The sequence below is a fragment of the Chelonia mydas genome, chromosome 25 (assembly GCF_015237465.2).
Source record: "Chelonia mydas isolate rCheMyd1 chromosome 25, rCheMyd1.pri.v2, whole genome shotgun sequence".
In the NCBI taxonomy this organism is placed as follows: domain Eukaryota; kingdom Metazoa; phylum Chordata; order Testudines; family Cheloniidae; genus Chelonia; species Chelonia mydas.
This window is the reverse complement of record NC_057858.1, coordinates 15,466,676-15,963,468: the sequence shown is the minus strand read 5'-3', so window position 1 is coordinate 15,963,468 and position 496,793 is coordinate 15,466,676. Positions and strand designations below refer to the sequence as shown.

General features: G+C 44.3%; 10 protein-coding genes and 3 long non-coding RNA genes across 34 annotated transcripts; 9 read left to right on the top strand and 4 right to left on the bottom strand.

Annotated features, from left to right (window-relative positions):
- Positions 1-4,497: 4,497 nt before the first annotated feature.
- Positions 4,498-9,359, bottom strand: SMIM7 (small integral membrane protein 7). Its single transcript, XM_037886087.2, has 5 exons — positions 9,224-9,359; positions 9,085-9,126; positions 8,434-8,486; positions 6,796-6,886; positions 4,498-6,153 (listed from the first exon to the last, which is right to left on the bottom strand). The coding sequence occupies exons 1-5, from the start codon at positions 9,247-9,249 to the stop codon at positions 6,138-6,140; spliced, it is 228 nt and encodes a 75-aa protein (XP_037742015.1). The 5' UTR covers positions 9,250-9,359; the 3' UTR covers positions 4,498-6,137.
- Positions 9,360-20,495: 11,136 nt separating this feature from the next.
- On the top strand, positions 20,496-39,757 carry TMEM38A (transmembrane protein 38A). Its single transcript, XM_007072029.4, has 6 exons — positions 20,496-20,816; positions 34,658-34,814; positions 35,364-35,548; positions 36,236-36,323; positions 36,439-36,556; positions 37,435-39,757. The coding sequence occupies exons 1-6, from the start codon at positions 20,693-20,695 to the stop codon at positions 37,639-37,641; spliced, it is 879 nt and encodes a 292-aa protein (XP_007072091.1). The 5' UTR covers positions 20,496-20,692; the 3' UTR covers positions 37,642-39,757.
- A 5,604-nt stretch (positions 39,758-45,361) lies between these two features.
- On the bottom strand, positions 45,362-49,873 carry LOC122463815. Its single transcript, XR_006287436.1, has 3 exons — positions 49,796-49,873; positions 49,066-49,177; positions 45,362-46,121 (listed from the first exon to the last, which is right to left on the bottom strand). It is a non-coding gene; the product is annotated as an uncharacterized LOC122463815 (long non-coding RNA).
- LOC114022431 (tetraspanin-33) lies at positions 46,688-56,918 on the top strand. The gene is made up of 8 exons (XM_027834271.3): positions 46,688-47,644; positions 47,992-48,049; positions 49,823-49,947; positions 53,383-53,457; positions 53,993-54,088; positions 54,699-54,839; positions 55,502-55,663; positions 56,366-56,918. The coding sequence occupies exons 1-8, from the start codon at positions 47,588-47,590 to the stop codon at positions 56,459-56,461; spliced, it is 810 nt and encodes a 269-aa protein (XP_027690072.1). The 5' UTR covers positions 46,688-47,587; the 3' UTR covers positions 56,462-56,918.
- A 3,478-nt stretch (positions 56,919-60,396) lies between these two features.
- Positions 60,397-85,394, top strand: NWD1 (NACHT and WD repeat domain containing 1). Its single transcript, XM_027834152.3, is given in 21 exon segments — positions 60,397-60,460; positions 61,144-61,238; positions 64,165-64,210; positions 64,213-64,250; positions 64,935-65,051; positions 66,790-67,150; positions 67,408-68,686; positions 69,205-69,408; positions 69,597-69,756; positions 70,154-70,271; positions 70,774-70,938; positions 71,498-71,695; positions 74,247-74,369; positions 75,784-75,983; positions 77,311-77,583; positions 78,419-78,509; positions 79,023-79,177; positions 80,014-80,290; positions 80,620-81,176; positions 81,990-82,095; positions 84,195-85,394. Coding segments are annotated over 21 exon segments (4,914 nt in total). The 3' UTR covers positions 84,482-85,394.
- Positions 85,395-94,044: 8,650 nt separating this feature from the next.
- SIN3B (SIN3 transcription regulator family member B) lies at positions 94,045-123,597 on the top strand. Of its 3 annotated transcripts, XR_005223390.2 has the most exons (20): positions 94,045-94,162; positions 96,974-97,080; positions 98,227-98,380; positions 101,923-102,186; positions 102,856-102,999; positions 104,213-104,335; positions 108,250-108,339; positions 108,767-108,885; positions 109,497-109,704; positions 111,499-111,615; positions 112,972-113,210; positions 115,057-115,240; positions 115,615-116,209; positions 116,828-116,997; positions 117,803-117,976; positions 119,197-119,289; positions 119,610-119,704; positions 120,238-120,442; positions 120,817-121,132; positions 121,967-123,597. XR_005223390.2 is itself a non-coding variant. In XM_037886058.2 (19 exons), the coding sequence occupies exons 1-19, from the start codon at positions 94,064-94,066 to the stop codon at positions 121,045-121,047; spliced, it is 3,411 nt and encodes a 1,136-aa protein (XP_037741986.1). In that variant the 5' UTR covers positions 94,045-94,063; the 3' UTR covers positions 121,048-123,597. The 3 variants fall into 3 exon arrangements, 2 of the variants coding, with proteins under 2 accessions (XP_037741986.1, XP_037741988.1); XM_037886058.2 differs by having other exon boundaries at positions 120,817-123,597; XM_037886060.2 differs by lacking the exons at positions 94,045-94,162; positions 96,974-97,080; positions 98,227-98,380; ... (1 more) ...; positions 102,856-102,999; positions 104,213-104,335 and adding an exon at positions 105,731-105,784 and having other exon boundaries at positions 120,817-123,597.
- A 12,459-nt stretch (positions 123,598-136,056) lies between these two features.
- F2RL3 (F2R like thrombin or trypsin receptor 3) lies at positions 136,057-140,480 on the top strand. The gene is made up of 2 exons (XM_007072121.4): positions 136,057-137,042; positions 138,419-140,480. Exons 1-2 carry the CDS (start codon positions 136,952-136,954, stop codon positions 139,495-139,497), a joined length of 1,170 nt encoding a protein of 389 aa, XP_007072183.3. The 5' UTR covers positions 136,057-136,951; the 3' UTR covers positions 139,498-140,480.
- On the bottom strand, positions 138,117-276,122 carry CPAMD8 (C3 and PZP like alpha-2-macroglobulin domain containing 8). Of its 3 annotated transcripts, XM_043536043.1 has the most exons (53): positions 274,252-276,122; positions 274,071-274,141; positions 273,580-273,635; positions 272,973-273,078; positions 271,257-271,370; positions 269,916-269,998; positions 268,520-268,594; positions 267,028-267,186; positions 265,880-266,021; positions 265,024-265,165; positions 262,455-262,562; positions 228,367-228,518; positions 226,483-226,505; positions 219,645-219,810; positions 219,435-219,487; positions 218,808-218,825; positions 218,093-218,147; positions 217,826-217,939; positions 216,789-216,873; positions 213,764-213,872; positions 213,064-213,291; positions 212,712-212,882; positions 212,057-212,185; positions 209,234-209,423; positions 207,397-207,569; positions 207,142-207,291; positions 206,850-207,011; positions 204,737-204,879; positions 202,899-202,961; positions 198,487-198,718; positions 197,610-197,763; positions 196,114-196,256; positions 192,621-192,672; positions 191,535-191,833; positions 190,788-191,013; positions 189,979-190,155; positions 184,962-185,043; positions 183,227-183,383; positions 182,698-182,772; positions 179,387-179,552; positions 178,568-178,654; positions 177,327-177,463; positions 176,783-176,938; positions 176,336-176,398; positions 174,304-174,542; positions 167,594-167,681; positions 160,892-160,966; positions 159,941-160,046; positions 159,742-159,852; positions 158,630-158,842; positions 156,795-156,869; positions 145,933-146,095; positions 138,117-138,159 (listed from the first exon to the last, which is right to left on the bottom strand). In XM_043536043.1, the coding sequence occupies exons 1-53, from the start codon at positions 274,275-274,277 to the stop codon at positions 138,132-138,134; spliced, it is 6,570 nt and encodes a 2,189-aa protein (XP_043391978.1). In that variant the 5' UTR covers positions 274,278-276,122; the 3' UTR covers positions 138,117-138,131. The 3 variants fall into 3 exon arrangements, with proteins under 3 accessions (XP_043391978.1, XP_007072184.3, XP_037741983.1); XM_007072122.4 differs by lacking the exons at positions 138,117-138,159; positions 262,455-262,562; positions 265,024-265,165; ... (7 more) ...; positions 274,071-274,141; positions 274,252-276,122 and adding exons at positions 143,053-145,605; positions 231,818-232,053; XM_037886055.2 differs by lacking the exons at positions 138,117-138,159; positions 262,455-262,562; positions 265,024-265,165; ... (7 more) ...; positions 274,071-274,141; positions 274,252-276,122 and adding an exon at positions 231,818-232,053 and having other exon boundaries at positions 143,053-146,095.
- Positions 155,210-157,535, top strand: LOC122463831. 2 transcript variants are annotated; one of them, XR_006287464.1, is made up of 3 exons: positions 155,210-155,317; positions 155,554-155,730; positions 157,080-157,535. It is a non-coding gene; the product is annotated as an uncharacterized LOC122463831 (long non-coding RNA). The 2 variants fall into 2 exon arrangements; XR_006287465.1 differs by lacking the exon at positions 157,080-157,535 and adding an exon at positions 155,922-156,248.
- A 91-nt stretch (positions 276,123-276,213) lies between the features above and the next one.
- MYO9B (myosin IXB) lies at positions 276,214-352,410 on the top strand. 14 transcript variants are annotated; one of them, XM_037886051.2, is made up of 41 exons: positions 276,214-276,540; positions 291,466-292,359; positions 309,356-309,450; positions 313,064-313,126; positions 314,320-314,419; positions 315,148-315,248; positions 315,605-315,734; positions 316,252-316,341; positions 316,807-316,923; positions 317,289-317,423; positions 320,087-320,208; positions 320,823-320,964; positions 321,236-321,431; positions 322,050-322,125; positions 324,678-324,767; positions 327,341-327,380; positions 328,042-328,164; positions 329,242-329,322; positions 331,232-331,342; positions 332,166-332,288; positions 333,040-333,189; positions 333,279-333,445; positions 333,921-334,883; positions 335,609-335,675; positions 336,101-336,231; positions 336,837-336,994; positions 338,370-338,560; positions 339,510-339,608; positions 340,080-340,256; positions 340,802-340,843; positions 342,696-342,807; positions 343,382-343,455; positions 343,731-343,923; positions 344,251-344,379; positions 344,978-345,083; positions 345,914-346,045; positions 347,274-347,397; positions 350,128-350,175; positions 350,740-350,879; positions 351,195-351,322; positions 351,476-352,410. In XM_037886051.2, exons 2-41 carry the CDS (start codon positions 291,523-291,525, stop codon positions 351,910-351,912), a joined length of 6,540 nt encoding a protein of 2,179 aa, XP_037741979.1. In that variant the 5' UTR covers positions 276,214-276,540; positions 291,466-291,522; the 3' UTR covers positions 351,913-352,410. The 14 variants fall into 14 exon arrangements, with proteins under 14 accessions (XP_037741979.1, XP_043391972.1, XP_037741981.1 ...); XM_043536037.1 differs by lacking the exon at positions 324,678-324,767 and adding an exon at positions 325,999-326,112 and having other exon boundaries at positions 276,303-276,540; positions 333,921-334,739; positions 336,146-336,231; XM_037886053.2 differs by lacking the exon at positions 324,678-324,767 and adding an exon at positions 325,999-326,112 and having other exon boundaries at positions 276,303-276,540; positions 333,921-334,739.
- Positions 352,411-353,519: 1,109 nt separating this feature from the next.
- On the bottom strand, positions 353,520-354,977 carry LOC119564487. The gene is made up of 2 exons (XR_005223399.2): positions 354,536-354,977; positions 353,520-354,373 (listed from the first exon to the last, which is right to left on the bottom strand). It is a non-coding gene; the product is annotated as an uncharacterized LOC119564487 (long non-coding RNA).
- Positions 354,972-364,211, top strand: USE1 (unconventional SNARE in the ER 1). 2 transcript variants are annotated; one of them, XM_037886082.2, is made up of 8 exons: positions 354,972-355,138; positions 358,185-358,234; positions 359,065-359,143; positions 359,639-359,791; positions 360,375-360,393; positions 361,120-361,150; positions 361,446-361,608; positions 362,157-364,211. In XM_037886082.2, the coding sequence occupies exons 1-8, from the start codon at positions 355,037-355,039 to the stop codon at positions 362,337-362,339; spliced, it is 780 nt and encodes a 259-aa protein (XP_037742010.1). In that variant the 5' UTR covers positions 354,972-355,036; the 3' UTR covers positions 362,340-364,211. The 2 variants fall into 2 exon arrangements, with proteins under 2 accessions (XP_037742010.1, XP_037742011.1); XM_037886083.2 differs by having other exon boundaries at positions 355,019-355,138; positions 358,192-358,234.
- A 22,180-nt stretch (positions 364,212-386,391) lies between these two features.
- INSR (insulin receptor) lies at positions 386,392-491,395 on the top strand. 3 transcript variants are annotated; one of them, XM_037886057.2, is made up of 22 exons: positions 386,392-386,792; positions 400,987-401,538; positions 451,197-451,512; positions 455,966-456,111; positions 456,693-456,837; positions 457,076-457,290; positions 459,451-459,577; positions 464,052-464,302; positions 465,413-465,580; positions 466,800-467,001; positions 470,310-470,345; positions 471,665-471,939; positions 472,208-472,350; positions 475,327-475,486; positions 476,560-476,659; positions 477,595-477,662; positions 478,866-479,095; positions 480,538-480,648; positions 480,747-480,906; positions 481,903-482,032; positions 482,281-482,415; positions 484,211-491,395. In XM_037886057.2, exons 1-22 carry the CDS (start codon positions 386,714-386,716, stop codon positions 484,563-484,565), a joined length of 4,104 nt encoding a protein of 1,367 aa, XP_037741985.1. In that variant the 5' UTR covers positions 386,392-386,713; the 3' UTR covers positions 484,566-491,395. The 3 variants fall into 3 exon arrangements, with proteins under 3 accessions (XP_037741985.1, XP_043391967.1, XP_037741984.1); XM_043536032.1 differs by lacking the exon at positions 482,281-482,415 and having other exon boundaries at positions 386,400-386,792; positions 486,118-491,395; XM_037886056.2 differs by lacking the exon at positions 470,310-470,345 and having other exon boundaries at positions 386,405-386,792.
- The last annotated feature ends 5,398 nt before the right edge of the window (positions 491,396-496,793 follow it).

The following is a 496,793-nucleotide window of genomic DNA, read 5'->3' as shown; positions in this document are numbered from 1 at the left end:
GCAGCTCAAGGGATAATGGCAAAGATGTGTGGCTACAGTAAAGCCACGCTGAAGCCAGCAAGGGTGATGGGACAGGTCAAGATTAAACAAAGTATTCACAGAAAGCCAATGGTTTGATCTCCAGCTCTCGCTTACAGATGTGCACTTGTCCTGGCAGTAACGGGGGGGATAGCCTCTGCAAAACCAGACAGCTAAGATTTTTCTTTAATGCAAGATACCCTCAGTAAAGAGAGTGACAACAGTGAATCTTTCTAGCTGAAAAGCAGATGATATAATTAACACTATTTGAAGAAAATGGCCATTACTAAAAACACACATTTCCATAATCTTCCTGCTGGCAGTAGCCTCAAGAAAGTAATGGTGTTAGTCATAACACACACCATTGTGTCTCCCTTGCATGCCAATGCAATCTGAAGCAGTGCAAAAACTCTTAAACAGATTGGACCTCATTACTCTTAGTAAGATAAAACATACACCCAGAATAATTTGAATCAGGTTACTTTCAAGGGCTTTAATGCCCACAGATACATTCCTAAAGGTCCCTATTCTATTTGCGTCAATTTTATATGAGCCATTGTCTACATTAAATCACGGCACATAACATTTTTAAACATCTCACCAAACTAAGATGCAATCTATTGGTAGGGCTAAGTATATAAAACTAAAAGCTAGGCACCCCAACAAGTCAAGCTATAGTTATGCTGCCAAAGAACCAAAGTTCTGGATATGGGAGGAGAAAACCTATTTTCTTCTCCCAGCAGCAGCTGCACTTGTTTAAAACCTCAGAAGAGTCCGTTTATGTTCTGGTGGCCTCTACTGGAAAAAGGAAATCAACAGATGCTAAATAATTCTAGAATGTTCACGAAAGAATTATATTTGGCATATAATCACTACCACACCTTGCCCCTATTAATTTGCTTTTTGCCTGCCTTTTGTGTAGTCACATTTGACCTCTCACATCTGAGAGATAGGCATATACCACTGGGCAAATGATTATTTTTATACCCCTTGCATAATCAGGATTTCCACTAATTTTCACTGTAGTGGTTAAAATGATCAATGAAGCAACTGCTAGAGCCTGCATAGTTTAAGCCTTGTGGAAAGGACTGAGTTTACAAAATACAAAGAAAGACACATAAGGCCTTATATCAGAGGCCTGAGCTAAAGTAGTAAAGTTTTCCTAATATAAAGCAAAGTCAGGCTGTGAACTAGGCCCTACTCACAGAATCTGGCAAAAGGGCTGATATTGCAGAAACACAATTCCTAAGTAGTGTTAGGTACGAGAATATACACGCAAACACATTCCAGAAGGGTGGTACTAGAACACCCCAATACCAACCTATCCTCCAAAGATAACAGGAACATGCTGACGCATCTTAAAGATTAGGTCAGGATGATAGCATGAGGGATAGAGATGTTTTGATCAAACCAACAGGTACAAGGCAATGGCTGGCAGCCAGATAAATCAGAGAGTGGTGCCCAGATACATCAGGGCAATACGTAACTTGTTTGTAACGATGTATAAAAAGGTATCTCAGAGGGAGTGTCTTTGGCCAGTGTAAGGGGGAATGGAAAGTCCCGCCATTTATTGAGCTGCATCCATTATCACAGGCATACATCTTAGTAGCCTCATAGAGTCTGCCAGGTGCTATTACCGTGCTTCGTTGACAATAAACTTGGCTGGACGCCTTTGTACCTTAATGGATCCTGTGGTCATCGGACAGTTTGACTGAAGTCTGCTGTGCCAACTATCTGGCTGGGACAGCACACAGAGAACACACACATGGAGCCAGATATCTAACAACAGTCATACTTGCACTATGTGCTCAGCTCTGTATAAGGTACAAATAAGAAAACAGGCCCTGCCCTGAGAAATTCACAAAGTAAAGCTGCGCCATAAATCCCACACTGAAAATCAGTGGTCACTAAGTGGTCTGCCACACTAATCAAGGATCTAAACTCTTGGGTGCATCGTAAGAATAAGTAGTTCAAAGCAAACAATTTTAATCAGTTTCAGTGCAACAGTATATAACTGCAATGGTAATATGTATAAACATTTAACTATTACACTTATAACATCTGCTAAAGTGACTACTATCAATGCTTCATTGCATTATATCATCCATTTAGTCAGAATAGGTTTATTATACATATATTATAGTTACTATACAAGCGCTCTGTGTAACTTGGAAGCTTGTACCTTCCACCAACAGAAGTTGGTCTAATGAAAAACATTACCTCACCTACCTTGTTGCTATAATATAGTTTGCCATATTTGTAGTGTTAGTATAGCTTGAACATTTTCTACCTCCTAAATTAAAACACATTAAAAAGTGTTACTTAGAGAAGAGAATGCTACTTGTTCTACATAGATTGACCAGAACTTTACACCTACAAAACATTGCTCTGAATAACTGATACAAATCAAAAGAATGGTGGACACAAAATAGAGCTGAGTGCTACTCTGACGATTAAGGGGACCTCTAGTGGCTTATTTATAAACTGTAGGACCATCCTCTTCAATACACTGGCTAAGTATTCACTGAGGAAGTTAGATAAAAATTAGGGTGGAAATACTTTGAGAGTCATGGATTCTAAAAACAGTAGATTTTAATGGGATGCCATCCCCTGCATACCATGGAAAGGACAGCATCTCTCCCCTTTTCAACAGATGTGCATGGGACAACTGAACTTTCAAATATAACCCCATCCTAAAGATTATTCTTTGCAAACTGAAATATCTCAAGATCCTTGCCAATCATGGCTAGGGATGAGCAGGAGGGAGATTTTAATGTGTCTCTTAGTAAAGGGAAAGGTCAGCTGCCCTTAGACAGGCATTAGAGAGACCCATTCTCAAGAATGCAACATTCATTACTGCCAACTTTCTAACCTATGATGTTATAATATTTAACTGTCCACAGGTGTCCACTCCTCTGTAGTGGCATGTTTTTATTACTTGGTTTTGTAGGAGAAAGCAGTGCTGGAAGTAGCCACATCTTCATCCCATGGTTTGGTTTCAGACAGGACTATGACAGACACAGAATTACTCCCAAAATACCTGAATTACTCAACCAGATGACGAAGTGTGATCTTGTCTTCTCTCACCACCCCTTAAACCCTTCCTGTAGTTGTCATCTGCTCTTGTCCTTATATTAATTTAGGCCCCAATTTGCTTAAAAACGTTGTACACATAAGAAGTCCCACTGAACTCAATGGGACTAATATGCATGGAGTTAAACCCATGCATAAATGTTTGCAGGTTCAGAGCCTGAAACTGAAAATTCTTCAGGGATTCTATTTTTATGTGCAGTGCTTTATCAAACATTTACAGTGCTGTATAAAAACTTTACTTTTCCCATATTTTCTGGGAAAAGATTAAATACAAACATAACAAGTTTTTTTTAAAAAAGGCAGTCAGGCATGGGGTTATATACAACAATTGGAAAAGAGTTGCAAATTAAAATAGGATCTAGTTCATTTAGAGTTAGCCTGGGGCTGCAAGCTTTCCTTTGTGGTACAGACCTCTCAGCAGAAATCCTTCCCAGTTTATCAATCTTGCTGCAATTCATTCTGGTTGGGGCTACCCCCTAAAAAGGTACAAAAACTTCAGGTAGAGCGGAATAAAGCTGCTCCTCTTCACTGAGCACCTTCTGGAGCACATAATACAGTACCTATGTACTACCTATTGTACAGTGCAAGGTATTAGTTACAGTCTATAGCCTAGGACCCACTTATCAGAGTCTTCTCTCTCCTTCTCTGAAGTTACAACCCCCTGCATTCCTCTCCATTCTAGGAGTTAATTTTCATGGCTGGTATCAGGCTCTTCAAAGTGGAGAGCCTATGCCTGTGGGACCTGATCATTCCAGAGATGAAGTTTAGGAAGCTTCTGGGCACAGTGTAAAATTTGCTCTCTTAGGCAAGCTTCCTGATTTGATTGGTCAATAGGAACTATGACTAGGAAGGTTCTACTGCTGGGCTTTTTATAATAAACAGCTATTTATTTATCCCTTAATTATTTTAGTTGTAGAGGACACCAAAGCTACTTACCAAGGGAGGCCAATTTCAATTAATAAATAAAAATAAAAAATGCTGGAGAAAAAAAAAAAAGAAGTCACAATTACAGGACAAACCAATTAACTCTTAGACCTTCTCAGCAGTTCTACAATGAAACTGACTCTTGCTAAAAGAAAAGGAGGACTTGTGGCACCTTAGAGACTAACCAATTTATTTGAGCATAAACTTTCGTAAGCTTCCAATGAAGTGAGCTGTAGCTCACAAAAGCTTATGCTTAAATAAATTGGTTAGTCTCTAAGGTGCCACAAGTCCTCCTTTTCTTTTTGCGGATACAGACTAACACGGCCGCTACTCTGAAACCTGGCTCTTGCTAGTTGACTCTACTAGGAACTAACAGAGTACCAAGCAGCTTTAACCCCCTAAAAATAAAACTACTCTCTTCAAATCCATTTACATATTATCCACCAGAGCTCAATAGGGATGTATAATCTGAGCCATTTTTATTGAAACCTCCAGTACTGGTTTGGAAGATAAACAATTTACACATACACAATCACCAACACTGATTTAAGAAGTCTGATTACACTAAATTTGGTAACTATCTTAGACGTGTGCTATGAATCTAGAACATGCATATGGCATAGTACATATCAACTGATAAAAACAGATCATTTAATTGATATTTAAATTACAGAAGCTATAAAAACCTTAATTACATTTCGCACTTTTGCATGAAAGAAACGTGACTATTGTGACTGCTATTAAGAAGATAGTGCACTAACAGCAAGTACAAAAATATGCTGACGTACAATCACTCCCTTAGGCCTAAATTAAATGTTTACTTAAACACTGTTTTACCGCATAACTTGGAAAGCCTGAAGAGAAAGAAAAAAAGACTGAAGAATTAATTATTCTTAAAATTTTCTTTTCAGCCTGTTCTGATGTGTATATTCTCATAATACTTGGAAGTTAGTTTAAGATCTCAAGACCTGTTACTTCTTTTGATGATGAATGTGTATTTTTTTAACCTACAAGTTCTTTGGAGCTTGTTCCTGAGATTCTGGACCCTCTTTACTGGAATTTAATTGTATAAGTAGCAGTGTCTGTATGCTCATTCTCAGTTATTTCAACTTCAAGGACATTTATAACCAACTTGAGAAAGGCTTAATTCTGGTGGCCTCTACTCTGCTAACTCCATATCCACAAAATCTACCTGTCTCAGGAGGTAGATTCTCTAGGGCAGTTTGCAGGCAAATACAATCTTTGATATAGTGAACAACATTCTTCTCCTCCTCCCATAAGTTATTTCTTTATTGCGCAGCCCATGACATCCAGATATTTCGAGTGCTACGCAGCTCTCTATAGTCAGATACAAAACTGACAATCATTAAAATTACAGGAATATAACATTGTTTTGCTTAACTTTATAAAAATGCCTTACAAATGGCAAAATTGGTCTCAGACAATAGAGCAGTGGCTCCTCAAATAGCCTATACTATGCCATAACAGACTAAGAGCAAGGAGTGACTGAAAGCAGAGATTCTTGTGACCATCAGATGTTGTTGTAATTCTACAGTTCACCAAGCATCATGTTGCTGGGCCAGCATCATCATTTAGAAGTTATTTATATATGCTAGAAAAGTTGAACAATTTTGCTTTGAGCATCAAGGTTGGTAGGCCTAAAAGCTGACACTCCCAGAGAGGCAAGCTAGAGGAGGGTATACACATGGGTCAACGTGTTTGCTGTTAGTCCAATATTTATTGGGGTCTGTTGAAAAAAAGATATGAAAAAAGTCCCAAGAGTCAGGCCACACTTTTGGTAAATATGGTCCAGGAGGGTCAGTTTGTGTGTCTACCAACCATGAAAGTGCTCCCCACCATTTAACAAGAAGCTACTTTCATTTACATAATAATCACACCATCTTACAATCTGCCCAAGAATATGAATGTGTCCTATCTCTTTAACATTTAGACCCTTGTATAAAAGAACAGACCAAAATTCTTTGTTCATATTTTGAAAACACTGCAGTCTTTTACTTTATGGAAAGGTCATGTTTCCAGCCAAAAGCCTCCTCCAAGTTACCAGATAAAGACTGCTCTCCGAACAGGTTTCTGGATGACTTTCAAGATCCAAATAACCTAGCAGATATAACAGAAAACACAAAAGTAGTTGAGAATTGGGTATAATTGTATACTAGTCATCCAATTAAATGTCACTACTGCCAGAAGAGACATTAATACATATCTGCATCAATTCTGCTTTCCCACTCATTGGACCATATAGCTACACAGGTGAAAAGCTAGCAGATATTTTGCCAGCCTGTCCATTGAGACTGAGCATGAGGCTCAAATCCAGGGTTTTGAGAGGCAGCATGAAGGCATCTGCAAGGCCGTGAAGCTGGCCTAGCCCAAGAGATTGGTTTTTCTGTGTGAGAGTTTGGTTTTTTTACATCCAAGACACCACTAACGTCATTTGCCCTGGTCTTCCAACATAACTGACGTGTTTAAGCAACACATGGTAAGAAGCACTAGATTCAAGGTTGAATCTCTTATTGATGAACAGAGAAACTAAATTCATCATGCATTACGAGTTTCATTATCATTAAGTGACAAGGTCAGTGAACATCTCCTTGCAGATCAAAATTGAAACAAATGAGGCTCAACAGCAGCACAAAACAAAGGAAGACAGCGGGATCAGAAGAAGAGGAGTTAGAAACAAAACCAAGATGTCTAACTTAAGAAAAAAATTATAGCAATTAAATCCTATCTGGTTCTACTTACACAATCATGCAAAACATCATGAAGATGTTCCACAAGGCAATGAAGATTCGAAAGTACCTGAGACTCAACAAGAACTCCCTGATATTGTCACCTAGAAAATCAAAGGTGTCAAATTGTCAAATCAAAATCAAATAAAATCACCCTTTATCATATACAGCAAATTCAGACACACACATTTACACTTCACATTTTCAATATTAACTGAAACATGTCATCAACTGTTAATTCAAAATAAAAACTGAATGTTACAAAGGACAAAACAAACGAGAAATGGAGATTTGGGAGGGGATGGCCACCACCTAGTTCAGTCTGCCACGAACACCCACAAAGGTCTAGAAAACAAGGAAAAGAAAGCAGAAGATAGGTCATGTCCCATTCCAAAAAAGGAAAAGGACAGCTGTCATGGCCACATGTTATAGTGTGTGGTCCTCCCACCTCAATCATTCATCATAATGAGGATAAATACATAGGGGCAACTTAAAGGCACAAACATTAATGAGGAAATCAACACATAAAGGCACTGAGTTCTTCTGCAGCATAGACACCAGTATCCAAAAATGCAGGAGGGAAAGTACACTGTAAATCTTAGGACTCCTTCTCCAAGTCACAGTTCTGAGAGGAAGAGCAGTGCCTGCAAAGCCCCTATGGAAATGTTGTTCAGTCAAGTTGTAAGCAGAGATTGGTGAGCCAGTCACTAGCTATAGATGGATCAGTGAACTCATATTTGGGTGTCTCAGAAATGGGTTCATGTTAAGCACTTTTGTCTTAGAGGTTTCCCATGTAGATTTGATTAATCAGAGGGAAGCCACCTGTATGAACAAAGTGCTGCATTCACAGCCATCTTTGTAGTGCCCACACTGAGGGAAACTACACACACGAAGGGCTTGGCTACACTTGCGAGGTACAGTGCAATAAAGGAGCCCCAGGCGCACTAGCTCATTACCCGTCCACACTGGCAAGGCACGTAGAGCGCTCTGACTCGGTGGCTACAGTGAGTACTTCACCTCGCGAGTGGAATAATGTTTGCTGCACCCCCGCAGCGCCAGTGTAGATGAGGTGTTGCATTACTGTGCTCTGATCAGCCTCCGGAAACGCCCCATAATCCCCTTAATTCAAGTGGCCACTCTTGTCATTGTTTTTGAATCGCTGTAGGAATGCGGACATGCCCTTTGAAAGCTCGGTTTCTGACAGCCAGCTGCTTATCTGCTCCGAGACAAAGCAACCATTAGTGTGGAATGCTGTGTGTGAGAGAGAGAGCGGAGGGCGGGGATGGAGGTCTGCTGCTGTCTGAACTTACAAGACAGAATGCTGACATGCTCTCAGCCCCCCAAGAACCCACTCTCTCTCCACCCACATACACACAACACACTTCCTGTCACACTCCACTCCCCATTTGAAAAGCACGTTGCAGTCACTTGCATGCTGGGACAGCTGCCCATAATGCACCGCTTCCAATGCTGCTGCATGTGCCACAAATGTGGCCACGCCAGCGCGCTTGAAGCGGTCAGTGTGGACAGACTGCAGCGCTTTCCCTACTGCACTCTCCGAAGGCTGGTTTAACTCAAAGTGCTCTACATCTGCAAGTGTAGCCATGCCCTAAGAGTCCCAGATGACGCGTTCACTCATTGAGCCTATTACCCGTAGTTGGCTCCCTAGACTCTTCACCGAAGCCCTGAGCGTCTTTCTTCTTCCTGCAGGGACACAGGAGTTATTTCCACATTGCTCGGAGCAGACATGCATTACCAGTACCAGCCCTAGGCGGGAGTCCATAGGATTTGGGACCAGACAATTAACCTAACAAGAGTTTGAACGTGGTGCGAACCACCAGAGCCCTGGGGGACAGCAGCCTGCTAGGAGTGACTGGGAGGGTGGAGACCCTGGCTGGTGCTGAAGGTGCCACAAGGCAGGGGGAACACGACTTCCCCTCTGCAGTCGGGGCAGCGGCGGGCACCCGGGGCGGAGGAGGGCTGCACCGGCCCGGCGAGCGGGGCAGCGGCGGGCACCCGGGGCGGAGGAGGGCAGCACCGGCCCGGCGAGCGGGGCAGCGGCGGGCACCCGGGGCGGAGGAGGGCAGCACCGGCCCGGCGAGCGGGGCAGCGGCGGGCACCCGGGGCGGAGGAGGGCAGCACCGGCCCGGCGAGCGGGGCAGCGGCGGGCACCCGGGGCGGAGGAGGGCAGCACCGGCCCGGCGAGCGGGACAGCGGCCGAGAGGACCCAGCGGCGGCCCGTTCAGCGGCTGGTTACGGGAGGGCCCGATCGGAGGCCGAGGCCCGCCCCCGCCCCACTCACAGCCTGAAGTTTAACACGGCGCCGGCGTTCATCAGCAGCGTCCTAAGGGGAGAGACAGAGAGCGGGTTAGAGCGGGTGCGAGCGGCCGGGGAGCCGGGCGTTCTCCGGGGACTCCCGCCCGCTCCCCCCGGCCCGGTACCCGCAGAGCAGCAGGTCCCCGATCATCGCGGCGGCTTCCGAACCGGGCCCGGAACCGGAAAGGGCCGGCTCCAGCTCAGTCCTTGCGCCGAGACCTCCTGGCTTGGCCGCTAGGTGGCGGTACAGGGGGCGGGGCCTGTCTGCTCGGGGCGGGGACTCTCGGTAGGGTACCCCTGGGAGAGAGTCGGGGTAGAACCCAGGAGTCCTGGTCCCCTCGGCCTTCCCCCGGGCTGGGCATGGAGCCCAGAGTCCTCCTTCCCCCCTCCCATCCCTGGGGATAGAACCCAGGAGTCCTGGTCCCCTCGGCCTTCCCCCGGGCTGGGCATGGAGCCCAGAGTCCTCCTTCCCCCCTCCCATCCCTGGGGATAGAACCCAGGAGTCCTGGTCCCCTCGGCCTTTCCCCGGGCTGGACATAGCATCCTACACCCTTCCCCCTCCCATCCCAGAGGGTAGAACCCAGGAGTCCTGGTCTCCTGCCCAACCCAGGCCCAGTTCCAGAAGGACAGAAGAACCGGGGAAGAATTAGAGGAAGGAAGATGCACATGTTGAATGTGAGGAATTAAATCTTTAGCCCATATTGGATAACTTGGGTTAATTACAGTGGGAAACATGGACTAATGGTTAAAGCTCAGGAGTGGGAATTAGGACTTATGTTCTATTCCCAGCTCTGCTACCAACATGCCTTGACAGGTTTCAGAGTAGCAGCCGTGTTAGTCTGTATCCACAAAAGGAAAAGGAGGACTTGTGGCACCTTAAAGACTAACAAATTTATTTGAGCATAAGCTTTCGTAAGCTACAGCTCACTTCATCGCTTATGCTCAAATAAATTTGTTAGTCTCTAAGGTGCCACAAGTCCTCCTTAACATGCCTTGAGTATCTCACTTCCCCTTCCTGTATTTCAGTTTCCCCTAATTGATTATCAAGGGTTAATATGAGGGCTGTCAAGCTCTTAAAAAAATTAATCACACTGTTAAACAATAACAAAATACCATTTATATAAATTTTTGGATGTTTTCCACATTTTCAAATATATTGATTTCAATTACAACACAGAATATAAAGTGAGCAGTGTTCACTTTATATTTATTTTTTATTATAAACATTTGTACTGTAAAGCCAAAAGAAACAGTATTTTTCAATTCACTTAATACAAATACTGTAGTGCAATCTTTTTATCATGGAAGTTGAACTTACAAGTGTAGAATTTGCACAAAAAATTACTGCATTCAAAAATAAAACAATGTAAAACTTTAGAGCCTACAACAATGTAAAACTCAATCCTACTTCTTCTTCAGCCAATCGCTCAAACAAACAAGTCAGTTTACATTTGCAGGAGATAATGCTGTCTGCTTCTTGTCCACAATGTCACCTGAAAATGAGAAGAGGTGTTCGCACTACTGCAGCCGGCGTCGCAAGATATTTACATGCCAGATGCGCTAAAGATTCGTATGTCCCTTCATGCTTCATCCACCATTCCAGAGGCCATGCGTCCATGCTGATGACAGGTTCTGCTCGATAACAGTCCAAAGCAGTGCGGACTGATGCATGTTTATTTTCATCATCTGAGCAGGGCTGGATTAACTTTTTGTGGGCCCCCATGGGGGCAATGGAGCATGGTGCGGGGCGGTCGGGCCGGCTAGGGTCATGGCATGGCAGGGGTGGCCCCGCTCTGCCCAGCCCAATGTGAGGGCACTATTTACAAACTGGCAGTTACCAGATGCACAATGGCCCACCCAGTCTTGTGCTGCCAGCGTGCTCCTTCTCCTCAGGGCTGGGTCCATGCTGTACCACACATTCCCCCTACCCAACACCAGAACACCCCCCGGATTCCCTATAGTCAGAGCCCTCCCGGATTTGCTATGCCCAGTGTCCCCCAGACCCTGCCACAAATGCATAGCACCCTGCACACCACCACCCCTGCCCAGCACCCCCCTGCCCACAGCCCCACCACAACTCCCTAGCATCCCACACAGAACCCCCATTCCCTAGTGCCCCAACGCACAGAGATCTTCACAGCCCAGCACTCCCACCCAGGCCCTCCACAGACCCACGCCCAGCTGCACTCACTGGTCCTGCTGGGAGGCGACTGTGTTTTCCGGGCTGCGCCACCAGTGCAGTCGGGGTGGTCCAGGGACGGGGAATCCCTCTGGCCCCTTGGAAGTGGCATGACCAGCCAGGCTAGGGCCTGCCCCAGGCGGGCTCCCTCAGGATCCACTTGCCTGGAGGGGCCCAGCCAAGCCCCCAACACTGTCTCTGCCACTGACTGAGACTGGCCAGGCTTCTGCACCAGTCCCAGGCGGCTCAGCTCCAGAGAGACAGGTGGGGCCCCACAGGTGGTGGGAAGCAAAGACTGCCTGAAGCCGGAGGTGCCCTGGGATCCCACCAGGAGGCAGAGAGAAGCTGGTGGGTGGGGCCAGGAGGTGGAGAGGAGCCCTCTGCCAGCCGGCAGGCAGGCAGAGAGGAGCAAGTGGTGGGCGGGGGAGCCAGTGGGCTGGCGGGGTCTCAGGTCACAGTGCAAGCAGAGCAGGACGGGGCCCGTTCTGAGCATGGGCCCGGCTCCATGGCCCACTGGCAGTCAGATGCCACCAGCAGAAGGCTGATTTTCTTTTTCAGTGGTTCTGTATTATCTGCATTGGAGTGTTGTTCTTTTAAGACTGCTGAAAGCATGCTCCACACCTCATATCTCTCAGATTTTGGAAGGCACTTCAGATTCTTAAACCTTGGGTCGAGGGCTGTACTATATTTAAAAATCTCACATTGGTACCTTTTTTGCGTTTTGTCACATCTGCAGCAACAGCGTTCTTAAAATGAACAAAATGTGCTGGGTCATCATCTGAGACTACTATAACATGAAATAAATTGCAGAATGCAGGTGAAACAGAGCAGGAGACACACAATTCTCCCCCAAGGAGTTCAGTCAAATTTAATTTAAGCATTTTTTTTTTAACAAGCGTCATCAGCGTGGAAGCATGTCCTCTGGAATGGTGGCCGAAGCATGAAGGGACATATGAATGTTTAACATATCTGGCATGGCAAGGCTGGCTAGAAAGTCCTATGGGAATGCCTCTTCTCACTTTCTGGTGACGTTGCAAATAAAAATTGGGCAGCATTATCTCCCATAAATGTAAACAAACTTGTTTGTCTTAGCGATTGGCTGAACAAGAAGTAGGACTGAGTGGACTTGTAGGCTCTAAAGTTTTACATTGTTTTATTTTTGAATGCAGTTATTTTTTGTACATAATTCTACATTTGTAAGTTCAACTTTCATGATAAAGAGATTGCACTACAGTACTTGTATGAGGTGAACTGAAAAATACTATTTCTTTTGTTTATCATTTTTACAGTGCAAATATTTGTAATAACAACATAAAGTGAGGACTGTACACTTTGTATTCTGTGTTATAATTGAAATCAATATATTTGAAAATGTAGAAAAACATCCAAAAATATTTAATAAATTTCAATTGGTATTCTATTGTTTAACAGCGGCAAAGAGTCCTGTGGCACTTTATAGACTAACAGACGTATTGGAGCATAAGCTTTTGTGGGTGAATACCCATGAATATTGTTTAACGTGCAATTAAAATTGCGATTAATTGCAATTAATTTTTTAATCACAATTAATTTTTTTGAGTTAACTGTGGTTAATGGACAGCCCTAGCTAATATTTATTTGCCAGGGGTGTTGAGAGTCTTAATTCACTGTAATCTGCTCAAGTGGAAAGTGCTACAGACACATACAATATAGTTAATAGTATCACAGAACCCCTCAGCAATAGAGCAGATAACATTTTAATCCTCTTAGAAACTGGAGGATTTAGAAACAAACTTTTTCACCAAGTCACTTATACTATACAAAACCGACTCTGGACTCTTATATGAAAGCTCATCTTCTTCCTTATGTCTATGTGTCCTTTGATGATTCTTGATGTTACAGTACAGTGCTGATGTTCTCAAAGAGAAAGATTCTTTTTCTTTTACATTGAATAAGTACATGAAAATATTTCTGTATTGTAACCTTAGCTAAATGTCATAGGCCCTATCCAGCAAAGACTTACCCACCTGCTTAAATGTATAGTCGTATTAAGTTTAATGGGACTACTCAAAATTACATTAATAGGACTATTTAAAATTAAGCTTGTGCTTAAGCACCTTCGCAGGAACAGAGCTATATAAGTAGGTTTAAAATATGCAGGGCTATATATATACACCTAGGGTTTTAGATATACATGTTAAATATACAGTGCCCTGTGCATATAGGATGCTATATTCAAATGTTAAATATGAATGTTGACGGTAGATTCACCCTCCTTAGGATGCCTCCATTTGACCTTGTGTGTCAGTAAGTGTGAGGAAGGCTTTCTGTCAGGAGAAAGTGCAGAGCCCTACTGAATTATGTAACTAGGAGCTTTAATGAGAGAACAGCTTGTTGATCAGGAACGTGGGTTCTGTGCAAGGCACTAGTATCTTCCCGCACTGAGTACATGTATAATACACAATAGGTTAGGCTGGGAAACCTAGCTTCAGTAGTTTACTGATTTTAGCCATTCATTTTTAATTGTTTATTTGGGATGAGGTGGATGGTCTTCTAAAGTCCCCCTTATTTTTAATCCTCTTCCCACTGCTCTTGGGGAAGTAGCTGGATGCAGGGCCCAACACAGTTATTACAGGTGGGGCTAGACCTCCCTATTTCTGGCTCTTTCTGAATCTGCTGTCCCTAAGAAACCTTTTCCCAATAGCCCAATACAGACTTCACTTTGCCGTTGCAGCCACAAGCAGAGCACTTCCCCTTTTAGACACACATTGAAGCTTTTGATACACATTCAAAGGCAAATCGTGCAGTGAAGGAGCTATACCCACGGTTAAGGAGTCTGGTGGCACCTTAAAGACTAACAGATTTATCTGGGTATAAACTTTCGTGGGTAAAACACCATTTCTTCAGATGCATGGAGTGAAAATTACAGATGCAGGCATTATATAATGACACATGAACAGAAGGGAGTTACCTCACAAGTGGAGAACCAGTGTTGACAGGGCCAATTCGATCACAGTGGATGTAGTCCACTCCCAATAATAGATGAGGAGGTGTCAATTCCAGGAGAGGCAAAGCTGCTTTTGTAATGAGCCAGCCAGTCCCAGTCCCTATTCAAGCCCAAATTAATTGTGTTAAATTTGCAAATGAATTTTAGTTCTTCTGTTCTCCAGCACATTACCAACGATCTACAACCTATCCTGGAAAATGATCCCTCACTCTCACAGAGCTTGGGAGGCAGGCCAGTCCTTGCTTACAGACAGCCCCCCAACCTGAAGCAAATACTCACCAGCAACTACACACCACACCACAGAAACACTAACCCAGGAACCAATCCCTGTAGCAAACCTCATTGCCTACTCTGTCCCCTTACATACTCTAGCGACACCATCAGAGGACCCAATCACATCAGCCACACCATCAGAGGCTCATTCACCTGCATGTCTACTAATGTTATATATGTCATCATGTGCCAGTAATGCCCCTCTGCCATGTACATTGGCCAAACCAGGCAGTCCATACGTAAAAGAATAAATGGACACAAATTGGACATCAGGAATGGTAACATATAAAAGCCAGTAGGAGAACACTTCAATCTTCCTGGACATTCTATAACAGATTTAAAAGTAGCTATACTTGAACAAAAAAACTTCAGAAACAGACTTCAAAGAGAAACAGCAGAACTAAAATTAATTTGCAGATTTAACACCATTAGTCTTTAAGGTGCCAACAGACTCCTTGTTGTTTTTGTGGATACAGACTAACACGGCTATCCCCCTGATATTTGATGCCCATGGTTGCCACTTTGCATAACTCAGCAGCAGCAGAAACGTCATTTGCATGAGTCACACTTGGGGCAGCATCAGAGATGGGCTGCATGGGGAGTAGCAGCACTGGAATAGGATGGGGAAGAGCCTGGTAAAATGAGATGGGAGTGTCTGATCGGATAGGAGCAGCAGACCTAGGATACAATGGACAGGGCCCAGTGGGAAGGGGAACAATAGCCTTGGGATGAGATCAGGAGTGTCCAATGGGATGGAGTATTTCTTCACACAATGCACAGTCAACCTGTGAAACTCTTTGCCAGAAGATGTTGTGAAGGCCAAGACTATAACAGGGTTCAAAAAAGAACTAGATACATTCATAAAGGATAGGTTGGTCCATCAATGGCTATTAGCCAGGATGGGCAGGGATGGTGTTCCTAGCCTCTGTTTGCCAGAAGCTAGGAATGAGCGACAGGGGATGGATCACTTGATGATTACCTGTTCTGTTCATTCCCTCTGGGGCACCTGGCATTGGCCACTGTCGGAAGACAGGCTACTGGGCTAGATGGACCTTTGGTCTTACCCAGTGTGGCTGTTTTTATATTCTTATGTAATGGGTAGTGCTCAATGAGGTGGGAGATGTTTCCCAGCAGCTAAATGAGCTCCATCTATCTCCACCCACAGAAACAGGAATTCATCTGTATGGGTCCCTGACACACAGTTGGGAGGGCAGAAGGGTGGGGCTGCCCGGGCAGGTGAACGGAAGGCAGGACGGAGGGTTCTGTGCCCCAGGGGCAGGGAAGTCAGCTGGGGGCTGGGGGCGGGGTGGGGGTAGTCTGATCACTGGAGGTGGAGAATTTGTTCAGGAGAGGGATCAATGCTGGGGGGATGAGGCACTAGCCGGGGGACGGGGGGAGGGTCTGTGCCCAGGGATGGAGGTGTCTGTGCCTGGGGGACATGAAGCTGGTCCAGAGATGGGGGAGGCGGTTGAGGTGTGTGTGTACCCTGGGGAGAGTCTGTGCCCAGGGTAGGAAAGAAGCTGGGTGGCAGATTCTGTGCCCAAGAACAGGGCAGAGGTCTATGCCCAGGGGGGCTCTGTGCCCCTAGGGATGGGGTCTATGCCAGGGATACGAGAGGATCTGGCCAGGGTGGGTGTCTGTGCCCAGGCGAGGAGAGGCGCGGACGGCAGGTTCTGTGCCCAGGGACAGGGCAGGGCTCTGTGCCCAAGGATGGGTGTCCATGCCAGGGATATGAGAGGAGCTGACTGGGGGGTTGTCTGTGCCTGGGAATGGGGGTCTGCGCCCGTAGATGGGAAGGCAGTCGGGGGGTGGACGATCGGGACTGTGCCAGAGGTACAAGAGGAGCTGGCTGGGGGGTCTGTGGCCGGAGATGGGGGAGCGTACCCTGGGAAGGGTCTGTGCCCGGGGGTACGAGAGGCGGTGGCTGGGGGGGTCTGTGCCCAGGGTCTGTGCCCGGCGGGAGGAGAGGAGCTGGCTGGGGGTGGTGGTGTCTGTGGCTGGAGATGGGGGTCTGTGGCTGGAGATGGGGGAGTGTTCCCTGGGAAGGGTCTGTGCCCAGGGGTATGAGAGGAGCTGGCTGGGGAGGTCTGTGCCCAGGTCTGTGCCAAGGGACAGGAGGCGCTGGCTGGGGGGGGTCTGTGCCCAGGTCTGTGCCTGGGGACGGGAGGCGCTGGCTGGGGGTCTGTGCCCAGGTCTGTGCCCGGGGGCAGGAGGCGCTGGCTGGGGGGTCTGTGCCCGGGGACGGGAGGCGCTGGCCGGGGGGCTCTGTGCCCAGGTCTCTGGCCAGGGGAATCTGTGCCCGGGGACGGGAGGCACTGGCCGGGGGGGTCTGTGCCCAGGTCTGTGCCCGGGGGCGGGAGGCGCTGGCCGGGGGGGTCTGTACCCAGGTCTGTGCCCGGAGGCGGGAGGCGCTGGCCGGGGGGGTCTGTGGCCAGGTCTGTGCCCGGGGGCGGGAGGAGCTGGCCGGGGGGGTCTGTGCCCAGGTCTCTGGCCGGGAGGGGTCTGTGCCCGGGGGCAGGAGGCGCTGGCCGGGGGGGTCTGTGCCCAGGTCTCTGGCCGGGGGGGTCTGTGCCCGGGGGCGGGAGGAGCTGGCCGGGCGGGGTCTGTGGCCAGGTCTGTGCCCGGGGGCGGGAGGCGCTGGCCGGGGGGGGTCTGTGGCCAGGTCTGTGCCCGGGGGCGGGAGGTGCTGGCCGGGGGGGTCTGTGCCCGGGGGCGGGAGGCGCTGGCCGGGGGGGGTCTGTGCCCGGGGGCGGGAGGCGCTGGCTGGGGTGGGTCTGTGCCCAGGTCTGTGCCCGGGGGCGGGAGGCGCTGGCCGGGGGGGTCTGTGCCCAGGGGCGGGAGGCGCTGGCTGGGGTGGGTCTGTGCCCAGGTCTCTGGCCGGGGGGGTCTGTGCCCGGGGGCAGGAGGCGCTGGCCGGGGGGGTCTGTGTCCGGGGGCGGGAGGCGCTGGCCAGGGGGGTCTGTGCCCGGGGGCGGGAGGCGCTGGCCGGGGGGGTCTGTGCCCGGGGGTGGGAGGAGCTGGCTGGGCGGGGTCTGTGGCCAGGTCTGTGCCCGGGGGCGGGAGGCGCTGGCCGGGGGGGGTCTGTGCCCGGGGGCGGGAGGCGCTGGCTGGGGTGGGTCTGTGCCCAGGTCTGTGCCCGGGGGCGGGAGGCGCTGGCCGGGGGGGTCTGTGCCCAGGGGCGGGAGGCGCTGGCTGGGGTGGGTCTGTGCCCAGGTCTCTGGCCGGGGGGGTCTGTGCCCGGGGGCGGGAGGCGCTGGCCGGGGGGGTCTGTGTCCGGGGGCGGGAGGCGCTGGCCAGGGGGGTCTGTGCCCGGGGGCGGGAGGCGCTGGCCGGGTGGGTCTGTGCCCAGGTCTCTGGCCGGGGGGGTCTGTGCCCGGGGGCGGGAGGCGCTGGCCGGGGGGGTCTGTGCCCAGGTCTCTGGCCGGGGGGGTCTGTGCCCGGGAGCGGGAGGCGCTGGCCGGGGGGGTCTGTGCCCAGGTCTCTGGCCGGGGGGGTCTGTGCCCGGGGGAGGGAGGAGCTGGCCGCGGGGGGTCTGTGCCCAGGTCTGTGCCCGTGAGCGGGAGGCGATGGCCGGGGGGGGTCTGTGGCCAGGTCTGTGCCCGGGGGCGGGAGGCGCTGGCCGGGGGGGTCTGTGCCCAGGTCTCTGGCCGGGGGGGTCTGTGCCCGGGGGCGGGAGGAGCTGGCCGCGGGGGGTCTGTGGCCGGGTCTGTGGCCAGGTCTGTGCCCGGGGGCGGGAGGAGCTGGCCGCGGGGGGTCTGTGCCCAGGTCTCTGGCCGGGGGGGTCTGTGCCCGGGGGCGGGAGGCGCTGGCCGGGGGGGTCTGTGCCCAGGTCTCTGGCCGGGGGGGTCTGTGCCCGGGGGCGGGAGGCGCTGGCCGGGGGGGGTCTGTGGCCAGGTCTGTGCCCGGGGGCGGGAGGCGCGGGCCGGGGGGGTCTGTGCCCGGGGGCAGGAGGCGCTGGCCGGGGGGGTCTGTGCCCAGGTCTCTGGCCGGGGGGGTCTGTGCCCGGGGGCGGGAGGAGCTGGCCGCGGGGGGTCTGTGCCCAGGTCTGTGCCCGGGAGCGGGAGGCGCTGGCCGGGGGGGTCTGTGCCCGGGGGCGGGAGGCGCTGGCCGGGGGGGTCTGTGCCCGGGGGCGGGAGGCGCTGGCCGTGGGGGGGTCTGTGCCCGGGGGCGGGAGGCGCTGGCCGGGGGGGTCTGTGCCCAGGTCTCTGGCCGGGGGAGTCTGTGCCCGGGGGCGGGAGGAGCTGGCCGCGGGGGGTCTGTGCCCAGGTCTGTGCCCGGGGGCGGGAGGCGCTGGCCGGGGGGGGTCTGTGCCCAGGTCTGTGCCCGGGGGCGGGAGGCGCTGGCCGGGGGGGTCTGTGCCCAGGTCTCTGACCGGGGGGGTCTGTGCCCGGGGGCGGGAGGAGCTGGCCGCGGGAGGTCTGTGCCCAGGTCTCTGGCCGGGGGGGTTTGTGCCCGGGGGGGGAGGAGCTGGCCGCGGGGGGTCTGTGGCCAGGTCTGTGCCCGGGAGCGGGAGGCGCTGGCCGGGGGGGGTCTGTGGCCAGGTCTGTGCCCGGGGGCGGGAGGAGCTGGCCGCGGGGGGTCTGTGCCCAGGTCTGTGCCCGGGGGCGGGAGGCGCTGGCCGGGGGGGGGTCTGTGCCCGGGGGCGGGAGGCGCTGGCCGGGGGGGTCTGTACCCAGGTCTCTGGCCGGGGGGGTCTGTGCCCGGGGGCGGGAGGAGCTGGCCGCGGGGGGTCTGTGCCCAGGTCTGTGCCCGGGGGCGGGAGGAGCTGGCCGGGGGGGTCTGTGGCCAGGTCTGTGCCCGGGGGCGGGAGGCGCTGGCCGGGGGGGGGTCTGTGCCCGGGGGCGGGAGGCGCTGGCCGGGGGGGTCTGTGCCCAGGTCTCTGGCCGGGGGGGTCTGTGCCCGGGGGCGGGAGGAGCTGGCCGGGGGGGTCTGTGCCCAGGTCTGTGCCCGGGGGCGGGAGGTGCTGGCTGGGGGGGGTCTGTGCCCAGGTCTGTGCCCGGGGGCGGGAGGAGCTGGCCGCGGGGGGACTGTGCCCAGGTCTCTGGCCGGGGGGGTCTGTGCCCGGGGGCGGGAGGAGCTGGCCGGGGGGGTCTGTGCCCAGGTCTCTGGCCGGGGGGGTCTGTGCCCGGGGGCGGGGGAGCTGGCCGGGGGGGTCTGTGCCCAGGTCTGTGCCCGGGGGCGGGAGGTGCTGGCTGGGGGGGGTCTGTGCCCAGGTCTGTGCCCGGGGGCGGGAGGAGCTGGCCGCGGGGGGTCTGTGCCCAGGTCTCTGGCCGGGGGGGTCTGTGCCCGGGGGCGGGAGGAGCTGGCCGGGGGGGTCTGTGCCCAGGTCTGTGCCCGGGAGCGGGAGGCGCTGGCCGGGGGGGGTCTGTGCCCAGGTCTGTGCCCGGGGGCGGGAGGCGCTGGCCGGGGGGGTCTGTGCCCAGGGGCGGGAGGCACTGGCCGGGGGGGGGTCTGTGCCCGGGGGCAGGAGGCGCTGGCCGGGGGGGTCTGTGCCCAGGTCTCTGGCCGGGGGGGTCTGTGCCCGGGGGCGGGAGGAGCTGGCCGGGGGGGTCTGTGCCCAGGTCTGTGCCCGGGGGCGGGAGGTGCTGGCTGGGGGGGGTCTGTGTCCAGGTCTGTGCCCGGGAGCGGGAGGCGCTGGCCGGGGGGGTCTGTGCCCAGGTCTCTGACCGGGGGGGTCTGTGCCCGGGGGCGGGAGGAGCTGGCCGCGGGAGGTCTGTGCCCAGGTCTCTGGCCGGGGGGGTCTGTGCCCGGGGGCGGGAGGCGCTGGCTGGGGGGGTCTGTGCCCGGGGGCGGGAGGAGCTGGCCGCGGGAGGTCTGTGCCCAGGTCTCTGGCCGGGGGGGTCTGTGCCCGGGGGCGGGAGGAGCTGGCCGCGGGGGGTCTGTGCCCAGGTCTGTGCCCGGGAGCGGGAGGCGCTGGCCGGGCGGGGTCTGTGGCCAGGTCTGTGCCCGCGGGCGGGAGCCGCTGGCCCTGCAGCCGAGAGCGCGGCGGCTGGACAGGGCAGCGGAGGAGGCGGGCCCGGGGGCGGCCCGACTGGGGTGGGCGGCTCCGACCCGAGGCAGAGCCCGGCGGTGGGTCGGCGCTCCAGGGCCGTGGGCTCCGAGCGCTGCCCGGCTCCTCAGCCCCGCTCTGTGCCCGGGTGGGCGGAGGCTGCGGCCATGGAGCTAGCGGGGGCCCTGCAGCTCGGGGAGCTGGCGGCCGCCTTCGCCCGGGTGCCGGTCTTCCCGCTCTTCGACCTGGGCTACTTCATCGTCTCCATCCTCTGCCTCACGTCCGAGCCAGGTGAGTGCGGGGACGGTGTCTCGGGGGGCACGGGCTGCCTGGGCCCCTGCGCCTGACACCCCGCCTTCGCCAGGGGCCCGCCGGGGCAGGGCAGCTGCTTGGGGCCGCTTTCCAGGGAGCGCAGAAAGGGGGGGAAGGGAGGGTTCCTCCTCCCTCTCCCTCAGCCTGCCTCGGGGCTTATGGGGGTCACCCATCCCCAGATCCCCCTCAGGCTGCCCCAGACCCTCCAGCTGGCCCCTGGGGTCCCCTGTTCCCCTCCATCAGCCCCGCCACAGCCCTCTACCCACGACTGCCCCATCGTCTCTTCCTCCCCGCCCCGTGCCCCTTGGGATCCCCTCCCCCGCGGGGGTGCAGCACAGGCCGTGTCTATGTACGGTCGGGGACAAGCAGGTCGGGTAAGTGATCGCCGACTTCAGAAAATAGCCCCTGCCACTCAGCGGGCCGGGGGAGGGGTGGCGAGGGACAACACACTGCCCTCGGGCCGGGAGAGAGATCGAAAATCCCAAGCGGAGGAACTGCTCTGTAGAGCCCCGCACAGAAGCGTCTCCCTTGCACATACCTCACTCCCAGTGAAATACACAAACTAGGCAGACGCCCACTAAGCTTAGAAACAAGGAACTCGAATATAGAGTTAACAGCACTGGGAGAAAGGAAAGAGATGGCATCACGCTATGTAGTATCCCATCCCTGAAGCAGGTCTGGACGATAATGCCAGATAGGGCTAAAGGACTGTGAATCTCTCTCCTAGAGCGATACTGGTTAGACTGCGATGAGTGGGACACTCAGGGTTCCTATGGTTTAACTTGGGCAAGACCTGTGTAACTTGTCATGCTCAGAAAGATCTTGAACACAGGAGTTGAGGGGCTCCAGCCTGTGGGATGGGTAAGGGTCATAGATGGCAAATGTGCCTGGCCAAAGGAAAGAAATGACAGACTGTATTCTGCTCTGTAGTAATCTGTCACTTAGTCAGACGTAGTCAATATTAAACGAACATAGATACAGCTACATAACCCTATGCTGAGTAGGCAGTCGACGTACTGCTAGAGACACTTGGCATTACTGTACTCTAACCTATGGCAATGACTGCATAGTTTGTCATACCAATTACGATTTTTTTAATTGCACTGAATTGGCTGGGATATAGAGAGGTAGAAAAAGGTGTGCACATGAAAACATAAGTAAATAACACTGAGCACTTGCAGTGCTTTATGGTTCAAAGCACTGTACAGACATTAAGAGTAAACATTTAATTCAAGAACAGAGGCTGCCAAATAATACCTGCCTGGGTTGTCTCTATTAGCTGTTGGTATAAGACCTTATTGCACAGAAATTTTAGATAAAAATGAAACGGTCTCAAGTGTCCCTGGCTTCCTGTCACATAGGACTCCATCTTGGTTTATTTGCTGTATTTGAGTCTTTCCCTTGTCTTCCATTTCCAGTTACTTTGCCTACTTCTCCGTGCCTAATTCCTTTCTGAAATTAGAATCAGAAGGATGGCAGCTTCTGAGTGGAATCTACAAGGTGGCATCTCCTTACAGACCATTTTGCATATAAGTTTTTGATTAGGGCTGTCAAGACATTAAAAATATTAACCATGATTAAGCATACTGTTAAACAATAATAAAATACCATTTATATAAATTTATTGGATATTTTCCCCATTTTCAAATATATTTGATTTCAATTACAACACAGACTATAAAGTGAGCACTGTTCACTTTATATTTATTTTTATTACAAATATTTGCACTGTAAAATAGTATTTTTCAATTCACTTAGTACAAGTACTGGAGTGCAATCTTTTTATCATGAAAGTTGAACTTACAAATGTAGAATTATGTACAAAAAATAACTGCATTCAAAAATAAAACAACGTAAAACTTTAGAGCCTACAAGTCCACTCACTCCTACTTCTTGTTCAGCCAATCACTAAGACAAACAAGTTTGTTTACATTTATGGGAGATATTGTAAATAAAAAGTGGGCAGCATTGTCACCAGAAAGTGAGAACAGGCACTCCCATAGGACTTTTGTAGCCAGCCTTGCCATGCCAGATATGCTAAACGTTCGTATGTCCCTTCATGCTTCGGCCACCATTCCAGACGACATGCTTCCGTGCTGATGATGCTTGTTAAAAAAATAATGATTTAATTAAATTTATGACTGAACTCCTTGGGGGAGAATTCAAAAATAAAACAAAGTCCACTCAGTCCTACTGCTTCTTCAGCCAATCGCGCAAACAAACAAGTTTGTTTACATTAATGGGAGATAATGCTGCCAGCTTCTTGTTAACAATGTCACCTGAAAGTGAGAACAGTCATTCTCATGGCACTTTTGCAGCTGGCATTGCAAGGTATTTACGTGCCAGATGTGCTAAAAGATTCATATATCCCTTCGTGCTTCAACCACCACTCCAGAGAACATGGGTCCATGCTGATAATGGATTCTGCCTGATAATAATCCAAAGCAGTGCGGACTGATGCATGTTCATTTTCATCGTCTGAGTCAGATGCCACCAGCAGAAGGTTGATGTTCTTTTTTGGGTGGTTCGGGTTCTGTAGTTTCCGCATCAGGGTGTTGCTCTTTTAAGACTTCTGAAAGCATGCTCCACACCCCATCCCTCTCAGATTTTGGAAGGCATTTCAGATTCGTAAATCTTGGGTCAAGGGCTGTAACTATCTTTAGAAATCTCACATTGGTACCTTCTTTGCGTTTTGTCAAATCTGCAGTGAAAGCATTTTTTAAAAATGAACATGCTGGGTCATCACCCGAGACTGCTATAAAATTAAATATATGGCAGAATGCAGGTAAAACAGAGCAGGAGACATACAGATCTCCCCCAAGGAGTTCAGTCACAAATTTAATTAACACATTTTCTTTTTTAAAACGAGCATCAGCAGCATGGAAGCATGTTCTCTGGAATGGTGGACCAAGCCTGAAGGGGCATACGAATGTTTAGCATATCTGGCACGTAAATACCTCGCAATGCCAGCTACAGAAGTGCCATGTGAATGTCTGTTTTCACTTTCAGGTGACATTGTAAATAGGAAGCGGGTAACATTATCTCCCATAAATGTAAACAAACTTGTTCAGCCAATTGATAAGACAAACAAGAAGTATGACTGAGTGGATTTGTAGGCTCTAAAGTTTTGCATTGTTTTGTTTGAGTGTAGTTATGTAACCAAAAAAAAAATCTACATTTGTAAGTTGCGCTTTCACAATAAAGAGATTGCACTAAAGTACTTGTATGGGGTGAATTGAAAAAAAATTATATTTTTATTACGAATATTTGCACTGTAAAAATAGTAAGTGAGCACTGTACACTTTGTATTCTGTGTTGTAACTGAAATCAATATATTTGAAAATGTAGAAAAACATCCAAAATATTTCATAAATGTCAATTGTTTAACAGTGTGATTAATCAACAGCCCTATTTTTGAGTAAAAGTAAATCTGAATGAAGAGTTTCATAAAAATTGTACAAACAGAGCCAGAAGGTACCTAAGTAAGTCATCAAGTGCAGCCCTCATTCTGACTCAGAACTTAGACCATCCCTATTGAGAGCAGCAGTTTTTCCAAACAGATGCAGGTATCCTCTGCTGAGCTACTTGATGGATTCCATGTACATATTGGTCCTGCTTTGAGCAGGGGGTTGGACTAGATGACCTCCTGAGGTCTCTTCCAACCCTGATCTTCTATGAACACTGCAGCGGGTGCCACTGTGCTTCTCCACACATCTCATCTGCCAATTTTTTTTTCCTTTGACCTACTTTACTGTGATGGTGAGCCTGAAACAGATACTTTTTTGGGTGCAGCTTCAGCCTTGCCAGCGTGACACTGACTGTTCTCCAAAAAATAAAGCAATCAATCACACTTTGTGCAACAGGTAGTTTTTAAGGACTTAATAAAAATCTCTCTAAAACCCTTAACAGAAGAAGAGTCTGTTAAGTACTAGGTCTTTGGGGAAGCTCAAGGATTGCTTATTAAAGTGGTTGATGCATGGAAGATTCCCATTAATAGCATCATTTTTTTCCATCAGCTCATTAAAAAAATGGTTCCTGATTTGACTGGTTTTGAGCTCAGCGTGACAACTAGCAGAGATATCTGCTCTTGGAAACGAATTTTAGTTGGTTATAAAACGATAAAAACAGGAATTCTCAGTCACTTCCTGGTAAGATGAGTCTAATCAGAAGGAAGAGTACATGAATCCTTTGAACCACTTAGCAGCAGGTCTACTTAACTGGACTGGGCTAGTGCTGGGAGGAGGGGAGGAGATGGGAGGGGAGTGAATTAGTATGCTTTCCTTTTACTATAAGAGACCTGGGTTCATACTGCAGCTGAAGCCGCATCCTGATGTCCACCAGTGCTGCCACAAAATTTTGCAGCTTCTGCTCAGTAAGAGACCAGAACTGGGATGGCAGATCAGGAATGAGATGCATTAGCAGAGATGTGTGAGGTTTACACTAGGATTGGAGATCAGAATTAATGTGCAATGGCAGATCTGTGTGTGCGCAGCTCTCATGGCCCCTGCCTGCATTATGCCTGCATGGACTAGCCATGGCTGACATCATTGCTCAAAGAAACCATAAATGAGAGGTCTGTCTCTGCCAGTTGACTATGCCCATCTAAAGGCATTTTGATATTTGTCAGTGTGAAAATCTTCACACTACAGCCACCTAGCAAGTCATTCCTCTAACGAGCATTTAGACCACCACCAACAAAAAAAAGCATTGAAATTAAATCTGTCATTTTTAGACTTCATGTTCTGAATTCTGCTGTTGCTTACCCCTGTGCTACTCACTGAAGTCATGGGAGTACCAAGCTGATGTAGTAGAATGCAGCCCTTCTGGTTTTTGCAGGCATTCCATGTACATGCCTTGTCACCATCCTTATTTGTGCCAAAGAGAGAGGTCAGAGTGCCTGTAAATGGATTGGAATTAAATTAGCTTGTACAGGAATTCCACCACCAAAGGTTTGATTGTAAATGACTTCTGTTATTAGAGCATGCTTTTCAGACAAGAGAGATCTGTATCATCTTTAATGTAATTTGGTTAGTATCCAGTTCTAGAGGGCAGCAAACCTGGGCAGTATGACTTGGAAATTTACCAGAACCAAGAAGGTCCATGGAACACCCTAAAAATCCTAAACTGAAGGGAGATGTAAACTTCATAAATTTTCTTAAAGTTCTCCATGCAGTGCCTTTGAGGCAGCATACTGGAGGTCAGGAATTGTTCAGTTTGAATGGATATTTCATCCCCATCCAGAATCAGTCAGCTTTTAGTCTCTGTAAATAGAGCTTTGTGGTTTTCCTTGTTTGATCACTTACAGGCCACTCCCAACAGGAAGCCGAAGACGAATACTTAAGAAGTGACTAAAAAAAGTTAAAAAATAATTTAAGTATGCAAGCCAGGTAAAAACCTGCTTAGGTTGCAGAGCAGCGTGTGTAGCCTCTTGCTATGTTCCTAGTATCATTCAGTCCACAGCTTCTACAGTTGAGATCAGGGCATGGATAGTAATATACTATTTGATTTTTGGGTGAGATTACATGGTGTTACATGGCAGATGAGATCAGCGATGCTGTATGTAAACTTCAAGGTTCACATTAACTCATGAAGAAACTGCCTAAAAAGCTACCATAGTTATTTTATTTTCACTTGATTTTTCAGCTGTCTCAAACATATTTGAGAGAGTTCTCTTTATAGCTGAGTAGTGTGGGCTAGGCATAATTTGACTAAGGCAGGCTCCAGTCATTATTATTGAAGTGGGGCTTTGTTGGTAATGGTGCATTATTTTAACTTAGCAGAACAGAATTTTCCCATCCTTTCATTCTATGGCCTGCCAGTGGACTTACTGAATTGAGTTCTGTCCCCTGCAGACAGGGGCCCCATTGGGTAATTATTTGCCAGATTTAATAACTGCTTTCACCTCAAAGGATCCCAACTTGGACAGAGCAGGGAGGGGGCAGCTTTGATGAAGGATGTGTTCTGACAGAATATTTTAAAATAATTTCTCATTACATTCAAAATCTTTACTACCCAGAATGTTTTTTCCTGCCTTTTGGCATGCATTTGTGCCTATCATTTTTGAGGCTCAGCAAAAGGTAAAATAAATCATCCAAAACCTGATTTTTTAAGCAAAGAACGTTAATTGTAGTTAGGCCCTGACAGTCTGCTTCTTACTGAGTACTTGGCAATTTGTAGCTGACAACTAGTAAATACTAGTTGAAACACCATACATAGGATGCTGGTATGAGTTCAAGGTGATACAGCATCTTGCAGGATTTGTTTTTAAAAGGTTTCCCTGCAGAAACAGGTCTGTGAGGGTAGACTTTGGGGGAAGAGGGAAGTTTTCTGATACACAAGCAGCAGCAGATTGTTCTTAGGAGTAAGGAGTTGATTAGCAGCAAAATCGCAGCTATGCTTAATAGACTGGCCCCATTTTCCACTCTATAGGGCAGTTGAAAGCTAGCACAGGAGAAGCAAAGAATCATATAGCCCCTTTCTCTTATCTTAAAGCTTCAGGGTCGCTGTGTGTTAATTGGTTATTTTGGGATGAATGAGCTGAACAGGTGGCGCAGGGGTTCTAGCAGGCCCCTAGGTTGAGGCCAATGCATATTTTTAGACAGTGGCAGAGCTATCAGTTTCAGAAACAAAATATCAGACCATCATTCCCTTCTGGTGTCTACAGAGAGTAACAGCTGCACCAGGGGTTAACTCTTGGCCAGTTCATAGACTTCAATTAAAATAGATCAGGTCAATGTCTGCTGAGGCCCACAAGTTGTGATCATATTTATAGTCATTTCATGCAATTGGTAAGAGTTTCAATTAAATCAGTGACAAAGAGAATTGAAGGGACTGAAATAGGAAAAAAAGCTTAGCTATGCCCTTTGGTTCCCTCTCTTTTTGTAATTTACCTTAAGAGACTACCCATACCCTGAAGGAAAAATCCAATCTTTGCATCTACATGGGGCACCGTGCAACACATTAAGATGATTACAACATCGTTTTACTAATTCTCTTCTCACACAACTATGGGATAATCCCTGCCTCAGGATCAAGTCCAGTTCCACATGTAAGAAAATTTGCACAGAAAAAGGATAAACAAAAATTAAATATATAATTCAGGATGATACACATGTAATTGAAGGAGGCCAGTGTAACAAATAACTACTGCTGTCTCACAGTTGCTTCTTTCAGCAGCTATGCTCAAGGATTCATGCAAGGATAGGGGACAATTGATCTGTTTCATCTCTCTCATCTCTAGAAGAGCATGTTAATATGGAAACAAAAGTCACTTTGTAGGAATTACTTATAGGTGGCTTAATGCTTTGCATTACCCTTTCAATTTCAAAGAATACTGGGGGTAGGGGGTGGTAAGGAGGGGGAAAAAAACCCAAACACCAATTTAGCCTTACTCTCACAACAGAAACCTGGGAGAATATCCTGGCTTAATGTGAAAGATATTTTGAGTTCTTTATCCTTGAGATTCTTCCAGAACAAGATATTAAGCAGGTACTACTGGCCTCCAGAACATTTGTTTAAGGTTAGATTGTTGCAATCAACTGTTGTCAAGAAGATGCAAACAGCTATAAACCAACCTTTTACACATCTCTATACCTGTTAAAAAATGCACATGTTCTGGAACACCATATTCAGTGCTCTCTCAAAAACCAAGTGTTGCTATCTTTCCTTCCCAAGCTTGTGTATTTTAGGAGTGCTAGATGAGTTGGTATAACCAGTTATCATTAAGAAATGGACTATTTTAGTAGCCAAAAGAATTATTTGGAGAAAATAGAAATCTGCAGTTCTGCCTTCAGACACAGACTGGCTTAGTGAGCTTTCTACTTCTTCATTAAATTGGGTGGAGGGTGGAAGAGGGAGGAGAGAGAGAGACTGTCTTATAGAAATGCTTAGAAAAAAATACAAGGATGTCTGGTTACACATGAAAAGTATCCCCTTATACTTTTGCAGTTTAATATATGTTTGTCCCCAATATTCATAGGTTATTTATCTATTTAGTCACTTCAATAATTGATGCGCTGCATAAACTCTGCAGGTTCAGGGTTTATTTGTAAGATGTGGACAAAAAAACAATGAATATTGAATTGTTATTAAGGCTGTTGATTAATTGCAGTTAACTCATACGATTAACTCAAAATTAATCGCGATTAATCGCAGTTTAAATTGCACTGTTAAACAACAGAACAATTGAAATTTATTAACTATTTTTTGATGTCTTTCTACATTTTCAAATATATTGATATAAATTACAATACAAAGCGTACAGTGCTCCCTTTATATTTTTATTCAAAATATTTGCACTGTAAAAATGATAAAGTGTGTTTTTCAATTCACCTCATACAAGTACCATAATGCAATCGCTTTACTGTGAAAGTGCAACTTACAAATGTAGATTTTTTTCCCCTTACATAACTGCACTCAAAAACAAAACAATGTAAAACTTTAGAGCCTGTAAGTCCACTCAGTCCTATTTCTTATTCAGCCAATTGCTAAGACAAACAATTACATTTACTGGAGATAAAGCTGCTAGCTTCTTATTTACGTCACCTGAAAGTGAGAACAGGCGTTCACATGGCACTTTTGTAGTCGGCATTGCAAGGTCTTTACATGCCAGGTATGCTAAACATTCGTATGCCCCTTCATGCTTTGGCTACCATTCCAGAGGACATGCTTCCATGCTGATGAAGCTCATTAAAAAATAATGCATTAATTACATTTTGACTGAACTCCTTGGGGGACAATAGTATGTCTCCTGCTCTGTTTTACCCTCATTCTGCCATGTATTTCATATTATAGCAGTCTTGGATGATGACCTAGCACATGTGGTTCATTTTAAGAACACTTTCTCTGCAGATCTGACAAAATGCAAAGAAGGTACAGATGTGAGATTTCTAAAGACAGCTACAGCACTCAACTCAAGGTTTAAGAATCCGAAGTGCCCTCCAAAATCTGAGGGTGTGGAGCATGCTTTCATAAGTCTTAAAAGAGCAACACTCTGATGCGGAAACTACAGAAGCTGAACCATCAAAAAAGAAAATCAACCATCTGCTCGTGGCATCTGACTCAGATGATGAAAGTGCACATGCATCAGTTTACACTGATTTGGATCATAATTGAGCAGAACCTGTCATCAGTATGGATGCATGTCCTCTGGAATGGTGGTTGAAGATGAAGGGACATATGAATCTTTAGCGAATCTGGCATGTAAATATCTTGCAATGCCAGCTACAACAGTGCCATGAGAACGCTGGTTCTCACTTTCAGGTGACATTGTAAACAAGAAGCGGGCAGCATTATCTCCTGCAAATGTAAACAGACTTGTTTGTCTGAGTGACTGGATGAACAGGTAGTAGGACTGAGTGGACTTGTAGGCTCTAAAGCTTTACATTGTTTTATTTTTGAGTGCAGTTATTTTTTGTACATAATTCTACATATGTAAGTTCAACTTTCATGATAAAGAGATTGCATTACAGTACTTGTATGAGGTAAATTGAAAAACTGTTCTTTTGTTTTTTACAGCACAAATATTTGTAATCAAAAATATAAAGTGAGCACTATACACTTTGTATTCGGAGTTGTAATTGAAATCCATATATTTGAAAATGTAGAAAACATCCAAAAAATTTAAATAAATGGTATTCTGTTATTGTTTAACAGTGCGATTAATCACACTATTACTTTTTAATCACTTGACAGCCCTAATTGTTATTTATATGGTATTTCCATCTTGTGCATATATTTATAGAGCTTTGTTTTTATACATTCACATAGTGAAACAAAAAAAGTTTAAAAAAATTGAAGGGAATTCCACTGTCCCTATCACATTGAAAATGTTACAAAGTTTCAAGATATATAGGGTAGAACTATCAAAACAGAACCAACTTCTGGCCCTACATGGCTGTATAATTATGAAATAAATATGGGCAAAGAAGAAATGGGACATTTCCCTTATTGAGAGTTTAGTGTTAGTGTCCTGAGTAATAGGACATTGATTAATTCAGGGAGAACAAGAACTCTCTGTGGGCTCATCTACACAATCCTGACCCCTCAGATCTCACACAGGTTGCAGAAACCCATAGACTTGTTTGCGTTTCTTATTCCAGTCCCTTCACTTTCACAGGAATTTTGTCTAGTTGAATTGTAACACCTTGTGAAAGGGACCTGCAAATCAAAGTCTCAAAAGCACAGAGAGCACATTAATAAATATGCTTCTCTGTAATTAATACCTACAACACATCTGGAAGAAAATTTTATAATAAATATAAATCTTAACAAGGCTGCTATCTCTTCTCCTAACCTGGAGCAAGGAAAATAGATACCAGAGGTCTTGTCCTGCTTAAAATCAGGTCTGTCCAAATTTAAGACCACCTCCTTGAAAATCATGTGTTGTGTCTCATTGTCATGGCCAAGGGCTAGCAAGTGATTGGACTTTTGCAGTGATGAGTCCTAGGACATGAACGTTACTATTCTTTGCAATCCCCTAAGCAACACCTTCATCATTTTTATTTTAATAGATGATTTAATCTGAGCTTGTTGACCCTGTGTCCCCCCCTTTTCCTGAACTAGATGGCCTCTCTTGTTTTGTCCTGTATAAATTCTCAGAGAGCTCTTTGATCAGAATGTTTTTAGTGTGTGTTGTTGCCCAGCAACCCAACCACCTTAGCTGGAGGCTGCTTTAGAAATAAGCTAATAAAGTTCTAGATGGGTTTTTGTTAGTATCCTTGATACTTATACTTAGTACTTAAGTATTAACACTAAATAGACTACAGATAGAACATGTAGGGCAGAATGGCTCAGTGGGGGAATCTGTAGCAGGACACAGAGCTCTTCACCTGTTTGTTTTCAGTTCATCACACCCTAGAGTGGACTGGAAGTGGGAATTTTCTATATTTTTTTATGAATCCTAGGCATGCCTCAGTTTCCCCTGTATGTTGCATTGCTGGAGTTAACGTTCTCCTGCACTGTTCCAGGAGCAAGGAGGTGTGTGTGTGTCACCTCCCTGTCTGGGTGGAATAAATGGAATCATTGAAGAACTGGTTTAACCTCACTCAAATCAACAGAGAATCCAGCAAGACAAAAAGATGCCCCAATGAAACAGCAGGAAACCCCAGAAGCTGGAGGTGGGACTTGTGAACTGAGCTGGAGAACAAGGTGTCAGAAGACTGGAAGAAGGGCTGCTTTTTGGATGGCCTGAGGAGTCCAGAGCTGGGGAGAGCCAAAGCTGGAATCCATTAGAGCTTAGCTGGCTCATCATGGCACTGGTTTGGCCAGGATGGACTACAGTGTAACTTCTGCGTCTCTGTACTAACATAAGCACCATAAGATTGTGTAGCCAGGTGATAAATAAATGGTTGCCTTGTTTTTTAAAGGCTGCCTGTGTTGCTGTAAATACTCCCTGAGATAAATGCACCCTGAAGGGGCACAGTATAAGCCTCTCACAGGACTCTGGCTTGGCTGGATTTACTGCAGGGAGTCATGGAGAACGACAGCAATTGCTGATGCTGAAGGCCCAGTCTTGGAGGCCCTGGGCCTGCCCCTGTGGAATTACAGGGGCCTGGGACACTAAAGGGTCACTCTCAGGAGACTGGTTACCAACTAGGGCCTAGAGCAGACCCTGTGACTCCATCAGAGTTGGTTGTGAGCAAAAATTGTTTACTGTCTCTTGGCTGTTCAGTGGTCCCTGAATTAAATGAGTTGGTGGGTCAGGTGTCCAAAGCATAGAAACCATGTTCATAACAGGCACCTTTCTTCCAAAGTCTACTGGGCAATGCTCAACATTCATAGAGGCTGAACTATTCCCCTTTTTAGCAGTCTCAGAGGGGCTCTGGTTTGCGGGGGCTCTGGGGTGCGGACAGGGATGAGAGGTTTGGGGTGCAGGAGGGGGCCTCAGGACTGGGGCATGGGCTTACCTCTGGCGGCTCCCAGTCAGTGGTGCAGCAGGGCGCGCTTAGGCAGGCTTCCTGCCTTTCCTGGCACCACAGACCGCACTCTACCCCAGAAGTGGCCAGCAGCAGGTCCAGCTCCTAGGCGGAGGTGTGGCAGCTCTGCGCGTTGCTCTTGCCCGCAGGCACCAGCCCCGCAGCTCCCATTGGCTGCAGTTCCTGGCCAATGGGAGTGTGGAGCTGGTGCTTGGGGCAGGGGCAACACGCGGAGCCCCCTGGCCTCCCCCTCCTATGAGCCGGATGTGTTGTCCGCTTCCAGGGTGCAGTGTGGAGCCAGGACAGATAGAGACTAGCCTGCCTTAGCTCCGCAGCACCACCAACTGGACTTTTAACGGCCCAGTCAGCAATACTGACTGGAACAACCACGGTTCCTTTTCAAGCAGGTGTTCCAGGCGAAAACTGAATAACTGGTCACCCTAGTCTCATGTCAAACTACAAACAAGGTTTTTCTTCTATTAGCTAGATAAAGTGAATCTCTAAGTAGGCCTCAGAACCAAGTTAGTGACTTATCTTTCAGGGTAAACCAAGCCTCTGGTTCCATGATGATGGCAAATATGGGGGCAACAGACGTCCAAGCAGGCTGGCTTGGGAGCTTGCACTGCACCCTCCACACTCTACTTGCAGCATCTTAAACAGGACACAATTCTGTAAAATTCCATAGAATCCTAGAGGAAGCCCCTCTGCAGTTGGATTTAGTGTGAAAGGATGACTGCTTGTAGCAGGAAAGTCCAGTGACAACAACTAGCTTAATGATCAGTTCATAGACTTACGGTTTCTGCCAGCCTAGTTGTCCCAGCAGGGGCCCCAGCTGCAGCCTCAATCATGCCTACATGATCCAATTGCTCCCCCAGAGGTTCTGGCACCATAGAGGAGCAAGGGGATGGACAAGGTAGAGACTCAAGCCCATCCATTCCACCAGGTCCCAACCCAGGACCCTACGGGTTTCATCAAAGCATCCAGCCTAGTTATTGAGCTAACCCCAAATTGTTTTCCTCCAGTTACTGCCTACCAGTCTGGAACTCCCTCAGTCTGGGGCATGATCATTGGCTTAGCAGACTCTCCTCGGTGTTTTAGTGGCCTGTTCAATCAATCTGATTTAGGGTCTTCCACTCCCCCAGGGGAGTGGAGGGCAGCAGCAAGAATTCGAGCCCCTGCTGGTAGCGCAGCCTTCACAAAAGTTGTTGCTACTCCTGACATACAACATCAGCCCTGTGTCCTCATGCAACTCCTTCCCCACACCCTTTTCCTGAGGGACCAGTGGCCTTTTAAACTGTTCCTCCAGTGGGAACATGCTCTTCCTCTTGAGAGGCAGGGGTTCCCTATCCCACTACTGCTCTACTCCCAGCCTATAGGCCTCATCATACTGCTCAGAATAGTTTCCATCCTCCACAAATTGTAAATAAAACTTGGCTCACTTCCTGTGGCACATGCTTATATCACAGCCTGTTGTGTGGTGATTTACTTTTATTGTCAATGGAACACTAGCATTTTTGTGCAACCCAAATTCTTAGAAAACTACCTAGATCTATGCACTGAAATGTGTTGGGTTACAACTGGAATCTCAGCTGCTGCTATTGAGGATTATCAGAAGTTAGAGGGAAGAGCAGTTAGCCCTTCCACTTTGTAGTTTTATTTCACATACGCTTGTTTAGTTATTCTCTGCCTAGCTGATCAGTTATGTTTGGGGATAGTCCAATTGCTTCATGATTGTATGCCTAATGGGGGAATCTGTCAATAAAATTAGTTTTTCTTTACATGAATACTGTTCTTTGCCCTTTTTCTGAAGGAGAGCATGCAGGTCAAGTCTCCCGGCAAGACAAAGCCTTAGGGTTGTGATGTGTGTGTAGATTATATTTTCCTTGATTTCAATCTGTTTCACAGGAGCCATTGAGATGTCCCATCGGAGCCCTGTTGCCTCATGGCTTTGTGCTATGCTTCATTGCTTTGGAAGTTATATTCTTGCTGATCTATTACTTGGGGAAGCTCCTATTGATTATTTCAGCAATAACTCTAGTGTGCTCCTGGCCACGGCAGTATGGTGAGTCTTTCACACTTTGGTACAGCCCTAGGAGGGGTACTCACATTGTCCAATTTGCGTGAATTAGGAAAAGGAGGGGATTAGGTAGGGAGAAGTATGGAATAGTCTTTTGAATTTCTGGACTTAGTTTCCAATTAATCTGATGACCTAACATTTTGATGAGATGAGCTAAAGTTAACAGAAATAACCCAAATGTAGGTTCACAGATGCCTCAGTTAAACTGTAGCACAGCCTACAAAACCAGCAGACACTGCACTGGCCCTGAAAAGACGCGGTGTTTGGGGTGACCGCAAGCACTTCAGTGGAATTGTGTACCTTTTTTTGTCAATCATGATGGTAAAGTGTCTGCAGAATTCAACAGACACTAAAAAGTTGAGTTTCCTAATACCAAAGGAGATTTTGTACTCCGTGCAGGCTGCACCCAGCACTGCCTTCTCCTTGACTCAGTAACTCAGAATGACAGCAGAGACACTATTCGCTCTCCATCTCCTACACAGTCCAATCGGGGCAGATGGGTCATTGCTTGAACTCTTTGTGGTTTTGTTCCAGGTATTTGATTTTCTTCTGCCCCATGAACCTCTTCTACAAGTGTGTCAGCTTCCTGCCTGTGAAGCTCATCTTTGTGGCAATGAAGGAGGTGGTTAGAGTTCGTAAAATTGCTGTTGGGGTCCACCATGCACACCACCATTACCACCATGGGTGGTTCATTATGGTGGTTATTGGATGGGTCAAAGGTAAATCCTGAGCTACCGTAACTCATGAGTGGTACATTCAGCCCCTGAAGAGAGGGAGAGGAAAGTCTTGAAATGCAGCAGAGGCACTTGCACCAGGTTTCTCAATAGTGACTTGGTTAGCTAGGGTTGAAACTAATGGGTTCTTAATAATGATGCTTAGCACAAAGATTCTTTAATCCTTGTAGCACAGTTTTGAATTGGGTCATCATTCCCATTTTATTGATGGGGAAACAGAGACAGAGAGTTGCCTGAGGCCACACTGGGAGTCAGTAGCAGATCTGGAGATAAGATTCAAGATCTCTTAGTTCCCTGTCCCATGCATGTAACCACTAGATATGGCTCTCACCTATATATTTTTCAGGGAGTTTCTGTCTATGCCAAAAGGTTTAAATCCTTTTTCCTTAGCGTTTTTGCTAACAGAGGGTGTGTAGTCTGTTTCAGCCCTGCTGATTGAGATGGGGACCAGATACCCTTCCCCTACATGACAACACTTTACAGAGCTGTACAAAAGAGTTTAGCTTTGGCTCCAGTGTTGGTTCTAGAATTTTATGTTAATCAGGAATGGGTCTTATGACCCTTTTATTCCTCTTAGGACTAGCCTGGTTCCCATCTGGTTGGGAAAAGTTGTGCTTTTGCAGGGCTCTTCTGGTTTGGTGATTTCACCACTTCACTTGAACTGTTTCCCAGGTTCTGGCATTGCCTTGGTGTCTAATTTTGAGCAGCTGCTGCGCGGAGTCTGGAAGCCAGAAACAAATGAAATTCTTCATATGACCTTGTAAGTATCTAGACTAAATTCTCTCAGACCAAGAGCATATCCAAGAACAGTGCCTCCTATTCTGTGCAATTCTACTTGACGTGCTGTATGAAATGAGACCTCATTTCTTTCCTAGCCCAACAAAAGCCAGTCTGTATGGAGCAATCCTCTTCACCCTGCAGCAGTCTCACTGGCTCCCCATCTCTAAAGCCAACCTCATCTTCTTCTTCACCATGTTTATGATGGTTTGCAAGGTGAGTTTACAACAGGTTTGCTGCTAAAGAGTCTACACAACCAAAGGAAAGAAGCAGTGTGTATTGCCTCAGGAGTACATAACTAAGTTGGGGGGGCCATATCACCACTAGAGTATAGAGTCAGGCTGGGGGAGGTGTATCAGCGCAGGAATACAAAGACAGGTTGGGGGTGGTGGTATCACCATAGGGGTATGGACTCAGGTTGGCAGGGGCAGGATTGCTACAGAATTATGGAGACAGCAGCTTGGGGGAGGAGTATCCCCACACTGGTGTGGAGCTGGGATGTGTGTGTGTGCGCATATTGCCACAGGGTAAAAAGTCAGATTGGAGGAGTTAATCAGTTTAATGTAAAACCCTCCCTTTTGGGATGCTGCTTTACGTTTTTGTTTAGTTCAGTCAGATTCTATCCAATGTCCCCTCATCTAACACACAAATATTTCCATGTAGGGTGCCGCAGTTCTACCCAGTGGGTGTTGGCAGTAAGAGTTTCTCTTCTATTAAGTTTAAAAAGGAGTTGGCCTCAGATGTTGAAAATGGCATTTTTGGCAAGGACAATTAGCAATGAGTAAGGCAGAGGATAGCCTATGGACTCCATTGACTTGTGTTCAAGAGAAGCCCTAGGACAAGTTCTTGCCCAAGCTCTGCATCACCCTCCTAGGATAGGCTGTTATTGATATCTTCTGGAAAAATTCAACCCCCAGTTTCTTCACAGGCTATGGGAGATTAGGGTCCCAGCACTGAAGACCCAAATCACTTAGCTATATTCACTCTCTCTACAAAGGTTCAGGGAGCTGGGGGCAGGAATATTCCTTGCCAGTTAGTATTTAACAGGTGAGGTATGTGATCTGTAACTGCCCATCTCTGATGTTGCATGACAGGTGTTTATGACTGCAACTCACTCACATACCTCGCCGTTTGCTCCAATAGAAGGCTTCATCTGCCCAGTACTCTTTGGCTCTGTTTCTAATGGGTACAACAATCACCATGACCACCATGAGGATTCCCATGATACTTCCTCTCCTGCGAAATCTAAGGAGGAGCTGAACGAAGGCACACGGAAACGGAAAGCAAAAAAGGCTGAATAAGCAAGATCAGATACATATGGTGAACAAGCCAAGGACGAATCCCTCAGAGCTGCATCAAAATCATCTTCAAGCCATCTGTGACCTCACATACCCTCCAATCCTTCTCCCTGAGACCTCAAAAGAGAGATGGAAACCAGGACACTGTCAGATGGATCCCTGAATTTCATCCATGTGCTTCGCCCTGCTGTTAGCTTCATGATCTTTGGGTCTACATTTAATCCCCTATTTTCAGGGGGGTTTTAAATCTGTGCCAGGCTGAGGTTTGGGTACAAGTTCCCAGCCCACCAGCAATCATGACAGCATTTTGTTACTATACAGTTCCTACCGCCCTCCTGTCCCCGCCTGCCCCCCTCCCCCAACACATCATTGAAGGGGCTGTTTTGTGTTCCTACAACTCAAATTCCTTTTGATACCCTTGAAAAGAAAATGAAATACTTAGAAACAACTGAATATGGAAATTGGATTTTTCAGCACAAGAGTAAATTATCTCCTGTGAAACTGAGCTAATGCATTTCAGCTCCCATACTTGCAAAGTACCCCATGATATAGGGCTTCAAATTATCATGGCATATTTTTTTGCCTGATGGGCCTGGCCAAGTACCACTTCGGTAATTACATTTTTCTCATCTAAATTCCCCCTGCAATTCTTAATTGATACAACTTCTTCACTTCCTTAACTTAATGTTTACACATGCTTTGACGATGTAAAGTGCTATAAGTATTCTATATTCATACAGTTACGATCTTATATTGTTGGGTAGTGTTGTTTGCTGTTTACTCTAACTGCCAACAACTCTCTGCCCCACTCCAGAGCTGACTGCATTTCACTGGGGAGGTGAAATGATCCCTAGAGTTTGGATACTGGTTTGTCTGTAAACTACTTTGGAATCCTAATGGATACAGGCACAATCTAAATGATTATTTATTACTATTTATTATTGCTAAGGCATCAAATTATTGGGCCCGAAATTGGCTTTTAAAAGAACTTGGAATCTGTATTTACACAGTAGGGCACATTTGAGAAAGGTCTTAGGCCCACAAGTACATTTCAGCCCATAGTGGTTCCAGAGCAGGGTGGGCTCGATTTTCTCACAGATGGGAGGGGCATTTCCTTAAATTAAAGATTTTATAAACCCAGGAAATGGTTTTCAGATAAATCTGATTAAAACACCACTAAACATCTGCAGAGGAAATACGAGCCTCTTTTCTACAGCCCCATTGAGCCAAACTCTTATTAGCTACAGCTGTAGAGCAGTCTCTTTCTCTCTCTCAAATGGGACAGAACACCACACCCAGGAGGTGTGTGGGTTACAATAGCACAAGTATGGGCTTGAGAGAAGGGCCTTTGCCTAGAGGGTGAAGAAGGAAATGGTCAGTCTCCTGAATGCAGAAAGCCATGGCTTATGGGGAATTCAGCCAATTCTTTCACATCCCGCTCTGTGAATATTTGGGGATAAACTTTAGATAGGAAGGGTTTGAAATCTAGGCACTGAATGTGTTTTTAAAAGTGTGACCTTGAATGTTGTTGCCACATGAAGTGTGTTTGGGTTCTGAATTTCGTGTGTCAGCAGCAGCTGGGAATACTGCTGCAGGGGCAGCCCAACTGGTGCTTGGAGCATATGGGTGAGCTTTCAGTGGCATTGCATCCTACCATCCTCAGCTGATGAATAGCTGCTCTGACTCAGCCTGGATGGGTTAGTGTGTTTTGAAGTGGGGGAATAAGTGAAAAGAATTTAGAGAATCTCTCCCCATCCCTACTCAAAAAACTTTAATTTTTAAAAATTGAAATAAATGGAAATTAGTTGCCTAGTGGGGCTGGTGCATATAACCCTAAACCAAATCCTACGTACGAAAGGACTAAAGCCAGTACCGGAGATCAAATTAACTGTGGTTCTTAGTTTTGAAAGTGCCTTATCCTTGTGACCTTCCCTCACTCTCATTATAAAACACAAGAATAGGCCTGATAGCAGTCTATTTTAATAGATTTTGTTTTATTGACGCCTGATGTTACTCTGATGTGTGCCAGAATGTATTTAATGTTCAGTGAGATGCTTGATTCAAGGGGAATTATTGTTTTATAAACAGCCATCAACACCATAAAGAGATTGTGAAGTGACTCAGCGTCCAGTGGTGCTCAGAAGGGACATGTATTTTCCTCTGATTTGCTTTAGCCCCAGAAACACTCCAGTTACAATAGATTCCTGGGATGTGGTTACCACCTGCTTGGCCCCCAACCCAGTTATGACAAGGTTCTAAGGTGTAGTGTAGGTTAGACATCACTGTGTTCTGTAACCAGACTAAAGCCTTGAACATGACCAAAGGCATACTTACGATTTGGTCCATGCTCTAAATGAAATGTGTGCACCTACAGGGTCTACTGCCATTGTTGTTCATAGTTCAGGCTGATCACATGGGCTCAGGAAAGTGGGGGGGGGGGGGACTTTTTGAAAACTTGTTAGTTTCCCTGTTAGAGTTAGTGGAAACTTACTCTCTTCATATAGGCAGGGAGATGGAAATGTGGACAAATGTGCATGCACATACACATCTCTGTGTAATCTGTTTGGATTGATTGAGTCGTTGCATTTAAAGCTGATAAATCCATGTGACTCTTACAAGAAGAAGAGTCCTGCATGTTTGCTCTACGCGAGCCCTTTTGCTGTTATCTAGGGCTGAGTGCCAAGACTCTTTCCAAGGTGGACAGTTGAGTCAGGCTCATGCTCTTTGATAAGACCTAGACTACATGTTCCGTACTCTATAAGAAAGTAGAGTCTTCAGGCCTTCAAGGGACCCTTCTCAGGCCCTGACCAGGATGGTGAACGCAGCTGCCAGAAGGCGGCGGCTCAATTTCATTTAGTCAGGCCTTTCATGGTGAGAGCCATATGGGCCTTTATTGAATGAGCAGGTTTCAGCTCTGGCAGCCTCTGGTATAATTCCAGCACTGGCCTCCCTGACCCCAGATGGTAGATATGATTCTACAGAAGGCAGTGCACCTAGACCCTACCACAAAGGAACAAGTGGCCCTTCAGGGTTGTCCCCACCTTTTGGTAGCCCACTAGGGCATCCTGTATAAACCATGGCTACTTTAGGACTATAAGAGGAGATGTGTCTGGTTTTGACTCTTGTAACAGTAACAGCCCATGAAGTCCTACGGAGAGATTGTTTGATTTACTCACAGTCATGGCACAAGAATGTGAGTGATGAGGACAAGTCAGTACAATCCACCTGCCTGCAATGCTTTTAAACAAATGAAGACCTGCATAGGGCCAATCACTTCCAGCCTTGTGAATCCATCTCTCTCTTCCTAAGAGAAGTCCTTAAAAGATTTAATATTTTTGACCTCTGGGTAATATCTTTTGCTCAGGGCATCAGTCCTTTGGTCAAGATAAGCTGCAATGATCGGTTAGATCCGAGGTGTTCCTAGGACCTGAGCCAGGAGAGGAAAGGTTAGTGTGAGGAGGGAAGAATGAGGCTTGCTACGTGTGTTGAAACCCACCGTTTAAAAAAAAAAACAAAAAAAAAAACAAAAAAAAAAAACACAGAACAAACAAACAAGGTTTTAACAATTGTCCTCTCCCATCACATCCACAGAAAATGCTGAACTTATCAGTAAAATGTGCTCAGAGTGTGGTGCTGGCTGGGACTCGCAGGCAGATGAAGGTGGAAGTTTGTTACTTTGTAAAATTCTGAAGCGTTTCAGTGTCCATTGCTGTCCTAGCAGTGCTGAACATTCCCAACTCCAAGCCATGCAGCAGCGCTGGGGCAGGAGTGGACCTGCCAGGGCAAACAGTTTCACAGCACAGATGTCACTGCCTCAAAAGATGTTCTGATCTGATAACTTTGTTGATGCTAACTCTAGTGAGAAGTATCTACATGTAATAGATTTAATCTGCAAAGAGGCCCTGGTATTGTGTAATCATCCTGCCTGCTGGAGATGGCAGAGACTTTCTGGCAATTCATAATCACCCCTCTGAATATTTCCTATTGATAGACAAGTTTCCATTTTCTCTTTAATCAAAAGAGCAGAATAAGGGGTCTTTGGTTTTTGCCCTTAGATTGTTTCTATAGAGGAGATGTAAAAGCTGTAAAAAGCCCTTATTTTGTGTGAAAGAAAATCCTAGGATTATTTCTATAAGAAGTGGACATGGCTCTTTACAATACAAAAAGGGGAAGTCAAACAAAATACAGAATTCCTGCCCCAAAGACCTTGCAGGGGAAAAGGCAAAAGCCAATACATTGGAGAACAACGCCCGATTGGCAAATGCTCCTGCCCTCTTGATTTCTTTTACTACTGCTGACTGCACGTATGTATATTCTTTCAAACTCTGTCCAGATAGTAACCCCAATGTGAACTCAACATGAATGAAACATCCCAGAAGGTAGAGTTGGAGGTTAGATTATCCAGTCCATTTCCCTGGCAATAATGGATATTTCCCTCTTGTACACTTCCCAGTGTTTTGTTCACTGTAGGCTGAAGTCCCAAACAAAAAGGATCCTGCCACTTCCTTCTGCTGACTATTTAATGGTTGCATAGTGCTTTGAAGATGCAAACCACTAGACAGGTACTGAGCGTCATTTCAGAGTGTGGCAAGAACTCAGCTCAGAACTAGAGCTACCTATGCCTACTGTACCACCCTCTGATACACCTGGTTCTGGCAACTGTCAGAGTCAGGATACTAGACTAGACCACAGACTAGCCTGACCCAATATAGTATTTCCTATATTCCTTGCTGCACTAAGGATTTTCCCTCCCTCAGCAGCCTGTTTTGGCCTTATACCAAAGCAGTAAGAAATTAGGAAATCCTGAAAGAAAAAAGGTTTTTCCAAGATTCCCACAAAGTGTGTTTGTTTTAATACGAACTTATCTCATCTTTATGGGAAATACAGAGCAATAACCAAGCAACTAAGGCAATTTGTCCTTAGCAGGCAAAGCAGAGACTGCTGATCTTCACACAGAGTTCAAACTTGCCTCTCTGAGGAGCTACTGACTTGCTCACAATAAGACTGATTTTGTCTCATGTGTCTGTGGATATATCAGGCTGTAAAGCAGTAGGAATGTACCACCGACCACCTGACTAGGATGGTGATAGTGATTGTGAAATGCACAGGGAGATTAGAGAGGCTACAAAAACAGAAAACCCATTAATAATGGGCAATTTCAACTATCCCCATATTGACTGGTAACTGTCACCCCAGGGTGGCATGCAGAGACAACATTTCTAGATACCATTAATGACTGCTTCTTGAAGCAGCTAGTCCTAGAACCCACAAAGAGAAAGGAAATTCTTGATTTAGTCCAAAGTGGAGCAAAGGATCTGATCCCAAAGGTGAATGTAGATGAACCACACAGCAATAGTGACCAGAAATTAATTAAATTTAACATTTGGGGCAGAGGGGAGAAGAGAAATACCAGAGAAACCCACCACAATAGCATTTAATTTCAAAAATTAGAACTACACAAAAGTGAGACAGCTAGTTAAAGGGAAATTAACAGGAACAGTTAGAGTGATATGCCTGCAAGCTCCCTGGAAACTATTTTAAAACACTGTAACAGAGGCCCAAACTATATGTATACCTGTAATGTGTTCACTCACCACTTGCAGTGCCTTTAGCTCTGCCAGGCATACACTCCTCCAGTGGCATCTTCCCTCATATTGTCTCTCTCCACAGCCCTGCTCACTCCCAGACCTGCCATCTCCTCTTCAGGGCATGACCCTCCAGGCCGGTCACTAAGGTCCTGCCTTTCCAGGGAATTTTTCCAGACCTGCTGGCTAGCATCTCCAATACCCTTGCCACTCCCCAGTGGCTGGTAGGAGAACCCAGACCTGTCTTTGACACTGGGTTCTAGCCCAGGGACCATATAACAAGCAACTACAGCCCCTGTACAGTCCTATGCCTTGCTGCTGTTATTCCTGGGCTTCTTCCTACTTATTTAGCTTCTTCCTGCCCCAGGTTTGCCAGCCTCCAACTCCCTCCACCCAGAGAGTAGCTATTTTCCTGCAGTCTTTCCTAATTGCAGCCCTACCTCTCTGCAGCCAGCTACCTGGCTTTATACAGGGCCTGCCTGCTCCTGCACAGGTAAGCCTGATCCTCTAACCAGGGCATTCAATGTACTAGGTTAATTGGGCCATTCGGCCTCCATTAACCCCTTACACGCCTGTGTGGGGCGTAAACCCCATCACAATACCTCACATTTAAAAAACAAAAAGGACCAAAAAACCACCTTGGCTAAACAGAGGCGGTTAGAGACAAAAAGACATCCTTTAAAAATAGGAAGTCAAATCCTACAGAGGAAAACAGAAAGAAGCATAAATTCTGGCAACTCAAATGTAAAAGTGTGATCAGGCAGGCCAAAAAAGAATATGAACAGCAAGTAGCAAAATACACAAAAACTAACAGCAAAAACATTTTTTAAGTACATCAGAAGCAGGAAGCCTGCCAAATGGACGATCAAGGTGCTAAAGGAGCACTCAAGGAAGAAAAGGCTGTTATGGAGAAGCTAAATGAATTCTCTGTATCAGTCTTCACTGCAGAGGATGTGAAGGAGATTCCCAGACCTCAGCCATTTTTTTTAGGTGACAAATCTGAAGAACTGTCCCAGATTGAGGTGTCAGTAGAGGATGTTGTGGAACAAATTGGCAAATTAAACAGTAGTAAGTCACCAGGACTAGATGGTATTCACCCAAGAGTTCCGAAGGAACTCAAATATGAAATTGCAGAATTACTAACTGTGGTATTTAACCTACTGCTTAAATCAGCCTCTGGACCAGATGACTGGAGGGAAGCTAATGTACTGCCTATTTTTTAAAAAGGCTATAGAGGCAATCCTGGCAATTACAGGCTGGTTAGCCTACCTTCAATACCGGGCAAATTGGTTGAAACTATAGTAAAGAACAGAATTATCAGGCACATAGATGAACACAATAAGTTGGGGGAAGAGTCAACATGAATTTTGTAAAGGGAAATTATGCTTCACCAATCTATTCAAATTTTTTGACAGTGTCACCAAGCATGTGGACATAGACATATCCATGTAAATTGCTGGGGTGGAGGTTGTGTTACTGGGTGAGGTGAGCAAGGCCAAGAAATTGTGCCCCGGTTTTCATAATCTTTCTATGGGACTTATCCTATCTCTATGGCTGTACCAAATTCATGTCCATGAAAAATGTGTCACGGACCATGAAATCTGGTCTCCCCCATGAAATCTGGTCTTTTGTGTACTTTTACCCTATACTATAGAGATTTCATGGGGAAAATCAGTGTTTCTCAAACAAAAGGTCCTGACCCAAAAAGGCGGTGCGGGGGGTTGCAAGATTATTGGGGGGGGGGGCATGGTATTGCCACCTTTATTTCTGTGCTGTCTTCAGAGCTATGTGGCTGGAGAGCAGTGGCTGCTGGCCAAGTGCCCAGCTCTGAAGGTAGCACCCTGCCAAGATGCCAGGAGCAGCGCAGAAGTAAGGATGGCAATACCATACCAATACCAATACTGGGCAGCTAGAGAGTGGCGGCTGCTGGCAGATGGCCCTGCTCTGAAGGCAGCAGCACAGAAGTAAGGGTAGCAATACCATACCATGCCACCCTTACTTCTGCACTGCTGTTGGCAGTGGTGTTCAGAGCTGGGCTCCTGGTTAGCAGCTGCTGCTCTGTGGCTGCTCAGCTCTGAAGGCAGCGCGGCCACCAGCAGCAGCACAGAAGTAAGGGTGGCAATACCGAGACCCGCCCCTACAAAAATCTAACAACCCTCCCCACAACACCCTTTTGGGTCAGGACCCCTAAAATTGCAACATCATGACATTTCAGATTTAAATATATGAAATTTATGATTTTTAAAAGTCCATTTTCAAAATGGACCATGAATTTGGTATGCCCTACCTATCTCCTTGTGAAACCGCTGAGCAGACTCTGCTCGTTCCACCTCACAGCCTCTCTCTCACATACACTCTCCCTGGTTCAGACTTCTACAAAACAGCCCAATTTGGGGTTCTTAAGGAGGACAATTAAGATCAAACAAACTTCACAGCCTTGGAGCGGAGAGACATCTGCTCTGTCAGCCTCTTCTAGAGCTCATCTCCCTGGAACCTTTGAGCCAGTCTTGGGATGCCCAGTACATCTGCAAATGGCTTCTCAGCAGTACTAAGATTGCCCCCCAGCCCGAGCCTGCTCCAGCACCAGGGACGGCTTCAGGCACCAGCGAAGGAAGCAGGTGCCTGGGGCAGTCAACAGAAAGGGGCGGCACTCCGTCAGGGCGGCATGTCTGGGTCTTCGGCGGCAATTCGGCAGCGGGCCCTGCAGTCCCTCCCTTCCTCTTCGGTGGCACTCTGGCGGCAGCTCAACCAGGCTTGGTTTGGTTTTTTTTCCGTTGCCACTTGGGGCGGCAAAAAAGCTGGAGCCGGCCCTGTCCAGCACCTAGCTACTCACTTCCCTCCATGAGCCAAGAACTCAGGAGCCCCTGGATGACCCAATTCAGCAGCAGAATGATGAGCCTAAGGAATGGAGACCAGGAATAAGTGAAGGTTCCACGGGTGAAAGTAACTTAAAGGATTTACTGGTACGCCAGTGTCCTGAGCAGGGGCAGGGCCTCAACCAGAAGGGGCGGGTCCTCAACTGGAAGAGGCAGGGCCTTTAGTGGCCCAGGCCCTTTAAACCAAGATTTAAAGAGCCAGGGGCTCCGCCGCAGTAGCGGCGGCTGGGAGCCCCAGCCCTTTAAATCACTGCCAGGGCCCCGCCACCGCTACCCCAGGGCTCCGGCAGCAGGGCTCGGGCAGGGATTTAAAGGGCTCAGGGCTCCTGCTGCTGCTACTGCCCCAAGCCCTTTAAATCGCCGCTGGAGCCCCGCTGCTGGAGCCGGCAGAGATTTAAAGGGCCCGGGGCAGCAGCGGCGGCTGGAGCCCTGGGCGCTTTAAATCGCCGCCCGAGCCCTGCTGTTGGAGCCCCGGGGTAGCAGCTGCGGCTGAGGACTCCGGCAGTGATTTAAAGAGCTAGGGGCTCCCGGCCGCCGCTACCGCAGCGGAGCCCCGGGCCCTTTAAATTGCCAACAGAGCCCCGGGGCTCCCGGCCACCTCCGCTATCTGGGGGCTCTGGTAGCAATTTAAAGGGCCCGGGGCTCCAGCTGCTGCTGGGAGCCCCAGGACCTTTAAATCGCTGCCTGGGGAAGCCGGTCTGGTATGGCACACTAGCTCTTGCCAGTATGCCGGACCGAACTGGCTTACTTTCACCTCTGGAAGGTTCCCAGCAATGGAGAGGTATGTTTGGTGAGGCGTACAGGCTGGCTCAGTGAGAGGAAGCCCACTCTGGCACCTTTCACTGTGTTTACTTTAAAGGCTGTTTTTAAAAAAAAATTAATTGTAGGAGTCTCTCTCTTTATTCATATGGGGGTGAAGGGTGAGTTCTCGTAGGGTTCCCATTCCAGGTGCCTCTCTCCTCATTCCAGTTGCCAAGCACTCTTCCTTCTCAGTGAGCCCTACCCAAGGAATGAGGGGCTGGGACTCCAGCTCCTAGGAACCTGCCTCTCTGATGCATAGAATCTAGTCTACGCCTGTTTCTTCCTGTCTCCTCTGACATTTCACAGGCAGCTTGGGCAGAATCTCTCTTCAAATGGCTTCTCTTCCTCCTATTCTCAATAACCTGAATGGAAGAATGCTGCCCCACCTCACTGCTGGGCTTCTCCTTGCCTTGGCCTCCTCTTCTTCCAGTGTTTTCTGAGGTCTTCATTTCAGGAGTTTATTTTGCCTAGTCAGCCTGTCCTACTGCAGCTGCAAGAGAGCTGAAAACAGGCAAGTGACTTACACTAGGAAACACGTGGCAAACCTGACTGTACATGTCAGTCTTTTCCCTTTGTGCCTGTAACGCTCCCTAAAGCACACGACCCAGGCACCAAGAATCAGCAGAGAAACAGACTCCACATCTGGGAGAGTGGTGTGCTGGCATCAGAGACTCCAGGACGCGAACCATGAGAACAAAACAGCTCATCAAATACACTTTGTTTGTCTCCTGTTACCTTTTCTGGGTGAGTCTGAGCGGGGAAGGGGCTGCCAGGCCCAGGGTGTGGCTGACACTGGACGGGCAGCAAGATCACTGCATGCAGGGAAACCCACTTTCAGAGTCGTCCCAGTGAAGAGTCACTCTGGCCAGTTGTGATATTAGGGCCCTGTGGTGAGGATGTCAGGGTGCAGGTCCCTTGTAAATTGCTAATCTGCCCTTTGGTATCCCTTCATCTGGGCTCCCCTGGGACAGGCTGAGAGACCTGCTTCTCTTCTCCGGATGGGCAAATGTCTCCTGCTCCCAGGATTAGATGCTGTTGGGGATTTTTCCTCTTGCAAAATGATGAGTTTGTCTCTGATTCTTCCTCCCTAGGTAGCCAGTGGGCTCATGGTGGCAGTTGGTATTTATGCCAAACTCTCTAAAGAAGCAAGTAAGTACCATTTCCTGTCCCTCTCTGAGTTACTGTAGCGGGGTGGCTACCCTGCTCCTAAAATAGAACGGGTTAAAAGCAGTTCTGGAGAGGACTGTGGCTGGGGATGGCTGATTGGGGAAGCAGCCACAGCTGGGCCACGCCCCAATCAGGCCCCCAGCTGGCCTGTATAAAAAGGCTGTGAGCCAGATGCCCAAGGAGTCTCTCTCAAGGCTGGGAGAGAGTAGGGCTAGCCAGGATACTGAGGGGGGTGCAATGCTGGGGAAGGAGCAGGCTAAGCGGGGTGCTCTAGGCTGGCAACTCCCCAGGCTGTAGGGCCTGGCTCAAGGCCCATAGAGGTACTGGAAGGCAACAGGTCTGAACCCTCTTGCCTATGATGAGTGGCCTTTACACTGCAGTCTGCCCCAGGGAGTGGGGGCTTGGTGATGACTGGCAGTAGCCCAGACTGAGGCAAGGTGGGGATAGTGGGTTGGGGGTTCCACAGGAAGGGGAGACCCAGAGGTAGAGTTTGGGGGTGCTGCCAGGGGGCAGAACCCAGAGAAAGGGGCACTGGGGTCTGTGAGGGACATGGGGGCCAGAGCTGTGTGGATCACTAGCCTGCAGAGGGTGCTCTGTGCTGGATAGAGCTAATTCCCCAATGACCCACAGGAGGCGCTGCAGGAGTGAGTCCACTCCTTTACAGGTTTCAGAGTAGCAGCCGTGTTAGTCTGTATTTGCAAAAAGAAAAGGAGTACTTGTGGCACCTTAGAGACTAACAAATTTATTTGAGCATAAGCTTTCGTGAGCTACAGCTCACTTCCACAGATGCATTCAGTGGAAAATACGCTATTTTCCACTGAATGCATCTGTGGAAGTGAGCTGTAGCTCACGAAAGCTTATGCTCAAATAAATCTGTTAGTCTCTAAGGTGCCACAAGTACTCCTTTTTGCTCCTTTACAGTTACCAAACTGGAGTTTAGATAAAGCTAACAAAGTGACTGCAAGGTAATTGTGCAGTCATTGCTCGCTTCCCAGTACCGTGTGGAGATGAGCTTTGTGGCCCATCTCTGACTGGCAGTTTTCAAATCACCCTCCACCATGGTTCCTGTATGTCACTCCCGCAGGGTGTTGCCCAATCCTTTTGATGGATCTACAAGGGTGAGAAGGATTATTAATAACCATGTACATTTGTCATGCCCAAAGACTGCTGAGTGTTCAGCAATAATCAATAAACAAATTAAAAATGGATCAAATAAGGCGGTACAGCCTAATGAATGCCTGAGAACTCTGGAAAGTAAACTCAGGAGGGAGCTCAGCTCCTTCCACCAATGCCATGAACCTAAGGCTTTGTTGCCTTGCCCAGTTTCAAGGCTGGGGAATAAACCTCCAAGCACAAATTCCCTCTTCCTTCAATGTGCCATTTGTATTTGCTGAGCACTAGCTATGTGCTTGGTCCTGTACAGACCATAGAGACAAACATGGCCTCTGCCTGGAAGGGTTTACCGTCCAAGGTGACAAATGTGTTCATCAATTAAACATGCGGACCCAGGCCACCTTGTAGTGCAGAACTTTGTTTGGTGAGTGTTTTGTAATCCCAACTGATGAGTGCAGGAAGGAAATGTGTTTCAAGGGGAGGGTTGGGGATTGCCCAGGAAGGCTAGTATGTGGAACTTGTCCAGCTTAATGTTTTTCTGTGAGCTCTGCATCCATTCTTGATACTCCGAAGGGAAGAGAAAGGAGCATGATTTGGCTTGCACTAAGTTCTTACTTTGCCTTGTTTTTCAATCTCTGCCAGGTGCTGTGGATTCGCTCCTCACTGATCCCTCGCTGATCTTGCTCACAGTGGGGATCCTGATGTTTGGCATCACCTTTGTGGGGTGTACAGGAGCCTTGCGTGACCTGCCTGTGCTGCTGAAAATTGTAAGGAGAGGCTAGTGGGATGATTTCTTCTACCTGAAAGGGATCCCTATGCCTTGGGCTGCCCTTACTAGGCAACTTCCTGCCTAAAGAGACTGCCTCAAAGAATGGAGTGTGAACCTGCTCCACCTGCATTAGGAGATAAATTTTTGTCAGTCACTTAAGTGGATGCTGAAGGGGAGCACTGGAAGTACTAGCATGTTACTGAGCTAGTGGGAAAATAGCTCCCCAACTGCCTGAACAGCAAGGAGAGAGAAAAAAATCAGTGAATTCCTGACCACACTAAAGCCATCTTTCAGAGTAGCAGCCGTGTTAGTCTGTATTCACAAAAAGAAAAGGAGTACTACTGGCACCTTAGAGACTAACCAATTTATCTGAGCATAAGCTTTCGTGAGCTACAGCTCACTTCATCGGATGCAGTGAGCTGTAGCTCACGAAAGCTTATGCTCAAATAAATTGGTTAGTCTCTAAGGTGCCATTAGTACTCCTTTTCTTTTTACTAAAGCCATCGTGACTCATAACTTCTGCTCCTCACCTGTCCCTTTGGTTGCACATCCAAGCAAAAAGATGTGGTGGCTTGTGCCAGTTGTGTCACCTTTTTAATGTGGCCTGTTTTTCATATTTGCACCAACATTTTGCCATTTACACTATTTGTCCCAAGTCGAAGGGTTGTTTATAATATTTGCCCATCAGAATCCACAGTTGTTGCCTTTATGGGAATTTTGTAGAGACTTTGCAAATGTAACATTCCTCCAGGTGTTATGAGGTTATCTTGGGGATAATTTCATTGTGGAGTATCTTGAGGCACAGACATGCTACAGCAGTGCAATGCAAGAAAGTGTGTATGATATGTTTGGAGACTGCATGTTTCTTGTAGCTAATGGAATCCAATGTGGCTGGAAGAGGTTTAGGGTGTGTTCTTTTCATTTGCAAATAACAGAAATTCCCTCTTGACAGGATTTAACATGTCCCAGTAATACAAAAGGAAAGGTTCCTTCTCAGGTGTCAACTAATGTTTATCACTATAGCTGGGTAAATACTGGCGCCCTCCAAACAATGTCTTGGAATATGGGCTTCAATTTTAAAATACACTTGCTTTGATGTCCTTGTGCGTTTCTGAGCTGATCTTCTGAGCCCTCAAGTTGCGCTCAGCAACATTTGGGTGAACAAATTTCAGAATGGCCTGTGTAAAAATCTGTGTAGGAAGAGCGCTCCATAAGAGTTATATTTATGCAATTGGAGAACAGAAACAATCCCATCTGCCTTATGTGACCACACTCAACTGAATTTTGAGTGCTGGGAATCAAATGCGCGGACTCAACATGATAAATCTACGGAGTAAAAAAAAATTTTCACAACTTGTCAAATAAACATGAGGAAATTGCTGACTGCAGCAAAGCAGCAAAAACTCACCAAAGAAATTGTTTGCTAACTCAAAGAATTCATTTCCCTGTGCTGGTTCCTGTGCCGGAGACTTAACCATGCTAATGAAAAGATGGCATTTAAACTAGACTGGACAAAACACTAGAGACTAGACTGTAGGGAACAACAACCAGCCCCAGCGATGGGCTAACAACACTTGGCAAATACCTAGCACTTTGCAACTTCAAAGCACAGCCAGGAGGTGAGTGTTATTAGCTGACCTCATAGGTCTTTTCCATCCCTAATTGTTGAGATTCCATGAGGGACACTCAGACAAGGCTCCTTCCAAGCAGCTAACATGGATTTATGGCTCATGACAACAATCTAACCTAAAAAAACTAACCTTTTGTCCTATGATAGCAAAGGTGTTAACTGCCCACTTCACCTTGAATGACCTCTTTCATGCATCCGATGAAGTGAGCTGTAGCTCACGAAAGCTTACGCTCAAATAAATTGGTTAGTCTCCAAGGTGCCACAAGTACTCCTTTTCTTTTTGCGAATGCAGACTAACATGGCTGCTACTCTGAAACCTCTTACAACATGTAATTCCTTATGCTAAACAACCTGTTCCACCTTGTATTTAGCTGTGACACTCTGAGTACATTTCCCAGTCATGAAGAAGAGCTCTGTGTAAGCTCAAACTCGTCTCTTTCACCAGTAGAAGTTGGTCCAATAAAAGATATTACCTCACCCACCTTGTTGGGACCAACACAGCTACAACATTACAAAAAGCAGCAAATAGGGCAGTCACAATGGCAGCAAGGTCAGGGTATGTCTCCCAGCCTAGGTTGACAGATCTGGGTGAAAAAAGAAAAGGAGGACTTCTGGCACCTTAGAGACTAACCAATTTATTTGAGCATAAGCTTTCGTGAGTTACAGCTGACAAAAGCTTATGCTCATATAAATTGGTTAGTCTCTAAGGTGCCACAAGTCCTCCTTTTCTTTTTGCGGATACAGACTAACACAGCTGCTACTCTGAGATCCGGGTGAGCAGAGCTTGCACTGGAGGCCGAGCAACTTCAAAGTGCTGTCTCTAACACTATCTTTAAAACACGAGTGCAAGCCCCATTAGCCCTAATCTGGGCTGGGAGGCTTGCTCCAAATGCTGACCTGCCTGTGCAGTCAGTGCCTGTCCCAGTGGCACAGGCAATCTCAGCTCCATCACCAGGGCTATAGCAGAGGCAGTGGGCCATTCTTGTCTGAAACATTCTAATCATTTCCTTCTAGCCTCACATGCAAATGAAGCATGGAGGCTTGTGGGAAATTCTGTTCTCGGCCATGCTATATTCCTCAACTGGGACTTGTAGGCAGGGGACTTGACTCTCCAGTACATTCAGGTAGTGATATTTACCAGCAGTACTACTGTTAAGCCATGATGGGGAACCCTGCCTTGTAATAACACTGGTACCCAGGTGGTTGCCTGGAAGTTCTCGCATTCAGCCCTCCTGCTGCAAGGAGGGCTGGGACCTGGAACAATAGCAGTGTAGTGCAGGCAGGAGACACCCTTCTATGCATAAATAATCAGGCCTGGTCTCTCCAAGGGGCTGGTCACTTAAACTATTCCCCTGCTCAGCCAGGTCTTGGGCTTGTCCCCTGTACTCTCTGCAGTGTTTCAGCTGCTGTGTCCTCTTGTAGAATCTGGAACTAGATTTTCCAAGCCTTCGTGTACAGGGTGCATCTCTGGAGTTTCCAGGGATTGTCTTGTGTGTAACAGGTCCTAAGCAGGCCCCAGTGCCTTGGGGGCCCCCAAGATAAGGTATTACTGAATGGGAAATGCTGATTTATTGCACTGACAGCTGACTTCCTCTGGACTGTTGGAGGTGGAGGATGGTATCATTGGTGCTCTGGGCATCAGTATTAACACACATACACAGCAGGGTGAATGTACATGACACGTCATAGACACGGCCCCAGCCCCACAGAGCTCTTGCTCTAAGGGCTCTTGCATCGATGCTGGCAGGGGGGAACTGGTTGCTCTACACGTTGTTCTGATGATCTCACCCCTTCATTTTTCAGTTTGCTTGGATTTTACTGATCAGTCTCATTCTCCAGATCGTGGCTGCTGTCCTGGGATTTCTCTTCTCTGGCATGGTAACTGCACAGTTAACTCCAGAGCTGGCTGACACTTTGCTGAATTAGACAGTTGCATTTGGCAGCATAGTTGCATGAGCACAGATCTAGAGGTCAGCAGCACCCTATGTAGCCTTGGTCAAGTCTCTTCCCCTCCCTGCCTCAGTTTCCCCTCTGGAAGATGGGAACATTAATACTTCCTCTACCTACCTGACTGTGAGGTTGTCAAGATTAATCAGTTAACATCTGAATGCATACTGTAGTGTGCTATATAAATGCGGAATATTTATACTCTGGCTGCCAACAGAAATGCAGGTCAACCTTCTTCATCTGCATTTTTTGGGAGGTGAACAGGGAAAATGGCAGCCACTTGGGTTTAACTTGCATTTGTCCGTGTGACATGCTCAGGTTAGGGGTACCTCGGAGTCAGAGGCCAGATGCCACAGAGACAAGACTTGGGCCCAAAGTGCAGGAAATGGAAAACAAGGGGAGCTTCTGCAAGTCAATGAATCTGCCTGGTAGATGCTGACAACTGCACTGTCTGTGTGTGTTGCAGGTGTTGGAGAAAGCAGCATTTCTGATGGGAAAAGCTATCTCTGGTTATAGGAATGACCTAGATTTACAGAACCTTATTGATTATATACAGAAAAAGGTAATTTAATAACACCTCTCAGATTTGTATCATGCTTTGCTGTTTAACTATTTCAGTGAAGGCAAATGGCCAAACAGACCCTGTCTCAGATCCTCAGTCAGTGCTGGGATCTCAGTGCCAGCCTTAGACCCTCACATACACATGGAGCCTAAAGCCAGGTCCCTGATAGCCAGCTTCTCATTGTCTTGCCAGGCCCTGTGCTCAAGTCAGTGTTTCCTCCACTCCTCACACCACAGAAAGGAGAATGGTCTCCACTTATTTTGTGTGTCCATGGCAGCAGCTGTGACTTTCACCAGGGCAGATGGGAACAGGGTGAAATTTCACTATGGGCCAATTTAGGGAAACTCCCCATTTTTGCTCCCTGTTTGCACCACAAAACACAGTTGCTTCTCCCCTCCCCAAATGGATTGCTAAAGTCCCCTGAAAGTCTCAGGATCTACCTGTGAATACCCATTAGAGAGATAAGAGAGAGATGGTTGTCACCCGTGTCTCAGAGTCACTTATCTCAGAGCTATTCTCAGAACTTCTGTCTGTACAGCCCCATGCACACTTGGGCCCTGTGTAAACAAGCAGCTACCCCAGGGTCCTCCTTTCTGTTTCACTCTCTCAGTTCGAGTGCTGTGGGGTGCATTCCTACAAGGACTGGTCTCAGAATATTTACTTTGAGTGCCAAGACTCTAACCCCAGTCTGGAACGCTGTGCTGTGCCTTTCTCCTGCTGCATCCAGAAGGATAAAAAGGCAGCCATTACTGTAAGTCAAATCTGGCCACATTTTTATGGTTAAAATTTTTTTCTTGAAGTTTCTATTTTAAAAAATCTCCACTGCAGCACGTGGTTGGGAACTAAGGGCACACATTAAAATAAAGCCAAAGAGATCAAGTAGGAAAGTATCAGAGGTACTTTGCATTTATATAACGTTTCATGTCAGGATCTCAATGCAGTTTGCAAGGTCAAGTCAGTATCATTATCCGCCCTGGGTTAAGGAAACTGAGACACAGAAAGGCAATGTGAATTTACTTAGAATATACAGTGAGTCTATGGAAGAGACGCAAACAGAACCCACATCTCCCAATTCCAAATCCCTTATTCTAACCACTTAACATGGTGCCTGTTTGTAACATAGCTGGCTAGATCACTAAGAACAAAGCAGCGTTCTGTTCTGGTTCTTTGATTGGGCCCATCACTATGTATCAGAATCATAGGACTGGAAGGGACCTCGAGAGGCCATCTAGTCCAGTCCCCTGCACTCATGGCAGGACTAAGTATTAGCTAGACCATCCCTGATAAGTGTTTGTATCAGGACACCTGTCCCCTCCCTCTCCTCTCAGGGTCAGGCATGCAGTGACTACTTCAGGGGGGAAAGAACAGATCCTGTTCCTCACTAAACTCTTGCTGACTCTTCTCTCCCTGCAGAGTGTTCTCAACAGCATGTGTGGCTATGGGACCCAGAACCTGAGATCATGGAAAGCAGAAAGTCTGATATACACTGAGGGCTGCTTGGAAAAGATTGTTGGCTGGGGGCAGAGAAACCTGCTGCTTGTTGCAGGGCTAGCAATAGGACTGTTTTTCTTGGAGGTAACTGAGGCTGTAACAGCGTTAAGACTATGTCTGTACTAGAAAAGTGCATCAGTTTAATTAAATCCATTAAAAACTAATTGAGTAAACCAGTGCAAACCCTCAAGAGTAATGCACTTAAACTGATTTAAGCTAAATTAACATAAGCAAAGGTTAAGCTGGTAACTTACAAATGCAAGCTAAACTAATATCTCGCATGTTGATGCAACCTACCTGCATGTATAGAAGTGCATCTATATTAAGAGTTTGCATTGATTTAAATTGATTTTGAAATAAATGTGGTTAAACCATTGCATTTTTCTAGCATAAACAAAGCCAAGAATCTGCTTGGCTAGCTCTGCTTGGCTAGCCCTGTGAATGATAACCACACCCTTCCGGCCAAAGTTTTCAATCTTGGGTGGCTAATGTTAACACCTAAATCCATAGTCAGATATACAGTACTAATAATATAGTGACATATGAACAATAATGCTTAGGCACCTAAACAAGTAGCCTGATTTTCACAGGTGCTTAACTCCTGCAGCAACCATGAAAGTCAGTGGGGGATACAGTTCTTGGCACCAGAACCTTGGTTTTTGTCTAGAGGGTAAATTACAGGATTTTGTGGTCCCTTCCCTGGCATTTCCCCTGCTCTAAGACCTCAGGGATGTTGCTTTCAGGTGTTAATGAATCCAGCCCTAGTGACTTCCTTTTCCCTTCCAGATTCTCGTGTTTTCCATGGCCGTGATGCTCATTTACCAGATCGACCTGATCATACAGAAACGGAAAAGCACAAGGAGGAGAGGCCCCGAGAAATAAGTCTGTTACTCCCATCAAGAGCCCAGCATGGTCTCTGTTGCCACTGGTGTGGGCTGCGGAGAAGGAACAAACTGAGATCTCAGACAAAACACTTTGAATACCCCAGAGGGTGCCAGGGCCCATGCCCCAGGTGAATAAACAGACAGTGGAAAGCATTTTCTGTGCATATGCTGCTTGGAAAGGGCCCTTGCTGCCTGGTGGGTCTCTCTCTCCCTCCTCCCCCCCTGTTTTATTACCATGGACATATTCACAAAACCAGATCTTTCTTTTCTGAGATTCCTGATGCTTATTCTCCATCTGTGGTCACAGTCCTCTGGTTGCTTTAGCGCTCACTTTGGAGGACAGGGTTACAATTGAAAAGAAACTGGACAAATTGGAGAATTGGTCGGAAATCAACAAGGTGAAAGTCAGTAAAGACAAGTGCAAAGTACTACACTTGGGAAGAAAAATGTCAAATGCATAACTACAAAATGGGGAATAACTGGTTAGGTGTTGGTGCTGCTGAAAAGGATCTGGGGGTTATAGCAAATCACAAATTGAACATGAGCCAACAATGTGATGCAGTTGCAAAAAATGCTAATATCATTTTGGGGTATTGTAATAGAGTCCCCAGAGGGCCAGGTGGGTAGCCCACCGAGTTTCCAGCCTTGCCTCCCTTCAGGAGGGCCTTTCAGTCCAGTTCCTAATGCTTGTATGGATGGGGCTTAGCTTTATCTCAGGCTCTTTAATGTTCTTGCCCTCTCCTTACTAGAGGGGGAGTGGGGTGGAAATGAGCCGTACACCCCTCCTGCAGCAAGGGCAGTTGGAAGGGGAGCCAGGTCCCTCCCACTCCACCAGGCTCTTACCCAGGGTCCTATGAGTGCCAACAGGGTCAAGCACCCTGGAATGCCCTCCAATTTGCTCCTGGGTCACTTCCTACCATCCATCTCCCCACATGCCTCCAAGTCCTATATAAGATAACAAAAGAAAATGAAAAGACAACTAAACCTTCAGCCCAAACTTGGCTCAGCAGGTAGTCTTATTCCTCACAGGGAGGCTGCTTTGGCACCCTTGTTCAGGAGCCCACAGGGTAGGTCTGTCTTCCTCCCCAGCCTCCCTCTTCTGAACTAAGTTGCTCTCAAGTTTTAAGGTGCCTCTCCAGTTAGAGCATGCTCTGCAGGTCTGGAGTGGTGGTGCTTCCTTTAACCCCTTCAGGCCCAGTGTGGGCTTTGTACACTGCATCACAGGTACATTAACAGGAGTGTTGTTTGTAAGACACAGGAGGTAATTGTCCCATTCTATTCAGCACTGGTGAGGCCTCAGCTGGAGTACTGTGTCCAATTCTGGGTGCCACACTGTAGGAAAGATGTGGATAAATTGGAGAAAGTCCACAGAAGAGCAACAAAAATGATAAAAGGTTTAATATATCTGACTTATGAGGAAAAGTTTTAAAAAACTGGGTATGTTTAGTCTTGAGAAAGATGGCAGAGGGGGATCTGATGACAGTCTTCTAATGTGTTAAGGGCTGTTATAAAGAGAATGGTGATCAACTGTTCTCCATGTCCACTGAAGGTAGGACAAGAAGAAATGGGCTTAATCTGCAGCCAGGGAGATATTAGGGAAAACTTTCTAACTATAGGTTTCAGAGTAACAGCCGTATTAGTCTGTATTCGCAAAAAGAAAAGGAGTACTTGTGGCACCTTAGAGACTAACCAATTTATTTGAGCATGAGCTTTCGTGAGCTACAGCTCACTTCATCGGATGCATCCGATGAAGTGAGCTGTAGCTCACGAAAGCTCATGCTCAGATAAATTGGTTAGTCTCTAAGGTGCCACAAGTACTCCTTTTCTTTTTTCTACCTATAAAGATAGTTAAGCTCTGGAGCAGGCTTCCAAGGGAAGTAGTGGAATCCCCGTCATTGCAGGTTTTTAAGAACAAGTTGGACAAACGCCCATCAGGGATGGGCTAGCTTTACCTCGTCCCCCCTCAGTTCAAGGGGCTGGACTAGAAGACCTCTCAAGGTCCTTTTCAGGTCTACATTTCTATGATTGTGATAGCACACACAGGGGGCTTTGATCACAGTGAAGCGATTAGCAATTGCTGCGGAGAAATTGTGAAGCTGTTTACAAGTACCAGTCTCTTGTAATAACTAATGGGGAATGTGCCAAAGGGATGGAATTGTTTCATAATAAAGATTTCCCCCATTTTCCATGAGGTGCCAGTTCTTTGGAGTTTTAAAGCCACAAAGTCCCTGTCATGGAGGCCACTGGCTAGTACAGTCCCTGGGGGATTTGTATCACAGGCTCTGTGTTCGGCTATATTTGCATGTACTGTAACTATTCAAGTTATTGCCAGGAATGCTTTCTTGAAGAGCTGAACCTTTAGGATTGTTGTTTTTTTTTTTTTTTGTCATGGTGCTAAAGGGTCCAATCATGTTAAGAGCTGAGCATCCAGCTCCCATTCACTGAGCACTCCTGAGCTTATATGATCACAAACCCAAACTTTTTTGGGGGGGAGTGCGATGGAACCAAACACACATTTGCACCTGAAAACTATCAGTTTCCTTCAGCAGCAATGGCAACTTTCCAGGCTCAAGAAAATTTGGGAGCCTCTACTGGGTGATGCTGCCACAGACTGAGAACTTCTAGCTGGCAATTGTTGGAAATATGACACATTTGCTTGGAGTGAAGGAGTCTGTTTGCTGCTAACTCCAGCTGGTGAGAATTTATTGGCAGGGCATTTTCCTCCTCACTGTACCTCATGTACTGTAGAAATGTGCAATTCGGAGTGATCCTGTGCAAGGCCAGTTCTCTCACAGTCTGACAAGTATGTGAACAAGTCAATTGCATTCTGTACAGTGTAATCCAAACGGTAAGAATCATCTTGTGCCACTGGAGTCCAGCTGTCATATCACTTTCCACAATAAAATCATTATTTTTTTCCTGGTCATTGTTGACACTGCGTGGTCAGTTAGTTCTTGCACAATATTACATTTTTCTTGTAAGCTTCCCCTGTGTGCTGCGTCTGTCCTCCCTGTAGTTTACTTGGAGCCACATCACAGACTTCAGAGGTCACTGTAGTAAATATTGTGTAAATATTGTAAACAGTGTAAATATTGACTGGGAATATTTTTAATTGAGGTGTTTTAGTAGGTCACCCTTTTACACTTTGACAAAAGACTAGTGGAGACAGGGCTTGAGTGTATTCCCCCATGTCGTCAAAACCTGCTCTGAGCAGGTGGAAAGAAGGCCTGTGCCGTGTCCGGATTCATGCTAATACTGTTGCTAGCGATGGTACAGCTGCCCACTGCTGGAATATGGCTACAAGAATTTCTAGCATAAACAAGGCCACTGAGCGAAAGGGTCTCAAGTGTACATCCCTGACTAAGAGCACACTGGAGTCTGGCACTTTTAGAGCACCCCGGGGATTCGCCCAAGTGACAAACACTGGTTGCTACAGAGATGGATGCCCTCCTGGGATGCAGCCAAGCCCCTGTGTTGCAAGGAGACAGAGTTTCACAGCTATCAGTGCAGACTCAGAGCTCTAGGTTTTCCTAATTTTTCTATTTGAACAGCTGAGGATTTTACTGGGTCCTGTTTAAATGTGAAGGAACAAAGCCCCACAATGGTCTGTTCTCTGGGGTGATATAGGAAGTCTTGAGGGGGCAGTTTCCAAGTGTGCTTAATTGCTCACTAGTGCCACATGCTGGGTCTCATTCCTGACACTTGTTTGAATAAAGAAAAGGAGTACTTGTGGCACCTCAGAGACTAACGAATTTATTTGAGCGTAAGCTTTCATGAGCTACAGCTCACTTCATCAGATGCATTCAGCCTTGTTTGAATAGATTCTTCTGTAAAGCACAGTGTCCTCCACGGGAGAAGTCAGCAAGTGAAGACACCAGCATGAGTCTCAGCTGCCTCAGCCCAGACACATGCCAGGAACTTCTCCAGGGTAAGATGGTCCCTTTGCCCTTCCAGCCATCCAGTGTCGTCCGAATCTTCATCAGCTCAGCTTCCTCAGGTAAATAAGCTGCGAAGTGCTGAAGATGCCAAATGCTTTTGGCAGTCTGAATGCAGATCTTGTGCCTTACACCAGAAGGGATGAGGGTAGTGGGTTGCACTGTGCTGCAATATGGCCAGGCTGCTTGACTCAGCAGAGAATCATGTCCTCCGTGGGAGTTGCAGCTCCATATCAAAGGGTGAAGGTGGCTGCAGTCTGCTGCATTTTATTCAAAGTAAGGTGCGTGCTGTACTTGCCACCACCATCCCCTCTGCATATAGATATGTCCAAGAGAGCAGGATTCTGGCACTAATGGCATTGCCAGTGCAGACAGGGTCAGCCTGCAGCACACTGTACTGTGCAAGGGGCCAAGGAGAAGAGATGCTGGCTGGTGCACAAGGCTGACTTTCAGGTGGCTTTAGGGAGGCTGGGTGCAATGGGTCCCCTGCATTTGGTTCTTCCATTGTAGTGTGGAGAAAAATACATGGAACAGCATGTGTGTGTATGTGCTTGTGTGTGAGAGCATGGATGGGAGTGTGCATGCTTGAGCATGTGAAGAGTGGGGTATGCATGAATGTACATGTCTGTGTGTGTGAGAGGGAGGGCTGTGCATGTGCAGGGCATTGTGTGGGGTAAGGGGTATATATGTGGCTGTGAGTGTTCTTATCTTTCTCCTATTTGCTCTTTGGTTTTCTTTGTCACAGCCCTGGTAGAGCTCTCTCAGTTAGACCTCATCAGGCTGCTGTGTTTGGATCCCAAGATGCTACACCTGTGCGCTCTTAACCTTCCCTTGGTCAAAGTAGGCTGCAGCACTGTCTCTTTATTTGGTTGCTATGGTACATGTCCTGGGCACAGGCTTTTGTCTGTTACCCCTTCACAAAAATGGGACTTGATGGCCCAGCTGTCCTAGGCCCACAGGACCAGAGCTCACTTCCCAAATTCTCCAGTACCTTCAGCACAACCTTTTCCAGGTTCCAACTTGTAGGCACTCTCCTTTACAGTTCACCTGTCCAGGGACACATGATAGTGGAAACAGAAAGACACCCAGGCTTTGCAAAGGCTTCAAAAACCAATCACTTCTTTTTTAGCTAGCTCAAGAAATACACAGATCTAGACAAAACAATCACACCTGGACACATTTCCTTACCTCATTTCCTCACCACTCTTGAGCGTTCTTTGTGCTTAGGTCTGAGGTCTTTAAGGGGTCCAGAGTCTCCTCTCCTGTGCACAGTTTCTCCTCTGACACATGGAATCTCTCTTTCCTCTGCATCCAGTTTCCCTCCTCCTTAGTTGGTCCTGCAGTTAAAAACAACACCTCAGCTATGAAAGCATGCCCCCATGTGCCTCTCTCCTGCCCAAGCTTCCCTTGTTCTGTGAGTCCCCACTCTCAAGATCCCTGGTTTTTAAGACACAGCACTAGTAACTGGCCTTTTTGTTCTCCTGGTTTGGGATTTTCCACTCTCCAGAACCCCTGCAGAGAAGTTGGAGAAAATTGGTTTAACATAGGCCATGGCATTGTCCTAGTGCTCCCCTCTGAATGGGAGCCATCAAGGTTTAACGACCCTACATTGTCCCTGGTTTTGGAGATACGCAGCACAGCCCCTGACAGCAGATGGCTGACTCCACATACATCTATTGTTTGGTCTCTACCAAATTCACAGTCATGATAAATACGTCACGGACTGTGAAATCTGGTCTTCCACCGTGAAATCTGGTCTTTTGTATGCTTTTACCCTATACTATATAGATTTCATGAGCGAGACCAGCATTTCTTAAGTTGGGGGGTTCTGACCCAAAAGGGAATTGCAGGGGGGGTCGCAAGGCTATTTTAGGAGGGGGTGCGGTATTGCCACGCTTACTTCTGTGCTGCCATCAGCGCTGGGTGGCTGGAGAGCAGTGGCTGGTTGCTGGAGCGTGGCAGCGGGTAGGATGAGTGCCCAGCTCTGAAGGCGGTGCCTCTCCAGCAGCAGCGCAGAAGTAAGGGTGGCAATGCCATACCATGCCATCATTTCTGCGCTGCTGCTGGTGGCAGGTCTGCCTCCAGAGCTGGGCTCCCAGCCAGCAGCCGCTGCTCTCCAGCTGCCCAGCTCAGAAGGCAGCGCGGCCACCAGCAGCAGCACAGAAGTAAGGGTAGCAGTACCACAACCCCCCTACAATAACCTTGCAACACCCCCCTACACACTCCTTTTTGGGTCAGGATCCCTACAATTACAACACCCTGAAATTTCAGATTTAAATAGCTGAAATCATGAAATTTACAATTTTTAAAATCCTATGACTGTGAAATTGACCAAAATGGACAATGAATTTGGTAGGGTCCTACCTATTGTATGCATTATCATCGCAGCCATATCAGCCCAATAAAAGATGTAACCTCACCTACTTTGTCCACATAAACTGAGTAATTCAATGACACAGCAATTTAATTAAATCAACCAGTATTCATAAGTTGCCTGTAAATAGATTCCCCAAATCATCACATTTATTTTATTTTAACTTTCTCTGTTAACTGTTTGGGTTCATTCAGTGGATATGACACCGTTACAAGGTGCTGCACTGACAGTCCTGGAGAGCCCTCTTTTCACAGCAGGCACAGTAGGGGCAGCAGCCACAGAAGCTTCACAAATGCGGCTCTGTCCTATGTGGAGGGACCCCCTCTAGGAGTTAAAGTGTGCCCTTTGCTGTGGCTTTTCTACTGAGACGGCCAACAGAGGGGCTGATTACTCCCATATATGAGGGGGTTTGACCACCATGACATGCATCCAGGGGTTAGAAATACATTGTCCTGGATCAAGAAAAGGAGTACTTGTGGCACCTTAGAGACTAACAAATTTATCTGAGCATAAGCTTTCGTGAGCTACAGCTCAGCTCACGAAAGCTTATGCTCAAATAAATTTGTTAGTCTCTAAGGTGCCACAAGTACTCCTTTTCTTTTTGCGAATACAGACTAACACGGCTGCTACTCTGAAACCTGTCCTGGATCAGTAATAGATCAAAGCTGCTGTGTGGTACTCAACAGCTCTAAGCTATCTCAAAATCCACTGTTGCTCAGCTTGCATTTAAAAAACCATAAAACAAACAAAAACCACATTATGTTTCTACAAAAAGAAAAGGAGGACTTGTGGCACCTTAGAGACTAACAAATTTATTTGAGCATAAGCTTTCGTGAGCTACAGCTCACTTCATCTCAATGCATCCAATGAAGTAAGCTGTAGCTCACAAAAGCTTATGCTCAAATAAATTTGTTAGTCTCTAAGGTGCCACAAGTCCTCCTTTTCTTTTTGCGGATACAGAATAACACGACTGCTACTCTGAAACTTGTCATTATGTTTCTAGGCTTTATAAAGAAAATGTTTAAAATACGACTTCACAGAAACAATGCAGTAATGTGTGTCTGAATCCGCACGCAGCAGGAAACAACAGTGCTAACTGTCAGACAGTACTGTGATGAGGAGAGTATGAAACTTAGCTAGATTAGATAAGTATTCATCTGAACAGGGTTTTTAAATCTGAAACCTAAAGGTGATGAGTAGGTTGATGAACAACTAGATAGAAGATTCCTAATGTTTATTTGTGGTGCTGCACAAATCTTTCACCTGATGATTACCTGTTCTGTTCATTCTCTTTTAAGCACCTGGCATGGGCCACTGTCAGAAGACAGGATACTGGGCTAGATGGACCTTTGGTCTTACCCAGCATGACCATTCTTACGTTCTTCCTTGCAGACATGGCTACAGAGAGAGAGACCCTGCTTAAGGCAGCATACCCTGAGGTCCAAGCCTTCTGTCAGAAGCACAGTTTAATGTTTGAAGTAAGTCATTTGCTGTAGTACAGATTATTGCTGATGCTTTCTGACCTGGCTGCAGACAATCAAAGTGCGTGAGATGCAGGAAAAAAAGTGATCCATGCCCCACAAATGCTCCCTGATTTCTCAGCCTCCCTAAAGGCTCAGGAGTTTTCAGGAAGAGCTATGTTGGCCTCCTAGTTCTCACATTACCTCCTGGCTCCCAGGCTCAATTGGAGAAGTTATTCTATACTTTCTCTACACTGATAAACAACTGTTCTGTGTTCCACCCCAGAGGTAGATGCACCTCAGCAGTATCTGAAATTATCCCAGTCTGTACCATCTGTGCAGAACTTTTGGCATAAAAGAGGTCGTTGTAAGGCTGGGGATCATTATTATTATACCCTATAATGCAGTAGCATACAAATATTGTAACAAACATCCCTCAGATTAACAAGTTTCCTTGACTTGAACAAAACTGTATGAGTCACATGCCAGGCTGCCTATGGTTCAAATTCTCAAATTTGTGCCTCCTTACAGATATCCCTGGTAAGAAACTACATGCCTTTCTGCCTCTCCCAAGTTTCTAGTCACTAAGTCACACGGGCCTTGTTGATTTCAGCTTTATCTTTGAAATTAAAGTGATGGGGCAGCTTTGTACCTCCATATCACTGTCATTTCAAGATGCTGTGCTTTTTTGCTGTTCTGCAGGTAATTGACCTGAGATGGGGTGTTTGCGACATTATAGACACTGATCACATGAGCACACAACTCTGTCTGGAGGAGATTGAATCCTGTCAAAAACTGTCAGTGGGTCCCACTTTTATCGTAAGTACAAAGGGTGCATGCTCAGACCCCACTACCAAGGAAGACATGTGGGGCTGGCCTCACACATCCATAACTTCCTGAGCTCATGTGGCGATTCAGGAGTATTTTAGCAACACACAGAGATGATCAGGGTGCTTGTCATTACTTGGAGGAAGAAGGCTTTAGAAGTATTTCATCAGGTAGCAGAAGAGGGAAGTTGCAGCAATTAGGTGGAGTTGGGTCCCCAAAAGTACACACACGGCACATGTCCAGGCCAGCTCTGAACACATGGGCTGTTAAGGGAACTAGAGCACTGGAGACAATGGGCTGTGGGAAAGAGGACTGTGCATACTGGAGAAGCAGCCAGAGTTAGGAGTCAGACAGACAGAATAAGAGGTGAATGGGCAGTGCCATCTATCACTCCAAGAGCTCTACCCCCTGCCCAGCACCCCAGGGCCTAGGTGACTTTCACTGGCAAACTAAACAGCCCAGAAAAAACCTTCTCAGGAAAGAATGTGGCAAAGAACCAGAAATATACTACCATGGCAAGGAGTGAGTGTGTCTGTTCCACTGCTTTTCCCCACACATGGGGAGGAACTGGGGCCCCTCTAACTCCTCCTTCCAGGAGTTGAAGGCTGCATGTTATGGCAACCTCTTTCCTGACCTGCTTGCTGCCCTTCCATCAGGTGACCTAGCACTGTGGTGACAGGCACGGTATTAAAGATCTGATCAGAACACAATACTCAGAGCTGTCAGGTCCTGTTTTCTTCAAAGGAGGTGAGCTGGGGCTACAGTATCAGCCACCTGTTCTGGTGCCATACCCACCTTGTTGTTTGGGGTTGGTTAGATTTTAGAAAGAGAGAAGATGCTGCTGATAGGACAGAACAAACAGGGAGAGGGCCCTGCCCTAGCAAGAGCCCCATCCTGGTAAGGGCCTGGCCCCAGAGAGGGCCAGGCCCCAGAGAGGGCCCTGCTGTGGCCAGAGCTGTGTGCGAGTAAATAAGTCATTAGGTAGTTGTGTGAAATACATCCGATTTCCCCAAGAGTCTTCTCCATTCAAAGCCAGCCAGGTCTCAGAGAAACAGAGTCAATTAGAACCTTAGCACTGGGCTACTGTGTGTGCCCCAGAGGAACATGCTCTGCTCTGACTATTCAGATGCTCCCATTAGCTGCTCCACGTTGTATTCCGCAAATGCCTCTAGTGTCAGTCAGGTAATTTCATAACCAACCAGCCATGCCCAGACTGCCTCCCACTAGGGGTCTGGCTCCCCAGACCTCAGCCCAAGGCCCAATCTATTTGTCAAGGCCTCAGACACAGCCAAGCTCCCAGGACCTCAGGCCCAGTCCAGCTCTCAGAGCCACAATCACAACCCAATTTCCCCTCTGAGGCCTTGTCCAGCTTGCAGGCACAAGCCCAGTGCAGCTCTCGGGTCCCCAGACCTTCATTTCTACTTATCCAGGAGAAATGAGTTTCCCCCATTTGCCTAAAAGAAAAGGAGTACTTGTGGCACCTTAGAGACTAACCAATTTATCTGAGCATCAGAGGGTAATGGCTTGTAGAAAGTGGTGTTGGAGAGCTGCCGAGCAGCCTCTTGTTCATATTCCGACCTATTCATGATGACAACAGCACCTCCTTTGTCAGCCTTTTTGATTATGATGTCAGAGTTGTTTCTGAGGCTGTGGATGGCATTATGTTCATTTGCCTACAGATGATGATGCTGGTGAGTATTACAGGCTTTTTCTGGTCCTTCTGCTGCAGGGGCTGCTTGGGGATCGCTATGGACACCGGCCCCTCCCCCGACTTATTGAAGAGAAGGAGTTTGAGGCCCTGATTGCACAGCTGACAGGAGACCCCACCGCCACACATCTCCTGACATTTTGGTACTGGAAGGATGAGAACGCCATTCCTTCTGTGTATGTCCTGCAGCCAATTACTGACCACCTGCCCCACTGCCACCCCACTGCCAACCAGGCTCAGCACCAGGAAAATATGGAGGTCTGGAGGAGCGTGGAGAGAAACTTGGCCTCAGCACTGCGCCTGGCAGCCCGGGAAGCAGAGAAGCACGGACTCTTCAGCCAAGAACAGAGGCATCGCTATGACAAATCAGGTGTGCCCCAACGTGAGACAATGGCCATAGCCAAGCAGGGCTCTCCCCCTGCACCCTGGTTTTGTCTTCTTTGTGGCAATCAGGAGAAGATGGGCCTTTAACTCCATTTTGAGTCACCCCCAGGGCAGGTGGCAGTGTGCTGGCTCACTAGCTGGCCTTGAGGTGCAGAGTGGGTGGGTGGGAGTGTGCTGGGCTGATTTAGGCTGTGGCTTCTCCTCTGCTCTTTGTTGGACCTAAATGTTCTTCACATCTCCCCCCTACTTTTGTAGAGACAGAGTGGGAGATTGAACACGGCCTCTTCAGGACCCAAGAGATCGACTTGGCTGTTTCCATATTCCTCAGAGAGGTTGAGGGCCTTGACAAACACCTGCTGGGAGGGACAAGCATGCAACTGCTGGATACAGAGGAAAATGGCAGCCTGGACAATGAAGCCCAACAGCTGCTCCACAGTCTCAAGGCAAAAATTGCAAACCATTACCCCCAGCATCTCAAAGTGCACACAGTCCCATGGAATGCACACTCTGGGAACCCGCAATACAAGGGGCAAACCAAGTACCTGAAGGAGCTGTGTGAACAGTTCATCACTGCTACCAATCACCAGGTCCTGAGAAGCCTCCGATATCGAGGGAAGAACAGCGAGGAGCCAGAGGGGCTTTTGCAGGAGCTGAGCCACCACATGATGCGGTGCCTGGAGAGTTGCAGAGTGTTCTGTGGGAGGCAAGACTTACTGGATAACATTCTACAAAGCATCAGACAGAATGATGACCACGTCCACACACCCCTCATTCTCTATGGGCCTCCAGGCTGTGGAAAGACAGCCCTGATGTGCAAACTGTCTGAGCAGGTGCGAACTCTCCTGGGGCAGGAGACTGTGGTGGTAATTCGCCAGCTGGGGACATCCCAGCTCAGCTCTGCAATCCACAGCCTGCTGAGGGATATTTGTTTCCAGGTGTGTTTAGCATTTGGTTTGCCACCTCTTCCTGTACAGGTAACACAGGCTTGCAGTGATTTAATCCTGTTCTTCCACAACCTCCTCCTCACTGTCTCTCACTTTGGTGTACAGTCACTGGTGCTGTTCTTTGACTCTGTGGACCAGCTAATCCCTGCTGATGGTGCCCACAGACTATACTGGCTGCCTAAAGACTGCCCCTCAAAGGTTCACATTGTTGTCTCCACTTCCACAGCAGAGCAAGGGATTCTGGAAACTCTCCAAGAGGCCATGCCTGAGCCCGAGGCCTACTTTGAAGTGGGTCCATTATCCAGAGAGGAAGGTGGGAAGATGTTGGAGGTGCTATTGGCATCAGTGAGACGGAAGCTGAGCCCAGCTCAGCAGACTGTTCTCCAGCACAGCTTCCTTGAGGGTGGGCACCCCCTGCTATTCAAGCTGGCCTTCAATGAGGCCAGGAGATGGGCATCCTACACTCTGCCTTCAGCACTGATGATTGCTACCACAGCCCAAGAGGCCATGCACCATCTATGCGGGAGACTGGAAAAGCTGCATGGCACAGTCCTGGTGGCACACGTGCTGGGGTATATTGCCTCCTCACGGTAAGTGCTGCCATATCCCGTTTCGGAGCACCCTGCACCATCTGACTGCTCCTTTTGTCTGGGTGAATTTCAATGGCTAAACACAGCTCCAGGCAACAGCAGCTCTTGGCTTCTGCAGCCTGTGAATGTCTTTACATGAGCATTTGGAAGGCATAAGCTCCTTTCTCTTACCTGCCATACTGCCTAGTCTGATCTATGGGTAATTGATCTCCTGTGCTCCTCCAGGCTTTGAGCTCTTAGCTAAGACTGCCTAGTGGAGATTGGGGTGGGTGAACATGTTGTGCATCTCTTTCTTGCCCAGAGCTGGAGTCCCTGTGAACAGCAGCTAGGTGGGTTTCCTGGTGGATGGTGGTTTGGGGCCAGCTGGAGAGTGAAGATGAGAGAAAGAGAGAGAGAGAGTGTGTGTGTGTGTGTGTGTGTAAGGAGTAAAGATACTACTCACCCTCCCACTTTGGAGGCCAATGCACACTGTTGGGGGGGAGAAGACTAATCTCCCCCACTCTGTCATTTCCAATCAGGAATGGGCTATCAGATGCAGAGATGAAGGACATCTTGTCCCTTGATGATGAGGTTCTCTCTGAGATTTACCAGCATGGCTCTCCTCCATGTAAAACCATCCTGCGCTTTCCTCCTCTGCTGTGGGCACGACTGCGCCGTGACATTGGAGAGTGCTTGGCAGAGAGGCAGGCAGACGGCTTTGCGCTTCTTGGCCTTGCTCACAGGTACAGCAGGGACACAGGATGAGGAGGCATAAACTCCTGTGTGGGGGATGTCCCGGTACTGGCTGTGTGAGGATCCTGCTTAGGCTCAGCCCTGCTGTCCATTCCCATCAGTGTCAACTGAGGCTCATGGGAACCTCCTTTCTCTGGATCCCCATCTCAGTGTCTCTGCTATTTCTTTCCTCTCCCAGACAATTTACTGAAGTGGTGCAGAATCGTTATCTACCAGCCCAAGACAAAACCAAGCGCCACTTGCTCCTGGCAGATTTCTTCAGGGGGACTTGGAGTTGGGGCATGAAGAAGTCCCTGAAACTGCCACTTCTTGGCAAATCGCTGAATGCTGACAGGAAGGTGAGGCACCTCAGCAAGCATTCTTGGTATTTGCAGGCTCTGGACCAAGAGGCCTGGGCCCTCACACTGCATGGCAGGGAGTGGGATCAGAGGGCATTGGGAATTAGGGCAGATTGTTTCTGCGTGGCTTTTGTTTTATCTACACCACTTTGTCCATCGCTGGTAACCCCACTTGACAGGGAATTGGCCTGTATCAGCTTGCCTGCTGGCTCTGCTGTGACCAGTTGCAATATTGCTGCAGGTAGCATATCCCTCAGGCAGTGGCCTGGAAGGGCTAGATGTCACACCAGGAGTTGAAATCCAAATACTACAGCACTGGAGGCATTAGTGAAATTAATCCATTACCTGTATCTCACCTGGGTTCTCCTTGGTCACCTCCTGTTTCTCCCTTTACCAGGTAGCACCTCAGCCACTCTGGTTCTCTGATACCGTTGCAAATCGGAGGAAGCTAAGCGAACTGCCTTTTCACTTACTCAACGCTGGGAGAATTGAGGAGCTAAAGCAAGATGTGCTGGGTAAGGGCCGGGGACAACATTCAACAGGGAACGTGCTTCATTCCTGCAGCTGCATGCAAGGGAGGTGCAGAATCACAATTCATGTAACATTTCTGTATTGAAAGCACTGGGAGCTGCCAAACTGAGCATCAACAGCCAAACTGAGAGGGAAACCTGTGAAAGAGAAAAATACATTGTCCTCACAAACTGTTACCCCAGACACTTCAGAGTCCTCATCATCCACACTCCAGTCACTGAGAGAAATAAAAATCCATGCTCCCACTCTTCTCAAGGCTCAGGAGGAGACATTTTAAAACAGTACATTAAAAAACTATTCACCCACTCAAAAAAAGGCTAAAAAAGGAACCACAACAATGACAGCTCCCAGTCTCCCCAGAGAGTGGCCTCAGACCCGCCCCAAGAGTAGCCTCCTCACCATCACCAAAAGCATGACCCCCAGTCCTCTGGGCTGTATGGTTCCTCCTTGTGCCCAATGTTCTCTGCTCTGTACTCTTTTCTGCAGGGAATATGAACTGGATCACCTGTAAAATCGTTGCCACTGGAATTCAGGGCATTGCCAATGACTTTGCCATGTGCAATGAGCATATTAACTGCCCAGAGCTACGTCTTATGCAAGAAACCCTTCTCCTTTTGAAACCAGCACTTGACTATATAGATGGTGGTGTAGGTAAGAGCCACTTCTGGTCCATGTTTGAACTGCAGCTGGGCATGGGAAGATCTGTTACGGGAAAGTTGAAATATTTGCTCCTTAGAAGAAGTTTCTTCCTGGGCAATTACAACTCAAAATGAAATTCTTCCGTAGGTATTTCCGGACCTCTGGGGAGGAACCCGCAATTTTCTTTTTGGAACGTTGTTAGCTTTCATCAACAGACATCTTGTTTATTAGATCAGAGCAGTTCACCCAACCCAGAGGGTCCTTCCCTTCACACTCCCTTCACTATCAGCATCTACTAGCCACCTGAAACACCTGGCAGCATTACCATTAATTAAAGGGATAAATTCAAAATTCCAACCCCCCCTCCCAATGAAAATTCTCCAATACCCAGTTAAATCTACCAAGTTTTTATACTGCACCCATCCCTGCAGTATCTGAGTACCTAGCCAGGGAAGGGCAAACACTCACCTGTTCATTCTAAACTGGTAGTCTATGCACTGTATTGCATATTGAATGATTGCAATGGCCTCTCACAGTCCTTTTAAAATTATTTTTGTGTTTTCCTTCTTAGGAGTGAGTATTATATACACTGAGGTGCTGGCCAGGCTGCATTTTTTCATGCTTTCCTATCCTGATCTAATTGGAAAGCTGTGCCAGCAGTGTCTGAGCTGGCTCAATGTCTGTCCCCATCCTGTTCTTGTCCCACTATGTGGATTCCTCCAGCCACCTGGTGGGCCTCTTAAGATGACAATCACTGGATTTCTAAAAGGTAAGGCCTTTTCTCAGGGCATCAAGATTCCTCAAGGGAGCTGATGGAAACGCGTCACCTTAATGAGACCAGACGCATAGGAGCTATGTGTGAGGAGATAGCACTATCTCTCAGCTCTCTCCCTGCTCTCTTTTGTCCCACAGCGTCTCTGACATTTGCTATTTTGCTATTTTGGGCTTGGGAAATGTGGAGGGATTTCCATGGGCCTCCTAGGGAATTTCAGGTAGTTGGGTTACTTTACCGACTGGTGATTCTCTGTGACCCAGCTGGTAGGATGGTGCATATTACTAACACCAGGGCACATGAAGGGAGCCTGGAAGGTGCTACAAGCAACTCTGACTGGCATTAAAGTTCAGACTAGCCTGTAACGTGAACAACTGATGTTGGGTGTCTGGTCACTGACCTGTTTCAGCAGGGGCCTCATTCCCCAGGTAGGGGACTAATATTGTTGTAAATATTGGATATTGTGCCTCCCTCTGTAGGCAGAGGTGAGTATTGCACGACATAGGGCACTCATCCAAGGTCTCCTTTGCAGGACATTCCAGTATGCTTATGATACTGTGAGGCTTACTCATATTTGGTTTAATTGTTTCTATTTATTAATCTCACTTAGTGATTTCTGAATAATTTGCACAGTGCAGTAATGCACCAGCTCGCTACAGTCATGGAGGTGTATTAGCCTAGGCACAAAATCTACTCACTCATCCCTTACCAAGATGAAGATGATAAAGCTCATTATAGTATGTTTGCCCGATTACTCTTGGGGGGAATTCTGAGGGAATTCAAAAAAAGAACTAGATAAGCTCACGGAGGATAGGTCCATCAATGGCTCTTAGCCAGGATAGGCGGGGATGGTGTCCCTAGCCTCTGTTTGCCAGAAGCTGGATATGGGCAACAGGGGACGGATCACTTGATGATTACCAGGTCTGTTCATTCCCTCTGGGACACCTGACATTGGCCACTGTCAGAAGACAGGATACTGGGCTAGATGGACCTTTGCTCTGACCCAATATGGCCGTTCTTATGCAGAACTTTGCAGAAATTAATGTTGTGCGCGCAGAATTTCCTTTCCCCCTACATAAATGGGCTGCAGTGCTGCTGGCCGCCACTAGGGGCCACTGGACCCAGCAGAGCCCAGCTCACACATAGAGGACATTGGGGCGGGGCAGGGTGGGGCGGAGGTGGGGGCAGGGAGGGAACTAAAGGGTTCCTGACAGCTGCAGTTCCCAGCATGCCTTGAGGGAAGGAGAGGGCTGCATGCAGGAAACTTCATGCAAGCCTGGGACAGAGCATCAGGCTCTTTCTCCCTCTGGATCCCTGGGCTCCGAGGGAGGCAGGTGTCTTGGCTGGGGGGGCAACGGCTGGGCTCTGGGGGGAAAGGAGGCAGGTATCTGGGCAAGAGGGGGGCCCTGCGGCTGGGCTCTGGGGTGAGGAGGTGCAGGTATCTGGGCTAGGGGGAACCTGTGGCTGGGCTGGGAGTGGATTTGGTTGTATTGGCTGGGGGGGGGCCACGCAGCTGGGCTCTGGGGGGGAGGGGTTGTGGGAATCTCTCCCCCTCCCCACCGCTGGTCTCTGGGGGGGGGTGAAGGAAGGGGGCAGAGAAACAGGAACTGGGTTGTCATAGTGGTTTGAGCAGGGGGTTGGACTAGATGACCTCCTGAGGTCTCTTCCAACTCTAATCTTCTATGATCCTATGATTAACTCACTACTCCTGGCGGAATTTGTGTGTGTCTGTATTGTTACAGACATAGTTGCTGACAGGTATTTTGAAATACATTACAAAAATAATTGAAACTGGCGTGATTATGTAGTGTTATTTTGACAAACAACATTTGCAGAATTTTGAAATATTATGTGCAGAATTTTTATTTTTTTGGTGCAGAATGCTCCCCCGAGTACCCAATAAAGAAAATGAATGTCCCTGTAGAAGTAGAATTTTGCTAGGCTGCATTAATGTATACATTATGGGATGGGACAGTTTCTGTATTTCCTCTGCCTGTAACACAAAGGAATTGTAAGGGTCCATCTGCTGATTTCACCTTTCATGCTGAATTTAGCACCGGTTCCGTTTTTGACTGCTTTTACTGCACCAAGGGAGAGATGCCACTCAACGGTATTCACAATATAAACAAACACAGATCCACAAATGTCTGAGGGAATCTAATCTAGCTTGGTTGGTCTCTTGTCACATAACACACACAAGGTCAGTAAGAGATTTGCTGCCATCACAGGTGGGAAAGGATACATAAGAACATAAGAACAGTCATGATGGGTCAGACCAAAGGTCCATCTAGCCCAGTATCCTGTCTTCCAACAATGGCCAATGCCAGGTGCACCAGAGGGAATGAACAGAACAGGTAGTCATCAAGTGATCCATCCCCTATCTCCCATTCCCAGCTTCTGGCAAACAGAGACTAGGGACACCATCCCTGTCCATCCTGGCTAATAGCTATTGATGGACCTATCCTCCATGAACTTATCTAGTTCTCTAGTTGTATCCTCTCTGCCTACTGTGTCTGCAGTCTCCCCTTCCATGTATGTCTAATTACAGGTGTGACAGTGCTGGAGCTCAGTTCTGATCACAGAGTGCTGGTGGCAGGATCTCAGGATGGCACGATGGTTGTGTGGATCATGGAGGATATTGAGGTGATGCACACCTTGACTGGGCACTCTGGTGAGCCTTTTAAAGGGGTCATGGTTGTACTATACCAGGGGTCCTCAAACTTCATTGCACTGCGACCTCCTTCTGACAACAAAAATTATGACATGACCCCAGGAGGCGGGACTGAAGCCTGAGCCCACCCAAGCTCTGCCACTCCGGGTGGGGTAGGGGGTCAAAGCCAAAGCCTGAGCCCCACTGGCCTGGGCACGGGGGGGCCAAATCCAAAGGTCTTCAGTCCCAGGCAGGGTGCCTGTAACTTCAGCCCCAAACCCCAGGATGGAAGCCCTCGGGCTTTGGCCCGGGACGGTGGAGCTCAGGCTTTGGCCCTGGGCCCCAGCAAGTCTAAACCACTTTGGGGTCCCAACCTAAGTTCCCTCTAAGCTGTGCAGCTGCGCACCTGCTTATTAAGCCCCACACAGGGGCTCAGGACTGCAGTGGAGAGAGCCACCCCTTCCCGCCAGTCCCAGCATGCACCTGCCCTGGACTTGCCGCGGCCGGGGGAGAGGAGCCCCTCCCTTGGCCCAGGCCAATCTCACCGGAGCTGCCGCAGCTAGGGAGAGATGCCTCTCCCCCAGCGCCGAGCTGCTGCTGCTGCGAGAGAGCGCTGGGGGGAGTCCTCTCCCCCCACCGCAGCCCCGTGGCAGCCTGCACCCCAACCCCTCATCCCTGGCCCCACCCCAGAGCCCACATCCCCCAACACCCCAACCCTCTGTCCCAGCCCTGAGCCCCCTCCTGCACCCCAAACCCCTCATCCCCAGCCCCACCCCAGAGCCTGCACCCCCAGCCAGAGCCCTCATTCCCCCCCCCATCCCAACCCTCTGCCCCAGCCCTGAAACCCCACCACACTTGGAACCCCTCGGCCCCATCCCTGCCACATGAATTTTGTTATGTGCACCAATATGAAGGTGATGTGTCACACATCAACTTCATATTGGTGCACATAACAAAATTCATTCCACACATGGACATAAAAAATTAGAGGGAACACTGGTCCCGACCCAGAGTTTGAGAACTGCTGTACTATACAGACAGCTTCTGTGTGGTAGCAACACCCAGACCTCGAAGCTGTCAGCTGCACCATCCGTATTTTATGGCCAAACTGTCCTGTTCCATGCAGCATCCCTTAAACAGATCAAGGGATTGCCCATAATTAAAGTGATTTTAGAATGTGATAACTGAGAGCCATTTAATGGATTAAAACTGCCCCCTCTAATGTTGCTGTAGAATGCAATTAACTCGCCAGTTGACCCTCACTGGAGAATTTTTCTCACGGCCTTACAAGGGCATTGACTGTTTGCATCCAGTTGTTCCTGAGCTATAAACACAGCAGGTGTTTCACAGCTGATGGTAATCTGGGCACTCTTCCAATTGCTGGAAGTGTGCAAGGTCCCCCGTTTTGCTAATGCTTCTCCCTGCTGTTTTGTAGCTGAGGTGAGATGTGTGAAAGTGTTTGGAAAAGGTACTTCCGCTGTCTCAGCTGCCATGGATTACACTCTACGCATCTGGAATTTAGTCTCTGGCAGACAGAAGTTTTCCATTCAGGACACTCACTCTGGAGACCAGCACCTATATCAGCTTCATGTGGATGAAAGGAACAGGATTGTGTATTCAGCATCAGGTACAAAGGTATGGAACTGGAAGCCATCCCATAATGTGAAGTGCACAGAGAAGACAAGAGTCTGAGCAGAAGCCACAAGAAGTTACAATCAGGGAATCATGGAGCATAGAGATGGAAACAGGGGTGCTAGAACTAGGGGTGCCGGAGGTGTGGCAGCACCCCTGGCTTTAAGTGGTTTCCATCATATACAGGGTTTACAGCTTTGTTCAATGGTTTTCAGCACCCCCACTATAAAAATTGTTCCAACACCACTGGATGGAAAAGCCTACTGGGTCCTATCCACTCCAAAATCCTGGGGCCAATGCAGAATATCCCAGGTGGACATTTTCTCGTGCTTTGTCCAGTCTACTTTTCAAAGTCCTAAATGATGGGCCTCCCATGCCTTCCCTTCCACTGGCTAGCACAGTGATTCCCGTCTTCAGCAACCACTCAAGGAACTGAAGAAAAAAAATTGGTTGTTTGGAGCTTGGATAAAATTCAAGGCCTGATCTACATTTTAGAATGAGCTCAACCTAGCTATGTCACACAGGGATGTGAAAAATGTCATGCCCTGAGTGTCATGGTTAGGTCGACCTAACCCCCAGTGTAACTGCAGCTAGGTCGACAAAAGGATTCTGATACTGATTCAAACTGGGTTTTGTAGAAACAACAGACAAAGAAAGGGCTTTTGATATAAAAAGGCTGAGTTTAAACTAACTCTGGGCCTTCTATCTAATCCAGCAAGTGGACAAGACCTTCTGTCCAAAGGGCGGGGGGGGGGCAACCCTTGCACAAGGATTAGAAGGACTTTTACCTACTAGGGCCCCATAAAACTGATGGGTGACTGCTGGTAAGCTTTTAGCATGCATATAAGAACTTTTATTGTTTTTGTTTTCTCTATAATGCTTTCACCTTAAGAATAAATGCTTAGAAAGAGCCGTGTGGTAACTTGTAACTGCTGGCAATGCACTGTTCATAGCCCTTAGAGAGAATGCAGAGCACAGGGACTGGCCTTTAGGTAGACTGGCTTACTAGGCATATCAAAGTGTAAGGCAGGGAGCTATACACCCTTAAAAAACGCCAGTCCGAAGGCTACACAGAGACAAGTGATACCAGGAGACCTGGCTGTGACCACAGAGGGGGGACACAGGTGCAGTTACTCCAAGATTGTGATAGGAAGAACCATGTGAAAGTTCTGCCAAGGAATCTTGTTGGTTTTGTAAAATATTTTGAGATCCTTGGAGTGTGAAATTTGGGAAGTTAAGTCAGCATCTAAACTCCAGAATCAGTATATGTGCAAATGTTGCACAAAAAGATCTCCGGCAAAGGTCACCTGCCAATCCTTCTTTTTACTAGGTTAATGCCTGGCACCTGGAAACAGCGGAACATATTTTCCAGATTTCTGGTGAGGCCCCAGATGCGTGGCTGTGCACTGAAGTGTTTGAACCAAGGCAGGTGGTTTTGACTGTGTCTGAAGGAGGAATGCTGAGTCTGTGGGACAGCAGCACGGGAGAGCTCCAGTCTAAGCACCAGCTATCAGGGCTACAGGAAGAAGCTCCAACTTGCAGCATTCTGATCCAGAAGCAAGGAAAGATGATAGTAGGATTTAGCAGGGGTTCCCTCTCCATGGTGCGTCTCTCTGATTAGCTAGCTATAACATTTCAGGGATTTAAATCTATGAAATGCTGGCTTTGTGGGGATTCTGGATTCTCTCGTCTCAGTTTCACTTCGCTCTGTGCTGGTGCCTGCATCTTTGATAGGCTTTTGTCATCATAGAGATTCTCTGATAGGTTTTCACACTTCCATGGTTTCTAGGAGTTTCTAAGACAGCCAATTTGACATGCTCTAGCATGATGTTCTTTCTTCACTTGCTCATCCATCAGCAGCAATGTGATTGCAAGATCCAAGTGCTGTAAAGCTAGGTTTTGTTCCTGACTCTGGCACAAACGTGCTATGTGACTGAGCAAATAATTTCCCCTTTCTGTGCTTCAATTTGGCCATGTGTAATATGAAGATAATACACCTCACTGGGGTGTTTTCTGTTCATAAAGCGCATTGAGCTCCTTGGATAGAAGGTGCTAGACATGGGTAGAATATTATTAGCAATAAAAGTGTGCAGGGGAGGAGAAAGACTTTGCACCAAGGTCTCCCGTGTAAACTGCCACTAAGGTCCAGTGAAATGAGCCAAAGTACAGTTCCAAGCACCACTCAGCCTTGTGCTGAGCTAGGTACTACGGCAGGTCTCGAAAGGACTTTCTTCTCCTCATGATGAAGAAAACATGCTCCCTATACCTGCAGACCTCGTGCTGTGTATACCAGTACACATGGGAGCTGTACAGCACTGAGAGGCCAAACTAAATTCTATTCACCTTAGTTTCTATCCTCCTATTATCTTCCCTCTAACCTGAGAGAGGCAGCTTAACCACCACAGTGCTGTGTCTGACTGTACCTTCTCTTTCTGCAGATCTTCTCTGATGGAAACAGCTTAATGAAGAAACTTCCAGGAAGGGTTCGCTTTCTAGTAGTGTCAGAAGATGAGTCCCTTCTTGCTGCAGGTTTAACTCCAGCCCGATTAACTGGGAAAGATTTCAGCAGATTTATAAAAGATGATGGCAGTAGTCTCTCTAAGTATCATACACCAAGTGTCCCTTAAACAGGGACCAAGCTGGGGGTCTTTCCCCATTATTAACATGTTCTTATCAATCTAATATGCTCAAAAGGCTGGAAAGCAATGGGGTGAAATTCATCCTGTGCAGAGAGCCATCACATGGTCTATGCACCACATACGTCCTATAATGAGAAAGTAAGTGGGACTTATGTGATGCACAGGACTTGTGTCAGGCCTCTGGCTGGGGAGAATTTCAGTCTTTTAGTTTCTGAGCAGTTCTCAATGTGCAACTTTAATGGCATGCTGGGACCAACAGATTATGAACATGTATATGTAACATTTTAGAGCCCCTGAATGCTCGTTGGGTGCATCTGGCCTTGTCTGCACTATATCATCCTGAGTGCTTTCAAGAGCTCCTCCCCAGATCAATAAATCAGAAACTAACATTCCATTGTTTTAGGCTTTGGGGTGTATGTGCGAGTGTTCCTGGACAACTCAAAGGGATTCCACAGGTTCATGGCAGAAGACCTGGAACATGAGTGTGTGGTGCACTCAGCTGTTTTCTCTCCTGACAACAGCATCATTGTCACAGGCTCTCAGGGTGAATCTATCCAGGTAAGAGGGGAAGCTTTCCCATCAGAAATTCCTCCTGCAGACCCAGCTCACAACTGTATGCTGGATCTAGTAAGGTGCTGAACAGGGTCCCTAACCACCTGCCTTGTGGATGCATTTGTGGTGTTTCTGTTGTTGTCCCATCTGAATGTCTTTCTCTTCTCTCTTTTCTAGTTCTAGTAGTGTGTAGCTCTCACTCTGCTCTCCTGTTAATTCTTTTTCTGACACTGAAAAGTGAGTGACAGTGCTATATAAATTCAGAGAGAAAAAGGCCAGGGAGAGCTTATAACCAGAGTATTAAGGGATATTATTTTTAAAATCATTAAAATTCCAAGACCCCAGAAACTGCCTTCTCCTCCAACAGTGAGAGTGAAGCAGCCCAAAGGGAATATTCTGTACCTGAGACAACATTTCTTTCCAAGAGGCTAAGACCTGGTGCCACCCAATTGAGGTCAGCAGGATCTCATAAAGTATCATTCAGAGCAGAGAGCTCATATGGGCAGAACACCTCAAGGTGCTTTATAAAAGTTTATTTAAGAGAAGGTTTGTGTGTTTATTAACTGAACAGAAATGCTTCTAAGATATTGTCACTTTTGGAACATTTCCCATCTCTCTCCACTCTGTGTATGACGTACTTGATTTCTCTTCTTTGTTTCTTGTTTTATGAGACTGTTTCTTGTATCGTTACTTTGACTTTGTTTTCATAAATTTTTACTTTGATGTTCTACTCCCCCCCTTAGTAGGGTATGGGAAAGAGGAAAAGGTAGATTATTTAGTGATTTTATGTTTTCTTACTATTTTGACTGAATGCCACTATGTTTTTTTCAAATTATTCCCAGGTGTGGAGTTTATCAGAGCAGGGTTTGCTGATAGACACTTTGGATGGCATGGGAACACCAGTGACTCTCTTAGCCCTATGTGGCCACACATTGGTATCTGCCTCCCATATTGCACCATATCTCAAAGTTTGGGACCTCACTTATGATCGTAAGCACAAAACCTTAGCACCAGTCCCAGATCGCACAGGGTGCACTGCAATGTCCCATGATGGGAACTATGTCTACTTCCCTCAAGCCGGAGAGAGACATCAAGTCATCATCTGGGACTCCACTAAAGGTGAACGACAATCTATAAAACACTGTAAAGAATTAAAACTTGGCATAGCATGGGAATCAAAATGATTCCAAAAAAATGAATAATTGATCTGACAGAGCCAGGTCTTGTTGGTCTTCCAGGCATGCTGCAAGGACTCTCCGTTCCTTCACACTGCATCAGAAGGAATGGGTTGAGCAGAGAGGGACTGTAAATTTAGGAATTATTTTAATCTCTTTTCTTTGAGAAATTTTCTTTTCTTTGGTCTAGATAATTATCATGACATATGGGAAAACCCAAAAGACTAGAGCTGGAGCAGGGAGAACCTCATGGAAACCTCTTCTCTGTTGCAGGTGCAGAGTGTGACACACTGGACACCTCTGCCCAAGTGAGATGTCTAGAGGTGGCTGAGCAGAGGAAGCTCCTTTTCGCTGGGCTGATGTCTGGAACGGTCCTTGTTTTTCCACTTAATTCCAGGCAGGATGTGGTGTGCATCCCACCCCCGAAGTCACAGAAACCAATCAACCACATGGCACTCAACAGGCAGGAAGAGCAGCTAGCTATAGCATGTGACGACTTAGTTCTTGTGCTGGACGTTAGCCCTGGAGAGCCATGCCCTGTGATTGACAAGCCCATTTATACCTTTTATACTCAGATCCCTGCTGCTGTGATTTCCAGTGTGGCTGTCCTTGCAAACTACCGGGTCCTCTATGGCATGTCAAGTGGGGACATGTTCCTTTACGACTGCCCTCATTCCAAAGTGTTTCCTTTGGAAATGCACAGATGCAAAGTCACCTGTTTAGAAACCAGCCATGGAGAGCAATGGGCACTAAGTGGCTCTGAAGATTCTCTGCAGTGTCTCTGGGACTTGGAGCTCTGCCAGTGGGAACATGAAATGTGCTATTATAAGGTACTGCCCTGGTGGGTAGAGATAGGGACATAGCATTGTGAGTCACTTATTTCAATGAGCTAATAATGCATCTGAAAAGCCAATACAGTAGAAAAACTAGTCCACAGGAAGCCAAATTTTCATACAGGAGGACATCTAAATCCTGTGTCTGGCAGCTCAGTTGGCAGCTTGGTACCCATTTTATGCCCTGAAATGCCGATTTGTACATATCCAGGATTTTGATGCCGTATTCAGAGACACCGTCAGTGCACAATCATGAGCTAATGTGCTTAACATCTCTCTGGTCCAGAGCCTGCTCACCACACTTACTTTCTTGGCATCAGCTGGAGGACTTGCATGTAAAGAGAGCAGGATTTTACTCAATGAATAAGCAAAAGCAACACAGAGTAAACAGGCCAGGAGTAGTGAAGGCAAGTAAAGAAAAAAAAAATGAGGGAAGAGCTTGAGTTGATATTTTTAGCTTTTCGCTTGCGCCTGATAGACCTCAGACTTCACCTGATGATGTACTATGGAGTCAGACTGCATCCAATCCCTGTCACTTGTAGATTAATTAGGTTCCTGAGAGATCACAGTGGGCCTCCTCCTTTCTGCATAGCTGTAGATTGTTTTACAAGCAAAGGAGTTTGTATTGTGGCATTTTGTGCCCCTATCAGGACCACCCTGCCTTATGACGGAAATCCTGGTTTAATTAGATTTTTATCCCAATTCTCACAACTGCTGAGTAGCCACTAAATTGCATATGGCTTCCTAGTCTCAACCTGCATTTAACAAGATACTTATGGTCTAATTCAAACCTTTATCCATTTTTAGCAGACTTCCTTCTTGAAAGGTATTCAGTGCGCTTGCTTCTCGAAAGATGATAAGTACTTGTACACTGGGTCATTCGATCACTCCATTACAGTTTGGGATGTTTTAAGTGGTGAGTAATTCTGGATTTATAGCAAATATAAGGCAGGCTGTACACTTTATTGCCTTTATTAAACAGAGATCCAATGGCCTGGATGTGGTGCAAAGGGAAACAGTTTTCACTTAGCAGTTTGGATGAGAGACTTCCTTGACTGCATGTTTGAACAGAAAACTTGGGATCCATCTCCTGGCTAAAGACTGTTAATTGACAGGCACAGATGGATACAAGGGGTTACAATTATGTGTGGAGGAACACTGACACCTTCCCCCTCACCCCCAAATATCTGTGTTCCACAACGGCCTGACCTGATACCTCTATCTTTTGCGACATCACAATAGGACGTACCATCCCAGAGGCCAAACAGTGGTTCTTTTGGGAGTGACATTATTACATTGACCAGCCACCATTATCTGTGGCTATAGTTTCCTTCTCAGATGTACAGAGGTGATTAGGGCACTATCTCTTAGAAAGAAGAGAAAGACCTTTGACCTCCTCATATAAGGCAGCCACATGAGTCCATTTTTAGAAGTATCCCGAAAGCCTAAGGCCCAGGAGTACAAAAGCACCAGATTCAGCATAAGAAAGAAAGGGGGGGGGCGTCTTTTTCCTTGCCACATCTCTGTATCAGATGCTATTTGGTGTGATCACACTCAGTTCAGCGCATTTTGCATAATCATTGTGACCGTCCTGTCCTACACGGTTGTATGACTTGTCAGTCTTTCCCAAAGGATGGTGCTAATCTGAGCAGAGGGATTCCAACAAAAGGGCTGCACAACTGTGTGTTTTGCACCTCTGGTAGCAGATTTACTGCTTTTTGGTATCTAAATTGATTGTAAACTTACACCATGGTGATAAGAAAATGCTTTCTGGGCAGGAGCCCAGTGGGCCTGTCATAAATATAAAGGGAAGGGTAAACACCTTTAAAATCCCTCCTGGCCAGAGGAAAAGCCCTTTCACCTGTAAAGGGTTAAGAAGCTAGGATAACCTCGCTGGCACCTGACCAAAATAACCAATGAGGAGACAAGATACTTTCAAAGCTGGAGGGGGAGAAACAAAGGGTCTGGGTCTGTCTGTGTGATGCTTTTGCCGGGGACAGAACAGGAATGGAGTCTTAGAATTTAGTAAGTAATCTAGCTAGATATGTGTTAGATTATGATTTCTTTACATGGCTGAGAAAATAAGCTATGCTGAATGGAATGGATATTCCTGTCTTTGTGTCTTTTTGTAACTTAAGGTTTTGCCTCGAGGGATTCTCTATGTTTTGAATCTAATTACCCTGTAAGGTATTTACCATCCTGATTTTACAGAGGTGATTCTTTTTACTTTTTCTGCTATTACAATTCTTCTTGTAAGAAACTGAATGTTTTTTTCATTGTTCTTAAGATCCAAGGGTTTGGGTCTGTGGTCACCTATGCAAATTGGTGAGGATTTTTATCAAACCTTCCCCAGGAAGGGGGGTGCAAGGTTTTGGTGAGGATTTTGGGGGGAAAGACATTTCCAAATGACTCTTTCCCAATAGTAAACCCGGTTAGACGTTTGGTGGTGGCAGCAGAAGTCCAAGGGCAAAAGGTAAAATAGTTTGTACCTTGGGGAAGTTTTAACCTAAGCTGGTAAAAGTAAGCTTAGGAGGTTTTCATGCAGGTCCCCACATCTGTACCCTAGAGTTCAGAGTGGGGTAATAAGAAAATGCTTTCTGGGCAGGAGCCCAGTGGGCCTTTGAGAGATTTTCTATCTCCTTACACACTTGAAGTGTACTCTACCTATTCCTCTTGCATACAGTGAAGACAAAGCATTTGGTCCTGATCAGTTGCAAGTTTTATGGCAGTGTGATAAGGCCTTTACAGGCTTCCCTCACCAAAACCATCAATACAGTTCCAACAGGAAGCTAATGACATTACTGATACAAAATTATTATTATTATTATTACTATTAACATTAACATCATTATTAACATTATTTTTCTTGAGTCCAAATTGTCCTTCTAAATGGTTCCCATTTATGGAAAATGACAAGTCCTTTTCCCATGCTTCAGGGGAATATACTAAGCTGCAAGTCCTTTTGTCCATTCTGACCTTTGTTTCTCCCTTTTGCCTTCTGGGGATCTTCTGCAGGTGCCCTATTGGCTGTTCAATTTGTGTATGCAACTGCTAGCAGAATCATGCCAACTGCAGATGGGTTCGTTGCAACAACAAGACTCGGCTACATAATTCGTGAGAGGTTCCACTGCCCACAATCCATAAGCTCACAGTATAATCCACTCCAGAACATCAAGGCAACATGTGTAGTAAAATCCAGAAAGAAAGAGGAGGCAAACCCAAGAGAGAAACATGACAGAGGAAAAATCTCCAGAAACCAGAGTCAAACCAATAAACTCTCTCAAAACTGTATGATCATGTAAAACTGGTGAAGTGGTCGAGCAGTTCCAGAAAGATTCTCAGACTATTTACCTGCTGAATATTTTTCATTTGGTTTGCAGCAACCTGGCTCTGGACTAAGAGTGAGATCTTGCCACTTATCCCAGATCAGCTTGTGTTGTTCTCTGAGGTCTTGATCCCATTCCTATTGATTTTCCATGATGCAAAATCAAGATTTGATGTTTTTCTAAAAGATATGTTCTAGGAATTATTTTAGGTAAGGTTTATTTTCTGTGTTATGCAGGTCAGACCAGATGATTAACATGGTTCCTTCTGGCTTTGGAATCTAAGGGCCCTAATACTTGTTCATCCTCCTGGTGGTGCCTACCAACTCTTCTGCATAAAAGAACATTTGAGATAACTACTGAGTATGGGTAAGGCCAGGAAAAACTGTCTGGCATGTCTTGACTTGAGAAGCTTTAGATCTGTGTATAACAGACTTCCAGAAAAGAGGCATTATCTCTAAAATACCTATGGTATTAGACAAGAACAGAATAAATGATGAAAAGTAAATTTGAATTTTACAACTGTCACTGTTAATTTACAGTTTTATTAGTAACAATGGGAAGGAATATTTTAAGATGCAACTTTACTTCTTAATGTGCGCAGCCTACCCATTCCATGTAGATCTGGAAGGGACCTGAAGGGATCATCTAAATCCAGCCCCCCTAAACTGAGGTAGGACTAAGCAAACCAAATTCATCCCTGACAGGTGTTTGGAGGATTTTAAGAACAGGTTAGGCAATGACAGGGATTCCACAACCTCCCTTGAAGACTATTCCAGTGCTTTGCTACCGTTACAGTTAGAAAGTTTTCCCTAATATCTAGCATAAATTTTCATTGGTGAAGATTAAGCCCATTATTTCTTATCTTACATTCAGTGAATATGGAGAACAATTGATCGCAGTCCTCTTTATAACAGCCCTTAACATATTTAAAGACTTATCCAGCCCCTTTTAGCCTTCTTTTCTCAAGACTAAACATGTCTAGTTTTTTTTTTTAACCTTCCATCAAAGGTCAGGTTTGCTAAACCTTTTATCATTTTTGTTGCTCTCCTTTGGACTCTCTACAACTTGTCCATATTTTTCTTGAAGTATGGCACCCAGAACTGGACACAGTACCGCAACTGAAGCCTCACCAGTGTCAAGTACAGTGGGACAATTATTTCCTGTGTCTTAGATATGATACTCCTGTAAATATACCCTGAAATTATATTAGCCATTGCATCACATTACTGACCCATTCTACTTGTGGTTCACTATATCCCCCCAGATCCTTTTCAGCAGTGCTACTGTCTAGTCTGGGGGTGGGTAAACTACAGCCCAGGGGCCACATCTGGCCCTCCAGACATTTTAATCCGGCCCTCGAGCTTCCGCTGAGGAGCAGGGTCCAGGGCTGACCCCGCTTCAGTCGGGGAGCGGGGTCAGGGGCTTGCCTTGCTCCGCCCAGCTCCCAGAAGCAACAGCATGTCATCATCCCCGCCTTCTATGCATAGGGGCAGCCAGGGGGCTCTGCACGCTGCCCCAAGAGCCACCGCCGCAACTCCCATTGGCCATGATTCTCGGCCAATGGGAGCTGCAGCGGTGGCGACTGCGGACGGGGCAGTGCACAGAATTGCCTGGCTGCGCCTCTGCATAAGAGCCGGAGTGGGGACATGCTGCTGCTTCTGGGAGTTGCTTGAGGTAAGCGCACCCTAGAGCCTGCACCCCTGAACCCCTCCCGTGCCCCAACCCCATGCTCCATCCCTGATTCCCCTCCTGCCCTCCGAACCCCTCGGACCCAGCCCAGAGCACCCTCCTGCTCTCCCAACCCCACATCCTCAGCCCGACCCCAGAGCCCTCACCCCAACCCCAGCCTGGAGACCCCTCCCGCATCCCAAACTCCTCATTTCTGGCCACACCCCAGAGCCCACACCCCCAGCCGGAGCCTGCACCCCAACCCCTCATGGCCCGCCATACAATTTCCATACCCAGATATGGCCCTCAGGCCAAAACGTTTGCCCACCCCTGGTCTAGTCAGTTATTCCCTATTTTGTAGTTGTGCATTTGATTTCTGATTCCTAAGTGTAGTACTTTCCATTTGTCTTTATTGATTTTCACCTTGTTGATTTCAGGCCAATTCTCCAATTTGTCAGGCTCCTTTTGAATTCTAATCCCATCCTCCAGAGTGCTAGCAACCCCTCCGAGCTTTGTATCACCTGCAAATTTTATCAGCATACTCTCCACTCCATTATCATGTCATTAATGAAAATATTTAATAGTACCAGATCCAGGACAGACCCCTGTGAGACTCTACTAGATACATCCCCATTTTGACAACAAACCATTGATAACTACTCTTTGAGTACAACCCACCTTATAGTAATTTCATTTAGAGCACATTTCCCTAGTTGCTTATGAGAATCTTATGTGAGACAGTGTCAAAAACCTTACTAAAATCAAGATATATCATGTTTACAGTTTCCCCACACCCCCATTAGGGCAAAAAGAAAAGGAGTACTTGTGGCACCTAGGTCACGAAAGCTTATGCTCAAATAAATTTGTTAGTCTCTAAGGTGCCACAAGTACTCCTTTTCTTTTTGCGGATACAGACTAACACGGCTACTACTCTGAAACCTGCCATTAGGGCAGTATTCCTCTTCAATAAAGTTAGTTTGGCATGATTTGCTCTTGACAAATCTACGTTGGCTATTATTTATTACCCTATTATCCTCTAGGTGCTTAAAAACTGATTGCTTAATAATTTGTTCCAGTATCTTGCCAGGGATCAAAGTTAGGCTGACTGGTTTATAATTTCCTGGGTCCTCTTCTCCCCCACTTTTTAAAGATAGGTACTATGTTTGCCCTTCTCCAAACCTCTGGGACCTCATCCGTCCTCCATGAGCTCTGAAAGATAATCACTAATGGTTCCAAGACTGCTTCAACCAGTTGCTTAAGTACCATAGGGTACATTTTATCAGGTCCTGGAAACTTGAGTACATCTGACTTATCTAAATATTCTTTAACCTGTTGTTTCCCTATTCTGGTTTGCGTTCCTTTCCCATTTTTGTTAGTATAAATTGTGTTAAGTTTCTGGTCAGTTTATCTTTTTAGTGAAAACTGAAGCAAAACAGGCAACATGTTACCTTTCTAGATATCAACTGCTATTTAGCTCTTCCTTCCTAAGTAGAGGACCTACATTTTCCTTCAAAAGAACGGCCATACTGGGTCAGAACAATGGTACATGTAGCCCAGTAGCCTGTCTTCTAACAGTAGCCAGCGCTGGGTACTTCTGAGAGAATGAACAGAACAGGGCAATTTTGAGTAATTCATCCCCCATTGTCTAGTCCCAGTTTTTGGCAGTTGGAGGCGTACGGATACCTGGAGCATGGGGTTGCATCTCTGCCCATCTTGGCTAATGGACCTATCCCCCATGAACTGATCTAATTCTTCTTTGAACCCAGTTATACTTTTAACCTTCACAACATCCGCTGGCAACGAGTTCCACAGGTTGACTGTGGGTTGTGTGAAGAAGTACTTCCTTGTGTTTGTTTTAAACCTGCTGCCTATTAATTTAATTGGTGTCCTATAGTTCTTTTGTTATATGAAGGGGTAAAATAACACTTCCTTATTCACTTTCTCCATATAATTCATGATTTCATAAACTTCTATCATCTCCCCCCTTAGTCATCTCTTTTCTAAGCTGAACGGTCCCAGTCTTTTTAATCTCTCCTCATACAGAAACTGTTCCATACCCCTAATCATTTTCACTGCCCTTCTCTGCACCTTTTCCAATGTATGTATGTATATTTGTTTAAGATGAGGGAACTAGAACGTCACAGAATATTCAAGGTATAATCATGCTGTGATGTTACACCCCATATTCTTCACAGAAATATTGTTATGATATGAATATAGCATAACCAAAATATATTTTATGAAAGATGGGTCATGTGAAGTATCATTAAAAAGATTCTGATCTACTGAATGTGTTTACTCAATTTATATGCATGTATCATTTCTGTATCTGACGTTAGGAATATTGACTATGTAACAATTACAACTGTGTGTGTACTTGGGGGAATGCTCACCAGAGAGTAGGCAATCAGCCTGAATGAGCCATTTGGAACTTTGGAGATAGTAATCTCCCACTTCCTGAGCAGCTTCCTGGGATGTTGCTTTGACACTGCAGGGTTACCTGACAATGTCACCTGGTATAGAGTACCACCTTGGACACTGTTGGTATTTTTCCACTGGAAACAACAGATTCCCACCTTATGTAAATTCTATTTAAGGCTGGGGCATAAATCAATCAGCACTCGTCTCCATTGCCTCCTGGTCCAAGAAGGAAGATTGCTAAAAACACCTGAAGGGAAAGGTAGGGGCTGAGTCCAGGCTGAGACAGGGATACAGTCTGTAAAGAGAAATAACTGGAACTCTAAGCTATAGAAACTCTGCAGCTGGCCTAAAACAACATTTAGGGTGAGAAATTACATTTTGTAACCTGTTTCTTGAGTGTATTAAGCTTAGTTTGCATGTTTTGTTTTACTTGCTCAGTAATCTGCTTTGTTCTGTTTGCTATCCCTTATAATCACTTACAATTTACTTTGGTAATTAATAAACTTATTTCTTGTTTATTTCAAAACCCAGTTTGTACGATTCATATCTGGGGGGAAGGGCGGGGAAAGCTGTGCATATCTCTCTCCACATTGAGGGAGAGGATGATGCCAAGATCTCTTTCTTGAGTGGTAACAGCTAATTTAGAGTCCATCACTTTGTACACATTTGAAATTATTTTTTTCCAATGTGCATTACTTTGCACTAGGGCTGTCGATTAATCACAGTTAACTCACATGATTAACTCAAAATAATTAATCGTGACTAATCGCCGTTTTAATCGCACTGTTATACAATAGATACCAACTGAAATTTATTAAATATTTTGGATGTTTTTCTACCTTTTCAAATATCTTGACTTCAGTTACAACATAGAATACAAAGTGTACAGAACTCATTTTATTACAAATATTTTCATTGTAAAAATGATAAAAAAATAGTATTTTTCAATGCACTACAGTACTTGTATGAGGTGAAATCTCTTTATCGTGAAAGTGCAACTTACAAATGTAGATTTTTTTGTTACATAATAGAACTCAAAAACAAAACAATGTAAAACTTTAGAGCCTACAGGTCCACTCAGTCCTACTTCTTGTTCAGCCAATCGCTAAGACATGTTTATTTACATTTACAGGAGATAATGCTGCCATTCTTATTTTCAAGGTCACCTGAAAGTGAGAAGAGGCATTCACATGGCACTTTTGTAGCCAGCATTGCAAGATATTTATATGCCAGATATGCTAAACATTCGTGTGCCCCTTAATGGCCACTATTCTGGAAGACATGCTTCCATTCTGATGACGTTAAAAAAATGATGCGTTAATTAAATTTGTGACTGAACTCCCTGGGGGAGAATAGTATGTCTCCTGCTCTGCGTTTTACCTGCATTCTACCATATATTTCATGTTATAGCAGTCTTGGATGATGACCCAGCACATGTTCGTTTTAACAACATTTTCACTGCAGATTTGACAAAATGCAAAGAAGGTACCAATGAGAAATTTTTAAAGGTAGCTACAGCACTCAACCCAAGGTTTAAGAATCTGAAGTGCCTTCTAAAATCTGAGAGGGATGTGGTGCAGAGCATGCTTTCAGAAGCCTTAAAAGAGCAACACTCCGATGCAGAAACTACAGAACCCGAACCACCAAAAAAGAAAATCAGCCTTCTGCTGGTGGCATCTGACTCAAAGATGATGAAAATGAACATGCGTCAGTCTGCACTGCTTTAGATCGTTACTGAGCAGACCCCGTCATCAGCATGAACGCATGTCCTCTGGAATGGTGGCTGAAGCACGAAGGGACACATGAATCTTTAGCATATCTCGCACGTAAATATCTTGCAACGCCAGCTACAACAGTGCCATGCGAACGCCTGTTCTCACTTTCAGGTGACATTGTAAATAAGAAGCAGGCAGCATTATCTCCTGCAAATGTAAACAAACTTATTTGTTTGAGCGATTGGCTGAAGAAGAAGTAGGACTGAGTGGACTTGTAGGCTGTAAAATGTGACATTGTTTTATTTTTGGATGCAGTTATTTTTAATACATAATTCTACATTTGTAAGTTCGACTTTCATGAAAAAGAGATTGCACTACACTACTTGTATTAACTGAATTGAAAAATACTATTTGTTTTATTTTTACAGTGCAAATATTTATAATAAAATATAAAGTGAGCACTCTACACTTTGTATTCTCTGTTGAAATTGAAATCAATATATTTGAAAATACTTAAAACATCCATAAGTATTTAAATGGTATTCTATTATTGTTTAACAGCACTGTTAATCACACAATTAATTTTTTAAGCAGGCAATTGATATTTTTAATCACACAATTAATAGCAATTATTTTTTTGATTGCTTGAAGCCCTTTTTTGCACTTATCGACACTGAATTTCATTGGCTATTTTGACAGGTTTCAGAGTAGCAGCCGTGTTACTCTGTATTCGCAAAAAGAAAAGGAGTACTAGTGGCACCTTAGAGACTAACCAATTTATTTGAGCATAAGCTTTCGTGAGCTACAGCTTATGCTCAAATAAATTGGTTAGTCTCTAAGGTGCCACTAGTACTCCTTTTCTTACTGGCTATTTTGTCATCCTGTCATGCAGTTTTGTGAGATCTCTTTGTAACTCTTCACACTCAGCTTTGAACCTAACTATCTTGAGTAGTTTTGTGTTGTCTGCAAATTTGCCACCTCACTGTTCACCCTTTTTTCAAGACCATTGATAAATATATTGAAAAGCACTGGTCCCAATACGGATCCTTGTGGGATCCTACTATTTACTTCTCTCTGTTGTGAAAACTGACCATTTATTCCTACCCCGTTTCCTAGTTTTTAAACCAATTAGTGAGCCATGAGAGGATCTTCCTTATTATCCCATGACTGCTTATTTTGCTTATGAGCCTTTGGTGAAGGAAACTGTTAAAAGCTTTTTGAAAGTCCATGTACACTATATTGACTGGATCACCACATGCTTGGTGACACCCTTAAAGAATTCTAACAGATGGGTGAGGCATGATTTCCCTTTAGGAACACCATGTTGACTCTTCCTCAACATATATTTATATGTGTGATATAATTCTGTTCTTTACTGTCATTTCAACTAATCTCCCTGGTAACTGAAGTTGGGCTTACAAGCCTGTAATTGCCAGGATCACCTCTGGAGCCTTTTTAAAAATCAGCATTACAGGAGCTACACTCCAGTCATCTTGTACAGAGGCTGATTTAAGCAATTGATTACACACCACAGGTAGTAGTTCTGCAATTTCATATTTGACTTATGTCATGCAAAAAGAAAGGCTTAGGTGTAGGAATCCCCCTCACATCTTCTGCAGTGAACACCGATGGAAATTATTAATTTAGCTTCTCCACAATGGCCTTGTCTTCCTTGAGTGCTTTGTTAGTACCTTAATTGTCCAGTAACTCTACTGATTGTTTGGCAGCCTTTCTGCTTCTGATGTAGTTAAAATTTGACTTCCAATTTTTAAAGAATTCCTTTTTTGCCTCTGACTACCTCTTTTATTCTGCTGTTTAGCCATGGCAGCATCCTCTTACTGTTTTTTGATTTTGGGTATACATTTCATTGGAGACTCTATTTTGCTGTTTTTAAACAGTTTCCATGCACTTTGCAGGTATGTCACACTTGTGACTGTTCCTTTTAATTTGCATTTACTAAGCTCCTCATTTTTGTGTAGTTCTATTTGAAGTTAAATGCTCCTGTGGTGGGTTTTTTTCCTTCCACAAGGATGTTACATCATGGCGCAATTACTGAGAGGTCCAGCTATATTCACCTCTTGGACCAGATCCTGCATTCTATGTAGGACTAAATCAAGAACTACCTCTCCCAGTGTGGGTTCCAGGACAAGCTGCTCCAAAAAGCAGTCATTTAACATGTCTAGAAATTTTATCTCTGCATCCCTTCCCAGTGTGACATATACAATATGAGGACAGCTGAAATCCCCCATTATTATTGTGGTTTCTGCCTTTGTAGCCTCTCTAATCTGCCTGAGCAGTTCACAATTGCTGTCAACATCCTGGTTTAGAGATTGGTACTATACACTTATAGTTCAAGCATGGAATTTCTATCTATTCAGATGCTAAGGTACTATTTGATTCATTTAAGATTTTTACTTTATTTGACTCTATGCTTTCTTTCACATATAGTACCACCAGGACAACCTACTCTCTCATTCCAATATATTTTTCCCCATGGCATTAGCACGTTCCATTGATTATCCTAATTCCAGCAAGTTTCCATGATGCCTACTATATCAATATCCTCATTTAATGCCAGGCACTCTAGTTCACCCATCTTAATATTTAGACGTCTAGCATTTGAACATAAGGACTTGTACATTTTGTCAATATTCAGATGCTTGCCTTCATCTGTTATATTTCAATAGAACTCTGACTGTTTTTCACTAGCTCCTACCTGTACTTTACCAATTTCTTTCCTATTTTCTTTACTAGGATCTATAGTTCCCCATTTAATAAATTCATCCCTAAGGGATATCTCCACCCAGTGTACACCCCCCATACCTGTCAGCTTCCCCCCTGCCCTTAGTTTAAAAAACATATTTCACAATCTTTTATATTTTATGTGAAACGGCTTCATCTTTCTCCTACGGTATTCAAATAACCTCTTACTGTTGCCTTTTATGTCCCTTGCAAGGTGTAACTCATTTTGGTGCAAGGTGTAACTTACCCTTTATCCCTACACGCTTTTGCTGTTCCTTTAGCAATGATGCCTTGAACGCAGCCCATCCCTGACCTGTCCTTTCCGTAATCATTGCACTTTGCAAACTCACGTCCACTTTCACTCCCTTCAACCACTTCTGCTGTACGTCTCTCTCCCGCTCACTCAGCAGCTATATTCCTGCCCCCCGGGCCGTAGCAGCTGCAGCTGTCCAGGCAGGGCAAGGCTCATGGTCTTCCCTCTCATGCTTCCAGTCTCTGCTGGACACTTGGGAAAACTTCTGTCTGCACTGGCGCTGCCATGGCTCCCACCTCAGTGGGCTGCACAGCCAGCGTTGCCATAGTGACCACTGACATGGCCGCTCCTGTGCCCCGGCCCCACCGGCGTCTGTACTGAGCACCGCCTCCCCATGCCACGTCAGGCCTCCACATATCCGCCTCCCGCCCCAGGTGCGGGGCCTCGCTGTACCCCAGCTCAGCCCAGCTCTCTCGCCGAGGCTACCGCTGACCTGAGCGCGGGCGCGGACTAGCGAACGTAACAGGGCTGAATGCCAGCACCGGAAGCTACCTCAGGGGGCCGGAAGTTGGTCCAGCTGAACAAGTCGTCCCGACCCACCCGTGCTCCGTCCCCGATAGCCCTGGCCCCTCCCCTAGGTTCCGCCCCCTTTCGACCGGCCCCGGCGGCCCCGTGCAGCGCGTGGTGACGCAAGGCGCTCGGAACGCGCTGACGACGTGGTTGTGGGCGGGTGCTTCTGCCCGGTGCCCGACTCCCATCATGGCGGCGGGGGGAGGTGGCGGCCGGGGGGCCAGTGGCCCCAGATGGGGCGGGGGCCGGGCCGGCGGGGGCGCGGCGCAGGAGAAACTGCCGGTGCATGTAAGTGCGGGGCCCTCCCCGGCTTCCTTCAGTGACCCCCGTGCCCGCTCGGGCCCCCCATCGTCCCGCGGGCCCCGGGCACTTCACCCGGGATAACCCCCCCGGCCCCTCCCACCCGGGATAATTCCCCCCTGCCCGCTCCGGCCCCCCATCGCCCCGCGGGCCCCGGGCACTTCACCCGGGATAACCCCCCCGGCCCCTCCCACCCGGGATAATTCCCCCCTGCCCGCTCCGGCCCCCCATCGCCCCGCGGGCCCCGGGCACTTCACCCGGGATAACCCCCCCGGCCCCTCCCACCCGGGATAATTCCCCCCCGCCCGCTCCAGCCCCCCATCGCCCCGCGGGCCCCGGGCACTTCACCCGGGATAACCCCCCCGGCCCCTCCCACCCGGGATAATTCCCCCCTGCCCGCTCGGGCCCCCATCGCCCCGCGGGCCCCTGCACTTCACCCGGGATAACCCCCCCGGCCCCTCCCACCCGGGATAATTCCCCCCCGCCCGCTCCAGCCCCCCATCGCCCCGCGGGCCCCTGCACTTCACCCGGGATAACCCCCCCGGCCCCTCCCACCCGGGATAATTCCCCCCTGCCCGCTCCGGCCCCCCATCGCCCCGCGGCCCCCTGCACTTCACCCGGGATAACCCCCCCGGCCCCTCCCACCCGGGATAATTCCCCCCTGCCCGCTCCGGCCCCCCATCGCCCCCCGGGCACTTCACCCGGGATAACCCCCCCGGCCCCTCCCACCCGGGATAATTCCCCCCTGCCCGCTCGGGCCCCCCATCGCCCCGCGGGCCCCGGGCACTTCACCCGGGATAACCCCCCCGGCCCCTCCCACCCGGGATAATTCCCCCCTGCCCGCTCGGGCCCCCCATCGCCCCGCGGGCCCCGGGCACTTCACCCGGGATAACCCCCCCCCGGCCCCTCCCACCCGGGATAATTCCCCCCTGCCCGCTCCGGCCCCCCATCGCCCCGCGGGCCCCGGGCACTTCACCCGGGATAACCCCCCCGGCCCCTCCCACCCGGGAGAATTCCCCCCTGCCCGCTCGGGCCCCCCATCGCCCCGCGGGCCCCGGGCACTTCACCCGGGATAACCCCCCCGGCCCCTCCCACCCGGGAGAATTCCCCCCCGCCCGCTCGGGCCCCCCATCGCCCCGCGGGCCCCGGGCACTTCACCCGGGATAACCCCCCGGCCCCTCCCACCCGGGATAATTCCCCCCCGCCCGCTCGGGCCCCCCATCGCCCCGCAGGCCCCTGCACTTCACCCGGGATAACCCCCCCGGCCCCTCCCACCCGGGATAATTCCCCCCTGCCCGCTCGGGCCCCCCATCGCCCCGCGGGCCCCTGCACTTCACCCGGGATAACCCCCCCAGCCCCTCCCACCCGGGATAATTCCCCCCTGCCCGCTCCGGGCTCCCCATCGCCCCTCCCTTGGGCACACTGCACTTCACCCGGGTTAACCCGCCCCGGTCCCTCCCACCCGGGAGAATTCCCCCATGCCCGCTCCGGCCCCCCATCGCCCCGCGGGCCCCGTGCACTTCACCTGGGATAACTCCCCCGGCCCCTCCCACCGGGGATAATCCCCCCCCACCCGCTCCAGCCCCCCATCGCCCCGCGGGCCCCTGCACTTCACCCGGGATAACCCCCCCGGCCCCTCCCACCCGGGATAATTCCCCCCTGCCTGCTCGGGCCCCCCATCGCCCCGCGGCCCCCTGCACTTCACCTGGGATAACCCCCCTGGCCCCTCCCACCGGAGATAATTCCCCCCCGCCCGCTCCAGCCCCCCATCGCCCCGCGGGCCCCAGGCACTTCACCCGGGATAACCCCCCGGCCCCTCCCACCCAGGATAATTCCCCCCTGCCTGCTCGGGCCCCCCATCGCCCCGCGGCCCCCTGCACTTCACCTGGGATAACCCCCCCGGCCCCTCCCACCGGGGATAATTCCCCCCTGCCCGCTCGGGGCCCCCATCGCCCCGCGGCCCCCTGCACTTCACCCGGGATAACCCCCCCAGCCCCTCCCACCCGGGATAATTCCCCCCTGCCCGCTCCAGCCCCCCATCGCCCCGCGGGCCCCGGGCACTTCACACGGGATAACCCCCCCGGCCCCTCCCACCCGGGATAATTCCCCCCTGCCTGCTCGGGCCCCCCATCGCCCCGCGGCCCCCTGCACTTCACCCGGGATAATTCCCCCCGGCCCCTCCCACCCGGGATAATTCCCCCCTGCCCGCTCGGGCCCCCCATCGCCCCGTGGACCCCTGCACTTCACCCGGGATAACCCCCCCGGCCCCTCCCACCCGGGATAATTCCCCCCTGCCCGCTCGGGCCCCCCATCGCCCCGCGGACCCCCTGCACTTCACCCAGGATAACCCACCCGGGATAATTCCCCCCTGCCCGCTCGGGGCCCCCATTGCCCCACGGGCCCCGGGCACTTCACCCGGGATAACCCCCCCGGCCCCTCTCACCCGGGATAATTCCCCCCTGCCCGCTCCGGCCCCCCATCGCCCCACGGGCCCCCTGCACTTCACCCGGGATAACCCCCCCCGGCCCCTCCCACCCGGGATAATTCCCCCCTGCCCGCTCCGGGCTCCCCATCGCCCCTCCCTTGGGCACACTGCACTTCACCCGGGTTAACCCGCCCCGGTCCCTCCCACCTGGGATGATCCCCAGTGCCTGCTCCAGGGCCTCTCCCGGAGTGAACCCCAACCCCTCCCTGCAAGCCCCTTAGTCACTTCCCCCCGCAGACAGGTCCTCAGACCCTAGATGGCCTTGTGCTCTGCCCTCCACCCCAGCTCCCTGACTAACTCTCACTCCACTGCAGGTGGAGGATGCACTCTCCTACCTGGACCAGGTGAAGATTCGCTTTGGCAGTGATCCCGCCACCTATAACGGCTTCCTGGAGATCATGAAGGAATTCAAGAGCCAGAGGTAAGGTGTCGACCCCCCGCCCCCCCAGCCTGTCCAATACCCACTTCTACAGTGCCCTTCCTCCTCAGGTATCCCATTTTGCCCTAGAATAGTCCCCTGCTCCTAGCACACCTCTTAGAGGACCACAGACCTTAGTGCCAGCACCCACCTTTAAGAACCTCCTCCCCACATAAAATATCCCCCAATATTCCCCTGCCTCTGTTCCCATTTTCAGCACACCTTCAGCAAAATCTGATCCTCACACCTCACAAGCTCATGCAGGAAATATGCTTCCTGGGTTCCATAAGATTATGCAAGAGTTAAATTCCAGATATAAGGGGTCCATTATCCCCTCCCCCAGAGGGTCCCAAATCCCCTTCTAGAGCACCCATCTCAAAACCACTCATCCTGATAGAGTCAATATCCCACAATCTCCCAGGGCCCTAATTCCAGGGAGACAATAAATCTTGTAACTCAGCTCACCCAGGGAACCCAAATCCTAAAAAGAGGTGAGGAAGCCAGAACTTGTAGCACCCAAAACACCAGGAGTGAAGGGAAGGCACATCCCCTTCAGCTAATTCACATCCTTGAATCTCTATCTGGCCCCATAAGCAGAACCATCACTTTGGGAGGAGCTTATTGATGACTGGGAATCTTTCACTTCATTTGGGCCTACTAGGTCTCTTAGTCTTTTAAAGTGACATGGACCTTCCAGAATAGTGGCTTGGTCAGACACTGGTGTTCTATAGTATTGGGGCTAATGGATCTAATGTGTGCCTCGTTTGAAGAGTTCAATCTTTAGACTTGGGGGGATGGGACAAGGAGTTTCTTCTGACATCTGTACATCTGGCCTTAACCTTGCAAAATATATAAATTGTATGATCAGTGTTTAGATTCAGGGAGGGGAAGTATCCTTCCTGTGGTACATGGATGCCCAGAGAGTTGAAATAATTCAACCTGCTGCAGTATAATTGCTGTGACTAAGTCTTCTCTAGGAAGCCATAAGAACTCTGTCTTCAGGGGAGTCAGTGTTATCTTGATGCTTAAGTCTATCCAATTCCCTGATTGCTAATAAATGTTATTGCAGTTCTTACTTTTTCTGTATCTTACCTTTTATTTTGTGACTTAAGGCCTTGCATGGAGTTAATAACCTGTTCTTGGTTCTAGCATTGATACTCCTGGTGTAATCAGGCGGGTTTCTCAGCTGTTTCACGAACATCCCGACCTCATTGTAGGATTCAATGCTTTCCTCCCTTTGGGCTACAGAATAGAGATTCCAAAGAATGGGAAGTTAAGTATACAGTCGCCACTGGCTAGTCAGGTATGTTAAAATGCTTGGATTAATTTAAATGAATCATAATGTATTTGCATGTAGCTACAAGTGACATACAGGGTCTGCATAACAGATGAGTTGATTTGCCTTTACTGCCATTTGAAAATGTTTTACAGGAAGTTCAGATACCATGGCAATGGGTATGAGAATGTAAATAGAATAGAATTTCGTTAAGAAACACTTAATAGTTTTAGTCTGCACTAAAATGAAGCTCCCACACAAGTTGCCACTGCAGGCTAAATACTTCAATCAAATTTGAAAGTTAAAGATCATGGCTGGCTGGCTGTGTATACACACAGTATCCAGTGATTCTTTATAATCAGACTTGAATTTAAACTTGAAAAACATGTTTGAAAATATCATATTTCCACATTCCCATTAAGGTACCTGCACAGAACACAAATTTGTACATGTTATTCATTTGTATCATAAGAATGGCCATACTGGGTCAGACCAAAGGTCCATCAGCTCAGTATCCTGTCGTCCGACAGCGGCCAGTGTCAGGTGTCCCAGAGAGAATGAACAGAACAGGTAATCATCCAGTGATCCATCCCCTGTCACCCATTCCCAGATTCTGGCAAACAGAGGCTGAAAGCCATTGGTGGACCTACCTATCCTCTATGAATGTATCTAGTTCTTTTTTTGAACCCTGTTATTGTGTTGGCCTTCACAACGTCCTCTGGCAAAGAGTTCCACAGGTTGACTGTGCATTGTGTGAAGAAATACTTCCTTTTGTTTAGGAGTACTTGTGGCACCTTAGAGACTAACCAATTTATTTGAGCAAATTGGTTAGTCTCTAAGGTGCCACAAGTACTCCTTTTCTTTTTGCGAATACAGACTAACACGGCTGTTACTCTGAAACCTTCCTTTTGTTTGTTTTAAACCTGCTGCCTTTTAATTTCATTTAGTGATCCCTAGTTCTTGTGCTATGAGAAGGAGTAAATAACACTTATTTACTTTCTCCACACCAGTCATGATTTTATAGACCTCAATCATATACCCCCCCCTTAGTCGTCTCTTTTCCAAGCTGAAAAGTCCCAATCTCATTATCCAAGTGTTCAGATACAGCTGTGATTGATGTAGCATTAGAACGTAGATAGAATCACACCAGACTTTGCATCCATTTTCACAGTTGCAGAATTTGAAACTTAAGAATCTTAGCTGAATTTTGTTCAGAAGCCTTTGGTTTTAACTCTAATCTCTGCTACCTGCTAGTCTTTCAGCTCTCATGTTCTTTGATCTCTCTATCACTCAGAAACTTGGCATTTCTGAGAGCTCTACTGTTGAACACGTTTCTTGAAATCTACAATTCCTGTGGAATAAAGAAGTGTTAGTACACAGTGTTTTGTATGTTCTTGGCATCACTACTTTCTAAAGTGCAGAGGGTAATGGAGCGACAGCCACAAGCATTAATGAGTCAGTTACTGTAGAGGGAAGAATGAAAACAGAAGAGCAGAAGCAGTGGTGGCTTGTCCGTTTTTTCATGGACATTTCGTCATTGAATTTTGAGTACCTTGTGACTCTTTGTCAAGATCATTGCCATTGGGTCCAGGTACAGCATTTGAAAATCCCTTGATTATGAGAGGTTTCAGAGTAGCAGCCGTGTTAGTCTGTATCTGCAAAAAGAAAAGGAGTACTTGTGGAACCTTAGAGACTAACAAATTTATTTGAGCATAAGCTTTCATGAGCTACAGCTCACTGCATCCGATGAAGTGAGCTGTAGCTCACGAAAGCTTATGCTCAGATAAATTTGTTAGTCTCTAAGGTGCCACAAGTACTCCTTTTCTTTTTGATTATGAGACTAGCTCTGGTGGAAGAATTGTTCATGAAAACTGGACCTGAGAAGGCACTCACCCTTTGATAAAAGAACACAAAGAACAGTGTGTGAGAATCTAATGATGAAGTTTGGCTTTATTGTGCTGAAAATGCCTTCAGATGTTCAGAGACTTACAGGAAACTTGTCTTGCTCCCTGGATCCTGAAACAAAATTACCATGTTGTGTGGAAATACAAGGGTTTGCTGACAACTGAGACTTGCAACTGGAAAAAATACTTTCAGAGGTTATCTACAGGGCCCTTTTTGTGAATCCCCTTATCAGAGATGGTTCCTGTATTTAACATATTCTGAGTTTCTCTTGGAATCAGCTACAAAAGGACACTTCTTCCATAGTTAGTTAATGTGGTTTTGGTTAGCTTGGGACCAAGGAATCATGTGCTCCTAGAAGCTATTAAATCAAAGGCAGAATTGGACTGAAACAAGTTGCTTGTAATGCTCAATTGCTTAATGATTAGAAAAGTGGCTTTGAGGCAGTATCGTAAGCAAGAGGTGGCACAGAGTCTGCATGGCACTACAGTTGACCAGATTCTGTGAATACAGATTCCAATGAGCTTGGCTGCTTGGAGCTGTTAAATTTCTGTCCACTGATTGACATCTGTAAACTGCAAGCAAGAAGTTCAACTGTCATTGGTTGGTCATTGGCCTCTTTTAAAACAGCCATTTTCCTGAAAATTTGGACACACAGTAACGTACATCAGACTGTCTGCTGTGCAAAGTCATGGTATAGCTGCACTACTAGGAGCTGTCAGAACTTACCTTTATCCATTAGTGAAAGGAGGGATTCAGAAAGCCTTTGACTGGTGTGACAGGACAGCTCTTGGGTGTGAAGGAGATGTTCTCGGTATTGAGGCTCATTTTGAGTTATTTTATAGGGGCTGTTACAATAAGGAAATGTAGCTATGTTTCTTGCTACATACCATATTTAAACACTTCTTTTTTATTTTGTCACTGTAATTATTTTTCTGTAAAGAATGTGTGTTCAACATACCGGTACTTCATACACCAAATAAGTCAATAGCCAAAATGTAGTTCAGTTTTGGTATAACAGCGTATGAGTCTTTGTAAACACGGTCAAGTATATACAACAATTTTTTTTTTACTCTGTAAGTGTCCAAAAGTGTGGAGCTATAATCTGGAGAATTAAGTAAGTGTTGAGAATATCTACTAGTCACTCTGATAAAGGCTAGCAAACTGCAGAGTGCAATCCAAACCTGTTTTCCCTTCAAACATAAGTGTCTGTAAATAAAACAAGAATCATGAAGTTTAGCTGGTTAATGTTGGCCTTTGTTATAAATGATCAAAGCTGAAGCTTCAAAAATGAAGTCTCAGTAATGTTCATACAATGGGGTGTATCAGATGTGAAAATCCTTTGAATAATTACGTTCCAAACTTTCAAGTACTGTAAACCTCTGTCTGAAGCTCTGTTCTCAAATAGGTATGATGGGAAGAGTTCTTTACAAGCAATGTTGGACTTAAATGGAAAGAGGAGTGAGAGTTTAGCACTGTGGCTAATGTTTTTTTAATTGATGGCCTTAGCAACAGAGGTCAAGAAATCCATGGGTCACTTAAATCTTTTACTGTGCAATTAATCTTTCCCTAACTGAACAGTTTGTAAATATGCATGATAATTTTAATGAACATGTTGTATATCTATTTTTATTTGATTCACCAGCTTGCATTACTTCTATCACTAGGTGTCATCAGAGCCCGTTCCAAGTGCTCACCCGGGTGGTGGGTTATTGTTACATTATTGTCAGGAGAATTCTCACAACCACAGCGACTGCTCTGAGGAGTTCCGGCAGCAACTTCCATACAAAGAAGATAAATCTCAAATCTCCTTGGAATCTGATTCTGTAGAGTTCAATAATGCAATAAGTTACGTGAATAAGATCAAAACCCGTTTTCTTGACCATCCTGAAATCTACAGATCATTCTTAGAAATTCTTCACACTTACCAGGTAGAGTTCTGGCAAATAAGATATTATGGGTCAGTATTGTGGCTGTTTGAACCTGCAATGTTAAATGAAATTTGTTTGTACAGTACTGTTTTATTGTGATTTATAAAGCTTCCCCAACTTCAGCTTCTCTCAGACAAATGTGGCACTGAGAAACTCATAAGCATAGGCTTTGTCCCCAACATAGCTAGACCTGTGTTCTTGCGGGAATGCTTAGGGTCTGTCAAATGCTTGTCATCTCAGTAATGTGGTGGTGCTACCGGCTTTGGTTTGAAAAACGGCAGTGTTGAGAGATGACTGACTGACTGATTGAAGCTGTACGGAAATCATTTTTTGTTTTAAGTTAGGTGATTTTCTTTTACCATTACTAATGTTCTATTTTTAAATGCTTTATATCTGCTAACTGGGTGCAGTGATTAGATCTGCATGCCCATGGAAGGACAGCAGTTTGATAATTGACTGCTGAGCCCTGTGGTCTAGGATGCCAAACTTGGATACCCTACAAGTGGTAGCACATTGTGCTGCTACAAGAACGCGAGGCCAGATGATAATTATCTAAAGCTTTTTCCTGTATTTGACTCTTGAATACAGTGGGTTGTCTGTTCCAATTTCCTTGCTAACTGAAGTACATTACTGTAACAGTTTGTTTAATGTTTCTCTGTAAATTGGCAGAAAGAACAGCTGAACACTAAAGGCCGACCCTTTCGAGGCATGTCAGAGGAAGAAGTGTTTACTGAAGTAGCAAATCTCTTCAGGGGACAGGAGGATCTACTCTCTGAGTTTGGACAGTTTCTCCCTGAGGCTAAAAGATCTTTGGTATGTGTTTTGGTAGTATAAGGCAAAATAGATAGAACACTGTGACAGTCTGCTCTGTGTTTATGTTCTGCTTGGATAGTCTGCATAATGTCTGAATAAATACCCTAAAGAATAAAGTTATTTGCCCCTGCAGGACTGAGAGCTGGGCTGGGAGAGAATGCATCAGGGTGAAAAGACTGAGAGAAGGGTCGTTTGGGTGGAGCGACTGTGTACCTTTCTCTCAGAGCAGTTGAACAAAGCACAGTAGAGATAACCAGTCTCCTGAGATGGAAGAGATAGTAAGCAGCAATGTGTAAATTCTTAGAAGTTGCTGCTCTGTGGCACTATTGGCAACAGCTAAAAGATCTCTTCCCCCCCCACCCCCCCCAAAAAAAAAAAAAAAGTATGCTCTGAGCCTTCTGCCTTGGGGAGAGTAGAGCCCCTCTGAGGGGTACCTTGTGATAGAGTACTGGGTGAAAACAAGCTACCTTTGGATGCCAAATAGGCCATGTCTAAATTGGAGGGGATTATTTTGGTGGTCCACAGAGATCCACGTGGTTAAAACCATTATTTGGTAGGCTGCAGCTTTTCCCTGTGACTTTCTCTGTCATCACTACGTCATCTGACTGCTCTTGCAGCATCTCCCCTATGGCTGGGAAAGTCAAATGAATGTTGTCCTCGTTTCCTGCTCTTGGAATTTCTACTCTACTAAATCCTTAATACTGAATGAAAAAACTTGAGGGATAAAAAAAACCTTTGAAATTCCAGAGATGTGGAGAAAGATTTGGCCCTCGGAACAGCTCTAGCACAAATCTTATTGATCCTTCTGATGACTGTTTCATTGTAGGGTGCTGTTAAGATGCTACCACTGGGTCCTTCTCAAGATTTTCAAACTAGCCTTGTAGCTGTATGTATAGCTGAGACAATTGAATATAGTTTAATGTCTTACTAAAGAACTAACATTTAGTATTAAATTTTTTTTAAAAAGGGTTAATTCTTGCTATTCCAATGGGGTGCACTTGTATGTGATATGTGTAGTGGTGCTACATCACTGAAAAATATTGTTATAGAGAAACTGACTATCGGTGTTTGAATTATGCTCTCACTATTTCTTTTTTATAGTTAGTTAACTAACTTAGTGAAATCTCATGTCCTCTATTCTGTTCAGATAAATGGGGTTCTCTCTTTCTGTGGAACTAATAAGGGCAAACTGAAAGCATTGTCTTTAATTTAGTTCACAGGAAATGGGCCATGTGAAATAAACAGGGTCCAGAAAACTGATCATGAAAAAAATCTGGAACATAGTAAAAAGCGATCCAGACCACTACTGCTGCGTCCTGTTCCCAGCCCAGCAAAGGTATCTTGCTGCAAATAGAAATGTGTACTATTTTCATACTTAGGCATTGCTGTAACCTGTGCTGTATGAGATAATTGCTCTCAACTTTTAAATTCTACTAAGTGCATGTCATAGGGCAGCCTCACCTGGGTGCTCTCCAGTGCCAGGCCATGGTATGATATGCATGGATGCCTCAGTTTTCCTGTCAGAGTCCCCAGAAATAGTCCTTAAGTATATTTAGCCCTTTCAGGGTTAATTACAAAAGTCCTGTATACATAAATCATAACAAAAGTCCCACAGCCATAGTCCGGACAGTGCATTAAGTAGACCAAAAGAATCTCTCTGGATAGAAATTTCATGCTTGCATTATAAGAGTAGGAATATATTACCAGTCACCTGACCAGGATGGTGATGGTGACTATGAAGTGCCCAGAGGGATTAGAGAGGCTTACAAAGGCAGAAGATACAATAATAATGGGCTATTTCAACTGTCCTCGTATTGACTGGGTATCTGTCACCTTGGAAGGGGATACAGAAATAAAATTTCGAGACACATTAAATGACTGCTTCCTGGAACAGCCAGTCCTGGAACCCGCAAGAGGTGAGGCAATTTTTGAGTTAATCCTATATGGAATGCAGGATCTGGTTCAAGAGGTGAATATATCTGAGCCACTCAGTAATAGTGACCACAATGTAATGAAATTTAACATCCTTGTAGGGGGATAAAATGCCAAAGAAACTCACCATGGCAGCATTTAACTTCAAATAAGGGAACTACATAAACATGAGGAAGCTAGTTAAATGGAAATTAAAAGAAACCGCCAGAAGAGTGAAATGCCTGCAAACTGCATGGAAGTTATTTTAAACCAGCATAATAAAGACTCAAACCTAATGCATAGCCCATTTGAAAAAAAAAAAAAGGACCAAAAACTGCCACCATGGTGGTAAACAACTGAGTAAAAGAAGCGGATAGAGGCAAAAAGGCATTCTTTAAAAACTGGAAGTCAAAACCTAGTGAGGAAAATGGAAAGGTGTTAAATTCTGGAAAGTCAAGGGTAAAAGTATAATTAGGCAGACCAAAAAAGAATTTGAAGAGCAACTAGCAAAAGATACAAAAACTGACAGCAATTTTTTTTTAAAGTAAATCAGAAACAGGAAGCCTGCCCATCAGTGGAGCCACTGGACAATTAAGGTGCTAAAGGACACTCAAGGAAGACAAGGCCATTGCGGAGACACTAAATGAATTATTTGTACCAGTGTTCACTGCAGAGGATGTGAGGGAGATTCCCACACTTAAGCCTTTCTTTTTAGGTGACAAAGCTTGAGGAACTGTCCCAGACTGAGGTGTCAGTAGAGGAGGTTGTGGAACAAATTGCTAGATTAAACAGTAATAAGTCACCAGGACCAGATGGTATTCACCGAGGAGTTCTGAAGGAACTCAAATATGAAATTGCAGAACTACTAACTGTGGTATGTACTCTATTGCTTAAATCAGCCTCTGGACCAGATGACTGGAGGCTAGCTCATGTAACACTGATTTTTAAAAAAAACTCCAGATACAATCCAGGGAATTAAAGCCTCGTAAGCCTAACTTCAGTTACCAGGCAGATTGGGTGAAATGATAGTAAAGAACAGAATTCTCACACACAGGTAAAGACAATGTGGTGAGGAAGAGTCAACATTGGTGAGGCATGATTTCCCTTTACAAAACCCATCTATTAGAATTCTTTGAGGGGGTCAACAAGCATGTGGACAAGGGTAATTCAGTTGATATAATGTACTTAGACTTTCAGAAAGCCTTTGACCAGGTCCCTCGCCAAAGGCTTTAAAGCAGAGTAAATTGTCATGGGATAAGAGGGAAGGTCCTCTCATGGATCAGTAATTGGTTAAAAGATAAGAAACAAAGGATCAGAATAAATGGTGAGTTTTCATAATGGAGGGCATTAGATAGCGGGGTTCCCAAAGGATCTTTACTGTGACTAGTGCTGTTCAACACATTACTAAATGATCTGGAAAAAGAGGTGAACAGTGAGTTGACAAAGTTTGCAGATGGTACAAAATTACTCAAGATAGTTAAGTCCAAAGCTGACGGCAGAGAGTTAGAGGGGGATTTTATAAAACTGGGTAACTGGACAACAAAATGGCTGATGAAATTTAGTGCTGATAAGCACAAAGTAGCACACCTAGGGAAAAATAATCTTAACTATACATACAAAATGATGGGTTCTAGATTACCTTTACCACTCAAGAATGAGATCTTGGGAGTCATTTGTGGATAGTTCTCTGAAAACATCACTCAGTGTACAGTGGTGGTTAAAAAGTTAATATAATGCTAGGAACCATTAGGAAGGGGATAGATAGTAAGATAGGAAATGCCATAATGCCACTATATAAATCTATGGTACGCCCACATTTTGAATACTATATGCAGTTCTGGTTGCCCCATCTCAAAAAAGATGTACTGAAATTGGAAAAGGTACAGAGAGGGGCAGCAAAAATGGTATGGGGTGTGGAACAACTTCCATACAAGGCTAGATTAAAAAGTCTGTGACTGTTCAATTTAGAAGAGAGACAACTAAGTGGGGGATGGGATAGAGGTCTATAAAATCATGACTGGTGTGGAGAAAGTGAATAGGGAAGTGTTATTTACCCCTTCATGCAATACAAAAACTAGGGGTCACACAATGAAATTAATAGGTAGCAGGTTTAAAAGAAAAGGAAGTACTTCACACAACGCACATTCAAGCTCATTGCCCTGTGGAACTCATTGCCAGGGGATGTGAAAGCCAGAAGTATAACTTGATTCAAAAAAGAATTAGATCAGTTCATGGAGGATAGGTCCATCAATGGCTATTAGCCAAGATGATTAGGGACGCAACCCCATGCTTTGGGTGCCCCCAAACCTCTGACTGCCAGATGCTGCGACTGAACATAAGGGGATGGATCACTCAATAATTGCCCTGTTCGCTCCCTCTGAAGCATCTAGCATTGGCCACTGTTGGAAGACAGGATACTGGGCTAGATGGACCATTGGTCTGACCCAGTATGGCCGTTCTTATCCTTAGAATCTCTCACCACACTCACTCACCATTACAGTTCCAGCATATCATCATGCCTCAGCCTTCTCTGGCTTCAACTCCCAACCCCAGAGAGCCGGCAGGCATCTCCCTCCGCTGCACTCAGCCTTCAGCCCTCTCCACCCTTCTGTGCCCATCACTCTCTGGTGCAGGAACATCATCAGGCTCGTTTCTCCACTAGTTTCCTGACAGTTTCACCCTCTTGCTATGGAGAGTCTGTAGAGAACTGCTTTCTTTATGCAACTTTGCCCAGACACCACCTTCAGTCTCCTGACTCCCAGGCAGCTCTCAACTGCCTTCTCTCTGTCCTCAGGCATTCCCCCCCACTGATACGGCGCATGTGCTCTCTCATAAAATCCCATTAGGAGTCAGTTGACAAGTCACAGGTGCACTTTCCTCTTAAAGGACTAGTGCCAAACACGAAGGGAAAATAAAATAACTCTTATTTTTTAAATAGAAAATGGGGAGGGGGGGAGGAAGGGAAATGGTGTTGAAGACACTTAACAAAGGGAAGTTGAAAACTGTTTGGACAAGTGCATTGTCCCTTGATACAACATAAAGTTATATATAAGTGCTAAGTATCAGGAAAATGAGGACTTGATAGAAGGGCTGAATTGGGCCTCTCCCCTTGAATAAATTGCTTTTTCCTGCAAGATTATACCCTATCATTTACCTGTCGTGCGAACCTGTTTTGTTTTTGCTGGGGGTCATTGATACAGACCTCCATGGAAGGTGTGATGTGGCAAAGCTAGTTTGTCATTTTGGGGAATAAAGGCTCAGAGCAAGGGGTAGTAAAATGTAAATTGCTGGTATTTGAATCAAAACCATTGAAGTAAAAGTATCGAACCTTTTCAACAGAAGAAAATGAAACTGCGAGGTACCAAAGATCTGTCAGTTGCGACAGTGGGAAAATATGGAACGTTGCAGGAGTTTTCTTTCTTCGATAAGGTCAGTGATCTGGCCCCATCCTGTTGCATGGTCTTGCTTTCAATAGACTAGGTAGCAATTGACTGGTATTCTATGACTCCCTCTAGGGTATAGTGGAGTCCGTTAATTAACAGTTTCCTAACAGATAGAGGAGTTTTGGAGGACCCTGAGGGAAACGCATACTAGTATCTTCTTGTGTGTGTTTTTCTTTCAAGCATTTGATTTCTCTGCTTCTCAGCAATTGTGAACCTCATAGTAGCGTAAATCCTGTTACTAAATTACTGTTTGTAACGGGGCATTTCTGTAAGCATGCTGTTTCTGAGGCTCTGATGAGTGTATGCATTTATTGGCTCTGTGCAAAAAGGCTTACACCCTTTAAGATATCAACATAAAAATAAAGCTAGTATACAAATGATATGACAGTTTTTATTTGCCCTCCCTCTGCCAGGTGCGCAGGGTACTGAAGAGTCAGGAAGTGTATGAGAACTTCCTCCGCTGTATCGCACTCTTCAATCAGGAGCTAGTGTCAGGCTCAGAGCTTCTCCAGCTAGTCACCCCATTTTTAGGGTAAGTGAACTTGTCTTTCCAGTGACATGTAGGGTGTAGTTTTTAAACATTTGCTATATCACTTTTTCTCTCATGCTTCAACATTAAAACCTTATGAAGTCAAAGGTTTCTTCTGGGTTAGCAATGCCAAAAATTTAGGAATCATTCAGATAGAGGAGAAATAAAATCTGACACAACTTTTAGTCCGTAAAGTCTTAGAACAATTCTATAAAACAGCCAAATAGCAGTAGTAGTATCTGATGGAGGCCAATTGAGCTGTTACACTCTCACTTCTCTTGGAGGGCTCTTATGGCAACGAACAAAGACTCCTTCAGCAGGTTAAGGAGTGGTATTGATGGGACTCTGAAGGGAGTTCTCTCTAGCCCTCCACCAAGAGGATGGTTGAAAAGAGCCTTAAGCAGAATGACTGATTGAAGCATATAACATTATGGTGGAGGGAGTTCTTAGGGCTAAGTCAGGAAAGTCCTAGTTTTCAGTTTAGTTTTGACCATGATCTGCATGAAATATAAGAGATGGTGAAGAACCAAAGTAATTAATACTTAATGGACAAAACAGACAGAATGTGATGATGTGAAATATAATTACTTACGTATGTTTGTTCATTTTTTAAGGAAATTCCCAGAACTCTTTGCACAGTTCAAATCCTTCCTTGGAGTGAAAGAGCTTTCATTTGCTTCTCCGCTGAGTGACCGATCTGGGGATGGAATGAGTCGGGAAATTGATTATGCTTCCTGCAAACGCATAGGGTCGAGTTACCGGGCTCTTCCAAAAACCTATCAGCAGCCAAAATGCAGCGGAAGAACAGCCATTTGCAAGGAGGTACTCCAAGCTTAATACCATTGAATCCCCAGTCTGCAATGATAGCCTTTCCCAAAGCAGGCTAGTCAGGGCCCTCCACATACTGATTTTTTATGATGATTTAGGGTTTCTCTGAAACATGAACACTGCACCAATTTAACTTAAATCACTTTGTTTAAACTGGTGCAGCTTTTGTATGTAGGCTCTTATACAGTTAAAGACTGCTTCTGTCCGTTTAGGTTGCACCTGTAAATTTGCTAATCTGAACTAAACTGACATAAATCAGGTTTATATGGAGATAAGAGTGCCACACATAAAGTTGCTCTTGTTTAACTGAATCAGTATAAAATCACACCTTTCATTAAACTGGTACAACTTTGTGTGTGGACCCACACCTTGTCCTTGGTGATAGGTAGAAGGGGCAGCGGGAATGGGGGAGAGAAGTTTTATTTCACAGTATAAAATGAGTTTTTCAGCATCGGGCATGTACACAGACTTTGTAGCATAGTAGGCCAGTGAGTCATCAAAAAGCAAATTTTGAGTTAAACCCTAAAAAAAAAAATCCTTTATAAGCAGGGTGCAGTTCTAGTATGGGGTCATTCAAAGTTGGCTGTGTTCAGTGATCGGTGGGACCCTACCAAATTCAAGGCCATTAAAAACGCGTCACAGACCGTGAAATCTGGTATTGTGTGCTTTTACCTTATACTATACGGATTTCATGGGGTAGACCAGTGTTTCTTAAATTGGGGGTCCTGACCCAAAAGGGGGTTGCATGGGGGTCACAAGGTTATTTCAGGTGGGGGTCATGGTATTGCCATCCTTACTTCCGTGCTGTCTTCAGAGCTAGGTGGCCAGAGAGCGGCGGCTGTTAGCCAGGTGCCCAGTTTTGAAGGCAGCGCCCCACCAGCAGCAGCGCAGAAGTAAGGCGGCAATACCCTACCATGCCACCGTCACGTCTGCACTGCTGCCGTCAGAGCTGGGCAGCTGCTGACGGTGGGCCCAACTTTGCAGGCAGCAGCGCAGAAGCAAGGATGGCAACACCATACCATGCCACCCTTACTTCTGCGCTGCTGCTGGCGGTGGCTCTTCCTTCTGAGCTGGAATCCCAGCCAGCAGCTGCCACTCTCCAGCTGCCCAGCTCTGAAGGCAGCGCCGCCGCCAGAGCAGTGCAGAAGTAAGGGTAGTAGTACCACAACCCTCCCTACCCCCCCAACTCCTTTTTGGGTCAGGACCCCTACAATTACAATACTGTGAAATTTCAGATTTAAATCGCTGAAATCATGAAATTTACAACTTTTAAAATCCTGTGACCATGAAATTGACCAAAATGGACCATGAATTTGGTAGGGCCCTAGTGATAGGGGAAGTGAAACCTGTAGGTTTGTGAAGCACTTGCTGCCCTTTGTTATAAAGGAGTATTCTGAGTCAGAGCATCCTGGCAGAAAGTGGGAGTTGGGTTTAATAGAGCAACCCTCCTTGGCACTGGCGTTTTTGTCTCCATTATCACCAGTAGCTGACTATTATAGACAAACATCTCTTCCTCCTTATGAAACAGCAGCAAAGGACACCTTAGAAACCTTTTGAACAATGTCTGGGTGCAACTACTCACATGCACAATGTCTGAGAAATGGTCAACGCTGACGTTTTAAAATTCTGGCACAGATCATTGGCAAAAATACCTAGCTGGCTGCCTGCTGATAGAAACAATGTTAATATACTACTTTATATTTTCCCCTGTAGAGGTCCTATCAGGTCCTCAGGAACAGGTCCTTTTTCATAGGACACTGTAGACTGCTGTGTTTGACTCTGTTGTAGGTATTAAATGACACTTGGGTCTCATTTCCATCCTGGTCTGAAGACTCTACATTTGTCAGCTCAAAGAAGACGCCCTATGAGGAACAGCTGCATCGCTGTGAGGACGAACGGTTTGAGGTAGTTCTGCTGTTCAACTTAGAACTTTGCAACTTGGTCTCCTGTTCATGTGATCAAGAGCCTTGAAATTATTTAGAGTTAAGGCTACGATTATGTCATGGAAGTCACAGAAACCGTGACTTCCAGAGACCTCTGTGACATTTTCTTCCCTGGGGCTGGAGCTGTCAGTAGGCAGCCCCACAGTTCTCAGTCACTGCTAGCAACGGGCCCCCAGCAGCTCCTAGCTGGTGGGCAGCAGGGCCCCCAGATCTCCCAGCTCCCCAGGCGGCGAGAGGACCCCCTGTAGTGGCCTACCTTTGGCAGGCGGCGAAGGGGCCTCCCCGCTGCAGCCCAGCCATGAAGGGCAGTGGGGGTATCCCAGAGCCCCCAGCCACTGTGGGTGCTGGACCCCCTCCCTTCCCATTTTCACAGATATTTTTAGTAAAATCACGGACAAGTCATGGGCTTCCGTGAACTTTTGTTTATTGCTCGTGATCTGTCCATGATTTTTACTAAAAATATCTGTGACAAAATCTGAGCCTTATTTATAGTCAATAGCCAAATGCTGAACGCTTTATTAGTAAAGCCCTGAAAATCCATGGATATCCGTGGACTATTTTTGTGGCTCATGGATAGATACAGATCCAAATTTTATATCTAAAGCCTTGTAAATCTGTTGATATCCACTTGATATCTGCGGAAGCGGATATCCACAGATCATTTTTGTAGATCACGGATCAGATGCAGATATAAATTTTTTGTATCCCGAGCAGGGCTCAGTTTATTAGAGTTAACTCTTCTTGCTGTGTCAGTCCCTCCCCTTCTTTCTCCTTTAGCTTTAGTGTGGGTTTGCTTTCCCAAGGCTGCTTTTCTCCAAAGTTAACCCTTTCACCACTTCTCCCCAGTAGTGGTGATTGCTTTGTACTTCTCCAGACTGGGGGGAGGAGGCACGAACACCATAATGCCACTGTGTGTATCAGGGGAGGAAAAGGTTTCAAGAGCTTTACATACCCTCTTTTTCATGCCGGGCTTGGAGGTGCCCCTGCTGGTACCCTTGCATGTGCTGTATCTTTAAATGTTGCTTTTGGTGTAGAGGATTTTATTTCTAAGCACAGTCTCTCTCTAAACCAGATATGATGTCAACTGCATCATAGCATCCTGCTTTGCCAAGGGCAAATGCAGCACAAAATAGCCTGTAGGGAAATCTGGGGGTCAATTCTACAATTGAGAGTACTGTTGGAGAATCCTCACTGAAGCCCCTGATCCCCAGCCAGTGGACACTGAAATAGAAGTACAGATCTGAGCAAAGGAGAAGAGAGCAGAGACCAGCTGCTGAATCCTTTCTTACGCTGTTGTATCGTTTGTGAACTTTAACAGTTGGATGTTGTCTTGGAAACCAATCTGGCCACAATACGCGTGTTGGAGAGTGTTCAGAAAAAGCTGTCTCGGATGTCTCAAGAGGATCAGGAGAAATTCCGATTGGATGATTGCTTGGGAGGAACGTCGGAAGTGATCCAGCGCAGAGCCATCTACCGTATCTATGGTGATAAAGCGCCAGAAATCATTGAGAGTCTTAAGAAAAATCCGGTTACTGCGGTCCCTGTAGTTTTAAAAAGGTAACTCTTGGGTTCACCTATCATTTCTATCTAATTAGCCAATGTAGTCTTTGAAAGCTTGTTGTTTCAGAAGTTAATTACCTATGTTCATCTCTTTGGACTCTAGCCCAGGCCAGAGGTGAGCAATTAATGGAATATCTTTAAAAAATCACTTCAGTATAATAGGTCACAAAGATATTAGCTGACTCTTAGCTCCATCTGAGAACTGCTTTAACAATACAAATTATGACAATGCACTGTTGCTCTTGCAGTAACAGTGTGTATGTTTCAGTAGAAAATAGCCCACCACAAACTTTGTGATGATTGTGTAATATGGGGATAACTGTAACAAGATAGCTGCTTCTCCTGCCATGAAAATTGTTAAATTGGTTTTTCATTCATTTTATAAGTAAACCAAGCTATTCCTTTAGTTCTGTGGGGCTTTGCCATTGTTTGGTTTCAGCTAGGCTTTCTCCTCAGATGGCTTTTTGTATTAATGTGGACATTGAAAAATACATTTTAAAATTAAACTTTTTTCAGATTCTCTCTTTGTAGGAGGCATGATATAAAAAATGCATATAGTTTAATTGAAAAGCTAAGTAATTGGGTAAAAGGTTTCAGATACCTTTGGTATTAACATGTAAGGTTTGTTTTAATTCAGTCTATAATACAGGTTCTGTAATACATCATTTCTAGTGCATGGCAATCAACTGTGCCACCCCCACCCCCACCCTGGTGAATTCTTCACACTTGCACACTGTATTGCTCTGTAATGGAGCCATGAGAGTGGCTCCATTGTTATGGTTATGCTCATCCCTGGCTTGCTAAGAAAAGTTCCTTTCTGCATTAAAACGTCTTAGTCCAACTTAGAGGAAGGGAGGATTTTATTTTTTGAAAATATGAGGTTAATTGGACGTCATTTTGAATGAGACTTTAGAATAGTGGGGGCAGGCCTTTTTTTGAAAGTTCTAATTGTTTTTGTCCAGTCATAACAGAAAAACCTCTTTATGGATTAATCTTCACTGAGAACCAATGCATGAATTAATCATGTTGGATTCCAAGGGTTTGGTGTTGTTAGAGGTGATCTCTGCATGTGGGGCAGCACTGTTATAGGTCCATTGACTGTTACATAACTAGTGCCATATAATCTCAACTTGTATTTTTAACAGGAGGTTTTTCTCGCCATTTTTCTCCAAAGAGCCTCTGCTTGCTAGGCGTGTGCATCTCATGTTGTTTTTTCCCTTTAAAATTACAATTAAAATTAATCTATTCAACATGTATTTTAAAAAGAGAGAAAATCAGTCCCACCCTCCAATTGTTCTCTCCCTGGTGTGTGAGCTCTTAACTTCCTTATCCCCAACTGCCAAATCTCCTATTCTGAATCCTGGCTTCTGGCAGCCAGCAACTTGGGACAACAGCCATCTATGGCATCTTCACACAACACCCACTGTTCCTGGACCCTGCTCTGTGACAGCTTCTTTAGTGCCTGAGGAAAATTTAGCTCTGCCCCTCATTTCTGAGCCATTTCCACTTCCCAGCATTTCTGCTGGTCACATGGAATCCTTGTATGTAAGACAGAGACGGTTAGGTGGAGATCTCCTAGGACCCGAGAAAATTGTTCCAGAAAAAGGAGGGCAGAGTTAAGGTGTTGGCATCTCTATTGTGGATTGCCTGAGTTTCTGTCACTTAAGAGGTTTTTTAAATATTGTATATTCACAGCCACGACTATTTACCAAAGTCTTGTCTTTTTTTTTCTTTTCCCCTGGGAATACTGAAAGTCTTGCTGTGCCTCAGCAGGCTGCTTTTAAAACGTTGTGTGTGAATTTCTGTGGTATGGTTTTCAAATGGTCTGTTCTGCATTATGCAGGTTAAAAGCAAAAGAGGAGGAATGGCGGGAAGCCCAGCAGGGCTTCAACAAGATCTGGCGGGAGCAGTATGAGAAGGCGTACTTAAAGTCCCTTGACCACCAGGCCGTCAACTTCAAACAAAATGACACCAAAGCCCTGCGCTCCAAGAGTTTGCTGAATGAGATTGAGAGCGTCTACGATGAGGTGTATATGTTAGCAAACAATCGATCATGTCTGTTTATATTGTTCTGTATTACGGTAATGCCCAGAAGTTCAGATCAGAATTGGGTCCCTGTTGTGGGAAGCGCTGTACAAACATCGAGGAAGATACCATCCCTACCCTGAAAAGCTTATAATTTAAGATGACAAGAGTGGGTGAGAAGAATGCTCGAAAATATATATAACTTGTAGATAAAAATGTAAGAGAAATAGCATATGTAATCCCTTAAATATCCCCTTTCCTCACTTGACCCCCAGCCTAGCCATCAACACTTGGCTGATTTTGTGTGTGTGTTGTGGCGGGAATGGCTTGCAGGAATGGATTAGAAGGATCTTACTTGTTTGTCCCTCGATTACAGCATCAGGAGCAGCATTCAGAGGGAAGAAGTGCCACCACGAACGAGCCTCACCTCATCTTCATCTATGAGGATAAACAGATTCTGGAAGATGCAGCTTCACTCATTAGCTACTATGTGAAACGACAGCCCACTATCCAGAAGGAAGATCAAGCCACCATTCGGCAAATAGTCCATCACTTTGTACCGGAGCTGTTTTTCTCTCCGCTCCCTGACCACAATGTTTCTGAAGAGTCAACTGATGAGGACAGAGAAAACCATCAGGGACAGACCCTGGATGCTCCTGAGCTACGAAAGAAACAGGTGCCAGGGCCGCCGAGCAGCCCTCTGGAGGAGAAAGCCGGGTTCTGTGATGCCGCTGTGGCTGAGTCTCACAAACCCCTGGACGATGTGTATAGTCTGTTCTTTGCCAATAATAATTGGTATTTCTTCCTCCGCCTTCACCAGACTCTCTGCTCAAGGCTCTTAAAGATTTATCGTCAGGCTCAGAAGCAGCTTCTAGAGTATCGGACTGAAAAGGAGAGGGAGAAACTCCTCTGTGAGGGAAGGAAAGAAAAGTCCAATGATCCAGCCATGGAACTGAGATTGAAACAACCAAGTAAGAGCATTCTGCTGTCTGGGAATTATTTTGCTGTTTGCGTTCTGAGTGCCTTATGCAGAGGCCACTTGTAGTGACTGGGACCAGCTGGCATGAATATGAGGAATAGAGATAACTGAGACCTCTCCAGTGTCTGAGAATTATGGATTCATAAGTAATGTTACCTGCATGTATTAACCAGGATGGTTAGGGGATAACTTACGAGCCAAGGGACACATCTTTGTTCATTTACACCTCTACAAGCCCATTGGCTGTTGTACGATATATACCTTATGTCTTCTATATGGGTATTTCTAGAACATGGGGAAAATACTGTTACAAAGTGTCCTGGAGTTTGTTGCTCACATTTAAAATACAGACACATGCATGAGAGTTGAATCAGGCACTGCCCCAATGACAATTTCAGATAGTCACACTGTTCTCATGGGGTCTTCCGTGTGCTGTCAGTGGCATCTGGAAGGATGCGGTTGGTGCTACACTTGAAGTGTATTGCTTATGTCTAAAAATATTCTTGGTGCCAAATGTCCTAGATCTAGAGCACAGTTATCTCTTCTGTCCCCTGCCTCGGGGCCACCCTCTGCCTCTTGTCTGCAGTGACTGCTTTCTTCTCCTGCCCAGGTGAGGTGGAGTTGGAGGAATACTACCCAGCATTCTTGGATATGGTGAGAAGTTTGCTGGATGGGAATATTGACCCCACACAGTATGAGGACACTCTGAGGGAGATGTTCACTATCCACGCCTACATTGGCTTCACCATGGACAAGCTGGTGCAGAATATTGTCCGCCAGGTAATCGTCTCTCAGATCATCTCTTAGTGCTTCCATGGTGCAGTTGGTGGACAGCCCTTCCTTGTCCTATTGATAAACAGGTCTCTCAGTGTATGAGAGATTTAGCAAAGGTCAGAGTAAAGGTGAAGAGGAACTTCACCTTAGAGTGACACTTGGAATGTATATCCTGGTGAGACAGGCATTCAGCTCTTTGTTTCCCTCCCCGTCTCTCCATAGCTTAAAAACCCTGGGTATCGCAGTTTAAAGGAATTGGCATTTGAAAATCTAGGCCTGTGGACTTGCAGCTTCTGTAAGTTTCAGTATTCCCTCTTTGGTTACAAAGGTTACATTAGGGTTACAAGGTATCCTGCAAACATAAGAAGCCAAGATTTCTCCTGAGGTGTTTACACAACCGTTAGTAGGTGATGGGAAAAAGGCAGAGGAAATAGTGAAAGGAAACGACTGTTGGTAAAATCAGGAGAAAATTCAGTTTGTGAACGGAAATTCCTGTGGCCAGTTAACTTACGACTACACCTCTCATTGTTTCTCTGCTGATGACACTTGACTGTCCCCACCAAAGCCATTTGGAAGCTTTGATTAGGAGTTGAGTTAGACGATTCACACTAACTATATTATCAAGCTTTCCGTTACCAGTTTAGCAATTAGATGTTTAAACAAGTGCTTTAAGACTTGACTGCCTCTTGCTCCCTCTGTTACATTCATTGCAAAATGGGAGGGGGGCAGATGTAAGGGAGTAGTGTGGGTTGCACCAGCGTATGTAACATTCTTGGTAGAAACCTGCTGCCCCCTTTTCTCTTGATAATAGCTTCACCATCTTGTGAGTGATGATATCTGCCTGAAGGTTGTAGAGCTCTACTTAAGTGAGAGAAAGCGAGGTGCTGCTGGAGGCAACCTATCCTCCAGGTGTGTCCGGGCAGCCAAGGAGACCAGCTATCAGTGGAAGGCTGAGCGCTGCATGGCAGATGAGAACTGCTTCAAGGTGAGAGCTTGCTTCAGGGGAATTACCCAAAGCAGAGGGGAACCAGACTGGGGTGGTGCAGACAGCAGCAGTCTGATGCTCTCCTGATAGCCTAGCTCCCAAGAGATTAGATGAATCCTGTTACTTAGGGCCAAGGGAGTTTAATTTATCTCTTGGATCAGGCAGCTGGGGAGTTATCCTATCTTTGTAGCTCCTAGCCAAGGAGGCTGTGATCAAGCGCCCATCAGAGTTTGCTCCTATTCAGACATGCAGGAAGCCTTTGAGTGAATATATTACTTTTCAGATAGTTCCATAGGGGCATGTGGCACTTTGAAGGCAAATAAAGAGACAAAGCTCTTTCCTGACAGGGCAGTGGGCAAAGAGAGCTGAAAGGAGAGGGCTTCTGCCCTTTAGGCACAGCATGAATGCTGGCTGCACTCAGACCTAGGCAAGTCCAAAAGTGTGTGGTGAGTTTCAGTGCTAAGGTTAGAGTTCGGAGGCTTTATGGACAGTGAGTTTCAAGGAAGGATTTGAATGTGGAAGGATGGAGTCTTAGGGCATCTTTGCAGAAGGCCCAGGAGGTTGGTTCCAGGGGGACTGGTGGGGAGGCAGAGGGAGGAGATGGTGGTTATAGTAGCCAGTGCAGGTGATAACCAAAGCTTTGGAGAGTGGTCCTAGCAATAAGGATCGAATTAAGAGAAAAGTCTTGTAGAGGAAGGACAGGCAGCATTTGGCAACAGTTTGGACAGGCATGAGCAAATGCGAGAGAAGCCCAATATAACATCAGGGTGGTGAGGAGGGGAGTGGTGCAACTAGCAGTCTTGGAGGACGAAGGGTCAGGAGGACGACTGGAAGGAAGGATGGAGCTTTGTTTTGATGTATTGAGTTTGAGGAGTTACTGTGCCAAGGGTGATGGGGCAGGCAGAGGAGCAGGTTTCACAGAAGGAGGGAACACCCAGGGTGAGTGGGGCAGGGCAGAGCTTGAGAGTTGGAAAGAACATCTCCATAAAGGTGGCATTGAAATCCACAAGGTCACAGTGTAGAGGAACGGAGAAAGTGGTAGCAAGAACTGAGCCTAGGTTTCTGTGTGGTCAAGCATCAGGGTGCCATGTTGTATATTCACCTCTTCTCCAATCTGTTGTGTTCAGTGGAATTTCCATGAAAATTCAGCACACTGATCTGGGCTCCTGCCAAGCTCTGGAGGCTCCAGGTGACATCCCCTGTATCTCACTTCATTACAGGTAATGTTTCTTCAGAGGAAAGGGCAGGTGATAATGACCATCGAGCTACTAGATACAGAAGAGACCCAAACAGAAGACCCTATGGAGGTTCAGGTAATTAAGCTGCAAGGACTATGGAGTCACCTCTGTGACACTGACAAAGGAGGCTGCCAGGAATGTTCCCTTCTATTTCACTCCAAATTGTGGGACAGGCTTTCCCAGGACAATGAGTGTACTTGGGGTAGAGTATGTGGAGGACTGTGTGTCCTTGATATAGAGGCTGCTGATACAGAAGTGGATTTAAACGCAGATTGGCTCAGGGTGGTTGGGTTAGGTACAGGCAGCTTTAAAAGCAGCCTGGAAATACACTGTTAAGGCAACTGAGTTTATTCTGGCTGGGGAGATATGACTTGGAAACGGTCTTTCTTGTATAGCACTTGGCTAACTACATGGAACAGTACGTTGGGGTGGAGGGCGTCCCAAACAACCAGAACGATGGCTTCTTACTGAAACCGGTCTTTCTGCAAAGGTGAGCTCTCCCCTTTCCCTGGTGTCTTGCCCACGACAGCTGGTTCTGCTGCTGCCCTGTGTGTTGAGATTATTTTGGCTCTAGTCCTGTGTGAAAGAGTCCCTTAAAATTTTATTTTTTTTGCACTTTCCATCCCTAGCACCTCAAAACCAATATACTGTACACACTGTTCCAGGGAAATACAGACACACTGGGGTGCAGGTTTACAACCAGTATGTGGCGCTCTGCACAAGGGCATTTAGGGCAGCAGTCAGGTTTTCACACAATATTAAGTGTACAATAAGAAGGAGAGAGTAGGACTGTCTTCTAAGCAGTCCCTCTTTTGGGGGGGAATTTAAGGCCTAGTCCCTTCTGCACTTCATCACAAAAGTGTGCCAACCTTGGGGGTAAGGGGGATGGTCTGGAAGCAAAGTTCCTGGGAAGAGCCAGGCATAGGAATGTGAATTTCATGCTCTGATCTTTGGTGACTAGGAGGGTGGAAGCTGAATAGCCAGGGATTTTAAATTACTTCATAATACGTGGTTTTGTCCTAGGAACCTTAAAAAATTCCGCAAGTGGCAATGCAAGCAAGTGAGAGCTCTGCGGAGTGAAGTGAAGAGTTCCTGGAAGAGGCTGATCGGGGTGGAGAGTGCATGCAACATGGACTGCAGGTTTAGGCTCAACACCCACAAAATGATGTTCATCATGAACTCTGAGGATTACATGTACAGGCGGGGGACTCTCTCCCGAGCTAAGCAGGTGCATGTCCTGTTATTCTCTCAACAACTCAGGCACTGGCAGAGATGGGGAACTTCAGCTGCGACACCTGCAGTGACAGGAGTCTCATGGCTGAATTCCTACAGACTGCTCCCTGGAGTTACATCTCCACGCTGGCTGAAATAGCAGAGGAACTGGTAAATGCTGTATACCTTAGTTTACTAGCCATAGCTTTACCATGCAAGTTGCACAGGAGGATAGTTCCATGTAAGAAGCAGAGGCCTCTAGAGGCAGGTACAAGGGATATGTGCTCCTCTGGTTGTTTTAAAGCATGAATGTCTCAAGTGTCCAGAGAGCTGAAGATTTAACCTTCTCCCCTACGAGCCTTTCAGTGACCTTTACTGTCCTTATCTCAGGTGCAGCCCATGGTTCTGCTCAAGCACCACCAACAGTTTGAGGAGTGGCACAGCAGGTGGCTAGAAGAGAATGTTACTGTGGAGGCAGCAGAACTGGTTCAAGACTGGCTAATGGGCGATGAGGACGAGGACATGGTCCCATGCAAAACAACTTGTGAGACGGTGAATGTCCATGGGGTCCCCGTGAATAGATACAGAGTCCAGTATAGTCGCCGTCCAGCCTCACCATGAGCAGAGACTCATCCACGTGACCATGCCAAGCAGGAGCTTTGCCGGCAAAACACTTTTACTCTGAGAATAGTGGTGGGAATGCAATGTATGTATTAATGATATTTATCCAAACAGCATTTTACTTTGGGTTATGATGTATTTTCCATATGGCATAGAATTGTCTCCTTGCAGTGTAATCCTCCAGGCCATGTCATTGTGAAGAGCGCTAAAGCCATTCCTGGAAGAGGGCTCTTAGCATTGCCACTCTGTATAGTAGCTTTCTAGCTTCAGGCCTACCACAAGTCAGCCGGAGTGGGAAAGGCTGAGCAAGGTGGGCTGTCTGCTTGGGCAGTGCCAAGTGCTCAGCTCCAGAAGAGCTGCCAAAGGCTGCTGCGTTGGAGGAACAGGGCAAGCTGGCCTGGCTGCTTGCAAGGGTGGCTGAGGGGGCTGCATGCTCTAGTCAGTGTAGAGCATGATGGGTGCTAGAGCTGATCCTGGCAGCTGCCTCATCTTTTTGAAGTGTTTAATGTTTCATGTCCCTCTGCATTTCATGCCATGCCTCAGTCTGCAGAACTTCTTAATAGAACCCCTCAGGGCCAGTGGGCCCAGAGCACTGGCTTTGCCATGGGTGCAGGTACTCAATTGCGTTATCTGTTCATACTAATGAAGCTATGAATGCCACGTGCGTTACTGCTGCTGTGGTGGAGAAATGCCAAATCTTGAGACCTCAAGGGAGGGAAATGAGACCCTCGAATTTTAAAACAGCTAGATTGGCTAAGAGTTTCAGAGCAGGCGCTAATCAGAAATGGCTCCATGGGCTGCATTGCTGAGCAAGTGAGCCCAGGCACATTCTCTGCCTCCGCAGAGAATTCTGTATTGGATCCCTTGTTGATCTTTATAAAACTGTGTCACACTGCAATATCCTGCCTTCTCATTTCAGGAACTGCTTGAAGCTGGAATAAAATCCATGAGGAGGTCTGGGTTTTTGTTTGTGTTTTGCATGCTGATGGACAGCCTCTGGAGACTCTGTGTTGCAGACACATATCTTAGTACTGCTGGGATAGTAACACTTACAAAGTGGATCAGTAGATGGAGCTCTTAAAGCATGTTTGCATTGGCTTGGAGGGTTTCCTAGATACTGCTCTTTTGCTGATGTCTGTACAGATGCTCTCTTTTGCAGTGACACACAGAAATGTGTATTCATGGGAGGATTCTGTCCAGGCATAAACAGTGTAGACAAGCTATTCCATTGACACGTTCTGTACCTCTTCCTGAACTCTGCCAAAAAAAACAAACCACCCACCCACCCACCGGGCTCTGAACCACACAAAACTTTACATTCATCTTCTGACTTAAACCTAGCAAAAGAACCAGAAAGTTCAGAGTCAAGGCAGCCCTGCAACCCCATCCTGACTTCACTTGTGTATTGCAGGAGCCTGGGAATATCACATAATCCTGTGTAAAATACATTGTGTCATGAGGCAAATCTAGCTTCTTTTCAGCCCTGACTCCAAGGACTCCTGGACATTTGTGGGGGTGGAGGGGGAATTGGACCCCCAAATGTGTTTGTTTCTGTGGTTTGGTTTTTATGGTTATAATTTCTGCTGGACCCAAGTAGCAGCCTATGGGAGTCGTGCTATGTTTACCCCACTGTACTGCATTTGGTTTCACAGTTGTCTCACTTGACAGCAGAAGAAATGGGCCATTTGTGCGCATTTGACCTAAAACTGTACCAGTTGTTTCTTTTTTGCAAGATAATCTGTGAGTGGGAGGCAGCAAGGCTGACCATTTGGCATTTGTGGCCACATGCACATCCATTGCCAGCGCTTTGTACCATGAACCCAAATTCTTATTGTCCAGGGCTCAACTGATGCCAGTGGCAGAAATTATATGAAGTTTTTTCAAAGCCCTTGGCTTGTTTTAGGTAAGGGATGGAGCTCTGTAAGAGGTTAGGATAGATCTGACTAGTGCAACATCTCTTTTGCCTCTACACAGCTCTACAAACACACCTCAGTCCTGTTCAACACTCTGCTGTCCCAAGCAGAGATGACCAACTGTGCCAAATTTTGTTATGGTTTTGTGATACAGACAAATGTTTACTAGAAAGTAGCTTGCAACTTGTGGCTTAAAATGCAATTGATTCCAAGTCTCCCAGGGTGCGTAAGGCTAATACACGCATGGACCCTGGTCAGTCTCCCCAACATTTTTAAGTGTACTTCAGGTATTTTTACGCATCCTTATTTTGTAAACCTTAATTTATAATCTGAATGGATTAAGTGAGAATTTCATCATTTACAGCACTATTGTCTCAAATGTGATAGTAGCAAATGATGTGAATGAAACAAGTGGGTGGTGCCAATGTGTTTGAGAGCGGCCTGCTAACGTTTGAGATTTCAGCATTTGAACGCTGTCTATCTTCTAGCATGAAATTGATTAAAGAAAGTTTGTTCTTCCATTTTTTTGAAGGATCTTTGCTTTGGGGCTTGTAATTGCTTTGCCAGCTCTTTGAATGTAGTTTTTTTATATTTATTTGCACATTCAAGTAAAATAAAATATTGATTTTAAAAGTCAGCAGCTCTCCCTGAGTTCTTTGTTTTAGTGAATTTAGAGCTGGTGTCTACAGCCCTGGAGACTGAAGACTCATTTCTAACTATAGAACAGCCTGATAATAGGCTGTGTAGGTGTCTGTAAAGGCAGGTGTAGGACAGCCAGTGCCAGCTTGTGATCTGGACATCTGTTTGCTATCGCCTGCACTGAGACTTCCAATTCACTTCATATGGGCCAACAGGCAGTCCTCAAAAAGGAAACAACTTGTGGCCATTAGCATCTTGGGCTGTTTTTGAGTGATAGTCTAGAGCAATGGTCTCCAAACTTTTTGGATCACGCACCCCCAGTGCCAGCTCTAGGGAAATTTAAAAAAAAAAACACCTGCCGCCGGCGTGCCACCGAAGAATCAAAGGTCCAGGAGCACTGCTGCCGCCGTGTCGGCAGCACTCCTTCGGCGGTGCTCCTCCTACCGCGCACCCCCAGGGATGGTGTTGCGCACCCCTGGGGTGTGCACACCTCACTTTGGAGACCACTGGACTAGAGGCTCTTGCTGCTACTGCATTACTAGTGCCAACTGTTCTACTTATCCGATAAAAACACTGCTTTTCTGGATCTGACTAGCTGTTGTATGTAGGGACTGGTGCCTTGAGTATTTGACTTTCCTTGGTCTACCCCAAAGATTTAGATGGTGCCATGGTTTCTGGGTTTCATTTTCAAGTGCCAGTGAAAAGCGGAGACATTTATTTGGCTTTCAATGCTCTGGCCAAAATGTGCCCTTCACAGAGAGCTGGGGCCATTCAACCCATCTAAAAATCAGGCCACTTCTTTAAGTGTAAGAGATTATTTAGGTGCCTAACTGTAAATCACCTAAGCTTGAAAATCTTATCCACTGTCTGTATGAATGAAACATCACTGTGAAAAAGGCTAATGCAACCCTAGGATACAGCAGGCAAGGTATTTCCAGTAGAGACAAAGAAGTGTTACTACCATTGTATAAGATGGTACAAAGAGACCCCTTATCTAGAATACTGTGCAATTCTGATCCCCCATATTTAAGAAAAGGAGTACTTATGGCACCTTAGAGACTAACCAATTTATTTGAGCATAAGCTTTTGTGAGCTACAGCTCACTTCATCGGATGCATTCAGTGGAAAATACAGTGGGGAGATGTATATACACAGAGAACATGAAACAATGGGTGTTACCATACACACTGTAAGGAGAGTGATCACTTAAGATGAGCTATTACCAGCAGGAGAGCGGGGAGTGGGAGGAAGAAAACCTTTTGTAGTGATAATCAAGGTGGGCCATTTCCAGCAGTTGACAAGAATGTCTGAGGAACAGTGGGGGGAGGGGGGAATAAACATGGGGAAATAGTTTTACTTTGTGTAATGACCCATCCACTCCCAGTCTCTATTCAAGCCTAAATTAATTGTATCCAGTTTGCAAATTAATTCCAATTCAGCAGTCTCTCGTTGGAGTCTGTTTATGAAGTCTTTTTGTTGTAATATTGCGACTTTTAGGTCTGTAATCGAGTGACCAGAGAGACTGAAGTGTTCTCCGACTGGTTTATGAATGTTATAATTCTTTTACATAGAGACTGTCCAGTTTGACCAATGTACATGGCAGAGGGGCATTGCTGGCACATGATGGCATATATCACATTGGTAGATGTGCAGGTGAACGAGCCTCTGATAGTGTGGCTGATGTGATTAGGCCCTATGATGGTGTCCCCTGAATAGATATGTGGACACAGTTGGCAACGGGCTTTGTTGCAAGGATAGGTTCCTGGGTTAGTGGTTCTGTTGTGTGGTGTGTGGTTGCTGGTGAGTATTTGCTTCAGGTTGGGGGGCTGTCTGTAAGCAAGGACTGGCCTGTCTCCCAAGATCTGTGAGAGTGATGGGTCGTCCTTCAGGATAGGTTGTAGATCCTTGATGATGCGTTGGAGAGGTTTTAGTTGGGGGCTGAAGGTGATGGCTAGTGGCGTTCTGTTATTTTCTTTGTTGGGCCTGTCCTGGAGTAGGTGACTTCTGGGTACTCTTCTGGCTCTGTCAATCTGTTTCTTCACTTCAGCAGGTGGATACTGTAGTTGTAAGAATGCTTGATAGAGATCTTGTAGGTGTTTGTCTCTGTCTGAGGGGTTGGAGCAAATGCGGTTGTATTGTAGAGCTTGGCTGTAGACAATGGATCGTGTGGTGTGATCTGGGTGAAAGCTGGAGGCATGTAGGTAGGAATAGCGGTCAGTAGGTTTCCGGTATAGGGTGGTGTTTATGTGACCATCGCTTATTAGCACCGTAGTGTCCAGGAAGTGGATTTCTTGTGTGGATTGGTCCAGGCTGAGATTGATGGTGGGATGGAAATTGTTGAAATCATGGTGGAATTCCTCAAGGGCTTCTTTTCCATGGGTCCAGGTGATGAAGATGTCATCAATATAGCGCAAGTAGAGTAGGGGCATTAGGGGACGAGAGCTGAGGAAGCGTTGTTCTAAGTCAGCCATAAAAATGTTGGCATACTGTGGGGCCATGCAGGTACCCATAGCAGTGCCGCTGGTTTGAAGGTATACATTGTCCCCAAATGTGAAATAGTTATGGGTGAGGACAAAGTCACAAAGTTCAGCCACCAGGTTAGCCATGACATTATCGGGGATAGTGTTCCTGATGGCGTGTAGTCCATCTTTGTGTGGAATGTTGGTGTAGAGGGCTTCTACATCCATAGTGGCCAGGATGGTGTTTTCAGGAAGATCACCGATGGATTGTAGTTTCCTCAGGAAGTCAGTGGTGTCTCGAAGATAGCTGGGAGTGCTGGTAGCGTAGGGCCTGAGGAGGGAGTCTACATAGCCAGACAATCTTGCTGTCAGGGTGCCAATGCCTGAGATGATGGGGCATCCAGGATTTCCAAGTTTATGGATCTTGGGTAGCAGATAGAATACCCCAGGTCGGGGTTCCAGGGGTGTGTCTGTGCGGATTTGTTCTTGTGCTTTTTCAGGGAGTTTCTTGAGCAAATGCTGTAGTTTCTTTTGGTAACCCTCAGTGGGATCAGAGGGTAATGGCTTGTAGAAAGTGGTGTTGGAGAGCTGCCTAGCAGCCTCTTGTTCATATTCCGACCTATTCATGATGACGACAGCACCTCCTTTGTCAGCCTTTTTGATTATGATGTCAGAGTTGTTTCTGAGGCTGTGGATGGCATTGTGTTCTGCACGGCTGAGGTTATGGGGCAAGTGATGCTGCTTTTCCACAATTTCAGCCCCCCCCTCCCCCCCCCCCGCTCTTCTGCTGGTATTAGCTCATCTTAAGTGATCATTCTCCTTACAGTGTGTATGATAACACCCATTGTTTCATGTTCTCTGTGTATATAAATCTCCCCACTGTATTTTCCACTGAATGCATCCGATGAAGTGAGCTGTAGCTCACGAAAGCTTATGCTCAAATAAATTGGTTAGTCTCTAAGGTGCCACAAGTACTCCTTTTCTTTTTGCGAATACAGACTAACACAGCTACTACTCTGAAACCTCCCATATTTAAGAAAGATCAATTCAAACTGGAGCCAGGTGCAGAGAAGGGCTACTAGGATGATCAGAGGAATGAAGACCCTGCCTTATGAGAGGAGACTTAAGTAGCTACTTGTTTAGCCTAAAAAACAGAGGCTGAGGGGAGATATGATTGCTCTCTATAAATTCATTAGCGGGATAAACACCAGGAGTGGTGGAGAGGAGTTATTTCAGTTAAGGGCCAACATTGCGACAAGAACAAATGGATATAAATGACCAAGAAATTTAGGCTTTACATTAAACAAAAGTTTCTAAGGAGTCAAGTTCTGGAATAGCCTTCTAAGGGGAGTGGTGGGGGCAAAAAACCTAACTTGTTTCAAGACTGAGCTTGATACATTTATGGAGAAGGTGGTATTATAAGGTTGCGTACAATGGCAGTGGCCCATCTGTGACTGCAATTAGCAAATATCCCCAATGGCAGGAGATGGGACACTGGAGGAGGTGGGGGGAGGGCTCTGAGTTACTACAGAAAATTCTTTCCCAGGTGTCTGCAGTTGGGTCTCAGGATCTAACTGATCACCATGTCTGGGGTGGGGAAGGAATTTTTCCCCAGATTAGAGTGGCAGAGACCCTGAGTGGGAAGTTACCTTCCTCTACTGGGTGGGGCACAGGTCATTTAGGGGTCTGAACTAGAGTAAATGGTGGCTTCTCTGTAACTTGAATTCTTTAAATTAAGATTTGAGGACTTCAGTAACTCAGCCAGAGGTTACTGTTACAGGAGTAGGTTGGTGAGGTTCTGTGGCAGCAGGTCTTGACTAGATCATGATGGTCCCTTCTGGCCTTAAAGGCTGAGTCTATGAATCCAAAACAAGTGTCCTTTGGCCTGTCTGGCTACCTGTAATACCTTGTGCCTTACATTCATAATGGTTTTTATCCTCAGAACACCATCACAAGGTAGAGAAGTACTATTCGCTTCCTTTTACAGACAAGAACTGAAGCACAGAGATTAGTAACTTGACCAGGGCCACCCAGGGAGTCTGTGGCAGAGCAGAGAATTGAACCCAGGTCTACTGAATCCTTGGGTGGTACCCTATGACTGGATCATTCTTCCTGGTCAGATGTGGCCATTACCACAGATCTGATATTGAAGGAACAGACGAGAACTATTGTCCCCTCTTTTGCTATAATAGTTATATTATAATATAATATAAAAGCTATTATAATAGTTATATTTTCTATTATTTCTTCCTCTGAGCACTTGCCTATTAGACTAAAATGCTGCAAGTATAAATGTCACTTGGTTGCAGCGATGCTTTAAGCTGGATCCTCTAGTATCTCTCAGACCCTAAAAGAGAAACAAAACACAGTATATTATGTAAGTGCTAAATGTAATTAAAGTATTTCCAGTCTAGGTCCAGTCTGCTTGGAGCCCATCTCTCTAGTCCAGTATCTGGGAGCTTTAATCATACTCTTCTGCAGCTCCTGCTCTGTAAAATGAGACGTGGTTAGCATTCCTGAAACCTGCCTGCTAGCCATTTTGTTTTCTAGTGTAGGCTGCCAAGGCTCTGTTAGAGCTAAGCAAAGATGGCCTGAGATGAAGAAAGCAAAGAGCCCATGAGGTGGCACAATTGCTCTATGAAAAGGCAGCTTTTTAAAGGAAAGTGGTTTAAAAAAAAAAAGTTCAGATGAACTCACTGCACAAACTACTGTTTGTTTCCAGCAGCACCCACATGGTGCTAGGTGCTGCACAAACATGATATGATCCTGGCTCCCTAAGAGCTTACATGCTAAATTAACCTCTGGAGCTAAATAAAAGAGGCATTCAATAAAGTTACTTCAGTTCACAAGTCTTTGGAACATGTGCTCAAATTTATTGCAACTGCAATCATGAAAATAGCCTGTCACCTCTGGCCTTCCCAAATTCCTGCATAATAACAGAGGTAACTATCTTTCCAGTGAGCTCTAGCTAACAAAGGAATTAATGTATATTTTTGCAAAGGAAGCTGCAGTGATGTGACCCAGATCTGATAGGAGTTTCCTTTACATCCTTCTCAATACTTCAGTTGCCATAATAAAATGGAACTGTCCTTTTTTTTGTTCGGTGTATGATTTGCTCACAAGGAAACAAGCTGTTTTTCTGTTTCTCCTATAGATAATCCTCTGATGCATACACTGCATGGGATAATTTGACCAAAAAAAAAAAAAAAAAAAATACAGGGTTGGTGCCTGTGAGGACACAATACACTTTATACAAAGGCCTCCTCTCAGAAATCTTGGCCATCTTACAAAGAAAACGTCCCCCAGGCTACAAGGGATGGAATAGGCGCTCTGAAGGGACAGCCAGATCCTGACATCATCCAGTGCAGTCTGAGCTCAGACAGAAATCTCATCGAGTGAGCAACTTTAATGGCAAAGAACAAAATTTGTTTAAAAATATTTTTCTGGATAGTTGATTGAAATAAGCATGAATTGTATTCTAATTCAAACAAATGGGAAACACTAAAGGGAGTAGCTGGACTCTGTTTAATAATTTGCTTTTTATTTTACATGTTCCTGTACTATATGCTGCCAACTCCTAGCAGAGAGCATAAGCCTGTGAGCAAGTAGGAATGACCTAGGAACTCCTTCCTCCCACTCCCGGACTATAAAATGCGGTTATTCCTTCACACACAGTAGTCAACTCCAGTGCAATGCTAGGTGACTTTGTCTTAATCAAATCAGGCAGCCATTCCACCTTGCACTTATGTAAGTTACAGCTTGGTCTGGCAATCACAACCTATACAAATTCTAATGTTTGACTGAACCCCATATGGCAGCTCCTTTGCATTGTCAATGCTGCCAAGAAACCCACGTCATCTGTCAGTGTCTGTGTCAGGGAGGGCATGCCCCATCCCAAAGGCCTTGTGTCTACAGATGGGAAATTGACCTGCATGACTATTCTGGAATAACTCACTTCCTTTAGCTGGACACTGTGCTGGAATAATTACTCTGCTTTGCAACCAGAGTAATTATTCTACCAAAAATCGCTTTTATTTTAGAATAGAGTCCAACCAGGAAATATTCCAAAATTATTCCCCCACATATACAAGCCCAAAGTTTGTTGTGAGCTCCCATCCAAGGTAAAGGACAGTAGCAATGAACAAGGGCTTTACTCTTTTTAAACCTTTGTATTAGGGAAGTGGGTAGAGGTCAAGGTCCTGAATGCTGAATAAATGTGGTAAATGGCAGTCTCTGGGCCAAAGAGCTACCACTAAAAGCCAGAGCCTATTGGGTGATATACTTATTGTGCCTTGGCTTCTTGAGTGTTAGCTCTTCAGGTAACATAATAGGATGTGCCCAATCAAGGAGCAGTGATTATTGAGGTTGTTGCAGTTTTCATTAGGTGAGTGTCACACAAATTACTGGGGGGTCTATGGCCTCTATATTTATCATGCTCCTCTTTCCACCTCCTTTAAATACATCCATATGAACACCCTACCTGCCTGGCACCTGGATGGGGTCCTCAGTTCAAATTGAGTGACATCATGAAAGGTCAGTTTACATGTCAAATCCTGTTGCCATATCAATATCTACAAGAAGCAAATTCTATAAAGGAAATGTCAACTGAACAGAAACAACCCAGCAGCGTCCTGCAGCCTGGGGCTGCTTCCTGGGGAGTGTTATGTTGGGAGTGTCATTCTATGGTAGGGGTGGGCAAACTTTTTGGCCCGAGGGCCACATCAGGGTGCAAAAATGTATGGAGGGTCGGGTAGGGAAGGCTGTGCCTCCCCAAACAGCCTGGCCCCCGCCCCCTATCTGCTCCCTCCTACTTTCCACCCCCTGACTGCCCCCCTCAGAACCTCCCACCCATCCAACCCCCCCGCTCCTTGTCCCCTGACTGCCCCCCCGGGACCCCACCCCCTATCCAAACTCCCCTATTCCCCATCCCCTGCCCCCCTGAACCTCTGCCCTATCCAACCACCCCCTGTTCCCTGTCCCCTGACCGACCCCTCCAACTGACCCCTGTCCCCTGACTGCCCCCCAGAACCCCCTGCCCCATATCCAACCCCCTGGCCCCAGCCCCCTTTACCATGCAGCTCAGAGCAGCATGTCTGGAGCCGCGCCACCCGACTGGAGCCAGACACGCTGCTCTGCATGAGCACGCAGCCCCGCCGCCCAGAGCGCTGCCCATGCGGCGGCATACCTGGGGGGGAGGGGGAACAGTGCGGGAAGGGCTAGGGGTCTCGCCTTCCCTGTGGGAAGCTCAGGGGCCGGGCAGGACGGTCCTGCGGGCTGGATGTGGCCCACGGGCCGTAGTTTGCCCACCTCTGTTCTATGGTCTCTCTTTCTTAAACAAGCCATACTTACAAGATCCTGGACTCTACCTGGGAAGCAGAGACTTTGAAAAAGATTTGGTGGTCATGGTAGATAATCAGCTAAACGTAAGTTTACAGCAACACTATAAAGGGCTAGTGCAACCCTTGGATACATAGACAGGGGAGTCTCAAGTAGGAGTAGAGAGGTTATTTTGCTTCTGTATTTGGTGCTGCAACTGCTTGTTACATTGTTAAAAAATTAAGATTGGATGTTTTTCTGAACAATCGGCTCTAGGAATTATTTTGGGGATCTGCTGCCTGTGTTATACAGGCACTCAGACTAGATCACAATGGTCCCTTCTGACCTTGGAAGCTATTGAATACTGGGGAAAAATCCAGCAAACCACAGCTATTTAAAAGTGAAGACAAATGGCTGGCTGGCTGGCGGGTTTGGGTCAGAACAGGGACCATGGCCCTAGGGTGATGCATGCTTTAGAATAAGGTATTAATTACTCTGCACTAGTACTGTGCAGGGCACTTTACCCTGCAGAGAATGACTGAATCCTAGTCTCAAGGCGCTTACAGTCAATAGGCAGCTGCATGCAGGAGGAGCCAACATCACAGGTTAGGGATTGGGTGTGCATAGGCGCCGACTCTGGGGGTGCTCCGGGGCTGGCGCGACCATGGGGAAAAATTAGCAGGTGCTCCGCACTCACCAGCAGCCAAGCTCCCCCCAAGCGCGCCATGTCCCCACTCCTCCTCCTCCATCCCAGTGCTTCCCCCCCGCCACCTAACAACTCTTTGGCAGTGCTTAGGACTTTCCGGGAGGGAGGGGGAGGAGTGGGGATGCGGCGCACCCAGGGGAGGAAGTGGAGAAGAGGTGGGGAAGGGGGTGGAATGGCGGTGGGAAGGGGGCAGGGCTGGGGTGGGGACTTTGGGGAAGGGGTGGAATGGGGGTGGGCAAGAGTTGGGTAGGGGCGGGGCCAGAGGCAGGGCAGGGGTCGAGCACTCACCGGGCAGAGGGGAAGTTGACGCCTATGTGGGTGTGGGATGGGGGAGGGTGTCTGGTGAAAGACCACAGAGTCACAACCTAAGCCAGGGGGTTGCAATCTTTTTTCATTTGCAGATCCCCTAACTACTTCAAATGAAGGTGCAGACCCCTTTGGAAATCTCAGACATAGTCTGTGGACTGCTAGGGTTCCGCAGATCACAGGTTGTAAATCACTGGTCTAAGCAGTCAGGGAGGCTGATACAAAGTAGTACACAGGGAACATTTTACATGTCCAAGACCACCTTCTCCTTAAGGCTCCTTGCAAAAGTAAAATTGGAGCAGGGACAGAAGAGATGTGCCATGGGGGTAGAAAAGGGGTAGAGTTTCAGTCTTGCAGGTTGTGAGGGGAGGAAAGACCATGAAAGGCCTGGGGGCTTATAAGGAAAGGGTATGGAGTGAGATCCCAGTGAGTAGCTGGGGTAACAGAAGGAGATGAGAGGAGGCAGGAAGGTCATGGAGGGCCCTGAAGGTGAGGAAGAAAAGCTGGAATCTGATGTGTGAAGTGACCGGGAGCTGTGGGAGGGAAGTTAAAGGGGTGGTGACGGTGAAGTGGCTGTAGTTGGTGACCAATGCCACAGCAGAGGTTGGTCAGATGGTCGGAGGGGAGTGTCAGGAAGAGGCTGCAATTCATCTCTTTAGCTGGGTTGAGGCACCATGGGAGGCTCATGGTTAAAAGATCCATAATTTCTATTTATAACGGTCAGCAGTAGCTTCCTGTGTCTTGTGGTTCCAAGTTGGATGTGACTGACGTTCAGTGGCTGGGGAAGGCAGGGCCAGAGCCGCATTCATGGAAAATGTGAGGTTATGCTGATGCTAGTGGAAATAATCCACACGTTTGTCTGCAAAGCCATGGAGCTGCTCCTGGTATCTAGACTACAACCACCATCTTAGGTTAGGGCAGGTGCCCAGCTGAACTGAGGTTTCTACCTTGATACCCAATGGTTTCAAACTGACATTCCCTAGAGACATGAAATGGGGGTCTTGGGATGAGAAATAACCTTTTGGCTTCTCTTTCCTGCACTAGATCTGCCAAGCCCTTGAAAATCTGAGTCTGGGGTAGCTCTTTCATAATTTTCTTCAATAGCTCTACAATCCCTGGCCTGCTCTACCCGTGTACCCCCACAGGCTGAGAGCTCTGGGGCAAGAGTATTCTTTGTACCTGGAGATAATCAATTGCACAATGAATTGCCTTAAAATCCACAGGCAGGGATCACACGACTGTCACTGCTCATTAGCATCTCTTTGAAACCTCTGTCACTAACATGCTCAAACAATCTGTTCTGCACCGAAAGCAATCAATAACAATCCCACAGCATCTGCAAAGGAAAGGATACAGCAATAAGTAACCTCTCCCTGCTCCACCCCAGATACCTGGCCATAGAAAGCAGGGCTGTGATTTGCACACGATCTGAACGGATGATGTCTAATTTTTTGCATACAGAGCGTGAAAAGGATCCTGGTTGAGGCATGGAAAATATGTGGTCACATGAGTCACTCTGTAATGTTTCATAAATCCTGGGAGAATCGCAAAAGCAAAACATCCAACATTGCATCTTCCCTGCCCAGTGGAACGCCACCTCTGGACACGCTCGGCCCAAGGATGTGGGAATATGGCAAAAGCAAAGGAAATAGGATAATATGCTCCTTGAAATAGAGGAATCTCATCAAACAGCAGCCAGGCTCGGATTTGCAACCTTCACAGAAGAGGCCATTCATAAGCGAACCAGAAAGAAATGAGCCATCAGTCATATTGCCAAACCAAATTCACAGTTCCTATTGCCAGGACTGCAGCTCCAGTTCTTAGGTCCTCACTGAGACAGGCAGGCAAGAGCATTGTGGTGGGGCAAGAACCTCCAACCATCAACTGCTGCCCCTAAGACAGTGTTACCTAACGTTGGGCTGTCCTCCTGCTTCACTGTCGTCCATGTCTCACTGCAGAGTAAAGCAGGCTGGGTGGGGCTTTTGCCATTTTTTTGCAGCAATCAGGACATGGTCTGCATTTATCTGAGAGATGTGGGATAGTTTGGGGACTCCCCCATAGATTGGGATAAGGACTTGGCAGAGCACAGAGGGGGCTTAAAGTATTGAACAGTGAAAGTGCTCAAGGCCTAAGTAGCAGAGGAGGGTCAGGGCTTGGGGAATATCTGGTGGGAAATGACAGGGTCACATGCTCAGGCAGGTCCCCAGAGGGCCCTTATACAGCTGTAAATGGTTGTAAAATGGGTCACCCTCCTAGTATTGTCACCATATATAGACAGTAATAGCCTTTTGTTCCTCCAGATCATTCATTAGCAGGGAAGAGCTGGCAGGCCTTCCTGCAGGTTTATTGAGTAATGGGGCTCTGGAAGCACAGTTCCTTCCTAGGGGAGGGTCACTGACATTCAGCTTTATCTCCCCAGCTACAGAGCCATCCTGTGAATCCTTGTCAGACAGACACCATTTCCTCTTTGGTGGGGCTGTGCTCAGCATTCCTGACAATTATCAGCGGAAGCATGAAGCCTCCATCAAACTCCGAGATCATGCTGCGGCTGTTTATATTTTGCAGCACTTTGGGCTGGAGCTGACGTACTCAGATAAAAATAGCTCATTGGGTTCACACACAATTTTTCAATAAATTACTTCAGTGAACTCAGGAAAGGGGCCAGGGAGACCAACATCCCTTCTTTAACCCAGAGCAGGTACAGACCTGACAGCAGCAGGGCCAGCGAACCAGAATGACTCCGGCCTGGGAGCTGGTCTCACATGGAACATGCTGAAAACTATCAACTGCCCTGAAATGAGGCTGCAGCCTCGATAAAACTCCAGCTGGCCACTCCGCCTGGGCTGATTTGTGAGCTGAGTGAGGCCCTGCCTCTTGGGACAACTGCTGATCTGCAGCCCTCATGCATTTCAAAACATTGCCTGCAGCTGAAGCAGGGCCCTATGTGTGCTGGATGCCACTGAGCCACCAGGAAATGTCATGAATCCAGAGGAGACGAGGCCTCTTTGCTAGTGTGCCATGAATGTAAATTTCTTTCTTCAGGCCTGGGAGGAAAGATGGAGGTGCAGGCGGCTGCCAGGGGCTGTTGAGATATCTGATCCTGTTTGTATGGGTTTATATTCTGAACTGACTCTGAGGTGGCCATACTTGTCACGTCCAGGAATATTCTGGAGCAGGCCCAAATTAGAGTAATTTGACCCAGAATTTAGCCTTGACAATGAGAGAGGACTCTGCAGTACCAAGAGCTGGAAATCTCCAGCCATGAGTCTGTCTGTATCCTTTTGCTGACATCAGAAATGACTCTATGCTCAGACTGCACAGCACAATGAGACAAACCACTGGACACAGACATGGTCTGTGACCCAAGAACCCCTTAATGCCATCTGGCAAGGCAGTTACAGGAATCTCGTGAGGCTGGTGTGTACATTCTAGTTTACTGAATAATGTCATGTGAGGTCTTAAATGAAAGGGGGAGGATCACACTGGTTATTAATTTCACTGTAAAATGTATGTACAGACACTACGTAAGAAGTTATGTAATATATACTGAAAATATGCATCAAGGTATTAGTCACCAGCAGAAGTATAAAACGTTTCTGTCACACAAGAGATGTTTATGCACCTCTCTCTTTGTCAGGATGTAAGTTAAGCATTGTAAATTAACACAATGAATGCCTATTTATGTATCAAGTCAACAAAGAGATGTGAAGTCAACCGGGAAGCAGCACACAGGAAAAAACAAGCAAAGTGTAGTTATCCTGTCTGTGTGCAAAAACAATGAACTTTGGGGGGATATGTAGAAGGCAAAGAAGAGACCCTCCTCTTATCCTGCAGGTAGAAGGTAAACAGACGGCACGTTTACGTTAATGGCAATGGGATCTCAGCCAACCTAGAAGAAAACTTTGGGTGAGATAAAACTTCTTTAGACAAGAGGTTAACGCGTTTAGTCTCTAGAAAGTGTTATGATTTTATTTTAAATGTAACCATTTTTTCCCAATAGCCTTAGTTCTATAGCCTGAATCTCTAGACTATGATAATAAACATTCTTGTTTTCACAGTAAATATAGCTCCATGCTGCAGTGTTAAGCAAAGTGCTGGTACAGAGCTGAGTTTTACAAGTTGGTATGTACTGTTCCTTTAGAAACAGCAGAACTGGTATCTTCGTAGTGTTCAGCGGATAAGGGGCTGGACAAAGGGTAGACCTATTGTTAACCTGCAAGGCAAAGTAAGGGCTGGCATAGCCCAGGAGAGTGTGCTTGTGTGGCTAACAGGCAGGTGGTGTTAAGGAGCTGATACCCAGCTAAGTACAAGCTGGTGGTGGGTATAACAAGGTGACTCTCAGTCCTGGGAACCCAAGAACCGTCACATGGCCTGACCCAGATGGAGTGTTTTGGCAGCTCTCAATATCCTTTGTTCTTTTTTCTGCAAGAAAAGTCAGTGGAGCCCCAGCCTAGTGTTTCCGTGAGTTAAGGGCTGGGAACAGGAAATTAATAGTCAGGGCTATTAATACTGCCTTCCCCAGGCAGCTCTGAACAGAGCAGCACATCACAGGCTCCCTTCACAGCATGGAGATCTCCTGGTGTACATTCCTATCATACAGGCACGTACTGTGGTGTAGCCTCTGGGGACTCTGCTGGGCAAGTCCGGACTATGATGGTGAGTGAGTGGGCATCTCGGGGTGAAAATCTTACTGCTCCCTTTGCTCCCTGGCATCTTTCTGTGGCTCCCAAGCAAGCACTTGCTGTGAGGGCAAAGGACACAAGCAGCAGTGATGGGCAAATGTGCTAATCTAATGAAGGAGAAGACACTGAAGGTGTTTGTTGAGGGAAATGTGGGGAGGAATTATAGTCAAAGGGGGAACAAAAGAGAAACTGGAGAAACCCAAACGGCAGTTGTGGAGCTTGAGCCTTGCCTGAGGAGCAGCTCCTGCCCCTTGTTCTTGTTCTGAGCCCCGTTTAATGTGGAGCAGTACTGCTCGTGCTATAGGTTCAGGAATAGCTCTGTGGAGGCCACGCACTGACTGTCCTGTATGGACATCAGCCCTGGTGCAAGGAGCTCACAACCTGGTATGGACCCCAGCCAGAGCTGTTCAGTGGCACAAAGTACCATCAGCTGCCACTAGGAGCTGATTTGATTTCACAGAGGTGAGGTCAGGATTCTGAGCACATATCAAAGATCAACAACTGGGAGAGACACATCTCTGCCTTTGCCAAAGCGCCCAATATGGACTGCCGGAATTTGCCACCCATGGAGTTACTTCTGGCTGACTCAATTTGTGTCACCTGTACCCCCTGAGTGGCAGATCCCAGTGCTCTGTGGTGCTCAGTCCCCAGGTAACCAATAGCTACACACCAGCAGCAGTGCAAAGGTATCAGGAGCTGTGAGAAACAGCATGACTCCAAGGAATTGCGTGGGTCCTTGGACTTGTGACAACGACTGATCAAAGTAACTGGGCCCTAGAGAGAAGGCACAGAAGCTGCTGGAGGGAACTAGAACTTTCTCAGAATGAGATAATTTGATCTGCTTTTTGAGGTTGTTCTTTGCACGTTTGCTTCTGCTGTTTAGTTAATTTGCGCACCAGTTACATTTTCTGCTTATGGTAGGTCACATGACAGCCAGAGACCTTAAATTCTTCTGATTGGAACTCATTATGCTAAACTCCCTCCCCGCAACCCCAGAGCTCACCTTAATATTAGCATGGTTGCCCTGCTGTGAAGTAGCTGGGCAAACTTCACCAGAACCTCCTCACAGCCTTAGATCTTCATGTTCAACCCTGAAGTAGGGAGACTTGCCAGTTGGGGTTTGTTTTGTTTTACTAAGGGGTTCTAGCTAATTACAGAACCAGTCAATGGAGGCTATGAATAATATCTATACAGCTTCCCAGCCCCCGCACCCTGTGGTGGGCACGCTGTCTCGTTAGAATGCAAACCCCTGGGGGCATTGGGGCAGGAAACTTGTCACGAGCCCTGCCTGCAAAGTGCAAGCACACTGGGCCCTGCACGAACAGTAACAGACTATGTTTGCACCACTAGATTACTCTCAGAACAGCACCAACGAGCAGGTGGTTACATCGGCAAACACACTGTGTCCTCGGGCCATCCCAGGAGAGAAGGTGACTCGTGGCAACATCACCTACCTGTCCATCCATGAGGACTCCCGCTCCCAGCTGAGCAGTGCAGTCACAGTGTGGCTCATCCCCTGCCTCTATACTGCTGTCTTCCTGGTGGGGCTGCCAGCCAATGGGCTGGCCCTTTGGGTCCTAGCAACTAGGATTGAGAAGCTGACCTCCACCATCTTCCTGATGAACCTAGCTGCAGCTGACCTGCTCCTGGTGCTTGTGCTACCTTTTAAGATCTCCTATTACTTCCTGGGGAACCACTGGCCCTTTGGGGAGGGCCTATGCCGGCTCACCACTGCCTTCTTCTATGGGAACATGTACTGTTCTGTGCTACTGCTCATGTGCATCAGTGTTGACCGGTACCTGGCTGCAGTGCACCCTTTCTTCTCCCGCTCCTTCCGCAGCCCAGGCTTTGCTGCCTGCACCTGCATCAGTGTCTGGCTCATCACTGCCACCTTCACCTTGCCCTTGACCCTCTTGCAGCAGTCCTACCCCCTGGATAAGGTGAATATCACTCTGTGCCATGACGCCCTCCCCAGGCATGAGGATGCTGAGTACTACTACTATTACTTTGTGTGCTTGGTCGTCTGCGGCTTCCTTGTCCCCTTAGCGGTGATGCTGTTTAGCCACTGCTCGGTGCTGTGGGTCCTGCTGGGCAATGGAGAGAGGTATGCATACGCCATGAAGCTCACTGTCCTCGTGCTGCTCACAGTCGTGGTGTTCTACACACCCAGCAACGTCCTTCTCCTTGTCCACTATTCCAACAACTGCTCCAAGCTCTATGAGGACTTGTACGTCAGCTACATGGTGAGCCTGGCCCTCAGCAGCTTCAACAGCTGTGTTGACCCCTTTGTCTACTACTATGTCTCTGAGGACTTCAGAGACAAGGTGAGGCGGAGAATTTTCAGCCGCAGCAAGCGAACCATCACATCTCTGAAAACCTCTAAAGAGACTCTGCCTCAGAAGAGCTCCCATTCACAGTCCCTGGTGTGAGGTGCTGGCACCCCTCACTCCCATGGCATCTGCTCGCTCCAGGGCTGAGGTTTGGACACAGAGTAGAGTTCTGAGGTGCAGTCTAGGTAGAAAGTTAATCCAGGCAAGGAAGTGAAGGAGATAGATTCTTAAGACTGAATTCATCAGGCCCTTACAAACTCCTAAGAGGCTTGGAGCCCAAATTTAGATGGTGACTGCTATACGCATACTAACCTATAACAGGGACAGCACATATGACTTCCCATATGGCTGCTCTGCCCCCTTACTACGCTCACTGGGTGCTATAGGCAGGCTGTATAGTCGACTCTACATATAATAGCAGAGGTTGCTGGGGGAAGGAACCTAGAGTGTTTGAGGGAAAAGTGGAAGCTTGGGAATGTATTTGCCCAGTATTAAAACTTGCCCGAGCAAACTGACTGAGGGGGGCTGGGGGCAACTTACAGCCACCCACACACTAGTCTCAGCCTCTGAGCCCACACATCTTGTGCATGGAACCATTTGGCTGGCGTATCAGGTAGTTGCTCTGCACACAGCATGTGTCCATACGCAGGTAAAGTTAGAATCTTCTTACCTGACTTGGTAAACCCTCATTCATGGAAATACCAGAGTCTCCTTTTCCTAGCAAGGTCAGTTTTATCCCTATTTCAGCAAAAATAAGTACATTTAGGGGAAGTAGAGAAAGAGTTTTGCCAGAATTAAGAGTTTATAGAGTAAGAGAGAAAGTGGGAGTCAGAACTCCTGGATTCTATTCCAACCTCTCTCTCTTCCACTGATATGCTCTGTGCCCTCAGATAAGTAATTTACTCTCCTTGCACCTCAGTATCCCTACCTGTAAAATGGAGAGGATACTTATAAGGCTAAATTCATGAATGTGTGTAAAACGCGGTGAAATTCTCACGAGATGCATTGTTTCATACTAATTATTCTGTGTGAATGAGGTGAAGAAAGCTTATGCTCAAATAAATTTGTTAGTCTCTAAGGTGCCACAAGTCCTCCTTTTCTTTTTGCGAATACAGACTAACACGGCTGCTACTCTGAAACCTGCCTAATAAGCTGCTTCTCACTTCGCAAATCCTCAGCCCATTGCTGGTAAGAAATGTACAAACAATATCCACCCATTCCCTTTACACAAAATGCTCTGCTGTTCAGCACTTGTTATTTCTTTGAAGCAAACTGCCTGTCTTTAGTATGTTATGAAGGGAGACCAGCCTGTGCCCAGGAAAAAGGATTTTCATGTCTCTTCAAGACAGTATATTAATGAAGCATTGAAAACTCCCACACTGGAATCCCACACTTCTTTTGTGTAACCTCTGCTGAGACCCAACCACCCCACCACCCCAACCAAAAGAGCTGACCATGCTTGCAGCTGGATTCAGGAATGTGTTACAAATGTGACAAGTTACAGCCACTGTATCCCTCAAAACAAAATTGAAGGCACCTCCTGGCAAACAATGAAGCAGAAATGGATGGGACACCAGCAACTCCTTAGAACTGTTGAATACTTTGACTCTGCTGATATGTGTATTAATGTTGTCCTCTCAGTGCTCAGAGCCACAGCCCTGCACTAGGCCCCCCATGCAGTATTACGAGGCAGATGTTAGTAGAGAGGAGAGGAAGACAGAATTGTTTTAGAAATCAGTTTTTAATAAAATATTCATCAGTGTCTAAAACAACCCCTTTTCTGGACTCATACTAACATTTGTGCGAAGAAAACAAAAATGATCACAAAGCTGGTTTTTGGGTTTTTTTTAAATATTATTGGTGAAAAACTAGAGCCTATTTCCTACAGGTGCAATACTCAGAATGCTGAGAAAATACCAGCTGCTGAACGCAGGAGAGATATGATGGAGTTAGGCCAAGAACCAGGGCTATCGTCACTCCACCAGAAATAACACACATGAGAAAACAAAAACTGAGCAGAAGGGGTTTTTTTAACATTAAATTGACAGAAATGTATTTCTAAATTGACAATCTACTCACAATAATGAAATCCAGATTATTGCGCATTAAAGAATCAATGTCAGCAAAGCAAGTGCTGCTGTTTTCAACTCAATCTTTAAGTTGGTTGAATCTTTTTCTATTTGTTGTCTATTAAGGCTGATCAAGAAGGGGGAAAGGAGGAATGTGTGGACAAGAAAGAACAAAAGAACTTTTGATTTAAAATAAATACCATGGTAATGATTGCTCCTGATAATATTCATGTACAGTTACAGATATAAATACTAATTTCATTGGAGGGATTACAAGCAAAATCACTGATAACTAGAGAAAGCTATCAAATCTAATTAGCAAAGTACCTTGGTATAAACAGGCGCTTCTGTATCTCACAGACTCACTGGAGTTTCTCTCCCCTTCATGTTGAATCATTGTCAGAGGAAAGGAGAAGACTGTCTCTAAGCATGCGAGAGAAATGGTTCCAAATTGGCAAAAATCCCAAAGCAAACCCCACTGCTTGTCTGCCCTCTTTCATTCTCAGCCACTACACCCTGTTTTTTTGCTGGGCTAAAAATCTCTCTCTTCTCCCGCAAATAGCATTGAGGAGCTGATCCTGACAATGCAGATCGTCTGGGCCCTCAGTGCTCTGTCCTCTTAGCTCTCTCAGAGACAGGTGTGTGACTGAGTAGCCACGGAGCAAACACTGAGTATAAGCCTGTGAATGATCTAGAGTGTGAAGCCCCCACCCTGGGCCCAGTGGTTTACAGGGGACATATTCCCAGATGGAACATGTACTGGAACCAGCTCTTTGATGAGGGAGGGAAGGACAAGAATTTAATTTGCCTTGATAAGAGAATTATGATAATAGAAAATGGGGACAGTGAGTCTGGGAAAGGGAGAATGCAAGTGTGCATAATAGCTGGGCCTTCAACTGGGGCAAACATGGACTCCAACGCATAAAGTTACTCCAAGCAGCACCTACCTGTGGGTATAAGGCCTTCCTGCCTCATCATTGCTGTGAGGGGGGGAAAGTACCAGCTGCTCTTCTGTATTTGTATGTTTCTTTCCTTGGTTCCTTAAATAAACAGCCTGTTTAACTGCAGCAAGAAGTTGGCTGTGGGGGAGACAGACTACAGCGTTGCCAGCATGTCCTTAGGAACAAAGGAAGTTCTACCCTTGGGGTGGAAAAGGAAATTGATGGCACTGACTACCCTGCAGGTGCCAAGGTCACAAAAAGTGTTCTGGCCAGGAGACGATGCACAGGATCTCTACTAACCTAGAAGAGCTCTCTAGCCTTATGGGTACCAGGGAATGGTGAACCCTAGCACAGTAATTGGAATATGGAAAGCAGCATTGGCTGGTAGTTAGAGCAGGGAACCTGCAAGCAAGAGACCTGAATTTTAATCCCAGCTCTGCCACAGACTTTCAGGGAGTCCCAACCTCTTTGTGCTTGTTCCTCCAGTGATAAACCTGAGATGACGTTCACTTTCCTGCCTATTGGCCACACCCAGAGCCCCTCTAGTGATGGGCAGAGTAGTAATGGGCAGTGGGTAAGGGCAGTGCCAGCAGACCCCATCCTCCTGCTGTGGGTAATAGCGGAGAGCCTTTTTTGAATACTAAACTGGTGTTTTACAGTTAACAGAGAGCCAGAGAAGTGATGGGAGCTGGCTCTGTACTTGGTCAAAGCTTGGGGGAATTCATCCATCTCTACCCTCTTGTGTGCTGGGGTCACACCAGCTCCGCCTGCCCAAGGAAGGTGCCCAGCAGGGGCAGCACATCATGTGGGTGGGATTAATCAGCATATAATTATAATTAATCAACTAAAACAGAAAACCCCATAAAACACCGTTAATCTAATGAGACAATGACACCAACAAGTCAGGAAGCAAAGGGAGAGAGAGGCAGGTTGGGGACCTTGGAGCCAGGCATGAGGATTAGAGCTCCCAGCTACAGGAGGCCAAGGAGCCTGGCCCCAAATCACATGGAGCCTTGCCCAAGCACAAGGAGTGGAGGGCCAAGAAGCCAGATCACAGCCATGTTACTAAGGCGACAGTTCGTGTCTCACTCTTCCAGCCTTCTGGCCTTATTGAGTGCTGAGGCCGGTGCGAGCAAACAGCAGGGTTGCATTGTGAAGTCCCGATGTTTTTAAAAGAAGAAAATGCCTCTCACTGTAGCTTGCACTAGGCCTGTTATTTACCCAGAGGATAAATATTGACTTATGCTGCCATGTGTACACAATAGCCAGTGCTTGCCAGGCCAATTGCTTGCTGGAAGCAGTGCCAGCAGAGATGGAATGTAGTCTGAAGGCATTTGTTTACCTGCTAGGCAGGAATAGAACAGCTGGCGCTTGGGCTGTGCTGTGGGGCACTGTTAGGATGTGGTCCATTCACACACATTAAAAAGACACAGCAAAATCTCTACTGAGAAGCAGGACAGGCAGGCCACATTAGGATCCTGAGAGAAGAGTTCAGATCAGCAGGGGAAGGAGTGATTTGAAAACTAGCCAGCAGAGATAATCTGGAATTTATGGGCATTTCAGGAACTGAGCTGTGAGCTCAGGTCTTCCACCATGTCACATATGTTTGGGAAGTTTGAAGGCTGAAGCAACTACTCACCCCCAGCCTGAGAGACTGACACTGGAAACTTAAGAGCCACCACAGCTAAGGAATCTTTCTCTTGCTCAGCACTCTGGCTGGAACCAATACTTGAAAAATGGAACTTAGGGCTTGACTACATGGGGAAATTGGCCAGAATAGCTTTTATGGAATAGCTCCCTGAGTGGACACTATTCCAGAATAAAATCCCCTTATTCTGGAATAATCAGTGCACTCACAAAGTGCCCAAATTATTCTGGAACAGAGTGTCCACAAAGGGAGCTATTTCCCAATAGCCATTCTGGCCAATTTCCCTCTGTAGACAAGCTCTAAAAGTGAATTGGGCCTTTTCTTGTTTCCTTTCATGAACAAACACTCTCCATGTGGATTGACACCCCACTTTGTGCCGCGGGGAGGATGGAAGCGGGGAGAGGAAACACTAAGACTATTCTGCAACAGACAGATGCACGAAACTCCTCAAAGCAGGAAGAAAGACCCAAAATGTCTCTTCTCCTGCACTTCAAAAACAGACAGCTTTTGCTCTTCATTTCACTGCAAAATGCATTGCTTAGACCCCAGCTGTCACTGCTTAGGGCAGTTTAGAAGACAGGAGCCAAAACTCTGTGACAAAGAGGAGGGGTTTGTACCTGCCCAGCAGTCCTAGGGCCATACAGACTGTGCACAGAAATCTACATCAAGAACACCCATTGCACTGGGAGCCTGGTGGGAGAAGAGTAGAAATGGCTGGTGAAATCAGCCAAGGACTGAGAACACCATGGCCACAGGTCTCTTTTATTCTCATGCTGAAGTTACAAGGAGAGAGTAACCAGAGGGCAAAGGCTAGGAAGCTGCAGGCTGCATTTGGCAGTACTTATTCCAGCATGAATGGAGTTCAGCCACTTGACCCTAATCACCCCTATTGTGGGCATTCTTCCCAGGCAGAGTCTGCAGCCATGTCGTGGACTGTTAGGCTTTTAACTCCTGTGGAGTTCACAGATGATTTCACTTCTTTTGGAGAATGCTCCCCCTGTCAAGTCTGATGAACAATGAACTCTCCTTTCTGCAGAGGGCTGCTGGTGCAGTGGGCGGTAGGGGGGTGGTGGGCTGGGGTTGTTAACCCTTTGCTGTGGCATACTGAGCTAAAATACACTGCTTTTATTATTTTTAAAGAAAACTCCTCAGCCATCTCTCCCCAAACAGCAACTCAGCTGAGCACAGAGGTCTGGACTCAGTGTAGCTAGGAAATGGTGTTGCAGGATCCTTGTAACATACTTTGAAGTGGTCTAAGGGTTTGAATTCCAGCCCCTGTTCTCCTTGCCTACAGTGGGGCAGCACATTGGTCTCCCATCCTTGAAATAGCTCCTAAGAGGATGCACAAAAGGCAGGAAAATTGATAGAAAAATAATGCTGAGCACCCTGTTGGAGCTCCTGCCCCCCATCAGGAGGCAAAGCCTACAATTCTGAGGGTATCAGGAAGTAGTCGTCATTTGGTTTCTGTTCTGCAGCAGGTCATCTGTAGGAACAAACTCGTACAGGAGTTGATTCTGAGCCTCTTCTTTTTATTTTAAATTATTTATTTCTGTTGAAGAGAGAATATAATGAAGAGAAGTCATTTCCACCTCATGTCTCTTCTGCAGCAGTGGTGGGGCCAGGCAGGGACAAGCTTAAAATGTCCTTTTGAATTTACAATTTATGTTAGGAACTGACACTTCCAGGCATGCAGGTCCCAGCTGACATCCCAATGCGAGCCTGACCTGCAGCTGGTCCTCGGCCAAGGCAATTAGCGGAGTGATTATCAGTATGCCCTTTCTGCATTATTTACACTCACTCTAGACCCAGTGTCATGTTATACGATATCAGAACTTGATTAAAAAAACAGAACCTCCCCCTCACATGTCTCTCTCACCATTCTACTGTAGTCACCACTTCTTGAATCTTGTCCACTTCTCTCAATGTGCTGCTTGCTGTTGTCGGCTCTGCTGCAACCTCAAAGACGTCAGCTTCAGAAGCATAAGGGTCATACTCGTAAGAGTAGTAGGACAGGTCTGACTGGAGTGCAGGGCCTTCCTCTGGTTGAAAGGAAATAAAAAGAGGACATGCCTTAGCCAAAGGGTGCCTGCCACAGACAGCTCTTCCGCTTCTCAGCAGGATATGATAGGTATTGGGGGGAGTGGGGTAAGACACGAGAGGAGGCATGTTGGTCAGTCAGGGGAGCCGAACATCGCAAACCTCTCAACAGCAGAGGGGTAAGTGTTTGCTGACAGCCCTGCATACATCTGGGACTGTGTTACGGCACACAGGCCATTAAATGGTTCAATCCCAGACTACATACAGCAGAGCTGCACTGCATCAGGATTTTCTATATTTCCTCCTTTGAGATTTGGGTATTGGGGAAAATAAGAAAGAAAGCTTGGAAAAAGAGCTTTTTAATTTAAAAAACCACTAAGGCTATTTGTGTTTATTGTTGGCTGTGTGTAGGCTGGGGTGGGGTGAGGATGAGATGGCATACACACATTGTGTGTGGGGTGCTCATTCTGTGAGGGCATGCAGATCCTGTAGAAAGAAGCAGATGTTTGTTTAAAGAAGTTCATTTCAAATTACTTAACTACCAATTTTTTTAAAAGTTGAAAGTTCCTGTTTCAGGTACATCTCTGCTCCCTGCAGTTCCCAGCCCTCCAGGCTGAGGATACTGCTCCATCATAGGAAAAAGGGGAGGAGAAAGACGCAATCCCCACACAATTCAATAATGGAATTGGACACAGCACCTTCCCACATGTATGGGGCGCCATCAGAAGCTTCAATGGCTGAATCAGGGAGTTTTAGCTTCTGAAAACTATTATACATTAAGTAGAGATACAGCCTGGTCTGTTGGTTAGAACCAAGGAATGGGACTCAGGACCCCATGGCTCTGTAGGACCCTCAGCTCTCCTACTGACTATCCGTGCGATTCTGAGCAAGTCACTTCCCCTCTCTGCGCCTCAGTTTCTGCACTGGTAAAATGTGGAGAAGAATACTGACCCAGCTGAGTAAGGTCCTTTGAGATCATCAGATGGAAGTTACAGTTTTAAGTATCATTACTAATAAAAACAAGTACTAAGTCAGCTTATAGTCAATGTTAGAGCATTGTACTTTGTTCAAGTTCCAAGGGAGATTGGTTCATGTATCTGGATTGCTTGTCAGCCAATCTGATCACAGATTTTGGCTTGAACGTAGCAGGTGGTGCTGCTGGAGCCCCTCCCTCCCTCAGGACCGTCCCACTGACCTAGCAACTAGCTGGAGTGGGGCATGCGTAGCTGGGGCAAGACTCTCCATTTCAGCTGACTGACAAGCTACAGAAGAGCTACCAAAGGATAAGAAAGGGACAGAGCCTTCAGGAGTGGGACTGGAATGTTCCCTCTACCCTATCGTAGATATCAGACTCTTGTCTGGGAAAGGCCACTCACTCGGCATGTTTCCCATACAGAGCAGGCTATCATTATCTAATTTGGGTGACCTGCAAGGTGTCCCGAGGATAAGAGCACTGCTGAGGAAGACAGCTGAAAACATCCCAGGATATAACATGTCCTTATTTTCAGAGCTGCTCCTTTCTGCTGCAGTCTGGGCCGAGTTGCTTAGCCTCCCTGTTGGCTTCACTCATGTGACTACTCCAATCCAAGCCCAAGCAAACTGCTCACTTTATTCCACTTGCTGGAGGGAGGGAAAGTCCCAACATAATATTTTGTTTTATTTAACAGGAACCCTCTCCAAGGCCTCTGAAAAATGTTTGTACTCCAGAAATAACAATCCTGAAGGCCTTTTCCTACCACCTTCCACACCCTCCCAGCAGCTTGCTCAGCCCTAAGGCAAGGGACCACTTTCCTGAAAGGAAAGTCAGTCTCCATGCTCACTCTTTCTTGGCCTCCTCCATAGGAGAACCTGCCAGATCATGAGATCGTTCTATGAATAGATGAGTGCTGTCCACCAGGGATGGAATTAAGATCACAGTACTCACTCCTCCTAGGAATGCAACATTCAATTCAAAGCAAAGATGAAAGGCCAATGTTTCCTGTTACAAACAAACTGCTCCCCCATCTCCAAATGTTTGTGCCTCAGCCAATGTTTGCTGCACACTGATGGGATGAAACTAAAAAATGGCCCCTGGCCAACCCAATCAATCCTAAGCAGTTAATGCTCCTGCAAAGAATGTTCCAGCCAGCTGGTGTCATGGTGTAGCTCCGTGGGGAGTAAAGTTTATTCCTGAACTCTGGGGCTGGCTGGGAGGCAGTGTCTTCAGCACATGGGGCTGGGTGGTTTTACAGTGGCACCAGTGGCCTTTGGAAGAAGCCCCTGACAGCCCAGCTCCAGCAGAAGGAGGGTCAGAGCTGCAGAGGCAGGGGATCCCTGGGACTCACTGGACTCCCCTTGTTACTTACTTTACATCAATGTGACAAGCAACGTAGAAAAGCCAGTCAGCCAGAAATGTATGCTAGGTACTTACAGCCAGGTTTGCAACAAGGACCCTGTCCCAAAGAGATTACATTTTAAATAAAAGAGCATATGGCAGGGAGCTGACGGACAGGAAACACTAACGGAGCATGGAAGGTTAGGGGGGGGTCTTGTTGGATCCATGCTGTTCATTTAGATTTTCTTCCTACTGTCCAATTTGTCAGCAGTTCCCTGACGGAAGTAAGGTGATTTAAGTGTGAATGCCGCTCCCTAATGCCTACCCAGACAATTCCTGCAATTCTCTCCAACACAAGAGAAAATATCTGCGAGGCAGGGATGATCCATCTATTCATATTTGCCAGTCTGCAAACACATTTCTTGCAGAATAACAACGCCTGGTCCTATTGCGTCACTAGCGTCAGCTCCAGGACTTGGGACAGTTACTACAGAAGACAGGATCTGGTGATGCACAGGAACTCATTCTCTGGCTTCTCAAGACCACATATTTGCTGGGGTAGTGCAGCTGATGGGTTTATTGAGGGGATGATCCTCAATAAGTAGCTGTTACCCACATTAGGAATTCCACTGATGTGAATGGGACTATACTCCTGTGAGTAACTTTCCAGAGTGAGCCCAAGTACATTTCCAAGTTCCCCAGCAAATGAGCTGTCAGGGAACTGGGTCACATTGTTCCCATTGCTGGGGTAACACAGCCAAATGCTAACAGTGAAATTATCACTGAGGGCCAAATGGAGCCTGCACAAGTGATACGGCAAATGCACAAGGACTGCAGACAATATAAACACCACGAACCTCTGCAATAAAATGGCACTTCCTGGTGATTAAGTCTGTACTGAGTCCATTCTTCCCCACCCACCTGAAACTTGATTTGGCTCCTGGAGTTTTACATCCCTTTAGGAAATCACAGATTTAGACACGGATCATCTGAACTTGCACTAGAGCCCCACAGCACCTGAGCCGACTTAAACCAATCACATGCTTCATCACTAACAAACCAATGAGCCCAAATGGGACGTGGGGGTAAGGAGGGATTCATTCACTTGTTGAACTTTGATTCATTTAATGCGTGGTTGGTTGGTTGACCTAAGATGAGCCCAGAGGATTATTTAGAGTCACATGCTGTTCGCTCTTCCTGAAGCAGGATTTAGCTTGTTTTATTTTAAAACTTTCACTCTGCCATGACAGCTCAGTGCAGAGAAGCATCCCTGCTTTCCAGGAGCTTCCTGCTTCCTACTGAAATGACCAAGGCACTCGGAGATCCTGTGACCCAGTCAGGCACAATTGTTTGTGTTTAAATGTACCTGTGCCTATGGTGAGCAAAAGGGTGCACATTTTAGACATTCAAATAAAGAAGACACCTGGCATAACAGAGACCAGGTCATCTGTGAATTCCACCTCTTTTGCCCTAGTCTATAGACAGTGTGGCCAGCAGTACCTCTGTCTATAGTGTAGTGACGTAGCCATGCCACTATAGTTAAGGTTGGGTTTAAAGGTCAACCTTTCTAAGTCCTCTCAAATCAACATGCTTAGACAGATCCTTTTACAATTCGTTTGCCTCAGGAGCGTGCAGAGTATGACTAGTGACCCAAACTAGGAGTCATTAGATCTAGGAGTTGCGGAGATAAAAGTCCCCAAAATATAGCCATTTTTCAAAAAAGTTTCTAGGTGGGCTTTTTTGTGGAGAGTTAGAACAGAGTTGGCACTAGGCATAAGCAAACTAAGCAATGTCTTAGGGCCCCAAGCCACTCAAGGGGGCCTCCTATTCGCTTTTTATTATGTGTTGTGGTGAGGGGTCCCCAAAATATTCCTGCTTAGGGCCCCAATGAGCTAGCACTGCCTCTGAGTTAGAGGCCAAGCTATTGCTGTGATGTGGATCAAAATCCACCAAGTTTTATCCGAGGTAAAGCATGGCACTCACTAAAACTCTGGGGGACCCAAACTGAGAATGGTATTTAAGAAAATATACATTTTTTACAGTCTGCATACACCAAAGCAGAAAAACAGCTAGAGGGTTTCCATTCCCGCCATCTGATGTTTTAAATCTCGACTCTTGTAAGTGCTCTAAAATCCAAATGATTACTCGGACTGCTGTCTCACTGTGGCATGGGGTAACATTAGTGATCCAAATTTGGGGTCATTTGACCAAGGGGCTCCTGAGTTACAGGCGCCCCCCAAAATGGTTTCCTTCTGCTGCCTTGCACTGTTAAACCAAGAGGTACTATTGACTTGTTGAGTCACAGACCTCGTTGAGACTGATGGGTCTGCACTAACCCTTCCGGTAACACAACTTAGGATACGTGAATCACACGCGCCCCATCCTCTCCCCAAGAGAAAAGGAATTCTGGATTGAATGGCCAGAAGTCGCTGCAATGTGAGAGTCCTGGGTGGCACTTTTATTTTGGGATGAATGTAATTGAAGTATTCGGGAGGAAAAAATCAGACATGTGACTGCTTCCTGGGAGGGGAGGAGTATTAGGGGACAGAGGAGTAGGGGAATAGGGGATAAGGGTTTGGGGTTGCAGTGAGGGGAGGGGGAATAAATGCAGATGGGTGGCAGGGCAGAGGAGAGAGGTTGGTGGCTCAGGTGAGTGAGGCATGAGGATGGGGGGGTCTGAAGGGAGATGTGGGGGTGAGTGGCAGGGAAACTGGGGGAACTATAGGGACAGGGGCACCTGTCAACCCCACATTCTTGCCCCACTAGGGATCTGAGGCCCCCTCCCCGCCAGATGATATGAGGAGTCTTGCTCCTGTGGGCGGGGCAGCAGAACCAGGGGAGGAGGGACTCATGCACCTTCAGTGGAAATATTGTGGGGCTCCACACCCATGTAAACTTGCACATTCAGCTGGGAACATCCCATTGAGATGAATGAGCCACTTCACACCTTTCAGAGCCTCCTATGCTGCAGACTGGTGCACAGAGTAGCCTTTTCCCTCCATCCTCCCTCTATCCTTCCCATTTAAAGGATGATGCTTCTAAGTGCTCTAAAATCGGCATGCTTGCATGGATTTTCTTAAAGACTAACAGACGTATTGGAGCATAAGCTTTCGTGGGTGATGCATCCAATGAAGTGGGTATTCATCCACGAAAACTTATGCTCCAATACTTCTGTTAGTCTATAAGGTGCCACAGGACTCTTTGCCACTTTTACAGATCCAGACTAACACGGCTACCCCTCTGATATATGGATTTTCTTGAAATTCACTATGCCTAGTGGGAGTACAGAGTAGGGTTACTGACCCAAATTTGGGGTCATTTGAACCAGGTGTTCCAGAGATATAAGCCACACAAAAAATGACCATTTTTCTAAAAGTTTCTAGGTGTTGGGGTTTTTTTTTGTTTTTTGTTTTTGCACAGAACTAGAGATCAAACTATTGCTGTGATGTGGGACAAAATGGTCTTGGTCAGTCTTTACCCACGCTAATGCCTGGCACCCTGGAGGCCCAAACTGTGGAAAGTATTTCAGAACACATTCACTTTTTCGCCTGCGTAGATGTCCAGTCTGGAAGGATTACAGCGCGCATGCACCAATAAAGAAAAAAGACTCTCAGAGCGTTTCTACGCAGCTACTTTATGTTTGCCTGGGGTAGTTAGAGGGAATGTGCTGAGGCCACTACCCCTGCTGACCCCGCCACTGATGTTTCTAATCCAGACCTTTGTACACCTATTCAATAAAGATTTAATAATTTATGCTGCTTGCTACAAGTTGTTTGTGTTGTAACAGGTTTTTATTTTATGGGAGGTTTACTGTGAACACAGCAACATAGTCAGCAGCCAGTCTAACCAAAATTTTTGTTATATCTGGTGGGCATGAGCCAGAGGACTTGGGGGGCAGGGTGGGAGAGGAGGCCGGGGACAGAGAAAGGGGTTGTGGCTGCGGAGGGAGTGGGAAATGAGGATGGATAATAGGCAAGCCTTAGAGTGGCTGTTTGAAAAACGGATATTTTAATAGCCCCACAGGGGGAAGGCAAGTGGCTACTTCCTGATCTCAGGGCAGATTAATGTGATGTTTCCAAAGACAAACAGCACAGAGGATTGGAACTGACAGTGCAGGTACCTTGATCAAAAAAAAAGTGTGCAGGGCTAGCGTTGCCAATATGTGGATTCTGGGCAATTCCTAGATCACAAGGTTACAGAAGTTTTCGGGAGAGCAAGGAGTACACCATGACATGGGGACTACAGGCTGATTTGAGTGGATGCCTGCACAGGCATCATATTTTCCCCACTCTGCAGCAGTGACTTAAAAGGTGGTGATTTACCTGATGTTGTGATGACTCACTCAGGCAGAAATGATCTGGGCCTTATTTTTGATGTACACTTGATGTACAGTTATGAGAGCAGATTTGGATCGCATCACAGATGTGTGTCCAGGAGCTCTGACAGTTTTCTCTGATTTGGTTAAGTGTCTGAATGATTGTTACGGTGACGATATGAAAGCTATTATTAGGTGCTGGAAGAACATTAATCAGGAAATTGGAAGGTTCATGGCTAACTGGAAAACGTGTACTGTCTGGCATATAAACATTACAAGCGCTGACACCTCACTGTTCTTGGAGAGAGGGTACATCTATTGGATAGAGCTCAGAGGATCTTTTCTCAAACATAAAAATGTCAGTATTCTGGAACATATATCCTGTCTGTGATTTGTCTCGCTGGCCTTGTCACAAACTCCACCCCACCATCCATTTTGACACATGACCAGGAACATGATTCTACAGTAGCTGTAATTGTCCTTCACTCCAGGCAATGCATGCAAATTGGGTTATTGGAGGGGAGAAATAACAGCAACAAAAATGTTTGCATACCAGGGAGTGAGGACTTCAAGAAGGTGTGTTCCCTGCTTACACTGGGCGGCCTGGGTACCATGGTGGGGAGGAGGCCAGGTTGGAGGGGAATGGGTTAGTGGCAGGGCAGTGATGTGTATGTGTGTGGGGTGACTGGCCTGGTATGATGGTACAACTACCTAAATGATTACTAACTCCTATCAATGACATATAATTTCTTGTTAAAAAATACTACAACATTCAACAGCAAACAACTAAATTAATGTAGAGTTAAGATTGCTTGGTGACATGTTGTTGCCTTGTAGAATGCTGAATTGAGCAAAACTCAAACTTCTGAAAACCAGGGAATGCACAGTTAAGGTTGCCCATGCAACCTTAACTCTGCCCTTTTTCAGCACTGCATCAATTTGCTCCATAGACACATATACATTTGCTCTACTAACCCAACAGTTGCCGAAATGTGCACGCTCTTCATCTCCTTTTACAACCTATTCATTCTCATGCACAAGATTCCACCTAACACTACTAAAGGATAAAAAGGAAAACAAAACAAAAAAGGTTGCCCATGCCACCTTCCTGGTGCACTCTTCAAGCAAAGTCTCAGTATGTACATAGCACACAGTCACATTAACCTTTCATACTATAAGATTCAGGGGGTCCACACCCTGGTTTACACTCACACACGGCCAATTCACCAGAAAGAATGACACACAGGTACAATTTATGAACCACTTCACAGCCTTTTACAACCCCGTTACACTTACTCACAGGATACCATATCAACCTACACTTTCACTTACCCATCATTAAAGCATAAGAATCCTTTTATATTCCACCTCACTGCTGACAATATCCTTTGTAGTAAAAGCCTTGTGCCCTGCTACTGACACTCTACACAATTCTGCACAGAAATGATGCATGCTGCATCCTGAAGGTGCACATGTATCTCTTCCCTCTCTTCACAAGAGAATGCAAAACATAGATTTCTTCACATCACAATCATAGCCCTGTCACACACCTCAAAGTAGTCCACAGATCTCACAAACACACCTTTACCAAGCAGAGTTAACTACCGCTTGCACTATTTAGTACAGCTTCACCTGACACTCTACACTCAACTGACCAACTACACTCATATTACTTGGAGTGCATGCAGATTACAAATGCTTAGAATGCTCTCATACCCCACTCACTACTGACAATACTCTTTGTAATAAAACCCCTTCCCCTGCTAATTATATAACATACACAATTCTGCAATGAAATGAAGAATACTGGATCCTGAAGATACACATGCAGCTGTTCCCTTTGCTCACATGCATCAGAGTCCAAAACATATATCCTGTCATATCATAATCACAGTTCTGTTACATGCCTCAAAGCGATCCACACATGGCCTCATATCACAGACACACCTTTACCAACGAGATGGGGGACAGTGGATTGGCATTCATGACGCATCCCCCATAAGTAACCACTTGCAGCTTGTCTGTGGTTTGGAGAAACGGATGATCCAATGAGCAGACAGAATTTGAGGATTATCACAACTCTCAGTCAACCAATCAAATGAGTTCCAGACAATGATTCTGAACCGGTTTTGTACCAGAAATAGAATTTGTGCTGCAGCAGAATTTTGCAGGTGTTTTCGAGACAATCCACTGTGTCAATGTGGGCAGCCACAAACCATGACACATATTGTTGAGGACAGCAAAATGACTCAACTTCCTAGAGGTCTTCGTGCCTTTAACATGGCTGATAAGAACACTGTGGCTTGGCTTGATCAACTTGCATACGCCAAATAAATAAACCAAGGAGACCCAACCACTGCCTCCACCATTTAGTGTAGGTATGACTAACACACTGACTGCACCTGGAGTGCAAATAATTTCCATTGGCTACTGCCAGCTCCAGGGGACCAGAAAAAAGGGAGGTAGCATGGGCTATGTTCCCCCCTGCCTTTTTTGTCCTTTAATAGATGGTGTTCTCTGGGTGAGAGTAAATGGGCTGTGAAAGGAGATGAAGAACTTGTACCTTTCAGCAACTGTGGGGTTATCAGAGTAAAGGTATGTGTGTTAATGGGGCATATTGGAGCATTGCTGAAAGAGGGCAGAGTTAAGGTTGCATGGTCAATCTTAACTTTGCATTTCTTGGTTTTCAGAAGTCTGAATTTTGCTCAACTCAGTATTCTGCAAGGCGATAACATACCACCAAGCAACCTTAACTCTGCATTAACATAGGGGTTTTTTGCCATTAAATAGAATGTGTCTCAGTGGTTTTTCCTTGTGTGAATGTTTTAAAGGATTCAGATGCAATTGGAAGAAAGAGATACAGAGCAGACCAGATTTCTACAGCTTAGAAAAAAACAAGCATCCATATCACTTAGTCTTATGGAAAATCAATTGATTTATGCACTATCAAAATCCAGAGTGAGTGTGACCATGACACACACTGACTAGATCAGTTTGCAACTCCTCAGGTAAGGTCATCTGTGGGAATGCTCAAAACATGTTTATATATCTTGAAAAGCTGCCCAGTTGCTTTTGCTGAGCAGGGGAAGGGCAGGGAACATGAGGGGGCTGGATATATGCTGGTCTGAGCATCAGTGCCAGGAGAACATGGAAGAGGGAGGGGAACACAGCTTCTGTCCATTTACTTCTCACTCTGCAGAAACTATTTGTTTTGCTGATTTGTTGGAAGAGTTTGAGCCCAGGGAAGAATTGTTGAGTGGAAAGCAGCCAGGAAAAATCCAGTCCAGTTCATTTACTAGAAACAGTGTGAAACAACTACTCTATTGACCCACCTCCAATGCTTCCTCGCAAGATTTATTGTAACTCATGAGCATTTTTGACATATGAATCTTGGGGGAAAAAACTTCCCATAAATAAAAGCACCAACTGAAATGAGCAGCCAGCTTCCTCAATTCATTCAAACCCAGTAAAGTGGCAGCTCCTTCCCACTCCCCTTCACCTTGCACTTATTAAGGGCATTTACCCCAGACAGAGGCTTTAATAACAAGATCAGAGCAGCCATCTCAAAAGTTTAACAGAAAAGTTAAGGGTAAATTTGATTCAGCTGCAATCTCTAGGGTTCCTGCAAATGGTCCAGCTGGCACCAAGTCCCCCTGACTCATTTGCTAGGACGAACTACACCAGTCTGATCTCAAATGGGAAGTTTTCAGTTTACCACTGCTAATGAGATGGTATGACAGCTGCTGAGTACAAGCTCCCCATATCCCAGCATTTGGCGTTCATTCACCTGCACCTCTCCATACATAACTAGCTGCCACGAAATCTCAGGCTCTCACGGGCACTGAAGGCAGTACACAGCGTATGTTAATTTTTTCAAAACAGGGGACAAGAAGAGCCAGGGTCGCATTTGTGCATTCATTTGGCCTAAATTCTCCTGCCTTCTCGCTTTTTCTAACTTTGAGATTTTCTACCTAGTTTTTGCAAAAAAATTACTAGTCACTTATTGCTCGTGATCAGCTCTAACCTTATCAAAGAAAAAGGGTCTTAGATCAATCTAAAGACAAGACAATACCTGCAGGAGTTTGTTGAACGCTAGGCTGCTCAATTCCGTGGAAATGTGTTTCTCTTTCTTCTGGCAAATTCTTGGCTGTAGAAGAAAATTATACAATTGCCACAATGTTGGTTACAGAACCACTAGAAAATGTTTCAGTTCCCCATGATTAAGGGTGGAGAAAGTTCTGGATTTTTTTTTTTTTTTAGTTGATGGCAGTGTCGTGGGTAAATGTTCAAATTTCACAGAATATGCATGGCTGCCAAGTCCCCACCCCCACCCTGAACTGTTGCGATTTTCCAACAGAGGGGAGTTGGCACAGCAGTGGGAATTTCCATTTCTGCTTCCTCACTGAGGCTGTGACTGCTTGTTGGCGGTTAGCGGGCCAGCCCTAACCCATGGAGCGTAGAGGGGACAACAGGATGTCTCACCAACAACCAAGGTGAGGAACACCACCTGGGTGTGGAGTGAGAGCCAGCTCAGCACCTGCAGATGAACCACATGGGGCCAGCCCCAGCCCAGCCTGGGGCAGGGATTGGGGCCTGTCTCCTTCTGTCCTCAGCTCTGGCCCAGGTCGCCCCGAGTGCTTCCTCTTTGCCCTGCCCACTGAGGCCCTCACAGCCCTGGGGGAGGCACCTCAGTGCCATCTGGAAAGGAGCTGAGACTGGAATCAATCCCCGCACTGTAACCAGCACAGTATTAGAACACAAGCAGGTGGGGGAAGGCGGGGGAGAGGTGTCATGGTGTGAGGGGGCCCTGCCCCACCAGGGAGATAGGGGTGGTGGGATGGATCCGCCTCAGCTCCTAGCCAGCTGGCACTGTGGTGTCTCCCTAGGGTTGCCAACTCTGATTGGATATATTCCAGGAGGTTTCATCACAATACATAATCTTTAATTAAAGATTAATCTTTAATTCCTGGAGACTCCAGGACAATCCTGAAGGGTTAGTAACCCTATGTCTCTCCACCAGGCCTGCAGGGGCCATGGTGAAGTGGGCCAGGCCAGGGCTCCTAATTGCCATGTTGTCAGTGCTGACCCCCTCTCCCCGCTGGTCATACAGGAAGCGGCGGTTGGCAGCTGGAGCTGAGTGTGAAGCGAGCCAAGCCCTGATCCCTTGCCCAGGCAGGACTGGGCCGGACCAGCTGGCACCATGTGGTTGAATTTACACACAGTTGGCTTTCTCTGCTCATCCAGGTGGCGTTCATCACCCTGTCCATTGTTGAGAACACCCACCTGCCCACCACACCCACCACTTCCCTGCCCGCCTTTGGCATGGGACTGGCCCGCTAATGCCCCATGAGCAGCTGTAGCCTCAGTGGGGAGGCAGAAGCAGGGGTACCCATCTCTGCTTCCTCACTGTTGGAGAACAAATCACAGTATTGGGCTAATTTTGGGATTTCTGTGCAGTCCATGAAACCACGATTTTCACAGTGCCCTATCCACCACGATCCAGCATAGTTCATCAAATTGCCACACTGCACCTGATGAAAGCACATGGGAAATCTCTCAGAGATCTCTCACAGGGCTCATTTATATCTGGAGACATCACTCTGGATGAATATCAATGGAGCCACTGAAATTCCTCGAGGGTCATTTTGACTAGTCCTTTCATCCTTGAGATATGCAAACCCAACTGTGACCATTTCAGCACAGCAGGAAACTGCCAACTCTACTAAATGCAAGGCCCAGCTCATGTGTAGCAGGACAGAGAGCTACCTTTTCACTTTTGGAGATGGAGTTCAAATCCTCCACTTGTCCACATCAGACACAATTTAATCAGCAGACCTTGTTCAGGTGAGGTTGTGGACTGCCTTGGCTAACCCGTAACAACAGAACAGGAAACTGAATGGAACTTACAGGCAGAACATTGAGACATAGGTATCTGCTCTATCCTTGTATTATTCCTGCAGGATGCTACCTCCATCTGGCAATGGTTCTGATAAATCATCCCATCTGATCCACACACTGGCTCCCCATCATAGCCACAGTCCCGGGAGCACATGCACTGCTCAAAATATTCATCTTCTAAACAGCCAAAAACATTGTTGCACGGCCCAGAGTGAAAGAAACCTGAAATGGAAGCAGGAACATCAGAAGCAGAGGAGAGAGGATATTTTAATTGTTTTTTTCTTGTGTTTCCTAGACATGTTTTTTTTAATAAGAATTCCCTGCAGCTTCTCAACAGGAGTTTATGAATTTACTGAAGCAGGAAGCGGTGGGAATAGACCAACCGCTCTGGAAGAGCAGCTCTGGCTGTAATACTTCATCTCTGTATACAGTACAGTTCCCCCACGCACATACACACACACGCGCACCAATTTGTGCATCATGTGGGACAGAAGGAAGTAGGTAGTCATAGAATCATAGACTCTCAGGGTTGGAAGGGACCTCAGGAGGTCATCTAGTCCAACCCCCTGCTCAAAGCAGGAAGAAATTATTGTCATGGCAGACACATGAAACTACTCCGTCTTGCTACATAATTAACTTGTGGAACTCTCTGCCAAAAGTTGTTATTGAGGTCAAGAACTTAAACAGGATAAAAAATTGCAACATTTATATGAATGAATAATAGCAGCAGCCACAATTAAGTTAGATAAAAGATTAAGAAAATTATAAGGGACATAAGGCTTCATATTCAGTGCATAATCCAACCAATAACAGACAGAGATCGGGAGGAAACTTCCCTCATTAGGAGATTATTCCATAATTGTACATTACTCGTCCTTCTGAAGCAACATGTACTAGCTACTGATGGTGACAGAAGACCAAATTAAATGCATCATTGGTCTGATTTGCTGTAGTCATTTCTATGCTCACCACAGGCATTTAAAAACTACCCACTACCGTAGCCTCGAGACACTGAAATAAACATCTTTTTAAAGCCCTCACTCTCAGTTCTGAATTCCCAAGCTATACATCTTTTGGATTCCGCTTTCAGAGATTGCCAGTTCATCTTTGCTGCAACTTACCAACCCAGTGATTGGCTGAGCTTTCCACCTCATTGCACGTTGGCCCATCACAGAGCTCCCGTGCCAGGGGGCTGTTTTCACTCACATTGTAGAAACGAGTCGCTTCAAAAGCTGCAGAGCAGCAAGAATGACAAATTATAAACAAGCCATGCGGCTAGGTCTTTAGCGTTAGCAAGATCCAAAGACAAAGAGCACATACCTGGCTCATAGTAATCATACACTTTGATGGGGACCGGGGCAGTTTTCCCAACTATATACTCTCTGAAGGCTTGAAATTTTACACAGGTCATGCACTGGCTAGGAATCTGCACAAAGGGCATAAGAGTTTTAGTTTAACATAGTCTACAGTTCTATAAGTCAGTGGAGTAAGGCAGCTGCTTACTGCTATACAGTGTGCACCATTTAACTCAACTCTCACTGTGCTAGATACCTGCACTAACCAAGGCACCTTCCAACACCAAGCTGTTTACTATGCTGAGACAAGTGTGGCATAAAAGCATAGATAGATCAATAAGATACAGGTCGAGCGGAGTCCTGCGTAAGGCACATCCTGCACTGGGGGCAGTGTGTCAGCGCCACAAACTCAGCCTGGCATCTGAAACCCAAGCTGTGTTCTCTGCCTTGTTCATCAGCATCATCAGTCATAAGCTGTTCTGCAAATGGAATTTAGTTAAAGATTCTGTTGCTGATGAACAAGGCAGAAAAGACACCAGCTCCCCCTCCCAGGTGTGCACTGATTTGCAGATCCGACTCCGAATACTCATTGCAAATGGACCCGTGAGTAAAAGGCCATTGTTACATAGCCCCTTTGGTGACCTCAATGGTGCTTTAATATCACATTATCTTGTGGTTAAAGCACAGGACTGGAAACTAGGGGAACTGGGATCTATTTTGACCTCCTGTATGGTCTGGGGCAAGTCACCTCCATCTTTTGTGCCTCAGTCTACTGCCAAAAATGTGGATGATGGCTGCCTGCCTCAGAAGGGGTTCATGAGGCTTGCCAATTAAAGTTTGTACTGAGATCCTCATCTGCAAAGAGCTATCAAAGGCAAAGTATTCGTTATTATTTTATTTAAGCCTGATCCACTGATCATTTCTCTCGCCTTATCCTAACATAGAAAAATAACAAAATCATACACAAAGTCATTACCTCATCAAAATAAAAAAGGATTTTTCTTCCATCAACTTCATATCTTTTTAATCCAATTTGCTTGTTCATTAATAACTGGAAGGAAATGAAGAGGTTTATCATAACCTCATTTTATGGAAAATATTTTGCAGTCAACAAAAAAACAAAGCTTTCAAAGTGCTTAGGAAACACCTGATCAGAGCCTAGAGAAAACACAACTTCTCTCTGTTGGAAAATTACCTCAGAGGATGAGCAATAAGGGTCACAGGTGCCTCCAGATAAACCAGGAGGAAACTAAGTTTGTGTTTTTCTGATGCGATCTGTCTATGGTGTGATATGTCCTGTGAGGTGCAACGTGTTATGGTGCAGCACTTGCTAGCTACTGGGGACCATGCTTATCCCCACTGGAACTCATCTAATATTTCATCCATACTCTGAGTAGCTCCTGGATTATTTTCAGTACCAAGGCTCAAGCAGGACCCCAGACACCCCAAAACACTTGCTAGAGTGCAGTCTCTTGTTTACGCTCCCTCAGTCAGCCAGGGAATTATGCTGATGGACCGCACTGGGTATTAAAGGCCCCCTCCCACCATTGCTGCTGGCTCAAACAACTCAAAACATTCTTCTGCCAGGAAAATTAGTCCTTACATTTGAAAAGAGCAGCCATCTGAAAGAGTCCTCGGCACCCTCCCTCGGAGATAAGGGGGTCAGGCCAAGCCCCTACTATTCACCTTCTCTACCTTTGGAGTCACAGGGAATCGCAGTACACATTGTGCTAGCCAGGCACCTATGCTTATTCTGTACATGCTCATCAGTTACTGTACTGTGATGATCTGCACACACTGGGGATTTCAGAGCAAGACCCACACCTACAGTGCTGGCTCCCTGAAATCCACTTCATCTGGTGTTGTTCATCAGTGTCTGCAGAGCTGTTCTCCCTGTGCTGTGTGTGCAGCAGGATTACTACCCTTATGGAAAAGTTCAAGAGAATTTATAAGAGAATAACATGACTATTGAATGAATGAACCGTTCCACATAGACAGATAATTATATCCCTACTACATAATGCTATAGGATGCCTCAAAGGTCCATAGAAGAGAACCAAGGATTAATGCCCAATGGAAAGGAGGGCAAGGCATTATTATTATTTGTTAAAAGATACAATGTGGGGCTAAAAGCACATGCACTGTAATTCACCCAACCTGCTACTAATATTTTTAGCTGTGAATTTCTTTAGTGTGCTGCTCAGAGCTGTAAAACCCTGTGCACAGCTTCCTGCTATTACTGTAACAAGAAAAGGAACATGTGTTTAAGTCCCACACAATATGGAAAGAGCCAATTTAATTTGTCCGTATAATTTTAGGGGCCTGGTGGTGGCTGTTATTACTCAGCCATGGACGGCTGCAGACAGCCCTTTTATGAGGGCTCGGTGAGACTGGCGCCACCGGGAAATGCTCTGCTCAGCGAAAGTTGCATTTTTTTGGTGAAGTTTGATATGCCAGCCTTTGGTGACCTCTGACCTTGTCGACACCCAGCACTATTAGGAGGATTTGTGGCTACACAGTAAGGGGGCCTGCCTCTTCATTAACCATCACCATCCTCAGAGCTGCATGGGAATCCCCTCTGTGTACACTATTCCCTTGTGAGTGCAAACACCTAACAAGGAAACCTGATTTATAAAAACCCCTAGGACACGATGGTAAGTGCATGGAGTGGAGGAGAGAGTGGGAGCAGCAAGAAAACACAGAGATGGGAATATCTTGTGTCTCTAATGACAAACAAAGTAGTCCAAACAAGAGGCACATTTGGGGCTATGTGTTAAAAAGAGCTGCCTCCTTTTGTAGGCACAATTTGTAGGCACATTTTATGTCACAACTGAACTGCAAGTGCATATCTGTGCAATGCCTCCAAGTGCTCCAGGTGTGAGAATTGAGACCTCCACCTACAGCACCTGCAGAAAGGGAGACTGGGCCACAGACCTTTGCAAATTGCCCCCTGAAGGAGTTAGATCTTCTAGCTGCATGACTCCTTTTATCTCCAGTGGGAATCACTCAGCTGCAGCCCCAGAGAGGGCTGTGGAAATGGACTGCTCAGCACCTTCTCCCATGCAAACAACTTTTCCCCCAGACAGGGGTGCTGTCTGCGGAGTGTTTAGCTCACAGAACTCGCAGACTGGTTGAATTTGAATCAGCACCTGGGCAGTAAGAGCTATGCAAATCGCAGTGCTGCTTCCAAAGGCAAGAAGATGGAGCTGCAGGGACTCAAATCTCTCTCAGCACAGATGATTCATGCTCTGGGGTGCTTCATCGGTTCAACCTTAACATTTTAAGGTCAGGCTTGACAAAGCCTTGGCTACAATGATTTAGTTGGGGATTGGTCCTGCTTTGAGCAGGGAGGTGGACTAGAGGACCTCCTGAGGTCCTCTAGTCCATATTCTATCATTCTAAGAAGCAAGTGGGAGAGGGAGAGGAATTATTTAAGCTCAGTACCAATGTGGACACAAGAACAAATGGATATAAACTGGCCACCAGGAAGTTTAGACTTGAAATTAGACGAAGGTTTCGCCTTCCTCTGTAGCATGGGGCACGGGTCACTTGCTGGAGGATTCTCTGCTCCTTGAAGTCTTTAAACCACGATTTGAGGACTTCAATAGCTCAGACATAGGTGAGAGGTTTTTCGCAGGAGTGGATGGGTGAAACTCTGTGGCCTGCGTTGTGCAGGAGGTCAGACTAGATGATCCTGATGGTCCCTTCTGACCTTAGTATCTATGAATCTAAGTGTAATCAACTCTCTTCCCCCACCCAGCAATAAGGAAAGAAAATTATCTGTTGCTTTATGGAACTAGAATCTTAAAGGGCACACCCCTTCATCCACCCCCCAAACAGCAATAGATCATTGGTGAACTGAGATCCTTTACTGCCTCGCCTCCCTGACAAAAACCCTTGGGGCACTGGGAACAGGGGAGATCAGATCCAGGGAAAGGGGAGATGGGAAAGGCCACCACAAACACTTTTGTTTATAGATAGGAAGCAAAGACAGACCTGTGTGCCCAGTGCTTGAGAAATGCCTGTTTGTGTCTAATGTGCTGGAGAGATCATTCAGCTTGACATGAGAGGGATATTAAACTCGCACACGATGCTTCTCAGATATTAATATATTTAACAATACATCCAGTGTGGGTCACTCTTTGACCCCTTCTCTACTCTGGCTTGGATATGTTCCCCATTTTTTTCTGTTCTGTCCCCCAGGATGCACGTCAGCATTTGGAAGGGAGACCAGCAGTACCTCGACATTCGCATGATGGTGCTAAATGGGACACCCAAATCCCTGAGGTCTCATGTGTTTCAAATATTCTGTGGAAGATTTGTGGTGCATTGCCCAAAGCTTCTTATGACCACACAATGGAAGGCTAAGGCCTTTCTGACTCATCCATCATTAAAGTGCCTGGGTGCTGCATAGAACAGTTAGCATGTACAGGCCACTTCGCATGTACCATGCGCTGTGCGATTATTAACTAATTGCCAGAGTAGTCACTCCTGTGAGGCAGGTAAGTATTATCCTTATTTTACAGGTGAAGGATATTGGGGCACAGAGAGAAGAAGTGACCGGCTAAGGTCACACAGTGAATCCATGGGGGAACTGGGATTAAAACTCAGAAGTTCCTGATTCCTAGATCAGTGGTTCTCAGCCAGGAGTCCGGGGCCTCCTGGCAGGCTGCAAACAGGTTTCAGGGGATCCACCAAGCAAAGCCAGTGTTAGACTGGCTGGGGCCCAGGGCAGAAAGCCCAAGCCCTGCTATGCGGGGCTGAAGTCCGGGGCCCTGAACTCTGCCACCTGGCGCTGAAGTCGAAGCCTGAGCAATTTAGTTTTGCGGGGCCCCCTTGTGATGTGGAGCCCTGGGCAATAGCCTCGCTTGCAAATCCCTAATGCCAGCTGTGGCTTTTATGTGCAGAAAAAAGTTGTAGCACAGGCAGGCCACGGAGTTTTTATAACTTGTTGGGGGAACCTCAGAAAGAAAACGGTTGGGGGCCCCTGTCCTAGATCATGGTACATCCACTCTGGAGTTAACCACACATCAAACGACTCGTAAAGCTGAGCAGAGGGCCAGCATAAACCACTAAGTCCTGATGGTGTGAGTACTGAACAGGCCCTATGCTGGCCCTCTGTTCAGAAGTGGAATTGCTCCTACTTTAAAACTCTCAACCTATAGATGTGTGCAGAACAAACCCCAATAATTCATTCCCTCCATGTATTAGAGAAACACCTGGCTGGCACAGCTGCAAAATCAGTCTTATACCAGAACACAATTCTCTTGACCAAAACCATCCTAGGATTAACTGACACACAAACTTTGCAGCCTCCAGAAAGTGTCAGCACCTGAGACCCCAAGAGGGAAATCCACCCCAGGGCTCATTCCACTGTTCCGGTGCTGTGGGGAGGCACAGGTTAGGTCAACACAGCCTGTCCTGGGTCCTGAGAGCTCCTACTGCTTCTTTAGCTGCATCAGGCCCTACCAGGAATATAAGGAGCCCTTGGGGATGGCTTCTTAGCCCAATATGCCAGTGCTTTCTAGTGTTTCACTCCTTGCTTTTCCAGAAACAAAACTGGACCCGCTCTCAGACTCTTTTATACTATTTGCTTCGATTGCCCTTTTCAGTAACATATTCCAAAGACTTAGTCCCATTTGTGTAATGCAATTCTGTCCAGCAGAGGAGAGCTCGCACTTCACTCCTAGTGTTTGATCCCCTCTCCAGTGTGAACAATTTACCGTTAGCAACAATCAGTACCTTCCATTATTTTTGAAACCTCAGAGCCTGCAAGGAGAATAAGCCCAGCAGCTCTCCTAGCCCTTCGTAGCTGGTATTCTCTCCACTGCTCTGCATGTGCCCCCTCCAAAGTAATAGCCTCCTTCTTTCAGAACAGTATCAGCTCACCTATTTTCTTCATCATCCATCCCTCTGGCTGATAAAGAAGAGGTCCTGACAGTGATTCCCACTGGGAATGTTTCTATGTGCTCTGAAGCTGCCCTGCACCTCCTGTTCCTAAGCCAGTTTTCTACCCATATCCTTTTGCCTTTACTTACAGCTCTTCCACAGGAAGTACTGCAAACATAAACCAAGATCAGCAGAGGCCCCTCGGTTATTTCCTCACTATCTTCCACAAAGCAATATGGGAGACTCCTATTGGTGATATTTCCTTATACTGATATTCAACCTCCCATTACCTATAGGCAACATATGTACTACCCACACGTCCTCTGCAGTCTGTGAAAAAGAAGCAGAAGAGAGGTTCAACATTACTATCTTTATAGCAAGGACTCTAGGGTTCCCCACCATTTGACCTGGGTTTTCCTGCACTTTTTCTACTCCACTTTAGGCATTTATGGCTGTACCACTTGTTGCAGGGGAAAGAGAGAATCCCAGACTCAGGAATTAGCAGGGAGGTGAAAGACGACTTCATTTTCAAATGCATATATTTAAAACACAGCAGAATGGAGATTCCAAGGGTGCACACACATTATCCTAAGGTGCCACAAGTACTCCTTTTCTTTTTGCGAATACAGACTAACACGGCTGTTACTCTGAAACCACACATTATCCTGCTACCCATATTACAAAACCTTTTCCATTTTCTTTTAAAGTAAAGGCTCCATCCATTACAGACACGTATATCTGCACAAAAACAAGTATACATGCTCTCCTAATACATAAAAGGTCAAATTCTATTCTCAGATCCTAACAAACAATCTCACTAGCTTCAGTGACAGTTACCGTGTGAGTATCTGAGGGCACGTTTTGACTCAAACTGCAGCCCTCTGAAGATGCACATAATGGCTTCACCTTCACTGGGGGGGAAAAAGGTGCATTCTCAACTCGAGTTAACTAACTTGAGGTACAATCCTAGTGAAGACAAGGCAGTTTGTAGTCTTCACGTGAGTTAGTAAGTCAAATTAAACTGCCTTGTCTTCACTAGAATTGTGCCTTGTTAGTTAATCTGAGTTATGAACACAGTCTCCCCCCCACCACCACACACATACAGAAAAGACAAGGCCATTAAAGGAAGAGGTCTGTTGTGTAGAGAAATTCCTGATTAGCTCTTTTGCTGTTTCTCAGAGATAGCATGTTAGTTTCTTTTCTCTCTTCAGATAGAGTGTCACTAACAATTTTATTTATAACATCAAAAAGCAATGAAAACAGTATAATGCTGCAACAAAGTCTAAAGTGAATCTGAAGACTGTAGTTCCTCCCTCCTAGAGAGCTGGCTGGGCAAGAGGCACATTCTGTCCACCTCAGTTTGGCTTGCAATAAACATGATGTTCTCCCAGAAAAAAAAATTCCAAGACACAGAGCCTCCAATGAAATCGAATCCAGATGTTGGAGATAATACAGCCCCTAAGAAGCCATAAACAGCTCCTGTTGGAGCACATTTTCACTTCAGCTTTTCCAAATGAGTCTCATTTAATTACCATGAGCCATGCACAGTAATAAAGGCTTATTTGGCTGAGTTAGGTAAATTTGTTAATCTTACTCAGAACATCTGTTTCCCCACTTCAGATAAATATTTTCTGACAAGTGAAATCTCCTACCCTCTGATTTTAATTACATCTCTTCTCACATAATATGGCATTTACCTCCCCAAGCACCTCAAAGGGAATCCCTGCTAATGAAAGAGCCATGGCCAACCTCTAAGCACATGCTCTGCACTCTGATCACAACATCTTACCTGCTCCAGGCTCTCAATATCTGCTCGGAAACCTGAGAACAAGGGTACCTCCAAGACAGCCATGTTTGATGATCCCGAATGCAGCCACCTTCCCAGGGGGGATAAAAAGAGAGAGAATAAAGTCAGGAACTGAGTTAAACCATACCTGGAGCAGTTGGGGATGAAGCAGACTTGAGACAGAAGCTTTCAAAGAAAAGTGACACACAGAGTATAGGAGGAGAGGATACCTAATCCCAAATGGAGGGCTTGCCAAAAGCCACATTCTCTTTAATTTTATAAATGCTCCCAGTGACAGGTTGGACCACCTGATGTGCTGCGGTTTAACTGAGCCTCCCCTGCTCAATCAGCCTGGGTTCCCTCTCCCTACTTTGGTGAATTAGGCTCTCCGGCCTCTTGCAGCACACACAAAGTAGGGCCACATCCTGCTGCAGACACAGACTGAAATCAGCTCTGTGTGAGAGGGGTCCCCCAGCACTCACGTGCCCTCCCCTTTTAGGAGACAAACCCAAAATACTACTGTCTTGCACTGTATAGAAATATTCGCACAGTGCAAGCTCATTAAATTCACCCTCTTCCTCAATGTGAAGAGAGATGTGCACGACTTCTTGCCGCCCCTCCTTCCCAGTTAGAAATTACAGAAACGGGGTTTAATAATAAACAAAACAAATTTTATTAACTACAAAAGGTGAATTTGAAGTGATTATAAGAGATAACAGAAAGAACAAAACAGATTACTGAGCAAATAAAACAAAGTATGCAAGCTAAGCTCAATATACTTAAGAAATAGGTTACAAAATGTAATTTCTTACCCTAAATTTTATTTTAGGCAGGTTGCAAAGTTTCTGTGGTTCAGAGTTCCAGTTATATTTCTTTTCAGTCTGGACTCCGCCTCCCACCTCCCACCTTCTCTTCAGGTGACTTTAGCAGCCTTTCTTCTTGGGCAAACAGGCCATGGAGAGGAGGAGTCCCGTTTGCATTCTTCCCCACCCTTAAATAGGATTTATATAAGGCAGAATCCTTTGTTTCCCAAACTTGATCCCCTTCCCTTCCAGTGGAAAGTTACAAGAAGTCCCAGGTAATGTTTAGTATCAGGTGACAAGACCACCTGACCTAATAGTGACGGGTTTCAGAGTAGCAGCCGTGTTAGTCTGTATCCGCAAAAAGAAAAGGAGTACTTGTGGCACCTTAGAGACTAACAAATTTATCTGAGCATAAGCTTTTATGGGCTGCATCCGATGAAGTGAGCTGTAGCTCACGAAAGCTTATGCTCAAATAAATTTGTTAGTCTCTAAGGTGTCACAAGTCCTCCTTTTCTTTTTGACCTAATAGTGTCACAGTTAAGTCCCCCTCCTCCCCACGCCTCCCAGGAGGAAGAGAGATTAGTATCTTCATGGTTTTGTTGTTGCTTCCTGATAGCTCATCAAATTTGATGGCCTATCCTCTGGTGGGTGTCTTCCCAATATACCCCCAGTTGTAATTGTTACATAGTCCATATTCCTAACTTTAGATACAGACATGATACATGCACACAAATTGGATAATCACATCCAGTAAATCATAGCCTTTCCAAGGATACCCTACAAGACCCATCTTGCATAAAGTATATCTCAGTTATGTCATATCCATATTATAAGCATATTTCCATAAAGAATATGGAGTGTAGCGTCATACTCCTCTCTGCTTTTGCTAGCCAAAAATTAAGTGCAGCCCATAGAGCACAGAGATGTGAGAAGGCAGGCAGAAGAGGACAAGAAGGATACAGTCTATCATGGTGCTGCTAGACTAATTATTAATTATTGGACATCACTGGGCAAGTGCACTGCTGACAGAGGGAAATGGCCCCTTGTGGGAGGAAACGCTTCTGCTTCTCCCTAAAGTGGCCTGCTGGGAATGGAGTAAGGCATAAGAAAGAGCAGTGCCTGGATTGGTGACCTTGGCACACATGTGCGACGTATATTACAAACAAGAAACAATGCAAAAAGGTAGCTCAGACATGCAACAGCTCTGCACAGATCCACTTTTGTGGATATGGGGGCATTCTAGGCACAAACCAGGCCTCTGAATCCCTCTCCCCAGCCCTGCACTTAGATAGTACAGTGATGGGTAATTAAAAATACACAGACTCAGTTCAGATAATGCCCATGGCACTTGCGATGTCTTGTCACCCTGGACAAGATGGGAATTCAGCCACTTCTATATGGAATAACTCAGCCTTAGGATCACCACTTGCAGAACTTCATGATACAATCCAAAGCCCTTACTGAGCATCATAAACATAAACTGCAAGGCTCTGGGCTTTATCTGCGTCTCTGTAAATAGAAAAGCATGGCCATATCTTAAAGGAAATGCAGAGACACACTGGGCTCAATGTAATATATATATGAAAAGTGCCTAAGGGCACATCTACACAGCAAAAAAACCCAAACCAAAACAAAAAAACAACCCTGCGGCAGTGAGTTCCAGAGCCCACATCAACTGACTTGGGCTTGTGCTATGGGGCTAAAAGTAGCATTGTAGACACCCCCACCCGGGCTGGAGCCTGGGCTCTGAAACCAGTGAGGGGGGAGGGTCTACGATCCCAGGCTCCAGTACAAACAGGAACATCTACATTGCTATTTTTAGCCCTGTAGCGCAACCCCCACAAGCCAGAGTCAGCTGACTTAGGCTCTGAGACTTGCTGCCGTAGGTTTTTGTTTTGTTTTTTTGCTGTGTAGACGTATCCTTAGAGAGTGAGCTCCCATTGTTAGAAAAGAACAGGTATGGCATGGACAGAGGCAGTGCCAGCTTCCCCACTCCCAAAGTGCTTTGCCCAGCAGGGGTGACAGGCTGGTTATGCCTCCATAGCCAGTTTAGTCCTTGGCTTCTCTGCTGTGGCTGTCAACGAGGATACTGATTAGTGCCAACTGAGATCAGGATACATAAGACCCCAGATGGCCTTTCCCCAACATGGCCTTTGGGGCTGGAAGTGGTTACTTGGGGTTAACGGAATTCATGTCCTATTACCGGGTCCCAAGCCATCCAATCCTGCTCGTCCAGAACTTTCTATAAACAGTTGGTTAGGAAACCTTGTTCTGAGGTGGAGACGTTGTTATAGCTCACGAAAGCTTATGCTCAAATAAATTGGTTAGTCTCTAAGGTGCCACAAGTCCTCCTTTTCTTTTTGCTGAAGGCCAGTAAACCAAGGGGCTGAACTGAAACACTGAGCGATATCTTAAAGGTGACTGCAAAGGGGGAAGCAAATGGGTGTGGTTTTTTCCGTTCGCTTTTTATCATAGGAATTTGGATCCTGTCTACTTTGGGGACTCTATGGTGACTGGAGAATTAGGGATGTGATATCACAAAAGAGCAAAAACTGCACAGTGTGGAAGGGAAGATTTTTAGTCTAGTTAAAACTGGTATTTTGTAAACATCCAATTCATTCCAATGCCTAATTGACACCTAGAGAAAAGAGTGTCTTTATCATTATGGTTATTATTAATAATTATCTGTACTACTGTAGTGTCCAGGAGCCTGAGCCATGGACCAGAACTCGGTTGGGCTAAGTACTGTACAAACACAGAAAAAAATATGGTTCCTGCCCCAGAGAGCTTACAGATAACACACCCGCACTTGTTCAGATAATGTGAGAGAGCTCACTATGTACATCATCCTCTGCAACATCAGGGAGGCCTCCAGCAAAACCAGGGAAAATAAGACTTGTCATTCCTCATATTTCTATGGGGAAACACAAGCAGATGGAGGAGAATCCTTCCAGTCCATTGTATGTTACAAAGAGGGCAGATGCTCATTGATTTCAATTCCTCACAGCATGGAAACAGGGGCACTGTTGCAACAAGGAGATTGGTGCAATTAAGATGTAGACCCAGCTAACTCCTCAGAGAGAAAGTGGCATTTCCTGTTCCAGTAGAGCACTCTCTTTTCTCTAAATTCATATAGTCATTCAGTCTCACCCCAACAAGGAAATGTCCTGAGGACTCCATCTGAGCACTTGACTCCTCAAAATAAACAATTTCCCTCTTGTGTAACAACTCCAGCTTGATGCATTCCCTTTGCTATCCTTATAAATGCCTCCCACTCAAGCTCTACAGGGGAAGACATCTAAGGAGTTAAAGAGCATGTTTTCTGGGGGACTGAGGGGCAGGGAAGATCTCACTTGCTTTTGTTTGTTGTCCAACACTTCGATCTCCTCAGCCTGAACTTCCTCTCAAATTTCTGTCTTTGCTCTAGCAATTCCTATGGCAGAAGTTTCAGAAATGACAGCAGAAAGCTTGTGTTGATGCAAGGCAGCCTCCTTAGTGACAGACATCTTCAAAGAACAGATGAAGAACCTTTCAAACTTGCCTCCCCATAAGATGCTCATGCAATAGCAGAGTCAGGGCCTGCCTACAATAATGTAGCTAGACTGGTGACACAAATGTGCTGCATGAGCGCAAAGCAGAGCTGGCACCGGAACAGCTCTATCTGGTAAGATACTGGTGCAGTTACACAGATACCGGTTAACTCAACAGGCCTGAGAAATACCCCCTTCTTCCACTGATCATACACCCATAGCTCCCAGAGCCAGGAGGGCAAAGCAGCAGGTGAGAACCTCAGAGCCAGGGAGAGTTTGCTAAAGAACCTGGACAGGCTCCTGTGGTTACACAGAACTGGCCGGACAATTTTCAGGGTCCCCAGCAAAATGCTGCGGTGGAAGGTGCAGTAGGACCTGAGCTGCTTGCCACTCAGACATTGCTGCTGGAGGAAGGCATAAAGCTGGCTTGTGAAATGCAAGTCTATGTGGGGCCAGACCTGGGGATTTCATGGGTCCTTGGCTTTCATTAGCATCATGACTGCCAGCAACATAACATAAGAGCCAGAAAGAGGGGTTTGGTGAGTTTAGAGACAAGAGAGTCCCATCTCAGTTTGGAGTCACTCTGACAGATTGTTTTCAGGACTGTATCCAGTATCTGTGTTTAACTCTTTGGCAGGGAGCAGGTGGCAGCAGGCAGGGAAGCACAGACATTCCCATTGCTATGATGGGGCACTGAGTGACTGTGCTACTGCTGCTGAGATTTCAGGCATCCGGACCAGATAATTCTTTAACCTCTAGAACCCCAGCGCCTGGCACATTGGACACGGAAATGCAACAGGGATATGAAGATTTGGTGAATTTTCAGTTTTATCTGCTGTGCACTCTGACATTTGTAAATGCCTCCTCACTCTAGCTCTGGGCTTCCCTTCCCTTCAGCCTGCCCTACCACAACCTCCTTGAAACCAAAGCAATCTGTTGACAATAGGGGCAGGATTTCAAGCTTGGGGTGAAAGTCTGGTGGATTCAGCACAGGAAAGAGTCAGGAGAGTGAGGTTCTATTTCCTGTCCCTGCAACTCTCTCATTGTAACGCTACTGGCAAGCCTCTTCCTCTTTCCCAGGCCTCGGTTTTCCCATCGGTAAAATGAGGATAAGGCTGCTGACAGCCTTTACAAAGCATTTTGAGTGCTAGGGATGAAAATCAGTGTGTGTTGGTATCACTCCAGACATTTTTTCTAACTAATTTCTAACATTCTTTAATAAGAAACAAGCAGATAAATAGTCGGCTCTGGGGAACCATGTCAACCAAATAATCTCACAGACTGCACTGTTACCATCGTGACCAGAGAGCCATACCAGCAATCGGATTCCAAACTGATACCATGGCAACCAGCATCCTTTGTTAGAGTTTCTGTATCCAAAACTGAACAGACTAGCCTGAGCAACTCAAATAAACATTAAACTAGAGTCAAGTTATAATATTTATAGAACCATGGCCATGTTTCATGTAGAACTACCTAACTGGCATTACCTAACTCCTTTAGGTTTCTAAGGAATCTTTCATTAATATAGCCTTGGAAAATGTTCTGGAACTTTTTCTTTTGCACCTGATGTAACGAGATGGTTTAGTCTGTTTTCTTCAGGTTTTGTAAGAGACAATAATAAACATATAAAGGGTTAATCAGAGCCAGTAGTCTCCAAATGTCACCTCCTTTCTATACAGCAATTGGTAAATTCTTTGTGCACGTTTTTCCTCCTCTCGAAAAGTGCTTCAAAACTAAAAATATCAAAGCCAGCAACCAAGCACTCATTGGTAACCATATAATATCGAGGAGGTATGCACAGCCCAGCTTTCATGGGCATACTACAAGAACAAACCAATGTGCACACTCTCGGACGTAAAGTAGTTTAAGTAAGAAAACACATCAGTTTCAAAGAGGTAGAGTGAGAGAAAAGGCAAAAAAAAAATCAGATTAAAAATGTCTTAATCATGTGTCCTACTGAATCAGTATAAATTATTGATGGCACCATTCCAATAATAAACCCTCCCTGCCTATCTTTATTTGAAACTCTTAACACTTGATATTTATTAATGAGTGCCTCAGACACAAACTATCTTACCTGTTACTCTGGCTTCAACACCTGAGCAAATCAAGTGAGACTACTAGGACAAGTAAAACGCGAGTTGTTCTGTCTGACTTGATCTGAGACAAGGACAACACAGCAAGAACAGTATAACAGTATGTATCCCATGAAAACACATTATAAACCCCCACAGATGTAGGGATGGGATGCAATTCTCACTGGAAGAACATCTGGGAGTGGTTTGAAATGGAAGGACTAGTGGAAGGATCTGCTGATAACAAGCTTAGCCAACCTGTATAGAGAGCCATGTTTAAGGAAATAAAGGGATTTCACTACCTAGTACACGTCTCCAGGATCACTTTGTATTCCTGGTGATCTTGATCAGAAGCTGGGTCATCATCATCCACCAGTGCCCGTTCTCTGTGGGAGGCTTCTGAGCGATTCTCATCTGGAGAGAGGGGCCGTAGGGGATGCTGAGTTTGCCGATGACACTCTGATTTGGGCTCTTTCAGGTTAACCAGAAGCTGGAAAGCTGGTTTAGCAACAGGGTCAGGCACATTGTAAGTGACATCAATCTGCAGCAAATGGGGGGGTGGAGGGGGAGGAAATCAGGTCTGATTTTAGTGCCATTGACTATGAAGCAATAAAAGCATTGTTTAGACCCTGCAGCATCACCAGACACTTCCAGAGAGATGAGAGCAGAGACTAGACTCTCAGACATTTTGGGGGGGACCTTGAGCAATTTACTAGTAACATCCTGCATCAGTAACACCACTGCTCACAATGACATTCCAACTGCCAAACCTACACTAATGTGTACAGATGGGAGATTTTACCAAAAAGAATCTCTTATAATCTCTTATATTGGAATTGGAAAAGGTTCAGAAAATGGCAACAAAAATGATTAGGGGTATGGAATGGCTGCCATATGAGGAGAGATTGATAAGACTGGGACTTTTCAGCTTGGAAAAGAGATGGCTAAGAGAGATATGATAGAGGTCTATAAAATCATAACTGGTGTGGAGAAAGTAAATAAGGAAGTCTTATTTTACTCCTTCTCATAACACAAGAACTAGGGGTCACCAAATGAAATAAATGGGCAGCAGGTTTAAAACAAATAAAAGGACGTATTTCTTCACACAACGCACAGTCAACCTGTGGAACTCTTTGCCAGAGGATGTTGTGAAGGCCAAACTATAACAGGGTTCAAAAAAGAACTAGATACATTCATAGAGAATAGGTTGGTTCATCAATGGCTATTAGCCAGGATGGACAGGGATGGTGTCCCTAGCCTCTGTTTGCCAGAAGCTAGTAATGGGCGACAGGGAATTACTTGATGATTCCCTGTTCTGTTCATTCCCTTTGGGGCACCTGGTATTGGCCCCTGTCAGAAGACAGGATACTGGCTAGATCAGGGGTGGGCAAACTTTTTGGCCCGAGGGCCACATCGGGGTGCGAAACTGTATGGAGGGCCGGGTAGGGAAGGCTGTGCCTCCCCAAACAGGCTGGCCCCTGCCCCCTATCCGCTCCCTCCCACTTCCCGCCCTCTGATTACCCCCCTCAGAACTCCCCACCCATCCAACCCCCCCCCGCTCCTTGTCCCCTGACCGGCCTCTCCTGGGACCCCACCCCCTATCCAACCTCCCCTATTCCCCATCCCCTGCCACCCCTGAACCTCTGCCCTATCCAACTGCCCCTGTTCTCCCCACCCCGACCGCCCCCCCAACTGCACCCTGTCCCCTGACTGCCCCCTGGGATCCCCTCGCCATATCCACCCCCCCCAGCCCCTTTACCATGCTGCTCAGAGCAGCATGTCTGGAGCTCCACCACCCGGCCGGAGCCAGACACGCTGCCCTGCATGAGCACACAGCCCCGCCGCCCAGAGCGCTGCCCACGTGGCGGCGTAGCTATGGGGGAGCGGGGGAAGTGGGGGAGGGGCTGGGGTCTCGCCTCCCCGGTGGGGAGCTCAGGGGCCGGGCAGGACAGTCCCGCAGGCCGAATGTGGCCCGCGGGCCATAGTTTGCCCACCTCTGGGCTAGATGGATCTGGCTAGTATGGCTGTTCTTATGTTCTTATAAAACTATCCCACAGCTTGATATGTCCCTATCAGGATGCATTTCCTGACATTCAGCCTAAATATTCACTTTTAAATGTCACCCCAGTCACTTCTAGTCACACCCTCATGTACCACCCTCCTTTAGACATTAGAAAGAGACTAAGCAAAGGCTTAGAGAGGATTATTTGTTGGCTAGTCATGCCAATTCATCACTGGGGGAAGAGGTTGGAAAGAAATAAATGTTTAATAGACTATCTTGTCTGTTTAAATGTAACCTTCTCAGCTCCTTTACACAGCCCGGAAGCCCCTTACCTGCATCAGACAGCAGCCTTCGCCCTTGGCACTTACGAACAGCCCAGTGGGAATGCTGGGGATCTAGGGACAAGCATGGGAGAATCCACAGTTAAGACATGTCAGCCTTGGTTTTTATGTGACAGAGCATTCCAGTTTACATGGAACCATATAAAAGCAGAACAAAAATGGCAGATTCTTCCTCAGTCCCTATATTTAATGCAAGCAGCCAGTGGTAATGATCCCAAACCAAACACCAGGCATCCATTGTGATGAAGGATGTTCTCATAAGTGAGCATTTGCTGCCTCTCCCATCAGAGGTTGGGCACAATAACCAGCCCATTTCCCCCCACCCCCCACACTGAAATAATCTGAGTTACAACACAGAACCCAAATTCAGGTCGGTCACTTTGGGAAACTGGTAACATTAAAGCAGAGGAAGTTGTATCTTTTCAGGCACCCACTTACCACTGCAGTCTGGAGAACCTTCTTATTCATCTTGTTAAGCTCAAAAGTCTCTTGATAGTCTAAATTAGTGGAAGCCAGGGAAATGGTAAGGTTGACTCCTCCAACGTAAGAAAGAATGGCATATTCAGCCAGAGCCTGCAGAGCTACACATGTATCCTGTGGGATTGGGGGAAAAGACAGTTAGTGAAGAACCAAGGAGCACCAACCTTATGAACTAGCAACGTGCTGTACACTCATTAGCATCTGACAGCTCAGGTTTCCTCTGCACTTGCTTAGACAGTAAATGGAATCGCTTCATTCCCCTCTCTCCACACCTCTTCCTCCCTCAGAAGTCTCAGAGAAAGTGAAAGAGACACTCAAGTTCACTCCTTGCTGCTCACACCCGAAAGGTGTGATAAAGAGCACTGTGCGGTATTCTCTGCACCAGGATTTAGCAGGACTCCTACATTACGGAATGAAACCTAACCCAGATTAGTCCCTAGTCAGCCAGTTTGCATTGGCATTTATTTCTGTGATGAAATTACACAAGCTGCCAGGAATTCACCTGAGTGGATGAGAATCCTCCAAGTGCATTTCTCTGCTGCGACAGCCATTTAACCACTGGAAGTGCAGAGGCCACATCTCCCAGGAGCGTGTATGTCAGCAGTGCATAGGCTGTCATTTCCACCTCTGCAGATACAACTGAAAGAGAAAACAATCAAAACCACATTTGGAGTAGGGAATCTGGGCTGAGCTAGGTATCACCTCTCTGTAGTTTCACAAGCTAAAAAAATCTTTAGGGTTCAGAGAATCCAAGGCAGAAAGAGACAAATGAAGCAGTGAAAAATGTCTGTACCCAAATTACATCGGACATTTTCCAAAATGGGCCTCATGTGTCAGCTTCCAGTCTAATCTTTCCTCTGGCACATCAGATCACAGCTCCTTCTGCTTGACTTTTAGCCCCTGCATAAATTTACTCTGGCTCCCTTTTCCCCTACATGCCACCCAAGCTGCATGGCTCACTCTGCATCTCTGTCATCGGACTTTTCATGCAGAGTCATGGTCTTTTTTGACCTGGCCCAACGATTACTCCATTAATTTTTACACCTTTTCATCTTGATAGTGGAGCCTGGGGTTTTAAATAGTTAATTATTAGTGCTGGCATATTCAAAGGAGACTAAGGGAGTTAGATGGCCAACTCTCATTGACTGTCAATGGAAACTGGGCACCTCACTCTTAGGGTCCTTTGAAAATCCCAGGCCAAATAGCTGTTACTGTAAAATTAAGTATATTTGACTTCTAATTTCCCATGGCAAATGACTCCTCCCCTGAGGAGTCCCATAAGGCTCATAGTTCCCCATTTTATTCACCATCTCCTATGAAGCTTTATGGAGAGCTGGTGAGACAACATGGGCTGAAATGCCAGCAATGCATGGACCACACCCAGCTCTGCACCTCCTAGTTCTCTTAATGTCTGGCCACTGCCTTCTCCTGCTCTTGACTCCTGCTCCTTTTTTGAATTGTTAACAAGACAGACGTAAGGAGGGTGAAAGGGACATTAGGGTGCATTATAAAAAACATGCAACTAACAAGATGTGTGAATGTTGCCCCACTCAGTCACTGGACTTTTGTTGCACCCCATTCCCCTTCCTTTGCCTTCACGTGTGAACTCCTCAGGGCAGCGACCTTCCCTTCTTACCTACCTGAAAAGCAGTTAGCACACTGCAGGCATTATATAAAATAAAAGAGAATAATCCCAGTCTTTCCCCCAACAGGGGTATCATAAATAACCACAAACAGGGGTACCTGATTGAGAAAGCCCATCGTTAAATCCCATGAATGTATCTTCATCAGTAACCAGAGTCCCCATTAAGCTCCAGTGTGTAAAGCCATCTAGAATCGTAAAGCAGTAAAGAAGTTAAAGCTATTCCCTAGACATGGGGAGATTCAAACTCTGCTGTCACATATTTGGTCTAAAACTGAACCACGACCTATACTGCATTGTCATTCCATTTACAGAGTAAGCTTCTTGGGGCAGGGACTATGGATTCCTTTGGGTTACGTACAGTGCTAACTACATTGTTGGTGCTTAAGAACAATTTGTAAAGAGGGATTTATTTTGGCTGGGGGCAGAAGGAAAGAGAGGATTAATGCTGACAGGCTGCTGAATTTTGCATTCCGAAGAGCCATCTGCAGAATCAGATCTTGCATCACTGATTAAGTATTGTGGCATCAGAGAAGGATGCTAAATGTCACACAGTGGCACTGCAAAGTCTCTGGTGCACTTACACTGCTCACAGCAGAGACCACTCATACCAGTACTGCTAGAAGCTAGGGAAGGTGGAGTCAAACCAATGCCTGTAGCTGAAGGACTCTGCCCTGTATCCTGAGAATCAGGAGAATTATGTTATAAAGGTCGATTCATGTTATAAGGAAGCCCTCATCTCAGAGGATATATCCTCCCCAGGCTGATAACTGAGATCACTTGTTCTCGCTGGCAAGTGCTGATGGCTTGTTTCCACAAGTGCCCTGGGGAGGCCTGTACTGAGTACATTGTCTGAGAAGCCTCAGAGCAGTAGAAGTTATTTGAGGGGCATGCCAGCTTGGCCCTCAGGTGCACAGTACCTTGCATAATGGCCATGCTGTTCATTTTCCGCAACATCACTGCAGCAGAGGGACTATGCAGAAGAGTCAGGGCATATGCAGTCAGGGCTGTGGTGTAGGGATCTTCTGCAGAATACAAGTTGGACTCCAAGAAGTGTTTTGCTTTGGCAACTGCTGCTTTTTCTTCCTAAATTGGGGGGAGTGGGAAAAAGACTAGCTATATTACTAGCACCTGCATCTCCAGAGCTGAGATTGCTACATTTTTCATGAAGTTGTGTCCATTAGGGAAGCAGTGTGAACATGCACTTTGCTCTGTGGGGTACAGAACCGACTGATCCTTCCTTTCCCTAAGTAGGGCCGTGACTCCAGAGTTAAAAAAATGTGGACTAACACCACAGTAAGAAAGATCCAGATATTAATTTTGCTGAGACATATTTGTTCCCCTAATGCTGAAGAGGCTTCATTCCCCTGTAGGACTCAGCATGGACAGCAAAGATATTTAGTAGCAGTGAAGTCTCTGCTTTACATTTGATTGGGTCCCTTACACTCCAGAGCATCTAGCAGATACCAAATGATAATAAAGGCCAAGATTCCCAGGGTCACCACAGTCAGCAGACATGTTTTATTAACTCCCCCGATGACCTCACTGTGTAGGAACAAAGCTCTAACAATTTATAGAAATAATTTAATTGGATTTGATGTAATTGGGTTTCCTTTGATTGCCCTGTCACACTTACCTTCTTCCTTCCTCATTTCCTAGCTCAGATCATTAGTAACACTTGCAGATCTCCCCTAGGGAAACCACCAGACTGTAATGAACTGGGACTTCTGGGGCTATCTGACTTAGAAATGGCCTAGAGAGAACATCCCTCCCTGCCCTATCTTTCCCATAAAGGGGAGCTGCCGCAGAGGGGGTGGTGACTTACTCCTTTAGCACAGGGGTTCTCAAACTGGGGGTCGGGACCCCTGAGGGGGTCGTGAGGTTATTACATGGGGGGGTCGCAAACTGTCAGCCTCCACCGCAAACCCCGCTTCGACTCCAGCATTTATAATAGTGTTAAATATAAAAAAGTGTTTTTAATTTGTAAGTGTGTGGGGGGGTGTCGCACTCAGAGGCTTGCTGTGTGAAAGGGGTCACCAATACAAAAGTTTGAGAAAGGCTGCTTTAGCACTTTCAGGATCAGGTCTTGCACAGTGTTGAGTGCCCTCAACTCCCACGGAGTCTAACCGGAATTAAGGGTGCTCAGCACATTGCAGGCTGGCCTTATTCTGAGAGCTTTGCAAGGCACAGGCCTACAGCACGCTGAGCACATCAATCACAAAGGTTTTCTGAAGAGATCCTCATGGCTCCTCTGGGCACTTAAAAATCCCCTTAAAAACGGTGCTTTATGTCTGAACAGGAAATCAACATGTCTGAGTAGGGGACACCAAAGAGACACACTGAACAGACCTTTCTCTCTACAGAGACACAGGGTATCAGATTCATAACATATTTATTGTCATTCCCTCCCCACAGGGAATGCTTGGCTCAGCAGTTTTGAGTGTGTGCAATGTGTGATTACAAACAGGGTCCAGAGAAAGAGAGTGTGTGAGATCAGTAGCAGGCTCCAACATGCTATCTACAGAGATTCAGAAGGGTTTGGGGAACTCACTTTGTCCAATATTTGAAGTCCGGGTGGCCAGAGTGTAGCCTGCAGAATTCTACAGTGCAGACCTCAAGCCCCACCTCATCAGTACCAGGTTACCAGCACACTGCATGCACCTCAACATAAGAGACAATCTGTTCCATTTTTGTAATTCTGTAGCTCCTAGCAAGTTGGCCATGTGGGGCTCAGTTTGGGAAAGTCTGGTCACCCCTGCACTAACCCCACATTTTGTATATTATATATAAAATGACTCTTTAGAACCTTGCTCATTCAAGACCTAAATTAATCAAATGGGACCCAGTTCACATCGGAGAGTGATATGGCAGAAGGCTTCCATAATTAATTAACAGTAAGAGCTTGTCCTCTCTGCTGGAATGAGGAGGCAGGGATATATTTCTTTTTCTTTTTACTAATGTAGGGACAGCTTGACAGAAATGGACAGTGAAATCTATCATTTGTCTACACAAGTCCAGCACAGGCAACAGCTCTGTAAAGTTGGGGTGATCATATGGTTTAGTGGGTAGGGCACTGGATTAAGAGTCAGTGTTAGGAGGCTCTGCCACTGACCTGCTGTACAACCTTGGGCATGTCACTTCCCCTCTCTGTGTCTTTACTTCCCTTTCTGCCTTGTCTACTTAGACAGTAAACTTTTGGGGGCAGGTGTTTGTTGTTACAGTAGTGCCTACAGTTGTAGGAACTACCGTAATACAAATACATAATAATATGCTGCTTTACGCTGCCCTGCAAATGCCTATTCTTGGAGATGAGAGGAGAGTTCAGTCTCCAAGGGGCATTCAATTTTCAGCCTACCAGAATCAGCAGCTATTGAGGCAATTGTGGCCATGGTTTTTGGGACACAGCTATTTATCCAGCAGAAATTGGACTGAGGACCATTAACTCATTCACACATCCAAATGAACACTCTTCAGATAGTAAATCAGCTTCCTCTGCTGGACTTAACAAAGGTAACATAGTACAAGGGATTCAGGATGAATGTAATAGGTAATCCAAGAGATCTTCTATTCACTGAGATCTGGCTGCCTCCTACCCTTCTGGAGTGATAGAAAGCAGTGGCTCTCCACACACATGCATTGTATTAAGCGTCAGGAAATTGCATTACAGCAAAGGTGAACATTTTGCTGCAGAGTTTACATTCCACTACATCACAGGAAAGTGACTCTTCTCTAAGACATTTGATAATTTTAAATACCCTAATTGAGGAATCACAGGCTGTAGAATTCATGAATGTGGCTATCTGGCAGGGGCTGCCAGCAAACCCACCTATTAGGATCAGGACAAAGAGGACCATAGAGACAGATCCATATTTCTTGTGTTCACTGCCTTTCTGAGCTGCTCAGCAACGTATGTGGAAACAACTGCCTGCTGCTGGAGGGGATTTAGAGAGAGCAGCTCTGCTCCTCTGGAACAAGCCACAAGCTGACAACTCGAGGTTGCAGGAATCTCCATTGCTAACTTTAGAAAAGATTCTTTTGAGACATTCCACTCTAGATAAGTCAGGAAGACTCCACCACAGCTTCTGGTGTCTGACTGTCACCTCCAGAACCAGCTGACAAAGTCTCCGCAGGTCAAAAAAACGCAAAGCCAAGCAACAAAAAGGAAATTTTCAAAACCCAGCACAAGAAATAATCTCTTAGCTATTTTAATGGCTACTGTTCAGTCCTTTACCTCAAAGGTGATGCCTGTCTCCAACAGAGCTGCAACAACATATGCTGTCAGTGAGATCTTGCCATGGATTCCACCCTGGAGTGTGATAAACATAAAACAACTGGGTGAAAATTGAACAGCAGCACGCTGCATGGAAGGACTTTGGAAGCGAAGCAGGGAATAAGTTGGAACCATGACAAAGGCTAAGGCCATAGGACCCTTTCACATTTGTACTTGGTGAGCCTATAGTTCTGAAACCCAATTCCCCTTTGCAACTTTCTGCCCAGTCCATGGCTAAGTAACACATCTGAGACATGGAGCTTCATAGTTGAGATGCAGTTTCCAAGTGCCATGGTGGGATTTTCAAAGGGTGGCACACAGCTAAGCCCCAGCAGACTGCTTTATTGAAACCCCTCTTTAGTTTCTTTCCCATAGGATCATAGCCCTTTAACACAAAAATCATATGAACCATAAGATTACACTACCTCCAACCCTGGTAACATTCTAAAAATGCATTTGTTGCATGATTCTAAGTCTCTATAGTTTTTACCTGGATGTCCTTATTTAATATTCTACCCATAGCAGGGAACGAGCCATCTTCCTTCTGGTGCTGGGTGATCCAGTCCTTTGCAGCTGTTAATTCCTTGGGATCAATGAAAATAAACCCACGAGACTGCGCAAAGGACTTGAGAACAAAGGCTGTTAGCCTGAAAACACAAATTCAGCAGGTTCTTGAGAATAAGAACACAGAGCATTATCTGGGAAATAGTGCTTTTGGGAAATGTATGTTTCAAAAATCTAGAAGAGGAGACACTATTGAAATATACAAAAAAAAGAATGGTGTAGAGAAGATACACTGGGCACTATTTACCCTTCTGGGTAATACACGAAACAAGGGGACACTGCATGAAATTCAAAGGCAGCATATTTTAAACTGGGAAGCATTTAAAAACAACAACAAAAACCCCATAAAAAAAGTCAGTTAAGCCTGTGTAACTCACTGCCATAGAATATCATAAATAGAAAGAGAGCCAAAATTTGACTCAACATTGTCATTGGCTAGAATTAATTTCTCTTGTACAGGTGTTTAGCTGCTCCCTGACTCAAGCTTTTGAAATAAGATGCATACAATTACCAATTCAGATATAATACTAGATGGACAAAAGGGAAAATATTGTAATTTCCCCTATTTTAATTATTTACTGATAATAAAACAACTGGAAATTCAAACCACTGCTAAAGTCTGTCTCTGTTGAGCGTTAGGATCTAAGCAGAGACAGAAGAAGTGCTTTTAGAATTCTAAACCTCTGACATGCAAAAAGTGTGAACTCCAGCCGGTTTTGGGAGACTGAATCATTCATTTTACAAGCCCCGCAGGAATGGGAGGGTAGGAGGCAGGCTTCCTGGCAGGGGATTTTTCGAGTGTTAAGTAATGGTGTGTTACAGTATTTTATATCTAGGGACTAAAAGATGCCAGCTCTGAGATGAAAGTAGAGTTTATTATCTTTAAAAAAGTTAAGCATCATCATCACAGAAATTCTACTTCCCCTTCAAATGAGTTCATGGAGCAAGTCAATCTAAAGGAAAATTCAGAGCAGCTGAAGAAATTGAGTGACAGTGCAGGCAAATTAACAAAATGGAAAACTTTTTAGTTTAAGGTGCTGCATTTAGTCAAGTAAATGCTAACACTGAGGTAAAGCAGAGTCTTGGGGAATGAGGGGCGTTCTAGAGAACACTGGAACACCCTGCCCCCTCCATCTACTGCCTCAACACAACTGGTACCTTGAAAGGCCCTGCAGTTCAGTTTCCTGGGGAATCCATCCATCCATCCTGTTCTGTTTCATCCAGGTGGAGCTGGAGTCCACTGAAAGATGTGCTCCATTCTCTCCCTCCTGCCCTGAAGGAGGTGCCCTGCCATCTCCCCAACACAGCCTGGGTGGGGTTCTGTTCTCAAGTAAGAAGGTGCTTATTGAGGTCACGCACTGCCTATGCAGTTCTATGGCATAGAATCTGACCCTAAACGACAGCACTGGAACCTTAAAGGAACATGCATTAACTAACATCTTAACAGTCCCTGATCCTCAAAACCCATCTAATGTGGGATCACAAAACACTCAGCAGTAGAGCATTAGCAGGCTTCTAGCCATTAAATATTATTTTTACTCTCTGCTATGTGCGACATCCTGACACAAACTGCAAACTTATTGTCCTTTTTGCCAATTATGTCCTTTTCAATTTGACAAACACTGAATTTTTAACTCTGTTTTAAATAGTGACTTCCTTACCACATACTCCCTGAGGAGTCCCTCTCGCCAAAAGCACTGTATGAACCATCTTGTCTCTTATAGGTCAACTGGCGTTGGTAACCTGGAAATCACAAAAGAATTGTGGGAGTCCAGCAACTTAGGGCTTGGCTACACTTACATTTTATAGCGCTCTAATTTGCTGGCTCAGGGGTGTGAAAAATCATCCCCCTGAGCGCAGCAAGTCAGAGCGCTTTAAAGCACTAGTGTAAACAGGCTCTGAGCACTGGGAGCCACGCTCCCAGCGCTCGGAGCTAATCCCCTTGTGGAGGTGGATTACCAGGAGTGCTGGGAGAGCACTCCCGCGACAGCGCTTTGAAGTTTCCAGTGTAGCCATGCCCTTAGAAAAGCAAGTGTTTAAACTGAATGAAGACTCAGATCATCCAACACTGGTATGGCGGATTCTGCTGCCAAAGGCAATCTCCTATTTTGCTGTGTATGGTAGAGCCAACCCTGTGTGTGTGTGGAATAGATCTTAACTAAATCTTATTACAGGCTAGTATTTATAAGTCTCCATACATCTCCTGAAGACAAGTGATCAAAATATAACTTCTCCTACTATTAGCCTCTTTTCCATGCCCAGCTGGAGGCTCTTTGCATGTCTATATATGGGATGGCACTTGTCAGTCATATCTTCCTTTTATTAGGACTTTCTTTCTCTTCCCTTTAGTTGAGAAGAATTCCTGAGCAGAAAAGTCAGCTTGGAGAACAATAAGATTGACCACCTTGGCAAGCAGTTTCTTGAGACATGCAATAGCTAAGTCATTGGGGTCTTAACTTATTTGAACCCTTCCTAGCTGATGGGGCTGTCTTACAGAAGGCACATTTTAACCTAACAGTTATTGTGAAGTTAAATACTGAAGATCAAGAGAAAATACCGGGGCCCCATTTTAGGATGCATCCTTTTAGAGCAGTCACCTTAATGTACAAGTGCTCCCTACGTGAATGTCCTTCAAAAGCCGAAGATAAAGATGGGATTAGCATTTTAGCTATAATGGATGGAATTTACCTTTCACCAAACCTACTTCCCTTGTAATCATGAACCGTCAGTACTAATAAAATTGGGCCAAGTCTCAATAATGTGGAAACTCCAATACACAGTAATTTTGGCAAGGATTTTAAATGTCCACTGGATCTAAATCCTTCAGAATGGCCATTTCTGATATGGAGATGTATCAAACATGTGCAAGAGGCTACATGACAGAGAGACATTTGGAGCCTGACTAATCCTCTGACCCATAAATAGACTTTTCATTCCATGCTGCATGACATCTTTATGAGAATGGATTAATTTTTCATTTCCAGGGACTGAGTAGCTTTGCTGACCTCTGAAGATACAGACGGCAGTATAACCTCCTATCAGTGGCTGTCCATCTCCCCCTGCTTCTCCATAACCTCCAAAAGTTTCCCTTTTAGAGAGAGCAGAGCTGGGTGAGTTTGTAAAATAGAAAACAATTGAATTCCTAGAAATTAATTATGCTCCAGCAGTGAAAAGCTTGGACTGGGGGTTTAGAGGATATATGGATAAAAGTAGGAGAATAAAATCCACTTGTTCCACAGAAAGATAATGCAACAGTAGCCTTAGGGGAAGAACCCAATTTGGTGAAAGAGAGAGACTCTGGGAGCAACCAAAAACAGAATCCAGGGTTATCACATTAATATTCAAATACATAAATCAAAGTTTACATTATTTCATTTGTGGAGCCCTAAAGGGACGAAGGGAACAGTGAAGAAAATGAAAGAATCAGAGTAAAGTACAGATACTTCTGAGAACAGCGGCTGAGGTAACCACATTTACCCCAAGGTCACCTTGGCAAGTGATTGAGTCTCTGAATGCCAAGCCTTTAATATTGGTTGGAGCATCTAGTTTAACTTAGGAGTGCTCTATATTAGTAATGGGCAAAAGAAGAAAAGAAAGAGTCTTCAAGCTCTGAAAGGTGTTTCTGAGAGGGTGCTACTGTGGAATAAAATCAGTGCACACAGCAACATACCAAGAAAAGGGAAAGTGGTGGAGTTTCTGGGAGAACAAGATCAACCCCTCACATTACTTCACCCTTCTAAAAAATTCCTAGCTCCTGCAGCCTCCTTGGTAAGGCCATGTCTACACAACAAAATTATGTCAACCTAAGTTACATTGGCATACATCCACCACAGTAATTAAATTGTTTTTGCATGCCCACATTATGCTCCTTAAGAACATAAGAACAATCATGCTTGGTCAGACCAATGGTCCATCTAGCACAATATCCTGTCTTCCGACAGTGGCTAATGCCAGAGAGACTGAACAGAACAGGTTATCATCAAGTGATACATCCCAGCGCCCATTCCCAGCTTCTGGCAAGCAGAGGCTAGGGATATTTCAGAGCATGGTTTTTCAACCCTGCCCATCCTGGCTAATAGCCATTGATGGACCTATCCTCCATGAGTGGGCGGTGCATGTCCTCACCACAAGCACTGTACCGTCAGTGCCGGGCACTGTGAGACGGCTTGTGAAAGCCAGTATCAGTCGATTTAAGCAATGCAGCATCTACACTGAGGCTATGTCTACACTACCACTTATGTAGGCAAAATTTATGTCACTCAGGGTGTGAATAATCCACCCCCTGAGCGACATAAGTTACACTGACATAAGTGCTAACGTGCAAAGTGCTATGTTGGTGGGAGAGCTTCTCATGCCGACACAGTTTATGCCACTTGCAGGGTTTTTTTATGCTGGCGGGAGAGCTGCACAACTGCATTGCTGTACGTGTAGATATGGTCTGACATTTCGTCGACCTAACTACAGTGACATTGACTCTATGCCTCTCATGGAGCTGGAGTTATTAAGTCGGCATAGCAGGGTAGTTACGTCGGTGGGAGCAAAATTTTAATGTAGACACTTATATAGTTAAGTCAAGGTAAGCTGCCTTTCATCAACCTAACTGTAGTGTAGACCAGGCTTAAGTTCACATCAGATACAAGTGCTGCATTCAAGCCCTGCTTAAACTGGCCTATTTGGGCTAAAAGGTACTCTGCTGAAAAAAGTCATTACCATGACAAGTGGGGTCACAGAGTTGGCAAGAAGGTTTACAAACATCTCTTCAACTGCTGCTGGAGCCATTCTACCCACCAAGCTCAACTCTGAGTGCAGACACAGACAAGAGACTAAGGCAAGCTGGTGGTAGGAATTGGCTTGTAATTCTGTGCATCCAGACAGCTAAGTCAATACACATATTCACTGATAATGCAACAAAAAGTCACGGCCTTCAGAATTCTTCAGTAGTTCTATAGCTTGCAGGAGGCAGGTGAAGCCTTTTCACACACCCAGAAACCAAAGACAAAGATGTTCTTCTCAGACCAGCAATAGCTGCTGCATTAAATTTGACTTTTCCTTTATAGTGAGATCTTCCCTACATAAGCCTCAGATACAATTTACTGCTGAAAAGTATTTCTTCATCACCAGATTGTATTCATGTTGGAAACAATCAATTCAGATTCATTTTGCTGGTAACTACTGGTAAGTTTCTGTATGTCACTCTTCTTACACTTTCCTTGGCTGTTACTCTTACATTAATATTTCTTTGCTTGTTAGACCTCTCTCCCGAACCATTTCACATCTTGCTTGCTCTTATGAATGCTTGTTCTTACATTTTCTATGCATCCCTTTTTACAGTCCGGAGAGGTGCAAAAACGAGAGACTTCATCTCTCTAGAGTTCATCTGTGTTTTTAAGAACTTTGATGTGGTAAGGTAGAAATTTTACCAAGAAGCCCAGCACAGCACTGAGGATTAAGGGAAGGAGCTGGGAACTGCAAGTGATAATAGGTTCTATGATTTTGCTCTTTGATGGATGGATTTTAGTGGCAAAAGAAAGTTTTCTTGCTCAGTAAGGCGCAAAGGCCTTCTTAAAGCAGGACAAGGGCTTTCTCCATCAGAACCTGCTACTTGGCAAAGGTCCCAGAGAGCACAGGAAGGTTTAAAGCCTTTTGGAATTTCCTCTGTGGAGGTAAATTAACATGCCGAGTTTGAAGCCCAAACATTTGAAAGGTTGTAAATTAAAACTGAATATTATTAAAAATGAGAAACTGAGCTTGGCTATTAGAAAATGCTCTAACTTTGAGGGCAAGCAGAGAGCACAGCAAACTACCAAGTGAAATAACTCTGGCCCAGTCCCTAAAGGCAAATAACATAGGGCTCTTGCTGATAGGTACAGGGAACGGATTACATTTTCTGAGGAATCTCAGTTAACCCTGTCACCTATGATTCCATGACATGGCTATTGTCTGAGTCATGCACAAGGCAGCCCATGTCCATCCCCTTGTGGGTGATTCTTGTTTTTAATAATTTTCTCGTAATTCTTTCCTGTTCCTGGGAGTCTTGCTTTGTGTAGCTACAAACCATTCTGTACAAACCACCCTTCCTATTTGAATGCAGAGAGAGAAAACACTTGAAAAAGCAGATTGCTTTAGGCTACACACACAGAAATGACATGACATTGAACAGGGTGGGGACAGACCCTCTCCATATGGCTCTGGAATGACTGCTCCTGGGATACTAATTTGGTTCTGGACAAATTGTAACTAAGAAGATATTGACAAATTGGAGGGAGTTCAGAGAACAACAGAAATGGTTGGAGGGCTGGAAGGATTCATTTAGAAAAAAAATTTAAAAAACTAAATACATGCAGCTTGGCTAAGCAATGACTAATGGAAACACAATAACCTTCCACAAGTATCTGAAGGCTGTAAACAACAAGGAGAGAAAGAAACTATTTAGGAGAGTAAAAGAATGTATAACTAGGAGTAATTACGAAGAGAAAATATGGCTGTGTACCAAGGAAAACTTCCTGACACTGATATCTATGAGGCTGTATGATAATCTCCACAGGGAAATTGTTTGAGACCCATCACTCAGGATATTTCAGGCTAGACAGGACAATGTTAAACAAGTAATATGCTCTGTTGGCCTAGACTACTGATAGGTCTTTTCTGTCTCTACAGTCTATGTGTCTGAGGAAGTACCTTGCACCAGATAATCTGTGGCTTCGCTCTCCACCTCAGGGCTGAGTTGTTTGGTTTTCTGCAGATATTTTAGGACAAAGACATTGGGAGCAAAATGGATCATGTTCTGCTCCCCACATCCAAATGGTAATCGTAGAAGATTGTCCAAGTTGTTAAGCGTAGGGCCCATCACATCTCCTGATTAAAACAATGAGACACATTCAGTACTGCTACACAATGTTTAACTTCTCTCTCCCTGTTGTCTCATTGTTTACTTTTATTTTCTAAATGTACAAGACTGAGGAAGGAGGAACCTGAATGGCTGATGAAGGTTCTACTCACAACTATAATGGCACAAACCCAATTAAGCCCACTGGTTTCCATCAGATGCAGGAACACTAAACCTTAATATAAAATTGGAACCCCCTAAGATCCTCAGTCTTAACCATGCAGGGGTTTCCCTTGGAGTAGAGAGGAAATTTCAGTCTCCAGGGCTCATTAACTCCTTGGCTAACCAGCTAAGACCGTCAACAAGAGAGCCAGTTAGTGCTACTTGTGATTGTGATGATTTTATGCATAGATTTCCACTGGGTGCTGTCATCTCTTTCCATAGAGGCTATTGAAGAACCATCAAATGATACCAACTTTCAGTCACTGTCAACCTGGACTGGGTTCAAACCAGCAACTGAAAGGCAAACCATTCCACATCCCAGAAAGTAATATTCTTTTCATTATAAGTGGGTATGACTATCCTACCTGGTTCATATTACTTTTAACTTTTAGTTTGTAGCATCTATCTTTATTAACCCCCAGTCCCTTTTAGTTGGTACCTATTATTGAGGCAGTAGCTCTTTCTGATCCAGGAATCACATTGTGGGGAACTCCAAGAGTAAACGCTTCATTGTGATTTTCATCAGTCTCTTCTTTTCTCCAGATTTTAAACTCTCCCATTGAGCCCCAGCCTGTGGAGAAGCCAATGTACTTCACCTCAGGCTGTTTGGTGATGGCCCACTCCACAATAATGGATTCATTTAGCATCTGAGTACCATGGCCAACCTGAAAGGAACAAGCAAACCATCCAATTCCAGGATGAACATGCAAGTCAAACCTGCCTCTCTTGTTAAATTTGGAACTCTATTGTATGTGCCCTTGGACTCAGTGGCTTAAACCTGTAGTTGCATCACGAGAACATTACATAAACCAGCCAAACTCCACTGGATTTAATTGGAAATTAAGGAGATATCAGCAAGTTATTTGTCACTGGTCTCCCATCAGTACTGACCAGCTGGACCTGTGTTCTCAAGGAGCAAATACTTTTAATACACTTAATAACAATAATTTTTAAAGCACAGGTTCCCTGGGCACTGCATGACAAAGAAAAACATTTTGAAACACAATCAAGTGTTCTAATATAAACTGCCCAATAAAAATTTAACATAGAAAAGGAACAGAAATTAGGCTCTTTCTTTCTATAACATGGCAAATGGAAATGTGCCATATATACACTCAGAGTCCTCTTGGTCTTGTTAAGGAAGAAAGAGACCATAGGGCTGTTGTTACACAGACAAATTCACTACCTGAATTATTCCATTTTTCCAGCTGATCCAGAAGCTCCGGAATTCATCCCAAGAGAGGATGCCAGCTGTGTCTGTGCTGACAACTGGCTCACCCATTTTACTAGTAGAAATCCACGTTTTAGCATTTTGATGCCCACCAATGACAATCTCAGTCATCTCTGCCATGTCATGTGGGCCAGAGGACAAGGCAAAATGAGCATCATTGTGTGCTTTCACTGCAATGTCGAAATGAGTCATCCGGGCAGGCTTCTGCATATACTGGTACTCATATTTGTTAGGTGTAGAAATGTGAATTTTCTCTAGTCAAAAAAATAATGGAATATTGTCAGAATTAGATCTTGACGTTAACTTAGGAGGACACAAAATTGTTAATAAAAAGCCACATAGCCCAAGACTGAACTTCAAACACTTGGGGCTTTGTGCTGCATAATATATCAGTACGCATTTGTCACTCCAGTGCCTCATAAATCAAACTAGCAGAGTGAATAGGGATGTCTCTTCCTAACTTCCACTTTCTTGAATTCCTTCCTATATAGAATTAGGACTTTTTAGTTCAAATAATCCAGGTATATTTCTTGTGAAGTCTATACATGATTTCTCAATTCCCATTTTAAAAGGTCAAGAAGACTCCCTGTTTAGCAGAAGTCAAATTATAATTAGCTACTGTAGCCAAATCCAATGTATCTGAATCAAGCAGAAGGGATACATTGACTTTGGGTCTGAATTAAAAAATCAGCTAAAAATATACTATAGTTTAATTTAGCCACAGTTGTGGTCCACTGTGCAAAAAACTTAGCCAGTTTTATAAAGAAAGGGAAGTTCACTTTTTATTTGCATATAGCATTTGGCCAATTAATATTGTCCATAGTTAGCCAGCCAGGTATGAAAGACCCTTTATATCAATAGCTTGATGTACATGCTGTAAACCCATCAGCCATAGATGGGATATAAATTTTACTGATTTTCCTACTGAAAAGAGGGAAACAAATGAAGTTTTTCCAGGGGTAAAGCAACATGTTTCTATTTATAACTTAAATTGTGGAAAAAAACAAACCTTGTCATATTGTGTTCAAACCAAAAACTTACCATTAGGGCAGAAGAACACACTGTAGGTATATTCTCTGGATAATCCCTCTGGCTACACAAAGGCAGAAATCCATTAGGAAAATAAGCACTTGGATTAACAGCAACCACCATTTAGTTTTAGTTATAAATACACAAAATAAAGTTCTGGTGCCATATAGCATTAAAGGCCCATTATACATTATGAAATATGACATTTCACTGGCATTGTTAACAGGAAGACATACTATGGCTCATCATTGCTTTCAAATGTACGTAAATACGGATTTAGGCACTTAACTTCAGGCATTAAAGCTTCATAATTTTACACTTAGTGGCTGAGCTGCAAACAAAAAATATGTTTTCAATCACTGAAGTCATCTACCATATTGAAGGATAGTGAGTGTTTTATCTGTTGTTAAAATGGTGCTAAGGGTGACCCTGGGAATGTCAGCCCAGTGTGCTTTACTTCATGTCCATGTAAGGTAGCTGAAACAGTAATTAAAGAGATTTATAAGATATCTAGATAATACGATATAAGAGGGGCAAACCAACACAGCTTCTGTAAAGGAAAACCATAGAATATGTCATATCATATCACCTCATCCAGCCTGTTATAAATATTTTATAGACTCAGCAGAATCACAGTTAAAGAGAAATCAGCAGATACAGATTTCTGTTGATGAATTCCCCCACAAGATGCTATTAAGGAAACTAAATAAATCAGGGGGAAGAGGCAAAGTTCTATTATAAATTACAAAATGTTTAAAGAGCTATAAAATAAAGAAATACATGGTATTTCCAGTGTGGAATGAGGTTATTGGGGGATGCCTCCCATATTTGTACTAGGACAAGTGTTATTTTACATACTCATTAATGATCTGGAAAAGTAGGTGAACAATCAGGTGGCAAAATTTTGCAGATGACACACAATTACTTAAATTAGTAAAGATTAAAGAGGATTGTGAGAAACTACAAAGGGAGATCTTCAAACTACCACGAGATCTTCAATGATCTAAAATTCAAAAAAGAGTCCTACAAAAAGTGGAAACTCAGTCCAACTACAAAGGATGAATATAAACAAATAACACAAGTATATAGGGACAAAATTAGAAAAGCCAAGGCACAAAAGGAAATCGAACTAGCTAGGGACATAAAACGCAATGAGAAAACATTCTACAAATTCATTAGAAGCAAGAAGAAGACAAAGGACAGAGTAGGCCCATTACTCGATGAGGAGGGAAAGACAATAACAGAAAATGTGGAAATGGCAGAGATGGCAGAGATGCTTAATAACTTCTTTGTTTCAGTTTTCATGAAGAAGGTTGGTGGCAATGCGATGTCTAAAATAGTGAATGCCAGTGAAAATGAGGTAGGATCAGAGTCTAAAATAGGGAAAGAACAAGTCAAAAATTATTTAGACAAGTTAAATGTCTTCAAGTCACCAGAGCCTGATGAAATGCATACTAGAATACTCAAGGAGCTGACTGAGGAGATATCTGAGCCATTAGCAATTATCTTTGAAAAGTCATGGAAGATGGGAGACATTCCAGAAGACTGGAAAAGGGCAAATATAGTGCCCATCTATAAAATGGGAAATAAGGACAACCCGAGGAATTACAGAGCAGTCAGCTTAACTTCTGTACCTGGAAAGTTAATGGAGCAAATAATTAAGCAATCAATTTGCAAACACCTAGAAGATAATAAGGTGAATAAGTAACAGTCAGCATGGATTTGTCAAGAACAAATCGTGTCAAACCAACCTGATAGCTTTCCTTGAAGGGTAACAAGCCTTGTGGATAGGGGGGAAGCAGTAGATGTGTTATATCTTGACTTTAGTAAGGCTTTTGATACTGTCTCACAAGACCTTCTCATAAAAAAACTAGGGAAATACAACCTCGATGGAGCTACTATAAGGTGGGTGCATAACTGGTTGGAAAATCGTTCCCAGAGAGTAGTTATCAGTGGTTCACAGTCATGCTGGAAGGGCATAACGGGTGGGGTCCTGCAGGGAACGGTTCTGGGTCTGGTTCTGTTCAATATCTTTATCAATGATTTAGATAATGGCATACAGAGTACCATAAAGTTTGTGGATGATACCAAGCTGGGAGGGGTTACAAGTGCTTTGGAGGATAGGATTAAATTTCAAAATGATCTGGACAAACTGGAGAAATGGTCTTAAGTAAATAGGATGAAATTCAATAAGGACAAATGCAAAGTACTCCACTTAGGAAGGAACAATCAGTTGCACACATACAAAATGGGAAATGACTGCCTAGGAGGGAGTACTGCGGAAAGGCATCTGGGGGGTCATAGTGGATCACACAAGCTAAATATGAGACAACAGTGTAACGCTGTTGCAAAAAAAGCAAACATCATTCTGGAATATATTAGCAGGAGTATTGTAAGCAAGACACGAGAAGTAATTCTTCTGCTCTACTTGGCCTGATTAGACCTCAACTGGAGTATTGTGTCCAGTTCTGGGCACCACATTTCAGGAAAGATGTGGACAAATTGGAGAAAGTCCAGAGAAGAACAACAAAAATGATTAAAGGTCTAGAAAACATGACCTATGAGGGAAGATTGAAAAAATTGGGTTTGTTTAGTCTGGAGAAGAGAAGACTGAGAGGGCACATGATAACCGTTTTCAAGTACATAAAAGGTTGTTAAAAGGAGGAGGGAGAAAAATTCTTCTTCTTAACCTCTGAGGATAGGACAAGAAGCAATGGGCTTAAATTGCAGCAAGGGCAGTTTAAATTGGACATTAGGAAAAACTTCCTAACTGTCAGAGTGGTTAAGCACTGGAATAAATTGCCTAGGAAGGTGGTTGGAATCTCCAGCATTGAGGATTTTTAAGAGAAGGTTGGACAAACACCTGTCAGGGATGGTCTAAATAATACTTAGTCCCGCCTTGAGTGCAGGGGACTGGACTAGATGACCTCTCAAGGTCCCTTCCAGTTCTATGATTCTATGACCTGACAAAACTAGGTTACAGGTTTGCAGAGTGATAGATTAAATTCAGTGTAGACTGGACAAAATGGACTGCCTTGGAGTTAAAGCACTGGATTGGAACTCAGGAGGCCTTGGCTCAAGTCCCAAATCTGCCATAAACTCCCCGTGTGATATTGAGCAGGTCACTTAATCTCTTCTAAAAAATGTGCATAATAATCTTTCCTTTCTCTCATATTCTATCTGTTGTAAAATGTTTGAGGCAGAGTCTGTCTCTTACACCCAGCACAATGGGGTCTCAATCTCAGTTGTAAAGTCTCAGCACTGCAATAATATAATAATAATAGTAGAAAAATACAAGATAATCCACATCAGAAGGAACAATTTGATCAAGTTGTACTCAAAACCAGGTCTTAAATTAATTTCATCTGTCATTTTGTGGCTCGGTCACACCTGGCTTTGCTAAATCACCTTGACCTGAAGTTCCTTATAATCCATTTAGTTTTGACTAAACTGTCCAGTGACAACTAGTTTTTTTCCTGAATTGTATGGAATCATGTCCTCTTACCTCAATAATAACACTACTACGGACATAGTCTATCCCAACTGGGGTCCTTTTGTCCAAGTAATTGTCCTCTGAGTGCTTGCCATTCTTCAGGATCTGCATCCCATCCTGGCAGCAGTTTGTTCCACCATAAGCAAATGCTTTTGCTAAGTGAAAGAAAGAAAAGAGGAAGCAGGGATTTAAATGTAGTAGGATCTTCAGCAGCTTAAAACACTTCTCATTTCAGGATTGCTCTAAACTGAGTAGAGGTTACATTAAGTATTCTATAAATAAAAGGTTTCAGAGTAGCAGCCGTGTTAGTCTGTATCCACAAAAAGAACAGGAGTACTTGTGGCACCTTAGAGACTAACAAATTTATTAGAGCATAAGCTTTCATGGGTTACAGCCCACTTCATCGGATGCATAGAATGGAACATATAGTAAGAAGATATATATACACATACAGATAAGTTGGAAGTTGCCATACAAACTGTGAGAGGCTAATTAGTTAAGATGAGCTATTATCAGCAGGAGAAAAAAACCTTTGTAGTGATAATCAAGATGGCCCATTTAGACAGTTGACAAGCAGGTGTGAGGATACTTAACTTTAGGGAAATAGATTCAATAAGTGTAATGACCCAGCCAATCCCAGTCTCTATTCAAACCCAAGTTAATGGTATCTAGTTTGCATATTAATTCAAGTTCAGCAGTTTCTCATTGGAGTCTGTTTTTGAAGCTTTTCTGTTGCAAAATTGCCACCCTTAAATCTTTTACTGAGTGGCCAGAGAGGTTGAAGTGTTCTCCTACCAGTTTTTGAATGTTATGATTCCTGATGTCAGATTTGTGTCCATTTATTCTTTTGCGTAGAGACTTCCAACTTATCTGTATGTATATATATTTCTTCTTACTATATGTTCCATTCTACGCAAGCGATGAAGTGGGCTGTAACCCACGAAAGCTTATGCTCTAATAAATTTGTTAGTCTCTAAGGTGCCATAAGTACTCCTGTTCTTTCTATAAATAAAAGTCACTTGTAGTTGTAGGGTCATATTATGCTCAGTCCATAAATATTTGGACAACCTCTGGGTATTGGGGAAAGTCTTTACTAATCCTAAAAGATTCATGAATTTTCGCACCAGTGATTATTTACCTGAATGGGTGTACAGGATTGTGGATTATTCATTAGTCTCCTATTTTAAATTTTCAGTCATTCAAGCAGTAACTACACAACACAACAGGTGACCACACATCACAAATAACAAATAGTGAAGTTGAAGGGAATAGCCTGAAGTTTGTTCACACAAACTCCTCAGTAAATCCTTATGTAGGATCCATTTATAGAAAATTGGGATCAGCTCACAAATAGGAAAAAAGGGCTAAATCTGCAGGAAGTATTATTCACAGTGAATGATTCAGCCAGCTCTGCACCTGAGGGGATCTTCTGCAGTGAGGAGAAGCGGAATGCTTTGCAAAATTCCATCAGGCACTCCAGCACTGAAGGATTTATAACTCTACAGTACCTGTGATGTTGCTCAGTCCAAGCTCACTGAAGGACAAGACTATGGAGGTGGGTTTGGCCTTTCCAGGGGCTACACACTTCTTTCTTGTCAGATGGTGTTTCCCAGGATGTCCCACAAACTTTATGCCTTTTGGAACTGAAATTTTCACATGAACCTGTGAAAACAATTATTTAATTGCATTTGATGCAAATCAGACTAGTAATAATGACAGAAACTGATACAAAACCCAAAGATCACAGCATGTTCAACAAACACATAACATACATGTCACATTAATCAAATGTATTTCTTAGAGGAGCTTTAAATGGCAGATTTAGCTTCAGTGCAGTGACTCGATAAATTGTAAAGGGATGTATGTTGACTTTACTTGTGTATGTTCATTTCTAAATCTAACCATCTATACCTGGCTTATGATTGTAGAAGAGCACTGGAGCCAGAAAGAGCATGCATTTGAAAAAGGTCTAGGTTTAGGAAAGAGAGCTTCTCAAGTGTCCATGTGTAGCAGGTATCTCATCTCTGATAAACTACTTAAAGCAATTTTCTAACTAAGAATCAAGCTCTCCACCACGCTTCAACGGGAATTTTCTGATAGTCTCCCAAAGACTTTTTCACTATTTGGGTTTTAAAGTGTTGCAAGGACCATTCAGGATGTTGCACTTGTCAAAAGAAAAGAAAATAAAGCAGCTACTTTCACTAATAGTACAAACTAATACATTCTTCTCTCTTAGTATGTATATTGCACTCATCTCATGGCATCCAAATACCTTATTGACCACGAATCTGCAATCACAATGTCTAGAACATGATCCTTGATGACAGAACCAAATTCAGTGTCTTGGCAATGAGTGAAAAATAAATAAAATAAAGATGCTGTTACCTCTATGCAGATAGCCAGGTAATTGTAGACAGTCAGCGGGATTTTGGTCTGCTCCCCACGGATGACATGATAGGGCAGGGTGAAATCGATGAAGAAGGGTTTGAATGTCTTCAGTTCTGTTTGTTTGGCAAGTCCCAGCCCTTTCTTCTCAGACAGGCCCACAGCCTCTGTTATCCATGTAGTGATTGAGTCAGGCACTTCCACATCCAGTTGTGCTTCTCCTGATACATCACTGCCAAAAAGAATAAAGGAATAACTTGGGCTGTCCAGCTCAATGAGATACATTTGAACATGGCTCAAGCTCACAGAGCTAAACACTTTGGGGAATTCCCTCCCAATCCAAGCTCATAGTATAGTATAATATGTGACTCAGGAGTGTCAGGGCTTTCAGCTACACTTTGCACACCAGGAGATCAAAGGCCGCAAAGCTGGATTCTCCTCTTGCTAGAGGTCAGCTGTTTTGGGAACCTCTGCTGTAACCAAGAGATGTATGCACATGGAGCAGGTGAGCAGTTACTAGCTAGTATGCAGTACAGTTGGTAACATGGCATCTAACTTCTAAATCCTTCCTGGATTAAAAGCTTTACAGGCATTTTCTCCCAGGCAATAGAAACACTTTCCTTAGAGGCAAAAGTCTGTATTAAGTAAGAAACAGAAGGAGTAAATTGGTTTATCCAACAACTAGTGAAATAAAAGTAGTCTTTGTTGGAACCTGTTATACTTGCTATGTACAGTGCCACATCGGAAACTGTGTCTATCACAGTGCGTCTGTCCCAATATTCTGCCATCTAACATTCTTCATGCTTTGCTAAAATCAGGATTCAACATCATCCTGCAGCATTCACTCCCTTTCTCCCACAAAGGAGCTTTGGCCATGACTGAAAGGACGGACAGACAGTTTCTTCTAAAGCAAGAACAAAAGCTATTTCATGGCTCAGTTAGCAGGGTGATTGGTGCCATTACAAGTACACACTGAAGGAGGCTCTCTCTGGAGTTCTTATTTCCTTCCCAGAGCCTGATGCACATGCTGCTAGTTCTAGCACCTTTTGAGAAGAACCTACATCTCAGCTGGCATATTGCTAGGAGAATGAGAGAGACCCCAGAATAAGCACAGGTGGTCATCTCGGCATATCATGCTGCCTTCTCACAACATGATACCTGCTGATTCACTGGGGATATCCCAGAAGAGACTTAAGTACAAAGAGTTCAAGACTCTCCTATTCCACATGGGCTAGCTAAGTTTTAAAACTGATGAAGCATGTATTTTAATATGTTGTTTATAAACAGCTTTTAAGTTATTTTATATGATGCTGTGTTAACACCACAGTTAGGAAATGAGGCAGAGTATTGTGTATTGGTTTGTATGACTCCAAGTATTAAAAGTTAAATTGGGCTTTGCATTAACTTGAGTGTTTAAAATTACCTTTATTTCAAAAGAAAGAAATATTGCATTTCAGAAAAGAACCAGCAATTAATGGGATTGGGAAGTGCCTGGAACTTGATTAGCTAATGACTGTTACACAAGTGACCAAGGTTACAAACAGATTTCAGGTTACTTTTCTATTTGTTGCAGTCATGCAGTTGCCATTGAAGAAAGAGAGAGAGAAAAACAAAGGGCCAATAAAAGCCCTAAATCAGAAGAGTTCTTTGAGTTCTTCAGCAGATACTTAAACCAGTTGTATTGACTATGGAGGTCTTAAAAAGCAGCCAAATTCAAAAAGATATTGTAAAATGGAATGAGAGATTATCTTTTAATTGAAGCTGCTATCTAATTGGATAGTTTTGTTCTTTAATATAGTAATATTTGTGTAAATTATTGTTTCTGTCCTTTAGTTATCAGAAATATTTAACTGGTAACCTAACTGATAGTGCCAGTTAAATATTGCCCTGTTAACTGAGTTAAATACTATGATCATATTTGCCACATTTCACAATAGAATTAGGTACCCAAAGAAACAAGAACAACGCTGAACTGAACAGTCAATGAAAAATTGCAGATGGGTGAAGTGAAGGAAGCTTAACCTGCTGCTCAGATCCCCTTAGCATTTTGCAGACATGGAGCCTCTATGGAAATCCCAATAGGGAAACATTAACACAAAACAAATGGATCAAGAAAACCTAGACTCAGTGTGTCCTTGGTAATCCCGTGTGCTATGGTCAGCCAGTCTCTAGTGCCCTGTCCTGTGAAGAAAGCCCTCCAGATCAAATTACAGAGAATAGCACAGGGACCTTCCTATTATTCAGAGCCTGGGAAATTCACTTGGCTCAGCAGCTCCATATTATTTTAACCTCTTTCAAGCACATTATTTTCTTAACATCTAATAAAAAGTTTGCAACCATAATAAGAGCTGGAAAGTTGGTACCTGCAACATAAACCATAGCCCGGAGAATCAGCGGAAGTGCATCCCAGCTTCAGAGCTGGCAGCATTCCAGTCTCTTTAACCAGACAATTTGTTGCAGCTGATATTCTTTCCACTGGGATTTCAGCCCATAACCAGCATTAACATATTATTTTCACACATGAGGGCACTTACTCATCTGGGCGAGGGGCCAAGGTATACACATATTTCCAGCCATTAGACACTTCAACTAGGCTCTAGGAATTTTTAGAATCAGTTTGGGAAGTTGACATTAGACATTGTTTCTTTTTTAAGAAGTGTATATTTTAATTATAAATTATAGAAGAAAAAATTCTTAATATTCAAGGGAGTGGAAATCAGACAATGTTTGACTCAGTTATTTATGAGAAATGAAGGGGAGAAAATGCAATCTGCAACTTTTTATTCCACAATCTCCCACTTATGATTAACTGGGCTTCGGCAGGCTGGGGCAAACAGGCACTTCTGGAATTCTTTGTGTATTTTTACAAAGCATATTTCATGCTCAATTGAACATATTTGAATACACTTGCTGCAAATTCCTGTCAAATTTAATTTATAAACATTTACTGGGAGTGAAGTTTACTTGCAAACTTGGAGAAGCCCTTGAAAATCTGCCTCACATTTCCTATCCCAAGCTTTACTGCCTCTGGGCGGGATTAGTCATCTATTTATTAATTTTTGTGGCAATGGCTGTGCCAGAAACAGGCTGTAATTTACTGGGCAATGAGTTTGGATTATTTTGGGGATACCCCTACACAAAGTGGAAAGTGAAAGGCGGGGCTTTGTGCAGTGTTAGGTTGACATGCCAAATCAATGTAGAGAGCTCACTTAGCGCTCAGCAATACTGAGCAAGGACTTTAGAGACACAACTGTCCAGGCCATATCTCAACACATCACACGCAGAAAGTAGCAAAAATAAAAAACAAATCAATTTGGGCTCCTTGTCACAGTAATCCATGGGAGCCTTGAAAAATGACCTTCTGTGACCCTGCCCATCCCGGTGGATGGGCAAAGGAATTTTCTTGAATTAGGCTTCATAGACAATACTTATTTCCTCCTTAGAGATGCTCAGTGCTGTCCACACATTTTGAAGGATGTCTCACACTACTCCAGCATCCTGATAGGATGGATCTAGGGTGACCAGATGTCCCAATTTTATAGGTACAGTCCTGATTTTTGGGTCTTTTTCTTATATAGGCTCCTATGGCCCCCTACTTCCTGACCCGATTTTTCACATTTGCTGTCTGGTCACCCTAGATGGACCACATCCTAGTAGAAATCTTGTCTCATGGAAACCTTTCACCACAGTAACGATAATGCAGACCATCTCTCCTTGCATTCACATCTGCATAACATTCCTGGGGCAACTGCAGCAATTGCTCACATGAGGAATTAATACTAGGGGAGTACTTAACGTGTTTTTAGCTTTTTTTTTAACACAGGTTAACAAATGGAAACAAAGACCTACTACCATGTGATCCAGTAGCTCTCTGCAGATTACCAGCAAAGTGTTCTGCAGGCCACCAACTGGCTCACAGACAGCATTTTGACAAGTACAGCACAACTTTATAGTGAACAACCTACGTGCACGATCCACAGAAATGTTATTAGCCAACAAATAGTGTCATGTGTTTCACTTCTAGATTTCACTAGAGATTAAATCCCAGGTGTATCTGCAAATCAGTCTGGCCACTGGCACTGAGTGAGCAAAAGCTAGAAGCTAGTCTACATGGCAGCCCATGGTTGCTGTTCCTGTGCCCTCTCTGCAGTTAGAATCCTCCATTTATGACACCATGGTGAGTTGCTATGGGGAAGACAGTGCTGTCGCAGACAGTTCTGACCTCAGGTGTGGGAATAAGCTTCAAGAATAGATTCTGGGGAATAGATTCTGGGGAAAGTATGGTAAAAGTCAGAGGATATCGTTGCAGCACATAACTGTCATGTAGGGACATTAATCTCCAGGTGAACTAAAATCTTCACAGGATTCTGCGCAAACCACTGGATACCAGCAGAAAAGTTCCCCATAGATACCTGACATTGAGGCAGTGCCAAATCCATGTTTCAGGGAAGAATGTTCTTTTTTTCTTCTCTGCTCTAAGACAAGAAACAAATCCTCAGCAATAAACTATTTTAATGAGACAGAGGGTTACAAGAAAAGGATAAAGAAATTAATGATATCACTTGAATTCAGCTCATATCTTGACCCAGGAGCATGGTAATCACCACAATTAGACAAACCAACGGTCCACTAGTAGGATATTACTTAAAATAATAAGTAATAATAAATAATACTTCTCTCTTTATACAGCACTTTTCCTCAGTAGATCTCAAAGCACTTCACAATCTGTAATAGCAGCAAAGAGTCCTGTGGCACCCTCTGCCGCTTTTACAGATCCAGACTAACACGGCTACCCCTCTGATACTTGACAATCTGTAATGTATTTATCCCCACAATTCTCCTGTGAATCCCCATTTCCCAGATGGGAACTGAGGAACAGAGAGGCTAAATGACATACCCAAGGCTACATATGAAAACTGTGGAGAAGCAGGGAATTGAATCTGGGTCTCCCATATATATTATATATAGGTATATTATTATATTTGGAAATACATATAATATATTTATGTGTGTGTACGTGTACACACACACACTTACACTTATTTATTTATTTTCAAATATAACAATGTACCTATCAAAACATTCTGGGTATAAGAATAAAATACATAAAACCATTAGCTCAAAATACATTGTGAGTTCTTTTGTACAATTACCCCAATCTCCAGGCAAAAAGGCTGAGAGAAGAGGAATAACATGTATCTTTTAATGTCAATGATCATCCTCTTTTTCTTAGGTTATGGAAAGGGGGCAGACAGGCTTCCCCAAACTGGCCTATTTTGTAGTACAGGGATCGACAATCTTTGGCATGCGGCCTGCCAGAGTAAGCCCCCTGGTGGGCCGGGCCAGTTTGTTTACCTGCCACGTCCGCAGGTTCGGCCGATCGCAGCTCCCACTGGCCGCGGTTCACCGCTCCAGGCCAATGGGGGCTGCGGGAAGTGGCGTGGGCCGAGGGACGAGCTGGCTGCCGCTTCTCACAGCCCCCATTGGCCTGGAGCAGCGAACCATGGCCAGTGGGAGCTGCGATCAGCCGAACCTGCGGACATGGCAGGTAAACAAACCGGCCCGATTACCCTGGCGGGCCGTGTGCCAAAGGTTGCCGATCCCTGTTGTAGTAGTTACTATTTTATATTCCTCTCCCATATCTCCTCTTGTCATTCCCTTGCCACATTGACTAGTCCTTGTCTCTGCATCCTCGCATTGTACAGTCTCCTTCTTTCTTCCTTCCCCTGATGCCTCTAACTGTTTCCATTATCATCCTCTGGATGTTTTCTGAGTCTCCTGAAGCTATTTTGATATGAGGGGGACAAGCACTTAGTGCAGCATCCAAGAGGACATACTGTCAATTTACAGCATTATCATACTTTCCGTATTACTCCCTCATCCCTTCTTCATACAGTCTGGCATCGCGCTTGCTTTAACTACCCACTGCATACCGAGCTGGTATGTGTCTACATTGTCCAGAATGATGTTGAGCTGTCTTTCCTAAGAAGCGACAATTAATGCAGAGCCAATCAGTGTGTGCAAGGAGTTTAACTGGTCTTTCCAAGGTGCCTTATTTTGTACTGGTCTATGCTGAAGTCCATCTACCGCTGTGTTGTCCAGTTACCTAGTTCTGTTAGTTCTTTCTGGACACTCTCACAATTTTCTCTCCCCTTGACTAATCTGAGGAGTTTCCTGATAAAACAGAGCTGTGAGAAATATTGTACGCAGTGTGAATTACAAACACACACAAAACCTTACAGAATGTTACCTGGGTACAATCTTAGAATGCATGGTAGCTACCAGAGTCCCAGTGTGTGGCTGAAAGGCTGGCACGGCCTCATCTGTGTACATGCCTCCATTCTGTCTGTGGTTTAGACTGACTAAATCAGTCATCACAACCAAACCAGTTTCCTAGACAACAACAAAAAACAACAACCCAACAATAAAGAAACATTCTGCATGCACAACTGTGAACTTTCCCAAATGGCATCAGCTTGTCCAAAGTATTTATAGAGGAAAAACTAATTTGAATTTTTAAAAAAGTTTTATGGAAAATAAAAATGGCTGGCAACTTTTTTGGGGGGCGGGAGGGGATGAACATGGAGGGAAGCAGACTCCCCAGAGAGTTCTGGGAATGTTTGGAAAATGCATTTCACAAATATCTAACAGAAGCAGGTGTATGTATAATTTTCAAGTAACTGTAGGTGAAAAATTAAACATGGCTAGGTTTTATATATACACACACATATACATATACACTTACACACACATATTAGGAGATATACATACAACTATAGTTCCTTTCTGCTCTAGAAGGTTTAATCACAGGTCATAGCAGGAGTTTATCCTTCTTTAAAAACTCCCAAATTGTTCTGTCTCTACCCCACCCCTTTAGTTACCAGGAGACTCTCACCCTGGATATCACAAACCCAGTTCCATTAGGGACACAAGGCAGAATAGAAGCTGCCCACATAGTTTTACAATAAAAAACAAAGGGGATGAGAAAATTATCTGTCAACTCTACTTACTTTTGTGCATTTATTTTTAAGATAACCAGCATGTGACCCTGCGGTTGTGACCTTGAGATACATGTGCTCCTGTGTCCAGGCACCAAAGGGAACACATGCTTTGTTCTCTTTTAGATCTGATTATTATTTAAAATAATTTATATAGCTCCATAATCACACACAGCAATTTACAAGCATATACATGGGCCCTGCCCCAAGACCATATACCCTGGAGAGGAAAGAGGAGAGGAAGACAAGAAAGAACAGTTCAGGGCAAGAAGAACAAGAGTGGATTCCTGCAGAAGCAGGTGTAAAGAAAGGATTAGAAATGAGCTGGTGGGTAAGAAAGGGAAAACACGTTGGTGGATAGGGCAGGAGACTGTTGAGGGTAAGGGCAGCACAACAAAAGCCTTTAAACCAAATATGTGGAAAGGAAACAAAAGGAGCAGGAAGCCAAGAGAGTTAGGATGACCACAGGGAGCAAGGAGCAGGATTTGGGGGTGGGAGGTACATAGGTGCTGAAACTAGGGGTGTTGGATTGAAGTGGTTTGCATCATATACAGGGTTTACAGTTTGGTTCAATGGTTCTCAGCACCCCCACTATACAAATTGTTCCAGCCCCCCTGGAGGTAAAGGAATGAGAGCAGAGATATAGGCAAGGATGAGACTATGTGCAGCCATAATAGGGACAGCAGAAACGGGAACCCAGCACGCTGACAGTGGAGACCCATACAAAATTTAGATTATCTCTGTGAATGGTTTACACCAAGACCTGACTCCCCTGTCTCGAGACGGGTAGGATTTACCAGAATTTAATTTCTCTCTTCTTGTTCTTTAGTGGACAGAGTGGTACAGTCAGGCATGTTTTTATGAACAGGATCACATCTCATTATGTCAAGGGACATGTACATTTCCCACCAGAATTAATGTCAGGAGTCATTATGCCATCACTCGAAGTCAGCAGGAGAATAGGCCCCAATAGACTGCATGCCAATTAGTGCTTATCATGAGCAAGCTTATCTTAAAAGACTTAGTTAGAAGATACCCATAGGTCTGCACCTTCATTTCTTTTCTAATTCAAACATTAGCAAACTTCAGGAAAATTTTTCCTAAAAAAACTCTCCTTTACAGAGCAGGAAGTTCTGCTAATTGTTACCGACGCTCTCTCTCTAAGCATCTATATACATAGCATTCATTGCTACGCTCTCTATGGGTCAGATTAAAAAAAAAAAAAAGACAACAACTCCCATTATGACACTTGTGGCCCAGACCTAATGTACTGAGCTCTTTTGAAAGTCTGGCCTAAGATGTGAATGTATCACACAGACAGTTGACAGAGAAGTCAGAGTGAGAGCACAGGTGAATGCTTCTTACTGTAAATGCAAAGCGGGCATCTTTGGTGATATCCCAGTGCCAGGGGAAGACAGAGGAGCGTCGTCGTCTGCGTGAGGACATGCCTGGCCACCAGAAATGCCCTTCTTCCTTGGGAGCCCCAAAGGCATCAGAAACATCATACTCTGCCAGCTCCTGGAAAACCTGAACAGAGAAGAGAGAAGTTGCCATCACATCTCTAAGTACACTGTGCTTCACTGCAGCTCCCTGTTCATTGAGCGGATAGGTCAGAGTGCCAGGAAGGAACGAGACAGAGCCTTGAGCTCTATCTCACCTGGGTGGACGTCAGCTGAAAACCTGTCTTGAGAAGGTAGACACTCTTATCCACTGTGGCAATGCAGACACAGCTTCCCTTCGCGGCTTTAACCTTGAGGTTCACAACATCACCAGGCCTTGTCTCATTCGCTGAAAGTGTCACTGAAACCTAGGTATTTAAAAAAACCCTCATTATCTCACATAATGTTCAGATGACAAAACTACAAAGAGTAACAAGAGAGGCCATCCTCTCCACTGGCAGTGTTGCCGATACCTGGTTTTCAAAGGAGGACTTGACAGTGAATTGCAAACTGTCTGTGACCCCTTCTCCATTCTCCCTGACGTAATACACCAAGAGACGGCCCAGAGGAGCCATGCTGTGAGCCACCACAAAATGGAGGAAGGTCATGCAGACTTCAACCTCTGCTGCAGGGGGGTTGGTAGGTGCTAAATGACAAATTGTACAAAGCACATAGTTATTTGTCAAAGGGAGTGTCCGCCACCCATGACTACTACCAGACCTGGTGTCCTCCCCTGCAGCCCCCATATCTGCTACCAGGTCCGGCGTCTGTCCATGTCTCATCCCCACGCACTACCAGGCTCAGTCTCCTTCTCCCCAATCAAGTGCTAACAGGCCCAGCATCCATCTGAGCCTCCTCCCCCATCCACAACATCCCTCTGTGCCTCCTGCCACATAAGAACGGCCTTACTGAGTCAGACCAATGGTCCATCTAGCCCAGTAGCTTGTCTTCCGATAGTAGCCAGTGCCACATGCTTCAGAGGGAATGAACAGAACAGGATGATTATTGAGTGATCCATCCCCTGCTGTCCACTCCCAGCTACTGGCAGTTACAGGCTAAGGACACCGAGAGCATTGGGTTGCATTCCTGACCAGCTTGGCTAATAGCCACTGATGAACCTATCTTCCATGAACTTATCTAATTCTTTTTTTAACCCAGTTATACTTTTGGCCTTCATAACATCCCCTTGTAACGAGTTTCACAGGTTGCCTGTGCATTGTGTGAAGAAATATTTCCTTATGTTTGTTTTAAATTTGCTGCCTATTAATTTCATTGGGTGACCCCTGGCTCTTGTGTTATGTGAACGGGTAAATAACACTTCCTTATGCACTTTCTCCACACCATTCATGATTTTATAGACCTCTATCATATCCCCCGAGTCTTCTCTTCTCCAGGCTGAAAAGTCACAGTCTTTTTAGTCTCTCCTCATATGGAAGCTGTTTCATACCCCTAAATCATTTTTGTTGCCCTTCTTTGTACCTTTTCCAACTCTAATATGTCTTTTTTGAGATAGGGTGATCAGAACTGCATGCAATATTCAAGGTGGGGGTGTACCATGGATTTATATAGGGGAATTATGATATTTTCTGTCTTATTAACTATCCCTTTCCTAATGGTTTCTAACATTGTTAGCTTTTTTGACTGCCGCTACACATTAAGCAGATGTTTTCAGAGAAGTATCCATAACTCCAAGATCTCTTTCTTGAGTAGTACCAGGTAATTTAGTCCCCATCACTTTTTATGTATCGTTGGGTTTATATTTTCCAATGTGCATTACTTTGCATTTATTAACACGGAATTTCATCTGCCATTTTGATGCCCAGTCACCCAGTTTTGTGAAATCCCTCTGTAATTCTTTGCAGCCTGCTTTGGACTTAACTATCCTAAGCAATTTTGTATCCTCTGCAAATTTTGACACCTCACTGTTTACCCCTTTTTCCAGATCATTCATGAATATGTTGAACAGCCCTGGTCCCAGTACAGATCCCTGGGGGACATCGCTATTTACCTCTCTCCATTTTGAAAACCACTCAGTGTTACACAGCCCAGCATCCTTCCCCCATCCTGCCCTGAGCATTACCAAGCCCAGCATCTCTTTCCCGTCATGTACTACCTGTGCCAGCATCCTTTTCCCTCCATATCTCCAACTGCACCCTTCCACACATTCATTCTGTGCCCTTTAGCATGAGCAAGGAACAGCTAAGGGGCTTAACAATAAACAGGTTTGTCTGCACTAAGAGGGAAGCCCTCATTCTAGATAAGGGGGAGGATTAGCACTTTTGTTGCTAGGTTAAGATTTTAGCTACTGACCTGTTCCTGGCAAATGAGTGACATGGATGTTCTTATCAAAGGGGAAGGTGGCTCTTTTGCTTCTTTGCTGTGTGATGTTACCAGGCTGCAGCCCTGAAAGGACAATATTACCTCGCGATGCAACTTCGTAATGTAGAGTGAAATTACATGGACACGTGGACTTCACGGCGATCTGGGCCTCCTCTCCCACCTGGGGAAAGAGACACAGCAGCCAAGGGTCAGGTTTGTTATAATGAACACTTCAGACCCTTCTTATTATCTGTAAAGCACAGAACTGCAGTTGGGGATGAGCATCACACAGAAGACATGGCCCCTACCCCAAGGAGCTCACAAGATGAAGAGATTGTTATATTCACCCTGAACAGTCTGGTGAATTCCCCCCATGCCAAAGGAGTACCTGTGTGCAGCACTTTGGTCCCTGAGAATCTAACAGGAGGATGAGGAGGAGGAGCTACATGGATTAGTGTAAGGCAGTGTTTCCCAAACTTGGGACGCCACTTGTTCAGGGAAAGTCCCTGGCGGGCTGGGCCGGTTTGTTTACCTGCCGCGTCCACAGGTTCGGCCGATCACGGCTCCCACTGGCCGCAGTTCGCCGCTCCAGGCCAATGAGGGCTGCAGAAAGCAGCAGCCGGTACGTCCCTCGGCCCGCGCCGCTTCCCGCAGCCCCCATTGGCCTGCAGCAGCGAATTGCAGCCAGTGGGTGCCGCGATCGGCCAAACCTGCGGACGCGGCAGATAAACAAACCGGCCCAGCCCGCCAGGGGCTTCCCCTGAACAAGCGGCGTCCCAAGTTTGGGAAACACTGGTGTAAGGAATAAAGGAATCTCTGGAATCCTGAGGGTTAAGCACTTTGGCACAGAGCAGCTGTCCGAATGGGCTGAATTTTAGACATCCCTTTACAAGGTTCAGATCTCACAGTAATGGGAAGGGGGAAGGTGTAATATGTGCTTTGCTGTTTAATTGAGATTACACATGGTGATTACTGTAACGTGCAGATACTAATTCATACACAACAGGCCCGTCCTGAAATAAATCAGGAAAATCTGAACTGGGAAGAAAGTTCATTTATGATGTTGACTCTATGAGCCACACCAAACAAACAGACAGAAGGAGTGCTTCCCTTTCCCAGGCAGATACACCTAGTATCTGCAAGAGGTTTCAGATCAGTGCCCTTGTTTTCTGCGCTGTCTCTGCACCTCCAGTAGGTGGGAAAGAGCAAGCTGTACCCTGCCCAGAGCTACTGTCCGTACAGGAATTCCCAGGAGGGAGGGAGGGAGTCCTTTGAGGGTTGGCTGTTAGCACTGCCATTCACCACAGGATAGGTCAGTCTTAGGCAGCATCTTTTCAAGGTCTGGGAGTCACTGACTTGTCACTGGCTCACGGTACCTTCTGTGGGGCAGAGGAGCACTTCATCAGCAGGACAAGCGTCCTCCTTTTGGGATTTGGGAATTAATATGTGTTATTGTGAGGCCACATTTCCCCACACTCAGCACCGTCTGCAGCTCCCAGCTACCCTCATCCATTTAAGGTACAATATAATGTTCAATTAATGCTGAAAATGGAGTAACAAACCTGAATCCCAATGAAATATTTTGAGAAGCCTCTCTCTTAAGTGCTAATAGTCCCACCTCCCTACTGCATGCACATGGTGCAAACCAAAACAGTGGCACAGGGAAGTGAAAAGCTACCAAATGGTTAAGTGCAGTGAAATGCAGAAGGGTCCAGAGAGAAGAGCCTTGTGATGTTAAATATTTGAGGCATTTAGAGTTCCCGAGAGCAAAATGATGAAACTGTTCATGAAAAAAATATGTAGTTAATTGGAACACCCAGTAAGAACTGGCTGAGCTGAAGAAATGGTTCCCACATCAGCTGGTCACACAATTCCCAGCTTTCCCACAGCAGAATTATTTCTAATCAGGTTATAATAAGAACAATGTGTTCAGATTAGTAGTGTATAATCCCCTTTCCATACCTCAGAAATCTTGTAAAAGATTAATTAGCCATTAAACGGCCATGAAATGCAACCATAAAACTCCCTTATTTGGCTACTCTGACTCTGAAACTCAGCCTACCAGGCCTGCTGATGATATAGTAGTAGGTCAGATATATGGACCACCAGATCCCAAAGTACTTTACAAAGCAAATATACAAACCCATCACTGACATGCAGTCTCTTCTGGGGTGGAGAACAGAACTTAAATGATGATCAGCACAACAAAAAGGGTGGGAAATTCTGGCTATGGACATATCTACTCTTAGGATACATATCATGAAAACTTTTACACACAGAAGGGAAGCTCAGTTTTTAAGGTCTCCTCCCAAAAGTCACCACCCTCTCTTATAGAAAACTACAAGATACTCAGTTTATTTACCTTTGGGAGGTAAAGGACTGAAATGATGCTTCTGGGATTCAGACTCTTAATTCCAAGGAGACTAGACAGTTGATTTGAACCAAAATTTTAATATCGTTGTCATTTTTACTATCCAATTCATACGGACTTTAGGGTGTGGGGAGCTAGTTTGTGCTCTGAGCTCTGAAGTCCAGTGGGTCTCCACTGGGGATCAAAACTCTCTCTTCACACACCCCTATACTTTAGGAAACATGGTACATTCTCAGGGGCAGGTAAGGCTGGCAGCACCATGAGTGAAGTAGCTCATGGCTAAAGATGGGTCAATGTCTAAAGTGAAGCCTCTTAAGGTCTGCCATGGATACAATAATAGGCTATAGCCCCCAGATATATCTGGAAATACTTCATTAGGACAACAAATATGAATGAGCCAAGAAATGCAGAGGTCATCATAATGTAACATGAAGTTGTCCTACCTGGAAAGGCTTGTCTGGTGCTTGGAGCTGGATATGGCACTTGCTAGGTGAGTACCAGCTGCTGATAGACAAGTAGTTTGGCAGATACTGGTCCCCTGCAGGTTTCCCATCAATTGCTGTCACTTTGGTCTTAAGAAGAAATGCATGTGAATGTTATTCACACCTAGAAAGCTGGGCTCCTGTCCCGCCCCATCATGCAGTCCTCACCACCACTCCCACTCCAGACACTGCCCTCTCCCACTTTCTCTTTTGCTATCTTTAAAGTACTGTGATAATACACTCACTTTCTACTGAGATGTTTGAAACTTACTCTTAATGCCACGCTGTATTTGATCTACTCAGAGCAGACAACTCTATCCTGTTGTTATTATTATCATCAGTTCTATCGGCAATACGGAGTTGGATAAATATTCACTGCAGTTCAAAGGTGAAAGTTTAAGTCTGAGCTAAAAAGCGTCCCAGTGTCACTACAGAGACAGGGTGGGTGAGATAATACCTTTCATTGTTGGTGAAAGAGACAAGCTTTCAAGCTCACACAGAGCTCTTCTTCAGATCACTGACTGATTTCCCATTTTTAGCACCAATTCACAAAGTGCACGTTTGACAAGATTAGCTCTATTAAAGCCCATTAATCCTATAAAGAGCTTTTACTCACCTCCAGCCAGACATACTGGGCAGCTGTAGGAATAGAGGGGATTTCAAACTCCACTAAGCCACTTCTGGATACCAGTTCACTTGTGTAAACGTTATCCTTTGGAGTTAACTCAGCTTTGATTCGAATCGTGACCTCATCAGCTGGGCTCCCATCAGGGTAAGTGACTTCTACCTAAACAGTCATTTAATTAATAAAACTAGCCCTTTCATGTTATTAGCAATTCCATACAGTTATAAAACTCAGCACCACATAAAAGGAACATTTCAGCACATGGTGTATAACACGTTAGGATAAATTGCCCATATAGCCTTTCTATCAAACACCCTGAGTGTCCCCATATCCTCTACCTTACCTTCCCTTTGTAGGGTAGGCCAGGTTTGAACTGCTTCCTAGTATCCTTGGTGTACTTGATGTCAATCAGCTGTTTCTGAACAGGCGTTGAGTCATCAAACGTGACCTGCTTGCTCCCATCAGAGCTGGTCACAGTGGCCCAAATATTAACCGTGCCTCGGAAATGCTCTGGGACATCAGCTGGCATCATGTCTCTCACACACACATCGAAAACAGCAGAGCCATCAATCTACCAGCCAGGCCAGGGAAGGAAAACATTACTCAGCATGTGCAGTTAAAAAAGTGTTTCTGGTCAAATACAGAACATGGGGCTTGCTTTCTTTGGGGGGTGATGGGGTATTTCTTTGTTTTATTTTAAAGGGTCTTGGGTATGGGGACACATTCCCTAAGGGAAAAAATACCTGTTCATCCATACTCTGTCCTAGCACTGCCCCAACCTCCATCACTCTCACACATTCTCCCCATCTGTATATTCTAAAATACCTAGCACTCCGTTAGCACTATCTCATTAAACACCCCTCCTCCAAATATTGACACAGTCAGATAACATGGGAAATGCTCTCGTATTTTTAGTATGTAGAGCGCAGGTAACACATTTAGACCCTGATTCTGCATCACTGAATCAAAGGAAGCTTTGGTATTGATGTCAAAGGGTGCAGATCAGGCCTTTCTATTGCAGCTGATTTAATGATTCCCCGCACCTCTACGGTTTTGAGGACAGGGTGTCCCACTTCATGCCTGTAGTACCCCACTCCATTTATAGTCATGTTGACAGTTAACTTTCCTGTCACTGGTTTCCCAAACGTGTATCTGAAAGAGAAGAAGCAAGATAATGAAAACCTCAGATTGGCTCCTCTCCATTTCCTTGATTAACCCCATGCTGGACCCACAACGCCTGCATACCTAGAACTCAGAATATAAAAGTCACCGCAAGAGGCTATTTCTAAATGCCAATGGTTAATATCTCAGTGAAGGTTTTTACATTAGAAACTTCCAAACAATTGATCTAAACTAAAACTAGACTGAGAACAGAAAGATCCTGTCTCCAGCTTTGCAGGCTTCTGTACACAGTGGCATCCAGACTAACGGAGACTATCTGACTTGAAAGTCAGATTAATCTCAGGCTCCATCTGTTTTATGATTTTTTTTAAACTCAGCACAATCTTCTTCTAATTTCTATATTTTCTTTTTTCTGTTGAAAAAAACCCAGCATGTAGGCTCCTCCCCAATACAAACATTTCATGTTCATTCTGAGAGGAACAGACAGCTACTTTTAAAAGTTTCAGTGGAAACAGTTCTTTTTAAAATTTAAATAACAGCATCTGCAATTCAGACATAGCAGTCTTATGCCAGCATAATGATGAGAAATAGAAAGTGAAACTGAGCAGTCTAGGACCACTCTCCTAGACAGAGTGAAATGCAAAAAATAAACAAATGGTGGAAAGTGCATTCAGTGTTTAAATCATTTCACGTTTAAATTATTATAACAACAAAGATGACTTTTTTCTCCTACCACGCCACTTTTAACTTGAAAAGGGGTCCCTTTAATAGGAAAGTTTATCTATGCTTAGATGAAAATTTTCTTTCTTTGAGCAATAAGGTCTACAGATTTGTTACAATGGGTACTTCAGCCTGCTTGTAGTTTGAGGGCAGAACTAGACTTGTCAGTCACTGGCAGCAGGGGACTGTCCCACCCACAGAAATTCCGCTCTGACTTCATTGAGACAACTTTCACAGTCAGGATAATTCTATTCTACTTTTCTAAATTAGGTATATTGTATACTAGGTACTGTCTAGGTATATTCTCCTAGACAGTAAGGCAACAAGACTTCTACTGAAAAAGAGCATTGGCTAAAGCCTGGATGATCAATATGTACCATTTGATGAATTGGTGGCCACATGGCTGCCTAGCAAATCTCATGACAAGAGATATGATTCTTCTGCCCTCAGATTGTCAGTGTTCCCAGTTCCCACAGAGCAGACTTTGATGCTTGACAAAAGAAAGAGTATTTCTTGCATTTACTTTGGGAATGAAAGCTATGACAGTTGTGAGGACTACCTCTCCGAATTAAGAGTACAATACTAGTCTCATCTGAGAGCGCACAACTCCATAAACTCATCTGACTGCAAATAAATAGTTAATTGGAAGTCCACTTTAATGGATAGGAAGTATATGATACCTCCCACAATTACTTAATTGAGAAAGTGTTGTAAGGACCAGAATGAGGTTCCAAAGTTGTGCTTTTTAACTTTGGAGAGGCTGGAATCAGGGGAGGTCTCCTAAGAGGGTATTTAATGTCAGGTTTTGTACAAAACTTTATTTTCTTGAACATAATGAGAATGTTATAGTACAGAGACTTGATCTTTTGCTTGAATGTCCTCAGGTATCCATAGTAGAGGCCTCTTGGAGGAATCCAAGGCTATGTTTCACTTGTCCAATATGGTACTTTTATTTGCTGATTTACTTCTTTTATTTGCTGACTTTCTTCTAGAGTCCAAGAGTGATAATCACTTCAACCCTATATCCATTTTGAACCTAATGTATATATTGCAATAGCAAACTTCCTCTTTGAGGTAGAGACACTGAAATATCCAATGTTAGGTGAGTCAGGCTGTAGAGAGCTACAGCCTCTTCAGGCAGAAAGGCATAAACAAACAGTGCCAATCCCCTCTCTCCTTGCTATCTTTTGTATGGTCTGGGGGAGCAGCAGCAAAGGTGGGGAGGTATATAGCAGAGATTTTGCCCAGCTTTGGAGAGATCATCCCTTACCTCACATCCTAGGTCCTGACACATGGAGAGGCCCACAGCGCACTTTATTGTTGTTTGCAGATACCAGAAATCAATCACCAGTCAATTAAAATTACTTTCAATAAATGAGGATACTTCTGGCTGCAGCTTCCACTCTGTTTAATCCAACTTCTGCCATGAAAGCCTTGGTGTTCTTCCAACACCTGCTAAGGGGGTGAGGTAGGAGACACAGACCATTCATTTTGCCTTTGCCTTCCTCAGCCTAGCTCGCTCCCTGAAGCCTGCAGGGGAACCAGCTGCCTCAAACACCTCAGAAGTAGAAACAGAGCTGAGGGGAGCATCTCCGCAAATAGCAAATGCAATCCTGGGACATGACTAGGAATTAGATGGATATATTATTGAGCCTAACTGTTTGTCAGAAATTTGAAATAAAGTTTGGAATTTTCCTCAGAAAAGCTCTTCAGCTGGGACGGATGGATGAGCCACCAGTGGCTGGGGAAGCAAATAAGACTGCAAGGAACTTCAGGAGATGAGGCATTCCTGTGCTGGCAGTGACTGACAGGTCCGGTTTTGCCCCCAAACTGCAGGAAGGCTGAAGTACCCATTGTAATGGATCTGTGGACCTTAGCATGATGAAGAATTGCTATGGTGCTAAGCCAAACATCAGAGCAGCTTCCTCTTCTTCCAGAGACTTTATGCATAAAGGATTCACTCAACACACAGTACAGCATACAATAAGAGATGTGTATGCGATGGAGGAATTAGAAACTTTATTACGGAAGCCAGGAGACCACGGGTATCTGAGCATCACATCCAAACGTGCAGTGACAGGAAAATCATCTGACAATGCTCCAAAGTCATGCTGGAAAGTTTGGAGGATGAGACACATACTCCCTCTGAGCTTAGATGATTACACCATCCCACAGCTACACTGCAACCTATAAAATATGGGACTGTATCTGTGGCATGTCCCCTACCTGGCATGGACAATTCCCTTTTCACAAGTCGCAAGATCTCGGATATAGAGAGGTGGGTCAATCAACAGCTCAAATTTTGGTAACACTAAAATGGAGCAAAAAAGAGAAGAGGTGTTTTACAAATATCTTAGCATCCAGGATGTATTAACAGCTATATATCTCTGACAAGATCCCTTCTTGTGGTTGGAGCACTGCAGGCAAGGTGAAGACGCACAGCCTTGAATAGAGAATGAAAGCAACATATCAATATCAGCTGATGCATCAAACCAGAATCCTACTAGCAAGGTGCTATTAAGTAACCATTCCCTGGAACGAGTTAGTGATCAGCTGCCCCACATCCATACATCATGTTCCCATACGGAGGATCCGAGCTACAGAACTGAACCCAAAACTTCATTTAGGGGTTGGGTTGCAGGCACAGTGCTTCGCTTCTTGGAGCCAGGGGCAGGAGCACCTTGCATTACCTGCAGTACCTCCCAGCGTCATTTCAGGAATAGGTCTGAAGACATTCAGAGACTGGAACAATGAGCACAGTATAAATATCTCAGTGGACAGGGTCAGATATTGCACTTGGGGATCTGGGGGGAACAATCTCCATTTCTCATCAGCCAGAGGGACTCTGAGATAGGGCAGGGGGCATTAAGAGCAAAAATAAGAGAGGGGCGATGAGTAGGAATTATGAGTCCCAAGATAGGATCTAATGAGGGAAGGAAAAACCTTAGTGACTGACTTAAAATAACTTTAACAGTTTTTCCAAAATAAAGTGAAGTCTTTGTTACCTATATGCATGGATTGTGCCACATGATGATGAATATAACCCCCTTTATATTATAAAAGATTATATCAACTAAGAGTCTGGTTAAATTTCAAGAGTCCATTTCCTGCCACATGTTACATCTGACAGGAATTTTTTCTCCTGGAATTTTTGATACATCATTTCTTGATTATTTCAACTCAACTCAAAAATATTTCATAATGTCAGTATTCTGAATATTTTGGGGATTATGATCAAAGTTGACTTGCAGGCAATAACTCACCATATTTCTGAACTTCAAAGGATTTGTTGTATGCGTGCCCTTGCATTTCAGCAAAGATGAACCACTCGCCAAATACTGGCTGATCAGACAAGGGGAAACTCATATTTACAATACCTAGGAGAGAAGAAAAGACACTTTGAGCCCTCTCTGAATATCAGACAATCTCTGTAAAGGTTTATTTCAATAAAACCACCCAAAAGGCAGAAATTAAAGTTAACTAGCAGAGGAAAATAAAGTTATGCTAAACTGTAACAGGTAGAAATTTACCACAACAAAATGGCTTCAGATTGCTCCATTCTATCATCCGAGACCCCCGAGGATCCTAGAAAATTGTTTAGGACAAGAGACATTATCACAAAATAGGCAAATTTCACTAGTACTTTTAACTGTCAGCCTGCAACAAACAATTTCACTTTCACACAAATAATTAGCATCAATCTGCTAAAAAACAATAATAATCCATTGCTTGGGCTATTTTGTGTCAACACTAAAGCCAGTCAGTCAGTTAACAAAAGTACAGACCATGGTGTCAGCTCTTCCATTTCTTGTCAGATAAAGAAATTAGTTAAAAGAGGATGGTCAAAGAAAGGGTCCCTCATTCCCCTCAAAACAAAGAAGAAAGGGAGAGGGGCATATGAGTAATCTAGTAAGATCTCTCCATCTCCATGCATTTCAAATGCGTCCATTATCATAAGTCTGGGTGCAAAGAGAATCATATTACCCAGCCAGATGCAGCATAGAAATGTATCTGCACAAGTAAAATAAGAGAGATGGGTAAGGTTGTTATATTCATAAACCCCAGTGGATGTAACCAATTTGTTCAGTTTTCCTTTGAAAAGGCATTTATGGGAAAAAATTTCTGAACTCCAAGCAGAGATGGTGATGATAGATTTGGCAGAGCATGAACTTGTGACCTGCTCCCTTCAGAGAGGCCACAGTGACCCTGTATAATGATGCCACTTGCTAAATGGTGGATACTCACGACTATGTAGGCTTCAATCTGAAAGAAACAAAGAATAAAATCACCCATGAGACAAAGCCATATTTTTCTATCTTGTGAGAAGCTGTGAGGCTGGCACAAGTAGGGTATCCCACAGAGTTTCTGGCCCCTGCATGTTGGTGCAGAAGGGACACGTAATATCCACTCATCTGAAAAAGCAGTTTAGTCAAACAACCATTTCACTCAAGCATCTGACTTGAAAACTAGCCCTTCAGACCTCTGCTTAAGTGACTGATCCTGGCCTCTGGATGCTCCCATAATATCAGTGTCAAAGTACTAGTCTCTCAAGCACTCCTCCTCCACAGCTGCTTTGGCCTAATTATGTTTTATTGCATTACAGTATTACACCTACACAAAGCAATTAAAGATTATCACTTACTCCTACCCTTTGGCTACAATGTGGCCAAATTCAGAAACTAAACTTAAAACTACAACGTCTTAGCAAGCACATGAATTATACCACCACATAGTAGGAGATACCAGAGCAACTGAAGATGAAGGGAACAGCCACTCACTACATTGCTGTGTAACTCCATGTATGTGTGTGATAAACAGGAAATGCTGAACACTTAAGACATTTTACTATGGGAAGGAAAGCTATTCGCTTACCTTCTCATTGATCGGTCGCAGGTCAGAAGTGACCATAAACAGGTTTATCAGCACTAAAAAGGGAAAAAAGGGAAAATTTATTAATCATCAAAGCTGGTACTCAACAAGAGTTGTGGTCTCAGGGATTATTCTTAAAAGGAGTTCTGGTCTAAGTATTAAAGTTTTTGCATGCAAAAGTGTAGACTGTGAGGTTCACAGAGGCTACTTTACCTTTCTGCTTCGGTTTATAGACAGGCTTGTCAGTCTGGATGAACACCGATGAGCCTTTGCTATCTATGGTTACTGTGGTATAGTTATGAAAGATGTAACCTTCCTCCGTTAGGTGCCGGTTTCCCCAGACTTTTAAATGTGCTTGTCCACGAAGCCCTGAAGGCACCTAGAAAACAGACCATGAGGTGGGGAAGAAACAGGACTTGAAAGAGTCTTTGTGTTTACAGGGGAGAACATAGAATTGGAAGGGACCTCGAGAGGTCATCTAGTCCAGTCCCCTGCACTCAAGGCAGGACTAAGTATTATCGTGGTTTATTCATGTCAAAGCCTCAACAGCAAAATTGATACAAATAAATTACCACCCCATCTAAAGATGAAGGGAAGAGACACCCACTAAATCTGTGTGTGTGTGAGAGAGAGCATGCAGTCAGTAGAAAATGCAAAACACAGACATTTTAGAGTTATAAGGCAAGCTTTAAGAGAGGCATAGTTATGTCAGTAGCACAGCATGAAGCCCTCTCTCCCTTCCTCCATCACCCAAAGCAAAGCAGTCTCTGACCTGCCTATGCATCTCCTTCTGACCTGAACTCCCCCAATTCTAGCTAATCAGGGTTCAAGAATTAAGCAGTGAAATCTTCCAACAGTTTAAGATCTTTACCCTGTTCTTAAAATTAGGGTTAAATTGATGTTAAAAAAAGAGCCCATCATAATTGTGTGCAACTTCCAAGAGCAGGATAAAGGGAAAGAGGTGACCCAAGGTAATTAAATTTTATTATCCCTAACGGGCAGCAAAAGTATACTTAACATGACCTAATTAGGAGTCACCCTAACTTAACCTCACTTGCTAAGCAGGGAGGAGTGATGCAAATCCAAGTGAAAGTCAGAGTGGTTGGGGACAGACGTTACTATTTGGGAGCATGGACTCTGTTTAAAAAGAGTCCTAAATACCATTTGATCCTTTACTTCCAGCATTTAAAGACAGAACTGATCAGAGTCAAACAGAACCCTTGTGTCTGCTCAGGGATCACGAGGACTGAAATCACTGATGAGCAGGTAGAAGGGGATAGCGTGCAATGAAAACCAATGCAGACGATACAGCAGCAGTGAGTTTCCTCGCTACTTGGTGAACTCATTAAGAGCTTGCTAAGAGGTAGAACCTCAGAGCGCTGCTAGAGGCAGAGGCAGTAGCAAGTGGCAAGCAGAGAGCGGTAGAAAGCGATCACAGAGACAGTGGTGAGCAGCAGCAAAGATGGCAGAGACCACAATAGCAGGAAGAAGTCGCACTGCTCAACCCCCTTCAGGGAGGTGAACCCCTGTGAACAAACCCTGAATTCTGGGATTTTTACTTCAAACAACCGGGAGTGGGTGCAGCAGAGGAAAAGGGGAGTGGTGTGTTACAGGAAAAGGGGAGTGGTGTGTTACAGGACATTCACTCATCAGACTTCAACACCACAAGATGGAAAATGGAGGCAAAGGACTATTGCCCAAGATACTGTGCGGTGGGTGTGAACTCATGGTTTGCATACTTTTGAAACATTGTTATGGTGTTTTCCCAAATTAATGCTGAGTTCCTTCTCCCTTTTAATAAAAGTTTTCTTTTATTATACACAGACTCAGTACTTGCGAGAAGGCAAGAATTGCCTCTTAGAGGCACCTAGTGGTGGTGTTTGGTTTTCCTGGATTTCTGGGTGGAGGTTCAAAAGCCAGGTCTGTTTTGTAACATTATGAGGAACCACTAGATATTGAACCCAGCCCTTGTTGCTGTCGACACCACTTGATGAAAGTGATCACATATAAAAAAGTGAGACTCAGCCACTCCACCAAGTTAAACATTTTATGCTCCTCAGAATTGAGAGTAGATTCTTTGGATGCTTGCTAACCCTCTGGGATATGCCCCAAGTGTTTTACATAGGGAAATAATTAAGCATATTATAAAGTATATGGCATCATTGAAAGAAATTACACACATTTGCACACTCACTCTGTTTACAATTATCCCTTTGTTTCATACATATGAACCAAATACACAACAACAAAGTTTCTTTAGATAAAAATACAAATATAAAAAAATCTGTCACAGAGTGACATTATGATACCAGTTCAAGACAATTTAAAAGTGAAAGGGAGCAGTACACTGCCTTTATCAAAGTATGAAATCAGTAATGACTGATTCAATACTTTGTGAAATGTATTCAATAGTGAAATGCAAGCTTTGGGTGAACAAGTCTACAGAGGCTTCTTTAACTACGGATATGAGCTATAGCTCTCCTCACATTAGGCCTTCTTGCTGTGAAAGGATATGTGGTAATGGAGAATGTGCATTTGGATAAGTACATTGACCACATAAAAAAGAAGGAGAAATGTCTCAGACCCCTCCTGCAACCAGATTCCCAGGCTTAAACACTGGACAGAACAGCATGAATATCAGCCACAGGCAAACTGCAGAGCAGGAACAACAAACCTGGGGATATGACCAAAAAGAGGATAGCAGTAGGAATATACTATCAACCACCTGACCAGGATGGTGACAGTGCCGTGAAATGGTCATGGAGATTAGAGAAGCTACAAAGGCAGAAAATCCAATAATAATGGGGGATTTCAACTGTCCTCATATTGACTGGGTATATTGCACCTCAGGGAGGGATGCAGAGTTAAAATATCTAGACATCATAAATGACTGCTTCTTGAAGCAGCTAGTCCTGAAACCCACAAGGGGAGAGGCAATTCTTGATTTAGTCCTAAGTGGAGCACAGGATCTGGTCCAAGAGGTGAATATAGCTGAATCACTGATAACAGCAAACATAATGTCATTAAATTTAATGTCCTTGTAGGGCGAAAGAAACCCACCACAGTAGCATTGAACATCAAAAAGAAGAACTAAACAAAAATGCGGAATCTAGTCAAACAGAAATTAAAAGGATCAGTCACACTGGTGAAATGCCTGCAAACTGCATGAAGACTATTTTAAAAGACCACACTAGAAGCTTGAACAAAATGTATAACCCATTTTTTTTTAAAAGAGGACCCCCCCAAAAAAAGAGGGTATCATAGCTCAACAGCAGAGTAAAAGAGGCAGTTAGAGGCAAAAAGGCATCCTTTTAAATTTGGAAGTCAAATCCTACTAAGGACAATAGAAAGGAGCATAAACTGAGACAAGCCAAGTGTAAAAGTATAATAAGGCAGGCCAAGAAATAATCTGAAGAGCAACTAGCTAAAGACACAAAAACTATCAGCAAAATTTTTTTAAGTACATTACAAGCAGAAAGCCTGCCAAACAGTCAATGGAGCTACTGGACAATCAAGGTACTAAAGGAGCACTCAAGGAAGACGAGGCTGTTGCAGAAAAGCTAAGTGAAATTTTTGTATAGGTTTTCACTGCAAAGGCTATGGGGGAAATCCCCAGACCTGAGCCATTCTTTTTAGGTGACAAATCTGAGGTACTGTCCCAGATTGTGATGTCAGTAGAGGAGATTGTGGAAGAAACTGATAAATTAAACAGAATAAGTCACCAGCACCAAATGGTATTCACCCAAGAGTACTGAAGAAACTCAAATATGAAATTGTAGAACTACTAACTGTGGAATGTAACTTCTCTCTTAAATCAGCCTCTGTACCAGATGACTGGTGGGTAGCTAATATATTGCCTATTTTTTAAAAAAGGCTCCAGAGGTGATCCTGGCAATTACAGGCCAGTAAGCCTAACTTTAGTACCAGGCAAATTGGTTGAAACCCTAATAAAGAACAGAATTATCAGACACATAGAAGAACAAGATATGTTTGGGGGAAGAGTCAACATGGTTTTTGTAAAGGGAAATCATGCCTCACCAGTCTGTTGGAATTCTTTGAGGAAGTCAAACAAACATGTGGAAAAGGTTGAGTCAGTGGATATAGTGTACTTGGACTTTCAGAAAGCCTTTGACAAGGTCTCTCACCAAATGCTCTTAAGCAAAATAGGCAGACATGGGATAAAAGGAAAGGTTCTCTTATGGATCAATAAGTGGTTAAAAGATAGGAAGCAATTAGTGACTGGGCAACAAAATGGCAGATGAAAATCAATGTTGATAAGTGCAAAGCAATGCACGTTGGAAAAAAAATCCCAACTATACATACAAAATGATGGGGTCTGCATTAGCTGTTACTGTTCAAGAAAGAGATCTTGGAGTCATCATGGATAGCTCTCTGAAAATATCCTCTCAATGTGCAGCAGCGGTCAAAAAAGCAAACAATGTTAGGAATAAGGATAGATAACAAGACTGAAAATATCTTAATGCCACTATATACATCCATGCTACTCCCCTCCTTGAATAATGTGTGCAGTTCTGGTTGTTCCATCTCAAATAAGATGTATTGGAACTGGAAAAGGTGCAGAAAAGGGCAACACAAATACTTATGGGTATGAAACAACTTCCACATGAGGTAAGATTAAATAGACTAGGATTCTTTATTTTAGAAAAGAGATGACTAAGGGAGGATATGAAAAAGGTCTATGAAATCATGAATGGTATGGAGAAAGTGAATAGGGAAGTATTATCTACCCTTTCCCATAACACAAGAACTAGGAGTCACCCGATTAAATTAATAGTCAGCAGATTTAAAACAAACATCAGGAAGTACTTCTTCACACAAGGCACAGTCAACCTGTGGAACTTGTTGACATGGAATGCTGTGAATTCCAAAAGTATAACTGAGTTTAAAAAAGAATTAGTTAAATTCATGGAGGATAGGTCCATCTATGGCTAGTAGCCAAGATGGTCAGGGACCCAATTCCATGTTCTGGACGTCCCTGAACCTCAAACTGCTAAAAAGTTGGGACTGGAAAACAGGAGATAGATCACTTGAAATTGCCCTGTTCTGTTCTTTATCTCTGAAGCATCTGACACTGGTCACTGTGGGGGACAGGATACAGGGCTATACAGACCATTGGTCCTACCCAGTATGGCTAGTCTTATGTTCTTATGCCACCACACCAGAAGAGAGACAAATAATCCTGACAGACTGCCATCAAGATAGTTGACCATATGGTAAATCAAAGGCTTTGATTTACTTGTAAACCAATTATGGGGTTCTGGATGCAGTGAAGGTATCCGTGCTCTGTTGCAGCAACACATCATAGCTCTTCCTATGAAACACTCAGGTCTGCTGCAACAGCAAAAGGCTTCCATTCACGTGCAGTCATACAGCACTGCATATGAGAAAGAAACGCCAAATGTGCTGAACTACAACAAAAACTACTGCAGTTCACCAATAATATTAGGAAAAACTTTAACAATAAGGGTAGTGAAGCTCTGGAACAGGCTTCCGAGAGAACTGTAGAATCCCCACCATTGGAGTTTTTTAAGGACAGGTCGGACAAACACTTGTTGGAGTGGTTTAGGCATAGTTTGGTCCTGCCGCAGCGCAGGGGGCGGGACTAGATGATCTCTCAAGGTCCCTTCCATCTCTACATTTCTATTATACTATTAATACTCAAAGCTTATATGGATTTATTCTGGTGTGGATCACACAGTTACAGTGACTAAACCAATGAATTATCCAAACCCCACAGTCCTACGAGCTTCTTAAAAGTGAGGTATTGCCAGTATTCCAGAAACATGTCACAATTCAATTACTGTAAGATATGTTCTCCACCCTCCCTCTCCCATTGGAGATAACTACCCCAAAGCAAGCCCTGCATAAAATAATTAGATCCAATATGTTAACACTCCACTTTGTCTTTCACTCCTACTCCAGTCTGTCACAGCAGCAGTAACAAACGTTCATAGAAAATCATGATCACATTATATACCAGAATAGCATATTTAAACACCTCTTATGGAACCAAAGGTTTTGGTGGCACTTAAAAATACATATGGCTTGGCTTTATTATTATTAAATTTATATCCAATATTTCAGAAGTCTGGAAAATAGAAACACACCTGATATCAGCATGGAAGTAAAGGGAGACCATCTTGCAAAGATGACATATGAAGGGCCTGCTTAGCACCTCTATTGCCATTTACACCTGTGCCAAATGGGTGTAAAATCACTACCTCCAATGCAAGTAAGTGGTGAACTCTAATTTGGTAGCATTTAATGATCACTTGGCACAGGGGAAATGATTTATGCAAGATGCAAAGCAGGGGGGAATCAACCCCAGGATGTCCTGATTATGTAAAAGACAGACTTAAATCCCAAAGTCCTAGACATTTGAATGAAGCTCAGATGTTCCATTTATTTAAAATTCATATGATCTCCTTATATAGGTTCATAGTGATTTTTTGTTATGTTTTAACAGGGTTTTCTACCTTAGTTGCATTTAAATTAAGCATGGTGATTATTTTACCTCACTATGGATTCTCCGTGGCCATAAAGGTAACTTCCCCACGTTTCTAGTGCAGCCAAAGTTAATATGGCTGAATTTTATTCACTCCCTGTTGTGTTGCAGTATTACCAATGCCAGAATCTCAAACCTGCACAAAGCCGGGACAGAGTCTATGTAGCAACAGAAGATCAGTAGGAACGTGTTATTGCTGGAATGATTTCCAGTTGATATCCAGTAATTTCTTGACATGTTTTGAGAACTTCTGTGTACATCCTGTATTCCTTGTCACTTATATATCCTACACAGCACCACATCTATAAAATAACCTAGTCATGAATTTGTTATTGAGCAATCACCCATATAAATTGCTCCACTCTTGCATATATAATTCATATGAAACGTAATCCTGAAGGCTGCACAAACCAAGGTTATTAATTCAGTCCTGAATTGATTCTCATTTTCTTTGGCTGCTAATTATCTAGTAGTCTTAGAATATTCTCCCTCCCCAACACTATATAAACAACACTTGACACTCACCTGAAGCTTGATTGTCCCTTTATCTGAGAGAGAGAGAGAGAGAGAGAGAGAGAGAGAGAGAGAGAGAGCGAGTTATGGCATTGTGTTATTCTTTCTGAGTTAAAGCACTTATTTCTAAGACAAGTAGGGCTCAGAGGAGCGAAACCGTCATGATGCCTCCAACTGACACGTCCCCTGATTGTGGTTTGATTTAGCGGAAGTATTTCCTTCTGCACTGTGCAAAGCCATCAGCAGAGGTGGGGTGGGGAGGAAACCATATATAGCTGGGCTCTTCAGTATAAACTTGGCCTGACTGGGTACGTTAATTCATAACTTTTTCTCAGAGTAAACTGCAAAATGCTCTATGGTTAGAGTACGCAACTAAGGTTGGGGGTTGGCCACAAGGAAGCTTACTAGAATATTTTGCTGCCAAAGATCTGGCCTTTCCTGCGACTTGAATCATCCTCATTAGACACCCATAAAGTCTATTTTGGTTGCTATATCTTACCATAGTGAAGATTTCTGTTTAGCATGTATCACCCACATGTACAAATACCACACCCATCTACGTAGCCAGCGCAGCTCCCTGCTAACCTGGGACCTAAAATAAGAGTGACCCAATTTGCAAGGGGAGAAGGAGAAACATAAAACCAGAGACATTCCTTTAAGGAAAGGAAACCTCTTTTAAAGGGGAGTTTTTCTATGGATCATGACTTCTTTCACTGGATTTATGCATGTATTCCAGATTAGTTATAATAAAGTTACCCATATAAAAGCCAACTAAGATGCCTAGGAACACTCTTAGTGCCACCAAAATCTGGTTCTCTCTTTTCATGGAGGCAGCCTCAGCCCAAAAATTTACAGGCCCTGCCAGACCCAACCACCTCTGAATCACTCTTCTTTATCCCACCTCAGAAGCTGTTTTACTCAAAGCTTATGAACCAAGAGGGTAGACTTCAGAGATTTCCTCAGCTAGTAGGCAGTCATTAAGATCACAGCATGGTAGAATCTCCTTCCTTAGAAGTTTTTAAGGTCAGGCTTGACAAAGTCCTGGCTGGGATGATTTAATTGGGGATTGGTCCTGCTTTGAGCAGGGGGTTGGACTAGATGACCTCCTGAGGTCCCTTCCAACCCTGATATTCTATGATTCTATGATTCATGCTTCTCCTGAGCTTTGCACAGAGCAGTGTTAAACATAACGGTAAAAATTACTGTTGATTGTCTGAGTCCAGTCTACATTACAGCTTCCATCCTTGGTAGCACTGCTGAGCTCCATTTTCACCAGTGTAATTTGTTTTACACTGTAACAAATGTGTTAAGTGAGACATAGTCAAAACCCCTTTTGTCTTCCCAGACAGGAAAGATGGATTTGTTTTTCAATCCTAAAGGGTATCTAGTTGCACCAAAGTTATCACCTCTCTCGATAATGAAGACGAAAGTCTCCATGATGGATCTTGAAGTAGGAGAATTTGCCTCCCCACTAAATTCAGATTCAGGAGTCGAAGAATTCTGATGTTTTTGCAGAGATGTCATATTCTTCCTCAAATTCAACCTTATTCTCTTATCCTACATATAGTTCCTTCAGTGAGAAAGCTCAGGCTTCCAATGGAAATCCAGATATCCACTTGACCACTTGAATACTAGTGCATCACCTGCATTTAAGCTCTCCATGTGTCTTAGTATTTCAAAGGCATCAGTGTTGATCATTTCAGAAAACCACGAACCAGAGCAAAGCCAGTGCAATCAAAGCTGGGAACATTCTGCACCAATAAATGGTTTACAAATTATTATGGTTCCAGCTTCAGCGTTAGTAGAAACCATTCTCTAAAAGATGCTGAAGAGCTCCCCACAGCACTTTGGCTTGTACACTAGCCCTTACTCAGTTTCACATAAATGAGAACTTACCCAGAACTGCTCCATGGCCTCGTGCCACTGTTTCTCCTTTGACCACTAGATGAATCTGGACTGTTGTTTCCTTGATTGAGTTAAAGATGGTCACACTAACAGCTTCCTCTACGCCTGATCGGAAAACAGAAGGTGCTGCTATCAAATAGCCCCTGGGAAATAAGGTTGGAAGTGGACAGTCAATGAAAACATCAACAAAATGTGAGGTGATCAAGGTGCCAAACAGCATGAAACTATTTAAAATATTAACATAGAGAAAAGGGCAAAATATCCTGTAATACAGTCACCTAGAGTCTGCCCCTAGGACAGCCACATTGGCAACATGCCATGAGCTTGGGACTCAACCTAATACGCATAAAATGGAGCAGATTTTAATATGGCAATCTTCACTGGCTTCATCTACTTAAAAAAAAAAGTGACTGTAATGTTCCATCTTGATCCAACGAGGAGAGGTGGGCCATCACCATAGGAGTTTTGTAGTCTCTGAAGATCAAGTCTTCATATTAATAATGAGGGCAGCTTCCAGCCAATCTGTAGAACACTTTTACATGTTCACACTTTGGGCACCATTTCCCTTGGACCTCAGCAGTTCCTGATATGTGTACATTAGTTAATGCTCATTTGCAAAGAGATCCTGTGAAGTTACAGTTTACATCAGCATGCTACCCAAAGAATTCCACATGACAAACATCAATAGAACAAATAAAGCAACAAGCGCTAGCTGTAAATGTGTGACTTGTATCTTTGGCTTATATATAGGATACTAAGTGTGAACAAAAATAAGTATTGTACTAATTAGACTTTATAGTACTTTGAAACCAGCACTAAGCTCAATTATTTTATATCACAGCAATATATAGCTATTTCTCAACTGTACTTTATCAGATATATTCACATTTATAGAACTGCAGTCACATTGCCATGAATAGGAGCCTGAATTACTGATACAATTCAACTATAGTGTACTAGTATTGACATCCTAATTATACATACTAACACACACAATTAAGTACAGTTCACTGTATATTAAAAGGTGATTCACACTGAAGAATTTGGTGACATCAGTCAGAGCCCTCCAGTTTAACATTATATATAATGCCCTATTCTTAAGCACTTTAGACCAAATTTTTAAAAGTGACTAATTATTTTGGGTGCCAAACTTAACACACCTCAGAGAAACCTGAATTTCAGAAGGTGGGTGCTTCAGCACTTTCTGAAAGTCAGGCTCAATTGAGGTATATTAAGTTAGGCACCCACAAAATTGAGGCATACAAAATCATCAGCCATTTCTGAAAACCTTGGCCTTAATTTCCCCCACCTCTGCCTCTCCCCCCAACCCCTGCTTTAAAAGAGGAAGCAGAGGTTAGTGGCAAAAGCTTAGAAATGGGAGTCAGAAGATCTGAGTTCACTTTCCCAGTTCTGTTCATCACTCAGCTTCTGTTAAAATGGCTACATCTTGAACAATGTGTTACCCCTTTTTATTTTTTAATTTTAAAAAATCACAGCTTTGGAAGAAGTATTCTAATAGGCCCACTTTTGCTTTTAAAACTGCCCTGAAAGACTTCACAACCATACATAATAAAATCTTGTGTACAGTTACGATGGGAACGCTTATGATCTTCCCATACTGAATGGCACCATGCCATAAATTTATAGACTGTATGCACTATAGTCTCTTGCATTACAGTCTCCAATGTCTTTGGGGTATGATACTGTAAGCAATACATTTATATCCTCTTTATGACATCATACATCTTTCTGCTTCTTCCCCCCCAAATGGAATTTTTTCATAAGATAATTTTTCATGTCACACACTTTAAAACATATTTCAGCCACTTGCCTCACTATGGTTCCAGCAGTTGGGTCACTTTAGTCCATGATTAATTATCATTCTGGGATGAGGTTGATGGTGTTTTACAGCCCCCAAGTCACCTTTTAGCAAATTCCAACCCAGTGTTTCTCTCTCAGCAGGCCTCATTGCCATGGAGATCCCATTACACCCCACATAAGTTCAGCTCTCTATGGTAGTTCAGTCAGATTGCACTGGATACTTAGAACTTAAAGAATTTGAGAATAAACGTCCTGTGGCCGCAAGTTTAAAAATTCACCAGATTGCTACCTAATCTGCATACCCTTGGTAAGGAAAACACAGCCAATCTATTTGGAGGAGAGAGAGAGAAAAATTCATTTGCATCCAGTTCTAAATGATTACTTTCAAACTTTTACTGGACCAACTTCTGTTGGGGAGAGAAGCTGGTCCAATAAAAGATATTACCTCACCCACCTTGTCTCTCTAATATCCTGGGACCGACAGGGCTACAAAAATATTGCATACTTTTAAACTGTCACATAAGTATTGGTCTGCAGTAACATATATGAAACATGTGTATCCACATCATTTTAAGCAATTCTAACTTTTTTTCTGGAATATCAGCTTGTTGATGTGGTCTTTAAATTAAGTCATTTAGTCGTGTTGTACTTGAAAATTAAATGTTTAGCTTGGATACTTCTGACGGTAACTTGACAGATCATGCAAGAATTTTTGACTAATGGCTCTGCCAGGTTACACTAAAACTTGGCAGGAACTGGCAGGATGTGAAATATTTTCTAGTAAGCAAGAGAAAATAGGAAGTCTTCATGGCATCTAGTTAAAGCAGCTATTCAGTGTGGACTGGTTACAAACCAACGTAATAAAACAAAGCAAACCTCAATAAAAATTAAACTAAACAAAAATAATGCACAGGAACTAACTGTGCACTCAGTTTCTATAAAGCAGATGAGAAGATTTTCACAGAAATTAAAAACAAACAAAAACTCCTCGGATGATTTTCCACTCAAGAGAGGTTCACGTGTTCTTCCAGTAAACACCTCCTCCCAGGGCGACTAGCTGTACCTCAACCCATTGCAATAACTGGTTAGCAGGTCACAGCTCAATGATATTTAACATTCCATATTCATACCATTGCATCAAACAAGTATTTGTACATAAATGCCCCGCAACGTTGTGTTTAAGACGCTCCAAACAAGCATTACCCGCCCTCTCCAGAGTTTGGATTTTTGCAGAGACAGCTGTATGATGATTAACTATCAAATATATTTGTTTCCTCCGGCATATTCCTCCAGTTTGCGACCCTGGCTGAGGTTACTGGGAAGAGAATTTTGCATGAATCGCTTTAGGGTTATTTGTGTTGAGAGCCATCATTTAACAGCTCCTTACACGGGTATAAAGGTTTCTCCATCTACCCTCCTTACCTGCAGGGTCTGCTCCGTGCTGGGGGAAGGAAAGGTGGAGGTGTTATGCCCGGAGAAAGGGGTGGCATTGCCTCGAGAGCTTAGGGGGCTCCCCACATGCCAGCGGTAGGGAGCGATGCCCCAGCGCCAGGCTGCAGCCCTGGGGTCTCTACCCGGTGCCCCGGACGTGGTGGGGGCGCTGCCCCAGGCCGGTACTTACTGGCTCTCCGGGGGCTGAGCCCCGCACAAGCTGCAGAGGGGCAGGAGAATCCACCAGGCGCAGCCGGGCTCCTGGGGGGGCATGGCGCTCCGGGGAGCGGCTCCTTCCCCCGGGGCTGGTAGCTCCGCAGCCCCAGGCCACGGCGCGCTCCCTGCAGCCCGAGCCCGGCCGGGCAGGAGCCCTTTGTTCCGGCGAGTGCAGCCTCCGCTCCCGGCTCCCGGTCTCGGCTCCCCGGTGCCTCTGGCCGCCGCCCCCTGGCTCCCCCCGCCGCGTCCCCGCCCCCGGGCCGCCCCTCCTGGCCCCGGTGCCCGCTCGGCTCCGGCCCCGGCTCTTTGTCTGCGGCTCCCCGCCTGCTACTGACAGCATGGACCGGGGGAGGGGGCTGGGACCCCCGCGCCTCCCCCTCCCAGCCCCTGGGGCATGAGCATCGTACCCCCGCCCTGCCCCTGGGCGGCCTCCCCATCTCCCACGCAGCCGCCCGCCCCGGGCCGGAACCGGCCTCTGCACGCACCCGGCCTGAGACCGCCTCGCTCCGGTCCCCTCAGCCCGGGGCACGGACCCCACACACCAGGGCGCCTCTCTCCCGCCCAAGCCCCCTGCAGTCAGGGGTAGCCCGCTCCCACGCCGCCAGGGACTGGTCCCCTGCACTCCCCAAGTCCTGGCCCTTGTCATCCCTCCTGCTGACCCCCAGATCCTCCCCTCAGTCCCCCCCCTTTAGCTCTGCCCTGTCAGCCCCAGCCCTGACCCTGTCACCCCCTCAGCTCTCCTGCCCCAGTCACCCCGCCTCACCTCAGCTCTAGAACCCGCACCCCCAGTCACTCCGCCTCACCTCAGTCCTCCCCCCCAGCCATCCCCCTAGGTTCCAGATCCTTCACTCCCCCCAGTCACCCTGGCTCACCTGAACCCTGAACCCCCTCTGGCCTCAGCACTGACCCTTCAGCTGTAGCACCCTCCCCCCAGTCACCCCAATCTTACCTAAGCCCTGACCTCCAGTCCTACTCTCAGCACTGACCCCCCCAATCAGTCCCTTACTCCTACAGTAAGGACCCCTGTATCAGCTAAATTCCTGGTACCCTCACACACACCACCAAGAATCCCAACCCCCAGGTACCACCCTCCCACTCACTGGAACCCATCGAACCTGTCACCTCTCCTCCCTTAACATTGGCCCACAACTGAAGGGAGTCCTGGGTCACTAGGAGAATGTGAGCTGCCTTGACCCCTTAGGGCTGGCTGACATCCCATCTCTGCCTGTCAATATGCCAGGGTGTCACAAACACACTGCAAGAACTGCCAAAACTCCCATCCTCTCAGACCACCTGAAGCTCATCAAACCGAAGGCAAGGTCACAGTGCAAATAGCTTCTCTCCCTTCATTATCTAAATCTAGAAACGGACACTGTGCTTGGAGAGGTCTCATTAAGCACTGTTATAGAGGAACAACCAGATTAAAGAGCTGTTACCTGACTCACAGACCAGTGCCGAGATTGTTGCTATTTGATTTTCTCCATCTCTAGGCCCTAAACCTAATCTATCCATCTCCATCCCTAGATCCTAGACACTAGCTAAAGTAGATTGAGACAGGAGGGGGAGCTCTCGCTGCACCTACCATGGAGGAAAGGGAGCTGTGTGGGAGCACTGTTTAGCAAAGCAGGGAGAAGCTGGGGAACTCCTATCTCAGCAGAGGAGGGGGTGCCATGCTTCTCCCACAACTGCCTCTTTGTTTAATTCTTGATTCTAGACTATCCCATCTCGATTCATCCCTGGATCCTAGTATCTCTCTGTCTCTACCTAATCCATCTCTATTTGTATTTGCTGTTGATCACTAGGAAATGCTCACATTGTCTACCTTTATTCAGTGTCAGGAGGTAAGCTCTTTGGGGCAGGGACCGGTTTTTATGTATGGTATTAGAGCACACTCCAAAAACAAACTAATACAATATTACAATTTTTTTTTAAAAATAGAAGTTGTAAACAGTAGATATTCCTCCAGCTCTTGTTAACAACAGGGAGAGGAAAGGACAGAGCATCCATATCCAAGACACTGGTGGTATTTCAGGATCATAAAATAAATGCCCTGGTCCCCTGTAAACACTGGAAGCAAATGAGTGCTCCAGTCCATAGAAAAGGACCTAATCAAGTCTAGATCAGTTTGGCTAGAAGCAGTCTCCATAAAACTATGCCTTCCAGGGCAAATCACTTCAAGGCAGCATGTGCAAAATGCATCAGTCCCAAGAGAAAATGAATAAACAGCACAAGGGACCTAGGATTGGTTTCCAAGATATTAATAGACTGGAAGACTCATGGAGCCAGGTGCATGGAGTTTACTTGGCACCCAAATGCGTAAGAGGAGAGGCTATTTTCCCTTCCAGTTTTCACGGTGACAGTTGCTGTGTTCCAGATTAAATCGATTGAGAATGGATAATATCACAGTTTAATAAGGATTTTAGCAATCTCTTTCATAATGTTGACTACCCTGTTCATAAATTGAAGAGGAAGGATGCAGAGAAGATGCCAGGGTTTGTTTAGCTGTCATTTTTCATTGTGACCTTGTGGTCTTGTCCTGTCTGTAGAGAAGGGAGACAGGGAGGGAATGCTGCCTTGTGCTATATTGTGGGTCTGGGATGCAGCTCAGTGCTCACGGCCACATAGGGTATAAAAGGAGGCACGTAAGAGCAGGAGGGAACCCCAAAGTCTGGTGTGAGATCACTCATCAGAGCGAAAGGATTTCGCCTTGGCCAGGAAGAGTTCCCATTCTAGAAGACTGCAGGTCTGTGGCATGTGAAGGATGGAGCAGATTCTAAAAGAGATGATGGAAGGAGAAAAGGGGGCAGTCTTTAGAGGGAAGTAAGAAAGTTCAGTTTTGGCAGTGGTTCATCCAGGAAAAGAAATGGAATATAGAGCCTTTTGCTATTAAGTCACTGGTTCAAATCCAGCCAAGATCAGTAATGCCTAAATGCCAGACTTTCCAGTGGCCTCTGTTAAATGAGTCTGGTGATGCAAGTCTGGTTCAGAGAAGACAATTGTCACCATCACAGTTAGAACTACACTGCAACCTTGGTAGCAGTTTCAGTACAAAAGACAAGGACTTAAGTAGGCCTTGTGGACTGAACTGCCATCTGATTGCTAGTGATGGTCCTTTTAAGCAACAGTTGAACCACATTGACAAGGCGGTATGGAGGAAGTTTCTGCGATAGCTGCTCATGCTGGTCTGAGGATAAATAGAGAACTTTCTTCTCCAGAGCTATTAACCCTGCACCTTTCACTAGTGCTAATTTTATGCACACAAAGCCTTGGATTTCCTCGTCATTGAACATTCTGTCTTCTATGGGAGTCTCTTGCTTCCTGGGCTTGAAATATTTGAAAGGACTGCAGAAGCAGCATATTTCCCCCTCCGAAAAACTAGCTCAACAGCAACATCTCTAGTCAATTTAGGAGTTGTGCTGACGGGGCCCTTTTTCTGCCAAAAGCATAGTAATCACAACACATGGTGGACTTCAGGCTTCTAGATCACTGCGCTATACCCACCCAGGAATAAATTAATCCCCACTAATTCATTTTTTGCATTCGGAATACGTTATTTTCAAGCACCATAAAGTCATTTTGAGGAATTAATGACTAGCAATTAGGAAAAAAGGGAAATTCTGTAAACTCCCATTTCTTCCTTGGCCATCACAGTCATTTCAGTTCAGAATTCTTTCTTTCTGTAAATATTTGATATGGGCTCTATTATTTTATTTAGCTGAAAGGGCCCTTCTTATCCCAAACCCAGCTACAAATCAGAGCCACTTCCTTGCAAGCCCTGTTTGCCACATGATCTTGCTCATTGGAGCATTTGATTAAGCTCAACCTTTTACTAACTCCTAAAATGATTTCAGTCACCATAAATCTAAGGAGGAAGCCCCTAGGTGAATGATTAGTGGGCCAGTAAGTTTTCTGCCACTCAGTCACTCCCCAAAAATATAGTCATAAAAATATTGACAAAAGCTATTCAACTAGTTAAAGAACAGAACCTGAAGTTTCAGCATATTCCGTGTATGAATCATAGAATATTAGGGTTGGAAGAGATCTCAGGAGATCATCTAGTCCAATCCCCTGCTCAAAGCAGGACCAACACCAAGTAAATCATCCCAGCCAAGGCTTTGTCAAGCCGGGCCTTAAAAACCTCTAAGGATGGAGATTCCACCACCTCAGTAGGGAACCCATTCCAGTGCTTCACCACCCTCCTAGTGAAACAGTGTTTCCTAATATCCAACCTAGACCTCCCCCACTGCAACTTGAGACCATTACTCCTTGTTCTGTCATCTGCCACCACTGAGAACAACTGAGCTCCATCCTCTTTGGAACCGCCCTTCAGGTAGTTGAAGACTACTATGTATGGTGGGGGATGGTTACAGACTGATGTCTGGTTTCATCTCTGGGGAATGATCTACTAATTTTTAATATAACCCCCGTAAACATTAATTGGTAAATTGTTTAATAAATTCACAGTATCCTCTATAACTGATGATACATATATTGCTAGATGTGGCTTCATTTTCCTGGTCACCCTACCCTACCTTTGGTTATTTCCTTATGATTTGTGGCGAGGCATATTAAATCTAGAAGGAAAAAAAGACAGCAGATAAGGTAAATGTAAAGATTTAGAGCCACATTTATGAAGCACAGTTAAGAAAAGAGTTGGCTGGTACTTAAAGAGCTGCAACACCCATCTCTTAAAAGCTCTTTTATGTGCCTTTATATTAGGTAAAGTACCAAGCAGCCTAACAAACGACGATCTCTAAAGTCAATGGGACTATGCACACTAGCAAGCACGAGGTTGGGTAGTAAGTATTTGTAGGATTGGGCCCTAAAGTTGTATGGTTTTCAGAGTAGTTCATCGTAGTTGCAAGGCAGAATGGTAGCAGCAAGGAACACACAGGGAATTCAGAAACTGCCCTAATGTCCCATATTGAATTTCCTAAGAAAAATGCAAAGAACAGAAATTCTTCAGGGAATAGGAGCACCAACCTACATTATATTCCAATCTTCTGCAAATGGCTTTGTTGGGATGCACAGATTCACCATGTTAAAATAATTGAGAATATTACTTTTCTTAAAAATAAATAAATAAATAAATAAATAAATAAAAATAATGCAATACTCCATCATCTATACCCAGGAGCAAGTGCCTGGGGATCCCTCACTTGAGCATCCGAAGAAAATCCAGAGTCACAGATACACTCTAGTCTCAGATACATAGTTCACCTTTGTTACATAAAATAAAGCAAAAATGGATATTTAAGCCCTTTCAATAAGTGGCCTATAACAGTGGAGTTGCTCACATTTCTTCTATATTAATCTTCCAAGACCCCTGTCTCTTCCCCCAAAGTCCCTACAATGTCAGGGATCCCATTTTTCAAACAAGACCCAGTAGCACACACATTGTGCGTCTGAGATACTGGATCGCTGGAATGGGTTGGCTCCATTTTGAGGACAGAAAAGTTATATGAAAATTACTTGACAGAGGTCTCAGAGGGAATCCCAACAGGTGATTGCCAGGAACATCAATTTTAAGGAGATTTTCAGAATATTTTATTGTGAAAAATAGAAGTTATTCATATTTAAAACTCTACTACTGAACTTTAGGGCCCCAAAACTGAATTGTGCATTACATTAACTAAAAAAAGAGTGTGATTGACTGCCGTGCAGCATATCTCAGAAAGTATTAGTGCCCAATTCCTGTCACCGTTATGCTAAGTAATTGGCTTTCATGTGACTAATCACAGAGTAAGGTACTATTCAATGTAGTAAGAATGTCAGTAACACACTCTCAGTGCTGAGTGTGAGGTCTACAGGAACTGCTCACAGCCTAGGGAAAAAAAATAATCAGGAATTCTTCTAGCAATAGCTCAGATGTGGGACAATGTCCCATGGCAGCTTTCAGCTTATAAACAGCTTTTCCATGTAAGGTGAATCCATTCTGCTTGTGGTCCTTGCCACTTGGGCACACGTGCTCCCCTCTTGTTCACCTCATTGTTCACACATCTTCACATAACAAAACACCAGCATGAGAGCTGCCAGGGCACTGTGTTGTTTGCATGAAAGCCAACACATGCAGGGAAGAATGATGTCAGAAAAGGCCTCAGAGAACATCTTCCCTCTACTTGTACAAGGGAAGTCATTCTCTTCTGACTTCTACCATGTCATAAATGTATGACCATAGACCAGGGGTGGCCAAACTTACCGACCATCTGAGTCGCATACGACAATCTTCAGAAGTTCAAGAGCTGGGGTGCACCTGCTGGGGCGCCAGCCCCACGGGAGGTGCTTCCCAGGGCTCAGGGCTTCAGCCCTGCTCCTGCTGAAGCCCTGAGACCCCCCCTCCCCACTGGGCAGAAGCCCCTACCCCACCACCCTGCTGCAAGGTAGAGGTCTTGAGTTCTCCCTCTGCCCCCCCCCCCCCAAGCCTGATAGGTGGAGAATGGGCAGGGGCTACGGGAGCCACACTTTAATGGTAAACGAGCCGTCACCCCTGCCATAGACTAACATTACTGTTACTTTTTAGCATGATACTAATATTGTTTAGCATTATCTAGTCATTTTCCTGTGTAGAATTAAATCAAACACACACCATTCAAATGTCATAACTAATTTAAAATGTGAACTTTTCTATTAATTTCTAGTCAATGCACTAATTTTACCTTTCTCTCAACTGAATGCATCTGTGGCATGTATGGTCCTAGTCACAAGTCACTTGGATCAACTTTTACTTAGCAGAGGTTGCATTTTAAGTAGTTTTAACTTATCCTTGCTAAATAAACAAGCATATTTTGGGACATAATTTGCCCTTAGTTTCAAACTGAGCCATGAATGAAGTTAGCTGAACATGGAACAGAGTGAAAAGAAAAGGAGTGCTTGTGGCACCTTAGAGACTAACCAATTTATTTGAGCATAAGCTTTCGTGAGCTACAGCTCACTTCATCAGATGCATACTGTGGAAAGTGTAGAAGATCTTTTTATACACACAAAGCATGAAAAAATACCTCCCCCCACCCCACTCTCCTGCTGGTAATAGCTTATCTAAAGTGATCACGCTCCTTACAATGTGTATGATAATCAGGTTGGGCCATTTCCAGCACAAATTCAGGTTCCCCCACCCCACACACACAAACCCACTCTCCTGTTGGTAATAGCTTATCTAAAGTGATCACTCTCCTTACAATGTGTATGATAATCAAGGTGGGCCATTTCCAGCACAAATCCAGGGTTTAACAAGAACGTCTGAGGGCGTGGGGGGGGGGGTAGGAAAAAACAAGGGGAAATAGGCTTGAATAGAGACTGGGAGTGGCTAAGTCATTATACAAGGTAACCTAAGTTAATTGTATCCAATTTGCAAATGAATTCCAATTCAACAGTCTCTCGCTGGAGTCTGGATTTGAAGTTTTTTTTGTTGTAATATCGCAACTTTCATGTCTGTAATCACGTGACCAGAGAGATTGAAGTGTTCTCCGACTGGTTTATGAATGTTATAATTCTTGACATCTGATTTGTGTCCATTTATTCTTTTACGTAGAGACTGTCCAGTCTGACCAATGTACATGGCAGAGGGGCATTGCTGGCACATGATGGCATATATCACATTGGTGGATGTGCAGGTGAACGAGCCTCTGATAGTGTGGCTGATGTTATTAGGCCCTGTGATGGTGTCCCCTGAATAGATATGTGGGCACAGCTGGCAACGGGCTTTGTTGCAAGGATAGGTTCCTGGGTTAGTGGTTCTGTTGTGTGGTATGTGGTTGCTGGTGAGTATTTGCTTCAGGTTGGGGGGCTGGCTGTAGGCAAGGACTGGCCTGTCTCCTCTTTCATACCCTTGGGATTCTTTTGCATTTCCGTAAACTTATCCAAATTACAGGACCACAGAGGACATTTTCTGTTTCACTAACTAAGGACTGTTAAAACATAACATAAAAGGGGAATATTTTAAAATAACTGGAACAGCAATGAAACACACATGGACAAAGCAGCATCAAGAGGTTAGAACAGGTGCTTGGGAGTCAGGAATTCTGTGTTCTGTTTCCAGCTTGGTGGCAGACTCACGATGTGGGCTTGGACATAACACTTCAACACTCCGGGCCTCCATTTTCCTATTTGCAGAGTGAGGATAATAATGCCAGGGTTGTGTGGCAGCATTAATATTTGAAAACACTGACATCTTTTGATGAAAGGTACTAAGGAAGAGCAAAGTGGAAGTCTAAAGAACTGTGTTGTTCTTGTGATGGAGCAAACTATAACTATTTTACAGCACTTCCCCAGGTGTCTCAAAGCAATTTAGAAAGTAATAAATTCAGTACTGGTCCTCCAGTGCCTGCACAGGCAGAGGCAGCAGCCAACGACATTGGACCCGATGTTACTGTCAGCAACACAGAGCAGATCCCATTTGTTTTTGGCTGAAACACAGTGACACACAATTTGATTGTTATAGTTTTATTAAGTCATGAACTGGTTACCCCTTCACGTACATCAATTACACATACAGATATAGGCCCTGATGGTGCGCCTGGGTTCAAACAGGCAGACCCCTGCACCTGCCCAGATCTAGCTGCAAAAAATAAACAGCAGCTGTACTTTTTTTTAAGTACATCAGAAGCGGGAAGCCTGCCAAACGATAAGTGGGGCCACTGGATGATCAAGGTGCTAAAGGAGCACTCAAGGAAAACTAGGCCATTACCAAGAAGCTAGATGAATTCTTTGCCTCAATCTTCACTGCAGAGGATGTGAGGGAGATTCCCACACCCGAGCCTCTCTTTTTAGGTAACAAATTGAAGATTGAAGTGTCAATAGAGGAGGTTGTGGAACAAATTGATAAATTAAACAATAGTAAATAACCAGAAGCAGATGGTATTCGCCCAAGAGGTCTGAAGAAACTCAGACATGAAATTGCAGAACTACTAACTGCAGTATATTACCTATAGCTTCTGGACCAGATGACTGGCGGGTAGCTAATATGATGTCAATTTTTAAAAAAAGGCTTCATCGGCGATCCTGGCAATTACAGGCGGGTAAGCCTAACTTCAGTACCAGGCAAATTGGTTGAAACTAGGGTTAGTAAAGAACAGAATTATCAGACACATAGATGAACAAGAGATCTTGGGAAAGAGTCAACACAATTTTTGTAAAGGGAAATCATGCTTCACCAATCTGTTAGAATTCTTTGAGGGGGGCAAACATGCGGACAAGGTTGATTCAGTGTATATAGTGTACTTGGGCTTTCAAAGCCTTTGACAAGATCCCACAAGAAAGGCTCTTGAGCAAAGTAGGCAGTCACTGAATAAGAGGAAAGGTTCTCCTATGGATCGGTAATTGGTTAAAAGATAAGAAGCAAAGGGTAGGAATAAACAGGAATGAAAAAATCAGTTTTCACAATGGAGAGAGGTAAATAACGGTGTCCCCAAAGAATCTCTATTGGGACCAGTGCTGTTCAACATATTCATAAATTATCTGGAAAAAGGAGAAACAGTGAGGTGCAAAGTTTCCAGACAATACTCAAGATAGCTAGGTCCAAAGCAGACTGCAAAGAGATATCACAAAAATGGATGACTGGGCAACAAAATGGCAGATGAAATTCAGTGTTGATAAATGCAATGCAACGCACATAGGAAAACATAATCCCAAGTACACATACAAAATAATGGGGTCAAAATTAGCTGTTACCACTCAAGAAAGAGATCTTGGAGTCATCATGGATAGTTCTCTGAAAACATCTGCTCAGTGTGCCGCAACAGTGAAAAAAGTTAACAAACTATTAGGAACTGTTAGGAAAGGGATAGTTAATAAATCAAAAAATATCACAATGCAACTAAATAAATCCATGGTATGCCCCCATCTTGAATACGCCTTGTAGTTCTGGTCACCCTATCTCAAAAAAAAAAAAAAAAAAAAAAAGATATATTGGAGTTGGAAAAAGTAAAGAGAAGGGTAACAAAAATGATGAGGGATATGGAACAGCTTCCATAGAAGGAGAGATTAGAAGACTGGCACTATTCATCTTGAAAAAAAGATGACTAACAGGGGATATGATAGAAGTGTATAAATTCATGACTGGTATGGAGAAAACGAATAAGGAAATGTAATTTAGCCCTTCACAAAACACAAGAACCAGTGGTCACCCATGGAAATTAATAGGCAGCATATTTAAAACAAGCATAAGGAAATACTTGTTCACACAATCAACCCATGGAACTCGGTGCCAGAGGATGTTGTGAAGACCAAAAGCATAACTGGGTTAAAAAAAGAATTAGGTAAATTCATGGAGACTAGGTTATTTCATATAGCCAGGATAGTCAGGGATGCAACCCCATGCTCTGGGTGTGCCTAATCCTTTCACTGCTAGAAGCTGGGATTGGATGATGGGGGGGTTGATCACTCAAAGTGCTCTGTTCTGTTCACTCCCTCTGGAGCATATGGCATCAGTCACTGAGGGAAGACAGATACTGGGCTAGATGGACCATTGGTCTGTCCCAGCATTGCCAATCTTATGTTTTCTTATGTTCAGGCATGGGACCAGGGAATCTTGCAGTGAGGCGCTGCAGGAGCCCAGTTCTGCAGTCCTGAAATCAATGGGAGTTTTACCTGTATAAGAACTCTGGCACTGAGCCTTAAAGGAGCTGCACAATCCAGCAGTATAAGTGATGCATGCAACGACGGACAACATTCTAAAATGTAGCTACAGTAGATCCAGTGTAAAGTTTTAAAGATCACTTTAGCACTGAGCATATTTCTATCTTACAGAAATTTCCATTTCATATTTACTGGCTATATGAAATAACAGTCAATTACAGCCTCTAAAGAGTACAAGCTGTCTTCTAATTACGAAACTATGTGCCATTTTGTACATACGGCTGTGATCAGCATGGTCTGAAAAAAGGAGGCTTTAGATATCATTTTGAACTATTTAGTTACTGAAATGGAATTTTCAGAGCCTGCCAAATGAATCCTATTCAGTCTGATGCAACAGGTGTTGGAATTCCAGCAGCTGCCTGCAAGCCACATCTGGTAACAGTTAGGAGTTTAAAGGAAGTTCTGTAAGAACTGCTTATATATAAAAACTATTTATTGGTGAAATCTATGAGCCATATTCAGTCACCACTTGCACTTCACATAGCTCAGATTTTTTTTATAAGTTTAAAAAAATTGGAATTCTGCTCTTCATGAAATTTCAGGAATCGCAGGCACTGTTTGATAGCATGTGTGATTGGTGTGATGGTGTGTGTGTGTGTGTGTCATGGAAGGAATATAGTTTATTGAACAAGGTGCAGATACATTTAAGTTGGTTCAGAAGAGATCGAAATTACATGGTGACTGTATACATCCTCTCATACCCACTTATCACTCCACAAGAGAAAAAGAAATTCTATCCCCAGGGCTTTTACCACCTATAAAGACACCATAGCAATAACGTTTGATTAACAGGCAATGATTGGCCAAACAAAACCAGTTATCACTAAACACTCTAAATATGGGACTCCTGAGCACTGGTATTCTAGGCTCCTCCTCCCGCCTGACATTCTTACTCACTTAAATGGGACTATTTACTCACGAGAGTAAAGATTGGAGGATCAGGCCCTTAATTATACTCTTGTTTGTGCTGGGCCTTAATGCTCTGTCTCCTGTTCATTTGTGCACCACTCTAACCTGCTAGGGCGCTTTTGTGGCTTCAAGTCTCGAAAGTCCCAGCTCCATAGCCAAGTTGAATGTGTGAACCTGAATGGGAAGTGGCACTGGCTGGTAAATTCTGTTCTGATAATTCTGTTCTTTACTAACCCTAGTTTCAACCAATTTGCCTGGTACTGAAGTTAGGCTTACCCGCCTGTAATTGCCAGGATCGCCGATGAAGCCTTTTTTTAAAAATGGGAAATGGCACTGGCTGGTAAAACCCACATCTTAGTCTGATTGCTTGGAAAGGTTCATAGCCATTGATCTGTGTAGTTACTGGCCACTTTTGACAAAATTCAGCTAAAATCAAATTGAGTTTGGTATCTGATAGGCTTCAAAAGACGCCACTTCTTCTTCCCTTGCAGGAAGATTGACTCAGTGATCTGCTAGCGATTTCGTTTCTTCAACTACTCTGATCAGCACAGTAGGGCATAGACATTTCCAGTGACTTGGGAGCTGTTTTTATTTTAAACAGGGACAATATGCAAAGGGAGGATGGGTTTCAGAGTAGCAGCCGTGTTAGTCTGTATTCACAAAAAGAAAAGGAGTACTAGTGGCACCTTAGAGACTAACCAATTTATTTGAGCATAAGCTTTCGTGAGCTACAGCTCACTTCATCGGATGCATTCAGTGGAAAATACAGTGAGGAGATTTATATACACACAGAACATGAAAAAATGGGTGTTATTATACACACTGTAAGGAGAGTGATCACTTAAGATGAGCTATGACCAGCAGAAGAGTGGGGAGGGCGGGCGGGGGGGAAGACCTTTTGTAGTGATAATCAAGGTGGGCCATTTCCAGCAGTTAACAGGAACGTCCGAGGAGCAGTGGGGGGAGGAGGGGGAATAAACATGGGGAAATAGTTTTAATTTGTGTAATGACCCATCCACTCCCAGTTTCTATTCAAGTCTAGAGTTAACTGTATCCAGTTTGCAAATTAATTCCAATTCAGCAGTCTCTTGCTGGAGTCTGTTTTTGAAGTCTTTTTGTTGTAATATTGCGACCTTTAGGTCTGTAATCAAGTGACCAGAGAGATTGAAGTGTTCTCCGACTGGTTTATGAATGTTATAATTCTTGACGTTTGATTTGTGTCCATTTATTCTTTTACGTAGAGACTGTCCAGTTTGACCAATGTACATGGCAGAGGGGCATTGCTGGCACATGATGGCATATATCACATTGGTAGATGTGCAGGTGAACGAGCCTCTGATAGTGTGGCTGACGTGATTAGGCCCTATGATGGTGTCCCCTGAATAGATACGTGGACACAGTTGGCAACGGGCATTGTTGCAAGGAGGATGGGGTTTCTTCCAGTTTGGGAAGTGACAAGAAGAGCCCACAGGCTGCTAGCATTTGGGGTCAGGCTTCGGTTTGTGGTCTATCATGTATCAGAGTGATCAGGCTTTTCTTACTCTGCAATCTGCACTTATAACTGTGGTATCTAAGAGCCACAGAAAGACAGCTGCATTTCATGCAGTCGAAGCTATAGAGGCTGGAAATTTGTTATACTGAGGAGCTACATCAAGCCATACCACCTCCCACAAGCAAGAGATACTGCAAGAATAAAGCTGTGCTCTGCTTGTCCTATCCATACAGCAGGATACAAAAATTCTTAAAAGACAAAACAGCAGCAGCAGCGCTGCAAGTGACAAAGCCTCAACCCTCTACCCTTGATCTTAGCCAAAAGGGCACTTTTGCAGAAACTCTCTATTCCTTTATGTTTAGCCTTAACTATTCCCAGTGAAATCCTATCAGGACTGCATGGGAGTGACTGTGAATTTTGTCTAAAATAACTGCAATACTCCTTACATAACCAGATCCCTCCCTTTGTATTATGGAGAGGCAGCTGCAATCAGCTTTCATTATAAAGCCCCATTTTAGCCCTGCAACTTTGGCTTAGAAAATGGGTTTATTTGGTACATTGACAGACGTACTTCAAAGACAGATGATCATTCCTGCAAAGTTTTAAGAACATTCATCAGACTGTTGGAGTTATAGCTAACTATGCAAATTACCCTGATTTGAAATTTTGACTCCTGATCTACCATTTGTCTCCTCTAGCTCAAAAATGGCTTTTTGGCATTCCCTCAAACATTCCAAGCATAGACTATATTTGAAGATAATAGGTTATAGTTAAACAAAGCCATGCATGACTTCTGTTGTGGATAATTAGGGGCCCAATCCTGCTTTCATTAGATTTCAAAGGGTTTTTTTTGCCATTGATTTTGCCAAGATCTTAAATTTACACATGCACATCCTGAATAAACGAATGGAATAGAGATCTTAATTTCAGTCACTTCATACTATCATTTCTCAGTTAACTTTTAAAGTGTCACATCTGTGGCAAAAAAATGCACTAAGCTGACTGATTTAACCAATATTTTGTCTCTCTCCTCTGTTATGGAAAGGAGGCTGTATTTTTAAGTTAAATTGCTACATTTACTCCTCTATGTATATCTGATGCACAAATAGGTAACTGCAGAACAAGCAACAGCAGGCTGGCTCTGCCATATTAATGGAAACATTTCTTACACAACTAGTAAAAAACACCTCTTTTTTAGAAAAATCAAACTGCAATGTCAGTTGCGTTGTAAGGAGCAGTAAAAACAAGACTGATCCTGCCTCTCAAGAACGCAACCAACTCTGGAACAAAATTACAAGGAAAAGATAATTACAGAGCATGTTCAAAATAAGAATGTGATCTGAGTGGCACATAATAAAAGGATAACAATATCCAGAACATTATTATGCAATGCTGATGAATGTATGCCTATTAATCATCCACAGAACATGACAATCTGATCTTTCTGTAGTGTAAAATTATATTTTGAAGGCTCATATACTTTGAAATATTAATGACAAATTATTTGTGGAAAAGGATGCTGATTTTAACAGGTGTTAGGACACAGTATAGCTTAATCAGAGATCTGAATGGCTGTCTCGTTTTGCAGTTTAGTGCATTTGTTTAATTACAAATTATTTTTCAGTTTTCTGCTATTTAATTATGAACTATAACTTACTATGGAGGGTTGTGGTGTATACATGACATGCGTTCTCTTAACTATTAGCATTTGTATTAATGAGCAATAAAACCCAATCGCATACTTTCAAAATCCAGAGATATTTTGCTTTGTCTGGGATGATCCAATCCATTTTTATTGTCACTGAAAAACAAAAGTCTAAATGAAAATACCCAAAGAACAATGCAACTGTATTCTATATAGCATTTTTTACATAAACCATAGTAGAGGGCTCTTTTCCAGACAAAAGTACAAGACCCAGTTGCTGGAAACTGAAGTTAGATAATTTCAAACTACAAGTAAAGCACTTAAAAAAACCCAAAACCAACAGTGAGTAATTAATCATTGGAAAAACTTATATAGGCATGTGGTGGAATCACCACACTTGAACTCTTTAAACCAGTGCTGGATGTCTTTCAAAGAGATCTGCCTTAGTTCACATAGAAGATACAGGCTAGAGGTTCTGTGATCTCTGTTACGCAGGAGGTCAAAGTAGATGATTGTAATGGTCCCGTCTGGCTTTAACCTATGAAGAAACTCCATCCCTAAAGTAGCTTTAAAGAGTTACACATTGCCACATTAAATAAGAGAAAAACAGAAATAGGAGGGAGAAATGAAGTGATGTATGGAATGGAGAAAGACATTTTCAGCTGGGATTTCAAAGTGGAGATTCAGTGTAGGAGATGGCAAAATCCTGAGAGAAAGTGGCACTCCCAATCAGCAGATAAGTGTGAATGTGTAGGAGTAGGCAAAAATAACCTGGAAGGTCAAAGAGATATGCTACACCAAGTCCATAAAGGGTTTAACGACAACAAGGAGCCAATGGAGTAGTTTGAGGATGGGGTAAATGTAGCTGCACATCAGGTGAGCACCTGAATTCTGGAGAGGCTGAACACTGGGACTTTGGAAGGATTCCAAGGAGGAAGATGCAGTAGCCAATATGTAAATGATTTCAGCAGAGGAGTCCTGGTAGTAGCATACATAGGCAGTGTTGTAAAAATAGCAATAGGCAGATTTGCAGACATGGGCAGTTAGGGAGAACAGGAGAGTTCAGAGTCAAGCAGGCTGTCAGAATGAGAGAGAAACTGCAAAAGGAAAAAGCAAGTAAAAGGAAGGAAAGAGGAGATGGGGCTATATTTAAAGGAGGCTCCTTTTGCCCACAGGAATAGCATCTTCTTCAGAGAAGTTTTGCAGCTTCATCTTAGCTGAAGAAAGTTAGTTTCTTGCTCAAGGAAGAGAGTATGACCAGAAAGCGTTCACTATAAGAAGGCAAAACTAATGAACAGATGAATGTCATCAGGGTAAAGCTAGTAGTTAAAGGGAGAGCTAAGCAGTCCAAAAAAAAGAGATAAGTGAGGTCAACATTCTGGGATGCAGAAAAGGAGATCAGGTCTTGGCACAGAGGAGTCACTACCTGATATAGAAGGAAAAAAGTAGCCAGCTTGGTAGAAGCAGAACCCTGACAAGAGAGATTGTAATGTGTCTCAAGAAAACAGCGTGATGGTTTATATTAAAATTGTTGCCCTACTTGTAGACTGAACTGGATCGCAAACTACATTATAGTCTTCAACAAGGTTCTAAGAAGAGCTCTCCCTACCACCGGAACTTGCTTTTTTGGGGGGCCGTGTGTGGAAAATTTATCTAAGAAAACTAACTACAGCCTACAAAAAAAGAAAATGAGTACTTGTGGCACCTTAGAGACTAACAAATTTATTTGAGCATAAGCTTTCGTAAGCTACAGCTCACTTCATAGGATGCATTCAGTGGAAAATACAGTGGGGAGATTTATATACATAGAGAACATGAAACAATGGGTGTTACCATACACACTGTAATGAGAGTGATCAGGTAAGGTGAGCTATTAACAGCAGGGGGAGACAGACCTTTTGTAGTGATAATCAAGGTGGGCGATTTCCAGCAGTTGACAAGAACATCGGGAAATAGGTTTTACTTTGTGTAATGACCCATCCATTCCCAATCTTTATTCAAGCCTAAGTCAATTGTATCCAGCTTGCAAATTAATTCCAATTCAGCAGTCTCTCGTTGGAGTCTGTTTTTGACGTTTTTTTTGTTGAAGAATTGCAACTTACTACAGTCTGTTGTTTTGCTATTGTAGTTCTCAGGCCTATTTGGCCCATGGAGCACCATGTCTTGTAGTACAGTATTTAAAATACTACATTTTTGTTTTTCATATAGAATTTTCTTTTGGATGGTTCATCTGCAGCTTGGGGAAACCTATAGGAAAGCAGCAAGGGAAAGCCCAGGATTTTCAGAAAATATAAAAAGCATTTCTGCAAATGACTGCTTAAAAAGAAAAAAGATTCATCAAAGGCAGGTGGTGAAGAAAAAGTTAATTGCTTTGCTCAACAATTTGGCTATCAGTTCAAGTACTGAAAACAAGCTTATACAGAGACAGTTTAATTAAACCTGATTAATTCACAGTTAGGCTACAAAGGAATGGAAACACTTAATTAGCAGATAGTAAATGCAGCTGGAGAAGGTGTTTAAATCAGGGATTTGTGGAAGGGTGACCTAAGACCTAGAAGGGAGTGTGGGTAAAGCTTGCCTCATCACACAGAATTTGTAAGTTTTGTAACTTCTACATATCCAACAGCTGCAAAAATGCTCCAGGGAATAAAAATTCAACAACAACATTAACTCAACAAAACCTACATAGGAAGGCTCAGCAAAAAGGCTACCATGTGCAATCTTAAAGTTCTCTCTCGATTGCTCCCTTTCAGATGGCATCCAGGGACCCAAAAGGACAATTCCTGTCAATTCAGATTTCACATGCTTAAAGGCACAACAAGACCCAGCACTTGGAACATAAAATTGTACATCCCACTCTCTGCCAATTTGATGGCTCCTTTCTGGCATCTTCTGAAAGGCAGGAGTGTAAGCATGGAGGCTTGGGAGAGGAGAAAACTGGTTTGCTTGGTGCAAGTAGGGGGACTTCTAGCTGAAACTTGCTTAGGTGTGAACCTGAGTGCATCTCTTAGTCAGCAAGGGAGATTAATTTATAACTAGATTTCTGAGGAACTGTTTTCTTTCATACTTGCCATGTGTTGTTGATGTTTTAAAAATCTGTCCATATTATTTGAACACAAAGGAAAAAAGTGTATAGAACACCCCAGTGTTTTATGTTTCCCTAGTTCAGTAACAAACAGATTTAATGCAACTTTGCCCAAAAGTAACTTGTTCTATTTGGGAGAGACCAACTATGAGAAATTTCAACCCAAAAGGATTGTCTGAGAAACGTCATGGAGAAGTGTTTAGAATGGACTATGCCCAATGCAACCTGAACTACACAGAATCATAGAAGATTAGGGTTGGAAGAGACCTCAGGAGGTCATCTAGTCCAAACCCCTGCTCAAAGCAGGACTATCACCAACTAAATCATCCCAGCCCAGGCTTTGTCAAGCCGGGACTTAAAAACCTCTAAGGATGGCGATTCCACCACCTTCCTAGGGAACCCATTCCAGTGCTTCACCACTCTCCGAGTGAAATAGTGTTTCCTAATATCCAACAGGTTTCAGAGTAGCAGCCGTGTTAGTCTGTATTTGCAAAAAGAAAAGGAGTACTTGTGGCACCTTAGAGACTAACCAATTTATTTGAGCGTAAGCTTTCGTGAGCTACAGCACACTTCATCGGATGCATAAAGTGGAAAATACAGTGGGGATGTTTTTATACGCACAAACACCCATTTTTTCATGGTCTGTGCGTATAAAAACATCCCCACTGTATTTTCCACTTTATGCATCCGATGAAGTGCGCTGTAGCTCACGAAAGCTTACGCTCAAATAAATTGGTTAGTCTCTAAGGTGCCACAAGTACTCCTTTTCTTTTTGCTAATATCCAACCTAGACCTGCCCCACTGCAACTTGAGACCATTGCTCCTTGTTCTGTCATCCGCCACCACTGAGAACAGCTAAGCTCCATCCTCTGTGGAACAGCCCTTCAGGTAGTTGAAGGCTGCTATCAAATCCCCCCTCACTCTTCTCTTCTGCAGACTAAACAATCCCAGTTCCCTCAGTCTCTCCTCGTAAATCATGTGCCCCAGCCCCCTGATCATTTTCATTGCCCTCCGCTGGACTCTCTCCAATTTGTCCACATCCCTTCTGTAATGGTGGGGACGACCAAAACTAGATGCAATATTTCAGATGTGGCCTCACCAGTGCTGAATAGAGGGGAATAATCACTTCCCTCGATCTGCTGGCAATGCTCTTACTAATGCAGCCCAATATGCCGTTAGCCTTCTTGGCAACGCAGGCACACTGCTGACTCATATCCAGCTTCTCATCCACTGTAATCCCCAGGTCCTTTTCTGCAGAACTGCTGCTTAGCCAGTCGGTCCCCAGCCTGTAGCGGTGCATGGGATTCTTCTGTCCTAAGTGCAGGACTCTGCACTTATCTGATGAGGTTCAACAAGGACTTCTTTCAGCCCAATCCTCCAATTTGTCTAGGTCACTTTGGACCCTATCCCTACCCTCCAGAGTATTTACCTCTCCCCCCAGCTTAGTGTCATCCATAAACTTTCTGAGGGTGCAATCCATCCCATCATCGAGATCATTAAAAAAAGAAGATGTTGAACAAAACTGGCCCCAAGACCGACCCCTGGGGCACTCTGCTTGATACCAGCTGCCAACTAGACATTGAGCCGTTGATCACTACCCATTGAGCCTGACAATCTAGCCAGCTTTCTATTCACTTTATAGTCCATTCATCCAATCCATACTTGTTTAACTTGCTGGCAAGAATACTGTGGGAGACTGTAACAAAAGCTTTGCTAAAGTCAAGATATATCTTGTCCACTGCTTTCCCGTAGCCACAGAGCCAGTTCTCTCATCATAGAAGGCAATCAGGCTGGTCAGGCATGACTTGCCCTTGGTGAATCCATGTTGACTGTTCCTGATCACCTTCCTCTCCTCCAAGTGTTTCAAAAGGGTTTCCTTGAGGACCTGCTCCATGATTTTTCCAGGGACTGAGGTGAGGCTGACAGGTCTGTAGTTCCCCCGGTTCTCCTTCTTCCCTTTTTTAAAGATGGGCACTATATTTGCCTTTTTCCAATCATCCGGGACCTCCCCCAATTGCCATGAGTTTTCAAAGATAATGGCCAATGGCTCTGCAATCATATCACAGTTAAAAGAGAACTAGATAAATTAATGGAGGTTAAGTCCATTAATGGCTATTAGCCAGGATGGGTAAGGAATGGTGTCCCTAGCCTCTGTTTGTCAGAGAGTGGAGATGGATGGCAGGAGAGAGATCACTTGAACGTTACCTGTTAGGTTCACTCCCTCTGTGGCACCTAGCATTGGCCACTGTCGGCAGACAGGATACTGGGCTGGATGGACCTTTGATCTGACCCAGTATGGCCGTTCTTATGTCCTTAAGGCAAATTTCTTTTCTTTTTTACAATGCTGTGCATATTGATGAGAGACTAAATAGCTCTGGGCAGAGCCAAGCATGGTGCAGGCAGATATAGGGGTCAGCTCTGCCAGTGCGCTTCAGTCCTGTCCAACTCCCTGCTATTAGCATCCCAGACTTTCTCCTAGCTCTGCTGATGTACCTCAGTCGTGAACTGCAGAGCCCCCAGCTGTTCCCATCTTTGATATTCACGCTGCTCCGCCAGCGCATCTCGCTCTCCACCTCTACCCCGGTAATCCCAGTCCTTCGCCTCTCCTAAGTAAATGCTAACTATTGTGCTCCATCATACATGTGCTGTGTTCCACAGAGAGGCACCCGTTACTGCCACAGGTGAGATACCAGCACACTTTCTCTTGGTCCTCATTGAACTAGGATCTGAAGGTAGGTCTCGGCAGGTAAAGGGGTCAGACACCAAACTATCTCCAGCCCAAACGTTCCATTCGTGAGCAGCCAATTCCCTCAGCACCCTCGGATACATTAGATCTGGACCCATGGACTTGTGTATGGCCAGTTATTCTAAATAGTCCTTAACCCATTCTTCCACCACTGAGGGCTGCTCTTGTCCTCCACATAACGTGTTGCCCAGGACAGCAGTGGGGGAGCTGACCTTGTCTGTGAAGACTGAGGCAAAAAAAGCATTGAGTACTTCAGCTTTTTCCACATCATCTATCACTAAGTTGCCTCCCCCATTCATTAAGAGTTCCACACTTTCCTTTGCCTTTTTCTTGTTGCTAACATACCTGTAGAAATCCTTCTTGTTACGCTTCAGATCCCTTGCTAGCTGCAACTCCAGTTGTGTTTTGGTCTTTCTGATTACACCCCTGCATGCTCGAGCAATATTTTTATATTCTTTCCTAGTCATCTGTCCAAGTTTCCACTTCTTGTAAGCTTCCTTTTTGTGTTTAAGCTCACCGAAGATTTCACTGTTAAGCCAAGATGGTTGCCTGCCATATTTGCTATTCTTTCTGCACATCGGGATGGTTTGTTCCTGCACCCTCAATAAGGCTTCTTTAAAATACAGCCAGCTTTCCTGGACTCCTTTCCCCCTCATATTAGCCTCCCAGGGGATCCTGCCCATCTGTTCCCTAAGGGAGTCAAAAAGTCTGCTTTGCTGAAGTCCAGGGTCCGTCTTTTGCGACTCTCCTTTGTTTTGTGAGGATCCATCTCATTGTCACTGCTGCCCAGATTGCCACCCACTTCTACTTCCCCTACCAATTCTTCCCTGTTTGTAAGCAGCAGGTCAAGAGGAGAACCGCCCCTGGTTGGTTCCTCCAGTAGTTGCACCAGGAAGTTGTCCCCAACAGTCTCCAAAAACTTCCTAGAGTGTCTGTGCACTGCTGTATTGCTCTCCCATCAGATGCTAATATCTACGTTATCACTTGTTTCACATACTGCCATTCCATCAACTGTAATGCATATATATCTGTATGAATCTGGACATTCAGCTAGGACTACTGTGTTTAAGTCACATCATGTGATAAGTGGTCAGACTAGGGCTAGACACTGGCAGCAGGGAATGGGGGAAAATGGGAAGACTTGGGGAATTGGAGCTTATTTTTTTTGTACAAGCATTATATGGCTCCCTCAGGGAAAAGAAATGATACAAGACTGGATTTGAAGACAGTAAAGGGATTAACCTCGAAAACAAGATAAAGGATGACTGTCATAGGTATGACCAGATTAGTAATGAGCCCCACTGAAAATACTTTGGGCAATGATGAGAAACTGGCTGTGACTAATACCTATATCACTGCATTGTATAAAACTGCAAAAGCACGGTGAAAATGTACAGTAAATATTGCCTATTTCCTGAAGACTATTTTACTTCTTCTCACAGCTATGTCGGTATATTCTTTTCTCTTGTGCGGTTTTATCAGTCACATGCAGTAAATATTAGAAAAAAAGATTCCCATTCTATATGAATGGACTTTAGAAGTTTCACAGTGTCCCACCTCTGAATGTCTGATATATAGACTGAGAATTAATTTTTTTTAAAAAATAGGGGACCTGTGGTTAGATACAATGGAATAAAATGGACTATGCCTTCCATTGTACTTGTTCTGGAAACTGCAGGCTATTCCTTGCACATTCATTTCAATAAAATTTTAAAGACAGATACTGGGTGAATATTGTTTAAAAAATATTCTGCAAAACAATTCTCCATTTCTGTGTCTGCTTTAAAAACCACACAGCAGAACAACCAACCTAAAATTATTTCTGTGAATTGAACAGGAATGCTCACATAATCACTGGAAATGCCTTTAATTGTGAATCATTTGCCACTCTGGAACTTCTTTCATATCCTGGCACTCGTGGTCCAGCCAGCCCTTTGTTTATCATATTCAGTATGAGTTTCCGGATCTCCAACAAAGTGGTATTTACTCCAAGGAGGGGAAAACTACAGTAATCCAATAAATACCCATTAGCCTAACATACAGAAACACCTGCTGGGCACTGAGCAGCTCACTGACCGTTGATGAGCTGAGGATCAGCTCCACTTGCATATGGCATGCACAAAGACTTTGGGGGGGGGAGGGGGGAGGAGAGAGAGAGACACACACAGACAGACAGGCAGGCCACAATTCTCTGTGGCTAGAGTCCTTTATGTTCCACCAGTGACATAAAGGGAATCTTTCCCACCCCATCACAGAGAGCCTGAGGAGGCAGAGCTGAAGTGTGCTGCACTCCAGCTACACCCAAAAGCCTCCCAGCACCTTTTGACTGTGCCTCATAAGAGGGCTATCCACAAGGAAGCAAACAGACGTACAAAGCAGGAGACCCTGGTGCAAATGACTGTTGGAACTAGTTAGCTTATGTTTTCCAAAAACAGAATGAAAAGCAACTGTAAGAGGTCTAAAGATAGTTCATCTGGTTAGCAGACTGCTCAAAAACTTATCATGATTGTACCTCTGGCCTGGCAGATGAACACCTAGACATTAGCAATTTAAGATAAACATGAACAAGAGGACTGTAATAGCTCAGATGGGACAAGCCTAAAGTATTGTGTGAATAAAGATTTAAGAGGAACATTCAAGGGAAAGATGAATTGCATCAATTTTCCAATTCCCTAAATAATAAACTGGAAAAAACCTTTAATGCTACAGCTCTTGAGAATCTGTTCATAATACTAGCCAAACTCAGCGCATTTGACCTGAGCAGATATTCTTGACAGTTCAAGAAAAGGTAAGAGTCATGAATTATGTCTATTGTTCTCTTTCCTAGTGGAGCTCAGCCGCATTATTTATCTAATGGTTGGCAGAAGCCTATTCAGTCACCTGTACCACACTCAGTATTGTCTGACTGCCTGACGTGAGGCTGAGAATGACCAGTAGGCAGTGACTTCATTTGGACATACTGAGCAGACACTCCCATATGTGCTATGTTTTGTACACACCCTTTTGATCACTCCGCTGCAGTAAGCCTCCCACTATGCTCATAGTATAGATGACTGCTGCCTGCAGCACCAGCAAGGAACTACTGCCCCAAAAGATTTACAAATCCCTCATACTTAGAGATACTGTACACATTCAGTTACTTTGGATGAGAGAAACAAGCATTAAATCCCTATGTATTAATCACTTGATTGCTTCACTGGATAATTTATCCACGAAAGTTACACCTATACCTATTTATTTATAAACTATTGCTTCTGGCAACTTGGAACAGACTTATTTGGTTCATCTAACATTTACTCACATAAGACAGAGTATAAAGCCTAAGTGTAGTTCTTTCCCCCCTTTGTGAAGATTACATAGTCTGTTATGTGTAAAATAAATTACACAGGAAATATTATTCCAAGGAAGCAAATACCTTTTCTGGGGCATTAGAGATTACTGGGTCATGAATTATGTGGCTAAACACCTTTTGTGGAGAAAGCAGGACTTACAACTATGAGAACACAGTTCTACTAGGAAGTAGAGCTATTATTTGCTTTCCCCTTTTTGATGATCTCCTAGTTCTAAGATCATTGAAACATCTCCTTCCTAGCCCATCGGTAATTTATTCCCCTCATTTATTACACTATGCTCCCTATAATCTCAAGTTTCAGACTCTGCTCTAGCTTCATTTCATGCAGCTATTACATACTGTGAATCTCACTTTCAAAAAGAAACGAGCTCTGCTGTGAATCACGTTAAACTATGAAACAACCCAATCTCAGCTGAGAAGGAATAAATGCCTGGAGATAAATTAGACTTGCATGTTCTTGGAAGTGGATTACTGCCAAGTTCACTGCTCAGAATCCTCTCCATTATTTCCATGTTAAGGCTGCTCTATTCTTGATAAACTATTGTTTCATGGGTCCAAAGTGGCATCAGGATAGTAATATGATTTAGGAAGCAAAACAGACCACCACCACTATCACATTTAATTATGGAACAAATATGAGCAAGTGCATTGAGGCAAGAGCATTTGTTTTCTGGATACTAGACTAGTTCTTCTAGGATGTCAAATAAATTCTGTCCCCAATTCATGCATTTTTTTTTTTTTTTTGTTATTGTGTGCCCCCCCCCTCTTTTTTTTTTTAAACTTGTAGTATGTTTTAGCCTTTCAAAGAAAACACCATCTAAAAGATAAAGGACGTTAAAATCTACTGGAACATCCCAATGCCAGGCTCCAACTCACTTCTTCCACAAGACCCACAAACATCAATATAGCTATCTTTTCTTCACTTAACAATACTAAGGGACAAAAGGTAGAATTCCCATCATGGGATTCAAACTATAGTATGGATTTTGTGCTTATGAAATTCTACTCCTCTACATTTGTTCTGTATAGCTGTATTTTAGCTTTCCTCCCAGTTCTATTTGACCCTGTGCTGGACTTGGAAGGGTTAATGGCGCAAGATTCCCAGGACAAACTGTTTCCTTTATCTCACATGCCAGTTACAAAACTCCTTTTGAAGTACCCCGCTACTTTTAATCTGTCTCACTACTTCTGAGTATCAGGTTTGGACTCAGTGTTTTCATGCTGGGAATCAAATCACAGCAAATTAGCTGACCTAGTTTAAATGTAACGGTCTAACTAGATGCATTTATATGAGAAAATAATCACATTCTATTCTTTGCTGAAATGTGGCATATCACATTTATTGGCGTAGACCTAAATAGCTATCTAGGATTAGCTTCCTCAGTCAGACTCCAGACAAACAGGTCCTTATCCTCCCTAGACTGATTTCCCCCCCCCCAACATGGCTACCCCTCATTCTTTCTATGAATGCCTGTTGCATTTCCTGTTGATGAAACAAAGTAAAGAGATTTAATTTAGTCTGAAAGTGTCTACTGATGGAATTGCATGTTCTCTTCTCTTGTCCACTGAGCAGAATTTGGATGCTTCAGAAATTAAAAGATTTCTGTGAAGCTTAATTCAATGTCTTAAGATAGGACTCCACTACCTCTTAGCACAGAGATATGCTGGCCATATCTGGACCGTTTCACAGAAAAACAAGAATCAGTTACAAAGTGTCAACCTGTGATGTCCCATAAGCAACTTTTCATATAAATGATAAGCTCGGGGCTGGAGAGGACTATCACAAAGGAGTGGTGCGTTTAAGAGGACTAGGCCAAGCATCATCTTAAAAAAGTCCATCAGTGGAGAGAAAGAAGAGCCATATAGGTTCTCTTATTATTTCCAGTCTACACTGCCATTTGGCAAAACTATATTTCTGGGGGGGTGGGGAGGGGGAAGAGTTGTAGGGCAACAGCTTACTAACATGTTCTTCTAGTGAACTTGGTTTTACACATACTACGAAAAAAATTAGGTTGTGGATAAAACTGACTAGAGCCAGCTGAAACTCTGCCCTTAACTACCTCTCCTAATCCCCCAAATTGCAAAGAGCAGGCAGAGCTTTTTTTACATAACACGTACTGAAACCATTATATAAAATTGGGATGGCTAAGCAAGAGTTTCCATCTAACTGGTAAATAGTTTTAGTCATTGAAATCCGTTGTGCAGGTCTACATTTGTTTAGTTTAAGAAGGCAGTATACAGGAGTTGACTATGCAGGGAGATGGACTAGCATGTCAATACATATCTTTCAAAATCCTTTGATTTTTTTAAAAGTACCCGTACCTTTGTATCAAGGTTTATTGGATAAATAGTATTTTGGCACATATACTATAAAGATGCAAGATTGTTTTAAACTTGAACACAGCCTATTTCAAAGGAAATAGAGACTTTTGACTGGCCATGTATAAGACTAATACCATAAACACTTTGAGAGTCACCGAATAAAGGAATTATGAAGTTTTCATTTCTCCAGGGGTTTGTTACCAAAGCTATTAGATTATAGATGTGTCTTGTATAGGTTCACCGCACAAAAGAATTACAAAAGCACCATAAATTGGATTTTTGGTCTTTTTCACAAAGGTTAAAAGAAATACCATTAACTCTCTGAAGAAAAGTTAGTGCTTTAGAGACTCACTTAGGATGAGCAGGAGTTAAAGGCACAGGGACAGATGAATGGTGATCACCCTAACCTTGAAAAGCATATTAAACCAACACATTTATTATGTAGGAACTCATCTATTCAGATTTCCACCCATCAAAAAACAGAAGCAGTTATTAGCTGATGATCTGCCAACTTGTGGCCACACACTAGACTTAAGTAGTTAGCAAAGTCCTCCATCCAGTGGTCAGTTTCTGTAAGTGAATCCTTCACATTTCTACAGAAGGTTTCAGAGTAGCAGCCGTTAGTCTGTATCCGCAAAAAGAAAAGGAGTACTTGTGTCACCTTAGAGACTAACAAATTTATTTGAGCATAAGCTTTCGTGAGCTACAGCTCACTTCATCGGATGCATTCAGTCAGAGACTACAGCAGAGACTCAAATAGAAACCCCTCTTTGAGTTGTAGGCATCTGTAGTAAATGATCCATATTGCCGACACCCAAGAACAGTGCCAACTGGAGCAGTGAAAAGCATTGCTCAGGTGGGAACTGCTCAGCGTACATCCTAGTTTTAGTGGAATAAGCAGTACCAAATGAATAGTTTGAAAGAATAACTTACCGGCCCCTCCTAGGTTTTAGTGCAGTGGAAGCCCTTCAGAGGATATCAAAATGATGCATAAGAAGAGTCTTAGTGGCTTTTATATAGTGACTTCCCATCCAAGGCAGTGTTAAGAGTTACAATAGATTTATGAAAAGTGATGCCAAAATAAGAAAAACGCATGAAGTCTCCTTCCCAACAACTTGTTCAAAACAAACAAAACAAAAAACCTCATATCTTGTTGGCTATTTAAGTCATGGCCTACACGTTCAGTTTTCCTCACGTCCATCCTCTTTACATGTTACTACTCATACCCAGAAATGACCACCACTCTGGACACTTCAAATCACACTTGCCAAATCACAGACAGCAGCTGATAAAAACTTCCTGATATATTTTTTTTCTCCTGAGTGATCAACACATTTTAACCCTAATCTAGAACACCTCAATCCAGTTTTGCTTCCCCATACAAGTATGCCAACACATGGCAACTGCTGACCTGATGCCACCCCTTTCCCCCTTCAAGCCCTAGCAAGAATGACTTCTGTCCATGGTTGTAGTTGCTGTGATATAAGCCCACAGAGCTAAAATTTGAATTTGGTTCTCAAGAGATGAAATGCTAGAGACCTAAAACCCCCTGTACTATGAAACTAGTTTAACTATTAGGGGTTAGGATGAGTCCTTAATGAGGGGCAGATTAGCCCTCTTCTGCCAACTTTGGCATTTCTTGCACCTTCCTTTAATGCATTTGGTGCTGTCCACTGTTGGAGCCAGGATATTTGACTGAACAGACCATGGCATGATTCACAATGGCAATTTCTGTACATTAATTTTTGCATCCATTTAATTAAAAACAGAGGAAAACAATTGAAAATTTAGAAATCCAGGTTCAGAAATGGTCTATTCTTGCTCCTGCCTTGCTGAACTATCCTTTATGCAGATTAATAGATAAAAACTTTAGAGCTAACACTGAAGAGCAGGACACAGTAAAGTTAGGGCACCAGACTATAAATAAAACAAGTTTTACATGCCATGGATTATTTGATCCCTACATGCAACAAATCAACAAGAAATTAAAGCTGCTCAAATCTGTTTACAGTGTTGAAGACACGGCAGCATTCTTAAATTCTAAGAATTCCTTAGAGTTTTGGTGGACCAGAAAAAGCAACAAATTAATGTTAAACAAGTAAACTTGTTTTCTTTCAAGAAACTAACTTAAAGGCCCAGACTAACAGGAAGGAACTACCTACAAGAATCAGAATGATCTGTGTCTCTGTTCTTTGCAAAACAAAAGAGAATTCAGGATGAAGTTTTATTACCATGAAGGACAAACTTAAAGGGCTTAAGAACAACAACTGTGAGGAAGTGCAGAAACATGCTAGAGAGCTGGGGGGGGGAGGAAGAGGAAGATGCTCTTCACCTAGAGCGCTCTGCTTGTTTTACAGCAGGAAAACAACAAATTGGACAGACACAGCTTAACTACAGATGAACAAACCTGAAACAATACAAAGCAAAAAGTGTGGGACCAGTGTTGCAGTGTAACCTCCACAGACAGAATTCCAAGGGTGGTGGACAAAGGTCATGAAATAGTTGACTACAGATTTCTATCCACAGAAATAGACAAGACTCTAGTGTACAGAAAAATTCTAAGTTCTAAAAAGTATATTTGCTAATTTGTGCTCATACCTGCTTTTACAAAGTAAAGTTTGTCTAATCCATTTCACCTATAGCAGGGGTTCTCAAACTGGGGGTTGGGACCCTTCAGGGGGTCACAAGCTGTCAGCCTGCACCCCAAACCCTGCTTTGCATCCAGCATTTATACTGGTGTTAAATATATTAAAAAGTGTTTTTAATTTATAAATGGGGGGCGGTTGCACTCAGAGGCTTGCTATGTAAAAGGGGTCACCAGTACAAAAGTTTGAGAACTACTGACCTATAGCATTCTACATGTAACATTTTCATCAACAAGATGTAAATTGTCACCTTAAAACTACTAGAAAGTCCAGAGTAGTAAAATTGCCAATAGATGGACTTAGCTTTAGAGTTTAGAACAGACAGTATTGCACTAATTGGTCATTTGGCATAGTGTTGGACAAGCAGCACATAACAAACTCCTCTCTGATTAGTACATGGTCCTAAATTGAGTAGTATGCTTCCTAGTGACTTGATAACAGATCAGCCCATTGTAGCTGCTGTATGGCGGAGACACGTGAAGGCCTCCTGTTGACAGCCCTAGATTTAAACTTGAGAACAGCAGAGGAGGGATTTTAAAGAAGTCTAGTGGCTTAGTGGCTAGAGCCTGCCCCCGCCCCATGGATCCTTTAAGCCCTCCTTGTACTAGGCCCTGACAGAAGGCACCCTCCTGAGGAGATGGCTGCTCCTGGGTGAGTTTCAATACCCAGACTGGGCAGTAGAGACATTTGAGAGATCTTAGTGGGGAGCATGAGACAGTGACACAGAGCAGCTCTGAACGGTGCTATAAGGAGGACAGACCCTTCTGCAGCAGCTTTTATACACCGATTTCCCATACAGGACATGATGCTGTAGCTTGCTCCACTAGAAAAGGCTTGTAGAAAGTAATAATATGGGGAAACAGGACAGTTCAGGAAATAAAGTTTATTTTTCATTCGTGTATATTAAAAGGGCTCCAGGAAATTGTACACAACCTTCTCCAAGACCTGGCATGAGTGAACCGTATAATAAGGCCATTAGTGACGAGAGTAAGTTTCAGAAAGATAAATCTCCTTCCAAACAAAACTTAACCTAAATACAAAAGAAAAGTACTAAGATACAGAACAAGAATTTAAGCATGAGATTTTTAAGCTTTACCAAACACAATATTACAGAGAAGTCAGTGATCAGTTCGCCCATTCAACATCCTTTGATTTAACTACCACTTAAAGCGATAGCCATCTCTCTGGACTTTTCCTCTTGCCAAACTGCAAAGGAAAGGGGTGATCAGACTTCCTGCTGCACTTCCTCACAGAATGACCAGTGCACACGACATGAGCTCAGGCATCCCTCTTGCAGGCTAATGTCAATAATGCACAGTTCCACACACATTTGGTCCTGCATCTACATATTGACACAATGACCTTTGAGCCACATTTCCCTTGGGAAGAGATCTCTTGCCCCGCTGCAGCTGAAACGACGCACAAGGAACACAAACAAATTGGATGGGTGTACTAAATTTGTCAACAGTAACATTTCTTATAGCTCTTACTCCACATTTCAGCATTTAAAATGACCTAGCAATGACAATGAGCTTCCACAAAGGATGTAGGGCTGGGGGTTTGAGTCTAAAATGGACTCATGCCACGTTGGTTCAGTTATAAGAGTGCTCCACATCATAGCTCATGAATGTTTTACAATTATATAACTGAGGAAATGTATGATAAAGTTACCAGGCAGATGTCCTTAACTTTAGTCTGCTTTTTTGTGCAAGCTCCTTGGCCTTGGTTGAGCATCCACAGGCGTTCAAGTCACTGAGGAACATTTCAAAGCTAATCGAAGTACCAGTGTTTCAGGGTCTCTATTCCATGAGTCTCTTCACAGACTTTTTGGTTATGCAAAGAAACTTCCTTACTGATTTCAAAGGACAGGTCCTGTACTTGCTTGAAGCTCCTGTAAACAAGTCAGACAGACTGAAGCAATTATTGTGGATAATTGTAACTTACTTAAATGAGCAGTAAAGTGGTAGAAGATGTGGGTTTGCTTTCCAATATAGCAAGAACTTGGGGGTGTTGTAGAGGGAGAGGTCTCTGGGTTCAGTCATGAGCAGGCCTGTGAGTTTTTTTATTTCATGTTATTTCTAGGGCTGTCAAGCGATTAAAATAAATGGTATTCTATTGTTTAACAGCATGATTAGTGTTTTTAAATATTTTTGGATGTTTACTACATTTTCAAATATATTGATTTCAATTACAACACAGAATACAAAGTATACGGTGCTCACTTTATTTTTGATTACAAATATTTGCATTGAAAAATACACTTTTTTTACAGTTCACCTCATACAAGTACTGTAGGGCAATCTCTTTATTATGAAATTTGAGCTTACAAATGTAGAATTATGTACAAAAAATAACTGCATTCAGAAACAAAGCAATGTCACATTTTACAGCCTACAAGTCCATTCAGTGCTACTTCTTGTTCAGCCCTTCACTCAGATAAACAAGGTTGGTTACAGTTTGCAGGAGATAATGCTGCCTGCTTCTTGTTTACCATGTCACCTGAAAGCGAGAACAGGCGTTCACATGGCACTGTTGTAGCTGGCGTTGCAAGATATTTACGTGCCAGATGCGCTAAAGATTCATATGTCCCTTCATGCTTCAACCACCATTCCAGAGGACATGCTTCCATGCTGATGATGGGTTCTGCTTGATAACGATCCAAAGCAGTACGGACTGATGCATGTTCATTTTCATCATCTGAGTCAGATGCCACCAGCAGAAGGTTGATTTTCTTTTTTGGTGGTTTGGGTTCTGTAGTTTCTGCATCAGGGTGTTGATCTTTTAAGACTTCTGAAAGCATGATCCATACTTTGTCCCTCTCAGATTTTGGATGGCACTTCATATTCTTAAACCTTGGGTCAAGTGCTTCTGCTATTTTTAGAAATCTCACATTGGTACCTTCTTTGCGTTTTGTCAAATCTGCTGTGAAAGTGTTCTTAAAACTAAGATGTGCTAGGTCATCATCCGAGACTGCTACAACATGAAATATATGCAGAAAACGGGTAAAACAGAGCCGGAGACTTTCAACTCTCCCCACAAGGAGTACAGTCACAAATTTAATTGTTACATATTTTTTTAACGAGCATCATCAGCAAGTCCTCTGGAATGGTGGCCAAAGCATGAAGGGGCAAACTAATGTTTAGCAACTCTGGCATGTAAATACCTTGCAATGCCGGCTACTAAAGTGCCATGAGAACGTCTGTTCTCACTTTCAGGTGACATTGTAAATAAGAAGCAGGCAGCAGTATCTCCCATCAATGTAAACAAACTTGTTTGTCTTAGCGATTGTCTGAACAAGAAGGAGGACTGAGTGGACTTGTAGGCTCTGAAGTTTTACATTGTTTTGTTTTTGAATGCAGCTCTGTAACAAAAAAAAAAAAAATCTGTATTTGTAAGTTACACTTTCACGATAGATTGCACTTCAGTACTTGTATGAGGTGAATTGAAAAACACTCTTTTGTTCATTTTTACAGTGCATATATTTGTAATGAAAATATAAAGTGAGCACTGTGCACTTTGTATTTTGTGCTGTAATTGAAATCAATATTGAAAATGTAGAACATCCAAAAATATTTAATAAATTTCAATTGGTATTCTATTGTTATAAGTGTGATTCATTCTTTTAATCGCAATTAATATTTGAGTTAATTGCAATTAATTGACAGCCCTAGTTATTTCAACTCTAGTCTGCTTCTTGGGGGAATATTTACCCTATTGCATTATGTTCCTTTCTCACCTCTGGTGGATGTGCCAGCAGCAAGCCTTTATGGAAGTGGTGACTCATGGGGTATAGCAGGGGAAAGGAATTGGGTTCAGGATACTCCCAGAGATATACACTGATGCAGAGGGGAGGTATAATCCATTACTGGAGCCTCTTTGCAAAGCGATATGGAAGAATAGGAGAGCAGCGTCATGGTCTTCTTTGCATTATGTTCTTGAAGACAGAGTGCTGCAGCCCACACCTCCAATCCCTGGTACTTGCTGTTGTCCTGTCTTTCAGGACTTTAGGACTGCTAGCCTTGGTTGAAATTTGTTTATGGGAGTCAGAATGTGTCACACTAACCACCCCCTTGTGTGATCCTTTCCTCATTGCCTTCTGTGTAGGTAGACTTTTGGGGGTGGGAACAAGGGGAGTAAATGGGTGTGTGTGTTTCTTGCTCTGTAGGGGAGGGGGTGAAATCAGGCCAGTCGTGGCCAGCTCTAAACTAGGGTACAGGCGGTAAGCTTAGTGGCACTAGCCATTTCATATATGGATTGTCTGAAGAGGTTGTAGGACCTGCAGTTTTTTTTTAAAAACAGATTTTAAGATCCATTATAGAACTCAGGAGTCTTCAGCATGATTTTGTACATACCTTTCAAGTTCTGCATCCATTTTGAGAGCAATTTCCTTAAGTTCTTTCAGTACTGGGAATGCCTTTGAATTTTCTTCCAAGTAACCAGGTGCAGCTTCCACTAAAAGACTTTGTGTGACAGCTAAATGCTTTTGTACGTCCTCTACAAAAGAGCAAATGTTACAGCTATTATCACTGAATGTACAGTGGCACCTGTTAATAATATACATTTTAAAGACGTCAGCAGCTTGAGTGGTCACCCAAGAGCTTGAAGAACATCCGAGCATACTGGTGAACACTCAGCCTTCAGGAAAAGGCAACAGGAGCATGTTACTATGAGAGCGAAATTGTCTTGCATTATATTAAGACTAATCACAGCAGGAGACTAGGTAACTCGTTCAATTCAGTTTGTGAGATTAGTAGGTTCCACAGAAAGTTTACAAGCCAAGACCATGTATTGCTACAACAGGAGCGGAAGCTTCATTTATTCAGAATTCCTTGACTAGCTATATGTTGCTATTGACACAATATCCAAATGTCAATCCTTGCAGATACTTTCAATAATAATGAACCCATAAAAAAAATCTCTTATAAATGCTACACAAGTGTTCTTAGTTTAGAGTGCTCTGCTCTTCTTACAGAAAAAGAAACTGGATGGATGCAGCTTATTAACTAGAGATGAACAAATATGCAGACAATACAAAGCAAAGCTTGGGACTAATGTTTCAGTGTCTCCTCCATAGAAAAACCCAAGGGCAGCGAACAAGAGTCATGCCATGGATTTAACAAGGTTAGAGTTACATTTCAATTCAAAGAAGTACACAAGAGTCAAGTACACTGAAAAGTGCAAAATCCTGTTAATTTGGAGTTTTCATACCCAAATATTTGTGTCTATTTCCTTCCATGTGAATGTTCTTCATGGGAAGCTCATGTCTAGTGGTGTCCAGGGCAGTTGCAAAGGTCTTATACTCCTCCTTAAACTGTTCACAGACAGTAAGAAGAGGAGCAAGGACTTCAATCTGAAAACAAAAAGGGACATAACCCAGCACCTCAATGCAGAGAAGCCACTCTGAAAGAACAGTCAGAATTTTTTAATCTGGTTTGTCTTAAAGAATAAAGTGAGATTTGAGTCTAGTTCAGTATTAAAAAGACCATCAATAGGATTTAAAGAAATCAACAAATTCTGTGGCTGTATCGTCACATACTCCTATTTTCAAAAGTGCCCCCCCTCCATGTTTGAGGAGGCCTGCTCCAATATCTGTTTCTTTACTTCCTCTGTTTGGAAGCACTGCCAATGCACAAAATAAACTGAAAAAGATGAGAATGTTTTGTTCTAACCAGTTGGGGTAGTTTTAAAGGGATCCTTAAATCACTATTAGCAAGGCTCTTGGTGTTTGGTTATTATAGTTCTACAATATGTTCCCATTAAGTGATGTTTTTAAAAAGTTCCCTCAGGTACCATGCCAAGATGGAGCTGCTGCCACCTATCTCAATGCATCAAGGTCCACTGCAGTTTTCCTTATGCTGATCCCATGCCACAAAACAGAAAACACACAACAAGGAGATGCCATTGTGTCACACCCCACAACCCAGGAGGTGATCAGTGCCTCTGCTCTGGCCCGGATATCTGTAGTAGTCCAGGATGTTTGGGGCCAGATGCTGTGCTTTCACAAGTGGTGTACCACAAAAGACTAAAGGATGTTACTATTGCTTTAAGCCTTACATGCCTTAGATTATGAGCTGCTCTGGTGACTGGTGCACTATCACCTCCCCACAGCTCAGAATATGCTCTTGCTCTTCCTTCAGACCTCCATGTGTTTCCTCCAGTCTATACATGAGAGGCCACCAAAGCAGGTGCTGCAGATATTCTATCTCCTTAACGTTGGCCGAGAAGCATAAAGTGTCACAGCAGGGTTCAAATTTGATGCTTTTTTGTTTGAGGCACAGAAGGTACCAAAAGGCCAAAGTTTGCTTCTTCAGAGCAATTGCAAACTGCAGGAGAAACATGATGTGTGATAAACTAACCTGTTTATCCAGCACTTCTTCAAGCTTCTGCTCTCTCTTCTTGAGCAATAGTTGGCGTTTCAGCTCATACAGCTTTTTCTGCTGTTTTTCCTTTTCTTCACACAAGATTGATAAATTTCTTTCACCTTTCTCCTCCAGCTGGGCAATATTTTTTTCTATCTGTGAAATCCAAGAATGTATTTGGAGCCAATATTAAACCCTAAAGTACTTAGCTGTGGTTTAAGTTATTTTCAAAATATTTTGAGAGAGAAGAGAAATTCAAACAAGTTTGAATTCAGAAGTTAACTCACTGTATGCAGTGATTTTTCTGTACCTTATATAGTTACTAAAATGCTATTATATTCTGTAAAGGAAGATTCTCACCTCCATGATCATTTACTAGAGCTCCCTGAAGTCAAGATGGCATCTAGTCTATAAAAGGGAAAACTTAGGAAGTGTGCAAGGGTAGAGAAAAAAATTTAACTGAGTTTTCAGAGGGAGATGTGTCATATGCCTTACTCAGTCCCTCTGACCACGACCATCTCTTCTTCAAATGTTTTCGGTGATTTCCCCTCATCTTCTGTATCATATTCGACCAGGTCTTCAGGATCCTGTACCAGTCTAACTCCCCACCTTGTCCACTTCACTCCACCCAAGTCAAATATTTAACCACTCCCTATATCATCTGGTCCCTTATTTCCTCACCTTCCATGCAGCTTCTAATACCAAATCCTCCTCCCCTCCCCATTTGACTCTACTCTCGCCTCCAAATTTCCCCCCAAACATACCTCTTCCATTATAGTATGATGGCTTGTAAACCTAATGAACAACTGTGTAAATCTGTATCATTAACCTCAGTGAATACCTAAGCAGATTGCTGAATCGCTTGTCATCCCATCCCTGTATTCCCCTCCCACTATGTTGCTCTCCCTCCTTAAATCATCCTAATTTAGACTGTAATCTCTTGGGAGCAAGGGCTCAATACTTTTATCTATAGTGTACCATGCACACTTATACCATTGCAAAAATATAAGAATGGTCAAAGTGTGCACTTCATCTGGAAATTGGAGGCTCCTCCCAACTATCTCAGAAGCTCTCTCAGTCCTGATCATTGTTTAATGAAGTGCATGAAATGCTATATATGAGGTGGGGGGCGGGGGGGGGAAGAGAAAACCTTTTGTAGTGGTAAACACCCATTTTTTCCATGGTTTGTGTGTATAAAAAGATCTTCTGTACTTTCCACAGTATGCATCCGACGAAGTGAGCTGTAGCTCACGAAAGCTTATGCTCAAATAAATTGGTTAATCTCTAAGGTGCCACAAGTACTCCTTTTCTTTTTATATATGAGGAAGTGTCTGAAGTGAATCACAATTGCATAACCAAGGATATCTGAATCACAAATTTAACTTGTGTGGGGCAGAAAGTTTGTTTCAATTATATTTAGAAAGTTTTCCAATAGGCTATGTTTTTTTGTAGCTCTGGAATACCAAACATTTGACTATCTGTATCTTACCTTCATTGATGCATAGTTTAATAGCAATGCCTGAGATTCCAACATCCCAATCACATCATCAGGATCAGAAGATTTCTTAAGGAAATTGATTTAAAAAAAAATTTAATGGTAGCACATATACTTACAAATTAAATACAAACAAGTATTTCTAAACTAAAGTTTGAGTCTGTTCAAAGCAGCATCTCTGATCATTACAAGTACATTTGTAAACAAAGCCTGCCCTGTTATCACCCAGTGTCAACTACACACTGACTACTGTTTTTTCAAATGGGTGTATTTCTTAATAATGGAGCATTTCTCACCTACCAGCATGGAGGCTGGTTAACTTTGGGTTATTGTTCTTTTATCCTGTCACTCTACTTAATGTACTCTCTGAAGGATTCACAATACCACTAGAGGATATGAAGTTTCTATACTGTGTTGGATGAATCGTTGTCAACGTAAAAGGGACCTCAGTTTAATTTTCAAGTATTGTACTATACAAATCATGGGGTGCAACTATCCTTCATGCATATTTGTGAACTTTGGGACATCATTAGAAAGCATGGGTAAGAGCACAACAAGATGAAGAACTAACTTGAAAACTAGCCAAAGTCAGAGTAGGGTCTAAGAAGAAATGGAAGCTGGACTCACAATGGAGTGCTGGTGGCACACAAATCAAATCCCCACCAGCAGAGACCATGTGAGCCTTTACTAATTGTACCTGGTCACACTTTAGAGGACAGATATGCTTGGTGACACACTAAGGAGAGGCCTCCATCCCTGTAGTGACATGAAGAAAGCACCATACTGGATTATACATTCTCTCTTCCTCTATTCAAAACGATATCGGATACTCAAGGTAATACTTCACTATACAACATGGCAGCTGGCAGAACAAAGGATATTTTGATAGAAATTTTAGAATGCTTAGGATAGGGTGCATTTCACTAGCAAAATGCAGATTTTTTTCCTTAAAAAGGAATGTAAAATTTTACATGTAGAGCTGAGGTTAGCCCAGTATGAGTAGGCCCAAATCTATTAAGCTTTATAGCCATGGCTAAATTTGATCTACTACATTTCCTTTTGTGAGCATTTATCACGCTATTTTTAGCAAAGCTGCTTGTACCCAATGCTTTTAGTTTTATTGGCAGCTTCTTTATTCTAGTCCTTTGGGAACTACTGCATGCAGCATTAGCCCACAAGCCCTACAGCAGCTCTTCAGCCCATAATAGTCCTTAGTGCTTTCAAGATGACGACACTCTCACTAACACCACACACTACAGAAACACTTGTTACCACATGGTTTCTGGGGAGAAGTCTTAACTCTTGCTCACAAAGTAAATGATGAACAAAAATCCTTATTCCCAGTAAATATAGCTGTGTCAATTTCCAGCTAATTTAAAGTGTCACTTACTGAGTTCTGCTCTTTTTTTCGTGTTCTTGATTCTGCTCTGAAGAGAGACTTTGAACCAGGAATCTTTTTTAACAGACTTTTGTCTAAACCACAAAATAAAAATATATATAAAAAAATAAAAATCTGTACGCACAACACTTCTCTGCCAAAATGCTTTGAGTGAGACAATCAGCAGCTTATTAAAAGCCAGTTTTAATATGATTTTATGCAGGGTGGATAAAATTGATTTAAATGTTTTTAATCAGATTTTTTTGTTATTTAAATTAAGTTCTTTTTTAAAATGACATCTGAATTTAATACAAAATATATGCTAAGATCTAAAATTATAATCTCTTAAAACATTTAAATAAAAAAAAAAAAATGCTGAATCCATGAGCCTCTAGCAAAAACTGAGTTAAAGGCTATTTTTCCATGTAAAGAAAGAAGTTTTTCTCCTGATTCCAAGGTCAAGCTTTATAAATATGGCACAATGGATCATTATATTATATTAAGGGGTTGTTTTGTTTAACAGAAAGAAATTTGACATACTGTCTTGTGTGTTTAATTAAATTCCAGTTACCATCCTAATGCAGCTTGACAAATCATGAGCAAAAAGTTAATCACCATTTTCTAACATACTAAAAATGTACAATTAATAAGAATCTGAAAATACTCAGCTATGCATTTACTTACATAAACATATATAGTTTAGTGTACCTTCCTAGGCAGCAAAAATACATATCAAATCTAGTGTAAAGGCCCCATTTAGTTGTAAAACATATTTTAATGGTTGTATCAAGGAGAATGTACCTTTCTTTAGAAAATAAAGTACAAAATGGAAGAGTTGATTAAAATCCATTTAAATCAGGTCTTTCCACTTGGCAATTTAAATTGCTGATTTTAAATTGCCTTGGTTTAAATCAGTCCACACTGATCTTATAAAGGGAAGAAAGAGCCCAAGCAGAAACATTCTATTTTTGGCTCTGATACTGACTCGTATGAACATGGCCATGCCAACTTTTCAAAACTGGCCTCTAATTTTAGGTGCCTACCTTTGAATACCTGGGACATAATTTCCAGAAGGGGTGAGCGCTTACAACAAATTCAGCTTGTTCCTACTAATCAGAGTGGTGGATGCTCTGAAAATCAAGTCCTAGGAATCTAGAAGTAGGGCACCCCAAAAATTGGGGATTTGAAAAATAGAGGTCATTTAAAAATTTAGGCCTCACCTCACTATGTCAGTTTCTTCAGTTCTAGAATGAGAATAATAGTTTACCCTCTTTTGTAGTATGCTTGACATACATTCTAATTTCCGATTTAAACAATGATGTTAAAAGGAGAGAGTTAAAGGAGAAAACTTACCATTAATAGCTGAGAGATCGAGGTCAGGTCGAGCAATTTTATGGCCCTCTAATAAAGTGGACTGCAAGTCATCTTTTCCCAAGACAGTACGATTTAGTGTGCTAGGGGCAGTGCCTGTAGAAATGCGTTATTTTAGTGTGCTAGAACATAAGTGAGCAGCCCAGAACACCTAGTTCTGCAAGTTCACAAGTGTTTGCACAATAGCTCATTAAAAACCCCCAGAAAAGTCTCATCTGGATATTTCCACCTTTATTGTCTTCCAAAAGTCAACAAACATAGCAGGTGTAACTTGCTGCAAAGTTCCTTTTAGTTGGGGTTTAACTTGTTCTGAATGCTGCTCTCTTAGCCATTTCATAGCTTGCCACCATGAGCAGAACCCAAATGAAGGAAAAGGTAAAGCATAGGTGATTAAAGCCCTACAGAAGTAATGCTAAATTAAAATCATTTTAAAATATTCCTTTCCCACATTACCAGACTAAACTGGATGATCACCTGGACAAGTGCTCAGACACCGAGAGTCACATACAGGATCATTGTACAAACAAACATTACTAGTGATTTATATATTGTGGAGGTTTTATTGTTCACTCCTCTAGATCTATTAAAAATTAGAGAAGTATTTTTGGGTATTAAAGTAGCAGCCCAATCCATCTACAGAATGACAGATATCTGCTTATTTTAGAGAATTAATGTGGTGTTTCATTTCCAGATAGAGAATGTAGAACTAATCTACACATAGTACTATGTATTTTAATGTAATAAGTATCAATGACAGGAGTCACAATGCTGCTATATTGTCAGATGGGGGGTGGGGAGGGGGGAAAGCTTTTGTAGGCCTCTAGACTACCTAGTCTACGATCTTTAGATCAGTGGTCTCCAACCTTTTTATGCCCAAGATCACTTTTTAAATTTAAGGGTGACCCAAGATCTATCCCACCTCTTCCCTGAGGCCCCACCCCTTCCCCAAAGCCCCACCCATTCCATCCCCACCCTTGCTCCCTCTCCCCAACCTTCATTCACTTTCACCGGACAGGGTAGGTGGTTTGGGTTCGTGAGAGGGTGCAGGCTCTGGGCTGGGGCCAAGGGGTTCACAGTGTGTGTGGGGGGGTCAGGGCTGAGCCTGGGGCAGGGGTGCAAACTCTGGGAGGGGGTTTGGCTCCAGGAGAGGGGTCAGGGATGGGGCAGGAGCTCAGGAGGGGGCTTCTACCAGGCGGCACTTACCTCCAGCGGCTCCTGGTATGACTACCGCCAAGACAGGCTCTCTGCCTATCCCAGCCTCACACCACCCCTGGAAGGGCCCAACACACCCCCTGGGAGGGCACATGATTCCACACTGCCCCTCTCTGCAAGCCCCGCCCCTGCAGCTCCCACTGGCCAGGAGTGAGGAGCTGTGGCCAATGGAAGCTGCAGGGGCGGGGCTTGCAGGCAGGGGCGGCCACAGAGGGAGACCCCTGCCAGGCCACTTCTGGGAGTGGCATGCTGCTGGGCAGTCAGGAAGCCTGCCTTAGCAGAAGCCTCGCTGCAGATCACAATCGACTAGAAGATCCTCTAGGATTGACCAGTTGATCGCGATCTACTGGCTGGTGACCACTGCTTTAGAGAATTTCACAATAGTCCCTGCTCCCTCAGTGATACTACTGCAGCACAGGTTGAGAGAAGTCCATAAAGAATTGTTCTGATTGTTTTGCTAAACACACACAAAAAAACCCCACTTACCTGTGGTGGCTTTGCATTTCTGAAAAATAGCTGCTCTTCCAGTTGGGGTTTCCCCCTTTTCAGATCTTTTTACACCAGAAACTACAGAGGAATTTGTTGAGGTACTCTGCCAACCAGAAAACAGAAAATATTCAAGATTAATAATGATTAAGAGGCGTAACGCCCTGTCTTGACTCCTACTTCGTTACAGGATTTCACTGATAGACAGATAATTTAACAAAAAAAACACTGCCTTGGAGCATCACAATGCTTTGCAACATCACATAAGAGGCCTGGGCTTGGCTTTAATTCTTTATCCTGATTTCTCTCTCTGGGACTTGGTAAGAGCTCATAAGAACGGGTGGGGAGAGAAGAGAGAAAAACTCTCACTGACTGGGATTAGAGAAACCCATATTGTTTAACCAATAGTACTAGGCAGTGTGGATGAGCTCCTACAGCATCAGAGGCTGCCAGGCCATGTTCTAGTCTCTTTAAAATATTTGTTTTTCAGTTGAAGCCGGATATATATTTTCACTTTTTAGAATTGCTTTCTTCAATCAGCTTTCATTTTATTATGTTAGAGGCCAGCATTTCCTTTTAAAGCAGGCCATTTGAAACCATACTTCACCTTCCCCAGAGCTTTTCTATCATATTGAAGGTAGCGAGCCTTCACAACTCTTCCCCCTGAAAGGAAGGAAAAAAATGAAATCTGACCAGCAAGAAGACTATTTATCTCCATCTAAATTACACCAGTCTCAGCACTGTGGCGACGAAGCATTTCGCAAATGCAACACACAACGACATGCATTATAACAAATGAATATTTTACTAGTGATATTTCCGGCTCATGGGGATGACTGACCCCTTATTTAACAGGGGGAGGAGGCAGGGAGGGGCTGTACACGGTGGGGGGAGGGGTGGATGAACTCGGGGGCGGCCAAATTTCCCTGGGCACAACGGCGGCGGACAGCGCTCGTGAGGGGGGCGGGCAGCAGCGTGGATCCGACGCAGGAGTCTCTGGGGAAGGAGAAATCAGCGGATTTCTACCTACCTACGCCCCCGGCCCCGCCCCAGCGCCCCGGCCCCGCCCCCGCGCCCCGGCCGCGCCCCGGCCCCTACCTTTCGGCCTCGCCCCCGCAGCGCCCGCGCTCCCGTCCGGTCCAGCCGCTCCCTCCGCCCCCGGGGGCGCCCTGCACAAACACCGGCACCAGGTCAGCGCGCACTGAGGCGAGGCGAAGGGGCCGGCTCGGGCCCTGCCCCGGGGGAAGGGGCAATAACGGGGATAGCGCCCCCCACTCACCCCGCCGGGCTTCCCGCCGCCGCCATCGCCGTCAAACTTCCCGCGCAAGCGCTGCGCGATGATCTACCTCTCCAGCCTCATCATCGAGTTTATACCGGAGCAGCTAGAACGCCCACTTCCTGGTCGCTCCCCCTGCCGGCTTGGAGGGGAAAGGCGGACGCAGCTATTTCCAGCCCCTGCCGCCCTACCGCAAATCCTTGCAGGGACCTTGTACCTTTGCCCCCACGGGACCAGGGCCAGTAGCTCGGGAGCCAACGTGGGCAGTAAGCACAGGACAATACATTCACTGGGACCCTTCTGCCAGCCCCCTCATGGCCTCGCTGGGGCACCAGAAACCACCCACTGGCTTATACCCTGCCAGTCAGGGTCGCCCCTCTGCAGCAGGCCAGATCTAGTGGTTCCTACCCTAAATGTTCAAAATTATGAGTAAGCAAACCACCACCACCCCGCCAAATCATGAGCTAGGCTTAAAAATCATGAGCTAAAATAATAATTGTTTCTTTCTTTCTTGATTCCGAGCCTTTGGGAGTAGGGGTAATATTGTCAAGGGTTATCTGCCATCACAAGTACTAGGGGTTTACCTTTTTTTTAAATTAAAGCTCAGATTCTCATGTATTAACTTGACTCCAGGATCTGGGACTTTAAGGAAAAAACCCTAATTATCATGAGATTCATGTTAAAATCCTGAGAGCTGACAACACTGCTGATCTTTTAAGGCTCCTGATTTCGGCCACCCTTTCCTGCAACCGGAACCTCTCCCATGTAGCAGAGACTTAAAAGGATGGAAATGAGGACGAGACACTCCACTCCACACATACCCACATACTGTGGTCTCAATGGGCTGATGCTAGTCTACAGGTGAGATCAGAGTGGCTGGGAATGTGCGTGAGGGAAGGAAAGGTATCAATTCTACCTCCTTTTTCATGCTGCCTGTCCAAATGCAGAGGGAGCAGCATGGACCTGCTTCTTGGTGCTGAGCTGCCACCTGGCACGCTAAGTGCAGCTGGGCACAGAGCAAACCCACTGCTTAATTTGCAATGAAAGAGGTGTTGGGGCTCAAGCAATTTTTTTACATTCATAACTGATGCAGCAAGCCCAGAGGTGCCAGACTATGAACTGCCAAGCCTAGAGGTGCTGGGGCTCTGCCCTGGCACAAATTAAGCACCACGAAAATCCAGAACCTGCTGCCCCCTGCCACCCACTACTCCCAGTCTAGTGCCTCTGGCTACCCCAGATATTGCCTTCCCTGTCTAGCGGGATGGGTGGGCTGTTTTTCACATAATTTTAGGGATAGGGTGACCAGATATCTCGATTTTATAGGAACAGTCCCAATATGTGGGGCTTTGTCTTATATAGGCGCCTATTCCCCCCCCAATCCCGATTTCTCACACTTGCTGTCTGGTCACCCTAGGTGTGTAGGAAACTGATGATAATAGCAAGGATGAGAAATTTGCAATGCAATAACAACAGTTTAGTGACATTGGCTTTGCTTTGTAGCTACCCAGTCACATCACAATCAACTCCCCCTGCCTGTACAGCAGCGAAGAGGCTGCATGGCTAACACTGAATTTTTCTTTGTTGGCCCATATGCCCTAAGCATGTCCCTGCAACTGAGCCCGGGCTTCCCAGGCACCTGGCTAGTAACATCTGTTACCGCCGGGTTCTCAGACTTTTGTACTGGTGACCCCTTTCACACAGCAAGCCTCTGCGTGAGACCCCCCCCCCCCCCCTAGACATTAAACACACTTTTTAATACAGTTAACACCATTGTAAATACGGGAAGCAAAGCGGGGTTTGGGGTGGAGGCTGACACCTCGCGACCCCCTGAGGCGTCCCGACCCCCAGTCTGAGACCCCCTGGGCTACCGCCTTGAACCCACCGCTGCCGCAGAGAACCTGCTACCGGGATGAGAGCAGGAGCTGGAACAAGAACATTTCATGGGGAAAGCAGACAGCTCTGCAGACGAGACGCTGCAGCCCGACGCAAACGGACACGCTCGCTTGCGCATCCCCCTGGATTTCTACCCGTGGCGCGCGCCCAGGGACCGCCTCCCGCCGCCAGCTAGCAGCGCGCATGCTCAGCTCTCGCACGCAGGCGCACTAGCGGCTCGGAGCTCCTCAGGCTTTGCCCGGCGTTGCCCTGTCCCTTCCCCGCAAACGCGGAAGTGAGCGGTTCCTCGGCGGGGCCTGGTAGGAGGGGCCGCCGCCGGGCTGGGAGTGATCGACCAACCGAGCCGCCGGAGGAACGCGATGGGGAACGGGCCTTTGCCCCACTCGTTCCTCGCCCTCGGTGGGTGAGCGGGAAGGGGCTGGTGTGGGGAGAAGGGGGGCCGGATGGGGAGGCCGGGGGCGGTTTGAGAGGGCGTGGGGAGAAGGGGGGCTGGGGAGGCTGGGGGCGGTTTGCGAGGGCGTGGGGAGAAGGGGGGCTGGGTGGGAAGATGGGGAGGGGGGCCGGATGGGGAGGCCGGGGGCGGTTTGAGAGGGCGTGGGGAGAAGGGGGGCTGGGTGGGAGGATGGGAAGGGCGTGAGGAGAAGGGGGGCTGGGGAGGCTGGGGGCGGTTGGCGGAGGGCGTGGGGAGAAGGGGGGCTGGGTGGGAAGATGAGAAGGGGGGCCGGATGGGGAGAAGGGGGGCCGGATGGGGAGAAGGGGGGCCGGATGGGGAGAAGGGGGGCCGGATGGGGAGAAGGGGGGCTGGATGGGGAGGGCGTGGGGAGAAGGGGGGCCGGATGGGGAGAAGGGGGGCTGGATGGGGAGGGCGTGGGGAGAAGCGGGGCTGGGTGGGAGGATGGGAAGGGGGGCCGGATGGGGAGTCCGGGGGCGGTTTGCGAGGGCGTGGGGAGAAGGGGGGCTGGGTGGGAGGATGGGAAGGGCGTGAGGAGAAGGGGGGCTGGGGAGGCTGGGGGCGGTTGGCGGAGGGCGTGGGGAGAAGGGGGGCTGGGTGGGAAGATGAGAAGGGGGGCCGGATGGGGAGAAGGGGGGCTGGGTGGGAGGATGGGGAGGGCGTGGGGAGAAGCGGGGCTGGGTGGGAGGATGAGAAGGGGGGCCGGATGGGGAGTCCGGGGGCGGTTTGCGAGGGCGTGGGGAGAAGGGGGGCTGGGTGGGAGGATGGGAAGGGCGTGGGGAGAAGGGAGGCTGGGGGCTGTTGGCGGAGGACGTGGGGAGAAGGGGGGCTGGGTGGGAGGATGGGGAGGGGGGCCGGATGGGGAGTCCGGGGGCGGTTTGCGAGGGTGTGGGGAGAAGGGGGGCTGGGTGGGAGGATGGGTGTTGGAAGTAGGGGTGTTGGGGGTGCTGCAGCACCCCCTGGATTGAAGTGGTTTCCATTATATACAGGCTTTACAATTTGGTTCAATGGTTCTAAGAACCCCCACTATACAAATTGTTCCAGCACCCCTGGTTGGGGGGAGAAGGGAGCTGGTTTGATGGGGGGGGGAAGACATGGTTGGGAGAAGGGGTGTAGGATGGTTTGTGGAAAGGGTGGGGAGAAGGTGATAATGCTATACAGAGTTTTTCATATGGGAGTTGCTTTGTAATGGGTAATGGAGAACTGGAGGATAACATGTGGAGTGTCATACAGGGGGCGATGGTGGGAGGAGGAGGGTCCTGGAGAGGAAGGGCAGGAGGGCGGGTTGAATCAGATCTTCTATAAATACACAGGGGGATCTGTAGCTTCCAGCCCTCTCAGATGGTGCAGGGCTTGCCCATGGGATTTGGGAGGTTAGGGGGAGGAAGACACGTTCTGATTGCCCCAACTTCCTAGATAAGGTCCTTCAATGTTTGCTTGGGGAATCCGAACTACAGTACTTGGAACCATTATTGGCAGTGGAGTTTGGTTTTTCCAGCTCACAGCTATTTCCTAAGACCTTCTGGTGCCTGGCCTTTGAAAGTAAACCCAAGCATGCAGCTGTGATTGTGGGTGCTCTCTGTTCCATGCTCTATGACTGAGCCAGTGAGCAGGAGGCACTACAGACCCATCAACTGCACAGGCTGCCTCAGACTCCTATTCTGTGCTCAAGTTTTAAGAGAAAGTGCCTGTAGGTTGTATTATGCTATGCTGCATCTATCTGCATTGATGTGTTTAGCAGACAGGATTGCAATGTGGTTACTACTGGCACTGTGTCTTATGTCCAAAGAAAGTTAAGGTCTTAAAGCTAGGAAGCATACTTTTTTTTCTAGGTTCCTCTATTTTGACTAGAAAAATGGCTAGAGACTAATATCGATATCGTAACTGGTTCCATTTGTGAGCATCGTGGGGAATTCACAACTCAGAATTTCTGAATTTGGTGAGAAATAAGCAATGCCCACAACAGTTCTATAATTGCTCATTTCCATCTTCTGTAAGACTGGGTAGAGGTTAGTAGAGGTAGTAGAGGTTACGGAGGTGGTCTTAGACTTCTGACATGTGACCAGCTTTTCAAGGATGATGGCTTCAGCACCCTCCCCACACAACACTTCAGAGTGGATTAATATCAGTTTGCCTGCTTTCCTATCTGCAGATAAGGTATTTATTGCAAGCATTCAGAAGGGTCTAGGGATTTCAGACTTATTACTGGACCAACAGGACCAGTTGTCCTAAAATTGTCATGAGGCAATCCTACATTCCAATTAGCACATGAATATTCACACCTGTTGACTTCAGTAAACCTTTGGTTTCTTTATGTTGCATGTCATCAGGAACAGATTTATATAGAAAAAACTGAAGGAAAAACAAGATGGCTGTGTTTTATAATTCTCCACAAGCTGTGAATTTTGTGGAGAGGGTGTATATATACTTATTTGCCTAAAATGATTGTTCTTCAGAAGTTTTGACTTTTTCCCTTTAAAGTTGCATGATGCTATTATCCAGAATTTATATAAAATAGCACATCTAAAAATGCAAAGTTTTAATATTTCCTTGCTTTAAGAAAAGGAGTAAATTCAGTCACTGTAATCGGGTGTGACATACACAACAGCATATCACATCTGGTTGCAGTGTATCTGAATGATTAATAGACTTTAATAAAAGCAATTGTTGCTTCGTTTCAATTTATCAGCTCTTCTCTTGTTATGCTCACACTGTAATCCATGTTAATCTCTGCCGTTCCATTGACTCTGGCAGTGTGCTCTAGAAGACAGAGCACTGAACTGGGATTCAAGATACCTGGGTTCTTTTCCCAGCTCTGTGTTTGGCCTGCTGGGTAACCTTGGGCAAGTCACTTCCTGCCTCTCTGCCTCAGCTCCACCATCTGTAAATGATTGGCCACCTTTCTGAGCTCTATTGATGAATACTACTGTATAAGAGTAGGTAGTGATGGTGGGGGTATTAATCAGCATCCTGTATTGAAATGCTTTTCTTTTTCACTAGTCATTCACTTCTGTGCTTTACCCAGATGAACTTTGGTGTTGGAGTGGGTAATTCCCACTGGAGACAATGTAGGAGTGCCCCCCCCCCAAGCAACTATTGTGCCATTGCTGCACCAGTATGCTCCCTTCTTGTCCCATTCCCAAAACCCAGGGAAACACCTAAATTTTAAGTGTTGATGCCTAGGCTTACTCCCAAGCACGGGAGAGCCCACAGTGCTATGTACTAGAATGGTTCTGCATAGCTTCCTTACTGTATCAAGTTGAACCATGCTTTCTTGCTATACTTGAGAATGACTGGCTTAATAAAGAGCTTTTTCCAGAAGTTGACTCAGTAATGCTATACTTCAGTGAAATGGGGCAGCCCAAAAACTCAGATGTTCTAACCAGCATAGGAATAGGGGGGTTCTTAGGTCTCTGTTCCAGTTTTGCTGTGGAACTTAAAATGCTTGTAGGGCTGAATAATTTGGAAACCGTAAATGCAGCTGATGAAAAATTTAAATGAGACCTGTCCATAATTGAAACTTCGTAGAAACTGAGCTTTCTGACAAATAGTGATTCAAGCATTAGACCTGTTGATCAATCTGATGTATGAATAAACTGTTTGTCTGACTCATATACTTATAACACAAATCTGCCCACCTTAAAAATGACCTATTAGTTGTAAGGACAAATGTCTTGTTTCTCATATCCTTGGAATTCAGAAAGAAAAAACCCTTACATATGTAATCTTGGTTGTCTCAACTCTTGATAACTTTTAACTGATTTTATTTAAAGATCCCAGGATTTGGTACTTGTTGTTACACATTTATAGTGTGGAAAGTGTGTGTAATTTTTAAATAACACGCTAAGAATTTCTACAGATACATTGCTTAAATCCCAAATACAAAATATTTCTCTTTAACATTGCTTTGGTATTACGTACTTCAATACTAACTGTGAAAATTGGCATTTATTTTGTCTGATTTAAGGTATAGTTGATGTTTATATATAAACTGATCAAAGTATTCTCCTTGCTATTATACAAAATAGATACATATTGCATCTCTAGGGACTTAAAGATTGTAAAAAGTGCCTCTGAATAGATATTGTTTGATTTATTTTTAACTAGACATTTCATGTCTGTGTAGAATTCCTTTCTAGCATTTAGCCATGATCTTAAAAATAGTTTATTTTTACACTGTTAAAATGGAGGTAAAAGGGGAACCTCTGGCCATATATGGAAGCAACTTTAATTTAAGAACAATGTCCAATACTACTCCAATAAGTAATTTGTATGTTTGATCCTCATGTGTGGAGGAGATACTTTTTACCCCTTCGCCCGCGGTAAAATGCAAGCATCTATTTAAAATAGACTTGGGCACTGTATTCCTCAGGTGCCATGGACTTTAGCTGCAAGAACTGTGCTTCAAGGCCTGATTCTACCAATCCTCAATTTGCAAGTACAAGCATAAAAGAAAAAGTAGATTGAAAACTTTCCAGAAGTCCCCTGCCTCAAGCAGAGAGAGCACCCTATGCACCGTATTTAAAATTCTTCCTTGTATAAAAAACTAATGAAATAATAGTGGGTTGCACATTTGTGAAAGGATTAGCAGAACCTCTTTGTTTTGGTCTTCTACTTTACTTGCCTCCTCACTGAGGTCAATTTCTCTTGTGTGCTTTGTTTTGTTTACTAATTACGTCAAGTACCTTTTTAATAATGAAGTGGAGCATGCAGAGTTGGATTTACCTGGGCTTTATTATGCTACGGTATACAATATTGAACTTTGATTGGTAACAGGATGCAGCTTTTTCCAGAGATAATATGCTCTACTACTTCAACGAGCTGTGGTCTTTATCCGCACAGTGTTTGTAAAGCTGTTTCAGATATGCCTAGATTATGGTATGGCTGAATAAATTATTTTTAAACCCACATAAAACTTAGAGAAAAAGTACCTTAATCATGGGTGTAATTATAGTTCCGAGGACAATGGGGACCCAGCCTCCTTCAGGAAAGTAGGCCCTAACGGAGTACTACTACTAATCGAATGAAGAACTGAGGGAGAGTCAACATGGCTTTTGTAAAGAGAAATCCTCCCTCACCAATCTATTAGAATTCTGTGAGGGGGGCCAACAATTATGTGGTCCAAGTGATCCAGTGGGTACTTGGACTTTCAGAAAGTCTTTGACAAGGTCCCTCACTGACTCTTAAGCAAAGTAGGCAGTCATAGGATAAGAGGGAAGGTCCTCTCATGGATCAATAACCAATTAAATAAGAAACAAAGGGTAGGAATAAATGGTCAGTTTTCACAGTGGAGAGAGATAAATAGCAGGATCCACCAGGGACCTGTACTGGGACCAGTGCTATTTGACATATTCATAAATGATCTGGAAAAAGAGGTAAAGGGTAAAATGGCAAAGTTTGCAGATGATTTAAAATCATTCAGATCCAAAGCTGACTGCAAAAAGTTACAAAGGGCTCTCACAAAACTGGATGACTGGGCAACAAAATGGCAGATGAAATTAGATGTTAATAAATGCAAAGTAATGCACATTGGAAAGTATCCCAATTATACAAAACAATGGTGGCTAAATTAGCTGTTACCACTCAAGAAACAGTGGATAGTTCTCTGAAAACATCTGATCAATGTTCAGCAGCAGCAGTCAAAAAAGCTAACAATATTAGTAACCATTAGGAAGGGAATAGATAAGACAGAAAATGTCATAATGTCACTATATAAATCCATGGTATGCCCACACCTTGAATACTGCATGTAGTTTTGGTCATCCCATCTCAAAAAAGATACATTAAAATTGGAAAAGGTACAGAGAAGGGCAACAAAAATGATTAAGGCTATAGAATAGCTTCCATATGAGGAGAGATTAAAAAGACTGGGACTGTTCAGCTTGGAAAAGAGACGACTGAAGGGAGATATGATAGAGATCTTTAAAATCATGAATGGTATAGGGAAGAGTTATTTACCCCTTCACATAACACAAGAACCAGGGGTCACCCAATAAAATTAATAGGCAGCAGGTTTAAAACAAACATAAAGAAGTATTTCTTCACACAATGCAGAGTCAACCTGTGGAACTAGTTGACGGGATGTTGTGAGGGTCAAAAGTATAACTGGGTTCAAAAAATAACTAGGTGAGTTCATTGAGGATAGGTCCATCAACGGCTATTAGCCAAGATGATCAGGGATGCAACCCCATGCTGTCCTTAAGACTCTGACTGCCCGAAGCTGCGTCCAGAGGACAGGGGATGGATCACTCAATAATTGCCTTGTTCTGTTTTTTCTCTCTAAATCATCTGACACCTGCCGCTGTCAGAAAACAGGATACTGGTCTAGATAGACCTTTGTTTCTGACACTGTATGGCCATTCTTATGTTCTTAAGAAAATCACCAGGTAAGGCAACATTAACATCCAGGCTACCTTGATTCATGGACTTTGCCGCACAATGCTCACGCTATCCAAACAAGCTCCGACTCTGCCTCCACAGCTAACTCCATTTCATTTCCACCATACAGCCACGCACATCTGATTCCTCTCAATCTCACTTAATAAGCACCATAGCCTTAACTCTGCCATCAGATTAATTTAGGTAATAATACATTATAGGCTTTTGAAATAAACTTATGTCCAGTAGACTAGTAGAGCATCTTAATTTTGCTGAGTTCAGAACTAAGCTGTGCATCTGAGTGTGATTCAGAGGAATTGGATGTGATTTGTAGGGACTTTGGGGCCTGGACAGAGTGGGGCTGTGATGCAGGGGCTTGAGGGGCAGTAAGGAGCAGAGCAGGTAGATGAGAGGGTGAGGAATACCTTCTCTGCCTTACGCACCACTGAGCAGCAAAGCTGAGGTTGGGGTGAGGATAGGGTGAGGTAAGGAGCATGCTTGTGCCCTTTTTTTTCTGCAGCCTCCCCTGCTAGAGTCCAGCTTGTTCTGTGTTAGGAAGCCCATGGCAAAGACACTTTGTCCCTTGGTTTCCTTGATTACAACAGCTAAGAAAAATGTAATAACATTTAGCCATCATATACTTCTTTCAAAAACCAATCTTTGATGGTGTTTGATTCAGAATTAACTAATGTGGAAAATTACAAGTCTCAGAGCATTAGAATAAAGTTATAGTGAATCCAGTAAAGTCTTATATTTGCATGTAAAATATCCAGTAAGAAGGATTTCTAGTTGCTTAGACTTCTCAATCTGCAGCTGATCGTAATATGAAAATTTGCAAGAGAATTCAAGTTTGTTTTTATTGAAACAAGTAGTACACGTTTGGGAAGCTCAGTGTTAATTTAGGGGATTTAAACCTTGCTTTAAGTGGAAAAGCTCAGTGCAGCCTTGGAGTTGTTGGGGCACCTCTATAATATCCTCTCTTATGGGAGATGGAGAATTTCTCCTTTTCAGTTTAAGAAACAGTCCTACTGTCATAGTCAGTAATTGCATGTTTCTGATGCAAAGACATAATTGAAAATTGGTGTTTCACATTACTCAGGGACACTAGTATCTTGCAAAGTCTGTGGTTTGAATTAAATATTACTGAACTGTATTTGACTTTGGAGATCAGCCATGTATTGCTATTTTCATGTTGAAAAATACATGACCATGAACACTGCCAAAATAAAATCATAAACTTGTTATTAGGAAAATACAGTACATTGCATGAGATATATGTATTCAGATAATACATTAGTCTGTGTGGATATGCAAAGCTGCCAGTTGAAGTAAGGCTATGTAGTAGTCTAGAAGATACAATAAACAAACAGGCATGCATGCAAGCTCTGAAGTGCATGCACATCTTACTCCTGGGGAAATTCTGCACCAAAAATAAAAAATTATGCATACAATATTTTAAAATTCTGCATATTTTGTTTATCAAAATAACACAATATAATCACACTGGTTTCAATTACAGTATTTTGGTAACTTATTTAAACTACAATGCAATGGATGGAGAATGGGAGTGGGGAGTATTGAAGAAAATCCCCAAACCCCCTTGCCTAATATAATGTAGCTAGGTTTGACCCTTTATTTCTAGTTATTAGTCAACAAATATATGCAGCCATATGCTCAGTGTTACATCATAGGCAACTGAAGAGCAAGTGATGGCTGGGGAATCAAACTCACAATTTATATTGGCTACTGACCATCTGCAGAAAGGTCACTAACAAACAGTTGATGGAGCACATTTTGATAGGAAATTTTTTCAGTCCAAAAATTTAGTTCAGTTCTAATCACTAAAGCACCGTAAGCATTTATAAGGCTGTACTGTCCTTTACACCACTCTGGCAATGTAAAGGAGCCTTAAAACGTTTACACCTGTTTTATACTACTGGGGGAATTCACAAAGACAATGGGAACAATTCACTAAGCAGGCAGGCTGCTACATTTGCTCTGCCTGAGGAGGCAGAGCCTGCCCCATGCCTGCCTACCACAGAAACACCCTGATGCCCTGCCCCTCCATGCTGAGAGTGCTGCAATAGCAAGCAAGAGGGACAGTGTCTCTCTCATACACATGACTGCCCAGTCCCCCGTCCTCCCCCCACAGCAGTGATTTTCGTCTCCACCGGGTGCTCCAGTTGCCCAAACCGACCTGCCTGCACTGCCAGGGTGGGGGTGTGTGACCACTCTTTTGGTTTCCCTTTGTTTCCCCATCAGAATTCATTTTTCTGTAGGGAAACAAAGAAATCTGCGGGGGACATGAATTCTGCGCACATACAGTGATGCAGAATTCCCTCAGGCGTAGCATCTGAACATACTGATGAATCTCACGCCCACCACATACATTTTTCAAGCTATTAGCTGGTAGTTTAAATATTTGACACAGTAAAATGGGAAGAAAACAAAAATCTGTATTAGAACACAAGGAAGTATTTGAAAGTTTTAAAAAAACAAAAACAGGAGGAAAGGATGAAATTGAGTGTATGCGCTGCAAATGGTGTGGCCCAGTTATTAAATGTAAATATTTATAGGCTAATAGTTCTAAGTCTACAATAGTAAACTGTTTATTCAAATGAAAAGTTTCATTTGGAGATTAGAGACACATTGTTTTCTTAAACTCAGAGGAGGCATTATGTTTTGAGTTCTGTTTTAGTTCTTCAGCAACCACACTGAATTCCATTCATCAAAGCATTAATCTACTGAATACTTTTTCCCCTGTCCTTCCATCCACTAAAATAAACCCCTATATTTACCCAGAAAAATTAATAGTTTTTTGCACTGATTTTCACCTGTTTTTGTTGTTGTAGTAATAAACACAGATAAATTCCCAGGGAAAAAATAAATAAAATAAAACCCGAAAACTAAGGGCCCTAAGGATGAGGCAGTCCTTAGGAAACGAAAAGAATTGAAATATATGAACAGTTCTTCTTGCACATTTTTGTTGTAATGTTAGCTTTCCCTTTTAGCTTCAGTATGATTCACTGGATAAATATGCAGCTTCAAATTATGGCCTTATTTAAACTAAACAGCTACCCTGTGCTGGTTGAGGCACTGTCCTGTTTTCCAATAGCTTACCAGATTGTAAAATAGTGTGTTCTTATGTACTTTACAAAACATAATTGATATTATTGAGGCTCAAGAACAGTTTGAAACTATCTACAGAATTACTCATTGAAATTTGCTTGTTATCCTACTTTCCCAACTCCAATGTCTTCCTCTTCACATTGTCTGTCTGTGCAAGAAGAGAATTTAAAAAGTTCATGCTAATCACTTGGTAAAATTAAAGCATGTTGCTTCCCCTCTCTTCCACCCAGAGAAAATGATTGGTGTTCTGGGATGTTGCTCTTCTCCAGTGATGTAAATGACAGCTACTCCCTTCTTCTGTGATGGAGTGAATGAGACGCTCTCATGTTGAATAGGTTATTGTTTGAGAAATCTTTAGTATACTCAGTGCTGAGCAATTTGCATGTACTTAGCATAAAAATGAATATTGGGTTAAGCAGTGCTCCTTAACAAACTGATTATATTCATGCTACTTGTAAGTATTCTGTTAATATTCTGTATATCAAATAGGCAGAGGGGAAGAGTAATGAAAACTGAAACAGAAAAAAAAATAGATTTCTTGTACTCCCTGTCTGTCTGTATCCATCCGTTATCTCTTGTCATATACTTAGATTTTAAGCTCTTTGGGACAAGGAGTTTTTGTTCTGTTTGTACAGCACCTAGTACAATGCGGTCCTGGTTCATGACTAGGGCTCCTTGGATACTACCGTAATACAAATAATAAAAAATAACATTGCTTGGGTCATATGGTAAATGTCCTACTTTAAATCAATGAGGCAATCAAGAGAGGCGGAAGGAGATAAAATTATCTGAAAGTCTGGTTTGGTTTCTTTTGTACCAGCCTAGAGATCTAGTAGTTCTCCAGTAGTACATCATGAATTCACTTCTGTAATGTACTCTACTAGCTCTAGCAGACTGCTTAGGCATACTATTTCCTTCTGAAATTCCAGTAATAGTCTGTGGCAACAGACGTTCATCTTAAGAGTCTAATTTTCTTCTGTGTCCAATGTCTCTGCTACAGCTGACCTCAGGTTTATGTATCATTTAGAGCCCTGTTTATACTGAAGCGATAAAGTGTCTGAACCAGCTTATAAAACTATTATAAGCAAATTCAGCACAATTTTTAAAGATGGTTTGCCTGACCAGTGTTGGCTAGTTTCTACCTAGTCTAGAACGTGTTCCAAAAGATTATTTCCTCAGCCACACTGCTCAGGCCAGTATTTTAAAACCTCAGATAGTCTCCTCCCACCACTGTGCAGAAAAGGCCTATCTGCTTGGGCACTCCTTGGAGCTGTCATTGAGCAAAATATGAAAAAAAGCCCACCAAACCCCTTGCTGGGTCCAACAGGGCTCTAGGGTATATATCATCTTGGCTTGAGGCCTAGTTTTGTTGAAATGTTTGATTTCTCCTGTTCAAGTGATTTTAAATGTTTATCCCAAGAGAAATGTATTTCAGCCTCTAGGTTATGATTTAGTATAGTTTTTGAACTTGTAGGCAGAGAAGTCCTCAGCTCACTAACCAGCCAAATCGTGGCCTTGAGCTGTTGGGGTGAATAGTGGAGGCATCTTCTGCTGGGATCTGTAAGCAGATTGATGGGTAGACCAGAAGATATTTACATCTTATTTTGTTTAATGCCTGTTGCTTCGCAGAACATCCATGTTCATTTCTGCTTTGCTTTTGAAGATTTCATGAGACTACTTTAGCTCTTTTTAAAGGGATACTGTGAAGGTAATTAGACCTAACAATTGATGTGCTTTAAAGTTTCTAATTTTATGACACTGCACTGATGTTCTCCTCCTGTTTGTATCTGAAGTGGATTATTGCAACATTGCATTTCAGACTACTCTAAAGTGAACTTTAACATTTAAGTTTTAATGGTTTTGGTCACCTTCACACAAATTATTGAATAATTTCATCTGGATTTTTCAAAGGCAAATCAATTCAAAAAGAATTCATTGAAAGCTGGGTATCCAATTTCCTTAGAGTCCTTTGAAAATCCCAGCCTTTAATATTAAAATAACCTTTAACATCAATATTAAATAACTCTCTAAATGTTTTACGTGAGGCAGCTGATCCACAAGGAGGAAGAGGGCCTCTGAAAATTCAGCAGTGTTAAAATAAAGCAAACCGCATCTGGATTTCGTATTTGGTTGAAGTGAAGCAACCATTATGGTGACTCTTCCTATTTTCTCCCTCAGTGAATGTATGTAGTAATCATGTTGCAGCAAGTTCTTTTCACGGAAGGCTCTGTGCCCTAGACTATCCCAGTGAGGAAACAAAATTGCGTTGTCTGTTTGATGTCCCGTAAAGCAGATGCCTGTGATGACTACATGTACGGCAAATCTGTGTCTAGCATAAATACTCTCAGGTTGATGTCTACCATCTGCGTGTTGCTTTGTCAGTGTCAGCCTTCCCCAGGATGGGAAATATTTTTTTCCTGTTTCTCAGTCTTGGAAATCTCCTGAGCTCAGACCACCAGCTGTCCCCTAAACAAGCAGTGTATTATGTTATAATGGGCCTCTGTCTTCCATGAACAGAGCTGAGACTACTAGTGTTCCATTTCCCCCAGCAGATATCCAAGACTTTAGTTTTGGAAAATGTGATGGATGAGTGAAAAATGTATCAGACAGCCTTTATATGAGCTAGTAGATGAGGTTGGGTGGGCTTTATCAACAAGGTCAATGCCTAGGTAAGAAAATGCCTAGGTAAGAAAAGCAGCCTCCAGCCACCTTCAGCAACTGGGAAGTAGAAGGCTGCTGAGGTTTCTGTGGGAATGCTGCCTCTGGACTCTGCTTGGGTCCATCTTTCATACCAGTCTCTGGCTAGTAAGTGTCTGAAACTTCTCGCTGCTGGAAGAGAGCAGGAATTCTGTGATTGGGGAGGGTCTAAGCTACTCTACTTTTTTCCCAGAACTGCCTGGCTGAGGAGATAAGATGAAGTGGTCTTTGTCACTCTTCATCGTCTGTAGCTTTAGTGGTTTTTTGGATCCTCTTTTCCATGAATAAGTCCAGGGTCCCTTCTGCTTTTAGCTTTCCCAAGCAGCAGTAAGGTGAAATTCTGTTTCTTGATAGTGTCACTGCTGACTGGGGTTCTGAGTAGCGGTGGTGAAAGTAGCAGAGTCTTGTAAATTTTACTTTGCTGTTGCCTGACAAAGCTGCTCCTGCTGACATAGCTACTGCCTCAGGGAGGGTGGATTAACTACGCTGACAGGAGAGCTCTCTCCCGTTAGTTTAGAGCATCTTCATTAAAGTGCTACAGTGGCACAGCTGCACCAGTACAGCTGCACCAATGAAACATTTTAAGTGTAGACTTGCTTTTATGTAACCCTTTAACCTTTAAAAAAAGAAAAGGAGGACTTGTGGCATCTTAGAGACTGACCAATTTATTTGAGCATAAGCTTTCGTGAGCTACAGCTCACTTCATCGGATGCATTCAGCTGTAGCTCACAAAAGCTTATGCTAAAATAGATTTGTTAGTCTCTAAGGTGCCACAAGTACTCCTTTTCTTTTTGCGAATACAGACTAACATGGCTGCTACTCTGAAACCTTTAACCTTTGTGGTTGAGTATCTGCCATGAGTCAAAAATCAGTGATAATTATAGATTTAAGAAATGGATGGGACTTCCTGAGTCGTCCGATCCAACCGCCTGTGTGAGTGTTACAACGAGCCTCTTAGAAGTGATAGACTTAATTTTTATGTAGAATAAGGAACCATTCTGCAGGGGATCGTATGGATTAACCAGAGAAGTGCCATTATTTGTCCCACTGTTTGTGGTTCATTCTGCCTCCCGTTTGATAAGGATGAACTGAAAACAATCTAAAAAACTTGTATAACAGAAAATGTTTCAGAAACTCTTGCTTCTACACAGAATTGCTTAGAAATGAAGTTCTCCATTCTTAGACTATGTTCAGGAGTGGCAGAACTGTCATGTGCATCTCGGGAGTGAGTCATTGACCGCCTGTGGTGGAAATGCCAACAAAATAATGTTTCCAACGCACTGTAGATCTTATTTGTGGAACCCTTTGGCCTAAAATTATCTGCCATTGAAAATGACTGCATGTTAATTTATAACTTGAATTGACTTTCTCATATTGTACTATGTTTTGATTTAATTTGTGACTTGTATTTGGGTCACTTGTTCAAGTATTCTATACTTTCCACAGTATGCATCCGATGAAGTGAGCTGTAGCTCACGAAAGCTTATGCTCAAATAAATTGGTTAGTCTCTAAGGTGCCACAAGTACTCCTTTTCTTTCTGCGAATACAGACTAACACGGCTGTTACTCTGAAACTTGTTCAAGTAGCATCCTCTGCGTATACTGTTATAGAGCACCTTAAATTGAAGAGAGCAAAGATAGAGCTTTATTGTCCATCTGCCTAAACTGCAAGATTTCCCTTAGGAAACTGCTCTCCACTTAGAAGTTAATAATAGAGGTCATTGAACTCAGTGTACCGCAGTCATAATGGTTTGGACTTGTAGTGTGACTACCCATGGAACATAACTAGGTGGAGGTTGAATGCCTGATGAAGCACCACGCTGAACGAAGGACAGTGATTCAGAGTGGATTGGAAATCAAAGAGGAATACAGACCAGCATCTTTTAACTTGGCCACAAAAAGGTGTTGGTTGACTTCCATAAGATCTGCTCTCTCTACTCCCATGAAACTGAAGCTCAATTGCAGGGGTCCAGTAGGGGTTGAGGAGGGGAAATCAAGGTAGTGGCAATCAATGACAGTACAGGAGCTTCATGTATGAGGAGCTTGAATGCAAATGGGAGGAGAGAGATGAAGCAATAGTTAGAAAGACAAAGGTAAAGGAATGAATAGGGGGTTCTTTAGGTATGGAATGAGAGTTACAAAATTTATCGCTGAAATGTGCTACAATTTAGACTAATTTTAGTTGATCTCTTCCTGAATAGGAGGTGAAAAGCAAAAATACGCTTTGGGGCATTAAGGGTGTGGTTGTTGGTTGATTGATAGTAATGAAATTAACTCTAAATTGTGTTTCTTTTCAATAATTGTTGTGAATTTTATGAAAGAAAGAGCCACTGTACTTAAGTGAGGAGAGAACTATCTCAGGCTGGAAGGAACAGCTTGTGAAATCCAGATGCTCAAACTCTTTTCACCCCAACATCTGCCATCTGAGTCTCACTCATAAAGAGAATCTTTCCATTGTGAGATCCTAAGTAAAAATGGGCAGTTTGTCTGAAATAACATCACTGATGTTCAGGAAAACACCTTACTTTCCATAAATTTGCCTGTGTAATAACTTCATCTTATATTTCAGATAACTTTTTATTTTTTGGTTCAGTTGCTTTTGTATTTCAGGGAAACTGGTTGGACAGGATACCTTTAAACATCTGACTCTCTTCACTCTCCTTTTGCAGATAATGGGCATTGAGCAACAAGCTGGGGCGGTATGCTGAAGTCAGGTTGGGGGCAGAATGAGTTTAAAAGATGCTGGAAGTGCAGTTTGCCAGGAGAAGGCGGCCTATAATCTTCATATTTACCCCCAGCTCTCGACAGAAAGCACCACCTGCTGCAGTGTGACTGCAACTAAGGACAGCACCACTTCAGATGTAATCAAGGATGTGATACATATTTTGAACTTGGATGTCTCAAAGCATTATGTGCTTGTGGAGGTGAAAGAATCGGGAGGTGAAGAATGGGTACTTGATTTGAATGACTCTCCTGTTCATAGGGTTTTGCTTTGGCCCCGCCGTGCTCAGGATGAGCATCCACAAAACGATGGGTACTACTTTCTTTTGCAAGAGAGGGACACTGATGGGACCATCAAATATGTCCATATGCAATTGGTGTCCAAGGAGAAGGATGCTCGACGATTGGTTGAAAGGGGTTTTCTTCCATGGCATCAGGAAGACTTTGATGACTTATGCAATCTCTCCAATTTAACAGAAACAACACTCCTAGAGAATCTCAAACGCCGCTTTCTAAAACACAAGATTTATACGTATGCAGGAAGCATTCTGATTGCCATCAACCCCTTCAAATTCTTGCCCATTTATAACCCCAAATATGTCAAGATGTACGAGAATCACCAACTTGGGAAGTTGGAGCCCCATATTTTTGCCATAGCTGATGTGGCTTATCACACAATGCTTAAAAAACACGTTAACCAGTGCATAGTCATTTCAGGTGAAAGTGGATCTGGAAAAACTCAAAGTACAAACTTTTTAATTCATTGTCTCACCGCACTGAGTCAGAAGGGGTACGCAAGTGGTGTGGAGAGAACTATTTTGGGAGCTGGACCAGTACTGGAGGTAAACTTAGGCTGAAATTTTTCTTTGCACAAATAACTTTTTTTAAAAACTTTCTGAATAATTGCTGGTATGTGTCATTTTTAGGGAGGATTTTGAAGGCCTTTCTCCTGCAGAGGCATTGAAAATCCAAGTCTGTGTTGATCTGCTACTTTGAAGACAGATTTTTAAATTATTTCTGTTTTTAATCTCTAATCTTTCTTTGCAACTAACTTTCTGCATAGATGAAATAGACCATTTAGTCTTCTTTTGAAATAGGCTATTTCTCTATTTTTCCTTTGCAAGTTACATTCTCGTCTTCAGAGATGTCAATTTTGATCAGTTATGTTTTCACGGCCAGAGCTCAATGTGCTGGGGTGAAGGATTCATTGGGTGTCTCTCATTAGGACACTGTCAGTATTTGAGTCTAGGGTCAAATACAACCAGTCACTTGGTTCCACTGAATAAGGAATACAGTGAATGTTTTCATAAGTAAATAGCTCTCCACTGAAATAGTTACTGCTCTGAGTCTATTGGTGCTTTTTTGCATGGTGAGGATGTCTTTAGCCTTTCCATTGTGAACTCCCTTTCGCGGGGATTTACTTCTCTGGTGTAAATGTTTGCTTCAGGCAGAAGCATGTTCTCAGTTGGGGAGAAATTTTGATTAACCCATAAGAGTTCTGAGCAAATTCTGTCTTAATTACTACATCATTTCCAGCAGAAGGAAAGACAACCACCACCAGTCTTATACAGGGGTGTTAGTGGATTACAGATTGTTGTAATAAGCATTAAATCCAGTGTCCTTATTAGGGTGGCCTCTCATATATACCTGGAATACTGGAGATTCTGGTATTTCTGGGAATGATGTGGGAGTGATCCCATCCCCGTCAGTGTGATGTGCGTGTAGGGTCATGCCACATGGGGGCACCATTTGGAAAATTGTGTCATCTTGCCCCCACTGGTGTGACCATGCGCATGGTGTGTACAAGGTCATGCTGGTGGTGGTGGAGTGGGGCGATCTCCATTATGGCATCCCTCATCGGATACTGCATAAAACCATATCTGGTTTTGTCTCAGTGCTGGATAGGGAACAAACATTACAAAAGCAGGACAATTCGTTTAAAAACCAGACAAGGGGACTGCCTGGTCCTTATTGAGTTTGATTTTTAGTGTCTAGAAAAGTTATGAATTTAAACTCCCACACTCATCTTTTGAGCGTGTTGTGCAGGTTTCCTTTGAGGATGAAGGCTGAGAGGTCCGATATGGAGTGATCACTTTGTGAAAAGTGTTCAACCACCAGTGATAAGGGTTTTTTGCCATATCATTTTTCAATGTGAGTCACTTAGGTGCTTTTGAAAATTTTACCCATGATGCTTTACAGAACAGGGAGCACATGCAAGCATTTTGCCTTGCTTTCTGCTACTTGAAAGCAGAAGTAGAATTTGAGGTTTGCTAGTTGCTGGAGCTCAAGTTTGCAGTTTAGAATAGAAAACAGGAAGGGGTCACTGTGGAAAGCACTATTCAATCAGCTGATCTTGCTGTGTCTGATACCATTAACTCTTTTGGACTCTAATTTGCAAGATGTGATACAGCATAATCAAATCAGATAGAGGGGCTTGAAATCACATGTTATATTTTGTCAACTGAATGAGAAATGCAAATACTCCAAACTTCACCAGCTAGATTTGTAATGATCTGTTATGCAATAAAAAATGAATGCTGTTTTATTCAAGCATTCTTAGGGCATGACTACACTTGCAGATGTAGAGCGCTTTGAGTTAAACCAGCCTTCGGAGAGCGCAGCAGGGAAAGCGCTGCAATCTGTCCACACTGACAGCTTCAAGTGCACTGGCGTGGCCACATTTGCGGTACTTGCAGCGGCATTGGGAGCGGTGCATTATGGGCAGCTGTCCCAGCATGCAAGTGGCTGCAACGTGCTTTTCAAATGGGGGGATGGAGTGTGACAGGGAGTGTGTTGTGTGTATCTGAGGGGAGAGAGAGTGGGTTTTTGGGGGGCTGAGAGCATGTCAGCATTCTGTCTTGTAAGTTCAGACAGCAGCAGACCCCCCTCGCCTCCCTGACCCCTCCCCCCCATACAGCATTCCACCCTAATGGTTGCTTTGTCTCGGAGCATATAAGCAGCCGGCTGTCAGAAACGGAGCTTTCAAAGGGCATTTCCGCATTCCTACAGCCAATTCCAAACAATGACAAGAGTGGCCACTTGACTTAAGGGGATTATGGGGTGTTTCTGGAGGCTGATCAGAGCACAGGAAAGCAACACCTCGTTCACACTGGCGCCGCGGTGCTCCAGAGAGAGCACAGCAAACGTTATTCCACTCGCCAAGGTGGAGTACCAGCAACGCTGTAGCCGCGGAGTCAGAGCGCTCTACGTGCCTTGCCAGTGTGGATGGGTAGCAAGCTAGTGGGCCCGGGGCTCCTTTATTGCACTGTAACTCGCAAGTGTAGCCGCGGAGTCAGAGCGCTCTACGTGCCTTGCCAGTGTGGATGGGTAGCGAGCTAGTGGGCCCGGGGCTCCTTTATTGCACTGTAACTCGCAAGTATAGCCAAGCCCTTAGAAATTGATACACCTAACATGGAAGTCTGAATCATAAAGAACCACTCCTAGCTAAAAATATGACTAAAGTTTGAAACCTAAACTTGGGAATTTTCTAAATAAACCTTCACATAAAGAAGACATTTCAACATATACCATCTAAAATTTAGGATTTGATAGTTTCTTTTTATGAGTATTTCAGTCAAGAACTTTTCTCATGCTTTAAGGGTCTTTGTCCATCACACATTAATTCAACCTAAACTCCTATCTGGGACTGTACTTTCGAAAATCCCTTTGTTTGCTTCTTAATAAAAGTAACAAAATGTAGTACAGATGTATCCCAAAATGTCTTGCGGAGCTGAGCACAAGTTTGTATGAAGGGTACTACTTATCAGATTGAAACTAAAAAGGAGGAAATAAAGCATTCGTAGATGCATGAAAGTTAATAAGGCAGTACAGTCCTGCATGTAGAGAAGTTATGGAGGCACCTGTGACTCTAACCAAGAAATATGAGTAGGGTTATGTCTGCATATGGGTTAGGACCTATAATTCTCCAAGAGTTCAGCTTGAGAATCAGTAGGAGCAGTGAAGGTTTGAAGTATAGACAACTCACATTTTTACAGTAGGGTTAGACAACATGGTAATAACTGTTCAACTCATGTCTGCGCTACTGTCTCCATTATTATCACAGCTGGAGCTGATGAAGTGGAGAATTATGGGTCCCAGTTTTCTTAGTGCAGATGTCCTCTTAGTGGAAATTCCTATTCTGTTAAGTGATGATGAATACTTAAGTCAATTATGAGTTTAATAGGAGAATGCAATGAAAACTTTGTAGCAAACGTTCTGTCTTACAGAAACTGAATTGTTCGCAACCAAAATGTCCTGTTTCAGAGTTGGTGATTTGGCTACAGTGAGAGTCACTTGGGCTTTTCATTTAATAGAACCAAACACAACAAGGAATCTTCCTTTGAAAATGAGTTTTCCTGGGGATTTTTGGGGCAGAAGAATACTTTGAAATGTGTTTTAGTCATTTGGCAATACTCTATTTCGTTTTTGCTTTATATTTTGAGTCCTTCTGAAATGTGAAGGACTATTAACGTTACTGAAGTCTGCTTGATTGCAGTAAGACTATAAGAGCCTTTAGGTATTGGCTTAGAACTTCCCCCATTTTTTGGTGACCTCTTATTTTAGTGATACCTGGTTGCCAGGCATCTGCTAATGGGCTCACCTTTTCATAGAGTTCAAGTGAGTCATAACAACATTTCTAATGTAACGTAAAAAGGGTGAATGGAGGCATAGTACTGGCAAGTTGTTTGTAATTTTAAAAAAAAATCATATATTTTAAGAATAGCCTGTCAGGAAACCTGAAACTGCATGTTCTTTGCTATGTGAAGACTAGTTAGCCAAAGCTGGTAGCTCAGCTTTCCTCAAATTAGTGGAAAGTGTTGAATCATCTAATCATTTGCTCAGAATAACCAGACTCTGGAAAAAATAGAACCACAACTACACCTTGCCATGGGATTAATTTAAATGCTTCTTGAAACTACCTTCTCCAACTTCTGAGACATTAGATCTGCCAGAATGATTCATAGATGTCCTAGTTAACTATGAAAGATATTGTATATCAAATAAATCAAAAGAAGAATCAGTCCTGGATTAATATGGACTTAGCGCATAAAAGATCATGGATCTTGGAAAACTAAGGTGGTCAGAAAATAGACTGCTGTTGCTTATACTTCTGCAACGCTTGACCAAAGGAAATACAGCCTGGGTCACTCTCTGGCATTCTGACTTCATGCATAATTTTAGCAAGGTCTTTTTTCTGCTACAGATGATAATAGTATAGCAATCACATGCAATATCATAATAGACATGAAAAGCATCTCTTGTTACACTGTATCTTCCACATGTCTGTTTATGTATGGGAAATTGTCAGGTGCCACGATGGAACGTTCTAATAAAATCTCTAACAGTAACATCCCTGGGACGGGTATTTTGTTGAATTTCCAGCTTCCAAGATGTAATTTTTAAAAGCTGTTTAAAGACTGCAAGGGGACCAATTGAACGTTCAGGATATAGTAGCTATCTTAGTAATAGCTGCTAGAGAGGAAAAGCTATTCAACTGGAGTGTTTAGTGCTAAAAAATGTAGCCAGCAAGCTGCTAAATAAATTAGGAAGTAGTTCGGGGGCTAATTGAAAGCTTTTTCTGCTTAACTCACTTTCTCCTTCTTCATAACTCCATCTTGAGCTCTGAGAATAGTTTTCTGTTGGTGGCATTTGCCCCTCTTTTCTGGGACAGAACTCACCTGACTCTGCAACTTGCAGGCAGCTTTGCCTAGGTAGCTTTTTTTGGAGTTTTCCTGCCAGCTCCTGATCTAGAAAAATAGATTGTGAAGACTACTCATTTTCTGTGGAAGACAAAACTGTAAAAGTGACCTAACAGAATTCCTCAGGGAGAAAAAACAGACTGAAATATTTTCCTCCTAATTAAGTGATTTGCCACTGCACTGCCCTTGTTAATATACAAATGCTAATAAAACACTGTAGTTAAAATAAACTGTTACTTTTTTGGACTGCAGTTACACACTGATTTCAGCATATTTGTATTAGGAGATTATGGACTATTTATCATCCAAAGTGCTTTTTCCTTCCCCTACCCACTCTCAAATTGGTGAGTACATGTGTGAAGATCATTTTAACACTGTTTTGTGCTAATCTGCAAGACACTGGTTTGAAGGCAAACTTAAGAATTCCCAGCCTTTAGACTGGATATGACCCACCGTCTAACTGATGAGTCACCAGTGTCTGACGTGTTACGGGGATCCACCCAGCAGTGGTAGTTGATACCTTTGGGAGTCACTTTTCTTTCTGTCTGTCTGTCTTTCTTTCGGAACAAAGGAGGGAATGAAAAAGAGGTAAAAGATGGTACAACGATCATGGTTCATCTTAAAAAAAAAAAAAAATTTCTTTTTAAAGTTATGTAAATGCGAAAAGAGAGTTAAGAAATGAAACTGTTGCTGTTTTAACTATAGAGTGGTTGTTACAGGTGTCCTTATTGATACACTAGAACAGTATAGGGAATCTGCAAAAAATGGCAGACATGTTTTGGGTGGGTGCCAGAGGATGGATAGGAGCGTAAAGTTAGGCTGGCTCTGTTTTCCTCTCCACAATTTAAACAATTTAATCTTTAAAGTGTAATCTCTTACTGAAGTGGAGGATTGCCTTCTGGTATGGGCAGTGCTTAGGAAAACTAAACTATGGCTGGGCATAGGGTTTAGAAATTTTTATATGGACTAAGTTATAAGAACATAAGAGCTGCCATACTAGGTCAGACCATGGTCCATCTTGCCCAGTATCCTGTCTCTGACTGTGGCCCATACCAGAGTTTCAGAGGGAGTGTACAGAAGAGGGCTATTATGGAGTGATCTATCCCTATCTCCCTCTGAAGGAATTAGCATCTCCTGGGAGCTTTTTATAAGGACAAAGTTTGGGTTGGTTAAACTTTTGCACTAGTCCTGTAGAAACTTATGTTCCAGGCTTATTCCACATGATTGGGAAGGCTTTACTTCACTACATAGTTTTGGAATGCTCCAAGAATTCTGTATGGTCACTTTGTCAAGGAAAAATGCGAAGTATTGAATCTATTTAAAAGACACACAGAATATGTGTTAGAGATTTTGTAAGATTGGTAAAAAGATAAATACTGGCCTTCTGAAGTGCTGATAAACTTCACTGGCAGTAGTTTCCAAATAAGAGCCATTCTTGGCAAAGCCACTTGCATAATTTGGGAGTGGTAGAAATTCATTGTAAATGTCTACTTTTGAAAGACTCAGCTAAAAATCCAGCCAGCTTCTGAAACCAAATATTGGTACACGTGGATATCTTGGATTCATTACAGCAATGGCCTTCCTAATCCACTGAAATAATAAAGCATGGTGCCTCTGAAGTGGAAGATGGTAGCACAGACTGTGGAATAGATTGGGGTACCTCTTCAGTTGTGGAACAATTTTGATTCTTGTCTTAGTTTGATTTGACAGGAGGATTCCAGGTTACTCAAGGATATTATAGAGATGATAGGTGAAATAAAAATGGCACTAGGTACTCTTCTGCCATTTGGATAATGTATTCCTGGAGGCGTCTTCATGAAACTTAATTCTCTTCAAAGGATGGTTCCAAATAAGAGTGGCCCAAGCTATTAATACTGCCTGTAAGTGTTTCTCTTGTAAGCCGCATTCCTTAATAAATAAGAAATTGCTAAAAATGAATTAATATGACAGCAGAACCCCAAAGGTAGAAAAAGTCAGGCTTTCCCAGAGCCCAGCCAATTCATGCTAGGGAGAAGCTGCTAAACTTAGTTATGGAAAGTAAAGTTCTCAATTTGCTAACCCGCTAGAAATGGAAAACAGAGTAAAACAGTTTGAGCTTGCTGCCAGCCCTCAGTTTCCTGTATTACAGATCTGCTGAGCCTGTGATGTTGGTATGAGGTGGGCCAAGACTAAGTGGTACTTCAGCTCTGGTTTTCATTCACATTTGCCACAAAAGCCTGCATAATATATTTAGTGGGTGTAGACTATGTTCTATTTAAAGTAAATGCTGTTCTGAGGACATACACTTTATAAAATGATCATAGTCACAAAAGGCATGGCAGTTCCCTTTTTTTATTCACTTAAACCTTAGTAGCTTCTAGTTACATGTCAAATGTGGCCTGACATGTTGGGGTTTTTAGCCTACTGATAAAATACCTCTTTGCTCTTAAGTGTACTCACCACATGGATTGTCCAGAGTTCCCCAGACATTCAGACACCATGCACTGGTCGTGTCATTAGCCTTTACAGACCAAGACTGCACTATTCTCTCTAGTTAAGAACATAAGAATGGCTGTGCTGGGTCCGACTGACAGTGGCTAGTGTCAGCTGCTTCAGAGGGAATGAACAGAACAGCGCAACTAATTAAGAGATCCATCCCTTGTCGTTCAGACCCAGCTTCTGGCAGTCAGAGGCTTAGGGATACCCAGAGCACGGGGTTGCATCCCTGACCATTTTGGCTAATAGCCAGTGGTGGACCTATCCTCCATGAACTCGTCTAATTTGTAATTTGAACCCAGTTATCGTTTTGGCCTTCAACATCCCGTGGCAACAAGTCCCACAGGTTGACTGTACATTGTGTGAAGTAGTACTTCTTTATGTTTAATACCTTGATTGTTCATTGGCCCCACTGATTGTTTGGCAGGAATCCTCCTTCTGACGTACTTTAAAAAAAAACAAAAAAAAAACCCTGGTGTTAGTTTGTGTCTTTTGCTAGTTGCTCTTCATATTCTTTTTTGGGCTGCCTAATTATCCTTTTATACTCAACTTGCCAGAGTTTGTTCCTTTCTATTTTCCTCAGTAGGATTCAACTTCCAATTTTTAAATGATGTCTTTTTCTCTCTAACTGCCTCTTTTACTCTGCTATTTAGCCATGGTGGCATATTTTTGGTCATCTTTTTTTTTTTTTTTCTTTAATGGGGGGGGTATAAAATGGGTTAAGTCTCTAATTATGGTGTTTTTTTAAGTTTCCATGCAACTTGTAGGCATTTCACTCCTGTGACTGTTCCTTCTACAGAACTTCACTTAACTAATCTCCTGGGTGGGTTTTTTTTGTTTTTTTTTTTTGGTTCTCCTTTTTGAGTTAAGTGGTGCCATGGTGGGTTTCTTTGGTATTCTCCTCACCCCCACACAAGGATGTTAAATTTAATTACATTTTAGTCACTATTACTGAGCAGTTCAGTTGTACTCACCTCTTGGACCACATGCTGTGTACTTTGTACTAAATCACGAATTGAATCCACAAGGGGAGAGGCCTGGACTAGCTGCTCCAAGAAGTGGTCATTAATGATATCTAGAAATTATATCTCTGCATCCTCCCTGAGGTGACATGTTCCCAATCAATATGGGGCTAATGGAAATCCCCCATTATGATTTGGTTTTCTGTTTTCTGTAGCCTCTCTAATCTCCCTGAGGATTTCAGAATTACTGTCGTCACAGAAGTGTAGGACTGGAAGGGACCTTGAGAGGTCATCTACGCTAATCCCCTGCACTCAAGCCAGGACTAAGTAATAACTAGACCATTCCTGATAAATGTTTGTCTAACCTCTTAAAAACCTCCAGTGATGGAGATTCCACAACCTCCCTGGGCAATTTATTCCGGTGCTTAACTACCCTGACAGGAAGTTTTTCCTAATGTCCCACCTAAACCTCCCTTGCTGCAATTTAAGCCCATTGCTCCTTGTCCTGTCCTCAGAGGTTAACTAGAACAATTTTTCTCCCTTCTCCTTGTAACAACCTTTTATGTACTTGAAGACTGTAATCATGTTTCCTCCTTCCCCTCTCCCATCTTCTCTATTCCAGACTAAGCAAACCCAGTTTTTTCAATCTTTCCTCATAGGTCATGTTTTCTAGACCTTTAATCATTTTTTGTTGCTCTCTTCTGGACTTTCTCCAATTTGTCCTCATCTTTCCTGAAATGTGGCACCCAGAACTGGACACAATACTCCAGTTGAGCCCTTATCAGCGCAGAGTAGAGCGGAAGAATTACTTCTTATGTCTTGCTTACAACATTCTTGATAATACATCCCAGAATGATGTTTGCTTGTTTTTTTGTTTGTTTGTTTGTTTTTGCAACAGTGTTACACTGTTGACTCATATTTAGCTTGTGATCCACTATGATCCCTAGTTTGCTCTACCCCAGTATTCTTTCGTAGGCAGTCATTTCCCATTTTGTATGTGTGCAACTGATTGTTTCTTCCTAAGTGGAGTACTTTGCATTTGTCCCTATTGAATTTCATCCTGTTTACTTCAGATGATTTCTTCAGTTTGTCCAGATCATTTTGAATTTTAATCCTATCCTCCAAAGCATTTGCAACCCCTCCCAGCTTTTTATCATTCGCAAACTCTGTAAGTATACTCTCTATGCCATTATCTAAATCACTGATGAAAATATTGGACAGAACTGGACCCAGGACCGAGACCTGCAGTACCCCACTCAATATGCGCTTCCAGCTTGACAGTGAACCACTGTTAACTACTCTCTGGAAAGGGTTTTACAACCACTGAACCCACCTTATAGTAGCTCCACCTAGGTTGTATTTCCCTAGTTTACAAGAAGGTCATGACCATCCTGGTCAGGTTGTCAGTAGTGTATTATTATTGCTATACTCAGAAATTCCATGCTTGAATAGTATATCTGTAAAGGTTTTATGATACAGTTTGATTCATTTAAGATTTTTTCATATATTTGACTCTATGCTTTTTTTTTACATATAGTGCCACTACACTACTAGTGCAATCTACTCTGTCGTTCCTATCTATTTTTTCCCCTAGTATTACTGTGTCCCATTGATTCTCATTGTTACACACAGTTTCTGTGATGTCTGTTAGATCAATATCTTCATTTAATGCCAGGCACTGCAGTTCACCCATCTTAATATTTAGACTTCTTGCTTTTGTATACAAGCACTTATAAAATTTGTCAATATTTAGTTGTCTGTGTGATGCAATTGGATAGGACTCTTTATTTTATTTGACTCTTTCTCTTCAGTTTCTAACTATGCTTTGGCAACTTCTGTCCCCTCCTCTTTACTAGGATATAGAGTATCCCCATTAATAAATCCTCCCCTGAGGGATGTCTCTGTCCAAACCGTGTGCTCCTATGCACCTGCCAGCTTTCCCTTAGCCCTTAGCTTAAAAACTCTTCTACACTGTTCTTAATTTTACATGCCAGCGATCTTGTTCCATTTTGGTGTAGGTGGAGCTCATCCTTCCTGAATAGGCTCCTCCTGTCCTAAAACATTCTTCAGTTCCTAATAAACCTAAATCCCTCCTCCAAATGTCGTTGTCTCATGTACTCGGTGAGATCCTGCAGTTCTGCCTTTCTAACTGGCCTCATGTGTGGAACTGGCAGCATTTCAGAGAACGCTACCATCGAGGTCCCGGACTTTAATCTGTTCCTTGGCAGCGTAAATTTGGCCTCCAGGAGCTATCTCCTTCTTTACCTATGCCATTGGTACCTACAAGTACCACGACCACCAGCTCCTCCCCAGCACTGTACATACATCTGTCTAGATATCTCAAGAGGTCCACAACCTTTGCGCCCAGCAGGCCATTCTCCATGCAGTTCTCCTGGTCATTACAAAACCAAATATAGATATTTCTAATAATCAAATTTCACAGTACTTTTACCTGTCTCTTCCTAATAACTGGAGTCCCCTTCCCTGGAGAGGTATACTCAGTGTAAGATGATACCATGACATCATGTGGAAGGAGGGCCCCAACTACATGATGGTTCCATCTTAATGTTATCCTGCCCTGAGACTTTCATCCTCCTCACCAGAGTGGTGGCTGTCAGATTGGGGGTGGGGCTGGTCTGTTGTCTCGGAAAGTCTCATGTATGTACCTCTCTGCATCCCTTAGCTCCTGCAGTTCACCCACCCTGGTCTCAAGAGCCCGTACTTGGTCTCTGAGGGCCATAAGCTGCTTGCACCAAATACACACACATGCCACCAGCCCACAAGGTAGGTAATCAGACGTGCTGCATTCAGTGCAATAAAATGATACGCATTTTACCTCCCACCCTGCTGCTGGACTTCTGCCTGCACTGTTTTTACTCTTGCAGGGTCTTTTGTGTGTGTTTGGTCTTTGTATGTGTGTGTGTTTTTTGCCCTGTGTGTGAGGGAGTTATTGGCCTAAGTTTAGAGAATATTTTTAGGTATATCTAGCTCTCTTAAGTCCCCCACTTGCTTCTCCAGTTCACTCGCTTTTCTAGTTGCTTACTAGCTGGCATTTTAAATGCTCGTTCTCCCTGAGTTAGACCCACTCTCTTGTTAAGGGATTCTAAAGGGATTAGGATAAAAGGATAGAGCTCCTTAGGAAACTATGCTAGGCTCAGCATACAGGCCCCCACCACTTCCCAACAGACCACATTATACATTTCTTTCAAGCAGGCACACAGCAGACAGCAAACTCACCCCAAAGGTCACCTAGTCACTTCTCCTTCACCTGGAGAACTTCCTCGCAAAACTCCCGTTTGCCACTCCTGTTTGCTAGTTGGGTGTGGATGTCCGTCAAGCACTGGATCCAACTATGGTGAGCTTGATTCACTGGGTTGCTTTATCTCCCAGAGTAATGAAACTAGTTCACTCTTGATAGTAATTAATAAATATGCATAATCCCATAAAACTGGACAGTTCTATAATTAGAAATGGACATCGTGGACCTAATTCTGGCTTTGGTCCTTACATACGCAGGGGCTCCGAATGGAATTGTAGAACTGTTGTGATTCTCTGACTGTGGAGGTGTTTCTGCATGTTCCTCACCCCACCCCAAAATCTCTGTTTATCCTCTAGTCGTCTTCTCATAATTCTACATTTTGAGCTCTAGGCTTGCACTGTCTTTGTTTTATCTGTATGTGCAGTGCCTCACACAATGGGACCCTGACCAGGTTGAGGCCTCTAGGAGGTGCCATATTGTAAATGTTGGGTTCACCTACCAGTGCTTTATGCCTATACGCAATCCTCTCCCAATGCAGTCTTCAGTTGTGTCATAATATTTCTCACTTTTGTAGTTGTGGCCAATGATATCTTATTTATAAGGCAATCTGGGGACTCGGTGTGTTCCTTTGTGGTTCTACAAGTCCTCATTAAATGTGCTTTAATAGCCAACCACAGTATCTACTTTATGACTATCTAGGTTTCCTTTCTTGTTACTTTCACTTCAGGAGGGTTTTGTGAGCAGGGATTGTTTTCCTTTATAGACCCTTATTTTCAGTTACCTGGGGTCTGCACACAAACTTGCACTGAAATAATTAAATTGGCATTAATTCACACACCTTATTTCAGTGCAGAAATTTCAGTGCATACCTTATTTCAGAGTCTGTATGGATACTTTTATTCCGAAAAAAGTGTGTCCACACACAGACTTGCACAGAAATAACTAAACCTGTGAATTAAAACTTATTTAGGCCTTGTCCACACACAAAATTGCACTATTTTAACTAAAGGTGTGATTTTTAAAAAAATAGACTTTGATGAATTGGTGAAACTGTGTGTGGACCCTCTTAAATTAATTTAGACCTGGCTTAATTTGGTGTAGCTTGCACCTGTAAATCCTGTTAAAACATTGTTCAGCCTAGCTGGTTTTAAGAGGAAAATGTAACTTTTTGTTTTTAGTAACCTCACCAAATTATACAGTAAATAATGCTCAGTCCTATTCTCTATGATATAGAGCACTATGACGTAAGGGGTAAAAAACATGCTGAAGTGGTATTTGCTTCTGATTTGGGTGCAAGGTCAAACATTACTCAGTATTTTGAAATTTTTAGCTATTTGGAATGTGTAAAAGGGAGTAATGGGTGTAATTGACAATGAGACAAAACCAGTAAACACATTTCAAAGAGTATATAAAACAGATATATTTTACATCATCTTTTGAGAATTTGCTATGTGCTTAGACTAAATACCAGAGGTGAGGTCATCTGAGCCATTGGATAGTTTTTTAAATCATATGCATTGCTTGCATGAGTAATAAGTAAAGTGTCTTTTAGCAAACAAGGATTATGGGATTTCTTATTAATTAACTCCAGGATGCCTGCTTGCTTGTAAATAGATTATACTCGGGCAAACCTAGTACACTGTGGATTTTTTAGTAGGTGGCAAACTGACAGCCTTAAGACCAATTTTTTGCATGTAGTTGATTCTTTGCAGAGTAGGTCTACGAATCCTTTACAGGGGGTCTTCCCTAGTTTGCAGTTTGGTGAGGTTTAATACTGCTGATTTTTTTTACTCTAAATGAGAGGTAATTGGTGACATTCTCTTGAAAGCCATAGCTAAGCCAATACTTGGTGGAGAGGGGCAGATTTAACTTCTTGTGTCATGGATTGTTCATTGTTCTGATGTCACAGGAATTCCTATTTATGGATTGACATCAGTTCCATTAACTATAAAATTGATTAATCAACCAGGGTTTTCTAAATATACCAGACATATCCAAAATGAGTTATCTGCGTGTTCCCTCAGAGATCCATGCCTGTGAGTGGAGTAAAATCAAAGAGATAACATTGAGAATTACTTGTTAGGTGGTAGTTACAAGAATACATTAAGGAATGCTGGTGATATAACAAAAGCAAAGCAGTAATCAAATCCATAGCTAATGCGCAGTATCCGAGTCACTGGTGTGTAATATGAAATGTACAAGGATGTAAACATTCATTGACTGCAATCCTGAAAATGTGTCCTTGAACATGTGTGTTCAAATGCCTTACAGTGTGTTCTCAGAAAGCTAGCAGAAAACCATAGAAATCTTCTCAGAAGAGACTGTTTCAGGGATCTGTGCTGAAGTGTGGGACAGTGCAACTGCAACAGTGTAGTGTACTCTAGTACAAGCATGGATTCCAATGAGAACTGCAAACGAAACAGCGTGATTAGCGTTGATGCAATGCGCCATTGATGCTTACGCCATAACTGTCCCAATGGTTTGTTTATGGCTGTCATTTTCAGGATGCTGTCATACATGGCCTTTCGGTGAAATTATTCCATGGATTTGTTGTATTAGGAAACACAGATTTCATCTGGGAATTCATAACTGATGCTGCTTGAAGTTTGCATGGGAAATGCTTGTGGCAGAACTTTCTGCAGATAAAGTTCACACTTGGAGGTGTAATATTTTCTAAACTGCTGCCTTTCCACACTGACTGCACGAGGTTATTTCTGTGTGCATTTTAATCAAGTGACAAGATCCCCTTAAATATACCTCCGCTATAATACCTTTGGTTTGATTTTTGTCTTGACTTCTGGCTATTTTTAAGAAATGTATAAAGGATCTTTATTAAGATTTAATACCAAATGATAAACATTTTAAAAAGTCACAATTAAATGTTAGGGATATGGCAACATTAAACAGTTTTCAGTGCTGTCTATTAAGTCGCAACAAGTGTTCCTGTTAAGAATTCCCAACTTACAACTTTAAGTATAGGATAACAGAGGTTTCAGTAATGATTTCTTCCTGTGCTGGGGCTGTTGGTATCTTCAGATTTGGTGCACTCCATTAAAACACAGAAACACATCCTTCTTCTTCAAGTAATGGTCCCTAGTTTATTCCACTTGTGTGGAATACGGATAGGGATCACACATCCTGAAGAACCTCCAGTTACAGTATGTAACCTCCTATTTTTTTGGCTGACTATGCATCCCAGAGCCATCATAACCTGAATAATCATGAAATCCATGGGCACTTCTAGGGTATAGATTCCACAGAGAGACTGCCTGGCATGGAATGCATCTTAAAGTCTTAACATTGTGTGGCAGTTACAACAAAAGGGAGTCAATACCTTCCAACTCTTGGAGACAAAACCTAGCAGATTCCTTTTTAAATAAATGTGTGGTCATTTACATTAATTTGCATAAAGTACATATATCTGTAAATACATATTGCCCATTTATCCTAATTACCCACTCCACACATTTATTACACACCCTCTTTCACTTTATCCCAACTCATTACACATGCATTCCACAGACAACATTCTTTCTGCATCTGCTTCCTTTCAGTTGTGCAGCCTCTAATTCTGCACCCACCCATCCACTACTTTTCATAGATATAGCCACTCATTCGGCTCTCAGATTCACCCATTCCATGTGCACCATATCTATTCCACACACCTTTCATACACATCCTTTCCACCTGCTCATTCCATATACACATTGCTCGTCCCAGGAACCCCCACTCCTGAAAGCTCATCTCCAAATGACCATCCCTAGCTTCCTGCTCTCAGCTACTCCTAAATTAACCCTTTGGCTCTTCCACCAGGCTACTGTAGGAGGGCTGCCAGTCAGGAGTTTTCCGTAGAGTCCAGTGAGAGGGATGAAACCCCGTGAAGTGTATGGCAGAAAATTAATTGAAGGCAGGCTGGTATTCTCACATTTTATATCTTAACTCCCCTGAGGCTAAAGGCAATAAAATTGCTGCTGAAGTATTTCAAACTGAAAGTCTGGCTATCAAGGTCAAGTAAATGTGCTGCTGTCTGGTCCATAAACTGGCCCACAGAGGGAAGGTTGTTCAAATAGTGTTAGGCCAAAACTGATCTATAATCTGTAACAGCAATACAGGCAGAGCTTGAGTAGGTGGGTTAATGACATTTAAATTGGAACCTGCGGATGGGGCATGCCAAGCTGAACAGACATGTCATTGTGTCAAACTGTGGGTCAGGACCCCAGAGTGTGTTGTGACCCTGTTTTAATGGGGTCACCAGGGCTGGTTTAGACTTGCTCGGTCCCATGGCTGAAGCCTGAGCCCCAGGGCCGAAGCCCAAGAGCTTCAGCCCTGGGTGGCAGGGCTCAGGTTACAGGCCTCTTGTCTGGGGCTGAAGCCCTTGGGCTTCATCTTCCCCCGCCCAGGGCCGTGGGGCTTGAGCAGGTTCAGGCTTCGGTCCCCCCATCTGGGGTCATGTAATAATTTTGGGTTTCAGAAGGGGGTTGTGGTGCAGTGAAGTTTGAGAACTCCTGTGTTAGAGGCACTGGAGGTAGTGATCTGCTGTCTTTAGTGTCATGGCTACAGTATTTGTTGTTCCTCTTCCATCCTTCTCTGAGTCTGGGGAAAGTTATTCATTAAAGTGAGAAAAGAGGAAACAAATTCTAGCAGCTAATTATTGTTTCTCTGGAGAGAGATTTTAGACTGTCAGACTGAATTCTACTCCTGAAAGCTGCTAATGCAAGTCTCTTCATGACAAATACTAATGAACCTAAAATTCATTCATTAGTTGAAAAAAATGTTGAAAGGACCAGTTCACTCTGAGAGCAATTCCAAGATGAATTTCTGCTAACCAAAGCCATATCTGTGAACTTCCATTTTTTCATACAAGATTAGTTTGATTAACCCTCAGAATTCAAATAGGCTAACTTTGCAAAAAAGAGTTTAATTTCATATTTTTCTCTTTAAAGACAAAGCAACTTTTATATTACTTTGTAACATAGAGGGTGGGATTCATTTTTGGAAACAGGAAGCTTGCTCACTTTGTGGTTTTGACTACGGAGAGGTACTTCCTTGGTAGTTGCAGCTTTCTTCCCCTACACAAGATCCTTCTCTAAGGTCATACTTGCTTTCTAATGAATTCAGGCTGTTTTAACTGTGGTTTCCTTTGTTAAGCTTTTTTTAATCTTGGCTGTTCGTGTTCCATATTAAAGTAATTTCTAATAAATGTAAGAGTCCCCTTCCTCAAATCCTGAAATATCGTCTGAGCAAAATGTACTGATATATAACAAATAAGAAAGGAGTCTTAGCAACTGTTCATTCTTATAGCACATGCATCTTGCTCTTTCATTAGGATTTTGCGTGTTTAGTGCCAACCAGTAGTTGGATAAACAATGAACAGTGGAAGCTATGTACCAGCTTACTCTGTTTCACTGATGAAAATATAGACTCACCCTGTTCTTTGTTACAGGCTTTCGGAAATGCAAAAACAGCACATAACAACAACTCCAGTCGTTTTGGAAAATTCATTCAAGTCAACTATTTGGAGAATGGTATTGTCCGAGGGTAAGTATGGCATGAAGTTCTTTCCGGAGATAAACTGTATGTTCTTAAAGTTTTGTGCAGACTTGATGGAGTCTGAAATAGCTTTTCATTTAAGCATTCCACATATGTGAATGATCTGTTTCTGTGGGTGGTGATTTCAAAGATACATAACTTCATTTCGTTTGGATTTTTCGTAGCCCGCGTAAAAACAATACCTAGTACTTTTCCTCAGTAGGTCAGAGGTCAGTATCCGTCTCATCCCCAGTTTGCTGAGGTGCACACAGAGGAAGTGGCTTGCCCAAGCTTACCCAGTATGCTACTGGCAGAGCTGGAAGTAGGGCCAGATGTGCTGAGTCAGTCCAGTGCTCTGTCTGCTAGGCCACATTGGCCAAGATAATTAATTTCATTTGAATATATCCCTACAGAGCCATGTTTTTAATAACACAGTTTAAATTAGTAATACAATTAACAGTGTAATTAATACAAGTTAAGATTTTGTCCAAACAACAAAGTAAAAGAAGCAGAGGCAAAAAGGGATCCTTTTAAAAAAAAAAAAAAAAAAAAAAGGGAAGTTAAATCCTATTGAGGAAAATAGAAAGGAGCATAAACTCTGGCAAGTGAACTGTAAAAATATAATTAGGAAGGCCAAAAAAGAATTTGAAGAACGGCTAGCCAAAGATTCAAAAAGTAACAGCAAAAATTTTTTTAAGTACATCAGAAATAGCTGCTAGACAATCAGTGGGGACGATCGAGATGCTGAAGGAGCACATAAGGAAGATGAGGCTATTGCGGAGAAACTAAATGTATTATTTGCATCAGTCTTCATGACTGAGCATGTGAGGGAGATTCCCACACCTGAGCCATTTTTTTAAGGTGACAAATCTGAGGAACTGTCCCAGATTGAGGTATTATTAGAGGAGGTTTTAGAACAAATTGATCAATTTAACATCAGTAAGTCACCAGGACCAGATCGTATTCATCCAAGAATTCTGAAGGAACCCAAATGTGAAATTGCAGAACTACTAACTGTGGTATGTAACCTATCACTTAAATCAGCTTCTGTACCAGATGACTGGTAGATAGTTAATGTGATGTCAATATTTTTAAAAGGCTCCAGAGCGATCCCGGCAATTACAGGCTGGTAAGCTTAACTTCAGTACTGGGCAAACTGGTTAAAACGATGGTAAAGAACAGAACTGTCAGACACATAGATGAACATGATTTGTTGGGGAAGAGTCAACATGTTTTTGTAAAGGGAAATCACCAATCTACTAGAATTCTTTGAGGGGGTCAACAAGCATGTGGACAAGAGTGATACAGTGGAAAGAGTGTACGTAGATTTTCAGAAAGCATTTGACAAGGGTCGCTCACCAAAGGCTCTTAAGCAAAGTAAGCTGTCATGGGATAAGAGGGAAGGTCCTCTCATGGATCAGTAACTGGTTAAAATTGGAAAAGGTACAGAAAAGGGCAACAAAAATGATTAGGAGTATGGAACAGCTTCCATATGAGGAGAGATTAGTAAGAGTGGAACTCTTCAGCTTGGAAAAGACACAGCTGGGGGGGAATATGATAGAGGTCTATAAAATTATGACTGGTGTGGAGAAAGTAAATAAGGAAGTGTTGTTTACTCCACATAACACAAGAACTAGGGGGTCACCCAATTAAATTAATAGGCACAGTCAACCTGCAGAACTCCTGGCTAGGGGATGTTGTGAAGGCCCAGACTACAACAGGGTTAAAAAAAGAACTAGATAACTTCATGGAAGACAGATCCATCAATGGCTATTAGCCAGGATAGCAGGAATGCAAAACCATGCTCTGCAATGTCCCTATCCTCCGCTTGCCAGAAGCTGGGAATGGGGAATGGGATGGATCACTTGATTACCTGTCCTGTTCATTCCCTGTGAAGCACCTGGCATTGGCCACTGTCAGAAGACAGGATACTGGGCTAGATGGACCATTGGTCTGACCCACTGTGGCCGTTCTTAAGATTGTCACTGTATATTTAATTTCCTGCTAAACGGTGGCTGTTCCATTGTCCTCTCCATGTTGTAATTTAAAATAGTTTCAAATCTACTATTTGAATAGAGTTTGGGGAGAAGTGAAATAGAATTGAGGAAGTTTTGTTTTTTTAGAGAAGTCACACACCAGTTGAAGGACAGGTGCAGAAGAAAATGACACTAAACAAGGTAGTTAAAACTTTGTACACAGGCATTAGCTATTACTTGGGCTTAATGTAGCTGAAGAGGAGTGGAGAATTCAATGTGTTGGTTTAAAAAAAAAAAAAAAAAAAAAAAAAAAGGTTCCCAAATGTAGATTCGTTTTAGCTGGGGCATCGTAGTTACAAAACGCATTAAAAAAATCAATATGATGGTGTCTAAATAGAACTTGAACTCTGCAATAGACATTAAACGTTGCAGGTTATTCTTTAGGAGTGCTCCGATCCAAAAGTGGAGTAACTTTATATCAGTTGTATAAAGTGATTAAAGGTTATTTACTACAGCAACAATTAGATGTTATACTGGATCTTTCATTACAAGTAATAGGTTTTGTCCAATAATTGCCTCCTATATGATGTCTTTGCACTTAATTATCCATCTAATGTCATACGCTGAAATCTGTTTCTGTCTTGGTGTGTAAACTTCGTAGTATGTATGCAGAATACATAGCAGCATCACACCACACATTTCTGTAAACACATTAAGGTTCTGCTTTCATGAGGTGGAATGAGATAGCTTAGAACATTAAAAAGGAGTTCTGGTCTATGCCGCAAACCTGTCTGTGTTATTCCAGGTACTGAAATTGTAACAGTTAACTGTTGCTGGGGTTTCAATGCAATGTTCCATTGAAAAGTCTTATTTATATCATTGCTGTTTCTTAAACACTTCAGAGATGAACAACAAGCCTCCACTCTGTTTCAGTGCTTTGAGTATTATTCTGGATAAATCTGGCATCTTTACAGATGAAGTCACCCCAACTCAGGAGATTGGTACCATGTGAATTCATTTGTTTTCTGTCTCCAGCATGAGAAAAGGCTACTTCAGCTCTGGCTTCGTTCTTTGTCCATTTGTATCCCCTGTGGAAGAGTAGATTGTTCTGTTGCTTACTTGCCATACAGTTTCCAACATTGGGTTCCCTGCTTTCTGGCCTCCCTCTGTGGCTGGTGGGGTGGTCCAGTGTGGGCCAGCAAATTCAGGAAGTCTGGCAACAGTGTTTCTGTTATATTCTCTCTGCATGTTGTGGCCTTTGCTTGAGTCCCTAAAGTGATAAGCAGCTCTAGTGGTAAAATCAAGTTGTGTACAGTATTTATGGTTTTACAGCAACAGTTAATCTTCGTTTAATGTTTTTCTATTCATATCTACCAAGATAAAGCACCAAAAAGATAAATGTTCCTCAGGGTAGCTGCCCATTTCAAGCATTCTCATTGTATCCTCTCAGAGCCAGCACAATATGACTGAGTTTTTTCGTCTCAGGCTAGCAGAGGTGACAACGAGGCCATTCTACCCTGAGCTCTAGGGCATATGAAATCTTCATAAACTCACTTGCAGCTAGTTGCTTTTTAGTGTTTAATATCCAGATGCTCTATTTGACTGTGTTGCCCCATTCATGTTTTATTTCTTTTGGGGGATTGCAGGGCTGTTGTTGAAAAATATCTGCTTGAAAAATCTCGCCTTGTCTCTCAGGAGAAGGATGAAAGGTAAGAGGAGATTCGTATTTTGTACTATCTGTTTGATTGTGTCTCCCCCAATCAGTGATGTCCACCTTTCTAAGCACAGTTTTTTTGATATAAAAGAAATTCCACAATTGTCTAATTCTCCTGACAAGAGAGTAGATCACAATGAGAAGAGTTTGGGGTGAATTACTGGTTCATGTAGGCAGGTCATCGGCAGTTTGTGTAGTTGTCAAAAGGCTGGACTGCACCTGAATGAATACTGGCTAAATCTGTACTGATCAGTGCTCTCTAGAAATATACTCCTAGCATGATGGTTGCCAGTCCTGGTCAGATAACAAGGATTATTTAGAGTTATGAAAATAAATTTAGCTCAGTCATGTCATGGTGCCAGTATTTCTTAGAGCTAATAGACATTAAACATTTTAAAGGTGACCCACACAAAGTTGTTCACAAATTGGTTAGTTTTGGTTTTGTTTTTTTTTTGTTTTTTTTTTTTTTTGATGCTATGACTTACATAGAAGTCCTGAAGGTTTTCCAGAGAACTTTTCTGCTTGTTTGGGGTTTATTTTACCTTAAATATCTGTAGTATCAAGCCTGGTTTTGGTGGAAGAACTGTCTCGGATCACTTGTGAGCTGTATGATAATGGGAGTGGGAGTACAAAGACCTTCTTTATCCAACACGTTAACTAGTAGTTGAAGTTAAAATGCTGTTTCTTGACACTAGTTTTCCAGACATCATAAAAACAAAAAGGACGCCAGCCCAGTTCTTTTCCCTTTGCAAGTCACCTTTAAGCACCTTCCCTTTGTGCACTCGGACACTGCTACATACAAATGAATTTATGACAGTGGACCCAGAAGGAGGAAATACTTAAGCCATTTTGAGATTTCATATAAAGTTTTCTTCTTCTTGAACCAGTGCTGCTTATCTGGATGTACATTCTGGGAAAACAGATTATGCACTTTTACTTTTTCTAAGTAAATTCTCTACAATAGACGTACAATTCTTTATTTATTACTTTAATAATAAAGAACAAATGAGAGGATAAGAGTAACTTTCTTCCTTGGGATTTTTTTCTAAACACTGTGTGTGCGCCACTAATGATATGTAATGTAGTAATTATGGCAAAGGTGCCTTTTTATCCATTTGGAAGCATGTAAGGCTTAAAGAGAAACCAATATCATATCTTCATTAAGTAGAAATATGTTTCACTCTATAGGAACTACCATGTGTTTTATTATTTGTTACTTGGAGTCAGTGAGGAAGAACGTAAAGAATTTCACCTCAAGCAGCCTGAAGATTATTTCTACCTCAATCAGGTAAACGTTGGTACTCTGTGTGTCACTTCAGTGATGAAGATGCTGTGTCCCTCTTTGAGGTGTTGTAGTGATAAAAGACACCAGAGCAGAGAATCTTTGTTTCCTCTTGTGTCCTGTGATGATTCTCTATCTAGAAACTAGTTCAAATGGCAAAGGTGGCTTTTTGACAAAACACTGCTTCTTAGCTATGCAGCAACATGAGCACCAACAGCACAAATCATGGTATGAACCACTCATTACTCTTCTCTCTGTGGATGAGATTTAACCCTCACCAAAATTGTCCATGCTTCAGCTTTGTGGGCCCCATATTAGAGATCTTGGCAGGTCTTAAAGATGAACCTGTGAGCACCATTTTGACATGACATAAAATTCCCTTTGTAGAACTGTTTTAGAGATGTTCTCAGCCTCAATATCAGTAATTAGACTGCACTTTCCGTTTGAAGACTCAGGTGACTGTTGATTGTGCTTATAGCATCATTCAGCTGGAGACTGGTTGGGGAAACAAGACGGAGTATGCATTTGAAGTAAGAGCTTAGTCTTGCAGTTGCTGTAAGAAAATTGAAATAAACGAAATTCTGGACTTTGCCAGAGCAAAACAAAAATTGCTTCAGGCCTGCACTTTGGATGGTTCATCTTCCTTCATTAAAGTGCTTGCATAAGAGTTGTGCCAGCACCTCTCTTGTTCAATGTGTTTATGTGAACTGAATTATTGTGGGGCTTTTCTGTAGCATAACTTGAAAATAGAAGACGGGGAAGATCTGCGCCATGATTTTGAAAGATTAAAACAAGCCATGGAGATGGTTGGCTTTCTTCCAGCAACTAAAAAACAGTAAGTAGAATTGTTTAGCCTCTTTCTGCAGACAGCAGGTTAGTGTTCATATATTGCAGTGAAATTGATGTGAAGTAGTCTGTATTGCTATCTGTGCTGTAAAAATGCATTATGAACAGAATGGTGTGCTGTGTGCTACTTTGTAAGATGTCAAAACTATATTTACTTTGCTAAGCCCATTACAAAACAGGGAAAGTAGAGGGCTACTTTTGTGGGCTGCTCTAGGCCAGTTGTGTTGTCCACATCTCTTCAAGTAGATGTGGCTGTGTTTCTGTTATGCATTCTGGCTGTATTAACCTGTTAACTTCAATTAGAACATTAATTTAAAAAAAGTCACTATTGTTTTTATTCTTCAGGATCTTTTCAGTACTCTCAGCTATTCTTTACTTGGGCAACGTTACCTACAAGAAGAGAGCCACAGGTCGGGATGAAGGGTTGGAAGTGGGACCCCCAGAAGTATTGGACACCCTCTCTCAGCTTCTAAAGGTAGAGTATTGCCATTAATGTGTTCCATAAACATTAAACCACTGTCATGGTCTGCCTCAATAACTTTTTGGGAGCATTTTGTTGCTCAAGTTCAGCATGCCCCAGAACTGGCATAGGAGTATTGTAGGGGTATCTTCTTGGGGAAGGGAGTCAGCTTGCTATACTGACTAGGAATGTGCACGCTGTGAGTGACTTTTCTGGGAATAGGGAGAGGTAAAGGGGGTAAAATACAACCCAAAAGATGGGAATGGTAAAATCTGGTTACTCTGTTAGCTCTTCAGCCCTGTATCAGGAGCAGAGAAGTAGAGCTTAGCTTGTCAGCACTGGGGCCTTCTCACCACACAAATCAATCCTAACTGCATGTAAGACTTATTCAACCACAGCTGTAGTTGTCCTAAGGGTTTGACTTCAGTATCTGAGGAATTAGTAACTACTGCTGTCACCATATTGCTGTTGGTCAGGTAGCTAACATTTAAGGTTGTCAGTAACTCTTGTTTTTCTTGCTTTTTGTGTGAAGGTCAAACGAGAAATTTTAGTGGAAGTACTGACAAAAAGAAAAACGGTGACTGCTAATGACAAACTTATCCTGCCATATAGTCTCAGTGAGGTGAGTGTCTAAAGGCATTAAAAGAAGGAACTTGGCCATTTACCTATAGCTGACCTGCATTGTGAGTCTGTTGGTAAAAATGCTCGAACAGTTGTCTTGGGCTTTTCTTACTCTTTAAAATCACTAACCAGAAAATAGCCTCTGATTACATCTGAGCTGTGAATATCATGTTGTTGGATTGCTGTGGGATTTTTACTTTATTCACTTAAATACATATTTTTAATAGACGTGGCCAAAATCCCATTGTCAGCTGGTGGAAAAAGTTATATATTATACATTTAGTGAGTCTATACAAATGAATGTTAAAATAAAAACAAATTAAACCAAAGCTAGGGCACTGAAAGCCCTTATACTGTGCCAGAGAAAGGTTCAACAGTGGAGTAATCTTATTTTTTCTGACACTGCACCACTGTAGGAAAGTCCTCATATTTCAGGCCAACTTAATGAACTGTTTTTTATCTGCAGGCTATAACAGCTCGTGATTCAATGGCAAAGTCACTGTACAGTGCCCTGTTTGACTGGATCGTTCTGCGAATTAATCATGCGCTTCTTAATAAGAAGGATATGGAAGAATCTGTTACAGTAAGTTCTTCACCAGAAATAATACCCTCTCAACTCAGCTATTGCAGTTGTGTACATAACGCTACCAAAGATCACCCAATAAGACAGTAGGCTCAAATATCTGGAGTGAAATCCTGGCCCAATTGACATTAGTGGTAATATTCTCAATGACTTCACTAGAGCTGGGATTTCAACATAGGTGTCATAAAGGCAATGATCTTCTATCATCTTGAAAAGTGTTTGTTAAAATTTTAAACATGTCAGTCATATTGGAATAGACACTATTACTCATGCTTAGTGCATGGTCAATAACCACAACTGTAATTGTATGATTAGCTCACTTTCATGATGGCCTACCTAACAGGATTTCTGCATCATTTTCTTAGTGCTTGTCCATTGGTGTGCTCGATATATTTGGATTTGAAGATTTTGAAACCAACAGTTTTGAACAGTTCTGCATAAATTATGCAAATGAGCAGCTTCAGTATTACTTCAATCAACACATTTTCAAATTAGAACAGGTAAGAAAGTGCATGTTGAAGGAATGATCTCCCAGCAAAAGTTTAAGGATGGGATAATAAACCCTTTTATTCACGTATTGATATGTCTTGCTTTATAAAGCACCTAACCATTGCAGAAAATTAAAAGTATCCCCTCTCCAAAAAGCTTACCTGTAACATTATAGTTGTGAAACTATTTAGTTAAAAATCCTGTTTCAGGTCCTAGTTTATTTTGTGGAGTGTGTTTGTATTCTGGTAGAGGCCCCATTGTACTGGGCACTGTACATGCACAACAGACAGCTGCGGCCTCCAAGAGCTCAGTCTAAATAGAAGATGGGCTACAAGATAACAATGAAACTAATTTACAAATTTTGGGACTGAAACTTCATCAACTTCCTGTAGCCAAAAAGGGAATTAGTTTGGAAAGGTTTGGCAAAGCAGTTGAGGTTCGTTTCAAATTATTTCATCCGTTCATAAATACTTTGATTTAGCTGCTTGTACCTGGGGTATCCTGTAGTGAATTAGTCTTAATCCAAGTTAAAATAGGTGGGTCATGCTTTTGGGTTTGTGCATATAGGGTGAAATTACCATTCTGGGGCATATGGCACCGGAGTTGCACAATGTGCATTTATGTTATGGTACTGGATTCACATGTATGCACTGGCATATTTTTATTAAATACGAGGTACCTGGTAAATGTAAAAAAAATCTGGCCAATATTCTGAGAGAATAAGAATGAGGAGATTCAAAGTGATGTTTCTCAGCATGTCCATAATTTGTTTACATTGCATGTGAAGGCATTAAGAGCCATTGTTGTTACCATAGCGGCTAGGAGCCCTAGTCATGGACCCTTCCCCCACCCACCATGCTAGGCTCTGAATAAACATAGAACAAAAGCCATATACATTAATAGTAAACCAGACTATGTATAAGCAAGAGGGTGTTTTATGGTTACCACAGAGAATATAAACTTTTCTGTGTCTTTAACCTTTCTGTAACAACTTAGCTGGCAAGAAGTCTCTGTACAGGTGTTTCCTCAATCCCTGTGACTTCAGAAGCTAACTAAATAAAAGGGGGCTAGCCAGCTGTTTCCCTGTGGGTCCAGTTTCTTTATTAACTTGTATTTAACTGCAGTAAAGTGCTTGAGAGAAGTCTGATTTGTTTGCTCAATGGGATAATAGAGATTTATCTTTCTGTGCTCTGGCTTTAACTGGTTCTGGTTCTGGAACCAAAAATTATTAATCTTTCAGTTGTGAAATCTCTAGAGCACAGAAACAGAAATAGCATCCAATAATAAGGTACGCTGCATCTTCTGTTCTGCAATCTGGGAAAAACCTATCACTTCCCTCATTTTAAATGTCCTCATTAACACATTCAGTATTTAAAATATTCAGTATTTCTCATTGCTTCCCCCTCCTGATGGTTGTTAGAGAATGTACTTAATGCACGGATACATATCAATTACATGCTGTGTGTCCTGTAAAATCAGATAGTGCACTTTGTGTGTGCATGGTATTTGATTTTACGTGTTTTGTGTGGTGCAGCATTTGAGATTACAATCTGGTCTTGTGTCCCTAGGCTTAGGCTTCTTGTTTCTTTGTTTTCTTGCTGCTGGCTTTAGAAAAAAACAAAAAACAAAAACTTTTCTAGATCATGACAAAATAATTTGTCCTCTTGTCAATCTGCATGAGGGATAAATTGCTCTGTATTATGTATCTTATGAACAGTGCGTAAAGAGCTTTAAGCAAAAAAGTAAAGGAAAAAGTTGCCCAAACGTAAGTAAACACAGCAGAGAGCCAGCAGCGTAATAATTTAGGACAGGCATTGTTATCCAGACTAACCAGAGTAAATAGCTATATGCTGTTTTTGTTTTTCTAATTCTGTTTTCCCAAACAGCCTTAATCCTTAAGTAATTCATTTCCTGTATCTCTGTCTGCGTGGGTTCCTTCGGGGATTCTTTGCATATCTCTTTTTGAGTAGGGACTTGTTCATAGAACTTAAATATCATTTTTTATAGTGTGTTGTGCATATAAATCACACAGAGTAGATAAATTGGACAGATTTAGTTCCACCCAATTGAAAGGATGCATTTTCTAACATCCATCATGTAGAAAGCACCTCCACTTCACATTCTGCTGCTTCTCTCTTTTTAAACATGTGGTTCTGTTTTTCACCGGGGTGTAAATACGTTACTCAGAATTGTAAGTGTATTATCTCCAAACCAATTTGCCTCTGGCTTTCACAGCATAAAGAAAAGCTGGTTCTGGAGCTGGCACTGCAAGGTTGTTTGGCACAAAACTATGTGGAAGTGAACTTTGCACAGCTTTATCAAACAAAACTCCAAATCTTCTGAACCAAGGCAATGCTTACTGAAGGCAAGACACATCCGCCATCGCCCTTAGAGAAATGGATTCCATGTCTCACTCCCCAGTGTTTTGTAGGCCTGGTCTGCCTGGCTTACGGAGTTTACCATACAGAGATTAATTAATATTTTATTTAGAGAATCTATGCTTTAGTATCTATAAGTGAATTTTTTTTTCTGGTGCTGACTGCCCCTGTATGAACTAACAAACTTGGAACCTGGCAGTATCTATCTAAGGAAGCCCTGATGTGGGATGCAGTGTTTAGTTAGCAGGGCTTGACAGGCTGCTGTGGTGATATGGAAATTTTCTTGAGTTGCACAGGAGGAGTATCAAAGTGAAGGGATCGCTTGGCACAATATTGACTATACAGATAACGTGACCTGCATTCACTTAATCAGCAAGAAGCCCACTGGCCTCTTCTATCTGCTAGATGAAGAAAGCAAGTAAGTATCAAGTTTCTTCCTCAAGACTAGCTGTGTGTGTCATAAGGGAAAAGGTTATAAATAGATGAAGTTAATGGTTATGGTAGATAACAAATTAAGGGGAGGGAGGGATCTTTGTATGTACAGTGTACAGCTAAATCAGATTCCTTTCTGAGAAATTACACCAGTATGTTGGTGTTCTTGAGTGCTGCTGTAAACAAAACTTGGAGTTTTCACTGTGTAATTATGGAGCTAGTATGAAGCACGTGGCTGTGGAATGTAATTATGAAAGTGCTGTAAGACATAGCTACTTAGTACCAGTTGTTACAAAGCTTGATAATGGAAGGTGGGTGTGAAATATCTATATGTACAATAGATGTTTCTAAATATTCTGCTTTGTTGTGGACTGCTTTCTGCTTAAAAGTTAACTCTGTAACTCAGCTCTCTAAGTGCCAAAGCGGGGATTATAAGCTGCTTACCCCTGTATAGGGCATAGTTATCCAGTTTGTCATGGCTAGTGACATCTCGGACTTGTACCAGCTCACACCTCTCTGTATGAGCAGGCTTACCTTCATTCATACTTGGAGTGCAAGAAGCTGATATTTCCCACTCTGTTTCCTACTTTATGTCCTTAGCTTCCCACATGCCACCAGCCAGACCCTACTTGCAAAGTTCAAGCAGCAGCATGAGGAGAATAAATTCTTTGTTGGGACACCAGTGAAGGAACCTGCTTTTATCATCCGGCACTTTGCCGGGAAAGTTAAATATCAGATAAAGGTATGTAGTAGATTTTGAATAGTCACCAAAGGGCCTTTCCTTTCCTTTTCCCTTTCCTTTCCTACAATTAGGTATAAACAGAAAACTTGTTGGGTCTGGGTTAGACTTGGTGTGTCACTAGACTTAGATTAGTTTTTTTGTGAAAGTCTTGGAGTGAAGACCAAGACCATGTTAAGAATTATTCAGGCTGACATATCCCCTTAGTCAAAACACAGTTCCATAGGAATCCTTTCTGATATAGTGTTTCGGGCCTGGTGATTCTGTTCTGCAGGATTTCCGAGAGAAGAACATGGATTACATGAGACCAGATATTGTTGCTTTGCTGCGAAGTAGTGACAGTGCTTACGTTCGGGAGCTGATAGGAATGGACCCAGTGGCTGTGTTCCGCTGGGCTATTCTGCGGGCAGCAATTAGAGCGATGGCTGTCTTCGCAGAAGCAGGACGTCAAAGAGCCCAGAAAACTGCAGGTACTGAGCACACAGAATCCACTCTGGAAATATTTTTAAATACAAGCAGTTGCTGTTCTTTATATCAATAGATCTAAGGGATTTACATCTGTAGGATAGAAGTATTAAAGCTTAATGCTGAAGGGGAAACTCTGTCCTACAGTTTAAATAACTTGTCCAAGGCCAAGAAGGGCATAGATGTTGTTATACCTGAGTTCAGAAGTCAGGAATTCCTGCCTTTAAGCCCTGTGTTATGGCTACACCCAGCATGAAAGCCTGTTGCCACCAGTGCATGCTTTAGAAACAGTGTGTGATAAAATATTTTGTAAAGCTAGTTGTGATGCAGGCAGTTCTAATGCATAGCAGGTATTGTCTGCCTGTCACTGATTATTTAATGGCATTTCGTCAGGCTTCCCAAGCCCCCACTGAGATCCCAATTTATAAACTAGGTTGTTTCACCTTTAATATTAATACTCAGTCTTAAGAGTTTTTTGAATAGATGAGTTTGCCAGCTGTAGTTGAAGCAAAACTTTAGACCCTCAGGTATATTTCTGCAGTTGTGATTGAAATGCTGTATGTTCCATTGTGTGAATAAATTTGTCAAAATTAACGAGCACTGTCCTTTACTTTCCACAACAGGTGTGGTGCGTCACGGACCCCGGGTTCCCCTGGGAGAACTCCAGAGAGCAAACACACCAGTTGAAAAAGTTTATCGGTGAGAGACATATGCTTGGCCTCTAAATTAGAGCCATTTACACAGAACAATGGGCAGTATCCTAAGGATAGTAGGGAAGAGTTAATTTGCCCTGTGGGGAAGGGCCCTACACTGCCGGGCCATGTTGTCACCACTATCCACACGCTTGGTTGACAACTCATTTATTTTTTTAGTATCTTGGCAGTTGTGTTGAGTTCTTCCAGTTGTTGTTTTTATTAATAGGAAGTAGTACAAAAAATAGGAGATTCGCTAGATGAGGCATAATTGCTCTCTACTTAGTACGCTTAGGCTGTATAAATTGCGATGGGAGACTCAGAATAAGCTGTTCACTTGGAATATCTATCTTTAATTACCCCTCTTCTAAAATGTTCGGAGGCCAAGGATGCCTGAATAACGTTGAATGAATGTGCGTGGGCCTCTGGAAGAAGTGGGGTTAGGAGGGATTTGGAAGAGGGCATAGCGAGCAGATCGAGGGACGTGATCGTTCCCCTCTATTCGACGCTGGTGAGGCCTCATCTGGAGTACTGTGTCCAGTTTTGGGCCCCACACTACAAGAAGGATGTGGATAAATTGGAAAGAGTCCAGCGAAGGGCAACAAAAATGATTAGGGGTCTAGAGCACATGACTTATGAGGAGAGGCTGAGGGAGCTGGGATTGTTTAGTCTGCAGAAGAGAAGAATGAGGGGGGATTTGATAGCTGCTTTCAACTACCTGAAAGGGGGTTCCAAAGAGGATGGCTCTAGACTGTTCTCAATGGTAGCAGATGACAGAACGAGGAGTAATGGTCTCAAGTTGCAATGGGGGAGGTTTAGATTGGATATTAGGAAAAACTTTTTCACTAAGAGGGTGGTGAAACACTGGAATGCGTTACCTAGGGAGGTGGTAGAATCTCCTTCCTTAGAGGTTTTTAAGGTCAGGCTTGACAAAGCCCTGGCTGGGATGATTTAACTGGGACTTGGTCCTGCTTTGAGCAGGGGGTTGGACTAGATGACCTTCTGGGGTCCCTTCCAACCCTGATATTCTATGATTCTATGATTCTAAGAGGACAGTGGGGAGGATGCTGTGCTGTCATTGGGAATTACGGTAGAACCTCAGAGTTATGAACACCAGAGTTACAAACCAACCGGTCAACCACACACTTCATTTGGTAGTGGATGTACACAGCAGCAAGAGACAGGAAAAACAAGCCAAAAAAAAAGCGCCAGTACAGTACTGTGTTAAACATAAACTAGAACGTTAAAAACAGAAAAAATAAAGGGAAAGTTTAGTAAAAAAGATTTCATAAGATAAAGAAACTGTTTCTTTGCTTGTTTCATTTAAATTTCATTTAAATTAAGATTGTTAAAATCAGAATTTTTCTTCTGCATAGTAAAGTTTCAAAGCTGTATTAAGTCAATGTTCAGATGTAAACTTTTGAAAGAACAACCATAACGTTGTGTTCAGAGTTACGAACATTTCAGAGTTACAAACAACCTCCATTTCCCCCATGTGTTCGTAATGCTGAGGTTCTACTGTAGCTTCATGCATAGAGAGCAGCATGGAGAAAAGGAACAGAGGGAACGTTGCCTTGTTGTGAAGGATTCAGTAAACAAGATCCAAGGTGTTGGGCAGGGAACCTAGATGAGTTTTGTTAATTATACACAGTAGCATCCTCCATTTGCTAGCCACTTTCCAGACACTGTGGAAGATGCAGTCCCTGCACCTCTGAGCATGCAGTCTAATTATTTGTGTTACAGTAGTGCCTAGAGGCCTCAATTAAGGATTAGGGTCCTCTTGTACTAGGTACTATAGAAATATCTAAATAAGACAGTCCTTGACCCAGGGATTTGGCAGCATAGGATACCGATGTGATGCAAAAGTATACTGTGAAGAAAACTGGAGCTGTCTATATGCTCTCTCTTGTCTAGATATCACTTCTGTGTCAACTTTCTCTCATTCTGTTACTGCTATGGAATTTTAAGATTTTGCTTTCTGGAACATATCCACTCTTCCTACTTGTTCCCAATTTGAAGTATTAATCCAGATATAATCCAATTTCCCAGCCTCTGGCTGGGATACCAGAAAAGTCTTTTTTCAGATGGAAATAAGGAGCAGATAAACGCATATATTCTACTTTACTTGAAATGCTCTGAAGAAAGGAAGGAAAATAAAGATCTGTCTGCGTGTAAGAAAGAATTGTTTATAAAGTCTTTTTAAGGAGATGCTCCAGCTGGTTGTTAAATAAGAAACAGTGCTACCGAATATCTCTGATGTAAACTCTGAACCTAGCCTTACCACTAAGTTTCTAAACTCTCCATCTGTAATTACTGTATGTTGCTTTCTATGTTGTACATTCTTTCCCGTGCTGTTGGACCCTGAAAACTGAAGAATCCATACAAGTCCCCATACTTTTGTAGCCTTTATTTCTAGGAGTATGGCAGTGATCACTGAAAATGCAGTGAAGTGGTTGGGAGCAGGGAGATTCCTTACAGAGCTAGTTCTGATCATTCCTCTGTCTCTGCATATTTATCTTTCCATACAATATTTAGGTTCTATACATGTTCCTTTTGCAGCTGCTCAGTGCTTGATTTCTCATTTGATTGCTCTGAGGATTTCGATATAAATGCTTTTGAAGACATCATTGCTTTTTATGAAAGCAAGAAGTAAGTAGAAGTGAGAAGACTTTGTAGTTGGAGACCAGGGAGGCACATTCCTGGGCAGATGCACCTTCTGAGCATGGTCAGGGCAGAATTCAAGCCTCAGAGAGTGTTACACATCATAAAATAACTGGTTCATAGCAAATTGGACACTTTCAGCCAAGCGCAAGTGAAGTCCACACTGAACTTTTAGTAGGCCAATAAAACTTATCAGCCATAGTGTCACTCATTTCCTTTAGATATTTTAATGAAAAAAAAATTAACAGCTTTCTTAAAAAGAACTGCCAAAGGAACTAGAGACAATGAATGAATACCTTTTTAAAAAATGGTTGGTGCTGCTTCACTGAGCAGCTTAGAATGGCGATGGCATTTTATGGTCAGAAGTGACTTCTTACACTTCTGTTATATTTTTGGTTTGTGCCTCTCTGGAAAGTAAAGAAGGTAAGTTTTTTGCCAAGATGCGACACTCCCAAGCATGGTGCATGGTTAAACTGATTGATTGAACCACTAATTAGAGACCATCCCAGGCTGACTTTTAAAAGCTAAACATGAATTTAAAAAAATAACTTGAACTGGAAATGGGAGAAGTAAAACTTCACTTTGATGCAGTTTCAAGTAATCCTGCAACATCTAGCTTTCTGGTCTACTTCTTCATGAGATTGTGCTAAGCAGACATACTGTAACATTCAGACATATTGAAGCTATTCAAAGAAATATTTATATTTATTGCTAGATTAAGTGCAAAAAAGTCACAAATATTGTCTCTAAAGACCATTCAAATAGCACACAAAATAGCTTCTTTGCACATGTTAAGCTATTTAAAATTGTATTTCTCTACAAGGGAGCAATTCCCACTTTTGGGTCATTTTGCTCCTTTGCTCCTAGCTATTTGTTTGCAGAGTTTTCCTTGGACATCGCATTAAGGACTTGCTGACTGTGTTGACTTCTATTGGTGAAAAGCTGTGATCCTCAGTGCATTCAGAATTGATGACCCAAAAGTGTGCATGAAATGGACACTAGGCCTAGAAAATAACTTGACACTTGACCCTGCTATTTAAAACATGGGGGCACTAATTGATATGTCAAGCCAGCACTTTCTCTTCCAGAAATGTTCATGTTTAGGGAAAAGTAGCCTTGGATGGACCTGCTGTTTAGAACATACTGGGTGATGGGACTTCCTTTTTATCTCCTTGTTTTCTCCCTCATGGCTGTCTTTGTCTGGCTGTGGATCGTTTAGAGACTTGCATGACCAAATCATCAAGAGCATAAAAGGACTTCCCTGGCAGGGTGAAGATCCCTGTAGGCTGCTTCGGTCACTCAGTCGACTTCAGCAACCTCACTTCCATTTCCTGTGAGTTTTGGTGCTCTGGGCATTGCTTTGCAAGTGTAACAATAATGAAGCAGTTATTACAGTCCAGAACAAAATGGTTATTTTTGTGACGGTAGAGCAAGCCGCTCTTAAGATTAATTTAAACAAAACAGAAATTTTGAGCAAAATATTTCCTCTGTAAAAGTGCACTACCTGTAGTGGCTGCAGAGAATGTTACATTGCTTCCTTTGCACGAGCTAATGCTAAATTCTGCTTTTGATACCAACTGGCCTCCAAACACCAAATTGTATAGAAAATCAAGTTTCACAGCATAAGTACAATTTTTATAGTGAGAGTGCTGAGCGCCATTGAACCAAACTGTAAACCCTGTATATGATGGAAATCACTTTAAGCCAGGAGGTGCAGCAGCCCCCCTAGTTCCAGCATCTGTGAAGATAAGGAAGTGAATAGTTTCCCAAAGTGCAGGACATAGGCTAACAATACATACATTCCTAGATCCAGTGTCTAAGTGTCAGGTGTATATATGTATGAAAATGAATCTATAATAGGTTGCATAATAATGGGATATTAATTGCCTGACACTGATCTGGGACACACCTTACACCAAAGGGTTAACGCTGCAGGAATTAGCAGGGAATGAAATGCAGCCCCATTCCCGAGGGATTCTTTTTCCAGTTCACTGCCTCATTCCATTTGGTATCTTTGTGCCCTAGCCTAGGAAGTCCTGGAGATGATCCCATTAGTGAGGCCTCAGAATTCCTAACTGGCATGTGCTGTTCAGCTGTGAACAGCTCCCTGCTCTCACAAAGTGATGCTGGGACCACCAGAGATAGCCTTTTGGCAGTGCATAAGTGTGATAAGGAGACTTCCAAAGACTGTACAGTTGGTTGTATAGACTAATAGCATGTGTTTTGTTTTTGTTTTATTTTTTAAGGCAAATACAGCATATGCAGCAATTAACATTTCTCTAACAGCTGTGAATTTTATTTGTAGACAAAACGTTTCCTTTTTGCTAGTACTGCAGGTATTGGAAATTGGCAAAACAGTCTCCTTGCAAAGTCGCTTGCAGTCCCTGCATTAATCAGTTATAAGGAACTCCTATGTATGCATGAACACCTGAAGCTGTTGCACTCATTCTCTTCTGCTCTGCATCTTAGCATGGTCTAATTTGCAAGGCATGGCTAACACGCTGAACTAACAAAAATCATATTATGTATTGTTTCTTAAACAATCTTTAATATTTTAACAGGAAGAGTAGAGGTACCAAACAAAAGCAGATCATTCCCAAGGTAAATTTATTCAGCACATTTTACGATGTCTTGGGTTTTGCAAGTAATGAATATGCATCGTGCGTCAGGAAAACTGTTCGAGAATACAGAAAAGTGTTCATCTCCCTTTCACATCCAAAAGATGAGTTTGCTGTATAGGTACAGTTTGTTCTTTTATCTGAAGAGTTACGGAAATATTTCTTGAATCCTCTTTCTGTAAAGTGATGTGCATGTAACTGGAAGGCTTATGGAATAGCTAAATATGTGGAGAAAGCACATTTCAGTGTTCCTAGAAGCCAGGAACACTCTTTTCTAGATACTACATCTGAGGTAAACCTACTGAATTCTGGAGCCCAAGTAGAGTTCACACGTCATCTGTGACTCATCCAGGCAGTGGAGACTAGTTGTGGATGAACCTACCTGCATTAGGATATGGGAGGAGATGGCACATGTGCAGAGCCACTGACTAGCCCACAAGGGGCAGAAGTTTTGGGGGGAGGCTGTGTGTTTTCCTGTCCTTGAGGAAGAAATGGTTTCGGTATTTGGAAGAGAATGATTTAGGTTTAAAATAAAAATCATGAGACTCACTGAGGGCTTCAACCATTTTCCATATTACAAGTGTGATCACAGTTTATATAGATGTATATTGACTGAGTGAAAACGGCAAATCTCTTTGTTCTAGAACTTGCTGGACTCCAAGTCTTTGAAGCTTATAGTGAGCATGACTCTGCATGATCGGACTACAAAATCCCTCTTACACTTACACAAAAAGAAGAAACCACCTAGCATAAGTGCACAGTTTCAGGTAAATGAGTGTCTGAACTGGAGAGAGATTGATATTTCAGCCTTCATAGAGAATCAGAAACCACTGCTATGCCATGGAGTATGCAGTGAGTGCACACCACTGAGGACCTGTCCCTGAACAGATCTGACTTCTGGTTTATTTCCTAAACCTGTTTGCACATTCTCTATATAGATCAGGGGTTCTCAAACTGGAAGTAGTGACCCCTCAGGAGGTCACGAGGTTATTACATGGGGGGTCACGAGCTGTCAGCCTCCACCCCAAACCCTGCTTTGCCTCCAGCATTTATAATGCTGTTAAATATATTAAAAAGTGTTTTTAATGTATGGGGCGGGGGGTCGCACTCAGAGGCTTGCTGTGTGAAAGGGGTCACCAGTACAAAAGCTTGAGAACCCCTGATATAGATGATCAGCTCACTCTCCTAGCTCTTATGCAATCTTCTGACACTTGCGGTCTGCCCTGTGTCACCAAAAAAATAGGACCTTCTGGCAGTCAGCACCTATGGGGTAGGCTGCGCTAGGTCAGTCGTAAGCTACACAATTAGTTGTTGCTATTGTTTGGAGTATCTCCAAGGATTAGAGATGAAGGTATCTTGATGTTTCTGGCAGAGAAAGGAAAAAACTAACACAAAAGAGATGAAATGGTGGCACCTAAGGCCCCCTATCAGATCAATTGTTGGTTGATTAGCCATAAGACTAGAGAGGCCTTGTACTCAGAGGAGAAAGGTCTGCTATTGCCAAAATATCATCATCATCATCATCAATCATCAAACACACACAGTGTACTAAGGACCGTTGTGCCAACCAGAGTGACCACATTTGACAGCATCGCACCAGGTGGTATGAAGTTCCTAGATCTGGCTTTATCCTATGAACACCAATCTCTGGGCAGCCCCGTGGGCAGTGCCAGGTATGATCAGGGTATGCACCTCTTGTGCATTGATGGAGAGTGAGAGCACAGTGTGTGTAGGGTGTTTTTGTCCATTTGAACAACATGACTGAAGAACATTCAAAGCTATTGCTAAAGGCAACTCAAAATAGTGATATTTGAAGAATGAGTGTATTGAATGTCTCATTCCAGAACTCCCTCAATAAATTACTGGAGACCCTGGGGAAAGCGGAGCCATTTTTCATCCGCTGCATCCGCTCCAATGCTGAGAAGGTAGGTCATTCTGCCTCCCAGAGCTAAGTTGGTCTGATTAGTGGATGTACAGAAAGGGCATCCCCATCAATGTACCATTGTCAACATTTTAGATTTGACTTTGCTTTAAGGCAGCCTGCAGCTAGCATGTGTAAAGGCAAATTGTGTTTTCTCTGATACCTGATAAAAATATAGTAGTGCATGAAATAATTCTTAGCCCTTTCTTCAGTTTTTGAAAAGAATGTAATGAAAGCAAGAGACTCCTGTGTGTTGTGGGGAGGGATTCAATGACTGATGTCCTCCTCAAATGGCTTTTGTCAAAATAGCCACAGCAGCCCTCTTATAAAACTTGTCATCACAGCAAGCCTTGGGGATTATGGTTCTGGCAGGTTCAAGGGACTGGCAGCCAGTTCTAGCTCTACTCAGGTTTGTAGTTACAGGATGCAGTTACCATAAGAGAGCTGTTTGGTGGCATGTGTGGAATGAATTAGTGGGTCTCAGTACAGTTCTTTGTGGATAGATGTCTGCACCTCAGGAATGACCATTTGGCGCTAGTTGCTCCGTTGTTAGTTCTACCAGAAGTACCAAGAAGAATGCAAAGATGAATAATAACAAACACAATTCTTTATATTATTTGGTTACTCTGGTTATTTTTTCTGCTATGCCGTGTAAAGTGCTGTTGCTCTTCTGTCAAGTGGTAGCAGATGCTAGGGTCTTGCTGGTTGCTGATTTCTCCTCCTCCAAAGGGAAACCAATGTGGAGTCTGGGTACTTTCTTATTGCAGCTTGTTCATTTACACTGTAGACACCAGTCCTCAAAGAGAGGAGGTCATAAACTGCACGTAGGTAATATGCTTATTCTGGAATCTTAGTCCAAACACCAAAGTCCAATTTCCAGGAAGCAGTTCTGTCCCAAGAACTCTAGTTAGAGAAATAAAGGCAGAGAGCAAACTTCTCCAAGCTTCCTCAAAGAACCTACATCACAAAATTAACAGTATGCAGTAGAACCTCTGAGTTATGAACACCAGAGTTACAAACTGACCAGTCAACCACACACCTCATTTGGAACTGGAAGCACACAATGGGGCAGCAGCACAGACCCAAAAAAAAGGAAATATACAGTTCAGTACTCTGTATTAAATGTAAACTACTAAAAAAATAAAGGGAAAGTTTTTTAAAAAAAAAAAGAATTGACAAAGTAAGGAAACTTTCTATGCTTAATGACAGGTTTCAGAGTAGCAGCCGTGTTAGTCTGTATTCGCAAACAGAAAAGGAGGACTTGTGGCACCTTAGAGACTAACCAATTTATTTAAGCATAAGCTTTCGTGAGCTACAGCTCACTTCATCGGATGCATTCAGTGGAAGTGAGCTGTAGCTGTAGCTCACGAAAGCTTATGCTCAAATAAATTTGTTAGTCTCTAAGGTGCCACAAGTCCTCCTTTTCTTTCTATGCTTGTTTCATTTTAATTAAGATGGTTAAAAGCAGCATTTTTCATCTGCATAGTGAAGTTTCAAAGCAGTATTAAGTCAACGTTCAGTTGCAAACTTTTGAAAGAACAACCATAACGTTTTGTTCAGAGTTACCAACATTTCAGTTACCAGCAACATCCCTTCCTGAGGTGTTCATAACTCTGAGGTTCTACTGTAGCATTTCTTTAAGAATTCTACACTGCTCACATGCTAAAAAGAACTTTAAAGATTGTATGTAACAGTGCCATTTTTTGACTCCTGCCATAAGAATACTGTCTCCAGCTGTGTGGATCTGAAGGGAAGAAATGTAAATATTTTGGGGTAGCTGGCTTTAAGTGAGTAGGAGAAAGGCGTCACTGACAGAAAATCAGTGTAAATTCTCAGTAAGAGATCTTGTCTTAGAGGAGATGGTGTAAATTGTGTCCTGTGTTTAGGTCTCTGTTTCCCTGTGTCTCTTTCAGAGGGAGCTATTCTTTGATGAGGGATTAGTGTTGCAGCAGTTGAGATACACTGGCATGTTGGAGACTGTGCGAATCCGAAGATCTGGTTACAGTGCCAAATATACGTTCCAGGTACTTGGGGTGCAGTGGGATCAAACCAGTAGGATTTGGGAAGCATCTGCTTCTATAAAAAAAACACACCACTTATGAGATGCACAGGTGTCTTCAGCTGTGTGTCTCTATAATATATGATGCTATGACCACTTGGACTCAGTTTCAATTTCTGTGCTAGGAAGTATCTGCTTAATCTAGCTCTGAAACCTCAATGAAATGCTATCTAAAAGCATGTGTCATTAACTTAGACAGGTCCTGTGTATGCTGACAAGGCACAATCTGAACTGCTCTGAGGTTTATCTGTGCTGTTCTAGTTATTGCATGTAGAGAATCTTAATGTATCAGCTATGTATATGTCAATAGGCCTATCCCATTATAAAGTAATATACTTATAGCCTCTGGATATGGCAGATATACACACACCTCCATATTACGAAGCATTAACTTGGACGTGAAACTGGAAGGAGCCAGCATTTTACAGGTTAAAAAATATTAGTGCAACTTTGGAATATTGATATTAGTAATATTAGTACTTCCTGAAATTAAGCTAAGTTATTTGGGCTGCAATGATTTGGAAGCTAGAGCTAGTTAGAATTCCAGACTCCTGAATTGTCTGCTAACTCTGGTCTCTCAAAAGAAAAGGAGTACTTGTGGCACCTTAGAGACTAACAAATTTTATTTGAGCACAAGCTTTCGTATATAGCTCACGAAAGCTTATGCTCAAATAAATTTGTTAGTCTCTAAGGTGCCACAAGTACTCCTTTTCTTTTGCGAATACAGACTAACACGGCTGCTACTCTGAAATCTGGTTTCTCACTGTCTCTGTTTGTTACCGACTCAGGATTTCAAAGACCAGTTTCAAGTGTTACTACCCCAAAATGCCAAAGCCTCGAAGGAAGAGATCTCAGCTCATCTGAATAAACTGAAACTGGACAAAAACAACTACCAAATAGGAAAGACCAAGGTCTGTAAAATGTGTCCTCCACTTCAGCCCCTGTAAGAAACACTAATGTGCTGAGTCTGCACGTTTTGCTGGGGAATCCCAACATATATTTGAATTTCTTTCTTCTCCTATCCACAGAAAAATGAACTGTTTTAAAAATTTGACTCTGTCTTCTCCAGGATATCTCAATTGCTTGTAGCTCCTCCAATCCCTTAAGACAGCTAACGGCAGCATCCTGGACTTGGTGCAGGGCTGTACCCTGCAGCGACAGCCTTTATACTTTAAGGACATTGGCTCTGTGGACCATGAGCACCACTGGCTTTTATCACAAAGATCAGTGTTTCCATTTAGAAAGAGATTTGTGCTGCCTTCAGAGTAGTGTGTGGTGGAATCTGAACATGAGGGTTTAGTTAGTAAAACAGAATTTAAAATAGATTTTTGGGAGGAAGAATTCATGATGTTGGGCTTTACAAGGGAACCATATTCCCAGCCCTGTGTGGGACAGAATTGTGGCTATCTATCCTCCATTTATGTTTAATACCCAGAAAACTAGGAAATGGGATGGAAAAACTTATTAATGTATCAGATATAATGAACAGATGTTATGTGGCAGGAGGCAGCCATAGCTGTTTGGAAAACGAAATGCAATACTCTTATAACTTGAAAGCAAAGTATATGCATACCCAAGTATAGTATCCCTGGAATATATCCTTCTAAGAGATGGAGCAGTCTGGTACTGATTAATGCTCATGTGACCTTTTTTACTGACTAGGTGTTTATGAAGGAGGCTGAACGACAGATGCTACAGGACACACTACATAAAGAAGTGATCAGGAAGATAGTTCTCCTTCAGAGCTGGCTCCGGATGGTTTTGGAAAGGAGACACTTTCTCAGAATGCGGCAGGCAACCATTACTCTGCAGGTATGTGTAACTTGATTTTAGTGTGAGCTGCAAATCTCTGCCAAAAACATTTCTGTGGTTGCTTCTGACCAATGAAATCTTGCTTCTAGACTTGTTGGCGTTCATACCGTATTAGGAGGGCATTGGAGAGGACTAACGCTGCCATTTACATTCAGTCGGTATGGCGAGGATACAGGGAGAGAGAATCCTACCATCAGCAGAGGAAGAGAATCTCCCTTTTGCAGGCTCTTGTCAGGGGACACCTACAGCGCAAGAGGTAAAGGAAAAGGAGTGATCTGGTTCAGCCAGGCCTAAATTCAGATACCGCTCAGGCTGTTTCAGAGCTAGCTTGCTATGGTTGCAGGAATGAATTCTTCATTATGGTGCATTGTCACCAGGTATTGGTAGAGCCAATCTGATCATCGTCCCTTAAGAAAGAAGAGTAAAAGCTGCATGTGGCCAGATTTAAACTGGGAAGTGACAGCCCAGGCACTGAGTTTTCGGGTTAAGCCAGAGTGCCCAAGCAGGCTACAATGGCAGCTTGCCCAGAGTGCAAGGGTTGCACCAGAACGGAGCAGATTGTAGATGTCCTAATCATACTATAGAGCTGAAGCTTGCAGAGACTACAAAGCTCCAAGCAGTCATGCTGAGACTTCAAAATTGAAGATACCCACTGGTTGTACTCTGTGAGCCATATTTAACCCACAGCCATGCTTCTTTATACATCCTGTCTTTAATGTGTTTTAACCTAGATTTCAACAAATGATTGTGGAAAAGCAACAGGAAATGCAACAAGCTCAAGAGGGAGAGGCTAGTGTAAGCCCAGAAGATGGTAATGAACTGGCATTGGAGCAGTTGGCTGTAAAACCTGAAATGCAGCCGGATCAAGGTGTTGAACAGATGGCAGCAGGAGTAGATGGAGCTCAGAATGATCGAGATGAAAAACTGAGCCAAGCTACTGAAAAGGCCATTCCTTCTCAGAAGAGCATAACAGATGTCCATGAGAAGCTCACAAGCAGTCGGGAGAAACGGGAATCTCGCCGGCAAAGGGGTCTGGAACATAATAAATTACAGAATAAGCACGTCCTGTTCCCCTTAGAGGAGCAGTCTTTAGTATGTCATGAAGAAAAAACCTCTGAAAAGGAGACTCCAGAAACTGTCCAAGAGCCAAACAAATTCACGGCAGAAGACACAGTCCTTCCAAAAGGTACAGAGGAAGAGAGAATCCCAGTGGAAGAAAACAAAACCCTTTCAGACACACAGGTCCCAGGTGAAATACTGGACAGTGAGGTCTCCTTTCCCAAGCAATCCAATGAATCAAAACAGGAAATACTAGATGATAAGGATATTGATAAAGTGAAAATTCAAGAGAACCAAAAGAATCAAGTAAAAGGCAGCCAAAGCTTCACCTGTCCTGAAAGGCCGTCGGATCTCTCACTGAACGTTAAAAAGAATCTTACTCCCACCAGAAGCTTTCAAACTGCAGATGAGAATTATGGAAATAAAAATAAACACCGAATCTTGAAGGTGGACAAAGATCTGGACAGCCCCCCCTCTTTCCAGATTCAGAGGTATCTGCATGACCAGGGAGAACTGAGGGACAAGCGGGAGAAATGGAAAGGAAAGAGGCAGTCAGAGGCTGGTCAGAATGATGTACTCAGCCAGTCTTTGGATGAAAGAAACCGAACTGGCCAATCCCCTCAGACCCTACTAGCGTAAGAACAGCTTTCCCAATTGCTTTGACGATTCTGTGGTCAGTAGCAGCTGGCTTTAGAGAAATCCATTATCAAAAATATTTAAAATAAAGGCGGGGAGGGGAGGAAGCATTGTGGCAGCCTGTTCACCTGGCCCCAGTGTGGGGTAAAGAAATTGTCTGTGCTTTAAAATTCCTGGGTTCTGAGGCCCTAATCCTGCAGTTAGATCCATGTGGATAAAACCTTGTACTCTCGCTGAGCTTCCTTGAAGCTAATGGGGTTTTCTAAAGAATTCAGTGCTGCTGTGTGGATCCAGTTTGAGGACTGAGGCCTTAGCTAGTACATTAGTACTTGCTGATTGTCTGCATCTCTCAAAGAACTTTCTTTCCTACATCACTGGATAAAATGTTGTTCCAAAATGGCCAATCGCTTCAGATCCCCAGCATTGGCTCCATGCTTATGGTAGACAAAATTTTAAGTAAAGAATCTTTGACTTTTAAATGCAAATATATTGGAAGAGTGGTGGATTACAATAATGCTTGTCAATTAAGATTCTCCTACACAGGTTAAAATCAACAGGTGGGATTTTTTTAAAATGCTTAAATCTGAAGGATACTTCTCAGTAGGTTATAACTCTTTTATGGGAAGTAAGATTTTGTCCTGAACTATCTGACAATATGAACTTTGATTCTTAAAATATAAAATCTGGTTTTTCGATGCAGAGTAATACTCTTCTAATCTTATAGAAAGAAGGGGACTATTTCTTCGCTGGATGATATTGCTAACCTTGCTCAGTCTGTCACCAGGATTCAGGTATTCACACTCTTCAGAAGTGTATTTTCTATTTTCCTTACTTGCCTTATTAGGAGTGTGACGCATAGGACCTTGTGTATATTTGAAATGCAGTGTGTACTGTAAATGCAAGTTCCTTTTAAGTCACCCTTTGGCTTAATTTCCATGTAATATGAAAAGTTTAATGTGCCAGCTATTACACAGCAATTTGTCCATTGAATTTTATATGCTTTCACAAATGGAGTCCCAGATGAGGCATTATATATAATAGGGCATTATCTTGCCACATGAGGGAATTTACAAATTGAGTGAAGTGGATTCTTTCGATTGTTGTACAAAAACAAAACTTGGTAGATTTCTTAGAAGATAAAACTTAAATACGTGAATTAGCACTTCCTTCATGGACTGGATTTTAAAGATCGTTCTATTTCTTTAATATTCTGTAGCCATCTCTGGAAACAATGGTGGAGGAGAAGAGCAACAAGAAACAGACTGTGCAAAGGAAGTCCAATGAACAGTTATCGCCCTTGGATTCAGTTGTCTCAGTTCAGCCACCTAACCAGCCGATGGATGCCAAGTACGTGTTCTGTGTGTGTCTATGGGATTGACTTCAATCAAACGAACCAAAGAACATGCCCTTTCTATAGCATGCCCTGTTATTCCCAGGTATTGCACATGTCTCTGTGTATGATTATAGTGCTGTGGGACAAGGTAGGGAAAAACAAGAAATATTTTTCTCAGCCAATCAGCAAAAATGTGTTAGTACCAATGATAGACATGTATTGCATTTTTTGTGCATCCATTATCCCTGGAGCTTTGGTTCTACCAACAGATTTTTGGGAAAATACTCTATTATATACATCTATAATTAATTTATTGACTGACTGACCATTTCAGATAATGTGTTATGCCCTCTCTCTCTGCATTCTTGAAAGCTGTGAATTAATATATGTAGTAAATATAATCCAGGTAGACACTCCCTCCTTCCTTTCCCTTCCCCTTGTCTCAGGCTTTACCTTGCTAGTGCTTGGAACTTATGCTTTGAAGATTTACTTCTCTCTATCATGGCTGTTAATTGTACAGTTAAGCACACCCTTTCTCTTAAAGCCTGTCTGTGTCTGTATAAAACAAGCTTCCATTACAAACATATAAAAGAAACATGCAACCTGCTTTTACTTTCAGATCCACATTTAAAATTCCTCTGCGCAAGCTGCTGGGAAAGAAACCAGACAAGAAATACATTAAGGAGAGTCCTGATGTAATGGAGGAAGGAGAGAATCTCCCTCTTCTATCGTGTATTCTGATGTCAGAAGCAGTGGAGTCACAAAAATTATCAGAAGGTGAGTTTCCTCTGCTCTGTTTCAGCCAGGAATGTGCAAGGAGTAGAAATAAAAAAATGGGTTGATTGCAGAACCTTCACAGCATTAGAGCCACAGTGAACATCTCAAAAATTGTCCTTTTCAAATTCCCAGTGGTGCCTATGGATGGCAGCTTACCCTCGTGTTCAGTGAAATTAAGATTCTGCAAGCGTTAGAAATGTTCTGTGATCAAAGTTACCTTCATTTTCAGAATAATCAAATCATATGTGACTAAAGTAAAACTTTAGATTCTGTTCTGCTTCCCATTGAGGCAATGTTTCTCAATAAGCCTTCTAATTTTACTAAATAAGCTGTATGTTCCTATGGAAAAGGGAAGTAATCTACGCAGAGTTTCAGACTTAGTTTGTCCTCGCGGCTTCTTCTCTTGTGTAGTCTTAGGGCTTGTCTACACTTACCGGGGAATCGATGCGCGGCGATCGGTTTAGTGGGTCTAGTGAAGACCCGCTAAATCGACTGCAGATCGCTCTCCTGTTGACTCCTGTACTCCACCGGAACGAGAAGAGTAAGGGGAGTCGATGGGAGAGCATTTCCCACCGACACAGCACAGTGTGGACCCTGTGGTAAGTAGGCCTAAGCTACATCTACTTGAGTTATGCTATTCACGTAACTCAAATTGCATAGCTTAGACAGACTTTCCCCTATAGTGTAGACAAGACCTTAGTCTTAATGCTATATTTGGCCAGACTTTGTCACCAAAATTATAGATATGGAAACAGTAATTCTTAAATGTGGTTGGCATGTCTTAAGTGCAAGAGTTTTTGTTTAGAAAGGTGAATTAAATTTATACATTTTAAAATCTGAAGCTGTATGCATCTAAAACTCACTCTTGGTGGATATTGCATTAATATATTCCATGCAGACATAGCCACTCCAGCTAGATGCAATTGGACATGTTCAGAATAGTGTTCTGAATTTCTGGCTTCCTTGTGTTTAACCGTGGTTTCTTTGTAGTTTTAACAGTATAAATGCCCAGACTTGATCGCAAAGGGAAAACTGCAAGGCTGGAGTCTTGTCCAAATCTTGTCTTGGAATCCAAAGAAACTTCTCCAGAAACTGCATTATCCTAAAAGTTTGTGCAGAGAATAAGATAATTGTATATTTCTTTTGTTTACTTTAAATATTTCTGGTGATATGGATTTGACTTGGCCTTGTGTTAACTGGACATCACTATGAAATGAATTGTTTAAAAGCAACTGCGATGATTGTAAAATACAATCGTGACCCTTCCCATATTGTTGGTGCCATGCTTTCCATTGTGCAGTGCAAGGGAGCTGAGCGAAGTAAAGCTACAGAATTCTATCTTCTGTCTAGAGTATATACTGATTCTTTTCCCCAGCTCCTTCTGGACACCTACGTCGCCCCCAGGCAGGAGAGCGACCTGTGAAAGAAACTAGCAAAGGGAAAAGGAACCGTAATATTAAAATCAGCAAGGTTTCAGCAGTGTCTGAGAAGTGGCCACCTTCTGTGTTCCGTGAGATCACAAATGCCAATGAGCTGAAATACCTTGATGAGTTCCTTCTAAACAAGGTGAGATGAATGGAATGCAGATCAGTGTTGTAGGACCAGTTATCTGATTATGGTTCTTCTCACTCCATTTTTACTTCTTGTCAGCTAATATAAATTGGAGTGGAAGCTTTTCATGATTTATATTTTACGTTGTATATTTTCTCACCTTTTAAGATGTCTTTATGCCCAGACTTCCAAGGAAGGTCTGCTTAGAACTGTTATATGAACGGACTTGGGACATTTCTTTCAGCCCTGTTCTGTAGCTGCTGTATGTGGGGATGTCCTTTGACCAGGAATTCCATGAGCAGGAGTTCCATGGCCATGGAACTGGGTCTTTAGCTATATCATTCAAAGTACTATTGCTCATCATGAATTGCCACTGAATAAAGTGCTGTGTCTTTTTGGTTTTCTCAAAATGTAAATATGAAATTGCTGCTAGTGTGATTTCGTGCAAAAGTGCAAGTGCTGAGTAGAAATGTCAGATTGCTTTGAACGAATGTTGTTGCCACTCCTAACAACCTGGAGGTGCCCAGTTCACCAGCGCGGGATTCGAAAGATTATTCTCCCAGGCGTCGGCTTCAGTGACGATTTAAGGGGAGGAGGGAAGTGATTTAATAACTTGACACAAACTAGATCCTGCTGGATTTTTTTCTCAGTCCAGGTGTTTCTAATGCATATGGTGCTTACCTCCCTTGGCAAGTCGCCTTCATACTTGTATGCAGGCAGCAAGGTGATATTAACAAGAATGTATGGATAAGAAGAGCACAGTCATTGCAGAAGGAGGCATAGACAAGTATTATGTTTCCATGTGTGACAGAACCTCTTAGTATTATCAAGATGCATCAGGAAATCCCATTTTGGATAATTAGAAGCTTCAGACGTGTCTGATCCAAAACGGTTAGTTTAAATGTAGTACAGACTGGATGTTCTCTCCTTAAATATGATTGTGACAAATACCCTTGCCTTTCAGATAAATGACTTGAACTCCCAGAAGTCTGCTACTGAATGTTTATTTTTTGAAGCCACAGAAAAGTTTAGAGGAAATATCAAAACAATGTACTCTGTTCCTGTAAGTAATATACCTTGTTAGCCCTAAAAGTGATGTGAATATCACACGGATTTTGCAAAGAGCTGAAGTTAAGCATTTAAAATGAATGCTCTAGCTTTACTTGTTTGTATTATCCTTAGTCTTTCAGCATCCAAGTAGGAATTTCTAACACTGATTAAATATTTTAGTACTGTTTTATTTTAATGATAAAATTAGGGTACAAATGTCAGATCCTGCAAACTTACTCATACAAATAGATGCATTTCTTTCTTTCCCTTTCTCATCACCTCTGACCACTGGTTACAGTGCTGCAGCAAAGATGGCAGGACTTTATTGTCATCAGCTCGTCCATGTTGCTGCATTAGTTACCCAGTGGGTGACCATTAAAAATTATCCAACAGTGTTTCAACATTAAATTAATGGCTAAAAAAAAGAATGATGCACTTTATTGCACTGATTGTTCGATTTGAATAATGCCTTTACTTCCACTAGAACGGGCAAATCCACGTCGGCTATAAAGATCTGATAGAAAACTATCAGCTTCTAGTTATAAATCTTGCAAGAGAGAGGGATCAAAAAGACGTCAATCTGGTTTTAAATCTCTTCCAATCCCTTCTCGATGAGTTTTCCCGAGGATATGCAAAAAAAGAAGTGTCAGAGCAGCACAAGGTATAGTACTTCCTTTCCACTAGTCGTGGTGGTTGAAAAAGTTGCTTTAAAAGTGTTTAAAGAATTAGAACCACATTTTTCCCAATGTCATTGACGTAGTCCATGTTACTTCAGAACATTTTCCCACCTTGGTGTTCTTTTCGGAAACTTTTTTTTATTTATTAATCTTGAATCCAGCACCTGGTACTAGATTTTCACAGACTTTGGCCAATTTATTTGAAGGTATTTCTCATTATTATGCATTTTTCAAGATACTGAAAATACTAAGATCAAGTTGGGAAGAATTTTTTTAAAACCTCCAAAATTCTTGGTAGGGTTCATCAATTCCAATGCTTTATCCCCAGACAGCGACCCCCCTCCAGCAGATTCAGGAGATGGTTTGAACTCTGAGAGGAACCTTATCCAGCTGTGTTATGCTAGCTGGTGGAGGCTGCAACGTAGAGCCTCAGATGAAGCTGGAGGTGGAATGGGGGCTGTAAAGTTTTGAGGGAGAGGAAATCTTTGGATTTCACAGATTAATATACCTTTTGTGTATCTCTCTGCAGCAAAGCAAAACCCAGAAGAAGAAACGAAAACAAGAGCGTGCAGTGAGTATTATTATTTTTTTTAATTGTGGTCATGCACGAAGTCCCCCGCCATGGTTGAGGTCGCACAGTACTAGGTGCCACAGGATCCTCCTCCTGCAAAAAACTGCTTATACCTATGTGGCTTCTTGGTTTGCAAACCAAACTAACATAATCTCTTCATCACAAAGCTTTACAGCTGTCATCTTCCACAATGCAGCAAGGTGTGCAGAACCATTCCCAGATATGTGCTGGGTACTTCCAGAGTCACTTAAAATGTTCAAAAAAAATTTAAATTTTTTTTGCTGAAGATAATCACCAGCCCTAGCACACTATCTAACAGATGTAATTCACCATAGACAAGTGCAGTAATGCATGCTGAAAGGAACCATTGAAACTCCAATAATTGCTGTTGGGGTCTGAATGTCAAGTAATCTCTCAGGGCAAAGATTACGGCATTGTTGTGGATGGCTCCATGAAAGTATTTGTAGTGTGCACATGAGCCACCAGAAAAGGGAATAAAATAGCAGCTGCATTAAAGGGTAGAGAAAAATATCACACCAAAAATAATGGCGATTCCTTGCCTTTATAGATTTGGTCCCCTCCTCTCAGAAATTATGTAGAAGAAATATGAAAGGTCCAAGGAAGAGCATCAAGAATGATTAAGCATTTGGGAGGATTCTTGAAAGAGCAGGGCTGTTTCTTCTGGAAAGTAAAGGTGTCCTAGGAGATAGGCTAGAGGGATATAAAACAACTGGTGATGCTGGGAGAGCTATCAGGGTTCTGTTTGTTCCTGTCCCATTAAGCAAGCAGGGAGCACTTAATGAAACTGAAAGGCCACAATTTTAAAACCGCATGTAATTGCACTGTGGAACTTGCAGTGGTAGGGTGTTGTTGAGCCAAATCTCACTGTGCAATTCATAAAGGATTAAACACTTCATATAACTACCGTAATGAAGATATAAATTAAGGGCTGTAGATGCCTGTTTGTAAAACATAAGCTGATTGCTATCTGGGTTCAAGCAGAACCAGAAAATTAGGCGTCAGTGTGGGTTTTCACCACTTGCATCAAAGTTCTAGCATTGGCTTCTGGATTAGAAGAATCACTGGTCTGTTGTCGTGTGCAGCCTGGTGTGTTCCTAAATGCAACATCTCACCTCACCTGGGGTGCTTTTTAGGACAGACTGGTTTTTTTTAATGAGGAAATTGTTTAAAGGGGAGGAGTGACTGCTCAATGTTAGTAGCAGACTGCATCTAATGGGTGACTGGGTTAAAGTAACTCTGTCTAATAAATGCCTTAATTCTGAAATGGACCAACACCAATTATCTTGGGTTGAGAGCAGTGGTTCTCAACCAGGGGTACGCAGAGGTCTTTTAGGGGGTACATCAACTCATCTAGATATTTGTCTAGTTTTACAACAGGCTACATAAAAAGCACTAGCATAGTCAGTACAAACTAAAATTTCATACAGACAATGAGTTGTTTATACTGCTCTATATACGATACACTGAAATGTATATACAATATTTATATTCCAACTGATTTATTTTAATAATATATGGTAAAAATGAGAAAGTAAGCCATTTTTCAGTAATAGTGCACTGTGACACTTTTGTACTTTTATGTCTGATTTTGTAAGCAAGTTGTTAAGTGAGGTGAAACTTGGGGTACACATGACAAATCAGAATCCTGCAAGGGGTACAGTAGTCTGGAAAGATTGAGAGCCACTGGTTTAGCCTTACACCAGAAGCCAGATTTCCCTCTATCAGTTTTAATTGTGGAAGAGAGGAGAAAAAGTAAGGTGGAGATAGCTCAGATTGTTTCTAAAGAAAATAAGCAAAGGGAGCCATTAACTTCTCCCCTTCCCCCACCCAGATTGAGGAGCACAATGGCCATGTGTTCACGAGCTACCAAGTGAGCATTCGGCAGTCATGTGAGCAGTGCTCGTCCTACATCTGGCCAATGGAGAAGGCCTGTCTTTGCAGTAGTAAGTGGAAATGGCTCATTCTTGCCACTTAGTTTTTAAAAATTGCAGATCCTTACAAGTTTGGAGGGCACAGGCATAGCCTTGTTGGTGGGGGTCTGGGCTGGGAGCGCTTTGCAAGCGGTGGGGCCAGGGCAGGTAAGACCTTGCATGTAGGGGGGCGCCTGAACAAGTTGCCATGGGGGTGCATGTGCAAGTTGGCTGGCACAGGTGGCAGGTAGGATTCTGGCAATTCTTGCCAGCCACTTCATGGAGCAGCAGCAACACCACCACTCAAAGAAACTACATGTCCCTTTTCTGTGGCTGAAGAGTTCGGGATGAGGTGAAATGAGGGAGGAAAACCTGACCAGTTGGGTTTCCTAATGACTTGAAGTGATATTGTCATATCCCAACTGGAGCAGCCCTACAGCTAAGAATATTTTTCCATCTCCCATGCAGAGGGTAATTTGTGTTTTGGGGAAAACTCCAGTATGCAGCATATTTGGACTATATAGAGACTAATAGCAAATGGGAAACTGAGGAAACTTTGCATTTGAATCTGCTTTGATCTGTCAGTAACAGTCCCTCTCCTCTGTAGTCTGCAAGTTGATTTGCCACAAGAAATGCATGTCCAAAACTCAGAGCTGCTGCACATCCCCCTGTGGAAAAAAGGTAAGAGAAGTCCTGCCCTCAGAGTACACATGTGTAATGTGTTAAACCAGCTGTTAGGCAGTGATGGCCTGATTGTATCAACAACTGAAAATCTTGCCCAGTGCCACAGCCCAGACGCCATTCTCGCCAGTGGGCATCTTGTGACCAAAAGTTAGTAACAAGCATGGCATAAAACATTCAGCTTTCATTTAGGTGTAACAGGAGGTCCTAACTTAAATGAGTTTGGTAGCCTGGAAACAGGAATGCACATGACACTTGACCTGTATCAATTCCAGAACGACCAAGGTGTAGACTCCCGTCACTTCGGAGTGTGTGTGAGTTCCTTAATTAGCGATAAGAATTCAGTCCCAGTTGTTATGGAGAAACTACTAGAGTATGTGGAGATGCATGGCCTCTACACAGAAGGAATCTACAGGAAATCAGGGTCAGCAAATCGCATGAGGGAGCTGAAACAGTTGCTGCAGACAGGTATGTCTAAATAATGCTGTCAGCCTTTCCTGCTTCCCAGCACACAGTTCAGCTGCCCTGCTATTCTGAGAGCATCTGTAAGACTATTTCTTATCAGAAATACTGCTCTGCACTAACTTGTGCAGTATGGAGCCTGTATTACTGATTAGCTTGCTAATCTGTTCATGCTCATAAATACATATCTCGCAGGCACATTTTGAGTAGTCACGTGGGCTCCAGGGGAGTAGATACGCTAGTGCTTGAATTGTTTGTAGGCTCCCTTCTTTGGGAGCTGATTGTGTGTATCAAAGTAATCAGATGGGCTAAATCTAGTAACTCTCTTTTCAGATCCAAATTCAGTGAAACTAGAGAATTATCCCATTCACACCATCACTGGCATCCTGAAGCAATGGCTGCGAGAGTTACCTGACCCACTCATGACTTTTGCACAGTACGGTGACTTTCTCCGAGCAGTAGGTGGGTTTTGTCAACAATTTGTAGAGCAATAGGAATGTTTTCACTTGTTCTCTGTCTTAGAGAAGGATTTAGTGCCCCGGCACTAACTGTGTTTTTTGGCCTCTTCCTAGTCATCTTTACAGCAGTCACTCTAAAATTTGTCCTAGGAAACAGAAATTCCTGGGGTAAAATCCATTTTTGGGCTTTCTGATGTCAAGATTCCAGAATAGCAGCATCTATAATGACACTGCCCTTTCTCGTGGGGGGAAAAATGTTAGTATATTAAGTGCAAAAAATGTGAACGGACCTAGAGTCTGACATTCCTTGCATTTGTCACTCTGTCCTTACCATGCTGTTATGAGCATGTGAAAAGGTGGGGAACTAATACCATCTGGTGTGTGCTATTGTCTCTCACTATAGTAGGGTGAGTAAATGAAGTGACAGCCAAGGCTTCTAAAGTACTAAGCAACAGGAGAGGTTCAGACATGGTTTTAGCTTAAGATCCCTAAACCCCTCCAAGAGCATTCAAATGTTCTGGCGTTAATTGACCGGTGCTTTAGAACTGCTGTGAGCTCCTGAGTGTCTTGAGATCTTGCTGTGCTCGTCTCTTCTTATGCAGAGCTACCAGAAAAGCAGGAGCAACTCGTTGCCATTTACAGTGTCCTTGAACAGCTTCCACAAGCCAATCACAACACCCTGGAGCGACTCATCTTTCACCTTGTCAAGTAATGATCTTTCCTTTCCTTTGGATTGTATCTGCGCTGAGTCCAGTCTCCCTCTGGTGTCACTTTCCAATTACTGTTAAAAAAGCCACGTAAACCAGAGATCAGTATATTCATCTTGTGGAATTTTGAATTTGTCTTGGAAGCTTTCTGATGGCCTGACCCATTTTGGGATCTGAGTGGGGATTTTACTGCTTTGTGTGAAAGACTGATATGACAAGGGTGAGAATTTAGGGTTGGCAATTTGTGTGCACGCGTGGCTCTCTCTTTCCTGCAAGCCAGTCTAATTGTGTCAGGTGAGCCAAGCAGCATTAGCTCTGAGAGCATTGTAAGTCCTGGTTGAGTGGTGGTGGGTTTGAGCAGCCTGGAATGCAGGGATTAGTGTGGTTGGATGGCAGATACTATGAGGATGTAAGCGCAGCTGAGTGGCAGAGGCAACATGAGCACTGTAAATGCTTGTAAGTGTTCTAGTGATAAGCTGGGTACTGCTGGCAAGGGGGCATGAAGTGGAAGGATCTGCTTTCAGCTGAGAGGACCTAAGTAGGAACCTGAAAATAGAGTGATAACTGACTCACGAGAGGGGACACAGAGTGGCTGGCCAAGGTTCATCCAGGCTACCTCAGTCTGTGTGGATTCATATTCTCTTTCGTGCAACAAGATGTAAAATTCACGTATTTAAAAACAAGTTTCCATAACGTCTTGCGTATATTGAACCCTCTGGAGCTTCCTCCATAGCTGCCAAGCTGAGACACTAGCAAAGTTTGATCAGATCATTTGTTTTCTAGCAAGATTTACTAAGAAACTTTCATTTTGTTCCAAACATTGAATTTCAGAGTGGCTCTAATAGAAGATGTCAACCGTATGTCACCCAATGCTCTGGCCATTGTCTTTGCTCCATGTCTCCTGCGCTGCCCTGATAATTCTGACCCACTCACCAGTATGAAGGACGTCTCAAAGACAACCATGTAAGTCTCGGCACTTGGTTTGCTGCAGAAGTCTGTATGGGGTGAAACTGCCCTTTCAGTTGGTGCGTGTCTCTGGTGCTGTCGTGTGCACCTCATCTACCTCTTGCAGTTTGATCCATGTTAGAACTATCCAATGTAACAAACTTTGTTCGAGCCCTGTTGGCAGGACAGGCTGGAGGACTGAGTGCAGAATTAGGAGCCAGTAAATTCTAAGTTCTAATCCTGGCTCTGGCACTGATTTCTGTGGCTTTGGCACAACAGGCCCCAATCTTGATGAGGACATCAGGGTACTTCTGTAACTATTAATAATTAAGGGTCCTTTATTTGTTTTGCAAGCAGGGCTTGGATGGATGGAGGGGGATATGTACAGCGTGGTGGTATTAATCTGTATGTGTAAAATAAAAATAATAATTGGGCCAAAATGTAGCACCATTCCTGTATAAACAACTGTCCTATAGCTGTATTGAGATAGGAGCCATTACTTACATGGTATGTCATAGAAATTAAACACTGTCACTTGCCTACTTGGGAGCCCTTCAGCCTTTACCTCCTGAGCCTTGCTCGAGTTGACAGATGTGCCCGTATCCTCTCTGTGCTAATTACTAGCATCGCTTGCCTTACTGCAGCCTCTCTAGCTGGCCTTGGACCTGCCTCAGTTATTTTAAATAAAGAGCCAGAGCAGAAATGAAAGAAGTGTTTGAAAAATAATAAAGCGGTGGCTTTTTCCAACTTCTGATTCAGTTTGCTCTTCCTGTGGGGCTGAAAAGGTGGAGAAGGGCAGAACCTTCTATACCCTGCAGTGTCTGTGCCGGAGCAGGCAGAGGACAGCAGGTAGAAGAAATAGAAATAGCTGGCAGCGTGGGTGATGCTTGTTCACTTACCATTGTTGCATGGAGACACAGTGTGCAAAGGTTCTGGTTATCCAAGTAAGAACATGTATCATCTGTACACAGCTTTTGGTTGCGCCCAGTCTTGCTTGTCTGTGTAGACTCTTCACCCTGCACTCGTACAGCACCACCCTCTAAAGAAAGTGCCTCTGGAGACTTTGGTTTGAGAGGGGGCCATCCACATGTGTGTCTAACATCCCTAAGTTGGGTGTATTCATGAGCAGTGTGTTGAAGATCTGTCCATGTGTTGGTGACTCATCCCATCCCCCATGGCTGTCCCCAAACCATGTGTAGGTATCCAGGGAGAAGGCTGCTGAATTAACTCTTGTACTTTCACACAGGTGTGTGGAAATGCTAATAAAGGAGCAGATGAGAAAATACAAGATTAAAATGGGTGAAATTAACCAGCTGGAAGCAGCTGAGAGCATTGCTTTCCGCCGACTCTCATCGCTCCGGCAGAACACGGTAAGTGCTATAATGAGTAACAGGCCCCCCATCCCAACAGGGGCTGTATCACAGTCTCCTTGGGGTGGGGGAAATGCACAATAGCCTTACCGTTCCCAGCCTGCTCAGCTTGTCAAAGACCAAATGCTGGTTACTGACCTTGGATTATAATGAAAAGGAAGTTGGCCCAGCCCAGTGTTGCACTGGGAACTAGGCCTCTGCCATGTGGAAGTCTGAGTTTGAATGAGCTCAGTGTGCTGGGGAGGGAGCACCTCTTGATGATGTAAGTACAGAGAGCATCTGGGCAGCAGCCAGCAACTCCGTAAGTAGGATTGTGAGGTGGTTGTGTCTGTTCGGTGCCAAGTAACCTAAAGGGGATTCCTTCATTTCGGAGGCTATGGTGATTCACTTGCTCAAAGTGTGCTCTCACTTCAGTCTCTGGTACTTCCATGAAAAGCTCAGCTACGCTGAGTGTGCCAAAGTCACGTTTCTGGGCTGGCTCTGCAATGGCATGGACTGTGATCAAAAGCATAATGTTTGGGGTGGGAGCAATCATAAATTATGTATATATTTGTGCATAGTACAAAGAGCTGATATCTTTTTTCTAGGGCACGGTGGTTTAGTATAAAACATGAGACACCCACTCAGAGATCTAGATTCTGTGTCTAGTTCTGCAACAATCTCCGTGTGTGTCTTTAAGCATGTCACCTCTCTGGGACTCAATTAACTCTTACAATTGCCCCTGCTTGAAGGATTTGCCTCCCAAAAGGCACAGGTGCTGGAACTAAGGGTGCGGGGGGTGCTGTGGCTTGAAGTGGTTTCCATGATATACAGGGTTTACAATTTTGTTCAATGGCTCTCAGGACCCCCACTATACAAATTGTTCCAGCACCCCTGCCAAAAGGAGTGGTGTGAGGCTTTCCTAGGAAGTTGTGGAATGCAGAGAATTAAGGTCTGGAATGGAAGAAGTGGGCCTACAGCTTCTGGCTCCTAGCCCCAGTGTTCACTCTTCTCAGCTGAGGAGGCCGTTCAGAGAGATCAGAGGGACGAGCATCCCTTTATCAGATCCTGGTTGACTGGGACCAGGGGACTCGAGAGATGAGTGTATAGCTTCAAGTGTGCATACAGTACAGGCTGCCAGCACTGGGATTATTGTCAGAGTAGTAACTCCTACCCACGCTACTGCCCATGTAAGAAGAGCAATTTCCAAATGTGGCACAATCAAAACAGAGTGTCGCCAGGACACTTTCCTTTGTGAGGGCTATTTCCCTCCTTTTTTGGCACTAGAGTGGCTTTAAACAAAGAAATTTTTTTGTATAATTACATAAGAACATAACAGCCAGATTGGGTCAGACCAAAGGTCCATCTAGCCCAGTATCCTGTCTTCCAACAGTGGCCAATGCCAGGTGCCCCAGAGGGAATGAACAGAACAGGGAATCATCAAGTGATCCATCCCATCACCCATTCCCAGCTTCTGGCAAACAGAGGCTAGGGACACCATCCCTGCCCATCCAGGCTAATAGCCATTGATGGACCTATCCTCCATGAATTTATCTAGTTCTTTTTTGAACCCTGTTATAGTCTTGGCCTTCACAACAATTAGTAAAAGTGAATTAATTTCCAGCTGTCTGTCTTAAATGGCTGAATAATTTGGGGGTGGAGGGGAGGGAGTCAAAAACACAAAATCCGCTTTAAACAGGAACCAGGCCTGGAAAAATTTCAGCCCAAAAGGGGGGGGAGAGTTTTATAAAGCTGAGTGACTGAAAATGGTGGTTATCATGGAAATGCTGAAGTAACCCTAACTATAGTTGCTCTCATGCGAGTGGTACCACAAAACTTCCTAATTTAAAATGCAAAAAGAAAAGCTCTTTGGGAATGTATCTGCAGGCCAGAGGTAGAAGTGTAGGGAGTGAACAGGAGTTGTACATGTGGAGCTAGGATTTGAGTCAGCCCAAGTGAGAAGCTGACACACACCAGTGTGCACTTCCAGTGCTTTACAAGAGATTCCGTCAGTGTCAGACATGTGACCACCCCTACCCCAAAGGACTTGCAGTCTAACTGCACAAACAAAGGCTCTCTGTATCAAACAGGACTTGCACTGAGTGAGATTTCTTCACAATTCTTTGGCCACATCATGCCATTGATTTAAAAAAAAAAAAAAAAAAAAATTAAAGCAGAACTTCCCTGCAGACTTCATTGTGGAGTTTGGCTTTAAAATCAATGGGATGAAAAGAGCCTTTTGTTTGGCAGTTAAATAGTGTTAGACCCGTATGTGTTAAGCTTGCATGTCTGTTTTTAATCCTGGATGTAAGAATTGTGACAGCCAAGCAATGAGGTTCCACATATGGACCTCAGGATAGTGGCCTTGTATTTGCTGATTCAAAACCTGATACAGCTGGTCTGTGTGCCCTAGAAATCTGACATAAGTGAAAAATCAGAGTTTAAAAAAAAAAAAACAAAAAACCCCCACCTAGATCTAGCAGGTTAAAATATGTACAGTGGAGCAAGAAGGTCTTTGATAAAGAAAGATCCAATATCTTTGTGCTTGGGTAGATCAAAATGTTTTTAAAACCTTAAATAGTGCTTTTATAGAACCTCCAAACACATACATTGCAAAATATCACAGTGATAGAACTATCGAGATTACCATTAAGTCTGACACATGAAGTTTTAATGTAACTGTTCTGATCAGAAAAAACAACTTTCTGAAGTTATCATGATGTAGTGAATTTGGTCTTCATCTTTCTCTAGCTCTGGCCTGTAAAACTTGGGTTTTCTTCTCCTTATGAGGGGGTGCTGGTATGTACAAGATCTGATGTGTTTATAGTGCATGGTTAATTCTCCTATGGCACCACAGCATGATGGGACATTTGCTGCTTATTATAACTTACATGGTATGAAATAGATTTCAAAACATTCCAGACTGCATGCATCACTGCAGCCCTTTCCCCAGAATGCATGCACTGCTACTGTCCAATTCCTTCCTCACTTCACCATTTCTTATTAATGAAGTTCTAACCTGTGCCCATACTGAATGGAACAAGAATTTGTAGTTAACTCTCACAGCTAAACAAGTGTTGGCAAACGTACTCTCTCCATTGAAAAATGTGAAAAAAGAAAAATGTTAAAACAAATTAGGTGAATTTAAACTTTCAAGGCAAATTAAAGCTACTGTGTGGCCTATTCAAAGATACCTGTATATATGGAATGGATATCTAACACCCCCCTTCCCTACTTCTGTGGGAGCCCTTCACTTGCCCTACCTTCACCTGCCCACCTTTTATAACTAACTTTCTGTCCGGACGGTAGTGTGAGATATCCTACTCCTGATCATGAAGCATAACACATCCAACTTCCTTACAGAGTAAAAGCTCCCAAGACAGGGGAAATGACAACAGCTTCCCTGAGCTGAGATCACTGCAGGAGGAAGACGAGGTGTCTGATGTTGATAACCGGGAAAAGGAGATTTTGATAGAACGCATACAGTCAATAAAAGAGGAAAAGTGAGTCCCAGCTTCATATTTCTAATTAAATCTATTGAGCTTATGCCTCGTGTCCTGGGAGGCAACACAGCATGCTGCTTTACTTCTGTGTTGCATTTCAAACATAATTTGCGAAGTCAGAATGCAGAAGAGGAGAGGCAGTAAAAGGTAACAGGCAAAGGAAATATTTTCAGGTGAAATTTGGTGAGGTATAGGTGCAGGACTGCTTTGCTTCTAAGGTCTGCTCTACTTAGAATAGTTCATGTCAGCAGCATTGGTAAATATTGTAAGTCAGTGACTTTCTGGAGTGCTATGATCTATATGTGTTTGATGCAGGGAAGACATAACTTACCGATTACCTGAGCTTGACCAGCAAGGCTCTGATGAGGAAAATCTAGACTCTGAGACCTCAGCGAGCACGGAGAGTCTGCCAGAGGACCGAATAGGGCGGCTGGATACTGAAGGTCAGTATTAAGGTAGTGTGTGCTCTTTTTTTTTACCCTCTACATTATTTCATATTTTACATATTTTGTGACATCTGGTCAGAACCAGTCATGTCAATTTTACATTTTTTAAAATGCACTTTAACTTCCAAGTAGCTTTTACTTTCTTTAAAGGAACCATGCTGTCTGAAATCCAGTGTCATGGTCGGTGCCCCAGTGTGCCTGCCAAAGACTCTTGCGGAGGGTCCAACGTTTCTCTTCCACTGGCCTCCACAGTCTCCTCAGTTACAAGGCGCAGACCATCATCAATGCTGGTCAAGATGAAAGTCCCCTGCCGAAATCCAGTGATGCCGACAGCAAATATAAAACTTCCGTATGGGATTACCAAAATGACAGAATCCCAGGGCAGAACGCTGGCTGAAGAATCTCAGCCAGTGGTGAGACGGAGGGACCGGCTAGCGAGGCGAACTGATAAAATTCACTCCGTATACATTGCACAAGGGTCTGTGGTGGCCCAAACTCAGGAACCTTTGGACGAATATGAACCAACAGCAAAAGTGAAGCGGAGGTTTTCAGACCCTTACTCACGCATTTCATGCATAGATGAATGAAATATTTAAAATGTTGGAATTTTTTAAAAATTGGGACCACAACTTTTAGCTCTGACCCTCCTTTAAGGACTGTGAACTTGTGCACTTGCGCTAAGCAGTCACTGGAGTCGCAGTCTGGAACTCTCAGCACTCTAAGGGTTAAGCACGGTTGCTTAAAACAAACAATATCCTGCTATTTGTAAACAAATTAAAAGAAACTGGTGGGGGAGGGGGAAAGTAGAATCTAAATCTGCTTTGGTCAGAGTAAAATACGGAGACTTGAGTCTGCAGGAAGACTCTAGTGACCTTAGTTTCTCCTGCTGTGCCTTTTTGTATTTGCTTACGATGGGCTCTAATAGGTCCGAAGGTGAGTTAGAGTCCCTAGGTTTTGCCTTACTCCATTTTTTTGTATGTTTTATGACAAGTTCCTTTGTCGTTTACAGAACTGTTAATGTAATAGCCTTAACTCAGACCAAAAATATATCAAAATGTTTATTAATACATTGCACTTTTTAAAAATACATGTGTTAGGTTATCAGTGTCCTATTGCTTAAGTGTCTGCCCTTTCCAGAGAGCCCTTTAAGTAGGAGAGAAGACACTTGATTCTGACCAAAAGTGGATCTGCTTCCCTGAGATTTGGATGCCATTTCCCACCACTTCCATAAAAGGATTTGGAGAGGGTTCTGCAGGGTAAATACTGATCATCAAAGGCCATGTAACCATGGAATGTTTCTGAGAGTTCAACGTTTTGTGTACAAGTACAACTGCATTGCTAAGCAAATGCAGATGTCGCAGTGGGCAACTCTGTGCAAGGCTTTGTTCAGCATATGTTGTGTATCACAATGCTGCAATAGTCACTGAGGGTCAAGCATGAGAACATGCAAGCACAAACAGTTTCCAAAACTTGGGCCATGTGAGTTGGGCTTAGTTTACCATTCAGTCTCTCCTCTACCAATGTGAACTGGGAATGTAGATTGGGCAGCAGATTTTCTGGCTGATATATGAGGAAGTCTGCTTATTGGCTCTAGTCAGGAATCCCCTCCAGTCTCCTCATTGAAAATTTTGAAATTTTAGCCCCCACCCCCCCCAAAAAACAACAACCCCACAACATTTTGATTTGGAAATGCTGTTATGGTGGCTCACGGGAATTATAGTTTGGGTGCCTCAGTGCCATGCTCCTTAAAGACTGATGTGACTACATCTCCTATGATATACCAGGATGTCTTGGTGGGAAAGGTCATGCATTACAGCAGTCACATAGCTGTAGGGCATCACAGGAGAAGTAGTCTAACTGGAGAGCCTGCTCCAGATTGAAGAATGGAAGCACAGGGGACCTAGGGTGACCAGACAGCAAGTGTGAAAAATTGGGACAGGGGGTGGGGGGTAAATAGGAGCCTATACATGAAAAAGACGCAAAAATCAGGACTATTCTTATAAAATCGGAACATCTGGTCACCCTAAGGGGACCTAAACTACAACTCTCATGTACTTCTGAATAGAAATTCTTCAGTTTTCAGACTTGCAATAAAAAAATCAAAATTTTCCACAGAATGCAGATACTTTTTACAAAATAAATTTAACTGAAACCCCAATTTTCCATGCAAAGAAGTCTTGACGGAGAACATTCAGCCAGTCCCGCTGCTTTATTGTAATTTAAATGTGCTGCTGTAACAATTAGTGATGAACAAACATACATTCCACCCTGTATTTAGAGCTGCTGTTGAATCAGTGGGGAGCGCACACTGACATAAAAAGGCTCTCTGGTAGACCCTGGCATGAGGAGTTTGCGGCTCTAAAGCTTAGAGGTGAGCCGGAAAACTCAAGTACCATATTTCACTAACTTTACAACTAGATGCTGAATGCCCCCGTCAGCCAGGTAGGGAGGGCATCATGAACAAAAACTGGACTGCTTTTTCTTGGCATATGACATGAAATTAGTGGGCCTAATTTAAAAAACAAAAACTCTATCTCCCATCTGAGATCAGAACAGAATTAGCCCCCATGGTGTTGAGTAACTATTTTCTTCTGCTGCACACTATCAGGCAGCCCTAAGCACAAATTGAGGCAGGCTAGTAAGACTCTTTAAAGTATCTTCCATATGCCTTGAAAGGTTTGTTTTAATATATGGAAATGACAATGCCTTTTATAAACTAGACTAACCTCATCCTGTTCTTGCTTGCCGTGTGTGGATTGTGTGCGGAGGGGCAGTGTCACACCATGAGGCATATGATGGAGCAGAACCTAGATGGCCACAATGGAAGTGAATGTCACAGGAACAGAACAAATCCAGTCTGTCTTGGTGACGTTACGGGCTGGCCCCTCTCCGTGTGCTCAGTTCTGTACAGCCAGGCATCAGCTGGCGTGGACAGACAACACCGCCCCGACAGTCTACGAGAGCAAGAGCGAGCGGGTGTTCTCCCCTCCACGGACCCCAGGGCCTCCTCCGGGGGGCTGGTTCGAGGTGGTAGTGACGACACACGTTCTAAGGAGGAATTTAGAAGAATTTTCTCCGACGTCAGGAGAATTATGCAGCTGCCTCGTGGCCGCGCCCAGCGGGCCTGTGCGCTGGGTAAATGACACGCAGGCCGCAGCTCGGGTCTAACCCTGTTCCGGCGTTAAACGCCTGGGCGGCGAAGTGCCTTACCTCCTGCGGGACGGGAGTTTTCACTCCCGGGGGCAGCAGCCGCGGGACAGTCGAGCCTTGCCTGCGTAATTCCCTCGCCCTGGGCCGCGTCACCTCCGGGCGGCACGAGCCCGTGACCCGGGCGGCTCCCGGGCGCCTGACGCTCCCGCGGCCGGGGGCACGTCGTTGAAGGGGAGACGAGAGCGGGCAGCTCCGCCGCCAGGGGGCCCCGCCGCGCCCGCCCGCTGCGCCTGCGCCTGCGCCGGGTGCTGCCCCGGGGCGGCCCGGGCGGGGCCCGCGTCCTCCTGCCGCGCTCCCGGCTGCCGCGCTCGGGCTGTCCCGCGCCAGCCCCGCCAGGCCCTGCCACGCGCCGCGCTGGGGGAGCCCCGCCGGGCCCTGCGCTCCGCTGACGTGTCCGGGGGGGCGGGAGCCCCGCCCTGCCACGTGGAGGCCGCGGCCGCTGTTCGCGTTGACCCGGAAGTGGAGTGTTCACGTGCCGGGTTCCGGTTCCGGGTCGGAGCGATGGCGGCCACTCGGCTGGAGCTGAACCTGCTGCGGCTGTTGAGCCGCTGCGAAGCGCTGGCGGCCGAGAGGCGGGAGCCGGATGAGTGGCGGCTGGAGAAGGTGCCGCGGGGGAGCGCGGGTTCCGGGGCCCGGCCGGGGGGCGGTGTCCCCGGCAGGCTCCAGCGCCGCCCGGTGCCGCTGGCCCCTGGCGCTCGCTGGGGAGCGGAGCCCCCGCCCCGGGCTGCCCCTCCCCGGCACGGGAGCCGGGGACAGGGGGCTCCGCGTCCCGCCCCGGGCTGCGCCTCCTGCTTTCCCGCGAGCGGGGCCCCGGCTCCTTCTGTTGCCTGCGCCCTCGAGCGAAGGCGAGAACCCGCCCCAGCCCCGCCGTGGTGCCCTGGCGGCTGCCCAACGCCCCCGGCCCGGGCGCCCTCCGGCCTGCAGCGCGGGAAGCTCTTCTAGCTCTTTCTCCCCGGGGGTCCCCATGGAACGTAGCGCGGCCTCTGGCGCCCTGTTCTGGCTGCCGCAGTAGCTGACCAAGTATGGAGGGGGGAATCTCCTTCCTTAGAGGTTTTTAAGCCCCGGCTTGACAAAGCCCCGGCTGGGATGATTTAGCTGGGGATCGGTCCTGCTTTGAGCAGGGGGTTGGACTCGATGCCCTCCTGAGGTCCCTTCCCACCCTGACCTTCTGTGACTCTGTGACTGGATTTTGCAAGTGGGACGGTAGCGGCACGGCTCGATTATCCCATTCTTTCGGCTGGGAGCAGGAGCTGGTCCTTTTCCTGGTGGTGTGCAGGCCCTAGTTTGATGAAGTGACCAAAGCAGCTTGATGAGCCATTTTCCCTGCAGACTTCTCAGAGGGATGCGGATGCTGTTTCCGCTATTGCGTAGACAAAGTGGTTCAAAGAATGTCATAGTCTTATTCATAAACCTTAACATGGTCTTGTAAACGCAGTGGTTACCCTGGGAGCTGCAAACTATGGTGACTGGGAGGAGATGCTATTTGGCAGAGAGCTCCCTTTGAGTCAGGTTGGCTGTAAGAGAAATCTCATGTTTCTGGTCTCTGATGTTCCCTTGGAAGATGTTCTCTTTCCCTGCCAGGGTATCAGTCTTCTGTGAGTGAAATGTCCAGGGTTGTGGGTAGGCTGGTGTATTTGGTTTCCTTGGCTAGAGCCCAGTCTTTCTGACTTAGAGATACTCTTCAGCTTTATTAAGATGAAATCTAATACAGGTGTCCTTGGACTTAGTATTGAACCCGAATTTAAAACCACATCATGTTTTCTCTTGGAAATTTCTTCAGCTTTATTCAGTGAGATTATGTTGTTAAATCTGAGGATTTTTTTTTTAATGTATGCTGTGTTCTACTTGTATTGGTGCCAAGATATTAGCGAGACAAGCTGGGTGCGGTAATATCTTTTATTGGACCAACTTCTGTTGGTGAGAGAGACAAGCTTTTGCTGTTACACAGAGCTCTTCTTCCGGTGTGGGAAGCTTCTAGCTTGTCTCTCTCACCAACAGAAATTGGTCCAATAAAAGATATTACCTCACCCACTTTGTGTGTCAGATTTTTTGTTAGATTGTTGGTTGTTTGACTTGCTTCACTATAGTGTTTCACATGGGCCTTCGTAAATTTACTGAATGTCGGCCTTTCAGAATTGTCTAATTTACTCTGAACTATACTTTTGTGAAGAAAAGAGATGTTAATCTGCCAGGATTTAAAGGATCTTTGTTTAATCATCCTGGCTGTGGCCACTGGATGTCACCCTTACTCCACACACGTAGCGGACCTCTCTTCTTGTTTAAGAACCCTGTTGTGATTGCCAGACTACCTGCTTTCATATGAGTAGATGGAGGTTCAAAGTTAGGGGAATCCTGCTCTCCAAAAACCAAGTACTATCTTGTTTTCCCTGAGAGGGAAATTAGATACAGCTTGCCCAACTTTTCCTAGAAAAGTTGAATATGAGCAGGAGGCAATTCTCTGCCCCAGTGTAAGCAAGAATATTCCCATATGTCAGTCAAAAAAGCAAACTGGATATTAGGAATCATAAGACTGAGAATATCTTATTGCCCTTATATAAATCCATGGTACACCCACATCTTGAATACTGCATACTGATGTGGTCTCCTCATCTCAAAAAAAGATACACTGGCTTTAGAAAAGGTTTCAAAAAGGGCAACTAAAATTATTAGGGGTTTGGAACGGGTCCCATATGAGGAGAGATTAAAGAGGCTAGGACTTTTCAGCTTAGAAGAGCGGAGACTAAGGAGGGATATGATAGAGGTATATAAAATCATGAGTGGTGTGGAGAAAGTGAATAAGGAAAAGTTATTTACTTGTTCCCATAATATAAGAACTAGGGGCCACCAAATGAAATTAATGGGCAGCTGGTTTAAAACAAATAAAAGGAAGTTCTTCTTCACTCAGCGCACAGTCAACCTGTGGAACTCCTTACCTGAGGAGGTTGTGAAGGCTAGGACTGTAACAGGGTTTAAAAGAGAACTGGATAAATTCATGGAGGTTAAGTCCATTAATGGCTATTAGCCAGGATGGGTAAAGAATGGTGTCCTAGCCTCTGTTTGTCAGAGGGTGGAGATGGATGGCAGGAGAGAGATCACTTGATCGTTACCTGTTAGGTTCACTCCCTCAAGGGGGCAGTATAGCATCTGAAACTTGCTAACTTGGTTTTTGCATCTTAGATTTCAAGCTGATGGTTGCTGTTCGTGGAGGCTTATTTCCATTTGTTGGAAGGAAATTTTGCTTTGAGAGTCCAGTTGTATGCCTTGTTAGCCTGCTATTAGATGGAGAGTGGGGGGAAGAGATGCTGGGAGTAGTCTACAGTACTTAGTTTTATTAATTCATAAGTGCCATTGATAAGATCAGGCTGCTAGACTCTGCATTTCCTTAACCTGTCTCCTGGTGATGATCCTCTCATTAAGACTGTAAGATGCAGACTCTAAAGAGTGTGTATGTGTGAGAGTCAGATATAACTTTGTACAGCTGGCTTTTAAAAACAAGCCACATTAGCCCACGTAAAAACAATATTGGACGATGCTTTCTTTGAAAACAATGACAATCCTCATTATCATTAGTGCTTTATATCTGCACTGCCTTTAGCATTTGCCACACTGCTTCCTGTTAATCCTAACTCTTACAACTGTTTTTTTTTAGTATGTAGGTGCTCTCGAAGAGATGCTCCTTGCATTAAAGAAACACTCAAGGTGAGATGCTGTCTCTGAGACGGAGGTTGGAAGGAAAACATGTGTGTTCTTTTTCAAGTAACCTCTTAGGTGGGAAATAGGCACAACCCAGGAACACTGATGCTGTGGGACGCTCGGGACTGTGAGGATAGCAGAATGGTTTGTGCTTAGGGGATGCCCTTTGTAGTTATAGCCCTAGAGCTCACTTAGCTCTGCTGGTTTTTTTGCTGTTGGGAGGGTGTGTGAATATCGGTAAAGACAGCTCCGGGACTGTTGTTTCACTTACGTTGCAGGAGCACTCAAAGGCCCCATTTATGACCTGAGCCCCATTGTGCTGCACAAACCTACAGAAAGACATGGTCCAAGCCCCAAAGCCCTTAACAGTCTATTCAGACAAGCCAGACAGGTGGCATAGAAGTGTCAAAATGTCGTATTGGGCAATTTAAATGAAAAAGCCTCCAACGTTTCCCAGGTGCTCCAGCGGTCTGCATTGCCGGTATTGCTCTCGCGCACCTCCCTGCACTCTGCCATCCCCGTGGGAAACCATGCAAGTGTCACCAGAAAAGGTGCAACCGCAGCAGCAGCATGGCAAGCTACAACCCCCTCCCCGACGCACCACCCTGAGCAGCTGCATGTCAGCCCTGTTCTAGAGGTGATACGTGATCATTCTGCCCAGTTCAATCCAGTGTCCTTCAGACATTACGAGTGAGGGTGACCCTAGCTCTAAGCTGTTTCTGCTGGAAAATGCTGCTTAATCTCTTGACTGTTCCACGTGCATGTGACTTTCTGAAATACTTGCAATCGGAAATACTGACGCTCCTGGCTTTCATGGTTTCTTTTGACTCTTGCAGCAAGCCTGCCCCTGAACTGCTGAATGAATACTCCCGCAAAGTGGACTTCTTAAAGGGAATGTTAGAAGCTGAAAAATTGGTAAGAACCTTCTGTCCAGCCTGAAGTGACTTACTGAGCGTTTGGTTTTTTGTCTGTCTGTCTGCACCACATCTCACAGCAATAAGCAGGTGTCTTAGTGCACCCACGCACAACCTTTCGCTCAAAATCACGAGTGATGTGTCTTGGGAACTTGTCGTCTGTTAAATGTAAGGGGTTGATATTTAGAGTTATAAACTTTCTCCCCACCCCTCAGAGAACCACCAAGAAGGCAACTGTTTCTTCTATGGTTTATGGTGTCCCCTTCACCTTTGAGCTGAGAGCTTTTGGGGGAAGGCTGTCTTTGTACAGTGCTGCATACGTCTGCTGAGCTATGGACTACTGAAGAGCTCTGCTGCAATTAGACTGGATTGAGTCTGTGTTGTCATGCCCTCTCGCTCACCCTCCGTTCTGTGGGAAGTAGCAACAGAAGAGCTCCCTGGTTATTCTCTAGCCTCCTCTGCAGAGCACAAGATTAATTTGGCCCTCTCTTTATAGTCGTCGTCTGCAGAAAAGGCCCTGGCAAATCAGTTCCTGGCTCCCGGCCGAACTCCCACTACAACCAAAGAGCGAACCCCAGCAACTAAAATGGTTCATCTGCAGACAAAGGCTCGCTACACGGGCAAGATGAGGAGTGAGCTGCTTGGTACGGTAAGTTACGTTCTGCTACTGGCCTTTCGCTACTGCTAGTTCGAGAGGGATCTGCTGCCTCAGCCAGCTGCTGCCCTGGCACTCCCCTTCCAACCTGAAAGTGACCCTGCTTAGTAGCAGTGCTCAGCCATCTAGTTCCAGCGTGGGGGTAGGAGCAGAGCCAAGGGGAATCGTGTAGCCTCTGGTGAAATGGAATCTCAAAAACATCTTAAAGTACCATGCTTTTGGGCCCCGTGTACAGAGGTTACAACCAGCCCTCTCCCTGGGAGAGCTCAGATTCAGCTGGCAGCATGAGTGCAGGGGACTGGACTAAATGACCTCTTGAGGTCCCTTCCAGTTCTGTCATTCTGTGCTGCCCTTCAGAGGGCTGAGCTACAATTATGAGCCTGCGTTCTCTCCACCTCTTGTGCTGGACTCTTGGAGAGCCGGCCCCTGCTTCATGGTGTTGGAGTTTCTGATTGGAAATGTTGGGAACAGAGGATACTCTAGGGCACCGGGGTTGCTTGATGCAAGCCTGCAGGTCACTTCATCTGCCCATGTGTAATCTTACTGTGTTTCTCTCTCCTCTCCTCTGTATCTCCAGGATCCCTTGTCTGTCAATGGTAAGTTTATATCAAAGTAGATGGCTGGAATGTGTGTGGGGAGGAGGAAGGGGAAGAACAAGGGGTGACAAATCTTGCCTGACGAGCCAGAGCATGCTCCGTTTTTTTTGCTAGCCTGGAACTCTTCTTGTGAACCACTACATAAAGCAACTAAGTGCCTGGTTGGTTACTGAGATTGCAGTAGCTCCCAGTTTGGATCAGGCACCCATTGGGCTAGGTTCTATATAGTTGAAGTCTCTGCCCTGAACAGTTTACAAATCTAATTTAGGACTAGAGGCAACAAGCCAAGCTTTTGCCAGAAGCTGGGAATGGGTGACAGGGGATGTATCACTAATGATTACCTGTTCTGTTCATTCCCTCTGGGGCACCTGGCATTGGTCACTGTCAGAAGACAGGATACTGGGCTAGATGGACCTTTGGTCTGATCCAGTATGGCCGTTCTTATGTTCTTAATGTTACCTATGACACTGCATGACACCAGAACATGTCTGTCTGTCTCCCATTGGGAGGCAAGGCTTTCTAAACCCTTGTTACCTGGTGCAGACACCCAGACAGATTTAAACCTCTTCTCTCCCCCACCCCCCCGTACCTCTTACAGAGTCTTTAGTTTTGTTTCTACAGTTTTCAATTATACCTGCTTAGTTTCCTGGTGCAGCAGCTTTCCACAAGAGAGCCAGGCCTGGAGGTTTATCTTCTGCTAAAATTCAAACTTTTTTTTTTCCCCAGAGTCTGAAGAGCTAAATTTAAGGAAACGGAAGTAAGTCATAGTTTAATATTTTGACTCTTCGTGATGGGGAAGCAAGGGCCTTTGACTCCTGAATGTACTTTATTAACTCAGCTAGAAAGGTTTTAATGCCCATTTGAAGAAGCAAACGTAAGTGGTTTCTTATTAGATGTTTTAATAAACTGATGCTCTGAATCCTCTTGCCATCTAAGCAGATTTGTGAGCTGTAGTGCAGCTCTGACATCACCTAATGGTGATCTAAGAACCACTGAGAACAGTCCATGACAACACCCAATGAGTCCTACGTTTCCTCCCTTGTGCTCTGCAGAGGCCTTGCATCTGAAGAGAAGCAGTCAGCAGCTGATCTGGATGCTGTGTTACAGCATCATCGCAGCATGCAGGAGAAGCTGGCTGAAGAAATGTTGAGTTTGGCTCGCAGTCTCAAAAACAACACCCTGGCAGCACAGAACGTTATTAAACAAGATAACCAGGTAGCACAGATTGCAGTGCAAGAAACTATTCAGATTCTCAGTATTGCAGTCCATAACACTAATGTGCCAAGATATGGGGTAAACTGGAATATCTGTAACTTAATTCTAAATGTGACTGGAGCGGGCGAGAGTTTGCTGGAAGGACCTGTCAGCATCCTCCATAGTGCAACCATAGAGTCTTCAGTTTTGTAATCAATAGCCATATCTTTGAAACCTGGATGCCTGATGTAAAAGTAGTGTGACTCTCAGGTGCTGAGCACCCACAAATCCTGCTGAAGTCAGTTGGAGTTGCCGGTACTTGACACCTTTGACAATCGGATGCCTACAGATGGCTTCAGGGGGCCTATCTTTAACTACTCAGGTTTGAAAACTGCGGGGTTTAGTACTTATGGCTTGCTCAATCATCTCTTCTCCATGGTTGAAATATGGCTCCTACTGTTTAGGCTACATCAACACAACTTGGCTTAATCAATGACAAGCACTAAAATGTCGTCTTTCTCGTCTTGCAATCAAATCTTACTTACAGCTTGCTCTTTTTTGTTCCCTAGACATTGTCTCACTCTCTCAGGATGGCAGACCATAACTTTGAGAAGCTGAAGGATGAATCTGAACGCCTTGAGCAGCATGCAAAGAAATCTGTCAACTGGCTGCTCTGGATAATGTTAATTGTAGTTTGTTTTATTTTTATTAGCATGATCCTCTTTATCAGAATTTTTCCTAAACTCCGATAATGTGTACAGCCTCCAGGAGCAACAGGTAGAAAGCTAGACAGTATGTGACACTCTGCCCATTCCCAGCAAGTCTCTTTGACCAGTTTGGTAAGTACTCACTGTAAGCAGTGACCTACCTCTGATCATATCCTGAAGGGGGTCACCAGGGGCCTAGTCCTCCATCCCTTCCTTGTGCTCTTACTGGAGTTGGTGAGACACCTTGTGAACAGCTTCCTAAGTTGGGTCCCTCAAGTATCCCTTTTGCTTGACTAATATGGTTGTTTCTTGAGAAAGAAACTGCAATAAAGATGGCACTTTCAGTGGAATATCCCTAGAAATAGATCCTTCCAGGTGCCTTGGTAGATATCTGCCGTCCACTTGTGATGTGGCTAAGGCAAATGCTATTGTTCCTTTATAAGGGAGTTTACTTTCATTGGAACAGTACACAACTGAAGGATTAAAGACCATATAGAATCATAGAATATCAGGTTTGGAAGGGACCTCAGGAGGTCATCTAGTCCAACCCCCTGCTCAAAGCAGGACCAATCCCCAATCAAATCATCCCAGCCAGGGCTTTGTCAAGCCTGACCTTAAAAACTTCCAAGGAAGGAGATTCTACCACCTCCCTAGGTAACGCATTCCAGTGTTTCACCACCCTCCTAGTGAAAAAGTTTTTTCTAATATCCAACCTAAACCTCCCCCACTGCAACTTGAGACCATTACTCCTTGTCCTGTCCTCTTCTACCACTGAGAATAGTCTAGAACCATCCTCTCTGGAACCACCTCTCAGGTAGTTGAAAGCAGCTATCAAATCCCCCCTCATTCTTCTCTTCTGCAGACTAAACAATCCCAGTTCCCTCAGCCTCTCCTCATAGGTCATGTGTTCCAGACCCCTAATCATTTTTGTTGCCCTTCGCTGGACTCTCTCCAATTTATCCACGTCCTTCTTGTAGTGTGGGGCCCAAAACTGGACACAGTACTCCAGATGAGGCCTCACCAATGTCGAATATTTGCTCTTTAGAAACCCACTGACTTTAACAGGACCCTTGCTGCAATTGTCTTTGTAACCAGCCTGTAGCAGGTATGGAGGGAGCATTGTTATTGAGTGGGCCCCCTTGGGTCAGAGTAGGCAAGAAGGAAAATTAACTTCACAACCTTGCCTTCCCGCCTATTGGACTCTGGTCACGGAAGTCTCCTGAAGCCTGGATTTATGGGAGAAGACGGAGGTTGGAAGCATCTAGTTTGGGAAGCCTGAATAAACCGGCTCATCTCCTCTTACAATCACAAACCCTAACATGCAACCAAAGTACAGAGCGTGTCATTTACCTTTATTCCATTCCTTCAGGAAGCAGCTGATGGTGGCTGTTCAGCCCTGAACATGCAATGTACTTCAGACTGTGCAGACCCTGCCTGCCTATGCATCTTGTTGCTTCACTGTAAAATGAGAGTCGAGGAAGTTGGTCTCTCTTTAAATAAGGCATTTACTTAAGGAAAATATCAGCCAGTATCTTCTGGGCTGGGCTTATTTGCATGTTTGCCTTCCTTAACTCTTATTGTTTTTCTAGTGGAAGATACCCTGAAGTTTTCAGCCATGTTCTGCTCTTGATGAAGTGCTGGCTTGCTGTACTGGATGAAAAAGAGAGCAGTGTAATCATCCCACCCAACCTGCTCATAAAGAGAGGGTGTGAGATTCTGTCTCTCCTGCCCTAACTTTTAAAGCATCAGTACTGCAAAGTGCCTGCTTTCACTTCAGTTTAAACCATTCTTACAAACTGTTACTGTTGGTATTCTGTATATTGCTGTCTATTTTGTACAAGTTTGTATTGGTTTCTCTTTGACTTATGTATTACTATATGATTTTCATAATTAGAAGCAACTGCCATCTTCTCTCTATATATAGCAAGTGAATGTTGCACAGTACTATATTGCAGCTTCTGGGGTGATATGTATTCCTGCAGATCGTATAGATTTAAGAGCAAACCCATCCACAGTAGAATGTGTACCTTCTATTGTCACACAAATCCTCCTTAATCGCTTCACGTTGTAAGAAAACTGTCACTGTTCCAAACTCCTGCCTTCATCTGGTGCCTCTCAGAGGAAAGCTGAAAAGTGCATCTTCCTAATTCTTTATATGCATTGCCAGTATTCTTGCCAGCAAATTAAAGTAGTATGGGCTGGATGAATGGACTATAAGGTGGATAGAAAGCTGGCTAGATCGTCAGGCTCAACGGGTAGTCATCAATGGCTCCATGCCTAGTTGGCAGCTGGTATCAAGCGGTGTGCCCCAAGGGTCGGTCCTGGGGCTGGTTTTGTTCAGTATCTTCATTAATGATCTGGAGGATGGCGTGGATTGCACCCTCAGCAAGTTTGCAGATGACACTAAACTGGGAGGAGTGGTAGATACACTGGAGGGTAGGGATAGGATACAGAGGGACCTCGACAAATTAGAGGATTGGGCCAAAAGAAATGAGATGAGGATCAACAAGAACAAGTGCAGAGTCCTGCACTTAGGACGGAAGAATCCAATGCACCGCTACAGACTAGGGACCGAATGGCTCGGCAGCAGTTCTGCAGAAAAGGACCTAGGGGTTACAGTGGACGAGAAGCTGGATGTGAGTCAACAGTGTGCTCTTGTTACCAAGAAGGCTAATGGCATTTTGGGATGTATAAGAAGGGGCATTGCCAGCAGATCGAGGGACGTGATCGTTCCCCTCTATTCGACATTGGTGACTGGAACACATGACTTATGAGGAGAGGCTGAGGGAACTGGGATTGTTTAGTCTGCAGAAGAGAAGAATGAGGGGGGATTTGATAGCTGTGTTCAACTACCTGAAAGGGGGTTCCAAAGAGGATGGCTCTAGACTGTTCTCAGTGGTAGCAGATGACAGAACAAGGAGTAATGGTCTCAAGTTGCAGTGGGGGAGGTTTAGGTTGGATATTAAGAAAAAAATTTTCACTAGAAGGGTGGTGAAGCACTGGAATGCGTTACCTAGGGCGGTGATGGAATCTCCTTCCTTTGAGGTTTTTACGGTCAGGCTTGACAAAGCCCTGGCTGGGATGATTTGATTGGGGATTGGTCCTGCTTTGAGCAGGGGGTTGGACTAGTTGACCTCCTGAGGTCCCTTCCAACCCTGATAGTCTATGATTGTATATCTAGGCTCTGATCCTGTAGTGATATGGGTACTACACGGGAGCCCCATTAGACCTGCGTGGGTGATGGGGCTCAGCCTGGACTCTTCTCCTTGTAGGATTAGGGCTGAAGCGAGCCAACCTTAGCCTTGCTGTAAGCAGGTGAAACTCAATCAAGTGCAGTGAGACTTGCACCCACTTATGTCAAGGCCGACTTTGGTCCTGGCTGTATTTTGTTGACACACGCTTTGCATCCACATTCTGTAGGATGTAGGGTGGTGATGTACAGAGAAGGTAATCAGTTACAACCTGATAGGGTTGATAAGAGTTTACATGATGTCGTGAAGGGCTGCTGTGTCCAGAATCAGATGAGTGGTATTGTTGAAGTTATACTTTGTTAGTGTGAGGGTGACTGTGGTGTAATGTGTGTGTGTGTGTAGGGGACAGAGGCTGTGCCTGTGGAATCTAAAGTCCGCTCAGAATGAGAGTACTTGAAAAGCATCCATTCCATCCAGGAAAAATCTAGTGTCCAGGTCCTAAGGCAAAGAGAAACTCATGTATGTGCAAAATAGACACAGAGAAACGTTTGGCTTCTAAGTTGTCCCTGAAACTTGGAAAATGGTTCTTCAAAATTAGGCAGGACTTGCATTGCTCTTCTAGGTGTAGTTGCTAGTGATAACGAGTTAGGTGTGTCTGGTGTTTAAGTATTTTTAAATCATTTGTGAGGAAGGGAAGGAAATAGAAGAGATCACTTTTATGAACCACTAGGTGGCCATGTTACCAGTGCTTCCTGCCTGCTGTGTTCTGTTTCAGCAGAAGGATTGCTGAGTATAGTGCATAATGCTCTACAACAGAGGTGGGCAAACTACAGCCCGCGGGACCGTCGTGCCCGGCCCCTGAGCTCTCGGCTGGGGAGGCTAGCCCCCAGGCCCTACCCCGCTGTCCCTCCTCCCCACCACACCTCCCAGGCTTTCCAATAAGCCTGTCCTGCTGCTCTGAGTGGCATGGTAAGGGGGTGGGGAGAGGGTGGTTGGATGGGGCAGAGGTTTGGGGCGGTGCAGTCAGGAGACAGGGAGTAGGGGGGGGTTGGATAGGGGGTCGGGTGTCCCGGGAGGGCAGGGGACAGGGTGGGTTAGATAGGGGTTGGGGTCCAGGGGGGCAGTTAGGGACGGGGGTCTCGGGAGGGGGCAGTCAGGGGACAAGGAGTGGGGTGGGGGGTTGGATGGGTCTGGGAGCCTGTCAGGGGGCGAGGGTGTGGATAGGGGTCAGGGAGGTGGGGGGGCGGGTTGGATAGGAGGTGGCGTCCTGGGGGCGGTTAGGGGCGGGGGGTTCTGTGAGAGGGCGGTCAGGGGACAAGGAGCAGTATGGGTCGGGGGTTCTGAGGGGGGGCAGTCAGGGGGCGGGAAGTGGGAGGCGGTGAATACGGGGTGGGGGCCAGGCTGTTTGTGGAGGCACAGCCTTCTCTACCCGGCCCTCCATACCATTTTGCAACCCTGATGTGGCCCTTGGGCCAAAAAGTTTGCCCACCCCGCTCTACAATCATCAAGGCTGGTAGGAAAATGTGATTGATTGTTTGGGGGCTGTCTGTTCAGAAAAGCAAGTGAGAGACTGCCTTCTTGGGAGAGGTGCTAACGATTATATTTAAAAAGCATTTTTTGATTGTACAATTTGATCTACACTGGCCTCCTGTATTAATTCATAAATAGGTTACGAAACTTACTGGTTGAACTGTAAAGAACACATTTTCTTGTAGATACTCACCTGCCTTCATTTCTCTCAAGGCTTATTTCAGGTAATAGGTTGCTCAAAAATTAAGTCAGCATTTATCATGAACAGTTGAAGCAGTTAATTTGTGAGAAACATTAACTGCACTTGGACAGATCCCCAAGTTGTCAAATCAAACCATAACTTGTGCAGCTGAAGTATTTGTTCACAAATTTGGTTTTTTCCCACCTAGTTGTTTACCATTTTGCCTAAAGCCATCCCCCCATTGCAGTCATCCCATAAGAGCAGAGTCTGTCATGCAGTACTCAGTCACTTCTTGATGGCAGAATGATATGGTGCAGGTCTGGCTGCCTAACCATTATCTATAATTTCCTCTCCCTTAATACTTGAAATAAAATTATATTCTTGAAAAAAACCAAGAACACAAAAACTTTTCCACTTGGGAGTAGAAGAGGGGAGTGTCTTACTGCATTATCACAGCCAGTTGTGCAGATATGTGTAAAACCAAACTTCTGCTGTCAGCAGGCTGTTGCTGCTATCTTCTGGCCCCTTTTTAAATTGGTATCCAGAATGGCAAGACCTCAGAGTAGAATTATTAATTTCTAATATCTTAGATCTGAAGTTCAAAGTGTTTCTAGCATGAAAATCACTACCTGTACATAGACTTATTGTTCAGTGTGTTTGAAGGGTGTGAACTGCTACACATTAAATCGGTCTTGTAACAATTTACCCCTTCACATTTATATACATGTTAGTATATAATTGTTTGCTCCTGCTAGCTTCATGTAGCTCCACAAGCCAGCAGCAGCTACTGGTCCTCATTAAACTATTCACCCAATTCAGGAACACAAGCTTCCTCACCTTCTACCTTAATTTACTCTGTCCTTTAGAAATTGCTGGGGGCTACATTTAGAATGTAACTCCCATAGCTGGAATGGGGCCCAAAAACTAGCTCTGATACACTTACTCTTCATGGGTTCTAGAGTGAACACACATGATTAGGTTCTCTTATTTTATGTCTTTCCCCAAAATACTATGCCTCTAGAACTATGTTGGGATGCTGGTTATCTCTGCTCCAAGGGAAAGATCATTACCTGTTGAACTCCACTCGCAGGATCATTGTGTTGTGTTAATTGGCAGCTGTGACCTACATTTGTTTCAGATTAATTCAATAATCCCACTAGTTCGAGAACTCAGTAGAGTTTCCTGCCAGCAGTCTTCAGAAGAGGGGGATCCTGGAGTCAGAGATCCTATTTCAACTGAGGATTCCTCCACACGACGGGCTCTCAGGGCCCATTTTCTTTGCTTGAGTGTGCTGCAAAGGGGCAGAGCATTGGCCAGGATTGGGCCCTCTTCTTGATATTCAGCCTAAACTCTCCATCTCCTCAATTCATCCCATGCTCCACCCTAAATAATTCCTTTCTCCTAAGTTTTTACACCTTTCAAATAGTGGTAGACAGTTACAGTATTCTCAGTTCAGTCATCTCTTAGCCAAGTCACAGTCTATAGCTCTTAAGACTGACCCATGAGGAAAGATTTCTAGTCCAGAAGTTCCAGACTCCCAGCACCTGCTAAGTAAAGAATTCAGACTAGAGACAAGCCCTTGGTACAGTTTATAGGCAGAATGATGATTTTACTCATGACTTATGCAAGGACTGTTGTTCATAAGCTACTGCTTTGACTCTCAGCTCCATTCTGTAGCAGGAGACTCTAAGGAGGCCTGGTCACAGACAGGGTAGCAAAGGCAGTTAATGGAGAATTTCTTGATTTCTCCAAGGCAGTGGGAAGTCCTAATGAGATGCATTTGTCAGACACAGGTCTGTGTCTCTCTTCAGGAGAGGCTGGGTGTTTTGGCAGGCTACCTGCTGTCAGGCAGTAAAGTGAAAACCTTTGTTAGAGACCTGGGTCATGTCAGGCCAATAAGCACAGCAGCCTCCAGGCCTGGCAGCAACAGTGGCTGTGAATCAGTCTGAGCTCTGTTGGCAGCACCCGTTGGTGGAGAATTTTTTTAATGTCTGTTTCAGAGCCGTGTCCTCAGGCCACAGCTGGAACAGATGGTTTAGTGGATTTCTTAGGGTGAATGGTCTGCGGGTGTCAGCAGGTCCACAGACAGCAAGAGGTGAGCATTGTACACAATGGTTCCCAGGGCTGGGTGGTAAAGCAGTTAGCTAGTCCTGGGTGTTTTCCATTGGGTATGCCATACAAAGATTCTGTGTACTAGACCTCATGGGCTGTGTCCACCCTGCCAAAACTGGGGCCAGCAGGAGCAGTTTGTCAAATGGTGAAAGCAACAGACAGGAGCCTAAAGTACTATTTTTGGCTCTGCCATTCGCTCACCATGTAGCTCTGGGCAAGTCCCTTCCCTGCTCTGCCGCCATTGTAAATACAGGATAATACCTCACACAGGTGAGGCTTCATTCTTCATTGCTTCTCAACTGCTAGAGAAATGCCCATTCTTTTGGAATCCCATCTCAACTGTGGTAGTATGACAGAGGAGTGGGATGCAAAGGGGATATTTCCTAGCGTAAGTTGGGACAATGTGCTGCTGGAGCCCTCAGCATCGAGTTGGAGAGAAAACATGACCCCCAGCACCAGATGCTTTTGTTGATTTTAGGATGCCACTTCAAAGGGGTCATAACAAAAGGAGGGAAGTGAATGACACAGGAGGGAAGGCTATTTATGTGCATTGAACAGCAGCATCTCACAAAGTGTAGGCTCCCTTCCTTCCACAGGACTGGCCATACCCTGCATAATACTTATCAGTTCGTCCCTTTATCTCCTACAAAAAAAATGTTTAGATTCTCTCAGTCTATTACAATGTTACTCTAAAGAGAAAAGGAGTACTTGTGGCACCTTAGAGACTAACCAATTTATTTGAGCATGAGCTTTCGTGAGCTACAGCTCACTTCATCGGATGCATACTGTCTTCTGTCTTCTGCAGTTTCCACAGTATGCATCCGATGAAGTGAGCTGCAGCTCACGAAAGCTCATGCTCAGATAAATTGGTTAGTCTCTAAGGTGCCACAAGTACTCTTTTCTTTTTGCGAATACAGACTAACATGGCTGCTACTCTGAAACCTGTAAAGATAAATGTGACTGAATCAGGCTTCATACATTAGACAGTAAATCCCCAATGGAGGAGGGAAACTGAACCTCAGGTGGAGAAGAATCAGAACTCCAGATTCAACAGTGGGATCTTAATGCAAGGAGAGCAGCTAAAAAAAGCATTTTCAGAGGTTTAACAGGAATTGGTTCCCTTGTTAAGCTGCCACCATGTTTGCTGTTGAAGTTGGAGTGCAGGGGAAAGTGGTAGCTGCTACTTTGCCTCGGAGTTAGAGGGATTCCCTTTGCCAATCTAGAGCTGGTTTGTCCCAAGATCATTCTCTAGTGTTATAGAAAACCACAGTTCAGCCCTGCACAAACTCCCCATATTCTAGGGTTAAATACAACAATCTCTGCTTAGAGCCACACCTGGAAGAGCCAGAGAACTTGGCAAAACAAAGGAAAATCTTTATGGAAGGGGCCCTGTGGTGTAGCATTCTCTCTTTGTTTAGCTGCTTCATGGTTTCTGCTGCTGTTTTGTTTTTCCCCTGGACATACTGTCTGGTGTTTATCCCATTGTTTTGTGTCTAACGCCATTTGGCTCTAGGACATGAACAGTAAATCTGGGACTGGAGAATGTTTAGGCTGAACAAATTTCACGTTCCTGAGAGGAGACTCCGGTGCCGAGGCATCTTCCTTACCTCTCTGGAAGCACAAACAGCCTAGATTAGCTAATGACTGACAGGTAGGTGGGCAGCTGGGGAGCCTCTGTGTAGTAAACAATTCGAAAAAACTGGCACACTAGCAGTTTTCCATCAGAGGTTGTCCCTCTGCCCATTCTGTTTGCACTGCATAGCCCTCCTCCCACCCTTTCTCCGACTGTGAGCTCTCTGGAGCACCAATGGGGTCCTCTTCTGGGTCTGGAAAACACCCAGCATTTTGTGACTCGTATTGCATTCCAGATAATAACACCAGTGCTTTTTTGGCACTGTAAGTGATGGCCAGGGGAGATGTGTTGCCTGGATTGATGGATTTGAGCCCCCTATGAAAAGGTATCTTGTGGTGATAATTCCGTAGGGGACAGCAACCCAGATGGGCAAAAAAAGGTGGAGGTGAGAACAGTAATGGAAACAGGAAGTAGAGGTGGATTAGTGTTTGCTAAGACTCTTGAGTGTCTGTGCATGCGTGTGTGCGTCCTTAGCTGTGGAACAAGCTGGATATTAAGGCATCCTAGCTAGAAACTCTCTGTGGCCTGGTATGTCCTGTACTTTGGTGTTTGTGTTACACTGCAGTTTGCTGTGCCACCTATCTGCTCTCAGTGAGCAAAAATTTAAATCAGTATAAATAGAAACAATTACATTAGAACAAAGGAGGAATTCAATGGAACTTAAGCTGAATATTGCACCATCATTTGTGACATTTTAAAACCAGGCTGGAGAAAGCACTAGTAAAGATACAAGAAGGCCAGTCCTACAGTAGGGAATGGACTAGATGTGACCTCCTTGATTTCTTCACTCTCTAGCTTCTTTGATTCCCATTCAATGGGTGGTGCCCTCTGTCATTTTCACCTTGAGTGAAGGCTATATTTGCTAATGGAACAATGGGATTGTCCAGAAAGATTTTGGCAGCATTTCCTGTGTTAACAGTAAAACACAGGGGCTTCTTTCCTTAGTACGTAAGGCGACAGGATCTTCATCCTCTGAGCTTTCTCCCACCAATAGCTGTATGTCTGAGTAGTCAGTTATCGGAACGGGTGCGGGCGGAAGGAAGGGTAAGAAAGGAACTCTGTCAGCCCATGATGTGAAATCTTTTGCATTAAGAGACTTGGCACTAGCTCTGTGGGTCTTGGGATGGGATTAATTTCCCATGGTCAGCTCTCATGCATGCTCAGCTACTGGCCTACTGACTGAGAAGTCTATTCTGCACCCTATGCAGAGATATCCTGTCAGCAAGATCTGGACTCCAGTCAGCTACTACAGGCTCCAACTACTGTGTTCCTGATTCTCCAAAGGGAAAGCAGGGCATATGTTGCACAGGGAGAATTTGTGAGCTTGGCAGTGTGTGTCTCAGAGAAAATCCATCATAAAAAAATAGAGATCGAGCAATCCATGCTGGCTCCTAACAAGGCCACCCATCCCTGGGGCTGGTGCAGGAATGTTCTCAACGGTCTCTTCTCCACTGTTTTGCCTAGTGCAGAGGTTCTCAAACTGGGGGTCATGACCCCTCAGGGGATTGCAAGGTTATTACATGGGGGGTCACGAGCGATCAGCCTCCACCCTCAAATGCTGCTTCGCCTCCAGCATTTATAATGGTGTTAAATATTTTTAAAATGTGTTTTTAATTTACAAGGGGAGGTTGCACGCATTGGTTTGCTGTGTGAAAGGGGTCACCAATACAAAAGTTTGAAAACCGCTGGCCTAGTGAGTTGGAGACCGTTCCCAGCAGCAGGGCCTTGTGGGAAGAGTAACAAGTGGTAGTCAGGCACTCCCTGCTCTGTCCATTGACTCTCTGCATGGACTTGAGGAATCACTAAACTACTCTCCTCCAGTTTCCTCATTCTTCATGTAGGGTGAGTGTATTGACTTTCCTCCCCAGTGAGTTGTGAGGGTGAGTTAATCTCTGTAAGGCTCTTTGGGGCTGTAAAGGTTTAAGTCTGACCTTGGATTTGACTGGATTCATGGCTCGACCAGTCATTTCACTCATGGGGGGGGAGAGTGTTTTTTTTGCTATGGCAAAGTTTGTCCAGCCTAACCTAACTACTCTTCAGCTTTCCCTGCATCTTGGAAACCACATGGCACTTTTAAGTCCCCTCCATAAAGAACTGTCTGGGCTGTTATACTGCACTGATCATGGAGGTGTCTGTCTACTCCCTGTTGGGGATCTGGAATGTCCCATCTTTTTTGCAGTTGCAGAATGTGTTGCAGCTGCAGGCCTCACGTTCTTAAGCCAGTGCACTGTATTGGGTCGTGGTGGATTCTCCATCACTCACAAGTTTTAAATCAAGATTGGATGCTTTTATAAAAGATCTGCTCTAGGGATTATTTTGGGGGAGCTCTATGCCCTGTGTCGTACAGGAGGTCAGACTAGACCATCAAAACTGGTCTCTTTCTAGCTCTGGAATCTAGTAATTGCATATAAAACATGACTATCAATTAGTGATAGAGCTTCCCTTACTCACGATCGAGTAGGATTTCTAAAGCATCTGTCAGCTGGTTATCTAGGCACTGAACTGCAGCCTATAGTGGAGCTCCCATCTTGTCCAATTGCTCAATCTCTTCCTTCGCCTCCAGCAGGGTTCATTCCTCTTGCTGGTGCTGGGACAATGCTGTTTAGACAGAGCAATGTTTTGATCTTGGCCCTAGCCTCTCTGTTTTTGACCTAAGCTGGCTGGTTCCGCGGCAGTGCAGCAGTTTGTGAGCACACCAGCACTGCAACAACCCTCCTACCTCCAAGGATCTGAAAGTCAAGCTGAGTCTTCGGCTTACACCACCAATCAGAGACATTCATCAAAGGGCCAAATGAAACTTTGGAGTCCCTGTTCAAAGCTTGCTGCATTCAGTGAGTCTGCAGTAGCATGAATGGCCAGCGTTGCGCATAGAACTTAGAGAACAATGTGCTGCGGATGCATAAGGAACAGAAGCCAACTCAGTCTCTCTTAACTGCATTGGCTCTAACAGGTGTGATGTAAAAAATAAAATTAAAAATGTAGTGCCTCAAAGAAATCATCAGTTTTTCTGGTACCGAGTGCCCACAGGGAACAGGCCTGCTGAGTAAGAGAGAGCTAGTTGACAAAGTCTCGCTGCAGAGTGAAACTATATGTTGAATCCTCCGTTTGCTGCTGTCTAGGTGAATCCTTTTGGTAAGGATCTTGCTGCCAGGGAGCAAGCGTTTTGAAAAGAATTCCCAGTTCTGATGGGATTGATTTGATTTTTTTTTTTTTGAGTTAATTCAGTGGCTTCAGATGGAGGCTTTTTGGAAGGAGGACCAGTGTAATTCTTAGTTTCCAGTGTCACAGAGAAGAGGAAGTCTGGAACGCAGCAGAGCTCTCCAGAAAGAGTCCTCAGCATTTTCAGGCTGCAGCAGAACAGTGTTCACAGGATGGAAAAACTAGATTGTTTTGTGACCTCATATACGTTGAAAACCTTCTTCTGGATGTGAAGCCATGCCAGATAGGTCATGTGTGAAGGCATATAATCTGAAATAGCTTGGGTTTATGATAACACCAACTCCTTGGCCAGCGTATTCTTGCCTTTATGCCAATGTGTTTTCGGTGAAGCAAAGGGAAAGAGAACATGTGTCACTATTGTAATAGTTAAGGGCCCAGTCTGGAGGTGTGTGCCCTTAAAGACATTAGTGCAGTACTGTGAAAGGGCACAGGGGAAGCCGAAGCTAAATGCTATTTGACAGTCCTCTTTCTAGCCTGTTAGCCCATTCTGTGACCCCCTGACACATGCACAGAGCAACTCTAGGGCTAGGTATGGCCTTGGGGGCCATCAGAGCACTGTGCTCCCTTCCCAGATCTGCAGTGGGGACCGGAGAGTGGCAGATGGTAGCCTGCTGCATCTGCAGTGCCTCAAACAGAGCATCCAGTGCACAACGAAAGCCCATCTGTTACCTCTCCTGGGCCTGCCAGCACCCACAGATGAGGGAGCTGAGCCCACAGTCTGCTTCTACCCTGAGAAATTGGAGGGCCTGAGTGAGCCAAGAGTGCAGTTGTCGAGATTTGTGTGTGGCATGGTCCAGCTCCTGCCAGACCCCGCAGCCCCTTCCCAGCTCCATGTGGGAACCAGATGGGACGGTGCTGCTGTTGCTGTGGAGTATGCATTCCAGAACTGCAGCTAAAGAATGTATAGGAACTGGGTTTGTGCAAGTCCCTGAGTGCATGACGTGGCGCTCCTGGCTCAGGGCCCCACAACTCAGCTCAGCTCCTGCCATGGCCATGCTCTGAATTGTTTTCATGGGACTTTTACAGCTGAAGAGGAGCTGCCCCATATGAATCTGCAACAAGGGTCTGGAACTGCTCTGCCATGAGCTCAGTTTTATTCCACTTTCTTTTCTGACACTGAGCTCTCTTGTTGCCATGGGGTTTTTTGGAGGGGGGTGAGGATGGGGGGCACTCTGCTGCCTTGTTTTGTGTCGCTGCCATGTGTGTGTTGGTGTTTCTGCTGCCTCCTCTGAGGAGTGGGGCTTGTTGCTGGGTGTCCAGGATGGGAAGGAAACTAAAATCTTTGGCCAGTCTCTTCAGGGAGGCCCCCTGTTGATATTCAGGCTTCTGCATCACTGAGGAGAGTCTCACTGGTGCCCCAGCACCTGGAATTCCCACCAGAGTCAGTGGGAGCCGTGTGGGCTCCCTAGGGAAATGCCTGTTTGCAGCCAGATGTTACTCAGGGGCAGACATGATGGGGTCTGGGGCTGGTTCTGAGTTCCCCAGGCTGGCAGCCCCTAGGGGCCAGCCACAAAGCACCCAGTCACCATGGCAGATGCCTGGCATGGCACTGAGTCTTGGAGAGAGCCAGCCTCTCTCTGTGCCCCCAGGCTTGTGGGAAGATCCCCATTGCGCATAGCCTGTCTTCAAAGAGTGCAGGGGAGGGTATGCATGAAAAAGATTGCTTTGCCTCTCCCCCCAGCTTGTTTCCCTTTAGCCTGGGGCAAGTCAAAGCTGCCAGGGGAGATGAAAGGCACCGGCCTGCTGTGCTGTAGCACCTGCTAGTCGCACTATAGCATCATGCATCTCATTAGCCTGGGAGCATGTCTCATTAATTCTTAGCAGTGATTCCAACAGGAATCTGTGAGCCTCCTCTCTAAGTGCTCTGATTAAAATTCACTGATTAATACACAAAAAAACAGTTTCTTACGCTCCAGCTTTTTCTCTGTTCCTGTGATCAGACAGGAGAGACGCCCCTGCCAAACACCCATCCTCACCTTTGGTCTCTGTCACCTTTGGTCACTGTCTCTGGTGCAGTGAGTGAACCATTTGCTGAGGGGATCTTCAGACCCCATCTTCTCCAACAACCTGCATGGGAAGCTTCCTTGCAAGAAGGGCTGAGAGAAGCGAGGCCTTGTATCTCTAGTAGGGTTCCAAGGACTCCTTGCATAAGACTCTGTCGCAACAAATTCCCGCACCAGCGGAGCGAGGAGGCCTGTGTCTAGGCTCTTAAATGAAGCAGCGTCCAGAAGAGCCAGGACTGTGGGGTCTCTAGACCATGAGCTCTCCAGACCCATTCTACACCCCATTAGAAAGAACCACTAACACCTGTCCCCACACACATCCCATGGGCGGCACCTGAGGCCTAAGTGCTCCTGAAGGGGTCTGGTGCTGCTGCGTGAGGCTAGGGCAGGGTGGCATAGGGGATGAGGCAGCCGCTGCGTGACCCAGCCTGAGGAAAAGATGAAACCGAGGCCCTTGTATTCAGATTGACCCTGTGACTGCTACCTAGTGTATCAAGCGTTCCGCAGGTACAGAACGAACTGGTGTGCAGTGGGTTTTGACAGCGCGTGAATAGGCTGCAGCGGTACAGGAGATGGTGCCAAGGACCCATGCCGAAGCTGTTCAGGCCCAGATTATTAGCAGTGCTAGTAAAGAGAGGGATTGTTGTCATGTGTTTTTTCTTCTTAAATGTGTCTTTGCACCAGGGAAACCTGTTTACAGAAGGTGAAATTCAGCCCTGTGCTAGACCCTAGCAACAGGTCTATGCAATAGCTAAGTCCTACTTGAATTTTGTTTTGGCTGGTCCTTTGCACAAGGATGAATTTCACCTCCATCATTTTACAGAGAGGAATTGTTGGAACGGGTCCCCATTGCCAGTGGTTTGCATCACACTGATCATTGTACATACATCATTTAATTTTGATAAAGAGAAGGTCAGGGGTGCAGTAGCAAGGAATTGGGAACTGACTCTACGGTAGCTTTACAGTGAACTAGACTGAATCAGCCCTAATGCCAATATAATCATCCAGGACTAGTCCTCAAAATGCGCCAGGGACACTTGTTCACCCTAATTTTGAGGCCCCTATTTTCGCATCTCAGTAATATTCCTAGAAATATAACTTCCCAAGAATAGTGTTGAGTTGCAGATGGTTCCCCAGATGACTGAGCTGTCTCTGTAGAGATGAGGTAGCCGGTAACTGAACTCAGCAGTCACCATTAAAAGCTTTGGTGTTTACCAAGAATTACTAACAAGTTGTATGTGGTTCAGTGCTGTTTTCCCTTACCGGATCTACATGGGGAAATTTTTATCTCAGACTTTAATGATGACTGTTGTACTTGCCTATTTCTAAAGTTCTGGGGTTCAGAAATCCATTTTCTAGGTGATTCTTAGTGTGTAGAAATGTCATACAACAAATCTCTGTTCTAGACAATAATTGCCAAGTCAATCTATCATATTGTATTAAGTCACAGGCCAGCCACGAGGTCAGGCTGTAAACTTTCTCTCTCTGTTGAGATAGGATTAGCCTTTGCATTGCTGTCATGTTAGCCATGGCTTCTCCGTTGTAATAAAGCATCTGAGAAGTAAGGTCACAAAACATTAAAATATATATGAGAAATTGCAACCTACTGAGATCTCCACAGGGGAGAGGATGAAGCATATTAGGACTCAAGACAAGCGAGTGCTGAAAGGTTCCCTGTTAATTTTTAGAGGTTTGGGGGGCTGGTTTATTGGAGCTGTCAGCAAAGATTGACCCTATTGTGTTACATGCCCAAGCTTCTGGCAGTGCCATTGCAAATCTTCCATAACTGTGTGAATCTATGGTTTGTGGAATAACTAGCTATATACTCTATGGCTATAAACTAGGTCCTTAATCCCCGCCATCCCACCCTTTTAGAAAATGATTTCCCATTCTGGATTTCAGGGGTTAATTAATCTCTCTGAATTTCCCATTTGATATGTTATGGTGTGATGTGCTACCTCAAATGTAATGTGGAGCATGAAAGATGCTGCCCAAGAGGAAGTGCTACAGTCAAAAATCTGAAAACACTTTGCTTTCTGAAAAGCAGTTTCATGGAAAGCATTCAGTGGGGCTGCGTCACTTATCTTGGAGTTCTGAGAGAGGTAAAGCACCAGTTCATTTGTGTCCCCCTGACTTTCTAAAGAGACTCCTTTAAGCGTAGGGAAGGAACCAGAGTCTCTGAGGTCTGGTCTATGCTACAGAGTTAGGTAGATGCAGGGCAGCTTCCTTGGCTTGACTATGGAGGTGTCTACACTTACATGATGCTCCCACTGACGTAAATGCCCCACTGTGCCAATTTAGGCCATGTCTGTACATACAGTGCTGCACCATATCTGGTGAAGATGCTCTCTGCCAACGGGAGAGAGCTCTCCCACTGGCATAAAAAAACACTCCTGGGAGCAGCATAAGTTATGTCGGCAGGAATAGTGCTATGCACATGAGCACTTATGTCACTCAGGGAGATGGAATATTCACTCCTCTGAGTGCCATAGTTTTGTCAACGTAGACTGTAGTTTAGACATAGCCTTAAAAACACCTTCATGAGCAGCATAGAGTCAAGGTCGATGTAGTTAGGTCAACACAGTGTCAGTGTAGACATGGCGTTGCTTATGTTGACTGTTACTGGCTTTCAGGAGCCCTCCCACAATGCCCCACGCTAACAGTACAATCGATACAAGCACTCCTGGTGACGATGTACACTGCTGACACAAGAAGCAAAGGGTAGGCATGCACAAGTGATATAACTACTGTGGCGGCCGTATGCCTACATAAGTTAGGTTGACTTAATTTTGTAATGTAGACATGGCTTGAACTAAATAGAAGTTGGGAAAGATTGTTAAGCAGACGTGGTGACACATGGTGGAGGTGGTTACTTGGAATGAATTGGGCAATTGCAGGTTAGATCGTTATGCATAAAGGGTTTGAAGTGGGCAATTAAGGGTATCAGGCAGCGTGGTATGTTATAAACTGTTGTAATAAGCTATAAAAGCAGAGTCCCTGTTAAGTTCATGGTGTCTAGCTGAGTTATGAATGTAAGTGCACAATGTTACCTCACCTATATTCTCGCTCGTATCCTGAGACTAACATAGCTACAATAACACTGCAAATAACTTTTCAAAGACATTATGAATGTAAGCTGTTCATTGTGACTCTTGTGATGATTGAGAATTTCCAATTTTCCAGTGCTTGGACAGTTCTCTTATCAGTGTCTTACAAATGACATGCACATTTATGCATGTCACAGCATTATACTTAGATAACATTATCTTACATCAAGAAGGAAAAATTTTAAATACATGAAAGGAGAATGTGATTATCTCAGAGTTCCCTATTAGAAGTTGTTAGAAGATAAATTAATCATCTAGGGAAGTAAGCAACGAACAAAGAAAAAGCTCATTGTTGTGGGGGTACAGTTGCTGGGTCAGATAAGAATATACCTTGTGTACTCAAGGCTGTCTACATTTACCATTTTTCAGGGAGACAGGGAGTTTGTGTGTGTGAGAGCCAGGTGGGGGGGTTGGGTGTGTATGTGGATTCAGTGGGGATATCGTGAAGGCAACAGGATAGTATTTAATATATCAGCCCAATGATTTTGACAAAGTGTCTTGAAGTCCATAGAACTTAAAACAGGAAAATATCTACAGATCATCTAGTCCGACTACTAACAGAGCTCTAGGGAAAAAACGCATAAACGGAAAGGTATTGGCTTTGCTCCTCAGAGCCCGCACAGCTGCTAGTTTATCTGATTGTGCAGACAGCAGACTGTAGCATTAACATGTAAAACTGGCTGTGTGGGAGAGATGCTGGGGAGATTGCACCCTGATGTTCTAATCTGAAATTAGAAATTGAAAGTAGTATCTTGGTGAAAGATAAACCTGTAACTTTAATCCTTCTGTGACAAGTTGCAAACCAATATCAGTCACTTGATTTGGGACAGAATGGCAGCTGGAATAGAAGGAAGTAAAGCAAATGGAGCCCTGCTGCTACAGGTTATAAATCCTACATGAGCCAGGGGTTCTAATTGACATTTGGTCTTACATCTTTCTCTGAGCAAATAGTCATCGGCAGACTAATTCACATTCGTAGTCTGAACAGTGCAGAGTACTGTATGTGCAAATACACTTTAAGATAAAAATTCGGTATTTCAGCTGTTTACAAGACTTCAACAAGTTTGGAGTCTCAGCTGAGAGCTGGTCACTAGTAAGAGTCTTCCCATCCCTGCTTTGCAATGCTCTGATTGTGCATGTGCGTTTAGGTTGGATTTAGCCGTTGTTTGCAGTGTAAAGTAATTGAAGGCAGTTTTGGTGATCTCCAATGCTGTGTTTTCATTGTCCCAATGGAGGGGATTGCAAAATACAAATAAGTAGCAGAAATGGTGAAGGCTAAGTGAGACCGTAAACATTCTTTCAGTTTTAATCATCTTGGGTATTGTTTTTAACTCAGACAAAGAAGCTTGTTAAAAAATATGAGCTAAGATTTTCAACAGCAATTTGTGATTTTTTTGGGAGTCCAGCTTGAGACCCCTTAAAGGATCTAGGTTTTTTTTTCCAGATGGCAGGTGCTCAACACTCTCTAAAAATCAGGACCCTTTAGGGGAGCCTCAAGTGAGGTTCCCAAAAACAGAGAGGCCCCCACAAAATCATTGGTCACTTCTGAAAAATCTCAACTGTGATTTTTAGACCATCCAATGCACTAAGTATTAGTAACATGGACTTGCTCCCAGTCTTGCGATTTTTCTCCTGTAAATGTCGATATATTTCTATATCCATTAAAGGGTTTGTTAACAAATAAATAGCACTCAAGTTAGCAGACCCTGGGGTTGTTAACCTAGCGCTTGAGCATCTATACTCATTTGTAACCCCAGGTTAGCAATTTCTGAACCCTGGGCCTGAACTTGGAACTCCAGCATCTACATTGCCCAAGCCCAACTACACATATCCCAGACTTCCTAGCACCATCCAAAAATATGGCTGCCTTAGTCCTATGTTTGTGGTGCAGTGTAGGAAAACTTGACTGTCCACCAAACTTGACTGTCTAGAGGACAAAGTTGGTCTATGGGATTATGGGATATTTTTGGCAGACTCCCAGAGCACAACTTCAGGGAGGATGCTTTTACATTGCAAAGCACTAGGGCTTGAATCCTGGGTGGCAGCTTGACACAGGCTTGGACCCTCCACCCCCGTGGGACTCTGGGTCTGAGCCCTGGGTTAGTGCTATTTGCGTGTAGATGGAAGCGGGGTTAGGCTTGAGCCTGAGTTCAAATCGTAGGCTACAATGCAGTGTAGAGGTATGACCTCTAATGGAAACACACAATATGACATTTACAATAGGCACTCTCTCAGGCTTTCACAACTGAGGCCCAATCTGGCAGGGCTCCTGGGACTTTATCCAGAGCAGAGATTACTACTTTCTTCAACTCCAAGGAAAATATATTTATCCTTAATCAACTTCTTCTAGATAAGCCCAAAGCAAGATCAGGTGTGTGGAGGAGAGAACTTTCCTACCAGGCCAGTTCTGCCACGTGAGTAGGCTGGAAGAACAGCCCTACGTCAGGCAGAAAGACATACATGCTGAAGGATTTGTCACACATGACACCAGAGAAAATGCAGAGATTGTTGCTGTTTAAACAGCACTTTTTGGCTTTCTAACCATGTTGCAAAGGTGAAGCCAGTTACTCCCGACTTACAGTGGAGTAAAAGAAGAGTGAAATTTGGGCTCAGCAGCAGTAGCCCAAACTCCCAGCCTTGTGCTCTAATCACCAAGCTAGGGAACCTCAAACCTTTTCACAGTGTGGACCACACCTGAATAGCCTCATGGACTAATTCCTCTGATTTGTGAGTGGGTGAGAAAGTGGTCCACGCATTCATGATTGTGTAATATCCCTGTGCCAACTGCAGCAACTGTTTACATAGAAAAGTAACAGTGGGAAACTATTTAATATAATTTTAGCTCTTTTAATACAAATTAGCAGATGGAAAAAAGGAGGAGAGCCAACACGAAGTGACCAGCCAGCTCTCTACAGATCACTGGCAAGTGCTCTTCAGTCCACCACTGGTCCATGGACCATAGTTCGAGAGCCTCTGCACCAGGTTACCTGTCAATAAATATAAAACTGAACTAAACTGTCTGGTATATAGTGGGGTACTGGAGAAGGAGAGGCAAAGATTTTGGGAAAGAATAATTGTTTACTTATAAGGCATGTTAGAATTATAAACTACCTGTATTCAAAGAATTTGTGTAACTCTCAATCTTGCGGAAGTGGGACTGTGCAAATATCAGACAAAATTATTGGAAGTAGTTCTCTTGGTTGCCAGGAAATGTGTTGTGATGCATTAGCTCAAGGGCAAACAACAAATATTTAAATAATGAAGGAAAAGCATCCAAGTCTGTATCCCACTGGAACAAGAAGATGACCCGACCTTTGGAACATAGATCTGGACTGTAATCTTAGGCACTGAAAAGGCCAATGGTTAACATAGCATACCCTCTCCTGCACATCGCATGGCTGACCTCTAGTAGAGCTGAGCCCACAATGCAGCCGATGAAGTGAGCTGTAGCTCATGAAAGCTTATGCTCAAATAAATTTGTTAGTCTCTAAGGTGCCACAAGTACTCCTTTTCTTTTTTGCCAGGAGTTCTGTTGGGAGTGAATGAAAGAAGTCAAAGCTAGTCTGAGTGTGAAACTATTTCTTCTTGTTATAACTTTTAAAAGTGACATATCAGCTTGAATATCATCCAAAATGTAAACATTGTCAAAACAATAAAATAAATCAACACTAGTGTGTGTGAAAGCGAAACATTACAGTACAAAGGCCCTGAACTTGCAAAGACTATGCACTCAGTAGAACTATAGACTGTGCACAAAGTTAACCATGTACTAGAATTGGGCCCTAGACATTAAATCTAACTGCAGATGAATGTGAACTGACTTCTGATTTTTTCATTGTAAACAAGAATGTAAACATTGACCAATAAACTGGATTTTAAAATATACATTTTTAAAAATATTGTTATAGCATCTTGAGTAAAGATATTTGTATACAACATTTTTTTACTAAGGCCTTGAAATTAAGTGCTTAATTCAGATATGTGGTAAAAATTGTGAGATTCAAATATTGTCACAGCTTAGCCATTATATGAAAAACATTTTCTTTTAAATCTGTAAAGGTTATAAAAACAAACTTGCAATTTCACCTTAACTAAATTAATTTCCACAGACTTACAGCAATGGCATGGCATACCTCTATTCAAAGGAAAATAAGTGTGGCTTTCCAAACTGCATGATTTTGGAAAGGTCCCAAATTCTGGCTCTCCAACAGACTTAGCCTATTCCTCAAAAAGGTCAGCCTGTTGCAGAAGCCCTTCATCCTACAAAAACAAGCACCTTCACAACTGCAACCTAATGAGGAAGTGGGGGACTCGTAGCAAAAACTGCATGCCCTCCCAGACCAGATTCTGGTCCTAGGTAGGGCTAACCACAGCTAGCTGACACCATGATCCTTGTCTACATTGACTACAAAGTTGGGGTCAGCATTGTCTCAGATAACTAGATCCTTAACAAAAAGAAAAGGAGTACTTGTGGCACCTTAGAGACTAACCAATTTATTTGAGCATAAGCTTTCGTGAGCTACAGCTCACTTCAGCGGATCCACTGAATGCATCGGATGCAGTGAGCTGTAGCTCACGAAAGCTTATGCTCAAATAAATTGGTTAGTCTCTAAGGTGCCACAAGTCCTCCTTTTCTTTTTGCGAATACAGACTAACACGGCTGCTACTCTGAAACCTGTCTAGATCCTTAACATTTGTGTTTCTATACAAGAATGTTTCCCAATGTAGAGAAGGCCTGTGTGTGCCATAGGGACAGTATTGCTGACTGGGGTGGCACTGGGTGAGGAATTTGGGCTGCTCTACACATGGTTTTTGGACTGCTGTCAACTATATTGGTTTAGAAACCAACAATTAAACTGGTGCAACTTTGCAGGGCAGTGACATGAGTATAAAGGTGCTTATCCCAGTACTCAAGGCCCTGTACATCTCCAGAGCTCCAAAGTGTTACATAAATGTGATCTTAGTTATTTAATAATCTGCCATCATTCAAATTCCCTTTTATTCTCCTATCTGCTGCTACTGCTCAGCGTCTGCCTGTGTGTGACGTTGGTCTGGGCCTGGGATGGATCTGTGCATTTGCAGGGCTGGGCACTCTGCATGTGGGTAGAGAGGGAAGAGGAATCCTGTGCACGGAGAGGGTGCCAGGGGGAAGGACTAGTTGGTGGAGGGAAGGGGTGGTGCAGTAGCACTGGTCCTGGGTTATAGGGGCTAGATGCAGGGCACGATAGTAACCAGGGGTGTGGGCAGAGGCACTAGTACTGGGTGATAGGGGCTGGCCACTGGGTGCAGGGCACTGGGTGAGGGGGGCTGGGGGCAGAGGGCTGGGCACTGGGTGAGGGGGGCTGGTCGCTTGGTGCAGGGCACTCGGTGAGGGGTGCTGGGTGAGGGGGGCTGGTTGCTGGGGGTAGGGTGTTGGGGGCTGGGTGAGGGGGTTTGGTCACTGGATGTGGGGCGCTAGACAAGGAGGGCAGGGTGCTGGGGGAGGGGGGGCGCAGGGGGCTGGTCGAGGGGGGCTGGGGGAGGGGGTCTGGTCGCTGGGTGCAGGGCGCTAGTCAAGGAAGGCGGGGCGCTGGGGGAGGGGGACTGGTCGAGGGGGCGGGGCGCTGGGTGAGGGGGGCAGGGGTCGGGGCCTGGGGGGAGGGGGGTCTGGTTTCTGGTCGAGGGGGGCGCGGGGTGCTGGTCGAGGGCGGCTGGGTGAGGGGGTCTGGTCGCTGGGTGCGGGGCACTAGTCAAGGAGGGCAGGGCACTGGGGGAGGGGGGCTGGTCGAGGGGCGCTGGGTGAGGAGGGTGCGAGGCACTGGGGGCGGTGGCGGCCGGGGCCGTGTGGGGAGGGACCCGGAGGGAGGGGGTCTGGGTGCGGGGCCCGGGGGGAGGGGGGGCTGGTCGCTGGGGGCGCTGGGTGAGGGGGACTGGTCGAGGGGAGCGGGGGGAGGTGGTCTGATCGCTGGGTGAGGGGGGCGGGGCCCGGGGGGCTGGTCGCTGGGAGTGCGGGGCGCTGGGGGCGGCGGCCGGGGCCGTGTGGGGAGGGGCTCGGGGGGAGGGGGGCGCAGGGCGCTGGTCGAGGGGGGCTGGGTGAGGGGCGCTAGTCAAGGAGGGTGGGGGGCTGGTCGAGGGGCGCTGAGTGAGGGGGGGAGGGGGTCTGGTAGCTGGTCGAGGGGGGCGCGGGGCGCTGGTCGAGGGGGGCTGGTCGCTGGGTGCGGGACCCGGGGGGTGGGGGGACTGGTCGCTGGGGGCGCTGGGTGAGGGGGACTGGTCGAGGGGGGCGGGGGGGATGGTCTGATCGCTGGGTGAGGGGGTCGGGGCCCGGGGGGCTGGTCGCTGGGGACGGCGGCCGGGGCCGTGTGGGGAGGGGGGCGCGGGGCGCTGGCCGGGGCCGTGTGGGGAGGGGCCCGGGAGGAGGGGGGCTGGTTGAGGGGGGCGGGGCCCGGGGGGAGGGGGGCTGGTCGCTGGGGGCGGGGGGCGCTGGCCGGGGCCGTGTGGGGAGGGGGGCGGGGCCCGGGGGGAGGGGGGCTGGTCGCTGGGGGCGGGGGGCGCTGGCCGGGGCCGTGTGGGGAGGGACCCGGGGGGAGGGGGGCTGGTCGAGGGGGGCGGGGCCCGGGGGAGGGGGGCTGGTCGCTGGTCGAGGGGCCCGGGGGGAGGGGGCTGGTCGGGGGGGGCGGGGCCCGGGGGAGGGGGGCTGGTCGCTGGTCGAGGGGCCTGGGGGGAGGGGGGCTGGTCGCTGGGGGCGCGGGGCGCTGTCCGGGGCCGTGTGGGGAGGGGCCCGGGGGAGGGGGGCTGGTCGAGGGGGGCGGGGCCCGGGGGAGGGGGGCTGGTCGCTGGTCGAGGGGCCCGGGGGGAGGGGGCTGGTCGCTGGGGGCGCGGGGCGCTGGCCGGGGCCGTGTGGGGCGGGGCCCGGGGGAGGGGGGCTGGTCGCTGGTCGAGGGGCCCGGGGGGAGGGGGCTGGTCGCTGGGGGCGCGGGGCGCTGGCCGGGGCCGTGTGGGGAGGGGCCCGGGGCTCGGGCAGCTCCCGGCCCGCGGGGCCCGGCAGGTGGATGTCGCCTCCCCGGGCCCCTCCCCCGGCCGCGTCCCGTCCCCAACCAGACTCCGCGCCGCCTCTTGCCGCCGCCCGCCCGCCGCTGACGGGGGCAGCCCCTTGTTTACCGGCCAGGCAGGCAGCGGCGAGCCCGGCCTGACGCAGCGGAGCGAGCCCGGCCGGGAGCCGCGGGCTGCGAGCGGCCGCCGAGAGGGCCGGGACCGCGCCGGAGCCGGAGCCGGAGCCGGCGGGAAGGGGCCTGGCTCCCGCCTCTGGGCCGGCGGCCGGGCGCTACCAGCGGGCGGCGGCGGCGCCGGGCTCTCGGCGAAGATGCGGGTCCGGGCTCGGCCCCGGCGCCAGCCCCGCGGTCTCTGAGCCGCGGCCGGGAGGAGGCGGCGGCGGCGGCCGGGAGGGGGCGGCGGCTCCGGGCCATGGCGCGGAGGGCGGCGGCGGCGGCGCTGGCGCTGGCGGCGCTGCTGGGGGCCTGCTGCGGCCCGAGCCGGGGGGAGAGTAAGTGCGGGGGGGGTTAGTGCGGGGGGGCGCGGCCTGGTCGGCGCGCGGGGCCGGGCGGCTCCGTCCCGCGCCCCTCAGGGGGAGCCGCGGGCGGGCGGGCGCGGCGGAGCCGGGGCCGGGGCCGGGCGGGGCGCTCCGGGGGCTCCCGCTCCGCTGCCCGGCGCTGGGTGAGCAGCAGCGGGGCCGAGCTCCGCTCCCGCCCGGCCGCCGCCCCCGGAGCGCCCCGTGTCAGGGCCGGGGGGGCAGCGGCCGTGGCCGGCCCCGGTGTCACGGCGACTTCGCTCTGCCGAGCGGCGCTTCAGCGTGCGGCCTGCGGGGGGGGCCGACAAATACCCCCCCCCCCCCCCCCCCCCCCCCCCCCCCGGGAAACGGACACTTGAGACCTGCCCCCGAGAGCCGCAGGTTCGCGGGTGAAACTAAAACCGCAATAAACTGCGGCAAAAGCCACATCGCTCGAATGCAGAAGCCCCTTGCCCCGGAGCACGCCTGCCTCGGAAACGGGAGCCGGGGGCACCCCCCACCCTGAGCTTGATGCCCTGCTTCCCAGCGGGCTGCCAGCTTCCCTCCCCGCTCCCCTTGCACCCGAGCCGGGAGCCGCGGTAGTGGAGCAAAGGCTCCGGGACCCTTCACCCTTAGCTGCGGACTTTCTGGCTTTTAATCTTTTCTGTCGCAACCAGTGTCTCTCTTAAATACCCGTAGGTTTGGGGGTATGAAGTGTAATGATGTGCAGGAGTGGTCTTAAATTAACAGAAAATAGCCCTACGGCATGTCTGAATTTTAAAAGGGAAGTGTTCTTTGGAAGCTCCCAGAAATTCAACTCGTGTGAGGAGCACCTGCATATAGCTGAGAGAGCCTCTTAAAAAGATACTGTGGGTGTTTATTTTGAACAAAAAAAATTCCTTTAAATAGACTGGGTCATGAGTAAAATACCTTATTCCTACTTTGCTTGGTCTGCTCTGGTTCAGGGGTCCGCAAACGCGTGCCAAAGGCAGCATGCAAGCTGATGGTCAGTGGCACTCACACTGCCCGGGTCCTGGCCACCGGTTTGGGGTTCTTCATTTTAATTTAATTTTAAATGAAGCTTCTTAAACATTTTAAAAACCTTTTTTACTTTTACATACAGCAATAGTCTACAGAGTAGCAGCCGTATTCGTCTGTATCCGCAAAAAGAACAGGAGGACTTGTGGCACCTCAGAAACTAACACATTTATTAGAGCATAAGCATCCGTGAGCTACTGCTCACTGCATCAGATGCAAGTGTTGCTCACGAAACCTTATGGTCAAATAGATTTGTTAGACTCTAAGGTGCCACAAGTCCTCCTTTTCTTTTAGCAATAGTTTAGTTATATATTAAAGACTTATAGAAAGAGACCTTCTAAAAACTTTAAAATGCATGACTGGCACGCGAAACCTTAAATTAAGGGTGAATAAATGAAGACTCGGCACCCCGCTTCTGAAAGGTTGCCGACCCCTGCTCTATTTGGGGTTATTTGTTTTTTAATTTTTGTTTTATTTTGATTTGGGTATAAATGAAAAATCTTCAGTTTTCTGAGTTGCCGGTAACTTTACCTTAGTGGCCATTAATATTTACTTCTCAAAAATATTTTGAAATGGGACCTCTAAGTTGACTTCTGAATCAGGTTCTAAAATGGTTTCTCTTAAATGTGGCATTTGGCATGTGAAGGGGGTATAATTGTATCATCTGTCTATGTATAAAATAGGGAGCTGAGAGACTTACCCCATGCTTTTCTGTTTGAATTTACCCTACAAGTAACAGAGGGGCAGCCGTGTTAGTCTGTGTCCACAAAAACAACGAGGAGTCCGGTGGCACCTTAAAGACTAACAGATTTATTTGGGTATAAGCTTTTGTGGATAAAAGTATAACTACAAGTAATGCCTTTGTGGGTCTAATTTGTTTTAAATATGAAAATGCATACCCCTCTAGCCTTTTCCATGCCACGTTAGAGGATTCTAACTGTAGTTCCCCCTCACTTCTCTCTTTTTTTTTTCTTTTTTGGTTAATTTCAACACCGAATATTGTTTCAGAAGGCTCTTAGCTCAGTGTTGGCTTAGAGTTGCAAGGGTTTGAAATTAACCAGAAAAATATTCTTAGGCAGGGCTTGCAGTCTACAGGTATTAAAAGCAAGGGTGTGGGGAGAAATTAAATTAAAACAATAATAGAATCTGCAGTGGAGGGATTGGGGAGACTAATAAATGAAGCTCACAGCTATCTTAGTTAGCTAGTGTCAGACCATTGTGTTTTATGGCTGATTTTGTTGGATAAGCTTGCTTAAAGACGTTATTTTAGCTAGAGTTTTCTGTTTTAAGCTAGAATGTTTGTTTGTTTTTTATAGAAAATGAAAGGACCTGCTAGTAAATGTTTGCATAAAGAGAATTAAGTTCTGAAATTTTCATTTAATAACTTTCATTGTACTTGGAACATTTCCTACAAAAGGAAGTAATATCAGTTGGTTGGTTCAGAGTCCAGATCCTGCAACGATGGACTTGTCACATACAGTGATAGAGGGTGGTTCCTGCTTTGTACCCTTTGACTGCTGGAAAATCAGGCTTTTGGCTGGTCATGTAGTCAAAAATACCTCCCCCTCTTCAGTCACAGGCTTTTAAAAAAAATAAATTATTAACCATAAATCTTGAAAAGGAGTACGACTGTATTTTTCATCTGGAAGTTGAGATATAGTCAGCAAGCAGCCCAAACTGTGGCCTGTGGATATATGTGAAGATTTCTCTTTCCAGTGCAAAACACTCATATTAACACTGACACAACTTTAGTCCAGTGACCTCCAAGTTCTTTACAAATTGTTACTGTTACAAACAAATGGCTGCTACTGTGGCTTTCTGTAGCACCTTTCGTTCTTGGATGGCACGTGAGTTTATGAACGTAATGAATTAATCCTCACAGCCTTGTGAAATAGGGAAGTATTATTTCTGTTTTACAGGTAGAGAAATGGGGGCAATGCTCCTGGGGTCAGATTATAGCAGAGCCCAGAATGGAACTTAAGGATATTTCTACTTAATTTTATTATTTATACAGTGCCAATAGTGTCCTACGCAGTTACAGATGAGGTAGGCAGATGAGGTCCCTAGTCCAAAGAATTTTCAATTTAGTCTTGACTCCCATTTGTCTGCTGTAACCACTAGACCACATGTAAAACTCTGTGTTTGTAAAGTGCCTTAAAAGATGCCCCTCCTTCCCGCAGTTCTTTTAGTTCTGTCATATGCTGAGCATCACCTTAGAAGTCAGTTTTGCTCCTGTGAGTTTATAATAGAAAAAGTCATTTGTCACCATAGTTATACAGGCCTTCTCTCTTGCAGTTGTAGGGTTCCATGAAATATTCTTTTATAAAGGGAAACTGTCCTCAGTGTGCTCTGCAGCCTGGAGAGGTCCTAAAATGAAAAGCACTTATCACCAAAAATAACCTGGTGAACCTTTGAGAGGGCAGTCCTGGGGATGGCCAACTTGCTGAAAAAAGTTATAGAGACAAGGTGGGTGAGGGAATATCTTTTATTGGACTAACTTCTGTTGGTGAGAGAGAGAAGTTTTCGAACAACTCAGAGCTCTTCTTCAGGTCTGGAAAAGGTACGGAGGGTGTCACAGCTAAATACAAGAATTAACAGATAGTTTATCATAAGTAGCAAATATTCTAGGGCAGGGGTTCTCAAGCTTCATTGCTCCGTGGCCCCCTTCTGACAACAAAAACTACTACATGACTCGAGGAAGGGGAACTGAAGCCAGAGCTCACCCAAGCCCTGCCAAAGCCCAAGTCCCACTGCCTCGGATTGGCAGACAAAGCCAATGCCCAAGAGCTTTGAGGGGGGAGCCTGTAACTTGAGCCCCATCACCTAGGGCTGAAGCACTTGGGCTTCAGCTTTGGCCCTTGGCAGTGGGGCTCAGGCTTCAGCTTCTTCCCCAGCAAGTCTAATGCCACCCCTGGCGACTCCATTTAAAATGAGGTCGTGACCCACAGTTTGAGAACCGCTGTTTTAGGGGATCATTCCAGACGAAGTGGCCTGTTAACAGCCCTGTGGTCATAGGGCAAAAAGGGGGGTTAGTGGGTTACTAAGTGTTGTAATGAGCCATAAATCTACTGTCTTTATTAATACCATGATTTTTAGCATCTAGCAAAGTTATGAATTTAAGCTCCCAGGCTTATCGTTTGAAAGTGTTGTAGAAGTAAAAAAAAAACTTGTCATTTGTGAGACTGGAAGCATATCTGCCCCATGGCAGAGACTTGAAGCCTGACTGCTTCCTCTGAAGTCAATGAGAGCTTTCTACCTGAACTCAAAACTCCTCTAATATCTACGTTTTCACCCTTTGGTTGACTAGTTCTGAACACCTTGGCCCAGTGGATTCATCTTTGGTTGCTCCAGTCTGTCCTTTGCCTTTGTAGAGGACAGGCCCAGCAGTAAAGAAATAGGCTCTTGTGATAACTTTAATATATAGAACATAAAAATGGTATAGAATCCCAGGTTTGGGGCAGAATGCAGAGTGCAGCAGGCCAAGCTATGGCATTTGTGTGCGATTGGCACAGGAGAAGCTGTCTCCAGGACACAGGGGGATTGCCCTTGCTTTAGCAGAGGTCTTCTCCTTTCTTGCCTACAAGAATGAATGCAGCAGCTGCCTCACAGGGTCATCTGAGGGAATTTAAGGGTAAATGAACAGACTCTCACCTTCATCACAGCCTCATCTGAACCTGCTTCACCTCACAGACCTCACTATCAGGGGTGGCAAACTGAAGATTAAAATTAAACAGTTTAACTATTAGATCTTTTTCTGTTTGTTAAGCCATTATTAAAGTAGGTTGGAAACTGGCTTTTGCAGTCCCTTGCATTGAGGTCTCACCTGGTTGGTAGTACTCATGACCTCTCATCTCCGCAAGGTGGACACCCCAGTCACTAGATTCAGAAATTGTCATACAAGTAAGAAAAAGAAATACTCAGAAGCCCTTTTTCCTCTTCCCATATCTTATTCCTCAAAACAAGAGTTTATGATGTGTGAAGTGTCATGCTTTTAGATTGAGCAAAGTGAATGTTGTTTTCTTTTAACGATGCAGTTACTGAGGCAGGCTGTATACATTTTAAAAACTGTAGCGTTAATAAAATATGTTAAATGGTCTTTGATCTTATTTTCATGAACAGTACTATGTTATCTCAGACTTAATGGATAAAGAAACAAAGCTCTGGAGTAGCGAGTCATTGAGGTTTATTATCCACACTGTTTACGATAAATAAGGTTTATGTTCCAGAATTTCTCCCAGTCACTGTATTTTGAAAACCAAAGCTGACATCAGATGTGGTTTCTCCATTCATTACCTTAGTGTTGCTGCCAAACTAGTTTGTGCAAGAGGCTCTGCCTGTCTTTATGGCATGTATTTTAGAAAAATGGTTGTGCCTTGCCATTTGATTCTTTTCTTGGTGGCTTGATTAGAAATGTCTAGAAATGGTTTGTTGCTTTTTTTAAAATAAAGTTACTTTGAATAGCTTGATAACCGAGGATGGAGGAGTGTTTTTTTACTTCTCCCATGTGGCTGATGTCCTATTTGGCTGCCACTTCCCTTTTTCTTGTATGGTGGAGAGATAGAGCACGCAGCCTGGGCTTTGTGCCTGTTCCTGTTGAGATCAGTGGTCCAAATTCATTATGTGATGTCATAGGTAGAATTTGGCTCACTGGGAATTTTGTCAGCAACTTTAGTGGGAGCAATGGTGGACCCTAGTATATACAATATGGTGGAGCAAATATTTGAGGCTTGATCCCTTTTCTTAAAGTTTCCAACATCAGAGAAGAACTCAGCTTATTTGTCTTTAAGAAAAACTCACTAATAACTGGCTTCTGAACTTTTGTCTTTCTTCTGGGAGCTAATTTGACCAGTTTTGATATTAATTTGTTGCTGAATTTTTCCCCAAGAAGAAATTGCTGAGAGAAGCTGGGAAAAAAAAAACACTTCTTCCTTTGATAATATGAAGTTATAGGGCTTACATGAGAGTGGCTGTAGCGCAAATAGAAGGCTCAAATGGCTGGGTAGAATTCAACAAATATATTCAGAAAAAGCTTTTTTTTTTTTTCTATTCTACAGTTCTGAAGATTTATAAAATATTCTTAACTGTATAACTTTATGATGTACCATGAAATGGTATTCACTGAGCATGGTGATGGCTATAGAATGAGAACCTGAATAGAATAAGAAGTCATGATAAAAATCCCTTGTAAGTCAATAGATAAATTCTTTTAAAAAATATAATTTCCACAGAAATGTGAAATTCTACAAAAGTTTCAATAGAATTTCATTTAAAATTGCTATAACCTTAGCTAGGTTGTGCCTTTAAAGAAGTTGTTGGTTATTTCAGAAAAGAAGCTCTTGAACTGTGATTGTTTTTTCTAGGGATTCACCTAATGCTAACTCTTAAGCGATAAAAGACTTGGATAGTTAACTTACCATTGCATCCATGTACTAAATAATTTGCAGTCTGTTACATGTGTGTCTAGTGGCCTTGAACCCTGAGCTTTTATTCTTGATAGTAATTTCTTTCCTATGGAAAAGACTTGAGTAATATTTATTGTCTTTTCCATTTCCTAGAAGTTAACTGTATATATTTAAATTATATCAAACAGAGCTTTATACACGTCAAAGTAGCTGCTCCTGGGTAACAACTCTGTCTGCTGCAACTTGTTACCTGTGCGTTTGGTAAGCAGAAACCAAGGATTAAGCTGATTGTGTTACCAGTCCTATCTTAGTTGCGCTTGTGGTTTATGCATTGAACAACAACCTACTGTAGTGGTTTTTCTTTCTGTTGTTTCTCCTTTTGCTAGAGGAACCCTATGTTTTAAGTGTCGGATTACCGTAAGTTTTATTGGGTAGTCGATTTATGTTCTTCATGAAGAATAGCTTGACTTTTACCTTTAATAGTACTCCTGAACCCTTTCTAAAATTAAATTTTAATAGAAAATATTCTATTTTCTGGCAAGACATTTTGAATCTACAAGTGGGAGAATAATGAAAGAAGAACATGCCTCCCTAGCCATCAGTTTTGCCGTTTCTGTGTGGCTGCCGAGAAGTACATGTTCCTTGCTTCAAAGTGTCCTTAGAAGAGTTTATTGAAGCTTTGATGCTTGGCACCGATTGACTAATAATCATGTTACTTCTCTTGTCTATTCCTCTTCGTTGCTCCAAATAGCATGCTGTCCTGGCACTTAATTAGAAGTAGCAACAAGACCTCCAGCAAAGTTGTTGGCCTCTTGGTATAGCCAAAAATTTAAAAGTGTATTTGTTATTTTGAGATGTCTAGATTTTTAAATGGAAAAATGATGCTGAAAACATTTGCTTTGTTAGAATGAACTTTCCCCCAGTTCCCGCCAAGATTATTTCATATCTTGCTAGCTATTATCTAATTTAATATGAGGCTAGTTACTAGGTTGGCAGAAATAGTGGCTATAGATGAGAGACTACTGAGCTAAATGTAATAGTTTGTATGAAATTTTAAGGCTTTGGAGGAAAGCCCCACTTTGTGAGTGTTACTCCCAACATGCATTTGCTGTCCTGAAAGCGTTCTTCCCCTTCTAACTCGTTCTGAAGAAATACTAAAACCATCCATGTAAGATGTGTTTAATTTTCTCCCAATATTTCTCATGGTTGGGGTGCCCGGTGAGAGAGTTTTTTGATTCCCTCCCACCTTACCCAGAAGCATCGGTGAGGTAAAAGAGGTTCTTGTTAGCTGCTCACAAGATTTCCCTGTCCTACTTTTAAAGGCACACATTTTGATGTGCTGTGCACGTTGTAAAATTCTTCTGCTAATGATTTTTGAAGCAACTTGGATATAATGCCAAAAAAATCCCATTGAGCAATATTATTGCTCAGTCCAAATATTGCCAGGTTTAATTTTTATTTGCAATTAGTCAGATTTATGAACAATTGCTATGAGGTTTTCCTAGAAACTAAGTACAGTTGTTTTTAAAAGAACATGTTAGGGGTCTGTGGAAAACTAAGATCAGAATATTCATTGCCATTAAACTGCTAGGTGTGGTAGTTTTGCAAGAAACTCACACAAGTGAGTAACTTCTTAAAATGGCAACACGTGAGTGGGGCTTATGTATATTGTGGCATGTGGCCGAAGGCCTTGTGCTTCCAGCACCCAAGAAGTGTGTTGTGGGAAACAAGCCTTCCCTGTAGTGTGTTCCTGCATGCCCTTGCAAAGAGCTTTGCTTCTCTTATACTTTCAAATGAATCAAACAAAATAGAACTAAGTGTTTTTAAAGTCTAATCTAATGCACCATGATCCCCTTTAATATGTAACTTTGAGCATGTTTTACTGCAAGATCCTAAACTCTAATGTCTTTGAATGCATTGGACTCAGTAAGCTACTGTGAGAGTAGATGGGTTCAAATGGACATAGGTGGATGAGCAAGAAATTAGGCCTTATCTGTGTGGCTAGACTCCTACGTTCATGCAGGGGATGACACTCGCAGTCTTGATTCCTTTGTAAGGTGAAGCACCTGTTTTCCGTTGGTAGGGTGCTTTGATGAAATTCTGATTTAACACCCCAATCAGTAAGCAAGCCAGATCTCAAATTTTAAATGGCTTAGTATTTAAAGAGGAGAACCTATTAACTGTGCCTCACTTATTTACAAGCTGATCTAAGTGGTCCTATTGTGAAAATATATATTTAGACGGCTTTAAAACAGTGACTTGCCTACCAGGCCATAATGGCCCAAGATACTTGGACTTCATTTTGAATGTCTGTGTTCAGTGGAAGAGTGTCTGTTAGGAAACCACAGAAATTACTTCAGAGTGCGTTGTTGTTGTTGTATATAGTCTTTGTGTAGAAGAGAAAGCAAAGGTTGCAGCAAAAAGTTACAACAGTCTTTGGAAGAGTTCTTTTCAGAGTGAAGTTGCTAAGGTGGCTTTATTCTGTAAGAGGACCCAAGTGATATTGTTTTTTTAAGTTTAAAGTTATTACTGTAAATGTCAACTGTTAAACAAAACTGTTTAATTTATGGTTTGATTTGTATTTGAAGTGGATAGAAGGCCTCTATAGTAAGTTAAACTAGACTGCCTTTGCATTCAGTGTTGTGTCCTTTGGTCTCAAACATTGAAAAGTACTCTTAGATTGGTGGCTAACTTGATGTTTTGGGGTTTATGAAAGAGGTAAAATCTGAATTCAGTTGCGTAATGTTACTCCTATTGGCTTTATTAAAGTAAATGTAATAAAACCAAGTTAAGACAATCTGTTGGCCAGCTCGTGAAGTACTGTGCTTTTAGGCTGAAGGCAAATCTTAGTAGTATGTGTGCTAGGTACTTCCATGGCACTGAATGCAGGAATAATGCAGTACTGTTTTAAGATTTATTCTATTCTTACTTGCAAACCACATTTTCCAATTAATGTGCTAGAGAAATGGCTAAATTATTCCAATTATAATTAAAAATCACTCGCTGCCTGTTGTGTTGATAAGAAGCTTGGAATGTGGATTCTAAAGCTTTCAGCCACCCAGTCCTCATGTAGATTCTGATTCAGGAACGGATTTCTGCATGTGCAGAGATAAGTGTTTACTGAGATAGCAAAGCAACTGGACAAGGAGAATTCTCACGAGTATGAAAGTTATAAATGTATGCTGTTTATGAGCTAATAAAACAATTTTCCATAGAAATTTAATTGAAACACCTCAGCAGAAAGCAGGGATGACATCCATGGTAGAAATCACAGGTAAGTGCATCACACGCCTTACAGCAGGTAAAATGAAGAGGCACAAAACACTCTGTCTAGACTGAACGTGCCTCGGTTGTTGGTGTTTTGAAAAGCAGCCGACTTTCAGTCTTGAATTCCCATATAGTAACACTCAGCTGCACCACTAATAGTTAATACGCCAATTTGTGCAGTGCCAGCAGTGTGCTAAGTGTTTTACAGATAAGTATGGAAACTATACGCTTGCCACAAACAGTTTTGTGAGCATGAACAGGGTCTGGAGTTTAGAAACACCTCTCTTCTAAAGCTGTTTTTATCATGTGGTGCCATAAATGTGCATGTTTATAATACAGCTGCATAAGTCTACTCCTTCTAAAAGCTTTGTGTATAAAATCATCTTAAGCTTTTGGTTAAAAAAAAAAAAAAAGTTTGACTTCAATTCAGATTAATAGGAACAGATTTAAAGAATTCCATTTTGGAAGATTTGATCCTGATCTGTGATACTTATCTAAAGATCACAGGTAGAAGGGGTGACCATGAAAGGTGGTTACTGACAGCGAGGTATTTGAGTAGTGGCTAAAGAGTTTTAAGAACAGAATTGGATGTAAAGAATTTTTGGAGGTTTATTCTCCTGTAACTGTGACCTTTTAGAGGGGACTCAGTCAAGGGTGACAGTCTGCAAATTGTACTTAAAACTTTCATCTCACAGCAACAAAACAGTGCATACATGCAGTGCTCCGGTGGCATCTGATGCAATCAGAGCAGCAGAGATGTTCGTATGGATGTTAATTGAATTAGGTTACAGGCTCTGGATGGTATAATCAAGATAGAAGTTCATAATTTGCAATAGAATTAAAAAATAGAGGTGAAAAGTCTGTATGATCTTACACTGTTTTGTTTTAAAAGGCATTTACTGGTAGTTGCACAGGAAGATTGCTCATGAAGTATACCAGTAGGTATACTGGTACATTCAGGTATGGAGTTAGACATACAGGTAAATGATAATGTTAATGATAACTGTTTTAGTTTAGCATTGTTGTTTACACACAGTTTGATAGGTAGGTGATTGGTCTGACATTTTAATATCCAAATAGAAAATCCTGGATCTTCAAATACAAGTTTTGAGAGGGGAGCTGTAGACTCTGAATCAGAATAGCTGTCACCAGGGATCATTTTGAAGAGTGCTTCCAAAGGAATTTTGGTAGGTTAAGGAGACTGCAGTGTCCAGTGCTGTTAGAGACACACACGTTTAAATACCTCAATACATACTCCAAATACTAAGGTTAGAACCAGTTACTAAAGGAGTTATAAGTTTAACTAACACTGGGATAGGCTTAGTATGTCTCATGTTACTCACATTTTGGTTAGTAGCTCCTGCTCTGCAGATTGCCTCTTGCAAATAAAAGGTAGGATTGATGTATAAAAGCAAACAAACCAAGAAAAAAAACCCACCCAGATTTAATACTGATTTTCTGTTCTAGTAAGTTTTTAGCTCACTTTCCACTTGACTTTTATTTTGTGGTGGCAGAATGTTTACAAGCATCCAAGAATACACGTATCTTTCTCCTATGACAGGAAAAGAAGGATGCATGCTAAGGGGATCTTAGTATCCTCAGTGATGTCAAGAACAGGTTAGATGCAACTGGTACAAATTGAGATTTGACTACTGCTACCATCTCACCTTTTCAATTTTACCTCTCTTCCTCTCCATCCTTGTCCACCTGAATGAAGCAGTTATCCTCCATTTGGGAAGGCAAGCTTTTACCAGCAAGGGTATGATTCTGCTTCATTATCTGTCTCTGGGGATGCTGCAATGAAATGTATGCTACATCTGACCATCCAGAGGCTGTGTACACTTGTAGAACCCTCCTTGTATCCAGTGCTGATTAGTAAGCAGGTTTGCCCTGCCGTTGGTGTTAACATCTTGCACAACAGGATTTTGTTTAATATTTCCTTATATTTTATTTTATATTTATTATTTATAAATAAATATTTTATTAATATTTGTTTAATATTTTGTTTAATATTTGTTTAATATGAACAGAATTTTTTTAAAAAGAGAGCTTGTGGGATAAAAAGGCAAAATATTATCCTATCAAACCCTCTCTCTTACTACCGGAAATTCAAGAAGATGGACAAAGGGTTACCAGATTCCCCTTAGACAATGCATAGTGCTCCTTACAAAGCTTTGTCCTGTCTCTTTTAAAAAAAATGCCAAGAAATGGTACTTTTGTTAAAAGTGCCAAAGAACCCTATAATGTGGATATGTTACCAGTCCAAGTGCCATGTGCATTTTTATGGTGCATGCAAAATTTACTGCCTTGTAGATTAATTATTAGAACTGTATTTGTTTTTCTGGAATCAATTCATTTCCCTCATTTCCAAAAATCCTTTGATGGTAACTAGTACCCTTCCCCTTCAGAGGAGAGGCTAGCTATGGTTCCCTTTGGAATTCAGTATAATACCTAGTTTGTGTAGTGTTAATACAAACTGTATTCCAGATGATAGTAGGTGGAGGCGGGGCATGTGGGGGGGGGGGGAAATAACTTTTTTCAATGAGACTGGGAAGGCAACTGAGAGTTAACGAGGGGGAGAGATTCAGGGAGGATGTTCTAGAGAGGTCATGGTATTGGGTGTAGAGAGAAGAATTTTGCATTAACAGTTGAAAGTTTGTTTGAAAGGGAAGAGCAGGTTGGTTCTAAAAGAATAGAGGGGATGAAGAGAGGTCTGTGACAACAGCTGGAGCAACTCCACGGAGGGTAGGAAAACCAAGGAAGATAACTTTGACTTGATACTGAAATATATGATCAATCAGTGAACCTGATTTGAACAACAAGGTGATGCATTTGTGCATTCTGTGCAGGTGAGCAAGAGCTTATGGGTCACAGGGAACAGAGTGGCAGTAGTCAATACAGCTTGTTCAGCCTGGGGTGGTTGAAAAGGGAAAGAAGAATCAGTAGACAGAGTGAGGGATGTCTGCCTCCCCTCCCCTGTTGCCTTAAGGAGAGGTGGACTGAGCTGAAGATTCAAAATTAGAACCCAGATTTGGTTCCTTCACTTGGCAGTGTGGCTAGACAGAAGGCCTGAGATCTGTGATGCAATGGTTGAGTGGGTAACTTCAGCAATGGCTTGTTTTGGGCTTTGCTATACATCTTATTCCTGTAGTTAAGCTTTTTCAGTAGACTCTGTGTTTTGATACTGTGGTTCTCAGCCTGGTTTTGTAAAAAGACTCAGTCACTTGTGGATTTTGCGCTGTCACTCAGTCCTGCACCAGCTGTTGCAATTGATCTCCTTGGTGAATTTTTTTTCAGTGTCTAGAGCAGGGGTTCTCAGGACAAATTATTTGGTGGTTTCAGAGTGTGGCCACCAGCAAGAGCTGGTGGCCATTCTCACACTTTTATTAGCTTTAGGAAAAACAAACAAATATGCACATATACATGTCCAAATCATTGTAATTTATTTATTGCTAGCTAGTAAGTCTGTTGTGAAAAGTGATATTAATCAAGTATCGCTTTTCACAGCAGACTTGCTCAGCTCTGGCAAGCCTGGGGACAAATTAAGCCCTGGATGGGAGGTCAGGGGAGGTAGCGTGGGACTGAAGCCTGAAGTTCCACGGCCGAGTCCAAAGCCCCGTGTCTCCAGCAACCAACACCAAGGCGGTGCATCCAGGAGCAACGGGGAGGGGGAGGGGCCGCTACTTTGCCTCCCCCACATCACAGCCCAGGAGGCTGTGGTTGCAAGAAAAGCCCCAGATAGCCGCATTTGAGAAATGCTGGTCTAAAGTTGTAAATACACCCAGGTTTCTTTGGTTCTTTGTTTCATTGGTGCCTGGTCTCATGTTTCTGTTTTTCTACCAGTTTGAGCCTTGTGTGATTGTTCACTTTCCCAGTTTTCTCTCTGGATTATTGGTTCTGTTGAATAAAATGCTTAACTAGATATTGCAGGGGAAAGGTTTCCAACCATGGAATGTAAAAACAATAAAATAAACTAATCTAGAAATGTCCTTATTACCCTCTCAATAAAGGCCAAGCTAGAGTATAGGCTGTGTTCTTTCATTTTCATAAAACTTCCTTCACTCTCTCAGTCCCCTGCATACGATGCCATATTGCCCAATTACTCCCATTAAATCCTTTTGTATTAATTGCATAATCTGACATGAGGTAGGTATGGTGTTCTCTTTAAATACTTGCCAAAAATCCTCTGCTGAATAGATGCTTATTCGTCTCTTGTGAATGCCAGGTGGCTATCTAGACTACTGTTACTTCACAGCAAACATAAAATCCTAGAAATTGCAGACGACAAAGGCCTATGAAGTCTTCTAGCCCACAGCGACAGGCTCATATATATGCAGGATTGTTCCTTGCTATATTTCCTAGTGCTTAAGTCGTACTACTTTAAAATGCACCCAGTCATGGTTGACTGCAGTGTATTGTACAGCAGTTGAACATATATTTTTTTAGAAAATTGTCACTTAATTATTTCTGTTCTTGCCTTCCAGTTTGCGGGAGCATGGACATTCGGAATAACCTGACCCGGTTGAATATGCTTGAGAATTGCACTGTGATAGAGGGCCACTTGCAAATCTTGCTGATGTTTAAAACCAAGCCTGAAGATTTCCGTGAGCTCAGCTTTCCCAAACTGACTATGATTACGGACTACTTACTGCTTTTTCGGGTATATGGCTTAGAGAGTTTAAAGGGGCTTTTTCCCAACCTCACTGTGATTCGAGGAACTCATCTCTTCTTTAACTATGCTCTGGTCATTTTTGAGATGGTTCACTTGAAAGAGATTGGCCTTTATAACCTGATGAACATTACTCGAGGTTCAGTGCGGATCGAGAAGAACAATGAACTGTGTTACTTGTCCACAATCGACTGGTCTAGGATTTTAGACTCTGTGGAAGACAATTACATTGTTGCCAACAAGGATGACACAGAAGAGTGTGGAGATGTGTGTCCAGGAACTGTGAAAGGAAAAAGCAACTGCCCACCTACTGTAATAAATGGCATTTTCATTGAACGCTGCTGGACCCACGATCACTGTCAAAGAGGTAGGAATACAGAGAAAAATATTATTTAGATTTTGAGAATGCCTTGCTGGCAGCTTTTGCGCCATCCTTGCTGCCATTCAATATGTCTAAGTACTAATATATATATTCTTTCATAAGCTGCTACCTTTATTTCAAATGTGGATGTACATTTTTCTTCAAATGTGAAAAAGAGCATGGTTAAGAAAGTTTATGGCATTTTAATTTTTCAAAAATTTTCTTATTGCAGAGCTTCCTTTTTAAAAGGACCCCATTCTAAAATATATACCAGTACCCTAAGCTGCATACTGAATATTTAGGAACTAAATATTCAGCTTTTTAAACTGTTCCTGTAACTTTTTTTTACCTATCTCTCCCCCCCCCCCCCCGCTATGTGACTAATTAATGGCAATTTCTTCAAGATCCCCCTCCCCCAATACAACACCATCATCCACCTCTCATCTAGCTTCCTTTATAAAGAAAACTACTGAAATTTTAAATTTGGAAACAGCTTAATGATCTGTGTGTATGTACACGTGCTCTCTCTTCAAATGAAGAATGTGATTTTATATATATGTTTACATTTCAACTCTGTATTTGTATGGTAACTTTAAAAAGTGAATACACATTTAGTTTGCTTGCTTGCAAAGTCATTCTCTTACGCACACCAACTTCCTTATATATTTTCTTTTTCTTTTACAAAACTTGGTCAAAATATTTAGAGTAGCAACACTTTTAATTGACATCCAACTTGAAAAACATACTTGATAAGTTGTATTTTGACTGACTTATCTTTCAATTCAAGAGCTCTGCAATTGGTGTTCTCAGTAGGAATGTATATGTTCTTATTCTCTGACACCTGCCTGAAGGTTTGTTTTTTTTAAAGTTAATTGTTTTTGATCAGTCATAAGTGGTGAAAGTGTTAACAAACATACACACTCGTCTCCTGGTAACTATGGCAGAGATTGAATGACAGTTCTTCTCAAGCTGAATGCGTTTCTGGACCCTCGCTGCTTCTGTTCTTGTGCCTTCCACAATAATCTTCAACCAAGGTTGCCTTAAAGTCTGTGACTGTTTTGCTAAGCTTAAGGTAAGCTTGTGTGAATTGTACTTTCGTTTTCATTTGTCCCGAGAACCCCATGACCACTTCTTATGGGGCTTACCTGGTGACCTCAAACAACTATTCACTACCCCCCAAGCCCCCACAGTCCCTTGGACTCCTGTCTTTTTGGACTTGATCATGTCTGACTGCTTGAATTTATCCCTTCTCTCTCTCTCCCCTCCCCCTGCCCCCCCCCTTTTTTTTTTTAAACTACTGGGGTTGAGACAAAATGCAGTCAGTCAATCTGTCAAAGTTCTCAGTAGGATCATTGTTTTGGAATAAAATAAAACTTGCTGAGCTTTATATTTGGAGTTTAATAAATTAAACTTAATGTAGGTTCTTCATTTTGGTATTTGGTGCTTAGATGCCAAGGCAATGGGTGCTTAAACGCTTCAGGTTGATCCATAGTGACTAGAGAATATGGAGGGAGAATTTTGCCTAGTTTTCTGTGTGATTTAAATTTCTGAAATTTTGGTTTTCACGCTTCCTCCTCCTTTGTTCATTGTTCTCACTTTCTCCTTTTGGAGACGTTGCAGTGCAGGGAATGACCATGTTTCCTCTAGCTACAGGAATCTTTCTTTTAAAAATAGTTGTTTTGTCACTGCAGAGACAAGATACATAAAGTAACTGTTTGCGTTCCCCGGGCTGAAACATCCTGAATGGCTGCTGTATTGATGAGTACTTTGCTGTTCAGTGTTTGAGCTGCAGTGAGTGACATGCTGTGTGGTAGAATTCTCCTCTCAGATATCATAGACTGATAGAAAATCCACATGCATGGGGACAGCAGTAACTAAAAGGTGAGCCATGTGCCTCTAGGAAGAGAAATTTGTCCTTCGTCTACTGCTCCGCTTTCTCATAGTTAGGCTTCTTCCCCTTCGGAACTGAAGCGTTCACGTGTAGTGAAGAGTCTGAATGGGAGCTGTGCTCTTCTGGGAATCTGGCACCAGTTGTGGGTGCTGAACATGCTTTAAAGCCTCTGGCCTTTTCACTTCAGGGAAACTCTTGCAGCTCATCCTTTAACGTATCTGAGGCTTAAAATTTACTGCTCAGTTCCTGCCCATTCCCCAAAATAAAATAGACTGGCTTGATTCTGATTGTGACTGTTACACAGCCGTTTAGTTGTATAGCTGTTTAAAGATATATTTCAGAGTAACAGCCGTGTTAGTCTGTATTCGTAAAAAGAAAAGGAGGACTTGTGGCACCTTAGAGACTAACCAGTTTATTTGAGCATGAGCTTTCGTGAGCTACAGCTCACTTCATCGGATGCATAGCATATCGTGGAAACTGCAGAAGACATTATATACACACAGAGACCATGAAACAAAACTTCCTCCCACCCCACTCTCCTGCTGGTAACAGCTTATCTAAAGTGATCATCAAGTAGAGCCATTTCCAGCACAAATCCAGGTTTTCTCACCCTTCCCCCCCCCCCCCACACACATACAAACTCACTCTCCTGCTGGTAATAGCCCATCCCTCTTTGAAACCTCTCTTTATAATGCGCATGATAATCAAGGTGGGTCATTTCCAGCACTAATCCAGGTTTTCTCACCCCCCCCCCCACACCCCCCTCCAAATACCACACACACAAACTCACTCTCCTGCTGGCAATAGCTCATCTTACAATGTGCACAGCAATAATCCAAGTTTAACCAGAACGTCTTGGGGGGGGGGTTGTAGGAAAAAAACAAGGGGAGATAGGCTACCTTGCATAATGACTTAGCCACTCCCAGTCTCTATTCAAGCCCAAATTAATAGTATCCAATTTGCAAATGAATTCCAATTCAGCAGTTTCTCGCTGGAGTCTGGATTTGAAGTTTTTTTGCTTTAAGATAGCGACCCTCATGTCTGTGATTGCGTGACCAGAGAGATTGAAGTGTTCTCCGACTGGTTTATGAATGTCATAATTCTTGACATCTGATTTGTGTCCATTCATTCTTTTACGTAGAGACTGTCCAGGAATGACAATGATATATTGTCATTCCTTCTGGAGTCACTTTGCTGTCTCTGTGGTTCAAATTATGCTGTGATTGATGTTTGGAGCGTGGATTAAATACCTCTATTCATCATGGAATTTCCCTTACCAAAGTTATATATTTGGAGTGAGCAAGCAGAGCTTTAATTTTCTAGGTAATGCTGCTAATATAGGGAACAGTATTTTTCCATTCAGGAACAAATAAAGGAACAGCTCATTTTAAAATTTTACCTATCACGCTCTTGTAACTTACTTACCATTATGCTCTTGCACTTGGGATTTCTCACATGCTCTTTTCCTTCGTAGGACATGAGCATGGTCTGCTTTTCAATAACAACCGTGTTCAAAGTCACAGCAAATTCTATTAAATGTTGCCAGCCTTGCTCTGAGTCGAGCTTCCCAGATAGTTCTGCTTGAACACTCAGCTCCCCACAGAGAAGACCTGGTCTGACAAACCTTACTAAGTCTCTCAGGCTGTGACTCCACTAGTGAGCCTCAGTAGGGGAGCAGGATGAGTAGAGACACAGAAAAGTCTGGCGTAACCGGTGCTAGAGTGTAGCTAGGGAGGCAGCAGACCTAGGGAGCAAGTCTTCTGTCTGTCCAATTTGCCTCTCCAGTAGCACTCCATACGCTTCCCAAGCCCAGCTCCCTTTTCTCCCGCCACCTCGTCTACTCCACATCCCTGCCCCATTTCATGTTTACTGTTTCTCTTTATTTATGTTTTTATTAGGGCTGTCAATTAATCGCAGTTAACTCACACGATCAACTCAAAAAAATTAATTGCGATTAAAAAAAAGTAATCGTGATTAATCGCAGTTTTAATCACACTGTTAAACAATAGAATACCAATTTAAATTTATTAAATATTTTGGATGTTTTTCTAGATTTTCATATATACTCTGTGTTGTAATTGAAATCAAAGTGTATATTATTTTTTATTATGAATATTTGCACTGTAAAAATGATAAAATTTTTCAGTTCACCTCATACAAGTACTGTAATGCAATCTCGTTGTTGTGAGAGTGCAAATGACAAATGTAGATTGTTTGTTACATAACTGCATTGAAAAATAAAACCATGTAAAACTTTAGAGCCTGCAAGTCCACTGAGTCCTACTTCTTGTTCAGCCAATCGCTAAGGCAAACATGTTTGTTTACATTTACAGGAGATGCTGCTGCCTGCTTCTTATTTACCATGTCACCTGAAAGTGAGAACAAGCGTTTGCATGGCACTTTTGTAGCCGGCATTGCAAGTTATTTATGTGCCAGATATGCTAAACATTCGTATGTCCCTTCATGCTTCGGCCACCATTCCAGAGGATATGCTTCCATGCTGATGATGCTCGTTAAAAAATAATGCTTCAATTCAATTTGTGACTGAACTCTTTGGGGGAGAATTGTATGTCTCCTGCTCAGTTTTACCCACATTCTGCATATATTTCATGTTATAGCAGTCTCGGATGATGACCCAGCACATGTTTGTTTTAAGTACACTTTCACAGCAGATTTGACAAAATGCAAAGAAGATACCAATGTGAGATTTCAAAGGATAGATATAGCACTTGACCCAAAGTTTAAGAATCAGAAGGGCCTTTCAAAATCGGAGAGGGAATGGGTGTGGAGCATGCTTTCAGAAGTCTTAAAAGAGCAACACTCCGATGCGGAAACTACAGAACCCAAACCACCAAAAAAGAAAATCAACCTTCTGCTGGTGGCATCTGACTCAGATGATGAAAATGAACATGCATCAGTCTGCTCTGCTCTGTATCATTATCGAGCAGCATCCAGCATCCTCATGGACGCATGTCCTGTGGAATGGTGGTTGAAGATGAAGGGACATATGAATCTTTAGTGCATCTGGCACGTAAATACCTTGCAATGCCAGCTGCAAAAGTGCCATGTGAATGCCTGTTCTCATTTTCAGGTGACATTGTAAATAAGTAGCAGGCAGCAGCATCCCCTGTAAATGTAAACAAACTTGTTTGTCTTAGCGATTGGCTGAACAAGGAGTAGGACTGAGTGGACTTGCAGGCTCTAAAGTTTTAGATTGTTTTATTTTTCAGTGCAGTTATTTTTTGTACATAATTCTACATTTGTAAGTTCAACTTTTATGATAAACAGTACTTGTATGAGGTGAATTGAAAAATCACTATTTCTTTTGTTTTTTACAGTGCAAACATTTAATCAAAAATAAATATAAAGTATGCACTGTACACTTTGTATTCTGTGTTTTAATTTAAATCAATATATTTGAAAATGTAGAAAACATCCAAAAATATTTAAATAAATGGTATTTCATTATTGTTGAACAACGAGATTAATTGCCCATCAGTACCCTGAGGGAGTCAAAGTCTGCTTTTCTGAAGTCCACGTTCCATATTCTGCTGCTCTCCTTTCTTCCTTGTGTCAGGATCCTGAACTCGACCATCTCATGGTCACTGCCTCCCAGGTTCCCATCCACTTTTGCTTCCCTTACTAATTCTTCTCAGTTTGTGAGCAGCAGGTCAAGAAGAGCTCTGCCCTTACTTGGTTCCTCTAGCACTTCCACCAGGAAATTGTCCCCTACACTTTCCAAAAACTTCCTGGATTGTCTGTGCTCTGCTGTATTGTTCTCCCAGCAGATATCAGGGTGATTGACATCTCCCCTGAGAACCAGGGCCTGTGATCTAGTAACCTCTGTTAGTTGCCAGAAGAAAGCCTCGTCCACCTCATCCGCCTGGTCCGGTGGTCTATAGCAGACTCCCACCACAACATCACCCTTGTTGCTCACACTTCTAAAACTTAATCCAGAGACACTCAGGTTTTTCTGCAGTTTCAGACCAGAGCTCTGAGCAGTCATACTGCTCCCTTACATACAATGCAACTCCCCCACCTTTTCTGCCCTGCCTGTCCTTCCTGAACAGTTTATATCCATCCATGACAGTACTCCAGTCATGCGAGTTATCCCACCAAGTCTCTGTTATTCCAATCACATCATAATTCCTTGACTGTGCAAGGACTTCCAGTTCTCCCTGCTTGTTTCCCAGGCTTCGTGCATTTGTATATAGGCACTTGAGATAACTTGCTGTTTGTCCTGCTTTCTCAGTATGAGGCAGGAGTCCTCCCCTCTTGCGCTCTCCTGCTCGTGCTTCCTCCTGGTATCCCACTTCCCCACTTACCTCAGGGCTTTGGTCTCCTTCCCCCGGTGAACCTAGTTTAAAGCTCTCCTTGATTTTTTTTTTTTTTTAAAAGTGATTTGTGCTGGTGGGAAATGCAATTCAGTTAACTTACAATTAAGGCTGCTAAAATTTGTTGGTTTTTTTGGGGGGGGGGGGGAAATGTTGTATTCTGAACTTGAATCTAGGCCACTAATGTCTCTGGCAGCTAAGTGCTGACAAGTGTTCCTGTTTTACTTTGTACTGGACATGCAGATCTGTGTCCTTTTCAGGAGCTCTGTTTTGTAAGGCTGTTGTGTATCTTCAGTAAAGTTTTACTGAAGCATTGTTTTAAAATCATGTATTCACTCCCATTACCATGAAAGGTTTCAGAGTAACAGCCGTGTTAGTCTGTATTCGCAAAAAGAAAAGGAGTACTTGTGGCACCTTAGAGACTAAGAGACCATTTATAATGCTCAAATAAATTGGTTAGTCTCTAAGGTGCCACAAGTCCTCCTTTTCTTATTACCATGAAAATATAATTCACAGGTCATTGTACTCTGTTCAGCCAGATCTTGTCTTTGCTGAAGAATTCAGTAGGCAAAATAGTTGGAAGTGCAGTACCCCTGTCCTCACATTTGTCAGACTGGGTTTGTCAAACATCATTTTCATATTTTGCTTTTTTTTCCATGTGGTTTCCATTTAACTGAAAGAAAGAAAAAGAGAGTGTGTGTGTGTGTGTGTGTGTGTGTGTCTTTTCCACTTGAGGAGGAATAGTTCTGCTCCAAAACAGAATGCCCTCCCAAGTCCCTTTGCTTTGCTCTCACATTCTCAAGCAAGATTTTGAGGCAGTCTGGTGTGCATAAGGTGTCCCTTCTATAAACACTTTTCAGTCACTTACTTGTGAACCAAGGGTGGACTGATTTTATGGCACTAGTTTTAATTATGATTTAAATCTGCAGGTAGGAAACCATGACTTAGGTAATTTTAATCTTGTTTTGCATTTATATATTTTTTTGTTATTTTCCTAAAGAAAAGTTGATTCTCATTGGTTTTTAACCTTTGAAACATGTTGACTTGCAACTAAATATAGCCTTTACACTTATTACATTTGGTGCTTCTTTTTGGTAACCAGGAAAATATACTACGTACACTTTTATTTAAGCAGTTATATAGTTTAACATGCATTTAATCTGATTCTTAACTTTTTACATTTTTTTAATGTTATTTGCCAGATGCTTGGGGATTTAATAAACAAAAAAAGTATTAACTGTAGTTTAATTAATGATTGTTTTTGGGCACCATGTCCTTTAAGATTTTAGAACTAGTAGATCTCACCCAACCACACCTAGTTCGTATTCATATATTGGAAGCAGAGAACAAGCTTTTCTGTCTTTCAGCTTCCATTTGGTTTCTTAATAGGTCATTCAGAATTCACTGAATTTAACTAATTGAATAAACTCACATGAAGAAAATATTCTCTCTGGACCTGCAGAAGCTGTTACTACTGTCAAAAGCTGGTATAGCGCTTCAACAAACTGGTTCCAGGTGCTTGGCCAGTGACTTCCACCACTTCAGTAGTTTCACTTGCTTGAAAACTTTGACAGCAGACTGCTTAATATTAATTTTTTTACATTCAGTGATTTTAATAGATTATAGTAAATTTAGGCCTTAACAATGGTTGTCCTAATTTGAGTTAATTTTGTTTTTTAAAAACAAAAATGTATTTAATTTATATAAAAGTATGATTAAAAATAATTTATTTTTATCCACCTTTTTCTGAATACATGATCCAAATTCTTTGGAGGAGGGGAGAAGAACCAGGAGAATGGAGAGAGGAGAGATGGATCAGTGGTGTAGAGGGATTTTTGTTGTTCTTTTTTTTAAAGTAAACTAACTTAATCTAAACTCCATATTTTCCAAATGAGAAGCGTTTACAGCATTTACCCTAAGGTACTCTACTGAGATGTGTGAAAGAGGAAGAAAGGTGAAATGAATGAATAAAAGTGGGCTGTAAAACAAGACGTGTAATCCCTGGACATCTATCTGAGAGCCGCATTTGCACTGAGAAGAGGTTCTCCTGTCCCTTCCAAGTAAACTGTCTGTAGCATTCTCTGAACATCGTGATGTCCGGTATTTGTGGAATCAGAAGTCTGTGTGACTCACTAGTACAGGTTACTTACCAAGTGTGCAGATATACTCTTTCTCCTAGTCCCTGCACAGCAGAAGTGAAGGAGTGCCCCACCAGTTCGTAAGTCTAGACCAGGGGTGGCCAACGTGTGGCTCCGGAGCCACATGCGGCTCTTCTGAATAACATGCAGCTCCTTGTACAGGCACTGGCTCTTGGGCTGGAGCTACAGGTGCCAACTTTCCAAGGTGCCGGGGGCGGAGGGTGCTCACTGCTCGATCCCTGGCTCTGCCACACGCCCTGCCCCCACTCCACCCCTTCCTGCTCCCTCCCCTGAGCGTGCCATGCCCTCAATCCTCCCCCTTCCCTCCAGAGGCTCCTGCAGGCCACAAAACAGCTGATTGGGAGGTGTGGGGAGGGAGGGAGGGGGAGGTGCTGATTAGGGGAGCTGCCAGTGGGCGGAAGGTGCTGAGATCCGGGGGCAGGCGGGGAAAGCTGATGTGGGGCTGCTGACATATTACTGTGGCTCTTTGGCAATGTCCATTAGTAAATTCTGGCTCCTTCTCAGGCTCAGGTTGGCCACCCCGGTTTAGACTGTATGGTAGAGCTAAACCTATTAAAAACAAAAAGTGGAGGGTATGTGTAAACACTTCAGGATGAATAAGATGGTGTAAGTTATCAGTCAATAAGTAGGTCTAAAGGTCTATGATCTGGTATGATTTGCATGCTGAAAAGCTTCAAGAGAGGGACATAGCAGGAAAAGCAAGACAGAGGTTGTGGGACTTTGTCTTCAGGTTTCTGGAATGTTTCTGCAACAAATAGGCTTGGAAGGTGGAGAGAGTCCCTCCAATCTTCATCTGTCTCGCTGACTGGGAAAAAACAGGAAGAGATTGTGGGGATGTGATAAGGCAGCTTTTTTCTGTTTCCTATCACAGGGGACAAAACCATAGCAAACCCGTTATACGATCAAGGCTCCTATAAACTAATGTGAAATAGTCCTGATGGCTCTTAAAGATGCTGTTTCTCACAGAAATTCTGAAACCGTGAATATCTTCAAGGCGGGTCTGAATAATAAAGTTCAGAGGTGTGTGTGGGAAATGTTTTGTGTTGTTTACTTAGGTAGAAATATTACTTAGCAACAGCTTCCTGTGATTTGTATGTGCTGGGAATTTCTGTAACCATAAACCTGGTTTTATCACCTTTGTGTGGGAAAAGGGCATTGAAAGCAGTACAGAACAGACTTAGCCAATCTCAAGGGCAAGATATTTTTAAAGTTTTAAACACAAAGAAATGTTTCCAGTTGCTAGCACATGAAGTGGAAGTGCTGTTTTTATTTCAAGATCTGATAAGAATTGGCTCACTCCCCCCACCCCTGCGCTAACAAATGTCAGATGGAAGTTGACACCCGATAATTTCAGTGGGGCGTCTGTTCTGAACCTTGCCAAACGACAGCTTTATTGAGCGCATACAGTGCTTGTGCTTGAGGCTATTGTGATGCTTGTAAAAGACTGGGCATCCTAAACTAATTCAGTTTAGCTTATTAGGAACAGTTAAGAGATTTATGGCACTCTGTGGCATGATGTAACTCCCAAATTCTGAGGAAAAACAGATAATGGAGAAAGGGATTAAATTTTAGAATGAATTATTCAAATCACTTTTTAAGAAAGTGCTGTCCACTTAAAAGCAACACAATAAAAAAAAAACTGGCACTGTGCAGTTTTCTACTTTGACTTTTCTCTTTAGTTTAACCATTCACCTGTCAAGGGAGCCACAAGAGGAATCGATGAGATTCATAGTGTGACGGGTTTGGTCACAGAGACCCTCTTAGGACTGTCACCTGATGTGCTGAAATTACCTCTGAGCCCGTTTTCCCTGCCAGCTTGGGACTCCAGAACCCTGTCTTGTTGAGCCAGACATGCTAGCCTGCTGCAACACAGACTCAGGGTCTGGGCCACGCCCGCCCCCAAAGCTGCAGACTTTAACCAAAAACAGCTCAGCAGATTACCTCTCCAGCACTCAGACACCCAGTTCCCAATGGGATCCAAACCCCAAATAAATCCGTTTTACTGTGTATAAAGCTTATACAGGGTAAACTCATAAATTGTCCGCCCCCTATAACACTGATAGAGAGAGAGAGATGCACAGCTGTTTGCTCCCCCAGGTATTAATCACTTACTCTGGGTTCATTAATAAACAAAAGTGATTTTATTAAGTATAAAAAGTAGGATTTAAGTGGTTTCAAGTAATAACAGACAGAACAAAGTAAGTCACCAAGCAAAATAAAGCAAAAACATGCAAGTCTAAGCCTGATACATTAAGAAACTAATTACAGGTAATATCTCACCCTTAGAGATGTTCCAATAAGCTTCTTTCACAGACTAGACTCCTTCCTAGTTTGGGCCCAGTCCTTTCCCCGGTACAGTCCTTGTTAGTTCCAGCAGACATCTCAGGTGGTAAGCAGGGGCTTTTTCGTGACTGGCCCACCCCTTTGCCCTGCTCCACCCCCTTTTATAGCTTTGGCACAAGGCAGGAATCTTTTGTCTCTCTGGGTCCCCACTCCTCCTTCTAAATGGAAACGTTCCAGATTTAAGATGGATTCCAGTATCATGTGACATGGTCACATGTCACTGTAAGACCCCAGCCTCCATTCTTCCTGGGCTGGCCCACACATGCACAGGAAGGTTTGCAAGTAAACAGAGCCATTGACAGTTCATTGATTCTTAAGCACCCTTAATGGCTTCCACTTAATATGTTTATATCGGTGATACAAGTTTGTCTTTTATTCTCTTAACTCCAGACGTAGAAATAACACACACAAACAAATGGGATGAACACACTCAGTAGATTATAAGCTTTGTAATGATACCTTCCAAGAGACCTTTTGCATAAAGCATATCCCAGTTACATCATATTCACATTCATAAGCATATTTTCATAAAGCATATAGCGTGCATCGTCACACATAGGATTTAGTATACACAGCTCCATTTGGCCAAAAGCTCTCCCATGCTGCTGTATGCAGATCCTGATTTCTCATTCCACTTTGCTTTTCTGGCTTCCTCACATTACCGCTCTATCTTGATTTGCTTCTCTTTCCTCTTTTTTCTGTTTAAATATATGAGGTTTTGTTTGTTCAGTTGCTCTGTCTGTGGCCTGCAAGTTCTACCTCCTGCAAGACCAGCATTTGAGACATCAGCCACCCTTTGATACATGCCATCTAATGCAGAGAAGAATTGCTGCTGTGATACACACAATGGGAACACAGGTTCCCAGACCAAGCAAAAGGCTTGCAAGTAATGGGTATCGAGAATTCTCTGTGATGCCAAAATAGCTGCATGACTGCACATAAGTCCTGTCACAACAGAAAACATGGCAAAGAGAGAGCAAGCATTTCCTTGCCTCTACTGCTACAATGGAAGCTGGAAAGGTCTGTGTTCCTCTTGGTTCTAACGTGCCATTTTAGTCTTTTTGGTTATGTCCGGACTCGGAGCTGGATGAATGATTCCCAGCTTGAGAAGACATACTTGTGCTAGCTCTGACAGAGGTGGTGAACCGAAAACAGAGTGTAGCCATGATGCCACAGATACACTGAATGCGGACACCGGGACAGGTCCTTGGGCGGCTAGCTCATCCGGCTGCCTGTACTCCCATGTCTACCCTCAGGTTTCCAGCGCGCTAGCTTGGTCAGAGCTCCTGAGAGCATGTTTCCCTCACGCTGGCAATCGCGCCCCTGGCGCCACGCCTAGACACAGCATTTGTTTTGTCCATGGTGTATGTCACTGCCTCATTAGTCGAGGAGGTTAGAAAAGAGTTAATGTTCTGCTTTTTTCTCTCTCCTGACCTGTATTCACCAGCTCTCCATCCCTAATATAGAATCATAGAATCTCAGGGTTGGAAGGGACCTCAGGAGGTCATCTAGTCCAACCCCCTGCTCAAAGCAGGACCAATCCCCAATTTTTGCCCCAGATCCTTAAATGGCCCCCTTAAGGATTGAACTCACAAACCCTGGGTTTAGCAGGCCAATGCTCAAACCACTGAAATGTGTGTGACTCATTTTAATTCCCATGTTTTGCATAGTTACGCTAACTTTCCTCCATAGCCTTATTAATAGTCCTTTACCTGTTAGGTCTTTCTTGAAAGGCTTGGTATAAACATTATGATCCCTCCCTCCTTCCCTATGTTCCGTATAAATAAGTGGGTGTTTTTTGGTTTGGTTAAGATCTGGTGAGAATAAAACACTTTCGAGGACTATCAGATGCTGCCTGTTTGTCTTATGGCATCAACTAGAGCTCCCACCAGCATGAAGATTTAGGTGCTTAGTTCCCTCTGGTTCACCTGTTTCTTCTCTACCTCTTCAAAGTCTCAGTTCCGAGTCAAGGAGAGCTAGGTGCCAAAAGCTGCTTTCAGCGTAGAACTCTCCCTGATGCCAAAGGAGGAGGAGGATTAGCTCCTATGTCAGTATCAGTGAAGCCCCATGTGATGTGGAATCCTTTGACACTTTCAGTGCCACTCACTAACTGCCTCATGCTGAGCTAATACTGTGGTAAAAGACATGAATAACAAGAACGTTCTGCCTTGCAGGTGTTTGGGTGAGCCGAGCAGTGGCATTTTAAATTTATCCCGGCAAATGGACTCCGGACTTTTAAATGCAAAGCAGCCCAAAAACTCAAATTTTTCAAATATTAAAATAATTATAATTAAAAGTATTGATGTAACTGTCTTTAGTTTGTAGTATGCCCAATCCAATAAACTGTAGATGTCGGTTCTACCAAAATGGATTTCTGCCCTCTACTCTCTGCAAACTGAGGGGATGGAACTAGTCTGGCTATTTTTTCATCTTATGAATAATTCACAGCCCTCTCAGCGTTGAAATGCAGCAGCTGATTGATGTAGCACAGCAATACTGAACAACAGTGAAGAGTAAGGAAGAATATATCAAACTGTGTTACACTAAAATCTCAGGGGCAAATGTAATCCTCAAACGGGAATTTGGCCAGGATGTAAGGGTTGCCATTTGGACTTTTAGCAAAAGTGCTGAAGGATCTTCTATGATCAAATAATTAGGAGCTTAGTTTGTCTCCTCTAAAAGACTGTGGATGCTGCAGCAAGTGCCTCCTAGCATTAACTTGGAGGGGAAAGGCAGCTTGCTTAATACACCTAATAGTAAATCGTGCATAGTCCCTCCATAATCTCCTGCAAGATGCACTTAACTTACTCATTTTCAAATATACCAGACACATTCAGTGAGGGAGAGAATTAAAAAAGAAAGTTAGACAAATTTCACTCATTCAGTTCAGAGTGAAACACCAGTCCTGCCTGCACGGTGATGCACAGGGAGCACCCCTCTCCACATTGCACACTTACAAATGAAGACAGTTGTTTGACATGAAAACAGCTACTGTAATTTTTACAACACATGATACAACTAGATAGACGCGATTAGGAATCGGTGCCCAAATTAAAGAGAGAGAGTGATTGTTTTAATGAAGAGCAACATCTAGCCAGCATCAAGCAGACCATGGGAGAGGGTAAAAAAGTCAAATGCAAAACAAGCAAGTGCTATTACATCAAGCTCAAGTCCTGCCACAGCCCAAATTTCAAAGCTCTGGATTACAAAACTGTAAGCAAATGAAGGGAAGAGGAATGGGGATGGAGGGAAGAGAATAAAGATTCTTTTTAAAAAAGTAAATCTGATCACAATCCAAGCTAGCCCCAGGCTAGCTGCAGGATTTAACTGAGGTTGTAATAAGGAACACAGTCTTACCCAGCTAATGCTGGGCACCTGCTTCTCACCACCTCCTCCTCTTAACTGGATGTAAAATACAATGTTCCATATTCTTTAAGGACTGTCTACCTGAGAGGCACCACGGGGAACTTTTCAACCTTCCTGGTAAGACACCAGTCAGAGAGGCCATGTAGCTACTCATAAAAAAAATATCTCTTCCTCAAACCAGAACCATAACTGTGTTAGTGGGGCTGTCTGGCACTTAATGCTGGGTTTTGTGGAGGCACAGAATATTGCATATCAGACTATTGCGTGGAGAAAATAGCTTTTAATTTTAGTGTAGAGCCCCGTAAGCAAAGAAAGGGGATCTCAGTACAAGCTTTTTTCTGTAGCAGAAGAGTGAATTTTACTCCATTCACCTTGACTAATGTATTGGCAGCACAGCTTAACCCTGTCTCTTTTGGCCAATGAGAATTCAGTGAAAAAAGTATCAATTATCCATCTCCATCCACCCTCCCACAAGGCAGTATCTTCTAATAACCCTACCTGTCTTTGCCAATCATCTATATTTTGTCCTTTTACAAGGACTAATCCAGTTCCTTAGTTCTTGTAAACAAGAATACTTTGGCATTTTTGCCACTTCAGTTCCATCCTATCAGAAGTGTTCTTGGCATGCCGTACTCAGTAATTATAAGTTGTCATCAGCTTTGGCCTTTTTTCTGCTTAAAAAGATCTCAAACAAAAGACTTCTTTTTGGCTTCAGCACTCCTCTGAGTAAAACCTGGAGGCCATCAGCAGTCCACCTTGGGAAGCAGACTGTAGATTGAATACAGATCCTCACTCGTTGCATTTTGTGTAGAAAAAGCAGTGGATTTGTCCTCATAATAGACCCCTGGGAAAATAGCTCTTTTGAATATATAAGGCCAGAGTTTAATCTCAGTTATAAGGTGTGACTCAGTGCATATTTTTGAAAGTCTGTTACTGATGCTGCATGGGATTTTGAGCTAAATGGTGGATCTTGCTTGCTTTGAGGATAAGGTTCCCATGCAGTTCTTACCAGTAAAATGCAAAAGTCAGCTTTGCAAATTTCTTTATGCTTCATTTCCTTCTTCCACTTCTAATTGTACACTTAAGGCCAGATCACTTCTGAATGTACTCATTCAATTTCACAAATCCAGCAGGATTGTTCTGGTTGTCTAGGATGGAAGGTGAATGAACTTTTAGGGAGGAGTGCTTTTTCTGTGCTTTCTTACCAAAATGGTTTAGGCCTTTATCCTGTGTGTTTGGGGTTTTTTTGTTTTTTTTTTAAATAGCATTTGACAGAAATTTGACTTATCTTTGACATTAAGATTATTGCCTTGAAAGTAGGTACCTTTTAAAAGGAATAGTTTGACTTTTTTTATAAGAATCTTTCTCCAGCCGGAATGGAGTTTAACAAGTATTACTTGTGTAAATAAACTGTGTTGAAGCACTGTGATGTAAGTGTGACCAATGCAAAGGTGTTCCCAGCACAGGGCTTAAGGATTTGGGGACCTTTTGACTCCATTATGAGGTTAGTCAAGGAGTAGTCTGTCCTGGAGGAAGTGACACCAAGCCGTTCTCATGTTGTAACAATAGCTGTTGAAAAATTCAGCGATCGTGCTTCCCGAATTATATCCTCTAATTGTGTGTGACTTCCTATTGGAAGGGAGTGAATGAACTGACTGGGGTTTATGTGTTTTATTAGGACACCTTGCAGCACTTTGTTGGCTAAAAGGCGTGTTGAGTGGTAGGAGGCTGGGGAGGTTCCGGTTGTGAATATATGGCAAGATTTCAACTACTTAATCCAGGCCCATAATTTATTCAGATACTGCTGTCAATCAGTGTTCATGCTTGTTGTCAATGGCATGTTGCATATGAAGACAGTGCTCCATGGTTCTCTTGTTAAGTACTTCACAAGTTAACTGTGCATGTTTCTCCAGATGTAAGATGGGAGGCTGGTGGCACTAGGCAGATGAGTTAAGGCCACTTAGCTAACCTTAAGTTTGCTTTCTCTATGGATTGTTTTTTTCCCCCATTGTGAAAAGGATAATTATAATCATTGAATGTACAAGCTTTTTCAACTCCTCTTCTTCAAGGCTTCTAGTTAAATAATTAAATAGAATAGTTGTTGATATGTCTCCAACTTCTGTTCTGATTTAAAGGCTTTTTTACCTGGGAATTTACTGCCTGCCTTTTTTAAATGTGTAAGAATTGCTCTGACAGGCGTGCCAGAGATGGTACCTAATGAAACCAGAAGAGAGCTGCTGGCAGGGTGTTCTTGGGGGGTGAGTTCCTCGCCTCTGAAACATATTTCCTTTGCTGAATCTGTTAAGCAGGCATGTTGCAAACTCCAGGGCTCCTTCTCGGGCATCAATGGAAGATTGGGGGTCCCTAGAAAGAGGAGCAAGAGAGGAAGGAAGATTTTGTTGTGCTCATGTGATATGCTTGGGTAGAGGTGAGGTCTCTGGGAGAGTTTGATTAATCTAAGTATTGTACTGAATATTTTCTTCCATTTTAATTTTGTGACTGAATGTTTTTTAGTTCTTGGGAGGTACCTAAAGTTCTGGACAGGTGCCAGAGAAACAAATAATAAACCCAGCTAAGGAATTAAGTGTGACTTTAATCTTGTATAAAAGAGTTGCTCATTTTCAAGTACGTAAAATCTACTTTTAAGTATTGTTTTAAAAGTCATGGTTAGCACTTCAAAAGGCTGTGCAAACAGGAACTATTTATACCAACTCCTTAATTGTACCTGCACTAGCTATGGCTGCTTCAAAGTGTTGTGTTGTATTCCTGGATTCTAGAAATTTTGTTTCTATCAGAGAGTAATGAGTGTGACAGATATCTAAAAATGTTAGTCTCCACCAGTGTGTGTATGATAGAGGCTATAACGTTAAGAGCTGTTTCTTTGGAGAATGGGAGATTTCATTTCTCAAGCAGTTTATAAAATTTCACATCACTTGTTTTTCCACTTAACATATAAGGCTTCTGGAGACGTGCAAGTCTTGTTGCTGATCGTTTGGAATTGCTGCTGCTGTTTGGTGTGTGGCCACGCTGGAATCTCTGGGCCTTGACATGAGGAGCCCTGCCTGTCAGACTCCGCTCAAGTTACAGGGGAAGACTGCTGGTTTTTAAGTTATGCGTATTACATTATTGCGCACTGCATGCTCCACAAGATTTTTTTTTTTAATATTTTGTTAGTAAAAATATTCATTAAAATTCAAATCCCAGAGACGTGGTGCTTGACTATACAAATAAACAACACAACAGATGTATGTGCTACAGGTTACAGTGACATATTTATTATAAGTAATATTAGCAAGAGTGGCTTGTTTTTCCTTGTCTTTAGTCGCCTCTGAATGTTGTCTTTCTGAAGCAAGGTGTATTGCACTGTGAGAGTTTACATAACTTCAGTTCAGGCTGAATGTGTCCAGGAGACTTCTCTCGTAAGTACCCCTCAGAAGCTCCCAAAAAGCCAGAGACAAAAGGAGTTCTTCACAGTGTGATGTCTGATTGTCTGAAAGCCTTGCCCAGCATGGTCTTAATACAAATTGAGGAATTAGGATTTGAGTTTTCAAAATAAATTTGAAATGAAACCTTTAAAAGTTGATGTTTCTTCGTCTTGCTTCTTCTGTAAATCTGTGCAGATTGATGTAGTTCTTGCCGAATTTAAAGGATAATCTGCAATAGCAGTTTTACTAGCTGACTTAGTCAAAGTGGCAATTATGTGGAGTTGTATGTGCAGTGATTTGCCATGGCATGGAGACAGTGATTCTGGCACTTCATGGTCACTGACAAGGCTCTGCATTCATGGCAAGATTAGAAGTCTAGGGGAGAAGTGGATCATGTGGTCCTCAGGGTATTGTAGTGTGGAAGCAGAGACTGTCTACAGTGCCATTCACGTGATTTGTGTGTAGCATTCATGCCTTCTTCAAGGCTTGAGTAATGTCACTGTGGCTTCACATAAAATTATGAAAGGTCTGGTTACAAATGGACATCTTCAGCAAATATGGCATTACTCTGGAGAGTATAACATATAAATTTCAGCCTGCTTAGTACTTTAATTTTAGAGCATGATGTTTCCCAGTGCATGGTAAATGTTGATCAGCACAGGAGATTAATATATCACTTTCAGCATGGTCAGATGTTTCTGATAACTAAAGGAACGCCAGATTTCACTTTGGAACAAAGTCTTTTCAGGCATAACAGTGGTTCGATAGATTACGTCAGGCACTTGTATGACAGGAGCTAATTATGTGAAGAATAATTTAGTTTGAAGAAGTGGTATGGCTTCAAATCCTTGGTTCTTATTGAGACTTAAAGGGATTGATGAGCTCACTGCAGTAAATTGCAGAGTATTTTGTTGCGGTAGTGTGGGCTAGTGGTTAGAGCACTGGACTGGTACTTTGGAGATCTGTGTTCAATTCCCAGCTCTGCTGCTGGGTGACCTTGATCAAGTCACTTCCCTGCTTCTCTGTGCCTCAGTTTTCCCATCACTAAAATAGGAATAATGATAGTGAGCTCTTTTTGTAAAGCATTTGGGTATCTATGGGGGAAAGTGCTGTATAAGAGGTAGGTAGATAAATAAAATAATTGTAAATAAATATAATTTAAAGCTGTAGCAGGATAGCACAGCACGGGGTGAGCAGATGTTTAACAAGAGCATTGTTTTCAGTAAGAGCCTGTCTATACTGATGTTTGAAACAGTCTTAGCATTTTCAAGCAAAAATCCTGTGCTGTGGAGGTGCTAACATGGCTTCAACTCTGTGTAGACAGGACCCCAGGCAAATCTCTCCTTTTTAGATGGATCTTGTCTGTGTGGCAGCTCTTCCAAGGGGCTTTATCCACACTAGGTTTATTTTAATAAAATTTCCCTTAGTTGCTACCACTAGTTCAGCTCCACCAATGGGTAGCATCAGTGTGAGTGTTCGTGTACACAGCGGATCAGCAGCTGCTAGGTTTGAAACTGCTCTCATCTAGACTTGGAATAGCTTCCGTCAGAGTTGGCAATCTTGTGCTTAGCCCGTGGACTTCCACCAGATCAGTGGTTTGATTTGCTTTAAAACTTTGGTAGTCGACCGACTGCTTGAATATTTTTTATTTAATTTCAATTATTTTAATAGAATATAGGGATAGAAATGTTTCAAACAGTGTATGTAGGATCTGTACATTGACTTCAGGCTTCTTTCCTTGATTATTTTTAGCACGTGATTGAACGTAAACGGAAGTAGAAGTGAGAACATTATTTAATCACACCATGGTGAAGATTAGGCAGATGTTTCCTTCCAGTGTCCATTGCTGGCAGAAAGCTCCTGTAAAGCTTCCATTGTTTGTTGGTATTTGCGTTGTTCTGATCTCCCTGTGTGTGTGGAGTGTTTTTAATGACTCTTCTGGTATAAGGAAGACCCTAGGTCAGGATGGTTGTGAAGCTGGGGAGAGAAGCCTTTATCCATGATCATCTCTGCAAATAGGCTAAGTTCTCCTATTTCAGAAATTAGTCTAGCCTTTATCAACAGTCTTCATAAACTTGGCTAGGCAAGACATTTTCACAACCTCTTTTGTTTATTGCATTGGTGTGTTCTCTGGTCACTTGTGCAATCCCTTTGCGGGGGGGAAATCTAAATTTAGAAATGCATTTAAGACTTAGGATAGGATCATTCTTGCATTAGTATGGCTTTTCTCAATGAATCTCTAGTGGGTAGGTTTGCATGTCAGCTTGTGTAAGTATCTAGGCTACCATGAAAATTATAGGGTTGGTAACTGGGCATTTGTTCTGAGAGATGCCTGCTCATTATGTGGAATGCCTTTTGTGGAAATCCCATAAGCAAGCTGACTTCCTCCACTACAGATATGTTGTCTCCTCCTTTTTGAGTTCTGCCATTTTCCTTGCTAAACTGCTCTAATTCTCCAACTTAATTTTAAATTCCATGCCCACAGTTCCAGCCATCTTTTCTCCACCTTGACTCGCTCCTCATACCTTTCTCTCCTCCTGCCTCCACTTCTCTCCACTTCTCTCTCTGCACAGGATCTCCCAGACTTTGTCCAAGAGAAAATTATTAACTGTACATTTTTAGTATGTTAGCAAATGGTGAATGTATTTGCTTATTTACTAGATAATTAACTTTTTATCCACCATGCAGGGAAGTGACAGCAAGATGAGGGGAGGGGAAGGTCACGTGGTGGATAAAAAGTTAATTATCTAGTAAATAAGCAAAGACATTCTATTAAGTGTACACTTTTAGTATGTTAGAAAATGGTGAATCTTAAAATATTAAGGTATATAGTTATAATGTGCCAGTCTAGGTAGCAAAAGGATGTACCAAATGTAGTTAAATGACTCTTTAGTTGTAAATCAACATGTTTTAATGCTTATATCGACCAATGAGAATGCACCTTTCTTTAAAATTGATTATTTAAATTCAGGCTTTCCACATAAGGATATACATCATGACTTAAATTGTTGATTTAAATCACCTTAATTTTTAAATCAGTCCAGCCTGATGTGATTTTTGGACACTGACTACAAGGAGCAGGTCTGACCTGCTTGTCAAAAAGCAGCACAAGAGCTGAGTTGTAAGCACTAGTTAGTTTATTTACAGCTTCTTATCATTATCTCTGTCTGTACTTTGTGACACTCACTCTGCCTTTAGCAATGCTGCAATGTTTTGAAATCAAACTCCCATGTTTTTAGCTTTCTTGTTTGATTCCCTGGAATTTAGTCAGAACTCTGAAGTTGTTCTTTACCTGCTTGGATGGGGTTAGGACGAGGCTTTTAATTTTTTGTGAGTTTTTTTTTTAAATTTTTGTATGCACGCACACGCGCGCGCACGCACACACACACGCATAATGCCAGCCAAGGGGGTCCATTCTGCCTATGATAAACAATGGGAATGGAAGAGAAGAACAGAAGTGAAAACAAGCAAGGAAAGGAGGAGAAAACAGGTCGAGAATAAGTTCTCTGAAATGACTGGGCCATTCACTGTTCCTTAAGGCTTGCCAGTGAGGGATGGAAGGGAGTTCTGCAGCTGAAGACCTTGGTCCAAGGCGGTCTTGTCCCTAGACATAGGAGCTGACAGCTGAGGCACCCCATTGACTCCATCTTATGAGCAAGGTAACTGAGGCAGAGATTATGAATGGGTTTAGACACTAACTAAGATGGAGATTTTGAATTGTAGCCTTTGGCCTGTTCAATCAGTGCAGCTCACTTGCAGAGCTATATAAATTGATAGTAAAAGAAGTAGGACTTTAAGTGATTAAAAACATTAATCCTGATTAATGCTGATGATGGGTTCTGCTTGATAACAATTCAAAGCAGTGTGGATGATGCATGTTCATTTTCATCATCTGAGTCAGATGCCACCAGCAGAAGGTTGATTTTCTTTTTTGGTGGTTCGGGTTCTGTAGTTTCCACATCGGAGTGTTGCTCTTTTAAGATGTCTGAAAGCATGCTCCACACCCCATCCCTTTCAGATTTTGGAAGGCCCTTCAGATTCTTAAACCTTGGGTCGAGTGCTGTATCTATCCTTAGAAATCTCACATTGGTACCTTCTTTGCATTTTGTCAAATTTGCAGTGAAAGTGTTCTTAAAATGAACAACATTTGCTGAGTCATCATCTGAGACTGCTATAACATGAAATATATGCAGAATGTGGGTAAAACAGAGCAGGAGGCATACAATTCTCCCCCAAGGAGTTCAGTCATAACTTTAATTAACACTTTTTTTAATGAGCGTTATCAACATGGAAGCATGTCCTCTGGAATGGTGGCCGAAGCATGAAAGGGCGTATGACTGTTTAGTGTATCTGGCATGTAAATACCTTGCAATGCCAGCTACAAAAGGGCCTTGCGAATACCTGTTCTCACTTTCAGGTGATATTGTAAATAAGAAGCGTTATCTCCCGTAAATGCAAACAAACTTGGTTTTTTGTCTTAGCGGTTGGCTGACCAAGAAGTAGGACTGAGTGGACTTGTAGGCTCTAAAGCATTACACTCTTTTGTTTTTGAGTGCAGTTATATACCAAAAAAATCTACATTTGTAAATTGCACTTTCATGATAGAGTACTACAGTACTTGTTTGAGGGGAACTGAAAAATACTATTTCTTTTGTTTATCATTTTTACAGTGCAAATATTTATAATAAAAATAATATAAAGTAAGCATTGCACACTTTTCTATTATAACACAGAATACAATCAATATATTTGAAAATGTAGAAAAAAATCCAAAAATATTTAATAAATTTCAGTTGGGATTCTGTTGTTTAACAGTGTGATTAAAACTGCAATTAATCACGATTAATTTTTTAAATCATGATTAATTTTTTTGAGTTAATCGTGTGAGTTAACTGCGGTTAATCAACAGCCCTAAAAAGAAGCATGTCAGTCAAATGTGCAAAGGTACCGTACAGATCATGGCTTGGTGACTTGCTTCAGACTGCAGCATATGATCTCATTATACTTGTTCATTGGCTCCTGCACTCCTCTCGGTCTTGGCTGCAAGAAACTGGACTGGAGAGTTTGGAAACAATCCAGTGAGGGAGCAGCATCTTACTTTGCCATGGATAGGGCTGCTTCAGCTTGTAACAGACAAAGAGGTCCATTTGCTGTGTGATGCACAGGAATTAGGCTGTTGCTACTCCCATTAATGCTAATCCGTGTCACATGGCTAAACTACACATTGCACTGACCATCCACATTGTTTTTTGTCTGCTTGTGCCCCACCTGTCCCCAGAGGCGGGGCAGTACATGCACGCAGGGTGATGCATCCAGGAGCAACAGGGAGGGAGGAGGAGGGCTGATGCTTTGTCTCCTCCCCCACATCACCACCCAGGAGGCTGTCGTGGCCGCACAAAAGCCCCTGGTGGCTGCCATGCAGCCATGGTGGGCGCGTTTGAGAAACCCTGTGCTAGTGTCTCCTTGCAGTGCAAGCGGCTCTGCTCGCTCTGTCAAAGCACATAGTAGCAAGGCTCCGTTAATTTTCTGCTTTTCAATGCCAGCTAATAAAACACTTTATATGCATTTTAAATTCATTTTATTGGTATTTAATAGCATGACACAGACCGAACAGCAACTTAATACTCCTGTTAATCTGGGGCTGTTAACTAGCTGCTGTACAGGGTCTTTGAATCCGCTTCAGATGGGAAGAAGAAATTGCCTGTAGCAGAGTGAAGATCAATGGGCATCTTAAGACACTGAGTTCAGTATGAAATGCATTGGACACACATTCGTATGTACCTAGGGTTGCCAACCCTCCAGGATCGTCCTGGAGTCTCCAGGAATTAAAGATTACTCTATAATTAAAGATTGTCATGTGCTGAAACCTCCAGGAATATGTCCAAAATTGGCAACCCTATATATACCTCTTGTGTTAGCCGCAAAGATCCCAAACTCCACCAACATGCTCTCTTCCTGGCACTGAAAGAGAGCTTCAGCTGGGAAGCTGTGATGGTATGATGAAAAGATCAAATGGTGCAAAGGCTTCTGATGAATGAATGCTTATCAGTATCTGCAGATGATTGGGTGGCTCTCTTTTTATGTCAAATAAGTGAATTATCTGAAAGGTGTCCATATCCAATGTGTAGAACGGGCTGGAATTCCTCATGGTTCTGGTAGATAGTCTGTGGTTCTCTTAAAAATGGCTGCTCAGTGGGTCATCCTGAAAAGGGTGAGGAAATCGGAGAATGGGCAGGAGGTGGGGAGAGATCCAATGGAATGAGAGAGGATGCTGGAGTGGTGAGGGAGGAGCTGCTACTTTGGATTATTTCTAAAGAGGCAGAGAGAACTGAGTGGACAGGCAGCAAGAGAAGAAAGCAGAGAATGAAATACAGATTAGTGTTCCAGGACAAGGGATTGAACATGCACGAGCTGCGTGAAACGTGTTTTGTATGTCTCTTCCTAATCCTTTTCCACATGGGCGGTGGGTGAACCCCCCCACTTTGGGGAGGCTAGCCCACCGGCCCCGCCCCTTCCTCCCAAGGCCCTGCCCCCGCATGCCAGAGTCCCGAAACCCGCCCCCCCATAACAGAAGGAGCCCTGAGGGCCCCCCCGCAACCAGAGGAGCCCCAGCTTGCCCACCCCAGGCCAACCCCCCAATCAATTAAGGTGGGCTTTTGATTGGTCTCGTTACAGTTGGTATGGCAACACCCATTTTTTCATGTTCTCCGTGTGTGTGTATATATCTTCGTACTGTATTTTCCACTGTATGCATCTGATGAAGTGGATTTTAGCCCATGAAAGCTTATGCCCAAATAAATTTGTTAGTCTCTAAGGTGCCACAAGTACTCCTCGTTGTTTTGTTTTGTTTTTGGGGGGGGGGGGGTTGTTGGTTTTTTTATCTCCAACTCAGGGAAGAAAGATTTAGCTACCCCCACATCCTCATGTTAGATTTTCTCAGCACCAGCCTGTGCCTTTAGTCAGTCTTTAGGTGTTGAATCTTGCTGAGTCTGAAATGCTGCGATTGTGGCTGGATTCTGTTCATTGTCTGTTACAATTAACAGTGAATTGATTGGGCTGTGGAGCACTGTAGTTTACAGGTACAGCAGAAGACTATTTGCATCACTGGAAATAAATGGTCCTATTATATTTACTAATAACAAACGTGTGAGAGAGACTCAACCAACATAAACATTCACAATCTGCTTGGAAGGGAGAGAGACAAAAGTAAGTAAGTTGTATCATGAGCATTGACATAAGCTCTGCCTGCTTCAGCAGTTCATGTCCTGTTTGCCTGTCCATCACAAATTGCTGTTATAGACTGGTTTACAATTAACTTAGTGGTGCAGTGGTTGGTGATTACACTAGCCTTTCTCCTCCTGGCAATTTGGGTTCAGAATCCTGCCTTAGGACACAGGTGAGAGAGAAATCTGACCATCCTAGCGCCTTTTGCAAGCCTGTATGTATTACAAAGTCACCGTACAACTTGACACAAGCTGCATACATACCAACATGTGTCTATTTATGAGGAAGGGTCCTTCATGTAAAGAGGAAAAAACCCTGTATCTTTCTTCCTGGTGTCTCATAAAAAAATCTGTTTATTTCAGTGGAGACTAAAGATGCTGTTTTTCCCTTGAAATGTCCCCATCGGTTAGCTTCAGCTGGTCATATCCAGTAATGTATCATGATTAGCAGACCCTGTTCATTGGAGGCCCAGCACTGAGATAGAAAACGATGTAGCATTGGCAGAAGTGCGTTGCTGTTTCTGGCCACTCTGTGCCTGTCTCTGACGAGTTAAGTTTCATGAGCACCTAACAATTGCTCTGTCTCTTAGGAACATAAGAATGGCTGTGCTAGGTCGGACCAGTGGTCCATCTAGATTTGTCAAATCTGCAGTGAAAATGTTCTTAAAATGAACAACGTGCTGGGTCACCATCTGAGACTGCTCTAACATGAAATATATGGCAGAATGCAGGTAAAACAGAGCAGAGGACATACAATTCTGCCCCAAGGAGTTCAGTCACAAATTTAATTAATGCATTGTTTTTTTAACAAGTGTCATCCGCATGGAAGCATGTCCTCTGGAATGATGGCCGAAGTATGAAGGGGCACACGAATGTTTAGCATATCTGGTATGTAAATTACTTGAGGTCCACAATGTCTGCTGAGATCTCGCCATGGATTTGGCGGGGGTCTCAGCATCTTTGTCAGTCCTCGCTAGGCTGGCCACAGAGGTGACCCAGGTACATAGTGGGAAACCCCAGCATTGTACAAGGCTTGAAAATGGCACTGGTCTTCCTTTGAGAAATTTACCATAGCTCCAAACAGGTATGTAACTTGTAAGGAGTTTGGAAGTGAAATATGCTTTTTCTATCCTTGGTGATCCATGAGAAGATAATTGCGGTGGTCTCGTAAAACATGTCAACGGAAAGACTTCCCTTTATATTCTAGTAACAGTAATGTTGTTTTTGGAAGTTGCTGTCTATGGGAAGGGAGGCACCTGCGGTTAATTTTATCAGTTCCTGTGTAAATAAGGCCCTCTTAGCATTCCCAACTCACAGTTCAGAGGGGTCATGGCATTGTGTACTGTTCTTTCTTATTTTATAAATAACATCTTAATTTAGTGCTGATAGTAAAACCTTGCATTTATCTGGCACTTTTTCATCATCAAGTTCATACAAAGAACTGAGATTCTCAGTACATTAATAAAGGCCCCCAGGCCAGGTGAGTGTCACTGCTACACTCTGAGAGAAACTGAGACTTGGTGTCCAGTGTACTAGGGAGTGAAGGGTGATGAAGGTAGCCAGAGGCAATTAACTTGAAGACCATGAATAAAAAACACTAGATTTTTCTAGTGCATTGTTGTGATGCTTCCTGGATTTCACGTGATGAGGCCGTAGTAAGCAACCTCGTCTTGGACGTAGAACCATTTTTTCTGTGCTAGTTGACGAACAACAATCACTTTGTAAAAGAAGTGTGTAAACTTGATGTTTCCTGTTCCTATTCTAGGTTTTTCTGGATTTTTTTTATTACTCTGGTAGGCCTGACTAGCATACATGCTGTCCGAAAGCTCTGTTAGCAACTCTTACGTACATTGGATTTTATCAGTTAGATCACCAGCTTTTAGCGTTGCCTCTGGATTGCTAAGAATGCTACAGTCACTGTAGCCTTGGCATTCACCATCCCCTGCCTTCAGCTGAGCAAGTTGTTCTAAACTCCCTGTACTCAGTGTGATCTGCTCGGCATCTGGGTTTATGCTGTTACTCAGTATTTGGACTTCTTATTTTTTTATTTTTTATATATTTTTTGATAACACGGCACTGGGAAATGGTAGCCCTTAGCCTGCAGAGGGAAACCATTGGTAGGGTTTAGGCTTGAGCTCCTCTGGCCTTGGTGACAGTAAGAAATGGCTCAAGGAAGCAGAACACAGTGCCGAGAGAGAGTTACAGAATACTGCTTTCCTTACAGCAGCCATTTTAGAATCTCTTATGAACTCTCTCCCCCTTATGGAGTGTCTGACTCCGTACTCTTGTTTCACATTTGTATGTAGTTGGGATTTTTTAAATAGGCTATGATCGCCCACCTTTGAATTATATTAACTTGTTCTTTCCTGAGTCTAACAATCCCCAGTATTTCCTTTTTTTTTAAGTATTTCAAAGTCAGTCTTATTATTTTCCATTTTCAAACTTTTATTCCCTTCCCTCCTCTGTCCCCATAGCCCCCCCAAAGCAGCTTGTGTGCGCACTCAGTCTGGATGCCATCTCAATATGTTGCTACTAAAGAAATGGGCATGGGGAAAATGGGTTGCCATGACCGTTTGTAGCAGGTGCTGTCTCATTTTTTTAACAGCACTCTGCAAATGTTAATTAACAAATGGCCAGTGTGATGCCACCCTATTCAAAGAGCAAGAGAAGCACTTTAAAAAAAAGTTTCTCCTATTTCGCTTGGCTTAGCGGGTAGAAAGTTCAGAAGATGAGTGTTTCTGTGAAGGTGAGTGTTTAAAGCACAGCACAGCCTATGCTGTGCAGATCTTAAGTCCCATGAAGTCACAGTTCTGAGCCACAAAAGCATCTCATCGACCCACGGATGAGGTGGAAGAATCTGTGTGAGCTGCAGGTAGCATAGGCGCAGAGTTTCTCATCTGCACGGGGGGTGCTCCGCCCAGGCCCTGCCCCCACGCCACCCTTTCCCCAAAGCCCCACCCCTGCCCTGCTTCTGCCCACCCTGCTCCGCCCCCCACCCTGCCTCTTCTTGCCCCTCCCCTCCCCCACCCAGTTCCATCCCCTACTCCGAGCAGGCTGCACCCTCCCTCCTCCCCCTCCCTCCAGCGCCTCCTTATGCCACGAAACAGCTGATCTGCGGAAGGCGCTGAAGGGAGCGGGAGGTGCTGATCTGTGGGGTCTGCCGGCGGGCAGGAGGCACTGGGGGGAGGGGGGAGGTTCTGGTGGGGGGGGGGCTGCCAGCCCCGGAGCACCCATGGAGTCAGCATCTGTGGGTAAGTCTACACTGCACAGTTGTTGCCAAAGTACTTAAAAAAGCCCTCCCGCGAAAGACAGACATTTTGCTGCCGCGAGCAGCAGTCTGAACGCGGCTTTGTCGGCAGGCGCTCTCTCTTGCCAACAAAGCTTACGCCGCTCGCGGAGCTGGAAGTAGTTTGTTGGCAAAAGTGCCGACAAAATACCGCAAAAGAGCGTACACACACGCTTACTTTGAGTGACAGGGCTGTGTCGACACAGCCTTGTCGCTAAAAGCTGCGTAGTGTAGAGAAGCCCTAAGGCAGGTAGTATTCTTATGTCCCTGTGGAATGAGGTGCCCCTCTCTGATTCCCCTTCTGTCTCCTCAAAAATATTTTTGGCATTTTGGAGCTTCTTTCCATGGGCTGTCTGCCTCTGTGAGCTTCCCACAAATTACAAGCCAAGGGAAAAATAGCAATCTGATCAAGAAGCGGGAAGTGTGGTCCAATTCTGTACACAGCTGTTTCCCTGTACTGACTTCAGGACCCAGGTGAGGCTTGCCGTTTTCACTACCCATGCTGCAGGGAAAATGCTGTCTGCCCTATAGTTGAAACCATGCTAGTAATAATTATGTCTCAACAATTTGCATATTTCCAGCACAGATTACATGGCTAATTTTGACTGGGATTTTTTTTTTTCTGAGAGAGGTGGTAGCTGTGTTGTGCTGTCAGTGGATTGTCCCCATCCCAGCTGCCAATGACTGTCTATCAGTAAAGCAGGGTTTTATAACATGGTTTTCCAGAACAAATTGCTGTCCACAGTAGTCATGGTGAAACTGCCATGGGCCCTACAGATATCTGTTCTTTGTTACCATGGAGATAAGTAGCTTAGAAATACATAAAATTGAAATTCTCTGCCCTTGAACTTCCACAGACATTGAGGGCTCTATATGGATTGTAAGTTCAAATAGGAATATTTGGCTTGGCTGCAGGATGTCCAGTTAGTCTTGTAACACAGGAAAAGTGCTAACAATGAAACCTGGTGATAGGCAGCCGTGCTACAGGGGTTGCTGCAGAATTTGGGGGAGACCTGCTGTTCTGCCTAGGGCAGCAGCATCTGCGCTGTTTCTTTCTGTATAACAGTGCCTAGTCTACAGTACTCTCCTGCCCTTCTTACAGTTGATGTAGTGTGTTAACATGCCTGTGCTGGCCTATGGCTTGATCCTCTTGTTAGAATTTGTTTCAGATGAGCTAGAAGCCATGTAACCACATAGTACCTGACGCTTCTGTATCTTAGGCACTCTAGGGTGCTAGGTGCAGTATCAGAACCTAAACAGAAAAGCGCCTCCAATAGAAGAACAGCTACAGTATCGGGAGATTTATCCTCAGAAGTGGGTAAATTAGCGTTCTGTGCTGGGAGGTTAAAGTTTGGAGGTTTTGAGAAGGGCTGTGTTAAGGTTATAATTTCATTGTGTTGCCATGAATCTAATTGTAGGCATTTGTGTATATTTGGCACAGCTACCTGTGTATGACACTTGAAATAAAAATAGTTCAGTTTAATAGGATACTTCTCTTCTTTACATGCTATTCCCAAAGCTTTAGGCTGCAGATAAAAACTCCTATGGGGTTGTGTAGCATACATTCAGACCCCAAATGTCAATTTCCTATTGTTTGTAAATCACGGGAGTGTTTTTTCCTAAGGAAGGTAACGTTTTTATATTTATTAGAGTACACATTCCTAATAGCTGTAGCCTAATGAAATGTTGGCTTGGCTTCCAATATTTTACTAGTCTATTTTCATGCCTGTCCTCAACGCTTTATTAAAGCAGCCAAGCCACCCGTAGGAGTGAGAGAAAAGGCAACTTCATAAGTCTTATAGAAACAAATCTTTAATCAGGTCTGGCTTTATCCAGGTTTATTATATTTGTACTTCCTCACCATGTTGTGTATGGTAAGCTCACTGCATTTGAACCCCATTATTGTTAGTTTAAGAAATATTGAAACCAAACCATTCATTTGTTAAACTGTTGTGAAAACATAACCAGTTTTATTTGTAACCATTAGCAAAACGACATGGTCCTGTTTGTATATCTGAATACATAAGGCTGGATGAGTAAAGTATTTTTTAGAAGGGAGGTAAACCTTCAAACTTCAGGGCATGAGTCAATCATTAACTGCTGGGGCTGAGTGGGTTAGGAGGAAGTGTCTGTCTGTCCTGGATAGGTATTCCATAATTGCAAATTATGGGTGGGGGCTGGGGGTGAGTTGCACTTTCCTCTGAAGCAGTTGGTAGTGACCACTCTTGGAGGCAAAATATTGCACTGGATAAACCAAGGGTCTGTTTTGGTGTATCTTTTCCTATGAGTTTTAAAGCCTCAAACCTTGAGAGGTAATGCTGCACCCGCGTTTCTGTTCTGCACCCCATATTTGAAGAGTTTACAACTCTTCCATAAAGCATTTGCTTTAACTTGAAACGTGTTACGCATGGTCTTAGCCCAGATGTATGAGTAGTTTTATGTTTTAAAATAATTCTTTCTCCCACCTTTCTTGGCACCGACTCCAACCCAGCAGAACTTCTTTTTGTATTCCTTTTAAAAAGCAAGTTTCTAAATTAACAAGTATTTTAGGCATTTTCTTGTCATCTAGTGAGATATACTGAACCTGTGCAAAGCTAATGTCTCATGCAAAATGTGTAAAACATCCAGTTTTCTATAAATTAATGTCAGGATCCTTGCAGAAGGATTAGTGTAATAGTCTTTATATTGCAACTTGAACAGGTCTTTTTGTCAATTTCTTTACTAGAATAAAATCCTTTTTTAAAATCCAACAATATTTAATCTGTGATTTACTTGTTAAATGCTGCCACTTCACAATATCTTTTGGTGTTTAGTCTTTGAATGTGCAGAATAACATACCACTCATTAGGGTTGTGGTAGTAGTAACTTCATTGTGTGTGACCCTTTTCAGTCACCTCTAACCCTTTTGGATGAATAATCTCGGGTCAGAGATGGCCATGGGTGCGTGGAAAGTTCAGTCAAATTCTGGTTAGCCATTTTTGGGTTAACAAAGAATAGAAGGGGAGAAAAAAAGGTGCTCTGGGCAATGCAGAGTTGTGCTCTAAAAATTCAAATAGACCATGTCCTCAACAAGGAGAGAAATGGGCTAATTTTGAAGAAAAAATCGGTTGAGAAATCAAGAAGTGAAAATTATGCACTATGCACATAAATTTCCACGAGTAATTTCAAATTCCTAATGACCTAAGTGGAAATATGGCTACTCAACCTGTATGAAAATTTGCCCATGAGTGCAAACTACAGAGCTCTAAAACAATGTAATAAACACATTTGTATTTAGTTATTATACATACAAACCCAAGCATTTATTTAATGCAGTGTGTGATTACTCGGAGGTTTTCTTCTTTCTCTTTTTGTTTAGAACAAACATTTTTTTCTCATTTAATACATTATTGTTGACATGATATGCAAGTCAGGAAATTCAAAGTTGTTGTTCTCACAGCAACTGTAACTCAACCATTTTCCACTTGCGTGCATGTGTAAATATACGTAAAGGCAGAGAAGTTATCACCTTATACAGTAAGAGGGAAAATTATATATATGAGTGGGAAGGGAGCACACTGTAATGTTTCTGTAGGACGCTGGCTTTGAATTGTCTTACTCTTGTGTGTGTAACATTGCACAGTAAAAGCACACTAACCTGGGCTTTGGCATTGAACTGCATAGATCGCAGCCAAAACAAGCCATTTTAAGCTGTGTCAACATTGGATTCAATTTTTTTCCTCCTGTGTTTTTTTTTCTAGTTATAAATATTCTTCATAAATTAAAGTCCAGGATGAGACTCTTGCCTTAAATCCATACATTTTATTAGTATAATGTGTCTTATTGAATTGCACCCAGATAATTATGTAGAATAATCCACATGGAGAGAGGATCTAGTTTTTTTCTTCTTTTCTTTGTCTGCAAAGGGTTAAGTGTATGTTTGCTTTGTGCAGAGATAGAAAAAGTCGTTGAATGGCTCCCTAGCTTAGGCAGCAAACACATTGGCTGAGGGTGAGGGCGGTTCTCCTGTCAGAGTTGTTTCCTGACCTGGATTTCTGAGGAACCGGAGCCTTTAATTTTTCTTAATTGTCTTGTTTGTAGTCAAAACAAATGTGTGTAATTCTTGAAAGTCTCTCTAATTGTGAAAAGAGACTCCTTTCCTTTCTGCTTCACTTGTCAAGCGGCTGTGTAGAGAAGATGTTTGCACAGGCAGCCTTCCGACTGCCTAGCATGGATCGACAAGAAGGGTCCATGTTGTTTGTGTTCCAGCTGTGCTGACATAGTATTGCACGAGGAAGGGGTTTTTATTACGAACAGACAGGATCGTATCAATCCCTGAACTAAACCGCCATAAAACAGGGCTTCCCTCTCGCTCTCTAGAATATACAGTATCTTAAATAAGTCGGTGTGCACATGGTCTATGATTTCCTTTAAATCTGTTTGTATAAATTATAAATACTTTGAAATCTTTTAATTTCACCTAAACTTCTACCAATAGTTGAATGTTCTACTGTTTTATCAACTCACTTGAGACAGAACATATCTGTCCAAATCATATCAATGTTAGGGAACTCAGAAGAAATATAGTTTGGGAAGGTTCTATCTTTTACCTTTTTTTTCTGACTCAGTGCAACACTGTGCTGCTAACACAGTTATTTCATAAGGAAGCAGGAAATAAGGTCTAATTAATGCAAATATTTTTATGCTTAAACATTCAGATTAGGCTACTGTTTAGTAGCTGGATTGTCTAGTGGTTAGCCCTTTTCTCTGCTTGCTTGTGTCTAGCGAATATTTAATATTATTTTGTCTGCAGGTGAAGCACAGGAAAGTAATTTAAATAATGCAAAGGGTCCATAGGCTTGAAATTCCACTGTGTAGACTCTGCCCCATCTGTCCCCTCTGTGGGGTCTCCACAGCATGAAGAATTGTCATCTTGAATCCATAATTAAAACGTTTTGTAAAATGCAGTGTTTCCTGAGCCTTAGAAACGCTCTGACCTAGTAGTCAAATATTTGTTCACCACTGGAACAACAGGTTTGAATCCCAGCACCATCAACTCCACCTTCCCGTCCTCTGAGGGAAATAAATTAGGTACTGTGCAATTTACTGGTTTTTAGATGAGGCTTTCAAGACGGAGCCGGGCACTTTTTGTAAGACTAGGTTTTATCCTGGTGTCCTTGCCAAAATGTCTCCTTTGAGCACCAGTGTTCAGGGTGCAGTGTGTTTGCTTCTGATCTCTACCCCAGAAGTGGCTGCATTTCAGTGTCTCTGTATTTCTAAACCTCTTGGGATCTTTTTTCTCCCATCCCTTGCTGTGTTGTGTCTCACTCAAGGCTCACACAAAGGGGCTGGCAAACTCTTGCCTCCTGGCTCCATGCCGCCGTGTCAGTGCTGGACACTGCCCCAGAATACCCCACTCACAGTTAGTGTTCCCACTGGGGACAGGGCAGTCAACCTCCATTGACTGCTAGATCCTGCAATGCTGGGCACGTTTAAGCACCCGCTTTTGGAGGGGGTGGGCCAAAGAGAGCTGCACAACCTGAAATCATTTGGGGATGTGAGAGGAGAGGTTAAATGGTGGATGTGAGACCACATAGCTCCTTAACAGAGGCTTATGCACACTTTGGTTGAGGGTTTTTGTTGTAAAAATAAGTTATTTTGCATTTGTAGGGTTGCCAACTTTCTGTTGGCAGAAAACTGAACAACTTTGCCCCACCCCCTGCCCTGCCCCTTTCTGAGGCCATGCTCACGCTCACTCCATCCCCCTCCCTCTGTCACTCACTCTCCCCCACCCTCGCTCACTTGCTCATTTTCACAAGGCTAGGGCAGCGGGTTGGGGGGCAGTGGGGTGGCGGTGGGTATGGGCTGCAGGTACGGGCTCTGTGGTGGGGCCAGAGATGAAGGGTTTGGGGTGCAGGAGACGGCTGAAGCCTGGGGCAAGGGTTTGGGGTGCAGAAGAGAGCTCCAGGCTGAGGCAGGGGGTTGGGGTGTGGGAGGGGGTATGGGCTCTGAACTGGGGGGTGCAGGCTCCGGGGTGGGGCCAGAAATGAGGCGTTCAGGGTACAGGATCCGGGATAGGGTAGGGGGTTGAGGTGCGGGGATGGGGGTGAGGGCTCCGGCTGTGGGTATGGGCTCTGCGGTGGGGCCAGGGTTTGAAGTGCAGGAGGGGGCTCCATGCTGGAGAAGAGGGTTGGGGTGCTGGGGGGGGTGTAGGGCTCTGGCTGAGGGTGTGGGCTCTGGGGTGGGGTCGGTGTTTGGGATGCGGGGGGTGTGCGGGCTTTGGGTGGTGCTCACCTCGGGCAGCTCCTGTGAAGCTGCTGGCATATCTCTCGGCCTCTTAAGCAGAGGCCCGACCATGTGGCTCTCTGCGCTGCCCGTGCCTGCAGGCACCGCCCCCTCAGCTTCCATTGGCCACGGTTCCTGGCCAATGGGAGCAGGTGAGCTGGGGCGGTGGCAGTGTGCAGAGCCCCAGTGGCTGTCCCTCTGCCTAGGAGCCAGAGGGAGACGCTGGCAACTTCCTGGGAGCCATGCGGAGCCGAGTCGGGAGCCTGCCTGTGCCGCCGACCCTTACTTTTAATGGCCAGTCAGGGGTGCTGACCGGGAGCTGTCAGGGTCCCTTTTCGACTGGGCGTTCTGGTCGAAAACTGGAACCTGGCAACCCTAAGCATTGGTACTGTGGCTAACCTGGTCAGGGACCACTGTGCTAGGTGCTGGTACAAGCACGTAGTAAACAGTTCCTTTCCCCAAATAAACGCCTAATAAAATAAGAAGTGTCCTGGCTGCCTTCCTTTCTTCAGTGCTGTTTATAGAAGCGTGAACATCATTTCTTACCAGTTTTTATTAATGCTCCTTCTTCCCTTCTGCTTCAAAACAGCTAAACTTATATTTAGAGAAATCTCCAGAGCTGAGAACTTAAACCAGTTTCTGCTCTGTGAATATTTGCAGCCAAGTTCATAAACCATAAAAAATAAGCATAGGAATTTGGAGTCCTGGTTTCTATTACAAATATAAAAAGCTTGTGTGGCATAGTCTAAAATACATGCCAGGTGCATTGTCATTAACAGCCCCTGTGTGTTCTGCTGTTGGGCTTGTTCTCTCAAAATTACCTGCCTGATGCATGAAGTCCTTGCTTCAGTGAACATTAGTTTTTTACAATCTCTTGGGAACTTCGAAGTTCAAACCCTGATGTTTCATAATAGTGTCAGAGTTTAAGACAGAAGGGACCACTAGTTGGACCCCCTGTATATCACCAGCCTCCAGCAGCAGCGTGCACACATACACACACGCTAGGGAAATAGCCTCGTCTCTTCTTGATAGGACCTATCCAATATCTCCTGACTTCTGCTTTTTTTGTTTTCTATGGCTCTCTCCGGCTTTTTAGGAGTATATTGAATAAGGGCAGGAATTGAAGATGTGGTAAGTGTCCTCCAGGGTCACTAGCTGTCCTTTAGGGTACTCCCATGCTGCAGTCGGAGGGGGGATTGCTGCGTGGGCTGTCATACTTGCACTGGCTCTAATCTAGCGAGGCTTAAAAATAGCGACGAAGACACAGCAGCAGGCGCGTCAGGGAGGCCTGCAGAAGCACAGCGAAGACTCCAGGTCGGTATCCAGGTTGCTAGGCTGCGCTGAAGCCAGTGCTGCCGCCCCTCATGGCTATTGATAGCTGTGCTTAGAGTTACCGTCTTTTGACATGCAAAAAAAGACCCAGCACTCCCCCCACCCCAGACAAGCCCGCCACAACCCCAGCCGCTAACCACAAGGCAACTTTGTAATCCTCCATCTTCAACAGCCACTTACAGTATCTAGAGCGATAACACATATAGATAAGATTGATAACATCATTGATAACAAACGGGCGTTTGTTTTAGCAACACGTTTTGCCAGCCAGTCTTTGTATTTAGCCAGTTGTCACTGAGTGTGTAGTTTATCATGTGAGCTTTTTTCCCCGAGGGCATAGGATCAATCGCACCTTTGTCCTGATCTTCCATTATTTAATATGCCTCGCGCTTCTCCTCCCTCTCGCGTGACTCAAACCCTCTTTCACGCACATGCGTACGCAATTGCCTGTTGGTGGGCAGACAGTTGTTGTGTTTTCAACAGTTTTGAGCTGTTATTTAAATTGTGGAAGTGGGAACACTGTAGCATCTTTAGCTGGACACAAACTTTTAACATTAGATATCCCAGTGTATTGTGATGATAATACAAATCTTTAGACCCACATAATAAAACCCTGGCAGATTAAATTATTTTTTCTGGCAACTGGCAAATCCATAAAAAAATGGCCACGCCTGTGAAATACCAGCCAGGTGGTAACCCTAGCTGTGCTAGCTAGGTTAGACCTAGTGTAAGTATGCCAACCCATAAGATTGCAGTGTAGATATAGGCAGGGATCGGCAACCCTTGGCACGCGGCCCATCAGGGAAAGCCGCTGGTGGGCCGGGACGGTTTGTTTACCTGCAGGGTCCTCCGGTTCGGGCGATTCGTGGTTCGCCGTCCCCGGCCAGTGGGAGCTGCGGGAAGCGGTGGCCAGCACTTCTCTCAGCCCGCCCTGCTTCCCGCAGCCCCCGTTGGCCTGGAATGGTGAACCGCGGCCAGTGGGAGCTGCGATCGGCCAAACCTGCGGACGCTGCAGGTAAAGAAACCATCCTAGCCCGTCAGCTGCTTTCCCTGACGGGCCATGTGCCAAAGGTTGCCGATCCCTGATATAGGGAATTATTGAAGCCTCTTTGTGTAGTTGGTGGGGGGCACATATGGAAAGAACCAAACCTGCAGAAATGCAGTACAGGACACTTGATAATTGTGGCTTACTCCACAATGCCCCATCGTTCATGTACAAAACATTCACATTATACGCTGGCCTTGGTTGAAAACCCCAAGGATATGCTTTCTAGCTCTGCACAGAAAGCCCACCAGAACTCGTATGCTTGCTGCTGTCGGCGGCTAGGGGGGGTGTAAGTGAATATGCAACACACCCATGCAGGTGAGAGCACAGTGTGATTAATGTGAGGACACCTTCATACCTTGTGTGTTCCTAGGACTTTTCTGATCCCTTGGTGGATCAACAGCTTGTGTTGCTGGCTGGCTGTTCAGATAGCCTTAGCTCAAGTCATTTTCCTCCATTCTTGAGCATTTTCACACTTGTGGTGGAACTCTTGCTCTGGCCTCCTTCCACTGTAGGATCGACCACACCTCCATCAGGTAGACTAGCCTAACGCTGCACAGAATCTGCATAATGGCATTTTACTGTATGTTCCTTGGAATGTGTACTACCCTAGAAAGGAGATCTGGGTTCATTTCCCACTCTGCCACAGACTTCCTGTGTGGCCTAGGAAATCACTTCTCTGTGCTTCCATTCCTTTGGAGGAACACCCCCTGATCTCACAGGGTGTTCAGACTGAATCCATTGTTTTGTGAGGTGCTAAGGTACTACAGTGAAGAACACTTACAGAAGTAAGTGCCTACACGTTAAACAGACTTCCGTTAATGTTACCTCATATTGCCTCTTTAACGTCTGCCTTATGGGCTTCTTATCATTCATACCCACGTGACCCTTGTTGTGAAATTCCAGTGGCTATTTAAAAAGCATTTATTAAAATTCACAGGTTCCAAGGCCAGAAGGGACCACGTGTGATCATGTAGTCTGCTCTCTTGTATAACACAGACCATAGAACTTCCCCACGATGGTTCCTGGAACCAATCTTTTAGAAAAACATCCCATCTTGATTTAAATTGTGTCAGTGATGGAGAATCCACCATGATGTGTGGTGTAAGCAGTTCCAATGGTTAATTATTCACTGTGTAAAAATTTACTCCTTGTTTTCAGTCTTAATTTGTCTACCTTCAATTTCCAGCCATTCTGTGTTAGATTGACGAACCCATTATTAAAAGTTTGTTCCCCATGTAAGATATTTATAGACTATAATCTAGTCACCCTTTAACCTTCTCTTTGTTAAACTAAATAGATTGAGGTCCTTGAGTCTATCACTATAAGGCACATTTCCTAATGCTTGTGGCTCTTCTCTGAACACACTTTCTGATTTATCAACATCCTTCTTGAATTGTGGACACCAGAAGTGGACACAGTATTCCAGCAGTGGCTGCACCAGTGCCAAATACAGAGGTAAAATACCTTTCTACTCCGTCTCAAGATACACCTTTTTATGCATCCAAGGATTGCATTAGCCTCTTTGGCCATAGTGTTGCACTGGGAACTCATGTTCTTCTGATTATCCGCCATGACTCCCAAATCTTTTTGAGAATCACTGCTTGCCAGGTTACAGTCCCCCATCCTGTAAGTGTGGCCTACATTCTTTGTTCCTAAATCTATGCATTACCTTTAGCCATATTAAAACCCATATTGTTAGCTTTAGCCTGCCCCATTCATTATTTATCACTCCCCCAATTTTTGTGTCATCTGCAGACTTTATCAATGATGAACAAAATGATCTTCCAGGTCATAGATTAAAAATATTAAATAGCATAGGGCCAAAAACCAGACCCTGGGGGACCCCACTAGAAACACACCTGTTTGACAATTCTCCATTTACGCTTACATTTTGACTTGAGACCTATCATTTAGCCAGCTTTGAATCCATTTAATTTGTGCCATGTTAATTTTATCTCTAGTTTTTAATCAGTGTCATACAGAACAGAGTCAAATGACTTAGAGAAGGCTAAATATATTATATCAACATTATTACATTTATCAATCAAATTTATAATCTCAGCAAAAAAAGGATAGCAAGTTAGTTTGACAGGCTCTATTTTCCATAAACCCATGTTGACTGGCATTAATTATATTACCCTCCTTTTTAATTCTTTATTAATAGAGTCCCATATGAGCCGCTCCATTATCTTGCCCAGGATTAATGTCAGACTGACAAGCCTATAATTACCTGGGTCATCCTGTTCGCCCTTTTAAGATAATGGCACAACATTAACTTTCTTTGAGTCATCTGGAACTTCTCCAGTGTTCCAAGAACTATTGAAAATCAACATGAACAGTCAGCAAGCTTCCCAGCCAGCTTATTTAAAACTTTTGGATGCAAGTTGTCCAGACCTGCTGATTTGAAAATGTACAACTTTACTAGCTGTTTTTTAACATGCTCCTGAGATACTAGTGCAATGGAAGGAGTGTTATCCTATGGTGTAACCACACCTGTTTTTCCCAGATGCAGAACAGAAATATTTACTGAACATTTCTGCCTTTTCTGCATTAGTAATGATAATCTTACCTTTTCCAGGACCAATATCATTGTTAGGAATCTTTTTATTTCTAATATTCTTAAACTCCTTATTTTCCTTATCTCTGCTGGCTATAAATCTTTCCTTGTGTCCCTTTGCTTTCTTTGTCAGTTTTCTACACTTCTTAGCTTCTGATTTATATTCATTACTATCAACTTCCCTTTTCTTCCATTTGTTATACATTTTATAGCTGGCTTAACTTCCTCTCTAAAACTAAGTCATTTTTTTAAACCGATATACCTTTGTTCCTTGATTGTGGGATTATGATTTTTTGTGGCATCTAGTAAAATGTTCTTAAACAAGTCCCAATTATCATTCACATTTTTCTGATTAAATTCTTCCTCTCAGCTGATTTGGCTCCTAATTGTTTTCAGCTTTATGAAATTTGGTCTTTTTAAAGCTCTAAGTATGTAATATCACTAGTCTGGACTTTATTCTGTTTGCACATCATAAATGTGATCAAGTCATGATCATGTGCCCCTACACAACAATAAAACACCTGCGGCTGGCTTGTGTCAGCTGATTCGGGCTTGTGGGACCAGGGCTTATGGGGCTATAAAATTGTAGTGTAGAAGTTTGGGTTCATGCTGGAGTCTGTGCTCTAGAACCTCAATGCGGGTGTTTTATTGCAGTGTAGACATAATTTAAGTTACCATCAGTTTTTACTTCTGTGATCATTTCCTCTTTATCTGTGAACACCAGGTCTAATATAGAACTCCCCTGTGTTGGATGCAACACCTTTTGAGTTAAGAAATTGTCAGCTATAATATTTAGAATTCCAAGGATGTTTTACTACAGACTGCATGAGACATCTACTGTATGTCACACAAATGGAAGTCCTTCATGACCATGCAGCTTTTCCCCCTTACAATTTATACACAGGTGTGTAAGGAGCCGGTCATCCTGTTCACTAGTGTGATTTTGTGGTCTATAGCAGACACCAACAGATACCCCATCTTGTGCTCTTATCTGGTAGGACATTGATCCATAAGCATTCAAGGTCGTTTTCTTCTGAGTTATCCATGACTTGGAAACAAGTATGCCATTTTTTTTGACAGAGTGCCACTCCCCCTCCCCTTGTGCCCACGCGATCCTTCCGAAATAAACATTAGTTTCAACATTCCAGTCATGGGAATCGTCGCACGAAGGTTCAGTAATACTGGCTAGATCAAATTTATGCTCATAAATTAGCAATTCCACTTCCTCTTGGAGTTATTTAATAAAACAAAGTCTGAAAATGTCTGAAAGAGTTGATGACTGCATAAAATATCATGGAGAACCACCTTAATTACCCAAAGCTTTAGTCTGCAAACACTTTATTTTTACTTAAATTTATTTTAATTTAAATAATAACAATAAAGATGTCCTATACAAGGCTTTAGTACCCTAAAGCATAATGAACACAACAAAATCCCATTAGCATTAAATCAGCGATTCAGATAGGAACTCTGCCAGCCTACCACCTACAAAAAAAGCTCCGTTCCACCCAAGTTGATAAGTCAATGATTTATTTAAAAAAAAAAATCATTGTTTTTTAAATTTTAAATGAAATACAGGTTTATTTAAAAAAACACATTTAAAATTAAATTTGATATTCACCGGTTATGTTAAGGCCTAAACTACTTATAATTTATTAAATCATTTAAATTAAATGAAAAAAATAATATTTAGCAGTATATGAGCAACAAAGTGATTAAAGGTCTAGAAAACATGACCTATGAGGGAAGATTGAAAAAATTGCTTTGTCTGGAAAAGAGAAGATTGACAAGGGACATAACAGTTTTCAAGCACATAAAAGGTTGTTACAAGGAGGGGGGGAAAAGAATTGTTCTTAACCTCTGAGGATAGGACAAGAAGCAATGGGCTTAAATTGCAGCAAGGGAGGTTTAGGTTGGACATTAGGAAAAACTTCCTACCTATCAGGGTGGTTAAGCACTGGAATAAATTGCCCAGAGAGGTTGTAGAATCTCCATTGGAGATTTTTAAGAGCAGGTTAGACAAACTCCTATCAGGGGTGGTCTGGATAATACTTGGACTTGCCATGAGTGCAGGGGACTGGACTAGAAGACCTCTCAAGGTCCCTTCCAGTCCTATGATTCTGTTTGCTGCCAAATGTTAAAGAAAGTCAGACCAATGAACTGGTGGAAGTCACGGACTTAGCATCTGGAAACAAGAGTTCATTGAAATTCTAAACCAGCTTTTGACAGCCAAAGCCTTTCTGTAGGTGCAGAGAGAATATTTTCTTCATTTCAGTTTATTCAACTAGTTCAGCTCAATAATGAGTTCGCTCAAAGTTAAGAAATCAGGTGGGAGTTGGAAAAAGCGGGAAAGCTTGTTTTCCTCTTCTGGTCTCTGAATAAAAACTAGGTGTGAGAGAATGAGATCTGCTAAAGTCTTGAAGGACATGGTGACCAGAAACAATCAGTTAAGTTTACTAACTATAGATAATACATTTTAAACAAATCAGTTAGCTTTTAATGCAAAACATGTTTTGATTAACTTTATTCTTATGTATCTAGCACATCAAAGGTGGTTTTGTTTAATTAAAAAATAAAATCCAGTTTTTGTGCATTTTAAATTGAATTTCCATGGAGCTTGACACAATTATAAGTAAAAAATCAACTAGTGAACAGGCAACGTGTTGTTCACTGATTTCTAACATAATATAAAATGGAAAAATTAAGAATCTGAATAAATGTAAGTTAAGCTATATAATTGCTCAAGTAAATGTTTATAGATGTAGTGTGTCCTTGTTAACAAAAACGAAGCACCAAATTTAGCATAAAGGCTGTATTGAGTTTCAAGTCAATGTTTTAATGATTACCAATCAATGAGAATCAACTTTTCGTTAGGAAAATAAGTAAAACATACAAATGCATAGTGTAATTAAAATAGATTTTTAAATTAAGGTTTCCTGTTTGCTGATTTAAATCATGATTAAAATCTGAGAGTTAAATTGGATTAGTTCAGATCAGAACTCCTTGTTTCCACCTCTTTTCCATTCTGGGGATTTTAATGTTGTAAAGTCTGGTTTAGATTTTCATTTGCTAGTAATTCTGTATGATGTGTCTTACTCTGAAACGGTATGTGTGGAGCTTAAACATGGAATGGGGAGCTATATCCTTGTCTTCTAGTTTCTGCACCAAGAGGACTTCGCTGCCAAGCATGGTGAGATATGAATGAAACAGACTTTCCTCTTTTATGCAGTTTCCACATTTGATGGCTATAGAATTGGTAGGTTTTGTTGTGAGATTTTGGGACTGAGCTCTGGACTTTTCTGTTGATTTACTTCTGTTGGCAATATTTTCAGTAAACTGCTGGTTTGGTTTTTGTAGTGGTTGCCAGAGTTGTTCATTTAGTTGCCAGTTCCAGGTTGTTTGCTCACTTTTTAAGCATAGGTCTCCTTTTGATCTACTATATTGCTCTATTTAATCATAAGCTCTGAATTAACCCTCTGCCATATCATCTGTTGCTGGACCATGTTCTGTGTTTGTGGGCTGATGAGGAATTATGTGAGCATGTCTTTTTGCAAGCTTCCCAGTTTATTTTTATGCTTAGCCCAATATAAGGGATCAACTGCAAGTTGTTTTTGTTTGTTTGCCTCCTCAATTTAATTATCACTTAATTATCAAGTTCATAAAATAAGCATTATTGCTCTAGGAGTGCAAAAACTTTGTAATGTAAAAGGAAGTGAACCCACATTTCTGTATTTTAAGTTGGAGTATCAATTTACTGTACTTAACTGCTACTTAAAAGTATGTGGGTGAACTGTTCTATTTAAAAGATATTTGGTCCAGCCTTCTTTCCCTCTGTCTTGCAACCACTGCATTAAAAGCCTCATTGACTTTGATGGGAAGTAGGGCTGCAGAACTGAGCAACCTGTGTGTTTCTCTTTTTATACTTTGAGCATTAACTAGAAGTTTTTTGTTTATTGCTTTTCCCCCCTTAAGTGCTGGAAGGAAGATGATTCACTGAGGGCAAAAAAACTCCATGTAGTTCTTCAACTAGAAAAAATAAAGCAATTATGCAAAGTATTCTGGTGGTTTATAGGCCTGGTGCATTACCTACAAATCGTTGCCTTCATACTGAATCATTCTGAATTCTGTGACATTGAAACCAGAATAATGAACTGGTGAATGTTCTACAGTTCTGTAAGAAACAAAACTATTAAATTAGATGTGAAATTTCTTTTCTATTTTTTCTTGTGTGTGTGCAAAGTTTCCAGTCACACAACAGTGGAAGCAGTCACCTGTTACTCCTTTTTAAGTTTCTTATGTGAGTCTTTGTAGCAGTAGCCACACACATGTGAAAGCAGTAACTCTCTAGAGCTGTTTTAGTGAAACCAACGAACACTGGATTTGGTAAGGTTTGAATGATCTACTAGATGGAAAGTTCAGTTTAAATATAATCAATAGCATTCTTCTATGGTTATGCGGTTAGTTTTAGTTGGTAAACTTTATATATTATCTTCAAAATTAAGCAAAGTAAGCTGTCTTAAGCAAAGTAAGCTGTCATGGGATAAGAGGGCTGTGGACTGTGCAACTTGTGGTTTTCATACATGTTCTTTCTTTAATACACCTGTGAAGTTCAAGTATCTGTGTCTGAAACCTTTGTTCTATAAATAGTGTGCTCGATTTTCTTGATATTTGCAGTTTGTGCAGAAGCTTCAGTACATGCAGTAGTTACTCTTCAGTCTTTACACATTCACAAATTACTCTGGATCCAGAGTACACAGGGTGCAGGTGTTGGCTTCATTCTTGCCATGCTTTGTCCTGATAGTTCCTTCTAAGCTGGGAACAAAACATCTCCATTAAAATATTTTTAAACATGAGTTTCTTCCTGGGGTTAGGGTGGAATTAAAATGCATTTTGGAGTAAACTAGATAATCTTGGTCCAAAATGTTAGAACTTTTATAGTGAAAGTCAGGAGGCCAACATCAGAGGAATCCAGGAAAGTGGCCTGTCTCCTGTCGCCCCTGAGTAAGGTGACCGGATGTCCCGATTTTATAGGGACAGCGCTGATATTTGGGGCTTTGTCTTATATCGGCACCTATTACCTCTCACCCCTGTCCCAATTTTTCACACTTGCCCTCTGGTCATCCTCTCCCTGGGACTTGCTTATACTTAGAACTCTTCAAATACATGGATATCCACAAATACCTGGATCCGCAGATGCAGTTGTGTTGTTTAACAATTTTGTGGCTTGGATGTGGATCCAAATTTTTTATCTGCACAGAGCTCTCTACTCTTACCTTTCCTGGAAGAAAACAAAGGACCCTAAACCACCAAGTACTAGGTCTGAGTGTTTAGCTCACTAGTTTGTGTCAGTGTGAAAATGGCATGCAATACCATGCAAGTCCTGCTCTTGCAACTGTACATTCGTTGCACTCTGCCCGGGAGTGTGATGTATGGGAGGGACATTGCATTTCCATTATAAGGATAATTTGCAGTTTCAACTGTATCAGCGTAATGATGAGAGAAGTAAAGGTCTGAATAGTGAACTAGCCTGGTGTGAGGAGGGTGAAATCTTGCTTAGAGAAAACGTGAGGGCGGACTGGCTGTCTGGAAATTGTTTCCTCGGCTGGTTCATGTTGTGAAGGCAATAAAGTGCCTGGGCGGCAGGAAAGGTTTGTACTGAGGGTTTCATAGAATCAGAGAAGTGTAGGCCTGGAAGGGACCTCCAGAGGTCGTCTAGTCCAGTCCCTTGCTCTCAACACAGGACATTAATGTTGGTCATTAAACAGTGTATAGGAATTGTAGCAGAAATAGAGGGGGTTCTGATGGGTCACAAGAACGATTAGGAGCCTCTCATAATGGGGAGAGACTGAAATGATTTCTTAGAGAGGATATGTGATACGTGTGCAAAATAATGAGTAGTATAGCGCAGGTGGGTAACACAAGAACAAGGGAACATTGGAAAGGCAGGAAATTCAGAATGGATAGAAGGAAATAATACTCTTCCACACAGCACCCACCTAGCCTGTTGGATTTACAGATCTAAGACCTCTTCGAGGCCAGCGGGATTCAAAAAGGGCTTTTATTTGTATATGAATAGCAAGAAAAACCTAGAGTAGTTATAGTAAATATTAAAAATAAGGGTGTGTTGGTTTTTTGAAGGGATAGAAGCCTTCCTACTAGGGGCATAAGCTATCCCCTAGCTAATTGGGGTTATGAGGAAACTTCTTTTTTTCTGGTGTGACGCCATCCTGTAACTGGCTAGTGCCGGATTTCTTGCATCTTTCTCTGAAGCGGCTGGTACTGGGGTATATGTGTACCCTATCCTGATTCAGCCTGGCAGTTCCCGTGTTCCTGTGGATCTTTGCTATATTTCCCAAACGATTTAAAAGATGAATAGTGGGGGGGGGCTTTCAGTTGCATGAGCTCAGTTTTGTGAATGCTCAGGCTGAGTCTAGGAGATGCAGGAAGAAATGTTCTCTTGAGCAGGCTGCGTGGAACGGTCGTATACGTAAGAGATTAAAATGAGCTTTGTGATCATTAGAATTCAAATTTTAGACTTCTAATGGCTGAACAGAAGACTTGCCAGACTGGAACAGACCAGTGGTCCATCTTCTGGGGAAAGATTGAGTGGAAAAAATTGGATTTGTTTAGTCTGGAGAAGAGAAGTCTTAGGTGGGAAATAAGTCTTCAAGTTTGTAAAAGGTTGTTTTATAGAGGAGGGTGATTAAATGTCTTTATCCACTGAAGACAGGACTAGAAGTAATGGGCTTAAATTGCAGCAAGGGAGCTTTAGGTTAGACCTTAGGAAGAATTTTGTAACTGTAAGAGTAGTTTAAGCACTGGAACAAATTACCTAGGGAGATGGTGGAATCCCCATCATTAGGTGTTTGTCTAACCTGTTCTTTAAACCTCTATCAGGGACAGATAATATAGTGCAGAGGACTGGACTGGATGACCTATCAAGGTCCCTTCCTGTCCTACATTTCTATGAGTCTCTGGCCAGATGGATAATGCTGGACACTTCCAAGAAAGGCATTACATTCCTGTAATGCCCTTAATTCTGCAATACCTTACCTTCTTCCTAACAACTGGTGATCCCATTATAAAAGCACCAATGGCATATTGTACTGTTGAACCTCGATACTGCTAATTTAATTGAACAAAACTAAGCCATGCTTCTGCTACACGTTCACTTTTTGAACCCACACTTACATATAGCATGACTCTCTTGCACTATTTGGTTCACCATGTGGATGGGATTTTTTTTTCTTCCCAGTCAACGACGTACCAAAACTCTGCCCTCTGGCAGGGCTCAAGCCACTGCTGGTAACTGGCATTGTGGAGGCAAAGCATGCTACCATAACAGGGTTTAGAAAATTCTTCCCAGCAAGGTTTCAAGCTCTGTTGTGGGCAGGGTCTTGTGTTGCTGCCTGTTGCTAACAGTGGTCATATTGGGATCCAGGAAGTGGGTGGGCGAAGCCTGCCCACTGCTAAAGGATCCCCCCCAGCCTAAAGCGGGGGGGGTCCACAGGACCTGGAAAACCAAATAATTACGGGGGACAACTAATGAACAGCAGGGACAGGAGTGTGGTCAAAGGGTCAAATGAAGGAAACCGGACGGGAACACAGAGCAGAGAACCCTGGACAGCGCCCAATGCTTCCTCAAAGGCGTCAAGGGAGTCAGTGGACGCCGCCCAGAGGAACTCTGCCCGGAGGCATGAACGGACGGAGGATCGGAAATAGGCCCCACAGTCACAGGAGACTCCATCAGCCAACCTCCTCACCCTGGTTTTATAGATGGCCACTTTAGCCAGGGCCAGGAGGAGGTTGACCAGGAGGTCCCATGACTTAGTGGGGCCACGGACAGGGAGTGCATAGATAAGGAGGTGATGGGAAAAGTGCAACCAAAATCTTAACAAAATATTCGTGAGGAGCTGGAATAGGGGCTGCAGCCTGGTGCACTCCAGGTAGACGTGTGCCAGGGTTTCCCTCACGCCGCAGAAGGGGCAGGTGTCTGGGATTGGGGTGAACCATGCCAAGTACACACCCGTGCTCACGGCCCTGTGAAGGAGCCGCCAAGTAATATCCCCGACAGGCCTCGGGACCAAGGTGGAATATAGGCCGGCCCACCGGGGCTCCTCGCCCTCTAGAGGTGGTCGGAGGTCCCGCCACTTTGTGTCTGGGCGGGACGCGAGGGTGAGGACATGCTAACAGTGGTGCTGGGTTGCAAGAACTCCCATGTGAACCGTGTGCCGTTTTACACCTGCAGATATTCTTATCCCTTGAGTGTTTAATATTGAAAGTCGTGTTTTCAGATGAAGTATTTTTTCTGTTCAGGGAAGGTTTATGCAAATTGTAAGTGTAAATATAGCTTGACTCTTTCTGTATCTGTAGGTGGGTCCAGCACAAATATTTTGTCTTTACCACATAGTGGCTATAAAAAAAAATTTAAAAAAATCTGAATGCGAAAATGCTCTAGAGTCTAAGAATTTTACATGAGGGTGATTGTTGGTTTTCAGCCACTTGGCCCAGGGCCCTTTGTCGGATGACCAATGTGTGTGTTGCCTAGTTTTAAAATAAGGTCTAGTGAGGGGGTCCTACGCTTCCCTGAAGAAGCTGTGGGCTAGCTATGTGATGGGCGTCTGTCCTGGGGGGACGTGGTGAGGACAGCAGCTGCTCCTCTGGCTCATTAGGGAGCTCGACAAGAGAGGAATAGGAAAAAGTGACTGTGTGGCCATTTTTGGCAGAAAGTGTGGCCAGCTGTATGAGGCAGCGGCTAGTGAAGTACAGAGTTACCTGGTCTGGTCTCCACAGACCACAGAGTTCAACTAAAGATTTCTTAGAGAGTGGCAGTGAGAACCTGTTCTACAGATGCCACCAAATGCACCCTCAGACCAAAGGCCCAGAGCCAGTGCCTGTGGGCAAAATGTCCATTGACTCCAGTGAGAGTAGGCTCATATCCTGATTGGATGCTTGGCAATACAGTTATAGTCCAAATGGCATTTGTTATCCTACAATTAACTCTACTCTCCACCCATGCTGCATCCCTGTCCTTAAATCTTGCTTCCTGTTATTTTATTCGCCACACTGGATCAAAGCTGTTTATATTTGGCTTCTTATGCTCACTCTGTTAGAGTTGTTTTCAGACTTTCATGATAACATTCTGAACTGAAGTTCATTGGCTGTGTTTTGAATGCAGTAATTGCATTTGATTTACTCCTCAATCTAACATTAATAGTAGGACTAAGCCTGAAAGTCCTATGCAAACAATGAGTGAAGTGGCAGAAAAGTACTTTCCTTTAGCACTTTTCAGTTTTCTCAATGGTCCCGCAGTTTGTCACTCAGTTCTAGTTATGGTATTTGCTCCAGGCTATACTGGTGTGTGGTTTCTGGTTCAAAACCCAAACCACTTGTTAAAGAGTATTGTGAAGCACTGAGTAGTGGATAATTAAAAAAACAAACCACGAAAACCACAAGCAGTAACACTTGTGGGTTCCCTTCTTCTGGGGCTCTTTGGGGAGGAATGTTGAAGTATTTATATTGGGTGCCCTTCTTCTAGGACCTCAGGCCTGTCAGTTTCCCTTCTTCTTCTCCCCTAACAAACATTATGACAGGTTAGTATAAAGTTAAGAGATCATTGAGAATATCCAGCTAATGCCGAGGACTAAACTAAAGGATCATTGCAAATAAATTCTTTGCTGCATCACCATTAGGAGCTTCCTTTTGAGTGAGTTGTGAGGAGCTCCATTTAGTTTAGTGGACTGAGGAACTGGAATCTACTCAATGTAATTGGTTATACTGTATGAGGCTTATCGTTCATTATCCATTAGCACCTGAGATTTGATATTGCAAAGTCATAAAAGCACTTCTTGTGAGCCTCAACATGCTGTACATAGAACATATCCTAGAAAAATAAAACTGTGATTAAGAACTAGAAAAATCTGCTTTAAACCTACATTTAAATAGGACCAATGAGTTGTCGAGGTGGAAGATGTCACCTCCATGTAGCAGCATGGCTGAAAGCCTGGTATTTGGAACTGGCAAGTGGAGGTATCCAGACCTCCAATTCAGCTTCTGAGCAGATGTCGCTACAGGAACTAATGGCTTGTCTTCACTGAGGAGCAGGGTGCCCTACAGGCATGTGATTTCTAAAGCAAACAAGTTGTGCACTAACTGGTGTGTGCAGACCCTGCAGTGTGCACTAGAACTTCCCTACTGCGCTTTCACATAATGCGGTTTGAATCTCTAGGGAGCTACTAGTGCACACAGAAGAGTCTACACATTCCAATCAATGCGCTTTAGAAATCACACACCTGTAGTGTGCATTACCCCATCATGTAGACAAGCCTGAAGTTGCAAAGCTGGGGGGATGATGCTGTGCAGCAGAGGGACTTAGGGGCCTTATATCAGCAGGCTCACAATAAGTGCTCAGGTGTTTTTCATTTTTGTCTTTGCAGTTTGTCCACCTGCTTGTAAGTCACAAGGCTGCACCCCTGATGGTCAGTGCTGTCACAGCGAATGCCTGGGCAACTGCTCGGAGCCCAACAATCCTGAGAAGTGTGTGGCTTGCCGTAACTTTTACCTTAATGGCAAGTGTGTGGAGACCTGCCCAGCCAAGTACTATCGCTTCGAGGGATGGCGTTGCGTGACCTTCAGCTTCTGCCAGGAGCTGCACAACAAGTGCAAAAATGCCAGGGAATCAGGGTGCCATGTTATTCACAACAATGAGTGTGTTCATGAGTGCCCATCGGGATACATCATGAACTCCAGCAAGTAAGTGATGTCCATGTTGTTGCCCATTGTTGTTGTTTGTGTTGTCAGTTGTGTGTCACACTTATTTAGAAACACACATGCTGTAGCATAGGGTTCGTATTCTGTACCTTGAATGAGAAACAACTCCAGTGTTGCGTCTTATTGACTCATAGATTTTTAAGGCCAGAAGGGACCATCATGAACAGCTAGTCTGACCTCCTGCAACACAACGCAGGTCACAGAACCCCACCCACTCACTCCTGTAATAGGCCCATAACCTCCAGCTGAGTTACTGACGTCCTCAAATCTTGATTTAAGACTTCAAATTACAGAGAATCCACCATTTACTGTACTTCAGATCCGCAGCTGACCTGTGCCCCATGCTTCAGAGGAAGGCAAAAAATCCCAGGGTCTCTGCCAATTTGATCTGGGGGGGGAAATTCTTACCCAACCCCAAATATGGCAGTCAGTTAGACCCTGAGACCAACCCACCAGACACCTGGGAAAGATTTATTGTAGTAACTTAAAGCCTCCCCATCTAATGGCCCATCTCCAGCTGTTTGGGAATATATGCTAATAGCCGTTGTGGATGGGCCATATGGCGTTGTAGGCAATCTCATCGTACTATGATAAAGGGACGGTGTAACAAACAAGTAGTGCACGTGCAGAAGAGAGGATAGTCTTTCTTACCATTCTCAGGGCTTTAAGGACAAAAGAATAAAATAGTGTATATAGTTATGCTGTTGATCGCAGAACACCTTTTTTCTCCCACAATAAAATTATATATTGTGATGAGTCAGATATCTGTAGTTTTGTGTTCATGTACATTTGCTCTTTGATTAACAAATCAGGGAATTCATGCTATGGCTGGATTTTTGAATCTTTTTCCTGTTTTGTATTTCAAACATGTGAACCAGCAGCCCCGAAAGTGGGCTCTGCATTGCTTGTGTAACAGCAAGGTCTTCCTCTTGCCTGCCCCTACTCACACCAGTCCTTCTGCCACTGGGACTTGCTCACAATGTCCTGGTGCTTTTCCTGGAGGAGATGAGAGTTTTCCTTTGAATTATACTGGAAGTAGGTGCTGGTGTCATAACTGCAAGAAGAGCTTGTCTTTTTACTGCCATTAAAAAAAAAACAGTCTCCTAAGTCCAAAACACATCAATATAAATCTGTTTACCTTTTTTAAATATAGTTCTGTGTACTGTCTTCCAGCTGCTGATAGAGAAATCCTAGGAAATGTGCTGCGCCCTGTTCATGAATTATTTGTTTGGTTACGTACTTTAAAATGGAGGATGGGCCTGGCTTTCTTGCTGTTGAGTAAAATGCATCTCTAAGTTACAAATAGCATGAATTAACCCTAAGAGCAGGAGCTACAATCTTGTCTTCACAAAGAATAATTTTCCCCTTCATGTGAATGGTTTTGAAAAGCCATGGGCTTAAAAAGTTCAGGATCTGGCATATTAGCAAGAGGGAACAGAGAGCAGTTGGTTCTGGAAGATCTTTACAGTACTTTGTCTCCAGTAAATACCATTTGAGTTAGAGCACAGCATGCAGACGTGCCTAGGTGAGACGGAAAGTAGCTGTCTTCTTTCCTTTGTCACCACAGGAATTTCATCTTAGTAGAGGAACAGTTCAGTGCTATGAGTTCTCTCATTCAGATTTCTCTGGGAGGTTGGCTGGTTAATTGTGGTCTTAAATTGCATAGGACAAGAAGCAATGGTCTTAAATTGCAACAAGGGCAGTTTAGGTTGGACGTTAGGCATTAGGAAAAACTTCCTAACTGTCAGGGTGGTTAAGCACTGGAATAAATTGCCTAGGGAAGTTATGGAATCTCCATCATTGGAGATTTTTAAGAGCAGGTTAGAGAAACACCTGTCAGGGATGCTCTAGATCAGTGGTTCCCAAACTTGTTCCACTGCTTGTACAGGGAAAGCCCCCGGTGGGCCGGGCCGGTTTGTTTACCTGCCGCGTCCGCAGGTTTGGCCGATCGCGGCTCCTAGTGGCTGCGGTTCGCTGCTCCAGGCCAATGGGAGCTGCTGGAAGCATCAGCCAGTACCTCCCTCAGCCCGCTCCATTTCCAGCAGCTCCCATTGGCCTGGAGTAGCGAACCGCGGCCACTAGGAGCTGCAATCGGGCTGGATTAGATGACCTCTCAAGGTCCCTTCCAGTCCTGTGATTCATTGTTGAATTAAAGAATCAAAGCTACTTAAACCAGCAGGTTTCAGAGTAACAGCCGTGTTAGTCTGTATTCGCAAAAAGAAAAGGAGTACTTGTGGCACCTTAGAGACGAACCAATTTATTTGAGCATAAGCTTTCGTAAGCTACAGCTCACTTCATCGAATGCATACTGTGGAAAATACAGAAGATGTTCTTATACATACAAACCATGAAAAAATGGGTGTTTACCACTACAAAAGGTTTTCTCTCCCCCCACCCCACTCTCCTGCTGGTAATAGCTTATCTAAAGTGATCACTCTCCTTACAATTGGCCCCACAGTATGCCAACATTTTTATGGCTGACTTAGAACAACGCTTCCTCAGCTCTCATCCACTAACGCCCCTACTCTACTTGCGCTATATTGATGACATCTTCATCACCTGGACCCATGGAAAAGAAGCCCTTGAGAAATTCCACCGTGATTTCAACAATTTCCATCCCAACATCAACCTCAGCCTGGTCCAGTCCACACAAGAGATCCACTTCCTGGACACTACGGTGCTAATAAACGATGGTCACATAAACACCACCCTATACCGGAAACCTACTGACCGCTATTCCTACCTACATGCCTCCAGCTTTCAGCCTGACCACACCACACGATTCATTGTCTACAGCCAAGCTCTGCGATACAACCGCATTTGCTCCAACCCCTCAGACAGAGACAAACACCTACAAGATCTCTATCAAGCCTTCTTACAACTACAATACCCACCTGCGGAAGTGAAGAAACAGATTGATAGAGCCAGAAGAGTTCCCAGAAGTCACCTACTCCAGGACAGGCCTAACAAAGAAAATAACAGAACGCCACTAGCCGTCACCTTCAGCCCCCAACTAAAACCCCTCCAACGCATTATTAAGGATCTACAACCTATCCTGAAGGATGACCCATCACTCTCACAGATCTAGGGAGACAGGTCAGTCCTTGCCTACAAACAGCCCCCCAACCTGAAGCAAATACTCACCAGCAACCACATACCACACAACAGAACCACTAACCCAGGAACCTATCCTTGCAACAAAGCCCGTTGCCAACTGTGTCCACATATCTATTCAGGGGACACCATCACAGGGCCTAATCACATCAGCCACACCATCAGAGGCTCGTTCACCTGCACATCTACCAATGTGATATATGCCATCATGTGCCAGCAATGCCCCTCTGCCATGTACATTGGTCAAACTGGACAGTCTCTACGTAAAAGAATAAATGGACACAAATCAGATGTGAAGAATTATAACATTCATAAACTAGTCGGAGAACACTTCAATCTCTCTGGTCACGCGATTACAGACATGAAAGTTGCGATATTACAACAGAAAAACTTCAAAACCAGACTCCAGCGAGAGACTGTTGAATTGGAATTCATTTGCAAATTGGATACAATTAACTTAGGCTTGAATAGAGACTGGGAGTGGCTAAGTCATTATGCAAGGTAACCTATTTCCCCTTGTTTTTTCCTACCTACACCCCCCCCACCCCCCACCCCGTTCCTCAGACGTTCTTGTTAAACCCTGGATTTGTACTGGAAATGGTCCACCTTGATTATCATACATATTGTAAGGAGAGTGATCACTTTAGATAAGCTATTACCAACAGGAGAGTGGGTTTGTGTGTGTGGAAAAAAGTGGGGGGGGGAGGAGAAAACCTGGATTTGTGCTGGAAATGGCCCACCTTGATTATCATACACATTGTAAGGAGAGTGATCACTTTAGATAAGCTATTACCAGCAGGAGAGTGGGGTGGGGGGAGAGAAAACCTTTTGTAGTGGTAAACACCCATTTTTTCATGGTTTGTATGTATAAGAACATCTTCTGTATTTTCCACAGTAAGCATCCGATGAAGTGAGCTGTAGCTTACGAAAGCTTATGCTCAAATAAATTGGTTAGTCTCTAAGGTGCCACAAGTATTCCTTTTCTTTTAAACCATCAGATGATTGTTTCTTTATCAGATCTCTCATTCTGGTTTTGATTCACAAACTGGTGAGGAGAAATTGTCCTCTGTCACAATATCTTGTATTCCAGTGCTGGGACTTCAACAAAGAAAAAAGTGATTTTTAGGAATATTCAAGTGTTATGTGAGGTTGTTCAGAGTCAGGTATTATGTGTGATGCAGGTAGACCACTCAGCATATTGTCAAAATACTGTTGTGTTTTCAAGTGATTACCCTGCATGTGTGAATTCTGATGGAGAAGCCCCAGTTTATGCCCTGCAAAAACATCTCTCATGTGTCTTCTGCACTCTCTTGTTTTTCAGCCTGCACTGTTCTCCATGTGCGGGGCCCTGTCCGAAGGTTTGTGACTACGGCAAAGAGAAGATAATTGATTCAGTGACATCTGCACAGGAGCTTCGTGGCTGCACCATCATTAATGGAAGTTTAGTCATAAACATCCGTGGAGGAAGTAAGCTCTGCATCTTATGAGCTGCATCAGGGAGAACTTGCAGAATGTGGAAAAGCATGACAGTGGGGGGAGAGAACTGAATGTCAAAAAAGACAATGAGGCAGTGTCTATTGAGCCTGAGATCTCTGCAGGGCTTTTAAAGCTTGAATGCGGAGAATTTATTTGCAGAAAGCGTGCTTCAGCCCCACAGTGATTCAAGAATTAATCCCTCTATGTATCAGAGTAACAGCCGTGTTAGTCTGTATTCGTAAAAAGAAAAGGAGTACTTGTGGCACCTTAGAGACTAACCAGTTTATTTGAGCATGAGCTTTCGTGAGCTACAGCTCACTTCATCGGATGCATAGCATATCGTGGAAACTGCAAAACATAAGTTAAATTTCATAGTTTGAAGTTTAGAAGGGATCATCGTGATCATCTAGACTGACCCTCCTGTATAACACAGGCCAAAGAACTGCTCCAGAATAATTCCCAGAGCAGATCTTTTAAAACAATATCCATTTATACAGAGAAATATGGGATCTGGTACAGTGCTCATCACCATGGTATCAGAGAGACTAAACCTATTGTTTCCCTCTCCCCAGATAACATAGCAGCTGAGCTTGAAGCGAATCTTGGCTTGATTGAAGAAATCTCAGGTTATCTAAAAATTCGCCGCTCCTATGCCTTGGTTTCTCTTTCTTTTTTTCGTAAGCTACATCTGATTAAAGGGGAGACGTTAGAAGCTGGGTGAGTTTTTATATAAGATGCTTCAGTCTGTTATTACATATTGGGGGCCAATGTAAGTAATCAGGAGAATGTTAGCAGATTTATTTTTAAACGTGTGTTTAATTGCTCTCTGCCCATAGTTGCAGCCTGTCCTTATGGGTACTCTGTGTGGGGAACTTTCATGTGATGTGTGGATTAGTGCAAGAGAAAAGCCAGTTTATGAATGAACCCATCCTTGTCCATTCTCTCCTTCTCACAGGAATTACTCCTTCTATGCCCTCGACAATCAGAACCTGCGCCAGCTCTGGGACTGGAGCAAACACAACCTCAGCATAGCACGGGGGAAGCTCTTCTTTCATTATAACCCCAAACTGTGCTTGTCAGAAATCCACAAGATGGAGGAGATCTCTGGGACTAAGGGACGTCAGGAGAGGAATGACATAGCCCTGAAGACAAATGGCGACCAAGCCTCTTGTAAGGAAGCTTCATAATGTGATGAGATCTGTGCTGTATGCACCCCCTTGCTAACCTCCTTGTTTGGCTTGTGAACTTCTCAGGGCAGGGACTGTCCTGATGCTCTCTGTGTAAAGCCCCAGGCACATCAGTTACTCTGTAAGCTAGCTGAAGGGACACACTCAACTTAACATGAGTTAAAAGTAGTTTCAGGTCTGATCTCTGCCCTGGAGGCCCCCTTCCAGCTTTTGTGGTTATAGAATTTTCCCCAAAAACATTTTGTGGTGGTCTTCCCCCTCCCACTCTTTGACTGGGAGCTCTTCAGGCAGGATCTGGTCAGCCTTGTGCCTGCGCAGCCTGTCACATGCCACAGCCTCGATCCTGAGTGGAGCATCTGGGCCCTGCTGCTGGGCACATGTTTAATGATCTCCTTTCTCTGTGCGATGGGAAGTGGTGACACTGAACTGTATGCTGCAAAATAAACTGAAAAGGAGAGAGAGTATTTCTGCTCAGTTCGTCTGGAACGGTTGCTGTGACAACTGTTGGAGAAACTTTTCAGGCAGAAATGTGACTTATTTTTAAAGTCTGGCAGTTTCCTTTCAAGTAATAATAAGGACGGTTCCATGTCAACAGAGCTAAGGAATATAGAGGGGGCAGCTTTGCCTCTAGCAGCATTCCCAGGCCTTAGCCTGAGTGCCAGCATCTCACCCTGTTCCCAGGAAAAGGTGCCATTCAAACAAGCTTTCCCATGGTTGAGCAGGGCACAACGGGTGCCAGTCGAGCCTCTCAGACCCACTCCAGTGTTAGGTGAGGCAGAGTGAGCTGGATCGGAGGGTTCTGCCTCTGCAGGATTCCTATCCCCTCTCCAGTCAAAGAGCAGCAATGGGCTTTTCCCAGAGCCAGAGGGCGATGCCTCTGCTGGCCCAGGGAGTGGGAGGGGGAGGCTGGATCTGGGGTCCAAACTGTGCTCTTGTGTGGTTTTATGTGACGCTTGGTGCAAAGCTGCCAGGCAGGCTGTCCGGTTTGTCTCTAAAGGAGCCCTCCTCCCTCCCAGTGCTACCTCTGGTGGGCTCAGCTGTGGCTTGCTCCTCTTCACCCCTGCCCCAAACTGCCCATTGTTGATGTGTTTGGCTTTTTGTTTGTTTCAAGTCTAGTTTTCAAATTGGCAGCATCCTGTTTATAAAAAAAAAAAAAAAAATCCATTGTTTTTTCTGGACTAAGCACCAGCCAACTTAACAGCCTTCCTCCCTCGTGCAGCTACTGCAGGGATGGCAAATCTAATCAATACTCCACCGTTTGTCCTTCCTGGGTCCCTTAGAAATAAAAGACTGTAAGCCTTCTCGCCTTGCAGTGGCTTCTGTCGTTCATGTTCCTTTCTGCAATGGGACCTTGCTCTTTCCTGGCAGGACTGGGCATTTCATCACAGTGGAGGCAGAAGCTACAGCAGCTTCACAAACCATTTCATTGGTCTTGTCTCTGCAGACTAGCATGAATTTTAACCCGTTTAGGCTTTAGATTTCTGTCTGTCTAGGGTTGACGCAGCTTTTATTTCTTTATCGCTTTAAATAATTTACTACCAGTTCTCCTGGGTCGCCATCCTGTAGACAGTGCAGTTGTAAACGTCAGATTCTTCACTTGATTTGGCTTGTTAAAATCTGTTCAGCTTTGCTTTTTTCTCTATTTTTCTGCTGCTTAGCCTGGCTCATTTTTGTCTCCACAGTAGTAGCTAGGTGTGTCACCATGGCAAGTATGTGCTGTATCACTAATACAACGTTAGGCAAAAAGTCCTGTCTCCAGTTCTTGCTTTAGTGCTCTTTATTCTCAACACCAGCTCACATAGGTACAATCTCTTTTATAAGAATTTTACAGGTGTCAGTTGTTTCTGACCCAAGTTATCTGCATTGTTTAAGCAAGTACTAGTAGGTACATCTGACAACAGTCATCTCACTGAACAGAGAACCTGTGAACTGGATATGTTGAGCAAACCAATTAATAAGTCCATTGGATTGTTCACAGTCCTACCATTTTACAACTGTAATTTAAAATGTACAGTTCTTCCCAGTTCTAAGCATTTCCCAGAGCTTTGGTTCTAAAATGTGTTTATGCAAAAAAGGAACTTAAAAGAAACCACTTCAGTTTTAAAATAAAGTAAAAAGCAATATCCTTTGTCTTTTGCTTTAGGTGAAAATGAATTGCTGAAGTTTTCGTTTATCAGAACATCTCATGATAAGATCCTACTAAAGTGGGAGCCATACTGGCCACCTGACTTCCGTGATCTCCTAGGATTTATGCTATTTTACAAGGAAGCGTAAGTAGGGAAGTCTGTACAGTAACTCTGGGGAGATGCCAACTCATTTGATCCCAAGCCATGCAGTGCCCTAGTAGCTCTGTGTACTTCCACAAACTGTTTCTGACCTCAAAGAGCAGATTTCAGACCAATCACTGTTACCACTGTTTAATTCTTGTAAATGTGTGACCATTTCATATAACTTTCCGATGTCACTTTACTGCTGCACAGGTGCTAATTACGATCCCTGCGTTAGCTGTGTTGGGTACAGTCAAAATACTCCTCTAAAGAGTAACTAAAAAATCAGAAAAAAGAAAAGGAGTACTTGTGGCACCTTAGAGACTAACAAATTTATTTGAGCATAAGCTTTCATGAGCTACAGCTCACTTCATCGGATGCATTCAGTGGAAAATACAGTGGGGTGATTTATATACATAGAGAACATGAAACAATGGGTGTTACCATACACACTGTAACGAGAGTGATCACTTAAGGGGAGCTATTAACCAGCAGGAGAGCGGGGGGGAACCTTTTGTAGTGATAATCAAGGTGGGCCATTTCCAGCAGTTGACAAGAATATCTGAGGAACAGTGGGGGGAGGGGGGAATAAACGTGGGGAAATAGTTTTACTTTGTGTAATGACCCATCCACTCCCAGTCTCTATTCAAACCTAAGTTAATTGTATCCAGTTTGCAAATTAATTCCAATTCAGCAGTCTCTTGTTGGAGTCTGTTTTTGAAGTCTTTTTGTTGTAATATTGCAACATTTAGGTCTGTAATCGAGTGACCAGAGAGACTGAAGTGTTCTCCGACTGGTTTATGAATGTTATAATTCTTGACATCTGATTTATGTCCATTTATTCTTTTACGTAGAGACTGTCCACTTTGACCAATGTACATGACAGAGGGGCATTGCTGGCACATGATGGCATATATCACATTGGTAGATGTGCAGGTGAACGAGCCTCTGATAGTGTGGCTGATGTGATTAGGCCCTATGATGGTGTCCCCTGAATAGATATGTGGACACAGTTGGCAACGGGCTTTCTTGCAAGGGTAGGTTCCTGGGTTAGTGGTTCTGTTGTGTGGTATGTGGTTGCTGGTGAGTATTTGCTTCAGGTTGGGGGGCTGTCTGTAAGCAAGGACTGGCCTGTCTCCCAAGATCTGTGAGAGTGATGGGTCGTCCTTCAGGATAGGTTGTAGATCCTTGAGGATGCGTTGGAGAGGTTTTAGTTGGGGGCTGAAGGTGATGGCTAGTGGCGTTCTGTTATTTTCTTTGTTGGGCCTGTCCTGTAGTAGGTGACTTCTGGGTACTCTTCTGGCTCTGTCAATCTGTTTCTTCACTTCAGCAGGTGGATACTGTAGTTGTAAGAATGCTTGATAGAGATCTTGTAGGTGTTTGTCTCTGTCTGAGGGGTTGGAGCAAATGCGGTTGTATCGCAGAGCTTGGCTGTAGACAATGGATTGTGTGGTGTGGTCTGGATGAAAGCTGGAGGCATGTAGGTAGGTATAGCGGTCAGTAGGTTTCCGGTATAGGGTGGTGTTTATGTGACCATCGCTTATTAGCACCGTAGTGTCCAGGAAGTGGATCTCTTGTGTGGACTGGTCCAGGCTGAGGTTGATGTTGGGATGAAAATTGTTGAAATCATGGTGGAATTCCTCAAGGGCTTCTTTTCCATGGGTCCAGATGATGAAGATGTCATCAATGTAGCGCAAGTAGAGTAGGGGCGTTAGGGGACAAGAGCTGAGGAAGCGTTGTTCTAAGTCAGCCATAAAGTGTTGGCATACTGTGGGGCCATGCGGGTACCCATAGCAGTGCCGCTGGTTTGAAGGTATACATTGTCCCCAAATGTGAAATAGTTATGGGTGAGGACAAAGTCAAAAAGTTCAGCCACCAGGTTTGCTGTGACATTATTGGGGATACTGTTCCTGACGGCTTGTAGTCCATTTTTATGTGGAATGTTGGTGTAGAGGGCTTCTACATCCATAGTGACCAGGATGGTGTTATCAGGAAGATGACCGATGGATTGTAGTTTCCTCAGGAATGCAGTGGTGTCTCGAAGGTGGCTGGGAGTGCTGGTAGCGTAGGGCCTGAGGAGGGAGTCTACATAGCCAGAGAATCCTGCTGTCAGGGTGCCAATGCCTGAGATGATGGGGCATCCAGGATTTCCAGGTTTATGGATCTTGGGTAGCAGATAGAATACCCCAGGTCAGGGTTCCAGGGGTGTGTCTGTGCGGATTTGTTCTTGTGCTTTTTCCCAGCAAATGGTGTAGTTTCTTTTGGTAACCCTCAGTGGGATCAGAGGGTAATGGCTTGTAGAAAGTGGTGTTGGAGAGCTGCCTAGCAGCCTCTTGTTCATATTCCGACCTATTCATGATGACGACAGCACCTCCTTTGTCAGCCTTTTTGATTATGATGTCAGAGTTGTTTCTGAGGCTGTGGATGGCATTGTGTTCTGCACGGCTGAGGTTATGGGGCAAGTGATGCTGCTTTTCCACAATTTCAACCCGTGCACGTCGGTGGAAGCACTCTATGTAGAAGTCCAGTCTGTTGTTTCGACCTTCAGGAGGAGTCCACCCAGAATCCTTTTTTTTTTTTTGTGGTGTTGGTAGGAAGGTCTCTGCGGGTTAGTATGTTGTTCAGAGGTGTGTTGGAAATATTCCTTGAGTCGGAGACGTCGAAAATAGGATTCTAGGTCACCATATGTTCGTGGGGGTGGAGGGGCAGAAGGAAAGGCCCCGAGATAGGACAAGATTATTTTGCTGGGCTAAGCTCATTCAATTCAGCACTTGTTATAGAAGCCGTAGATTTTGTCACCTCTCCATTTGCACTGAGGAGTGGGGTATTTCTGTTCCCTTTCAGACTAGAGCCATTTTAAAAAAATCAGGGATATCAAACTGGCTCTGCTGAGGCTGACCGCAGTTGTCCTGAACTAGAGCTCACCCCCCACACCAGAATTTCTGTGAGATGTGGGTAGGCATTCACTGGTCTGTGGGCTCAAATCAAAGCCCTTGTCAACAGGCAGAAAGCTAAGTGAATTGATGACACCAGAGGTAAAATAAAGATTTCACAAAATCCCTTCCCAGGCAACTGCACTCCCTTTCATGAACTCAGAGCTTTGAGCTGTCCCATGGTAGGGAGCCCTTGCACAGCTCATGAGCTGGAGCTTACTTGGGGAGCTAAAATGCATTTTAAGGAATGGTACTTCTGGACCCTCTGACTGGAGGCAACTGCACTTCTGGAAAGGAGCATTTCCCTGTGTCCTGTCGAGCAGGAGAGAGCTCTATAATACTTAATTTAAAAAAAATAGTTTAAACAGTAAAATTTGACTGCCTCAGTTTAGCTGGTAAGAAAGCAGGACTGGCCAGTATGACTCAGTGCTTCCCAAGGAAGGTGACTTCCTGCTGAACTCCCAGATGATGAATATTTCCTTCCCTATGTGCCAGATGTTCTGTAGGGACTACTTCTGCCCTGGCCCATCTCCTGCTCGCTCCTTGGGGTTAGATTATACTGTGGCTGGAGGAATATCAGTCTTTCTTGTCTGGATGGTTATAGAGCCCATGCCCCTGAATTCCATTTTTAAAAAACAAACCAGCCCAGATGTGAGAAGGCTCTGGGATTCCTGAGCATCTCTGGGCTCCTTGAGTGCTGCTGTGGTGTTGTTTCAGGTGTAGTTAGTGACAAGAACTAGTTTGGATCCTGGTGAGAACTGTTCTTTCCCCACTGGGTTCTTCAAGCAGCTGTTCTGAGCTTCCTTATAACGGATCAAGTTACAGGCACCTTTGTCTGATTGCCATTTCATTCCATTCTCCTAAACCAGCTGTAAATTATTGGCTGTCCTTTAGCAGAGCGGCAGATTGAGTAGGGCATCGTTTGGGACAGGCTGTATGAACACAAGGACAAAGGTCTGTCTCCATATGTTGAGAAGCAAGAGTAGAACTCCTCATTTTTGTTTGTGGAGAAGCTTTGGGTTCTGGCTGTCTCCTGCTTCAAGGCGTCAGGAAATAATGCCCATTCCCCCTATCCAGCCCCACTCACTGCTAGGTCATTGCACCATGGGCTCAGCGGGTTTGTTTGAGGTTGTTGCATTTTCCTTTACCTGCAACTTCCTTGGTGGCTGCTGCAGTGAGAATAGTGTTCTGCAGACCAGTGGTTTGCTCTGGCTTGGTAAATCCTGTGTCTGTGGAGCAGTGACTGATGATGATTTGTGGCCCCACTAGACAGCTGGATGTCAAGATTCCAGGGTTCCCGACAGACTTCCTGGACAGACTCTCTTCACCTCTCTGTGCCTCAGTTCCTCCAACTGTAGGGTGGGGCTAATACCCTCCACCCGCCCAGATTTTGTGATGCTCTGTTTGTAAAGCTCTTGGCAATCCTGGGATAAAGGATTATCATGGTCTTTGGTGTTTCATATTTGTTGTGATTATTTCCTAAAAATCTGCAGTTTGGATTCTATTAACGTGAGGCTTTTGTCCTTCTCTTTCCCTTGAAAAAGTCCATACCAGAATGTGACGGAGTTTGATGGACAAGATGCCTGTGGATCAAATAGTTGGACAGTGGTTGATGTTGACCCTCCCCCACGGTCAAATGAGCCTAAAGCGCAGGCCCAGCCAGGGTGGCTCCTGCGGGGGTTGAAGCCATGGACTCAATATGCTGTGTTCGTTAAGACACTGGTCACCTTCTCGGACGAACGAAGGACATATGGCGCAAAGAGCGAAATTATCTACGTCCAGACCAATGCTACTGGTGAGTGCTTTCCGATTCATGTCCCCTTGCATATGGCAAGGAAAAACATACCCACCAAACTCCTTGCCTGAATGGTTCTTGGTCTCCCCATTGGCGCTGTGTGCCCAAATATAATTCACGCAGGCTCCTCGTTCGTTCTTTGTGCATGAGCATGTTCCCATGCTGGTATAACCCTGCTGCAGTGTCATCGTGTGCCACTGAATCTCGGGTGGGGGAGGCCTGAATTTTTTTCCGTGCTGGACATTTCTCCCTTCATTTCTGTTTATTTGCCTGGTAAAGCAAACTGTTGAATCAGGACAAACCAAGTAATGCTGGAAAAAGGCAAGTCCTAATGTTCTGAGTCCTGGTTGGAAGACTATAAGGAAATAATATATGAGGGAATGACCCTTCACAGGGGAGAGAGCTGAATTAAATCCCTATAATTACTTACTTAAGTGCTAGCAATGTGTGTTTTCATTGTGGAGAAAACACAAAATATAAAGATAGTCCCTGTCCAGAGAAGAGACAGGTGACATCAGGTGCGTTGGGAGATCCAGAGTAAGATTTTTTTCCTTCCCTTATTGTGATGATGATTATCAAAAGTGAGATCAGGACCTGGGTCAGTTTGTGTATGCTTCATTCAGGGGGCAGTGAGAGGGCTCCAGTTTCATGAAAAACGTCGATCAACTGTACCAGACAATAGGTGAGACTGGTACTAGCACTGCCAGGAGTCCTGTGGGGAGGGCAGGGTGGTTCTGATCCTCCTGTCTCTAAGGTGGGGCTGGCTGAGCGGGGTAACACAGTAACTCTCAATTCTGGGAACCTCTGCAGACGGTCACAGGACAGACGGTTTGGGGGAAATTCCAGACTGGCAGGGTGTTGGGATCACTCTGCAAAAAGTAACTGGGTGGTGGAAGCCAGGGCGTGATCTGCTCGGTTGTAGGCTGGCTGTTGGTGTCAAGGCTGTGAGCCACAGCAGCATGGCACAGAAGGCACCCAGAGTTGCAGGGCAGGCAGCGACACAATCCGTCCTTGGTCTGGGTTGAATCCCAAAGTGCCACAACAATTCTTGCCTTGTAGGTCTCTTTTGGTACAGTGATGTGAGTGACTTCTGTGTCTTTCTCCCTTCAGTTCCCTCAGTCCCATTAGATCCAATATCGGTTTCCAACTCTTCATCCCAGATCATTCTGAAGTGGAAGCCGCCCTCTGAGCCAAATGGGAACATCACACACTACCTGGTGTTCTGGCAGCAGCAGCTGGAGGACAGCGAGCTTTTTGAACTCGACTACTGCCTGAAGGGTAGGTGCCCTTTTTGCCCATCCTGCATCCTGGGTTTAACATTCAAGCTTCTGGGCTCTGCTAGTCTCATACTACTGTGGGGTTTCTTTCTCTGCCAGGTGGGAGGTGGGTGGGACACAGGATCGTGGTGTGTTAGTGGATGATGCTCTTGGAGCACACAGTGATGTAGCCAGAGCTTTTAAGGCTGTGTTCTCCCACTGTCTTTTGCATTGACCAGGTCGTTATTGCCAGGCCCGCCATCAGAGATCATGAGGAATGGCTGGTTGGTTTGTTGATTGGTTGGTTTGAACACAGTAAAATCAGATGTTTTAACCCTTCTGGGATCTGCCTTCTGCTCTTGCTTCTCTTAATCTGGGTAACCAGTTTTATCAAAGCTAATAAGAGTGAGATGAAATATTGTTGGCCTTCTGGAGACCTGGGGTCAGATTATTCTGATATGTAACCCCTTCCGTGGCTTCTAGATCTGTCTTGCGGCTAAAGAGGTTTATTGGTGTCTTTCTAAGAGTCATGACACTGCAAGCACAGATTGGGGCCAAAGGCTGTTTCACATCTGCAGACTAGAGACTTCTGGACCCAAGATGTGAGAAGACTGGCTGTCTGAATGTTTCATGAATCCAGCAGTAACCCCTAGTTACAGGTTATAGTCTTCACCCCAGCTGGCAGTCATGTTAGAAGCCCCTTTTGGCTACAGCTAACAGGAGTATGCTGGGCTTAATCCTAGTTTGAAAGCCAGCGTAGGCAAGCCCTAAAATGTGTCACCAGTGAACAATGCCCCGCTGTCTTGCTGCATGTGTCGTAAACATCCACTGAAGTGGTGAACTCTACCTCACCTAGGACCCTACTTCTAACCTCTGGTCTGCCAATCTGTACACCCCTTTCAGGGCTGAGGAGGGCATCCGCTATGCTGTATGCTGGCCCAGCGTGGCTAAGCAGAGCTGACTTAGTGTTCGGAAATTCATTGGACTGGCGCATCCATGGCAGGATGGTTCACTGCTGCTGGTATAAATGTGACAAGCTGCCAGCCAGGATGCTGCATCTGGATTTCAAGGCTCCATGGGAGGAAGAGACATGCCAAAAGGAATGTCAGCTCAGTGGCCTTCAAGGAATAACCTGGAAATAGTTCTGACTTTTTTAATCTATGTGACTTAAACTGCTGTGCCAACCAGCTAGCGACTTTTGCAAGATGGTGGGTGTGATCTAAGAATTCTTTTCTCCATAGGACTAAAATTGCCGTCGAGGACTTGGTCTCCTCCTTTTGAATCTGAAGACCCTCATAAATATAATCAAAGTGAAAACGAGGACATCAGTGGGGAATGTTGTTCCTGTCCAAAAACTGACTCTCAAATACAGAAGGAGCAGGAAGAGTCTGCCTTCCGCAAAATGTTTGAGAACTATCTCCACAATGAGGTGTTTGTCCCCAGGTAACAAACCCTGCCGCTGCTACTGTGTTTAGTTGGCTTTGGGGTGGGGTAATGTAAATTGACAAAGTGAAACCAAAGACTGAAGGCAGGGTTTGGTCATGTTGCCAGTCTCTCCAGGGCACTATGTCAGACAAGGGTATCTACCGGGCTGTCCAGAGAAATATCTGGATGGATACGTGGCTGAGACTGGTGAAACTAGAACTCGAACAACTGATGTTACCTCAGATTTGGGAAACCCCCGTGTGCTGCCTGATCTCGGCATTCTCCTCAACCAGACCTCATAAGCTGAGAAATCTCAGTGAACTATTAAAAACCTGGAAGCTTATTTAAACTCATGTGATGCCAGAAATGGCTGTTTCTTCTGCCTGAAACTTTTTTGCAGCTTTTGCGCAATAGCCACTTAAAAATAAAAGAAGAAAAAGGGAAGTTTACCATGCCACAACCTTGTCTTTTACTGCGGTATTTGCGGTCTTCCCTGTACTTAGCATGGGAAATACCTCCGATACCATGAGGAATGTAACTGCTGTGGGTGGTAAATGGCCTGTTTTGAATGGCACACACTGTGTCACATTAAGTGACGTTGAATGTGTTCGCACTTCCTATGAGTTCCAGAGAATGCACTATGGGAATCAAGTTGGGGTTGGTAGTAATTTGCTCTCTAAACTATCATAATGAGTTTCAGGCATCAAATCTGTTCTTTGCTAGTTGCACTTAACCAGAAAATATTTATTTGCAGCTGCCTGACAAAGGCCTAGCTATGACAATGAACAGTTTTATTAAAAGTGCAGTACTAACAGCATTCCTCTCTGTGAGCCTGAGTGAGTAATGCCTGCCATTGGCACATGGAAGCATCTGCAATGTCCCTTACTTTTCTATTTCCTTGCTGCTTGTGCCGTGCAAATGAGCAGGTTTCAGTGCGAAATGTAGAGCTATAGTGGGATTGCCCAGGACTCTGGGTACTCAGCAGCCAGAGAAGATACAAGCTATTATAACATAGGCAATATCCTCTGGATCTAGGCAAACGGTTCTTATAATGTGATTTTTAATTTTATTGTGCAGCCAGCCCAGGATGCTTCTCAGGCCAATTTCTGGGGTATGTATTCTAAGAAGAAACCAATAATCACGACACCACCTTGTCAGCCTGCTAAGGGAGAAACCTCCAGCCCTGTTACATTAATTAATTTACTAACACAGGGCCCCTTCACTATCATAAGCCAGCAGCAGACACGATCCTCCTGACACGCAGTCTGCCTGCTAGGTTGCCTTTTGTGATGGGTTTCAGCTTGTGGCAAAGTGAATTAGAGGTTGTTTTGCTGCTATTTCTTGTCTGCCAATCTGCTCCGGGGCAACTTATCCAGGGTCTGGCAGCAGAATAGGATAGGTATTTAATTCCATATCTCATTTCTGCCGCCGCTAACTGCCAATGGCCTCTTCCGTAACAGCATTGCTGAGACCCTACTTGAAAGCAGAGCCTGCTTGGTCATGAGAAGGAAGACCAGGCCCTTGTAGGAGACTAGCAGGAGGCTTGTGAAATTGTGCAGGGATGTAAGCAGAAGGTGGAAGGGGTAGTAAAGAGGGGCCCATCTCCCCACTGATTGCCTCCCTGTCTCATCTCCTCACTCCCTGTTGGCTCTCCTTGCTTCCTTTCAGCTTTTTTCCTCCTCCTTTTCCCTTCCCTGTTTGTTACAGGAAACCTGTTCCCCAGGCAGTGTCTGTGCCCAAAGCCATGCCCTGCCACAGACACACCCAGCCAACCTGAATCCCACTGCTTCACTTTTTTTTTTCTGACCCAGTCTCAGAATTCGGGCTGGGAAGAAGTGTCACAAGGACTGCTCCCTGGCCAAGTGCAAGGCAGACTGAGTGGGGGTGGGGTGGGACTTGCGTAGAACTTGTAGCTAACTTCCTTTTGCATTGATAAAACAGGCTTGGGATTTCTTAAGGCACTGCCTTCCCATAGCCCCCTTCCTAGTCATCAGTAGGGAACTTTTCACCCCAGCTGTGAGCTTCGTGACTTCCTCTTGCAGCTGAACAAAGTGGTGGTCACAATCTGATGTTTTGTTTCTTCTTTATTACGTTGTTTGCTCTTGTACTGGAAAGAGTTTCACACAGGGATGAGCAACAATAAGGAAGAGGCTTCAAAAGCAATTGGGAAATGAGAGCTCGAATGTGGGTGGGGGGTGGGGAGTATGGCATCGGGGGAAAAATAGAGCAAGGCTCAAATGCTCCCTCCTCCTGAAGGCTCGCCCCTGAGAGAGGGCTCTATGGCTGCTACTGAGCCAATAAATGCTTCTGATTCAGCCATGGCCATCCCTGATGGGTCTTCCCCGGTGTCCCCCTCCTCTGGGACTGATCACTCTCCCACAGCGCTGCTAGACCCAGCCTCTCTGGGGGACAGGGAAATCTGGAAATGGAGACCAGATCTGGGTATTTCACATAGGAAACCACTGAAGCCACCAGAATAGCCTTGGGTTGTATTGAAAAGAGAGGCTGGAATGACAGCAAGGAGAGCAAAGAGGATTTAGCAAGGGAGTTGCTTTAAATCTAGGAAGGGATAGTTAATTATTTTTGTCAAGATCCAAATGTATTGGTCAAGGTCCAGACTCCAGAGGAAAAAAACCAAACAAACCAACAAGAAGAAGTAAATAAAAAGACTTTGGGGTCTGTCTTGCGGTCCAGATTTGGCCCGTGGTCTGCCCATTGACTACCCCGATCTAGGACAATAAAAGAGTTGGAGTTCTTGACTTTGCAGCCTCAGAAGCTTTTCTTATTCTCTAGCATTTTAAGAGTTCTTTCTGTATTTTTCCATTCACAGCTCTAGGCGAGAGGAGAGTGCCGAGTAGCACAGCTCTCATCAGGGATATTATTGTTGTACTTGTGAAAAACAAAAACAATCTCGGACTTGGAAAACTGCTGAGTCAGCACTTTATAAACAGTGGGGAAGAGTTAAATTGTGAAGTGTAAAGAAGATTCTAGTTAACCATAAAGATTCCTTGGGGTGGGTGGGAGGTGATCTGTTTTTTATCGTGACCTAGAATTGCATCTTTGAACTCTGCCTTATTGTTAGAGGGCACAGTTCAGAGCAATGCCCAGACTGGGAGAACAACAACTTAAAAAATGGTTTGTCTGGAGTTAATTAGTAATTACAGGAAGAGAAATCTAAAGCCGAGAATGTGCTGTGCTGAGCCTGCCATTTGGTGTCACGTTCTCTCTTGCCAGTGAATTTGTCCGTATTACTGTGCAAAATATAATGTTTAATGTTCGACGACATTTTAGATCTGCTTTCAAAGTGGTTGCATTTGTTTTTTCAGAAAAATAACATCAGGGAATGGAACTGAGGACTCTAGGTAAAGACCTGACCCCTGCAATCACCTGCTGCAATTTTAGTTAGCCAATCATGTGCTTGATAGTCTGAGGGTGGCAGTGGAAAGTTCAATTCAGCAGCAAAGATTTGCTTCAACAGCTTGTTGCATCTGTAAACTCTGGAGATGTCCATAGTGCTGGTTCCTTTCAGATGACTCGCTTTAATAGCAAACATCACAATTGTTCCCTTTAACGTGTGATTTGGATTTTAACTGCCTGGTAACAGAGTGATCAAAAGCTCTCACTGCGGGAAACAGGGAACATGGATTCCCCTCGAGCAACTGACATTGGTTGTTCCTGACATGGCTTGGATCCCCCAATTTGCTCAGAGTTCCCAGCCTGAAATTCCTAGTTGCAAATGCGATCACAGGATTCAAACACTGCGTGTAACTGTCTTGATTTAACATAATTTAAAAAAAGGGGGGGGGGGGGGGAAATCGGGCTGGTGCTTGGTGCTGAATTCTAGTGAAACAAAAATGTCCCCTTTTCTGGTTTGGAAGTTAACTAGCAGCTCTCTCTTACAGTATGGGGGACTGCCAAAGTCTTGTCTGACAACTTGATAGTCACAACAGCAAGAAGTTGAAGTAAATCTGCTAACTAATATACAGTAATTTGAAAGAAAAACTTCAGTTAACCACTACTGAATGTTACTAATGTGTGCGATGTGAGTCTGGCAGTACTGGGATCTTTGTTTAACTTTATTCTTTAAAATGTTGAAAAGAACAGTCAAGACCTGCTTGGTGTGAAAGGGTGAAAATTCTCTTCATGTACAAAACAGAGACTACAGGGCTCAGAGTAGTGGACATACTCGAGTGAGCCATGAAACCAGTCTTATGAGTTTTAAATGGAATATGTACAGCAACCAATATGCTCAAACTCAGGGCTTAGGACATGATCCCATATGGTCAAAACTACATTAAATGCAGGGTGAAGTCTTGAGTATTGCAGTCTAGTTAAGGCAGCATCCTACCTCTGTGGAACCCAGAGATTAGTAACATTGTTATGTTCAGCTGTGCAGAATTGGGAGAACTTGAGTCGTTGCATACTTTGGCCTTAGCTTTTATTATTTCCGTGTACAGTTGTGAAACAAAGGTAGATCAAGACCACAGGCACCACTAAAAGGTAGCGTTTCTGCAGAGACATTGAGACGGGGGTTAGAACAAAAAGTTCTGAATTCTGTAGTTTGTGCTGCATTATAAGTGCACTCTACTTGCATTTGAGTTTTCAGATGAACTCTGAACTCCCAGATAAATATGTTTGAGCTAAATATGGTGAATAATTTCTTAAATGTATTGTTCTGCAGGCCATCACGAAAACGAAGAGATCTTGGCAGTGTGGCTAATGCCACTGTGGTGGTACCCACCATCCCATCTTCGCTGAATACCTCCTCTGCAATAGCACCTGAAAATGCAGAGGAACAGAAACCTTTTGAGAGAGTTAAGTCTAAGGAGTCCTTGGTTATCTCAGGTCTGCGGCATTTTACAGGGTATCGCATTGAGCTCCATGCTTGTAATCATGATGCCCAAGAATCCCGGTGCAGTGTCGCAGCATATGTTAGTGCCAGAACCATGCCAGAAGGTGAGTTGCCTTTACTGAGCTTTGATTCAGGGGACTCTAATATTTTTAAATGGCAGTTTTCTCGGTGTGTTAGCTGCATTTCAGAAAATGCCTTGGGAATCTCATGCTGATGAACTGGGCTGTACCTATTGCTAATAAATATCCTTGTTCGGTGGTTAGACGAAAAATCTGACATATTGGGTTGGGTCAGGTTTGCATTTTGTAAAATATTTTAGAACTTAAAAAAAGCTTTTTCTAAACATAACTTTGTAAAATCCGTTGGTCTCAGCAAAGGCGGATGACATCGCTGGTCCAGTTACCCATGAGCTGGTCGAAAAAAATGCTGTTCATTTGAAGTGGCAGGAGCCGAAGGAGCCGAATGGGCTAATTGTGCTGTACGAAGTGAATTATGGGCGTCTTGGGGAGCCAGAGGTGAGAGCTTCTTTCATTCAGCCTGTCCATAGGTGGTACGTGAGTAGGTGTGCACTTCACACCCGGGCTCTAACATGGGGAGACAGCTGGTAGCGGCAGCTGGGAAGTTAAATTTGCATATTCCTACATTCCCTGGACTCAGCTCCTCCATATCAGGTGTTGGGACAAGATCAGAATTGAGGCTGTTGGAAGCAGAGCCCACCAACTGCCTCCATCACTACTGGAGCTTCGGCAGCTTTCTTGGTATGGACACATTAGAATGGAAGACCAGTGAATTCCAAAGCATGTGTACCAACGAATGCTGTGACGCAGCTGGCAATCGTGTGGGTGCCAGAAACTTTGGTGGCACAAGCAGATTGCCAGTGATGGACGTAAACTGAATACAGCAGCATCCCCTTTAAAGAGCTAGCCAGAGTGCGATCTGGATGTTGCTCAATCTTCAAGGAGACCACATCCCTTTGGGATTTACCATGATGATGAAAGTGCCCTGGAGTGTCTCTCTTCCTGGCAGTGACTGGCTGCAGCTATGCACTCCCCTCCTGCAGGAGTAACATGGAGCACAGCTCTGCCCATAAGGTGGATCACTATAACTGCAAGGGAGAACTGGCTGCAGGAGTTCCTGGAAACCCAGCTGTGGAAGTTCTGTTTTGCATGATGGTGCTCCAGAAATGCAAGGCAGCCCACCCTGCCCTATTGTTCTAGTTTGTCTGGTTTCTTTTTTGCATGAACTTACCAGCCACTCCGCAGAGAAATGTGCCCACCCTTACCCTCTGGGAGTGTGTTCCATGATGATGGACAGCACTACAAATTGGTGTCCTCAGCATGAATCTCTCATTTGTTAGCCTGGTGCGGGAATTTCTGTAGGGATTTTTGTGCACAGAAAGCTATGGAAACGATATAGATGTAAATCTCAACTGCTTATTGCGAAACAATTAAAATAATTGTTAAATTATTTAAACAATTAAAATAATAGTTCAAGGATATAATAAATGGCAACCCTGACCCTGCAGCCTGAACTGCATGGGCAGACCCCAATGCCTGGGCAGGGTTCCAGTGGGGCTCTGCATGGGTGGAAGGGTTTGCCTGCCGCGATCAAACGGCAGAATTGAGGCCCAGTAGAGCAAATGGCATGCGTCCCACATGATCTAATACTACTTAACAATGAGAGGCAAACCCAGGATATACCGTTATAATGGGGAAGATCGGAGCATTCCAACACACAATTATTTGTCTCTTTGCTGTTCGGGGAACTGTGAGGGGAGAGTCCTCATGCTAATAACCTTTAAAAGGTCTCCGTGGGAGGACTTCATTTGAAATAGCTTGTGATTTAGCTCTTGTTTTCCTTTGGTTGCTTGTTGTAGCCCTGTGCTTAGTATGAGCTTCCTTCTTGGGTGATCAGCAGAATATTCCACTTGCAGAGTTAACCTTTGGACTAACAAAGCTGTTGTTCTCATTTGTTTTCTTGATCTTTGGGCAACATGTTTTTATGGCTTTTCTTTCTTTGCCTTTCAAATCCAACTCTCAGGGTGATATGCAGCCCTTCCCTCCCTGCAGTGGGCTGGGTATGTGCTGAGATTGGTGAATGATTTCATGAATAAATGGTGTTAGGAATAAACTACTGCTAGTCACTGAACTTCTTTGGGTGTTAAATATCTGCCTAAGTTATGAGCTGGTAGGAAGGCTGAAGTCTTGGCCTCTCTAACTCTCCTGCCCTTTTGTTTGTTTAAGAACTCTGCTTTTGGTGTTTTGAATGTTGATTTGATGCCAAATGAAAATCACCATTAACCAGGGTATTAGAATTCTCATCGGCTTTCATAGGAAACTGCTCACTGGCTGTAATACATCATTATGGTGTTAGCTGAAATACTTTAAAAGCACCCAGATGTTAGTGGCCTAAATAAAACCCCTTCCCAGACATCCTCCTGGACAAAGGCAGAAGGACCCTGGGGACTCATGGCGCTCTCCTGTTCTGACTTGCAGTAAATATATTTGATTGTGTATAAACAATGCAGGTGATAAGCTGCCATCCTGTGCTCTGGCTGCCTGCCCACTAGCGTGTTCAGATACACAGCAATGTCTGCTCTAGCAGACTCTAAAATCCACCCCAAATGCCAGAATTGCTCTCAATTGTTACATGGCCCAGACTCTCCACCCAAGCACAGGTGCTGGAAAGCTTAACTAATCTGGGCTTTGTCAGTGAGCTGTAGGTGAGGGGAGACTCCAGAATGTGGGGATAAGCCTCGCTAGCAGCACCCACTTATTTACATCCCATTGGCAGAGCCAGCCCCCATGAAATCAGGTCCTGAGCAACTTAGTGCTTTAGAATTTATAGTGTAAGCCCATCACCTGGAATCCCACTTGGAAACGTGCAGGGAGCCAGCACTGATTATGGTGCTGCACTTCCTCTTCCCCAGCGCTGGTGTCTGGGGGAGCGCTGCGGAACAGCCATGTCTCCAGGTGAGGAGGGCCTGGATGACTGCAACAGGAGCTGCACGTGTTTCATTGGGCACAGGTGGAGAGCAGCGCTCTCGGAATAACAGCCTTAGGGCAGGCCAGATCTGGGAGCTCATAATTGGGGGAGGGATAGCTCAGTGGTTTGAGCGTTGGCCTGCTAAACCCCAGGTTGTGAGTTCAATCCTTGAGGGGGTCATTTAGGGATCTGGGGCAATAATTGGGGATTGGCCCTGCTTTGAGCAGGGGATTGGACTAGATGACCTCCTGAGGTCCCTTCCCACCCTGATATTCTATGATTCTATAATCCTTGGTCACAAGTTGCTATTTCCAGCATCATCTCAGTCTCCCTAGACACCGGGCTGTTGTACTGTTCCCCCTGTCTATTGGGGTTCAGCAGGGGCTGGACGGGGAAGATTTGCAGATTAATCTGTGGAAGAGAGGATGGTTGTTACAGGCCTCCTGACTGTGCTGCATTCTTCAAGAGGCAGTGAAGTAAAGCTGTCATTTTCCATCCTTCTGCAGGAGGCACACTACTGCGTTTCTCGTAAGCAGTTTGCTAATGAACAGGGCTGTAAGTTACGTGGACTACAGCCTGGAAACTACAGCGTCCGAATCCGAGCCACCTCGCTGGCAGGAAATGGGTCGTGGACAGAGCCCACATATTTCTATGTGGCTGATTATTGTGAGTTCACTTGCTTAAAGTTTAATGTTTTAATAGAAATCCAGGCTATTCTCTGGAGCGGGGAGCACAGCACAGAGCAGGGGCCCTGGAATAGAAGTGCATGGGGAAAAATATGGTGATCTGGGGATTACAAGTGGCAAGCGCATTAGAGAAACTAGACAATCAGTCTCTTAAAAGCTGATCTATTTCCTTCACTTATTTGTTAACTCTGAGGCCACGGTCCTGGGTGGCTGTGCATTGCTTGCCTACAGCTTCGGGGCAAAGCAAACTGCCTTCCTGTGTGTGAGCTTAGAAACCTCTGGAAATGGGCTGTTTGAAACTGAAGAGCCGCCTTCTGCATTGAGTTGAATAGCGAGAAAAGCACCCCCATCCACTTTGTGTCGGAAATGGCTTTGCTCTGCACTTGAGTTTGGGAGCGCAAGAAGGCAGTGGAGATGGGAGATCGTTTGGGAGCCACCTCTGGTTCTATTCAAAGTTCCCATGATCAGGGATGTTGATAAGCTCTTTGATTTGCCCGCCTGTGACATGAATTAGCCAGCTAGCTGGATTGTCTGCAGCCGTCAAAGTGCTGAGGCGCTTGCCAGTCTTGTTCTGGGTGGAGCAAAGCAGGTTTGGATAGGAAGAGATTCCTGCTTTGTGCAGTGTTGGGCCAACTCTGGAGAGCACCTCTGAGTCCTTTTTAGAGTAACAGCTGTGTTAGTCTGTATTCGTAAAAAGAAAAGGAGTACTTGTGGCACCTTAGAGACTAACCAGTTTATTTGAGCATGAGCTTTCGTGAGCTACAGCTCACTTCATCGGATGCATAGTTTCCACGATATGCTATGCATCCGATGAAGTGAGCTGTAGCTCACGAAAGCTCATGCTCAGATAAACTGGTTAGTCTCTAAGGTGCCACAAGTACTCCTCTGAGTCCTGTCACTTTGGCAGGATCTCCCACTGGACTCATGGGTGTGCAGGTGTTTCAGGGGGGATTTCAGTCAAGAAAAGACTAAACTGCTTGGAAGTCCATGTAACACCTCTCTCTCTCTCTCTCTCTCTCTCTCTCTCTCTCTCTCTCTCTCTCTCTCTCTCAGTGAACCCTCAGTCTAATATTGCTGTTGTTGTTGTCCCAATCATTTTTTCCATAATAATTGCTGGAATTATTGGAGCTGCCTACGTATTTGTGAAAAAGAGGTGGGTGATGTATATAGCTCTCAGCAGAACAACAAAATGTTTTTCCAAAGAGAGACACTAGTAGTTTTCTGTGGCTTTATAAAAGAGGTAACAGATTTTAGCAGAACAGCTAAATGACTTATCTAGGAAACATCTTCCTTTTGGAGATCTGAAGTTCAGGGGCTGTTATCTGTCCTGTGCTTTGGGAGTTGTTTTAATTACATGGCTGCATGTAGGCTCTAAGGGCGTGTCTACACGGCAACTAGACACCTGCAGCTGGCCCACGCCAGCCGACTCTGACTTGCGGGACTCAGGCTGCAGGACTGGTGGAGCCCGGGCTCTTGGACCCCGCGAGGTGGGGGTCCCAGAGCTCAGGCTCCAGTCTGAGCCCAGAAGTCTACGTAGCAATGAAACAACCCCATGAGCCCAAGTCAGCCCCACAAGCTCTAGGGCAGGGGTGGCCAACCTGAGCCTGAGAAGGAGCCAGAATTTACCAGTGTACATTGCCAAAGAGCCACAGTAATACGTCAGCAGCCCCCCATCAGCTCCTGATCCCAGCGCCTCCCACCCACCGGCAGCCCCGCCAATCAGCACCTCCCCCTCCCTCCCTGCATCTCCCGATCAGCTGTTTCATGGCCTGCAGGAGGCTGGGGAGGAGGTGGGAGGAGCGAGGGCATGGCAGGCTCAGGGGAGGGGGCGGGAAGGGGTGGAGTAGGGGCAGGGCCTGTGGCAGAGCCAGGGGTTGAGCAGGGAGCACCCCCCGGCACATTGGAAAGTTGGCACCTGTAGCTCCAGCCCCGGAGTTGGTGCCTGTACAAGGAGCCAAATATTAACTTCTGAAGAGCCGCATGTGGCTCTGGAGCCACACGTTGGCCACTCCGGCCTCAGGTGACAGAAACACGAGGCACAAAACTGTAGAAATACTGAAACTTCATATGTATCTGTCTTGCTTCCAGACAAACTGAAGGACCAACGGGGCCACTGTATGCATCCTCTAACCCGGAGTACCTGAGTGCCAGTGATGGTGAGAGCATGCTGCAGTTCTGACCATTCCAGTGCTTCACTTGGTTTTGAATTATGACTTGGGAAACATGGATCAACTTATAAAAGCTTAAAAGATGTTCTTATCCATTCCTGGGTGGGAAAATACTGCTACTAGAGCAATTCTAGGGTAGAGAGGAGGAGCTCAGTTAGTTTAAAAAAAACAACAACCCGCTTTTGGGTTGGCAATAACTAGTGGGAAGTGGTGTGCTATTAACATGCTCGCTACTTTGCAGGATAGGAACATAAAGCAGGTGATGCTGGGATTTTTACTGCCTCTCTTGGCTGTTGTATTTCTCCAGGTTTTTTTGCTCAAGAATCTCTGGTACACTGATGCTTTTCAAAGAATATCTAATGGGATCACAATCAACACCTGCATCTTTTGCATGCCTCATATTTCTCAGGGCTACTCTGTGTAATCCACTGAAAAGGGTTTGGAAAGGAGTTTCCTCCCTTTCCTGCTGTAGGAATGCCTGTCAGCTTAGACAGCACACTGTGTTTAAGCAAAGTACTGTGCATCCAATTTCATTGTGTTAAGGGGAGTAAGAAGGGGGCTGTTCACTGAAGCAGCCATGTTTGTCCTCTCGCCCAGGCTTCTGCAGTACAAAGCTGACAGTCTGAACACAGCAAGATTATTTTAAGATGTTGAGTTTTAGAACAGTATCTTTGTATCCATTCTTTGTTACATCTTCGTGGAAAGTGAGCTCAGTACAGAATATTACATCCAGTACAGGAGCGGGACATGGGTGTTTGAACTAGTGAATGTGAATGCTGGATGTCTGCTTGTGGATCATAATCCCCCTTTTACCTGCATTGTGCGCTTGAGGCTGCATTCTGTCACTCACCCTGCAGATTTTCCCTGGCACACGCTTTGCAAGACTCAGTCCTACTGTCTGTGGGACAGAGGCTCCTCGCCTCGCCCCTGGTGCAGACATTTGCACCAGGATAAAGTGGGTATGAAATACTGCTGTCTGATTAGGCAGTGTTTCACACCCACCTTGCTTAGGTGTAAATGGCTCCACAAGGCAGGGGGTGACTTTGGCCCCCAGTCTCCAGACCAGCCCCTGTCTCGCTGAGGTGGGAACAGTGTCAAGGCCTGGGTGCTCCTGTCTCCTGTGCCTGATTGCAGAAACCTCTCTCCAGTAACTGCTCTGCTCATTCAGAAATGTCTTTCTCCACATGACAGTTTATGTGCCCGATGAATGGGAAGTCCCACGAGACAAGATTAACCTTCTCAGAGAGCTCGGGCAAGGCTCCTTTGGGATGGTGTATGATGGGATAGCCAAAGACATAGTGAAAGGGGAGCCAGAGACTCGGGTAGCTGTGAAAACCGTTAACGAATCTGCCAGCCTCCGGGAGCGCATTGAGTTTCTGAATGAAGCTTCTGTAATGAAAGGGTTCAGCTGCCATCACGTGGTAAGTGAAGTTTCTCTACAGTAAATGACTTGTTGGTGAAAATCCCACCTTCGAACTAATGTCTCTTTAGTGCTTTATAATGCTAGAGGATCAGGCTGAAAAAATGGTTGAAAGGGAAGCAAAATCCATCAGTGAGAGAGACAGGCAGCTTCTGGAAAATTCGTCTTCCTGTATAATTTTCCTTGTGCTCTTTCAAACCCCCACTTCATGACAGGGCCCCATGTCCCGTGACAGCACTCTGGAATCTTGCTACAGAAGTGTTGGTATGACCAGAGTGGGGCCAGCTATGGTCACTCAATTAGGGTGAACTGCAAAGAATGGGGAAGACAAACCCCATAGAGCTGGTGGATATTCCAATACTTAGATTTACAAAGCCATCATAAAACCTCTTCTTTATTACCTTCCTGGTTACTCAGAAGTCCAGACAATACAATTCCCTTAAAAGTGATCCAGCCTCAGGCCCCCATCCAGGTACCTAAGTCAAATATGATGATTTCTGTAAATCTTATTTCATCATATAAATGAAAGGGTTCTACTAATCCCTAAGGATCAGACACGTCACTCCCAGGTTAATGAATGCTTCAGATCTTACCCAAATACACGCTACAACCAATTCTTATTAACTAAACTAAAATTTATTAAAAAACAAAAGAGAGAGAGTATGGTTAAAAGATCAATATATGTACAGACATGAGTTTAATCCATTGGGGTTCAAATTCCTAACAGAGATGGTGAGCTTTGTAGTTGCAAAGAGTTCCTTTAGAATTCAGTTCATAGGTCATAGTCCAATGTCCAGATCTCTCATTCAGGGCATACCAGCATAACTGGGATCTCAGTCTTGCAGCTCAAACTTCCCCTGATGAAACCTAAGCAGATCTGAGATGACAGAGTCAGGACCCAAGGGTCTTTTTATTCAGTGTTCTAGCATCCACTTGACCACACGGTCCTGGTTAAACAATAGGCTTTTGATGTAACCTTTTGCTTTCTAAACACCACCGGTAATTAGTTACACAAATTAACATAGGGCAGTTTATCCATTAGGCAGTCTGTTGCCTTCAAAGAGACATATAGAAAATGACATTATTTTAGCCCAGATTCATCCAAATGTTCATATTCCCTTTTGATCTCTGAATCAATATTTATAGTGACAGACAGGAACTGTCTGTTTACGGGTAGCATCTAATATACACACAATTAGTATTACTTCTAACAATATAGGTTTGCATTTCAAAGTTCTAGCCTATTTACCATGAATATCCCTAATTATCATTTGCATACCTTTCTAACATGACTTTAAAGGTGGGCTTTGAGTCATTCACCCTGCAAGCTGTTTAACCCTTTCTAGCCATGTGTCACCGTTTGTTTGATTGTAAACTCCATTTTCACAAATGTGCCATGCCCAGACACAACGCTAAGGGAGAAATACCATTTCTGTTTTTCAGGTTCGCCTCCTAGGGGTGGTCTCAAAAGGACAACCCACACTGGTTGTCATGGAACTGATGGCACATGGAGATCTGAAAAGTTACCTTCGCTCCCTGAGACCTGATGCTGAGGTAAAGGTGGGAGAGAAGCGTTATTGGGGGGGGCGGGGGGGGTGTCATACAACAGACTGACTTGCTTTGGTCTTTAATACTTTCTGACTTAACTTCAGAATAACCCTGGCCGTCCGCCACCCACTCTCAGAGAGATGATCCAGATGGCTGCAGAGATTGCAGATGGTATGGCTTACCTGAATGCCAAAAAGTTTGTCCACAGAGACCTTGCAGCCCGTAACTGTATGGTTGCAGAAGATTTTACTGTAAAAATTGGAGGTATGTAATGTGTGCTTCAGATCTAATACTAAGCTTTAACTGTTGAGGAGGTTCTGTGAAATCCTAGACTGGTGCTACAAAGAGCCAGCTGATCTCCATTGATTTTTAACTGGCTTTAAAGTTCTTCACTGAGGTGAACTTCCTTTGCCCAATATCTTTTCCTGTTTCACCTGTCTTGCAGAAGGACCTGCAGGCACTTTGGTAAGTGGATTGTCGAGGTGAGCCTCACTGCAGCATCTACAGCTTCTACTGAAATGCAGTTAATAACTTCTTCTAATGAAAGCTCCTTAGGGAATGTCATATTATTTCTTGCTTCCATGAGATCTGTGACGGAGAAAGTATCCTATTCATGGAGCATAAACTAAAAGTTAAGGACTGCTAAAGATGTAATTAGGCCCAAGGACTAGTTTTTATGGAGTACAAACATCTAAAACAAGTTCTTATCACCAGTTAAGTTGACAAAATTTAAAAATAATCCAAACCCCCCTCAAAGCCTCCTGTGGCCTGAGGCCAGCCATCTGGAATTTCAGGCCAAAAGGAATTCTGTTTTCATCAAGAGTGGGAAGAGATCAGTCAAAATAGGGCTTAGTTACAACTGTGACAGTTTCCATTCCAGTGGAATGGTACCATGGCTGCATAATAGTTTAGGAAGGAGATTTGCGGGGAGCGGGGAGAAGGTGGAAGATGCTCAGCCTCTAAATACTCTCAAGATAGCAGCATGACTGAAAGTTGGGGTGTCATAGGTAGAGTAATTGGGCAGCAAGACAGTCTCTAAGGCAAGTGACTGTGGCTCCCACACTGCAGAGATCCAGGAGAGGATTGTAGAAGACACCAGTGGAATGAAGTAGGAGGAGTCCAGCGCTGTGGGTGCCTGACCCCGCCTTCTGTGCTGGTCCACATGGTGTTAATGTGCACGTGTTACAGAAACCGGAGTCTTTTCAGCAAGTGGCAGGGCTGGACTGGGCATTAGTAATACATCCTAACTTCTTTTGTCAGATTTTGGCATGACCAGAGATATCTATGAGACCGACTATTACCGTAAAGGAGGCAAAGGGCTGCTGCCTGTGAGGTGGATGGCACCCGAATCTCTAAAGGATGGTGTCTTTACTGCTTACTCAGATGTGTGGTAAGTTGTATTCTGCATTCCATGATGAATTGTAGCAGGATTCCTAATAGTGACATGGGTGACTTGATCTGGGGGGGTGCGGAGGGGGGGGGTTGTTAGTTCTTCAGAGAACAGGAAATTATTTAAGAAGCTGCTTTAAAATATATATAGTGCATCTTTTAAAATCTTCCTGCCCCAAAAGTAAGCTGAACATTGTTTTCTCTAGATCCTCAGTATCAATCTGATCAGTGGTTCTGGTCTTTTCTCAGGTCATTTGGAGTTGTCCTTTGGGAGATAAGTAGTTTGGCGGAGCAGCCATACCAGGGACTCTCTAACGAACAGGTGCTAAAATTTGTAATGGATGGCGGATACCTGGATCAGCCAGACAACTGTCCAGAGAGACTGTAAGTATTAGAGGCGGGTGGGAACTGTTATGCTCCTTTGGTTAAGGTATGGCCACTTAAGGTGGCTGTAATTCCGCCCCCTTCCCACCCTGATGAATGGGGGGAGCAAAGATGAATTTTGAGAGTCACCTGACAAAGAAATGTTGTCACCCCATCCTGAGTGACCCAGAGATGAAGAGGAGAGTCAAGGGCAGCCCAGGAGACTAGAAAGGAAAGCCAAACTAAACTGGGCTATATGATCATAAGAAGAGAAAGTGCACACCAGAGGGCGTGAAGGCCAGAACATGGGGAAAGTCTAAAATATAAATAGGCCAAAACGAAAGGCCTCTCCCATCACTGCGTTTTAATGCACAGTGATTCACCTCTGCAGAGTGATGTGCTAGGTAGGGCTGTGCTTGCTTCTCTGCAGTTCCTTCTAAGTGGCCGTAAATGCTGGGGAGAGGCTCATGAATCAAAAGGGGGTGGGTGCTCCAGCACTGTAGAAGCTGTCTGCAAATCGACCCCTGCCTGGCTGACCCCTGGTCATACGTCTGTGTTAGACAATTCCACCTGGTTTGCTTCTAGGCAAGAGTGGTGGCCACTTTCCATGGATTAACTTTCAGGAATCCCTCATCTGGTGAATGGGAAGGGAGGGTGGAAAGTGTCTTGTCTTGTGCTTTTTCCTGTCTCTCAGGCATAGCAAGGGCCCTAGTTAGTCTGTCCTCTCCAGTGGTTTTGTCATCCCATCAGCATTTTATCCTTGCCCAGCATGTGCTCAGTATTTGATTCTGTAGCCAACCTCAAGGGAGCACTGAAACTCTCCTCCCAAATGATGGGAATAACAATGGGCTTAACCCCCTATGGCCACTCAGGTGGGGGTTACTAAGAGAGTGATGGTGCTTAAGATCTGGAGTGCTGAATGTCATGCTGCCAATAACGAGTCCTTCTAGAATGAAACTTGCAGGGTCTCAGATAAGTTGCTAGCCCCAGTGTTTAGTGTTAAAAATCGCAGTGGTGCTGTTTGTGTCCTGCTACCCAAGTCTAGCCAGCTCTAGGCTGCGTGTTGTCTGACGTGTTAGCCATCATCTTCCAGAGCCTGCATGTGAATGTGAACAGGACCTGGGCTGCCCACGGGAACAGCTGGGAGGAGGAGTGGCAGGGCAGGTAGAGATGCGAGGGATGGGGAAAGGGCAAACACGGGAGGTCAGAAATACAGGGAGGCTCAAAAAGAAAACCTCTTGTAGAGAGAGAGAGAAAACATTAAACAGACTTAGAAAAAGAATAAAAAATGGTATAAATTGGCCATGAGTAAATTGAGACTGGAAATTAGAAAAAGGTTTCTGATCGTTAGAGGAAGGAGATTCTGGAACAGCCTCTCAGTAGAAATAGTGGGGTATAAAAAAACAACTGAACTAGTTTTAAAATGGAGCTCAGTAAGTTTTATGAACAGGGTTATATGATGGGTGGCCTGCAGTAGCAGCGGAATGGGCTCCATGACTAGGAGGTTCTTTCCATTCCTGCATTTCTACAATTGAATGAATCTGAGGGAGTCATGGGCCCTGACAGACATGGAAGGAGAGGAGCATGAGGCTATAATAGGAAAAGTGGAGACCAGGAAGAGAAACTGGAGAGGAAGAGAAGAAAACATAAGAGACTGTAAGTTGAAATGTTCGACCCGGGAATCAGAGAGTTGACAGCCATCACAGGGCGTTTGTCCCAACATTGGTTCGGATATTAAATTACACCAGCCCCTACTCAGGTCTGTGCTCGTAAAAGTGATTCCCAGATACCGACTCTCTTCTCTGTCCCCTTTCAGGCATAGCCTGATGCAGATGTGCTGGCAGTACAACCCCAAAATGCGCCCTACCTTCATCGAGATCATCGAGATGCTGAAGGAGGACTTGCACCCCAGCTTCCAGGAGGTCTCATTCTTTTACAGTGAAGAAAACAAACCTCCTGAGACAGAGGAGTTCGAGATGGACTTTGAGAACATGGAGAGCATACCCCTTGACCCTTCCTCCTATTCGCAGAGGGACAAAGTCCTGGGGCGGGACAATGGGCCCTCCATGGGCCTCAAGGGGAACTATGAAGAGCATATACCTTACACTCACATGAACGGTGGCAAGAAAAACGGGCGGATTCTGTCGATGCCTAGGTCGAGCCCTTCCTAACACCACCTGTTTGGCCCAAGAGTTGTGTCTTTGCTTTTCCCCTCCGTGAATCTCAGGACTCTTGTTGTTGCTGCCACAGCGTATGACATACAACTACAAACTCTCTGTTCAAATTTTTAATCATCTTATGATTAACAGACTTTTTTTGACAAGTTAAGTGGTTGTCAATGGACTTATCTGTGAACATAAATGGAAAAGGTTTCCATGGTGGCTGTCCCTTCTGTAGCCATGGTTCAAAACAGGAACTAACCTTGTAAATTAGGTTGAAAGAAGAGAATCCACATTTGCCAACAAAGGAAATGAAAATCGATGCTGTCTGAGCTACATTATAAAAGTGCAGAGCAAAACTTCTGCAGGACATAAATGTTCTCAGTAGAATTCCAAGCTTTATGGCATCCTCTTCAGAAGTGTTTTTCACTACAGCCGAAGGATTTTAACACCCATTAATTGGACACGCCATTTCCTCAGATTGACCAATAGCTGCTGCTTTCATACTTTTTTAATGAGTTAAATCCGAGTGTGTGTGTGTGTGTGTGTGTGTGTGTGCGCGTGCGTGCGCAGTATATATACATGGGGTGTGTATATATATACAGATATACACTTCTTTTGTACATACGTTTTGTATGTTCTCACAGAAGCTTTCCTCTTCTTGGAAGTGTGTACTTCTCTCTTTCCCAGTTTCCTGGAGTGATTGAACCCTAAACAGATTATTTTTGTACTAAGGACTCTTGGGAGTAGTTTTCTCTCATTAGCATATGAGGAAAAATATGCTAGGAGCCAAAGGAGTAGATTTGTGATCTTGTGATTTGTGATCTGAGATTTGTGGCTACTTTCAAGACCAAACAAAACAGAAACCCCTGACTGGATATCAAGCTTTCTGTCCTTATAGCATTGAGTATATATATTGTTTGTTGTAACATATTTAAAGTGTTTTTAGTTTTAAATGTTAACTACCATATAAATTATTGAGTGTTTATGATTCTTTTTTGGGGGAGGGGATTGGGGAGTTTGTTTGGTCTTAAAGTGGTCCATGGATTTCAGAATGAACTTTATTTTAGCTGATTACCCTCTTAGGAACTATGAAGCACATGTTAAGTTTGTACTTGACAAGGCTTCAAAATATGGTTTCATGATTTATATCACACAGTCAGCCGGCTCCAGCTAAAGCCCCAAGATAAAATAGTTTGGACTTGAGTTGGTTGGCGGGGGCTGACAGACAAAGCATTGCCCCAGCCTTCCGTCGCTCTGCCACTTCACTTTCTTTCCCTTCCGTGTGCACTTTTCCACAGACATTGGAGAAAACGGCGCCAGGTGAAAGAGCAAAATCTCTAACAGAACAACAGACACTAACCCAACTCAGAGCGGGGATGCCTGGCTCCAAGAGTGGAGCCAAAGCTGAACGTGCCTGTGATGAGCTAGTCTGTGCCTGTCTGCAGCCTGCGCGGGCATTTGGCCTGGCAGAAGAAGTGGGATTTTGGCATTTTGCTGAGATACCTGCATCATGCCCCATGGATAGTTACAGGGCCATTTTGTTCTTAGCCAGCGCCTCCAGCTCTTCAGGATGCTAACTTCTGTGTTTTGGGCTGGGCTTTGTTTGGCTGCTGTTTTGCATAAAAGGCAAAGCTGTTTAGCTTAGGGTGTTAGAAAAGCATCATGAAACTACATGTCTCCTACAGTGATGAAAGGATGTACTGTCAGGGAAAGGGGCTGAAGCAGAGGGGAGTGAATGTACTAATAGGCTTGAAAGAAGCAAACCCCTGGATGTTGCAGGCCATTGTAATGCAGGTAATGGTTTCAAAGGGAGACAGAAGGTGAAAATCAGCAGCTTTTCTTTGTGGACAGCTCAGGGAGCCACGACTAACACAGTGACTCCGTGAGTTCCCTGTGCTGGGAGTAAATGGTTCAGTCCTGGCTCATCTGGGTGGGGCACTAAGCGTGTAGATGTGTGGCTTGTTGCTCCAGACCATGTGCGGCTGCTTCGTCCTTCCCACAATTGAAAGACCAATCACTGAAAATAAAATAAGGGTTGGTGCTAATAGGGAGCACATCACTGATCCCTCCCTGCTAACCCAAAACTACAGACACCTGGTGGTAGGCACCTAGATAAAGGATTATGGACTTTCTGCACCTCCTGAAAGGAACAGCACCCCCTTATGTCTGTAAGGCCTGACTCAGTTGGGACAAAGGGAGAAGGTACAAAAAGATTGTTCACAAAATTAGATGCAAAATGTATTGTGTAAATACGAGGCCAGAACTTTACAGTTCGAAAGGCCTAGCTTGCATTCTTGTGCTTTACAAAATAGTAACTATTTAGCAGCTCTACGCTACACTGCAGGGAAGAAGTATTCACACACTTTTCTAATTGAGAGAGGTTTTCTTATTAGGAAAATTTTTATTTATTTTAATATAAAATCTCTGTAAAAACCATTTTCTTTCTTAAAACATACAAAACGTGTACATTTTTATCTTTGAAAACTAGGCAGGAGGGTGTGGTGGGGTGTTGTTTTTTTTGTTCTGTTCTGGCACAGTCTACCTCAGTGTCCCATAAGGCTATTTTTAATATTGTGCATCTCTAGACTTGATGAAATATTCTGGTCTGGACCTATTATGAATTGGGGAAAATCAATATCAGCTGATTCCAATACGAGGGACCATTCACCGGCGGGATGGGAGAACAGCTAATCATTATTTATCACTTAACTTAAGCAGTAACGACCAAAACCCTATTTGTGGCTCCAAGTACAGTACACAATGGCCAAATTTGACTGATGCAATCCTCTTAGTTCTGCTATGATCAGGAAAATATCCTGATATGGACAAAATAGTAATTTCCAAGGCTAAATATTTTAAGTATTTGGACGTTCTTCCTGATGCAATGCCCTGATATAGAATAAATGGCCTTTGTTTGGAATAACACGTGACCAGTGTGGACCAGATAATCAACAGTGCGTAATAGATCTAGTTTGAGTTGGACAGCTTGGATCACGTCCATGTTCTTAATTTATACCAGTGTGAATCTGGAGTAAACGATAACGAGATGTGACCCCTAAAGTACAACTTTCTCACCATACTGTTGCTTTAGGAACATTGCAGAATTGAAGTGATTGACTCTAGCTATTATTGGCACTGTAGAAGACCTTATATGTACAAAATATTGGAACCCCGTATTGGGTTTGGCTAGCTTTAGTTGATATTGGTTGGCCCTGTGTAGTGCACATGACTTGCAGTGTCCAGCTCTTTGAAGAAGGCAGGGAATATATACTGTGTTTTGTGGTCCAGGCAGTCATTCACGTGGCATAAATACATGTTCCTCACATGGGTTACTTCAGACTTCTTTTCTCTCTCTCTCTTTCTCTTTCTCTCTCTGCATGCGTGTGTGTGGGTGCGGGGGTGGGTGTTGAAATCTAGTTCCTTTTTTTAAAAATCAGCTGTTACAGCACTTAGCGTTTAAAGCTGATGCTTGCTTTCCTGTAGAGGTGAGAAGCACAATTGAAAATGCTCTGCTAAAGCCCAGCCTTTGCTTTGGAGAATCTTCATTTTTAGCCCGCAGTTGACATTGTGGTCCATACTGTTGAAATTAACGTTATCCTGAAGCGTGTTGGGGCTCAGAAGGACCCTGGCACTGTGCCTTGCTGGGAACTACTCCTGTAACACCAGCCAAGAGGCAGCAGGGCCCATGCATGAATATAGTTGATGAGATCTGTGTGTGGTGGACGAAAGGTTCTAGTTTTGAGCTGTTTCTACTAACTCATTTGCAGAAAGGGCGTTAGCAATAATTGGCTTGTTCCTGGTCCCTGCGGAGCTGTTGTTTTCATGAACTTAACAGATTCATATGGGAGCTGAAAATACTGTTACTGTAACAGAAGCACAGGCAGACGCTGAGGGAGAAATCCTGCCCTTTGCGAGAGGCGAGGAGGAGAACAATTGTCCAGGACCCAACGTGGAATGGCTCAGACTGAGCAGTTGCAACACGCTACTGAGAAGCCCTCTTTCTCCTTGTCCAGAGCATGTCTCTCTGGCTATCATTGGTACCGGTGACCACAGTAGATGTCAGGATGGGCCCCCTTCTTAACATTCACCTGAGAACCCGTCCTGCTGCCTTGTGATGCAGGTAGGAAGTTCTCCACATCCCCCACTGCAAAAGGCGTCCAGCCCCACAGTGTAACACTATTTCTAAAGCTAGCAAAGCAGAAGAGATGAGCAGTGAGTCCTTGTGCACTGCTGTCTTTCTGTAATGCAAACGTTAAAGCATGAGAACAGACCGGTTTCTCAGAAACATTTGCACGTTAAATTCAGTTGCCACTTCCTGAATGCCTCTTGCGAGGCTGGTGGTACTTCACTTGCAATACAGCACACCTTGCACTGCAAAACCTATCGGCTAGGTTCAAAAATGTCTGTTGTGGCTGCTTGTAAATATTCTATCGTTGTAAAACAGAAGAGCTGATTATCGTAAACTAACTGTGCCGGCAGTTATTAGGTTAGATATGTGACATGAAATAGACCAAGCTGCAACTTCACGATCTTTCTTACGTTGAGTAGGAAAGCAGCTACATCAGATGGAAAAAGGCTGCTGTCAGGTTGCTAAAGGGTACTTTGGATTATGGGTTGTATATCTGTTTCCTGTCAAATTTGTATTGTAATAATGGGACACTTTTGCTTAATTTTTAGTATGTTGCATATGATGATGGTTTCTCTTTGGAAAATCTCAAAGTTGCTTCCCGTGCTATTTACCTAGAATATGATGGAGGAGGAGGACAGGAGTGAGGTAGATACTGTGCCAATTATCCTTGAGCCTCATTTTCTTGGGGGAAGGGGAGAGGAGAGCAAATTCCCTCTTGAATGTCACTGTGCTATGAAGAAGGGGCCTTGAGGAGCACTAACCCTTCACTACAGAGCTGGTGCCTCCAGATATTACTGAGACTATATGCTTGTTTTACAAGTTAGAAATCAAACCAAAATTTTTTGTGCCATAAATGTTTGCTAAAGAGGCTCATGCTGGGGCCCCATCAATCCACGTGAGATGGGTTCCGAGGCTCTGCTCTGGCATCTTGAATAATACCAGAGGAAGCAAGAAAACTGCAGGAGAACCTTTGATCCTCTTTATTTCCTAGCCTGCCTCAAAAGCCACCTGACTAAACTTCTCTTGGAACTTCTTTTTTACTTGGAGACTAGGTGGGCATGTTTTATGTCACAAGCTAATTGCCTTTGAAAGCACAGCTGGTGCCTATCAGTTTCCTAGGAGTAGTGTCCAGGGAAAGGAGCTGTTGAATGAATTGGAATCGAGGAATAGTAACGTCAGAAATACATAAAGTCTCTGAGATAAGATTAGTTGTTGTTTCTATGAACTTAATAAAAAGGCCAATTTTAATTTATCTTCTGCTTGGCTCGATGTTAACTCTGCTTGCATACTGTACACAAATGTTGATGTAAGAGCATTAACATGCCTCAGCCTGTTCTGTTTTGGCTTGCCTTGTTACGAATATCATAAGAATGAGGCCAACAGTAATTTTTCCCTTTGGAAGAATTTGAATATTTGAAGGCAGTTTTAAAACTTCTGTTTTTATAAAAACAACTGCTGCCATGAAATATGTCCTTTAAAAACAAAAAAAACAACCATTCGTGTCCTTCCAGAAGATAAGCACTTATTCTTGCAGTTTAACAAATGTACTGCACCACAAAGCAAGCTATAAGAGTACAGGTGGAGAAGTGGTGATTTTTATATTGTATAATAAAGTTAGTATTAATTTTTACAGTGTTACTCTTTCTTTTGTCAAAGTAGTTGCAGTCAGCAAGAAAGAACGTTCCTGAAAGTCTTTTTTGTTCTTAACTCCCTAAATTGTCCAAAAGCCTAGTAAATGATTCATTTCACTCACTCTAGAAAATCATGATTGATGGACGCTTTGGCCCAGACTGAACTACATGCCTAACTCTTCAAAGTACTTGAGTAAATCTCAGTGACTTAAATTACGGCATGTGCTTGAGCAATTAGCTGAATTAGGGCCAGTATTAACACCCTGCAAAGTATATTCTCTGTTTAGCTCTGGCTTTGTGTTACAATGAATAGAAAAATCTAGGTTGAATGGGGAAATACTGACTCAAGTAGAAAGTCCTTGCATTTCTCTGATGTACTATCCCCCTCATTACCAAAGCACTCTTATTTAATTTAAATTCTCCCAGCAGCACCCAATAACCGTTCAACACACATTACTGAATATTTATCCTACCCCACTCCAAAAGTTGGATTTTTAGGGAGGCCACTTTTGACTTTGGAAGGTTGAATTAAAATTTTAAAATCCTACTTAAAATTAAAAGCTTTTACCTTTAGCTTTATGTGGGGTGCAGAATACACTTGTTCAAATATCAAAACAGTAGTTTGTGTTTGAGGAACTATGCAGATGTGGGTGCTGGTCATCAGCTTTATCAAACTCAGCCAGAAGTGAGTATTGTTCTGCTTGTACCTTAAATAAACTGAAGGCAAATTCAGTTAAATGTTAGGTGAAGTTCTGTGAAGTCTTTATATTTTCTGTGTTTAATCTTGCTGCTCCTGCCTTCCTTTCTGCACACAGAAGGTCCCAGAATGCTGATAGTCTTGCAGATACCTCTTTTTTGAAATAAAGTAAAGGATCAAAATGTGCCATGGTTTAAAAATAAATAAATAATAAATAAAAAAAAGCTTGATTTATTTTTTCAATGTTTTCATATAAGAGCCAAGCAGTGACAAGTATAAAAAATACCGTTGAATATTAAAAATCTTGCTGTGTGTAAAATATTGAACAATTAACTGTTTATATTAAAATTCTGAATAAATTATCCCAGAATAACTCTGGTAATTTGTGTCTCTTGCTCTCTGTGCAGCACTGAATGCTGCTTCACCACATTAAAGGCGTTAGATTCACCTCTTGGAATAAGCGATACTTTCACTGGCAAAATGAATGGTGTTAAGAAAAAAAAGGTCAGACTTGCCAATTTATAGGCTTGTGGTTTGAGGTGTGTTTAACTCCTCTGCATAATTGCTTGTGTGATCTGTCTTGGGTTCTGTCCTTAGGGCAGAGGAGTGTGTAGCATGAAGCCATTAGATAAACATTGGCAAGAAGGAACGCCTTCTGCCCGGAGACGTCTAGAGCCGCCGTTCTGTTACACCAAGGGGAAAATTAGTGTTTGGTTTAGTTTGTTTTTTCCCCCACTGTTGCCTTTTAGAGAGAACTTGTCCCACACAGGCAGGTTAAATAAGACTGTTCCAGGCACCTCCTTCACGCCTAACCGCAGAGTTGATCAAACACGCTGATGACCCATCAAGTCTGGTGTCCCATGACAGGCAGCAGGCAGCGCTGGATGTTTTAGAGGCTGATGTAAAACCATTTTATTTATTCATTTATTTATTTTTCGCACTTGCACCTTGTTTTATTTTTTACCAGAGGGAGAAATTTCCTTCCTGACCCCAACTGGAGATCAGCTCCAGCCGTGAAGCAGGAGGATTTATAGTTCCTGTTGTAATTGCAGATATTGTTTCCTACTCAGGTAAGTAATGGATCCTGCTTTGCATCTTCCTGAGTAGTAAGCTTCAGTAGTCTCCTGTGCTGGGCAGTTATACACTGTGTAAAAAACATCTGCTTCCATTTGTTAGAAGTCTTGTCGCTCTGTGTTACGGGATGGAGTGAACGGGAGCCCCCGATTGGCTCCTCGTACTGCTTCACAGACTAGAGCCCTAATGCTGCAATGAGCCCAAACTCTTCGAAGAATCAGGGCCAAAATAGCCCTCATCTTTTTAACCTCTGCGTGTGTGAACGTCTGCTGAATCATCGGATTTTCAGCGGCTGTCTCTAGACCTTCCTTATTCCTGCAAGAAGGAACCCAAACCGAATGCAGGATTCTAGGGAATGGGCATGCCACCAATTTATAGAAGAGCCTGTTTGTATTTATAGTACAACATAACCCTGTTTTCCTTAACTGCTGCTGAGTGGTGAGTGAATGTCAGCGTAATGCCTAGGAGCTTACTTTCCTGGGAGGCCAGCTAATTCAGAACCCATCAGTGCGTGAGAGGAGTTTAAATTGTCCCTTCCCTTGGGCATTACCTTACACTTAGAATAGATAAATTTAATCTGCTGTTTTGTTACCCAATTTCCTAGTGCCTTCTGAGTCTCCTTGCAGTTCACCCTGCTCTTCACTAACATAGCCTGGACTGCAACCAGAAAATACAGCCACCCGTATTCCACCCCTTAGGCGAGTAAAGGGGATAGCCTCAACTTTTTAAAACTATGCCCCTTGAAAATGTTTTACCTGCTGTTATTACAAGTAACCCCTGAAATGGCTAGAACCAAAAACTGGAGGGAAACTCTTTCCAGTTAGTTTGCTGTGTAGATTCGCCGGCCTTTTGTATAGTCTTTCCCCTCTAAGATCAGCCTTCTCAGCTGTTCATCTGGGCCTATCACAAAGCAGCAAGAGTGAGAAGAATGTTTTTAAAAGAAACTAAGTTTGTAAAACCCATAAAAATTGGTTTGGAATAAGTCTAGGACCTGAACTGCTTTTCACTCAGTTCCCCCTCCCAAAAGGACTAGATTTCAAGCACTGATGGCATCTCTTTTAACTGTGTTGTCCCACCCACTTGGTGCTAGTAGTGATCCACACATTTGAATATCTTCAACCTCATTTATAGCCTGGCTTATACTGGCCTTGGTCTGCAGGTTCATACAGTGGACTGTCACGTGGTATGCTAGCATGTAATGTGTTGTATGGGCCATAAGATGAGAATGGTACAACTTGTGGCATAGACAGTGACCTGTGATATCACAGAATTGTTCGGGCTGGGAAAGCAGATGTCCGACTAGGCCCTTGGGTGGAGGTGCAGAGCTTTTCTTCTGACTCACCCTTGAACCCAAACCAAGTAAGTCTCATGAGCCCCACGAAGGAGCTCACCAGGCTGAATGTGTGTCTGACACAAGTGGGGGCAGAGGCAGAGAAATCCTGCTCAGGAGGAAGCCTGTGGGCTAAGGATTATGGGCTTGAGTCCCAGAGATGCTGAGCATCTGCAGTGCCCATTGACTCCAGCTGGAGCTGCAAATGCTCTGCTCTGTACGTACTGCCTTGTGGTAGGGCTTTCCTGGGGCAAGCCGCAGGGAGTGGGGCAGGGTCTGGGTGACGTCCGTGGTGTGAGTATTGTCAGATGCCACCAGTTAATGCAGACCATTGAAAAGGTAAATCCCTTCTTCTGGAGCAGGAACCATCCATATGCTCTCTCCAGGCAATTCAGCATGGTGGTTCTGCTCCTTGTCCAGCCACTTGGCTATGGCTATGGCTAAGTCTCCACAAGAATTCACTCTGCCCAGGCGGATGTATCGGACTTTTAGACAATGGGCTCTTCCAGGAGATCAGAGCTGTTTACACTGCTGCATAACAGCAAAAGGAAAACGTGCTTCGTTACCAGCAGCACGACTCCAAAATGAATGGAGTGGGGAAGAGGAGCTGCCACTCTGGTAAGGGTTCATCCCGCACTGTCTGATCTCCGTGGAAGCCTCGCTCATGGCCGGGGCTGGGTGGCTTCTTCTATAGATCGTAGCAAACGGTTGGGGAAGAATCTTCCCATGGCAGCAGTAGTCCTGGTGCAGCCGCCTGGTGCGACCTGGGGAGTCTGGCCTTCAGACAGGGGCAGGAGAGACCGGCTTGTGCGCTGTCTGGCCTGTAGCTTTAATAGCAGCAGCAGCCAAGAGTTTGGCCTGGAAAGACACAAACTGGCCCAAAGTCTTTGGCTTGGGAATAATACAGAGAAGCTGCTTGTGCAGCTGCTGGTAACAGGGCAGTTGAGCCATCGGCACAAACCAGGTTTGCACAGTTCAGTCGGGCCAAAGAGGCACCTCCACCCCCACCAGCCCACAGGACCTGGCTGGACAGAGCCTTCCTGATTCCTAGCAGTCTGAGGACAAAGCCACCAGGGGTACCTGGCTTCTGAATGCCAGCAATTGCCCCCAGCGTCTGGAGAGAAGAGCCAGCTGGAGTGGGACAAACTGCTCTCGTCCCTCCAGGCAGTGAGTATGTGGCAGCTCATGTGGCCATGCTGTCTGGGTGCCCTGCTGCTGGGCTCAGCGGCTCTGCAGGGCCGTCTGCATGATCCCTCCAGCATGCTCTGTACGATGCTAGAATGTACTAGGGGGCACCTCCATCTCTGCATCTCCCCACCCCATAGCCAGTCACGCACATGCCACAGGAAACCAGGAGTTGGGCAACCCCTCCTGGCGGCTGCTCCTCAGGGGCTGGAGGTCTCACTCTGCTGTTCTGTGGGAGCCCAGCAGCCTGTCCCAGCCCAGGAAATGGCTATTCACCTTCTGACCTGACCCCACCTCTGTCTCCCCTTGTGAAAGCAGAGTCTTGGGGCCAGGATCCTGCCTTTGAGGGGAGGCAGGGAAAGAAGAGGGCTGGTCCAGGTCACTGTTTCCTTGACATGTGGCAGATTCTCTTTCCATCTCCCTAGTCAGGGGTTTCTTGTTCCTTCCCCTCCTAGGCTGGGGGACAAGTCAAACCCCCGCCCATACACACCTTTCGGCTGAGAAGCTTCTAGTGCATTGAGCATCCCAGGCTCATTCCCCTAATGCTGGGAGCGCTGGGGATGAGAAGATGCCAGACTGGGTCAGACCCAAACTCCATCTGATCAGTTTCTTGTCTCCCACAGTGGCTGGCACCAGTTGCTTCTGAGGAAGATGCAGAAACTCCATAGTGGGCACTCCTGGAAGGGCTTGTCCTAACCCCTAACATGCATTGGCTTGAGGCCTGATGCTTGTGGCTTTAGCTGTAAAAGGCTTTGGGTACCTGTGACACTGAGTCTCAAAGCCTGGATCAATTGACTCTGACTGCGAGGGCTAAAAATTGCAGTGTAGATGTTTGGGCTTGGCCTGGACTCTGATACTGTCCAGACTCCAGCCTGAACCCAAATGTCTACACTGCAATTTTAGCCGCACAGCCAGAGTCCCACAAGCCTTACTCAGCTGACCTGAGTCAGCAGTGGCCCTGCCACGAGTCTTTTATTGCAGTGTTGATGTAATCTTTGTTAACACTGTGTGCAATCATGCTTTTAATCTTGCTCAGTTCTTGGCCATAATGACATCTTGTGACAGTGAGTTCCACAGATTAACTTCATAGTGTGTGGAAACGTATTTTCTTTTGTCAATTTTTAATTTGCCACCTTGCCTCTGGTACTTTGCATCCCTCCTGCCCATCACCCTGAGCATTGTTGGCTGTGGGAGATGGTTATTTATAGGTTAAGCAAGTAATCAAAAAATCTGAGGAAATTCCAATCCTGGAAAATGAGGGAATCCAGTGACTGTGGGGAGCAAAGGGAACAAGGCAGAACACCAAACCGAGGCCACAGGAATGGCCAGGGGCTGGGTCAGACTAAGGGCCCATTCTGCCCTGTGCCAGACTTTTCTGAAGAAGGTATCGGAATTCAGTAATGAAAAATTATAAAGCAGCTTGCTGGGGGAAGGGTCTCCTGAAATCCTGTTAGAAGCTTGCTTATGCTCCAAGGCCAGGACTGTTTGTCCTTACAAGATTCTGTCCAATCGTGTAGCTGTGGATAGTCTCATTATCCACAAAAGAAGGCCCATTTTCTTCTGAATCCTGCTAAGCTCTTGAAGTCAGCAAGATCCCATGGCAGTGAGTTCCAGGGCTAATTGTGCGTGATGTAAAGAAACAAAGTGAGACCTTTTATGAGTTATTTACACTTCATTGACTGTCCTCTTGCCCTTGTACCATGAGCCAAGGTAGCAACTGAAGAGCAAACAGGGCCCACCCTGCCTTGTCTGAGACAGGACCTTACAATGCAGGCAGGAAGCCTGGCTAACCGTGAACTCCTTTCAGAACAGGTGTGAGTGTCAGGCAGCAGCTGACCTGCCCCTTCCCCCAGCTGCTCTAGTTCCGTCCCCAGCTCATGCTTGTACAATGCACTGCAAGGTCCAGTCTGGAACATGATCAGCTCCCAGCTAAAACTGCTGGCTCGCCCAGAGGGACCTCACTCCTGACATGCCGCAGATGTTGGCTAGCCCTGGGAACTGGGAATCTCTTCAAATGATCAGCCCATGACTGAGGGGTAGCTGCCCCCATGGCAGGGTGCAGCGCTGTTCATTTGGAGGCTGCTTTTCTTGCTCTCCTCTTCTGGAGTGAGTTCTAATCCTTGGGGGTGGCGCAGGGAGCTTCTGCTGGCAGCTGTTTGTTTCTAGGGGCTGTTCCCAGACGGATGGGAAA

What these genes read in the sequence shown, in the direction of transcription:
- SIN3B (XM_037886058.2), top strand. Translation starts at nt 94,064, where the DNA reads ATGGCGGCGGGGGGAGGTGGCGGCCGGGGGGCCAGTGGCCCCAGATGG. An exon ending in TGCAGAATATTGTCCGCCAG is followed by an intron (nt 116,998 to 117,802) that starts GTAATCGTCTCT and finishes TCTTGATAATAG; the next exon opens with CTTCACCATCTTGTGAGTGA. An exon ending in AAACCGGTCTTTCTGCAAAG is followed by an intron (nt 119,705 to 120,237) that starts GTGAGCTCTCCC and finishes GTTTTGTCCTAG; the next exon opens with GAACCTTAAAAAATTCCGCA.
- INSR (XM_037886057.2), top strand. Translation starts at nt 386,714, where the DNA reads ATGGCGCGGAGGGCGGCGGCGGCGGCGCTGGCGCTGGCGGCGCTGCTG. An exon ending in AAATGGCGACCAAGCCTCTT is followed by an intron (nt 457,291 to 459,450) that starts GTAAGGAAGCTT and finishes CTTTTGCTTTAG; the next exon opens with GTGAAAATGAATTGCTGAAG. An exon ending in TACGTATTTGTGAAAAAGAG is followed by an intron (nt 476,660 to 477,594) that starts GTGGGTGATGTA and finishes TCTTGCTTCCAG; the next exon opens with ACAAACTGAAGGACCAACGG.
- F2RL3 (XM_007072121.4), top strand. Translation starts at nt 136,952, where the DNA reads ATGGAGATCTCCTGGTGTACATTCCTATCATACAGGCACGTACTGTGG. An exon ending in GGCAAGTCCGGACTATGATG is followed by an intron (nt 137,043 to 138,418) that starts GTGAGTGAGTGG and finishes TTGCACCACTAG; the next exon opens with ATTACTCTCAGAACAGCACC.
- LOC114022431 (XM_027834271.3), top strand. Translation starts at nt 47,588, where the DNA reads ATGAGAACAAAACAGCTCATCAAATACACTTTGTTTGTCTCCTGTTAC. An exon ending in TTGATTATATACAGAAAAAG is followed by an intron (nt 54,089 to 54,698) that starts GTAATTTAATAA and finishes TCACTCTCTCAG; the next exon opens with TTCGAGTGCTGTGGGGTGCA. An exon ending in ATAAAAAGGCAGCCATTACT is followed by an intron (nt 54,840 to 55,501) that starts GTAAGTCAAATC and finishes CTCTCCCTGCAG; the next exon opens with AGTGTTCTCAACAGCATGTG.
- CPAMD8 (XM_043536043.1), bottom strand. Translation starts at nt 274,277, where the DNA reads ATGGCGGCGGCGGGAAGCCCGGCGGG. An exon ending in GCCTACCCTACAAAGGGAAG is followed by an intron (nt 212,883 to 213,063) that starts GTAAGGTAGAGG and finishes ATGACTGTTTAG; the next exon opens with GTAGAAGTCACTTACCCTGA. An exon ending in AGACAGGCATCACCTTTGAG is followed by an intron (nt 179,553 to 182,697) that starts GTAAAGGACTGA and finishes CCCCCAATTTAG; the next exon opens with GAAGAAAAAGCAGCAGTTGC.
- SMIM7 (XM_037886087.2), bottom strand. Translation starts at nt 9,249, where the DNA reads ATGATCGGGGACCTGCTGCTCTGCGG. An exon ending in GGGGACCTGCTGCTCTGCGG is followed by an intron (nt 9,127 to 9,223) that starts GTACCGGGCCGG and finishes CTCTCCCCTTAG; the next exon opens with GACGCTGCTGATGAACGCCG. An exon ending in GTCTAGGGAGCCAACTACGG is followed by an intron (nt 6,887 to 8,433) that starts GTAATAGGCTCA and finishes TTGATTTTCTAG; the next exon opens with GTGACAATATCAGGGAGTTC.
- MYO9B (XM_037886050.2), top strand. Translation starts at nt 291,523, where the DNA reads ATGAGTTTAAAAGATGCTGGAAGTGCAGTTTGCCAGGAGAAGGCGGCC. An exon ending in ACATTTTCAAATTAGAACAG is followed by an intron (nt 317,424 to 320,086) that starts GTAAGAAAGTGC and finishes TGAGTTGCACAG; the next exon opens with GAGGAGTATCAAAGTGAAGG. An exon ending in TCCCCTCAGACCCTACTAGC is followed by an intron (nt 334,884 to 335,608) that starts GTAAGAACAGCT and finishes CTAATCTTATAG; the next exon opens with AAAGAAGGGGACTATTTCTT.
- TMEM38A (XM_007072029.4), top strand. Translation starts at nt 20,693, where the DNA reads ATGGAGCTAGCGGGGGCCCTGCAGCTCGGGGAGCTGGCGGCCGCCTTC. An exon ending in CTCCTGGCCACGGCAGTATG is followed by an intron (nt 34,815 to 35,363) that starts GTGAGTCTTTCA and finishes GTTTTGTTCCAG; the next exon opens with GTATTTGATTTTCTTCTGCC. An exon ending in TGTTTATGATGGTTTGCAAG is followed by an intron (nt 36,557 to 37,434) that starts GTGAGTTTACAA and finishes GTTGCATGACAG; the next exon opens with GTGTTTATGACTGCAACTCA.
- USE1 (XM_037886082.2), top strand. Translation starts at nt 355,037, where the DNA reads ATGGCGGCCACTCGGCTGGAGCTGAACCTGCTGCGGCTGTTGAGCCGC. An exon ending in ATGAGTGGCGGCTGGAGAAG is followed by an intron (nt 355,139 to 358,184) that starts GTGCCGCGGGGG and finishes GTTTTTTTTTAG; the next exon opens with TATGTAGGTGCTCTCGAAGA. An exon ending in TTATTAAACAAGATAACCAG is followed by an intron (nt 361,609 to 362,156) that starts GTAGCACAGATT and finishes TTTGTTCCCTAG; the next exon opens with ACATTGTCTCACTCTCTCAG.